We start from the raw sequence: 436,282 nt of genomic DNA, 5'->3' as shown, positions 1-436,282 counted from the left end.
CTATCATCTCTCATTTAGTACTGAAAGGTTGACTCCCACCGCCGATTGGCTCATGTCAGCCTCCATTGCCCACCTGTTAAATTTTCAGACTTCATGATTTCTCTCATGCTGCCCCTTGTGCCTGGGACAAGTTTCCTGTAAACATCCACAAAACTAACTCATTTTCCTCCTTCAAACCCCTCCTTCAAACATTCCTTTGCCACGAGGCTTTCAAAAACACTGGTATCAGGCTGCTTGTGTGCTGAGAGGCAGCCTACCATGCTAACCGTATTTTCTCATTGTTTCCTTGTACAGTACTCCCCTGTCCGTCTGTCTATATCCATCCATCTCTTGTCTTGTACTTAGACTGTAAGCTCTCTTGGGGCAGGGGCTGCCTTTTTTTGTTCTGTGTCTGTACAGTGCCTAGCACAATGGAGTCCTGGGCCATGACTGGGAGTATGATAACCAGAGCTGCAGGAAGTAAAAAATGGTTGGCTAATGTTTAGGTTCCGAATCTGGTGGGAAAACCCCGCCCCCCAGCCATTCTTCACTCTAAATTTGTGAATAATCCTAACTGAATTCGTTGGGATTGCTTGTGTGAGAGAAATTATGCACATGTTTAAGTGGTTGCAGGATTGGGACAACTCTGAAAGGGATGTCAAATGAGCAGGAAACACTGCTTGTTGGGGCTGGAAACTCATGCTTTTGGACATGCAGTTCACAGGGTATTTCAGGGTCTGTTTCCCTTGGTATCCTGCAGAACTTGATATTTAAATAATTAGAAATTAAATTTTGTTTTTTAAAGAATTTGTAATTCTTTGGCGGGGGGTGAGGGCGAGGTGAGGGGGAATCAGACACTTTTCCCTTATTGCAAACAGAACTCCATGGGCAGATGTGAAGATTTGCTTTAGCCTAATGCTTCATGACATGTTAGTATTCATGTAGAGTCATACCCTGGAGCAAAGGGCCCTTGCAAAAGCAGCAGGGCTGCAAAGGGGGGAACCTTGGGTAGTGTACTACCTGGGCAGAAAGGGTTCTGGGCCTGCAGATGTTGGCACAGTGGGGTGCTCACCGCACAACTTGCTACAGTTGGCACAGAGGGGCTGTGGTGACGGCTATTCCATACTAGGATTGTGTGTGGGGAGTGACTCATGCCCATGGAGCATGTCATGAGCTAAAAAATGGTGGTTTTTTAACTTTGCAGCCACAAAATCTGTAAGTAAATTCTTTTTATTGCTCTGTTTTGTATTTCTGAAACTGTGATGGCTCCCTCTGAGGGCTAATTTAATAGGAGAAAATTTATGTAAAAATTTGTCATCTGGTTGATGAAACCTGGAATAAACCATAATATTGTATGTTTATACACTGCCTGTCATCCTGGAGGTGCTCGAAGTGCACTGAAACTATGTACGTTCAGCATACAGTGCCTCTGAAATGCAGCCACCTTTGGAGTGGAAGGCAGTGACCATGACCATGCCACTCGCAGCATGTTGCAAAGTGGGGGAGAGATGACGACGCCTGATCAATGTCTTATTATTTTATAATTGTTTATACTAGGCTGTGGGTGGAAGGGATAGCTCAGTGGTTTGCGCGTTGGCCTGCTAAACCCAGGATTGTGAGTTCAATCCTTAAGGGGGCCACTTAGGGATTTGGGGCAAAAATTGGTCTTGCTAGTGAAGGCAGGGGGCTGGACTCGGTGATCTTTCAGGGTCCCTTCCAGTTCTAGGAGATTGGTATATCTTCAATAATTATTATTATATGGCAGTTTATTAGCAGATAAAGGCAAATACCCTGGCCTTAGGCACTTACAAATCCAAAGGTCAGTCTGCACCAGAAAAATTCAGTGTTGACAGCAGTTATTAATACCAGTCATGCTTTTGACACACTTCATGTCCACACAAACACACTAGTGGTGAAGTGGTGCACAAGAGTCACCAGTGCTCTCGCAGTTGCACTTGACTGTAGGAAGGACTGGAATCGGGTCTGTGAGCAGCTGATGGACTATAAGGCTGTTCTCACCTCTGTCTGGCTTCCCCAACTCTCTAATTCAGGGGTCAGCAACCTTTGGCACGCGGCTCGCCAGGTAAGCACCCTGGCAGGCCGGGCCGGTTTGTTTACCTGCCGCGTCTGCAGGTTCAGCCAATCGCGGCTCCCACTGGCTGCGGTTCGCTGCTGCAGGCCAATGAGGGTGGCCGGAAGTGGCGCGGGCCAAGGGAAGTGCTGGCCGCCACTTCCCGCAGCCCCCATTGGCTTGGGACAGCAAACAGCGGCCAGTGGGAGCCGCGATTGGCCGAACCTGCGGATGAAGCAGGTAAACAAACCGGCCCGGCCTGCCAGGGTGCTTATCCTGGCGAGCTGTGTGCCAAAAGCTGCCGACCCCTGCTCTAATTCATCCCCTAACATAGGTAGATCATAAGTAAAACATCCATGTAACATAGGTAGAATGGGCTAAATCCCTGGCAGCATGGCACTCTAAAGGCTTTACTAGTATTCATGTGGGGTGCCCTGCATAAGCCACTATTGAATAATTTATTATTTATATTGCAGTTTGATCTAAAGGTCCCAACCAAGATCAGGGTCACATTGTGCTAGGCACGGTATAAACACGTTGTAAGAAACAGTCCTTGCCCCTAGGAGCTTGGAATCTAACTAAGTAGACAAGACAATGGGATTGTCAGGTGTCCAGTTTTTGACCAGAATGTCCAGTTGAAAAGGGAACCTGGGTGCGTCCGGGTCAACACAGCTGACTGGATGCTACAAGTCCGGTTGGCTGCAGTAACTGGCCTCTGCGACTGGTGGAGCGGGAAGAGCAGCAGCTGTGGCTGGAGCCACATGAAGGAGCTGCTAGCTGCTGCCACCTGACAGAGAGCAGAGGCTAGTTTCCAGACTGAGCTCCAAGAGGTAGGTGCCACCACTGGGGTGTGTGTGTCTTGTCCACACACCCCTTCTGCCCCGCCGTGTCCTGATTGCCCTGGCCCTCGCTATGGGGACAGACCCATCCCTGCCCCCTTGCTCCAGGGACCAACACCTGTCTTACCCTGGCCGTGGCTATGGGGACCGACCCCCACTGTGCTCTGATTGCACTGACCCCTTGCTCCAGGGACCAGCCCCTGCTGTGCCCTAATTGCTATGGCCTTGGCCCTCGCTACCGGGACCAACCCCTATACCCCACTGTGCCCTGAAAGGGCAGGTAGGCAGGCTCTGCATCAGCTCCTCCCAGCCTGGCTCTGCAGGCAGCAGATGAGTCCCAGGAGCAGGGGAGTGAGTGGGGGATGGCAGTGAAGAGCGAGTGATGGAGGTTGGGGGGACTCAGGGGAAGAGGCGGGCAAAAGTGTTCAGTTTTCAGCAGTTAGAAAGTTGGCAACCGTACATGACAGCCGAAGGGTGGGAGAGACAGATCACCATCCTCATCCCATTTTTTATAGGTGGGGAAACTGAGGCCGAGAGAAATTAAATGACTTTACAAAGCCACACAAAGAGTCTGTAGCCAAGCCGGAAACTGGGTCTTCCAGCTCTTTGTCCAGTACCTTAAATGCAAAACTAGTCTTCCTCTCTGTGGACTTGATCCTGCATCACTGAAGTCATTGGGAGCATTGTCACTGACGTTGATGAGTGCAAGATCAAGCCCTAGATGTGTATAGTAATTAGAGCTGAGTGAATGTTTGATTTTTTTGGTTTGGGGCTAAATCAAAATAGGCAAAAAAAAATCCAATTTGGTTCAAAGCAAAACTGATTTTGGGGGGTTTTCTCATTGAAATGAAAAGAATGAAAAAATTTCAGATTGAACTAAACAGTTTGTTCAACTTGAAACAAAACAAAAAATTGGTTTTTCATTTTGGGTCATTTTTGGGTGTTTTTCAACCCCTTTAAAAAAATTAGCTAAATTTCTAACCAAAACATTGTTTGGATGCAGAAAGTCATAATGTTTAGTTTCAAATTGGATGAAATAAACCGTTGTCTTTCTATCTTTTTGTCCATTTTTTCAGCTCAATTTGCCAAATTCTACCTGAACTGGTAAATAGTTCTGGTGTCTCAAAAATGCATTTTTTGTCAAATTTACTATTTCATCAAAAAAAAATTTGCTCAGCTCTAACAGAAATGCGGCCATACCAAACCACTTTTATCTCTGACTGTCCAAAACATCATGCTCGACTTCCATCTCTGTATGTTGCTCTTTATCTGGATCCCTACTGACCTGTTCTCAAGATGTTTTTTCTTGATTTCACTGTGTAAAACCCAGTTTTTAAAATAAAACTATTAGGGGTTAAACCACCTCAACTTAAGTAATGATGGGCCATTAGGTTACCACTAGCGATTTGTCATTTTTTCCCCTTACTGTGTTTGCAACAATTTTGAAAAATGTACCAAAAATACATCAAGACTATGTAATCATTTTAAAAAGTATTTTATTTTATTGGTGAGTTAAAAGTATGTTAAAAATATTTACCCAGTGGAGTCCATCCAAAAATGTCCTGTGATGGATGTGAAGTAATATATTGGAAAGTAAATGATCTGATTTTGACTTCTTGCAGAATGCTGTGAAGTCAGGGGAAAGTCATGACTGTCTCCCATTCTAGGTTTGTCCATGAGGTATTTGTCTAGGACTCAGGCAGGGCATTTGGGCCACACAGACATTTAAAAATTGAGGTGCTGGACTATAGCTGTTCCAATGTGCCTCTCATGTGCATGTGAGTGTGCACACACACACGCTGCTGTGTGAGGCCACCAACTCTTCGTTCGCTCATGCACTGGAACACTTTTTTTTTACATTCCCTTTTGTTTCAAAACACTTTATCTCCAGATGGGCACCCAGAAATGGAGGCATCCAAAATTAGTGCATTTTTTAATTTAAATTATTTAAAAATTGTGGCCATAATAACCTGCCCAGGTCAGTGACTGCATAGAACCCAGCATGCCTAATTCCCAGACCCTTGTGCTAACCACTAGACTCCACTCCCTTATTAGAATGAGGAGCAAAGCCCAGCATTCCTGATTCTTAGTCCCTTGCGCTAATGGCTGAGTTATATTCCCTCTTTGACCTTGGTTAGGCCCCTTTTATCTCTGTGATTTCCTTATGATTATACAGCACACAAAATGGCATGTAAGTGTTCCAAATGTGTGGTCTCAGCTTCTGCAACAGCCCTGACATATTTGAGATGTTTCTAAAACCCCATTTATAATTGCTCCTTTGAACAAGAGCAAGCGTCTGAGAGTACGACTGTAATTGGATCTGGAATAACATTTTTGTGTATCACAAAATTACCACGTTTGTATCCTACTATCTCTTTTAGGAGGCTTTTTACCTAACACAGAGCTGTACCCGTGGTTTAGATTTGCTTGTAAGAAAAAGAACTCTGGAAGCAATTTAAATGATGATGTCTTGCTTCCCAGTAAATCATGTTGCTTTGACTTGAAGCACTTGGAGGAGCATAGGTGTTAATTTAGAAAAGATGTTCTGAACCATTACTTGTGGCCGAGTGCATTCTGACAAAGGAAATGGGTATTTTATAAATGTGGGGGATGCATTTTATTGCCTTAAAAAAACTCTTTGTGAGAGAGCGCTGAAGGCTCATTCCTGTCTAAAGAACCTGTAGGCCTCGTTGTTCTGCTGATGCATGTCAGATTTACACACATGGTAGTGATCGCTCTAGAGCAAGAGCTAACCATTTTTTGGAACTCTTGTAGCTAAACGGTGATTTTTTTCATGGTGGATGATATGTCTTTAAGTAATGACCTGTGATGGCAACAAGTACACATTCATTTGAACTGGTTAGAGTTGTCTGAGATAAATGGAGTTTGTTACTTCTGGTGTTTGAACTGTGAGATGAGAGAAAGATCAGTAGTGACACAAGGCTCAGTTCATATTCACCTCGCAAATTTCGAAACTATAATGAAAGCAAATGGCATAGTAATGTGTTATGTCATCTGTAGCATTAAATATCTTTATTGTATTTCCAGCCTATTTTTTTTAAGCTGGACTGCTTATGAAGGACCAACTTATTTGGGAGTTTGCCATCTTTTTGCACAGTGTTTCCCAAACTTGGGCTGCCGCTTGTGTAGGGAAAGCCCCTGGCGGGTCGGGCCAGTTTGTTTACCTGCCGCGTCCACAGGTTCGGCCGATCGCGGCTCCCACTGATCGTGGTTCGCTGCTCCAGGCTAGTGGGGGCTGCTGGAAGCAGCAGCCAGTACGTCCCTCGGCCCGTGCTGCTTCCAGCAGCTCCCATTGGCCTGGAGCAGCGAACCGCGGTCAGTGGGAGCCGCGATCGGCCGAACCTGCGGACGCGGCAGGTAAACAAACCGGCCCAGCCCACCAGGGGCTTTCCCTGCACAAGCGGTGTCCCAAGTTTGGGAAACACTGTTTTTGCAGAAGTAGATTGTAATGACTGGGGAGGATATGGGCAAATCTGCAAAGTCTGTTTCAGCTTCACTTTCAACTTCATTTTAGTTAAACTGAACATTTAAGGGCACATTTTCAAACAGGCTCTACACTGTGTCTGTGAAAAAAACATGCTTTTATGTATATAGAGAGGTGCACAAATTCCTTCTTCTACTACCCATACTGGGCTTCCGGAGGACTGCACCTAATAATAATACTTTGCACTGGTTCATTGACATTTTCAAAGCTTCCTAACAGATTTTTTGGTTTAGTAGGTTGTTTTGAAAAGCTGTCCTATAAAGTATGGCAGATGATGGGCACTGTATATATTACGGAGTGCAATTAAGAAGGCATGCTAAACATTTGCCCTTAAAAATCTAATTTGACATTTTTCCTGCTGATGGTTTTACACTAGCCATTGCTCTGGTTTTGATATAAATGTTGAGAAACTGCTGAATTCACCAATTTGAATTTGCTTTTGTTGAAGTCCAATCCCATACTCTACCATCATCTGTTTGTGATCATACAAAAGATCCTTATGAATCTTGGGAATGAGAGAAAATGAAGTGATTTGATCAACTACAGAATACTAAGAATAACTTTGGCTGTTTTCCCCTAGCTGATTATGAGTCTGAAAAGAAAGACATAGCTAGGAATGTTTCTGTGGGCACCCCACCGGTGCTGGAACAAGGGGTGCTGCCACATCCTCTGCCTTGAAGTGGGTTCCATAATATACAAGGTTTACAGTTTGGTTTGATAGCTCTCAGCACCTCCACTATAAAAATTGTTCCAGCACCCCTGCCTACATTGTCCCCAATAACAACAACAATAATTATAATTAATAAAGTACTGTACTAATTTCTGTAAATCTGTGAGCAGTGTATAGAAACCAATCTAAATGCAAATCTGGCAATGATTTATAACTTATAAAGTAACTCTGGCTTTGATGCAGTTGACTCAAATCATCCATATAAAATTCAGATTCTTCTCTTCATAGATACTCAATGTAGCTAATCAAAAACACAGATTTGGTGCTTAGTATTTGTGGCTGTCCAATCTAAAAACCAATTGTATACTATATCACCCTAGACACTGTAGCTTCTGAGTTGTGTTATCCTCTTTCATAATGTAACATTACTATATTTCATAATGAGATGTTGTGCAAGCCATCTGATATCTGGACAGCAACCATAAGCAGCACAGGGAAAATGTAATACCTTGATAGTTAATGGTATTGGGCTAAATCTTGCTCCCATTGCAGTTACTAGGAATTTTTTCTTCAATGGGAAGTTTGGGCCCTTTAAACTGTTCAGTTTTATTCCATTACGAGGTAGCATTGTATAGTGATTAAAGAAGCAGCCTGGGAATCAGGATTCTAATCCTTTCTGCAGCCCAGTGTCTCCCACAAATCTTGATATGTGGGCTGCTCATGGAAGCAGATCAGCTTTTTGATGCTGCCTTTCTGGCCACGCCTCCCTTTGCTCCTGCTTGTGGCCAGATTCTCTGCCTCTGTGTTAGCATGGGGATGGTGGTTTCAGTGCTCCTGCCTTTTCATCTGCCTAAGGCTTTTTAAAAATTATTCTTAATCCTGGGGCAGTGGTGAGCAGCATTCTCGCTCCCTAGCCTCTCCTGCCCTGGGTCAGTTTTTAGTCAGGTGCTGGAACCCACCTGGAGCCTCAGCTGCAGTGCCTCCCTGCTGGTTCCTCTGCACCTTTTAGGTATGGCAGAACAGCCTAAAAAGCACCGAGCAGAAACCAAACTGAGCTCCATCTGTGAGACAGCCTTCCTGGGCTGAGCAGGCTGTGAGTTGTGCCAGCCTTCCTTCCCTAACTCTGTTCGGTACCGGGGCTATGAGTTGGACAGGCACATGGGATTCCCTCCCAGCAGAGCAGCCACAACTCCAACATGGGAAAACGGACCAGGAGTCTCTGGGCAGAGCAGTGAGAGGCTCCAAGGAGTCCCTGGAGAACAGACAGAGCGGATTTGTGGGGTCACAAATTCCCCTTAAAATGGGTCCTGAGTGCCCTGGAAAGAGAAGCAGCTCCCCGCCATTCCCAAGTCAGCAGGAGGGCCCTGGAAGAATGGGACCCAGCAGATGAGGACTCAAACAGATCTCCTGAGAGGAATTCAGACCCTCAGGAAGGCTAGCGGCAAAAGGGCTCAACAGAGCTGCTCCAGAGCTGGTACGCTAAGTGAGCAAAAAAGGGAAAGAAAAAGCATAAAGGATCGAGGTGATATGAATCATCTCATTCCTCCTCCTCATGCCTCCCTCTTCCAGAGAGGATGGTGAATTGTTGGGCCCTGACTCCGATCAGGTCCAGGGAAAGACTCAGCAAAGGTTTGCTGAGGAATTTGAGGCCATGTGCAACAAGGTTGTATCCACTATTCAGATTCAGCTTGAACAAACCCCAGATCTTCAGAGCAATTTCTCCCCTCAGAATTCTCCCCCGAGGCTGCAATTCCCTTACACTCCTCCTTGGAGGAAATAATCAGGGATGAATGGGATGCACCAGAGAAGGGCAAGCACATTAACAAAAATGCCCTTAGGTTCTCATAGACTTTAAGGTCAGAAGGGACCATTATGATCATCTAGTCTGACCTCCTGCACAATGCAGGACACAGAATCTCACCTACCCACTCCTGTAATAACCCCCTAACCTATGTCTGAGTTATTGAAGTCCTCAAATCATGGTTTAAAGATTTCAAGGTACAGAGAATCCTCCAGCAAGTGACCCGTGCCCCATGCTGCAGAGGAAGGCAAAAAAACTCCAAGGCCTCTGCCAATCTGCCCTGGAGGAAAATTCCCTCCCGACCCCAAATATGGCGATCAGCTAAACCCTGAGCATGTGGGCAAGACTCACCAGCCAGCACCCAGGAAAGAATTCTCTGTAGTTACTCAGATTCCACCCCATCTAACATCCCATCACAAGCCATTGGGCATAATTACTGCTAATAGTCAAAGATCAATTAATTGCCAGAATTAGGCTATCCCATCATACCATCCCCTCCATAAACTTATCAAGCTTAGTCTTGAAGCCAGATATGTCTTTTGCCCCCACTGCTGCCCTTGGAAGGCTGTTCCAGAACTTCACTCCTCTGATGGTTAGAAACCTTCGTCTAATTTCAAGTCTAAACTTCCTGTTCTATAAGGTCCAGGAACCAAAGGACCCGATTACTGAGATACCAAAGGTTGATGCTGTTCTAGCATTCCTGGCAAGAGAGTGTTATCCCCTCAGAAGGGGAGTTCTGTCCTACAGACCCTACGGATAGAAAAATTGAGGCCACTCTCAAAAAAGATTTTGAGGCTTCCGCAGCCTCCCTTGGGGTACCCCTAGCAGTTTCTTGCTTTGTGAGAGCACCTCTCTCCTTTCTGGAAGATCTCAGAGCCCTCCAGGGTAGAGATCACCCTGACTTCAGCTGTATTTTAAAGAATGTTTCCCTGGCAATAGTGTTCATTGCTGACACCTCAATAGATGCGATGAGATTCTCAGCCGACGTCATGGCCTCCAGCTCAGTGATCAGGTGCCCCCTATGGCTGTGTCCCTGGAAGGTGCATAGCCATTTGAAGGAGGTGCTGTGCTCCACCTTGCTTTTTGGCAGCTAGACAAGGTAGTGGTGAACAATGCTGCAAAATCTAAACAGACCCTCTTAATGCCACATCGCGCCTTTAAGAGACAATACAGACCTGGCTTCAGATAAAGGCACGCCTTTCAGTCTTCATCCTTGCAGAAATGCCAGTGAAGGGACAGCAGGTTCTCCAAAGGAAAGTTATGGAACTGTGGCTTGGGAGAAAAGTCCAGAGGGAGCCCTGCCACTCTCAAAGCCTCTGTATGACAAAGATTGCAGAGGTCTCCACTGAGAGCTGAAGCTAAAGAGCAGGATTTCCCATTTCCTGGAGGAATGGGTTGCACTGATCATGAGCCAGTGGGTCAAGGATATGCCCTTGAGTTATGGGCTCTGCTCTATTCATTTTCCATCCAGTCCTCAGTCTTGAATGACCCCCTACAGCGCAATGTAATCCAGAACAAGATTTCTCACCTCCTAGATATGGGAGTAATAGAGAGCTGAACAAGTAGATGAAGAACACAGAGTTCCAGATGGACACCCTAACTTCTGCAGTGACATTCTTGTTCAAGGGGGATTTTCTGACTTAAGTGGACCTGGCAGATGCATACCTCCATGTGTCCTAATCAGACTCTGCCATCACAGATATCTTCCTGCCTACGGCAGGCAGCATTATTAATACTGGATGCTCCCGTTCGGCTTGTCCTTGGCCCATGGGTCTTTACAAAGGTGGTGGTGGTAATCCTAGCCAGACTCAGGTCAGAGGGGATCCACCTGTACCCCTTCCTGGATGACATCTTAATCAGAGCTTCACCCTCATCAGCGGCACACAGATCTACATTCGTGATGTTGAATCTCCTGTCAGCACATGGCTTTACTATCAATGTCAAGAAAAGCGCCTTGATTCCGTCCACCCAAATAACTCACTGGGACATAGCCACCTCAATAGCAAGGATCTACCCATCTCGAGAGAGGTTCCAGAAGATTCAGGACCTCCTTGCATTGTTTTGGAACTGCAAGAGGCCCACTGTAGCACTGAGCATTCAGTGGTTAGGCCTTCCAGCATCATGCATAGGGATCTCTCCCTGGGCGAAATCACACATCAGGCGCTTTCCAGGTTTCATCTTAAAGGTATGGTACCACTCCCCAGAATGCATGAAAGTGAGAGTTCCAGCGCAGGTGGCCAATTCCTTAAAATGGCAGCCAGCCCAGGGCAATGTCCATAGAGGCACCCAGACCTATGAGGACAGATGCCATATCACACAGATGGCCCCAGGGCCTCCTCTATGGCATTTCAAACCATTGTTGTGAATGTCAATGTTTTATGACTTTAGCCCATTGCAATTGTGATCAGGGCCTAGAGACCTGCCCTTTTATGACTTGAAGATTTAAAATGTCTTGATTTTCTCTCTCTCTTTTAGTTAAAAAAGAAGGAACGAGACAAACAACTTTGGTGTGGATAAGAAAATGCACTTATTACGATAAAACAGATCAGAGCTGAGAGTAATAATCTCAGAAAAGCACGAAGAGAGGTAATTACAGGCTCTTTAAGATTACTGTCTTAAGTTCCTCCAATTGTTGGCACTAGGATGATTACACGGTACATCTTGTCCCATGCACTGGTGAGTTGAATATCCATGTGTGATTTCTTGGAGATATCAGACACAAAAATGACTAGTACCAACTGCTGGTAAGTTCTGTTTTCCTAGCCTGTCTATGAACATACTTGGAAAATTCCAACAGCGTTGTGCTGTGTGATCCAGAATCCCCCTTCTTCAGCTCGAGCCTCATATAACTTTTATATTCGCTATGTTGCTAACGATGACCTAATTTATACCCAATTGGACCAACTTGCATGGCTCCAAGGTAGGCCTTGCACCTGAGTTGTTTGAAGGCCTTCAAACCATAAGAATCAAGGATAGGGTTGAAAAACCTTGCCCTTTGGGCCAACCAAACCAGTGGAAGGAAGAGTTACTTTCCAGAATCTCCATGACTGATCACCTTGGGGAGAGGAAGTCATGACATCAATAACTAGGCCACTCTAGCCTTTGACCGAGCTCTTTCTGCTCTCTAAGGAGATCTGCTCGCAAGAAGCAATGTGCCAGCAGAACATGCATGGCTTTTTGCCTGCAGTTCCAGTTTTTACTGTGTGAGAGTCCAGAAGCATTTGCAACCCCCCATTTTTTAAAGTATCTTATTTGTCGTCTTTTCTGTTTTTGCCTTGTTTTCAGTAGCTGGGGGATCACTAGGACACTACAGAGGTGAGTGTCACAGGAAACCCCACAAGGAAATCAATAATTCTGTATTCAGTTCAGCATTTAAATTATACACAATAATTAGGGCATAAAGCCATACATTGAATGATGAGGCTAAAAAGAAATATCGAAAAGCTACCCATTCATTAAGCTCTGTCCATCCTGTGCATAGGGAACCTTAATTCCGGCATTTCCCAACTTTTGAGTGTGTGGCTTTTTAATCTTAACATATGCTTTTTGTTTGGTTTTGTTTTTTAACGTACCTAAGTTGCATCTAATAGTAGTATTTTAAAATATACTCTTGCTAATATAGTTCATCCACTTAGACTCAAAGACTGCTCTTTAAACTGAGGCAGAAATGACAACTTCCACCTTAAAAGGACCATTTTACTCATTGTGGAGGAAAAGCTCATAGCTGCCATCTTCCCTCATCTTTGATCATAAAACTCCAGCTGTCAGTCAAAGATCAACAAATCTTCTAAAATGGACAGGCGTCCCAAGGAAACCTGAATCTGCTCCAAAGCAACTGTGTCTGAGCAATGACATCACTCCACAAACATCTTAATCTTGGCTAGTCCAACCACACTTTGTCTATAACTAAGAGTAGAGCCAATATATATGGACTTTTGTTATCGCTCCCTCATAGCGGATATGTCTGCTAAAAAGACCCACTGAAAGTTGGTAGTTCTAAAAATTAACTGACTTTGACAGTTGTCCCATATTGAAGGACTTACTAGGAGGATCCTTGCTGTGTAGTTTTGTCCTTCAGCCAATTCTTGCCGCAATGTAGCTAATAATAATATAAAGCAGGCCTATGATGTGACAAACTCTCCCATTCTCAAGTAGCTTGATTTTAGTAGATCTTCCCCGCACAATACTAACATTTAATCTTTATTTCATTGAGCTCACTAAAACTCACAGTGAGTGAAGTTAACCATGTGCAGGGTTGGGGACTTAGACGGTACTTCTTAGCTTCAAAGTGTTTTACAGGCAGTTAATGAAAGCAGCACAATCCAGCTATCCACTGGGAATCAGGACTCCAAGATCTATATTCCTGCCATTGCCACTGACCTGCTCTATAAACTTGTGCAAGTATTTTCATTTCTCTGTCTCAGTTTTCCCATCTTTGACATGGGGATAATGATACTGACCAGCTTTTGTTAAGTGTTTTAAGGTCTACAGATGAAAAGTGATATGTAAGAGCCAAGTATTATTTATTAGTAATCTATATACATTCTTGTACTGTGCTCATCACCACAGTTCTGAGGGCCTATTCTGTGAGAATATTAATTCTCACAACGCTGCTTGTACAAAGTTTGGTACAGTTTATATATTGGGTTAAACCCCCTTCAAGTGCTGCCCTTTATTCAGGTTAAATATAAGAAACAATAGTGGTCTCCAAAACAAAGCCAAGGCTGGTGAGGAATTGTAAGGACTGTTGGCTGAGTATTCTTTTTTGGGAGAGGGGTTTGTTTGTGCTGGGGGGATAGACACACATGAACAGAAAGAGAGAGAAGTAGAAAGCAAAGCAGACACAGCATAGAAGTTTTTTTTTTAAATATGGAGCTATATCTTGAAAGGTCATTGAATCCAGTCCCCTGCCTTCAGTAGCAGGACCCAGTACTCTCCCTAGCAGTTTTTTTGCCCCAAATGGCCCCCTCAAGGATTGAGCTTACAACCCTGGATTTAACAGGCCAATGCTCAAACCACTGAGCTATCCCTAGTGTAGTGTATGGTCCTTGGAGATGCCTATAGAGGGATTTTGAGTCAAAGTGCTGGTGCTGTGCACAAGGGAGCTGCCTCATTTTTTGTTTGTTTGCTTCCTCCTGTGTTTGGGGAAACAGGACTTTGTATATTCTTTGTAACAGAACCAGATTGAATCAGAAAACCTGTCTCAACTGTCAATATCTCTTCTCAAGTGGAATAACTAGCAGGACCCCAAACGTTGACTAGCCACTTGAGTCAAAAGGGGTAGCAGTACTATTATCCCCATTTTACTGATGGGGAAACTGAGGCACAGAGAGGGGACATGGCTTGTCTAGGGCTATATAGGGAGATAGTACAGCAGAATAGGATTAGAACTCAAGCTCCAAATACTCTAAACTACTACTCTCCACTCCTGAATAATGTCTCTTAGAGAGTAGAAGTAACCCTCCTCCCATCTCTCACTATCGGAGTAATATTTTGAATCTGACTTCTAGCTTCCTGAGGTGGTTTTCATCTTGTCCTCCTAGAAGAACTTTAAATTTTTTGAATTATCATGTTCAGCTCCATATAATTTCAAATGTATAACAACCTCCCTTGTATTTACACAGTGCAGCAAAACATACCTCTAAGGAGAAAACATTGCTTCAATGTGACTATTGGTCTTTAATGACTATTAGAAGCCTGCCTTGCATTTTAGAGCTCTGATTTCAAGCTTAATGTGGTCAGGAAATATAAAAATACATTTATTTATGTCATCTACTAAAAATCTCAACCTATTTTACAGCTCGTCTAACCCAATCTGTGTTTATGTTGGAGATGAATGATTGGTCTGTAGCTGTCTGTATTTCTAGCCAGACTGAATGGAATGATTCTGCAGCAGAACTATAATTTTTTTTTTATTTACCGCATGTGGCAGCTATTTCCTTCCTCCCAGAACCCACTGCATAGTTCTCAAGGGCATTACAGCTGTTTGACTCCTAACAAGCTGTGTACGCGGAGTGATATGATTTATTAAGCTGTGCTTGGTCATCAAAACGCTGGAAAATACTTCACTCCTGCAAATAGCTGTTTACAGTTGCGGAGTTGGACTTGCCTCACTATTCAGACTCCTTAAAGGCTGTACATCAGCAACCACCCCCAGCTGACGCTTGTGCACACTTCATTTGTGTTTAATCTTTTGGACATATGCTTTGTAAATAATTTCTTCATGTATATTTATGGCACCAAGAACATAATATAGGATGGGGCCCAAATCTGTTCCCACTGAAGTCAGTGGCACAGGATCAGAACTGGGACCTTTTCCAGTAGTTAAAAGCATTTTAAAGACTGATTTTCAGATGTGCTGAGTGGCCTCAGCTCCCCGTTAAAATCAACCAGTATTGGGGAGCTATGTACCTTTCAAGCTCTTAAGTCTTCTCCCAAACCATGCTACTGAATATATTCAGGATGCAACATTCTTCTCTATTAAACAATGCAAAACAAATTGAAATAACTCCATTAAATCTGAGCAGATTAACAGGGATGTGTCATGACTTCTGCTCAACATTGACCCTGGGAGTCTGACTATTTAAGAGCCCCTCTACCAGCTGTCTCTTTATGGAGATATACCTATCTCATAGAGCAGGAAGGGACCCCAAAAGGTTATTGAGTCAAGCCCCCTGCCTTCATTAGCAGGACCAAGTACTGTTTTTGCCCTAGATCCCTAAAAGCCCCCCTCAAGAATTGAACTCATTACCCTGGGGTTAGGAGGCTAATGCTCAAACTACTGAGCCATCCCTCCCTTTGTACAGTAGTACTCAGCATATTCATTCCTGTTTTACTCTACACAATCATCTATTGCTTGAGCCAAACCCCATTGGGAGATTTTCCAGTTATATCAATGGGTATTGGCCTATAGTCAATAGGAAAGTTTTGAAGGAGAAGAAAGCTTTGAGATCTTGATGCAATATGCTCCTAGTTCCAGGAGCTAGCCCATTTATTGGCCATGCATCTCACTTTGTTTTACCCCATGTCTGATGGACCTATAGATTCTGTGTCTTTTTGTCTTATTCTTGTGTGAAGTCTAAACTAAGGAAAAGGTTTGACAGTGCTGAAGACCAAAGTCTCTGCTTAGCCACATAACTGATGAAGCCTGGGCAACTGTGGTACAAGTTTCCCCTTCACTGCTTTGCCACTACATCTCAGTCCCAACCTAGAAATGAGAAAGAGAGGTCCTCAGACTCCATGCTCTCTATTCTCCTCCGTCTCTGTGCTTGGTCTCTCTTCTGAGTCTTCCAATGAAATTGCCAATTGGTGCCAACTGTGGTGATTGTTTCAATGATGGAGATACTTGTCCATGTTGAATTGGACTGAGACTTAATCTGAGCTGCATTTAAACTGGCAACATAGAGATAATCTCCATATATCATTACTAATCCATTGAGTCATCCAGGCCTCTGATATAACAGTCCGGCAGTGTTTGTCTGAAAACTCACCCTGTTAGCTTGATCATTATTGACTCACTGTTGCAGATGGCCCCTTATTTGGTTATAAGGGACCTGGGAGTGGCTTTCTAGAGGGAGGACCTAGGGTATGAGCTAAGCAGTTTTGGGGTAGGAACCCTGGGAGAAAGCTGGGTTTTGTGTTGCTTTATTTTTGTGATCCTCTTGCAAACAAAACAAAACACCAGGATAGGGAGTAAGTTTTGAGCTGCTACAACTTGTATGGATTGTGTATGGAGCAGGTTGGGGAAGCTACCTGCTCCTACTCAAAGAGTTATGCTCATAAGTATATTTATACAATATATGCCTATTTATATCTTCCTGTTAAGACTAATTCATGCAGTGATCGGAGATCATTGACCTCCTTGTGTGCTGGAATACAGACCTTATATGCTGGTAATCATTTGCCTGAGAAAGTTGTGTTAAAAGTACCACAAATAGAGGAAAATTTGTGTCCTCAGGATGTAGGAAATATTTTTAAAAAATGAAGGTCTCTTCTGGACCAGTTTTTGTGCTGGATCAGGTATAATGATAAAGAATCTTGTGTAGTCTCTCCTTTACACTGTGACTTTGACTAATTTAATGGCTATGGATATATACCAAATGTCTACTAAATGCTCTCCATCATGCCATTCAGGCCTGAGCAGGGTTAAAATGTACCTTTAATTATTTCTTCTTTCCTCTCCTCCCATAAAAAGGCAGCTTTCCCCTCTACAGTTAATTCAATCTGAGGCTTTAGAGGCATATTCACTTGGGCAGTATCCAGTCCTGCAACTGTTTGGTTTTTCTGGGTGCTTTGTAGTGTCAGACTGAATCTGAATGGGGTTAATGACAAATATATTTTATATGTCCTAATTTAATATAGCCTGGGATTCTTTTTCTTTTATTGAAAAACAACAAACACCTTTCAGCTAGAGATGAGTTAATTGGTTCCAATGAAAATCCCCCAGTGACAGGCACATTTGCCTGCAGCTCAAACCAAATCAAACAGGCTTGAGGACTGAAGAAGTTGAAATAATGTTTTGATAAAGAATTTCCCTTTTCACCTGCCCCACAGTTCCTGGTTCCAGCTGGCACTAGAAACAGATTTGTCAAAGGGCCCCTCTTAATCAATTCCAAGCCCCAGTTTGCAATCTCAGGTGGTAATTGGCCTATGTGATGTGAGTTTGATGGTCCAGATCCTAGTGGATGAATGTCCACTTTACAAAAAACAACCCTGCAAGTGGCATGAATTCATAGATTTCCATGCAAGAAGGAACCACTGTGGTCATCTAGTCTGACCTCCTGCAAAATGTAGGCCATTGAATCTCAGCCAGTGAGTTCTGCACTAAGGGAACTGTTCTTTCTTACTGCATAAGCGAACCTTACTAAGCCCAATCACTTGTGGTTGAACTGGAGAATGTTTCAGAAAGACATTCAGTCTGGGTTTTGTTGACCTTGTTGGAAGTCTCTCTGGAGATGAGACCTGGAGACCAAACCCCTGTCTCACCCTGAGAGTTGGTCCCTCTAGGTCAGAGTTGAGGCTTCTTGGTAGTGGAGTGGGTGGGGGGGAAGCTTGCACTATTGCTCTTTGTGCTATACCTGCAATGCGTATTGAGAATTTGATCCAAAAGCCATTGAAGTCAATGGGATCTTTCCATTAATGTAAATGGGCTTTGGATTAGACCTTAGTGGACTTTAGTCTGCAGGGCTGCACATTTCACCAGTATTGAATGAAACATCTTACATAGGAAAGACCATATATTTTTATTTGCATGGGCACAAAGAACTCTTGTGTTCTTAATAGATGCTTTGCAGGATGACACTTCTCTGTTTAACTGAAGTGATGTTCTTGAGTAAACCGGATCAGATGGGCTTCAGCCCCCTCACTTATCCTCCAGCCTTTTACTCATGCTTTATTTTTGTTTTTCATTCACTGGGTCTGTTTTAGGATTAAATAATATTCACAGATCTCTCCACTGAGCTGTCTATTACCAAACAAAACAGGTTAGATTCCTCAGAGCCCACAGAATGATGGGGTTTTTTTGTTTAATTTCTTGGAACAGATACAGTTTTGTAAATCCAAGAGACACCATCATCACCAAGACCTCCTCTGCAAGGAGCAAGCCCTTTTGGCACAAATACACGTAACCTTTTTGTTACTGCTAATTTCATATCCTGTGTAGGTGGACAATGAATACTAATGTAGTACAAATAATTTCCTTTTCAAAGTAAAGGAGCCCTGATTAAAAACATACCATCCACGAATGTAGGGCCTGGTCCAACTCCCACTGAAATAAATGCCAGTTTTGCCATTGACTTCAGTGGTGCAGGATCAATCTCATATTTCCAAAACAGACTTTCACAAACAGCTGGAGTTATTTTGGAAGTCTAGAGTTGGCTATAAAATCAGCAGTGGAGGCGTGTGCATGATGCTGCACTAAAAGGCTTGGCAAAAAAAATCACAGAGTAGGGAAAGAGAACTAAACATTTTTAAATAGGCCAATCCCCGGATAAAGGATTTAGAAGTGTGTCAGAATAATGTGGTATGGGGCCAGTGGAAGGCATGAAGAGGCCTCTTTTGTTAATATAAGCAGGAGAGGGCTATTGTAAAGCTAGGAAGCTGGTGGTCAGAAGAGTTGTGGCACTTCCACAATTTCTTTACATGCTCTGCGATGTGATCCAGGCCATTCCTGTCATCTCTTTAACTCCCTGGTAAATGATTTGTTCGGATAATTAAAGGCTGCATCTCAAAGGACCAAGCTCCCTATTTTCTCTCCCGCAGAGAAAGTTGTAGGTGCCTCTTCCCTGGTTGCCATCTTTGCACTGATCTTCCCTCGTGTATGGATTTTCTTTAGGGATCATGAAAGATCCAGGATTGGCTGGAAACATCGACTTACCCACCAAGAAGGGACAGTATGAGCAATACAAGCTTCCCCACTGCTTCCTAGTCCATGTGCCTCAGCCCTGACCCGGAGGAACCACTCCTGGAGGTGAGAGAATTGTTCATTTTCAAGGCTGTTTGAGCCAGTTGGATCATGCTTGACTCTGAGCAAGCTGGTGCATGGGAATGGGAGTGATGCAAGCCATTGTCAATGCAAGCCAATACTGTCAAGTATTTGGCAACTCCAAGTGAAGAGCATTAGCAAAAGGATGTAGCGATCCTCTGGGATGCTTTCTGGTCCATACTCAATGCTCTTAGCAGCCACTCCTAGTCTTTGCTAAATGTTATTCTCTGTAACTTGTGAATATTGCTTAACAATATGTGTGTCCTCTGCTGTAAGGGCTTTATCGTGGCCTTTAAAGCCAGTGCCATGTTGGAGGCAGACGAGCCTACAGAAAGAACAGTGGCAAGCAGAATGTGAGGCATATATGGGGATGGCAACTACTACACTTTTTATGAGCGCAGGGTGTGCTTCCCCCAACAGTGCACTTGATGGATGGTCAGTGAGGAAGGTAGTGGGGCTATGGATGTGACTCCGCCCTCTGTGGGGGGCTCTGGTAACTCTGATTGTACTAACACTACTCAAGTTGCAGCATTCTGCTACACATTGAGTAGTTGTGCAAGTGGAAAAGGACTTTCTGCACCTCTTCTCTCCTCTGCCGGTCTACACAAAGGGATCCGGGAGCAGATTCTGCGGAGATGTTTGTTCATTTGTGATCAGTATTATTTACATACAAATCAAAAACACAAAAATAATAAGCATGCTAGTGGGAGCTCAGAGTGAGAATGTAAATCAAAGGCTGCTCTGATATCATAGAAGATTAGGGTTGGAAGAGACCTCAGGAGGTCATCTACTTCAACCCCCTGCTCAAAGCAAGACCAACCCCAACTAAATCATCCCAGCCAGGGCTTTGTCAAGCCAGGCCTTAAAAACCTCTAAGGATGGAGATTCCACCCCCTCCCTAGGTATCATGCCCAAGTTTATTTGTTTACACTGCATGTTACGGTAAGACCCATTGTAATTCTTTGGAAGAAAGTTTTACGTTTGCAAACAGCAGACAGTACTGAAATTATTATCTGTGACTTGAGCACAGACAGATCAGAGAGGCAGCAAGGTCCACCAGATTTTGAAGGACAGTTCACTTGCCAGAGCTGCTGTTGCAGTTGGGGTGATTTCTGGTGAGCTTATTAGCATGTGTGTAGATCCTGTTTAAAAAATAATAATCTTTTCTTGTAATTGCTTAGGCAGTCTACTTGGCTGGAGAACTCAGTGTAGGCAGGGAACTGTGCAGCCTGGAAAAAGCCTGGTCAGGAGCAATATTCCTTCTAATTTTTTTGCATCCATATGTGGAATGAATTTTATGTGCACCAATATGGAGTGATGTGTAGCGGGGCTGGGGCTGAGGGGTTCGGAGTGTGGGGGTGAGGGAGGTCTGGGGTGGGGCTGGGGATGAGAGATTTGGGGTTCAGGCTGCCACCAGGCTGCAGTGAGGAGAGAGGACTCCCCTCAGCCCTCTCTCGCTGCAGCAGCCCAGGGCTGAGGGAGAGCGCCTCTCCCCGGCCATGGCAGCTCCAGGGCTGGGGCCACGGGAGAGGCACCTCTCCCCACCTGTGTGGCCCTTGATAGCCTGCTGTGCGACCGCGCAGCTTAGAGGGAACTTAGGTCAGGAGGGAGAGAGACATAAGTCTCTGCCCAAGAGATGATGGCTGGGAGCTGAAAGCCTGAGGTTGGTTGCCCTTTGTGGACCACAGGGGGAATACATCTGCAATTGCCTTGAATTGTGACAGCCACTATGCAATATGTATCCACCAACCTCAACAAGTTATATTTTAAAAAGGAGTCCATTGATAAAATGACAACAACAGATCAGCCTTCCTAGTGATTCCCTGCAACTGCAAGAAACTGATCATTTGGGATAAACACTGACAGCTGATCTTTATTCAGTGTTATGGGGAAGGTGACAGCTCACTGCCAATATCCTACTGGCAACAAGATAACTAAACTAAGCATGTTCTCAACATCTTTCCAAATCTGTGTCTCAGCTCGATGGATGGGCAGAAGAAGTAGTCTGAAAGCAAGAATAACTTGTCTGAATGTTTATAAAAAGTCCTTCATGAATTCTGCCCAGGGGAGATTGTGAGATCATGAATACACTAATTCCTATTGACACCAGATTTCTTAACTTCACCATTTGTATTATTATCAGTTATTTATATTATGGTAGCACTACGATAGCTCTGATAAAGAGCGATACCATTGTGCTAGGGGCTGCACAAAGCTAAAACATTGCTTTCTTGTTGATGCATAACCGTGCCTTCCTTTTCTGTGATTTCTTCTTAGAATTCATGGTCTAACTTAATCAAATGACTGAAGTCCATGATTTCAAGGAAAGGTGCACAGAGACATTTTGTCATTTCAGTAAGCTGCTTCTGATCAATAGATATAGCACATGTAAATTTCAGTTGTTTACTTTCTAGTGCACCAACAAATCTATATGGTTATTTCTTCCAAGCTGCTCTATCAAAGCTTTTATATTTGTTTCTTTAGTGTTAATGAAGTCAAGGACTGAATAGGAGCTATTTTGTCTTTAGATATTAGGATCCATTGAATTCAGCACTGAATAAATCATTATTAATATGCCTTCTTCTAAGAGCAGGGTCTCTTCCATTGAAGAGAGGCTTATTTACAGGTGTCCTCTATTAGGATAGGCATTGATGTCTTGGCCAACGGCCTTTTGTCAAGATGATAGTCTGAACATCAAGCCCTGTCCTAATGAATGACACCTGGAAGGAAAATAAAGCTCTCTTTAATATGAGAGATGACCGTCTTAATGACCCTTCTGAAGAAGAGTGCTCTTGCATGAGCATTCGTCTAGGGCTGGTCATAATGTAGGCCATTGCTCTAAGCAGAAGTCAGTCGAAGAACATGGCAATTAACGGTCACTAAAGCGAAGATTAAACCCAAGGCTCCACACATGTCAGCCCTTTGTATCTGAGTGAGTGTGTGTGAAGGGGGGCGCTGCCTCTTTGGGTTGCTGTTAAGCAAGTGTTGCCATATTTTTTTCAATCAGGAAACACTTTTGGGGAGCCCAATCCTGCAGTCTTTAGCCATGCAAAGTATGACTTGCTGAAGTCAATGGGACTCCTTGCTAAAGACTATTGGCCAAGTTTTCAATGGTATTTAGGGGCCTGAAGATGCAGCTAGGGACCTAGTATGATTTGCAAAAGTGCTCAGGGGAGTTAGGTGCCTAACTCTCATTGATTTTGATGGAAATTAGGAACCTGATCTTCGGGGATTTGAGAATTCCACCAGATGCCTATCTGCATCTTCAGGCATGTAAATACCTTTGACAATCTGTCTTCATGAGGTTAATCTAATGTCCATTGAAGTCAGTAGAAAGGACTCTGTATCTCACACCCGTTTGCATGAATGAGTAACAATTGCAAGGCTGGGATCTCAACGACTGCCAGAAGCAATGTTCGTATAAGCAGAGGAGCTGAAAGTAATGCTAAATACCATTCATCTTTGAAAAATAGCCTTCAGAGGTGCAGAATTATTTAATTATTTTCTCCAGTGAAGCCTAGCAAATAACACTGTTTCAGATATCAAGTATCACACAGTTCAATGATTCAGATATTTTAGCTTTGTTAACACAAAACACTTCTGGATTTACACTGCTTTTTCTTTTAAAAAACAAGAAATTCTGGAAAGATTATGGCAAGAATGCTCTTGCGACTCCTAATTATTATTATTAATAATTACTATTTTACTCTTATTAAACATATTTTATTGAAGGGGTTTAAACTAGGGTACTGATTCTGCAAACATCTACCCAGTCCCATTTTGATTTATAGGACCCTTAATGTATGTAAAGTTACTCAAATGCATGAGTGTTTGCAGGTGTGGGGGTTAGGTGTATAAAGCAATTGCTTCCTCTGCTACTGAAATGCAGGTAGCTCTAGGGTGGAATTGTCAGTTCTTTACCTGCACACAGCATGTCTACCCAACAATTTAGGATGAGAAGTGAAGACTTCCATGTCCAGTTGAAGTCATGTTTATACTCAGCTTCCCATTCCATGCCCCAACAATGCAGAATGCATAAATGGCAGCCTGAATTATAGCTATTCCTAAAAACAAAACAACCAATAATTCACATCCACCAAGTGACTTTGTTTAGGAAGGCACCTATAACACATGCACCTATAAGGCTGCTTTAGAAATGGAAGGTCTGACATATTTTTGCTCTGAATGGAATCTTTCTGGATGATACATTTTTTAAAAGTTCTTTGATTTGGATAAGGATTCCCATGTAGTTTAGCTGAAAGGTAACCCAGCCCTCTTAGGTTATGTTGCCTTGTTCTGCCACAATAATGTTGTCTGAGCTGCACTGGGTTGGGAAAGAGGCCATATAGGAAAATAGAACAGGCTCCTTTTGTAACTAATAACTTCCCCTAATTGGTAATTAAGCTGCCTACTACTTATAAATGTCAATAAAGGTCAAAATATTTAGAAGCAGAATCATTTTAGTGGCTTCCCATTCCTCATTGTGTAAGCTGCTCTTTCAGACCACACACATACAGATTCAAATATGGTTAGGGTTCAGAGCCCTAATCTTCCCATCACATTCTTATATAAACTGGCCCATAAGGGGATACAGCAGCTTTAGTCAATAGGAGGAAGGATGTGAACCAAACCTACTGGGGGAGCATTCCGAACATTTTGCAATACCACCACAGGCACTGAGGTTGACTTAGGGAAGGGGTGAGCCAGATAGTGCATTCATCTATTTTTTAATTCAAAGAAACTGTCTCGCATCTGATCCATGTGCAAAATGACACAAGGAGACTGGGAGAAAAACTGCCTGGTAACAGATTAAATACAAACTGAACTTTAATGCGTGAATTTCTTGGGCTAAATTCTGCTCTGGGGTAAATCTGGAATATCTCCACTGGACAAGGAAGGATATGGGGCAGAGTCTCTGAGTTTGTTCACAGTCTCAAGGTAAAATTAAATTGTATTAATGATTTACAGCACAAGAGAATTCCATTATTTGTGGGTCAGATTCTGTCCATTGAAATTACTGGGGTTGCAATGTGGTAAGTGAGGGCAGAATTGGGCTTAAAGAACACCGAGGATGGGCTTTGTTCTTGTGTTGGTATTTTACCATTATTCGCAAAGTCACTATTTGAAAAGTGTATCTACATCTCCACTCTTTTGGGGTATGGTACCTGGACATTTATAAAATTAAACACCAGAGAGTGTGCTTTTTGTATTTCACTTTTAAAATACAATTTCTTCTTAATGTTTTTTTCAAATACAAAAATTCAAGCTATTTTTATGATTTCATCTCACTCATGATCCAGTTACCTAATAGAGTTTTTTCTGGGAGACAACGACTTGAATTTTTAGGTGAAGAACAAGTAGAAAAAATACTCCTAATTTTTTTTTTTTGGACAAAACCTTTCATGCTTTCTTCATAGCACATACAAAGGCAAAAAAAAAAAAAATGCAAGCCCCACCTCTTGTGCTTTGTTTTCCTGGTCACCTTTAAGACCAAGGTTTGCCTGTTGAAGAGAGTCCTTAATATCAGTTGCACTATGTATAGAAAATTTCAGCCACCATGGAATTAGAGCTACCTTTGGTGAGTCAAATATAACACTGTCAACAGCACTTAGAGACATTACAAAGGAGTTTAGTTCAGAAAATGAAGGGAAATCAATATCGCAAGCCCCAAGTCTTCAAAAATCATGAGTCAAGCCCCCCAAATCAAGATTTTTTTTTTAAAAATTGGATTCCTCTTATTTCCCTTCTGGTTTTTGAAACTGTTAACTTTTCTCTGCAGACATGAGGACTAGAAACTTGGGTTTGTTTTTTTAAAGAAAGCTGAGATTCTCGTGAAATAATATGACTCCAGAAGCTGGGGTTTTAAGAAAGACACCAAATATTATGAGACACATTAAAATCACAAGAGTTGGCAACACTAAAAAATGCAGGCTCCAATGGCGGGAATTTTTAGTTTCTGTAGTGAGATCATAGGGTATGTCTACACTGCGCACTAAACCTGAGTCTCTGTGGGACTCAGGCTTGCGGACTCAATGTTTCCAAGCCTGCAGTTGACTGGCCACCCGGCATTGCACACCTGGGTTTACGATTGCTGGACCTGGGTCTTCTGGCTGTGCTCAGACATCCAAAATACACCATGTGGGTCTGTGGCTTGAGCTGCATCCACGCTGCAAAATGACAGGGCTTGGCCCTGAGTCTCAGTGGGACCCAGACTCAGATCCAGCCCTCTAGCAGGATCCTAGGATCTGGGTCCTGAGTGCTTGCTGACCTGCATCAGACTGATTTGCGTGTGGATGAAGGTGGTGGTTGGGCTCAAACCTGCATCAGAGCCTTGGTTTAGTGTGCAGCGTAGACGTACCTGTCGTCACCTAAAATGACATTTGGACAGGACACCATGGTTAAGACTCTTGCCAAAGCGCCACAAAGTTTTCACTAACCATGAGTTGTCCAGAGGGCCTCATTCTTTTCATCACGTCCAAAAGAGATCCCCTGTAGCAGCACAGCGCCCCGAGCACCATGCTGGGGCATTAGTACCGTACTGTACTGATCCACAGGGGAAACGCTAGTTTTCTGTGGCACCCAGCTTTCCTTGGAGGCAAACTGGCTCTCTTGGCCCCATGCACTCTGGGGCAAGTCGTCTGTAGAGAGTTAAAGGGCCAGCCTGATCACTGGTCCCACTGCTGCCGAGTGAGCAAGTGAGCAGGCAGGCAGCTCTCCTGACGACTGGGAAGTGTGGAGGGCCGACTCCCCAAGGTGATTAGTGATTAGAGCAAGAAGGTCCAGTCTGCCACCCCAGGAACTTGACAGAGGGGAAAGGGTAAAAGGGCACAGGGCTGCCCTGTCGCCTGGATGGCAGATAACTGTGGAGCCCAGGCCTTTTGGGGGTGGTAGAAGGAGCCTGGAGTCTTCTCTCACTTTCCCTCTGACAAAGAACAGGCATCCGTGAGGGTTCTTCCATCTTGTCCCCCCGGCCAAGGGAGGAGCACACTGTGATGCTGGGCCAGGTGGAGAGGAAGGGCCCAGTTAGCTAGCCAGGTGGAGCTAGGAGTGGAAGATGAATGCACCTCTATTGCTGCATTGCCTAAAACGAAATCTGAGGGTGTTAGACGGGCACAGAATACGTGCCCCTGCCTCCCATCACCTGTAGGATAACAGCAGGCTAGGTGATGGGAGGACTGACCTGAATATCTGGCTCTGAAAAGTGCCTGAAATAAGCAACATCCTGCTGGCGAATTGCGCCCACATTCGTGCCGCTAGGCCACTTTATCATTCAATTGGCCCATCCCAGCCAGGCACCATTGCATGATGTGTGTTATCTGTTAACTAATAAAACATGTTGCTGGCTCTAAATGTAGACATATTTAGGCCATAAAAGTATCAAAAATGGAATGCACAGGGGTCAGTCATGCGATAGCCGAACGTTTCTTTCTTGCTTGCTGTTTCTGCCAGAGATTTGACGAAGTGTCTGTGAACAGCAATATTGCTAAATCCAAGTGCAAGCATTCAGAATTGTGAGGCTTGCCCCCCAAATCATGATTGTATCTTAAAACTAATGAGATTAAAAAACAAAACAAAATATCCCATACAAACAACAACCAAATGTTTGATTCTTTTTATTGCCTTCTGGTTTCTGAGCCTTCAGGCTGCATTTGCTTTGTGTATTCAAATTTTTCTGTGCAACAATGAAGGCTAGGAACTTACTATTTCAAACTTGAAAACTTAAATTCTCATGCAATCCCTCAATTCCAGCAACTGGGGCTTTAAAAAGATCACAGCAAATATTGCAAGACTTGCAATAAAATCACAACAGTTGGTAACCCTAGAACAGTAACACAACATTTGACAAGCAGTTCAGTTTTTTCCATGCACACTGGAAGTCCCTGTATCCAAGATACCATGTTCCCTGCATAAAGCATAAACTAAATTCTGTTCCAAGACCCCTGTATTCTGCAGCACTCCGATACTGCAGATTGAGGATTCTGCAACTGCCTGGACCCATTTAAAATTTTAATATTTTATCGAATAAAATATTTAAATGAATAAAGCAGACAACCTTTGTAGCGCCCACTCTGTATTTAAATACATATTAAATTTAGTTTGCTCAGGCTACTCTCTAAATGTTTACATCTCTGTGCATTGCAGAATTTGGCATTGGAAAATTAATAATTGTACTCGAGGAATTCTCAGGGGGAAGATGGGATTTATGGCCATTGTGGATAGGGAATGCTTGAATTATGGAGAAAGAGGAGGAGGCCCTGAATGTCAAGTAATGAGTAATGAGAAGAGGGCCATAAGACAGAAGTGCGGAATCCCCTAAAAGTAGGAAGGGGGCCTAGTCCCTCTAAGCCTCCCCACCCCATAATTTGAGCATTGGCAGAGGGACTTTGGGGCTTTGGGCACCTGGGAAGGTGTGGGAGGAAGTCTGGATTTGTAGGATAAACACAATAGCTGGATGTTAAAATAATCAGACCGAAATAGCTAACAATGTTGACAATTAAACTTGCATTATTAGATTTCAACTACATTGTGATGAATGAGGCACTTCAGACCTCTCAGAGCTATTGTTGTTTCAGGCTGTTTGCAGACTCAGGCAGGCATCTCTGTGATGGTTTGGACTTGGTTCACTTTTAGAAGGTGATCTTTGCAACCACGAGGTCTAGAACTTCGATAAACTTGGATATAGGAGCACATTTTTGTGGCAAAGGATGGGCTCCAACTCAAAATTCCTGGCCATGAAATCAATGAGTTTGCAGGACCCTGCTTATACCTCGTAAGGGAACCTTACTGCACAGTTTCTTATGCGTTTACTACTTGTTGGCTGGTGTTCTACATTGGAGTTGCTTAAAAACTCAGCCTTTGGAGATAGTGTAAGGGCCTGTCTACGCATGAAAATTATTCCAGATTAAGTCGGGTGTGAATTAAAAGTAGACTAGCTATTCCCGAATAACTGCATGTGTAGACAACCCTACACTGAATGTAATGTAACAGCTGTGCTAAACTGAAGTTTCAATTCTCAGAGGATTGTCTGAGCTGGTTTTCAATTTCAGTTCATGTTTCTTCATGGCCCTTGAATTTCACTTTAATTTCTGGGTTCATAGTGAACCTGAATCTTTAAGCAAACTGGATTGGTGTGTGTATATCTAAAGGGAAGAAGAGCAAAGAGAGAGAAAGAGGGAAAGAGATGAAGGGGATGAGGGAGGAAGTGCGGTGCCACCTCCATATACCCATGGATGCTGGCTAGCATTGCTCACCTGTCCGTCTGTCTGCCAGTCAGGGTAGAAAAGTTTAGCTGAACAACAGCAAAGCAGCAGAAATGCTTGGGTCCACCTGACTGGCAGACTGAAATCCTGCTAATAGCACCAGCACGAGCCCCTCTCTTCCTTTGAACTACTTCTTGTGTCTTGCTGTAAGTTATTATGGAGCCGAGGCTGATCATTCCTTAGGAATTCTTTCCACAATTCCTTTCTCTTCTATTTCACACAAACTGTAAATCATGGCTGTCAATTATATAACACTCAGCATCAGCAGTGCAGTTTGGCTCTTACATAACATCGAGCAGTGACAGCTACAGTCAACCAGCAAATGGTGCTGCACATTTTCCTATACAGTTTCCCAGCACGGAGTGTATGATTTAGATGCCTAGCTCCTAAAGTACTCCATTGGGTCTCCTTTAATATTGCATTATATTACTCATAATGCATAGTCAATCCCATTGGCTCCATTTACTTTAGCAATGATAAATGTCAGAAACTGTAGGAGAAGTTTATAAATTTTAAGTGCTTTGCAGGCAACTGTTGCTTTGAGAAATCTTCATACTGTTCATTACTGACAAAGTGTAAAGGTCATGAAAAATAGCTCCCAACAACTCTGCTAATAGGTTTCAAAATGGGGTAAAATACATGAATCCTTTATGACTATGAAGGATTTTAGTGTCAGAATTTCCCTTTCTGTGCTAAACAGTTCCTCACAGTTAATATTTTAAAAGGTTATAAGAATTTAGCCAAAAAAACTTGCAACTCAGCTTTTCTCAATGTAACGTTCTCATGATGAAGTGTCAGGTTCCTCAAAACACTTTCTGTTCAAAATCAGAATTTGGCAGCGCTGTACTATTGGGCTTGAATGTCCTGGCTTTGATGATGTCCGTACCTCATGTAACTGTTTACACTATTGGAGAGAAACCACACTTCGGTCAGGCTGGTGTTTGTGTTCATAAGATTGCATTTTGGAAGGAGTTGGAGGCTGTGCATCGTGGTCCTGGCAGCCCATTCTTTACAGAGGGAATGGGTTAGCCAACCATGTGTTGCTGGCCCTCTGGCTGTTTGCTGGCCACAGATTAGCCTCATTTTAGGATGTAAATGGGTCTGTTGGCCTGCTGTCTCAGCTGCTGAAAAAATTACGCAGCAGCTAATAGAGCTGGGAGGAGAAAAAAATTCAGAAAGCAAGATGCCAGTAGAAGAAAGTTTTGCAACAGGATAATGGTCTTTTAATTTTGCATAAATGTTGAAGTCAAGTCCAGGCAATTAGCAAAAAGTAAGCATTGAGGAGAATTGGAAATGTTTAATTTTACAGCCTGAAGACATTGATCCTATGACAAGGGAACATATTCTGTCCTGAGATTACTTGCCCATTATTACTTGATTAGAGTATTAATAGACGCACCATTCAACAGCAGAACCCCATTGTGGTAAGCACTGAACAACAACAGAGGGAGATATGGCCCACTGCCTTGAAGAGCTTGCCGAAAAGGGTGTGCTCAGACATAAGTGCCACTGAATGCAAAGGAAGCCGCACAGCTGCATTCAAAGATAGAATCTGAGCAATAGCATTTGTCCTATGAAAGTAACTTTATTGCAATCTAACCAACTTACTGGTGCAGATTTGATTGTTGTATCTAATACACTGGAGAGACAGGGGAATAATGAGAAGTTCATTTTCTCATGGCTGAGCTGAGCTGTTACATTTGGCTGGCCGAAGCCTCTATGCTTCTGTCTTCACTGCACAGTTAACTCTAGTTAGCTACACTCACGTTACTCCTCTTGGGTTAGCTTAACTCGAGTGAGAGCAGTCACACCAAAAGAGCACTGGAACTTCCCGAAGGGATTAGGATACTGCAAGAGTGACAGTTTAGCAGCTGAGAGTTGGGCGAACTGTAGCCGTCGCCTGCACCTCATCTGGGGTCAGCTAACCACCATGTTCGAATTAAAGCCTTCCATGTATGGATGGAAATCAAGTTAGGGACAACACTCGAGTTATAACTTGAGTTAACTATGAAGCAAAGATAAATCCTGATCTTCTTAGCCACAAAATCAGTCAGTAGGACTGAGCTACTCAGATGAGTAAGGAAGCAGGATCATGTCTATGAGGTCTGCTCCCTAAGCCGATCAGTGACCACCTTCTAAATTAAAGTACAGGTTTTGCTTTAAACTACGCTTGAACTTGATTCACAAACTGTCTGCAACTTTAATATTTGTAATTTTATCTTTTATCTGTGAATGATTGCCAGCCATAGATTCAGTCCGGTGTGTAATTGTAAGACAGTAATAGAACCGTGTGGCTAGCAGCATCTGCAGCTTTCAAGCTCTGTGATAAGCTATTCCTCCACATGATGGCAGCATGGGAACAGCTCTCTCATTCCTGTTCCTTTGACCACCATCAGCTCTTCCAGGTTTATGGGATAAGCAACCGCGTGCAGGAGAGCAGAGCTACATACAAAAAAAAAGTTTTCAACTGTATGGAAATACAGAACACCACTGTGCAAGACAGTCTTCAGCTTTGTGTTCTTTCCCTGTACGCTGTTCTTGCAGTAGGTCAGGGTTATTTTACATTAGACTTTGACATTCTACTTTCCTGTTGTTTTGGTTTCTTGTTTTCCTTCCCCCTCTAACAACTTTTAAGGAGATGAAGGATAGGAGTGAAGGCCAAAGTGGTAAAAAACAACACAATGAAGGGGCATATATCAGTGAGCAAAGGCTAATTTATGAAGGGCAGATTGTAAGCAGGTACAGTTCCATGCAAAGTCTGTGTGTCTCAGTGTCCGTAATAAATATGCAATGAGAAGTCAGACCTGGTTTGTCACAGCTTTAGAATCTGTAGCTATCGAAGCATCTGAGCAGGAGGCAATGTGGAAGAGCTTTGAAAGAATACAGTAAAAGTAATCAGCCGCCACCGGATATGATGCATTGCGTGCTAATTTCATATCTCTTTGGTGCCATAGGGCAGCTGCATAATGATATCAAACAAAGCTTTCTGCCCCTTGCATATCCTACTTAAAAGATGTGCATTGTCCTCATTGTGCAGTGTAGGATTTGGCCTCTTTCATAAGTGAGAATCTTCTGGCTGTCATTTGTCCATAGACCTCCCACTATGTGATCGATGATTGAAAATCTTTTAAAGTTTTTTTGCCAGGCTTAGCAAAATGATAATGGTGTATTTAGTGCCTTTGATCTGTCTGGAATGAACATTTTTATTGAAAGAGGCAGATGAGTCATCTTATATTTGACATATACCTGTCTTGGAAAGCTTCTCTGTTTGCCTTTTCAAGCTCATCCTTTTTTATATTTTTTGCATGTGGCTATAAATATTGTGCTCTGTGAGAAGCATGGCTCCATAAAGGTCTTTTTTTTTTTTAATGAAAGAGCTCTATTCCAAATAGGAAAATCACACTTAGCTAAGGTTTGTGCAGTGCATATTTAGTGGTAGAAGGTACTGTGTTGGCCCTGCCTTGCTTTTCAATACAATATCCTGCAGTGTGAAATAAATGGCAGTATTTAGAGGTATCTGGACGTGATGACTGATGTTTGGAGAAGTTACAAGGCTTTTCCTTTTCCACCTGAACTCTCCAACCTGGCTTTTCCACAGCAGTGAAATACTTCTGGGGCTGAGATCATCTGATTATTATTTCCTGTGTCATGTGTTGAATTTATTATTATTATTTTAATATTACAAATATATTCTTAAACTGCTTGAGTTTTGGATTCTTCAGCAAAGTTCACTGGCGTGACAGGGATATCGGACTTTCTCTCCTAGGATTATTTAGCTGTGATTACCAAATGAAAACGCCAAATGTGCAAAAAAAAAAAAAAGTCTCAATAAAATTGTTTCTTTGATACTTTGCCAGCATATTATATAGTCAGTTCTGCAAAATTTAAATTTGTGTTTAAAACAGCTAAAAGCCAAGAATCCAGAAATTTGATTTGCTTCACTGTCCAATATTTCCCTATCCTCCCTTCTTTAGAAAAATTGATCACATTTTGTACTAAATCTAGCATTGTTGCTGGTCATAAATTTGTAATGTTGCTGGTGCTTGGACAGGCAAAAATTGGTTCATTGTTGCAGAAGTATTTTCATGTAATTCTTTTACTGCAGAAAAACAAAACAAGATCAGGCGTCCCATTCTGTCTTGCACACACAGTACTAGACGTGCAAGTGCACACACATTTCTTACGGGACTGGTAGGGAAAGGACAGAGAAATTAGGAGCAGTGAAAGGGTTTCCCAACTTACCTAAAACCTTAATCTTCTTTAACAAACAGTAATCCTCTATAGGGCCTGATCCAAAGGCCATTAAAGTCAATGGGAGTATTTCCGGTGACATCTGTGGTCTTTGGACCAAGCTACTGGTTTCACTTGTTCAGCTTACAAGCAACAAAAAAGTAAGAAAGTCTTGGGAGATAGATCTCTTCCGACCTGTCTTTTTGTAATACATATTTCTTCATCACTTATTTTAGAATATTACATGGTGTGCAATTCTGCATTAGGAGGTATTTTGTCCGCTGAATTTTTCTGCACATGATTACACAGTAGCCATCCGTTCCTAACATCTGTGTTTGTTAAAACCTTTCCAATAAATCTGTGCAGAAAGGAACTGTCTGCAGTTCCTCAGCGTGCTGGGGCTGGGAGTGGAGCTGCGGCCAGGGCCAGGACTGCCCCCGTTCCTGGCCATAGCCCCAGCCTCGCCCCCAGCCTCAGGTCCTGACTGCGGCCCAGCCACAGCTCTGCTCCTGGCCCCAGCCTCGGCCCCGCGGCTCCACTCCCGGGACCCGCCCCTAGCTGTGGCCCCAGCCTCAGCCCCTGGCTCCTGGCCCATATGCAACTCCAGCCTCAGCCTGCGCCCACGGCCCAACTCCCAGCCACAGCCCTGACAGAGGTAACGGGGAGATAAAAAGTTGGGGGACCGCTGCTCTAAGGGTAGTTAAGCTTTGGAATAGGTTTCCAAGGGATGTTGTGGACTTCCCATCACTGGAGGTTTTTAAGAATAGATTGGACAAATACCTGTCAGGGATAGTCTAGAGCAGTGTTTCCCAAACTGGGGCTGCTGCTTGTGTAGAGAAAGCCCCTGGCAGGCCAGGCCGGTTTGTTTACCTGCCGCGTCCGCAGGTCCGGCCGATCGCGGCTCCCACTGGCTGCGGTTTGTTGCTCCAGGCCAATGAGAGCTGCTGGAAGCGGTGTGGGCCGAGGTACGTACTGGCTGCTGCTTCCAGCAGCTCCCATTGGCCTGGAGCAGCGAACCGTGACCAGAGGGAGCCGCGATTGGCCGGACCTGCGGACGGGGCAGGTAAACAAACCGGCCCGGCCCGCCAGGGGCTTTCCCTATACAAGCGGTGTCCCAAGTTTGGGAAACACTGGTCTAGATGTACTTGGTCCTGCTGCAGCTCAGGACACTAGACTAGGTGACTTCTTGAGGTCCCTTCCAGCCCTACCTTTCTATGATTCCATTATTCTATAAAGACCTGGCCTTAGCGTATGGATTGCTAATATGGCTTTAAAACCCCTTTCACCTTCCCTTCTTCTATTATGCTGAGTGCATTTTGGCCAGACTAGAAGGTTTTGCCCTTGATGCTAAGACGATGGGAATGCTTTCAGTACAGAAAATTACGCTGCGTGATCAGTTGCTCTGTGGCTCTGGATTCTGGAATGGGTGAGCCTACAGTTCTGCTCAATCAGATGGATCAGTGTAAACTCACAAGCCATTCCCCTCCCTCCAAGGGTTGAAAACACTGCCTCTGCAGCATTTCCAGCTTCTGATGGCCAAGTGAGGGAAAGGGAGACAAAATCTAAGCTCAGCCTTCAGCAAGCCATCACTTGTCTGGCCCTGCCCAGCTTTTAAAAATGCCTCTAGGTTTTGCATTCAGGAATTACATATACAGCAGTGGTCATTCTAATGTGTGATTAGGCTATGGGTAATTACCACAAGCTACTACATAGACAACACTCAGCACTGCTGTGAGAAAAACACAGTGTTCCCGTGGATCTTGTTTATGATTTATTTACATTTACAATCCAGCACTACAGTGACAATGGCTATATTCATTTTCTGTTATCCAGTGGAGTACAGCCTTGTCTATGGAAAAGCGTGGGAGCATTAGCTTAAATTCAGGCAATCAGAGTTCTGAGTAATTAAGCAGATTTCCAGCAGAGACAGAGGGACATGAACCTCTTTTAGATAACATGACTTTGAGTGGAAGGATGGTCTTGGGGCTAAGTAGCTGGAATGAACTCAGGGGAGCAGGATTCAGTGCTTGATACCAGCACAGACTGCTTGGGCAAGTGATTTATTCTCTCTCTCTCTTGTTTCCCACCCATAAATAAATAGATAAATAAGATTGAAAACCAAAAACCCTACCCCAAACAGAGTTCTGACCCCAAGAACTCTATGATCTCCACAAGGGACTTTGCTATAAGTATTTATTTTTTGTGGAAGGTGCTCAGATACTATGGTGGTGGGTGGCAGTGTAAAACCCTAAGATAGATAAATCCAATGGGCAAAATACTACTTCCTTGCTCCCTTTATCAGTCACATCTCTTTAGACCGCAAGCTCTTTGGGACAGGGACTGTCTTTTATGTATATCTGTTGCACAGCACAAAGGGGCTCTGGACTCTACTTAAATACACACCTAAATATTTTTTGGGGGAACTGTGGTTTGATTAATCAAAGTTAAACTGTAGCAACTTTCTTGATTTAGGCTGCTGCGCCACTTCTCCCAACTTGTTTCTAATCCCATTCGGAGACAGATTTCATGGAAATGTGAGCAATCTGTGGCTTTTATTTCTTTCAGACTGTGTGAAAATTACCAACTCCCATCCAGGCCATTAAAGCTTCTAATGGCATCAAACAGGGATATGCTGTTGGGTCCTCTTTCATTTGAGTGTGCTTGGGTATTTGACATAGATACCCCATTTGGGGTCGTATCCAGAACCTACTGAAGTCATTGGAAAGACTCTCGTTAATTTCAGTGGGCTTTGGATCAGGCTCTATAATATCTGAAGGGACTGTTTTTTTTCTGTGTTTGTGTAGAACCCAGTACAGTGGGATCCTGGGCCATGAGTGGAGTGCTAAGGCACTCAGTAATATAAATAATAAATAAATAGTGTTATCGATCTGGCTTCCTCAAACTCCATTGTTGTGATTTTTAGAATGTTGTTTTCCCTTTCTTCTCATGTGTGTTTTACATATAAGTCCCTGTATTTTGGTTTAGCCCACAAACAACATGAGGCTAGTTTGAATGCTTTTATTTTTCCTGCCTAGCACAAACCAGACTTTTCCCCAACAGTCAATTACCTAAAAGGGATTGCGTATGTAAAACCACACCAGAAAGTTAGAAAGTTATTTTAACTTCTCAAAAAAGGTTGTATTCAAGTGTGTGTGTGCGTGTCTTTGGGGTACATTGCTACCACTGTTGAATGGTAGCAGTTTTCAGGGTTTTGCAGGTTGTTTCCCAATTGCAGGAGAAATCAGTGACATGGAATCTGGGTATTTTCATAGTATAACTTATGTTATTTACAGTATAGACACCAGTTCTGGAACAGAGGTGGTCGCAAACAGCACACAGGCAGTCCTCTCTTCCAGGGTCCTCAGACACCAATACCTAGTTCCTTGGAAGAAACTATGCCCAGAGAACTGACTGTTGTTAGAGAGATTAAGGCAGAGACTCAGGCAAACTCTCCTGCTACTTGCCACAGCCCTCCAAAAGAAGGAGACATCACAAATCTTACAACAGCACTTGTGTTTCTTCAAAGCCTGAATTGTGCTCACACGCTAAGAAAAAGAACTTTGAATATTATGTGTAGCAGCACCCCCCGGTGACTCCTGCCATAACGCTAATTATTAATTATTATCTGTATTGCAGTAGTGCCTATGGGCCCTGCTCTTCCAGGGGCTTTGAAAAGACAACACGACGAAGACCAGACACAATGGGTGGATACAGCAAATGGGTGGAGGAGCACAAGGGAACAACTTCAAATTTCAAAATTACAAGGAAAAATAGGTTTTCACTTTCAACCAGCTCTAGGGACGACAACAGAGGATTTAGATTTTAGGTTCATGTTGGCAGGATAGTTGTTAATCCCTCCCAACAACATGGACAGTGTGTTTTAAACCAATACTGTCAAATAAAGGGTTAAAATATTTTGTTTGCTTCCTTTTCAGCTGTCCATGGGGTTTGCTGCAGGTCCCATATCAGCCATACTTGGGTAACAGGCTCTCCTAGTAAATGCTGAGTTGCTGCTGCTGGCAGCTGCTGAGAAACAATCCTGTCATGAATCATGTTTGCAAACACAGTTCCATGATGTGACCAATTCTCAGCCCCCATCATTAACAGCCAGTTCCTTCCTCTCAGAGAGACAAAAACTCAAATGGCTGAAAGAAATGCATGTTTTGGGGAGCAGTGGGAGCAGATGTACAGTAACAGTTCATAAGTCTGTGCACTCTTCACAGACACAACGCAATACTATGGGACAAACCCAGCCCTGGCTTAAATAGACACAACTGTCAAGGGTGTCTTCCACCAGTGTTGAGTTTGGGCCTCTGCATTCAGACGAAATGAGGGATTAGGCAATGTGAGATCCGAGGGAAAAGATTTATTATAAACCATATGAAGATATGGTTATAATCACAGCAGGCTGCTGCAGGTTCAAACTGGTCCACCTAGGTAACAGTCCCCATTTGTGTGTGTGCGTGTGCGTGTGCACGCATGCACATGAAAGACAGAGAGAGAGCTGTATAATACCACAGCCACAATTCAAACCAGGACGTTTATAGCCTCTTGACAACAGTCCTGCCTACTCTTCTGCTTAGCTAGTAGAACCAAAGCTCAGCTTTTTTCATCTGGAATTTGTGTGGTGGAAACCAATGTGGTTTAGAAGACTGGGTATGAGAATGAGAGCCAGGAATTCATGAGCAGAGCTGGGATTGATTAATTTATTTAGCAATTTTTCTCCTCTGCATGAATGATCTGTTAACAGAATTTTGATTCCTACTGATTTGTTCATTATTTGTAACTGTATAGCGATCACTTCCTGCGAAAAGACAGCAGCTATTTGTTTCTACTGTTACTTTCACTGTTTGTTTTTTGTTGTATCTTATTGTCACATGAGTCACATCATGATGATTCTTCTTCCTGATTGGCTGACAGAAATTTTATAAGCAGGAAGAATCAAATCAGGGATGGACACGCAAACACTCCCATATTGAACCTTCACATGCCAAACCATAGCATTCAAAAATCATGACTCAGGCCCTAAATACCACGCGATCGGCACAAAAGTCATGTGATTCTAAAAAATAATAAATGTTGAGTACTTTTCATTTGCCTTTCTATTTTTGAGCTTTTAGGGTTCATGGTTTCAAGTGTCCTTCCACCATCATGAAAGCTAGAAACTTACTGAAAAAAATGGTAACTTAGATTTATAACGTAATCACTTGACTCCAGGATCTGGGACTTTAAGAAAACCATCAAATATCAGAAGGTTTGCAATACTTGGCGACAGGGTGACATACATTCACACAAGTATTTGGGAGACTTTTGCTCTGAGTCATATACAAAATTATATATGGAAATTTGCAGACAGATAAAAAGGACTGTGAATGCCGTGGAAGCAAATGTTCATTTTCATTTGAATGCATGTTCCTGACTACTCTTTTGCACCTCTGCTTTTGAGTTTTAACCCCAGGTCTGCCACTGACTTGTGTGGCTTTGGAGAAATCAGCTTGTCTGTGTCTTACAAAATGGGGGTAAGAACACTTATAGGAGGCTTATGAGGATTTGTTAGTGAATATTTTTATAGTTCTGTGAAGATTTAAAGGGCAAAATATTATTATTGGTGTATGTAGGTAGGTATGTCTCTCTTATGTATGTTGCACCTTTAAATGGGAGGAGTCTTGTTGCTTCTCTGCTGGGTGGGGCTGGGATGAAGGCAGTTCAAAATGTCTGGGGTTGTGGAGTGAGTCACACACATTGTGCTCTCACAGGGCAATTTTACATTTGCATTTTTTCTTTTTTTTGGTGTTTTTCTCAATGAAAAAAGAAAAAAGTCATTAAGGGTGAAAGTCTGCATCCCTCTTTGTGGTTGGATAGCATAATGTCTTCAGCAGATGCTGTGATTCATGACCTGAGACACCTAACAGATCAAAATGAAAAAGGAATTCAGCATGTTTTCTTTCCAAAAGCATTCTGTAACTGTGCAAAATGAAAGTGACTGTCAGATTTTATAGCATATTTATGTCATCGTGTGAAATTGAACTATTTCTACAGTTGAAAATGTCAGTGGTGATAAAGCAGGAATGTAGTAACACATCCACCTGCTACTGTGCCAGCCTCATCAGAATTGAATTCCAAAATATTTAATTTGTATAATTTCCCCAAGGTTTCCCTTAGGTTGATTTACCTCCCGCAGCTCTGAAAATGTTCGGAAGGATAGTGTGGGAATTTTTTTTTGCGCTACTGCACTCTAATAATCCTAGTGACATTCTGGAGTTGACTAACTTTATAAAAAATAAATGCAGAACAGACTTGCGGGCTATCTGGCATATAAAGTCAATTTTCCAGCTAGTGGGCAAAATTGGGCTGGAAAAATAATGAGATCAACTTTCTTGTGAGATTTTCAGACATGCTGTCAAGTGAGTATGTCGTGAACAACCCTTCTGGCAGAATATTTCAGATTCTGGACAGTAAATTTGGCTTTGATTTGTTTTTTTGATAGATTCTCAGTCTATCTGAACCAGCTTGCCCATCTGTAATGAGAACTAGACAATTGAGGCCTGCGCATGAAATTGCTGCACCCGCAGAACTCCCACTGATGAGGTTGGGAGCTCTGTTGGTGGCAGTGACTGCAGAATGAGGCTCATGAAGCAGAACCGCTGCTTTAAAATATCTGCGTCCCCAAGCTTTTCAAGATTATTAGAATCTTACTATTTTTAGGCTGCGCTGCCCAGTGACATCCTAGTCTTTAAAACAAGCAACAGGAAATACTGCCTGTGAGTCACCCTTTCGTCTTAGTGTTTTCCAAGGATTTTTGGAATTGCTTTAAAAAAAAATGACATTGACAAGAAGAGCCGTATAAAGAGAGTTCAGTCTCCTGAGATCTGGAATATTTTGGTCTAATTATTGGCTTGGTGTGGGTGTGGCTGGGTGACATTTAGTGGCCAGTGATATACAAGAGGTCATACTAGATAATCTGGTGGGCCTTAGACTTTATGACTCCATGAGAGTGTATGGAGAAGAGCCCAACAATGACAGAAAGTGTGTGGTCTTGAAACATTTCCACAGCATAAGGGTTCTATCTGACATAATAAAAATAACATATCTAGCAGCTCTATCATATTTCTTCTACAGCTTTTACCTGAGAGCAAGCTGAACTTTATCATCTGGTTGAAGCAAAAAACACTGTGTATGTGGGACGGGTGTTGCTAAATGCACAGATGTGCATGAAAAGTCAGCTGTTGCTTTGGGACCTACCCGGGTTTACCGTATACAAGGATTTATCACATGCTCACATCTGGAGTTTATACAGGGCTTTGACAAATAAATTAACAGTAGCTACCACTTAGCTGTGGTCCAGGGGCAAAAAGTAAACAGTTGTGGTGTACAAAGCTGGAGGTGCTTTAAGAGAATTTAGGACTCAGCATCATGCAAATGCACTCTGAATGTTACAGGAGCTTTCCAGGCAGTGCATATTATAAAGTCAGAGTAAACGGATTTACATGATTCCTTTGCAGTCTTATAAAGGCAGAACTTACTAGAGCACATACAGATTGTGGACACTGAAGACAATCACAACTATACCACCTCACGGTTCTAGACTCTTGAACTGGGCAGTCTGCCATTGATGAAATAGTTTACAGCCATGAATACATTGTCACAGCTCCCCCACTTTGGCCCAGATCCTCGAAAGTATTTAGGCTCCCAACTTCCATTGATTTCAATGGGCCTTTGTGATGAAAGATGGGTGAGTTGGTCTGAATCAAGTAAGAACTGCTCCTCACCTTTACCCCAAACTTAAACCAATTAAAAAAAACCCTTTTTTTGGTTAACTTGGTTTTTCTCCTTTTCCTTTTCCTCTCCTTTCCACGTGTTGATTTTTGGCCAGAAGCAGAAGAAATGAAACCCCAAGACAGATGCCTCTCTAAGCTGTCTGAAACCAGAGAACACAAGAAATCTTGGGAGGGGACTTGTTCTCATGAGATTTGCAGTTTGCTTCCTGTGTGAGATTGGACAATTACATGTGTCTCTTCAAATAAGAGACTTTTGATTGTTGGAAAATATTTTAAATAAAAATGACAGTAGATTCTGACAGGTATCGGAGAATGCAGAAGCAGTATTGTCAACTCCAAGCATCCAAAAATAATGAACCAGACCCCCCCACCCCCAAAATGATATTAGTTTAAATATCATGAGATTTTTTTAAAGTTGAGGTTATTTTCATTTGTTTTCTGGCTTTTGAATTTTTAGGGTGCAGTTGGGTCACATTTTTAAGCTTTTCTCTGAAATTATGAGAGCTAGAAACTTTTTAAAAAGAGTGAAATCTGAGATTCTCATGAAATCACAGGTGACTCCAGGTGCTGGGATTTTGAGGAAAACATCAACTAACATGAGGCTCATCATAAAGTCATGAGAGCAGGCAATTCTGCAAAACTTGTCTGTCCCTTAACTTCTCAGCCCACCCAATGTACATCAGGATGCACACTCCTCCATCCCCAGCCTATGCAAGTCATGTCCTCGAGACAGGTGCAGAGGCACTACCTGGGCCTAGTAAATAAAGGGTTAATGCCAGCTCATGTGCCTCCTCCCTTTGCACAGGTGCTCAGGGACTGGCTGATTAAGAAGCAGAGAAGGAAGGTGTGGGCCTCCAAAGCCGGGGCCATACAGTGTTGTAAGTACTTGTGCTATCAGGCTGGTGTTGGGAGGGGGCTTTCGCACAACCACAAGCCACTTGGGAATTGTGTCTCCCTGCCTGCACTTCCCCCTTTAGCTGCTGGTGGTGGCTGTGTCGCACCTGCTGCAGGACTGGGTGGCACCTGTGTGCTGGGAGAGGGGCGGAGTCCTGGGCTAGCCTGGCTGGGCTGACCCTGCCTTTCTCCCAACCAGCTCAGCGGCAGCTACAGGATGGGATAGTTAATGGAGGTAGGAGGCCAGGACAAGTCACATCCTCTGCAGGAGCCAGCCTGGGGGCCATTTAGGGGCAGGGTTGGGGTGAAGGGCAGAGGAGTGGAGTCAGGGAGCAAGGACAGTTGACAATCAGGGAGGGCTCTAGAGAGTGGGGAAGAGAGGAGGCATGAGGCGAGTTGGTACTTAGGGAGTGGGGCCTGTATTTTTTGTGTAGGCACATTGGATTTATATGGGAATATTCCCCGTGTAATTGTTGAACACATGCCGAGCCAGGGCCAAGACAGGGGGTGGAGAGTTCAAACACCAGGAGACTGACCGAAAATGTGATTTATTTTTTGAAAATGGTGTGTGTGTGTGTGTGTGTGTGTGTGTGTGTGTGTGTGTGTGTGTGTGTGTGTGTGTGTGTGTGCGGTAGAGGAAGCGAAGTTTTTTTTTCCCCCTGGGGAGGCTGCTGCTGTGCTGGGCCTTTGCTTGCGTGGCTGGCCTGCACTTGTTGTGTGTCTTGACTCTGGCTCAGGAAGTCCAATGGTAGCTGACTGTCCTCTGAAGTGGTGGTATGTTCTTTATAGTTGCATTAGTCCTTGGGTTTGTGGCACAGGCTGTGGGTAGGATGACCAGATGTCCCGATTTTATAGGGACACTCTTGATTTTTGGGTCTTTTTCTTATATAGGCTCCTATTACCCCCACCCCTGTCCCGATTTTTCACATTTGCTGTCTGGCACCCTAGCTGTGGGACTGGGTGAACTCCAGCTGCTGATCTGTCTGTGTGTACTATGTTACCTACCTGTGCTGCCTTGGTATATACACTAGTGGTTGAGGAAAGGACCTGGCTGTCTGCAGCTGTCTGATTGGTTTTATGCTGGGTCACTTCACTAGCCAACAGTTGTAATTTATAAATGATTTTATGTCAGCTGGTGAGGGGAGAGTACGGACCCTGTTCTGCAGTTGTCAGTGGAGGGGTTAACCCCTTCCCTCTCGCTAGAGGAAGACTCTCGAGGGCTTGTCCTGAGCAGCAGGTTAGCTGATGGGAATTGGGTGTATCTGGCCATGTGAGACAGTGAGCAAAGAGCTCTAGGAAAGATTTAGAGGGAAACGGGGGGGATTTTTTCCCCCCTCTGGGGAGCTTGGCTGCTGTGAGCGGCCTTTGCTTTGCACGTGGCTGACACAAGCCTTGTGTCTTGACTCTGGCTCAGGAAGTCCAATGGTAGCTGACTGTCCTCTGAAGTGGTGGTATGTTCTTTATAGTTGCATTAGTGAAGCACGCCACAAAGGTGTTTTCCACACAGTGGGTGTAGCCCTGAGGATTAATCTGTTGGTCTGTATAAAATGTCTTTTTGATAAAAGTGTGTAGGCTGTATAGATTAATAGAATTTGCAATAAGCTGTATAAAGGTGTGATAATCCACCAATTTAGAACTGTGTAATATCATATCATATCTCTTAAAGAACTGTGATATTTTGTAACTTTGTAATCAAACTGCTTTTTTATTTTACATTTTTTTTTTTGTGTTTTTTTTTTTAAATAAAAGGTCTTGTTTGACTACTGTCTCAGTGTAAATTTCTTAATTAATTAGAAAATTAAGTATAAATAAAAAAAAATTACCAAATCAGGCAACATGGGGAAGCGCATTCTCTCCTGCTCTTAGTGGCCTGTCAGTTGAGAGACCCGATTCTCTCTTCACAATTCTTATGATTTTTTTACAACAATCTGTAACCCCCTTAACCCCCTCTTTCTGTCCTATGACTGCAGAGGTGTCAATGGGCCACTCTACCTTGCATGGCCCCTTAGAATCTGTGTTAACTACTTGTGCTAAACAATGTGTTCCACCTCGCATTTAGCTCTCATGCTTGAGTGCCTTTCCCAGGCCTGAAGAAGAGCTCTGTGTGGCTTGAAACCTTATGTCTATCACCAATAAAAGTTGGTCCAATAAAAGATATTACCTCACCCACCCGATCATTCTGCTCTAGTAACATTTTATTTTGCACTAGTGTAAATAACAGTGCAAAGTGCAGAAAAGCAGAGAATACAGTAAGCCCTTATACTTATCATGAAGCAGTAAAGAAGCCTGTGGCACCTTATAGACTAACAGAATATAAGTATACTTATCATGTACTACTGACACGTATGTGTAGAAGGAAGTAGTGTTTTAAGTTTAAAAAATGTGGAATAAGTCTATTTTTGTGTTTTATCTGATTTTATGTGCAAATTGCACCATGAACCTGCTCAAGATACCAGTGTGAATAGATGCTTCATTGGATTCTTTGCAGTTCCTTTGTCAACAGGCATCACAGATGTTTAACCCAGCCCATACTTGAAAAAGAATGTTAGTTTAAATAAAATGGATCAATAGTTGTAAAGAAATTAATAAATCATGCTGGCTGACTCTTTTCATATTTGGAGGTTTGGCTAAACACCTAATCCATAGGGCATCTGAACTTTGGGTTAGCCCAGCGGTTCTCAAACTTTAGAGCCCGGGGTACCCCAATTTTGATTTAAAAATTTTCAGGGATCCCAAGTCCCCCTCGTCAGCCCTTGCCCTGCCCCTGCCCTGCCCCTTCTCTGAGGCCACACCCCCTCCCTCCTTCACTTGCTCTCCCCACCCTCACTCACTTTCACCAGGGCTCTGGGCTGAGAGTTTGGGCGTGGGAGGGGATGAGGGTGCAGGCTGTCGGGGGGAGTTTGGGTGTGGGTTCTGGGCTGGGGCAGGTGGTTGGTGTGCAGGAGGGAGTGAGGGGGGTGGCGCTTACTCTGGCAGCTCCCGAAAGCAACCGGCACATCCCTCTGGCAGCGGCTCCTGGGCGGAAGGTGGCCAGGGGGGTCTCTGCATGCTGTCCCTGCTCGCAGGCACTAGCCCCACAGCTCTCATTGGCCGCAGTTCCCAGACAATGGGAGCTGTGGAGACGGTGCTCGGGCTGGGAGCAGAGCACGGAGACCCCCTGCTTCCCCTCCAGGGCTGCAGGGACGTGTTGGCAGCTTCCGGGAGTGGCACAGACCCAGGGCCCCGCTCCTGCCCCCATCTGTTCCCTGGCATGAAGGAGGCGCTGGGAGGGAGGTGGAGGAATTGATCAGTGGGGCCCACGGACCCCCTGGAGTACCCTCAGGGACCCGAGTTTCAGAAACGCTAATTTAGCCTATGGGTTAAACTTTTCACTGATGTAGCCCTGAGATAACTAGAGTTGCACTAGTGATGAATCTGGCCCTGTGAGAAGAGGCTTTCTCATGTGGTGAAACTTAGGATCCTGAGCCAAGAAGCGCAGAGGTGGCAGAATACCTTGGTGGAAGTTTTTGACTTGGTTCAAGAGATGAATGTAGGTTCACGTCAGTTCTTACTTTGTCCAAACCAATTTGCTTATCCATAGGAACAAATCTCATCAAAATAAGGTTCAGTTACTCTCTATTGTTGTTTTCTGTGGACTACTGGATTTACTGCACAGAAAGTAGCAAAATGTCTCCAGCTTAGTCCCAGTATTTGTCACCGTATTCTGTTTCTAATGGACACACGCTCTGTGCGTGACTTAAGCTTTATTTGAAAAACATTTCCAGGCTTCCAGGGTCAGCTCCGCCCATATGCCCGCAATTAATTTACTATGAATGTCACCATCCGTTGTTTCCCAACATAATCTTTGGAAAGGTTAATCATAAAATGAAAGAATGTGCCCTGGCTTCTGACACAACGCCTGCCAAATATTTTCAACAGACCACCACTAAAGAAACACAGGTGTGGTCTTGCTCTTAATGGATAATGTTGTATCTTTGGAGAAACAAAGATAGATTGAGAGCTTAACCCATTGGCTTCTTGTCTTCTTTTTTTTCTTCTTATTATTAAATTTCTATTTGTTCGGTCGTTGCTCGCCCAGAATTCCCTGGAGGTGATCGTATCTCAGAAGGCTGAAATACTCGGGGCTTGGTTTTGAAAAATGCATGAAATACATTAGCCTCTTTCACGATACAATAGGCTTGGGCTTTATCCCAGGGAATTCAAGATGATGATGAGAGTTGTATTGGAAGCTCCATATTTATGTAATAAGCTTTAAACTGTCTTGGACCTTGAAATAAATGGCTTAAGGAATTAAAAAATCTCAGTGAAATGAGTTGTGAATTTCTGGACCTGATCTTGCAGCCGTTACTCAGGCAAATCTGCCATTGCAGTGTTTTTGTTTGAACTTAAGTCAGGAAAAAGGCAACTTTAAAATTACTTTTCTAGTTTTGCTTCAGAGCCAAATGGCCCAAATGTATCTGCCTCTAGTATTTGGCGACTTTTATTTTAAAGCATTTACCCCCCCCCCCTTTTTTTTTCTTAGTGTTTCCTTCTTCAGTCTTGGATCTTGCAATTAATAGATGTTTTGCTTCTTGAGAAAGTAAGGTCTGGGGAAATGGAACACTTGACTGACATCTGGGAAGCCTTTTGAGGCCTGATTCTGGCTTTGGACATGGCTTCTACTGAATTTTGTAGTACTGCTGTGCACTGTTAATAGTTTGCTTCACCCTAGAGGAGACTGCCTTTCAGGGGTTGGGATGACTCCTGTGTATAGAACCTGTTGGCGTTGTAAGTCCATACAGCCCTGTTAAGTTTTTTGCACAGTTATGTTGTATTAGAAAGATGAAAGCTCACTTGATTCTAGGTAGTGAAAGCTGCTAAATGCTCTCAACTCCCTCTGTTGTCAGTGTTGAAAGCACTTAGCTTTTTGAAGGTTAGGACCATAGACTACACCTTTGAGGGCAAATATGAAGGACAAGGAAATATTTGTTATCTTAGCCTTTCTGCAGAAAGTAAAGCTATAAAATCTTCCTGTAGGGGGCACAGTGCTGCTTGAGGCTTTTCTGGTGGAGAAGTGGAACGGAGTTCCTGACGAATTAGGGATGCTAAACATCTCAATGCATTCTCTATAAGAACAAGAGTTTTAAGCCCAGTGTTCTGGAGAAATGTCAACATCCATAATTTCACTAAGCCTCCTTTAAATTCCTCCTGTACTTTCCACTAAAAAGCTGAAAATACTTCCTATTGTAGATTGTTGCTGTGCATCAGTTAAATAGCAGCTGTGCTACCTGCAACCCAGAGGTGGCTGAGTTTCAGTAGTGTATTCCTCTGTACAGATTATATAGCAATTTAGTCTCTTTCAGTCTTAATAGTTTCAGTTTTAGGCTCTTATCTGGCCTCCATTACTATGATATCTGAGCGCCTCTAATCTTTTAACGTGTTTATCCTTGCAAAATCCCCATGATTTAGGGAATACTATTGACCCCATTTTGCAGATGTGGACCTGAGGCATAGAGAAACTAAAGTAACTTTGTCAAGGTCACACAGGAAGTCTGTGGCAGAGCAAGGCATTAAATCCAGGTTTCCCAAGACCTGCTCTAACCCCTCTTCCCTAGCCATGTGGCTAGAGCTGAACAGAGCTCTGAATAGCTCTCTATAAACGTAAAGTATGCAATGCTGAAAAAGTCAAGACATTGTTTCAAGAAATATTAACAGTATCTTGTATTTTCTTAACATTTTGAGCCCTTTTTTTCCCCTTGTGTGAAATCTACGTGAGTAGAAATCAGATTGTAATTTGGCTTTGTGGATGTATCAAACTAAAGACTTAAAACTAGAACTAACAGATCGTCATTAAAGTTGTGATGTAAACTGACCATTGAATACAGATGATAATTCATTCATCAGCATAGAGCACAATCATTTGTTTTGGCTCCCCTGGGAAGACTGCCTTCCAAATTGACATTATGTACCACAAGATAGTAGTTAATCTGAATGAAAGAAGAGGTTTATTTAACATGTGACTGGTGCTCCCTGGCCTGTTTTTGAGTTTTCATCTGGGAAATCTCAAATCCCAATATTGGAGGGTTAATTGCTTTTAGCTTCGTGTAGCAAAACAACTTGTTTGTTAATGCTAAACAGTTCTATATACCAGAGTGAAGTCAGAAACAGATGTCACTCTAGTCTAAACAACATGCTCATAGATTCAATATTGGTTGTATTAATTACTAAAAACCTGATCTTGATAATATGTCTTCACGCTGCCAAGGATACTATTTGCCTCATACATAGGAGATTCTTGTTTAGCAGGCTACAGTTGGATTTAATATGTGCGGTTATAAAATTACTGATACCCTCAGAACTCTGGTTCTGTAAGGCCCACCAATGTACAAGCTCGGAATCTGGTGAAAGTAGCTTTGAAATGTGTGTTTATTGCATTGCTGTCAGGCCAGAGCTAGCTGTTCATCTGAAGGGCTCTTTAAAATACAATGTATGTGGGTCTGGATTCTTGACAAGTACTGTACAATAACCATGAGCAAGACACTTTGCTGGCACAACTAGCACTGGTAGCTAATTTCCATTTGGTTCCATACGCATCCTCTCACTCTCTTCAGCACTGCAAGTGTAAATTCAAAGTTGCATGTTTAGTATATTGTGATTTTGTTTCTTTAATAAACAGTGATTGCATTGAACACAATGCAATGTGGTGGGCAAGATACATTTTTCATGGTTAAAAGTACTTGGATAAGAAAGAGAGAAACTGAAAAATGTAATTGTATGTTAATTTGAAAAAGATACTTCTATTTAAAATGAAATAAGCTGGATCTCTATGTTAATCTTACAGTGATGTCTTACTAATCAAGAAATGAAATATTGGGGAATACTGTAGCTACTATTTGAGTTATGCTGTAAGTAAATCTTTAGGATTAAAGTTTCATTTGTGGTAGATTGTGTCTGCAGATTTTGCTAGTGCCTCTGAACTGTGCATGCAAACTTTGCACTTACACAAAACAGCAACTACATGTGCAAATGATTTAAACATCCACTTGCTCTCTGTGCACAGAAGAGGAGTTTAGACTTTAATATTGAATGAGCTTCCTTTTGGGGGCTTTTTTGTTGCATTCATAAGGAGGCCTGCTGAAAATTTGGCCTTCAGTATTTTGTCTTTATTGCAGAATCTGGTATGTGGTGTATAGTGTATGTAAGTAACCTATGTTTTACACAGACAAAAGTGTGGAATAAAGGTTTTATTGGTATGTTTGGGGCAGCTCTGTTACAAAACTTGTGACAAAACTTGAAGGTGTTATGCAGGTCACACCAAGCAAGCACTGATAATTCCTTTGCACTACCCATTTTGTAATCTGTTAATCATGTGACTTATGCAATATATTTTAGAAATTTTAGGAATTTTAAAAAACTATATTGGAGCTATTTAAAATCTGTTCATTTGGATAGAAGAGCTGGGCTAGTTACCATTAATCCAACTTTATAGGGTTCAGAAGGAGATACAAATATATTGTTTAGGGTTTTTTAAATTATAACTATATTTTAGCTTCAGAGTCCAGTATCTTCTACTTCCTGGGTTAGAAGTTGGTGCTGTATTTCTTATTGGTAAGCTGCACCCCTTCACATGAAATCAAGTTCCCATCTCTAACCCTAAAGGGCTGAGAGATATTGGCCCTTAAACTTGTCCCTAAACTAGGACTGAATATTAACCTTCTTGGAGTTCAAGCCAGCATACTTTTGGGGAAATTCCACATTTGGGTGGAAAGAAGCAGGGCTTTGGAGCTGTGCTCTGGCTCCTCTCCAGCTCCAGCTCCAGGCAAAAACCTGCAGCTCCGCTGCTCCGTGCTCCAGCTCCAGGCTCCGCTCCAAAGCCCTGGAAAGAAGGAAACTTCTCCCTAGCAGGATTGTTCTCTCCCCCTTGCACCCCCCTCCATGGCAGCTCTTTGAAACAATTTGGGGATCAGAATGTTAGAATACATCCCAGCTGGATGGATTAATGGGCAGAGTGCGGGTGAGGTGATCAAAGGCCACTACATAGTATCACTACCATCTGTGGGTGCAATATGTTATGTCTATGTTATCGAAAACAATTCTGCTGCAGTTAATCAGCAAGTTTAAATACCTTTTAAATAGACTGATTCTGATGTCTGTGCCAAAAAATATGGCCCCAAAATATGGTTGTTCTTTTGCTTACTCTGTTGAAGCCCATGCTCAGTGCAACTGCCAGATGACCTGTTTTGCATCTGGATCAGCAACACAAACAGCTGTACATACCGAATTTGGAACACTGCCTCTTCACATTACAAATGGTAGCAAAGTCATGAAAGTAGTTGCCTACTGGTATAGAGGCAATCTGAGTAGCCCTGGGTAATCCTATTCCACAGTGGTGTGACACTGCCCTCTGTCATACCCACCCCTTAACCGTGTTAGAGCCTGCCTAAAGGAGTACGTTCTGATCTCTGTAGTTACAATTAGTGTAGGATACCCCATCTTGGGACTCAGTTCACTTGTGTGGAACAGGAGAATTTCCCCAGCCTCTCAAGGTAACTTGGCCCCTGGAGGCAGTAGTAGTGGCTAGCAGTGAAAGAGAACCTCCTTCCCGCCACCTTTCTGGTCATTACACACTACCTGATGGTGCCAACTCCTGCCCCTGGAATCTTCGGTCGGAGCCAGGAGGTAGTGTAGTCTGTGCTGAGTCAGTGTCCTCAGTTGAACCTGCTGAGAACTTGAAGGGAGACCATTCATGCTGGTAGCCCTGGTTATTTCTGTGATGGGGCTAGCAGAACTCTGGGAATAGGATTGACACCACTAACTCTTTCACATAGGCCACTGACCAGCCTTCCAGTGATGAATTTCTGCTACTGTTGACCTGAAGTGAATCAGAGAGACCTAGAATCGAAAAAGCTTCACATCCTGTTGGCTGGCTTAGGAGACAGATAATCTTTTTTTTTAAATAAACTGAAGGGAAAAATCCTATATGTCATGTAATTTGTAAACCTGAAAGTGGGATTTGGAAATGGTTTCAGCATTGGCTTGGCAGTCTGTGGACTAGCTTCACACCCTTCCGGAGACTAGAAGTTCCTTTTTTCAGTTGTAATTAAGAAATCCAGGTTTGACGCAAGATAGCATACCACATGTCAGTAAAACACATTTATACAGATTGGATTAGTAATTTTTTTTTAATTGTAGTCCTAGCCAAAATGCGAGATCTTGATCAATGCCTTGACTAACTGCTTTAGGTAGATAAATGCAAAGGTATTTCCATTTGCACTCCTCTCTTTTAGCCTTAGCAAAGGCTGTATGGGTCAGTGAAACTCATCATTTGACTCCTTGTGGCATACAGTACATCTTACAGTCCTATTTCATATGCCCTCTACTTGCTTGTTGCAGATGCTCACAGCTGGACACTCCTTGAATAACAATTCTGGTATTTGAAAACCACAGATGGTTGTCTGAGTTGGGTATGTCACCAATATCACAGATTTCTGGATCTCCCGTTCTCCACTTTGAGCTACTTTGTTTCTTACTGATAGCTGGAGTCGGTATTGATTCTGGTCCATATCTGCCGTAGACTACAATACCAATTAATCAACATTCTTGGTCTTCCTTCATCACTGTAACCTGCTTGAGCCCCTCTGCTAAAAGAAAATTCTGTCAACTCTCTATGTAAACTGAGCCATCACTGCTGTGAATAGCACTGGAATTTTATTTATTAAGTAAAGGCTCTTGGATTTCTAGCCTTTGCTTTGGAATGGCAGCAGTGAAATACGACCTTTCAGTGCTTGTCTCCAGAGAATGGACGCTTGTAGTGGAGCAGGCAGTAGAGGGTCAGGGGTCAATCTCATGAGCTAGGTGGCCCAACCACAGCTGCAGATTGAAGGCACACTTGAAAAAGTAAGGAGTATCTTCATGGGGCTTAGCACAAAGTCCTCCATGCCAATGAAGAAACATATGCTGAAGGAATTATATGAAATACACAATCCCAGTTGCTTTCCTCTTGTCATCACTATAGGATACCTTGATCCTTATTCCACAGTTGTATTTTTGTCACCAGTCCTGTTTCTTTGGGTGGGAATTAGTGCGAGGTAATGATTTTTATGAACAATGAAAAACACATGTATGTATTTCCACTGGGAATTAAAAAACAAATACATGTGGCGGTCAAGACCCTACTGAAGACTATTCATGTGAGTAAGGCAAGCAAGATTTGACCTGCTACGTTGAAATCTGTCTCCCCCTCCCTTTTTTTTTTTAATTACATTACAAATTGCAGTTTGCAGGCAGGTATCTTGAAAGCTTAATGTCTATAGAACTCTCTGTGCTTTGAGAGAGTCTAACACTATGCTCATTAATAAAGCACAGGTTTGGATTGTTTTCCTCTGTCTTTGCAGTCCATGGGATCAATTCTACCATTATGCAAGTGGTAATTATTAAAAATGTATATTACATTTCTCTTAAAATTGGGAATTCTAGGGGGAAAAAACAAGCCAATTAATGCACCAAACTAAACATCATCCAGTAACTTTATTCTTTTCTCTATTAGAGCTTGGGCATAGACAACTAGTAAATTTTGGGGGAGCTAATGCCCGCCAAATTAGGGATTGCGTTAAGAAGAAAAGAAAACACTGAGTGTGGAACAGAAGCTCATTTATCTCAGTTTATTAAAAGTGGGAAAATTTAGTCATAGTACAAAACTATTCTTTAAAGTCCTATTCAACAGCTATTATATTGTTGTTATTTTTTAACTCTAGCTCCCCCAAATAAAAGTTGTGTATGTGTGATGCTTACTGGTATTACTCCAGAAAGTAATTAGTTGTACAATACACACTAATGCTGCCAGAGATTGTGAAGAGTAGTCTACGGTATACAAATCAAAGGTTAAAAGTTAAATACTCTTTAACTAATTTTACTTCCTGTATCTGTCTTGGTAAGAACACAAATATGGTACTAATGCTACTGGCAGAGGCAAGATACAAAATAAGATGCAACGCTGATCTCTTCCAGTGCAGGAATTTCCATGTCCAGTGTTAGCACAACTAAAACGATTTCCTCATCTCACGAACCACTTTCCAGTTTTTTATTTCTATTATGAATTTGGTAGAACACACATTTCCAAGCCTTGTTTTGTTTTAACTTAAAATTGACTAAAAATTGACTCCAAATGAGTGATCATAAGGTCAATGGAGGCATTCTGTCTTATAGTAAGGGTCACATTTTTAAAAAGACACATGATTTTCACTTGTATAAAGGTATGTCTGTATGTGCGCACCCAATTACTGCCATTGCATGTGCAAATCAGGTTATGTGAAAGAGGCTATTTAGGTGTCTACCTAGCCATCTACACATGCAAACATTTGATTTGTGCAAATGTAATGGTAAATCCATGTGCAAACAGGTGCAATATAGCATTCACATTCTCTGCATGTTAGACCGCTGGCTTTCCTCTCTCAATTATCGTGCTAAAAAGGGTGCTATACGTTCTTCTGACCTGTGCATTCTTCATAAAAAGAGCTGTTTATCAGAAATGTCTTTATAAAAAATGTCAGGTCCTTTCAAGATATTTATTCTATAGGACTTACTCTAGCATATTAGGCTGTGACATTATATGACAGCATTTTACCTCCTGTAGCTTTGAAGAATATAGATTTCCTCCCGAGAAGCACAACTTCCTCCAGTAAAGGTTTATTGTCTGTTTTGCACAGTACAATAGAAACTGGCAAACCCTCTGCTGAGGCGACATAGCAAGACCATAATACCCAAGGCTGCAATTTTCTCTGTGTCTCTGGAAGAATTTTCAATCTGAGTTAGCACTTTATTTTGGGTTTTGTCTCTGACATAAATAGAGTGGCTTTGTAATAATTTGTGAATTTGTAATAACAGTGTGAATACTGTTGACCTGGTTATTGGGAAATTTATTGCATGAATATGTTGGTTTAGCTTAATACGAGACTTTCAGAAAAGCAAGCGGGAAGGAAACAATGGCTCCTGATAAGCCGCCCGTATTAAATAATTGTGCGTATTATGGGACATTGACTCTAAGAAGGCTGGCTTGATATCTTGCCGAGTCTAAAGAAGTGGTTTGGACAAGCAGGGCCAGGGCCTGGGAACTGAAAAGAATGAAGGACGCCCGGCTGCATTATAAGGGACTAATTCGCCAGAGGGTGGTGGTTGGCAGGGAGCTGTTTGGGGAAACTAGACTGACCCAGGCACCCGCTGGGGGATCAGAAGAAGCCAGGCCTATCTAGGCTACCATCAGGGGGGTGGTAAATCTTTGTGTAAGAGACAAGCATGTAGACTGTTTACTCGAAATGCTTTGTTCCTACAGCTAAAACTAAACCATACTTTGGTTGAAGAAAGCGATATGCTCACTCTGGTCACCTCTGGTCACCAGGGGCGGCTCTAGGCATTTTGCTGCCCCAAGCATGGCAGGCAGGCTGCCTTCGGTGTCTTGCCTGCCGCCCTCGCGGCGACCGGCAGAGCACCCCCAGTGGCTTGCCGCCCCAAGCACGCGCTTGGTGTGCTGGTGCCTGGAGCCGCCCCTGCTGGTCACAGACTCCAGAAGAGAAGAACTGCGGACGCAGCACTTCTCTGGGCCGGGGTGATAAGCATGGTTGATACAGGGCCTGGTCTAGGAGTGGGAGAATTGCATGACTTCCACCCCAAGAGAGGTAAGGGCATAAGGACTGACACCTAAAGGGGTGCACTCAGAGAGACCAGGGAGGAGCAGAGGGGCAGTTAGCCCTGCAGCCATGATAGGCTTCTTGGAACAGCCAAGCAGTGGCTGATATGTGGCAGTAATAGCAACTGATTTTCCTAACCAGAAAGTATACACTGTTGCTATCAGAGCCTCAGACTGCTCTTCTAGCTCCGTGTTAACCCAAGGGTTTATTGTGATGTCGTGTCTGTCGATGCCTCATGCCTGACCTTGAGGATATTTCATTTCACTGTTAAAAAATGGAAAGTCTTTAAACTTCACCTTCAATTGGCTAATGTAAAGGGGCCAAATTCAGACAAAGGTCCAACTGCTCCACCTCTGACTCAAGGTCCCCCATCCCCATTCCTCTTGTTGCTATTGTTAATGGAGGGCATCTGGAAACAGCAATATCTGACTCTGACTCACTCTTCCAAGTCCATCCTTTACGCAGGCCCAGGTTCATCAAAGTAGTTGTTCCTAATGTTGATAAATTGTATAGTCAATTGCTTGACCACACTTGGGTTCGTTATTTTGTTATGAAATATACTCAAGACCAAATAACCGATGTCAGTCAGATTTATTAATATGGTACAGGAGAACGGTTCTATATGATGCCAGTCTCTGAAGAGCGTTTCCGTGCAGCGGTGTTACATTCACTTTACGCAGAAGGTGTGCTCCCCAAGTTACACAGTTCAGCTGGCATTATTTATAGGATTTTACAAGTTACACATTTCCTTACACGTCACTAAAATCCAACCAATGTTTGTTACAGTTCCCTGACTTGTTGTTCTGTTCCTTATCTTTGTTTTGGATGCAAACATTCCAGGTACTGGTCTGTGAAGGGGCTTCCCTAACTTGTACTAGACATGGAATGAATGTATTTTGATTTTGACAGATTTCCTATCTGCTTGTGCCAAATGCTTACTTCAGCAAATGCAAAGTATCAATACTTAGGATAAGTGAGCAGGACAGTGGTATAGGCTAGTTTAGGTTATTCTACTGTTACCAGCGGCGGCTCCAGGCACCAGTGCTGCAACCGCGTGCCTGGGGCGGCAAGCTGCGGGAAGCGCCCTGCCAGTCCCTGCGAGGGCAGCAGTCAGGCAGCCTTCAGCCGAATCCGCAGGACCGGTGGACCTCCCGCAGGCAAGCCGCCGAAGCCGCGGGACGGGGACCTCCTGCAGGCGCGCCGCCAAAGGCAGTGCCGTGCTTGGGGCGGAAAAAAAGCTAGAGCCACCACTGACTGTTACAGTATTTGTGCCTAATGTTATTGGTGCTCAATGCATACTAATATGTGTGTGTATATATAGTGTGGATAATACATATTATTAATATAATACATATTTATATGCTAGCTAACATATGTTAGTCATCACTAACTTCAATCAGACAGCAGGAGGATACAGTGAGGTGAACCATAGAAGAGCCTGTACATAAGAATGAAAAAATATAACTATACCTAGTCAGTAAGAGTTTAGTAGCACTGAAAGCAAAGGGAAGCAACTAGTGAGACTCTTCAGATATCTCTTTACTTATTAATTTGTAGAATAGCTTTTGCCGCAGCAATTAGTCTTATTACAGTATTTTTAAAGCATAATGTTGAACTATTTCATTCATTTTAGCAGTGTTTGTTTGCACTGTTTCTGTTATAGCAAATTATTTTTAATATTTTAAAATACATAGGTAAAATAACACCCGTAATCCAGCAGATAATCTTTCCCACAGTTCTTAGAACCGTAGGTGTTGGATCAAAGCTTATGCATACCTTTGTGAACAGTGCTCTGACTGGTCTTCAGAAAAGCTCGTTTACAGCTCTGAACTAATGCCGCAAACCATTTCTAAGAGCATTGTCATTTGTTCTACTAGAGTCACTAACCCATTTATTGCATTGCAATAGCCCTGCACATTTGTTATATGAAAGACTTTCAAAATGATCGCAAGATAACTGTTGTTTATGCCAACCTCCTGCCAGCTAGTAGGAGTCATAGGCAAACCTTTGTTGCTTGGCACCTAACATAGCAAAGAAAAAGAGATGTAAGGGTGTTACATTGTAAACCATGCAGACAGCCTGCCAGATATTGAAGTGACATCTCAGAAAGGGGACATGATTGACAAATGTATCAGTTGGGATCCACAGGCATGTGGCTCTCTGGGGACTCCAGTAGCAGGCCAGAGAATTCAAATTTAATAGTTTGCTGAAGGAACATAAAATGATGTTTCATCATTTCCTAATGATTCCGTAGGCCCTAGTCTGCTCCCTCGAGCCCAGTTTGAGCAACTGGGGTGGATATGGGAACTCCAGGAGGGCAAAGTGAGGGAGGAATATTCCTCCTCTTTTTCCACCCCATTCCCAAAGTCCATGAGAAGGAACTGGAGCCACTCTAACCTTACTGCCCTGGAGCCTATGACCATCCTCATATGGGAACTGTATCTGAGTAGTGAGGGGTGGGGGAACTGAAAGAGCCATAGATGGTTTCCCTAAATCCTACCCAGTGGAGCTGCGCTGCTTCCATTGACATGGAGCCCTTCTGCCTGCCTGGAGGCAGGGACACAATTTACCTCCTAGCAATGATCCCAAAACTATAACACACATCTACAAATTAGAATCAAGGATTTATGAACCTTGGAATACTTCAGCCATGCTTCTAAACTGCCAAGTGTAACTATTCATGGGCCATAACCCAAAGTATAGCTTAGTGAAATTCCATCACTTCAAATGGAGATTTTTCTAAAACAATATGAAACATTCTGCCATCCAGACAAAATTATATTCTGCATCTGGAATTGTTGACATTTCCGTGTGCTGCTCAGATACATAATATTCTGTGAAACGTTCAACAGATGCCATCACATCCCAAATATCTGTTAGTGTAGGTGGTTATATTTCTCGCAATAGCAAAGGGTTAGTTTCTGGATGGAATACCCCAGGACACACTATGTTGGACACTGTCCTAATCTGTTTCCTTAAATAGAGCTGACGGAATAGTTCTTCAAGTAGTGTTGCTATGGGTGCTCCACTTCAGGGTGCGCATGCAACCTGCTTCTTAAGATTTATGATAGCAGTGCCCCTTTGGCCTGCACAGGCGCCCTACGCATCCTCGTGCCCATACTGCCCTTCATTCCTTCTGAACTGCCTTTGGCTAGAGACAGAGATTAGTGTGTGCCTGTTTTCTCTTTAGCATTAGAATAGTACATAGTGTTAGTTCTTTATCAGTTTATAAGATACTTAGTGATTTATAGTTGTTTGGACTGTTGTTCCTGTTTTCTCTCCCCCCCTCCCCCGCAAAACACATTGTTTCCCCCCTACTGAGGGGTCCAATTTTTTTTCTTAGATCTGGGATGCCAGGCTCCTCGGGCTTTGAAAGGTATCTCTCCTGTTAAGAAGCCATTCCTATCAGTGCCAGGCATTCTCAGTGTATACATTGCTTGGGAGAGTCTCATATCCCCAGCAAGTGCAATATTTGCATTTCTTCTAAGGGATGATCCCATAAAAACAGGGAAATTAAGTATAGACTATTAATGATGGGGCAAGCTTTAAGAGCAGCTTTGGAGCTGTGTACAGAGAACCCCCCTGCACCCCTTCGGTTAGCGCCCAGTCTGCATCAAGATCTTGGTCACTGCAATCTTCCAAGGTGAAAGCGACATCAATACCCTGGTCTCTGACATTCTCCATGAGTGAGGTACCTATAACCTCTCCATTGATACCAAGAGCTTCCCACTCAAAGACTAAGGATGGGGATAAGAGAAGCAGAGTGGAGAGTTCCTCCTCAAAGAAGATTTGGTCACTGGAGACCTCAGGCCCCAAGAGGAGTGTTAGTGAGGCTCTGAACACTTTAAGACTTCATCTCAGGCCCATGCCTCAGTGGTAAAGGATGTGGTACCAAAGACTACTGCTGCTAACATCAGGACCTGTGATTGAAAGAGAGCAACCTCATTGGAATCCATGATTCCCTTGGCACCAGTGCTTCAGACACTAGCGTCAGGAGCAACTTTAGTGTCCGTACCATGCTCTATTGTGCTCTCAGTACTCCAGGAGTTCCGGTATCCTAAAGATTTCATGGTACCGAATGAGCCCAAGTCTCCTCTCCTTGGGACTTCCACACATGTCTTGGTACTGAGGTCTGCTGGGTCACTGACCGCACTTGTAGTGAGACACACCACTTCCCTGACTTCTGCTATTCAGAAAGAAGGGTTGTCACGTCGTGTACAATATGCTGAGGAGCATTCCGACTCAGACTGAGAGTTTTCAGTTGAAGGCTCTCCATTTTACTCCAGGAGACATTATTCCCCGCTGCAGATGCAAGGAATGCAGGAAATAAGACTTCTACCTGTAAATACTTGGGATGACCAACAATGGCTACCTCCCCCAACCAATGCCTTATGGTACTCTTTATTGAGACTCTGGGGCAATGTTCCACTAACAGTTTTGAGGGGCCCCATTTCAATCCTATAAGGAACATAGAAGACCTTGTTCCTCAGTACCATTCATTCCTCCCCTCCACTCTGAGTCTACAGAGGAGATGTGGAGGCACAGGAAGCTAGGGTAGACCAGGAGGTCACACCCTTTACAAATATGTCACAACTGCCATCATTAGCTGATGATTTTTAGCATTTCCAGGACCTGATGAAGTGCATCATGGACACGATTCAGATTCCGTTGGAAGAAGTCCAGCATTCCCATCACGAGCTCCTGGACATATTGCATAGTTCTGCTTAAACACAGGTGACACTGCCAATTAATGAACCTCTTCCTGAGCCAGCTAAAACCATCCGATAAACTCCTCCAATGGCCCTACCCCCACCCTCCCGGGTCAATGTGGTGATTAAAAAATACTATCTCCCAGCCAGGGATTCCAAGTTTTTGTTTTCAGATCTAGCACCAAATTCTTTGGTTGTGGATGCAGTTTATGAAAGTGGGGGACAAGCATATTCCAAAAGCTACTCATATATCAAGGACCAGAAGCATCTGGACTTTTAGGTCATAAAAGATGCTCTTTGGTGCCATTACAATTCAGGGTAGCAAATCATCAGGCACTAATGTCAAAATATGACTACCTGAACTATGAGAACCTTGATGCTTTTATTGACTATTTACTGCAGGAACATCAAGATCAGTTTAGTACCATAATAAAGGTGGGTCAGGCTCTTGGCAATGATGTCTTTGCAGGGTTCAGTTGATGTGGCTGACACTGCAGCCAGGTCTATTTCCACCACAGTAGTGATGAGATGAGCTTCGTGGCTTCAGTTGGCTGGTTTCCCATGGAAGATACAATCTACCACTAAGGACTTACCATTTAATGGCTACAGGTTCTTCATGGACTTCACAGATTACTCTCTTTGTACCCTAAAGGACTCTAGGGCTACACTTAAATATTTGGAGATATGCATGCCTGAAAATAAAAAAAAGTATCAGGTCTCAATTGGTGCAAAGATCCCATTCTGCTCAGTTTTCTGCCTTCCATTGGGCCATCTGAACCGCCGGCTAAGAGATCAAGATTTTCTACAAAGAAGCCAGTGACTACCTTGACTGCTTGATCCAAGCCATCAACATCTTCAAACCATCAAAACTGGCATTTGGGTTGAGAGTCTAAACCACTTGATAGTCAGAATTACATGGGTGCACTATACCACCCCATTTACTCAATTTGGACACCACCTCTCTCTATTCCAATGGGCCTGGGAGGCTATAACATTGGACAGATGGGTATTGGAGGCCATTACATCTGGTTATACAATCCAATTTTTCCTCCATTCCTCCCTTCCACTGTTGTCAGTTCACACAACAACTTGGCTATTCCATTGTTCTTGAGAAATTGGCTTTGGCTCCTACACAGTGGATACTTTTAATAGGAGTGTTTCTGGATTCAGTGATGGGCAGGGCTTATTTCCCGCCTGACAGGTTTGTTGCTGTAAAGAAACTTATCCAAAGAATGCAACTCAGTCCTCAAGTTCCAGCAAGGACATGTCTGCAACTTCTGGGAAATATGGCCGCTTGCGTTTTTTGAACACAAAATGCCAGGTTACATCTTTGTCTCCAGGGGTGGCTCCAGAGAGTTTATGTATCCAACAACCACAGTCTGAACAAACAGTGCCCATTGTAACATCAGACGCTTCCCTTTGGGGATGCATATTTAGATCTTTCCACAGCCGAAAGCACATGGTCACAATAAGAACAATGTTTTTATGTCAATCTGCTGGAGTTAAGGGTGCTCAGAAATCTTTGCTTCCACTTTCTTCCCCTAATCAAAAACAAGTCAAGATCATGACAGACAATATAGCTTACATGTATTATATCAATCGTCAGGGAGGAGCACGTTCCCCCTTGCTATGCACTGAAGTGATAAAGCTCTAAAATTGGTGCATAGCCAACCAGATAGTCATTTTGGCTTCTTACCTCCCAGGTAGGCAAAACACCATGGCAGACTACACCAGCAGAGTTTTTTCCCTAAATAATGAATGGGAGTTGGATTCTCGAGTCCAACAAAACATTCCTAGTCTGACTTTTTCACTACTAGAGCCAGCACGGAGAGCAGAACATTCTATTTGCAGAGGAGGACTCAATCCCCAATCTCTAGGAGACGCCTTTCTCATTACATGGGCAAGAGGTATTTTTTAGGTGTATCCACCAACTCCCATTGCTTTTAAAGGTTCTCAACAAAATGAAGCAGGACCACGCCAGGGACATTTTGATTGGTCAAGACATTGGCTCCTGATCAATTCTCAACCGTTGTCTCCGAAGGCAGGTCAAACACTTTGCCCTAGTCTGAAAGTTCTGCAATTCCAAGCATGGCTCCTCAGTGAGTCTCAGGACTAGAGCATCCTGTTTACTGGGACGAGTACAACATGTGCTGTTAAATAGCAGGAAGGAATCTTCAAGACACACTTACCTCCAGAAACACAGAAGATAACATCTTTGGTGTAATCTCCATCATTGTTCACCTCTCCAGCTGTCTCTTTCCTTGGATTGCCTGTTGCAATTGAAAACATCAGGTCTCTCTATGAGTTCCATCAGGGTCCACTTAGCATCAGTAACCGCTTTCCACTCACCAGTAGAAGGTTTTTCAATTTTCACGCATCCAATCACAGTGAGGTTGCTGAAAGGTCTTACAACTCTGTTCCCACAGATTAGATATCCTACTCTGCTGTTGGAATCTCAATCTTGTTCTTAACTGCCTCATGAAACGGCCTTTTGAGCCACTAGCTCTGTGCTCTGAGTTACATTTGTCTCTGAAGATGGCCTTTTTGGTTGCCATCGCTTTTGTGCGAAGGGTTGGGGAGATGGGGGCTCTAGAGTCGGGCCCTCCATTTACTGTTGTAACGCTGAGCCAGTGCAGGTCAAACAATCAGCAAGCTGGGTGCCCAAGAAGCAACCCTTAAGGGTAATCAAAAGGGTATAGAAATGGTAAACAGGGCCATTCCTTCTAGACAGTTATCAAAGCCATAAAGACTTGAATCTTTAACATGTTTACCTGTATTGTTTAGAGAATCAAGAGTAGATGTTAAGTGTAGTTGTCTGTGTTTACCTATATTTTGTTAGAAATTTAACAGTGTGATCTAACTGGCTTGTAGATGCTAAAATACTGTTCCTGTCTTATAATGCTTCATTACTATATTCTGTTGACTCAAAGATGTAAGATACTATAGGAATTAATATTATTATTTACATTGTTTTCAGCTTAATTATCTATGCTATATGAAATGCCTTGATAGTTTGAATGGCTAATTGCTTTATGTGAATGAATGCAGCTAATTACCTGTGTATGCATAGGAAACAGAAGATTAGCTTCAAAGCAACAACATACACTGCCTACTCTTCATCTGAGGAAGGTCCTGCTGTGACAATTGCTGTCAAGAGGCTTATCAGCTTGCTAGAAGACTCTAAAGAAATAGGCCCAGGCCTGATCCTTTTTATCTCGGGTTTGCTTAAACTTTGACAGGGAAGGTCTAAGCCACAAAACTGAGGTCTCCAGGTTTACTGTGGATTTATTCTAGAATTCTCATGGAAGAATTTGAACAGACTCTATGCTTGGATTACATATTGAATTATAACCTTTTAAAATTGATTCTAGAAAGACTTTTACAAATCAGCAGCCTCTCCATCTCTGCTATGAAACTGACCTAAGCACTTCTCACACATCTATATGTATATTGATCTCTTAACCACTACAACGCTCTTCCTCCTTTTTATATTAAAGCCTTTAGTTTTAATTACAAAAGGATTGGTATCAACATGATTATTGGGTAAGATCTGAAGCTCATATTAACCTGAGGATCAGTGTCTGGTCCTTTGGGACTGGTAGACATAACATAAGGTGAATCTGGTTTTCAATAACTACTCATTATAATAGACTTGGCTGTCTAGATGGGATCAAGGGCCGGAGTGCTTAAAGGGGACTATATTTTGGCTTCTTGGTATCCAGTCTGGTACTACAAAAATTGTTTGGTTACTGACTTGCTAAATCTAAATATTAGAATAAACAAGTTTGGAGGATTGTCTGCCCTATTCACTGCAGTTTGCCCAGAGTAAACGTTCTCAGTGCATCCTCCAGGCACCTAGTCACAACTGCGTTCTCCAAGGAGAAAGGATCATTACAACTCCATCCAAAACTTTTAACAGGGCTGCAATGGAGCCTGAATAGGGCCCTTTGGTGCTTAAGAGTGAAAATACATAGTTTGCAGGGGAGAATGAAACCGAGAAACTCTGAGCTATTTCCTGCCCACAGTTATACCTGTCAGGTTTCGTGGATTTCTGCAGGGTGTATAACTGTGTGGATAACTGAGCGCAGCATCTGGCCCTTTGTATCTTTCACTGTTGTACAATGAAGATGCCTTTCAATTAGGGCTTTTCTGAGGGTAATCTGACAAAGCTGAGTGCTGCTCGCCTTGAAGCTCAGGTTCCAAATGTGTTTGTTTAACTCTTCGTCTGTCATCGGGAACCACTTTAACCTCAGGTGAAGAGACAGGCCCATAATTCAGAAATATTCCCTGGCCCTATTTGTTAAAGCAAGACAAGAAAGGCAAGGAGGCAGTTTAAAATATGTAGGAACTAAAAGGAAACAACAGGCCTACATTAAACTTTAATAACTCTTTATTCTTTATACAGGCTGGCGAGCAAGGCTTTATGACCATAGGTTACTGGGTATTGGTTGATATATTGGCCTTGCCATCCAGTCAAAGTCTTGAAGTTAAACAGAACTACACATCCAAAAGCAAACTCCACACCGAAGTGTTTCGGGGTCACAGAAGTAATTTAGGATTACATAAACTATCCTGCTAGAACTGTACAGTAGCCTTAACAGACGCTGGGCCGTACAGTCTGCCTTCTTCTCTAGGTCTGACAAATCTACAGAGTATTTGTATGAAATCTTTGTGCGAGCAGTACATGATCTGAAAATATTTCTATAGCGTCTTCCAGCTGAGGCATTTAGGGCACTTGATCAACACCAATTAATTCAGCATTCAATGGGCTGTGGGCCTTAAGGAAATTTAATCCTCAGTAAGCAGCTGGGGAAAACTGAGGCACAGACCAGTCACATGGTTTACCCATGATGTCACAGAAATCAGAGGCAGGCTATGCTACAAGGTTTGCAAGGCCTTAAAGCAACTGATCATTTATTCTTGCCTGCCTGCCTCTGCAGGGCATTTGGCATCTTGGAGCAACAGAGCAGCCATGCGCGATAATACCCAAAGTGCTCGTTCGGCTCATAGACTGACTCCAATTGGAACAATCTGGTACAAGGTGATTTAGCCAAAGGACCATGGTGACCTGGATATTTCAAATGAGAGCAGGGCTAGAACTTGGATCCTTCTGTTTTGAAAGCACAGCTGTCTGCTACTTGAGTTAAACAAAAATCTCACTTAGCTGTTAGCAGTATAAGGCCTATCACATGGGTGGCCATTTCTTATTCCATCCTTACATGGCAGTGGATTACTCACCTGCCAGTTCATTACACTATATTAAATACATAGCTCTTGCATAGCACTCTTCAACCATCGTTCTCAATGCACTTTATGTAGGAGGTCAGTTCTTTCTCCCCTTTTTACAGATGGGGAAAAGTGAGCTTGAGAGAGACCTGTAAGGACGCTCGCATGCCAGTGGCAGTGCTGGGAATAGAACACAGTTCTTCTGAGTCCCAGATCAGTGAGCCATCTGCTAAGCCATGTAATCGCTCAAAAATAGACATATACAAGACAGAGGGCTGCAGGTAAATGTCTGTGCCTCCAGGTATCTAACATGCCTGTCACTTGGGTATTTGAGAACACATGAACAGGACAAAATGCTGCCGAATCCAAATACTAGCATTTTTCACCTACTTTACACAGGGTATGAATGAGTGTGCAATGCAGTAGAGAGTCTGGTCCCTTTTGAGGGTGTTGGAGAGAATATATACAAAGAAAAGATCCATGTTCTCAAACTCTGAGGAAAATGCTGCATTGCTGTACTAACGTATTTTAAGAATTGAGAAAGTGTTGCTGGAAAAAGAGATGAAGTCCTACATCCCATTATACGTGCAGTAATCCTGGATGGGCATCCTACAATAAGCAGAACTCTCAGCTGCCCACTTGCCTGGCTGTTTTCCATTGGTGGAACTTGGGGTGGCATCGGCCATAGCTATGGTTAGGCAATAGATAAATAAAAGCCCAATTCTTTTTCCTGTGGGATGCTGAAGTCAAAAGTCTGTGCATGCACAATTACATGTGTATTTCCTTGGTTGGTGGGCCAAGTCTCGAGACAGGACATATTTCTTACAATTTGAAAATATATGATGCTTTTAGGCTATAAGAGAAACTGCAAGGATGTGCAGTCAACTGGCCAAATTCAGACCTCGTAAGCAGGTGCAGCGCCATTTACTTCAACAGATGTTACGATTTTGCCACTTCTCAGTTTGGCCCTGTATCTCTCTTATTCCAGTGAATATCACCAAAAACTTCCCATGCAGTATTAGCTACAATTTTACCTCTCTCATAGCTGATCCCAAAGATGTGCATATATGTTTAATCCTTCTGTTTCGTTGATGGTGTGTCCAAAATCTGAATGGACATCAACACTTCAGGTATAAACATCGTTTCCATGATGCTGTAGTGTGCAAGCTTTTTTTATTTAATAAACCATGGCAGCTGTGACCTCTCCTTTGATCTCCTTTTTGCAGTGAGAGACTAGTTGCTCTCCCACTGTCCTGCACAGATGAATGGTCATCCTGAGATCTCAAATCTGAGTGACAAATTAACAGATTTTCCTTATATCCACGCTAGAAGGCATTTTGAAACACCTCTTCTTCTTTGCATAAGCATAGGCTGATTTGTGAGGCAAGGCATCCCCACTGCTTCATATATGAAGATGTAGAAGACTCAATTGCTCATATCATGTGATTAACGTTAGATATTGGCCGAGGGAAGGATCAGGACATTCCTGAAATGCCATGGAGGGGGGAGTGTGGAATAAGAAGCCTTTCTTCAGTCCTATACTAAGCAAGAGAGTTCTGAACTGGTGAGGATTCTTCCTCATGGGCGCCTCATTTCCTCTCTTCATTACTTTCATAATTTTGCTAATTCAAAAATACAGTAAGGGAGAGGGATTTAATTACAAGAAGAGTTGATTGCTGTCAGGTTGCTTTCAAGGGTATGAAATGGCCTTTTGTTTTACAAACCCACATGGTTCATTTTAATTTGCCTTCTCTTTTGTTGGTTTAGAACAGTCAGTCTCCAGAGCATCTCGCTCTGGAGTTTAAAATCAGCAGGAGACTGGGATGCATATGCCTTTATTTTTGTTATGGCAACTCCTAGTGACACTAATCAGGGGTTGGACCCCACATTGTGTTAGATGCTGTACCTCAATAGCAAATAGATAGTCCCTGCCCCACAGAGCTGAAAGTCCAAGGCCCTGATTCGGGAAAAGCATCCCTGTTCAGAATAGGAACTTAAGCTCATACTTTACACTGAAGCCAATGGGACTTAAGCATATGCTTAAATTCATCCCTATTTAGGACAGTGTTTAAGTGCTTTCTTGAATCAGGACCTCAGTAACAACCTACAATCTGAGTTTACGATCTGAGTATATTATAGTTGTGCATTAATTAGAATGCTAATTTTTTATTACTTGTTCAAGAGCAAACCAGCTACACCTAAGCTCTTGTTGAAAGACAAATGAATGCTAAAACATAGCATAAAGCTGTAAATCAGTGATACTCAGACTGAGGCTCACAAGCTGCAAGTGGCTATTTAATGTGTCTCCTGTGACTCTTTGCAGCACAGGATATTAAAACACAGTGTGATTTAATTATTAACCAATCTGTGTTATTACCCAATTGTGGTTGATAAAATAGTAATACTCGGTCAGTCATTTTGCTGTGAGAATAATATAAACTACATGTGTCCCCTGTCATACTGTTCAAATATGAATTTATAGTACTCTAGTAAATGAAACAATGAATTCATGCTGCTGTGGCTCTTTGGGTAATGTTGATCGCTAATTTGTCTGAGTAAGCTTGGATCCTGATCTGAATATTAAGCCCATCTCTTTCTTGTGCTCTTCCCCCCCATTCCCCCCATTTTTTTTGGATCTCTTCCAAAGATCGGGGGGATGGGACAGGCGGGGGGGGGGGGAAGAGAGAGAGAGAGAATGAGTGAATATGTACATTGTGCCCTCAAACATTCTAGGTATCAAACATCTATTGTGAGTCCGGTGTCTGGGACTTTTTTTAAGGTGAAGTTAAAAAAATGTGCTAAACAGATGGAGCGAGATTTTCATAAAGTGTGGCCCAATGGCAGAGTGCATAGTCTTGCTCTTGCATGCCTAATGACTGCAGTTGTTTTTGCAAATTGGATTTTGTGCATTCAGCTGTGGTATGTCCTTTTTTTTGCATGCCTACTTCCCTGCAGATCTCAAATTTGGCCTTGAAAGTGTGAAGGTTAGTGTCTGTATTTTTAAATAGTTATTTTAAAGTTATACAGACTTAATTAATTATATATACACCCCCCCACTTATTTAGAATAATAGATTATTAGGGTTGGAAAGGACCTCAGAAGATCATCTAGTCCAACCCCCTGCTCAAAGCAGGACCAATCCCCAAATCGCCCCCTCAAGGATTGAACTCACACCCCTGGGTTTAGCAGGCCAATGCTCAAACCACTAAGCTATCCCTCCCCTCAGTTTTGGTTGAAAACTTGTCCATACATGCTGAAATTTTCCAAGGCGCCTACATGATTTAGAAGCTTTTGAAAAGTTGATCCAGAATCTTTTACTCGTGATTAAAATGTCTGGCAGTGTTTTACTGGCAGTCACTATTTCAGTGTGTATATCTGCTTGCATTACATAACCTCAGATGTAGGAAACTGTAGCTATATGAGAGTTTTCTATCCAAACAGTTTCCTGCAATGTGTGTACATTATGCTGGCTGAATTTAGCCGTATAAAATCATGACTGGAAGGGTCATTGTTTAAAAATGTTTTCAGAACTTTGATAGCCCATTTATCAACTGATTCACGTTTAACCAGTTAATAGGTTTTCCTTTGCAGCACATGGGAATTTCTTTGTTTATGTTAACTGAGTGGCTGTTTCTGTAGTGGGAAGGACTGTAATTGACTGCTAATCTATTCAAATATGTGGAGTTTGCTTTTGTGATGCAGTTATATAGACCAATACAGGAAACCCTTATTCATGCGAGTAGTCCCGTTGATCTGAATAGGACCCCCAAACTGGGCTTGTAGTGATCTGGATGTGGCTTCAGTATATGTTCATAGTTAACCACAAATAATGTAATTCAGTAATTTCTTTAGGGCTAGTCTACACTGGCAATGGCAGCGCTTTAACGTCTCTTGTGTGGTCGCGGTGCAGCACTGGGAGAGAGATCTCCTGTCGCTCTAAGAAAACCACCTCCACGAGGGGCCTAGCTCCCAGTGCTGGTGCATTGTCTACTTGCTGCGCTCGGGGTGTGTGTGTGTGTGTTTTTTCAAATAATACTAAACAGCTAGCACAAAACTCTTCTAGATGAATATGTATTAATATTAACCAATGAACAAAGTATCTATCTATCTATCTATCTATCTATCTATCAATCACCTTCTGTTTATTTCTGTTATGGGAAAGTTCTGTAGAACTTAATAGAATAGCCCTATAGCCTCTGTAACCAATTTAATAGAGTTCTATTCCTGCTATAAAATTCGATAAGATGCTTCATAGAAGCTATAAAAAGGATCTCCTTCTCTATTAATTTCTGTAGATTTTGACAGTAATTTCCTTAGAATCCTATACATTTCTATAGAGCCCTTTAACATTCCATCACTTTGGTGCTGTTGCCCAAAGAAAACAAACTTTTGCTGGGGTTATCTGTAGAGCTAGTCAGAAACTCTCTGAGGCAACTTTCTTCTGTCAGAAAATGCCAATTTGTCAAAAGAGAAACATTTCATGGGGGAAAAAACCCGAATGGAATATTTTGATTTTGATTTTCCATTTCAGAATGGCTTTTCATTTCAATTTTTTAAAATGTTATATTAAGTAATACAACATGTACCAAAGCTGAAATTGGAACCAAACAGCATGTAACATAGTGAATGCCAGGGAAAATGAGGTAGGATCGGAGGCTAAAATAGGGAAAGAACTTACTTAGACAAGTTATATGTCTTCAAGTCACCAGGGCCTGATGAAATGCATCCTAGAATACTCAAGGAGCTGATTGAGGAGATATCTGAGCCAAATAAGAAGACCCAAAATGTATTATTTTTTAAAATTCCATGATTTTTAAGACTATCTCATGATTTTTGGGGCCTGACTCATGATTTGTGTATGTATGAAATTGGCAATACACCTCTACCTCGATATAACGCTGTCGTCGGGATTACCGCTGAAGAGCGGGCTGCACGATGGCGGCGGGTCCTGCTTCGGCGGCGGGGGGCTCCCGCCGCGGGTCTTCGGGGCACTTCAGCGGGGTCCCCTGGGCAGGGCCCCCGCCGCTGAAGACCCGGGCCCCGATCCTCTGGGCCAGGCCCTGAGCAATGTAGCTTAGTGGGGCCCCTTGTGTATAGGGCCCCCAGGCACTGCCCTGCTTGCTACCCCTAAATGCTGGCTGGCTCTGGCTTTATAAGAAAGAAGTTATTGTGTTGTGGTGGGCTGTGGCTTTTTAGTTTTTGTTTGGGGAAAGAAGAGAAAAGAAAAGAAAACAGAACTTGAATAATGGCACACACAGAATACACTTATAAGTTGTGGATAAATACTGGCTGGAGAGGAGAAGGAGGAGGAAGGGAGGATGGGATTACAATTCAAAATGAAAACTGGAAAAAGGAGAAATGGGAAAAAGAGAACAAGAGAACAGGAACAAAGACAAATGCAGACAAACAAACAAGGAAACACACACAAAGACACAAACAACAACAAAAATGGAAAATGAGGAACTGCAGAAAGGGATCTGGAGGTCATAGTGGATCACAAGCTAAATATGAGTCAACTGCATAACACTGTTGCAAAAAAAGCAAACATCATTCTGGGATGTATTAACAGGAGTGTTTTAAACAAGACACAAGAAGTAATTCTTCTACTCTACTCCACACTGATTAGGCCTCAATTGGAGTACTGTGGCCAGTTCTGGGCGCCACATTTCAGGAAAGATGTGGACAAAGTGGAGAAAGTCCAGAGAAGAGCAACAAAAGTGATTAAAGGTCGAGAAAACATGGTTTATGAGGGAAGATTGAAAAAATTACTGTAGGTTTGGTTTTAGTCTGGAGAAGAGAAGACTGAGAGGGAACATAACAGTTTTCAAGTACATAAAAGGTTGTTACAAAGAGGAGGGAGAAAAATATTATTCTCCTTAACTTCTGAGGATAGAACAAGAAGCAATGGGCTTAAATTGCAGCAAGGGCGATTTGGGTTGGACATGAGGAAAAACTTCCTAACTGTCAAAGTGGTGAAGCACTGGAATAAATTGCCCAGGGAGGATATGGAATCTCCATCACTGGACATTTTTAAGAGCAGGTTAAACAAACACCTTTCAGGGATGGTCTAGATAATACTTAGTCCTGCCATGGTGAGTGCAGGGGACTGGACTAGATGACCTCTTGAAATCCCTTCCAGTCCTACAAGTCATAAGAACATAAGAATGGCCATACTAGGTCAGACCAAAGGTCCATCTAGCCCAGTATCCTCTCTTCCAACAGTGGCCAATGCCAGGTGCCCCAGAGAAAATGAACAGAACAGGTAAATCATCAAGTGATCCATCCCCTGTCACCCATTCCCAGCTTCTGGCAAACAGAGGCTAGAGTCTATGATTTTATGATTCTAATAGTGTCTAAATGTATCTGGCTTGCTGTTGTGGATGATGTTCAGAGATCCCTATCTACATACTTTGGAGTCAACATACGATACAGCTTGGATCAGCAAAATATTTATTTGATAAGGACAATTTTTGTGATTAGCACCTCATTTGCATGTGTAAAACAAGCTGCTATCCATTTTTTATCAATACAATCTGGCTTCTGACTAGATTTTTGTGTTCTTGTCTTTGCACAACAGAAATGTGCTTGGAAGAAGTCCTGATAAACTGTAAGTCAGAGCTCAAACATTGACGCGTCAGAAATGAAACTGTCAGAAGCACGTGTTCTTAGGCATCTCCCTGAATGGAGTTAGACACCAGCCTAATGGGAGAAAGTCAACACAATTTGAAGGGCTTGCACAAAGCCCACATGGCACTGAAGCCTGTTCTGTGGGGACCATCCTCACCACCTCTTATGTGGACTGTGGAGACAGAGAGAGACACTAACCAGGAGATGGAGACATGTGGGCCTTGGTGAGTGGAGTCTGGTGTAGGGTAGACCAGGTACTGGTGTTGGAAGGGACAGTGGGTAGCAAAATGCATATGGCACTCTGGCTGTGTATGTATAGGTTGTGCCTGGCTCTATTTAGCTTCACGGTTTCCCTAAACTTGAAGCTATAGAGTACTAGAGTTTTAGGCCAAAAGGTGATGCTACATCATCTAGTCTGACCTCCTGCATATCACAGGCCACTCGATACCAAGTCACCCCTGTACTGAGCCCAATAACCTGGACTGGACTAAAGTATTATACAACTCCTCCTGAAGGCTACCACAGGCAGGGAGTAGTAGGGACTGAGGTGGTCCACTACCCAGGGACCCTGCAATGGCAGGGAACTGGTTGGATGAGATTTGACCTAGATGATCCTAGCAATGTGACCTGAGCCCCATGCTGCTGAGGAAGGCAATCCCCCTCCTCCAAAGATCCCTGCCAATCTGTCCTGCCTGACAGCAAAAAGCCAGCACTGACTTGCTCCTTTATTTTTTATTTGCTGCCTTGGTATTTTGTGGCATATTGGCCTTTTCTTCCCGACTGCCTGGTTTCAGTGTCTACTCTGTGTAGGGGGAATTGTGCTTGGCTGGCTGCAGAGGGTTGTAATCTGTTAACTTGTGTTACACAGCTAGCACCATAGCCTGTATAGAGCCTGACAAGGCAGGTCCTGCCCTGAAGAGTTTACAGTTAATCTAGACAAGTAACACAAGGCAGATAAGCTGCATTGTTTGGGATGGGAATGGAGGAAGAGGGCTACCAAAGGAAAGGGGAGAAGAGAATGCTGCTCTTGGGGGGAAGGTTACGTGCCAGGAAACTGATTCTTTTGATTAAAGAGTTTTTTGTAAATATTATTTATTAAACATAAGTCCACAGTAACCTTTATTTTATAGCTCGTTACTAGCTGACAGCTAATTTGCATCATTCTGTATTTTGCCTTTCTGAAGCGGATATGTCTTTAAGGCCTGGTTAGTCTCTCTCTCATTTTCTCCTCCTGAGATAGCCCTGTATAGAGGACAAATCTATCAAGCATTTCCTTTAATTCATGCCCTACATTCTGTAGAATTTTAGTTTTCATCTGGCTTTGTGCAATGGCCTGGATGTAAAATGTTTATCATAATTATATACAATATTCAGAAAGTGATTTTTATTATTGTTGCTTAAAATGCTTGAATTTCTTTCAGCTACACCTTAACAGCTCTCACTATATATTGTAAGGCGATCCTAAGATGATTTTTTTTTACTTCTTAAACACTGCTCTGATACATTGGACAGATGAATATAGTACATTATGTAGCTTGAACCCCTTGGTTCTTCCTGGTCAATATTCTGTTCTCTTCTCTTCTTATGCTGTAAAATCCTGACTGCTGGGAAGACAAAGTAGATAAGGTCATCTCATCCAATACTGCTGGTTTTTTTTAAAATATAAAGTAATTCCTTAGCCATAATGTACCCATAGACAGGAGCTAATTATTAAGATAGCAGCAAGTAATGCCGTTCAAAAACAATTTTTGTGTTGCCATGTTGTTTAAAACACTATAAATGCATTTCAACCACAACTAAATGTGCGATTGAGCTTTTGAAGCCAGTGAATTATGATCTAAATATCACCAGGCTAAGCTAAATATTATAATATTTTCTTCTGTCTTTTACTCTTAGAGCTGTAGACAGTTCTCACGTGTGTATGGCCGAGTACAAATGTATAAATATAGACACAGAAACACACATTTAAATATAGCTCAGGGAAATTGTGCTTCTGTTATGCTCAATAGGGCTTGCAGTTACTGCTTCTCTTTTTTCAGATGCATAAAGAAAAAGTTAAGTTGATAATTAGGTAAAAAACATAATAAGATCCATGTCTATAAGGCCAGGACAGCCCAGTACTACTTTTATTTGTGTGAATTTCCCGTACAAATGTTAAAGATCTTGGTGACTTAAATTGGTTGCTAGGCTGCACACAGAGAACATTTGGGTTAATGACCGTTAGGCCCAAAGCCGTCTGCTCAGTCTTGCAGGCTCTGAATGGAACAGACAAGCATGCTGGAGTTGTCAGAACTGTGGCCGACACCAGAGGCCACCTGCACTGCATGATTATTAGAACATTTCATGTCAAAGTGTTTGTGGCGTTGGAGCAAACAGACCCAATTAACAGCCCTGAAAGCCCCTCTCCAGCCAGCCATCACTAACACTCCAGATAAAATTTGACATCATTTTTGTCCCCTCACAAAACTCTAATTAATTTAAATGGTTTTTTACTAAAGGACCGTGGCACTGCTGAAAAGGCAGAGGATCCTGCTTGGGTAATCAGCTTAAATATTAGTCCATTTCCTGCCCTTGTTGCTCCAAACTTCCCATTGGGAGATATACATACTTAAAAAAAATCTTTATCTCCAATTTCCTCCAGCTTTTCTAATGCGTGTTGTACAAGATTCCATTTCAAAGAGCAGGATGGAACAGCTTGTAAACTTGGTGTAGACAGGAACCTTTAAAGTTAGAGTTGGTTTCCTTATTTGTGGTGGTGAGTTTCACATGAAAATTGTACATCTTCTCTGACAGCAAGAGGCTATTCTTGATGGCGATAATTAAGGAGAAATCTATAGTTTTATCTTTTACTTTTAAAACTCTCAAACATCCTCACTAAAATATGCACTTAGCTTCCTGTAATGGCAGCTGCATGTTCTCTGGGCAAAAAATTTAACACCTTGTTAGAATATATACATAATGATTTACATATTAAATAAACAGATCAGCAGAAATCTAAAGTTAAACCAACTATATAGATGTAAGATAAACTTTGAGTTATTGGTCTAAGCTCACACGCAACCAGTTATCCGAGATGGATGCAGCATTTGTGAACGCTGTATGTCTGTGAATGATCAGCTTTTGCCTAATCCAGAGTTCTCTCACTGAGTAGTCATTACTCAAGCAGAACTACCACTGAGCTGAATGGGACTTTCAGTCGAGTAAGGGCCTACACCCTGATCCTGTAAAGATTTGTGTGTGTGCTTAACATTAAGCATGTGAATGATCCCCTTAAGTTTAACAGAACCATTCAAGTGCTTGAAATTAAGGGCAGGTCTACACTAGGGGCGGGGGGATCGATCTAAGATACGCAACTTCAGCTACGTGAATAGCGTAGCTGAAGTCGAAGTACCTTAGATCGAATTACCTACCGTCCTCAGGCACGGGATCGACGTCCGCGGCTCTCCATGTCGACTCCGCTACCGCCGTTCGCGTTGGTGGAGTTCCGGAGTCGACAGGAGCGCGTTCGGGGATCGATATATCGCGTCTAGATGAGACGCGATATATCGATCCCCGAGAAATCGATTGCTACCCGCCAATCCGGCCGGTAGTGAAGACGTACCCTAAGTCTTTGCAGGATCAGGGGCCAGGTAAGGACTTCATGATTAAGAGTCTTCATAAGGGTCTTTTGTCCTAAGTAGTCGCCTACTCAAATTGATGGGGGAACTTTGTAGTCTTTATGGACTCCTGTATCAGCTAGAGTGGGCGGGTGGTGGAGAAAGATCCAGCATGCTACAGATCTCTAAATTAACAATTGACATTTCATTAGCTCAACACCCTTCATTGTCCTTTTTTACAGCAACTACATGCCTAGAAGCCAAGCTACCTTCCAGTCTAAGATCACATGTCGTGTTTGACCCAGCATTCTTTATAAAGCAGATTTCAAATAACCTGCATAGATGGCAACAGTCAGCAGAGATGGAGGTGGGGCTGAGAAGAAGCAATATAGCAAAGCTGTGTGTCCGTTCCAGAGTCTTGTTCATATCTGGTGTGTTACCCTTCAAAACTCCCTCTTAGTTATTTCAAGAATCTGACTAAAATCATCTGAGGCTTTAGCAGTGATTGTAAGCAGCCTCGCATTGCACACAGAAAAGACTGGTTCTCTGATGCTGGGATAATTCAGAACATAAATCTGTTACCTTCCAGAGCTATCAGGAAATGTCTCCCCCTCCTGGTGGTGCGCGTGTTCCCAGGATTTTCATGCCTAAATCTGGAGTTTGTAAAAGTGCATGTTCCCTTATGTGAACTTGTGTCAGACAACCTGGGCTTCTACTGTTACTTCTCTACTCAAAATAAAAACAGAATCTCTAAAGGAAGAACATAAATAGTGCTGCTACTGTGATATTCAATGCAAAAATGGCTTATGAGATCTGTAAAGCCTTTGTTCACCCCATGAACATAATGTTGACCATGCCAATCTGAGTATCCAAATGGAGGGGCTGGATTACCCATATTAGAAAACCAGACTCTCATTTGGGACCTGATGTCAGTGGGACTTGCATTGGGCTTCAAAGCCAGAATTTTCGTAAGTGCTCAGCACCCAAAACTGGAGAGCTCCCCTCTCATTTAGGCCAGATTTTCAAAACGTGACACTTGGCCAGATGTGCCAATATGGGAGCTGCTGAGTGATGAGCACTTTTGAAAATCTGACCCTTATTTAGCTGCCTAAATGGGAGTTGAGGTCTTTTGAAAGCCTGGCAGTTAAGTGGCTAAGGGGTAAAATCTCCTCTTCGCTAGGAAAAGGCCACTCCCCAACCCTGTTGCTCCAGGAGAAGCATGTATTTGCTTCCCAGTCTGCAACAATCTGTAGCCTCTCTTTTTGTCCTATGACTACAGATGTGTTAATGGGCCACTCCACCCTGAATGATCCCTTAAAATATGTGCTAACTACATATGCTAAACGATCTGTTCCCCCTTGCATTTAGCTGTGATGCTCAGAGTACCTTTCCCAGACCTGAAGAAGAGCTCTGTGTAGCTTGAAAGCTTGTCTCACTCACCAACAGAAGTTGGTCCAATAAAAGATATTACCTCACCCACCTTGTCTCTCTGAACCCATATGGCTACAACTACGCTGCATATTCCTCTAATCCAGTCAGTTAATGAGGTCATCTAGTACTAAATAACTAACACAAAATAATGAGTCCGGTGGCACCTTAAAGACTAACAGATTTATTTGGGCATGCAACCTCATTTCTTCAGATGCATGGAGTGAAAGTTACAGATGCAGGCATTGTATAATAACACAAAATTGTGACACCTTGATTAGTGTGTTTGATTTTTGTATTGCATAATTAAAAAATGTTTAAATGTCACTTTGGTAGTTGCTGAGATTTCTATTTAATGTTTCTGGCTTGAATGCTACTATTTCTCCAGTGCCTCTTGCTCCTCCAACATTGCTTAACGATGAGTCACAAAAACCTATAAAAATCTGAGGGGTGGTGGGAGAAAGTTTTGAGAATCACACATCATTGGCCTACATACTCTTAAAACAGCTTTTCTATATCACTTCCACATCATAGGCAGAGAAAAAGCGGATTGAATTAAATTGAGTCATTGTAGCTCATTTTCTGTTGCCATCTTTTGTTTTGCTCTAGTTGCCATGGCAATGATAAGATCAGTTTTGATAAAATAAAATATTACAAATTACATTGTCAGATTACCTCGTTACAGGAGGCCAGCATTTCGGACCACAGCGTTACTGAAATGGAAAGCGTGCACGCTACAGGAATTTCTGCTCTATGGAAAAATGTTATTGTTGGATTCCTTCAGGAAGGCATGCATATAAAACTCCAATTCCCTGATGAGTGTCTAGTGACTGCGACCTGCACGATTCTCATCTTAATTTTTGATTGTGGTAAGCTGCAACTGACAGGGCTTTCATGCTTTTTTATTGAACAAGTAGGTAACTGTATTAGCAGTGTAGTATGACCCTGTTGTTTCCTTTGTCCCGATACTATATTGTCTATATTGCTCTGCAGAGGGAACTGTAAACATTACTTAAATGAACTGCCCTCCATAGAATGGAATGAGAACAGGCCCTATGCCACTATCCCCTAATGGAGACTCCTTTAGCTCAAGAGGTAGGGAAGTGTGCTTTTGGAGCAAGAACTGACTTTTATTGTCACTTTCAAGATGAGGTTTTCAGTGTCCTTTGTGTGCAACATATAGTGACACCCATGAAGTCCTAGGCTGGCATGGGTTTGTCTTTTTAACACCCCTGTAACTCCTGCTATTGCCACCTTGCAAAGCTGTGCCTTGTTGGAGGAATTTGTGTGGTCTGTACCAGGCAGACAGGTTTGCTTCTGCTCTGATTACTACAGGGCTGTTAATAACGTATCAGTAAATTGATAACTTCCCTTCTATTGGTTAACTTGGAACATAAATATGCTTGTGTACAGTGAGAGTCTGTGTGAATCAGTAAATGGTTTGATCAGTTTGTTTTCCTTCTGGCTGGGAATTTTGCTCTTGCAATCTAATCTAGAGTAGCCAGTTGCAGGAAAGATACAAATCCAAACCAAACACTGCAAGGAATTTGACTAGAGCAGAACCTTAGTTTCCATTTCAGTGCATCCCTATCTCTTGGTTTGTTAACTTCAAGTGCTCCCATTTGTCAATGTCGTGACTGCCAGGAACTCTCTCCAGCCATCTGCTTTTTTGGTAATCCTTTGATTTTGTTCCTTGTCCATTTTCTGTCCAAAATTAGAACTGGCTTGAGGCAAATAACTGAAATAAAACAGATTGCTGAATTGATTCTCAAGAAAGAATATTAATATTCTGTTTAAACTTTTGCTAAATACTTGGGACTGCATAATAAAGAATGGATTTGAGCAGCAGAACTTGAGTGGGGTTGGTACCACTACAAAAAGGAAAGTCACAATTGATTGTCCAGTCCAGCAGCTAGGATACTGAAGACACGCACATTCTCACTGTAGTACTATTGGTGTCTGAGAAAGTGTCATACAGTAGCTTAGTTGAATTTCTTTTATAACAACCTAAAATTTCTACGCTATGGTTAGGAAATGGTTGCAAGAGCAGTAAAAAGCACAAGAGAGAAGTTTGACTTGAAAAGTGAAGTGTAGCAAGGTGGAAGTATTGCACCATGCTTCTTCAGCCTTTTGGTGGTACCATAAGGACTTGTTTGTTCAACCAGGGAGGGCATTGCTGTTGATGGTTATGGTTCATTTTGGAAGAAGGAGATGAGGCAATCTATGGTAAGCTGGTGAATTGCGTAGGAAATTTGTTATGGAATTGGCAGACATTAATAACAAATTCACATTAAAGCTGGGCATAAAAATGCTAATGATGTTTGGAAATTAAGCTAAAATTCACAGGACAGGAGCAAAAATTAGCTTTTGGGCAACTTGGCTTTATTCAGTAGTTTGTGAAGATGGAGGTCTATTTAAATGACATCTACAAGAAGCTGGCTACTCGTGGAAGTTTTGCAGAGAATGCTGCAAAGAGTATATAACCTTACAGGTGAAAGGTTTGCCCACCACTCTGTGCTGTGGCAGCTAGATGTTTCTGACAACTCCTAGAAGCCGGTAAGGCTAAAAAGGTCTGGACCCTGCAAATGGATCAATGGGCTGACCTGTGTCCCAGCTGGTTTCTCTGGGACTTAACATGGGCATAAACGTCCTTGCCCGCATGGATCCAGCTCCAAATACTGGGGCCTCATCACATAATCTAGCTGCCATGTAGTAACCATACAGTGTCATGGGTGGAGGAGACAACATATGAGGGCTGCTACAGCAAAGTAGCATCAAGTGACTGGTAGGGAAGGAAGGTAGCGTGTTTCGGGCACTTAACAAAGAGATCTTTCTGGAAAAGAGAACATAAGAACAGCTGTACTGGGTCAGACCAAAGGTCCATCCAGCCCAGTATCCTGTCTACCGACTGGCCAATGCCAGGTGCCCCAGAGGGAGTGAACCTAACAGGTAATGATCAAATGATCTCTCTCCTGCCATCCATCTCCACCCTCTGACAAACAGAGGCTAGGGACACCATTCCTTACCCATCCTGGCTAATAGCCATTAATGGACTTAAACTCCATGAATTTATCCAGTTCTCTTTTAAACCCAGTTATAGGGCAAAGATGACAGGAAATGGTGATGGGACATCCTAGGATGAGATCGGTTGGATGTGACAGAGTAGATTAATAGGAAGCACTTTTGAACCGTGGCATAAAGGGTCACCAGCCTTTAGAGATGGTAACCATACTAGATAATGATGAATGTTGTGCAGTCCATGTAACTTAATATTTAGTTGGAAGAGTGGTGAGAGAAAGACTATTTCTTTTCTTCTTAAGAAAAATGCATCAAACTTATCTTGATCTGAATCCAACAGCTTCATGAGAGAGCCGAGAGCAGCAGATTAATGTTGAAATCTTACAGCTCTGTCTTATTCTAAGAGGTTGGGGTATTTTTCCAGAAAGAAGATAGTAGCCACTTCTGTTACTGGAGAGATGAGGGGGAGATCCTCTTCAAAGGCACAAAGGAAATGGTAGTTGGACATCTAATTCCCATCTGTGCCTTTGGAAGCTTCCCCAAATTCTATGAGAGGGTATTTTTCATCATTTAATCATTTTACATTGAAAATCAAGTTAAAAATCTCTGCGGTAATTTTGGAGGGCATCATAACATCATCAGAATAATGGGGCTGCCTTGAACCAGACACAGCTGGTAGATCTGTGCCCCTGGACTTGCAGCCCATAAACTGAGAGCTGCTCTCAGATGTCCATGTCGGGGTAATGGTAGGTGCTCTATTCTGAACGTGCACATGCTCAACACTTACTCTTAAATACTAATAAAGTAGCAAGAGGGAAAAAGTGCAATAATTATTTGAGCAGGGGTGACGGGAAGAAATTAGGTAATATTTTAACTAGACTGCTGAAAAGGATTTAAAAATACTGAAAGATTCTGAGCCCAACGTTCCCTCACTGACGTCAGTGGAGGTTTTGCCATTGACTTCATGGCAGCACGATTGAGCCCCTTATGACACATTATTATTTTAATGTGGTGCTATTAATTACTTTCCTACCACTCCAAAGACATTAAGAAATCTTTTCAAAGTACATTGTGAAAACCATTGTATTGTACCTGCCTCCTAAACTGCTTATCCATCTGGAGGATAGTTTAATACAATGTATGGCTTTCTTTTCTCTTTCCCTTCATTTTTCTTTGCTTTTGCCAAACGTTGGCAAACTCAAAATCCCTCCTTTCTATTTTTCAGGTAAAATTATGGCAAGTGCACTCAGTTGTATATTATATGGAACTGACTTACTGGAAAGATGAGTTTAACTACCTGTCTCTTTACCAGAAGACTATTTTTTTAAAATGCATTTGTAATTTCCTTTAAGCTACTTTTAAAAAATAGAGTTGTTAGGTTTTGACTTGTCATTCCATGGTAGGAATGTTCCTTTCAGCTCTCTAGTCACCTCTTAATAATCAAGAGAATATATTGATTCTTCAGGGTCTGGATGTAACAGCAAACTGCTTGCTAAACAATCTAACTTCACCTGAACTTTTCCACGCTTCCTTTCCTACTCTAACTACACAAACATTCAGTCAATTATTTCTTTGCCCCGTATGGTGTTTTGGCATTTTGTTAAGGGCTTTCATTCATTGATTTAGTCAGCTGGTGATTGTGCTTTTCAAGAAGGTTATTTTATTCTAACGAGACACTATTTTCTTTTGGGATGGAGAGTAATAACAATGTCATGCTCCATCAAAAATGACTAAAGATGTCATTGGAAAAAGAAAAATTCTTATGTTTTCTAGGTTGTTTGTGAGAGATGAAGTTTCCAATAGTTTGGCTGAAGTGCTGAGAGCTGATTTACACATACACACTTGCAAAGAAACAACTAAACTGGTTTTTATTCACATCTGTAGTTATTTTGGTGCAAGACACCACTCATTTTGGATGTTGTTATTTTGGATTAAGAGTGCCCTCTTTTGATGTAGTTTAACACCCTTAATCCGAAATAAGAATGACCATATACAGCCTTTCACCAAAATAACAAAAGACGTGAATTAAAACCTGATTTAGTAGTTTTGGTGCAAGTTTGTGTGTGTAACCACCATGTTCCACAGTGACCCCACATATCTTGTTTTAAATGTTCTGAAGTGATGACACAGCCTCTTTGTAGACTGGAAAGAAATGTGGGTGGGATTTTTGAAGTAGGTGGGAGTTTTAGTAGGACATCAATGGGAGCAGAGTTAGGTCAGTACTGCGCACTTTTGAAAACACCACCCGTGATGTCATTCTGGCCTCGTAGTAAGATTGACTGGCACTTCCATTGTGACCTTATGTGGGGTAGTTACGGTCTGGAAAATATTTAACAGCCTGAAAATAAAATGTAGAGGGGTGAATATCTAGATCTCTCTCTCTCTCTCTCTCTCTCTCTCTCTCTCACACACACACACACACACACACACACACACACACACACACACACACACACACACACACACACACACACACACACACACACACACACACACTCTGAATTGCGTACTGCCGTTGATAAGCAGTTACTCAGTCCTGTTCATTCCAATAGGATTACTTGGTTGAGTAGATGCTCAGCAGTGGGAGTAAATAGTTCTCAATCTGGCCCATAGTGTATATAGCGTTCAATCCATACATTGCTTATGACACACATTTGACTGGAAACTTGCAAAACACTGACTAATCTTCTAAAGAAAAACATAATTTAATATTACAAGCAAGTGTACCAAAGAAATTCTGGTTTCTAGTATTTTCCATTCTTTCTGATGAGATTTAAGAAATTTGGTCTGGGTCACCAATGGTCATTAAATATCCATAAGGTGCTAATCTTATTTTGGGGGCCTAATTGTAATGTTGCAGCTTGAAAGTGCAGGTGGAATGTGGGTAGACAGTCAAGATATTCTTCTTTTCCTTTTTTAAACCACTTGATAGTGTTGCTATGTGGCGTTAAACAGCTTCTGTGTTTCAGCCCAGAGAAAGCTGCAGTAATAATTTGTATATTAGTTTGTAAAAAGCACATAAAACTACTCAGCACTGTAACGTTTTCATTGTATATATATTTGTCCTGGGTTAGCCATGCAAGAAATCATTTAAATACCTACATGAATTTTCACTAATACCTTGTATCAGAGAGGTAGCCATGTTAGTCTGGATCTGTAAAAAGCGACAAAGAGTCCTGTGGCACATTATAGACTTACAGATGTATTGGAGCATGAGCTTTCGTGGGTGAATACTCACTTTGTCAGATGCATCTGACGTATTCACCCACGAAAGCTCATGCTCCAATACGTCTGTTAGTCTATAAGGTGCCACAGGACTCTTTGTTGCTTTTACACTAATATCTTGGTTTGGACATGATCTCCTTGGACAGAGAATAGGCCTGTCATGAAAGGCGTTGCAGCAGCATATGACAGTGTCATGAAAGAGATGATCTCTAGGAAGTATGTAGTGGAATGTAAAGATCCTTGAAAGTAAAACATGAATTTACTTTTAATGCTTTCTCCCCATTAAGTGTAAGATTTTAACGAAGGAAGCCCACACTTTTCCAGTCAATTTCATTCCAGATGGTGATAACCTTCTCACGACCTGTCTCAGGCATTTTGCTTTCACCTGTTAAAATAAGGGCATCTAGTTTAAAAAAAAGTCTACCAACTCCATGTTGTTTTACAGGCATAAACCTACCACTTCAAATGTATGAACTTGTCAGTGAATTTCTGACACCAAGTTATGTTATTTAATGAGTGCTATTAGGTAGTTCTGTCACTTAATAGGATTGAGGGTTGGAAATGCCATGTAATATCACTTCACCAGAAAAAAAATCAACAAACAGTCCTCAGTAAAAAAACCTCCCATTTCTTTTGATGTCAGTAAGATCTGCTGTCACTTTGGAATGGAACCCGACAGGGCTGTTTTCACAGGGCTACAGCTGCCATTGTAGAAGTGGAGGCAAGTTATTCTTGGCAATTTTACCTCAAGGCACCCAAAAAAACCCCATAAAACAAAATACAAAAACCCCTCCCTATGTCTGAACAAGAGTGAAGAAACTTAGGATATTAAACAATCAATTTTAAGCACCTGGCAGATGCTAGGATTATAAGGAATAGCCAGCATGGATTTGTCAAGAACACATCATGCCAAACCAACCTAATTTCCTTCTTTGCCAAGGCTATGGCCTAGTGGATAGGGGGGAAGCAGTAGATGTGATATGTCTTGATTTTAGTAAGGCTTCTGACACAGTCCCATATGATGTTCTCATGAGCAAAAGTAGGAAATGTGGTCTCGATTAAATGACTATAAGATGAGTGCACAATTGGTTGAATGACTGTACTCAAAGAATAGGTGTCAGTGGATTGCTGTCAAACTGGGAGGGCAAATCTAGTGGGGTCCTGGCAGGAGCCAGCCTGGATCTGGTACCAGTCAGTGGATGGCACCAAGTTGGGAGGGATTGGAAGCACTTTGGAGGACGGGATTAGAATTTAAAATGACCTTGACAAATTGGAGAACTGCTCAGAAATCAACAAGATGAAATTCAATAAAGACAAGTGCAAAGTACTTCTGTTAGGAAGGAAAAATCGAGGGTACAGCTACAAAATTGGCTATAACTGGCTAGGTGGTGGTAATGCTGAAAACGATCTGGGGGTTATAATGGATCGCAAATTGAATATAAGTCAATGTGATGCAGTAGTGAAAAAGGATATCATCATTCTGGGGTGTATTAACAGGTGTGTTGTATGTAAAACACGGGAGGTAAATGTCCTGCTCTACCTGGCACTGGTGAGGCTTCAGCTGGAGGACTGTGTCCAATTCTGGGTGCCACACGTTGGGAAAGACATGGATAAAGTGGAGAGAGTCCAGAAGAGAACAACAAAAACAATAAAAGGTTTAGAAAACCTGACTTATGAGGAAAGGTTTAAAAAAACTGGGCATGTTTAGTCTTGAGAAAAGAAGACTGAGGGGGGACCTGATATTTATGGGCATGGAAAATAAGTAATGGACTCAATCTGCAGCAGGGGTGATTTAGGGTAGCTATTAGGAAAAACATTCTAACTATAAGGGTAGGTAAATTCTGGAATAGGTTTCCAAGGGAGGTTGTGGAATCCCCATCATTGAAGGTTTCTAAGAACAGGTTGGACAAATACCTGTCAGGGATGGTCTAGGTTTGCTTGGTCCTGTCTCAGCTGAGGGGGCTGGATTTGATGACCTCTTGAGGTCCCTTCCAGCCCTACATTTCTATGATTCTGTGATAACTGGGGCAAAGGGCCGTTCTCAGGCTTGCAGTCATAAAACTGCATTTAGTTTTAGGAAATAACATCTGAACCTGTAAAAAAAAATGCAAACTGGCCATTACTATTGTGGTTTATATTAGGATTGTACCTAGAGGTCCCAGCTAAATGCAGGGTCCCATTGTGCACTGTGCAAATAGTAAGAGACAGTCCCTGCCCTGAAGAGTTTACAATCTAAATAGACGAGAGGTGGGTGGGAAAACAGAAACCCTGAGGGTTAAGCAAATTGCCCAAGGTAGCACAGTAGGCCAGTGGCAGAGCTGGGACTAGAGCCCAGGACTCCAGGATCCTCGTCTGATGCTTTGTCTGTTGGCCCATGCTGCCTCTTTAACAGAGCTCTTCAAAAATCCCATTGTTAATCACAGGCATGTTGAGGGCTGAGCACTTCCTCAGAGATGCTGAATGAGTTCACCTCCCATAGAAGCCAGTAGAGATGTTGGTTTACTCTGGGCTATTTTTCCAAAACATTCCCACCCTTATCTCCAACAGTGGTAGTTACCCTAAAAATACTAGTGCAGGCAAGGCTTCCTGGGCCCCTGGCATGTTCAGCACCACTTGTCTAACCATGCTTTGAGCTGATGTAGATAACAGGGTGGTAAAAATGCCACTGGATTCCTGTTTACACTAGTCCTACTATCAGTGGAGCCCCGCTCTGGTAGCCAGTGGTGGAAATGGGGCGAAGAAGAAAAGGCTAGTGAAGAAAATGCCGTAGAGGTGGGTGCAGCATATTTTAGTGGAGGTTCTGTTTTCGATACTAGCATGCAGGACTGTGCATTTGGTCAGTTTAGAAATCCATACAGTGCTTTGGGGTCAAAGGCATTAATTTTTATCTGTTAGGACTAAATGATGTTCTCTGCATGGCAGAACTTGCCACCAGTTGGATGGTAGCATGTCAGAGTCAGCCTACCACGTGGGCTTGAGAGGAACAATTCTGTCTTTACTGTTCTTCAGATAGGGAGCTCCATTCGCCACACACCAAATGGTGTTAGGGCTGAGTGTGGCTGGAAAAAGCAGTTCCTGCCTTTCATCTGGGGAACTCCTTCTAGTAACACTTCATGTTTGCATAGCTCCTCTCCCAGTCATGGGAGCTCTCCAATCTCCTCCTAGCTGGGTAAGTCCTGGTGGCACGGCACTGGAGTTGTTTTCCTTTTGGAGCAGGCTGACGTGCCAACTCCAATGGAAGTTATGTGACTAAAAACGTAGGTACCACTTAAATGTTGAAGCAGCAAAGAATCCTGTGGCACCTTATAGACTAACAGACGTTTTGCAGCATGAGCTTTCGTGGGTGAATACCCACTTGGCATTCACCCACGAAAGCTCATGCTGCAAAACGTCTGTTAGTCTATAAGGTGCCACAGGATTCTTTGCTGCTTTTACAGAACCAGACTAACACGGCTACCCCTCTGATACTTAAATGTTGGAGAGTTTAAAACTTGTTACCCATTGGACTTTGCATCTTCCCTACTAAACTGAACATAAGAGCAGCCATACTGGGTCAGATCAAAGGTCCCTCTAGCCCAGTATCCTGTCTTCGACAGTGATTTCCCATGTGCATTACTTTGCATTTATCAACATTGAATTTCATCTGCCATTCTGTTGCCCAGTCACCCAGTTTTGTGAGATCCTTTCGCAGTCTGCTTGGAACTTATCTGTCTTGAATAGTTTTGTATCATCTGCAAGTTTTGCCACCTGACTGTTTACACCTTTTCCCAGATCATTTATGAATATGTTGAATAGGACTGGTCCCAATACAGATCCCTGGGGGACACCACTATTTACCTCTCTCCATTCTGAAAACTGACCATTTATTCCCATCATTTGTTTCCTATCTTTTAACCAGTTACCAGTCCATGAGAGGATTGCCAAGTGATTACTTTGGGTAAATCAGGGGTCAGCAACCTTCGCCATGCAGCCCATCAGGTTAATCTGCTGGTGGGCTGCAAGACATTTGGTTTACGTTGACCGTCCACAGGCACGGTCCCGCGTAGCTCCCAGTGGCCGCGGTTTGCCATTTCCGGCCAATGGGAACCGCAGGAAGCGGCGGCCAGCACATCCCTGCTCAGAGTAAATTAGACTGTGCAGAATGCTTGTTTCTGCACTTGGGACAACTGTTTTCTGGAGCCCAAAGCAGATTTTGGTAATAAAGCTGGACGTGAGGACTGAGATTCTTCCCCGGACTGAACTGTTTAAATTTTATTTTATACATTTTAGTTTTTCAGAGCTTCAAATGAAAGTATTGGCTACTGAAATCCTGATCTGGCTGCTGATTAGCACGTGTCAAATTCAAGTGTTTTAAAGCAGGATCTCTGCCGTTAGAGGAAAGTATGTTGTGTAGACTGTCCACTTGCAGTTGCAACCACTTTACGTTGAAAGGTATTGTAGACAAAGACACTCAAGACACATAAGGCTCTCCCTGGATTCAAGGTGACACATGTATTTTAAAAAGGAAAGAGGGCTTTAGAAAGTTTGAATCTTTTAGCCTAAGGAGGGTTAGTATTATGGGGCTATGAATTACTGGAGAATTAATGGTACTTTGACATTGGAAGCCAAGCTAATGGTGCCTCCGGTCAACTAAACTGGAGTCCTGCCCTGAGGGGTCATTTCTGTGGAGTTAAACCAAACATGAATTTGTCTTTTTGTCTAACTTTATAATGCAGCTTAAATCCCTGGATTTTAAAAAAGATCCAGACTTTCAGAAATGCCCTTGCAAAAAATGTGTATTCATGTCTAACAGTTTCTGCAACACTGTATGAAAATGATGTAGCTGCATGTGCAGGTTGGTGTGTTTTGTCTATGTATTTCCTGCAGGTATGCACACAACTGTGGCAACTGTGCACAAAAAATAACTGTACTCATGCACATATTCTTACATGTTTGGAATCCTGAAATCTTGGAACTCTATTTTCCTTTGTTGTTAAGATGCTTAAGTGAAGTGAACATTAAGTTGCAGAAACAGACACTGGATAACACTTTGCAGTTGTTTCCCATATAAACTGTACCAGCTGAGTTGAAAAAGTTACTTCACAGCCTTTGCTAAGAATGTTTATCCAAGAGTTGTTTATATGTGAGTTTCTGCTTCCTTATCCAGAAGATACTGTATCAGTGGCCACTTATATTCTGACACTTAGTTGGTTCTTATAAGGGAGCAAATGTTTAGTTTACCTAGTACAACATAAACTGTGCAATTTAAGACTTCACCCTGATGTGGCAATGGTGTATGTTTGATTATAACAACCGTTAATATTATTTCTATCATAATATGAGTAAATAAAAATTCACTACATAACTTAAGTGAAATGCCAACATTTTATACTGTGTGCTTTAAACACTAGATTTATGCACATACAGTATGTGCATAAGACTTTGTACACACACTGCACTAACTCTTATTTAAGAGACAAAGTGGGTTAGAGGTAATATCTTTTATTGGATCAACTTCCATTGGTCAAAGAGACAAGCTTTTGAATGACACAGAGCCCCTGAAGTCTGAGAATGATTTATATACCTACTACAAGCAGCAGGGGGCACCATTTATCAATGAGTAATAGAGTAACATAACTTTAAGGTGTGTCTATTCACAAAGAAATGTTGTCTGAACACAAGGACTCTATTCCTGATTTACTAAGAAATGTATTTTACTCTCACTATGATTAAAATAAATTTGTGGGCTACCCTGACTTTGACATCACAGACAAGATAAATAGGACACCTTTTTAAAAAAAATTGGTTAAACTGAAATTCTGCATCCAAATACTCCGCAAACTTGTTCTTGTTTTGTTTTTTGGAATGCAGAATTGAATTTTCTGGCTTAAACCCATCTCTAAAAGCTGATCTCTGTAGTTCCATGAAGTCCAAAATTGGTTGTCTTAACACAAAATACTTTTAAAACAAGGAATAAAATATTTAGAAATAGGAGGAAAAAGGCAAGTTTTTATACTGGTATTTAAATTTAGAACATGCCTTGTAGTGGAGCAGGGGTGTTGAGATGCTGTATTGAGGAAGGCCGTAAATACTGGGAGAGAATGATCTAATGTTGTCAGTCTGGCAATCTGCATGGATGCTGATGTATAAGATGGACGCGGGATGAGTACTTTGTTCAGGTAGATAAATTCAGAAATGGTGCTTAAATTCCTTCAGCAGATCTTCCTTAAATATAATGAGACTAGAATAAATACAAATAACCACAAACTATATCTATTCTGTTGTGCATTAACAAGGAATTCACAAAAGTCATTGATGGTTGGTGGGGAGAGGGGGAGTAAATTTTTCCCACAAAGATCCAGTTAGAGGCCATGATAGGAGGTGAATCACAGGAAGCTCAAAAGCCAGTTCTTTCCCCGCAGGAATTTACTCCCTGAGTGGGTGACTTTTACAAGACGAATGTCTGAGGAATATCTGTGCCACCATTCCCAGGCCCAAGTGCTATATGTGAGAGCCACTGTCTCCTTTAGTGAATTAGCATTTTTTCCATGGGCATCTGGCTGAGAGACAGGTTTCTTCACATCCTGCTGTATCTGCATGGGAATGGCCTTCGGGGGGAATGCTGAGACACCACAGACCTCATCTAGAACAGCTTTGGTGTGGGAACTAGGATGAACCGCTCTTTAAGGGTTTGGCCAGCTTCCCAGGACTCTGGTGTGTAGGTTCCTGGGATGTCCTTGCACAAGGCTTGAATATATTTGGTAGTTTGTATATCAAGGCTCGAAGTGTTCATCTAAGTTGTGTTTCCTAGGAAAGCAGGAAAGTTGCAGCCTGGGTCTCTGAGGTGGATAGACTCATTTTTGAACCAAATGGAGTGATCTTCCCCTATTTGTATTCTTCATTTAATGGGAAGAATTTCCTTACCCTAAGACTGTTCTTAAAGAAATTGTGTATAGTACAAATGGTGTTTCAAAGGTAATTACTTTAAAGCTGCTTCCCCTCCAGAGCAGCTGATTAAACATATTCATGGATATTATTCATGGGAAAAATTTCAGATCATTTCAGATGAGCTGTAAAATAGAGATCCTGGTTATTAAAAATCCAATGGCGCTTTTAGGTACCTAGATACCATATCAATAATTGGTGGTGAAAGAACCTGAATAGAACAGAACTTTTTGCTAGAGTTGTTAACCCTGAATTCCTGGCTCAATTCCATTCTACCTGCATGACATTTTTCTTTGTAGTTTCAGTTAGATAAGATATTAATCTCCTTTTCCTGTTCCAAAGTAGTGTTCAGTGTTGCTGTGTGCTCTTAAACAGCTGCTACATTCCACTCCAGCAGTGGTCGCAGTTCAGTAGTGGTGAAGTGAGTCCTAAGGATAGGCTGTGATTTTTAAAGCCACTGAGGGAATTTGACCACCAAAATTCTGATAAAAATGACTGAGAATTGGGTGTTTAATTCCTTCAGCAGTTTTGAAAACCTCAGCCATGGTATACTATGCCAGCTAGGCTAGCAGCCTTACAGCTAGCCTAACTTGCCGCTGGCAGCTCCCAAGTCAATTCATGTATTGTTCTCCTCAATTATATTATTTCTATTTAAGCATATTTAGACCAGAGTAACTACAGCCTTCCAAGATGGAGGATGACATAAGCACTACACCTCCCTTTGGCCCAGTGTAAGGGAACATGGCTGAAGGATAAGGGAGGTGGCTGGTGCATCTGTATTCTCTAGTCATGTGAACACTGGCTACTGGAATGGCACTTCAGGGCATAGGCAGTCAGGATAAAGTACTGCAGCCCTAAAGCTTGCTGCTTTTGGCAGAACTTGTCATAAATTCTCAACTCTCCAAGATTCCAAAGGCTCATAGCAAATGACTTTGAAGCTAACCGTTCAAACGTCCCCAAAATATTCAACAGCCACAGTTGTTGCAGAGAACAATTAAATCAACCGGAGCTGGAGTTTGCAAACCAGGCTGTTTTTGAGAGCTATTATTCCAAATAAAATTAGGAAACACTTGACAAATGTGAAATCGCTCTAATTGTTAAATGCTTGTGCCTCATGAGCGATTTGTGAAATCTCCTTCTGATTCCCACAGATAGTTTCTCCTCTATAGAAGTCTACACATGAGCAATTTCAGGTGACATATTTTGTTTTGAGAAAGTCAGGGGAGTTGCCAAATTAAGTTTTATGGTTAATAAAATACAGTTTATACAATGTATTTTATATCTCTGTAGTTAAAACTGTAACTTTTCATCATCATAGCTCTCAAAACCAGCTTGATTTACAAACACCAGCTCTGGCTGATTTAATTGTTCTCTGCAACAACTGTGGCCTTTGAATATTTTGGAGACTTTTGAATGGTTAGCTTTGAAGTTATTTGCTATGAGGCTTTTGAGTCTTGACTTAGGAGCTGCCACAAACTGCGTTTGTCTTGTGAACTCCTCTATAGGCTCTATTTGGATGACAGGGAATATATAAATGTAAGATTATCTTTTACTCTAAGTAATAGCTTACAGCATGTCTGATACACTTTTAAAGAATACCTAACCTTACAAGTGGCAAAGCTATTTCATAAATGGCTATTGTTCTCCAGAAGTACCTTGGAATCCTTTGAGATGCAATATGTGCACACATCACATTTAGTTATCCACATACGTTTCATTATTTGTGTTTGCCCAGTTCAGTGCAAACTCATTACGTGCTAGTAAAGTCATCTGTTGACACGAAAAGACACCAGGGAAATATAAATTTTTACAATAAAGTCTTGTATGTATACGAGCCATTTCACGGTGGTAAAACAAAATAAAATACCTGGGAGCACTAGCACATGGTTTGTGAAGGAACTTGCAAACCCATTTGTGGCTTCTTGTACAGTACATCCAGCACAGGGGACCATATAACCAAATAACAGGGAACTTAGTACATTTAAAAAGTCCATACGCCACAATAATAGGATAAATGGCTCCATGGCTTTGAAAAGCTTTTTAAACTTAAACAAGCTCTTTGACACACACAGGATGAATAACGCTAAGAAACTGTGAAATTAGTTTGTATTTAGAACAATACATTGTACTCCTCTGAACTCAAGGCTCTGAATCATTGAAGGAGCTTTGCTAATTTTTATGAATGGCAACAGAATATTCAAACTGAATTAAAGCCTTGTATTCAGTCAAGGACCCTGATCTTGTATCTGCAAAACCTTTAAAAATGAAATAATAAGAACAAGCCTTCAGTTGGAAAACAGCAGCCTTTGCCAGAGTTGGTCACAGCTAAGCTGGCTTAATTCTAAACCACATAAAGGTTCTTCATGATTAATTGCAGACTTTGTATTACAGAAACATTATTCCATCTCTCCACCTCTTATATTCTCTCATCACCAGAGTGTCCACGTGTCTCCTGATGCTCAAGAAGAGAGGCTGGGATTTTCGAAGATGTCTTAGGTAGTTAGGTGCCCATCTCCCATGGATTTCATTGGCCTTTGGGTGCCTAACTCACTTAGGCTTTGTTTGAAATTCCAAGACAGGAATAACAATCTCTCTCTAGCCAACACTGAAATTTCATCTCCTATTTTAGAGGCACCTGAGTAGTAATAGCAGCTCACATGTAAAACCCTAGTGTTGATAGTGTTGCACAGGTCATAAATGTCTACACTAGGGGTTTGTGCTGGTGTAGCTACTGTGGTGGTGTTGAAATCCCAGTGAAGACAAGCTGTCTCTTCCCTCCCAGGGGTTGGGAGAAATATCTTGATTAGTTGATGGACTGTTTCTTTGTTCACTTGTGTATGTGCATGGGCATGTGAAGAAATGAGCAAGGTAAGCTCAGCTGAAGTGATGCATTTTGCATATCATTCAGAGTATGGTTAAGTCATTCTTCTTTCTGCCAACAGTGAGGTTCATAGTCCAAAGTTCTGTCAGCCACACTCATGAGCTTATCCCTTGTTGGACAACAGGTTCATGGCTGAGGAATGTTGTTGTCATGGTAGTCACAGAGAGAATGGCGATCTCTTAGTTTCCCAGGGCCAATTCCATGAAGGACTTGGAATATCACCTAGTGCAGAGAGTAGTGCACTGGGATGATGTGGTCATGGTGACTGCTGCATTATGTGCCACTTGCAGGTTTTTCAGGGTAGCTTCATTCTTAGATGTAATGGCCCTAAAGCTTGTGTCTGGCCAAGCTGCACTCAGCATGGGACACCCCCTCCCCGCCCCCGCATGGGAGGCAATGGTAGCTTTACGTCACCTTTGCACTTGACCCATGGTGTAAGTTAGAGCAGCCTCAGGGTATGCATAGCACTCAGGAGTGGCTCAGTTGCACTGACTGTTCTGACTCATGCCAGCATCTGTGTTAATGTGATTGCTATGATCTAACTTTGTTTTGCCATGTCTAGTGATCTTAAGACAGTGAGTCTGATGCAATCACATACGTGGCCTGGAAACTCGAGAAAAGAAGGTATGACATGGAAGTGGCCCAACAGTGACAGTGCGGATCTCTTGAGCTGGATCTCTGTGTGCTCCAGATTCCGTATGCTGGGCTCTTTCCGTGGGAGTATTCATTTACTGTCTGACGATAATGAGTACGCTGCCCTTTGCTTGGCCGGCTGCATCATGGGTTCATCAATTAATAATCACTGCCCCCTCTAAAGGCTGGCGTTAAAAGGAGCTCTACTGCTGCTTGCCAGTTGCTTGGAGATGGTCTTGGCTTAAGTTGTAGAGACCTGTGTTTTCTGGAGTCTTAGGTTATGAGTTCTTCTCAGGAGGCCACATACATCCTATTAGCCAGTGAGCTGTGTGTGTGCGTGTGTAATATATGTGACTATGGTTCATTACAACATAAGGGAATCCCATTAACATTTAATGGGAGTTCAGTAAATACACTGTGGGGGACTAGACCCCCTTGAAGATAAGATGTATTAATTGTGTGGATCACTGCAGCAAGCTGTGAATGAGGCTTGAAATGAACTTCCTCCATCTCCCATGCTCAGATAATTTTTTTCACACATGGCTTCATTATGTCACTTGCATGTGAGCTGCATGTAGTCTGGAGATGCAGCATTCAGCTCTGATGCAGCCAGAGAAGCCTCCAGAGGGTTGTTTGCCCTCCAAACAACTAGGATAATTTAAAAAAACAACCACCCCAAAACCACACACAACAAAAACAAAAATATATAGAATTTTTTTCTGTTTTTTGAGCCTCTGTGTAATTTTCCAAACTGCCTCCCTCACCTCCATCTCTTCACCACTGTCCCCAGGATCCTTTTAAAATAACAAACTTTGCAAGGTTATTTAAATGAAGTTGTAAATTTGACATTTCAAAAAATGGATGCAATGAATAGCAGTCAGCAGCAACTTAAAATAGCCGCTGGCCCTGGTGGAAAATCAGGGGGAGGGAATGGCTTTGAAAGCAAGGAGAAGCCATATCAAAGGCTCTGCCTTTATGGTATGTTTTCAGGGCCATTTGGGGCAGCTATTATTATCTTACCTTTTAGATTCTGGCAGCTCATAATTGCTGTAGGGATAGATATGGGACCAAACCTCAAAGTTTGGGTGATTTTAGTTCAGGCCTATCTCTGGTTACGGGAAAGATACTCAACCTACCTCTGGGTGGAATGTGACATTGATGCCCCATATTTAGAAGGGACCATTTCCCCCCTCCCCCCGACTGACTCTGGCTCTAGTCCACAGCAAGTATGAGCTGAGAGGAGGAGAAACATACATGGGTATAGTTCATGCTATATTCTGGAACCTAGCACAGACCTTGCCTGCCACTTGCTGCTAAATTTACAGAGAAGAAAGGCACTACATGCCAAAATTACATACATTCCATTGGTTTCCTATAGACTAAACCTCATATTCACTAGGTATGATTACTTCATCCTCACCTCTGCACCTGGGGAGTGCAAGCTGAGCCAAAAAGGGGTTTCTTGGTTCCTAAAACTGCTTATGCTTATTCAGTGAAATAGTATGCTAGGTGCATAAGTTCAGGTGGGTGGGGGCATGCTTGGCAGCTCTCAATTCTGTGCTTGCTTATTAGGCAGTTAGCCTCTTAATCCTTTGATTAAGGCCTACTGAGGGGGGATGTAGTCAGTGAAAGGGAATTATGCACCCAACGTGGGCTATGTGGTATGTTAGTGAGTGAAATGGCAAATCACAACACTCTTTACATACACTGTCACTTCTTAAGGGTGAATGGAAGCATCAGAAACCTCCTGTTAAGTTACTGTGGTTACATTATATGTTGCTTTCCTCCTTTAGCAGGTGCCCGAGATTGCTGTCGACGTCTCATTTGCACTGGGACAGCGTTGTATGTCCCACTCTGGTGAGGGTTTTTGTTACACTTTTGTGGAGATTCATGTCCATGTAAGGACAAGGCAAATGAAGCCTTCCTTGGTGAAGATCTGCCCAGGTCATCAAGGAATAGATCATTTCCTGTTACTAAGTGACAAACTGGAGCTTTCCAACTGAACCACAAATTTTCACCAATTTGTTTTGGTTATTTCAAAATGTTTTGCCTTTTTGGTGAAAAACCAAGATCTGAACACATCTCAGTTTCTTGGGTTCCCCACCTTTTGCTCCCATTTCCCCCTTTTTTCTAATGGGGGAATAAAAGGTAGAGAGAGAGATGGAGGGAGGAAAAATTCCCCAAAACGAAAGCTGAAATTCATCTTTTAGTTTGCCAAAGAACTGAAAAAAATCCATGAAAATTTGTGAATTAAATAGAAAAAAAATTCCTGAAAAAATAATCTTTAGGCAATTTGCCTTTAGTTACTAAATACATATTTTCAATTTCCTCAGCTGTCCTAAGGGATCAAAGACAAAGCAACAATTATCCTTTTTGTTGTCTCCTTCAATGAGCCAGTTAAAATCTTTTAACTCCTGCCTGTTCCTGCTCTGCAAGTTCTATAAAAACTTAGGTCAAGCTCAGAGAATTATGGTACTTGCTTTTCCTATGGGTGATGATGTCTGTGATATCTCTATGAATCTCCAACATGCTGGTACCCAGTGATCCATGAATAAAAAGGGTGAACATTGTGTATTTTGTAAAGCCTCACCTTTACCTGCCTACCACCCATGTTTCTGAAGAGACTGCTCCACTCCTTTCATCATACCAGACTTGATATACCCTACATTTTTTTCCTCCCACCCTGTGCCTTCCTGCCGACACCTATTTGCCAAGCCATCCCCCTCTCTCCTCTCTTAAATCCTTCCTGTGAAGTCACTGCCATGTAACCTGTGAGAAGTGTATGTATATATATACATCTAGTATGAATATAATAGTTTAGTGGACCCATCAAGATATGCTTAATCCTTAATGAGTCATCTTATTACTGTGACCCTTGGCCAACCTCTTCTTCTCCCCACACCTCTTCTCTTTGTTGTGTCATGTCTACATTGGATTGGAAGCTCTTCAAGGCAAAGTCTGTCTTTGTTTTCTGTGAAGAACCCAGGACACCTTTGGGTGCTCAAGTAATAATAACTATTAATTAATAATTAGGCTGCAACATCCTTGTGGAGATAAGGGCCTTTATGCTTAAAGATCTGGCTTTCGGTATACCTAGGTCTTCATCATTGGACTAGATGGATTTTTTTCTCATCTTTAATTTGCCTAAAAATGTCTGGCAGCCAATATACCTTAAAACTTTATCTGAAGCAAATTCCTCTTTATGTTGTGACATATTTGTGTATTTCTGCCTTGTACGAGAAGGGATTAGGCTGCATCGGTCAGTGGGTTTAGCTTGTAAACAAATGCTTTGATGAGCAATAATGTCATAAATCCTGGCCCAAGGAAAGTTAGATAATGACTTCAATTCTGGACACACACACACATCTTTCTGGTAAACTGCATGAAGATAAAAGGGTGATATATGCAGTATCATGGTTAGCAACATATCTATAGCCACCCTGCCAAACACTTAACCAGTTTTATGTCGTGACTTGAAAAAAATGACATTCCCAGTTCATATTACTGGTTGTGATCATAGATTGCTTCTATAAAAGCCAGGGGGACTTCCAACTGGATTGTTATGATCTCTCTCCAGCTCGCCTTTCTCTTCCAACTCAACCTCATGCCAAACAATAACTATTAACAATTTTAATCTTTAATGTATTTAAAAAACATACACAGCACAGAACCGTGTACAGCCAAATAAATTGACTTGATCCTCCTTGCCTATCTCTGCAGTTGTGATTAGATGTTATTTGCTTAATTTTTCTATTTTGAGTTTTTCAGGGTGGGAACGTGTCTTTTTCCTGCCCTGCAAATCTCTAAACAGACATAACAATTGACTCCATTATTCTGACTTCTGTAGAGAAGCCATATGGCTCTCAAATCAACCCAACTATTCTAGCTCTTCTGGCACAGCGGAATTAAGAGATTTTGAGGTAGCTTCTGAATCCAGGTGTTTTGATCTTCTATAAGTGTGTTTAACTTTTGCTAATGCATCCAGCTATGCAAAGTGCTGTTTTCGGGTGGTTAGAACAGCAGGCTGGAAGTCAAAGCTTCTGACTTCTGTTCCTGGTTGTACCACTAATTCTCTGTATGACACAGACAAGTTACTAAATCTTTTAGCATTTGCCTGGAAAGTGGGGATTATTTTTACCCTAAGGGCATCCTTAGGTTTAGTTAAATGGTGTCTTCAAAGTACTTTCCTGTCCTCAGAGAGGAGATACTGAAGAGCAGAGTATTGCTGTGTATCACAGATAGTATACATAAACATGTGTACATTGGAAAAATTTCCTGAGTGCGTAGTCTTGGGCAAAACCCCTTCCATGTGCGTTCACAGTATGATAATATTTCCCTTATTATACCAAGTTGGCTCACCTCTTGATTGCTGTTGTTTTGTCAGAAATCTGAAAGTATAAATGATACAACACCTGTCTGAGCCTAATGGCAAAAATCCTGTGGCTAATAATAATTATTGATGATGATAAAGACATACTTGCTTTATCTCCATTATTAGAAGCTGACAATGTGCATTTTAGGAGCTGCATCACCATGATAAATATCTGATGGAAGGGCATCCAAGCTCAGAATGAAAGATGATGCAGTCATGCAGGAATGCAGTCATCTGAAGACATACCAATGATAGATGAGGAAAAAATGCTTCATTCTTCCGTAACTAGGTCTTTCTAATGCTTCTCTAGATCAACATAACACATGATAGAAATGGAGTTTATGTGGACCAAGACTTGGCAGTTCTTAAAGCTGAGGGATCAGCCATTTAGTGCCGTGAAGAGCTGGCAAGGTGCTCATGCGAGCAAAGCAGCCCATGTTTAGGTGATAATTTATGGCCACCTGTAATCTCTAAATAGAAACCATTCATATTCTCATTTGGGAGGCGAGAAATAACCAGACAATATGAGTTCGGCCAAACCAGCCCTTCGTAGAACTTTGCAAAAGACAAATGGTTCTGCTGCTGCTATTAACAATAGCTTGGGCTCTTTGGGGGGTAGGGGAGAAAGTGTTCACGTTTAGGTTTTATTTTCTAATTTACTTGCATACTTGTGCAGATCAGCAACATTTTGCTAATAAAATCTGAAAGTGAGTTTTTACTGCTGGAGGCGGTTTTTAATTATTTAAAACATAATGGGCCAAATTCATCTCTGCTGGAAGCCTGAGGAAGCCAGTACACTGTCATCAGAGATGCATATGTTTGTGTGTGTGTACGACTAATAGAGACTGTAACGTCTTGGATTGGATCTGTGCTTTCCCTAGGTTCAGGAGTGCTAGGATCTGGGGTCTGATCTATCCCATTATAGAGACCAGGGATCCAAGGTTGTGGGTGTTCAGGTTTGGAATTTTGTCTTACACCATTCTCTGCTCTGTGTGTTTGTGTCAGTGGTTCTCAAACTGTGGGTCCTGACACAAAGGGAGGTCATAAAGCTATTTGGGCGAGGCGGCGGGGAGGTCAAGAGATCACAAAAAATAAGGTTACAATATGTCCAGGTTTTCCTGGACATGACCTCTTTTTTGGCCCTCTGATCCAGGCAGACTTTTGAAATATGAACAAATGTCCATGATTTTTCTTTGCCTTCAGAGCTGGGTGGCCGGAGAGTGGTGGCTGCTGGCCGGGTGCCTAGCTCTGAAGGCAGCACCACCACTCTGCAGCAGTGCAGAAGTAAGGGAGGCATGATATGGTTACTTAGCTCTGTAGGGATCTGCACTGATGCCATGAAAACTGTCCGGTACCAAGAGTGAGTGTGTGTGTGTGTCGTCACAGCCTGAAATATTTTCAAAGAGGGGCCCAGTGAAAAAAAGTCTGAGAACCCCTGGTATATGTTGTTGATTTCTATGCATACTTACTATACGTAGATAGCTACCCTTTGGCTGTTATTTGCAGTTGTTCTTTTTTAATGGCAGTATCTTACCAAATCAAATATAAATGCTATAACAATTTATACTAAAAAGCAAGTTCCTGGGGCAGGGACTGTTTCTTCATTATACATGTGTACAGTACCTAGCACAATAGGGCCCTGATCCTAGATTTTGGCCTGCTAGGTGCTACTGCAACTCAAATAATTAGTCATAGTAGATGTTTTAACCAGTAGGGAAAATTTACCTGTCTCAAAATTCCTTCTGTTTTATTAATTTCTCTTCTGTGGAACAACTAGTTGGATTAAGTTTTCAGAACAGAATTCCTTTTATAAACCAGCTAATCAAGTCCACCTGGAGATATGAAAAGCTCACACACTGTACAGCTGATGTCCTGAAAACCCCACTATGTGATTTTTAAAAAAATCTGAAGGAAGAAAGATTTGGGTGAAATCTTTGAGTTAAGATTAAGAATGGATCCTGTATTTATTTAAACTGGCAGAGACTGCAGCCACAGGAGATGTCACAAGGTAAGAATCCGAAGACCACATTTGTACAATCACAGGGTGTAAATATAGCCTATTGCATGTGCTGGGATGAAAGAGCCTGTTTAAAATATGAATAGGGTGAAAACGTGCACATCAAAGACATTAAAAACATTATTTTTCTGGGGGAAGGGCAATGGCTTTTGGGGGTTTTGTGAGTCCATCCCCTGCTGATAACCATTAACAAGACACTTCCCCCTGCAAAGGATAAAACATCTGCTTTTAATATAAGTGAATACTTACTCTAACCAAAGATGTACCCTCAAAAGTATTATTTCAGGAATAAGATAGAGGTAAAGACTGAACGGAGTAGTCCTGGCAACTATAACACAAACTAGGTGACATCCTTAAATCAGGCAGTAGAAATACTTTGATCTTTGGATGAAAAGTGCCATATAGGGTGTTTGTATTGATATGTGTGTGTATATTTATTACTAGCTCCATCAATGGGTATTAACCAAGATGATCAGGGATGCAGCCCCATGCTCTGGATGTCCCTAAACCTCTGACTGTCAGAAGCTGGGACTGGACAGTAGGGGATGGCTCGCGCAGTAATTGTCCTGTTCGGTTCATTCTGTCTGAAGCATCTAGCACTTGCCTCTGTCAGAAGACAGGATATTGGGCTTAGATGAACCATTGGGCTGATCCAGTATGGTCGTTCTTACGTTCTTAGTAGTAATTCCCAGTGTTGGGTTACGGTTTTGGAAACTATTAACCCTTGCATTATTAATCTAGTTATTTGAGCCTTTGAGTGCATAGCCACATTACATCAAGTGGCTATGTGCCTCGTTAACTGCTAGAAAAATGTTCTAGCTACTCTTCCACATGCTGCTGTTCTATACCTGCTGTCATACCACCCATATAGTGCTGAGGTGAACATTCTGAATACCTCTCTGTTGACTGTTATGTACTCTAGGGACAGTCTGTGCCCATACAGAAGACAACAAACTATCTTTTGTTATGATTTTTTTTTTTAAGATGAAGTTTAGTGGCTAAAGCAGATAATCATCTGAAGTAAACCAATGGCAAATGCTAAAACACACAGCAGGGCTGAATCTGTTTAGTGAGCAATTAATATTGAAGTCTGATGTCATGTGAATGTTGTCAGAGTAGAGAGAAATGCGCACATGTGCATGTGGTTGGCTCTATTATTGAATTATGACTTTGCTCTTGTTTGAATTAGGACACCAAAGTGTGGGGTTGTTTCAAAAGAAAAACCTCATGATTTTGTTTTCCTTTACGTTGCTATAACACTCTGTATCTCAGTAATAAATATACAGTAAATGTAGTGTCAGCACAGGAAGCTTGTGCTCTACAAGATTTACTGTTTCATTCCCATCATATCTTTAAACCTCCCAAGATTGGAAGGGTAGTAATTCCTGGATTGCGATTGGACCAGTATTCCTAATCTCCTTTCCACTAGCAGAGTGAAGGGAGTGATTTATTTAATTTTTTTTTATTGCCACCTCCTCCGTTTGTAAGTCACATTCCAAAATACAAAGCCCAAAGGGTTCTGTTCTGAGGAACCTCGGAGGTAGAGGGATAGTGTCTCTCTTCAGGAGTGGCAGACTGGATGCTATTTGTCCCCTCTGACTTCTCCCTTCAGTAATAACTCGCACGAATGTTCTTCACTCAGATCCAAAATTGCTATCCACAGGACTTAGGAACAGTTTAAAAAAAAAAGTGCTTGTCATTGCCAGAGGCAGCTTAAGATTTTTACTGGGGCCTGGGCACAAAGAACATTGGGGTGCCCCCCCAACCATGGGGCCCTTCCCTCTGCTCCTCCCCTTCTCCCCCATGGCCCTGCCTCCTGGCCTGGCTGGAAGTCGGGCCAGGGTAAGAGCTGCCCAAGGAGCCTGGCTGCTGTGGGGCCCCCGGATCTTCCACATGTGCTGGGAGGCAGGGACACGGGCACCCCAGCTCCTCGCCCAGGGCAGGTGGAGGGTCCGGGACTCCCCACAGCTGTCCAGGCTCCCTAGCCAGGTCTTACTACAGTCTAGGGTGACCATATGTCCTGTTTTGGCCAGGACAGTCCCCTTTTAAAGCCCTGCCTCCAGACATCCCGACTTTTTTGGCAAAACTGGGCATTTGTCCGTCATCAGTTGGCAAGAGAGAATGGGACAGATGCCCAGTTTTGCCAAGAAGGGACTCAGGGCGGGGGCAGCTCTGTGCGGGGGTGAGGGTGGGGGAGGGGCTTGGGAGGCCCCTAGAAGGGAATACAGGGACCAAAGGAGCAGTGTGTATATATACACGGCTACCTCGATATAACGCGACCTGATCTAACACGAATTTGGATACAACGCTGTAAAGCAGTGCTCCAGGGGGGGCAGGGCTGCACACTCCGGTGGATCAAAGCAAGTTCGATATAACGCGGTTTCACCTATAACGCGGTAAGATTTTTTGGCTCCCAAGGACAGTGTTATATCGAGGTAGAGGTGTATTAAAAAGAGAGGGGAAATTTTGGCTGTCTAAAAGGCCCATTCAAATAGGGAAGGAATGAATCTGAATGAGGGTGAGAGTAGAGCAAAGCCTAGATAGCTTATATATAATATACTGGGCTGGCTGGAAAAGTCTTTTTAAAAAAAATAGCTATGGGGGAAAACCAGCAATTTATCGACGATAACAAAGGAGCCATGTACAGGTTGCTGCACTACTGCCTTTGTTGTTTTAAACGAGTTAGAACTGCCTATCTTATTGCAACTGGTTTAATAAAGAAAAACAGGTAATGATTTAAAATACTTCAGTTATTCCTGTTTAACTTAGATACGAGATGTAAATTTTCCTTTTTAAGTGGTTTGAGACGCTGATGTAGTCAGAGCGTCTGAGCACAGGCTGTGGAGCCAGAAAAATGAGTTCTCTTCCTCGCTAGGTGATTGTTTGCTTGTTGCATAACTTTGCATTGTCTTGAGTTTCCACATCATAAAATGATTTTTACTTACTTACCTCCCAGCAAGGAGTGAGGATTAATTCTTTAGCTTTTATAAAGCAGCTTGAAGTTTAAAAACACTAAATATAAGCTACATATTTATTGGGAAAATACTAGAATGTGAGCTGCTCAGGGCAGGAACCTTGTCTCTGTACACGTCAAAGAATCAAACACTAATATAAAATAAGCAGCATAGAAATAAACATGAATGAAAATAAATGGTTCAATGCACTAAAAATGTGGTTATCTTAAAGTTGTCATCTTGTCAATAAATTGTTTGGTTTAGAATTAATAACCCTGCTGATACTTGTGACAATAGTTTTGGAGCCTGTAGTTTCAGTTAAGCGAGTGTGGACAGCTGCAGCTGTCTGAACACATAATACAGCGTTATGACAGAGAACTCTGCCTCAGTGCCAAATATTGTAATAGCTGAGACATGAGGTTTGTTATTAAAACAGTGTTGTCTGTTGGTAAGTGTTGGAGACTGGCAGTCAGGACCCTTGAGTTCTCTAACTAGCAGTGATACTTGATTCACTTTGTGCTTGACCGTAGGCAATCCACGTAACCGCTGTGTGTTTCACTATACCCATGTGTAAAATGGGGAGAAGCAGAAAAGCTGGGGGCTGGGGGGGAGCTCTGCGTGGGAAGGAGGAGTGGAGCTGGGGGGGCAGCTCCATGCAGGAGGGAGGGAGGAAGGAGAGGAATTCGGGGAGGAGGGCAGCTCAGTGCGGCAGGGAAGGAGATGGGTTGGTGGGGGGCAGTTCCATGCAGCGGGGAGGCAAGAATATCCTCACCGTACAGCTCCTCCTGTGTAGGCTGACCAGATCACAAGTGTGAAAAATTGGGACGGGGGGCAGGGGCTAATAGGTGCCTATAGAAAACAAAACCCCGAATATTAGGACTGTCCCTGTAAAACTGGGACATCTGGTTACCCTACTCCTGAGTCTGGCCTGGCCGGGGGCGGGGCCTAAGGCGGACAGGAGGAGCAGGGTTGCAGGACCCTGGGGGAGGGAGAGGAGGAGCAGGGGGTGAGGCCGGAATTCCGACCAGTGGGACCCCCCCAATTGTCAGGTCCCCTGGGCACGAACCCGCCCCCAGTAATAGTCCTTTGTGGCTACAGGGGGATTCTTCATTCCCACGTCAGCTCTAACGTGAAGTGCATTGCATAAAAGTACATGTAAAACTCTTAAGGAGAAGTATCCAGAATAGATGGGCAGGGTCAGTTCAGTTTATTATTTGGGCTCAGCAGGGCCCTCATCTCTAATTACTGAAGAAATAGGGTTAGTGAGTTAAAATACACAGTGATCATGACCTAAATCATTTCCACTCTGCATACTAGTCAGAAATTAAAAAGGGTTTTTCATTAGCACAGCACAGATTTAGTGTGTGGGACACAGAGGTCACTCTTCAGAGGAAATGTGATCAATGGGCCATTGCTTTTTGAAATGGGAGGAAGGCATCGTCTATTCTCAGTGCTGTTGACAATAAATATTGGGGAGTAGCTCACTGCAGATTCATGATGATAGTGCATTTACCTGAATGATTTTGGCATTATGTATGTGAACAGTGGATTGGCATAATGCAATGCTCCCTCCTAGGTTTCACAGGAAGTCTTTCATTGCAGCCTTGGAAGATGAGAAATTTGCTGGGAAATCTAGCCTAGCAGATAGACGGAATGATAATTATTTGTATTGTAGTTTTTCCCAGTTGACAATAAAATGTTAAAATTAAAAACACTTGAACTTCGGCAGCTTCCCACCAAGCAGGATCATCTTAACCTTCTGAAATCCTTCAGGATGTGCACAGTGTGCCGTGTGCATTCCATGAAAAGATACTAACTGAGGCCTCATAGCTGTGTGCTGTATAGTAAGTCATTGAGAGCCATACCAGCACAAATCAAATAAAGGCGCTGAAAAAGTACGGTTGTGGAGTGCCAAGGGATTTGACACATAGTAAGGTTTAAACTGTAGGGCAGGAAAAACTATTTATACGTTCTAATGAGCTCACATGTGCCTCTGGTGACAGTCTTTTTCACATGTATTTTGGGATATAATTTAAACACACATGTCATTAAGTGTATAATATTCCATAAGGATTGAGTGCTCAAAACTGCCTGGGGAATTTAGATAACCAGTTCCCATTAGAAATTAGGGAATATGGATGCCCAGTTCCCACTAAGGGGCTTTGAAAATCTTGCCTGAATCTTTTACAGCAAAAGCCCCCTTCAGATTTTTAAAAATATTAAATGGGGAAAAGTTTTAGTTGTAGATACCCAGTATGTGCCTATAAATATAAGTCCTCAGCTGTTGCATCCACAAACCCCACTTCTGAGCCCCCAGTGCAGGGACAGATATATTTCTATGATGCTTTAACTGTTTTGAATGGGCAGTATGTTTGTGTATTTTGCATTGTACAGATGTAAGCAGGGTCTGACTGAATGCTTCCCTGACATCTAGCTGGGAGGTGGAATGGCTCGGGTGTGTTTATGTAAATACAGTTTGCTCCTGCTCTGCTTACATATTCAGCAGATAAAGTGGTGACAAAGTGATGAACTTTTGCTGGTGTTGGGTACAGATCACCTTAGTACTGAATGAAGGGGTAGTGAAATATGGATACCAATGCTGTAATTAATGTAGGAATACAGGAAAGCAGAACTGTGCTTAACTGAGGGCCACCCTCAGTTGAAAGAACCTTGTTAAGCCAGGGGCTCAAATATCAGAGTCCTTTGAAAGTAAGAGGGGTGGGGACTGGTATCCCCAGCCAGGAGGCTGCACACCTTCATCAGTGGTCCTCCCCACTGTTCAAAAAACAAAGCTAAATAGGTTTCATTAGGAGCTTCTTTGTTATGTTAAATGCCCAATCAGAGCTGAAATCAGTTGGGTTTCTGCCCTGCCTGCTAAGACCTAAAAATTACTAAGAACTTAAATCACTTGAGATGGGGCAGTGTTTCTGTCCAGCCTGCAAAGAGCTGAAAATCACAGAGACTGATGCGCAGAGGTCACAGCAGAGAGGCAGGTGGCAGCAGAAGGCAACTGGCAGTCAGCTGGTGAATGAGTGGCTGGTGTGGCAGAGAGGCACGATGAGCAGCCAGCAGGGTGGCTGGGGAGAGGCGCAGCGAGAGCGGTGAACAGGCAGCCAGCGGAGGCAGCGAATAGGTGGCCGGCAGGAGCGGCTAGCAGGGTGGCTGGCATAGAGGGGTGGTGAGTGAGTACCCGAGCAGCGGAGTGAGTAAGGTTCCTCTTTACCCCACCCAGAGGGGGAGGTGAACTCTGCAGCTGCGCCTCTGAACTCTGGGTCTTCACTGACCAAGGACAGCAACTGTGAGTGGGGTGCAGAGAAGGGTCGGGCACGTGAAAGGGACTTTTTGGTTGCTGGAATTAAGAACCTGAGGGGAAAAGGGCACTGCCCAATCTACTTGGGGGGTGGGTCTTTTACTCATGGTTTATGTTTATGAACCCTGTCTGCGGTGTTTTCCCAAATTAACACCAAGTTGCTTCCCTCTTTTTATTAAAAGTTTCTTTTCTGCACTCAGACTCTGTGCTTGCGAGTGGGGAAGTGCTGCCTCTCAGAGGTGCCACGGTGTGGTGTGTAATTTTCCCAGGTTACTGGGTGGAGGCTCGAGCTGGTTCTGTGTTGTATCAATGGAAAGGAACCTCTAGATATTGAACTTGGTGCTAGTTGCTGCTGGCTCCACCTGGCAGAAGGGTTACACAAGGCCCCAGGGCCGGCTCTAGGCACCAGCAAACCAAGCATGTGCTTGGGGCGGCACATTTTCAGGGGCGGCATTCCGGCCATCTTTTTTTTTTTTTTTGCTTCGGGCTGCAAAAGCTTAGAGCCGGCCCTGGCAGCCGCAGCGTGTCGTGCACGGGGGCTGCCCTGGGGCCGCTGCGGTTCTCGCCATGGAGGAGCAGCGCCTGCATCTTGTGGCTGGGCTGGGCAGGCTCCGAGCGGGGGACACTTAGGCTGGGGGCTGCCCCGCGGGGCACACGGAGCCGCCTGCAGGTGCCGCAGGGCGGCTGCCCCCCAACCCCGCATCCAGGGCTGGGCGAAGCAGCCCGAGCTGCCCAGGGACTGCAGCAGGGTGGCCAGAAGCAGCAGCAGGGCCACAGAGGGTGGGGCGCTGCCATGGGGGGCCCGCGTCCCACTCTCCGGGGCTCTGCTCCCTCTGGAGCTACCCTGCCCTGGCTCCTCAGCCCCCTGCCGGGGCGGTCCTCTGGCTCTGCGCTCCCAGGTCCCGGCTGGTCCTGGAGGAGGGAGGGACCCTGGGCTGAGGCATGGCCCGGGAGCACTGCTGCTTACCCTGACCCTGCCAGCGCTGGACCGGCTGGAGGTGAGGGGGGAGTGGGCGGAGTCAGCACTGGGGTCGGGGAGCCCAGCGCTGGGGCAGCAGGGGGTGCAGGTGGGGGAGGGCACTACTGAGAGCCTGGGGCTGGGGTAGGGGGCAGACAAATTTTTTTTGCTTGAAGCGGCAAAAAACCTAGAGCCAGCCCTGCACAAGGCATAGATAATTCCTGCCCCAAAACACCTACAGTCTAAAAGACAGGCATAGAATTCCAGAGGAGGGATAACTGAGCTTCCATCACACACAAAAACTACGTTAAAAGAACGTTATTAAGGTTGCAAAGTCAAACCCTCAAAAGTTAGGAAATGCCAGAAGGAAAGTAGCCTGTTCAACCTGAATTTTGGCCCCTTTTTGTGTGCATATTATAATACAGTCTTTAATTACACAATCACGTTCCGTTTTTTCCATAGGACTCCTGCCTCGCTCAGTGCACAGAGCAGACAGAACTCATTTAATGAACGGCTATTAATATTTTATTTTCCCTTTGTTCAGTGTATGTATCTACGTCTTATTTACTGCACACTATTCAAACCCTCCTCTGAAGACAATTATTATTTTCTTCAGGGCATTGCTGTAGTGCTCCTAACTATAGTATGTGAACGCTTGACATGTATTCTTTTATTTGCCCCACATCTCCATGAGAAGAGGTGGTATCATCTCCATTCTACAGGTAATCAACTGAGGCATAGAGGGATTAAGATCAAAAGTTTTTGTTAATTTTGGATGCCCAATTTCAGACAGCTAGGACATGGTTTTTCAGAGTACCTAGCATTACATAGTCCTTTATATGTTCAAAGCACAGATCCGATTGTCTACAAACCAGAGGCCAGGGTCTCAAGTTGGGCACCCAGAAAAAAGAGGAACAAACAGTTAGTGACCACCTAATGAAAAGTTTGGTTAAGTGAGCTACCTCGCATCAGACAGAAGTCTGACAGAGGCTTGGATAGAATCTAGTTCTTCAGGGCAGCATTCCACTGCCTTAACCATCACTGTGTCGTCTTTTCCTGCAATCCTCTGCCTCATTCACTACATGTTCCAACTTCTGCCACAAATGAGGGAAGGGTCTACACAACCCTGATTTTTTTCCCCCAGAGCAGGTCCAGCCTGGACACTGAATGAGGAAGGGGTCCTATTGAAAAATACTATTTAATCATGTAAATAAAAACTGTATCATACTGCATAGGGGTTGCACAGACAACCTTCATTCTGGATTTCCTAACTTTTGGGCTTTTGAGCTCTTGACTCTGCAACCTTAATCATGTTTTTTAAAATAGTTTTTCTTTTTGTGTGTGTAATTTCCTAGGTTCCCTAAAAAACCCCTCCACAAACTGAAAAAAACCAAAACAGATTCCATCATGTGGCATCATATTGACACCACACATGGGTCATCGGTAAGGTTGGAAGCTTTAGATCCACAGACCTCTGCCACTTGCATTATTGGAGTAACAGATGAGTACCTGATAGAAGTAGTAGGTTGTCATCCTCTATGTGGTCCTGTACTAGAGGGGACGGAGACATTTTGCCAGTGGGTTTCACAGATATTTGCTGACAGCAGAGGAATAGTGAGACTCAGGAATCTTGGGTTCTTTTCCAGGTTCTGGGGGAGAGTATGATCTATTGTTCACTGACCTTTAAGCCTCTTCTCTCCAAGCCTCATTGTTTTGTTCTGTCTCCTACAACCTGTCCAGTCATTTCTCTTTCCCACTCCTGACTCCTTGTCCCAGTCCCGGTCTCCTCATCTACTGAGTTCCAGTCTGTATTCCTCAGGCTTCTCATCCAGCCCGGCTCCTTGCCCAGCCAGTTCTTAGTTCACAAGATCAACAAAAGGCCTGGCACAGAGCAACCCACCTGCCAAATCTCAAGTCCCTGTTCAAGAGCATGGAGAAGCTAAAGCTTCTAAAAACAAAGTTACCAGAATTTTTTAACATGCACAAAACAAAGTATTTTCCCATAGCCTGGTTCTAGAAATGGCTGAACTTTTTTTTGACTGAAATTTTCCAAAATAGTTCAGACTGTGGAAAACACTGAGCATGGAAAATTTCAGGTAAAGCTTCAGTTAAAAGTTCCTGAAAACTGGCTTATAATGGAAAGCCTTAGTAACCCTTAATAATAGGTAGTGCTACCAGCCCTGTCCATAGTTATTCTGAGTTCATAGTAACAATGCATCAGCACCAAGATAGACACAAGTGTTTAGCTGTGTGTTTTTGGAGGCATAGGAGTGCATTTCTGAAAAGTTGGCCCTATGGGTATATGAAAAGACTGAGTGCAGCTGAATTGAACAATTTAACTTCTGTTTTCTGAGAGTTCTTTGACTGTACAGTTTTGGCCCAAAATAATCACAGAATCATAGAATATTAGGGTTGGAAGAGACCTCAGGAGGGTAAGGACCAGAATGCACCAGAAAGGTTCTACTTTAACATTTCTTAGACTTCAAGGAAATCAGAATCTCATTCCACAGGATCTCCAACTAGGTTCTACTCTGCAGAAACCCCAGCATGTGCGTAAGCCAGAGAGTATTGCTAGATCTGTCCCTAATAGATTTTCTGTGGCCAATGGCCTGACTATTGGAATTATGTAAACTCCTGGGCCTTTCCTGTGTTCTATCATTCCCTGACATCTGATTCTGGTTACTATGTAAGCAACACTGGACACATAAAGCATTTTTTAAAAAAGCCCTAGCTTGATCAATTTATGATTATTTCTACTGGTTATTTAACTCTCAAAGAATGCAAAACTGCTACTCCGTTAAATTACATTAAAGTCTGGTTTTCTTCAGGAATGGTTTTGCCTGGCAGACTTTCCTCACTTAGGTAGGCCCCATGGGAGTGATGTACTCATTACATGTGGATCTAGGAGAAGCAGCCATTCACTCTCCCTGAATATTGCTTAAATTAAAAAAACAAAAACAAAAAAAAACCCTCTCAAGGGGGTGAGATTTTTCTGACAAAACTTCATCCAAATGAGGAAATCAGGTGCTATATATGGGTGAATTTACCCATGAAACAGTAGGCCAGCAGAAGGTCCTCCACCCCTCTTAGGGCCCATGTGAAGACTGGGAGTCCACAGCTGCATACTTCCTATGTATTGTGGAAAGGATTGTGACAGGGTTTGGAAATTTTTCTTCAATATCTTTGACAAACCTTATTGAATTAAGTCTAAGTATCTAGGGAGCTCACTATATTAAAAATGCAAATGTTTAAGTGTTATTGTGGGACAGTATGTAACTTCTCTGGGAGACGTGATTAGTTTCAACCTTGGGCAGTGTGATGAGCATCAAAGAACTCTTTGAAACAATGTGGTAGACAGACAAAGTTAAGTGGGGTGCTTAAGAAATAATTGGGAGGAGGGGAAGGCAAGTTCTTACTTCTGCTGATCACCTGGTATGTGAGGACCAGACCAGAGACCCAGGCTGGATAAAAGAATGTCTCCCAGATACATGGGGTGCTTGTGCTGAGCTAACAGCTGTTATAAACTGGTGACCACCGGAAAACCCCTTGATGGGGTTTGAAGGACTGTTCATCTGCCAGAGACCTTTTTGGGGTTGGGGTGATCTCTGGAAAGCTGATTAGCACATATGTAGGTTCTTTTATTGTTTTAATATGTTTTCTCTGTAATGCTTTTACCTTCAGAATAAATGTGCCTGCTTAGAAAGGGCTCTATGGTGACTTAACTGTGGGAAGTTATACTTTGAGGAAAAGGCAAAGTAGGACTGACTTGCTGGGGAATTCACACTACAGTTATGCAGCCTGGAAATACCCTGGTCAGGAGGGAGAGAGACAAGTGTTTCTGCCCAAGAGAGGAGACTCTGAGGAGCCAGAAACCCGGGTGCTCTTGGTGGACCATAGAGGGGGAGTACACGTGCAGTTGAAGTGTGACAAGGGTATCTACTGTCTCTGCCACAGTAGGGATGGACATAGATGGAGATCTGGTGACACCAGGGGCCTGCACACTGGCACAAAGAGTCTGTGGCTGCTGTGGTAGCCCACAGGCGGGCCCAGCAGCTGCTGGGTTAGAGAAGTGGGCTGTGCAGCAGCTTTGTACCTAGCCATGGATTCATGCCCCTGGATGCTCCCCACTCCACTTGCATGGGGCTCAGATACTCTGACTTTTTGCAGGTACAGAGGATTTCAGTCACAAAGAACATGGCTTTCTGTGCTTACTAACTTATAAAGACAGTAAATGGGTTTTAGCTAGGCTTGATTTATCAAAACCAATACATAAAATCCTGCATTATACTGACTCAGAAATTGAACAGCTCAGGAGAAAAGTCTGGAAGGCCTTTTGGAATTAGCTTCTGCTTTGGTCCATGAAAATGATTTTGCCTTGTCTGGCAGTGGCTGTGTTACTGCAGGTCCAGTTGTGTGAGCTGCTGAGTGCCTCCGGTGCAGGATTGGGATTCAATCCCACATGTCTCAGACATTGGATAAACAGAAGATAGCGTGGAAGGGGAGGCCTGTGATGTTAAGTCCTGTGTGAAGAATTTCATAGGGCTGGACTAAGACCATAGGCTCCTTCGACATACCAATAACATGAGTCTATATTATGCAGCCAACCATTCACTTCTCATACCACACTGGCCATGCTCCATCACACAGCATGTACATTATATACTCATTTTCCAAAAAAGAAAGTAAACCTGAATACTCAGCCTCGAAGCAGGAGGGGAAGAGTGCGTGCACCGTAATCAGGGGTAGTGATTTGTACAGTATCAATGTTTTCAGTCTCTGCAGGGATGCAGGCTCCCAGGACCCGTAGCATACTTTTCATTGTGTTTCACTCCTCCTTTCTTTGCATTATAAAAAGCTCAGTTTTTTTTTCTCCCAACTTTGTGCCGTGTTTACAAAGTGCATTGGAAATGTAGGCATGTGTAATGCAATCCAGAGGGTTTCCACACATACATAGCTCCTTAGTCTTCAAGATTTGCCCCTTTATTAAGTTCTTACTCAGGCAAAATTCTGAGGCCAATGGAAGTCAAAAATCGAAGTCAATAGAGTTTTTCCTGAGTAAAGGTTGAGTTTTCAAAAATTGGATTCAGAATTTGCAGGTGGAAATCTTGCTTTGCCATACAGCATATAACTGCAGCATAGCATGAGTGTGTGTTCAGACTTAGCAGCTGCTTCTCCTGAGGTCAGAATAAATCACAGGAACATTGACTATATCAGTCAGGCCCACAGAATTACCTTGGTAAATTGATTGCATCATACAGCGAATGCTGAATACTCACGTTACAATTGCATTTGAGTTCCACCTACAAAATCTGGATCCCTCTTTCAGATGCTCCAGAATTCCAGGTGGGTTCATAGCTAGGCCACTTACATTGAGACCCAGATCCAAGTTCAGATTTTCGAACCTGGCCCATCCCCACAAAATTCCAAGGTCTTTTGTTCTAGAGCAGTGTTTCCCAAACTTGGGATCCCGCTTGTGTAGGGAAAGCCCCTGGAGGGCCAGGCCAGTTTGTTAACCTGCTGCATCCACAGGTCTGGCCGATTGTGGCTCCCACTGGCTGCGGTTTGCTGCTCCAGGCCAATGGGAGTTGCTGGAAACTACGGCCAGTACGTCCCTTGCCCCCGCTGCTTCCAGCAGCTCCCATTGGCCTGGAGCAGCAAACCGCAGCCAGTGGGAACTGCAATCGGCCAGACCTGTGGATGTGGCAAGTAAACAAACCGGCCTGGCCTGGCAGGGGCTTTCCGTACACAAGTGGTGTCCCAAGTTTGGGAAACACTGTTCTAGAGTTTTGGTCCGTACCCAATTCTAACACTAATGGAGATTCCCAGTGTGAGAGGTAGGAGTAGTGGTGAGAACTTGAGGGAGCAGAAGTGTTGAAAGTCATGAGACCATTTGATATGGCTCTGAGAATAGGAAGCAAAGTAGACTGTAAAGTGAAACAGAAAACTTTTGGTCCAAAGCTGAAGAGTGTGGGCAGTTTAAACCTCAGGACCTGAGCACATTTCTAGTTTATTCTGGGGAACAAAAATTCTCAGTTGTTTGAAGGCACAAATTCTGGGTAAGGACATTACCAATAGGCACTGTCTTGGACATTATATTGCTTCTGGTATAAAAATAGGTAATAAAAAAAAAAGGTAATAATTGGAGATATACCAATCTCCTAGAACTGGAAGGGACCTTGAAAGGTCATTGAGTCCAGCCCCCTGCCTTCACTAGCAGGACCAATTTTTGCCCCATATCCCTAAGTGGCCTCCTCAAGGATTGAACTCATAACCGTGGGTTTAGCAGGCCATTGCTCAAACCACTGAGCTATCTCTCCCCCCTCATGAGAAGCCTCATGAGGTTCATTGGTAGAACTGCGTAGGCAGGGAACTTGCATAGTGCCTGGATCTGGCAGGGGCTTCCCATTCTGTAACAACAAATTCACACACACAGTTTGAAATTAAGAAAAAAATGGTCCCATCCCACCAAAATCCAGGGTGCTGCAAAATTCTTTCTATGGAATGTAAATCCCTCCTTACAGTATTGATATGCCTGGAGCTTTGTACGAAGAGTTAAGTTATTGTATATTTTAGTTTTTTAATTGACTCCATATCTGCTGGCAGCAGAATAGACATTGATCTGTTTTTTCCCTTGCTTTATTTAGGAAAATACAGCACATAGTGTTTACTCTGCCTCCATACAGCATTACTTTGTAGGGTGAAAGGGAGGGCAAGACCACAGTGAAGAATTCCCTCATTGTCAATTTTAAAGGCTTCATAATAAATGTTACTTTTTTTGGATTGGAGTCTGAAATGTTTTCTCGACAGAGTTTTTCTTAACTTTTTGTACTCAGATGGGATTTTATAGACTCTTTTAACTTTTGTTCCTGTTGATCATTTATACGTTTCCTCCCGGGCACCAATTACTTGACTGGGAACTTGGGGGACATTGAATCTGATGTCTATTAAAGCTGAGTTTTAAAGATTAAATTGATGTGTGGTTGTTAACTGTCTGAAATATACTTTTTATGTGAATAGGCATAATTCTGCCTATTGGCATCAATGGCAAAACTCCCATTTTAGTGGGAGCAGGATCAGAACCCATCCCCTTAATTCTGCATCCCCTACTGAATCAGAACTCTGATTGAATTAAGTAGGGGTTTTAACTGAGGAAAGGACAGCGGGATTGGGCTATAGCAATCACATGTGCTATAAGAACCAAGAGAGATGGATAACTGGAATTGACATTTTTCATGCATACAAATGTAAATATCCACTGAAGTCAACACAGTTACACTTGGGTCAGATCAGAATCAAGCTCATAAACTTTATAGTGCTTATTTCCTGATGAATTACTGTGTTGGATCACCTTATTTTAAAGCTGGGATTCTCTATGTCTCCTAGTGAAAGTGTACTGAACTCTAATTGCTCAGTAACCTCAGGACCGGTGCAACCATTTAGGCGACCTAGGCCTAGGATTTGGGGGGTGCCATTTTCTTCAGCAGTGACCGCGGCGGCTGGATCTTCGGCCGCCCCGGTTGCTGCCGGCATTTAGGTGGAGGGAGCTGGGGCAGGGGAGCGCGGGGAGGGCCTCCTGCAGCAAGTAAGGGGGGGGGCGGCACGCAGGGGAACTCCCCGTCCCAGCTCACCCCTGCCCTGCCTCCTCCCCGAGCACGCTATCGCTGCTTCACTTCTCCCGCCTCCCAGGCTTGTGGCGCCAATCAGCTTAGGCGCCGCAAGCCTGGGGAGAAGTGAAGCAGCCACGGCGTGCTCGGGGAGGAGGCGGGGCAGGGGTGAGCTGCCACGGGGGGGTGCCTCAGGGTGGAGGGGGGAGCTGCCGTGGGGGTGTGGCGCCTCAGGGTGGGGGCTCGGGGACGGGGTAGGGCGCAAGGTGGAAGTTTCGCCATGGGCGTTAAACATCCTTGCACCGGCCCTGAGTAACCTGATGGGTTTTTTTGCAATAGGTATGGCCTGCTAGCATGGAGGTTATGTACTGATGTGTGACTTTCCATATTCACTTAGGATGATAGTTCCTCCTGTAGTTTATCAATCTCTCCAGGGCCACAGCTTGCCACCAGATTGTCTAAATAGCACCAGTCCTTTTCTGGGTTACTCTTGGTTTCCTCTGAAAACCATCCAGACTCTGTTTATTGTGACAATTTTTTTCTTTTAGTGTTTCTGTAGTTTAAGGTCTCTGAGTTTATTGCAGGCGGCCCTGGGATAATGTCTCCTGCCTGTGTGTTGTGCTTGAACAGGCTTTAGCAGTTGCATGCTTAAAATGCGGCTTTTGGCCTTTCTTGTTGTACGTTGTGTCTGTTTAGTAGTTACTCACTGACAAAGATTCCACTGTATGTAATGCTTTGAGCATCACCAGCCCTTTTGAAGGCTGAAAGCTATAACACAAGTGGAAGGTTTTGCTCGTAACGAACGATTAGAAATTGAAACACGGATTGTCTTTTAGGTAAAGTCAATACTGAGGTTATAGGCCTTCTTGAAATGACCAAAAATGATAACGCACGTTTCCTTCACTTCTCTTTAAGTTCTAACACTTCCTTTGAAAAAGAAACCATGTTACCCTTAATAGTATGCAAACCACCCACAGTGCTTAACGAGCCAACGGCCGAATTGCTGGGGTCACTGTTTATGCGAACAGCAGGATAACAAACTGCTGTAGTACTTCTGCTTGTTTTGCTGAGCGCTACCTTGGAGATCTGCATTATCAGCTCAGTGACACACACAGTGCCATGCAGAATGTCACTGGGTGTCCTGTACATTCATCAAGGCAGAATTTTTAGTCCGGATGTTCAGCTGTAACTTAAAATGAGTTCACATTTTACCTAAAAAAGTAAAATCAGCAGATATGCACACTGTTTATGACTCAAATCTGTGGCATGCCCCAAACCTGCCTTGATTGGAGCTCATCCTATTTGCGTGTTTCTTTTCATAAAAATGTAGTCAAAGCTAGAGGAGACCTTCTTTGCTCTGTGAGGATATGTATGAAGATTCTGAGGCTTTGGTTCCCTGGTACATTTTGAGTTTGAACTTTGTGCGCTACAGGCAACGTACTATTTTCCAATAAGCCTATTACACCTCTACCCTGATATAACGCGACCAGATATAGCACAAATTTGGATATAACGCGGTAAAGCAGTGCTCCAGGGGGGCGGGGCTGCGCACTCCGGTGGATCAAAGCAAGTTCAATATAACACGGTTTCACCTATAACGCGGTAAGATTTTTTGGCTTCCAAGGACAGCGTTATATCAGGGTAGAGGTGTATGTCCATTTCCAGTGTACTCTTTGCTAATCTCAGTAGATTAACATAAACCTATTGAGCATCAAACTCCAACCTGGCTTATGACTTCACAATTAAATTTGATCATGGGAAAGCTGGGTTTTTTTTAAAGCCCAGAATTGGACGGCTAATATAGAAAGTCTAAAGGTTTCAGAGCCACTTTTGTGCTGGTGAGTAGCTGTGTGTGAGTGTGTGTGTGTGTGTGTGAGAAGACTGAGAAAAAGAAGATATTTTTTTTCTGAGTATGCTTCCCCCACTCATCAAATATGTGTTTACTCTATGCTTTTCTTTCCCCCATTAAATCTGGTTTTTTTCCTCAGTGCAGGTGAGTTTGCCCTTCTCTGGCACAGAAAAAGGATTGGCTCACAGGGCCCTAGAGTAAAAATGCATCTAATGGGAGGGAGGAGATGAAAAGCAAAATCAGTTAAAATTCCATTGTATTGATTTCAGGCTTGGCCCTCCGAGCACCATGGATAGGGTTATCAGAGTTCCTATTCCAGGCACCATGCCCTGTGGCCTGCTGTTGGCCCCAGGCTATGCCCCGGGACATAAAGGTGGCCCATGCACCCCATGGTTGTGCTCTTTCAACCGGCCTTGTTTGTAAAGGGCTAGACTTTGACAGGCTCTTGTGCGGGCGTGGGCTGGTGGAGAGCGTGTATGTGTGAGGAGCCTTCCCATGTCAGTTGCAGCCTCTTACCTGGGGGAGAGAAGGGGAGACTCCCTCCGCCCACCTTTAGAGATGAACGGCTCCCCAGAGATGGAAGGTGGAACAGAGGGAAGTGAGGGCCAAGCCTTAATTCCCCCTCTCTCTCCACTGGCCCATGAGCAGGGCAGCTGCACAAGGACGGCGCAGACTCCACAGCCCCCCATGCATGTGGATCTGCTTGGGGGATGGAGAAGGGGAAGCAATTGTCTTCATGAGGAACAATCCCTGCCTGAGCTGCTCTGGGGCAGCATGGCTCTGCTGTATGCTGGTGAGTAAATGCCAGTGTGGCCAAAAGCATTTAAATTGGGAGGAGAATTTCCAAGCTATTGCTGGGTCCATTAGTGAGAGCTTTAACTAGAGAATTACCTCTCCTGCTGAAGAGCACTATACAAATAAACATTGCAAACATCACCCCTCCTTCTGCTTTGAATGTGTTTTCAGCAGGCTTTGAATTAACCAACTGTCCAATTATATGAAGACATGGTTTTCAGGAGCCATCCAAAATATAATTAGTGGTGGCTCAGCTGATTCAATGAGTGTGGGAGGGGAAGAGTGGTGCTTCTGTGTCACATAGTGTAACCCATCCCTAGCATCTGAAGAGAATATGCAACCAACTTGACTAAGAGACTGTACAAGTGGCAGGGATGGTTTTGTGGTTAAAGCAAAGGTGTGGGAATGGGGAGACTTGGTTTCTAGACCTGGCTGTGCCTCAGATGCTCTATGAGACATAGGAAAGCTAGTTAGGGGCACATCTAGGGCTGGGTTCTGGTAGCCTCTCAGTGGATACTGCCATTCAGTAGTCTCTGCAGGCCCCTATGTTGTGGTCCTGCTGAGGAGAGGAGGTTGGGGATTGTATTGACTAGTGTTCTGCCATTGTCACACAACTGTCTTCACCAAGAGACTTGCCAGCCAGGTTGGTTTGCGCTATTAGTGCTGGTATATCCCTTGGTAAACTTGGTTACGTTTTGCAATGGTGGTCTTGAGGCATTTCATCGGGGTATGTTTTGAGGCATCTCCAGCATTTTTAAACAGTCTCCTTTATCTTGTGTAGGACAAATGAAAGATGCGTCATTCCTGGACTGCCTTTCTGAATACTGTCCCCGGTTGGGGGCTGGGCATTTACGATAGGAAATGAAATTGATACTTGCCCTCTGAAATGTTTATCCAGTTGATATACGGCTTTTTGTTACCTCATCTCCTGTCCGTTTACAAGATATCCCATCAGGACATGGCTTACAGGGTTCCCACAAAGCTTTCTTACATGCTAGATATTTAAAAGAACAAATGCACTTTTTTTTTAAAATAGTCAGGGGTATCTGCTGTAATTCTTGGACTGGGAAGTAAGCTGACCGGAATCTTTTCGATGCAGATGGCAGTGGTTCAGTTACAAGTATTAGTGTTATTTTTTGCCAAATAACCAAATTAACATTGAGTAGTTTGGCTCAATGCTGAAAAATTCACTTTTTGGAAGCCAATTAGGAATTTTTTTTTAAAGCTCTGGCACTAGTTGCAAGGGCCTCAAAATTGGAAGAAATAAATTTGGATGCTCTTCAAAGAACATTTTGCTGTGGTTCTGCCGTTTTTAACTTTTTACCTTGCTGTTCTTTCGCCCTGCCTCTTCCCTCGGGAACTTAAGGTAAATGATTGATATTTTCTCTCTCTGTGTCTCTCTCTCTTTTTAAATCTACCTTGGCTAGACTCCTCCAAAGTTGAAATATTTACCAAAAGGGAAGTCACAAAGGGGTGGAGGGAAAAAAGGAGACATTAGAAGCAAAACATCGAAGCTCAGCAGTCCACGTTGGTGACTCGGTCGGGGATGGAGGTTGAATTGTTTGTGGAACGTATTGAGATTTAGGAATTGGGGAAAAAGGTGAATTCCCTGCACTTCACATGCTTTGCAAGGGGAAACTTTCATCATGCTGTTGTTTGTGTTATGCTAGTGTCTTAGGGGACCTATTGTGACAGGTGCTGTACATGGTAAGAGACAGTGCTTACCCCAAGAACATACAGTCTAAATAGACAAAAGGTGGGAAGAGAAACAAAGTGCCTTGTCCACAGTCATACAATAGGTCAGTGGCTGGTCTGGAACCCAGCTCTCCTGGCTCCTAGGTCTCTGCCCTATCCGCTAGACCACTCTGCCTCTGCAAGGCCATTACACCAAATAGGAAAACAGTGTTAAGGGCATGCAGTGACCTCACACCCAAGCATAACCAAACATCCTTGATGGATGGCATGGTATTTATAGTAGGGATTGGGTTTTAAAGCAGTGCTGAACTGTTGTTTCCCATTGCTTGGAGTGGCTGAGTCTGTGGGTCAACTGTCTAGCCTGGCTTCCAATTTTATAGGTCCAGCTTTGCAGTTCAACAGATTGAATTTAACGTGACTCAGGCCTGCCCAGGTGCCACCTCTAGCTGCACCAGTGAATTGGTTCTGTATTTACTTGTACTGGTAGGCATTCAGTTCTGAAAATGGATCTAAAATTTTGGCTGCTCTCCTGCAACTTGTCCCAAGCTTTGGGGTCTAGAAGAAGGCTGGAAATCTCTTTCATTTGAGAGTTTCTTGTACCCTTTCCTGATTCTGAGTGGGTTCGATGCCCCAACAAAACCAGCTTTTCCAGCCAAAAATAAACACAGATTTAACTAGAAATTTTCATAGCTTAACTTGGTTTGGCTTAAGCCTGGGGCAAAAGTTTGAGGCATTTTTTTCCCTCTTAGGACTAATTCTTTAGCTATTAAGGCCAGATTGTTCTGTGAGGAGGAGTTATGAGGGAAAGAAGCTCTGTGAGGTTTTGCCCTGGTACGGGGAAGTGTGTGTATCCCAGTGGAATGGGAATGGGATCAGGATCATTAGTCCTGGGATCCACTGTAGGCCTTGAGGCTGCCATTTTGCATCTAGGACCCTCTGCCCACCATTCAGGAGCTCTCTGCCTGATACTGCTCTTGGGACCCTGTCTAAATGGAGATTTCACAGGTTGGAGACAGAAGAGTTATTCTAGATTCCATTCATTAACTTCTCAGGAGACTTCCTGCAGAGGTGGGGGAAGGACATTGCCCTGTAGGACCAAGCCAAAGGTTTACATTCTCCAAAAGCAGGTGCAGTTTTTGTTATCAGGATAACAGGTTGGGTTGCTTATTTAGAAGCAGCCTGACATAGTGGACTGAGCCCTGTGCTGGGATAAGGGGTCTCTTAGTCCTAATCCCAGCTCTTTCACTGACTCATGGAGTGGCCCGGGTTGAATAAATTAGGCCCACCTTTTTCTTTCAAATCTGAATGGGAGATTCACTTTCTGACTCCTACCACACCACGAGTTTGGTTCTGGGCTGGGCTGTTTTGTACGTCACTGTGGACAACATTGTGCCAGATCCGTTGTGGCAGGACTCTGCTTGCAGCCCAAGGTACAGGAAATTGCATCTCTGATGTTAAGTTTGATATTTAGGAGGCCCAGCAAAACGGCTGAAAACTTTTGTTAAGACTGTGTGAGTCTTTAGTGCCGCGTAAAGAGGGGTTAATGAGAGAGCACATAACATTATCCTGTGTCAATAGAAATACTTAGGCCTCCATCTGGGAGACAGGGCCGGTGCTTGATACGCAGGCTGGGAGACAGGGCTGTGCATGGGAGTAAAGATTCTACCTCCCTGTTGCTACCTGGATCTGGGGCGCTGGTCCTCAGCACAGTGGGACCTCCGTTCAGCTGCTCCTTCCCTCCTGAGCAGGTGGCTGAGGAAGAGCGGGGAGTAGATGAGTCATGGCTTCACTCCTGTTTGTGCCAACCAGGGAGCTAGGTGGATAATTCAATGGTGGGCTAATTCCCATGTGATAATGGTGGGCTAACACATACTTCTCCCACAAGTAAGGAGAAAACGCGCTGGGAAGGAATCATGCCTCAGAGGGGTGTCTTTGGAGCACAGCTCCTTCTGGGGCAATGCAGTTCATGCACCACCCCTTACTCAGGGCTGTACTAAGGGCATGATCTATTATTTTTTAAATTCCTCAACGAACACCGTCTGGCCTGCTGTACAGCCATTTGTTCTGAAAATGATTCCAGTGTTTTTTATTAAGCTGAGTGATGCTGATCCACTTAAAACAAAATCCCAAACACTTCTCTGGAAGAGTTAATAACTTTTTTTAATATATATAAAGCAAATTTCCTCCCCAACCATTTGTGCGTTTTTTACAAATCATTAAGGGAGTTTCCTCATTCTGTGATGTCAAGAGTCACCCAGATCAAAGCATTTACTGATATTACAATTAAGCACTCCACAACATTAAACTCACTTTCCACACTGTAATTTTTATAATGGGTCGGAAAGGAGCTTCAAGGTTTGATTGCATTCCAACCGTGGCGCCAGATCCTGATTTCTCATTAGCTCCTACACCAAGGTTTGTGCAACACTGAAGTTAATAAGGAGTCTGAATTAATATTAGGCTGGCAGGCAGCCAGTTGAATAGTGTGTGATGGAGTACGTGCTTATGGGATGACCGTACAACGATATGTTATGTTCAGGAGAAGGTATCAGCTTTCAAGATAAGAACCTTGCAGTCCTTCCTACCTCCCCCAAAAAACTTTCTGAAGCAAACCGATAGGTTGTGCATACCAAACAACATTGGACCCTGCTTTATGATTTTACGTCAGTATATAAAATAGAGAAATTGCATTTAATTAAGGGAGAAGGAAGTTTATCTGAAGATAAATATTTCAGTAAAGTAGCAGAGAAGTAAACATCTTCTCTTACTGAGTGATATAATTCAGTATTGATTATCATTGGAGAGTCTTCCATTGGCTTCCTTGCAGGTATCTAGAGGGAATACTAAGTGCTCACCAAATGGAAGGGTCAGTGGATTGCCTTATATAGTACTGTAAGTGAGAACAATCGTAGGGGGTCTGCACAAGCATTTGTGTGTATAAGGTGGGTTGGGAGGACGTGTGGGTATGTGCACTCCCACTGAAGTTAATGGAAGTTACACTGATGTGTTGGGCCAGATTCTGATTTCATTTATACTGATGTAAATCCAAGAAGACCTAGCCGTATTGCAGATTTACATGTGTGTAGCTAAGATCAGAATCTGGCTCAGTGAGAAGAGACTAGGTCCCTGGAGAGTTGGTAATCTGAAGTTGGTCTGAAATGTTAGCCTGCCTGAATTTCTCTGCATAGCAGGATAGCTATGGTAGGGTGGGTGTTTCTTGAAAACCAGTCAAGCAAATGTCAGAAAAGCTGATCCAAAGAGTGTTTTCAGGCAAATATTTGGAGATACATAGAGCTACATTTCTGCCTCGAGCCACAGAAACAGAGTGCACTGCCAGCTGTGAAGCACTATGGTTTGAGTCGTGCAGTGTAATTGGTAACAGATGACATTTATTACCCAAATTTCTGAAAGGAGGCAGATATTTGGGGAGAGGGAGAATGGACATTTGACCAACTCTGAGTCAATGATTCACTGATGTGTTTTGCACCTTCCTTCGAAAGCTTGCACTAAAAGCAGCAGAACTTGCCAAAACGAAATGCAATGCATTCCACTGACTTGGGACAATGTTTAGGGCATATTTCCGTAAGCATGAACCACATAGTCATACAATATATGCGTTTTAAGTGGCGGCCACAGACTTTGCACTGAAAAGCATCCAAAAAAGTGATGTCAGCTGTGCATGTCTAACATGTTTGTCCTGGAAGATCGTTTTCCAGTGGGGGTGGTTACCCAGGGCCCCAAGGCAAATTAAAGCTGCTGGCAGGCAGGTGCTGAGACATCTGCGACTCCAGCCAAAGTCAGTGAAAGTTGTGGGTCCTTGGCACTTCTGCAAATCAACTTCCTGGTGTCTTAGCTTGGGATGCCAATGACGAATGGACACCTTTGTAGCATTGGGCCTAGCTGTGATTCAGGCCAGAGCCAGGATTAGGGAAAAAATACATCCTGGGTCCCTGGCCTGTGATCAGTCCACCACACCCTGGAGCCGTTGCACCGCAAGGTTGTACTTGTGTTGTTTATTGTCTTACCTTCATGGGAGGTAGTGTGATGCTGCACCACTAGGGGGAGCTCCATGAGGGATTGTCTCCAGAGCACAGCAACTCCCTGGCACACAGGAGGAGTGTATATGCCATGTTCCCCCTTTGCATGGTGTAATCTGCTCCCCTCACATCCCAGAATGGCCAGCCTGCTCCCCGGGCTGTGGGAGAGGGGTAAAGCCATGACTTCACCTCCTTGTGCCCTCTCCTGGGTGGTGTGCAACCCCACAGTCACTAGGACGGAGCATTTCCTGCTGTGCTCCTTCAAGTACAGACTGCAGCTGTAGCCTGTCTCTGAATGGGGGGACTGGGAGTGGGAAAGGCCCCTAAGGCAGGAGTCCAAATTTCAGTTTCCCCTTTGGGATCCAGGTGTCTATTTGAGAGGCCAGATTTGGCACCAGTGGCATTATCCATGTCTAATGCTCTCTTACCTCCCCCAGGGAGGTTCATGCCATGATGATTCTCTGGGGACAGAAAAGGGAGCTAGGGGTTCCTACATAACTCACCCCACGGCTGCTGACTTAGCAGGAAAAAAGGGGATGTGGCTAGAGAATGGGTGTACAACATGTGCCATGCCCCTCCTCAAGTGCTTGTTCACTCCCCTGGGATCATCTGCAGCTGTTTTAAGTCAGAGCAGCCCCCAGGCTACAAGGGACCAGAGAGGCAACAGGAACAGACGTTAAGCTACCTCTGCGCTCTCTCCTGGCTGTTCTTTGCAGTGCCGCTGTACGCCCAGCATTGCTTGTTCATATGGAGGATCAAGGTGACCTTCGAAGGACTGCTGCTCTGTGCCCCCATTCCTTGTGCTAAATTCCAAGCTTATCTGCTTCTCCTGTGCCTGCTGTTGTCAGAGAATGGGGCAGTGTGCCTCAACAGCTAGTACAGGAGGCTGGAGCAATGCTGTCTCAAGCTGTTACAGGTCCTATCAGTAATCGTACTACAATGACATGCTTGGTACTGTATTGCACGTTAGCTCTTTCAAACACAAAGATCTGTGTTCGACAGAAATCCACTGGAAACTGTAGCGTAGCTTTCTGTCGTTTTTTTCCCCCTGCACATTCCTGCAAGAAGTAGGATGAAACTCCTTCTGTTTTAGGCAAAATATTTCGCAATTTTCCTAAAAACTTGCCAATAGGAAAATTATTTTCCATATATCATGGGAAATGCCTGATTTCTCACAGGGCTGCAATGTTAAACCATCACCAATAAACGACTATTTTGGCTGGAAGTTTGGAGGCAGGAACACTGAGATCTTCTGGTATGGCACATTACATGAACTTCTGATTGTAGGATGCCAAAAACTTCACCCCATTTTAAACTAGCTCCATTTTAAATCAGTCAATGAACCAACATTTGAATTGGAATGTGTTTATTCCAGAAAATAAGAGTGTCAGTCCCTGCATTGGGTTTACATATCATGATTGCCATTTTTATAAAAGTTTTTCAGTTTCGAGTTAACAATTGAGTTACTTAATCATCTCATGAAAGAGCTTAGTTCAATTCTGCAGGCCAACTGGCTGCATTATGGATATTTAGCGACTATGTGTTAATGTTGTCTTGACTAAAAAGTGTCCTGCCTTGCTTATGCTGATTGCTATAGAGAAAGGATGGTCTTGTAGCTAAGACATTGAATGTGACATGGGAGAGCTGAGTTCAATTCCTTCATTGCCTGTGTGATTGTAGGTAAATCATCTAATCTCTCTCTGCTTCAGTTCTCCATTGGTAAAACTGGAACAATAGTATTTATTTCTCCCATCCTTTGTCTGATTTGAGATTGCAAGCTCTAGGTCAGGGATTGTCTCTTGTGGTACGTTTGTACAGCACCTAGCACAATGGGCCACTGAGGTAGATGCTATAATAATATAAAAACAAATTCATAATAATTTAGTGTTTCACTTCTATTTTTCAGACCAATCAGTGGTCCTAGTTTCCTACTTTAAATTGAGGAAGATCCAAAAGAAATATATGCATGATGGTGACATTGCCTGTTTCTGTGTGACAGCCCAGTTTGCTAGCAAACAGTGGAGCCAAGAATATGAAACAAGACCCTATGAAGTGGCATTGCAACTAAATCTATTTGACCTCCCTCCTGTCAAGGCAGCTCGCACTAGTGAAGGCAATTGGGAGTCATAAAATGTATAACTTACATACTTAGTGATTTAAAATGGCAAATTTCCCAAAGCTGAAAACAATTATGAGCAAAACTGATTCAGGAAAAATTTAAACAAAAAATGTAATGATTGGGGGTTGTTTAAGAAAACTTTACTGATGCCCAAAAAGCCACAACGAAAGAAGATTAATAACCTTCCTGGTTAAGAAGGGAAGTGAAAGCAGCAATAAAATAATTGCATCTGCATATAAAACAAATGGAAAAAGATGAAACTTGGAAACAATGATGAGCAATTAGCAGTTATGAAATAGTCAGTTGATAAGGGAAGCTAAGGATATCAGTAAAAAAATCTGTTATCAGTAGGGTTAAGGGCAATAAACAAACAATATTCTAGAAAATATATCTCTGTTACTAGGTAGGGATGATGCAATTGTCAATAATGATACAGAAAAGGCAGAAGTGTTAATAAATATTTCTGTTGTGAATTTGGAAAGAAGCTGGATGACGCACTCACAGCTTATGGTGATAATAAAATATTTTCTATTCCAACAATAATTAGGATGATGTTAAACACCATCTGCTAAAGTTAAATACTTTAAAAACTGCTTGACCAGACAACTTGCACACAGCAATTCTGAGCATTGATGTCAATATTTAATTAATTTGGGTATAGTGGAGAAATTCCAGAAGACGGGAGAAAAGCTAATGTGCTAATATTTTAAAATGGTAAATGGGATGACTAGGTAATTATATGCCAGTTGGCTTGACATTGATCCTGGACAAAAACATGGACAGGCTGATATAGGATGAGGTCAGTAAAAAATTAAAGGCTAGCAGCATAATTAATACTTATCAACATGGTTTTATGGAAAATAGTTCTTGTCAAAGAAACTTGATGTTGCTTTTAATTAGATTATAAATTTGCTTGACAAAGGTAACTGCTGACATAATATATTTCGACTTCTGCAAGGCATTTGAGAGTACAGCACAACATTCTGATTGATTTTGTATGGTACTAAATTTTTAATGTAGCACATGGTAAATGGATTGAAAACTGGCTTATTCATAGATCTCAAAAGTAATTGTAAATGGGGAATCATTATCATCCAGTAGGGGAGTTCTAGGGGTCCCACAAATATTGGATCATGGCCCAAGGCTATTCAATATCTTTATCAATGATCTGGAGGAAAATATAAAATCATTGCTGGTAAAGTTTGCAGATGACACAAAAATCAGTGGAGTAATAAATAATGATGGGGGCAAGCCAGTTCCACAGAGCAATCTGTATCACATGGTAAGGTGGGCTCACTTGAACAATATATTTTAATGCAGCTGAAAGCAGGTGTCCATAACAGATGGGGAGCTGTGTTTTGGTAAGCAATGACTCCGAAGAGGACTTAGGTCATGGTTAGGATGGGGTGGAATATAATTCTGTTTGCAAAAAATGTTGAGGTTTCAAAATTAATTTTCATTCTGATGCGGAACAAACGAAAGTGTTGCCAAAAAATTTTTGATCAATTTGAGTCATGATGGATAGCAACTGAACTTGAGATCCCAGTGTGATGAGGTGGTCACGAAAGCAAGGGTAACGTTTGGATGTATGAGCAAAGGAATATTGAGTAAAAGTAGGGAGATGATATTGCCACTGCATATGGCATTCTTCTTAGTGTATGTGCAACATGCCTCAAGTGGCACGTGACCAGGATTCATCACCGAATTTGGTCCACTGGTTGGATCATTTGCTTCCCTGGCCCGGGAAGACTCTTTCTTGGTTGATGATGATTCCCACAAATGTACTCATGCCAAAATACAAGCAAAGTGTCTTTCTAAACTATACACTATTGGTCAAAATTTCTTTGAGAGCTTCATTCCCCAACTTGGCCCCTACAGTTAACCTAATGAGAGTCTGTCCTTCTCTAAGGCCGGATTTTCTTCTGCAATATTGACTGTACACTAATGGATAAAAGAAATGTCCTGCCCTAGCCTTACCCAATGTATTGTTTTAGTTGCATAAAATACTATGATTTTATTTATGTATTTTTAAAAAGTTGTTTTATTAATTGACATCTTTTAATGTTATAAGTGGAAAGGTCAACAACATCTGTTTATAGGGCCCGATTCTGCCACCCTTTCTCAAGCTGAGCATCACCCTACTCCACCATAGTACTAACGGAACCCTTGGGAGTATTAGATTGAGAGTTTGCTCTCGGCCCTGAATTACATAGCTGTTCTAGGAAGGAGTTCTAGGAAGGAACTGTGACTTGGAGACACGTCTCTGAGTGACTGTTCTTCTGGAGAAGATGATCAGGAAATGAGTCAGGGAAATAGTGGGGTGGGGGGAGTAATGCTGTGTCAGCCTATTATAGGAGGTAACATGCTTCCTCACCCATCTTGGCTGTGGGGGGTGGGAGGGGAGGGCAAAGCCATGGGCCCGCCTTCTCCCTGCCTCTTCCCCCACCCACTTGCTGATGGTGGGGAAATAGCAGCCAGACCCAGCATGCTCACACCCACTTCCTGGACTCCTAACCCGGGTTGGTTTGGGATTGCTGCACAGGGTACGTGTGGGTGGGTGTGGAAGGAGGCTTCACTCCCCTGTAGGGCCCTGTCTGAAGGAGTCACAATGTAGCTGACAGTAAGGGGCTATTGAAAGTGAGTAAGGGTGGCAGAATGGAGCCCTATAATGTTTCAGCATCAGCACGGCAGTACTCAACCATGCTCCTTGCAGTCCTTCGGGGCTGAAACTGCAGTTAAACTGTCCAAGTTTTTCCTTGTTAACTTTGCTATTTTCACTACCTTTAAATCTAGCTGCTCTTTGCTGTTGGGGGCTGGTGGTGACAGAGCGGGTAGGATGGGTCCCTCGTAAGTCTGTGGTGAAACAACTGCTTACCCTTTCCTTTGGGCTCGGTGCACCTCTTCAGGCAGTCATGCAGTGCTGACCTGTCTGGCACTGCGTGGCTGGGGCTGTCTTTCGCTCATCCCTTAAGGAGCCTTTCCTGTGCTATTCTGGTGGTTCTGATGTAAGTACAAGGATTACCCTGCAAAAGCTCCTGGAAGTGAAGCGTGACATGGAATAGCAATTTTTAAAGCTAGAAATACATCTAGGCACTTAGCTTTTAATAGTCACTTGTTCCCGGTCCAAATCCAGTCCCCAAAATATCAGAGAATGGGGAAGTGTAATTTGCTAACTAGAGAGAGCTCCAGGCAGGTCGGCATGGCATTTAATGAATTTATCAACACTTGAAAAGTCAACAGTAAAAATGCCAGGAACAGATCTAGCATTGTAATTGGTTAGGGAATGCTGCCCACTAAAAACACAAGCTAAACTCCAGTTATTACTAAAGCAAACCCAACGCTCGCCTGGAAAACTAATTAAATAACATCATCATCTCAGTCGCAAGGAAAGAATTCAGTTCAAGAGAGCAGTACCTGAGGGCGCATTTGGGTGCTAGGATGTATTAAGCCTGGTATTTATTTTATTGCATCTGCTGGGCTGGCATGTGTAAAGCATTTCTCAACATTCAGCCCTCTTATTTCTTTCTGTTCAAGTCTGTGACTCTCAACTTCCTTAACTGTGAAGGGCGCAAGGACAGACACCACACTTAAATTCAGAGGAGCAAATTTCTGCTTCCCTTAGGATCATACTAACTAGAGGTGGGAAAGACACCAACATTGGATCATGGAAAGTATCCCCTCTAAAGGCAAGATCTAGTCCCCTAATAGAAAGTATTGGATATAAAATAGATGTTAGAGAAAAGAATCTATGCCTGCAATTATGCACGTGTTCTGGTTGGACCTTTTGGGAAATACAATGCAACAGGATGATTAGACATTGCAAAATGTTTCAAAAGGTCTGAAGTCTTCTCAGCCTCCCATAAACTTCTTTCTATTAGATACACTAAAATGCAGTCGGAGCAACACACTTGGTCTTTTATTGCTCTGGTAAATCATTTTTTTAGGGGAAGCTTTCATACAAAATCCTTTCGATGCCTCTCCCTGCAGATATTGATCGCAAAATCCCATGAGGCTCCCGCCTGCAAACTATAAACCTATATGCACACTGTATGCCTCACCACTATAAAGGAACAGACATGTCGGAGCATCTTTGAGTAATTTAACAGTTCTTGATCTGGTTGTGTTTTGTTTTTTCTTGTAAAAATTGAAAGCAGAACGCAGGGCAGATGTTAAAACTGCAAGTGGGGGACTGGTCTGCACTGCTGAGTACAGGCAGGGTCTGTAGCATACCCCAGTGATAGCTGGTGTTATAAGATGCATGGAGATTTATGTATCCAAATTTGGGATTGACCCACGGTGCATGTGCATGTGTTCACACTTCCCTTGCTGCTCGGATCAGGTGAAAGGCATCCCATGCAGAGGGCCAGCCAAAGAGCTAGGCACTATTTAAGCCCTTGTGAGGGGTGAATGTTGCCCCTTTTGGCACTTTAGTTCCCACTGTAGAACTCAGAAGGATGCCAACTGGTAAGCTAGTGTTCCCCTTGAGATCTTTTTTGGACCTCTCTGAAAGCAAATTTGAACTGCAGCCTCCAGAGGTGGAAATCAAACTCCTTCATAACCATTCCTAGAGCTGCTGCAATCCCCGAATGCTGACCTTAGTCCCCGAGGGACTGCCTGCCATTTGAGAACTGGCAGAACAGCATGCAGTGTCTTTCCAGCCATGCCACCTTCTCACCCCAGTACAGCTCTTCCCATCCCTTCTGCTCTCCTTATACTGTGGCCAAGAGAAAGGGGTGTGTCTTAAGATCCAGGCATGCCAAATTTATGCCATCTGAGATCTTATATAGATAGGGCCAGATTCTAGCCCTTTTGTACTGCTGCAGTGGTGCAAAGAGCCTGGTTCAGGGGAGAGAATCTGACACGTTTTCTGTATCTCTGCATGCAATTATTTTGTGTCTGCATCTCTGCACATTTAATTTTATTCATGTTAATCAGTTGTGTGTGTGAATGACAGAATTTGCACAAGCAAAAGCTCAGGGCTTCATTTGTGTGCATACATTTTGCTTGTGCAATCTTTCTTTTATTACACATGCAAGTACAACATTAAGAGAACATTATTAAGGTTGCAAAGTCAAACACTCAAAAGTTGGAAGCACGCAGAAGTTGGAAGGTGTGTAGTGAATGAGGTGAGTTTTGCAAGAAGAGAAAAGATGGTCTCATGATTAAGGCAATTGAATGCTGCCAAAGTGAAATGGATTCTATCCCTCCTTTCGCCACAGAATTCTCATAAGTGATGTTGGGCAAGTCACTTAAACCAGACTTTTCACAGGTGGTCACTCATTGGGTATGTCTCATTTTCGGGGTGCCTAATGTGTGAGACCCTAGGGTCTGATTTGCAGAAATCCTGAGCGTTCACAGCTGCAACTGATGTCTAGATAATGCTTAATACCCTGAAAAATCAGGTCTTAAGTGTTTCCCTTCAAAATCAGTGGCTACTTTTGTCCTCCATCTCTCTGTGCCTTAGTTCCTAATCTGTAAAATGTGGGTAATACCACCCCCTGACCTTATAGGGGTGCCGTGAAAATAAATTCATTCATGTATATGAGGAGCACCATAGAAAGCCCATGAAGAAATTCATCATTCTGCCTTCAGAGCACAGAGTAACTACTGGCTCCCAGTTGCCTCCCCTTCCTTTCCATCTGTGGCTACGAGTCCATCTCCTTGCCCATATAGCTGTAGTTCCTCCCGCGATCCCAGTGCCAGGCTTCATCCCTCCCTTCCCATCTCAGTTTTCTTCTCCCCACTCTAGTTCCAGGTTCTTTGTCCCATCTCGTCCCTCCCACCACACACCCACAGTTCCAGTGTTTGTCCTCTCTGCATTTGAATCAGGCAGCTTCCTCTCTTCCATGCTACCTGGGCCCAGTATGGGAGACCTTGAGAGCATGGGGGGAGAGAGGCTCCTTGTCTCAGGACTCAGCAGAGCCTAGAGCTGCAATTGCAGGGAAAGTCCTGCTCAGTTCCAGGCTGGAGCATGCCCCACGTGGATGGAATCTTGGGAGAATTTACCTCTAAAACCTAATAAGTCTCTACTGAGCCTGTGCAATTTTTCAAAGGTCTATAACTCGGCCAGATGTGGGTGGATTTGCACAGGAATGGCAAAAGGCACATCAGTGACTGCCAGACTTCAGCTCCCTTTTCTAAACATTAGGGGAACTAGAGCTGTTCAAAGAAAAGGTCGCCAGAATGTTTTAACTTGGGCAAAACAATGTCTTCTTCCCTATCTTCATTCTCAGAAATGGCTGAACCATTTTGGCTGAAATTTTACACTCACTCACACATACTCTTCAGCCAGAGGCAGACATGTGACAGGGAAGATTCCAGCCCAAACAGTTAAAGTTTGACAAAGCAATGAGCCACTGGAAACAGGGTCTTACAGGGGGTTGGGCATCCTAAATAATAGGTAATATTACCAACCCCACCTATAATGTGTGTAGATTGATGATGCCCACAAATTTACTCGTACCAAAATACAAGCAAGGTTGAGGCCACTTTGAAAATTTGTCCTATAAAAAGGGCTCCTGTGATTAACTGTTTTTCTGGTTAAACTGCATGATGATCTATTTTAAAAGTTACTGAAAGTACAACTGAATTTTTAAATGAAAGAAAAAAACCATGTTTCATATCTTTCTGTAACCCACTAATCCATTTGAAAACCACTATGGGAATAAACTTTTCTCCCATAAAACTTATGCCATTTTAACTTCCAGTTAAACCTTGCAGGACAGAGGACAGGGAAAGGCACTCAGATATATACTTGGCTGTAAAAAGTAACGAGATTAACGCTCAGACTCTACGGCAGCCTGACACAACGATGTCCCAGCGCTAATAAATCAGTTTATTCCTGTTTGTTGTGAACCTCTTCAGTCCACATTGGTAAGAGGTGTAGAGGTATTTGTCTCCCATGAAAACATTCTCCCACACCCTTTGTAATTAAAAGTAATCTTAAATTTCGTCTAGAGCCATGAGAAAGCTTCCATACAGCAATCTGAGTTGGACTCCAGGACCATGGAATGCAAGTGGAAAGCTTAATGAATTTACTCCATAAATCTTTTTCTCTGTTTTTCTTGTCATTATATCAGTACATTACATGTATTTTTCCTTACACTGCTAGCTGGAGATTTTAAGAGAACGCTCAGTGAGTGTTGTTCTGTGAAACCGAGTGGGCCGAAGTTTACTTTGTTAATACTGTAGCATGACTGCTGCTTTCGGGAGTTGAACTCCCTTCTTCTGATGAAATGAGGGCTGGTCTACACTAAGGGGAAAAATCGATACAAGATACGCAACTTCAGCTACGTGAATAACGTAGCTGAAGTCGAAGTATCTTATATCGATAACTTACCCGTCCTCACGGCGCGGGATCGATGTCCGGGGCTCTCCATGTCGACGCCGCCACCGCCGTTCGGGGCGGTGGAGTTACGGAATCGATAGAAGCGCGTTCGGGGATCGATATATCGCGTCTAGATGAGACGCGATATATCGATCCCTGAAAAATCGATCGCTACCCGCCGATACGGCGGGTAGTGTAGACGTAGCCTGAGACTGGGAAAGCTCCCCTTGGTTAAGTGATTTCATTAGTGTTACTTTAGTTTATTGGCACTGCAGGCTGCAAGCACAACAGAGCCTCAGTTATGCTTTCAACAGTATTATTTATGCGGTTGGACTTGTTGAAGGACGGCTTCAAGTCTTGCTCTTCCACCCTCTAGAAAAAACAAAAACAGGAGACCCAGTAAGAAAAAAGTTGTTGTCTTTAATTATTGTTTTGTGCGTTATGATGGCACCTGTGGGCCCCAACCGAGATCAGGACTGCATTGTGTGAGGCACTGTAATATCATAAATTAAGAGCCAGTCCCTGCCCCGAGGAGCTTGCAGTCTAAATAGACAAGCTGAACAAAGGAAGGAATTTTACTCTCACTTTGCAGATGGAGAATTGAGGTCCAGAGAGATGAAGTGACTTGCCCAAGGTTACACAGCGAGTCTGGCAGAGCTAGCAATTGAAGCTAGATCTCCTGAGTCCCAGTCCAGTGCTTTAACCACAAGCCCATCCTTCCACTATTTTTTATCGTTTTGAAATCCCTGAATGTTTGGAGAGAAAACAGAACAAAAACATTGTCACTAATAGAGTCACCTGGAGAGGAACTCATTTCAAAATGAGGATCACGTTGTTTTCCTGGATCTGACCTGGATCTGCTTCCCGTGTGCTTCCCGCAGCAAATTCGTCAGGGCGGGGCTCCTGGGGAAGCCAGAGGGCCCTGCACCCCAACTCTGCAGTCAGACGTGACTCTCAGCCAGCTGGTAAAATGAAAGGTTTGTTAATTGACAGGAACACAGCATAGAACAGAACTTGTTAGCACAGAAATCAATGACTTTCAGCCAAGCCCATCTTGGGGGGAGGGGAGCCCAGAGCTCCTCCTGGCCAGCACCTCAGGCTGGAGGGTCTTGGGCTTTCCCGGGGTGCCAGCCCAGCTAGGGGGGCAGTGGGGGAAGGAAGGAGCCGGCTGGCCAGGCTGTTGGTGAGCTGAGCACACCGACCGGGGCTGGTTCTCCGCACAGCGTTGGGAGTGGGATGCTGGGGGGCGGGGGGGGGCAAGAGGCAAAGCAGGGAGAGGGCAGCGAGAGGGGAGCATGTAATGGGCCGATCGGTGGGCAGCAGAGGTGACATATAGCCGGCCTCTGCCAGGGCCCTGCCCACACTCACCGCTCACCGCAGCTCACAGAGCGCGGCCAGAAATGGGGGGGGGGATGGGGCCCTGCTGGCCAAGAGCTGGCACTGAACGACCAACAGGGGGAGCGGACGGCCCCACATGCTGCAGCTTTGCCCCACCACCAGCCTTGCACACCCACCCGCATCGTTGTCCACTGCCCCCCCCTCACCACACACACACACACTCACCACTGGTGGGCGGGTGGCTGGCGAGCAGGGATCTGGCCAGCAGCAGTATTCACCAGTGCTGATGTGGGGAGGCAGAAAATACGGGACAATTTGCCTGTTTTAAAGAAAAAGTCGGGACACCTGCAGGAGGGCTTTAATATGGGACTGTCCCTTTAAAAACGGGAGGCTGGTCACCCTAAGCATGCCTGGTGCTTCCCCGGGGCATAAAATCGTCATTATTAAACTGGATAAAGACACAATAAAAATGGGGAGAAGCTAGAGTGGGGAAGGGGAAGGGAGGGGTGAAGACAAAGGGAAGGTGCCCAGGTGCTTTGACAAATACTGTTATAAAGAGTGACCTCACTGCTCTGCCGCACACAACAATTTTCTGAAATTAGACAAATTTATAAGGATTATGGGAACGTTTATTTTAAGCTACCTTCCACACTTCGTAATATATGTGTATAAGGAGGTCTTCCTTTGACCTTTCTGCAAAACATAGTTCATCAGTGTCAAGAAAAATAAGCAGTGGGGACTTTATATAAATGGTAAAATGTTGTTCAAAGAAAGAGAAAAATTGGGGTGGGTGTTTGGCAGGTGTCTCTAATGTGGTTTCATAATTCCATGAGATGGAAGTGCTGCCTTACACCACTAAGTATGACCCTGTCGCTCCTTTTTATCCCTGCCAGCTCGACAGGAAATAGCTCGAAAGTGCAGATCATCTCTGTGGGAGAGTCAGAAAGCTAACGAAGAACAATTCTGAGGGCCAGATTCCCTGTTGCTCTGGAACTTGTTGTCATTTACTGCAGTGCAAAGCAAATGTGAAACCCTGCCATTCTGATCTGATGGCAATTTATTCTCCCTTTTGCACCAGTGTAGATAGCTACACAAAGCCAACAGAGAATCTGGCCCTTAAGCCCTTCAAATGCTACTTTTTTCCTAAGATCAAAATCTGAAATTCTATCAGGTAATACAGGAAGTGCGAGTACATGTCGGTGCCATGGCTCGAGCTTGTGGAAGTGCCACTGAAGCCATTTCTCATTTTGATAATTGACAGAAAGCTCAACAGTGGGCCCTGCATTTTTTAATAATAAATTATCATAAATGTTGGAGAAGAATTCTCAGAACACATCATTATAAAGGGTGATTGTGTGTTTCAACAGAGACTCCCTGTTGCACATTGGCCTTTTGTGTGACTGAACTGGCTCCTTGAGCAGAGCTTTCTCTGAAGGAGACACAGCGTGGCACTGACATCACTTTTTTTCTCATTCGTCTTTCACTAAGGAAGACTAAGGTCTATCACCTGTCAACGCCGTCTTTATTATTCTAGAGCAGCGTAGCAAAAAACCCATACGTTGTTTCTGTGCACAGAATTGCTGCATGGCCTCTGTAGGCAGAGGATGTGTAAACATCCATTGGTTTCTTCTAACCACCTCTTTCCCTGTTTTATTTAAATGCATCCATCTTTTTGAGATTAGACGCAGTGAAGTGCCACCTATGTTATAAGTCTGCTGCTCTCTTTAAATACAAACCCCCATGTACTTCTTTCTCTCAGATGTCCATTAGGGTGAAATTCACTGCTATGCAGAGCGCCAGCACAAGCCTATGAATGACTTTAAATTCTCAAACTAGGACTTAAAAGAATAAAATTACATCAGTGCATTTTTTCCTGAGGTTTAGACTATGGAAAAGTCCCCCACAGGAAGTGTTGTAAACCCCGCAATTGTGTCAATTAAAACTGGACTGGACAAAGTACTAGGAAAACATACTGTATGGAACAGGCCTGTACTGGCAGAAGGATGTGTTATATGAACTAAAAGCTGTTGCCATTTCTGATGTCTACGATTCAGTTAGCAGCATCCTCTGCCTAGGCAGATGATCTTGACTTATGAGAATCCTACATGTTGTCACTGTCAAGATCTAAAGTGGAGCTCCTGTGGTCTGAAGTCAGTAACTCTACCGGGTACATGATTCTCCTGAATCCTAGAAAAATAGCACCTGGGCTATGTGGATTTGATTGAAATGCAGCTTAGCCATGGACAATGTTTCCTGAGGTAACTGCTTGCCCGTTCAAAGATGTATGGCACAAGCAACGTATGATATTCTAACATCATTTTACCAGGTCAACAAAGTCTTGCCCTGCTTATCAGAGAGTATTTTGTGAGGCAGCTTCTCATGGTACAAACAAGCTGACTTTTCACCTGTTTTCAGCAAGAAAACAGGCAAACTACATCAAATTGCTGGTAAAGTTGGCTAATCCTTTCTGGGATTACAGTGCAGTCCAGTCAGCAAGAAGGCTAGTAATTTGCTGTTTGGAGATGGCCTCACAGAGTTTTAGGAGCACTGAATTTAATCCAGTATTTAGTTTTCTTTGTGGAACAAGCAAATCTAGATAATTAATTTAGACGCCAAATGGAAAGTGAGAGATATAAAGGTCTCTTCATTTTTGACAGGTGTGTTGTACATTCTGGGCTCTGAGCCAAGAATCGTTTTCATCAAATGTTAATAAAGACTGCAAATATCATACAAATTTATTAAATTTGTGCCCATTTTAGTAGTGATTTGGGACATAAGCTCATCCCCATCCCTGTGTGAATGTTGACGTTATTCTTGTCTAAATTGAAGAAAATTATAAAGACTGAGCAGGTGAAAAGAGAACTGGGAACATAACAAGCAAGGACGTTCGGCTAGACTCCCACCCTCTGCTCTTCTCATTATCCAAGAATTAAACACTTGAAAATAGTGAACTCTCTTTCTTCCTCCTTCAGGGACCTTTCTGATGAGAACAAATAAGTCAGTAAATAAAGGAAAGCAGGAAGGCATTTGAACATAAGAAAGATAATACAATTACTCACCTGCACAGCTAAGAAATTATTGGGGCCACATTTTTTTCATACTTTTCTGTGTGCATCTCATTTGTATGTAGTTCCCGTGAATGCATGGGCAGCCATTTTGATTATAGGCAACAGTGGCCAGGTAACTGCCTGTGCGATCACATGCAAAGCCGCCCACAGGGTGATGGAAATCAGAAGTATTATAAATCTTCCTATACAGTAGCATTTCGATACATCTCTTTCACCCTTTGATTATGGGACATATTTGTAGCAAGATGGCATTCGTCATAATATGACACTATATGGTGCTCAGTTTTCAGACCTAATGGATCTGATGGGATTGTCCATATTCTGTATTTGAGTGCTGAAACATGCTAAAGGATGTAAATCCCTGTTTAAATGCCTAGGTACCAATTTGATTCTGGGTGTCCTGATAAAGGCCAAGGTTTGAAAACAATGTGTCTTGAATGCTTGTGCTCCATGACAGGAGCTGGACCGCAAACTTGTATTCAGAAAGCTATTGAATTATTTGGATTTTATGCAGTTGGTTTCGTGACAGAAAATTGCTCTGTATAAAATAACAAAAGCTAAAACATACGTCAGTCTGAACACAAGACAGCTTTGTCCCTGGCTCCTTCCACATGTATATATTTCTTAAGAATTTCACTGCTTTACTGTATGTCCGGTTAGCAAAGCAGAAACTTCGCAACTGAAACCATTATTCCTCAAGAATGCGTCTTGCCCCGGGCCACACCGTTATCAGTATACGTGCCTGATACTTACTTTTCAGTGCCAGTAAATAAATCTCTGCATTGTTTGACCCTTCGCCCTCCTGCCTCCCCCAAGTTTAAGATAAAAATGCTGTTCTGGATACAATCAACCAATTAGGCTCAAGTCTTCCTTTGCAGGGTCTGAATATGAATCCAGTGGTCTCCAAGTCTCTTAATGCAGTTAAAGCTCAGATTTCAAAGATGCATGCCTAGGAGCTTTTGGATTTGATTTAAAGATAAGCCACACCAGTTATGTTGATCAAGGGAGTGTCTTTATGGGCATTTTCTTCAAATAAAACCAGTTCAAAATTTATAGATTCTCTCTAAAGGCATGTGTTACTGCAAGCTAGTCCTTCTTTTACTCTTTTTACAGAGGGTACGGGGCTGTCCTTTCCTCAGAATGTCAGAAGTCCCTAACAACTTCAGACCATTTAAAAAATGTTGATGGTCCCTTATTTGAAGGGGGCTTTGTGGGATTCGTGAAGCCCCAGTGACTGTCTCGTTTTTTTGGCTTGAATTTATAAGATCCTTTTCACTTCCAGCAAAGTAGTGAAAATATACCCAAAAGAAAGAGGTGCTTGCTGACTTTTAAGGATTTCCCAGCCAGACGCTGTGCTGTGAGGCAATTTGATGGGTGCCTGAGTGCCTCAGAAACAGGAACAAAACCAAACCTAGACCTGTAATTTTTAGAGCTGGTTGAAAATTTCCTAACAGAACGGTTTTCTGTCGGAAAATATCGATACGACAAAATTGAAACATTTTGCAGGAATGTATCAGTTGTGCTGCAATTTTTGACAAGAAATTATTGGAACATTTTGTTTCTTATATAGCCCATGTTTTGTTTTGACTTTTATGTTCTATTATATAGTATGTAATATAGAGATGTTGAAATGAAATATTTTTGAAATATTTTATTTCATGAAAAATTCTGAGAGTTTGACTTTGTCCCAAATTGAGACAAAAATTCTATTTTTTTGAACAGCTTGACTAATTTTAAAGGTAGACTTTCCAATGGGAATTGAATTCTTTCCATTCAGTGGGAATTGCATTTCAGTTGTCAGCTCTTTGGGGTAGAGACCTTGTTTTGTACTTGCCAGTAAAGCACCTGACATGGTTATGAGGCTATAAAAGATATACCCATTTACACGCTAATTGAGTGAGTGGAAATAATTCATTTTACCAACAGAAGTAGGGATCCAACAAGAGGAATTGTTAATCATCACATTGTTATGGTGGAGCGTTGATTCTGTTGACCTCCTGGGGGTCACGTTGCTTGGTCTCCTTTTTCACTTTATGTTTATTTCGTCACTTGTTTCCCTTTTTTCTCAGCTCAGTTTATTTTATACTGTAGTTGTGTATTACTCTGTATTTGTAGCATAAGTCCTTACAAAAGGGTATCTTTTTCACTCTGAAGCTTGTGTTATTTCACCTATTTCCTAGAACTGGAAGGGACCCCAAAGGGTCATTGAGTCAAGCCCCCTGCCTTCACTAGCAGGACCAAGTACTGATTTTGCACCAGATCCCTAAGTGGCCCCTTCAAAGATTGAACTCACAACCCTGGATTTAGTAGGCCAATGCTCAAACCCAGGGGCGGCTCCAGGCCCCAGCACGCCAAGCGTGTGCTTGGGGCGGCATGCCGCGGGGGGCGCTCTGCCGGTCGCCGGGAGGGCGGCAGGCGGCTCCGGTGGACCTTCCGCAGGCGTGCCTGCGGAGGGTCCACTGGTCCCGCGGCTCTGGTGGATCATCCGCAGGCACGCCTGTGGGAGGTCCACCGGAGCCGCGGGACCAGCGGACCCTCTGCAGGCACGTCTGCGGGAGGTTCACCGGAGCCGCGGGACTGGCGACCGGCAGAGTGCCCCCTGCGGTGTGCCGCCGTGCTTGGGGCGGCAAAATGGCTAGAGCCGCCCCTGCTCAAACCACTGAGCTATCCCTCCCGCTGGATATGTCTAGTTGTTACAAATCGAATATGCTGGTTTTGTACTTTGTACACTGAATACAATAATTAGTCCTTAAGCCACCCCCCCAACCCTCCTGTATTTTGGGGCCATATTTCTAACCTCCCTCTTAGCCTGATCGTGTGTGTAATAGCTTGTGCCCACCAAAGTGGGAGTGCAGCTATCCGTGCAGGTGTGACGAGTGCTCTGTGCATGGAAATCATCTGCGCGGTTTGCATCTAAAGACTCAAATGTTCTATGTTCAAAAAGAAGGGAACACACTTGCTTCTGTAGATGCAGTCCATCGTATATGCAACAATGGCTGTGCCAAAATAGGGGCAAGACGGAGGCTGCCTTAAGATTTGGTGCTTAATGCTATGATTTACTATCGGGCTTAAGGGCTTTTTTATTAAGGGGTAACCAACAGAATCCCAGGAAACCCTTTGTAACAAGACATATATTAACTATCTCACGTGTTTCAGATATCTGACCCCTCTGCTAATGGTGAGTTGTGAAAAGGAAATAATTTGTTGTCATGTAATAAAGGCCTAAAGGTGGGGCTGGGGAAGGGGGAGATGCATGTGCGTATGGTTGTTCATTTAAAATATCATTTCTTTTCTAGTCATTTGACACCTTAACCATATCAGGACTGACATTCCCTACTTCTGATGCAGATATGAATTGCAGTTTTCCTAAGCCCTTATTGAAGGGGCCATGCTGTTGAATCTTTAGCAAAGACATCCTTACTCCTGTACGTTTCTCAGGCATTTGAGTTACACTGGTGTAATCCATATCAAATTAGGAAACCGCCAGGATAAAAGTCACTTTCTAGCTCAGTTATTTAGGTTTTGCTTGCAGGGAATCTCTGATGTGGTCATCCCGATAGTTCTCTAGGGAATATCTAGACTGTTTTAGGATAAAAGGTTCAAAACAAAACAAAACAACCCCCAAAACTGTCAGTACAAAAGAAAAATTGAAAACAAACCAAACAAAAAATGTCAGGGACTCTTCATTTTGTTATCCATTTTAGAGTATCAAAATGGGCACCATCTGCCCCTCCCCCACCCTTCTTTTTGCAGGGTCTCTTTAAGCTGTTTCTTTACTGTCCTGTGCAATAGACACCAATTTAATGTAAATTGCACCTAATTCTGCCCTCAGTTTCTCTCCTGCAACCCCAGAGGTTTAATTCGGGGGGTGGCTTTGGAAAGAGCTCGGTATTTGGCTTAACGCTGCTCTCATTGAAGTCATGGGAGCAGAGTTAGGCCAACACTAGGAAGTGCTTTCGAGACCCCCGCCCTAAATCAATGGGTTCACCTGGCTCTTGCTGGCAGGAGGATCTGGCCAAGTGTCTGTACATCAAAGAGGGGCACGGAGCCCTAAATGCAGAGCACTGGGGGAAGGGAAGAAGATTGGAGCAGAAAATGTATGTAAGGGAGGGGAATGGTAAGCGAGAAGGGTGCATAGGTACCTTACAACTGCCTGGGGAGAACAAGTAACCTGAGTTCTGGCCATTTATATGGTTTTATTATATGGCTATTAATTGCTGTAGCCATTACAATTAGTCCAGCTCATGGTATCTGTACACTCTGAGATACTGACTACCTCTACAAGGAAGTAGATTCCCTGCTACATAGTGGAAAGGTTTAGACTCCTGGTGGCGTTTGTAAAAGAATAACACGTGTCTAGCCGGCAGAGACTTTTTATTTTCAGTACTGAATCCTTTCTGGCATAATTTTTTTTTCTGTCTGTGCCCTAGTGATGTTCCTTCTGAAAGTGTTACGTGTGCGTGCGTGCGTGCGAACGCGGCCTGAGATTTGCCTGATTTGTTCCTTTGCACGTTCGGCTGCTGGAGTGGGGGTGAGCAGAAGGGATCTCCTGCTGCTTTTATTGCAGAAGGTTCACATGAATTCCAGCTGCGGCCATGCGATAAGTTCTCTTTGCCTAAAGTGGGTTGTTTGCATTTCCTCCTCGCTCCCCGGCCTGGTCATCGAGGTGTGAGATTAATGGTTACTGAAAGCCTTCACTGCACTTTTCCCCTTCTCAGGTTGACTTTGCAAACAGAGATGATAGAAGATGCATATTTTACAGGTGACATAATCTATGATGCCTTTGGTGCTTCAGGTAGTAATGATTGGGAGCAATCAGTGGCGGAAATTAGCCCCAATTTTGATGGACTATAGCTCTCTTATACACATGCATGTCTTGTTGGTAAACCCAGATTTAGGCCTCAATCCAACCAATGGAAAGTCTCCTGCTGACTTCAGTGGGAATTCAAATTAGGCCCTTACCCAACGGGTTTTTCCAGTCTCCAAAGTTAGGCCCTGTTTTGGGAAAGAACTTTACACTCTATGCTTAAGTGCATTCCTGAATCAGGGACCCTACTCTCCTAGGAGCTGGATTTTCCCACCAGAAACCAGCGCCAGTCTGACAAGAACGCTTCCCTGGCTTTATTTGGAACTGGCTAATTTGGAGAGTTCCACAATGAGAAGTTTCATTCCTTGGCCCTGGTGCCACGTTCCCAAACACAACTGGCTTGTCTGGAAAGCAGTGCGCTGAACGCCCTCGCAGAGCTTGCAACTGATTGTAACCTCTAGGACATCACAGACACCTAGCACCCAGGAAATGTGAATGGGGGGGGGGGTCGTTTCCACAGACAAGCCTCATCAATATGGGTAGGAGCCTTCTTCCTGTGCATATGGGGACAGGAGTATAAAACTCTTTGGTGTTCTCATCAGTATTGGGGGGAGTGTAAATAAAAAGGCAAATCTAGTGGGTGAGAGCCTGCTTTTATACCATCCCTGAAGCACTGGCCAGTGCCACATCTGTAACTGGAGTGCCCCGTCATGCCATGTTGGTAACTGGAGTGCCCCGTCCCTGCCGTGCCAGGTCATGCCATGTTGGTAACTGGAGTGCCCCGTCCCTGCCGAGCCAGGTCATGCCATGTTGGTAACTGGAGTGGTCCGTCCCTGCCGTGCCAGGTCATGCCATGCCCTTTTAATTATGTTTACGCGTGACTTTTCGCCATTTTGAGAAACTTCTGGGTTTTTTTCTAGCCTTTTCCTTCCCAAGGCTGTCTGGCAACCATGCAGATTAAGGGAATTTTAACAGATAAAGCAGAGGCTGTTAGGAACCTGCAGCTATCGGCAGGGGCGGCTCTATAAATTACGGCGCCCCAAGCAGGGCGGCGCGCTTCGCCGCCCTTCCCCGGTTCCGCGGCCGGGGCAGAAGTGTCTGCGGCGGGTGCGCTGCGGGAGCTCCGTCTGAGCCGCGGGACCAGCGCGCCCGCCGCAGTCATGCCTGCGGGAGCTCAAGCGGAGCCGCGGGAAGAGGGGACCCTCTGCAGTCATGCCTGCGGCAGGTCCGCTCCTCCCGGGCTCCGGTGGACCTCCCGCAGGCATGACTGCAGAAGGTCCGCCGGAGCCAAATGCCGCCCTGCCCCGACAATGCCGCCCCACGCGCCTGCTTGGCCCGCTGGGGTCTGGAGCCGGCCCTGGCTATCGGAAGCCCCCTGGTTTTCCCTGCAGGAGGGTAAATGACAGCTTTCCACCTTGGAAAGCTGCCTTTCCTTTTCACCAAATCCAGGGAGGCGCAGGGGCCAATGACAGAAAAGAGGGAAACCCTAGAAAAATTTCGACTTCTTGCCAATGAGCAAAAAGAAGCCATTTTAAAAACTAAAATGCCCTCTGTCTCCTGCGGTGGCTTTAGGACATGCAAGCTGTGCCCTGCTTCTCGGAGCTTATAATCTGTTTACAAACCTTTGCAGCAATGTGAAACTTGGCCTCCCTGCCCTGAGACATAGACTACATTGGTATAGAAACATTCGACAAAAATAACCTTGGATTTTTTAAAGTGCCGAGGCTGCGGTTCCTCAGCAGCCCCTCTCCAAGTTCTCCTGTGCCCTTCGTGAACACGACGGCTTCTGGGACAGACATTGGCAGTGTGGGTCAGTGCCTTGGGGTACACTGCATCCTAAAGAGTTCTGGGGCCAAGCAGAGCAGGCAGGGGAATGCAGGCTATTGGAGGTGCAGCAGAGAACCCTGTTCTACAGGGGATTGGGGCAGGCAGGGGCAGATCACGGGTGCATTGGACAACAGAAACACACTAAGGGAATCCCATGGAGAGGTGAGGAGGATGCATTGTGGAGCTGCAGGGGCTGTTCCAGCCATTGAGCTGATGAAGTCTCTGTGTCATGACACTGCAGCCACCCTGTGGCTTTCCTATGGGGGAGGAGTCCTTCCCTTGGTCTTTCTCATGCATCTGCTCAGCTGAGCTATGTGAGCAGGGCGCTGGAGTGAGGTGATGGCGTTAAATGCTCTGTAATAAAAACGCCACGAGGAAGAGTTGGGCGGAAGGACCCAGTCCGGCTTGCCTTGTGCACTCAAAGCCCCCACCGGAACCCACATGGGCAAGCAATGCCTGCCGGGGCCTCTCTGCAAGGCATGGCAGATGCAAGCCAGACAACTGAGGCATGACTGTGCCCTGTCTTGTCTACATGGGGACATTTACCAGCATAATGATATTGATTGTAATTATCCTGCTAGAGTTATCCCAGGCTAGCTCCCTGTGGGGCAGCCCTGTTCCAGAATAAGAGTTCCTTTCCTGGGTTTGGCTTATGCCACTTTCAAAGCTTTTCAGAAGCCAAGCCAGGAGAAGGCACTCTTTTAGCGGCCACATGGGAAGTTGTCCTGGTATCACTCTAGTGCTATAATTATGCTGATAAATTTCCCTGGGTAGCTAAGCCCTTGACTAGCCCAGCGGGAAGGCCTGCTGTCCATTCCTCCCTCCTTCCCTTGGCTCAGCGTATCTGGGTCCTGTGCCCATGTCTGGTGTACAGTGAAACCCCCGTGCTCAGGATACTATTCTCTTGTGAGCAAGAGGTTAAGGAGAGGGGTGGAGCGTTTGGGCTCAGATTAGCTGACTAGGTGTGAGCAGGGAATATACGGCACCCTGTCAAGGATCACGGTCATTTATTTCCCCCGTGTTGCTCACCCCTCCCACACCGAGAGTCCGGCAGGGTAGGAATGGTGAATCAAAGTGACATACGGTTCCAACCTTTGGCCTCAGCGTAAAGGCTCAATCGGACCCTTCATGGTTTTGAAAGAGCAGCCCCCACACGCTGTGCACAAGTCAGTGCCCAGGGACTGCAGCCATGATGTAAGGAAACCAGTGGGAGTTGTGCCCGAATAATGAGGACAGGGTTGGATCCTAAGGACTGCTCAAGCTCAGGACAAAACTCTCTCTGGCTTCAGCGGCCGCAGGATTGGGCCCCCGCACATTCACCCAACCCTCCGTTCCCTGGGCCTGGGTGTTGGCAAATGGGCTTCTGGCCTGCAGCTACCCCTGGCCCCATGTTCTATTAATAATTCCACTGATCTGTTAGAAGTGCTGTTGCAATATGAGCATGAGGAAGAAGGGTGTGGAAGAACCATTGGAAAGAGCAAAGGAAGTTAAAATCGCCAGAAAAAACAAACAATTTTTTTTTAAAATGTAACTATAATGAACTGACAAACTTAAAGCTGGGGAAGTTGGCTGTGGCTGGGTCCCCTCCCCCTTACTGTTCCATGTTGTGGCTACAGGAGGTAATGAGAAATCTCCAAAGAGGGGCTTTTCAGTTTACCAGATGATAAATGGAGTGATCTTATCTAGCGTGCAGTGTGCACTGCGCTGCGGAGGGGCGGGGGAGAAGAGCCTCGAGTTTCAGCATGAGTGTTTCTCCTTGGTTTTGTGGGCTTAAGCCAGATCGCGAATGTTAATTTAGAATAGATCCTGGTGGTTTAATAGCTCTCCATTTGTGGTATGGTTATCTGAGGAATACAAATCTGTTTGTCTTCAGGACAGCCTCCATTTTTCAACTCCGCATCTGTCTGAACAATGATAAAGACAAAGATAAAACTCCAATGGTCCTTTTCTGTTAGAACAGGGGTACTTAGCTCTGGTCTCCTGGCCAGATTCCAGCTCAGATAACTACTTTTTGCCTATGTACATTTCTTCCTGTTGTTTCAGATGAAAGTTATTCTTTGCTTCCCCCTCCTAAAATAAACCAATATGTCATGTAATTGGCACAAAGGGAGCTGAAGTGGTAGACAAAGTGATCTCTGTATCTTTGGGGAAATATTAATGTAACAGACTGGAGTGTGCGTCTACCCCTGCCCTCACTGGATCCGCTATGAATCAGATCAGAACCAGGCCCCAGGCTTCTAACTGAAGCTGGTGCTTTGAAAAACATGGCAGTTCTGGAGTGTATGGGCCTGACCCTGCAAGGTGCAGTGCAGCCACAACTCCCATTGAAATGAATGGGACATGAGACAGCATAGCTGCTCTCAGGATCAGGCTTTCTTTCTGGAATGTGAGAGGGGTCGAGGACGCTGCATTTGAATCTGGATTAGGTTCAGGCTTTGAGTTCAAGGTTCAACACTAATCCAGGTCTAAGGTTCTAATTCAATAGCAAGTTGTGATGGAGTGGCTTCAAAGATTTCAGCTGTGCACAAATCTGGTTGGTACTAGGTACCTGAAAATACAATTAAAAGCACTGACAACAGAAATGAAATCTCTCAAGCAAAGACCATCTATCTAAGGGCTTGTGTACATGGGGAGCTTCACTGGAATAGCTGTTGCAGAATAGCTCCCCATACAGACCCTCTTATTCCGGAATAAGTATGTCCACACACACAGTTATTCTGGATTAGCTATAGCACTTTAAATTCACACCCTACCCTAATCCAGAATATCTTCCCTGTGCAGACAAGCCCTAAGTACTTGTTCATTCTTTGTATTTTCACGTTTCCTTTCGTATGAATGATGCTGCTGCATTTCAGCCATTGCTAGCAATAGAATGACTGAAGTGGCAGAATCCCAGCGGTATTTTTACAAATGATGTACTGCTTACTAAGTCTTCAGAAAGACAGTTTTAGCCTTCCATCACTGAAACATCTTCCCTTAATAATTTAGACTGTCTGAATAAGTTAAAGCCCATGATATATCAAAGACTCAGAATGGCTGTTTCTGAATTGATTTGTCTATCTTGAGCAAAATCTTAATGTAACATAATTGCTAAACCAGTGGAATGTTCCCCTTAATGAACAAGCTTCCATGAGAGGCAACGAGCATGATCTGAACAATAGCATTGATATTCAGACTTTAACTGTGAGCTAAAAATATGCAGGCCAGCATTGGCAATATTGATAGAGTCCCCACTGATCTTGCTATCTTGTGATGCCGCTCACATCTGTGCTCTTAGGATGAGCAAACCCCAAAGGGTTAGGGGGTTCCATTTTGATGCACATCCAGAAGTCACTCTAGAAAGAAGTCTAAAAATTGCTGGAGAACAGGCTTGCTCTTGTGGCGTTTCTGGTTCTCCCCGGGCAGAATAGCCCAAACCAGGAAATGGGGAAGTGCCGCCTTAATCAAAAGCTTTGGACTAAGCATTGTCATAACTCAAAAATTGGTTTTAGTTCCGGTGGGTGATTTGTATGTGCTGCACTGTGCTCATTTGCTACACAAAGTCAGGCGAGCTCAGAACTTAGTTGTTGTCTGGGGGAAGTCTCCTAGCAATGTGCCACAGGAAGTGGTTTGGGTAATTTCAGTAGCTGGCATTCCTTTCTGTGGACCTGATTCTCCTCCCTGCGAAGGCTCATTGGTTTCAGCAGCAGCAGCAGGGCCATAGAGGGTGGGGTGCTGCCGTGGGAGGCCCTGTGTCCTGCTCTCCGGGGCTCTGCTCCCTCTGGGGCTACCCTGTCCTGGCCCCTTAGCCCCCTGCTGGGGTGGTCCCCCGGCTCTGCCCTCCCGGGTCCCAGCTGGTCCTGGAGGCAGGAGCCCCAGCTGGAGGGACCCTGGGCTGAGGCACGACCCAGGAGCCCCACTGCTTACCCCGACCCTGACAGCGCCGGACCGGCTGGAGGCGAGGGGGGAGCGAGTGGGCGGAGTCAGCCCTGGTGGGGAGGAGCCCAGGGCTGGGGTGGCAGGGGGTGCAGGTGATGTGTGGGAGAGAGCCCATTGCTGGGGCGGCAGGGGGTGCGGGTGGGGTAGGGCACTGGCGGGGGGGTGAGAGCCCAGGGCTGGAGTGGGGGGCAGCCAAAATTTTTTTTGCTTGGGACGGCAAAAACCCTAGAGCCGGCCCTGCTATTCAGTGTAGAGAAGAGTGGCAGAATCTTGTCTTGAGTTTACTAGGTGGCTACTGAAATGCTGGAGATGCTTGCAGTCAGTCTAGGTTCTCAGTCAACTATGTCCTGGCCAAGTTTCAACACAAGAGGTTGCCTTTTGTCTCCTTAGATTTCCGCTGCAGGTTCGAGTGGCTGTGGTATCCTTCCTCACTTCCTGTTCTAAAATGCTATGTAATGTTGTTGTGCATGCTTAAACAACTGCTACTTTCCACCCCAAGATTTTGCTGCATTTCAATGGCACGTGAAGTGATCCTTCACCTACTGTGCTTCACAGGGGCATTGGGAAGGCTCAGAAACGTTTGTAATTGTAATGCACTTTGAGATCCTCAGATGAAAGGCACTGCAATATTAGTACATACTGTTCTTCTTCAAAGCAGTTCACCTACCAAGCTGTGCAGGAACGGTCTTCATATTAAATTCCCCAAATAACCTCCTGTATAAATATTGGGACAGTAAGTTGGATGTCGAAGGCTTTGAGTAGCAAGATCAATTTTTAGTTCTCACTATGCTGACTCTGGGGACACACGGCCCTTTAATGATAGGAAAGCATATGGAATTTTAAACGGCCCAAAGGCTTTCTGAAAGGTATTTATAGAGGCTGAACTCTTTGAGCATGAATGTTTGCTTCCAAAGAGCTGTCTGCATTCTAGCTGTATTGGTAGTAAAGGTTTATGTGCAGAATTTAGAAGGGACACCTAGACTAACATTTTCCCTCTAAGAAAAATCCCATGGAATGTTTACAGACTCTCACTCATGTGCTCTGTCTCTCAGCTTCAGTAAACCCCTCCGGACTAAAACCGGGAGGTACTCGGTACCTGGATTTACCGTACATCTGAGCGTTGTAGAAAAACCTTTACTGCTGCCTGGGTCACTGCCTGCTGTACAACCTCCTTAGTTAAGTCTGGAGATGGAGCCCAACAGCAGAGTCAGACAAATCCAAGTCTCCTGAAGTGGGGCAGCAGGGGAGGGGAGGTAGACAGCCATTTAAAGTGTTTTGTGTCCTACTGATCCTGCAGAATGAGCATCTAGTCTCTACTCTTAAGCCTGGTCTACATTGGGGATTGGGGGGTTGATGTAAGATTCAAAACTTCAGCTATGGGAATAGCGTAGCTGAAGTCGATGTATCTTATTTCGACTTACCTCCCGTCCTCACGGCGCGGGATCAACGTCCGCGGCTCCCCCGTCGACTCCGCTTCCGCCTCTCGCCCTGGTGGAGTTCCGGAGTCAATGGGAGCGCATTCGGGGATCGATATATTGCGTCTAGACGAGACGCGATATATCGATCCCTGATAGATCAATCGATACCCGCTGATCCGGTGAGTAGTCTGGACGTATCCATAGAGACATACATCTATTTCACTAATAATTCACGATACTAAAACTTCAGTCTCTTCCTACATCCGCATGAACCATATTAATAAGAAGCACTTCCATTCTGTCTTTCATTTATAGATCTCCAAGTACTTTACAAAGGAGAGCTAGCGCTATTATCCCCACTTTTCAGATGGAGAAATCAAGGCGCAGAATGGTTAAGTGACTTGTCCAAGGTCACTCAGCAAATTGATGGCAAAGCTGGGAAGAGAACACAAGTGACTCCTCACCCGATGCCCTCTGCATTGTCATCTTACAATGTCATTGCTCCCCTAAGTGTGAGAGAGAGAAAGGGAAAACCGTCCAAAAGTTACCTCCAGGACTGGCTCAGATGTGAAATCTGAAATGGTGATGCACAGGTGGTAAATATCCACTCTGCCCTCGGCTAGGACTGTGCTTGGAAGTACTTCAGTATTACCCAATTGGTTCTGCTTTCCCTCTTTTATGCCAAAGGTATTTTAAACAGAGTAGTATGCACCTGACCCCGGTCAGCCCAATCAGATTACAAACACCAATTTCCTGTTTGGTATATGCATCATTTGGTGCACCAAATGCAAGTTCAAATGCTTATGATGTTAACAACAGAACAGTTTTGGATAAGTGAATGGAAGGTTTCAATTTGCATGTACTAATTTGACTAAATGAGCTTTCTCCTGTGAACGACCATTATAAACTTTGATTAATTGTTCCTCTACAGTAAGTGTCGATTTCAGAACCTTTTATTTTTAGTTCAAGAAAGAAAACTTTTTTGTATAATTTACATTGGCCCCTTTTGTTTCAATTTTCCATGTAACACAGACCAGGGCATGGGTAATATGATATAAGTTTATGCCCTGCCTCTAGGTTTCTTCTCTTAGTGGTCCCATAGCTATACATGTTGGCAGAGTACACAGTATTAATTACCACTTCATCCATTTATTTTATCTTTTTTGCTGAGAAGATAAATAGTACAAATGGTGACTGCTTGTAAAATATGGGGTGGGATTCATCCAGGGACAATGGAACAGGCAGGTCTGTTTTCTCCCCAAAATGTTAATAAACTAACGGTATTCACACTTGTTAACATAAGGAATAATTTTACCGCGAATGAATTATCCTTTCCCAGCACTGACTGAAATGCACAGGAGCAGATACTTCCATGGCACAGGTGGCGTCAATCCTGAGAACTGCTGAGCCATCTGGTCCCCATCCAGCAAAGCACGTCTGCACACGCTCAACTTCAAGCACTTGTGTGGTCCTGTTGAAATCAAGGGGACTATGCAGACAGTTGAGCATGTACTCAACTGCTTTACTGGATAAGGCGCTCAGCAACATGCAGGATGAAGCCAATGGTGTCTAGCTGCCACATGTGCCTTTGAAAATCTCTCTCATACTTTATAACTACTGGACAGTGCTGAGTTCCACATATAGGATGAAATCCTGCCTCCATTGAAGACAATGGCAAAACTTCCATTGACTTCTAAGGGGCCAGGGTTTCACCCATAGCTTATAAAAAGATAACCTGGGACAAATTAAATGGACACAACTGTATTTACATCAGTGCTCATGCTCAGGCTATATTTGGCTCATTACTTACCTATTTCTGAAATGTACTGATGCTTGAAACATGAAAAAAAGTCACCCTGCGGTTGTCTTTGCTGAACCTTTCTCTCAAGGAGTTCCAAAGCTGGCTAGAAAAGGGAAAAAACAAACAACCCCAAACTGAAAATTTCAATATTGTTTCTGATTCATAGGGTTTGTGATAACATAACATAAGAACAGCCACAGTGGGTCAAACCAGTGATCCATCTAGCCCAGTATCCTGTCTTCTGACAGTGGACAATGTGAGATGCTTTAAAGGGAATGAACAGAAAACGCAATTATCAAGTGAACCCTCCCCGGTCGTCCAGTCGCAGCTTCTGACAGTCAGAGGCCTAGGGACACCCAGAACATAGGGTTGCATCCCAGACCATCTTAGCTAACAGCCATTGATGGATCTATCCTCCGTGAACTTATCTAATTCTTTTTTGAACTGTGTTATAGTTTTGGCCTTTACACCATCCCCTGGCAATGGTTTCCACAGGTTGACTGTGTGTTGTGTGAAGTACTTTCTTTTGTTTGTTATAAATCTGCTGTCTATTAATTTCATTGGGTGACCTGTTGTGACAAAGTTCCTCCTCTACCTTGGTGGGTCCTGCGCTTATTGGCAGATTTGCTCACCTCAGTGATCTTCCCCACAGTCTGGATCAACTCCTCCTGTGTCTGATCAGGAGTTGGGAGGTTTGGGGGGAACCCGGGCCCGCCCTCTACTCCGGGTTCCAGCCCAGGGCCCTGTGGATCGCAGCTGTCTAGAGTGCCTCCTGGAACAGCTGCATGATAGCTACAACTCCCTGGGCTACTTCCCCATGGCCTCCTCCAAACACCTTCTTTATCCTCACCACAGGACCTTCCTCCTGGTGCCTGATAACGCTTGTACTCCTCAGTCCTCCAGCAGCACCCCCTCTCACTCCCAGCTCCTTGCGCCTCTTGCTCCCAGCTCCTCACACGCACTTCCTCTCCTCTGGCTCCTCCTCGCCTGACTGGAGTGAGCTCCTTTTTAAACCCAGGTGCCCTGATTAGCCTGCCTGGATTGGCTGCAGGGGATCTAATCAGCCTGGCTGCCTTAATTGGTTCTAGCAGGTTCCTGATTACTCTAGTGCAGCCCCTGCTCTGGTCACTCAGGGAACAGAAAACTACTCAGCCAGTGACCAGTATATTTGCCCTCTACCAGACTCCTGTATCCCTTGACGCCTTCGAGGAGCAGTGGGCGTTGTCCGGGGTTCTCTGCTCGGTGTCCCCATCAGGTTCCCTTCGTTTAGCCCTGTGACCTCACTCCCGATCCTGTTTTTTTCATTTGTTGTCCCACGTGCCAGTTTAGTGTCCGGACCTGTGGATCCTCTCCTTAGGCTGGGGGGGGGTCCTTTAGCAGTGGGTGGCCCCCCGCCGCCCACTTCCTGATGACTGAGGACCACACTCCTGTATCCCCTTGGACGGAGGAGCGAGCAGGGGTTCTCTGCTCGGTGTCCCATCAGGTTCCCTTCGTTTAGCCCTGTGACCTCACTCCCGATCCTGTTTTTTTCATTTGTTGTCCCACGTATTTAGTTAGTATCCCAGACCTGTGGATCCTCCCCTTAGGCTGGGGGGAGGTCCTTTAGCAGTGGGCGGGCTCCGCCCACTTCCTGGATACTAATAGGACCAGACTCCTGTACCCCACTGGCCTGGGTCTGTCACACTCTGGTTCTTGTGTTATGTGAAGGGATAAATAACACTTTCTTATTCATTTTCTTCACACCGTTCATAATTCTATAGACTACTATCATATCTTCCTTAGTCATCTCTTTTGTACGCTGAACAGTCCCAGTCTCTTTAATCTCTCCTCATATGGAAGCTGTTCCACACCCTAATAGTTTTTGTTGCTCATCTCTGTACCTTTTCTATTTCTACTCTATCTTTCTTGAGATGGGGTGACCAGAACTCCAGTATTCCAGGTGTGGACTTACCATGGATTTATTTAGTGGCATTTTGATATTTTCTGTCTTATTATCTATCCCTTTCCCAATTCTGTTAGCTTTTTTAACTACTACTGCATATTGAGCACATGTTTACAGAAAACTATTCACAATGACTCCAAGATCTTTCTTGAGTGGTAACAACTAATGTAGACCCCATCATTTTATATGCAAAGTTGGGATTATGTTTTCCAATGTGCATTACTTTGCATTCCTCAACATTGAATTTAATCTGCCATTTTGTTGCCTAGTCACCCAGCTTTGTGAGACCCCTTTGTAACTCTTTGCAGTCAGCTTTGGACTTAACTGTTTTCAGTAAGTGATGATGGACCCATTCTTTGTGTTTTTCAAAAATGTTCATGACATTTTTAATATAAAGTTTATTAAAGTTTTGTTAAACTGTTATTGAGCTGGTTACAGAAATATTTCATTTACAAACCACCTCTTCTCGCTAGTTTTCATACACAAAATATTTGGATAACTTTTGTTATTTTAAAAAATTGTGTAAAAAATACAATAATGGAATATGAAAAATGAAGATGAACACTTGTGTGAAATTTTTCATTTTTGATAAAAGACCAAATTTTGATGAAGAAAACTTATGATTCCAAAATTTTCCACCCATTCTAATAAGAGAGGGTAATTCTCCTCCTCCTCTGGAGTCATTTGACAAAATTCCTGCATCTGCTGGAAAATGTTTTATTTTCCCTTATCCAGACAGCAAGGATGGAGTTTACAGAAAAAGAACATCCACAGATTCAATTTTTGATGCCAGTTTAATTAGATGTGAGTTATGAATCATGCAGTAATGAGAAAACTCTGAATCCCGTTATCACAGTTGACCAAGTGTGTTGCTCAATTTGATTAACCATGCCAGTGACATTTAAAAAAAAAAAATCTCCATTTCAAAATACCACAGTCTGAGATTTCTTTGAAATATCTGTTGCAACAGGCATTTGATGAAGAGCTGCACAGATTAGCATGTGATGCATATAATCAAGAAGTTTATGCTAATAGAAGATTTAGTCCATCAGGATCTAGGACATTTCTTGGTTGGGATCGGAGTGTCTGAGAGAAGGGTACAGAAAGTAAATATTTCATCTCTTTCGTTTTTCATCCAGGCATGCTTGGAATCTTTCCTCATCAATAGAGGTTTTGCTGGATGCTGGCAGTGTCCCGCGGGCAAGGCACAAGATTAATACTACTCCCTATCTAATTACAGGTTTACTGACGGATATTACTAAGGCTGCAGCAATGCAAGTTCCTTACATGGCACCCCCAACGAGCCCTGTCTGAAGCTTACCAAAAAAGAAAAAAAGTAAGATTAGTAAGGCATGAAGGCATGACTCGAATTTCATTTCTGCAGTAACATAGAGTAGCTAATATTTTTCTTCTAAAGTAGGACAAACGTAAAGGTAACTTTTTTTTTTTTTTTATGAACCATCTGGGCTTACACTAGAACTAGATGCTTTGTAGTCTGGAGTATGAGGTAATGTTAATGAGTAACAAAGAGGGTTTTCTTCGGCTGTGTGTGTTCATTGGTGAATATCTTTCATCAGATAATGTCTAGTCAGGAATGCTTGTAGGCAGAATTCTACCAATTGCTGTGCAGGTAAAACATAGTTGGCCTGTTTTGCTCTAGGGACAGGTAATGGATTCAGAATTAAATTAAAAAGCCAAAAAGAACAGACTGATAAAGAATAAAGGTGGGAAAATAGGGTCACTTAAATGTGGAATCAGGTTCAAGTTGTACTCACGGTGTGAACCAGTGATAAAGTTTCGTGGCTGTTCTCTGTGATACTCGCAGACTTGATACTCCCTGAATCCACACAGTAGTGCTCTGAGCACACCAGAAAGTGCCTTTCCCTATCCCATCCCAGAGAGTGACAGCATGGGAGGATGGATGAGTGAGCCCATGTAGGACCTTGGCAAAACTAACAGGGGCAGAAAGGGGCCTTTTACTGGAGAAGGGGCCCAAAGAGGGAACTTGAAGGTGAGAGGAGATAGGGAGGAAGATAATCAGCACAGAGAGACAGAAACCAGAGCAGATGATGGCACCTGGCATTGGCCACTGTCGGAAGACAGGATACTGGGCTAGATGGACCATTGGTCTGACCCACTATGACCGTTCTTATGACCTGTAATGTTTATGACACGAGTACGGACACAGTGTATAGCAAGACCACAGGCCTGCTCCTGCTCCCAGTGGAGGGGAGGGTTGATGTTGACATGTCATTTCTGAGCTGAGGGTTCAGAAGAGGAGGGTGAGGGGGGAGACTTTACCTGATAAATAATATCTGAATGTGCTTTTCCACTCAAACCTGGGGTGGATTTCAGGGAGAGCTTGCTGGCCTGCTGCTCCCTCCAGCACCCTCTCACCCACTCAGGCTCTGCATCTCCAGGGCACTTTCCCGTTCTTCTGTGGATGCAGCAGAGAACTTCACCATTTCCAGCTCTGTTCTGTAGACTGAGGAGGTCTGTAGGTTTCAGAGCAACTGTAGAGAAACATCTGCATTGACCCCCAGACTCGGAGCTTCAGTCATTGCTAATGCAAAGCAGCCTGTTCACCAGAGAGCCACTCCAAAATGAATTAAAGCTGAACACCCCCTCCCCCCGAACCTCCTTTGGACTGATCATGTATATCTTCATCATAAAAGGAATCACGGAGGTTTATAGTGATAATGGTATCCCCACCCTTAACTATGGTGACCACTACCCGGGAATGTGTGGTGAGCTAGTGAATTGAGCTGGGCAAGGTTTTCCTGACAAATAATTTATTGCCTTTCTGAGTATTTCCCCTCTAGATGTTTGGAGGTTGGAAATTCAAATATTTTTATTCACCTCTCAAGATTAGGTGTGTGGTTTTCGTTCAAGGAAATCAGATTTTTCTGACCGCATGATATGAAACAGTGACTCAAGACTCTTTCCCACATTAAAGGAGACGCACTTGTGACCTGAAGAGACTTCTACTTGTTATGGAAATACTGATTTCAGATTCCAGGATCATTTCCATGGAGCAGCATCATGCATTTGGTTTTCATTTCACATGGTCTCTTGCATAATTGAGTTGGGATGAGACAATCAGTGGAGTTTGCTGTTGCCTGTTATAAGTAGACAACTAGAAACCTTGACTGAGATGAGGAGCTCCATTCTGCTTGAGCTGTACAGAGAGACTGAGGCTGTATATAGAGTGATTTCCCTGGCCTGAAGAGTTTACACGCTAAATAGACAAGAGAGACAAAGGGTGGGAGAGAAGAAAAGTGTGGTTATCGCCACTGGGGAACCGAGGCACAGAAAGATTAAAGGGCAGGTTTTCCAAAGTTTTCCAGCAGCGGCCATTGTGATGCTTATGGCCATAGATTTTGAAGAGTTCAGCTTGTCCTGCCTAGAGTGACCAGATTTCCCGATTTTATAGGGACAATCCTGATTTTGGGTTTTTTTTCTTATATAGGCACCTATTACTCCCCACTTCCTGTCCTGATTTTTCACACTTGCCCTCTCGTCACCCTAGTCCTGCCAGTCACACAGGAATGTCTGTGGCACAGCCAGGAATTGAACCTAGTCAAGTGCCTTAACCACAAAGACTGTCTCCCCACACCCTGGCCTCTAAGACCAATGGTATTTACAGATGGATCATTGCATCCTGGGAAATGTAGCAGTAGAATGGTATGGGCTAAGTTTGGCCTGTGAGAATGCAATTAGGCTCCCCCTGCTCTGGTGCTCCACAACCTGACTAAAGAAATCTGAACACCAAGCGACCCTTTGGTGCACTGAACTTCTCACTTACTTCCCCTCCCACCCTTTGTATGTGTTATCTTCTAATAATACCTCCTCTATGAATTCATAGCCTACAGCACAGACATTAGATAAATAAAGCCAGAGAGGGTCCAGCGCCAAACTGGATTGCATAAATATACTGAAATCTTGAGTAGTTAGGCTTTACTTGCTGAGACAATTTAAGAAGTGCTGGTAACTGGTGCAAAGTTTCCTGACAAGTGGAGGAGCATGAAACTGGAAAGCTAGAGAAGGAAAGGGGGTGGGTGATTGATGATACTGCGCCACTCCAGGGTGTTTTTGTTTGACTAGGTGTCAGTCTTTTTGACAGCTGAGCAGTACATTTCTTTCTACCAATTGAATTGCTACATATTGAAATGGATGCAAAGTGACATTGAATTTTCAACTTCAAAAAAGGGGATGGAAAATAATCCATACTCCCGTGGGCAGGAAGACAGCAATTTTTTATAGTACAATTATGCGGCTGCTTTTAGAACAGCGTTAGCTCTTTGGCTGAATAACAGATGCAGGATTCACAGCAGGCGCGGTGTGTGTGTGTGGAAGGTTATGTGGGGGAAAGGGTTAAACTAACAGACCTGGGCTTACTGCTAACTGAGGGAGGGACAAGGCATAGCCAAAAGCAGGCAGGTTCAGATCTGGTTCTCATTTGATTGGTCCACAAAGTTTGGGGTTGGTGGGGAAGGGGGAATTCAGCTGGAGGGTTTTAGGGACTTCTTGAGCTTAGGACCTTCTGTCTCTCATTTCCCACCTCACATTATGGAAGAAGATCTATTCCCAATGGATCAATTCATTTTATAAGCTTGTAGGCTTGCAAAATTGAAAAGATTTAGTACCAGGTTTTCTTCTGCTTTTCCTGAGCAGGCACCATATATTGTTTTCAGTTTTAACTTCTGTGATGGGTAAAGTTACTCCATTATAATGACATTAATACACCACCCAAGCTTGGATGATACTTTTGTGTCTGACTTCGGAAACCCTGTTGCTCCAATGATGTATCCCACAGCAACATGCTGCCATTGCAGGCCATGTACTAGTGGGCTAATTGCTATGGGCAAGAGCCTCTTTTGGTGTAAATCGGCATAGCCATTGTGGCGCTCTGCCGATTTACACCAGATGAGGATCTTGCCCAGTGTGTTTTTCATATTCTGAAATGTAAGAATGTGTTTTAAAAGAAAACAAACCAAACTTACTATCTTTCATTGAAACCATTAGCCTGACGGAAAGTTACTTATGCTGGCACTATGCTTGGGTAGTTTGGTGTGTGCCTTGTGTTTTGCACTGAAGTTTACTTCAGGGAACTAGAATTTTACCAGGTTCAGTTGGCTTGAGACTTTTTTTTGGAATGTTTTCAGTCTGTGTAAGATTGAGCACAGTTGTTTTGAAATATTTGAATTGCACTGAATATAAATGTCTGAACCCATAGGCGCCGACTCCGTGGGTGCTCCAGGCTCAAGCACCCACCAAAAAAAAATATTAGGGGGTGCTCAGCACCCCCATGGCTGGATTAATCTTTTTGGGCCCCGCCCCCAGCTCCACTCATACTTCAGCCCAAGGCCCCATGCCCAGCTCCGCCCATGCTTCGCCCCAAGACCCTGCCCCTGCTTGGCCTCTTTCCCGTGAGGCCCCTCCCATGGCTCGCACAGAGGAGAGGGGGCAGAGAGGAGCATCCGCCAGCAATAATAAAAGTCAGCGCCTGTGTCCGAATCTAAGAGAATACTGCCCCACTGGCACCTTTATAAAGAACTTTATGCCATCTTATTTCACTCTGCAACAACTTGATACGTTTATGTAACAAAGCTTACTATTGCCAAGTGGAGCAGGGTGCTGTCAAGCATTTTGAAATGCCAGTAAATTCAGAAACATGGTTTGGAAGCTGTCAGCTGAACTTTGCTGGTAGAGCTTAAACCGGCCGAGCGGATCTGTGTGAGATGTGCGTGGTCACCTAGATTTTAGGTGGTACGGATGGGAGCAGGAAAAATTCATCTCTAACTGACTTTCATAGCTTCATCTCCACATTCCCCACCAACTCTAACTTGTTTTGGAGGCAGTGGTGCTTGTGACTGGTTTAGTGTACATCACATCACTGGTAGATTGTCGGTGGCCTTTAGGAAACTACCATGCCATCACTTCTCAATGTCATTCTTCAGATTGACAAGGTGAGTGAGGTAATATCTGTTATTGGACTAACTTCTCTCAGTGAAAGAGCCACGCTTTCGAGCTACACACAGCTCTTTTTCAGCGTGCCAGGTTCACTGCTGAAAGTAAATGTCATGCCCTGAGCACTTGTGGGCCTTAAAGACGGCACAACACTTTTTCCAATCATAGGGGTGTTAAACTTGGCCACATTCCAAACTAAGTGATTTCATTCTGATTCTTTAAAATTCTCCAGCTGGGTCAATTGGATGCATGGTATTTTTTCCGCTTCCTTTTCTAAGGTGGTGTGGGATTATAAGTGACTTGCCCAAGGTCACACAGTAAGTTTGTGGTGGAGCCTGGATGTCCTTTTCCCCACTCTGGTGTTGCCTGGCAGGAGGCAGCTGGAGGTGGAAGTGGAAGGGCTGTTATGCTTACCAACTTGGAGCTGGGGAAGGATCTAGTGGATAAGGGCACTGGAATAGGAGACATGAGACTTGCATTCAGTTCCTGACTCAGCCACAGACTTCCTGTGGGGTCTTGGGCTAGTCATTTAGTCTACCCTGTGCCCATTCCCCATGGCAACATGAGGATAGCACCTCACTGCCTGATAGGGCATTCTGAGAGTAAAATTCCTTAGTGACTGTGAGGTGCTCAGATACTGTGTGATAGGGACTGTATAATTATCTAGATAGGGGTCTGGAAGTGAGTGTATGGGAGCAGTGACTACACCTTTTAAAAAGTGTTTCAAGAACGGCTGTCCAGCAGACCCCCTTTCCTCATGCCCACCCAGGAGCTGTTGTGTCTTATACCACCCTAACACTTGCTGCCAGTACCGCTGGAGCTCCTGGAGTGCTTCCACTCATCGCTCCAGAGCTTGCAGCACCATGATTTAGCTGGTGGTTGGCAAAGAGCCTTGCTGTCCTGGGGGAATGAAGGGAGCTGCGGGTAAGAACTCTGGTCAAGATTTTCAGAAACGACTAGTCATTCTTGGGGGCTGTCCAAAGACACTTCAGAGTGTCCTGATTGCATCCACCCTCTCTAAATCAGGTCCTTTTCTGGGTTTCCAGTGAGGCACCCAAAGTCTTTGGTTGCTTCTGAAAAATCTTCGCTGTTATGTTTCACACATCATTTTATCTTAGAAAACAAATAAAACATCTCATTCACTAAAACGGGAACTGTTTCTGGCGTTCAGAGACCCCCGCACACATATGAGGCTAGTTATGATGACTTGGCAACAGTGCAGTAACCAGACGATCCGAGCACTCTTTGGACCTGCTTCAGCATTGTGTTACTCCAGTTTCAAGGGGGCGTCACGCTATTGGCATAACACTGGAGTAACGCACTGGTGTTGCAGGCCCCTGGCTCTTCTCTCCTGGCTTCTTGAACATCTTGCTTCTTTCCTCCCAGATGCCAAGCTCACAATGAGGATTAGAAATGGAATTAACTCTAAACAGTTTATTAAAGCCAGTAAAGCTCATGCAGGCCCCTCGGTCAGGCAATGTGCTTTGCCACGTCAGTCTTTGCCTCCAGTTTAACACCAATCGTTTTTGTAGACCCCAAATCAGACTTGATTAGACCTGACACATTTAAGCTTCCCAATGGCAGTGCTGGTTGAATCTGACACCTAATGAAAGACACTGTGTTTGTTTTGTTTTTGCTAACGGAAAGGAAAACAGAACAGCTACAGATCGTCCCTCTGAAGGAGACTGTAATTACCACTCCCAGGAATTATTTCTTATTTAATGAAACATCTATTTAGGCTGAACAAAGGAATTTCAGAGAAGAGAGCACAGAAGGGCGGGACGGGGAACGCAGACTAGAACACAGTTGCAATTACAGGGAATAAAATTCTCTTGACATCATGACGCAGTTTGTGGGAGATCTTATTAGAAACTTTGCCAGGCCAGAGTAACGTGTTCTTCTATACACATACAGTGTGTCTATTTATAACTACCACGGACCAGTATCTATAGTTCTCCAAAATGCACAGTGTAAATGCAGCTCATTCTCGAATGCAAGCTTTTAAAAAGCAATCTGCTTTATTTTCTGCAGTGAGGTGCCAAAAAAACTCTCCCAGCAGTGGGTGCCAAGTCTTGTAACACCCTCTCCCAAATCTGAAGGGAAAATATCTGTGAGCCAGATCGTGGTAGGGGCTGGGAAAAAGGATCCTCTTCTTTGGAGGTGCAGCCCTGGTCCTTGTACTCCATGAACACCAAGAACTAGGGTCTCTAGCATCACTGTCAGCACAAAGAAGGTGAGGAGGGGTAGGCTGGGGCCAGAAACATGGTCTTGCTCTGGCGGGTGTAGCAGGAACCACGTGGCACGGTGAAAGATTGGCACAATACCTGCTGAGGCAGTGCAGCTTTCTGTTGCCTGCTACCACAGTTTGGTACTTAAATCTGCAGATTTTGCTTTGTTTTAACTCTACCAGTGGAAGTTATGCTCGAGTTACCAGTATGATCTTTAACCTACAGGCATATTAACGTACCAAGAAAATGCTCTTTTCTTATTATCCAAGCACAGGACAGGCCGCATCCCATTTGACATTGATGGGCTTGAGTGCAGTGTATGGCTTTAGATTTAGCAATGGGCTGGATAAGTTAGCAAAGATGTGAGGATCTCCCCACTGCTGAGCTCACTGGGATTTCATCTCCCACGCTACTGCCTCACTGTCCTGGGTGCCACCCTGGATTTCCTATCGGCCCCTGCAGCTGGTGCCTGCTAGAATGATATGATTGTGTATTACCCTCTGCAGCCAGCACAGCACCAGCTGTGATGTGTCAGCCCAGCTCTATACTCTCTGAAGCAAGCAGATGTTTCGGGGTACCCACAGCAACAGGGATTCGGCAGCCAGCTGACCTCTAAACCTTCAACATTCAGCCACTGTTTATCTCATTTAGAGAGTCTGGTTACTTCACAGAAATGCCCCAAATCAGAAGGCTGGTATGTTTAGTCATTTATAAGTTTTTCTACTGATTTGCTTGTCAAAAAACTAGGCAAATACTGAGATTTTCCTTCCAGGGACAGACTTTGTGGATTTTAAGCATTTTTCTTCTTCTTTTTTATTTTAATTCCTCTTTTGGAAAACCATGCTGCTGGGATCTCTTTTTATTGCCTGCATTCAATGAATACTATGTACTGTAGCTTACAGTAAAGTCAGGCCATGTAGGAAACAACAGTGGATTTAACCTCTAGCACAGCTATAAAAGCAGCCTTAGTAAAAGTGGGGGTAAATAATACAGCTGTGGAAATGACCTTTCTCCAGTTGATGGTGCTGAAATCCTACCCTCCCCCTTAATTAAATAAACCCTTAGTCTTTGGTGTTAAGTTTCATAGACAAGTTCAGGTATGAAACAGGGGATCATTCTCAATGTTATGAAAGGGACTTACAATTCAAAGCAACCGACGGGAAGAATATGTCATCTTAAGTCTTCTAACTGTAGAAGGGGAGTTAGGAAAGATCAGGGAAAGCTGCATAAGCAAACCCTGCGCCCAGTCAAACCAAAAGCAAAGCAGCAGAGAGCCCAAGATTTGGTGACCTAGAACCAGACTCAACCAGTTTTTAGTGTGTAATGGCCAGTTTCCGCCGTGCTGGGCTGCAAACCCCGGGAGAGTTTCCACTGCTGCCCTCTGCCATTGCCCTTGCAGGGAGAAGGGCAGCGTTCATTTGATTCATGGGCACTTGCTGCTGCAGGGTCTCCCGGCTCCGCAGCCACGCCCCTCACTCTGCTCTTTCAGATGGCCCTGGAACCGGGAGGGCCCTGCTCAGAGGAAGCTGCAGCAGCGTAGTGCTGCCTCACCCTCTTCCGCAGCCTTTCCACTGCCAGAGCTGGCCTAGAGGCTGGAGCATATATGGCCCAATGTATCAAAGACGCCCTCCCCCCTTTCCATTACTGCTGGTGGAGTCTCACTCCATTTGCAGGCCCCTCCCGCCATGGCTCCTTTCATGGTCCTTTAGGAGTAGACACTCACGTTCTTAAATATCTCTGAAACTCCCATTAAAAGACAACCGTCCACCGCTGCCTGGGCAACGATAGTGCCTTGGGACGAATCCATTACGGCATATGGACACAGACTTTTCATCAGGCCCGTCGTAATCACATTAGCACCTGCTCTTGTGGTGCACACCTGCGGCTTGTTGGCCTGTGCAGGTGGCCATAACGACAGTTTAAGGAGAACCTCCAGCGAGTCTTGAGCAAGCCAGTATTCCCATATGCTTCAAATTAGAGCCTGAAGTAGGAGCACTAGAGTCCGAAGTACAGTAGGTGGAGGCATGTCACTGAATGAACGCTGTGCCTTTCCCCACAGTGACAGAATGCTAGTGCTAAGAGCTCTGTGCAGATCCACTGCTGGCGTGCACTATTGATACCCCGAATTCCAGCAGCTTAAAAGGGTGTGGGACAGACACTGCTCCATGTCCTGCCACCTTAACACCCTTTGCCTGCACCCCATCTGTACTTCTTTATTTGCCTGTGCTCTGCAGTTATGGTTAGTACATTTAGGGGCTCAATCCTGCTTCCGCTGAAGCCAATGGCACAACTCCCTTTGACTTCAATAGAGCAGGATCAGGCCCTCGAAGAACATGTGAGATAGGAGTTCTATCATTCTCGTGACATTTGATATAAAATGGATGTGTAAAGAGGGCAGGAAACCCACCAATCAGAGATGCAAGGCCAGCTTTGAACCCATGGGACTCCCACTACCAGCCTGCTTCCCACCTTTGTGTTCAAGCACATGCACCAAATGCCATCTTCCTTCCTTTCTTCTGCCCCCTCCCCCCCCCGACATAACTCCAGCCTTGGATGGGAGAGGGGGCACAGATACAGCAGAGCCATCTTACCACCGTGACTGACTCTGTGTCGGATCCCATTCATGATCTGACGGCTCTTGTGAGGAGGGGTGGCAGAACCAGAGCTGCGGGGAAATATTTTCAAAAGGGCCGAAGTGACTTCGGAGCCTAAGTTCCATTGACTTTCAATGAGACTTACGCCGGGTCCATGCCCGGTTTTGTATTGGTATAACTCAGTTAATGGTATGATTTATTTTTAACGGATACAGTTATACTTGTACATCCCCTAGTGTGGATGCTATAAAGGTGCCTTATACTGATATATTATGATCCCCTTCCTGCATATGCTGTATAAGTGCTTTTATATCAGGCGAAGTGCATCACCCTAGATGGGTTGTACCACTGTAACTTTTGTATGCAGAGAAGGCCCAAGGTGCTTTTGACAAGGTTACCCTCAATCCCTATTCTGAGTGGACCCAGCCCAAGTCTCACTGAATTTAGGGGAGATGGGCCTGAATAAGGATGGAGTAAAAACTAAGGGCCTGATTCTGCCTGGCTCTTAGCTGGGTGCACCATAGCAGGGGATGGAAGAAGGAGTCTTCCCTGTATAAGGCCTGGGCAGAACTCCAGTTGCTACTCCCCTAGGGGTATGGGACAACCTGGTGGGCTGGGCGGGAGATTGAGCCCTGGCTCCGGCCCCACCAGTGGAGCTGGCTGACCAGCACTGGTGACTGGTGTGTGCTGCATGCCATGAAAAGATGCAGCGGTGTGAATATGCTTGTCAGAGGCAGAATGCCTCCTAGTGTTCCCTCAAGAGTTATGCAGTCCACTCCCACATTTAGTCCAGGCTACTTGCCATTTGCATCGTCCTGGCCTAGGTCTTTACTGGAACAGTGTCCCAGGGAAATCCATGAATTTGCTTGAATAAAGGCTGAGTACAAACTAAATAAGGACCTCAGGATTTGGCCCATTATTATTCTTAGCCTCTCGTGTTGCAGAACAATCCATTTTGGAGTATTGTTATCAATATTAGTAGGCAGATTGTAAGAAAGAAGAGACCGTGCTCTAAGCGTCTGGCAGTATCAAGGGCCCTTTACATCAGCCAAGGCTGAAATAGCAACTCTGAGCATGTTTCATCAGAGTGTCAACAGTGTAGTGCATCTCAGGCATCAAAACAGCCAGACTTCTGGAGTAAGAGATACCTATGCTCAGGAGACTGCCAAAAAGTAATAGTTTAAAAGACAGAAGTGCAAAGCATAACTGCCACTACCTTAATGCCAATTTGAGAAGCATTCTAATGCTCTGCATTGTTACAACTATTCTATTCTGGCAGTCACCCTGACATAATTAAGTAGTTTATTCTATCATGTTTTGATAAATTCCAACCTTCACCAGTTGGCTTAGCCTCCGAAGGCTTGATCTGTGACCTGTCTAATGTCTGTGGTATTCAGGGATTTGTTTCTGCTGTTCATTAATTCTTTCAAATTGACTATATGACGATGGGAAGAAAAAAATGATGGAAAAATAAATATGAATGTTGTCACAGATGACGGCAATATAGTTCTCTCTCATTCCCGATTCACAGTAAGCCAGGCTTGTCTAGTCTTGCGAATTACTCATTTAAGGCAATGACAAATAACTGAATATCACAGTTTTTCTCCAAAGAATTGCTGAAACATAACCATTAGCGTTGTAAATCAGGCATCTGGGAGCACAGAACTGCGCAAAAAAGGCATAATGTGATCAGAGCAGGATTAGTCTTACTTTTTTTTTTTAATACTGTCATTTTGACAATAGTGTTAGCCAAAGCACATTCAAATAACATGCTGGAATGATTAAAGAATTAAGTCTTGCTCCAAGTTATGTTTTGACTGAAAAGCCGGTATCATCTATAGTTGATTTCCAATTAGAAACAGTTGCTAGGAACACGTCTCACTAGAAAAGTGTTAAAATCCAAAGGTAAAGTGATATCCTGTTGTTTACAGACTACTGCCTTTAAACAGGAAATGGGCCCTGGGAAATACTCCTAGAGGTGTCCGAAGGGAATCCCTACTCGGCTGTAATTGGCTTAATCAGACACTGGGTATCACTCTTGTTCCATATAAATACAGCACAAAAGATATTTTTGTGGAGCTGGACAACTTTTAAAGGCTATTAAAGGGACATTGACAAATGTAGTTTAGATCTGAAATCTGACCTGGCTTACAGTATATACATTTTATAATCAGATGGAGAATTGTCTTCTGTTTCTAATTACCTACCATCTTATAACTTCCTCCATAAGATTGCTCATTTTGACACTCTTAAGTGTGTTTTGTGTGGAGATGTCCTTTGTTCCATACGGGAAGATTTTGTGATAGATACACTACAGTTTATCTCTGAAGAGAATTCAGGTGAGAGCAGGGCTTGTTGTTGTTCTACCTGGCAGGATCCTTTAATACCACACACTGAGGCCTGGTCTACACTGGGGGGCTAAATTGGCCTAAATTACACAACTTCAGCTACAAAAATAGCGTAGCTGAAGTCGACTTACTTAGAGCTACTCACCATGGTGTCTTCACTGCGGAAGGTTGACTGCTGCCGCTCTCCCATCTACTCTGCCTACACTTCTCGCTCCGGTGGAGTACTGGAGTCAATGGGAGAGCGCTCGCGGTCGATTTATCGCGTCTTCACTAGGCACGATAAATGGACCCCCACTGGATCCATCGCTCCGGAAATAAGTGTAGACGTGCCCGAAGACTGCATTAGATTAACGTTAAGGGCTCTGTTACTGAGCTGGGAATGAGAGGAGAAGGCGGTGCACAAATAGCAACGGTAGCTGGAGTCATTGTGCTAAAGCAGTGCAGGAAAATAGGTGCTGGTGGGGAAGGGGGAGGGGAAAATACTTATCAGAAACAGTTCTACAGATGTGGTGAAATTAGGGCTGTTGATTAATCGCAGTTAACTCACACGATAACTCAAAAATTAATCGTGATTAATTGCAGTTTTAATCACGCTGTTAAACAATAGAATACCAACTGAAATATATAAAATATTTTTGGATTTTTTCTACATTTTCAAATATATTGATTTCAATTACAACACAGAATACAAAGTGTACACTGCTCCCTTTATATTATTATTTTTAATTACAAATATTTGCACTGTAAACATGAAACAAAAGAAATAGTATTTTTCACTTCATACAATTACCGTAGTGCAATCTCTTTATTGTGAAAGTGCAATTTACAAATAGTTTTGTAGTTTATTTGTTACATAACTGCACTCAAAAACTAAACAATGTAAAACTTTAGATCCTACAAGTCCACTCAGTCCTACTTCTTGTTCAGCCAATCGCTAAGACAAACAAGTTGGTTTATATTTACAGGAGATAATGCTGCCCAGTCCTTATTTACAATGTCACCAGAAAGTGAGAACAGGAATTCACATGGGACTTTTGTAGCCAGCATTGCAAGGTATTTACGTGCCAGATATGCTAAACATTCATATGTCTCTTCATGCTTCGGCCACCATTCCAGAGGACATGCTTCCATGCTGATGATGTTTGTCTGAGCGATTGGCTGAACAAGAAATAGGACTAAGTAGACTTGTAGGCTCTAAAGTTTTACATTGTTTTATTTTTGAATGCAGTTATTTTTTGTACATAATTCTACATTTGTAAGTTCAACTTTCATGATAAAGAGATTGCACTACAGTACACTTGAAAAATACTATTTTTTGTTTTTACAGTGCAAATATTTGTAATAAAAAATAAATATAAAGGGAGCAGTGTACACTTTGTATTCTGTGTTGTAATTGAAATCAATATATTTGAAAATGTAGAAAACATCCAACAATATTTAAATAAATGGTATTCTATTATTAAGTGTGATTAATTGCATGATTAATAGCAATTATTTTTTTATTTGCTTGATGGCCCTAGGTGAAGTATGTGTGTTTCATTTCGTTGCCTCCTGGCAGTAGCTAATGCAGGGAGATGAGGACATGGTGATGCCCACACTTACCTAGATACGTTTCCTTGCAGTGATGTACGGCACTGGTTTGCCCGCTTTGCCTGCCCAAAGCATTTGTATGGTTCTCAGGCAAGCAGCCAAATTAAGGGTGGCTCCTACCTGCTGCATTAGAGTGAGAGCAGGCTCCTGGTGCCCCACATTTGGGCCGTGTTGGGGTTTCACTGGATTGAAGCCTAACATAGGTGGCAAGTGAATGTAATTTTTGAAGAGTTTCAAGCCTGGATGTTATGTGATTAGGCGCAATGGCCATTCTCTGGGTACCGGAGGCCCAAAATAGGTGGAATGAGGTGCACTGGCAGAGTGCTGCGTGGAGGGATATTCACAGGGTGCCTGCCCTGCATTTTGAGCAGAGACAGTAGAAATCAGATGGTTGGGCAAAACCTGCACAGAACTTTCTCTCAATCTGCTGGGTTTCTCTGGAGATTTGATTCAGAACCAGTGGGATTGCTGCATGAATTTCCATTTAGGTTTGGCTCTGGGTAACAGTGACTGCCCTTTCTGTTTCCTCAGGGGGCCCCCGGCTAACATGTGAATCTCGTCTTTAGCTATGTTTAAAAATAAAACTCCTCCTGTACTGGGGTAATAAAAGGCCAAAAGGAAGATAACCAGTGCACCAGACTGGACTGGTCAGTTCATGCCCTGCTCTGCCTTCCTGGAGTCTTGGAGCAAAATAAAAGACACAAAATCCAAAGCAAACAATCTCCCCGTCGGTCAGTGCAGGCCAGTGTCAAAGTCCCCAAACTCCCTCTTTCTCCAGTGTTCCTTGGACAAACAAAGCAGCTTTCCAGGGTGTGGTTGGATCTCTGCAATGGGACCTACCAGCTGCTCCTGCTCCCTCAGTGAAGAGACCCACAAATCATTCTTGATTCCACATACCCATTTTCTGTTTTTTCCTGGTCTCTCCCACCATCCCTCTGAGCCTTTGACTGGAGAGATCCAACAGCAAGGTCTGTTCCTTTCCTCTCTCTTATGAAGTCAAGCGGCTTATCTATCTCCCCATTCCCTTTTCCAGCATTCCTTGCTGCAGTTTACACTTCCCAGGCTATTTCGGGGCACTACGACCCGCAGAGTACTTTGCTGCTTAAAAAAAAGTTGTGGTGAGCTGTAAGACTGCATTAATGGGCCCAGAACACCCTATTACACTCTGTTCCTATTGCTCTGTTTTAACATATATAGATGCAGCATAATTATAAGACAAAAAGGGAATTATTTAAAAATATGAACAGGGCTGTTAAATTATGAACTGATGATGCACCGAATGTCATAGAAACGCCACAGGATCTGGTAAAATGCACTACAGGAGCCCAGCAGATGTGACTATTATAAAGTAGAGTGAGTAGTTATTCCTCTTCGTTGCAGACGTAGATTAGAATACAGGAAATTCAAATACCCAGAAGTAAATAAAATTAACCTAATTGCTGGAAGTATGCACAGTTTTGATTCCTATGCAATTAGGGACAGAAAGGGCTTAGTGTTTATTATTCTGGAATAAATGTAATCCAGTTTTACTGAAACCTGTCTAGGAAATGTCTTGTATGCTCACCATACAATTTTCAAGTTTTAACTTGCTTCAATTCTTTTTTTCAGTATAATTGGCAAAGAATACAGAGCCTTGACATCTCCCCCTCTTTTTGTCATTTTAAACTTACAAGATTTCTTTTATGGAAAATGTTACTATTTTATTGCAACCCCTTCCTAGCCCCGAAGCCCATCCTGTAACGTCCATAGGGGTCAGTCTGGGGAACTCTATTTAAGTCACACACGGTCAGAGCACTAAACATCCAAAAATTAGCTCCTTTGTTTCAGTTGTTAATTTCTCCCTATGCAGAGGCATCTCCACCACTGAAAAGGAAGATATGCCACTCTGCAGTGATTGTGGTACATTGGTACCCCCAGCTCTAGGAGAGACAGGAAGATCCTATGGCTACTCTGTGTACTTAGGGCAATGAATTTTATTTATTTTTAATGCCAGCGCTGTACCTGTAGAACCAGGAAACATTTTTGCTTTTAGGTGTTATCTTTATTTCACTGAGTTGATTAATTACCAAGTGATACAGGCTCCTCACAGGGCACAGGCACCAAGTCAGCAAAGCACTGCTTCAGCCTGCGTGCATCAGTCCATCCCTGACTCAGCATGTGCCTACATTGACGCATATGATTAAATGCTTTATTGCAGTCTCATTAAGGTCAGTGGGTCTTAAGCCAGTGCTTTGCTGTGTGGGAATCGTTTCTTGACTCAGGACCAGCGTGCCACACCCCCTGGCTATGGAGGAACATCTTAGCTGTTGCTTAGCAACATGGAGCTCTGCCCCCAAGGTTCTAGGAAGCAAAACCCCAGTGGAATAAAAGGTAGGGGAAGACACTGAAAAGAAGAAGGGGGAAACGGCCAGTCCGTCTCAGTTATGCTAAATGCGTGTGACTTTAAAACAAAGAATACTCAACATAACATTTCTAGTAACCATTGTTTTCCTCAGGCGTGATTTTAATTTTCACTAGTACCATGGCATTCAAATTAGCCATTGTTCACTGGACTACATGCCCTTCCTCCGTTAATGCTTATCCTTTCTCCATCCGTTTTGCTTTTCTTTTACCAGATTTCTTATTTTTCTTTTCTTCTGCTAAACAGGACTGACCCTAATCATTTCAGGGTGCATGCCACCTACTATCAGTGGCTCTTTTGAGGGATAGCTCAGCAGGGCTTTAAAATGTCTGAATTTCCTTGAAATGAATTGTTTGCATTCCCAGCACAAACCTCAGGAGGCAAAAGTCTGCCATGAGAGTGTGGGGAGAAGCTCTATTATAACAAACTACAAATAACGGGGTTTAATGTGCTTGAAAATCTGAAGTCTGGTCTACATTATAAATCATTCACCAGCTTAACTGAATTGCTTTAAAGCTGATCTAGTTAAACTGATACAAAACCCCAACGTAAATGCCCTTAAATCAGTTTGGCTGTGTTAGTTAGTTAGAGCTTTTGAATAAGGTTGCAGTTTGTAGCCACACTGCAGATTTATTCTCCCACCCCAGTTCCTTTGATGTCTTACGGGTCAAAACCTGGTCCCATTGAAGTCAACCTCCCCTTGATTTCAGTAGGACCAATATTTGGCCTACAATCATTTTAGCACCTTGCTTCATGCTAGTTCATTGCCTTCTTCTCACAAATTGGTGGGGGGGACAAATCCACGTTCAAAGCTGCACATTCTGCATTCAGTTTTTGCACGACTCCTACCGTCACTGGGGATTTGATGCAGGGTAGAGTATGCACTGCAGCAGATAACAGATCTGGACTGCAGATCCAAGACCAGAATGTTACCATTCAAATGTTACATACAAAAACGGTGCTTGAGTGACCCACTGGTGAGATCGCACAGTCTCCCCTCTGTGCTGATCCACAGAGGACATTGGATCTTTTACAGATGCATATAAGCGGCCTTGGTTCTTTAGCTCAAGCTGTAACAGCTCACATTTTTCACTCTAGAGGTCTCTGGTTCAATCCCCAGTGTGTTGACCATCACCTTTGGCCTAGGGAAGCAGCAGCGTTTGAACGCAGCACGTGGCATGCCGAAGCTCAAAGAATTCCTTCTCGTGGTGAAGAGAGGCTCAGTGTTGAGCTAACTGGATTTTTCTGTGCAGGAGAAAGAGTGACGATGCCAGTTCTGAAGTCAGCCATGGACTTTGCCGAGGTTAATGTGCCTCATGAGATTGCTGAACAAAACTGTCTGTCAACCAAGCAGTTGTAGGGGGGCGGAGGGGGTGAAGTATATAAAAGTACATTATGTTCTGTTGACCATTAATTGTATAAATAAAACTCCACTAAAAATGTTTTTGTAGGCCATTCTGTTTTCTTATAAAATACAGGGATTCCTGGAGCTGTGTAGAAATTCCATGGTAAACACAAAATCTGGCAAATTCTCTCCATGCTCCTGGAGCACGGAAAGGTTGAAATAATTCTCCTTGGGACAATAGTGACATGTGAATGGGTCAAGTCTTTCCATGGGTGAGAAGAAAAAAGAATGAGAAAGTCCAAGAAACGGAGTGCTAATATGGCCCACGTTCAGTGTATCTTCAAAAGAAAAAGGCCACATGAATTCACAACAGCTTAGCTTTCCCTTCTATTTTAAAAACGCAGCACTATGGGGCTGGAAGGTAAGGATTAGATTTGAAGGCGATGCATTTGGCTTGGAATTCTTTCTGAGAGGAGAAGGGGACATACAGTCATTCCTGCATATACGGCATAGTGATTTTAATGCTTTGTTCAAGTTAATGGTCTTCAGTACCACCTGATGCCAGCACTTTCTAGGAGACATCAGTGTATTTTCTGGAAAACTTTTAAGGCACATCTGAGCAATTCTGACATGCAATGCCTGCCCGCCTGTGGCTGATGAAAGGTTTTCACTTTCCATTCCATATACTTTTAAATACCAGAGGAAATGTCCCAATGACTCAAATTATAGGTATTACTGGGGACTGAAGTGCGGTATTATTGTGGAACACCTGGAGTTGGCAACAAGCGTGCTACATGCTGGAAGGAGAGGGAACTGTATGCTCTCATCTGCCTTTCGGGAGGCTGCAGTTCATACTCCAACAGCCAGAGGTCTTTTGAAAGCTCCATCCCCACCCTTGTCTTTGTGCAGCTGAAATGTGAATGTGGATACAGATATGGAGGGTCAGTGTATGTTCAAAGACATGAACCCATGTAGGTTGTCCATGCCAGGATTCCACTCTATCAATATTCTCTTTCAGTCTCATCCTTTTCCTTTCGCACTAAGGGAAATTCTCTTTGAATCTCAAAAATTTTACCACCAAGTTAAAACCAATGGGAATGGAAGTTACAGCTGGAAATGACAGGTGGAGAATGGAAACACGTAGGATGCACATTCAATAAAAGTCCAAGTTCACTGTCCTTATTCCCTCCTAAAACAAGGGGTGAAATTCATCCTGCTGTAATCCCATTAATTCAATCGAGTTGGGGCCAGGGCTGAACTGGGATTAATAATCTTAATAACTACTACTGGATGCCTAGAGGTATAGGCAGGTCTACTTTCCATGATAGAGAAGACTGGAGATGTTTTCCCATCTCCCCCATTATTTTCCTGTCCTAACACTATAATGAGTTTGTGAAAGGTGTTCTTTTTTTCTCCCAGTATATCATCTGTTCTTAACCCACCTAAGCGATGCATTCTTGGCCTGGTCAATGCTGCTCTCTATCTTACTGCTTTCACTTTTAATTTGGTCTCTGCTGCATTGTTGATATGTAGCCAAGAGTGTTGTGTTGGTACTGCCAGCTGGTTGCGTGTGGCTTCGGCAAAGGTGGGATTGATGGAAAAGGGTTCGTTTGATGGGACAACTAATAGGAATGTGGTGGTGTTATTACTTGGAGTATCCCACCAGTTCATATGCATAGTGGGACCAGCTGTGCACTGTGCAAACACACAATGGGAAACAGTCCCTGCTCTGATGAATTTACTGCTTGGACAAAGAGTGGTAGGTAAAGCAGAGGCTGCAGTAGTGAAGTGATTTTCCCAAGGATGCGTGGTTGCAGAGCTGGGAGTAGGATGCAGATCTCTTGATTCTCAGGATCCCACTGTCTCCTATCTGGGATGGATTGTAGTTTTTCTTAGAGATGCTCCCAAACTGGAACCCCAAATCCAATCATCCTGGATGTAAAGTTTGAAATCTGGACATGAAACTTGACGTGATTTCCATGGTCAGGCCTTGTCTGCAATGGGCTACAGCACAACTCTGAATATGAATATGGGGGGAAAATGTTCATTTGACCAGAGTTACCTGACTGTTGAAAGTAGACATCCTCTTTGCAGCATCGGTTCACTACAGAAGCCAGGCAGTGGGTTAGCTCTACCACCACCCAACAGCTTTCTGCCTGATCTGTCACAACACCAGTTGTTAGCTAATGAATTATCATGAGGAACATTGTCATTTTTCCCCCAGGCATTAGTCTGGTGATCCAGCTGATGGGGAAGATATCAACTCAATAGCTTAACAACTGAAAAGGGAAGATCAAAAAAGGAAACAAAAAACACACATGTAGGAGCAACGGAAGCTCCCTAAAAATGGGGGGACTGCCATCATCCAAATCATGCCTCCGCCGCCCATGCCATCCCTTCCTCCTGAGCCCCTGCCCTTGTACCTCCCCTTCCCTCCCAAGGTCCTGTCCCCACCCTGCTCCTTCCACCAACATTCCACTCCCACGCCACCCCTTCCACCCAGCCCTCACTGTCATGCTGCCCCTTACCCCCGAGGCCTCACCCCCGGTCGCTCCTCTCCGCCTCCTTCCCCCCGCTGCTCGCCCTTATGGCAGTCAAAAGTGGGAGGGCATAGCCCTCCCTCTTGTCAAAGTGATTGGGCCATGGCCCAGTGGCCCCCGCAGTTCTGGCACTCCTGCACACATGCATAGATGTTGTGTCGTGGTACAAATCAAAAGTTGGTTGTAAATGGTAAGGGGGTCTGACTTTGGCTTGCCTTTGGTGGGAAAACAATGTGGGTTTATTAACATTTGTTAGCCAGCACGTGATGACTAACAAATGCTAAACTCCTAGTGCAGACATGGCAGTTGTAGGCTTTGTTGTCTTTGCCAAAAGAGGTGTGTTGTCACAGAGGGATAATTGAGGCATGTTGGGTATCCTGCTGTAAGATCTGAGTGGTGACACAGTCTCTCTAGTTTTTACCATGATGTAGCTAAGTAAGGAGAGAGTACAGTGTTGACCTCACCCAGCACCATCAGAGAAAAAACTACCTGTGCCTTGTCTCCACTACATTAGTTATCTCACTGTAAAAATCCCACCTTTTTGGGCAGTGAAAATAGAGCCATAGTTTTAAACGTCAACCTGCTTGTATGTTAAAATGTCAACTGCCTTATCCACACTGTGTCTTATCACATGTAAGTTATCATGTGGTTAAAAAACACGTTTGTTCCTCGTGTGTGTGTACCCCTGGTGTAAAGCACGTGATGAGGGGCTGGAAGAGAGGGTTGTAGCAGGAGAAACATCAAGTTTTGGTTGAAAATGTAACATAGGATAAGTGGGGCTACTTTCATTTCCAACTTTTTATGCTTTCCTCCTGAAACCTGACGTGTAAATTGCACCAACTTAGACCTTGTCGCATGAGAAGATTGTAGTTGGTGCAACCTCCTCGTATAGACACTTTCTGGGTGAAATCCTGGCCCCATTGAAGTGAATAGCAAAACTCCCATTGACTTTAATAGGATGTGATTTCTCTACTTCGAGTTGAATGCTTCATGTTGACCTAGGGTGACCAGACAGCAAATGTGAAAAATTGGGAGGGGGGTGGGGGGTAATGGCAGCCTATATAAGAAAAAGACCGAAAAATCGGGACTGTCCCTATAAAATCGGGACATCTGGTCACCCTATGTTGACCGGGCTTCAGATAATTTCTAAATTGATGTAATTAAATAGGACCAGTTTCCATTTGTGGACATGGATTTAGAGTCCCCATGAGCAGCTTACACCATCCTACATATCCCATCTGAATGTGGCCCAAGAATAGAGGTTTGGGTGGGATGTTGACCAACAGTGCTCTGGTGCTCACCAGGTTACAATGGCTTCTTAGTGCCTCAGAAATATCAAAGCCTTTAGTTCATTTCTCTTGGCCTAGAAGTTATCTCCTGGTCTTTGACAAAGATTCTCGAGAGCTTTCGCTAGCTGACAATGAGTAGCTGGAAGCAGCATGTGAGTTGTTCGTGGTTAAACTTGCTTTAGTTCCTGCCTAAAAGGACTTTGCTATACTTGGGCTTTGTTTTCTAAATGTTATCTTTACTAACCGCTGCATCAAGGTGGTTAAGTTGCAATATTAAGAGGCAACTCTCTAAACACTGCTGGGAGTCTGTGCCTTTCGAAAAGCAGCCATTGAACATTTGCACTTTTTAGGTTATGGCAACGTCCCTGGAGGCTTCCATGTGTGTGTTTATTTTTTTAAACAAATTTTCTTATCTTGATGGCAATTGTGGTTCCTCTCTGGCTTGAGTATTGTGGACTAGAATCATTTAGTTAATTAAAAAGCACATTTGTTTAATTGGAACGGACTATTGATAATTCAGAGTAACAGGCTTTGTGCATCAGTATTCTAAATAAAGAGATCCATTGTATTGCTCTCGTTGGTTAGAGAGAGGCACCCTTTTATTATGTGTTAGAGGTCCTAGCCGTTTAGCTGGCCCCTGAACTTGCATGCCCAAGTTCATAGGCACGACTAACTGTCCTGCAGTGGGCACTCCCTTGTTTTGCACTAGCAAAGCTGAGCTTGCCCCTGCATATAGGTATCCATTTTGTTCACACAGAGTTGGCCTAATGTATCCATGTCAATTTTTCTGAGTGTAAAAGTGAGTGCCCAAAAAAGGAGTCCCAGGCTAAAAATGTGGGCTAGGAGGCCAATTATTATAATTGCAAATGAAAAACTCTGCTAGAGGAAGTGACCTAACCCAGAAAACCCATGGAAATTTAGAGTCAAGGCTCCTTCTCTAAACTTAACCCAGCCTGTGTGTTATGGAGCGTGAGAATTAGAGGGAAGCAAACCTGGAGACATTTGAGTCTCAGGTTTTGTGGTTGACCATAAGGTTGACCTCCTGACCTCCTCTTCCCAGCCATGGTTGGTGGCAGGTTCCTGATGACTGGGCTCCCCACGCAGTAAAATTACATGAGCTGATGTCTGCAATGCAGTGCAGTGGCAGTGTTGCAACTCAGAGATCAGCAAGGTGTTAACCCTTTACCTGCCAAAGCTTATTCTAAGCTCCAGTTCACTTAGGGGCCAAGTTAATGCTGAAGCCAATGTGAGTTTTCCTGCCGACTTCAATGGGAGCAAGATGCGGCCCCTAACTGGCAGATATGCGTTTCCTGTTGACTTGTGTCACAGCCTTAAAGCCAGACTTTATAGAAATATCTGAGAACCATCTTAAAGAGAAATTGTTCTGTCCAGGTGACGTATCGCTTAGTGCATTAGAAAAGCCTGCATGCTAAAATGAGTTAACCGGCTACAGCGGAGTTGTGATGCTATAAAGCACTGCTGGAATAAACATTTCTTTGGATCTGATCTGAACTCAGACTTCCAGCCTAATGTGAAAAAGGAGGCCTAGGGGAAATACATCCGGGTGACAGTTTAGACTGTACACTTAAGCTGGTGGGATCGGAAATCTGTTCAAGACTCAAGAGGGTTTAATAGCATAGGTGATGATTTACAGCTGTTTTTCTCAGTGCTTTATAGAATGCACCTTATCACATGGGTTAAGGTACATGTACAAAATGTAATAAAAACATTGCCTCTTTCTTGGACACTTAGAGAACAAAGGACAGTCCACACTAAGCAGCAGTCTCCTCCCATCATCTTGCCACCCCCTCAAACAACACTTGAGACTAAAGAGCACAGCCTGCATTGCATGGGCATATTTCTTCCCATATAATTTAAGTCATACTACCCGTCCCCTTGATTATAATGCAAACTCCCAAAATATAGTGTACTCATTTTTTTCCCTATAAGGCTTGTCACCATAATACTACATTCTTGCTCTCCTGTGTGTATCACGCATCTCAAAATAACACATACAACATTAGCTCTCCAGAAGCCCAAAGAGAAGGATCATACTGGCAATGGGAGCTCCAAGCATTCAAGCATATTCCATTTACCCTGCTCAGCTGTGTGGCAAAAGAGCCTTAGCTGAAGGTTATTTGTCTTACAGTAGAGCTTAGAAACTTCAACTGAGATTTTGCCGTGCACTATACTAACCCACAGTGAGAGACTGTCCCTGTCCCAGAGGACTTACAGTTTAAATAGACAAGACAGACAATGAGTGGGACAGGAGAGCCCAGAGGTAGAAGTGACTTGCTCAAGGTCACACACGGCAGGTCAGTGGCAGAGGATATGTCTACATTGAGCCCGGGATCAAGCCTAACCACCCTTGTGTCTACCCTGCAATTGCACTAATCCAGGACCCTGCAGGGCTGGAGGGTCCAAGCCCGAGTTAAGCTGAGACGTAGGGTCCGAACCCTATTGCTTTGCAATGTAAACGCAGCCCTGCTTGACTCCGGTTGTGGGAGTCAGCTGGAAGTATCCCACAATGCCATGGGACACCTTCCTTAGTCCTCTCGATCCCAACAATCTGCCATCCACTCTATTGACAAGGGAAGCCACCCGTTTGCTAACAGCAGCAGCTCAGGTCCACGTTGACCCATTCTCTTCTACTCAGCGATCTGCAAGCACACGGTCACAGAGCCTCCTGGATTGGCAATGGAGAGAAAACTGATCGAGACTTTTGCAAAGTGAATTGTTTCCTGGTAATGTGCAGACGGCCAGTAAAGCTTTCCCACAATGCACCAGGGTCCTAAGGCTAGAGCAGCCACCTTTTCGGGGGGAAAGGGGGAACTAGGGACTCCAGAATATGGTTACTTTGACCCAGGTCTGCGCATTGCAGTGCGAACACCAGAGCCCTAGGTTTGAGCATGAGTTCGGAAAGTCGTCTTATAGGGTTAAAATATAATTTACACACTCAAGCCCAGGGTTTGCTAATGTGGGTCAGCTGGCTGGAGTCTCATTAACCCTGGGTTTACACTAAGTCCCTTGACTGTCAATGCAGTGCCCTAGCCACTAACCAATGCTGCCTCCCAAAAGGCAATAGGTCCTATAACGTCCGTCTAGAATACCCTCAGGCATATGCCCAGGTGCACCATGGCCAATTTCTGAGAGTGTAATAACATCCTGAAAGGGTCGCTAGGTATGCCTGTGATCTGTGTATCATATATAACCTCCTCCTCCTATTTCTTTATGGCCTGATTTTTGGGGCTCAGAGGCTAGACTCAAAAATCCAGGTCACCCCAAACTTCAGTGTGGTTTGTGAGTCCAGAAACTGTTGTACTTGTACATAGCGTTGCTCACGTGAGCTGCTCAAAGCACTTTTCATACATTAGTATAGCATCAGAACATCCCTGTCAGGTAGGCTGGGATTATTAAATCCATTTTTCAGATGGATAAATTGAGGCTCAGTAGTTTTACACAACTTGCCCAAGCATGTCAGCGGGAAGGCCGGGAAAAGAACCCACGAATCACCTTCCCACTGTAACCATTACATGCTCCGCCCTTTGTTACTAACATGTTATTAAAGAAGCACTAGCAAAAAATGAGAGGAGGTGAGAGGGGTAAAGATGCTCCTTTCTTAACTGTGTTTCTAAACATTACCCAGGTATCTTCCCAGCTGTCTGATGATTCTTTAATTTCTCCTTTTGTTCTCAATCATTGTTTTTCACAAGTAGCAATAGCTTAGGGCAACTGGAAAGAAACCAGAATTACAATGAATAAATTCATTTTCACAATTCTTTTTTTTGCATACACTTTATGTCAATTATGTTCAAAGAAAGTATCTCCTTACCCCATCTGAATTGTTTAGCATATTTTATTAACAAAGTTCTCCTTTACACTGCAGTCCATTGAGGGTCATTAATCAACAATTGCCATGAGGTGAAACATTCTCAAACTTCCAAAAATCTTTTTCTTGGATCCAGCTAGTACTAACAATGAAGTTTTACTTGGCTAAATGTCTAATGCTTTGATGTTTCTGGGTGAGAAACTAAAAGCCACAAAGGTGTTATAAACTGAGCAGTGATCACAGCTTTAGACAGCCTGGTATGTGCATTTAAACCAATATATATTTATATTACTTATCAGGAATTTTATATTAGCTTTGCATTAGAGAGAACTCATGGAATTTCAGAGAATTTTCCCCTTCCATCAGCTTAAGCTGATCTCATATTTTTTAAAAAAAGGTACACAGCAGATTCCCCTCAATCTTGCAAAACTGGCACCAAAACTGGTCACCAAAAACTGTGGTAATTTTATCTGAAGAAGTTTCTGGGCAATTCTACGAGTCATCTGATAATGTAATAATCCACCCCCTGTTAGTTTTGGCAATTGCTGTTGTTTCAATATGAGCCCGTGTGGTTTGGAGACATTCTGGTACTTCTGAATGCACCAGGGTATTGAGGCATATTGGCTGTGAGGCTTTATGAGCTGATCTTCAAGGGCCTGCTCCAATGGCAACTGAACTCAGCAGGAACTGCCTTTGACTTCAATGGGCATTGGACCGGGCTCAGAGCTAGTGAGGGGAGGGGTTCTTTCATGTCGCCACTTGGTACACAGCACTCTACAAATCAATAGAAAGAGAGTTTTGAGAGAATGTACAAGTTGCTACATAACCTGCCCTGGGTTCCCTCTCTATAGAAAGGCTTGATCCAATGCCCACTGAAGTCGATAGAGAGACTCCCATTGACTCCAAAGGGGCACTGGGCTGGTTATAGGAATAGATTGGTCCTGCTTTGAGCAGGGGGTTGGACTAGATGACCTACTGAGGTCTCTTCCAATCCTGATATTCTGTGATTCTGTGAATAGATAAACGTTACTCACTCTGCTCTGCTAAATATTTTCTGAACTAAGATGAGCTGTCTAAGCTCTATTTCAGACAGGCCAGATCCATGCTCCTAAGATCTGGATGAGGCAGGGCATTTCGCAGAGCTAAGGATAGCCATCTATCGTGGATGGTTTAGACACAACAAATCCTGCATCTTGGCAGGGGGGTTAGACTAGATGACCCTTGTGGTCCCTTCTAACCTTGTTCTCTGATTCTAAGACTGCATGAGTAGGAACAGTACCTTTTCAACACCCACAAACCCAGCCTCCAAAAGTCCTGCTCCCTCCAACCTACGAGAATAAGAGGGGTCGGTAACTCACTAAGACACCAGGCTTTGGCGTGGTCTCTGGAATTGATCTTGCAACATGAAGGTATTGCTTGTGTCATCTTTCCGTTGCTCTGTTATATGTTAATTTAACACAAAGAGAGCACAAATGTAAGTGGTGCTTCTATGTACTGTATGTGTGAGATGCAAATGTTACTGCTGATAATAGGTATGGGGAACTTTTTCTGTCAGCGGTTTGAAGCGGATAAAACTGTCACAGAATGTCATTCTCCTGATCTTTGTTTCTGTTTTTTGCATGTGTCTATTTTTGTTGCTTAGATTCCAAATTACTGTATTTTGCTTACAGTTAAAGGCTGCATTTTGCACACATTGCACATTCTATAAAACCTCGGAAAAATTTGGCAGTGTGAATACTTTAGTCAGTGGAGCTGGAAAGATTTTCAAGTCTCATGAAGGGAAAGTCCCTGCCATGTTTCTGAATACAAATAAGTAATTTTGATCAAATACCAAATGTGCAGATTTTTCCAAGCGTGCGCGCACACAAAGTGAAATTTTCCCAGGCCATCAGAGAAAAGGGAGGCTTACATACTGTGGGCCCAGTTCTGATCTTATATCAGTGCAAATCCAGTCTAAATCCACTGAAGTCACATGGGTGTAAAATGGGTCTGAAACCAGAAATGGGGCCTGTGTCTCCTACATGGATTCATAACAGTGGGTGTGATGTGCACAGGACATGAGCCTGGGAGTCGGGAGCCCTGGGTGTTATATCCAGTTCTGCAGCTGACTCACTGAGTAAACTCAGGTGAGTCAGTTAGCGCCTGATTCAATTCTCATGGAAATCAACAGGAGTCTTTCTTAACCAGTTTTTGCATCTGTAAAAAGCAGATAATGAGCAGTACCTACCAGGGCAGCGTGGTTTGTGCACCACAGGTGAAAAGCCGCGTGTAAGTGCTACATGTTCATTATTATATGCCTCTGGATTGTTATGTCCTGGGATAGGGACAATCTCTGGAAAAACAAATCAAATTAATTAGGTTGGCATACAGTGTTACCTAGTCAGTTGAAGAGTTACCAGTGAGCACTAAATGGAACGCAGGGTTATTTGATTGATCAATTAATTTCTATAATTAATTTAGTAACATTTTAAATCTTATAAAATGATGTATGGGGCATAAATGCTGATTCTTCTGGAATTAGTAGGATAGCTCCATCGTGGGCCTTATTTTTATACCGTTTTAATTAGAATGGATTTTTCCACCTCCTATGTATTTTTGCTTTGCTTTTCCTGAAGAGAGCAAACAGTTCCCCACAGGAAAGTGCTATGATTTCCACTGTTAATAATTTGGGGCTTGAAAATGTGGGAAGTTCTGTTTGTTAAAAAAAAAATTCAGATGCCCTGTCCGGCTTTGTAAACAAAAGTGGACAAAAATAAAGACGCCTACTAAACAGAATCAAAAGATGAAGGGAAGTGGATGCCAACTGAAGAGGCAGCAGATGTAAAGAGCATTTCCTATTTGGTTTAGCAACTGCAGACTTTTGTCTCCAGTCTACATGCATTTCCTCCAGTGATTCATCATAAACTTGAATTTATAAATAAACTCCACCTTGGTCTAGCACATCTATTGCAGGCTGCTTCGTTTGAAAAAAGAAAGTGCCCTTTTGTTGAATGAAGCCTGTGAGATGCACGGAAAGAGGTTTTTATAGAACTGTTTACTCGGTGTTTCTCTTATTTACACTGAGGGACTTGAGGAATAGACAGGACCCAGGTTTTTTTTCATTTCATCTGAGTAAGGATTCATTAGAGGGCTGATTCAAGCCAGCCCAGTGAGGCAGTGTCCACATTCCACACGCCCGGGGATTTAGCCTCTCATTGGTTGAAAAGAGGACAGTCTGGTAGCTGTAAACACTTGGTTTCTTGGGGGAAAGGAATAATTTGCAAGACCCTCTCTTAGCAGCAGCCATGTGTCCCTTCTCCACAGACTGGGGAGTCAACAGAGAGTGGGGGAAACTAAGCAAAGCCAAGTGTATGTATTTCTAGACATTTGTTTTAATTGAAACAATTAATACTATCCTTGTTCAAGCTCCTCCTTTCTCGAAAGGTTCTCCAGTTTCTAATCAACTAAAAACCTTCCTCCCTACACCATTGTCTCATCCACACATTGAGATCCTGAAATTCTGCTTGTCTTTGTGTTCTTCCTGGCCCTGCGGGGGGAAGGGAAGCATTTTGCTACCATGGGGGTCCTGGATTTTAATATCTTACCTAGCAGCCTAAATTTGGCCTCCAGGACATCTATCATACCTTTCCCTATGTCATTGGTACTTGCATATACCATGACCACCAGCTTGTCCTCAGCACTGCACATAAGTCTATCTAGATGTCTCGTAAGATCTGCAACCCTTGCACCTGGCAGGCTATTTACCAGTCAGTTCTGCTGGTCATCATAAACCCAGCTATCTATATTTCTAATAATCAAATCCCCCATTACTATTACCTTGCTCTTCCTTGTAACTGGAGTTCCTTTCCCAGGAGGGGTATCCTCAGTGCAAGAGGATACCATGACATCAACTGGAAGGAGGGTCCCAGCTATGGGATTGTTTCCCTCCTCTCCAGCTTGAGGTTTTCCTCCCTTGAGACCTTCATCCTCCTTAACAGCACAGAGGCTGTTAGGTTGGGGGGGGTGGACTGCTCCACTGTGTCCCTGAAAGTCTCCTCTATGAACCTCTCCATCTCCCTTAAGCTCCTCTAGTTCAGCCACTCTGGAGGCCATACTGTGTTTCTGGGGCATGAGCTGCTTGTGTTGCTTGCACACATATGCCATTTGCCTGCAAGGCAGTTAATCGTAAATGCTGTGTTCAGTGCAATAAATTGGATAGCACTCTGCTGCTGGGCATCTGCCAGCATTGTTTTTACTCTTGCAGAGTTTTATTTTGGGGAGGGGGTTTATTGGCCTAAGTTTAGAGTATGTTTGTTAGGTGTATTATTTCTCTCTCACTCAGCCTTTCCTCCCTTCCCCCATACTTCTTTTTATACAGGAATGACAGAGTAAGGTGTGAAGCTGTGACATTTTTTGTAAAGCAAAACACAGAGTCAAATAAAGTAAAAATCTTAAATGAATCCAACTGTACCACAAAATCCCCACGGATAGAAATTCCAGGCTTGAACAATAAGAGTATAACAATAGGAGTATTCTACTGACCACCTGACTAGGATGGTGACAGTGATTGTGAAATGCTCAGGGCGATTAGAGAGGCAGTATAGGCAGACAACACAATAATAATGGGGGATTTCAGCTATCCTCATATTGACTGGATGTATGTCACCTCAGAACGGGATGCAGAGACAAAATTTCTAGACACCATAAATGACTGCTTCTTGGAGCTACTTGTCCTGGAACTCACCAGGGAAGAGGCAATCGTCACATTATGATCAGTAATAGCGACCATAATGTAATTAAATGTAACATCCTCGTACAGGAGAAAATACCAGAGAAATCCATCACAGTAGCATTTCACTTCAAAAAGGGGAACTACACAAAAATGAGGAGGCTAGTTAAACAGAAATTAAAAGGAACAGTCACAAGGATGAAATGCCTTCAGACTGCATGGAGACCATTTAAAAACACAACAATAGAGGCTCAAATTAAAAGTATGCCCCAAATAAACAAAAAAAGGTCACCCTGGCTAAACAGCAAAGTAAAAGAGGCAGTTAGAGGCAAAAAGACATCCTTTAAAAACTGGAAGTCAAATCCTAGTGAGGAAAATAGAAAGGAGCATAAACTCTGACAAGTCGAGTGTAGAAGGACAATTAGGCAGGCCAAAAAAGAATTTGAAGAGCATCTATTGTGTTTTAACTATCTAAGGATACAAACACTTCTTTTTAAGTACCTCAGAACCAGGAATCCTGGCAAACAGTCTGTGGAGCCACTGGACAACTGAAGTGCTAAAGGAGTACTCAGGAAAGACAAGGCCATTGCAGAGAAGCTAAATGAATTCTTTGCAACAATCTTCACTAAAGAGGATGTGGGGAAGATTCCCACCCCTGAGCCATTCTATTTTGGTGACATTTGAGTAACTGCCCCAGACTGAGATGTCAGAAGAGAAAGTTTTGGAACAAATTACTAAATTAAACAGAAATAAGTCAACAGGACCAGATAGCATTCACTCAAGAGTTCTGAAGGAACTCAAATGTGAAATTGTAGAACTACTAATAGTGATATGTAACCTATCACTTAAATCAGCCTCTTTACCAGATGACTAGAGGATAGCTAATGTAATGCTGATTTTTAAAAAATGCTCCAGAGGCGATCCTGGCAATTACAGGCAAGTAAGCCTAACTTCAGAACCAGGCAAATTGGTTGAAAATACAGTAAAGAACAGAATTATCAGACACATAGATAAACATGACATGTTAGGGAAGAGACAACAAAGTTTTTGTAAAGCAAAATCATGCCTCACCAATCTATTAGAATTTTTTGAGGGTGTGAACAATCATGTGGACAAGAGTGACCCAGCTGATATAGCATAGTTGGACTTTCAGAAAACCTTTGACAAGATTGCTCACCAAAGGCTCTTAAGCAAACTAATCAGTCTTGAGACTTGCATCCGAAGAAGTGGGTATTCACCCACGAAAGCTCATGCTGCAAAACGTCTGTTAGTCTATAAGGTGCCACAGGATTCTTTGTTGCTTTTACAGATCCAGAGTAACACGGCTACCCCTCTGATACTTAATCAGTCTTGGGATAAGAGGGAAGGTCCTCTCATAGATTAGTTAAAATCTGGTTAAAAGATAGAAAACAAAAGGTAGAAATAAATGGTCAGTTTTCAGAATAGAGAGAGGTAAATAGCAGGGTCCACAAGCATCTGTACTGGGACCAGGGCTGTTCAACATATTCATAAATGATCTGGAAAAGGGGTAAACAGTGAGGTGGAAAATTTGCAGATGATACAAAATTACTCAGGATTGTTAATTCCAAATCTGACTGCAAAGAGTTATAAAGAGACCTCACAAATCTATGACCGATCAGCAATGTGGAAGATGAAATTCAATGCTGAAAAGTGCAAAGTAATGCACATTAGAAAAAATAACCCCTGCTATACGTACAAAATGATGGGGTCTAAATTAGCTGTTACTACTCAAGAAAGAGGTCTTGGAGTCATTGTGGATAGTTCTCTGAAAACATCTGCTCAATGTGCAGCCTTAGTCAAAAAAGTTAACACGTTAGGAACCATTAGGAAAGGGATAGATAAGAAGACAGAATAATATAATTCCACTATATAAATCCATAGTACACCCACACCTTAATACTATGTGCAGTTCTGTTTGCCCCATCTCGAAAAAGATATATTAGAATTGCAAAAGGTGCAGAGAAAAGTAACAAAAATGATTAGGGGTATGGAACAGCTTCCATATGAGAAGAGATTAAAACTACTGGGACTGTTCAGTGTAGAAAAGAGATGACTACTGGGGAGGGTGGGAGACAACAGAGGTCTATAAAATCATGAATGGTATGGAGAAGGTGAATAGGAAGTGTTATTTACCCCTTCACATAACACAAGAACCTGATGAAATTAATAGGCAGCAGGTTTAAAACAGACATGAGGAAGTGCTACTTCACACAACGCACAATCAGCCTGTGGAACTCATGGCCAGAGGATGTTGTGAAGGTCAAAAGTATAACTGGGTTGAAAAAAATTGTTGGAAGATGGGTCCATCAATGGCTATTAGGCAAGATGATCAGGATGCAACCCAATGCTCCTGGTGTCACTAAACCTCCAACAGCCAGAAGCTGGAGCTAGATGAAAGGGATGGCTCACTTGAAATTGCCCTGATCTGTTCATTCCCTCTGAAGCATCTGTCACTGGCCACTGTCATTAGAGAGGATACTGGGCTAGATGGACCATTGGTCAGACCCATTATGGCCGTTCTTATTTTCTTACAGTTTCATATGAAAAGTTACATAACAGTTTCAGATAAAGAGCCCAATCCAAATCAGCCTGTAGCAAAGCCATGCTTATGAGCTAAACCAGTGTTTCCAAAACTTCGGACGCTGCTTGTTTAGGGAAAGCCCCTGGCGGGCCGGGTCGGTTTGTTTACCTGCCACATTCACAGGTTCAGCCGATCACGGCTCCCACTGGCCGCGGTTCGCCACTCCAGGCCAATGGGAGCTGCAGGAAGCAGCATGGGCTGAGGGACTTTACTGGCTGCCTCTTCCAGCAGCTCCCATTGGCCTGGAGCGGCGATCGGACGAACCTGCGGACGCGGCAGGTACACAAACTGGCCCGGGGCAAGTGGCGTCCCAAGTTTGGGAAACACTGAGCTAAACAATGTCCAAGTCTTTCTTGATCCCAGTCTTGCCAGGCTTCTCCACCTGAGGAGCTCTCAAAGGTAGCTTGGAAGAGTTAGGTAGAAACCATGCTCAAATACATGGTAGAATCCATGGGAAAGCCAATCCCATAACATTTACATGCTACTTGAATTGTAATTTGAGTTTGATTTTTAGCAACGTTCCCTTACTCTCAGTGGTGCGCGCCAGATGACTGCATGCCAAAATTCAGCACATCTCAGATCTATCTGTACTCAGGCTTTAGGAAATGCAGTGATCTGCTGAGATTCATCCATGGTACCAGTGACAGCGCTTCAGCAGACCGGCTTTTAAAATATCTTTCCACTGAGGAAAAAAAGGTGTAAGGAATTAACATATTAATTAAAAATGATAGCCAATAACAAACACTCTTATTATGGGCTCATTATCTATGCAGTGCTGAAGGCCCTCAACTCTTACTGACTTCAGAGGCTGCAGCAGCTCTGAGAACAAAATAGCTGCATTCTCTTTAGACCAGTAGAATTCTTAGAAACATCAAGGTGCAGCGTACCAAAGGCAACGCACAACACATGACTCAGTCTCCTCTCTAACACATTTTTGGCCCCTTCTCAGAAACAACATGGCCATGCTTGCAGCTCCAAGAGGAGCCTTGACAGATATTAATAAAATCATTAGAACAAGTTCAAAGAGTCTCCTTAATTAGCTGCTTGGATGAAACTAAGGTTCATTAATCTCAAGTAGATCAGCCTGATGATAATGCCATGGAAACTGGCTAGAATGTTAATGAATTTTGCACAGTTGCAGGGAGCACAAATATCCTAATGCTGGTCATGCACTGATAAAGCTGCTATCAGTTTCTGCACTGTGGAATATTTAAGGAAGATCTACTTTATGGTTGCAGCTGTTAGTCTACATACTGACCTTGGACTTGTTCACAGTTATTCTTGGGAAATGATAGAAGGTGGATCCAGAAATTTAGAATCATAACTGTCTTCATATTTTTAAAGCTTACTGCTACAGAACATGGAAGTGACTGTTTGTAAAATACATGGATTTGCCTGTGCCTTGCATGCAGATATTTTTTTACATGTCACACTTGTTATGCAGGGCTGTGGCCTCTAATGTCCCTGTTTCCAGACATATGCACTGTATACACTGAGAGTATGCCTATATTGCAAGGCAAGCCCAGGGTTGGTAGAACTCAAGTTAGCAGACCCTGGGTTTGTTAACCCAGGGATTGAGTGCCTACAGCTCATTTGCAACCCCAAGTTAGGGATTGTTGAACCTTGGGTCCCAACCTGGGGTTCCAGCATCTACACTGCATTGTGCAGGCCCACGTCCCAGACTTCCTAGCACCCTCCCAAAATGTAACCACTCCAGCCCTTTGTTTGCGGTGCAGTGTGGGAAAGCTTGACTGTCCAGAGAACAAAGAAAGTTGGCCCATGGGATCATGAGATACTTCTGGCAAACTCCCAGAGCATAAATCCAGTGGGGCTGTGTCCACATTGCAAAGATTTGAACCTGGATCCTGGCTTCCATCCCCATGGGGTCCTGGGACCCTGGGTCCAAGCCCAAGGTTGAGTGATTTGTGTGTTGACAGAAAGGGGGTTAGGCTGCTAATGGGGCCTGATTGCATGGGCTATTCACCCATGGAGTTTTCCAAGCTGTTTCTGTACTGCATCCCAGGGTACGGCACAGGGGACTCAGGCCATGGTGTGGGTGATGCAGCAGGAGCCGGTACTCATGCAACCATTAGTGATATCAGCTACTTGAACAGTTCTTTCTGCTGAGCTCTGTCCTCCTCCTGTAGCCACCATTCCTGTTCGAGGAACTGTGAAGTAAATGCCTGCTGCCATGCTGTCCTCAAGCTGTGCAGCAGTTATTTCAGGAATATCTTTTATGCTCGCCACCTTGGGATGAACCACACGCCTGTTTGCCTCAGGAACCTCTTCCACCACTCTACTCACAGTCGACTTTTCAACACCAAACTAACTGGCAACGGACCTGTAGTAGTCTGGGTATCCCGCTTCCAGATGGTTATAGCAACCCGCTTCTAGACCAGGATGGTCACCCTCACGTATATGTCTTTACATTGGAGGGTCGGGACAAGCTGCTTACAGAGTTCCAGAGATTTAGCTTTCTTCATGAAAAAGTTCTGGACCTGCTGCTTGTCATCCCAGGTCTGCGTGGTGGTCCCACCAGCCTGTGCTTGTGGCCCTGCTCCAGAAACTTACCGAGCCCAGGGGCAGCTTCTGTCCCTTCCATGACTGCTGCAGCATCTGTGATAGTCTGTTCCTCAGCGCAGGCATCAAACAGCTCCGAAGTACAGCCCCAGGATGTGCTGCTGCTGCTGCTTCTCCTTCAAAGCCTCCTCTGGGACCGGTTTCAACCATAGAGTCACTTCAGCACCTGCTGCTGCCTCCCATCAGTCCCCATGCTGGATTCTGGGGCCAGCAGGATGCCATCCCAGCTGACCATGTCATCATGTACCACCATTAACTCTGTGCTCAGCGCAGTGCCCAGCACCCAGTCAAACGCCTCATAAAATGGGCCTGATGTTGGCGAGTTGCCTGCGGTGCGGTTCTGGTGCCTGGTTTTCCTGTACTCAGCCTACAGCTGCACTGGTCACCGCTCTGGGAAATTTTCTATTTCCCTCGGGCGACTGGAGATCTTGGGTGCAGAGTAGTTGTAAGCGGTGTCCTGAAGAAGAGCTCTGTGTGACTCGAAAGGTTGGCACTCTCACCAACAGAAGTTGATCCACTAAAAGACATTACCTCAGCTGCCTCATCTCTCTGGAGATTTTGGGAATACAGAGGATTGAGGGATACTTTTGGCGGACTCCCAGGACCTGAGTCGGGGTTGGGGGGCTGTGCGGACACTGCAAAACAATAGCACTTGAACCCCAGGTCCTGGTTTGACTGGGGCATGAATTCTGCAGGTCCACAGGGTCCTGGGACCCTAGGTGTGAGAGATTTGCGTGAGGGTTTCGGCTCAGTGAGTCTGAGCCTGGGCTTACGTCGCGCTGTAGACATGCCCAGCCTGCTTTTCTCCCTCTCCCCGTATCCCAGTATTAAGCTTAACTCTTTAGTCTTGACGCACATTTGAAGTGAGTGCTCAGGAACAGCTCAGGGACCAAAGGGTAACGGAGTTCCCATTGTGCCGCGATCCTTTCTTTTCGGCAGCTCCTCCCCCAGGCCTGCCTCTGAACTCCCTCCCTCCAGTCAGGACGCCACTTCTCTACTGTGCACGGCCAGCACCAGTGTAGCACCTTCCCCCTGCAGGTTGGCAGAGCAGCAGCTGCTAAATAACTGGCACCTGCCTGGCTGCTCACCAGGGTTACTGTGCCTGCCTAGCTTCCTTTTCTTCCGCTGCTCCCCCACTTGTTTGTGCCTCTGCCTCTCCAAAATGGCTTCCGCCTCTTAGTTAATATGGCCCTGCTTAGCCAAACCACTCCAGCTGGGGTTTGATTACACAAAGCCAAAATGCAAATGGCCAGGCTTTGCACAGCTCAACTCTGGTTTTGGGTGGGAACATAAAATAAAGGATGAAGCAAGGGAGCAGGAATCAGGAGACCTGGGTTCTTTCCCCAGTCTGGCTGCTGGCTTATGATGTTGAATCATTTGGTCTTAACCATTTTCATACTTGAATTCCTATGGCAACGCACCTAAATAAGTGACCTGATCTTCAGAGGCACTGAGCATTCATCTGCCTTAGCATTCAATGTGTTGTATGGCTTAATTAACATGTGTACATAGAGGACACTGGGATCCTCAGATGAAAGGAATTCTATAAGTGCACAGTATTCTTAGGGCAAGTCCTGAGATCCGTTCTTCCTTCACATTCAGGCAAAACTGCCGTTGACTTCCCTGGCAGTATTTTGCCTCAGCGAAAAACCAAGGACTGGGGGACTTAGACCCTCGTTATTTTGCTCATCGCTAATAATGAATGTTCTGTAATTAAGTGTCTCTTGCTTACTCCCGTTGCACAGTAATGCTGGGTTGGCTAATGCCACATTTATAAGGTAGCACGCTGTGATGCATCATAAAGACACTTTTGAAGAATTTTTGTTTTTAGAAGGTGCCACTGCTCATGGAAAGAATTAGGTCAGGTGTTTACAAGTCAAAGCTTTGGGGATAATTAGTTGGAAGGCAGCAACCTTAGAAAAGAAGGTTGTTTTCCAGCTCTCACAAGAAGCATGTAGTAATGGGTATGTTTGTAGTTACATCTCCTCCACGAGTTTCCACCTACTTACTACAGTAGCTGTTATATTCATTTTGTTCTGGGGAGGGGGAAAAGAGGGGCTTAGAAAGCTCTCCAAAATGAATAAGCCCATGATGTCAGGGTTTTATGTAAAGAACCTTCAAAGTTCTCTTAAGGGAGCTTCTTGTAAATACAGGACTCAATTTGCTACTAGGGTGTAGCTGGTGAGATTTCTGTCCAGTGTTGTCACCTTTGGGGCAAGGGGTGGAAACGTCAAAAAAGGCCATTTGTTACCCAGTGGCCGAGCGTTTGTAAGAGGGGATGGGGGGCTCGCTATTTGCGCACTTCAAATGGTGCAGCCTCCTCCACCCCATATACAGTGATGCTTTCCATGGAAAGTCTGGCTATATTAACTTTGGCAAGGACTGAGGGAATATTTCTGGAAGCTTTAAAATCCTCTGTGGCATGTGTTTCATTTTTCTTTGTATATGGCGTCTTTACTTTATATTTATCAAATAAAAGAGGCTTCTGTCTCGTTGTAATAGTCGAACCCCGCAACCCCACGCTGTCCGTCAGCCCCACACCTGAACTGCTCAACACAGAAAACAGCTAGATAGCAAGTATCACAGTGGAGTCTGAATCTGCAAAGTGCTGAGCTTCAAGGGGGAAGGAAGAAGATTGGGCACATAATTCTGTCCCTGACATAATATATAGAAGGTGACTTAATTTTAACCTATCTGAAAACTTTATTTTAAAATGATGAGACTATAACTCCTTCCACTGAAACAAAATAATACATTACGGGTCTGCTTCTCCTTTAGATTAAAGTCTCTATATGATGTTGCAGCACCGAAAAGAGGCCTTATATTTTAAATGAGAATTAGACCCTATAGCTAGGGTTGCCAACTTTCTAATTTCACAAAAACGAACACCCTAGCCCCACCCCTTCCCTGAGGCCCCGCCCCTTCCCACTACATTGCCCCTTCCCATGGTGGCTCGCTCTCCCCTGCCCTCACTCACTTTCACTGGGCTGGAGCAGGGGGTTGGGGTATGGGAGGGGGTGAGGGCTCTAACTGGGGGTGTGGGCTCTGGGGTGAGGCCAGAAATGGGGGGTTCAGGGTACAGGAGGGGGCTCTAGGCTGGGGCAGAGAGTTGGGGTGTGGGAGGAGGTGAGGGCTCCGACTGGGGTGCAGGCTCTGGGGTGGGGCTGGGGATGAGGGGGTTGGGGGGCAGGAGGGGGCTCCAGGCTGGGTGATGGGGCCGAGGGATTCAGAGTGCGAGAGGAGGCTGCGGGTTGAGGCAGGGGGTTGTGGTGCAAGAGGAGGTGTGGGCTCTGGGCTGGGAGTGCGGGCTCTGAGCTGGGGCCAAGGATGAGGAGTTTGGGGTGCAGGAGGGGGCTCCAGGTTTGGGGGGCTCAGGGCTGGGGCAGGAGGTTGAGGCTCGGGGTTGGGGTGCAAGCTTACCTTGGGCGGCTCCCAGTCAGTGGTGCAGTGGGGCTAAGGCAGGCTCCCTGCCTGTCCTGGATCCACGCTGCGCCCCAGAAGCAGCCAGCAGGTCCAGCTCCTAGGCAGGGGCCCAGGAGGCTCCATGTGCTGCTCTCACCTGCAGGCACTGCTTCCCCCCCTCCCCTGCCAGCTCCCATTGGCCATGGTTCCCAGTCAATGGGGGTGCGGAGCCAGTGCTCCAGGCGGGAGCAGTGCATGGAGCCCCATGGCCCCCCTGCCTAGGAGCCGGACCTGCTGGCTGCTTCCAGAGCATAGCGTGGAGCCAGGACAGGTAGGGACTAGCCTGCCTTAGCCTTGATGCACCGCCGACCGGACTTTTAATGGCCCGATCAGCGGTGCTGACCGAAGCCGCCATGGTCCCATTTCAACTGGTCATTCTGGTCGAAAACTGGACACTTGGCAACCCTACCTATAGCTGCTTTTTTTTAAACTGTCCTTCCTCTATGGAAATGGACCTGCTAAACTTCTTGGGGTGTGAAGTCCATGGACTAGATTTGAAAAGATCTCGAATCAATGATGGACCAGACTTATTTGTCTTGGGAAGTCACAAACGCTCCACGACAGTCTTTGTTTGATAAAGGCCTTCTCAGCTGAAGATGGGGATCAGCTATAGCCACAAATCAAAAACAGTGAAGACTCCATTGTGGGCCTGGCAGAATTATCTGGCACTGGAGACCTCCTGGGCTAAGTCCATGTCACCAGCTCAGGGACCTTATCTATATTTGCCTGCTGCTGGTGGTGATCTAACCTGTTCTGTCCCCCCCATCCACAGGCAAATACACAGGCAGCGTGACAGAAGTAGCCAGCACATTGCTCCTACATGTGGCACTGTGAGAGCGGCTGGCACGTCTGCTAACACGGTAGTGGAGATGGGCTCGAACCACAGAGTTTGGACCTAGCTTGAAAAATTCACCGAAAAGTGTGGGAGGGTGATTGGAGGAATGAGGCCCATCCTTATTTCAGTCTTGTTTTAAGAGGAGGCAGATGACCTTGTAGGTAAAGCAGGGGACTGGGGATCAGACCCCCCATGCTATCTTGGCTCTGCTACACATTTCCTGCATGCCCTGGGCAAGGCCCAGATCTGTTCTTCGTCTCCCAATTCCCCGTGCATAAGATGGGGATGTTAACAATGCTCCCGTTCACCACTAGGCATTTCAGGACATCGCAAATGGCCATACAGCAGATTGGACCTTCCAACGGAAAGGCCTATAGAAGTGGAGAAGAGAGAAATGGGGGGCATAGAGGGGAATGAGGGGACACACAGAGCCCCTGCAATAGGGGAGAAATTGAGGGACGATGGTGTGGGGAGGGGGAAATGGGGAGACACACAGAGCACCTAGCACTGGGGTTGGAGTGGGGCTAATGGGATGAGGCGAGGGCATTGTTGTTATTATCTAGATTGGTTTGCTCATCCCCAAATAAACGTCTTCTGCTAGCGAGGTGCAGTAAAGATAAGTTACTATTAGATAAGCTGGCCCATTCCTCATGGGGATCCCAAGTATTTTTGCTTTTTATGGGCTGTACACGGTACAGAGAAAATCACAGATGTGATGGGGATCCATAAAACCATAGGAAATAACCAGAGAGGCAGCACGGTCCTGTGTCTGAACTAGGGCTCCAGAGACCTGCGCTCTGTTCCCTACTCAGCCATTCACCTGCTACGTGACCTTGGACAAGTCACTTCATCTCTCTGTGCCTGTGGTTGCCTTGTCTATTTTAGACTGCACGCTCCTTAGGGCAGGGACCCGCTGACTGCGTGTCTGGCACAGCAGGCACCTTTCAGCATTACTGGGAGAACAATAAGGGTCCCTCCCTTCTGCAATTCGTCTTTTAAAGGCAGGGCTTAAATTCAGCTGGAGCTGTCTGGAACGGAGCTCTGAGACCCCCCACTTCCCCTGCTAAAGCCCCAAGCCCTGGCAGTCCCGTGGGGCTGAAGACCTGGCACTACCCCTCCTCCCCCCACGGGGCTGGAGCCCTGAGCTCTGGCGCCTCCCATGGAGAATGGGGGGGAGTATGGGGGCCTCTGGCTATAAGAATTTAAGCCCTGTTTAAAGGAATAATACAGCAGGCAGAGTTGTGACCATTGTCTTATTAAAAATAGTCAAAGAAAACATTGAGGTAAGTGTGTGTGTGTGTGTGTGTGTCTGTGTGTGTGTGAATGGCCCAGTACTAAGTGACTTTCTTTTGCTGCAGCCCATTGTTAAACTTAGGCCTACTGTCCCTTTCCCATGCCAGTGAGAGATTTGCCTGGTGCCGGCCAGTTCTTTGTCCCACAGTTCAATTAATACAGCTTCCCTCAGATAAACAGGCACATGTTTAACGATGTCTGTTGATAGGTCGCAGCAAGGCCTGATAACATGGATGGTCGGATGTTGTCAGGGTGAAGGAGTCAGACATGCTGGCAACAAGCTTTTCCCTTTCAAAGCACACATGTTTAGAAAAGAAAAGGGCCGAGGGAAAGCGTGACTGAACTCTATGGGTAGCATCAAACAGGAGTCAGAGAAAAGTCTGCAGGACTGTTCTGACCCAGACTGTACCGGAGTTGGGCCTTCTACAGCAAGGAACCACTGCACTCTCTGGATTTGAATCAGTATTGCCAACCCCATGTCTTTAAAAATCATGAGTCAACCCCGCTCTTCCCCAAAACCAGGAGATTGGAGTCAAAATTCCAAGATTTAAAAAAAAAAAAATTAAAAATACAGTTGGGATTTTTTTTATTTGCCTTCCACTTTTTAAGTCTTTATCATGCACTTGGGTCATGTTTTTAAACTTCTCCCCTGCAACCGTGAGGGTCAGACCGTTGTTTTTCATAGATTCCAAAGTTAGAAGGGACCACTGTGAACTTCCCCCAAATAACTCCTATTTGAACGGCAGCAGATCTTTTAGTAAAACATCCCATCTGGATTTAAAAATGGTCAGTGGTGGAGAATCTACCACAACCCTCGGTAAATTGTTCCAGTGATTAATTACCACCACTGTCAAAAACATACGCCGCACTTCCAGTCTGAATTTGTCTAGCCTCAACTTCCAGTTCGTGTTATACCTTTCTCTGCTGGATCGGAGAGCCCCTTTATCAAATAGTGGCTCTGCATGTCGAGACCTATAGACTGATCGAGTCACTCCGTCGTCTTCTCTTTGTTAAACTAAATAGATTGGGCTAATGGAGTCTATCACTACCTCCCCCAGCCTGTCCCCTATCACCGGAGGGCATTCGTTTAGAAATAGAAGCAAATGCCTGCAGGAGCTGGGGCTATCAGACAAACTATTGTCAGCTAGTGTGAGACTGGTGATGAAATCGCAAGAGTTGGCAGCACTGCACCATACGCAGCCATGCGGGCACCAGCTCTGTTTCTGAAACCTCCCGTCGGTCTCTACGCGGGGGACTGGATTTTTCTGTTTTTACTAGACTCAAAAGAATTGTGTTTAAGACACAGGCCGTCTGCTCCCATTTTCCACTGAGCGCAGTGGGGCTGCTAGGAGGCTGCTGTAGCTCCTTGTTTCCCAGGCCAGCTCAGTGGAGCAGCCTCCAGACCCCCTGTCATGCCCCACATGCTGGGCATTTCCAGCTGGGGACAGTCGCTTGACTTGGGAATGATGCGGGGTGGGGTGCGGGGTGCAAATTGGGGAAAGAATCTGTCCCCTGTTTTCAAGCTGTTTTAAAGCAGGTGTCCTCTCATGGTGAACACCCAGGAGGATGAACGGGGATTGCTGGGCACCCCAGGAATGGAAGTGGAGGGCAGGGAACTAGAGGGTCACATGCTTTGCAGCTTCCCTAAGCGGAGCTTGTTGCACGTATCAGGGGCTTTTCTCATCCCTCCGTTGTCCCCGGCCAGCTCCCTGTGTGCCACCATCCCATTCCCCTTTATTCCAGGGACTCCTGCAACCCCTCTCCCCCCCACACACATGCCCTTCATGCCAGGGGCTCTGTGTGTCCCCCATGTCTCCCTCCCCCATACCATTATCACCCTTCTTTCCCCATGCCAGGAGCTCTATGTGCTTCCCATCCTTCCTGCCCTCCACTTCCCTCATCTCCACACAGCAGAGGCTTTGTGTGTGCCCCCATTTCCCTCGATGCCGGGGGATCTGTGTGCCCCACTCTCTCCCCTGTGCCAGGAGCTCTGCGTGGTGCCCCCCATTCCCTCCTGTCCTCCCCCATTAGTATTTCTTTCTGTCTGTGAGATCGGTCATTCAGGGTGTCAGCATGTTAAACTCTCTTGGGAGGGTGGGCAGAGCTGAGATGGGGGGTACTCTTATGGGGCAAGGTATTAACAGTTGCCATCAACCAGTTCTTTAAGCTATGGACAATTATAGACCTATCTGGTCTGCCAACCAGGTGCTAAGAGCTTTGCGTGTCCTCCATTTCCCCTTCTGGTTTTCCAGTTTTCACCAGAATCCAGAGGGGTCAGCCCAGTGATGCCTGGAACATTTCCTCAGGTTTTGGAGTGGATTGGCCTTGGAGCTCAAAAGTTATCATCTTACTTCTCAACAGAGAAGTGGCACCAAGTTCAGTGTGAGGGCCTCGCTTCTCTCAGGGTCTGGCTACACAGCAACTAGACACCCACAGCTGGCCCAGGCCAGGCCACTTGGGCTCGAGGGGCTTGGGCTGCAGGGCTGCTTCATTGCTGTGTAGATGTACAGGCTCGGGTTGTAACCCGGGCTCTAGGACCTTGCGAGCGAGGTAGGAGGGGCCCAGAGCTCAGGTTCCAGCCCAAGCCCGGAAGTCTACACAGCAATGAAACAGCCCCGCAGCCCGAGCCCTGCGAGCCTGAGTCAGCTGGCACGGATCAGCCATGGCTTTTTCTTTATTGTGTAGACGTACCCTCAGCTAGTTCCACAGCTGACACAGCCAGCTGATTCCTGGACTGGCATTGGATACAATTCTCTGCTGCTCCATCCCTTCCCTATCATTTACTGTAGATCAGTGTCTCCCAAACCTGGGACGCTGCTTGTGTAGGGAAAGCCTATATCACTTAGGGCTGTGAAGTCTACATCACTTAGGGCTGTGAACAATTTTGAGCTCAGGAAACAGAGTTAAGTGGACCCCCACTGTAGACATAGTGCGGTTGATGGAAGAATTCTTCTGTTGACTTAGCTACCGCCTCTTGAGGGAATGGATTTATCATGACGGAAAACTCCCTTCTATCACCGTAGCAAGTGTCCACGCTGCAGTCCGGCTGCAGCTATGCCGCTGTAGCACTTGTAGTGTAGACATATCCTTAGTCTCTCTGTGTCTCAATTCCCCACCTGTGTGATGGGAATAATGATCCTTCCTTTTTTCCTGCTCTTTCTCTGCTTGTCTATGTAGACAGTCAGCTGTTTGGGGCAGGGACTGCCTCTTACTTTGGGTACGTGCCAGCACAAAGGAACCTTGATTTCCTTTGAGGCCTCTAGGTGCTAACATACAACTAATAATGAGTAACAGTTATTAGTTTACCAGCACGACAGGAAAAATAATACAGCAGGTCTCAATTAAAGGGAAGAGCCTTGCTCCAAAGCTAAACCTAGGCAGAAATACAGAAAATTCCCCTTAAATGTACAGAGTTATTAAAAGTATAACTGTCCAGTGTCTCGAACGGGAAAATATAAGAGAACCACACCTGAGAAAAGGAGAGACCTGTTCAGTGATTATGTTTTGTGTGTCGAGCCATCTAGCAGGAATACCTATAAAACAGATCACACAATGGCACCTGGAGTTTATCCTTTGGTAGATTTCCTTCTTTTGTTGTAATAAACCTACAATATAGGTGGCTCCTGAAAGAATCTATCATGCCAGCAGGCAATTCTGTTTTTTCTTATTTCAAAATCTTTACTTAATAATCAGATTAAACAAGCTCACACCTACAGTTTGCAGATGATGTGGTCAGCAGCAGAAGTTATGAAACTGAGGCCCTCCTGAACCAAAGCACAAAACCACACCTGTGCTTGACTACAGAGAAAACAATGGGTATGTCTTACTCTGCAATTAAACACCTGTGGTTGGCCTGTTTCAGCTGACTTGGGCCTGCGGGGGCTGTGGGGCTGTAAAATTGTGATGTAGACCTTCAGGTTCGGGCTGGAGCCCAAGCTCTGGGGCCCTGTGAGGAGAGAGGGTCTCAGAGCCTCAGCTACAGTCCGAGCCTGAACATCTACACCACAATTTTACAGCCCCGCAGACCGAGCCTTGTGAGCCTGAATCAGCTGACACTGGCCAGCTGCAAGGGTTTAAGTGCTGTGTAGACGTACCTATAGGTGAGATGTAACAGGTTTGCCACCAAACAGCAGGGTGACTGGTGGAGAGGTCACAGAAAGCATTCAGCCCCATCTTATGAAAATGCCTATTGATGGCACAGAAGAAATGAAGGGAAGATGCAGGGAAGGACAGAGGACTTGTGGGGCCAAAAGTTGGGTATTGCAGCCCTGTCTCCACCAGCCTTTTTCTTAACATTTCACAGCATTGCTACCACGGGGTCTGCTCTGATATGGATCGAACAACACAGTAGCTAAGACACTAGTCGTCAGTCTTCACTGATAAGCTGACTATCTAAGGGACAATGAGAAACATGGGCATGGCTTGTCTGATACGGGGTAGGATTGTTGCTGGTGGTAAGTTTATAATGATCCACTCTAAAGATTTAGCACTCCCCACCAGCATCAGTCATCTGCTGTCAGCCTGACATCTGACCCTGACTTCCTGACTAAAGGAAGCCATACATAGTAATCAGCAGCTGTATCTCATTGTATCTACCCTAATGAGCCTGAGACCAAGGAGATAAGACTCCCCGTCTAGCACCGAAAGGCAAAGTCAGGCCTTGAACTGGTATAAGAGTTTGAGAAGTGCAATGCTGCAAGTCAGGCATGCTGACGATGCCATAAACCTGGGTATCTGTGTACCTAAAGGTCAAGCAATTAATGGACCTAGCCCTGAAGGCCTACATCAGTTTTTGCTCCTGGCGTGCATAAGCTGCGCAATGAGAGTTCTGGCTGAGGCGATGACTTTGTAAAGCCTGTGGCGACACAAACCTGGGATGACACTCCTCCCAAACCCTGGCAATCCCCAGGGGGAAATTAAGGTTTCATTAACGAGTTTAAGTTAAACTTTGGAGTAGTGATGGGGACTTGATTCCATCCAGCAGCCAGACAGTCCGGGGGTCAAAGACACGTTTCAGCAGCAAGAAGCCGCGGGAGGAAAGGGTGGGAAGTCACTCCCTTTTTCCTCAGTAAGAAGACATCCTTGTGGGGCTGAGGGGGTACAGGACTCCCCCATTGCAGCATCCAGCCACAATGTTGCTTTTGCCACCAGTTTGGTGTGAGTCTAAAAGGGGGCTTTGCAGCTAGAATCAGACAAATAGCAAACCCTGAACTGCCAATGAAAGCGTTGTAGTCAGTTTGGATTGTGGGATCACACTCTTCCTCGCTTGCCAGGATGAGCTCTGTGCATTTGTGAAAGTTTCCAAATCTCCTAGTTTCACTGGCTTGAGCATGGACATATGGACAAAACAGGTGGGATTCACTCTTTAAAAAATTCAGGTAGTCAGGGAATAGAAAAAGCGCCATGTGACGTAGGTGGCCAGTCACGCACCAGAAGTCATGAATAACTGATTAGTCGTCAAAGCCAACAGTGTATGAACAGCCCACCGCTAGGACGCTATTCATATAGGTGACCTGGTGAGCATTTCTGATTGTAGAAATCCTAGTCTGTTTGCCAATGATTCATTAATCAAATAAAGGGGGGAAAATTAGTATAACTTCATGAGGAGCTCACCCTACTCTCCTGGCTGTCTGGCTTGCCATTGGAGGATGCAATAAGGCCATGATTCAGCAAGGTGCTTAAGCACATGGATAACTTGAGTAGGTGAGTAATCCCAGCTGAACCCAGGGACCCAGATGTGCAATGGGAGATCCTGAATTGCCCCCCTCTGGAAAGCAACCGAATTGGTGCCAGCTGCCAGCTCTTGTCTGAGGATGCTTTGCTCAAAGGGAGATTTTAATCATTGGAAAAGGAAACCTACAGAATGAATCACATCCTTTTAGAGACGTATTTTCTCTTGTGTTTCTACTTGGGGTAGAGCTGGGCACACGCCAAAGCCTGAGTCTCATTGAATTCCGAAGCAAGTGGCTTCGAGGAGGGAGAAAGAAACCTGGGGTAAAACATACAGAAAGATTTGTCCTTTCGTGAATGAACGTCCATCCCCGTGGGAAATATCTGCTGACAGAAAACAGACGCTCTTCTAGACACTGATCCGTTGGCTTTTATCTGGGGTTCACGAACCATTCCAAATATTCCATTGCGACGTGACTGGAGGTTTATGGAGGATGCCAGCTCCGCGCTTCCCTGTGTCTGCTGCCCTTCCTAGAGGCTTCTGACGAAGGTCTTGGCAAGATAGTGAGTGAGCGGCAGGCAGGAAGGAGCCTCTTCAGAGGCTTGGCTCTCTTATCGCCCCAGCGGAGTTGTTTTGACAGTGGGATAGCTAGAGACAGGAGAAGCCTTGTTTGGGGATAAAGTCAGGATTTCACATTTAAGAACAAAAACAACAAAACCCAAGAGCCTAAACCAGCAGCACATGCTACAACTCTAACTCTGAGTAGTCACATGGCCGCTACTACTGCTGCTTGTCCAGGGAAGCTTTGCCAGGCTAAATACTATTAGAGGTAACAAAAAAGGTCACTCGTGGGCTAAGCCAGCAACTTAGCACGGCCAGTGGCCAAATACGTGCTCCAGCTACAAACTGGCATTTGGTTCACTATGTTGCTTGATGACGATCCCACCAGTACGATGGAGAAAGTGTTTTCTCATTAGGAGCCCTACTGCCTTATGAATGGCTCAGGGGAAAGTTTTGGCTCTCTTGTGTTAGCCAGTCTGCAAAGTGAATGATATGGCCTTTATCCCCACCCCTGGACTGATTTTCAGTACAATCCAACGTGCTCAGAGGTTTTAGTACATACCACCGGATCACTTCCCTACCTAATCTGCCAAGTACAGTACATCCGATCTACCCGGCTCACTTTAGAAGCTGCAGACAGTCAAATTCAGCAGAGAGAGATTGTCTTTAGGAAGGAAGTGGCTTTATGTTCTCCATTAACTAGGTAGCAGTAGCCCAGTCCTGCAACAATAATTCAGACACCTAGTCCTCATGCAAGCCATCCCAGAGCACTCACTGAACACCTGAGTGAGCCAAGACCGTGCGCATGACAGAGCTGCGGAACCTGACGCTTTGACTAATATGCCTGACCCAGCCCTGAGGAAGTATAATTGTATTTAGCTAAACTGGGCCTTCCCAGGGAAGCTCCTGTGCCTCCGATCTCTTTGTCAGGTCTAGCACCACCAATGCCCGTTTCCCTTTGTCCCTTACAGACAGCTGTCAATGGAGAATGGGAACCAGCGGGCACGTCATCTGAACAGCTGAATTCTGCCCACAACATCCCGCAGCAGGCTGGGTATCCATTTTAATATTTAAACCTCTTTACAAAAGAAAACCAAGGTTCTAGGTGCTTTTTTGGGACAATATTTTTCAAAACACAAACTGTCTTACCAACCGACGAACCCAGGGAATAATCTCCACCACGTCACCCCCGTGCACCAGCCATAAGTCTAGAAACATAGGCATTGCCCAACTGGATCTGAGCCCTGGACCATCCCTTCCGGTGTCCTGTCTCCAGCAGTGACCGGCAACAGGTGATTAAGCGGAAGGTACAAGAAACTATTAAAAAGGAAAAATTCTGCCGCTCTGCCACCCAGCTCTACTCTGTTTGATCACATTTTCCCATGTACTCGGACTCTGTTCCCATCGTGGTGATTTCAGGAAAACACTTAAAAAAAATAAAGCAGATCAATATTCACTGTAACAATTCATTATCTTGTAGGGGGGAAATCCCTTGGAGCTGCTGGCCAGAGAGGCCTAACGGCAATGCATATACTGTAGGGAAAGTCCAGAGGCTGCCTTGGCATTCACTCCCAGACCAGGTCCCAGTCTGCTCAGGCACCCTTGAAGCTCCTTGGCCCCCTATAGAGGTTGTGTCAATGAGACGCACTGTTGACTAGTGTTTTGGAAGGGCAACTCTCACTCTGAACTGGAGCAGTGTACAGGGCGACCAGATGACAAGAATAAAATATCGGGACACATGGTGGCAGGGGACAGCCACAGGCTCCCCCTACCCCACCCCACTGGAGCCATGGGGGAAGGGGGATACAAAGCCCCGGCTTCGGATGCTGCCCCACCACAGGTTGGGGGCACAGGTCCCCGGCTCTGGCTGCATCCCCGCTGTGGGTCAGGGGCGCAGGGCCCCCACTCCAGCCCTGCTGCGAGCTGTGGTTTGGGGGGCGCATGGCCCCGGCCCCCACCACAACCACACGGCCCTGGCTCCCGCCCACAGCCCAGCCACCGGCACAGGGCCCCAGCCGCAGCCCCACCGCTTACCTGGAGGATGGTTCCCACCCACTGGGAAGCACCTGGCAGGTTCCTCTGGCTCCTAAGGTCAGCGGCGGCCAGTGGGGTCTCCACTCCACATGCCGCACCTGCCACAAGCACTGGCTCCAGCTGCCATTGGCTGGAAGCTGTGGGAGTGGGACTTACTTGGGGGCGTGAGTAGCACGCAGCGCCCCAGGGTCAGGGGCAGCCGGGGGGGGGTCTGTGCCCTGTCCGCGCCCGCAGCTCCCATTGGCTGCGATGGAGCCAGCGCTTGTGGTAGGTGCAGCACGCAGAGACCCCCCGGCCGCCCCTGTGCCTAGGGGCCGCAGGGTCCTGCTGCCTGCCGTTTCCTGGGAACCGCCCCAAATAAGCACTGCTGGGACCCCAGGTGAGCGCTCACCAGTGTACTCCCCCAGCCCCGAGCCAGAATACTGGGACAAATGGCATCCGGAACGTACATCGGTTGGGACGTGGGACAAACAACTAAATATCGGGACAGTCCCACCGGGACGTCTGGTCACCCTAGCGGTGTAAATAAACACCCTCTAAGGGCCTGATCGAAAGCCTGTTGAAGTAAAGGGAAAGACTCCCATGGATTCCAAAGGGCTTTTTGATCAGTCCCTAAAGATGAGCTGCTGCTGAATTTGCTGCTCTTGCTGCTCCTTCTCATGGAGTTTCACAAACAACTGCTCCCCCCACATGCAATTACAGAAAAAAACTCTCACATGTGGCTTCTCTGGCCCCGATTGGCCTAGTTCCACCTGCAAACTGAACATACGAGTTTGCTGAAGGAACTCTTCAAAGTATTTCATGTTATGCATTTTTAATAGGCACTATACTCAGATCCCAAAAGTTGTCATTTGTTTCCCAGAGTCCTTATCCTCTGTGTTGGTAACGCCTGGCATAAAATTGTTCTGATTGCTGCATAAAGTGGGGAGGCCTGATTCAAAGCCTGTTGTTCAAGGCAAGAGAAGCTTTAGTGGGCTTTGAATCCGGCTCTTGGTGAGTGACTTTCTGCACAGGCCGTACGCAGTGGAAAGGGAGGCATGCAACAAATAGAGTTTATCTTTTAAAAAGAAGAGAGCCTCTGGCATTTGAGCTCAGCTGATGTGCCTATAAATAATAAATACTTATTTAAAGGAACCTTTGCATTAGTGGTTACTATGGCAATGAATCATTTGGTCTCGGCTGATGCCAGACTGAACTTTATTGACTAACATTCATCCAGACAATATTCAGACATGGTGCAGTTAGTTAAAAGACTTAGCAGATGTTCTAAAGTAAATGCTAGTCAAAGCTGTGCGCTCAAGCAAAATGCCATTTTTAATATCTATGCTGACTATGTAAAGCCTACTGGATTTCTCTCTCTCTCTCTCGCTCACTCTCTGTATTATTATTTTTTAGCGGTTGTTAATTAACTATGCCAAGTCTGCATAATTAATTTCACTTGGATCCACCCTAATGCATAGAGAGAATTGTAAGCGAATCCATTTTCCAAATATTTCCAAAAGTATAATAACTTCATATAAAAGCTGTAATCACTGGCTATAATGGCTTCCTAGTTGCTGGCTGTTTCACAGACTATGAAAATATGCTGTGTGGAAATAAACCATTTGTGCATTGGGCTGAATTAAAACCAAATGCTTGAACTTCTAATTAAAATTCTTCTTCAAGTCGAGGAAAAAGGAAACGCTTAATTACCATCAAAATGCTCCCCCTCTCCCTCAACCCCATTCCCCATAATTCAGCTGTGTCCAATAGTTTCTGTACATCTTGCATTACTGCTCAAGCAATTCCGTAAAGCCAGGTTAGCTTGCCACAATACCTGCCCATGTGGTCCTCATTGGCTGTGCTTTCAAAGGTTACTGCAAACACATGGATTGCTGCCTACACATTCCAGATGCTAAGTGAGGTTTAGGAAAAAAAGAGAGAGAAAGGAAGGGAAAAACGGGGGAAATAAAGAGAGCTAGAGAGCAACCATTCCTGGCATGGGAAAAGATGCTAACCTACCAGATCTTTGCACAACACCCCTGCTAGACCTTGCCTGTTTTGTTATCTCATGCCTATCTTGCACAGTGTACAATAGAGGCCTTTTTTTGAACTTTAACATTTGGACTTCTTAACAGATTGTTCTTTAGTGTGGTTTGGGAAGGACAAAAGACGACTTTTGTTGATTTGGCATGAATTACACAGTGGGTATTTTTGGCATAAATGTTGGAGTTTGATGCATTTTGTTGGTTTGGCAAAATATACCTCAAAATCACAGAAATATGCTTCTAATTGCAGAATGTATGCTGCAGTATCGTGGGACATTGCAGTAAGGAACCTTTTGGTATTTATATTAACTGAATCAAAAAATTAACCTCTTCCTGTTGAATGTTTACAGCTGGAAGCCAGTCAAAGAATCTTAGGCTGGAGCTAGCAATGCCTAATATGTTCCTGCCTCAACAGCAAAGATACGTAATTCATTATTCAGATGCTTAGCATTCAATATCCCCCTTTCTAGCAATCAAGCTCAGACTTTCTTCTGAGGGATCCTAGCAGGTAGCTTGGGTCTCAGATTTAAGCTGTGTGTTTAAAGTTTTCCAAGTCCTTATATGAAAAGAAATATTTTCTGGAAATAAAAGAAAAAGTGCAACGAAAAATGCTGCTGCTTTAGATCAAAACATTCCCCTGCCGTGTTTGTAACTCAGCGATTTCAGCAATGTGCAAGTGCATGAGAACCAGAAAGTGAACGTGGCTGTTGTCAGTGCCCAGGTAGAGAGAAAAGTAAACAAACAGGATTAATGGTGAAAAGCAAACCTGATTTAAAAAAAAAATCTTTCAAGTTTAATAAGTTTAGGTGGTCCTGGTAATACAGGTAAATTAATTTGTTTTATAACAATATATAGGGCCAGACTCTGCCATATTTACTCACACTGAGTAGTACTTACTACATAAGTAGCAATCATTGGGATTGCATATACTAAGATACTACTCGGTGTTAGCAACGGTGGTAGAATCTAGCCCACAGTTTTTAATCTGCATCCCTTTTGGCCCTATCTCAATATATTTGGTAAACATTTTTCCATAAAGGAGTTATTGACCCTAATTACCAGTGTATGTAATGTATTGTCTTAAGAGACTCATGTGAGCGGCTCTCCTGGCAGTTCTGTCTTGCTCCATGGCTGCGCTGTCAGAATGACCATTGGAGTTAAATTACAGGACTTCATAACTGCGCCAAATGGTTCTAAGTCTCATTTAACCCTTTGCTCTTTGATGCTTACGTTTTGGAATTTGGACATTCCTAGGCCTGTTGGGTTTTGCATGCGCTTTTTATGCAGGGAGTGGAAGAAAGACTTTTCTGTGTATTTTTATATTTGTCCTGAAGGGCTTTTTATTAAGCTATGCAGAAGGCACTAACTAGAAGTGCAAGAATAACTAGCTAATTTAGTGCACCCTAGACAACCCTGTAGGAGATTACAAGGTTCACTTGACGAAACAGGCACCAAACATGTCAACATTTGGGAATGTTACAGAGAGCCTATTATGGCTTTCTCTTTCAAGCTCTTCAAAAGCCAGTGTTGGGGAACTGCCTCGCTCTGCAGTTTTCAAAAAGTAATTGAAAAAACAATGAGGGCTAAACCCACACTGGTTGTATATTTGCACCACTTCAGCAAATCATATCAGCTCTCACTTCATAAAACACGGAAAGGAATAAGTGCTTTCCTCCTTCAAGAACAGTTATACAATTCCTGTGGTGAAATCTGTTCTGCTGCCCTGGTTGCTGAGATAATATGATCATGTCTTGAGCCTGGGGGGAGATGGTCCTTTTTTTACTGCGCATAATGGCTTTTCCTGATCGTTATGGCTCTGTTCCCCTCCTCCATTGCTCAGACCTACTCCGAGACACCAGGCAGAGGCTGGATCAGGGCCACCCAGAGGGGGGGCCAAGTGGGGCAATTTGCCCCAGGCCCCACAGGGGCCCCCACAAGAATATAGTATTCTATAGTATTGCAACTTTTTTTTATGGAAGAGCCCCCCAAAATTGCTTTGCCCCAGGCCCCCTGAATCCTCTGGGCAGCCCTGGGCTGGATTTTCAAAGGAGTCCAAATGATTTAAGAGCATAAGTCCCATTGAGAGATCTAGGTGTTAAAAGTGCTATATAAGGGGTGAGTGCTATTGTTTGTTATTCATAATCATTTAACACTTTTGAAAATCATTTATGACCCGATCCTCCCCCCTTATTGGTTATTAGTAAGTTTGCCAAAATTGGTGGGAAAAAACAATTCTCAGCCAACATGTCATGAGCTGGGACGAAGCCGCAAGATGTTGTGGGGATTATCTCTGCTCCTTAACTTCAGTGGATGAACAAAACTAAAATCATGTTTGAAAAAACATCCAGAGGCCTAAACTGTGTTCCCAGTAACCCTCTTCTTGGCCCTAAATCACCTGGGGGTGGTGCAGAATGTGGCAGTTTCCCAAGCGAGTGGTGTGTCTCACCAGGATCCCAGTGCTCTGGGATCTCTGCTGGGTACTTACTGGTTTCCAGGTGGAGTTTAAAGTCTTGTTTTTGACCTATAAAGCTCCAAATGGCTTCCTGTTGGAGAGACCCCTTTCCTCTCTTTGCCATACAGCTGCAGTTGCCATCAGCGGAGGCACTCAGAGCTCCCTCCGAGTAGAAGAGAGGGACCACAGCTTGTCTCTGTTTCCCACAGTGGAGCAGATTTCCCACGGAGCTCTGAAGAGGAGGAAGATAGACATTTCCCACTCTTTGAAGAGAGACCCATCACTTCAGTGGATGAACAAACAGAAAATCATGTTTGGGAAAATTTCCAGGGGGCTCAACTATGTTCCCAGTTACTCTCTTCTTGGCCCAGCCACTTGGCTTTTTGGAAAGCAACTCTCTGGATCTGAATCCTGATGGGAAGATAAGATTATTCCTTTGCACTGTTTTAGTTATCATGTTGGGGATAAACAGCCGGGACATCCTCTCTTCATCTCCTGAGACTGTTTTACTCTTTGAAAAATGCTGGTAGGAGCAGTTATAAGAATTGGGATAAACCCCAAATTCCCCATGTGGATGCTGGCTCTGGGCACACCCTGTCTGGTGGCTACACATAGGGACAGTGAAACTGAATGTCACTAATTTTTACCTTTTCCAAGAGATTTGCTGAGGATTCCGGAAGATTTTAATTAACACACCAATAATAAGTCAACCTTTAATTATTAGTGCGGTATGTGTTTGTGTAGTCTATAAACTACTGTCAAACCTCTGAAAGATCATGAATTCCATGGATATGCCAGCACACAGAAGGCCTGGGAGTTCTATACTTCTGCAGTGGAGGAGTCCAACATATGCAGCATGGTGGGGGAACCTAATGGGGAGGAATAGACCAGACATGCCAAACCCGTGAAAAAAATGCAAGAAACTGGGCTTGGTTTTGGCTTAATTGGCTTGTGAGTTGCCTGTTGGTTAGTTTTTGACTTGTTGCTTGTTGTATCTGATCGGCTCCCGGCAAGCAGAGGCGAGGGGCAAGCAGGGGCAAGGGGGGGAGAGAGTCAGGGGTGCACAGCAGGCCCACCACAGTCCCAGACTGCACACCGGGGGATCTAGTTACATAGAGTGTTGGGGTTCTTAGGGATTGGCTTGTTTTGGCCTTGTTTTGAAATGGGATTAGCTTGATTTTTGGCTTATTGTGAAAGTCGGGGTGCTTATTTACCACGGGAAAGTTGGCAACTGTGGAATAGACGCATGCGAAACACTTATATGTATTCGGATGTTTGGTTCACAGAAGAATGTTTGCAACAGCTGCCACTTTCCGTCTGCAAAGGCAGGTCAAGTGTTCTGAGAGATTACGCTGAGCATTAACTTCCTGCCCCATTGGAAGAGTCAGCCACTGGCAGAGCGCTAATGCCAGCATGGCATGGGAGCCAGCCATGCTGCCGGCGCTGGGCAGAAAAAATGGTGCTGTGGACCCAAGAGACAAGGATACTGCACTCATACGGATAGAGAGCTACAAGGCCTTGGCAGTTTTCTTCCGTGGAACTTTGACTTTTGTGTGGCTGGGGGGTCCTGGCCATCGCCTTTTCTGCATTGCTGCTTCCCCAACTTGCACAGTGTGTGTGTGTGGGGGGGAGGGGGCAATGTAACTTCTGGCTCTTTGTACCCCGGATGTTCTCCCCTCCCATGTGTTTTCACAAGGCTCTGTTTGAGTGGACGCTGACTTCTCCAGGTTCTTGAGGGAACCAGGATTATCCAGTTGTAGCAGAAGAAGGAAAAGAGAGAAAAGCAATTGTCCATGACCACAGGCACTAATTACAAGAATCCACCCCTGCAGCCAGCTCAGTGCCTTAGCCAGAACATACTGCTCCTTTTTTCCATTCATAGCTGTCAGTGTCTACAACCAGGGAGCCTCCTTACAGAGTTGGCATTGAAATATCAGAGGCCTGAGTGAACCCATCTGCTGCAAGTTGTCCGGTTTCTGATGTCTCTAAAACAGCCCCTGGGGTTGTCATAGTGTATGACCGGTGGCTGCCTGACTGCCGTGCTTGGGGCGGCAAAAAGGCTAGAGCCGCCCCTGGTAGGAAGAGTGGCCTGATCTTGTTGATCAGTAGTGATGTTGGCTTCACAACTAGTTTCCCTAGGCAGGCAGTGCTGAGGACCTTGCAGGGCGTGTTTGGGGGAAGGCTAAATCAGAGCATTAGTTCATGAGTATATTTTGCTATAGACAAAGTGAAGGGCAAAGGCCTAGTTCAGAGGTGATGTGTGTGGTGTACAACAGGGGTTCTCAACCTTTTTCTTTCTGAGCTCCCCTCATCTCCCCCCCAACATGCTATAAAAACTCCCCGGCCCAGCTGAGCCACAACTGTTTTCTGCATATAAAAGCCAGGGCCAGCCTTGGGGATAGCAAGAAGGGCAACTGCCTGGGGCCCCCATGAAACTAAGATGCTCAGGCTTCTGTTTCAGCTCTGGGTGGCAGGGCTCAGGGCCCCGGGTTCAGCCCTGTATGCCAGGGCTTAGGGTTTCTGCCCTGGGCCCCACTGAGTCTAACACTGGTCCGGCTTGGTGGGCCCCCAGAAACCTGTTCCTGGCCCCCCAGGGGACCCCGGACCTCTGGCTGAGAACCACTGGTGTATAAGATACACATCAGTGAGTGTTAAGTTTTGCCTACACTAGGGATTTGCGTTGATTGCAACTCTCAGTGGCCAGTTATTGCTGAAGCTGTACCAGTACAAACTCTTAGCAGAGAAAAGCCACTATTTGCATGCTTCGTCTGTCTGCACTAGGGGTTGCAACAATGCAGCTACACCTATGCGTGGCCATCGATGGCTGTCATCGGCTCTAAAGCCTAGTGTAGACAAGGCCTAAGCTGATGTGCCTTACACACCAAAAGGTGGGCAGAGAGGAGTGAAATAGCAGCAGGTGTAAAAGTAACTTTCCAATTGTCTTTAACTTGCTGCCTCTTGCAACTTCTTCTGACCCCTATGTAACTTACCTTTAGACGCCTTTAGTCTCAATTAAGTGCTTTGCACCCAATGCTCCTATTGACTTCAGTAGGAGAAGATCTGTAGATCTGATAATAGCTGCATTGGAAATACTTTAAACAGAGAGAGGGTGAGCTCTTCTCTGCCAGTTTCAGCACAATTCAGTTTTGTATTCATACCTGGCTCTCTTCAGTAGCTATTCAGACCTCGCTGTCTCCTCTTGACTGGTAGATCTCAAGGAGATCAATATCATTATCACCATTTTACAGAAAGGGAAACGTTGAAGCTTTGTGCTTCTGGTTTTTCCATCTATTTGTTATTTTGTTAGAAAACCCCTTTAACTTTAAAGTCGTCCCTGCCAGCAAAATCTGCTTTCTTTGCAGCAAAGAATTCTGAGGCAATGACAAAATTACAGTGCTGGTTGGAGACCTGTAACTGTAGCAGCACAGTGGTTAAGGCAGTCAAAGGAATATTTTGCCAATTTGCCTCTGTTATTTTTTGTTTGTTTGTGTGCTCAGCAGAGCCCTCTGTTATCTGCAGCCAGTCCTGACGCCAGGCTTTTCCTGTTTAAAATGTCTACTTCTGATTTTCCCTTTGGTGTTTTTTTTTCCCCTTTTGCTTTTCCAAGTGTTCCAGTTTTATTCTTCCAACATTGATAGCCAAAGGCCACCTGATGAAGCTTTTGTAGAACATAAATGATTAGTGCATCTTTCCTTTCTAATGCATGTTTGTTCCCTGCGCAGTTCCTGTTTCTGATTTCTCCACTGGGATAGCAGTTAAACATTCTTCTGCCTCCTTGACTTAATTCCTACTATCAAGCCCCATTTGTAAGGAAACCTCACAAAACAGATATCTGGGGGAATGGCTGGTGACCTCATTCTCTGTCCAGTAAAACTGATGAGAGGCCCACAAGTTCCCTGCCTTGGTCTTGAAAAACGACTAATGTAAAGCAGGAAACTTGTCACATGGCAGGACACTGTGATCTGCTAGGTCCTATGGGTGGGGTGTCATAGCTGCACAGATTCCAAGACCAGAAGGGACCACTGTGGTCATCTAGTCTGACCTCCTGTATAACCCAGGCCAGAGAACTGCCCCAGAATAATTCCTATTATTTATTTGAAAACCATCCAATCTTTATTTAAAAGTTGTCAGTGATGGAGAATCCATCACGACCCTTGGTAAATTGTACCAATGGTTAGTGACCCTCACGTTAAAAATGTGCACCTTATTTCCAGTCTGACTTAGTCTAGCTTCAACTTCTAGGCACTGGATCACATTATACCTTTCTCTGATAGGTCACAGAGCCCATTATCAAATATCTGTACCTCATTTCGGTGCTTCTAGACTGTAATCAACTCACCCCTTAATCTTCTCTTTGTTAAGCTAAGGTCTTGTCTACACTGGCACTTTACAGCGCTACAACTTTCTCGCTCAGGGGTGTGAAACCCCCCTCCCCCGAGCGATGCAGGTTTCAGCGCTGTAAAGTGCTGGTGTAGACAGTGCACCAGTGCGGGACGCCGCACTCCCAGTGCTGGGAGCTATTCCCCTCATGGAGGAGGTGGGTTTTTTATAGCGTTGGGCGCTAGATGCCGCGGCAGCGCTGTAGTGTTGCTAGTGAAGACGTGCTCTTAATAGATTGAGCTCCGTGAGTCTATCACTGTAAAGCAGGTTTTCTCATCCTTTACTCATTCACGTGGCGCTTCTCTGAACCCTCTCCCAGGGCTGGTGCAAGGAAGTTTCGCACCCTAGGCAAAACTTCCATCTTGTGCCTCCCCCAAGCCCTGCGGCAGCTCCCCGTCCCCCCCTCCACCCTGAGGCACCCCCACCCCCGGGGCAGCTCCCCCCCTGCCCTGAGGCTCCCCCCCGGGAGCCGTGCAGCATCTCCCCCTGCCCCAGCTCACCTCTGCTCCGTGTTCTCCCTGAGCACACTGCCCTGCTCTAATTCTCCTCCCAGGCTTGCGGCGCCAAACAGCTGATTGGTGCTGCAAGCCTGGGAGGCAGGAGAAGTGGAGCAGCGACCGCGCGCTCGGGGAGGAACCGCTGTAAAAAAAAATGAGGGGCACCGCTTTTTGGCGTCCCCAAATCTTGGCGCCCAGGGCACCCGCCTAGTTCGCCTTAATGGTAGCACCCGCCCTGCCCTCTCCAGTTTATCAACATGCTCCTTATATTGTGGACACCAGAACTGGCCCCAGCAGCAGTCCAGTGCCAAATACAGAGGCAAAGTAACCTGTTTATGCACTCAAGAATTACATTAGCCCTTTTGGCCATAGTGTCACATGGGGAGCTCATGTTCAATAGGTTATCCACCCTCCACCGTCAAATCTTTTTCAAAGTCACTGCTTCCCAGGGTGGAGTATCCCATTGTGGAAGCTTGGTCTACATACATTGTTCCTAGATGTATACATTTACAATTTGCCATATTAAAACCCGTATTGTTTGTTTGAGCCCAGTTTACCAAGCAATCCAGATTGCTCTGGATCAGTGACCCGTCCTCTTCGTTATTTACCAGCCTCCAATTTTTGTGTCATATTCAAACTGTATCAGTGATGATATTATGTTTTCTTTCAGATCACTGATAAAAATGTAAAATGATGTAGGGCCAAGAACAGATCCCTGTGGGATCTCACTAAAAACAGAACTGCTCGATAATGATTTCCCGTTTACAGTTACTTTCAGTTAGCTGGTTTGTAATCCATTTAATGTGTGCCATGTTAATTTTAATCATTCTAGTTTTTTCAACAGTATGTCCTGTGGAACTAAGTCAATGGCCTTATGGAAGTCTTAGTATATTACAACAGCACTATTACCTTGATCAATCAAACTTGTAATGTCATGAATAAATTATATCAAGTTAGTGTGGCAGGATCTATGTTCTATAAACTCATGCTGATTGGCATTATTACCCTCCTTTAATTTTTTATTAATCTATTGCTTTATCAGCTGTTCCATTATCTTGCCCAGGATTGATGTCAGACTTACAGCCTATAATTATTCAGGACATCCCATTTACCATTTTTAAATATTGGTACATTCGTTTTTTTCCCAGTCTTCTGGAACTTCCCGAGTGTTTCAAGACTTATTGAATATCAACATTAATTGTCCAATGAGCGCCTCAGCCAGCTCTTTTAAAACTCTTAGATGTAAGTTATCCAGACCTGCTGATTTAAAAATGAATACCTTTATTTTAACATCCTCCTGAGATACTAGTGGAATAGAAAGAGTGTTATCATATGATATGATTACAACATCTGTTTTCCTCCCAAATACAAAATATACATTTTTATTGAATGTTTCTGCTTTTTCTGTATGATTATGATATTACCATTTTCATCTAGTAATGGACCAATACCATTGTTAGGATTCCTTTTGTTCCTAATATACTTTTAAAAATCCTTCTTATTTTCCTTAACTCTGCTAGCTATAGATTTCTCTTTGTTTCCCTTTGCTTCCTTTATCAATTTTCTACAATTCCTAGCTTCTGATTTATATTCATTACTCTCAACATCCTCTTTCTTTCATTTGTTACATACTCTTTAAAAAAAATTTTTTATGGCTTTCTTCACTTCCCCTGTAAAGCTCAGTCCAGCTCAGTTTTTTAACCAATATGGCCTTCTTCATCGATTACATGCCTTTTGGGGCATCTAGTAAAGTGTTCTTAAGGAATTGCCAATTATGTTTCAAATTTTTTGATTAAATTCTTCCTCCCAGTTGAATTGGCTCATAATTGTTTTTAAACAGATGTTCATCAATGTTTGTGTCAAACAAACTTGGTGCAATACTTCTGAAATAACAGTTTTTTTCGGTTCTGTCTGGTTCTGTCATGTAGTTATTTTTGTGGCTTGGAACAATGAAGAATGAGATATAAACTAATTGCTTATGGACCTTTGAGGACCCCAACCCATTCATATTATTGTTAGATGGTACGCCAAGTCTGTCTTGTGTTTTATTCACACCTATCAAGGGTAAAGATATAAATGACTTGGTTTGAGTTGTTTGCTAGGAAATTAAAATGGAAGTTCAGACATACAATGCTTCAGAGGAATCAAGAGGGTTTGCTCCTGATATAGGATGACTCTGAATTAGGAGATAACTTATTTTTAGTACTGGATGTTGACAAAACATAATACTAAACTCTGCATAGCTCAGCAGACCAAGGCTGAGAGCAGAATAATACAGTCACAGATCAATAATTAACAACTGAGGCAGAACATTCACTCTAAGAGTCATTTAAGAACATAACAACGGCCATAATTGGTTAGACCAATGGTCCCTCTAGCCCAGTACCCTGTCTTCCGACAGTGGCCAATGCCAGGTGCTTCAGATGAAATGAACAGAACAAGTGATCCATCCCCTGTTGCCCATTCCCAGTTCCTGGCAAACAGAGGCTAGGGACACTTCAGAGCATGGTTTTGCATCCTGGACTTGTTACTTGAAAACATACCATACCAGTGTAAAGAGAGAGATTCATAGACTCTAGGACTGGCAGGAACCTTGAGAGGTCATCGAGTCCAGACCCCTGCCTTCATGGCAGGACCAAATACTGTCTAGACCATCCCTGTTAGACATTTATCTAACCTACTCTTAAATATCTCCAGAGATGGAGATTCCACAACCTCCCTAGGCAATTTATTCCAGTGTTTAACCACCATGACAGTTAGGAACTTTTTCCTAATGTCCAACCTAAACTTCCCTTGCTGCAGTTTAAGCCCATTGCTTCTTGTTCTATCCTTAGAGGCTAAGGTGAACAAGTTTTCGCCCTCCTCCTTGTGTTGAACCTTTTGGAATGTGCTCTCAGAGGCCGACTTTTATAATGAACCGTTTGGAGCAGCAATCTCCAGTCCAGTGCAGAAATGAGTTTGTGCATTCAGGACAGTTGAGGGCTAGGGTTCTTGCAGTTTGTTGTACTGAAGAGCAATCCTGGAAACTCTTACAATGGATAAGAACAGAGGAAATCTTACAACACAGAAAGCTTCGGGGAGCCCTTAGATAATTAGAATATTGCCTAGGAAGCATGTGTAGGAAGAGGGACACAATAGACCTTTTCTCAGGTGTCAATCGCAGTTTGATGGAGCTATGCCAATAGATGCCCACTGAGAACCTGGTCATTTGCCAGTATGTTCTGTGTTTGCTTTGGCATAATAATAGCTGTACTACCTACTGCCACGGAGGCAAAGGGCTTGGAGCAGCTTTAGAACTAATTCTTCTTGCATAGTGAAGTTAGTATGTGGCATTTGTGATATACCAGTTCTTTGGGAAAGGAGGAAGATTTATCCACATCCTACCACAGTACAGCTCTCTACTTAGCGCCGTCATAGGGCAGCATGAATTACATCTTCAGTAGAAAATCTGTGGTCCATCCTCACAGTCAGATTCCAAGTGCAGTGAATGAAATTCACGGGTGCTGGGTGTACTGCATGGTTTTTAGGACGGCAGTTAGAAATAACTGGAGAAGGTGCAGTCATAATGTGAATGAAAATCTTCTGCCCTCCTGATATGCTAATTCAACATTCTACTATATGTTTCATGTCTGGGGATACAGGGCATGGAAGAACCAATATCTGGGATCCATACCATGGCCTAAATTCCAGGGGGATGTATTTAAAACTGTAGTAAAGCTATTGTGATTGCTGTAGGGTAGGTTTTCATTGGTAGCCTAGCATTCAAAGAATGGTCTCGTTTATCAAAAACATGTAGTACTGTATCTTATTTATTAGCATTTTGAGAAAAGGGACTTGTAGTTTCAGTATTTTCTTAGTGGGTAAACATAAATATGTCTTCTCTACCTTGAATATTGAATAATCTATCAATGGCACACCTTACATTTCCTTTATTTCCTGTTACCCAGTTATGTATAACACAAGAAGATATGTTTGAAAAGAGAGAGAGATTTATTCAATAAGATTATTATTGAATATAGAGGGTACTCAATATTTAGACTGTTTATTGAGTATATGTGTCTATGGTGATTAGAGATTCTGAAGAAACAAATGGCTTTCAGGAAGCAGCAGTCTCTGACCTTTGAGAAAGATTTGATAGGGCGACCATTTAAAATTTGCATTTTAGATTAAACTATGTAATGATAGTGGTACAATTGCATCTTTGCGGGACTGTGTGAAAGAATCTTAAAAGCATAATTCTGCAAAAGGGGCATGAACCAAGCAGCACTCTGTTCCATGGGACATCTCTTGAATATTGTTTTATTTAGAACAGCAGGAGTCTTAGTTCATCAGGAAGACAAGTTATCATGGGCAAGAATTCCTGTGCTGTAAAAATATCAGCAGGGATTCTCAGGGAGCAGCGCGCGCGCACACACACACACACACACACACACACACACACACTTTTCTCTCTGGCTGCCTGGGAAAATGTACTTTCCACCCAAACATAAATTACTCTTCAAACCGGAGCTTGGAAGTCAGAAGTCTGTATTTCAGTCTGCACACTGTGCAGATCGTTTTGGCAACAGTACTGAGCAAACTTACAAAAGGAAAAGCACTACATTTTGGAAGAGGGGCTAAGAAGCAAATGACCTGAATCCATTGAAATGAACTTTTTTTTTAAAATACTTGAAGATCACTTTCATGGGCGGGACACTGTTAAAATTCAATCTGGGTATCGGGGGAGTGAGAGAGGCAAACAGCCATTCAGGAAGCTGCTTTTGACTCCCAAGTGGCAAGCATCAGCTCATGAATAATTCCAGATGCAGTAACAGATGGAAGGAGTCTGGACCCCATTCACCTGTGACAGTGTTAGGTAGTCCTGAACTCCCTTTCAGGATCCCTTTGGAAAGGTTCCAGCACAGTCCTCGATATGTGGTGTTAAGTTTTTTATAGTTTTGTTTATCCCAGCATTTAAGGTATTTTCAAGCTCTCAAACACTTTAACTTGTTACATTTGGAAGGTGACGTTGGATTTAGCATATAAAAAGGGTATTTTCATTGGAGATGCGATGAACAGTGTAGCAAGGAGGAACTTCTGACCGAGGGAGACTTGCCAACCCACCAGTCGAGCAAAACGTTGTAGTACACATGGCGCAATAACTCCGCCAAAAGAGTCAAGTAAGCATTCAATGTCCTGGAAAGCGTTCTACAGATTCAAGTCCCCACCCTGAATAAGGGCTGACGCCACCCACCTGCCCCTCCCAGTTGGGAGGCCCTCCACATAAACGCCTGCAAAATGAAATCATTATCCTCCCTCAGATCTCCCCTTAATCTCCTTTGCCATGATGCTTACAGAAAACTTGAGGATGAGTTGGCTGCTGGTGCACTGATACTACAGCCTATCATGCTGGCCAATATTCTCTTCTTGTTTCCTGTATTCCCCCATCTGTCTGTCTCTTGTCTTACACTTAGGCTGTAAAGTTTTGGGGGCAGGAAGTATCCTTAGTTCTCTGTATGACCATACCTAGCCCAATGAGGTTCTGGTCCATGACTAGGGCTCCTGGGCACTATGGTAATATAAATAAGTAATAATAATTAAGAGGAGTAGCTTAGCAGCTGTCAGCCCTTAGGAGGTTACAATATGCACCCCGTCAGGTATTGCCGTGGGGAGACTAATTCACATTGCAGAATTGTTTCTTTGGAGTAGCACCTTTGGGCTTGTCCTAGCTGCATGGTGTATACAGTAAATATCTGGGCAATAACGTTGAGAGAGACCTGGCTGCATGGCTAACCTCACACGAGGACAAATATTGACCCTAAGCGGTGTAGGTCACCCTCCATAACAATAGGTTGAAAAGTTTTGTTGAAAGAATGAATGTCAAGGAAGATTTTGAAGGATGATTATTATATTATGTCCATCACTTAGTTGCCCAGGCACCTCCATGTGAACAGCAGGGAGTGTAGTTTGCAGAAAATGTCATAGTTTTATTTTTTTTAAAGTTTAGCCAATGTAGCATGAACGGTGACATGTCACTAAACAATCAGTGATGTGATGGGGCAGCCACAAACCCCAGAGCAGAGGAATTCTTGATTGAGTTCCCAGTGGTGCTTAGCATGTCTTGTAGCACATCTGTTACGTAAAATTTGCCTGCTCTGATATAAGAAACTTGAATCAGCGCTTGTCTGGAATGCTATTATTATTACGGTAGGAGCCCTAGTTCAGACGGACGTGGGAGTACAAGGAAACATTGAGATAATATAGTCTAAAACTAAACAGACAAGACAGACCCGGGTGGGGAATTCAGGGGGTATAAAAGACAAGCAGAGTGAAGGCTGCAATGGCAGCAAACATCACGTTAGTGCCACAATTTGTTTATTGTGGGGTGGGGGGAAGGTTTAGGAGGGGATCAGATAAGTAGAAAGAAGGGAAGGGAAGGATGTGAGGGGATAGGGCAGGGTCGGAGGGGCAGGTGTGGAGTGAAGCTGAGATGAAAAGACGGGGCTGGGGGGGGAGAAGGGAGGAGGTTGGCGCGAACAGTCAGTCAGCACAGGGACGAGAAAGTGCAAGAACTTTCCACAGCTCTGACTGGAATGTCCAGGGATCCAAAGGTCCCGGCGTTGGCTGCTTCTGGTCCCTGCTACTGGCTCCTTTCTGGAGTTCTCGCCCAATGCCACGTGGTGTGGAGAGGGAGTCATTGCTTGGGTCGTGGTGCCCCCCAGAGTGTGTGTGGGGATCCCCCCTTGGATACTTCTGGATCCAGGGCTGGTGGGTGCTGCTGCGTCCCCGCTGGGCCCCATTTGATCTCCTCCCCCTTAGTGCAGGAGAACCTGCTTTGGCTGCTTCTCTTCCCACTGGCTGGAATGGCCGTATTAGTCATGAGGGACAAATCCACAAATGAGCTGTCCCAAAGGAATTCCCTTACAGCCTTTACTCCACACCACAGCGTCATGTATTGCGCATGTCACTGTTTTTTCAGAAAAGCTATTTGAGAACAGAGGTTTTAATTATTAGAAGCAGCTCAGGATGAGACTGGTTCCTTAGCAGTGTGCAGGTGTGGAGACCAAAGGTGTACCAGAAACACAGTTCATGCCACGATTCTGCACGTTACTCATGACTCATTCATGTCCCCTTTCCAAGTCAGACACCACCACACACATAAAAATCATATTTGTGAGCAGCATATTTTTTGTTACGGCTTCTTTTTTATATGTCTATATAATGCCCCCATTCAAATGAATGAGAGCAACTAGTCATTCGAACAAGTAGCAGTGCTACATAATAAAAGTTTTTATGCTATATCAAGGTTTATTCTAAGATAACTAGGTCTTTAATTTGCCACTAATGTATCATAAAGAAAGCTATGAATGTTAATTGATGTTTAAGTTTTAATAGCCAACTTTCAAACACATATCAACTTTAAAAGAGTATATGAACTTAAAACTAAATATTTTGTCCTGAACCAGAGCAAAACCTCTTTAAAATTCCATTAAACAAGCTCTGGTTTGGCTTAGAGCTAAGCAATCTCAATAGAGAACACCAAAATACCAAAAAATACTAGTAACCATTTTCGATGTGGATATTTTCAAAAGTGTCTAAGTGACTTAGGAGCACAGCTCCCTCTGTCTTTCAATGGTGTAAATGACTGAACCAATGAGGGACAATTTGCACCAAAGATACAGTGCTTGAAACATAACAGAACCTAATGGATGCACACTATCCCTGTGCAAACAAACTGTAATTGTACAGCTGCTCAGGAGTTTTCCAATTCAATATTTTTGGCAGAAAATGCTGATTCATCAATACCAAATCGTTTTTGGGAAATGTATGTTTTGACAAAACGTGCATCAAGGTTGGGTGGAGCTCACGAGATCACAGAATAGTCCAGTAGTTCCAATACTCATTTAGCATGTGGGAGACCCAGCCTCGAGTCCTGGGTCTCCCTGGTTCAGGTCATCCCAATGTAGAACAAAACCAAGGGGTTTTGCCCCCTCAAAATGGAATTCTTGTTTTCTGGCCAGCCCTATGAAACGGCACAAATCAAATTAATGCTGCCAGTTTTACCCAAGTTCCTCTTGAATGCACCTAGCAAAAGACTTACCAGCAAGTGGGGCTGATTTGTCAGACTCCATTTTTAAAGGTATTTGCATGAAAAAGAGACCCAACTCCAGTGGCTGTCTGCCTCCAAAACAACTGATTTCAATTTGGATTTACAACCCTCAGCTTGTGACTATAGAGTAGCTCAAGATATGGTTTGAAGAAATAGGCTTCAATGAGTAACACACACAAAGCTCCAGGTTATTAATGAGACTAGAGATGCCTTACTGATAAGAGAGGTTATCCTATCAAAGCGTAATGCCCTAGCAATAACAATAACATAATTACCTGTGAGAATATATCACTGCTGGTATCCAATTGATATACCAAGTTTATGACTTTTTCATAGGGCAGATACAATACAAAGAATACGGGGTATACTTGGAGCACTGATCATAATATGTTTAAATAGTGATTGCTGGAACTTTGATGTTTTACATTTTGCTATGCCAAGCAATCAACAGAGATCATATGCCACTTTCCAATTCTAGTTCCAGTCTCTGGCCCTTATTTAAATCTTGATCACAGGGAGTTTTTTGAAGCCAGAGAGATTGGCATAGCTACATCAGTATTTAGAGAAAACCCTGTTAAACCTTTCCACATAAGCATTCATCACTGGTCTTGGCTAAATTTAAATTGCAATAAATAAATAAACAAACAGCAAGCACTTTAAGCAAGACAGGGAGTGGTGGGGGTTGAGAAATGATCTTCCATAAGATTACAAGATAGCTGCATAAAAATGCAACCTTCCCTAGCTACCATTCGAATGCAATGCCCCTCAGGCCAAAGGAACAATACACACAGCTATTTTAAGGGAGTGTGTTGTTTTAGGAGAGTCTCAAAGGGAATTCTCTCTGTGTTATTATAAAATAGTTTTGTGGGTCTAAAGTTCCAGCCCTGGTATAATCATATTGTGTGATAGTGTTGAAATCAATTATTTCTCTTTCAAGATTTACATTTTCAGTTTCTAAAGCAAAGTAGGGCAAGAAAAAAAGATGTATAATCTTCATAAAAAACTGTGAAGTCTTTATAGAAGGGTCAATATGTTAGTATACATATACATTTCCCCCTGAATACAAGCAGTTTAAATACACCATGACAGATGATGATGCTGATTATTATAAATCGAGCATAAGGGGTCAGATGTATTCCTGATGGATCTGTCATTGGTATCAAATACTAGTTCTCTGGGGAAGATACGTTGGGTAAAATCCACTCAAGCCAATGGGAGTTTTGCCACTGATGTCAATGGGGCCAGGATCTTCAGCCCTTTTCTTCTGGTAAAGATCTAGGACATTATCAAGTCATAGAACATCTGGGCAGCCACAAAAATGATGACTAATGCATGCATTTTGTTCTGTCGGCAGGTTAAAGGAACCCTAACTATTTCATATTTTTAGGAATAATTGGGATGAAAAGCAGTACATAAGGGCTAATTATTATTATTGTATGAATTCTGCACATATTGTAGTCAGTGGGAGTTTTGGCATTGACTTCAGCGTGAACAAAACTGGGCCCAGGGTTCAATCAACAATTTTCACATGATAATGGACAATGATTAATTTATTTTGCATTTGGAGTTATATGAAAACAAATACTGCATGAGAATGGTGTAACTGAGCAAAAATATCCATAGCGACTCTATTTACCTAACCTTATTGGAGTGTCCTAAAGCCAGTCTTTCATGGACTAATAGAGAGATAAGATCCAGGATTGGATCCTCGATACTTTAAATGACTGCTTCATGGAGCAGCTGGTACGGGAACCCACAAGGGGCGAGGCGACTCTAGATTTAATCCTGAGTGGAGGAGAGAGAGCTGTCAAGGTAACTATAGCAGGACCGCTTGGAAATAGTGACCATAATACAATAGCATTCAAAATCCCTGTGGTGGGAAGAACATCCCAACTGCCCACCACTGTGGCCTTTAATTTCAAAAGGGGGAACTATACAAAAATGAGGGGGTTAGTTAGACAAAAGTTAAAAGGTACAGTGACTAAAGTGAAATCCCTGCAAGTTGCGTGGCCTTTTTAAAGACACCCATAATAGAGGCAGCTTTTGTATACCCCCCAAATTAAGAAAAACTGTAAAAGAACTAAAAAGAGCCACCGTGGCTTAACCCATGTAAAAAAGAAGCAGTGAAGATAAAAGACTTCCTTTAAAAGTGGAAGTCAAATCCTAGTGAGGCAAATAGAAAGGAGCACAAACGCTGCCAACTTAAGTGCAAATAAGTAATAGAAAAAGCCAAGGTTTGAAGAAGAACGGCAAAAACTCCAAAGGTAATAACAAAATGTTTTTAAGTACATCAGAAGCAGGAAGCCTGCTAAACAACCAGTGGGGCCCTTGGACGAGAAAATACAAAAGGAGCACTTAAAGATGATAAAGTCATTGCGGAGAAACTAAATGGATTCTTTGCCTCAGTCTTCACGGCTGAGGATGTTGTGACAAATCTGAGGAACTGTCACAGATAGAAGTATCACTAGAGGAGGTTTTGGAATTAATTGATAAACTCAACATTAACAAGTCACCAAGAGTTCTGAAAGAACTCAAAGAACTATTAACTAAGGTTTGTAACCTGTCCATTACAGACCGGTAAGTCTAACGCCGGGTACCGGCAAATTAGTTGAAACAATAGTAAAGAATAAAATTGTCAGACACATAGAAAAACATAAACTCTTGAGCAATAGTCAACATGGTTTCTGTAAAGGAAATCGTGTCTTACTAATCTATTAGAGTTCTTTGAAGGTCAACAAACATGTGGACAAGGGGATCCGGTGGACATAGTGTACTTAGATTTCCAGAAAGCCTTTGACAAGGTCCCTCACAAAGGCTCTTTACGTAAAATTAAGTCATGGGATAAAAGGAAAGGTCCTTTCATGGATTGAGAACTGGTTAAAGGACAGGGAACAAAGGGTAGGAATTAATGGTAAATTTTCAGAATGGAGAGGGGTAACTAGTGGTGTTCCCAAAGGTCAGTCCTAGGACCAATCCTATTCAATTTATTCATAAATGATCTGGAGAAAGGGGTAAGCAGTGAGGTGGCAAAGTTTGCAGATGATACTAAACTACTCAAGATAGTTAAGACTAAAGCAGATTGTGAAGAACTTCAAAAGATCTCACAAAACTAAGTGATTGGGCAACAAAATGGCAAATGAAATTTAATGTGGATAAATGTAAAGTAATGCACATTGGAAAAAATAACCCCAACTATACATACAACATGATGGGGGCTAATTTAGCTACAACGAAGTCAGGAAAAGATCTTGGAGTTATAGTGGATAGTTCTCTGAAGATGTCCACGCAGTGTGCAGAGCGGTCAAAAAAGCAAACAGGATGTTAGGAATCATTAAAAGGGGATAGAGAATAAGACTGAGAATATATTATTGCCCTTATATAAATCCATGGTACGCCCACATCTCGAATACTGTGTACAGATGTGGTCTCCTCACCTCAAAAAGATATTCTAGCACTAGAAAGAGCAACTAAAATGATTAGGGGTTTAGAGAAGGTCCCATATGAGGAAAGATTAAAGAGGCTAGGACTCTTCAGTTTGGAAAAGAGAAGACTAAGGGGGGACATGATAGAGGTATATAAAATCATGAGTGATGTTGAGAAAGTGGATAAGGAAAAGTTATTTACTTATTCCCATAATACAAGAACTAGGGGTCACCAAAGGAAATTAATAGGCAGCAGGTTTAAAACAAATAAAAGGAAGTTCTTCTTCACTGAGGAGGTTGTGAAGGCTAGGACTATAACAATGTTTAAAAGAGGACTGGATAAATTCATGGTGGCTAAGTCCATAAATGGCTATTAGCCAGGATGGGTAAGAATGGTGTCCCTAGCCTCTGTTCGTCAGAGGATGGAGATGGATGGCAGGAGAGAGATCATTTGATCATTGCCTGTTAGGTTCACTCCCTCAGGGGCACCTGGCATTGGCCACTGTCGGTAGACAGATACTGGGCTAGATGGACCTTTGGTCTGACCCGGTACGGCCTTTCTTATGTTCTTATGTTCTTATGTTCTTAGGATTTACTTTCTTTACATTTGACCTGAAATTAGAATGTGCGTTTGTTTCATACGTCTTCCTAGGGAGTGTGCATCCAATAGTGAGCGTTTGTTTTCTCAAGTATCAGAGGGGTAGCTGTGTTAGTCTGGTTCTGTAGAAGCAGCAAAGAATCCTGTGGCACCTTATAGACTAACAGACGTTTTGCAGCATGAGCTTTCGTGGGTGAATACCCACTTCTTCGGATGCATGAGGTTGATGGATTTCCACTCCATACGGCTAAATGCAGTGCCTTGCATGGTGTCAAGTATCAGAGGGGTAGCTATGTTAGTCTGGTTCTGTAGAAGCAGCAAAGAATCCTGTGGCACCTTATAGACTAACAGTTTAAACTAATGTTTTCTCAGGCCATTAAAGAAATATTGGCCTCTTGGAAATCCACAGCTTCCTCTAACTTAAAGTCCTATCCTACAAACACTCACTTGCATGTTTTATTCTTTATAGAATTAGATGCAGCATGTAAGTTTTAAAATTTTGGTCTTGATGTTTTGAGTATAGGACTATACCTACTGAATATGTCGAAGTGGAAGTGAAAAGAATTGATGGGTCATCTACTGTGCTATGGTTCTGTAGCTGCATGTGTTTTTTTTTTAAATCAGTGGGAAGAGGTGTAAAAAGCAAAATTAACTTTTCTAGACTTGGATATAATTCTGAATTGAGATTTAGATGGCATATTTTGAATTATGCCTCATGTGCTTCTCTTCTGTTTTATTTTGGGTTTCCATTACAATAAAAAAAAGGAGTTATATTTTGTTGACATTTGCCCTATGAAAACAATCCCGGTTCTTCTTACGGCCATTTTCAGAGAAAGAAACCTGTTCAACCACTTCCCTGTGAACATTATGTTCTATAGACAACCAAAAAGCAGACTGCACTTTTGATGGCTGTGATTCATTCCCTTGCTTTCCTCTCATTAACACCTCTTCATCGCACTCCCAGGAAATTTGGCAATTTCATCTTCAACAGAGGGCAACTTCAGCTACCACCAGACGTTCCCTAACAATGTGCAAAATCAGTATGCATGAATGTAAAAGAAAACAGAAAAGCCTTCCAAAAAGGAGGGCCCTGTGTGTGTCAGTTACGGCAGCCGTGAAATGTAATAAACTTTCATACAGGAATGACTGATGTAGGATTCTGTTTACTCTGTTACTCAAGCAATAAATGATATATCACGCCAGCCCCAGCCTTGCATGGTTGGCAATAATGCAGAGGGACAACCTAACAGCCAGTCAGTTTTTGTGTGAGCAAAAAGGTGCTGTTTCCTCGTGATTTGGGGCTTGATCCTCCTCTATTTGAAGTTTTGAAAAATGGCGAGCAACTGGAAAAAGGGGTGGGGGGCATAGGGCTGGAAACGTTTAGGCTACCTTAACAATAGCTAGCGTTCCTGCTCTAATAATCTGTCACAAACATGTCAGTCCCGACAAACACTGGCTCCCTTGAATTGTTAATCTTTTGTCGATGAATCATATCCTCTGAGTCCCATCGGCATCTGAACCCTCTGTAGCTTTTAAACCCTTCCTGCCCATGATGGTAAGTTAATGTTGAAACCATTTTGCCCTCTGTTGAACAGCCCTAGACCCTTATTCCTTGACAGACATTCACTGGTACTTGGGCGTGGGTCATTTTTCAGACAGTGCCTGCTTTTAATTAGCACCAGTACCAGGGTTAGGTGGTGTCCAGATTCTTTAAACTACCCTCCTTCTGATGCAGCCAGCAAATGTCTTCATATAACAGGGTACCATGTCAGAGGATTTTTTTTTGGTGGGGGGAGACATCACCCCGTATTCTGGTTTCCATCTCTGGCCAGCTAATTAAGAAAAGGTCACTCAGGTAAGAGACAGGACAGCATTTGTTGACCTTGCTTCCTTGCTAATCCAGAAATTTCTTTGTCAGTGCAATTAAATAAAAATGAACGCCAACCTTTGAGATTTACAAAAAAGTGTGTGTGTTTGCGTGAGAGAGAATGGGTGTGTGTGTGGGGTGGCTGATGGACTGTACTGTGCAACTGTGTAATTGGAGTTGAGACCTTTACGCCACTACATAATTTGTGTGTGAAATATCAACATATTACAAGAAGCTTGCAACTAGTCCCTGAAGATAACCTTTCTCACTGATTTCTCTTTATTCTTCAAGCTAGCTAGTATGTATGTTTGCACAAGCAGTCCCAGGTAAACAATGGGATTTTGATTTTTCTATGTTCAGAAATTTGGAAAATATGTCTGAGATGAACCCTACCCCAGAGGCCAATTAAGCTCCCTTCCCACTCAGTGCAGGTCTAGGGCTGGCTCCGTGTCAGAGCATTGGGACACCAAAGGCCACATTGTCCATTTCCATGTAATGTATGTAAAAACTGGTCCATGTGGCACTTGCCCATGGAAGCTGCTCCATTCAATTTAATAATAGGCACCAAGGCGCCTCAGGTCAAATATTTCACAGACATTCTAGATTACTGCATATTTCTCTGAAATATGTTATTTTGAGGGAGAAACCCCTTTCTGGTAAAACTGACCCAAACGTTAGGTGCTTTGTAGGGTTGCAAAAAGAAAGCTATGCGTTTAGGAACCTAGCACTTCATGTTTAGGAGGAAGGCACCGAAATAGCTAAAAGGGACAGAAGTCAGGACAATTAACTGCAAACCCAAAACCACACATGTAATAATCCAGACCCTGACACTGCCAAACTATGCTAGGATTAGTCTCTGCAGCCAAGAAGTCAGTCTCTGGAGATGTTGCCTGTAGAACCAACCCCCACCTTTCTGCCCAACTCCCCCCCACCCCAATATTTTTCATTCATAACATTTAAAAATCCAAAATCTAAACCCTGGCCCAAAGCAAAATTGCTGCCATGGAAAGGGAGAAGACCTGGTGACTCCATGAACACCCCTAGGAACACTGGTGACTGCTGCTATGGATTTTATGTGGATGGTGTTCAGGTATGATCGTAGATAGATTGAAGCCCTTTTTAAATTTGGGACCAAACATGGAAGTTAGATTGTCCAAATTTCACAGCATCTGCTTTCCCATTCATTTACATTTGCAGTAGTGGATCTGAGGGTTTCCAACTGTCTTGAACTGTTGATTAGAGCTGCTAAGAAGCTTTACTGGGTCAAACACCTTAGGTACAGGACTTGTTCACAGGCACCAGGGGCGGCTCTAGGCACCAGCAAACAAGCTGTGCTGGGGCGCCAAATCTAGGGGCGGCAGGGCTGGGCGGGTGACGCCTGCAGGCATGACGCATGAGGAGGGGGCTCGGCCCCGGGGCGGCGCTGACTCTCCGCCAGCATGCAGCTGCCCAGCTCGCCGGATCCGCGCGGATCCGCCGCCGCCGCCGCGCGCGGCGGTTTTCTGGCGCTGCCGCCCGGTGCTCCTCTCCTCCTGCCTGCGCTGCGGGTCCGCGGTCCGGCCGGTGCGAGCTGCCGCGGGACCGCGGGAAGGGAAGGAGAGAGGGGACCCGACGACCGAGGGGCGCACGCGCACACGCAGCTGCCTGGGGCAGCCCCGCTGCCTGGGAGCCGACAGGCACTGGAGCTGGGGTTCTAAAACCAATTCTGAAGCTGTGCAAGCAAGACTGCAGAGTCTAATGCTGCCAAGTGCCTGAGTGCCCCAGCCTTGCCCTACTTATCTGGAGAGCCTGTCAGCATGTTCTATTGCTAGTGGAAACCACTTTATTGCTGGAGCCAGACACCAAGGTGCCAGGGGGTCCTCATTTCATTTCTTTGGATGGGAAATTCTCAAGCAGCTTAGACCAAATTCTTCTCTGCGTTTCAATTTCTTTTCTTTTGATCCTCAAACCAGCATGATCAGAAAGTCACACAATAGCTGCTACTGGTAAATGTATCCAGAAACTCTTGAATGCAACCATTAATTAATAAAGTAAAATGAAGGCTAACAGGGACCAGTCCACATTAAAGTTTGTGGCTTTAAATTGCCAGGATGTTGCAGCGGGTTTAAGCTGCACAATGGGAGCCATATAGTTAAAAACACTATCACCAAATCAGAGCTAAACTTCAGGTGTAGGGCTTACGATATGTACCCCAACACACAGATTTTTTTTTTTAGAGGTGAGCTTTTTTTCAGTAAGAACTTCTGAAATCTATCCTACGATTAAAAAATTACTCACCATGTGAATACCACTGTAATAATGTACGTGGTGGAACTCTGGGGTGAGCCTCCACCTCTCTGCATGTTTAAAATTAGTCTTGTCCAAGTCTAGTGACAGCATGTGATACCTCAGTGAATGCAACAGAGATCCAGACTGAACTGTATACTGTAGATATTCCATAGTTTTACTTAATTGCTCTTTTGAGTAAAGCATGGGCTTTCTCCAGTGGCAGAGTGAGGTTGCTTTTGCACTAACCTCTCTCGGGGCACGTCTACACTACCCGCCGGATCGGCGGGTAGCGATCAATCTATCGGGGATCAATTTATCGCGTGTAGTGTAGACGCGATAAATCGATCCCCGATCGCTCTCCCGTCGACTGCTGAACTCCAGCTCCGCGAGAGGCGGAAGCAAAGTCGATGGGGGAGCAGCGGCCGTCGATCCCGCACCGCGAGGACGCAAAGTAAGTGATTCTAAATCGATCTAAGATATGTCGACTTCAGCTACGCTATTCTTGTAGCTGAAGTTGTGTATCTTAGATCGATTTCCCCTCCCCGCCCTCCAGTGTAGCCCAGGCCTCAGGATGCAATTTAACTTTTGGACTTGCCCATGAGATAGAATGTTTCGTACTGGGGGGGAAAAAGCCAGGGAAAAAACATCTAGGGCCAGATTGTGCCACTGTGGACCAACCTTGAGCAGGGGCCATTTCCGAGAGGTATTATGATTCCAAAAACTCTTGAGGAGCACAGCTGCTTTCCCACCCTTTGAGAGGGAGGAATGTATGCACTGCCTAGAAGTGAAGTGCTCTATAGATCTCATTCTTCTATCCAGCCCCAGCCAGCTACGCTACTTCCAGTTCTCAGGCGGCTGGTTACATGCACATACTGATCTCAGCCAGAACAGAGCAAGAAATAGTGTTAAAAGAAATTCCTAAAGTGGCTGCATTCCTGACAAACCCACCATAGGTGCTTCCATGCTGTCCACTGTGAAAGCCAGTAGCACAATCATGTGTCTTTTGGTTTTATAGTCTCCTTTATGCCTGGCATGGGCCCATGTAGCATGTGGCAAAGTTCTGGCCGGGCTGGCACATATTCCCTAGCTTGCACTGAGCAACGGCACCTGAATAACCGCTTTGCCATGCGGGTGCAAATTTGACCCCACCCACAAAATAATGGGCCAGGGCAGCAGCTAGCTTATTTTACCCCACTGGCACCAGTGGACGCCACTCACACTCTGCGCTGTCCTGGGGGTCTGGTTGGATTATAAGGTCTTCAGGCGAAGGACTCTGTCTGTTCTGTGTTTGCTCAGTGCCATGCATAATGCAGTCTTGACGCTTGACTGGGGCTCCTAGGTGCTAATACACATAATAATGCACACAGAGGTGCTCTTTAGCAGACCAGGAAGCAAGCTGGACCCAGCATGTGGACTGAATTGTGACTGGAGTTGCAGTCCCAGAGATGCACAGGACACGCAGGAGGCACTCAGCCGAGGTCATGATATACCCAGGTACATTCCCTTTGGATGAGCGTGTTCCTGCGACCGAGGCAGGGTATTTGTCCAGTGTGAATCTCGGAGCCTTCCCCCCACTCTAGAATCAGTAACGTGTTTTTGCCAACAGGCCTCTCCAGGGAAAACAAACGGGACTGTAGTTCTTCAGAAAAACTGTCCTGCTTCCTGGAAATATTACTTTCTGTCTTATCACTTTTCTCTTAATTGCCAGATTTTTTAGTGGCAAAGCAGCAGCTAGATGGGAGTGCAATATGCACATGACACAAGCTTCACCTTCTTCATTATCTCACAGCAGTTTGGTTCTAATTTAATGGTTGTTAATAGTTGCATTAGTTCAGCTGTGAATGCCTGGAAAGAAGGCATATATTAGTTTATTTACCTTGGCAAAGGCAGGCAAGCCATGTACAATGCAGCTTTAGTTTTTGTAACATGCTGAAAAACAGCCTGGAAATGGGCATATCTGGAGGAAATCTGAGTGAATTACTTAATGGGGCTAAGAAGCCACAGCTGGGCACAGTAGTTGCCTTAACTGGCCACATTTTCCAAAGTGGGCTTTAAGACTGAGGGTGCAGTTTTGTGTCCCCATGCTTTTGAGGGTACAGTTTTCAGTATTGCCAACCCCAAGTGCTCAAAAATCATGAGTTAGGCCACAAAATATCATGAGATTGGCATAAAAATCCTGAGATTTTAAAAATAATAAATATGGAGATCTTTTTATTTGCTTCCAGTCTTTTGGTGGTCACATGTTTAAGCTTTTCTCTGCAGCTACAGGAGCTAGGAAATTACTTCTGGACAAAAAACCCTGAGATTCTGGTGTATTCACAGGTCTCCAGTTTCTAGGGCTTTAAGAAAAACATCAAGTATTGCAATAAACTTGTGACATTTAGCAATGCTGAGTTGTTTGGGTCCATGTGTTTACACATGTGAAAGCCCAGGTTTGCATTTCTCTGTGGAAACGCTGGAGTGGGATAAGAATGAGAGGCGGGGCAGAAGCTCCTTTGAAAGCTTGGCCCAGTGAGTAAATGTGACTAGAGCATTCTCTTGAATGGCGCTAGTGCTTTATTCATAGTACTAGACCAGGCACTGGCAACCTTTGGAACGCAGCTTACCAGGGTGAGCACCCTGGCAGGCCGGGCCAGTTTGCTTACCTGCTGCGTCCGCAGGTTCGGCCGATCGCGGCTCCCACTGGCTGCGGTTCGCCGCTGCAGGCCAATGAGGGCAGCGGGAAGTGGAGTGGGCCAAGGGACGTGCTGGCCGCTGCTTCCTGCCACCCCCATTGGCCTGGGACGGCGAACTGCAGCCAGTGCCAAAGGTTGCCGACCCCTGCACTACACTATATACTAGGGTGCGTAACAGCGGTGTGGAGACAGCTGTTATAGCAGAGAACTATACTTTGAGTTCTGCAACAGGCCGCTGTCAGAATAAAACAAAACCTGTCCAAATATCTTAAATAAATAGCCGTGTTAATATGTGACTAATATTATATTTCTACCTCAAAGACTCAGTGATCCATACACGTTTGCCCAGGCTCACTGAGAGAAAGCAGTTTCTTTTTTAAAAATGGTCAGAGATGAAATCCTACAAGTTTTAGGGAATTATTGGGCATGTTGGTGGCATCTAGGGGTGAAATCCTGTCCCCATTGAAGTCAATGGTAAAACTCTCATTGATTTCAGAAGCACCAGGATATCATGCGAGGACTTCAGCTCACCTTGAGGCCTGGTTTACACTTAAAGATTAGAGCAGCCTAGCTACATTGCTTAGGACTGTGAAAAATGTGCTGTAGTTAGATTGATCTAACCCCAGCATAGACGCAGCTGGGTTAAGGGAAGAATTCCTCCTAGCTAGCTACTGCCTCTTGGAGAGCCAGATTAACCCCTTCCATTGATGTAAGAAGCATCTAACTATGGCACTATAGCGGCACAGTTGCAGCGGCTATAGTGTAGACGTGCCTTGATAAAAACCAGATTAATCAGGCTTCAGCAGCTGCCAGTGGGATGGCGTTATACCTGGCAGAGACGTGCTCCGTACAGATCTTGTTGTATTGCTGTGAGTAGGACTGAGCCTGTCTGATAAATGGGGTGACAACAATGGCCAAATGTGCATCCAAGAAACACCAGCCCCAGCAGGGCTCCACTGATGGCAAGGTGATTAGCCTCAGAAATACCTACATGTCTGCTCTTTAGCTAAGGACAAAGGAGCCAAAAGGTATTTCCAAAAAAGGCCGCCGCTCCCCCGTCGACTTTGCTTCCGCCTCTCGCCGAGCTGGAGTTCAGCAGTTGACGGGAGAGCGATTGGGGATCGATTTATCGCGTCTACACTACATGCAATAAAGCGATCCCCGGTAAAACAATCGCTACCCACCGATCCGGCGGGTAGTGTAGACGTACCCTGAGATCCTAGAGAAAACACCAAAGGGGCACTGGGCCTGATTCCATACTGCTCTGTGTAGCCATTTACACCAGTGCCAAGTGGGTGCTAAAGGCAGCACACTGACTTGGTAGCTTATTACACCCATTTTGCACTCGCTTTGCACTAGAATTTATGACCACACAAACTGCAAGGTAGTGGAACCTTTGGCCCCAGGTGTGCAGAGGTTAGAACCATGGGATGGGGGGATGGGACTCATGGGGTCTAGAAGTGATGGAAAGTTTCTATGTTCTCTATAGCCCCACCTCCAGCATTGGCCAGTGGTCACAGGGCTCATTCTTTGTCATAGAGGCAGGGTAACTATTGCTGTTGGGTTTGCAGACTCTGCAACTCTAAATGAGACACTGAGCCATGCGCAGTCTCAGATGCTTGGTCAGGGTGGAATTTGGCATGAATTCCCAAGTTGTGATGGGACCCCAGGATATTCCTGTCATTTTCTTATTCTTCGTATTCGTTTTGAGAGATTTGCCTTGACTTTGTGAAATTCACGTATGTTTCCTGCACAGAAGTTTGCAGGCCACTCTTTTCTGGGTGTACTTGGGGTGGAAAGAACCATTTGCCACAACAGCACACCCACGCAGGAGCTTCCACAATGCTGCTGCTTGTGTTCCCTGGGCATGCATCATTCTCCTCTCGTTTACACTGGTAACGCCTGTGGAATCAGCAGAGCAAATCCCAATTTCTACTGGGTAAGTGAGAGGGGAGTGAGACCCCTGTGTGAAAGGTGGGGAGGAGCCAGCTAACAGCCCCTTCTACAACAAGCAGCAATTGGAAAACAAGAGAGACCCAAATACAGCTGGCAGTTGTGACTAGTGTTGAATCCTGGATCTTATTTTTAAATGTTTGAATAGAACAGCATTCACTTAGCTTTTGAGGTGAAGAGACTTCTGCAGCGATTCTGCTGTTACTTCTCCCAGCTTATTTCTAGCAACAAAATATTATTTTTTGTTTAACTATATATATATATATAGTGTTGATTCCAACTATATATATATAGTTAAAAATAATATTTTGTTTATATATATAGTTAAACAAAAAATAATATTTTGTTGCTAGAAATAAGCTGGAAGAAGTAACAGCAGAATTAAAAAACGGTGTGAAACATTATACACATCATTTTCTATATATATGCTGTGTATAATGATGTGTATAATGTTTCACACAGGCAGTTTTTGAAATGTCCTCAGGCAGCTCAGGTAGCAGCCATAGCAGCCGTTTGTAATCACTCGCTCCCTTTTGGCCCTGGAATTAGAGCTGTGCAGAACCTTTACCATGAAACCTAAAACCAGGTGAGTTGCGGGTCACAGGCCTGAGAATTAGGTCAGGTTCTGCTGGGCTCATGAAACTCGCAGAGTGCCTGGCCCAGGGGCTGCTTATAGATAGGCCTGAGCTGCACAATTCAGATGTAGGTTTCAAATACCCCAAATTTCTAGGGTATTTGTATTGACGGGGTTGGCATAAGCTTTGACTGTACTTCGGTTTTAATAGAAACCATATGGAACTTAGAGCCCATCAACACTACTATATGTAAGGCTTTTGCCCTGCTATGGATGGATGAAGTCTTAGGGCTAGATCCTGCACATGGACCTGCTTGGGTGCATTGCAGGGCCCCGAGTGGGTACTGAGGTGCCCCCAGCTGGACCCATTTGCAGGAGTTACCCCTTAGTACCACCAGGTAGTTACCCTGTGACAGGTGCGATGTGAAAAATCCCTATGACAGAGACATCTCTGCATTAGAAATTAGAACATGGCTGGAGTTGCGGGGGGGAAGGCCGACCCTACTGAACTCAATGGCAAAACTCCCGTTGACTTTGGTGGGGTGGGGATGGGTGTATATGGGCCCCAGGTGGTTTCAGTAGTTGGTGTTGGGTGTCAGGATTTGTTTGAACCCAAACCTCACAGCGAAGCTCTGGGTGGGGGCTGAGCTCACACTGATATTTTCATTCTTCTTACTGAAAGTTTTATTGGTCTCAAGAGAGCACTTTGCAGCCAGATATATTTTACGGCAGGACGTTGCAGCACAGATGACAGCATTTCCAAAGGTACCATCTCCCACCCAAAGGATGCCAAAATGAGTGGTGGTGGAACAGAGCTACAGCTTCATCTCTCGTTCAAAAGTGTTGGATGAAATGAATTTCCTAGAGGGACAAAGAGAAGATGGTCATATAATATGTCCTGCCCCTTCGAAGTATAGCTAGATGGTGCCTACCTTTCTGCTGGCTCCTTGTTATCAATCTCTAATCCATTTTTTTAAAGGGGATTTTTTCTAACTTCTGAGATGTTCTTGGTGCAGGAAGCAGTAGTGCCCAAATCCTGGTTCTTGTAGGGTTTCCAGCTTGAATGCAGGAGCAGATGGGTACTGGAGGAACAAGAGCTTGAGTGGAGGAGCAGGAAATACCAGTGAGAGGGAAACCCATTCTCTTGAGATTTGCAAACTCGGGCTGGGATTTTCAGAGGAGCCTAATGGAATTTTGTTCCCAACTCCCACTAACCTGAACACTTGCTTAACTCCTTTAGGTTCTTTTGAAAATCCCAGCCTCGAGAGATGCAGATAGGTGCAAATCTGGCTTGCTTCATATGGCTAGCCCCACAGGCATCAATGGCAAGCAAGATTTGGTCCCATTTAATCTGTTCGGTGCTTGTCCCACCTGAAACCTGATTTGGAACTTTTCAAAATTCAACCACCATTAATAATGCCTGCCTTCAGTGGGACTCCACATGGGCTCAGAGGGCCCATCTGCACCGAGTCCACTCTCGGGTTGGGGCCTGACTTCGTAAATTGGTTTAAGATGCAGGTTGTCTGAAAGATGTTTTCCAAAGTAAGGACTTGCTGCTGTCCTCTTTATTCAGGGCAAACTCCTGGGGGAGGCAGGCGCCTTGCCTGAGAAAGGATTCCAGGGCTGGCCCAAGAGCTGCACTGAATGTCAAAACAGAACCTGGACAATGTTAGGGTGCAGTTGTGTGCATTTAAACAGCAAGACTATATAGTTGTGTGGGACTAAGATGAAAAGGGATTTAATCATGCAGCCAAATAAATGCAATAAAAGGAAACCAAATATTCCATCTAGCAAAAACCGGAGAGCAGTTGTTCACTGTTGTCCAATTAGTAACTCTAATTCGTCGCTTTAAAAAAAATCTGCCTGGTTTTTTTTTTATTAAAAAATGTTAGCTCACAAAACGGCCCTCCTGCTCCTCTTGGAAAAGCAGGAAAGTGCATTAAGCGCCCTGATAAAAGGTAAACAAACCAGGAGACACAAAGTTTCTTGATATGCTCTAATTGAGCTAGTTTCCTTACTTCAGCTTTGAAAAGGAACAGCCATGAGGCGTTCTCAAGAGAGCCAAGTGAACTGCTGTTATCTCGGAAAGGTCTCCTTGATGTCTCGCTCATGGGGACTCCAAGTCTGGTCTGGCCATTGCCTGGAAGTCTAAGAAAAGAAGTCTACTGGCCTCCCTGATAAAGCTGCCTGCTGCATGGCCCATTTTTAGGCCCCGGGAAGGACGGGGTTGTTGACAGTTCATTCCTGTGAAAATTCAGTGCGGTCCAGTCTCCTGATTGTAAATGGAAGAAATATATGGCAGCACTAATGCAAAAGGTATGTGATTAGATAGTCCTGTCTGCTATCTGCCCCAGCATTCTGCTGATAGGCAGCCCTCGCTGGTGCTAACGGGGAGCCATCAGAATTGCCAGACTGACGCCAGGCCCTTCATCAACTGGGACTGAAGATAAGGGCGGAAAGCTGCAATCTTCATGTAACACAAGGTTTCCCCAGTGGGTGAACTTGAGTATTCCTAGCTGCATCTTTCACAGACATCGCATGGAGCCAGAGAGGGGATAATATATAGTTCTGTACTGTAAGGAATCCAAAAGTTCAGTGTAAGAGATCCTGTCCCAGCCGCACTCTGCACATTGTTATCTGCCCAGGCTTAAACTTTTCTCTTGAACAAGACCAGATATGACGCCAGCACAAAATGCAGGATAAGAAGTAATACGTGCTCGCATTTTAACTATACGCTGGCCTCTGCGCTGCCCCTACATTCCTTTGCTATTGCAGAGTCGCAGGGAAATAAGAATGAAATGTTACGATGCATCCCACAGCGGTGCTGGTTTGCCCGTGTTACCCAGTGCTGGATTTAGGGCCAGAGGTATTAGTTCCAGCTAGTTATTTCTAACCCCAAAATGTTACACTCTTGAGAGAAAAATGTTTTGCTGTCAAGGGCTAAATTCTGGCTTCTCGAGGTAGCCAGAAGAAGAACTGCAAGGCCAAATGGTTCTGCTCCAATTCTGCCTCCACCCTGAAGCTGCTCCCAGCTGTTCTGCATGAGCTCCAGAGAGTTGTTGTGAGGTGGTACATGGAGCTCAGTGCGTCTGACCTCTGCATTCATGTGTATGTCCTCACTGCAAGAAAGCGGGAGCTTTTAACTCAGGATAGCTCACTCGGGAAGGCACAGCAACTCTGGTTTTAACTTGGATTTAGCAGCTTGATTTCAACCCCCAGGCTCCCATACAGGCTTGAACCCGAGTTAGAACCTGAGCTGCCTTGTCTTCACTGCTATTTTAACCTGAGATAGTTAACCTGAGTTAAGAATGCACCATTATTATTATTATTTTGCAATGAAGCTATATGCTATATGTAGATGTCTCCCAATTCCCAATGGCTCCAATACACCCCTGCTTCTTGCAAGAGTAAATGCTGTAGATGGGTGTGTGTTTGCACAGGGTATCAGGCAGGTTTCTGCTCTGATGCTATAATTTGGTTCCACAAAGCACTGTGCTGGATACAGAAAGCTGCTGTTATAGGATAGAGTACAGTTCACCTCCAGCCTCTCCCAGCCATGGATGCTACTACAGCCTGTGGGCTGGAATAACAGTCACAGCTCCTCTCTCTGTATTGCTTGGGGTGCCAGGGCCTTTGAGGCTGTGTAATCACGACTCCACCTCACATAAATCCTCCAAATCAAGGTGGGCTTGGCCTGGAATGGGGTTTAGCTATTGTGATCCCAGGTTCACTAGCTCTGTGTAAATAAAAATATATCATCGGTGTAATTCCTATGGTACAAGGGGGACTGATCTCCATCAGAACTTGCTCACCGACTTACGAACGCCCTAAAAGGGTAAGCAGTGGGTGAGCCTGAGAGCTAGGGACATTCCCATCCCCCAGCCCTTATCTGTTACACACTCTGCTATAATCTGAGAGATTAACCACTTTTTAAATCAGAGGGGAACTTTCCTCTGATTTCTTCATAATGATTCATGGATTGTGTAGCAGAGCTGGTAGCATAAAACAATGATAGATTTGCAAATGGAGAGTTTGATTCCGAGTTACAGGTAGGTTGTTGTTACTCATTGTTTGCAAATGTTTGGGTGGCAGCCAGGTACTGATTAAAATATCCCCAAAGCCCTAAAGATAAATTACTCTCAGCACAGATGAGTATCCCTCTGAAAATTCTTAACAGGAGCCAGACTTTCATTGTCTGCTGTTAATTTCAATAACCAAATCAGGGACTGGAAACAATTCTGTGTGACATAAGTGACAAAACACACACACCCGAGCAACAAATAGCAAGTAGGCAAAGTGAACAGAGGGCAAACAACCTACAGGTTGAAATTTGTATAACTCACATGGGCCACTGTTATGAATAACAACTATGATGGTAGAAATGGAATTTAAATCAGATCGTTTGTGGACTGAAAAAGGGGTGAAAGTCACAACAGGATTATACTCAACGAATAACGCACCCAATGCTCTCGCACCGCATTTATTCTGTGCCTGCCATTGCCTCTCTATTGCTGCTTTCTTTTCTTCCCTGAGGGTTTTTTACTTTCCTCTTATTTGTTTTTATTGTATTTTCAATAGAACAGCTGAGTGCCAGTAATTGTGCAGTGAAATTAGTATTGAGAGTTGAGACTCTAGTTTCTTTCCTATTTTCTTTTTTGTTGTTACGTGCCAGTTTAACAACTTCCATGAGACTGGAGATAAGTTTGAGCAGTTCCTTAAAATGTATAGTTAAACTAAGTATGCAGTGTTTGTTAATATAAAAGGGAAATTAGCATTTCGTTAGGAGTTGATTAATGGTTCTAACTCCGATCTCCTGATGTCTCTGAGGGCCTGACTTTCTAACTCTGGTGCATGGCCTCAGCATATTCAATAGTTATGTAGAACTTGAAAAACAACCTAAAAGGCTTCCACAAGAAATAAAAAAGGCACATTTTCCTGCACACTTAGTGAGAGGCCATCTCTGGCCATTAGCTTGCCTTGCATCCTGCCCTAACTCCATGTTCTGTACTGCGGTGTTCTATGTGGTACCCAAACAATCAATACTTCAGCATACGGAGGCTGTATTACTGCATATGTTGAACCAAATTATTTTAGGGAGCTTCAATCTTCAGTTTTGCACTGGCCAATACTTGAGGGCACAGATAGTGGCTGGAGCAAGCGATTTCATTAGATATCAAACAGCCTAAGTTGTGGGCACAGTCAGATGTTTAGGTGTCTAAATGATCTGTTTAGGTATAGGAGCAGAACTGAAGGCCCGCTTTTAAAGGGCAGTCCATTATTTATTTTAATGCAGAGTGAACACTTAGGCTCCAATCCCGTGAGTTCTAGAACATCTCCTGGGGTGTCCTGAGCACCCTCAAATTCCCATTGACAAAAGGGGAAAAGAAGGGCTTTTTTTCTGACGACAGCTGTGTTCGTTAGAGGCGAGGCAAGGCGTGGCTGGGTATTTCTGGTGCCCATACTACAAGTTAAAGGCCATTTGGGGCCACAATTAGTTCTCCATGTTGTATCTTCCAATATGCATAAGTGGGCACAAACAAGTGACTGCATGTGTAAAAGATACAGTTACAAACACAAAACAGGTACCAGCCTGGATATTCTGCGTGTATCATTTCTCTCTGTGTTTGAGAACATACATATTTTGCATATTTGTGTCACAAGAACTCCACTGGCTATAGAGCACAGGTGTTAAATTCTGTTTCCTCTGTCTGTTTCTAGTGTACTCATCAACATAGCATCTAGGTACCAACGGCCTGATCCAAAACCCAAGAAAGCCAATGGAAAGGCTCTCAGTGATTTCAGTCGGCTTTGGATCAGGCCCCAGTTTATTACAAATCATTCACTGTCTTCTGCAGAGTTGTTATTCTTTTATGTTCACGTAAAAGAGAGAGTCACTGCTAACCATTGGGCAACAGCAGATAAAGGCTGCATAAACAGAGTAGCTTATAAAGAAGACAGACTGTGTTCCTTTATTCAGAATCTTTTCTCTCTCTCTTTTCACTGAACCTCCTGTTAGTTGCTTGGCAACCGCAATAATATTATTGCACATACACGTTACGTTAGCTATTACCTGCAGTCAGGATTTATTTGTCATTTTCGTTTAGCAGATAGAAACCCGGGATATTGAAGGCTACACTAATTGCTGTGCAGAGGGTAGGTAATTCCCAGCATTAAGTGATTGACTCACATATTCCCACACTCAACAGGATTAGTATTTCACTCCTTAATACTTGATCGGAGGTTCTTTAAACCGGCGTTGTGGTTTATGGAGGATAGAGACACTATACGGTGCTTATTTTAGTGGCAAGCAGAAAGCTCTGTTTAAAACTAAATTGGTTTGCACTGCATCATCTCAAGACACCCAGCAGTACTCACTTGCCCATCTTTTATCATAGGGGTGCAAATATCTTGTTGCTGGGCTGTGTTTTTTTGTTCTGTGAGGAAAGGCCAGGCATGTCCTCAGCGCTGGAGCATGGCTCTTACATCTTACTAACATATTTAGAATTTGTATTGTGGCCCCAATTGGAGATCTGAGACAAGTTGTGCTTGGCACTGTACACCCACCCAAAGACAAGAAGGTTCCTTCTCAAAAGAGCTTACAATCTACCGCTATGTCTACACTGCCCTGCAGTTTGGACTACAGGGGTGTGAATAGTGATGCGCACCAAAGCGCTGCGCTGTAACTCCCCCGTGTGGACGCTGCAGGTGCAGACCAAAAGGTTCCTACTTTGCTTTGATGTAGTCCTGTTTGAAGAGGACATGCCCTCAGTGTAAAATGAGATACTGCTGGGGGGAGTACAAGGGAAGGCTGAGACTGTTACCGAGTTAGTGTACCGAGCCTACAGCCCATTACAGTGGAATTCCTCAGGAAGCCTTTGAACACTGCTCATTCCTTCCCCCTCCAGCCCCCGCCCCATGTGTTTGTTCCTACTTTATTATTGCTAATAAAAAGTAACATACTGAATGCTGGGGAAAGCAGTGTGGAGCTGTCATCCACCCAGCTCCAGAACCCCATATCCCTACAGAGAGAGGTGCAAGGGAGACACTCATCACTATAAATACAGTTGATGTTTCTTCCTTAAAACATGATATAAGATACATGAGCTGGAGGGGTGTGATTATAGAACCCAGGAAGGGGGAGAGCGGAGGAAGGGCGCTGGGAATGGAGTGCAGGACTCTTTACTTTCTGTTCAATGTGAGCGGGGGAAGCTGGTGGCACCTGTAAGAGGGGAGGAGAAACTGAAGTGTCCTCTGAGCTCATTTACAGCAGTGGGTAAAAGCTCATGATACACCTGATTCAAGATCAGGTAGGCACTACCGAGCCCAGGGATTGGCAGCCTTTCAGAAGTGCTGTGCCGAGTCTTCATTTATTCACTCTGATTTAAGGTTTCACGTGCCAGTAATACAGTTTAACGTTTTTAGAAGGTCTCTTTCTATAAGTCTGTAATATATAACTAAACTATTGTTGTATGTAAAGTAAATAAGGTTTTTAAAATGTTTGAGAAGCTTCATTTAAAATTAAATTAAAATGCAGAGCCCCCGGACCGGTGGCCAGGACCCGAGCAGTGTGAGTGCCACTGAAAATCAGCTCACGTGCTGCCTTTGGCATGCGTGCCATAGGTTGCCTACCCCGGACCTAGCCCAAAGAGCTGCCAGTCACCCTATTTCCTTCTTTAGTCGATATTACTTACAGTTGTCATGTACTGCAGTGTGCCACTATAGGCTAAATTTTCCCCTCAGATACACCCTCCTGCATCTCCCATTGTCTTCAGGAGGAAGACAAATGTGTGAGAAACGGACTTATCCCAGTAGGCTAAAATTTCAGACAAGGGCGTGCACTTTTGCCTCTGTTCAAAAAAAGATTTTGTAAAAGATACACCCCTGCGTGCGTCATTTGTAACTTACCAGCTTTTCTGCACCGTCAAGGCTGTTGTGCATGCAAAAAAGTGTGGAGGAGCTGCTGCTGTTAGGTAAGGCTGTAGGAGTGGCTGGAGAGCTCAAAGGCAATGCAGCACTGCTCTGTGAATGCTGGCCAGAACGGGGCCTGGTTCAGATGGGAGTTCTGGTCTGAGTACTTTAGGTGGAGGTACAGTTAAGACTAAAACAATGTATTTGTTTAACACAAGCTCTTCTTGTGACAATGTGAAGAACAGCACCACAGACATGGGGTGCACAATCACACATGCATTCTACTAAAAATGTAGGCCTCTACACCTGTCTAATATAGGCTATCACTTCAATCTGATGCTGCCATGAGAAATTCGTAAACACAAATCTCTTGCCCTATTGGTGCCAGGTTTTTAATGCATAGTTGAAATCCAAAGTTGTATATGATGAAATTTATTTCCCTTTAATATGCCAGGATTATGTGTGTTTCCTTGCTCACTGTGAAGAATGTATAACTTGGTCAATGATGTTAACATCAGTGGTGCAGATGCAAGTTCCCACAAGTCAGAGGAGACAAAATGTTCCTTTAAACTGGGCAAATGGAAGCCTTACATAGTCTGTTGCATGTGCCACTCAGCTGAAACATACAGGGACTGAATGTTTTGAAAGCTGTAATGTAAATAGAAGTGATTATGGAAAGACATACCATGAGTGAGCCTTTGAAAAGCATCAATTTGATTTTCAGTATAGGGATGTGCATGGGTTATGTATTGAGGTTTGCATTTGTTACGAGATTTCTTAATGTTTAGGAGAGCCATTTATTGGGCCAAAATAACATGAGATCTATCTTGCAGCACTCTTTTACTTCCTGGAGATCATACCATGAGAAGACTAGATCTGGGGTTATTTCGGGTTTATAAGTGGCTCCCTAAAGGAAAACCATTGAAAATAGCACACGCTGTGGTGTTTCACAAGGTAAAGGGGAGGCAGGACTCAGTTCCAACAAATATAAAGTGGATTCTTTATTGAGGTTACTGGAAAGAGACAGAGGGCAAGATTTTAGTAAATAGGTGTCTCAAGTTACGTTTCTACATTCGCATGAAGGCACCTAAATAAGTGGCCTGAATTTCAAAAGTGCTGAAGATCCAGTAGTACTGATGCTAAACTGTGAAAAGACTCATGTCAAGTCAGTGGGAACAAGTGGGTTCTCAACACTGTTGAAAGTAAGGCCTGATTCGGTGCCTAAATATGGATTTAGGCCCCCTTAATTTAGATACTGCTTTATGAAAATCTCAAGTTCTCCTTTGCTCTTTGGCTCCCTGACTAATTCAGTGCATGCTGCCTCATGCCATCACATAGAGACCCCCAAGTCTTGGTTTAAAGAGACTACAAATACAACTATCAATATGTAATGGTCCTATCTTACTCGGTTACCTCCTCTGGCACCATTCTTCTTGTGGGTTTGACAGACAGACCTGGGTTCTTCTGGGTCCCGTCTCTAGCCTTGCCTGAGTGTTTTCATTGTCCTATCCCAATACTCAGTCACTTCCACCTCCCTGCCAAAAGTACCAGTGGGTGCTGCTTGGAAGGAAAAAATTCTAACTATTGTCTAACCCTGAACCAGCCAACTGATATATGGAGATTCCCAGGGAATAACCCAGAGACATACAGTGTATCAAACCAGGTAATTGTAATAAAGGTAAACATTAATTAACAGTGCAAACAAATACTCTTATGGTCACCAGTGCCCAACCCTGTGACTTACTCCAGAAGGGAATAATGTCCAACGTGTACTATGGTAGGGCCCTGGCTGGCTGGTGAGGGTGATGTGGGTGGATGAGCAGAGAGCAAGTTATCCCAATGCTATAGGACACAGTTGTTGAATAGGTAACTTTCACCCAGTGGCCCCAACTACCTAGCTAAGGGTTGACGCACTCACAAACTCCATGATGTGGATGATCTTCAGGTTCAAATCCTGGCCTGGCTCCCTCAGCAGCTGTAGGAGGGGTCTGACAGTCTCAGTCAAGGCCCATGCTGGTCATGTGGAATTTTTCACTGCCAAAAGTATCCTGCTTCTGCCTCTAAGGAAACTTTCCCCACTCAGGGAACAGGCACAGACTATATAAAAATAATTATAAAAAAATCACAGATCCTCTTTTCTTATTCTGTATAGCCCAACTGCAGGTTAAAGCAGGCAGGAACTCCAGAGCTAGCAACAAGAAGGATTTCTTGCTGCAGAGTTACTGCTTTAGCTAGAGAGCTAAGGGACTAACCTAGTCCTAAACTAGGTGAGAGCTTTCCCAGCTGAAACCTATAAACTGAGAGCTACCATGAACAGGCACTGGAACAAGTTGAGGACTATGGCTGCCAAGGCCAGTTTTCGGGGATGCCCCTGCATGCCAGCATAGCACTCCTAAACTCTCCAAAAAGCATGTTCTCCCTTCAGTAGCTGGCTCGTCTCTCCTCATAACATGGCTCCTCAGGGCCTGCTCATCACGAGAGCCTTCCTTATTGGTTAGGCTAATTCATTGCCCTTGGCTTAACCAGTCAATTATCCACGCTTTAACCCTTCCTCACCTCCGATGTGCCTCTTTGAGCAGGCATGCTGGTGGCCTTCTAGACACATGCTGCAATAACCTCCCCATGGCCTCTACCACTCAAACTAGCATCTCCCCTCACTCCCTCTTGGTTGCCTAGCACCCAGGATTCTGAGTCTATCCTTGACCCCCCTGCCTCCATGGCACAGGGTGCCTCTCCCTGAGCTATTAGCACGGAGACACCCAAGAACCAAGGTAAGGCCCACATGGGGTTACATTTAGATTGGTTCGGTTTCTTGCAGATCCAGAATGCACTGTCCTAGTGTCACTAGGAAGCGAAATGTATAGCGGTTGGATTTTTTTTTACCCAACAAAGCTCTATCAGCGTAAAATGAAGCCACTTTTCCAACCCTCCTCATCTAAGATGATTTCAGTCAATCAGAACAGAGGCTATATTGTGGAAGAAACTTGAATTCACAGCTACACTTGGGCATGAGCTTTGTTCCTGCCTGGTGGAAAAGAACGTGGAATTTCAGCACAATGTGGATTTAAGGTTCTGCTTGTCACACACATGCACTAACAAAAACCCCCTTCTGTACGTGCAACTCAATAGCCAGTTTGTCTAACTGCTATGACATTTTTATCCATGGGCCACGAGATGTATTGAAAAGCATTGCTCTTCTGTCGGTGCCTCTGGACTTGCTGGAGGAATTTATGCTAGAGCAATCTTTCCAACAGATATTCAATAGAGGCAAGGAGAAAAATCCTAATCTATTTTTCCCCTCCTTGCATAGTAAACATCTGGAATGTACATGGGTCTTTTCATAAATTAGCATTAGTGTTGCCAGACCTGTGGGTTTCCTGTGGAACTGGGTGCCTTTTTTAATGGAGAGCAGCAGGATCATTTTAATATTGTGTTTTCTGGTGCACCAATCAGTTTTTTCTTTCTGTTCCCTTGCGCTGGCCACCAGTGAAAGTGCTTGTTGAAGTCCGAGCTGCAAGAAGTAGTGAGAGGCTGTAGTGTAGTGGTTGGTGTGAGCGTCAGCTCCTTTCATGCCATTATGTTTTGGTTGGGGCTGGGAATGGGATGGTGTAGCTGTTCTGAGAGCCTGTTTGAGATTGTGTATTATTATGATCCCCTGGCTGTTTGCCAGAGCAGCAACAACCAATATCTGGAAATCTCTCTCTCTCTTTTTGTCTTGCCAACTCTCATGATTTTATTATGTTTCATTACATTTGGGGTGAAATTCTGGCCACGTTGAAATCAATGAGAATTTTGGCATCGACTTAAATGGGGCCAGGATTTTATGTTTTTTTGGTAAAGTGTCAGGTCCTGGAGTCATGTGATTACCTGAGAAACTCAGCTTTCGTTTAAAATAAAAGGAAATGTCCAGTCCTCATGGTTTCAGAGAAAAGCTTGAAAATATGAACCTTAAAAGGCTCAGAAACTAGAAGGCCAATAAAGTGATCTCCAAATATATTGTTTTTTAAACCTTCTGATTTTTAAGCCAGCCTTGTGATTTCTTTTTTGTCTTGACTCAATTTGTGAACACGTGGGGTCGACAGTACTGCTCTCAATCTCACTGTTTCTCCCTGTACCAAATACTTCAATACATTTCTGTAATTCTACACTTCTATAATTTTATAAGCTGTATAAAGGAAAATGACAAAAACAGCCCAAGTTTTATAAAAGTTCATCCTAACGGTGCATGTACAAAATGCACAGGGTGCGTGCAAATTGATGTGTGCACCCAAATACTGTATGTGAGCATCTGGCATTTCGCAAATGTGCTTTTGAAAATGCAGGCCCTAATGAAGAAACGGTTACAAATTATTCTTCGAGTCTGAGACAAATGTGTTATTTTTACACAGATCTTATTTGAAAACTTAGGGAAAAATAAGATACGTGGGGCCAGATTCTGCTTTCAGTTTCACTGGTGCAAATCCAGAGTGGATTTGCCTTCATTGGAGTTCTCCTGAATTTGGCCCATAATCTCTATCCCTGTATGTTTCTTTGAGTATTCAGACTCTTTATTTAGAAAGATGTTATGTTTCATAATGATATTTTACATTAACAGGTGGCCTTTCATGCCATTGATCCCAAACCCCTTTACATTCAACCTAGATATAGAAATGACTTCATCTCCCACTGAAGTGGAACTTGGCAGTGCTGTAAGATCCTACTCCTACCTGGTACAGAGCACCCTCAGCTCCCACTGGAGACTGTAATTTTCTTGAATTGTTTTTTGCCTGGGAGTCAGATCTGGGATCTATTTATGGTTCTTCCTCTAAGGGTATGTCTAGACTATGATTAAAACGTGGGAGGGTGGGCTGGGGTTTAGAATGTATTAGCTAGCAGATTGTAATTAACACCTTCTAAACCTCTGCTGTAGACAAGGCAAGTTGTGCTTTGGCACACAGGAGCTGGTTGAGTGCAAGCCTAGGCTCCAAAATAACTATTATTTTCCTTCTAAAAATGACAGCTTACATTCGGCAGTTTCTGATGGGGCCAGGAGGGAACTGCTGATGCCAAACAAGAATGGCTTCAGACCCCTGGCTAGACTCCCGTCTCCCAGCTCTGTGCCTTAACCACAAGACCACTCCTTCTCCCCTTTGATATGGTCACTTCTTAGTCGACTAAAAGGCACTGACGAAAGCCACCAAACAGTATCCAAGCTAGAAAAAAAGCATGTGCTGTGTATTCAGAATGTCATTTCAATCAAGTTCAGGGATCAGTAGACTAGACTCTGTTCTGTTAGACCGCTTCTGTGTGCCACCACAGAGATGGTTGTAATTCAGTGGATAATCACTGTATGTTCCTTGGGATGAAAAGCTCTATACAATTGTATGTTCCTTTCCCCCTCTAAGTTCAGCCTTTGGGTTGGACTATCCAAAGCAGTCAAAAGTTTATTAATAGTCTGTTTCTGGAGTCTAAGTGACTCCATAGAGGGGAAATATTCTGTGCAAAACAAAACAGGAAAAGAAAACAATATCCAAATCCTCCATTCTGAAGTTGAGCTCAGAATGCTGTATTGTTTTATCTTTCCCTGTGAAGTAGAGATCTTAAGACAGAGTAGCCATTGCTTAAAGCATGTGATGTGATCGGATATAGAAGCGCGCTGCAGTCAGAGAGAAGCAGGGAGTGTTCAGGAGTGAAATATGACTGACTCTTTTGAAAATTAGTCTGTTCATAGCCAAGTCACTGATTTAGGAATTCTCCAGGAGAATCAAAGAGAGAAACTTGATGGAATCCAAATGTTGGCACATTGTTGTGAATATGACCCTCATTATTGTTACCAAAGGCATATGTGGTACAGGTGAAATTCATAGGGTCTACAAAAGGCTTACGCAGCAATTAAGTCCCATTTAAACCCTACATTTTGTGCTGGTCTTCTGCATAGGGGCCAGTTCTCCTTATTTGTCCTCTTCCATCATTAATTAAACTAGCCTTATCTTTTGGGTTTTCTTCTATTATGTGTCCCCATAGGCTCTAACAAACATGGGCAGAAAATATGACAAAAAAATCTCCCAGTAACAATCAAGATACAGGAGAGCAAGGTGAACAGAAGGATAGATGGATGGGCAGCCAGATGGTAATTCCGACAGGGTCTGATCAAATTACCGTGGAAGTCCATTGACACCAGTGGGTTTCGAACTGGGCCCTTAGTAGTGCTGAACTGGCTTACAACTGATAAAAATGAAGTTTGCCATCCTGGAAGTCTCGTATCATCTTCTTTTTGCTATCAAACTTGTGATTATTTGAGAAGGGACTGTTTTCCTGGGTTTGGCTTCTGTGTGAGACATCAGGTTTGGGTCTTTAACTTAGAATCGCTCATCAGTGTAGAGCAGTGTTTCCCAAACTTGGGACGTCGCTTGTGTAGGGAAAGCCCCTGGTGGGCCGGGCCAATGGGAACTGCAGGAAGCAGCGGCTAGTAGGTCCCTTGGCCCACGCCGCTTCCAGCAGATCCCATAGGCCTGGAGCAGCGAACCGCGGCCAGTGGGAGCCGCGATCGGCCAGACCTGTGGACGCGGCAGGTAAACAAACCGTCCCGGCCCACCAGGGGCTCTCTCTACAGAAGTAGTGTCCCAAGTTTGGGAAACACTGGTGTAGAGGAACGCACAATCTACTCACCAGTGATTTATTAGAGAAGCGTCCATGGCTCTGTACAAGAGGTGAACTGCAAAACAAACAACAAAGTCCTGTTACAAAGAGCTTATAGTCTAAGGCCTCTATTCTAATCCCACTGAACACAACAAAACTCCCATTGGCTTTAATGGGGGCAGGGACAGGCCCTTACAATTATCAGCTCCACAATAATATATTGCAACTTACATGTTGAAGAGGAAAATAAACGGCTCTCAAGATATGCAATGCACTATACACTCGGGCATTGAAGTGTGCTTCGTCGTTGGGCCAAACTCAGCACTAAATTGACATCGGTGTAAATGTGGAGTAACTCCATAAAAGCCAGCAGAGGTACTTCAGTGAGCGCAGAATTTTGTCCTGGTGTTTGCGCTGCAGCCTTACATATAAGTGGAGAATCTTGGAGTAGTTGGGAACTGTAGCGGGGTGGTCACCCGCTCCGGCCTGGAAAGGGTTAAAGCCAGCCCTGGGAGAGGGCTGGGGCTGGGCGAAGCGGCTAGGCTGATGGGGAAGGCAGCCACAGCTGGGGCCATGCCCCAATCAGGTTGCAGCTGACCCTATAAAAGGCCAGTGAGCCCAGAGCTTAGAAGTCTCTCTCTAGCTGTAGAGGGAGATGGGCCTGGCTGCAGGGAGCTAGAGACAAGGTACCAGGAGTGGAGCAGGGCTGGGGGAAGGCCAAGGGAGCTGGGGAGCTCCAGCCTGGAAACCCCCCAGGCTGCGGCCTAGTATGAGGCCAAACAGGTCCTGGAGTTGTAGGGGACAGCCCAAGGCTAGACAGAGGCAGCAGGCCCAAACCCCCCTTGCCAGTGATGAGTGGCATACACTGCAGTCTGCCCCAGGGAATGGGGGCTAGTTGGTGACTGGCAGTAGCCTTACACTGAGGCAAGGTGGGGATGGGGGGGCCCCCTGGGCGGGGAGACCCCAAGACTGAGGGGTTACTGCCAGAGGGGCAGCACCCCAGAGAAAGGGGCACCGGGGTCCTGGGACGGTCACAGGGGCCAGCGGTAAGGCGGATCACCGGCCTGCAGAGGGCGCTCCAGAAGCTGGACGAGCTAATTCCCAACAGAGACCAGCAGGAGGCGCTGCAGGGCTGAGTCCCGCATCACTACAGGAACAATCAGAACTTGCTAGCTCAAAGAATCACCCCAATGTCCTGGTGCAGGAATGATGTATTTTATGCAGAGCAACTTTTTGCTTAAATTTCTCTTGGTCAATTTCAGTGCAGGATGTAGCAATGTCAGCAGCAGAGGAGGATTTCTACACACCTTTTCATTTACCTGAGGCAGCTTATTGGTCCCCAGCGAAAGTGGAAATATTATCGTTGCTTTGGCAACAGAGGTATCACATCCTCAGGTAGGTGATGAGAAGTCAGAGCAAGCAGCTCCTGGGGAAAGGCCCAGATCCTCAAAGGCACTTAACTCCCATTGATTTCGATGGGAAATACTTTATAGGGTCTGGGCCAAAGTCCCAAGGAGAGAAGCAGAGGGATTGTTCAGAAATATTTGTAAAACATTTAAGAATTCTTCAAATGTTAATAAAAATAAACCCGTATTTCAGCCATTAATACCTACTCCCAACACCCCATTGAGGTAGATTGATATTATAAATCACTTTTTACAGATAGGGATGTGAAGGCACTGACACTAAGTGACTTCCCCAAGGCCACAGAGGTAAACCAGTTTCAGAGCTTAGGAGTTCCTGGTTCTTAGTCCCCTGCCTAATTCACTAGACTCTGGTGTGTCTCAATAATAAAATTAAAAGAACTGACTTGCATATCACTCCTCTGTGAAGTAAGCTGTGAGGCTATCATCAAGGCCCAGGTACCCTGTAATAAGCTGTACCTAAATTATAGAGCAGTAATCCTTGATTCTGCAGCACTCCAGTGGAAATTCAGCAGCAGCCTCAGTTAAATTTGCAAAATTAAGGTTTGTAATGAATTACACATGAAAATAAACAATAGTTAGTGCATTTATTTTGATATTAAATTCAGGTTATTTTATGATGTCTCCACATTTTGAGTTTTCTAATATATAGCAGACTGTCTTCTTTAGGTTTCAGAGTTAACATCAGATGTAGATGAATGGGACAATTCACACTTCTCAGAGCTATTGTTCTAGGTTGCCTGCTAGTTCAGATAGACATCAGTTACTCTTGGGTCACGTTTTCTATGTTTTCCTCATAACTGTGAAAGCTAGAAACATACTTTTTCCTTTAAATGAAAGTTGAGATTCCAGGGCCCTGTTCTGCTGCATGAGGGGAATTCTGCAGCAAATTCTGTTACTGTGGAATGATGGTACATAGAGGGCACTGGCTCTAACATGAGCTGGTTGGAAAGACTCTGATGAAACATTTCATTCAGCAGAATTTGCTGATTAGTCACAATTGAAACATTTTGTGGCAAGGGTTTGATTTTGATGACGTTCTGATGGAACCTAGCAGGTTTCAAAACGTGGCAGGGTGATGAGTAGAGGAACACCTGGGAGCCCAGGCTCAGGGCAACCCATGCTCTTAGGGCTTTCAAGATCCCTGGCTCCAGGGCATCCCGCCAGGCAGCCTGCCCTGGAGCCAGGGCTCTATTTCCTTTCACAGAGAATTTCAAAATCGTTGATTTTTGTTCAGAGTTGGAGTGCAACCAGATTTCGAAATATTTAAATCCTCCACAAAATGGAATGACCTTTCTCCTCCCAGCTCAAGCGCTAACCTCACCCTGTCCACAGGTTTTCTCACACTTGGCGAGATCTGCCTCTTTCTCTGCATGTTTCTAGTTTGTGAGTACTCTCACAGCCTTGCCAATGAAGGCACATCTGAATCTAGTTTCGCTGGACACTTTCGTTTAATTATCGGAAAGAGTTATTGGTCTCAGAAGATTTTTGCGCTGACAATGGATTTGTAACATAGTTTCTTTTAAGTGTCTCTTTGATTTTCCCTCGTTGCTTTGTGGTGATTGAGCAGTCTCTGAAAGGCAGAGATGGGGAAAGGGTAAAGATGTTTTCCAACAGGAAACACAGGAGCTACAGCTACACCAGGACAGAGGCTTCTGCACCAGTCCAGTTCCACCACTGGCAGCAAAGGTGGTAGCCATAATTCAGATGGACCCAGTCCTTTTTACCTCCATTTGAGCATCTAAACTTGCTCAGAGAGAGGATGGGGGCGGGGGGCAGAAAGGCCCACACAATACAGCTAGTCCAGGCAGAGCAGCACGCCGGTGATGAACTGAGGGTCCCAGTTTTCCTAATGAAAGCAAAGCCAAATGCTCTATTTACCTTTCAAGCACATCGGAGCCAATCAGCAGTAACTCGGCTGAAGGCAGTAGGTTACACCAGTGGAAAACCCATGTAAGTAAGTGGAAAATCAGTCCCGAAGACAATCATCTGAGCGACGATAATCTCTGCATCTGAGCTGAGCGAAAGGGCAGAGATGTGGAGTGCCTGTGAATTGGGCCTCTGAGTCCACACTCTGTTCTGTTGCTTTGAGCATATCAAAAGCAGAGGCCAGAGCCCTGCTGACTGGCTTGCACAAAGCTTAGAGCAAATTCGCATTTTTAATGTAGTCCATATGCGGTAACCCCTTATTTACTTGTGGTTTTGCCTTGGACCCCAATCTTATGAGGTGTTGAATACCTCTGCTTCTGATGGATCAAGCCCTTCGAAAGCATTGAACATCCCATTGCATCCCAACCAAGGATATTTTTTTTCCTTTGTGTTTTCTTTGGGGAGCAAAACAAATTAAATCTTCATGGAAAAATTGAAAGGCAACATGGTCTAGTGAGCGGGGCATTGGGCTAGGCATCAGGAAGGCTGGGTTCTGCTCCCCACTCTGCTGTGAGACCTCTGCTTCCCCTCCCATCTTTAGTCTATTTAGCTTGCAAGCCCTTTGGGGCAGAGACTGTCTCTTACTTTGGCTATGTCTACAGCAGCGTGGTATATAGATGCTTGCTACATTGATGGAATGGGTTATCCCATCGCCATAGTAAAACTTACCCCTCTGAGAGTCGATGGAAGAATTTTTCTGTTAGTCTAGAGATGTCTATACCAGGGCTTAGGTCGGCTTAATTATGTCTCTTGGGGTGTGAATTTTTCACAGCCCTGAACTACGTCGACCTGCATTTTAGATGTAGAGCAGGCCTATGTGTCTGTACAGTCCATACTACAGTGCGGCCCAGACATCAGCTGAGGCATCTAGGCACGACTGAATTATACATAAAAAATAACACTTCACTAATGAATGCCCTTAAATAAGATTCCCCACCCTCCCTTATGCCCTGTTACAACCAATACAAAATAAGAATGCAGGAAAACTGAAAATCCATTGGAACCCCCGCAATGAACTGGTTTTCCTCCTTTTTAAGAATTGCTTTCAGTCTGTTTTTTCCTCCTTTCCAGGCACACGTTATTCGGTGCCGCTGGCACAGTGACAACACAGGGTAGTGATTAAATGAAAATGTACGCACAGTTCTGAAAGGGAGACCAGCACTGAACGGCAGCACATTCCTATCACTCTTGATGTCAGTGCTTTCCCGAGCAGACAGAGAACAATGCACCAGTGTCGAAGAACGGGAACGTCTAGCACTGACAACACTTTCTTTCTCTTCTAAGAACATATGATTATAAGCTGAAGTCATTTTGTCAGCTGGGTAGGGGTGTAATTAGAGGGCTCACATTAGCAGCCAATGGCCAGGCTCTGAGTTGTGATATGACCGATCGTGTTAGATAACTGGGACAAAAAGCCATACAGCCAGCATAACCAGGGAGAGTAACCCCTGGGTAGGGGGATAGTGCTCCTACACTATCCCCTCCTAGGTGCAGGCTTGGGGGAAAGAGGGTACCTGGGGTATCTCTGCACCCTCCCGATCCTTGGCTGCTGTACCAATGTCTTCGTGACTGGCCCCTTGACACCTGACACCATTTAGAGCAGCCTCTAGCCCTGTTTAATACCAAGCTCTAATGCAGGAAAGCTGTCAAGGCAGGAAGACTTTGCTCTGTGGTTTGAATCTTCAGCAGCAGCACACACACACACAATTCTACAAGACCTGGCCTGCGATGTGTTGCTAAGGATCTGTCTATACTGCAAAGAAACCCCCTCTGCAGTGAGTCTCAGAGCCCAGGTCGATTGACTTGGGTTCATGGGGCTTGGACTGCGGCTAAAAATAGCTGTAGTGAGGTTTGGGCTTGGGCTGGAGCCTGGGCTCTGAAACCCGGCGAGGGTCTTGGAGCCCCGTCTCCAGCCCATGTGGGAACAGCTGTACTGCTGGTTTTAGCCCTGCAGCCTGAGCCCCACAAGCCTGAGTCAATTGACCCAGACTCGGCGCTGCAGGTTTTTCTTTGCAGTATGGGCATAAATAGCTCCACAAAAACACCACCTAAGAATGCTGATGGTCAGGCGTGTTTGTTCTCTAGCATGGCCTCAAGTCACTCCTACCCCTCTGTTCAGCCAGGCATAGTCAGCGTGATACTGAGTCTCTAAAGAGTGATTATAACCTACCACGCGGATCCTGAAATTGAGTCTTACTTAGACCCCTGTGTTCCCACGGAAGTTAACAGGAACCATACATGCATCTGCGGGTAGAATTTAGCCCTTACTTTGTCAATGGATTATGATGGATCCTTCTGTGCCACACCCCCATTATAGTCTGAGCCATGATGTCCATCTGCCTGGGACATGAAACTGCATGTAGTCACTCTGGGTTTGAAAAAGCCTCATGGAATTTTAGGGCTTGTCTAGAGAGGAGCAGCGCATACTAGGGGGGGTGATTTCTAAAGTGCACTAACGTGTTGCAAATTAATTATTCTGTGTAGACCCTGCTCGTGAGAAATAAATGCTCCCTAGTGTACTTTAATGTAGTATTGTTTAACAGCACTCCTGTAGTTTGCACCAACAGGGTCTATGCAGATCATTTAATATGCAGCATCTTAGTGCATGGTAGACTCACACTCCCATAGTGTCCACTGGTGCTCTGTGGAGAAAAGCACCTAGTGTCTATGGATGGAAAATCAGCCTTCTGAACCAATGATGTGGTGGTTACTAATGTTTTTCCAAAACACCCAAAGGCACCTTATATGCAGGAGATGAATGGCCTGCTCAATTTTAGTGTAAAACGTGAAGCTGTTTTCCAGTTACAAGACTCATCCCAATCTGCTTTTTGTTTTTGTCCTCCCTACCCCCAGTAAGTTAGCTACCAGGTGGATTTCCCATGGCCCCAAATTTGCTTCAAGAGATAGAAGCAAATAGTTATGGCTGCATTACAAACCCCTTAATAAAATGGGAGGACTCTTATCTAAGTGCTGACCCAGCCTTAACTATGGAGGTGCAAAGAATGAGCCTGGTTCTGCCATGACTAATACCTCACTCCTGGAGTCAGCCCCATTCATGTTAATTAGGAGTTAGGAGGGTATCGGCGTCTGACCGCGTGGCTGTAACTGTCTAGAGCCTATACCAGTGTTAACTGTCAGTTGCAGAGAGCCCGCAATGGTATCAAGGGCCCTGACTCCAGACTGGTTTTAATGCCAAGTGATTTAACCTATCAGACTTTCCATGCCAAGGAGATGTTGTTTAAAGCAACTCCAGGAAAAAAAAGCAGCTTTTGTAGGTTCATTTCCTTGAGCATAGCTCCTATGGCTAAAACTGCAGCCCACAGCAGTGCAAGTTTGGCTGGTACTCATTAAGCAATAGGATTACCATTTTTGGTTTGAAAGCAGACTTAAAATAGAAAGACAGTCTTGAGCGAGGAAGAAACTCTGACAGAACATAGGGAACATTCTTCCAATGTACGTTTGTAGAGGACTATCTCTGTCTTTAATCTCAGCACTATTTCCTGCACGTCTCCTGGGTCTAGATTCCCTCTCATTGTTAGTGGTATATCTGGAAATGACCTCAGGCAGTTCTCAGTGACTGGCGACCCATGGTCAGAATGACTAACCCAGTCTGTCTCCATCCCTTGGACATGTCCTATTGACTAAAAAAATGACAGGCGCTGACATGTGAATAGAAACAAAAACAGGCTAAGAAGTGAAATCTTAACTCTTTGTAGCAAACGGAGTTTGCAATAAACATTTCAACCCTTCAGTAACTCAATATAATGACACATCATGCACATTTGTTCGATGGTGATAACGTTGCAAGCTTCAGTGAGATTAGCTGTTAAGGGGAACAGGCCAATACACAGGAAATGTATAGGGTGCAAAGACCTCTAATATTCTGAACTGAGCTGCTTAAAAACTGTTTTAAAAGCCTTCTTGTCTTTGTATTTCTTTAAGAGTATATTTGTGTGTAGATAAATGTTCTTTAGACTTGATTCAGCAACCCTCCTGGGAGAAATCCCATTGAGCACCACTTTTGTAAGTAAGGATTACTCATGTGAGTAAGGGCTGTGGGAGCTGAGCCTGCCATTGGATCCTAGGGAGCGGACCATGCGGAGGTCTGATGGTACAATTTAACTCCAGGATTGGGGCATTTATTGCATCCATCCAAACAATATCCATTACTGGTCAATGGCCAGGGAATAGACCATTCCCTGCTATTACCACCTCCTGCCCAATGAAAATACCCACCCGGGACTTGATCCAAATCAGCAACGGGGTTTGTAGCCTGTCCGTCTTCCATTGAAATCAATGGCAAAACTCCCGCTAAGGGAGCAGGATTGGGATCTACATCCTTATGCCTCTCCAAAAGGCCTCCACGTTCAGGTTCCGTCAGACCCAAAGAAAGAGGGGCCCCTAATAACAATTTCCTGCCCCCACATTAACCCTGGCGCAGAGCAAGAGCATCCCAGGTAATCACAGGGTGCTTAAAAATATATCACATAATCTGACTCTCTTTGGAATCCAATGCTAGTTTCACCATTGTCGTTACTGGGAGCAGCATTAGCATCAACAAATTACATCATGGACGTTTCTTGGCTGGCAAACATTCCTTTTAATATAATCAAAATATACTTTAAATGCTGCAGTAATAACAATGAATACTAATGCTACTTAGAAGTGATCGAGCACTCAGTGTGTTGTAAGGATAACTGCACTGGGCAAGGGTTAACAATGAGAATAATATAAATCCTAGAGGAGAAGTACTGCTATGAGGGGTGGATGTGCTGCTGTGGTCTGTTGGCTCTTTGCTTTAATGTAAGTAACAAATAATTCCCTCTGGCTCTCTGCACTTGTGGATAAGGCCATAAAAAATAAAGAAACCTCAACTAATAAAAATGCTACCCTTGCTTTTATGCCTTAGAGAACAACATATGTTGTTTGTCTAATGACGATATTCACAACCAGCTCTGTGATCGCTGCTGTTATTATTTAGTACTATATATTTAATATCTGCATCTAGGGTGTGAAGACCCTGAGCTTGCATTTCAAAGGATGCTGATCCAGCTCCTCTTGTTACCTGAAGGTTTTTGGGCATCTCTGTCTGGATAGTTGGGAATCCATTCTATTGTTTTCCCAAACTTTGACCCATTATAATAACTTTATATGAGTGGAAATATTGGTGATTCAGTTGGCAACACTCTTAAGTCTGAGCCAGGTACAGAACCTATGCCCAGTTGTGGGGCTAGAGAGCTCGGTTGTGTTGGCAGTTGCGTCTTTCAGGTAACATATAGGTCATGACCTAATCCCGGTGTTTTAGTCAAAACAATTATCTTCCTTCCTAAATTCTTCCTGTCTTAGGCTGTTGTGTGCTGTTAAACAGCTGCTGTGCTCCAGATCAGAGGTGGATGCATTTCGGTGGTGATTGAAAACATCTCATGTGCAGCTGAAAAATGCAATAGTATTGTTCCATTGTATCCATCATATGACTATGGCCTCCTGAGCACCCAGTCTGACAGCTTGCTTTTGGGGCCTTAAATTAATAACAAATCTTCCTGTATCCTCCCTGTCTTTCTCTGTCTCTCTCCGAGTTAATCCTCTTTGGTGTAGAGATGTGCTTAATTAATAGCTATCTACTTATTAATTAAATAAAAAGAAACAGATTATTTAAAACCATCAACTTTTATTTAAAGGACATTTAAAAACAAGTAATACACCCACATACATGCTCTTTATGAGAAGCAGGGTGTTCTTGCCACATATTATCAGTGTATTTAACCTGATGGGCCATGGAAAGCTATTAGTTTTAGTGTTCTTTTAAGTATCTAAAAACTGATAACTATGGGTAAGTTTTCAAAGCTTTCTATGAATTTCTGTAGATACTTGGTTCTGTGCACTTGCCAAAGCATTGTCTGTAGGTTCTGCACCGGAAACGTTCTGACCAATGTACTTTGAATAGGGTGGATAAAAGTCAGGTTCCAGGTCTAGGGCAGGTATTGGTGTATGTCCCCAGGTAATCATCCACAAAAGACAGGTGAACTTAAATATATGGGCCAGCACCTCAGCTGGTAGAAATCGGTGTAGCTCCTGTTGCCTTCCATGGAGCTGTGCCAATGCACACCAACTGGGGACCTGGCCCCATGAAGGAGTGTTGTTACCCAAATGTTAAGAGAAGCCTTAAAAATGTGTCTCAGCTTGGTGCAGATGCAGAGAGAGATTTGGAAATCCTCAATTAAGAGTCCTGAGAAATAGGATTGGGTTCGACAGGGAGGTAGATATGTCCTGTCCCAGGTGGGAAACAACAGGGATTATCTGACTGATATTGATCTTGCAAAGATATTTTGTTTTGTCCAGACAGCGAAAGAGAAGTTGATTTCCAGGTCGATGCATACACCATCTTACAACAATGCCTGAGATTGCATCTGTGGAGGCAGATTTTTTTTGTTAAAGATGTTTTGGAAAATAAGCCACTGCTTCTGTTCTTCTCACAGGGGTTTTCTGGAGAGAGATTTCTCTACACTGTTTAGCAGTGAAACACTTAATATATGGATACAGCATTCAGATGGGGGATCTCTTTCCACTGGCATATCATGGGCAACAGGATAGACAAGACTCTCCAGAGACCGGAGTGACTTTCGAACCACATCTTCCTTTCTTAGCAGAGTTTATTCCCATTAACACCTAGGATTCTATTGATACCCTGACCTGCCTGGCGTATATTTAAAGATGGTGTACCTTCTGTTACACCCATGAGCACCAAGGACTTCCAGGTCAGATCCCTTCCTCCCCACCCCATCACTTTCCGTGTTCACATACCTCTTTCCTTCCTGAGTTATCTTTGCAGAGCTTGCAAATCAACCAGAAAGTGGAATGATTAGAAATAGAGGTGGTTGACATTTTGACTAAAGGGATGAATTTTGTTGTAAAAAGAATTCCCCATACTTTTGATCAGATCTAATTAGAAGAGACCTGTTTTTTTTAATGAGATTCACATCCCAGTTTGGAAGACCCAAGAGGTTTGGCTAGAGTCTGGGGGAAGCATCCGAGTATTTGGTGCTTGACCAACATGCACATTTCAATGAGCCTTTCACCATTCACTCTAACTTTGATGATCCTCCTTAGTCAGTAACTCAGAATTAATAGTTTTCATTTTCTTAGGAAGTTCAGGGGCAGTTTCCCCCTCTTCCTTCCCCTGTTCCTGCTGCTCCAAACTTTTCCTCTGTCCCAGCAGCTTTTTGCTGATTGGCATTTTGTGGCATTTCTGCACTGCTCCATTTGAGTTATTATTGGAGATGACTATGAAATAACAGTGCTGCCCTATAAGATCGCTACTGCACCACTGTAGAAAATATTTACCAAAGATGTGGTAAGCGGCTCTTTACTGGAGTGACTGGCGTCTGCTCTGAAATGTACCAGACGCCAGTCACTTCAGCAAAGAGCTGCTGCAACAGAACAAATTGCCCAGGGCAGCAGATCTAGGGGAGGGAGGAAAGCCAGCAGCCCAGTCCGTCTGTCTTTGTGTTTTCCAAGGGAGAAAAATTATCTTTTTTACAAGCCTGCCCTAGTTGGCTTTGACCAGCTCTTCCCAGAAAATACCAACATAAAGAGAAGAGCAAATTATTGCATAAAAGGGCAGAATACCATTTATATCTGACCTCTCTCAGGTCTGCTTTGATGTTTTGGTCAAGTTATGCTTCCTTTCATCCCATCGCACCACATTTTTAGCTCACAGGGCTACAGTGGCAGCATGGGTGCCCCTCAGCCATTTGCAGCGGAGGGCAAGAGTTTTGTTAATTAAAATCAATTTTTTTTAATTAAAAATGTTTTGCTTTTTTTTTTAATTTGGGGTCGGCATGTTGCCCTGTCTTTTTCTAGATCAGGTTTGTGGCAGATACAAAGCCAGAGTGCTTTTGTTACTGTCCAACGTTTCCAAATGGAAAATAACAATCCACAACAATTGTGCCAAAAAAATTAAGGGCCGTTTCAGTACTGGGTGTTATCTGCCTGGAAAAGGCTCCAGAAAGGCAAACTGTTGCCACAGGCTGCTGAATAAATGCTGATAAAAAAGACAAAATACAACGTGTTTGTTATGGGTGGTAGCTTTTGTAGAATGTATCCCCATGTGGACACCGGTTGCTGTACTCCCCTTCCGATTTGAACGAAGTGTCTGTTGTCCGTGATATCATCTAACTCCTGTAGTCATAACAGAGCCAGCGGAATTCAAACTGCTCAACCCTCTTGTCTATCTAAAGCTGGAAATATCAAAGAATGGGAGAAATGAAGCTTGAGATGTTGGCTCCGTGGGACTCTTAGTTCATGTGTATACCGCAGACTGGATCAGCATCTTTCCAGTGGGAAGGGCAGCGCAGAGCCGTGCTGTCCCTGGAGCAGAGCAGCAGAGCAGGGACTGAATTGTGATTGAGAGTCCCTGCTTCCACCACTGCTCTGCCCTTTTCCTCAGCACAGATTACTGCCTCTTCTGCACTGGCTGTTGTATTGGAGGGATGGAGCCCTGGCTCCGTCTACCTTTGGGAAAGAGAACAAACGCAGCTCACTCCTCTGCATGAGTCATGATATGGCCCCATAGCGGTTTGGCTACCCATGAATTCCCTTCACCATATTATCCCTCCTCCAGTGGGGCCTCCTCAGGGTGAACTCTGTGGCCAGAGCCATGCCCCCCCGGAAACTGATCACTGCAAATGCCATAGTGATGCTCATTCATTTCCATTGTGTCTGAAATAGGGAGGGAAAAGCAATTTGTTAAAGCTCAGAGAAAGTTTGGTTTGGTTCAGATCAGACCATTTCTTATTTTACCCTGACCTATTTGCTCATCTCCCATCAGAACGGCCTAGTGTTCAAAACTCAGCTAAGTGTGAAGGTCCAGACTAGTGCTTCTCAAAGTTTTGTACTGGTGACCCCTTTCACTTAGCAAGCCTCTGAGTATGACCCCTGCCTCCCCCTTATAAATTAAAAACACTTTTATATATTTAACACCATTACAAATGCTGGAGGCAAAGCAGGGTTTTGGGTGGAGGCTGACAGCTCATGACCCCCCCATGTAATAACCTCGTGACCCCATGAGGGGTCCCAACCCCCAGTTTGAGACCCCCTGGTCCAGACTAAAAGCAGGCAAGGCTGACTTACTTTTGATTCTGACAAGTCTGTTTTAGAGTTCTGTATTGCTGCCCATCACCATCTGTGAACTTCCCCATAACTTCAGTGAGGCGTGGGCGAAGGCGACGGTGAAACGGAGTCCCAACTAGACTCTGTGAGGTCTCTAGTTCTTCACCCTTTTCAGGGTACAGAAAGCTCTGCTTAGGTTTGGTTTCTCTTGTTCTGCTGACGTTATCTAGCTGTGTCTGCCCATGGGCAGCGTGCTCCTATCATCTGTGATTTTTGTTTTTCATTTTCTGCAGCACCAGAAACTGTTAGCTGGGCTACACCTGTACTTGGTTTCCATATTTCAGTGTCTCTCCTAAAACTGACAGGAGAGCTAAGAACCATCCAACTTCTTATTTCATTTGGAGCACATCAGAGGAGTTTTGGAGTAACATGCAGGAAACATTTGATGCAGATTCTTTTAAAAATCCGAAGATGTCTGTATTCATTACACTAAATGTCTGCTGTGATATTTTGCTGTGCTCTGGCTTTTCCATGGATTTGATTTAGAGAAGGCCGTGAAGTTGAAGTCCTAATCTTTGAGGACTGCAATTATTTCTGTCTCGGGGGATTGGGACCTCGTTTGATGCTGGCAGAAAATGACATGACCCAGGCTGTGAATTTGGCCTCTTTAAAATCAGCCTGAGTTTTCCATCTGGGTTACAATCTATCCTTTTTGACAATACCAGAGACGAATACTTGCTGGAATATATACTATCCGACTTGTATAGTAAGGATGTATTTCTAATTGTCCAGTATTTCAAGGGAGGAGGATGGCAAGTGTTTTAAGGTAGCCACTCATTGTTTATGATCACTGCTGTGATCATTCATCTCTTGCTGGACTGTGAAATTACACCATGAGATACGGGGGCTAAAAATATTATTTTGGCTGCGTTATGCGAGTGTCCGAGTCAAAGACATTTGAGGGGACAATAGGCCAGACAATGAACCATATTCTTAGCTCTGTGCTGTCTGCAGATTGGAGTCTCTGTTGTTTTTCTTCTTCTGCCCACAGCTATGTACTGAATAGGGATTGAAAATTTTTGCAGCACTAAGAAATTTTCTTCCAGGAGCAAAAGAGAAAGAAAGAAAGGGGGGCCAGGGAGAGAGAATGGAGAAAACCAGTGAGGAGGAGGAGGAATGATAGCCACGAAGCAGCAGAAACGAAAAGAGCAGAGAGGAAATCTATTGCGAAAAGCATCTTTATCTTCTGCTTGGGGTTTGCAATATGCCCGTTGCTGTCAGGCCCTGAGGCTGTGGTCCCTAATGAAGACAGTACATGCTGAAATGCTATTCCAGTCCTGGAAAGCCTGGCCCCACCCACAGCTGATACTCGGGGGATGGGCTTTGAAAGGCCTGGAAACTCAGCAAAGTTTGTCTTGTCAAGTTTCCATTAACTCTTCCCCATACTCAGTGCCTTGTTCTCCTGCTGGTGGGCGCATGAGGGTAGTAGAAGAAGTAGGGGGTGAGGCCTCCCAGGACCCACAAAGGCCCTGGATCTGCAGGGAAAATACTTGCTCTCCCCTTCGTGCCTCTTTGCTCCCTACCTGCTCTCCTAGCGGCATCGAGGCCAATGGGCAAGCAACTGACACCTGCCCAAGAGCCTGTCCCGGGGCGGAGGGCTCCGATGTGGAGAGAGGGAGCCTGGCCTAATACTCCTGGAAGCAGTACTACTAGGTGCAGATGTATTCTCGCTCTCACCTAAGGCATGGGGGGCTCGCAGAGTCGCACCCATCCTGCCCTTCCCAAATTGCTAAATGGGAGAGGGGCTCCCGTGGGGGGGGGGGGTGTTCTGCCATGGAAAGGGTTGGGAACCACTGGTCTAAGGCATTTGTAATGCACCCATCCCTGCAGCATCTAGGGCCCAGACCCTCACAGGGACTTAGGGGTCAAACTCGCTGAGAAGGGCAGGCTTCCGACACTCCCCTCTCCTTGACACCTGCTGTTGGCTGGCTCAGGCAGTTCCCTGCCTAACATGCTGGGGCAGTATATAAATCTATCCCGGGGGGGGGGGGGTGTAGATATTTCTGTAGTATCAAAGCACCTTTACCATCTTTAATGTAACACTCTCCCAACACCCCCAAGCGTCATCCCCATGTTACAAACTGGGACATGGAGAGAGACGAAGTCCCACAGCCAAGGTCGCACAGGAAGTCTGTGGCAGAGCAGGAAATTGAATTCAATTGAGGTAAACGCGCTAGCCATCCTGCCCCCTTCCTCTTCCACTGCTTAGATCCCACAAACCCCAGTCTCTGGGAGCCCCGGCTGAGGGACTGCTGCAGGGGCAGGAAGGAAGGGGAGCAGGACGCACAGATGACTTCTCTCTTCCATGTCTCCCTCCCCACCTCTGATCTTCATGTTTGTATTCTACTGGCTGGCAGGGTGTGAGCTCTCTGGGTCTTCCCGGGGAACCTTTGCGAGTCACTGGAGGATGGAAGTTCGGTTTCCCAAAGAAATTCAAGATTTCTAAATTTGGTTTGGTTCCAAATTGGAACCCCTGAATTTTGAAATTCCTGACAAAGCAGAAGGCCAGGCATTTTGTGTATGGGGATGATTGAAATGTTCTGTTTCCATTTGGACATTTTAAATTTTATATTATATAATATAGTACAAAAGCTAAACAATTCGAAACAAAATCATTTAAAATGAAAAATCAAAATGTTCCAGTCAGAAAATGTAAAACCAGGATGTTTCAGCAAGGTCAGAACTTTTTTTTTCTCTGATTTTCTTCCTAAACAGAATCCAGGCAAAAGCAACCCAATTTCACAAGACTTTGATTTCAAAGGAATCGCATCTTCTGAAGGAACAGGATTCTGCTGAAATTTCTCAAACCAACTCTACAAGTCACTGACACTGGCTGTGACTCAATTCCTCATATGTCAAAGGAGGATGATAATTCGTCTTTTCTCCCAGCCTTTGTCTGTCTTGTCCGTTGAGGCTGTAAACTCTTTGAGGGACTGTCTAGACTCTTACCACATGTAAGTACAGCACCCTGCCCTATGGGGCTTGATCAGAGTTCAGCCCTCCAGGGACTACTGCAATACAAATAATAGCAGATCAAAATACAGGGATTTTTAAAAAATGTAAATGTTAATTATTCAGATTATTTTTAAATCTCTTCTTATCCGTTTAACTCAGTTTAAAGCCTTTTAAATATACTGAAGGTATAAAATCTAGAAAATTACCAGATTATTTTTCTTATTAAAAGAATAAAATAAAATGGTCCCTATATGCAGGATTTGACCTCAGTTTCCCCTTATGCTGGCGTGGCGGCCACTGCAGGTCTGTGCTCTGTCTCCCATCTCCCCGCATAATGCATCTGCATCCTGGCTCTCTCTGGGCAGGAGAAACAGACTGATTCATTCCCCTGTCTTTGGGGCCACTTATGGTCCTTCTAGGCTTTAGAGGATTTGACCTTGTACAGTACCTGTGGGCAGAATAAAGAAAGGATCCATTTTAGGTAACTGGCAAACTTTTAAAACCTTCTAATGCTTTATCCAGCTTTTATTATGAGGCCTATATGACAAGCTCGAGAGCATCTCACAAGAATGTTTGCTGTTATAAGAGGCAAAGGAAATGCAGTGAAATAACACACCGCTATTAATTACCAAAAATCCTTTAATAACCAACATTATTATAAATTATATGCACATTATGACAAGTACAATTGAGGTCTCTGTTTTTCTTGCTCCATTTTAGAGTGCCAAACAATGAGATCTTGTTGGGGGGAAAAAAAATGAAATAGATGGCACATCTAGTCAAACTGGGACTCCTATGTTGCATACCTGTGCTTACAATGATAGCAGGCCTTAGTTATTATCTTGAAGGCTCCATTGTTCTTTGAGCTATAGTGCATGCAGGATGATTATACACCGTTGAGAAGCATAATACTTTGCTTGCCAAAACAATAACAGGTCCCTTACTTAAATGAGGTACTATTTCAGGTTTTAATATTTAGATGCCACTAGTAATTGCACATTTGTAACAGTCTAATTTGGGCACCAGTTTGCAATGCTGATATTAGAAAGAAAAGAGTTGGCGAATTTTTAAAGGCATTGGCAGGGGCGGCTCCAGGCCCCAGCACGCCAAGCGTGTGCTTGGGGCAGCATGCCATGGGGGGCGCTCTGCCAGTCGCCGGGAGGGCGGCAGGCGGCTCCGGTGGACCTCCCACAGGCACGTCTGCTGCCGTGCTTGGGGTGGCGAAATGTCTAGAGCTGCCCCTGGGCATTGGACTCCATCAAGTTCTGACCTATAAAAAAGCATGAAGTCTGAGTAGCTACAGGCTGGGTATGGGTCTAAAGCCCTTGGATCTCAGAAGTCCTGAATTCTGCTTGAAGCTCTGAAACTGACTTCCTCTGTGATCTTAGCAAATCGTGTAACCTCTGCCCTGGTTTCCCATTGCAAAATGAGGATTATACTTACCTGCCTCTCTGGGGCGTTGGCTAATATTTGTAAACTGCTTTGAAGCATTAGACAAGTGCAAAGTGTTGCAGATCACTACTGAGCAAGGAGACATCCTAGTATTATCATGGTCTGTCACATGACACAATTTCCATGCCTAGTGAGTGAAAATTCAAATGAGATTCCCTGATTCACTCCCAACCGGATTTCTGCATAGAAACCTAGTGGGTCTGCGGGGGACAGTACTGCAGAGAATAGCTAAGCCCCTGCTCTTCCTCCTAAAGCCCTGAAAACCCTACGGAGGTGGAGAGAGGTTTGAGTAGGGAGGGATGCAGAGAGCCCCTGGGTGCATGCACACACATGGAATTGATGCTCTGGCTTTGTATTCATTATGTGAGGCAGCAGTGTCGTTCGAATACAGTGCTGGAATGACCACCAGAAATAAAGTGGATTTATTACAGGGCTAAGTGCAGTGAGTTATCAATGGCAACTGTCTTCCTTCACACACAGTATATAACAGTCACACAGCTAGCTGCTCACAGAGATCTTCGGGCGTTTCCACTTGACATGATGAATTCTCCTCTCTACCCCTTTTTAGTTTGCCTTCTCAAGCCATGGAAGCGTAAGTTGGGAAACTGGAAAAGTACTGGTCAAGGAATCTGCCCTTTGGAGCCTTGGGTGTCAGAAAGCAGCCAGAGATGTGTCAGGTAAGCTCTTTAGGGGCAGGGACTGTCTTTTTGTTCTGTGTGTACAGCCCCTAGCACACTGGGGTCCATGACTGGGGCTCCTAGGAGCTATGGTCAGACAAAGAATAAATAATGACAATCAGAAGATAGCATTTTATTTTTTGTCATGGAAATGACATAGGAGGGTTCATCACTTGGAGCCAAACTGAGCCCTGGGGTAAACAGGAGCAACTGAAATTATGTGTTGGTTTCAGAGTAGCAGCCGTGTTAGTCTGTATCCGCAAAAAAAACAGGAGTACTTGTGGCACCTTACCTTAAAGACAAATTTTTTTTTTATAAGCATGAGCTGAGCTACTTCAGCCTACTCGGATGCATGCAAGAATGGAACACACAGACATAGAGATATGATACATACAGAGAACATGAAAAGGTGGAAGTATGCATACCAACAAGCAGAGTCTAATCAATTGAGATGAGCTATCTAGCAGGAGAAAAAAAAAAAAAAGTGATAATTGATAATTGTGAGAGAGAGGTTGGAGAAGAAAACATACATAGGAAATAGATTCATTGGGTGTAATGATGAAACCATTCCCAGTCTTTTTTTAGGCCACAGTTAATTATATCTAGTTTGCATATTAATTCAAGTTCAGCAGTTTCTTTTTTTGTTTTTTTTTTTTTTTTTGTTTTGCCAAAAACCACAGTGTGTCACTGAGAGAGTTAGAGAAGTGGAGGAGTGGCAGCTGATGCCAGGGTGGCATGGTGCCCTATGACTCGAAGGGCCTGTCTATAGTGGGGATGTCTGTACTGATGAAGCTATAATGCAATGCCCAGTAAAGGACCACTGCCCCAGTGCCAGCCTGCTATTACAGCTGCATAGAAGGTTTGCCTCGGTGTAGCTACAGCAGAACACACATCCCCATTGCAGACAGGCCCTTAATATGTGTTATTCATGTATTTTGATTTAAGATCAGAAAAAGATGCGTATCCCAAGCTCTAGGCACGCTGCCCTCAATGGAATGTACAGGTCAGAACCACAGCCCCAAGTCCCACCCAGCACACCCTAGCCAGGCAGCAAAGTCACATCACCCAACCCAAACTCCCCGTTTCCTTCAGTTCCCAAAGGCAACTCCACTTCCCAAGCACCGCCCCACAGCCCGCTTTAAAAAAAAAAAAAAGAGTTGCAGAGCTTAGGTCAATACATTTGGGCTGATTTGCAATGGAGCGGAAGAGAATTCCAAAGCCAAGGGATTTGTCTCTACATAAATGTAAGTAAACCAGTGCAAACCCGTGTGGACACACTAATACTGGTTTAAAATTGGTTATATTGGAATGTACAGGGGCAAGCTAAACTGCTATAGGCCAGCTTTAAATCAGTTTAAGTGTCCTCACAAAGTTGTGCTGATTTAACAAAATCAGTTTAGAATCACAGCTTTGGTTAAAGTCATGCAACTCTGTTTAGACCAGGCCTAGGCACAGAGCTGCACCCATAAGACTGTGCTGCTGCCTCGAGTTGGTCAGGAAACAGAGGAGAGGGAAGAAATCAGGAACATTTTCATTTTATTTTATTATTTTTTTACTGAAATTTCATTTTCATTAAAATGTCCTGACCAGTTCAATCACTGGTTGGGAATGGGAGGGGTAGGTGGCATGGGGGTAAATTATTAACGTGTTTGGTTTGTGTATGTTATCAACAAATTTCAACTGGTTCTAGGATCAGCGTTAAAGGGTCTCAGGGGCTGTTATACTTGTTGGTTATATTCGTCTCTGATGTATAGCTCTGAATTCCCAAACAATTATTTCGTTAAGCATTTGTGTCTGTGAAAAACCTCCATCCTTAGCGGCAAAACTACCTTGTTTTGATGTTTGAGAATGAACAGAGAAAGGGGAATTGAGCAGGTAAAAGCACAGAAAAATGATGACGTGTTGAACTCTTTTACTACCTGTAGCACAATACAAGATGTTTGGCAAGGCGTTTGGAAGGGTCTCCTGCTACTCAAGAGCGACCTTTCACCATGTCTGCACCCCTTTATAATACTGTGTTATGAGAGAGTTACACTGCGAACATCATTCAAGCAGGTGTTCACTACCAGAGCAAAGTTATCTTACTGTAGCAGCCTCTCCCTTGATATTTACACATTTTTATACATGTCCGTTCCTGGCAAGGTAAACATCAAAAACGTTGTACAATAAAGGTAACATTTAATAAGCGGCAGGTTTGCAGTATCACTCAGAAATCTCCCCAAAGGGTCGGCTGCCACTTAAAAGTGAAATTCAATGTGATTGGAAAGGTCATACAAATCATAAGTCATATTTTAACTACAATAAGCCCATCTAGTTTTCAATAAACTTTTTTAGTCCTGAGATAATAAGTTCACGAAAACACGTTTGTTAGGCACTCAGATTCATGGCAAAGATTATGTTCTAGCAGGAGAAAGCTGCTGCTGCTACTTTTAACAAACTCTAACCTATTAATGGGCGGAATAAATCAATTTCTCTGCCCCAGAAACCGTCCTTTCAAGTATTTAACACAAACATCACGGTTATGAGCTGCCAGAGCCGCCCTCTAGTGGACTGTCATTGTAATACAGCTTCATTGTTGTGATCTGTGATAGAGAGACGTGCATACAACCTGCTGAAGGACTCATAATATAGGTTTCAGAGTAGCAGCGGTCTCCTCACACCTTCTATGGGCCATCTTAATTATCACTTCAAAAAGTTTTTTTTCCTCCTGCTAACGATAGCTCATCTCAATTGATTAGACTCTGCCTGTTGGTATGCATACTTCCACCTTTTCATGTTCTCTGTATGTATAAATTTCCCGTCTGTGTGTTCCATTCTATGCATCCGAAGAAGTGAGCTGCAGCTCACGAAAGCTCATGCTAAAATAAATTTGTTAGTCTTTAAGGTGCCACAAGTACTCCTGTTCTTTTTTCATAATATAGGGTGTCATCTGAATAATTAAATTCGCTGCCCGCTAATAATTAATCTCTCGCTAGTATTTTCTAACCCAATATTCATGGTCATTTTACTTGGTGCTTCTGGCACGTGGGATCTGGGCATTCTAATTAAACTAGAGACACTGTGTGCACAGATCTGTAACATCCAAGATCTAAACCAAAACCTCCTAAATTCCGGGGTGAGACTTATTCTGGAGTGAGGTAGTCAGACTGCCGAGAACTATGCTGAGAGCTACAGGTTTTGAGAGCAAGCTAGCAAGTAACAAATTAAATCTACTCTGCAGCAGATTATAAACAGGAACAACACCACATGCAAAGGCTTGTGCTGGTGCATGGTAAGATCATGGATCGCTTTTTTTATTTCCAGTTCCTATACATTATACCAGAATATACTAACCAACATAACGTGAATGATGCATAAATACCGCTGAGGACCAATGAGGAGAACGGAATTTCTTTCATTCAGTGACAATCTGTGATATGAAGTAGGTTGCTCCAGTTCACTAGCCCAACCAATCAGCATTTAAGGAGCGAGGCACATTTCTGCTGAGAGCCAATCGTGACTTTACAAGCCTGAACTTTTGCCACCCTGAACAAGTTAATACATCCAGGAGGTGTGTCCCAGCCTCACTGACTCCAGTGGAGGAAACTACATTAACTCTTCATGTGCTGAACTTCTAGCTAGAACATTCATATTTTAGACATGCTTTTCTGACCTAGTTTTCTTAGCGCAGTTGTAAAACTGTGCAGTGCTGAGCAGCATCTTAAACCAGAAAACAAAAAGGCCAATTGGAAAAAAAACCCGCCACCCTAGTGGTGAGGTTGTAAATTAATGTTAAACAGAAAGTTATTTCAAGTGAAATGTTACATGACTGGGTCAAAGTGAAATTGACAGATTAAAGGCTTGGTGATGAATTGCAGAACGATTGCTCCAGCACTGCATCTTGGAGTTGCTACTTCAGCAATCCTCGTCCTCCGTAGACGACCAATAATTAATAAATAAAACCTAAACAAAAGACCTGAAGGTTGTGTATGAGTTCCTGTTTATAACATCAATAAAAAGCAGCCTCATAACTCAACGGTGTCCCTGGGAAGCACTTCTTGGAAATACATGTGTATAGGGCGGGAACAGAAAACATTTTAACAGAGGTACTTTTTGTTTAAGCTAAAAAGTGGCTTAGCTGTTCTGCAAAGAGAGGTCTCACTTCCTGGGTCGTCGAAGTATTAAAAGACACGTCTCCCCCCCCGCAGTGATGATTAGATCAGTGGGGATTCGCTGTTGGTCCATGCCCATGCATTATCCTCCTGCCTTTGCCAAGCAAGATCAAAGATGTCTTCAGCCGCCAGTGATTAAGGATGGCATGTGCAAGGCACTGCTTTTTATACAATTAAAAAATGAGGGGTTGTGGATGCTATAAATATGACTTCGCATTTACCAGCATTTGCAAGACCAGATGCGCCACACACCGCACATCACTCCTGACACCAGAGTTCAGCTGAAAGAGTTTTCCTGCAAGCACTTTTTTTAGTCCCCAAATTTCCCCTAACATTTTTGCTCGGGGTCCATCTTTTAGCAAACGGTCACTGTGTGTGAGAAGGGCGGGGGGGTGGCTGTCACGCCGCCGGGGAACGAACATGCCCCCACAAACCCTTCCCCCGTGCCTGCGCCTTTGCAAGGGACGTGTTTTCCTTTAAGAGTTAAGAAACTTGAAACCTTGTTTGCGCAACAATCAGTGCAGCAGAGAGCCGCCAAAGTGTCTAGACTGGCACATGATGGGAGGCAGCCAATGACTCCAGTTCTCTCCTAGGGGGCCCTGTGTGTGTTTTAGAAGAACAAAAAAGAGAGAGCGAGGGAGAGAGAGAGGGAGAAGGGGGAAGAAAGAAAGGCTCAGTGCTGTTTAAACAGACCCCATCGCAACACAGCCAGCAGAAGTCACTTTCTGGGGTGGGGGCTGCTCCAGGACCATATTCCAGGCGTTCCAACGTGCAGGATAGTGGATTGGATTTTGTGTGTGTTTTGTTTTCCTTTAATTAAGGATTTCCAGCCGCTCTCTCCGGGATATTTACAATTTCCATTCATGTGTTGAAACGTGCGTGGGTTTTGTTTTGTTTTTTTAAAGGGAAATAACTCCAAGTCTAGGACCTGGTGCAAGTTTACTGATCCAGAGCAGCCGTTTCGGATTTGCCACCTCTCCCCTTTTACTGTTTTAATGGCAAAGAAACACAGTTGATGGGGCTAGTTTTCAAGGAAGGATTTTTGTTTGAGAAGCAGCAGGCGCGTTTGCCTGTGACCCTCTGGCTGCTTTATCTTTGGCTGTAAATTGCTAGTCGATGTAGGGCATCTCCTGAGCGTTTCCCGGGCCAGCCGCTGCAAGGGAGCGTTGGCAGGCGACCCCCCGTGTGCGTCGATGTAGCCCCCCGCGGCGCCTTCTCGGCCCTTTCTTCCTCCCCTCCCCGCAGTCTCCCTCATGTTGCAGCCCTGTTGCAATCTATCGGCGATTCGCTGTGCAAGGCTTTTGCACGGCGCTGCGAGGGGCCGCCGCTCCATGCGTGGTGGCGGTCGCGGGGCTTGCGCCGGGGAAGGAGCGGGCATCAAATAAAAAGCCAACCCCCCCACCCCCGAGATTACCAGCTCCGAGCTGTCGTATGTTCAGGTCCAAACGCTCAGGTCTTGTGCGGCGACTTTGGAGAAGCCGTGTCATCCCGGACAGGGAAGGGGCAGATGGGAGCTCCAGGCAGAGCCATGAGCACGGTGGGGGCACCAGCCGCAGCAAAACCCCGGAGAAAAACCCCTCCTCGGAAATCCGCCCGGTAACCCGCAACCTGGCGAGGGAGCCAGCGGAGCTGCGCGCCTGGGAGCCGGGCCAGGAGGGCAGGGGGAGCCCCATGGCGGAGCGGGGCGGCCCCGGGCAGCAGCCGCGGCAGCAGGAGGACGGGGAAGAGGAGAGCCCGTGGTGGGCGCAGGAGAGCGAATGCAAAACAGTGACTTGCTGCCTCTTCCAGGAGCGGGAGCCAGGCAGCCCCAGGCCCGCGGGCGCCTCCTCCCGGGACAGGGAGCGGCGGGCTTGCGACTTCCCGCTGCGAGCCCCCCAGGAGCCCCGCAGCCGCGAGGCGCGGTCCCGGCTGCTGGAGCAGGAGCTCAAGCCCGTCACCTACGCGCTGCTGAAGCGGCTGAAGGAGCGGGCGCTGGACAGCCTGGTGGAGGCGGTGGAGTCCCGCGGGGGGGTGCCCAGCGGCTGCGTCCTGGTCTCCCGCACCGAGCTGCGCCTGGGGGGCCAGGCGGCGCCCCCGCAGCTGCTCCTGGGGAAGCTGTTCCGCTGGCCGGACCTGCAGCACCCGGCGGAGCTGAAGCCGCTGTGCGAGTGCCAGAGCTTCGGGCTGGCCGACAGCCCCACGGTCTGCTGCAACCCCTACCACTTCAGCAGGCTCTGTGGGCCAGGTAAGGAGCGGCCCCGCCGAGCTGGGGGGGGGGTCCCCTGGGGGTGCTCGGAGACATCCCCCGCGGGGATTTCACACCCACCCGGTCTGGGAGCCCTAAGCCTGCCAGGCCCCAGCCTGAGAGCAGGGATCGCGCCCGGTCCAGCTGCGGGGAATGGCTCGGAGATAGCCCGACTTCTAAGCCAGGTGCTGGGGAGCCCTCCTCTAAAGCCCCCGCTTGGATTAATCGCTCCGTACGATGCGAGTTTGAATACAGATGGTTGCTCAACCCAGGTGCACCTGGCGGGCTGGCTAGGGCTGCAGGGCTGGGTCAGTTTTTATTTGTGTCTGTCCTCTTCCACCCCACCCCCAAGTACAATTCTTTGCAGGGTTTTTTTTGTTTTAACCATGGGCAAAATCTGTCAGAGCCGCAATAATTTGCACTTGAATCTGATGCCCTTTAAGAAGACCTCGATCAAAAATGCCTATCACTGGTGCATTAAGGACCTAAGCCTATCTAGGGTTGAGAGTTAAGGGGAAGATGCAAAGATGCATCAAGGCCTACGCAAGCCAAAAGCCCTAAAGCCGAGAAAATTGGCACCACCACCTTTTTGCTCATATTTCAGTACCCTTTTTGGATTAGATGGTAGTTTTCTGTGTAGGCAGCCATCAGGAACTATTCAGCCCCAGGAGTTTGTTTTTTTCATAAAAAGGAAAGATGGTCTGATTGGTGAGTTAGGTGTTTCAAACAACCAACACGAAAGTGGGAAGGAATATTTTAGTTCTAGCAGCACCAGGAGCATCATTTTCTGTTTTAAGATTATTTGTAGCCTGGTTTAGGTTTAAGATATAACGCTGTTTGCTTGTATCAGTAGCCCATCACATACGTTTTAGAAGCCTGTGTTGAAATGGAGCTGTTGATAATTCACAATGGGAGAGTGCTCAGCAGTGCAGTGCCTGGTGTGGGATCTCCAGACCTCTTGCAGTTAAACGCCTTGACACTTTCTGTGTAGTAGCTGTTTAGCCCTAGCCTTGCTGGACTGGGTTTTAGGAAGGTGCAGAACCTTTTCCCGTGTGCATAGCATGTTGTACCTGTGTCTGTATGTCAAGTCTGAACTTCCGCCCGATCCTCTCTGCTTTGGTGTAGTCTATGAATTGCACCATTGTTTCCAAGTGGAGTCAAGGAAACACTCTTAATACGCAGCCAGCCAGTTGATGTTATGAATCGTATTTTCCCACCCATTCAAGGAGTTTGAGAATGCCTCAGTGCACTGGAACTGCGTGTGCATTTTCAGGCAACCCGGCATAGACACCCCCCCTGCAGCCTCTGTCTCCCTTCTAGTCTGGCAGGGGCGCTTCTTTCCCTTGTGCAAAGGCCGGTAGGAGGCACTAGTGCAGAGGGAGGAAGAAGGCTGCTCTCAATTGCTGCTGCTGCTAAAATTGTGAGCTCCACAGAAGCCACCCAGGGCACCAGTAATAGGTCCCAGCCCCAGCCCCCCTGCACCCTGCTGGTCTGCACAAGCCACATGACACAACAGGCAAGTGAGTTCTGCTGGCCTGGGGCAAACATGGCAAGCTCTGGGATCTTGCTGAGGCCCATTTCACCTGCTCTCCTGGTGCTGCTCTACCTACTTGCCGAGATCTGTTGTTTTTGTCCCCCAGGGGCACAGCTGGCCCAGTAGCGTGTGTGTGTTTAGGCAGGGAGGGAGAGGTAGCAGCCAGGTGGGGCAATAGATCCTACACGAGGCAAAACCCATGATGAGTTTGTAGCTTTGATCTACTCCGTTTGCTGTTCACTTTTAGGCATTACACAGCCGGCCAGGCAGCTCCCCGGAATGAATTAACCCCCAGCACTGGAGTTTGCCTGTGTGAGGATGAGGGATTTATAAACAAGGGGGGAGGATCAAAGAGGCCCAAGGCTCCCAAAGCTGGAGAAAGTCCCATACCCCCTTCCCGTCACCCCTTTTCGAGCCAGCCCTCCCCAAAGGGAGCCAGCAGCCCCTCTTTCAGAAGGCGGCTGGGCTCTGGTTGCATTGCGCACATAGCTGGCACTCATTGATGCGTGGCTTGATAAGGCTCTGTGTAATTTCTGTCATTGAGGGAGACAAACTGGACTTTTCCTTGGGCTCCTTCTCCAAACATGCTTTTAAAGAGACATCTGAAAGAGTGCCCCCCCCCCCATGTCTTTGCCCTCCCCCATTTTGAGACAGCAGGAAAACTTGCAGAGCGGTGTATTTGCTGAGATCAGTGCTTTGGAGATGGCTGTGCTCATTTAAAAGGTGCCTGCCTTTAACCCAACAGATCGGAAACATGTTTCATGTCTGTGGATGGACATTTTAAGACATACTTTAATCACGAATACAACTGATGTTGTTAAAGCCCCTTCTCCCAAAAGCCTCCATGGTCTAGGAGTGAACCCCAGTCTCTTTGCTTCCCCATTTGTTATTTTGCTGTAATTATAGTCACAAAATGACTATTATCTAAATCACACTAAAGGAGACACAGCTTCTAAGTGACTGTAGAAGGCAGGCTAGAAAAACATAGGTTTGCTGAAGCAAAGAATACAGGAATTAAAGAGACAAAAACTTTTCTTTTATTTGGCCCGGCATTATCCCCTTTGAATTGAGATCAGTTTCAAATTGTGCTTAAAAAGCCCTTTTTTCCTACGGAGGGTCCCCCTCTGCTATTTAGGTGAAGAAGTGGTGATAATATGCAGTTTGCATATTGCTGGCGCCAGTCTGACTAGCTGTTTATCTGACTGACTGGGGATCTAGGCAATTACTGCTGCCTTTCTTAAAGCTGCAGTGACCCCTTTTTTAACTTCTTCCAGCCAGTTTAGGCTTTATGGGTGGGGGGAAGCACATACTCCTTTGTGATAGCTGTTTTAGTGCAAAGAAAACCTGGCAGAGTGAACCAAATAGCCCACCCTAAATAATGGAGGTTAGTTATCCATTTTCTGTGTAAAAATACAGGGTGAGAATAGAAGAATGAAAGAGATTCCAAGATGGAAAGTCCTGACCAAAGAAAATTCTTAACTTTCCCGTAGTGTGAAGTTTCTTGAGGTTCATTAGCTCATGCATAAATGCTGTTTTAGTTTTGTTATGAACAGAAATCCCAAAGGACATTAAATATCATGTTAATGTTCCTTTTTCTTGAGAAGAGCTTTTATTTTATTTATTTATTTTGCAAGCAGAAATCCTGTTTCGTTCTGTGCCATTTTTTTTGGTAAGAAATTACCGTATTTTATGCAGAGAACTAATGCAGTGCTTTCCCCAGAAAATTATTAGGTGCCTGAACCTGAAATCACATTTTAATTGTAGCAGATGTGCATTTACATTTACCTTCGAGAAGGCTACATCTGTAGAAATTTACAAGTTCCTTTTTTATGTAAAAGCTTTCCAAACAATGTAGAATTAAAACCACAAAGAAACAGCACAGCTCTTAACTGTCTTTTTTATCATTTTCATACTGCCAATTTGTGTTGGGACTTGGGGCTGGATTTTGCTCCCCTTGAGGGCAATCTGGAAATGAGAATCAGTAAGAGTTGGATCTGGCCTTGATGCCCTTTGTCTATTTGCCTACTCTAGATTCTGTTGTGTGTTCACATCACCATCGTATACCCAACCCTTTATCACTAGGTTTACAGTGTAACTAGCAGAAGGGTGTGAACATGCGATCTGTGCTTTGACAGAGGAAATCTAGTGCAGTGATAGGTCTGTTTTTAGAATATAAGAGGTACATTTTGCAGACACAACTAATGCAATTAGATCCCATTCCTTCAGAATCACCACAATCTGGAATGTTGGTTACTTTTTTTTTTGTGCTTTGAAGCTCTTAAATACTTGGGAGAAAGTGGTCTTGGCTGTGCAGAGCCTGTGCACTGGAGCAGAGTAAGAGAATTGTGTGCTCTTGTTTTATTATGGTTACTGGTGCCCATTTCAAGATGTGGGACCTTTCCTCTCTGCAGAAGCAGTAAATGACTGCAGTCCAAATCAAAACCATCATGCTGTGGAGATTGAGGTTATTAATAAAGTAATCCAAACTGAGCTGCAGATAGGTGAGGGAGTCATTGTGTTGCCAACACCGTTTGTTTTCAGGTCACTCTAGAAAACTGAAGAACACACGCTAATCTCAATAATTGGGGTGGGGGGAACGTCAGGCCATTGAATTTTAAGCAGAACTCCTCATCGAAGCCAGTGGGAATTTCTGCTTAACAGGAATTAACTGATATGACCCTGCCAACAGCACTTGGCTCCCACATTTTAGAATGTTACATTCTTGAAAGCAAATTTATATAACAAAAAAACGAAAGAACATAAGAATGACCCTTGTGGGTCAGTTTATCAAGTGATCCATCCCCTGTCATGCAGTCCAAGCCTCTGGCAGTCAGAGGTCTAGGGACACCTAGCGCATGAGGCTGTGTTCCTGACTATCTTGGCGGATAGCCATTAATGGACCTCTGTGAAGTTACCTAATTCTTTTGTGAACCCAGTTATACTTTTGACCGTCACAACATCGGCAGCGAGTCCCACAGGTTGACTGTGCATCACGTGAAGAAAAACTTCCTTTGTTTTTAAACCTCCTCTCTATTAATTTAGATGGGTGACCCCCTAATTCTTGTGTTATGTGAATGGGTAAATGACACCCAGTTTCTCCTCACCATTCGTGATTTTATAAACTTCTATCATATCCCCCATTAGTCTTCTCTTTTCTAAGCTGAGCAGTGCCAGTCTTTTTAATCCTCCAATGGATGCTGTTCCATACCCCTAGTCATTTTTGTTGCCCGTCTCTGTACCTTTTCCAGTTCTAATATATGTTTTGAGATGGATTGACCAGAACTGCACGCAGTATTCAAGGTGTGGATGTACCATGGATTTATATAATGTCATTATGATATTTTCTATCCCTGTCCTAATGGTTCCTCGCATTCTGTTCGCTTTTTTGATTGCTGCTGCACATTGGGCAGATGTTTCCAGAGAACTACCCACAATGACTCTAGGATCTCATTCTTGAGCGGTAACACCTAGTTTAAATCCCATCCTTTTGTCTGGATGGTTGGGATTATGTTTTCCAATGTGCTTTACTTTGCATTTATCAGCACTGAAGTTCATCTGCCATTTTGTTGCCCCAGTCACTCAGTTTTATGAGATCCCTTTGTAATTCTTTGCAGTCTGCTTTGGACCTAACTATCTTGAGTAATTTTATATTATCTGACCTCATTGTTTACCCTTTTTTCCAGATCATTTATGAATATGTTGAACAGCACTGGTCCCACTGCAGATCCTTGGGGGACCCTGCCATTTACCTCTCTCCACTGTGAAAACTGACCATTTATTCCTGGCCTTTGTTTTGTATCTTTTAACCAGTTACTGATCCATGAGAGGGCCTTCCCTCTTATCCCATGACTGCTTACTTTGTTTAAGAGCCTTTTGTGAAGGACCTTGTCAAAACCTTTCTAAAGGTCCAAGTACACTATATCTACTGGATCATGCTTGTCCACATGTTTGTTGACCCCTCAGAGAATTCAGATAGATTGGCAAGGCATGAGTTCCTTTTATAAAAGCCATGTTGACTCTTCTCCAACATATTGCGTGTGACAATTCTGTTCTTTACTATAGTTTCAACCAATTTGCCTGGTGCTGAGGTTAGGCTTACCTGCCTGTAATTGTCAGGATCGCCTCTGGAGCCTTTTAAAAAAATCGGCATTATATTAACTGTCCGCCAGTCATCTGGTACAGAGGCTGATTTAAGTGATAGGTTAAATACCACAGTTAATAGTTCTGTGTTTTCATGTCTGAATTCCTTCAGAACTCTTGGGTGAATCCCATCCGGCTGTGTTGACTTACTGCTGTTTAATGGATCAACTTGTTTCAAAACTTCCTCTATTGACACCTTTAGACTGGGACAGTTCCTCGATTTGTCACCTAAAAAGAAAGGCTCAGGTGTGGGAATCTCCCTCACATCCTCTTCGGTGTAAAGAATTCATTTAGCTTCTCTGCAATGGCCTTGTCTTCCTTGAGGTGCTCCTTGAGCACTTCATCTTCCAGTGGCCCCACTGATTGTTGGCAGGCTTCCTGATTCTGATGTCCTTAAAAACAATTTTGCTGTTAGTTTTTATGTCTTTTGCTAGCTGCTCTTCAAATTCTTTTTGGCCTGTCTGATTATACTTTTACACTTTACTTGCCAGAGTTTATGTTCCTTTGTATTTTCCTCAGTAGGATCTGACTTACAATTTTTAAAAGACTTGTTTTTTACTCTGTTGTTTAGCCATGGTAGCAATTTTTGTGGTCCTCTGTTTTTTTTAAGTTTGGGGTATACATATAATTTGACTCTCTTATGGTGTTTTTAAGAAATATCCATGCAGTTTGCAGGCATTTCACACCTGTGACTGTTCCTTTTAATTTCTTTTTAACTAGCCTCTCCTTTTTGAAGTTAAATGTGGTGTTTTTCTTTGGTATTTTCCTCCCTACAAGGATGTTAAATTAAATTACATTATGGTTGCTATTACCATGAGGTTCAGCTCTATTCACCTCCTGGACCACATCCTGTGTGCCTTAGGACTGAATCAAGACTTGCCCCTCGTGGGTTCCAGAACTGGCTGCTCCAGAAAGCAATCATTAATGTGTCTAAAAATGTTATCTTTTCATTCGGTCCTGAGGTGACAGTCAATATGGAGATAGTTGAAATCCCCTATCACTGGGTTTTCTCTTTTTGTAGCCTCTCTAATCTTTCTGAGCATTTCACAGTCACCGTCACCATCTTGGTCAGGTGGTAGGTAGAATATTCCTACTGCTATAGTCTCTTTATTCAAGCCTGATCCATTAAAGAAAAGTCTGACCAATTAAAGGGCATTATCGTACAACCATTATTGTCTTGAGTAGTCCTTATCTATGCAAGTGGTCCAACAGCTACGTAGGTGGCCCTGATTCAAAAAAGCATTTAAGCACATGCTCAACTTTAAGTCAACTGTCAGTAGATCTACTCCTGTTTAAAGCTAAGCACATGCTTAAGTACTTTGTTGAATCAAGGCTAGTGTAGTGTTGCTAGATTGGATAACATGCCATTATGGTAGGCTATTACTACTGACCTTTTATTCTATCTAGGAAGTTATAGGGACTGACCTAAGTTGCGTAATTTACGTTGCTGTGAATGAGATCAGAATCTGGTTGTAATGTTTTCTTTTATGTCCTAAGATAGTGCCTTTTTATTTATGCTATGCAGTTTCTTAGTCTTTGACACAATATCCAGTGAATTCTTGGTAAACCCATGTTTATGTTTTGAAACAGGACTATTTTAGACAGATGACCTGGTGATAAAAGCCAGGCTTTTCAAAAGGGACTGATGATTTTGGGTAACTGGATTTTTGGAGATGCCCTAACCTAAAGGCGCCTGATTTCCAGAGCGTGGGTGCTCAGCACTTTTGGAAACCCCTTACAGGTGTGTTAAATTGGGCACCAAAAACCCAGCTGCTTTTGAAATATCTTGGCCAAGAGTTATTTGCATATGACTTTTCTGCCATGTTATAAAATGGGGATTTACCTTACCACCAAAATATTACTTCTCAGGAGGGAAAACTTGAGGGTTTGAACTTTTAACCTAATATTGCACTAATATGAGGTCTTGTTTTTTCAGAATCTCCCCCGCCTCCTTATTCTCGGCTGTCTCCTCATGACGAGCAAAAGCCACTGGGTAAGTATTTTCTCTTTACAAACTCTTAGGACATTCACAGTTCATAACCAAAACGTTGTATTGTTTTCTACTGGGGTCATTTCCAGCCTGGTGGATAAGGCAAATGTCGAAATGTAGGAACGTGGAGGTCATCACTAATTCTGAACAAGCATTAGCTGACAAGTTATCAGAAATATATGAATAAAAATAAAATATTCTGTATGTTTTGTTATATCTTTATTACCCATGGTTTTATATATTAATACACATTCTTTGCTACATCTGTATTTTTCAGAATAATCTGCATTCAGGTGAAACACTGTCATTAGTAATGAAGATGTAATGACTGGTTATCAGACTTAATTTTTTTATTGGATACTAGATTGGATTGCAGACTGGAGTGGGGGGTCAGAACGCGTGGGATCTATCCCCAGCTCTGTAACTGTCCTGCTTCTCTGACCCGGGGCCTATCACCCTGTAAGATAGGGAAGATTAGACTTTCACTGTTAAGTTCCTTAAGATCTCGAGATGAAGAGTGCTACGTAAGAGCTAAGCATTATTAGTCTAGTGTTTATTAAACTGAGACACGAGCTCTTTAAGCTCCATACTGTAAAACATTTGAATGGAATTTCATTTTTTCCAATGAATTATTCTGACTTTTAAAAGTATCATTGAAATAAATCTGGTCACAGTGAGGCATAAAATGTGACCTACTTTAAAATTGGCAAAATTCAATAGCAAATGCCTTCCAAAGCATATATTCCCTTAGTAGATGCCGTGCCAAATTCTGCCCTGGCTTTCACGGTATCCAGGTAAATAGGAAGTAACACGTGCACCTCAAAGGGGGGAAGTTGATGTGTTTTTTTTGAGAGACTCTGTAGGCAATGGGCCAGATTCTTCCAGTGATAGTCACTTTGAGTGGTATCTTACCCCTCCAGTTCTCCCCTGGTCAGTAATGCTGGTTCACAAAAGAGGAAGTACACAAAGAGAGAGACATGTTCATCACAGAGCTGTTAGAATCACAGAGAGGGCGGGATGAGGAAACATTCAGAATTTGCCAACTAGATAAGGACACACTTGGCAAATACATTACTCTGAGGTCTCTAAGGGGTTTAGAGAGGTGCACCCAGGAACACCAGACTGGGAATTGTGGGGTCATACAGGAGGTAGAGTCGGACCCAAAGGACTGAGTAAAGATTTCAAAATGGCGCCTTTGATCTTTTCTAAAAACCCCAGAACAAGCTAACAAGAAAACCGAGCAAGCAAAAAAGTCCCAACAAAAGCCGAAGGCTGGACCATGGCACACACAGGGCAACTATGCAGAGGCCTAATGGGAAAGGAGAACCTCCTTTCCCCCCTTTGCGCAGGCTATTCAGATCTTGGGCCGGGCTGTGCAGGAGCACATGGATGTTGTGCGCCTGGTACTCTCTGCATCAGTGGTGGGAACCTGGTGCCCATGGGCTGCACACAGCCCGCCAGCAGCTTACCCTGATGAGCTGCAGGCTGCCCACCACTGCTCTACATCCTGGAGCAGGAGGGCAGGGAGGGGTGGGCAGTGCCAGCTGAGCTGGTGTGGGAAGTTTCATAATTCCCTGATGGTCTGGGCCAGCAGCAAATTACTAACCCCCAGAGCAAGAGAATTAGGGAGGGAGCTGTGTCCTGGCAGGGTGTTTCTGAGTCACCGTGCTTCCTGGGAATACACTTGGGGTGGTGCAGTGCATTTGCCACCCCTTGCTGAGAGGCACAATCTCACCCGGAGAAGTAACTCACAGTGTTTTGCAAATGAGGATAGTATGCGTCATGGCTAATGGTTCACACCAGAGGTCCAGCCATAAGAGTGTCCTGGAAAATGAAAGGGCTGGTCGTCTAAGTTGACATTACATAACAAAAATAAGCTCAAAATTAATTCCTTTTAGAAGCTACTTGTGCTGCAGGTATGGAAAACAGTGAGATGTACTTCATGGGTTTATTTGACTGAAAAAATAATCTGTGAGCAAACATTTGAGCGCTTAATTAAAGGGGCAAGCAAGAGAGAATAACAAGGACTCTTAACTTGTTAAAACAAAGTTTCCTTAGCTTCAGCAAAGAGGAAGGAAGGAAAGAAGCAAGAATAAACAGCTTCAAGAATTTTAATGGTGATAATTAAGTATAGTAACTATGAATTGTTTAGAGGCTTAACGTAACTTTATCCAGTATGCACCAAGTTTCTACTTGTTTAATCAACTGAACTGTAGTTATTTTTGTGGTCGAAGCAATTGAAACTTTTCATTTTTGCATGTCAGAGAAGAGAAGTTAAGCACTTACTTTCTGCCCTGGGTCAGCAGTAGTTTCACTCTGGAAGGTGTGGGCAGGCAAAGTGGCACAGTATGTCCGTGAGCGGGTGCACAGCGCTCGTGGCACAAAAGTACTAAATGTTCTCCTTCTGTTTTCCAGATCTATCAGATTCCACGTTGTCTTACACTGAAACAGAGGCTACTAACTCACCAAACACCACCCCTGGAGAATTCTCAGGTTGGCAGACGTTAACACAGCCGCAGTTGAATGGTTATTGGGTTGGAGCTGTACTTGCAGGTTTTAGCAGAAAAGCAGAATTAAATGTAGTTCTGTATGTGAGATTCTCAGGGAAAACAGAAAAAAATCAAAGGGGCTGTTCAAGTTGGTTGGTTGAATAGAGCTATTCGCAAACTCCAAGCTGTATTAAAATGTTGTTAATTGTCTGACGCACGCTTGGAAAAGCAAGGAGATTGGGAGTTAGGGCAGGAACTCCATTCCTACTCAGGAGAGTGATAAAATCACCCACTGTTAAAAGATCCTACTCAGACCTTGACACAGGAGGGTGAGTTAAGAATGGTTTCTAAGCGCCAGATATTTTATAATAAAAAGAATGAACGGGCAGTTCAGATTTAATGGAGTTTTTTATACTGTCCCTGGTGAATATTTACAGCATGAATTAACTGTTGTGTTTCAGGATTTAGTGTGCAAACGCTTGCTCAGGTGAGCAGAATTTACTATCCCGTACGGTCCTGTTGAAGCCAGTGAGCAAGAGTTTGCAAAATCAGGCCCATAGGCCAGTCTTCTGGAATTGGCTGCCCACCATCTGTACAGAACCTCATTGATTTTAATGGGGCTTAACGTAGGCCGAGAGGTTGACTCGCTGGCAAGACGTGTAGGCTAGGAGACTTAGATTGTAAGCTGCTTTGGACAGGAACCAGGGTGCAATTCCATGTAATTCATCCCTGGTGTAACTCCACTTACGGCAGTGGAGTGGTGGGCCGCACTGTTCTTGCAGCTTGTAAATCTGGGGTGGGAGGGGCACTGTTCACAGGCTCAGACCTAGTTTTCATGTCAACGATGACGTATTACAGTTGATGGTGAACCTCAGACAGCAGGGATAAAATGTTGGCGGAATGGCTGGCGAACCTTTCTTGTTCTACCAATGGCACATGCACTGACATAGCGAGCGGCCTTTGAGCGTTCTTTTGTAACGGTTCACAGAATCATAGAATTCATGTCTGTTCGGTCAACTTGCCCATTCCTTGGCCTATGCGTTATATCCTCTAGTGCAGGTGTTCCCAAGCCATACCGATACGTGAGCTTGATGTTCCATCCATTCACAGCAGTTTTTAAAACAGTGGTTCATGAACCAACAAAGTCTGGGCGCTGCTGCTCTAGTCCTTCTGGCTCCTTTGCCTAGTAGTACTGTTTTATCACACCTGAACAATTACATATTGGAAAGATACAGCTCCTTTGAATGAGTTTTGGTAGTGGCTGTTAATGCAGCTCACATGCAGTGCAGTACTTGAGATTAGTCTTGTTTGTTTCGTTCAGTGACAAGGCTCAATTTTTAAATACACCAAAAGGTATGAGCTTTCTTGTCCCTTAGTTTTCCTAATCCCCATTTTGCTGGTTATTGGGATTACAGACATGCTTAAAGATCATCAGAGAATTGTGGCTCCCTCTAGGGGACGGAATGATCAAAATATCAGTTGAGGTGCTATCGCCTGTATAGTAGTGTCAGGAGACTGCCTCTTTGCCCTAATCCTTTTATCTTGTCAAAGAGTTTATCACAAGCTTTGGGAGAGCGATGTATTTCTTAGGCCATTCCATACCACATGGCATTTTGAAGAGGCACATAGTGTTGGTAGAGCTCTTCTCCCTTATACATTTTTCATTTTCATTGCCCTTTAGGATTCTTTTGGTGCAGTTGAATACGTCTTGGTGTTTTGACATACTGAATCCAAAGTGCCTGTTGTCAATTGTCCATAGCAGGGGAAAACTTGATAGCGGGGAGTTGGGATTGTTTTTTGAGTTTCATTCTAATAAATATATGTTTGCAATTTCTAACAAATTCTTGTGCTGTGTACAAGTTCATAATGCTCCTGATGTCCCTAGCTTTTATGGCAATTTGATAATAACTGTTAATTGTAGCCGCAGAATTTTAGAAACAGAGCTCCTATGGATGGTGTTGGTTTAGTTACTGTGTTATCTGAGTTGGGCGTCTGGAAGGTTTTCTGCAGTAGAAGAGAGATTTTAGCTTTTACTTGAACAACATAATGATAAGGTGACCAGGGTTGCACTGAAATTGGATACCTTCTCTCTCATTGTGTAGTTTCAAATGGTGCAACTCTTAATAAGAGTCTGGGGCTAGGTGATTTATTTTCTTCCAGTGGCCATGATCACAGATAGAGGAAAAGAGTTTCATTGAAGTTAACCCATGCATGTTGTCAACCAGGAAGTGAAAAACGTAACTTAGAACAATGTAAGTGCCATATTTTGGTCTGTTTAGTTTCTGGTGCAACTTACATATATGCAATGATATATAAAACTTATGTCTGCCATGCCTTCTCCGTGTATCTAAGAAACTGAAGTGTGCATTTAACTCCTGTTCCAAAAATAAGAAAACTTTGGATCTAGCATCAAGCCACTACTATTTTGTTACTTTAGCTTTGATCACCAAAAATGCTTTTCCTACTAAAACCACAAAATTCAGTTTCTGGGTAACAAAGAGGTCCATTCTTCACTGTTGTTAGTTTAGCTGATGAACTTCTAGCCAGGAAGTTTTAGCAAGAAGTCAAATGGTTATCTCTGTAAAACAAAACAAAACCCCTCTCCTTTTGAACTTGGCCTTATTTTCATGAGACAGTATTGATCCTAGGAATCTTGAAAAGTCTCTAATGAACCAGCAAATCCACTATGAAAATTGCAAAGTATGGGTGGCTTAATCATAGCCCAGAAAAGGACACCCAAAAGCTAATCTTATCTTTTCTCTTTACCAAAAGCCTTCTTAAGATTGCATTGGAAAAAACAGAGACATTTACAAGCTATAAAGGAAAGCTTCTTAAGTGTATTGTGCAGAATGTTAACACTTTTGTTCTGTGCAAATGCACACAACAGTGGAATCCCTGGACCCTCCCTCAGCTGGGACTTAAAACATTTTGGTCAGTAAAGTAAATCTTCTATTCCAGGATAACGCTGTGCCAGGTGTACTCTCCCATGAGCAAGCAACCCGTAAAGGAAGCATAGTCTGGAGCCTGAGCTGCTGCTTCTGGTTTCTGGATAAGATATGACAGGTTTTGAAGATTAGGATTGCTCAGAAAAGGCAAATACGAATGTTTGGTTCCAAAGTTTCCAGTCTCTTAGTTCAAGCAGCAGCAGATTTAGGGTTAGGGAGTGTAAAGAGAGGCCACATATTTTCCTCGTTGGAGTTATTTCCCCTGCTATATATTATTACTGCTGATTGTTGTAGGCCTGTGTTTAAGGGGGTAGGGTGACAGGACAAATAGGTCTTAATGCTGCAATGGCCTGAGAACATCAGAGAGACTTGTACACATGCTTAAATTAAGCATATACTTAAGTGTCTTTTTGGATCAGAACCAGAGTGCTCAGCGCTTTTCAGAATCAAGTCCTTATCTGCGCGCATGCACGCACATGCAGAGTGACCCATGGCTCAGTCGTGAGAAGGGGCGTGTGGTTGGTCCAGTGATGAGCCAGGTCGAAACTTTGGTAAGAATGATGTACGTGTTGCTAGTAGAACCGCTCAGTGTGAGCAGTACCCAGCTGTGGGCCTTGGAGTCGTTATGTGACACACGGCAGGGTGTGCTGGCTGCTCATGCTCCAGTGCACGTGTGAGCGGATGCTAAGTATGAACACAAGTGAAGTCAAACGCTAACAACGTGCAATTTTCCGTATTCAGCAGCAGACGCTCTCCTTGCCCACTCTCTTACTTGCAAGTCAAAGGGCAGAAAAGGGATGGGCGTGACAGTGCTATTTTCTCAAGCGTCTTTCCCGCCCCCAACCCCAGACTTGCTCTCCTGCTACTAGTCATGGGGAGCTTGGCAGCTGTGCAGCACTATTCTTGTTAATGCCCTGCTCACTACTATTTACCTTGCACTTGTGCGTGCAACACTGTGTACCGGAGCTGAGCAGCATCCCACCCTAGCTGACTGCAGGGAGCAAACCTCCAGACTGGGTCCGCAGTGCTGCGATGTTCACCCCTGGGCTCCTTGCAGTCCCACGGGGAGAAGGTGGGGCCTGCTAGTTCAAAGGACAAAAAACACCAACAGCCCAAAATCAAAACCTCAGCCCCGTGACTCATCATTGATGGAACATTAGTAGTAATTTTTTTCCCAGACAGTTGGCTCCTGTTTGAAATGCCAAGAAGCTGTTGTACCCGTTAGACTTGCCTGGCATTTAGAGGGCTGAGCTGTTGTGGAAACTGGTTCTTTACTGCTGTGACACGCTCAAGGAGATGGAGCCGTGCCTTGCAGTAGGCGCTGGGTAGAATGGTCCATGGGGCAATGGAATTTGCTCCCCTTCTTAGGTCCCTGAGCACTGAGGGATGCCTTCTCCTGTGCAGCCAGCTGTTCAAACCCCCATAGCCTGGCACTTCATTACTGTCCACTCCCAAGCACACAGCAGGCTGTACGTCAGCGCAATGTCTGTCCAGCTAGCCAGCTGTAATAAATTCATGGGAGCAGTGACCCTCCGTTCTAATTTAGTGGGGGTGTCAGCTCCTCCTGGAGTCCGGACGGTTATATGCTGTATGAAAAGTAGCGACTGCGGGGGGTATTATCCCTAGTACTGTGCATGCTGCAGATTTCCAGTCTCCTTCTCTAGAGCTTTGCATCTCTAGTATTTCAACAGCAAATCTGAGTTCCTAACGGGCCGAGTCTGCACTGAGTTCTCATTCCATCATCTGACTAAGTTCCCAGTGGCCCGAATCCTGAATGAGGCTGAGCGTCTGTAACTTGCAGGAACTTCAGCAGGGGTTCCGACGGCTCAGGTACCACTCAAGATGGGTCCCATTTGGAGCTTACTCTGAGTACTCACCATAGCCCCGTTCTTTCCCCAGTGCTTTGAGTGGAGCCAATCAGCTTGATGACATGCGCCTAGCTTGGTCACGTGACAGATAACCCCACTCCCACTCCTAGGAGCTGAGCATTGTCCCCTCCATCATCTCCATATGAATATCCCCATTCAGAAGCTCTGAGCCCAGTTCAGTGGCTCGCGGTGCTTGGGACTTCTGACATTTCAGTCCTTTTTAAGCTTTAATTTGGCTTCCCAGGCTAGCGAATATCATCTAGTGGGTAGAGCCTGGGGTTGGGAATCAGGACTCCTGGTTTTTATTGCTGGCGCTGTCAGTGACTTTCAAATTCCCTTTCACTTTTCCATGCCTCAGTTTCTTCATCTATAAAATTGTGCTAATCACGTATACTTCACAGGGACCTCCTAGGTTCATGAATGATTTGAAAACATATTGATCTGCTTGGGTGGAAGGTGAAAAATATTATTGTCTTCATTATTATTTATGATAGACTAAAGCCTGGAGCAGTTATCTGCCCTTTGGGGCTTCAGGAGCAAGCAGAGGTATTGGGATGCTAGATTCCTTTTGGAACAACAGTAGAAGGTCATAAATATTAGATGCAGAAACAGGCTGGCATCAGCTTTGTAGTAACTATGGGTGAAATTCACTCCTGTGCAGGGGGCCATGGGACATTTAACCCGGTGTGCGCACACCGTGCCGGACGGAGATCGGTCGGCGTGCGCGCACACCGTGCCGGACGGAGGCCGGTCGGCGTGCGCGCACACCGTGCCGGACGGAGGCCGGTCGGCGTGCGCGCACTGAAACCGTTCAGGGAGTAATGGGTGGTGCCCAGTTCCATGCAAGAGTCAGTGCCAAGATTCTGTGAAGGCCATTTTCTCTCAGCATGAGCAGCTAGTCCCCACAACTCGTCTCATGTGTCGCTACGTGCCAGTCCGTTATTTCTCTCTTAATCGGGGCCTGTATAAATCTTTGTGTTGTGCTTATGGAAGTTCCTTTGAGAATCAAGTGTTTGCTGCAAAGTGCTAACCCTGGGTGTCAATATTGTCCAAAGGGAAATTTTATTCTCTTTGTAGGATGTGTGTGTTACACGTGTAACGATTCATACTGATGCAATGCAGTTCAGTTTTATTTTGTACCAGGCCATCCTGCATAACCTGTGGGCCCCATCCTGCAAAACTTTGCACGCCATCAGGCTCCTGGTTGGAGTCCGTATTCTTGTGTGGACTTTTGGGGTCAATATTCTGACTCAGGAGGCACTGAGCACCTTGTGGTGTCATGTACAATACGTCAAAGGGTCTTGAGTTAAATCCTGCGTAAAAGCAAAGGGGGGAAGATAAGAGCTACAGGAACGGGAGAAAAGACGAGTTCTGGGCCGAGAATTGTAATGAAATGGAGAGGCAGTGGATGGGGACATAGACAGGAAAGCAGCTGCAAATGGCAGGAGCTGAAAAGGAGAAGGCTCTCGCGCTAATAATGGCAGATGTTGTGGAGCAGAGCAGGGCAAATGCAACAGAAAAATTTCCGCAAGTGTTCATCCGGATTTTAAAATTATTCACTTCTGCTGCGTTCCCATGATGAGTTTGTGTCCCACTGACGCCGCGTGTGCTGGCGGGAAAGTGTATCTGAAATAGTGACTATTAGTACTGTGAGCATATTAGTGAAAAGCAGATTTCAGCTTTGGGATCATGGCTGTTCACATCAGAATCCTTATTCGAGGGCGCAGAAAGCTCACCATGTGGCCTCCCTGCCTCCGCCCAGACCAGCTCGAATGTCAAATGCTCGCACCAGACAAAGAATTATTTGTGGAAATTAATGAACATTTTGAATAAGGGGTAGAGTCTAGAAAATACAGCTCTGTTTGCAGACGGCTCCCAAAGAGAAGAGGTGAAAGTTGTCAAATAAATGGTTTGTTACAAATTATTCACCCTGCACTAATGTGGAGGGACAGAGAGGGGAGGCCAGTGCTAACCTAGCAGAGGAACAAGGAATGGAATAGAGAGAGACTGGCTATGAAGCAGCTTGGAGGAAATCCGTGGAGGGTTTTTAAATATGAGGGCGGTTTTGATCTAGCCCTGTCAATGGCTGGGAAGCCAGTGCATTTGTTTGAGGATGGGGGTGACACGTAGGTGGGTGTGCGAATGGGGCAGCAGAAGAAGGGAGGCTATAGAAATGGAATTGTCCTAGTGATCAAGAAGGAATACACCCCTGAACTGCAACTCTAAACAATCCTCAGGCAATTCCTTTAGCACAAAGCAATGGGGATGGTATTTTCTGCTTTCAGCAAGCAGTTACGATGAATGTAAGAGAACATATTTTGAGTCCCAACTGACCGGAGAAATGAATACCCCCTTTCCACTCCCCACCCCTCCCAAAAGACTGCCAGGATTTGTGCTAAGAAGGAAATTTATGAAGATCTCCTCTGTTAGGAATATGAAAAAAAGAAAAGCCTCTAAATACGTGAGGCGGATGTGTGTGGAAACTGGGCAAACATTAACCTTTCCAGTTTTGAAGAGAGATTGTGAAATTATCTGTTAATAGAAAACCCGATATTATTTTTCACATAAATTAAACCGGGGGTGAATTTTTTGTTGGGGGTGAAACATTTGTTTCTGCGGTTTGGTTCTGCCTCTTGCTGTCGTTTCACTCTGTATTTGGGATTGTGGCAATAGATGAAATCATTCTTTGCACCAGGCTCTCCATTACTTTGTGTAGGCAACAGTCACTGCTCCCTGTGTTAGGCCTTGATCCTGCAATTTACCATGTACGACAGCCTGCTGTGCTCAGGGTCCCTTTGATTTCATTGGGGCTCCATGCAAGTGCGTAGTCTGCATTTGCAGGATCAGGGTCTGAAATAGTAAAATTATTGCATCATTTTTAAAAAAAGACACCGAGTTCATTTTGAAAAAGCCAGTGCATGTCTGTGCGTCCAGGTTAATCGTAGACAGATGTTTATTTGCGCTTGTAATGTTTTTCCTTTTTCTTTCATATTTAACTTCAGGTTAGTTGGCATGTCTCCTCACTCTGAGCAGTCTATAACAATCAGGGCTCGGCTAAAAAGTTTTCTTGTCAGGGTAGTGTGTTCATTGCCAAGAGCAGCTACTTTGATGCAAAAAAATACATCCTGGAGGTGCTTTGTCAGATGTTTTTATATTAAATATTTTCCCTCCATAGTCCTAGTTTGCCAACGGGAAATAAAGTGCATCTATTTTCCAGTTTACTTTAGAAAATAATTCTTGGCTTCTTTCCCCATATGGCCCACAGAGCTCTATAAACCTTTAAATTAAAATCACAGAGTATGATTGAGCAATATCATTTCCCAGTAAGTTGAAAAAACCCAACCCAAAACAGTAAGGTACCTTCACTTTGTTTTTATTAATACAAAATTTTTACCATGTCTGGAATTGACATCAAAGCCAACACTTGCATACAACAAGGTGAATCACTGTTCAGATAACTAATTAATCTTTGAAAGGAAAGTTATGGAAAGTCTGTGATATGGCAAGTATAATATTTTGGAACACACAGGTGGCAGGGAAATCCAGGTGTTGTAGTTTATTTTACAGCAAAAGTTTAAAGTCTTTCTGGATTGACATTAAATACACCAAAAGCCAACAGGTTTAAGGGAAGACACTGATGGGCGTCTGGATTGGGTTTAGAATTGTACCTGCCTCTTAGGTGGCCTAGAAGATAACTTTATGAATGACATTTGTTTTTTAAGAGAAGGCTGAAAAAACAGCAATAGACTGTGCAGCTTGGTTGACTTTTAGTAACATAGAAAGAGAGCCCACTATATTAGTGTAGGAATAAGGAATATAATATAATATAGGATGGTCCACCAGTGCCAAGTTAATGTGCTGCTGAAAACATTGTCCAGAACCATTGGACTTAATGAATATAAGCTGGTGTATGATTTGCAAATGGAAGGAAAAGCTCCCAAGATCAAGTTGAATGTTATATGCCCTATAATCTATAGCAGACTGCAGAAGATAAATTCCTGTGCACAGTTGTTACTACATTTAAATATTGCAACACATCACCGATTGGGGCGCCAAAAAAACCCAAAACCCATGTATCTGTGTCGCTGTCATTTGTGCATGCATGTAACTATTCACACAAGACTTGCAGGTGAATAATTAAGGCCTTCTCCTGTTGACATCAGTGAGAAAATTCCCATTGATTTCAGTGGGTGCAAGATCAAACCCTGAGTGGAGACTCACTTGGGAAATGTAGGCCTTAGTGTCAGGCGTCTGAATGGAGAAGAAATTCAGCCAACAGCTCAGCAATTGCTGAAGAATTTCTGAGGTGAGTTATGCCTGTTCATTAAAAAGCCTACCTGGTTATGGGCCTACCCGCAGCCTTCTCCTCTTTGAAATAAAACCTAAATAGAGCTGTGTTAGTAGCCAGTGGGAAATAAACATGTTAAGTGTGCAGAGCCTTCAGAATATTCCATTGTGGATGCACTAAGATACTTGTGTATAATGAAATCAGTTAATTCTCCAGCTCTTGCTAACATCAAGTAAAGTTTGTTGTTCTCAGCTCAGCTGCCTTTTGCGTGGCCAAAAGGAAGTAATCACAGAATCATATTGGCTTCCTGAGAAGGACATTTTCCAGGCTAGGATGAGGGCAAATTTCCCTGGCTGTGACATCACAATCAGGTATGCAGAGACCGTGAGCGCTTGCACCACATCCTTCTTGCTGAAAGGCTGGAAAGGGAACTCAGCCAAGAGTAGCATTCTTCCCAGCTTCATTTCAGTGGAGCAGAGAGGGGCAGCTGGAGGAAGACCATGGCATGGACCTGTATATTGTAGGACCCATGTCCACTTGGCATCTTTTTCCCTGCGCACTGTCATAAGGCCATACTGTAGCCATGCCTGGTGCTTTACAGGGAAATAAAAGACACTTTCCCTGCCTGGAGGAGGTTCTTTAATCAATGCTTGTGTACTCTAGGGCCAAACCATGATGATAATAGTTCCCCACACGGATTGCACAGTAGGTGTGCATGTGCCCTATGCATGCGAGAGCGGATTCTTAACAGCAGTGTCTGCAGTTGTGTGCAGTTCTGGTCTCCCATGTTTAAGAAGGATGAATTCAAACTAGAACAGGTACAGAGAAGGGCTACTAGGATGGTCCGAGGAATGGAAAACCTGTCTTCTGAAAGGAGACTCAAAGAGCTTGGCTTGTTTAGCCTAACCAAAAGAAGGCTGAGGGGAGATGTGATTGCTCTTTATAAATATATCAGAGGGATAAATATCAGGGAGGGAGAGGAATTATTTAAGCTCAGTACCAATGTGGTCACAACGAATGGATATAAACTGGACACTAGGAAGTTTAGACTTGAAATTAGAGGAAGGTTTTTAACCATTAGAGGAGTGAAGTTCTGGGGCCTTCCAAGGGGAGTAGTGGGGGCAAAAGACATATCTGGCTTCAAGACTAAGCTTGATAAGTTTATGGAGCGGATGGTATAATGGGATAGTCTAATTTTGGCAATTAATTCATCTTTGATTATTAGCAGGTAAGTATGCCCAGTGGTCTGTGATGAGATGTTAGATGAGTTGGGGTCTGAGTTACTACAGAGAATTCTTTCCTGGGTGCTGGCTGGTGAGTCTTGCCCACATGCTCAGGGTTTAACTGATCACCATATACGGGGTCGGGAAGGAATTTTCCTCCAGGGCAGATTGGCAGAGGCCCTGGAGGTTTTTCACCTTCCTCTGCAGCATGGGGCATGGGACTTGCTGGAGGATTCTCTGCACCTTGAGGTCTTTAAGCCACGATTTGAGGACTTCAGTAACTCAGACATAGGTTAGGGGTTTGTTATAGAAGTGGATGGGTGGGATTCTGTGTCCTGCATTGTGCAGGAGGTCAGATAGATGATCATAATGGTCCCATCTGACCTTAAAGTCTATGAGTCTGTTGGGGCCACACCTGCCTCTTGGGAGCCCTTGCGACCGCTGTAGCCAAGGTTATAAAGGGTGGAGTGGCCTCACTCATCTCTCGGTTCCTTGTTAGTGATGGTGGCTGTGAGACAGAACCCTACAGTATCCGAGTTACTGTTAGTTGGTGGTCAGTTCACTAGATACGTTCTCTTGCCTAGCTGCTTAAGGTCTTTGATACGTTTTCTTGTTCCCCTCACCCCTTGTGCAAAGTATAGACTCCCCCAAACATATGCCCAAAATGGTCCAAGTTAAGTCTCCAGGGTTCGAGATTAGTCCATCCTCGACACAGCACTGCCATAAATAATGGGCACTCGCCCTGCCTCTCATGGCTAGGAGAAGGGCGTGTTTCTGAGCGCTGTTCATTGTGCAAATCCTCTCGAAGCGCGCAAAAGGCTTCATCTCTGAGGCTGCATCTCTGAGAAAGATGAATGCAGATGTCTTCCGATCCAGGCAAGCAACTGGAGAGAACTGCCCCCCCCCCCACCACCTGGTCAGTTACGCTCTCTGGTGCACCCTCCCCCCACATGGTCAGTTACACTCCCTGGTGAGAGCCTGGTACTTTAATTTAGACAGGACTGGGTCAGTTAGAGCCTCATCTAGACTATTTGTTGCATTTGCAGAACAAATGAGAGGACAGCTGATATCCTTGCCAAAACTATCTCAGTGGGTTGCAGAAAGTCTAACTCAACCCAGGCGGCATCCGCAGCTTCGTTGAATATTGTCCCATTGACTGAGATACATAGGGCGGTGACCTGGAGTTCAGTCCCTACTTTCACTACTTGCTATTTTACAGATGTGGTACCCAGACACTTGTGGCAGGCTGCTAGAGCAGATGAAGATGTCAGTAGAATGGTCCTTCAGTTGATATTTAACTAGAACTCCTTACCTGCCTCTGAGCATGGGTTATGGCTTCCTAATCATCAGGCGTGGAATCTGTATGGACAGTCACTCTAAGACACAAGAATGGTTACTTACCTTACAGTAACTGTGGTTCTTTGAGAGGTGTCCCTGCTAATTCGGCAGCCTGACATACGGGATTCTTTATTGGCGAAGGAACTGAGAGGTGCCAGAGGCTGCCCTGCTACGGTAGTTGCAACAGCTCCCAGAGTGCGGGGCCTCAGTGGACATTTCTGTTAAAAAAGAATCTGATCTCGTGCGCATGGGGCCGCATGTGCACCAAGAGTGGAATCTGTGTGGACTGCACATGTTGTAGGGTAAGTGACCGTAGTAGCACTAATAAAATGGTGTTTAGAAGCCTCAATCAAGATCAGGGCCCCGTTGCGTAAGGTCCTGTACAAACCCTGACCCGAAGAGCTTATGTCTAAATAGAGAAGACAGCTGAAGCTTAGGAGAAAAGGATTCCTACCCCACTTTTACAGATGTGGTACCCAGACACTGAGAGAGTAAGTGATTTGTTCAGGGTCACCCAGGAAATCTGTCACAGAGCTGGGAATTGAGTGGAGATCTCCTGAGTCCCAGCCCAGTCCCTTAACCACAGGGCCATGCTTGCACTTCTCTATAGATCTTACGGCATTTTACAAAAGTGAAAAATCACCATTGTCTCCATTTAAAAAATGGGAAAACGAGACACCAAGAAATGACTTTTCCAGGGTCAAATAAACAGTCAGTGGTAGAATTGGCACTCAGAGCTAGGTCTCATCACTCATTGCCTGGGCTAAATCCACTATATCAGAGCTACCCCGCAGACCACACTTCTACATTCAGACATGCACATGTAGCTCCTTTTGATTTAAATGGGATGCCCAGGGACCATGCAGAATGCAATCATGGGTACATTGCCACATAATTCCAGATAATTTTTAAATTGCTGCATCATTGTGCTCCAGAATCTCGTGTGATTTACAAAGAAATCCATTCTCTAACCCTTACGTTTGCAAAGGAAGCCTTCCAAACCAGAACTCACTGCGAACTGGTGCAGCAATGCCTGTCTGAATTTGCAGACAGCCCGAAACAGTAACTCCAAGAGCACTTTGTTTTTCAACAAAGCTGATTTGTCTAATCAGAAAGACATTGGCTTGGACAGGTGAACGAGCCGAGACAGGCAATATTTGAGGACTGACTTTCCCATTTAAGTAGCTTAGTGAAGTGAAGGTTCACTGGTCATTTTGCAAAAAAGACAAACAGTTACCCTTCCTCCCCCTCTTACCTGGAATTGGAAGCGGGTTTTAGTAGTGAGTGAGAATGTTTTCCATGTAGAAGTTCTCTGAGTAAGCACAACACCCAGATAAACTATGTTTTTGTCTCTGTTTCATTGAGTAGTAAAGATGTTTGACCTTGAATTGCAGAATAATCATAGCCCTCCTTTCTCCAAGCACCTAAGCATCACACTTAAAAAGGAAACATCAGGAAATAAACAAGTTTATTTAAAAATAAATGGATTTAGTCTTTCTAGCCAAAACATTACAATGTTGTTCCCTGTTAGGAACTGGATGTGACTTTCTAGGTAGTAAAAATGTTTTTGATGTAACTCCCGCTGTGTCTTTTAAATAGTGCATGTCTGATGGGACATCTTCGTTTGAGCCGACTTTTTCTGTGTGTGTGTGTGTGTGTGTGTTTTGCTTTGTAAATGGATTTGCTGAATGCTGGAGATAACTTATTTATTACCTTTGAAAATGGTGAATGGTATGAAGGAGAAATTCTGGCTTCTGATATGAACTGGTAGGGAGAAGTTAGATTTCAGAGTTACGGTAATAGATATTTTGTTTTGGTGCTTTGATGAGAAGTGTTTATAGGCTTGATTTATAACTGAGTTACTAAGGTTTTCCACGGAAATAACTTATTAAAAGCGTGGCGCACACTGAAACGACTGAAGCCTGTAGAATTGGTATTCATCAAAGGCACCTCCTTTCCTGGAAGCCAATAGCTAACTCAGCATTTCACCTTTGGAGGATGCTCAAGTCTAAAAGGGGTGTGCGGTATGAGATGTGTTTTAGTAAGGGGAAAAAACAACAAAACCCCCCTCCTCCTAAGACAAACTGGAAAGAAAAAAAAAAGTGACTCCAGGAAAACATCCGCCGTTCTGCAGAGATCCTGATGGTTAAACCTTCTTCTCTGGAACACTGGATATTTGTGTGGATTTTACTGTGCGATTCAGCGGCTGACAAGTACAGGCCTTACCATTTCTGGCTGTGCTGCCTAAGACTTCAAACTGCCTAGCTTCCCTGGGACCACAGGCTAAATTTACTGGCAGAGTAGGCTTGGCTCTGGGTTGGAGGGGACTGCAGACATGCACATTGCTGTTTGTCTCCCCACCTCCCTGCTCGATTATGCCCTGCCCTGGTTGGTGTGCAAGTCAGGGGGAAGAGAAAGCAGGGAATCCTAGTCCTCTGTGCAGGGTCTGCTCTAAGCTTGTGCCTGCAGTGGGGCTAGGCATTCCAGAGGGGATGAGGAGAGCCCCATTCCACCTCCACATGGGGGCTATGGGAGGGGCTGGCTCCAGGAGGGGACTGCATGCCGGGGGTAGCAGCGACTGCACTCCCAGGGGCACTGCGTTTGAGGCATAGTGCGTCCTGGGAGCTCATACGGAGGCAGTGCCTCCACCGCCCGTTCCCAGTGCCGCTCATGTGGGGTAACTGCAGTGTGGACATAGCCATATGCTGGGTCCGTTTGCTGGGATCCTCAGCCATATGATGATGTGCTTTCTGGCCTCCATTACGCATGGCCTCCGTCCACAGGGCACCGGTCCAGAGAAGTTTGTTCCTATCCTTTAATATCAAGGCAGTGTTTATTATTCCCCACTGTTCACCTTTGGCCAGAAAAGTGATCCACTATGCAAATATCCTCAGAAATATCTTGCCCCCTAGAGGCAAAGAATTGCAGAATGATGGAAGCCACAAGTAGGGAATGTATGTAAAACACCAGCGTTCTCTAGCGCCCTCTCCCAGCAGCGGGCTGCGTTTCCTGTCCCGCACATTCCTGCCTCAGGCACTTCCCTCAGAAAGAGGCTACCAGGGTTATTCTGAAGAAAGCGTTGCTTTGGTTAAGTACCTGCACAGCCCTCAAGCAGAAAGGAGGGCTGGAGTGACCTGCTGCGGTAAGAAGAGTTGTGCAATAAGCCATCAGCACTAAGTCTGATGAAAACTGCTGTTTGGTTTTCTTGTAAGTATAAAAATATTTTGCATGGAAATGCCTGTCTTGGCTGACCTCCTCTGAAATTACTAAATGCCGAATTGTAATGGCCTCTACAGCCCCTTGGTTTGGAACAGGGATTAGACCATGTCCAGCGATAAAACCCTGGAGCATGTTAACAGACTGCTCCGCTAGCCCCTTCCTTGAGATATTGGCTTGGTTTATTGCCCTTGATGGGAATCTGAATGTCAGTTTAGTTAGTCAGGAAGGGAGTTCAATTGACAGCATCAGACCTGGAAGTAGATGCAGTTTAAAATAACCCCCAAAAGCCAACCCCTCTGCTGAACTTTATCACGTCTTTTTAAAAACATTTGAAGTCAGTTTGGGAAGCATTTTGCTTTTAGCACACAACAGTCTGTGTGTGCATGGATCTATTGGCAACAGCGTTCTCCCTGGCCCAGAAAACTCTGCCTTGGAGCCCGAGATCAGGGTGTTGGGTCATGCCCGTGTCTGGCTCTGCAGCGCAGCACCAAAGGGTGGCAGTCCATCAGAGGTGCCAGCCTTCAGGGAGCTATGGAGTCACTGTCTGAATGGAGGTAAACAAACATTCCAAGCTGCTTGTTGAGACTGTGGAGCAACCTTGGTTTCCAGGCTTATGTTCCCTTGTGTAATAAAACCTGCTCTTTCTCGTGTCTAAAGCTGGGTGTAAGAATTGCTGAGCACAGATGAGCTGCCGTGCTGACCTATGCCATTGCTGTACCAGCATCGTTAAACTCCTTGGTTTGTAATGAACATTATGTATGAAAAGTGCTGTAGAAAACCAGATAGTCAAATTCTCCGCTGGTGTGAATGGGAGACACTCAGCTGAAGTCATTGGATCAGCAGATCACAGAATATCCATTTTCTGTGAAGGGGGAAATCCTGTCTCCACATGCCCTTCCTGGCAGATGGCCACTGGGCTGCAGGACCAGTGTGGTTCTGCTCATAGGCGCCAACTTTGGTGCTCCCGCCCCTGGCCCCGCCCTGACTCCACCCTTTCCGCGCCCCGACTCCACTCTCCCCCCGCCCCACCCCCATTCCAACCCCTTCCCCAAAGTCCTTTCCCCAGCTCCGCCCTGTCCCTGCCCCTATTGGACCCCTTCCCCACATGGATGACGTGGAAGTGTGTGCATGACTTTGAAGTCACTGGGATCTGTGTATGTCTTCTGCAAAGCTGCATACTAAAAAGAGAGATTTGAAGGCAGACACTCTGTCCCTAATTTGCATGGCCCTTCCTGAGGAGAAGGTAGGGTGGAATGAGGATCATCGTGTTCTTGTCGTGAGTTTCCTGGTTCTTTTTTCTTAGTTTGTGTTGCAGCTGGAGGGAGGCAACATCAGCATGCTTAGTTTTGGGAAGCCACAGAAGCTGAGCTGTGTAGTTGATTGGTTGGAGGTCTCCCAGCCTTGATCCAGCTCCGCAAGGAACCTTCTCCCTTTCCCTAGCTCCGTTCCTACCATTTCCCCTCTCAACACATCTCAGCCCCGCTCCCTTCTTTCCCGGTACAGTCTGCTCTCTGCCTCACTGTTCCTGCCACCGATCCTGAACTCAGCAGCTCCCGTTTCCCCTCCCAGCTGCCGTTTCACCAGTGCCCCCGCGGCCCATGTTTTCCATCGCAGTGGGCCCCTGCATCTCAGCTGGAGTGGCTGTAGACTTGGAACCTCACAGTCTCGGCTTCGTTTACTTGGGACAATTTCTGCCCTCCCCACTCCACTGCCCCTACCCTTTGGGGAGGAAGAGTAGGCATGAGCCTTTCTCCTGCTGCTAGACACCTCCTGATAGTATATAGCAGACGCCACCTTTCCACTGCACTCCTGGAGCGTCATTCTCTCCTGCATTGTGATGTCCTCCGATGAATTCCCTCTCACAGGGACTGTCGCTCACTTGGGAGGGCAGTAGCACCTGTCTAATTTTGGTCACCTGCTTACTATTAACCAGTGGGATTTCAAAAAGAACAAACCTCCTTTAAAAAGCTGTATAATGTCCGAGAAGAACCTCATCTGAAATACCTGGGCTTGGGAACCGGTTCTTCAGCAGACGTGTAGCGCTCTAGCAGTGAGTGTGTCAGATTTATCTACATAGCCCATTGGGGGAGGAAAAATGCTCCAGCAGGCCAACTCTTTTTTCAGATCTTTCCATTTATTAGGGCCTAGTTTGAGATTTTTTTCCATCGGAAAAGCCAAAGAATGCTAAAGGCTTTGTTTAAAAAAAAAAAAAAAAGTTGACCATTTTCTTTGTTTTTTAACACAGTTTGCTTCAAATAATTGCCTATTAAAAACAAACAAACCGCAAACATTCCTTGATTGAAGAGAAGGGGCTCACTCCAGGTTGCACAGAAAGCAGTGTGGGGACATGTATTTCTGAACGTTGGAGCCAGATCCTCAGCTGATGTAAACTGGACCAGCTCCATTGAGCGGGGATATGTTGATTTACACCAGTTGAGGTTCTGGCCCTCACAGGTGCCAGGTTGACATACGTGCCAATCCGCAGCACTTTGCCTTCCTTCCTTCCTTTTCGTGACTGTTGCAAAGCGTGACCCTCGACAACTGACCACTTGTTCCCCATTCTTGTCAGAGCATTGGATTCAGACAACGGTCTGTTTGTGAGGCGATATGCCGGGAAAATGTGAGTTTGTCTAGTTCGGAGCATGACTTGGTTGAGTCATCCTTTCCAGCCAAGAGGCTCAGTAATCTGTGAACATCCCTGGCTGCTCCTCAACAGTGCACATGGCGCAGAGAAAGCAAACATTGACCGCTGGGATTGTAAACTCCCCATGCTCTGTTTTTAGTCACTTCTGAATGAATGACAAGTTATCCCTATTCACTAGGGCCAAACGCTGCCTTTGAGAACACCTACACAGCTTCCAGCCAGGCCAACAGGAGCAGGATGTGCGTACACAAGGGCAGAATCAGGCCCCTGAATCCGTAAGCATCATTTATAGTTGTGATCTCTGAGCATTAAAACTGCGCTCCCATTTACCCTCACAGCTGCCGTTCACACTACGTGTTACACATGTAACAAGCTACACGTTAGGTTTTTTCCCTACATTCATAGAATTTCGGTCCAGAAGGAACCATTGGATAGCCTGACTTCCTGCAAAAGGCAAGCCATGGAATGTCACCCACTTACTCCTGGTAATGAGACCAATAAGCTGTGTTTGACTAAATCACCTCTTCCGTATATTGGATGTCCACCATGTACAACTCAGCCAGCCTTTAATGATATTCGTGTAGGGAGTCGCCCATATGCATAAAATAGAAAATAGGTCAGATCCTCAGCTGTTGAAGTCAGTGGAGCTACCTTGATTTCCACCACCTGAGGATCTGGCCCAAACACTTGACTCTTGCCTATAAGGAGGTTGTCTCTTCAGTCTTCTGTACTGGTTCAGAAACCTGAGTCCAGGCTGGAGTAGTAGATCTCGAAGAAAGAAAATTAATAGGTAGGGAAAATTTCCCCCTTTCTGAATTTACAGAGAAAGGATCAGAGCACAGAGCTAGGAACTTTGTGGATGGAGTGTGCTACATATTTACTAACAACTGCTATTTTTAAGATACCACACAAAAGTAACATTCATGAATATATAGGCTACTTCTGGGGACAATGTAGCTAATATCACTTGTTAGGAATATAGTTTTCTACTTCTTGGACTTCTCTATTTGGTGCCATAATATTGAACATATTGTCCACACACCTAAGTCTGCATTATTAGCCTTTAACGTTCGTGTGTTGTGATACACATATCAGTTTAATTAGACCTGTTCCTAATCAACTTAAGCTAAACTGAAATAAGCTGCTCTTATACAGAAATCAGAGTCTCCACTCAAACTCTTGCACCGATTTAACTGCACTGATACTGGTGCAACTTTCTCATGGAGATAAGTTCTAAAAGACAAGTAATTTCTTAAGGGCCAGATTCTGAATTCCTTCCTCCATCTTACTCCACAATCAGTCCCACTGAAACTAAGTAAGGGCTAGATTGTTCCACCCTTATTCACACCAAAGTAATACCTGACTCCTTGAGTAGTGCTGTCAAACCCGATGTGGAGCAAGCTGTGGGTGAAATCCTGGCCCAGCTGAAGGCCATGGGAATTTTGCCCTGGGATGGGAGCCAGGATATCACCCATTGTGTGTAGGGGTATCAGAATGTGGCCCATAATGTTCCCATTAGGACTTAACAGCACTTGAGGTAGGCAGAGGAGGTGGGGGTGCAGCACCGAAACCAGAGATGGTTCAGACCCACCGAAGCATGACGAAGGGTGCAGGAGTTTGGAGGAAGGGCATTTTTTTGTGCTTGTTTTTTTGGCCTGTCTCTAAATACAGTCAGCGTCGCGGCTTACAACGTACAGTGTGGGGGACCCTGGCGAAAGTATCATCAACTTTCTCCTTTTTAAAAACTGGAGTCCAAACTTTTGTGGCCTGCCAAGTGAAATGAAAGGCGAAGTTTCTGTTTTCTGCTGTTATTAACCAAACAGGTTGATGTGTCACTGGCAAGAATGAATACGTCAACCTAAAGTGGTGGTTTAAGGTTTTTTTTTTGCCAACTGTTTAAAGCAACTGTTTGTTGTTTGTAGCCAGCTGCACAGTATTAAGCAGTCTCCTCCCCATCCCTCTTTCTCCTCCATCTCCTCCCTGCCTCCAGGCACCTGCAGGCCTAGTCCACAACTGTTTGGCATGGAGGCAGATCAGCTCTTTCAAGTGCTTAGGAGGCGTTTTCACAGGGATGGCATGCTATTTACCAGAGGTGGTTTTTACCGCCCTGGGAAGAACGAGTGAGGCCCAGTTTGTTTGTTTGTTTATTTAAAGTAAAATTGCAAGTGGGGCTGATACTAATATATGTAATTAGACTATTCAACATTGGAATGTCCGTATACATTTCGGTTTGGTATTTTTTCAAGGAAGTTACGCATGTCATGACTCCTATTTCAGTTTTCAATATCGTAATAAACAAAAGTCAAGCACATTCAGTTCCATGAAAACGCCAATAATGCAGAGCTGTAAACTTGAAGCATTAAGCAGTCAGAAGCAAGCAGAGTTGCAGACTCAGTCCAGGTGCATTTAGCCATGCAGCATTCTGCAGCAGACGACCAACTGTGGCCTAGCACGTAGACCAAGCCTGTCCCTCAGTTTTGAATGGATGCATCCAAAGTATGAAAAGATTCGTTCTGGGCTTGCTGAACTTGCTGGACACTGATCCAATTATTGTTCCCAGTTTCCCGGTTTAAACTGGGTATTAAACTAGTTTTTCCTGGGAAATTTCCAACCTTGCATGTTTACCCAGTGAATAAAATGTCACATCTGTATTCTCTTAGCTAAATTCATTTATGCCCATTCTGGAAAGATTTATGCCCATCTCCCGTCAGAAAGAAACAAGTGAAAGATGGAACCAGTTTTTGCCATATTGCAGGACACTTTCCTAAGTTAATTGCATGCAGTGTAACCCTGAGATCTATGGAAATTTCTACTCTGAAGGAGATCAAGGAAATTCTTTTGCAAGTACAAAGTAAGGTAAAGATCCTATATGCATGGAGAGTTGTTGTCCGTGCCCCCCCACCCACCCCCATTGAGCTATTTTAATGAAAGGGAAATGTCAGCACAAGTATGTACAAACACAGAGCTGGTATGAGAATGGAAACACTCTGTGCAGCTCCTTTGCTTTATGAAACAAAAAAAGTTAGTGGCTTTTTAAAGTTTTCAGGTAATTATGGCCATATATTCTTAAAATACCCTTAGTGTTTTCCACTCAGAACCAGCGATATGAATCTTTCGAGCTGGAATTGAATTCAGCTGTGCTTGAAAGGGTCAGTCATTTGAAACTTTTAACATTAAAGATCTTTGCAAATTAGTTTTGCTCTTGCCATACTGAATTTGTTTGTGCAGAAAACCTCAGCGACTTTTGGTATGTGTCCTTCTTTGAAGGGGTTTGCTTCAAAGGCTCACTCACACTTCGTATTTTAGACCCTGAGATACGCTGCCCATGAGGCTTGTTGCTTTTGGTGGAAGCCTCAGTGACTGGCTGAGTTCAAATCTTCAGGAAAGAAAAATGAGGCTTTTCAAAGCCACCTACGGATTTGGATGCCCAGTTCTTGTTCTTAATAGAAATTGAACATCTAGATTCTTTAGGCACTTGGAAAATTGCAGCCAGAATCTGCAAAGTAAATATATTTGTGTGTGTGCATGCACATATATGCACATGCACGCACATACATTTGCTCACATGTGTTGCATGTATGACAGGGATGCATAGTCGGTCTGTTTTTTATCCGTAGTAAGGTGGTGTGTGAAACTGGAAGTGCAAAAATTGGAGGCTGTTTGGAAATTTGGCCAATGGAATGTTTGCCATCTGAGTGGACAAGATCAAGTAGGAACTGTTTAATATTGGGGTTTGTTGGGTGCTTACTTTTTGTTTTGTTGCACGTTGATACTCTCTTCCCCCAAACCACAACCACTTCTCCCTTGAAATGGAACTACATTGACTTAAGATGGGGTGACTGGCTTCTAGTCACTTGTCTGAGAATCTGAAACCCTAATTGAACCTTGGTGTAAATGGATGCACCTCCTATAGGGCTACATTTCGCCTTGCAACACCATTGATTTCAATGGCGGTGCAAGCATTGTAAATCAGAACAGAATCTACACTCTACACTGAACCCTCTTGCATCAGGATGCCATTTCGCCCCATTCTAAATGAGACTTTAGACTTTGCTGCAGTGATCCTTCCCGCGCTTCATGGCTTCACTCCTGATTTGCACAGGTCTGAGAGGAGAAACTTTTATCAATGAAACTTCGATGCTGGAGAGCACGGAAAATGTGGGCCAAAGCTACAGCTCCTCAAATTTTGGCACCAATCCCAACAAACCTCTGCCCAAACTGTCCTGTGCAGTGGACTAGACGTGAAACGATTTCATTATTTCATGAGATCACTGCATGAAATGAATGGTCACTCTCCAGCCTATAACAAAAGGAACGACTTCTTCAAACAACGTGTATCCGTCTTGCGGCATTCTTTGCTGTAGGTGGCCATTCAGTCAAAACATTGTGGCTGGGTTTTACAAGAGCTGGATTAGTTGTCAGAAACTGGCAAACATAACATATTTTGCACATGTATATTGGATCAGTATCTGAACAGGTTGTATTACATTAAAATATTAAGTGACAGGAAGCAGTTTTATACCAGGCTGATACCTGTATGCAGAGTTTCAGTGCAGTGCAAATTTTAATTACTGCTTTTTAAACGCAGGATAAAAAGATAGTAATAGAACTGCCTTGCGATGCTGGTAGGAATTGCTTTATTAGCAGAATACAGAACGACCGTAGGCATTATTTAAAAAATGTATGTTTGTTGTCCATGTTGAATGTAAATGCTTCATTTGTGGCAAATTATATTTGGATTGTCTTACCCAGCTGATCCAAATGAATAGACTGCGTTTGAGAGATTTATTTGTATTACACAAGCGATCCCAGTTTAAATGAGGACAAACTAAATAACACAAGAACATTTTTTGAGAGCTAAAAGATAATCCTAGATCAGCTGCAGTTTGAACTTCCATGGTACCCTGGTGTATAAAAATCTTGTTTTCCTGCCCTTCCCCCTTTTCCACTCTCATTGAGATTTATACACAATATTATTGAAATCCTTACACTCTCCAACCTCCCACCCCCAGGTAGTTAGGGCAGGCTGTGAAAAGTACCCAATTGGAAACAGCTGACTATGAAAATGAATTTTCCCTTGAAGGCAGGAGCAAGCTGTGTGCAGAGGCCTGGCAAGGTTGAAATTGGCTTACAGCAACGCCAGTGCATGTTCATTGCTTGTTTCTTGGTGCCTGTCTGGCATTCTTTAAGCTCTCATAGCCTTCAAAACGCTTTGCTTCTGGGTCTGTTGCTTTTGAAACATACAGTATTCTCAGGGGGTTTCCCCTTTTACCGTTGGTCCATGTAAACATGTGTTGCTTCAGATTTATGGAGAACCTTCCAAAGAAGTTTGGCATGCTGGAACCTCAAGGGAATTTCTGTGTCCTGGTTAGGTGCACCCGAGAATCCCACTACACACCGATCTGCATCTTTAGGGGCCTCGGTATATTTGAAAATCGGGCCCTTAGTGCATCAGACTGGCTGGAGGTGATTGCACTAGAAAAGTTTTGAACTTGAAATGTAGACCAAACATATACAGGGAATTATGTTTATATTACAGATGATATATTCTGCTGGATCTGCTGTATAGATCATATCTCTGCAGCAATCACTCCACCCGCTGCTGAAATGTGACCACCTCCAGGGTGAAATCAAGCCGTTGCTTAGTAGTGCACAGCAGTATGATTCACAACAGATTAGGATGGGAAGTGTCCAGAATACTGTAGAGTTTCCAGCTCCTTCTCCCCATGTGGGAAAGCCTTGTAGAATTGAGTAGGGATTAAACCAATAGGTTTCTATAGACAGTGTACTAAGGAGCTATAGAATTCATCAAAGAATGTATTTCTCTAGGCTTTCTGATATTGACGTCTGTAGTAGAGATGTAATTTTCTGTTTAATTCAGTTGGATGGTCTGGAAAATCCTACTGGAAAGTTATAATTTCTGCTAAGTGTTTTAGGATTGATTCCTGGGGCAGTGATGATGGTAACGAATGCACTGATCTTTAAAAAACTACACGTGGTTCAGGGCGCAGCAATCAGTTTCCTCAGCAAGACAGACTTAGAGCTCATCATCCTAGTGCTCCATTCTCTTCGCCAACTGCCAGTTCGGGATGGATTGGAACCAGTGACTGAGCCACTTCCTATATCCACCATTCCCCTTTAGTGATTTCTTTTGATTTGGTAAAACAAAAAGGCTGATGAAATAATAACCGGTCATCAGGCTTTTGGTTCTCGCTTCAGATCCCTCCCTGGCGTCCGTCTAAATTACCCAAGGGAACCGCTTTACCCTTTGTGATCACAGCCTTCCATGACACATACATTCCTCTGGGGCAATGGAGATGCCTGCCCTAGGAGTGAGAGCAGGGGTGAAAGTAACTTACAGGACTTACCGGTGCTGCCAGAGTCCTGCGGGGGGCGTGGCCTCATCTGGAAGAGGTGTGGCCTCAACCAGAAGAGGCGGGGCCTCTCGAGATTTAAAGGCCCTGGGGCATTGGCTGTGGCTGGGAGCCCCAGGACCTTTAAATCAACCGGGGGCTCCCAGCTGTAGAGGTGGCTGGGAGCCTCTGGGGCTCAGGGGCAAATTAAAGGGCCCAGGGCTCGGCCACCACGGAGCCCCGAGTCCTTTAAATCCTGGCCCCAGCCCGGCCACTGAGCCGCGGGCGGGATTTAAAGGGCTCTGAGATCTCTGCCGTGGCGGGGAGCTCTGAGCCCTTTAAATCCCGGCCCCAGCCCGAGCCGCGGGTGGGATTTACAGGGCTCTGAGTATGGACGAGAGTCTAACAAACAGTATACCTGTTGCATATGGTGCCGGGCTGACTCCGCAAAGAACAAGGAGCCATTTTCAGCCCCAGTGTGACCTTAGAGGAGTTTTGTCCCCTTACCTGGGAGCTGAATTTGTCTCATAGATTCCATGGCTATGGAGAGAACCTTTGTTTTATACCCTTTTCTTCATGTTAGCAGTAATAGCCAGGAGCCTTCTTTTGGTGGGTTTACTTTTTTCCAATTTATCTGTGAATGCAGCGCTGATTGTCATGCGAACAGGCTGATACGCTCTACAAGACATGCCACATCACCAGCGGCCAGGTAGCTTTCCCCACAGTGCCCCATCAAGCTGCATCAACTTTGACTTGGCAGTGTGTCCTCCATCGTCGGTCAGTCCCTGGCCCTCCTGATTGGTTTTAGTGGTCATTGTTGTGATGTGTGCAGCTGGGCTGAGACCACTGTGTGAGCAGACACTGCTCAGTTGACCAGCTACTGTCACAGGATGGATTTGAACCAGTCACCTAAAGGGGTTAGCAGCCCTGAGCCACTTCATATTATTATTATTTGCCTGTTTGTATTACTGTAGCGCCTGGGGACCCTGTATCCACAGTTCCCCCTTTAGTGCCTTTCTTCTGACGGGGTAAAACTCACAGAGTCAGATGCAGGGAAAAACCTGAGTTTCCGAGCCTGTGGAATGCTAGTCCCATCCAGTGGCCGTCTGTGTATGGGATAATGAATGAATTGCTCCACTGGGGAAAAGGTAGAGTGTTCATATGTGGGGGTCTGTTTCATTATCCTTTCAGCCTCCCTCTCATAGACTACTGTTGTTTGGCTGCTCTGGCCGGTATTCAGTTTCCAAGAGGCTCTCTAGCCCAAAGGAATTCCCGTGGGGAGGTGAATAAATCAGGAATCAGGGTTTGGAAATAATGCGACTCGAGTACTTCCACAGTGGTGCCTCTCTGTTTTGAATAAAGTTGTGGATTGTTTATTTGAGGGAAGAGAGGCCTCCGCCAAGCATCCTGCTTTTCAAACCCGACTTCACAGCAGGAGCAAAGACCTCTGAAGCTGTGTGTGTGTGAATAGTCTTTTAGTGTGACTGTGTTGAAGTCTCTGTGAACACAAGGTGTGTTTTGCTGCAAGGTAATGAAGTAAGCTGGAAATCATCTCCATATATCATAGGGGTTTTCAGCCAGAAGAAGGCTCTTTTATTCCTTTTCGTTTTCAAAATGACAAACCTTGACTGACAAGAAAATATGCCTGTGGAAATGTCTAAGATTAGTCCAGGGACTGGGTTGGTGCACAGCTCTACAAATCTCAGCACCTTTAAAATCATGGGAGTCTGAGCCCTGAGTTTTGCGATAAAACAAAACTTGTCCAAAACTGCCAAGTATTTTTTTTCCTGGTTTTTGGTTAAAACTGCTGTGTTTTTTCCCTTATTTCAATCCCAGGCTCTGGCCTGCTAGAAACTTGGCCCAGAGTCACCCAAAGAATTACAAACATATTTATGTTTGTGGAGTTGTCAGGAAACCTGAAACCAGGTGAGTTTGGCTTAGTCTGGGGTCTCATTAGGGAAGTTTTGCACAGCTCTAATTGGTTCCCCCCGCCCCCTCTGCACAGTTTAGCTCAAATTACTGTTTGCCGATTTCTTATAACAAGTCTCTGTGCTGTACACCACAGTGAAAATGAGTGGAAAATCGAATTGGCTGTGAACTTTAAAGAGTTCAGGAATGAATGTCTGTTCTAATATGAACGTTATGGGCTGGGAACAGAGCTGACATATGTAACTCAGAATGAGATTGTGTGTCCCATGCTAAAGAGTGTATTTCCAGGACACAATCTTCTGCTCAGCTTTCAAGAAGAGCGCTCCCTTTGCCACAGACGGCCACCTCCAGTTACACTGCAGTCTTAACAGTTCAGTCAGATCTGTGGGTGAGGGCCAAGGGGTTTTCTGTGCACAAGGAGAATGTGGGGAATGGAAGCAGGAAAAAAAGCTTCATCTTCAAGTTATTGGAATGGTAAGAAGTATTCTGTAGGTGTGTGTACACACACACACACACACTCTGATGTTGTGATAGGCCACAAAGCAGACAGCCACACAGCCAAAGGTATGAAGCCAACTCATGTGGATGAAGGAAGACTGGGTTTCATTCTCCTCTTGTAAGTTGTGCTGCTGCCTTTTGCCTTCAGGATTTCATTGTGCAGCCAGTGACTCTCTTGACTAACTCAAGAGGTCCTCTGCAAAGCTTAATTTCCTTCAGCAAATGAGAAGGTGGAGACAGTGAACCTGCTTAACAAAGAGAAGGGGAAGAGCAGTGTGACTATTCAGTGGGGCCAGCAAGACTGTTCTGGTAGATGCAACACTACAAGGCTAGTCATGAACCCAGGACCGAATGAAGCAGGGTTTTGTGTGCAAGTGTATTGTGCACCTAAGAGAAAATCTTCAGCAAGTTCTGTGGGTGCAGAAAAACTTCATAATTTTAGAAGTATCAGAGGGGTAGCCATGTTAGTCTGGATCTGTAAAAGCAGCAAAGAGTCCTGTGGCACCTTATAGACTAACAGACGTATTGGAGCATGAGCTTTCGTGGGTGAATACCCACTTCGTCGGCTGCATCCGACGAAGTGGGTATTCACCCACAAAAGCTCATGCTCCAATACGTCTGGTACGTCTGTTAGTCTGTAAGGTGCCACAGGACTCTTTGCTGATAATTTTAGAAGAATCTCTTTAACCAACAGGCTAACAGTCTGTTCTTGGCAATTCAAACGTGGATCCTTCAAGCTGCAAAACAACTTAATAGCAGCTCCTATTTTTAAAAAGTGATTCTAAGGTGAGACGTGTGATCCTGAATGTTAGGGTCTCCCATGTGCCAGCGTCAGTTAATTCACATCCTCAAGGCTGCCTGAATTCAACCCATTGTTTACACACTTGACACCGTGTTTGAAACTGGCACGTCCTGGTACAACTGTTCACTTTTTAATGGGGTTTGTGGTATTTGAATTGTGAGTTGGTGTTATTGATGCTATTACTGGTAAATGGCATTTTGGGTAGACTCATACTAGTAATAGCTGGCAAACTAGTCCCTACCGCAGCATGCTGAATAATCTAGCCACAGCCTGGATAAGTAGGCTTTCTAATTAAGGACTGGCACTTCTGATTTTTGCCAGGGTGGGGCTTGTGAATTGTATTTATATTTAAAAAGACCATCCTATTTATGTTAGCAGTTGGGGGGGGTTCTTTTTCCTGCTTTGAAACCAGGACACACTGAAAAACAACCTGGGCGAAATGTGTAAAAATACCCTTCAGTTTTGCAGGCGCAATTAAGCGAGGGCACAAATGCTAGTATTTAGGTACCTGCATCTTTGCTTGTGCTTGCAAATAGCTAGATGTTTAAATGATAGTATTTGTATGCACAGTTAATTTCCAGCACAGTTTTAAGCCCAAACTAAAATAGAGGCACAGGGCATGTTACCTGTAAAATTAGTGAAAACATTAAAACACGAGAGACCTTTAACAATTTGGCTTTGTATGGAATTAATGGGCGGAGAAATATTTGAGGTAACGTTTGGTGGTACCTGATGCCTTATGTTTGGTATGAAACTTTGCCATCTTGGTTTATTCTCTTTGGCAACCAAGCTAATGAAGGGTGTTTGGATGATCATCTGTGGCATGTGAGGGAGAAAACCCATTTTTAAAAGTCAAAAATAATTTAACACGTCAGCCTCTGTCTGCTCCCATTGAAATCAGCAGCAAAATTCTCATGGACTTTAATCAGAGCTGGGTTAGCTTCATTTTGTTTGAAGTCAGGGACATGATGTAAAACAGCAAATAGCATTAATTATCATCTGAGTAGGAGTTTAAAAAGATCATCTTTTTATTTCTTCCTTTTATAGTAACCCTTTGGAAGCTAAAAGGAGAAATCTGTCCCCTTCCTAAATGTTTTCCAGATCCATTACGCAAACACTAGCTTGTTATTGTAGGGTAGCTTCTGAGCACTGTGTTACCTTCATATTACATATCTATATTTGTCATTTTAGCTATGTAGAGCAATCTCAACAGAGATGATCTAAAGAATACCATAAATGAATATGCAATATTGTAGCTGTGTCGATCCCAGGATATTAGAGAGAAGGTGGGTGAGGTAATATCCTTCATTGGACCAACTTCTGTTGGTGAGATACAAGCTTTTGAGCTTACATGTAAGCTTGTTTCTCTCACCAACAGAAGCTGGTCCAATAAAATATATTACCTCACCCAGGGGCGGCTCTACGAATTCCGCCACCCCAAGCAGGGCGGCGAAGCGCGCCGGTCGCGCTGCCGGGCGCCGGTCCCGCGCCTCCGTGGGACCTGCCGCAGACGTGCCGCTGGTCTCGCGCCTACGGTGGAGCTTCCGCAGGCATGCCTACGGGAGGTCCACACGAGCCGCGGGACCAGCGCACCCGCCGTAGTCATGCCTGCGGGAGGTCCGGTCGTCACGCGGCTCCGTTGGACCTCCCGTAGGCATGACTGCGGAAGGTCCGCCGGACCCGCCTGCCGCCCTCCAGTTAAAATGCCGCCCCAAGCGCGCGCTTGGCGCGCTGGGGTCTGGAGCCAGCCCTGATCTCACCCACTTTGTCTCGCTAATAAGTGAATGGAGTTTTATACTAAAACATACTAAATAAACAACAAAGTCAAACCTGTATGGAAAAGTCTTACAGAATTTGATATGGATGAAACCCATAGGGTTCTATCGAAATTATTCCAAATAAATACAGCATTTAGTAAAGAATTATCTCTCTTCTCCCCCACCCTTCTTTTAATTGTCCGCTAGAATTCTGTGACAGGCATATAATCTCTTCAATTCTGTAGAGTGGGCTAAAAATACCTATAGCGAGATTACAATTTTAATATAATTCTATAAATTTTTCCATAAGGGAAGATAATCTAAGGCCTTGATTCAACTAAGTGCATATACTATAATTTAATCACATGAGCAGTACCTTTGACTCCAGCACGTCCCTCGATCCGCGCCGCTTCCTGCAGCCCCCATTGGCCTGGAGCGGCGAACCGAGGCCAGTGGGAGCTGTGATCGGCCGAACCTGCGGACGTGGCAGGTAAACAAACCGGCCTGGCCCACCAGGGGCTTTCCCTGAACAAGTGACGTCCCAAGCTTGAGAACCACTGTCCTAGATGATAAGGCCACCTCACAGCATTGGATGCTTTGTGTGTATGTCAAACCAGAAAGTACTTCCCATCGCATCTCTGTTGCCTGTATAAAGACCTAATACTAGAACTCCCTGAATGCAATGCAATCTGTGAGAAATGTGAGATGACCAAAATGTTTATAGACAAGATCAAGTATGGCAACTTATTTCTTTAGAAAGAACCCTCTCATTTTGATAAAATTTTGTGTCACAATTAAAAAAATATCTGGTGAATTTTAGGTTTGTGGTGCTGTCTCATGCCATTGATTGAAAACTCCCTGTTGAAGTCAGCGGAGAGCTAGCAACTTAATAACTGATGGCAGAGAATGGCATTTAAAGTCGGCTGCTCATTTAAAAAAAAAGAGAGAGTTGAGTACCCAGAACCAAACTCTGCTCTCAGTTACAATGGTGTAAATCCAGCACACATGAAGTCAGTGGAGCTACTCTGGACTTACATCAGTATCACGGATTCAGCTACTGGGGAGTGGTTTAGAATAAACTGAAAAAAAATAACGCTGGTTAGAAAATAAGTGCAGGCTGCTCACCATATAATTGGGTTGGGTACCAAGCACATATGTCTTGACTCAACTTACCTTTTCCAAAGCCAGTTGCCTCCAATGGCACCATTCACATCACATTCAAATAAAAATTGAACAGTGCTAGAAATGCAAGGGATGTGAAAGCCTTTAAATGATTTAGTCAAAGATAGTGGTGTTTAACCATTTAATTGAATAGCACACTTTCATCTTTAAAAGAGTAGCCTTTAACTGCCATCCAAGTCTTGAGTGACTTTCTTTGCACTTCATCAGACGCAATACAATGCCGTTAATTTGCAACTTCAGTAACCTTGTATTTCGCCATCTGAGTTTCTTGAGGGTTTTTTTTTTGCCTCAAAGAAACCTAAATTTCAGTAAAGAAACCATTTAATGGAAAACTGCTAAATGTGCTGTTTGCCCCATTAGTTAGAACGATCTGCTTTTATTTAAGAATTTTAGTTACTGTACAATCTTCAGAGCTTACCGATTACAGATGTATTAGTTGATGCAACATCTTTTGCTTTACAACTTTACAAAAGCAAGTATTCACCTATTGGGAATATGGTTTATTCTAGCAGCATCCACTAGTGCTGTAGTGTTTCTGTTATAAACACATATTGCAGCAGGGAAGTGTTTTAGAATCAGGCAGGCAGCTTTCGGCGGCGGTTCTGCGGGTGGTCTGCTGGTCATGCGGATTCGGCGGCGCGCCTGCGGGAGGTCCGCTGGTGCCGCGCCATCGGTGTTCCCGCCGCCAAATTGCCGCCATAGCTGCGGGACTGGCGGACCTCCCGCAGGTGCGCTGCCGAAAGCCGCCTGCCTGCCGCCCTCACAGCGACCAGTAGGCCGCCCCCCACGCCTTGCCACCCCAGGCATGTGCTTGCTGCGCTGGTGCCTGGAGCCGCCCCTGTTTAGAATTCAACTATAACAAATGAGGCTTTGCTTTAAACCTGCCACATGGCATTTGAAAGAAAATCATTTCATTCTTGAATCTGTAGGACTGCAAAACAAATAGAAGTGGCTTGTTTCAGGTTTACATCATTTTTGCGCTTACTGAAAAAAAAAAAAAATCCAGCAGTGTATTTTAAATTGAAAAATTGCAGGTCTTCCACCCATAATGCAGACTATTGTGTGGCTACTGTAGGTAATTTGGAAAAAATATTGAGTGACCACTGGAGTTGTGTTTACTGTAATGGTTTATTACACATCCACACTCCATTTTGGGGGGAGAGAGAGGTGGACCAGGTTAGTAATTATTTCCTGCTGAATTTTAGCATGAGGAGCACCCAGTGTGTAAGTGTAGCGGAGGAATGGCGTGCATTCTTGAGTTCTCTAAGGGCTCTTTGTCACAATCGACTGTAACTGTTTAAGGAGACCTTATGGTCTATTGGGTCCAGAATTAGCTTTTGAAAATGTCTGTGTTTGTATTTTTAAAAATTGTGACGCGTGTGCTTAATTGGTAGACAGCAATGGTTCTGACATAGAGATTTATGGCTTGCTAAGTACATTGTAGGAATTTTATGAAGTACCTTAAATATTTACACAATAAGCATTTAAGGAAACTCTGGTATGTCTCCAAAGGAGCTGTTGATCATTTTAGATCCTTCAGACCATTAATACGCATTTTAAAAAAACTTGTCTGTGCTCCAGGAGTTTCTTTTTCACCTAATTGCTTTTAAATAGACAAACAAATGGAAATTCATACACAGGAACCTATAAATATCATTAATGGCTGGCTTGAATCCTCAGAAGCCAGGAAATACAGAATCATGACTGCAACTGTGCCCTTAGCTCCTCAACTGATGGTGGATAGTGTAGCTGATTAGATTCTCTGCCAAGAGACATTAGAATAGTCTCTTGACCTTACACGCCACAGTACCTAGCTCCTCAGGTCAAGTTAAGGGAGGGAGAAAAGTTTTGTTTAATGTGTAGAGTTCAGGAGTGGTAATGAGAACTGATAAGACTGATTCTGTTCCTAACTTTGCTGCCATACTTTGGACAAGTGTCTGACCTCGGTATCCCAGTTTCCTTGTCTCTGACACGGGGAAGAGTGTAGCTTGCTGTCTCATAACAATCTTGTGAGGCATAATTCATTAAGGGTCATAAAGCACCATCAGAGCCATATATGCAAGAAGTTAAATTAGTGCAAAACGTAATTATTACTTATATATTTAGAACGCTGATTATGTTAGCTCTTCTGGCTGTAGGTGTCCTAACCTTATAGTTTGTGACTAGCCATTTTGCCTTCTGTGTTCATAAAAGAATGCAGTAACAATACGATATTCCCTATAAATGCAAAATCATTTCAGGCAGTGGGCACTGCACTCGTCCAATTAGCTTTTTGATTTATGTGGCCAGCGTACGCCACATGCTGATGGGTGGTGCCATGTGATTAGACTCGTGGTGGTAGACAGAAGCGTGAATATTTTGGTTTACACGTGTCACAAGCTTTGTGTGTTCTCTGAAGTTTAGCTCCCGCTGAAGTCAACAAAAGGCTCCTTTTGACCTCACTGGGAGCTGGACGAGGCCCTCAGTCCCCTTCTGTTCTACTCACTGTATCACAGCTCTATCCCCCTGCAGTCCCTTAAACGTCAGCATTTTAAAATGTTCTCCCCACCACCAGCTCTTGGCCATTGGTAAAGATCATTTATAGCAATGAGTTTACTCTCCACCCATGTGTTCCAGAGGGATGCAGCGACGTTGGAATAAACAGGATGTCTGAGTGATCAGAGAGCCAGCTTAATGCAGCTTTCAAACTTCTGCATTTGTTTGGGAACTGCCGCTCTGAAGATGCACCCTGGAAGCAAAACGGTGGCATCTCTTTGCACGAGTTCCATGTGACTCCATCTTTCTGTACCAGCTTCTGCTCTGAGTAAATCTAGCATCACTTCATTTATTCACTCCAGCATCCCTGAGAGCAGACTCTGGCTCTGTGGCCTGAGGGTGGGCGTTCTCGTTCTTCTGACTGTGCAGCTTGTGAGTTTGTAGTTTCTGAATTTGTCCAGCATGAAGCTATAAAAAGGGGTGGCCGACTGTGATTAAGCCTTGTAAGGTGCTAAGCGCTGCCGTGAAGTGTCTTCAGATCCCACAGACGTCCCTGGGACTTGCTGCTACACAATACCTTGCGGTGGGGGGTTCTCAGCCCAGCTAAGCCCTTGCTGCCTAGGAAGGTCCACTGAGGTAAATGCGACCTCTAGTGGAAATTCGTCAGCTGGTTTCAGTTGCTCAGCTAGGTTTTGGAACAGAGCAATGGATCTGTTGGTGCTAGTGGTTATTAGGGCTAGTGTTATTTCAGTTGGATCCTACAGATACCAGTAGAAATCAGCTGCCTGATTCTAACAGTCTGCTGGCATTTCCACTAATATATGGGGATCTACCTATCTCATAGAAGTGGAAGGTCATTGAGTCCAGCCCTCAGCCTTCGTTAGCAGGACCAAGTACTGATTTTGCCCCAGATCCTTGAGTGGCCCCCTCAAGGATTGAACTCACAACGCTGGGTTTAGCAGGCCAATGCTCAAATCACTGAGCTATCCCTCCCCACTAGAGGTGTCTCATGTGGATAAGCACTACTCCGATAAAGGGTGTGCAAAATTACCACCCAGACCCTCATAGTGAAATAGTCCCTCCGAGGAGAATCTGGACAAAGCTGTAATACTGCTAGACTGAGCCCTTTTTTTGGCCTACTTCAGAAAAAATGGCCCAGACCCCTGGTGGTTGCTGTTTCCTTTCATTCAGGCGTGCATATCGTACTGCTTCTCCTAGTTGGCATTACTAGAAAAAACCGTATCGCCTAGTTGAAAGTCTGTTTTCCTCTCGCGCGCACACATGTCAACCCTTCAAATAGATTTTATTCCGCTGATTTCATTTACCTCCTGCTGACGTCCTTTACTGAACTGCTTTCTCTTTTTGTCCAACTAAATTAAAGGAGAAGGCTGAATCGGAATTGAAGCACACTTTAATGGCAATAGGTCATAACTTCACTGAGCCCTAAGCAACAACTGGATTGTGAGCAGTCTCAGAACTTGTGCTCAGCTTTTTGTTGAACTGCGTCTGTGTGTTCTTTTCTCTTTGCTCCGTACAGCTTGCTGATTGTTTTGTGCTTCCTGAGATGCACAGTTTTCTCCCGGTAGCACGGCAAACGGATGTTTAGAACACAAAGGAAATAAGCATGCTAGTTTCTCTGCTCCGTGCATAGAGAATAGCCATCCAAAATAACTGACTGAAGTCTTAAATGCCGGGGGGGAAATGAAGGCAAATCACTGGAAACAAATAATTGGTGTTCCATTTCAAAATGCTACACTTCATCCCCAAGGTTGCACATTCCTCTTGTTTCACTGAATGTTGCATTTATTTTTGCCTTTTATTTAATGGATAGTCACTTTCAGAGGCAACTTTGTTTATTAACATTCATTATGCAGAAGAGTCTTGCATCAAAGGTCGTATTCTAGATTATTAGAAAGGTGGATTTAGTTGGCCATTGAAGTCTAGATTGTGACTTGGAGGACTACCTGGTTGCACAACAGAACTTAGGGGAAGTAAGAGCGTGCAATTCTTCATTTTGCTGAGGTCCACAGAGCAGTTAGGATGGGTACTTCAGCCTGCTTGCAGCTTGGGGGCAGAACCAGCCCTGTCAATCGTTGGCTGAAGGGGAAGCCACACCTCTGAAGTTCCCATCCATTCTCTCTGCCTCCCCAGTGGCCAGTGGCTCCCCTTGCCTTTCCTGCTGCAGAGCTTTTGGGAAGGAAATTGCAGACTTCATTTCCAATTCCTCACTAATATTTTAACTCGGTAGTGTGTCCGTCTGATTTCAAGCTGCGTCCCAGGACTGCATTTACCCTTTGGAGAGATCGTCTTTGCCCCTGCAGGCTTCACGGTGCAAGCGAGATTGAGTAAGATCATCCACAATTTCTGGCCTACACTGGAGACAAACAGATCCTCCAGAATAGAGATGGAAATTGACATCTGGAGATTTGGGGTTGTCTCATTAGGGGGAATTTCTGACGCTCTGCAGTAGGAGATGTGTTTTTTTCTCAAAGTACATGTAATACTGTCTGTAATTTGAAAGATCCACACCCCTGAGCGATGCAGTTATAGTGAAGCTCTCCTGTCGGCGGAGTAGCATCTTCACTGTATGTTTTAAGTATAGACCTGCCCGAAGAAAAGAAATTGTCAGGGAAACGCAGAATTCCACCTGGATGGGCTAGGAGTAAGCAGGCAGTGTATGTACCCTTATTCCTACCCCATCCGCTGCACCTTGGCCAGCATAGCTGAAACTGGCGTAGCAGGTGCCGTAATGCACTGCTGGTGTAGGTAACCAGCAAAGTCCAGCCCTGAAGCAAGGAGCAAGCAGGGGAGGAATTGTGACATAAAAGGGTCTCTGTGTCTCAGTGCCTCCTACTCCGGAGTGGGGCAGCTTGCTCACCGACCGTTGCTCAGGGCTGTGGCTAAAGTTGCAGTGTGGCCCTGAGAATGTCACTCACTGCCGGACAACACATAGTGCAAGATGGCCTTCCACATGAGCTCACAAGCGAGAAGACAGAGCCAGGAAACCACAGAGAAGTGGCAGGCCAGAGGAAGGCGTGTGCCCAGTGGTGGGATGTTTCGTTTTTGTAATGCTGGGTCTCGGGGATTAAGAGGCTCTTTGGAAGGGTTGGAATGAAGAGATGCTGGATGCCTGGCATGATGAGACCAGGAGGTAATTCCATGCACCTAAAGGTTACGTCTACACAGCAAAACGGGACCCGCAGCAGCTGACTCAGGCTTGCACTGCGGGGTGAAAAGTAGCGATGTAGATGTTTGGGCCCAGGCTCTGAAACCCGGCAAGGGGGAGTGTTAACACCTACCCTGCTATGTTTAGCCGTGAGCCCAAGTCAGAGCTGTGAGGCCTGCGTGATGGGTGGAGCAGAAGAAATGGAAGGGATAGGTGACAGCGCCCGTTTGCTCCACTCAGAAGGGGCTGCTGTATTTTTTGCTAAGCCAAATTGGTGTGATTCAGAGATACAAATAGCGTTGTGGGTACTACTGGGACCTCTCAGGCTTGACAGTAATACAGATAACGATAACTGCCATCTCCAAAGACTTACAGATAAAAATCAAGGACATCTCATAGGCCCAGGGTGCGTTGCCAATCAGCAGCCCCTCAGTTGTGCAAACCTTTGGACGCCCCTCTTGTAGAAACTCCCAGAGTTTGCCGCTCCACGCAGGTCTTGTCAATTTCATTACAGTGACAATGGGGACTGTAGAAGAGGGCTCCATGGGTTTGTTTTTTCCCCTTTCTCTCCATGGGAAAGCTCTGTGTAACATTCTAATTACTGCAAACATTGTGGGCCACTGAGGTGGGGATGAGGAGGATGGGGAGGTTTTTTAGACTTTATTTTATTTTTTCGTTTGGAAATGCAGCCTGTTGCAGTCATGTTGTCACAGTTAAAATAAGGTTTAAATTACAGGGCTGGCTGTGGGGTTGTTTTTTTTTTCTCTTTCAGAATTTTTGCCAACTTGCAATTTACTTAATGAAATCCTGCTATTTCGTTTAACGGGGATATTTTTTGCAGATGTTGATTTAACCCAACTTTATAAAATATGTGAATTGTGCAGTTTCTTTCCTATTTTTAACAATGTAAGGATTCTAGTTCACTAACTGGACTGCCTGTATAATGCCAGCAGCATGGCATACTCTATTCAGGTTTCAGTGTCCCATCCTTCCCCACCACTCAGAGACACTCCTCTCCCCACCAGAAATAGTGGGAAATATTAGGACAAAGAGTAACACTAATCTGGTGCAAATAGGAATTAAGCATGTGCAGGCTATGGAACTGTGTCAACAACTCTGCTGATGTACTCCAGCAAAATATAACAGACCTCACTTTTTCATTGAATATTTTTTCTGCTGTTTCTGGGCTTATTTCTTTATGTGTATACTCATGTGTGCATGCACGCACACACGTGTGTGTGTGTGTGATAGCTATACTCACAGGGTACTTTAACAATGAAGTGAAATGAGAGATCATGGTGCCATGTGATCTTTTTAGCAAATGCTATTGAGCCTACTTTGCCAAAAATGTTTCTTTCTTTATTTGTGTAATGAATTCACATTGAGGAGAGAGAGAGAGAGTCTAACATTTGTCCCTTGGTGCTAAACTGTGCGTAGTGTGTACAGTCTTGAACTCGTTAGCCATAATGAAGCATTCACACGCTCTGTTAATCTGACTGCCCCTGATTTGCAAACGTTCCTACCGCCCTTCCTGTCCTCTTTTTCTTAAATGAGAAAGTCATTTAGTGTTATACTCAATCAAGCAGTCTTAATTACCAGTGTTTATAACTGAATCTTTAGTGACTTTCCCTCTTTGCAGGAATGTTCTGTGGGCCTAAGTGAAGGACTGGCAGAGCTAAGAGCAGTAATGCTGATCAGGCTGGGCGTTTTAGATTTGCTGTTTCTTGGGATTAAATTGAATGCTTTCTAAAAAGGTGATTTATTTAGCTTTAAAGTCTTGCGCCCGCCCCCAAAGATGTCCGTTTGTCCAAGAAAGCTAGGAGGATATATCAGTCAGTTGAAGGCCCTTCCCTTCCTGGGAACAATCATATTTCTCCTGACTACAATAATCCCAAAACGAACCCACAAATGATTACAGTTAAATTATGCTGAATGAGTGACATGGAAAACCACGAGACTCAAAGCTAATGCTGTCCATGTGTCTTCGCTGTACGCTTCATGCCTTAGGTACTAATGTGCCCATAGTCTATCAAATCAGGCCCCCTGCTCCTTGGAGACACAAAACAAGACATGATTAATGGAGTTACTCTGGATTTGTATGAGTGTAACAGAGCAGAATATGATCCACTGAGTTTGAATTTTCTTTCGTGAGTTGGTTTCTCTCCCATCACTCAAATCATTTGGGGATTGTGTGTGTGTGTATATTTTGGTATTTTCTTTTGTTTCCACTTTAAAAAGAAATAGTGGTTTTTAGAACTGAAAACAAATTCCTCGGGTAAGGGTGGGTAGTTGGCATGAGTCACCTCCTTTCTCATGTGTACATGCATGGTTAGGGATTTTGTCAAATGGGAGATTATTGTGAAAATGCTTTGGGGGATTTATAAAAGCCATGCATTACTGACTTGCTGGGCTGTAGTGGATTTCTGCTAGATGCTATGGATTATCTTGACTATACCTGCTTTTTAGATAATTTAATAAATACATGAGGTCCAGTCTCACCAGATGAAAGTATGTGCAACCACAGAGTAGAGTTGCAGCTGCCAATTCCATGTCTGAATTTGTTCCATTACGTTTATCTGATAGACTTCAATGCATTTATGGGGCCCATTATAGTGGGTGTGTAAAACATGGTTAAGTTTGTTCCACAACTGTGTTTAACCCACATTAGCAGAAACCATCCAATATGTGCCCTCATGTAGTACAACTGCTCCCTTAGGGTTATTAATTTTCTCTACCGAACGTTGGGTGAGGAGTATTCAACACACCTTAAACTACACAGTCAGCGCTCCAGCAGAGTATGCAAATGACACAAGATTTATTTTCCACTGATCTTTTCTCTCATAGGGGCCGATTCATGATGCTTTCATAGAGAGAGGGATAGTTCAGAGGGGCAGGAGTCTCCAACATGGAACTTTCAGTGAGATGATTATGAATATTCAAAAATAAATACTGATATAGAGCTGAAATCTTGTGGCCCTTAGTTCATTGTTTACCCAGGGACTTAAGTGGGAGTAAGAGCCCAAGTATTTGGGCCATGAGTAATCCTCAGTGGGGGTAGGCGGAGCAGAGGAGCTGCTGACTGTAAGCAAGGGCTGGAATAGTTATTGAAATGTCTACACATATATAAACAAGCTAGGTATCAGAAAAATGTACATGTGTGTGTGTGTGTGTGTGTGTGTGTAGACGTGCAGTGGTGCATGGGGGGTGGTGTGTGTGTGTGTGTGTGTGTGTGTATGTGTGTGTGTGTAGACGTGCAGTGGTGCATGGGGGGTGGTGTGTGTGTGTGTGTGTGTGTTCGGGGGAGTGAGAATACTGGCAGACCCGGGGGAAGAGCAGGAATCTTTCCCACATTCTCCATCCAGATTTGGATAGTTAAAAATGCTACTGATGCGCTGTAGCCTTATCCGCACCATTGCTCCACAGGGCAGAGTTAGCTACCAACCACAAAGAGCCCACTTCCCCAGAATCACCCTTGCAACACACGGACTTCATTCCGTTTTCAGTCAGCCTCTCTCCAAAGGAAAAGAGGGGTAGAACCCATATACAATACAATTCTATCTCTGTATTATGCTCAGCTGGCTTCATACACAGAGGGCAAACATTTGCAGAGGTACAAAGGACAATTAGGTGTCCAGTTCACACTGCCACTAATACCCCTCTCCTCCCAAAGCAAATCAGCAAAACCCCTGACTGGGTTATACAAAATCACATCAGTTGAGCCACAGACCAAATCCTGCGGTGCCTTCTCAAGACCTCAGTGGGAGTGTTACCTGAGGCAGGACCCCACTGGGCTTTGGCCCAGTAGGAACAAAGCTGGAATCTTAATTTCATGTTGCAAATCATGTCGTATGTTGCTCCCATGTATGTGTGGCCATTGATCATGTATTGAAAAAAGCCTGGCTGTTGGACATGGGGTGAGGGGCTGGTTCAAGTGGCCAAGGGCTGGGAGTCACTTGCAAGAGCATCCAGACCTCCTTGGGCAGAGGGAGCCTGTGTGGGGTACTGAGCGTTAGCATGCTGGGAAGGAAGTAAAAGGGGACCCCAGAGAACTGTCCGTGCTGCGGGGCCCACTCTGAAGGTAATTTCCATCACACTTTTCTGAGCACGCTCACTTCCTTTCTTGTCCCAAAGCGCCAAATCATCCAAGGGAGGGAGAAAGAAGTCCCAGCTCAGCCATCCCATCCAGACCTGGGTCTGCCCCACGGACACGTGTTAGATTACAACTTGTCTGTGCTACATTAGGGTATTAAATGTGACCTACCCCTTTTATCTTAGTGTAGATCACGGGTAGGCAACCTATGGCACACATGCCAAAGGCGGCACGCGAGCTGATTTTCAGTAACACTCACTGCCCGGGTCCTGGCCACTGGTCCGGGGGCTCTGCATTTTAATTTAATTTTAAATGAAGCTTCTTAAACATTTTAAAAACCTTATTTACTTTACATACAACAATAGTTTAGTTATATATTATAGACTTATAGAAAGAGACCTTCTAAAAATGTTAAACTGTATTACTGGCACGCGAAACCTTAAATCAGAGTGAATAACTGAAGACTCGGCACAGCACTTCTGAAAGGTTGCCGACCCCCGGTGTAGATGTACCAGAGCAGGGATTGTTGCTTTTACCCTGAGTTTGACGGTGATGCCACACCATCCTTTGGGCCATGAAAGGTGGTAGCGATAAAGGAATGCTGCCAGCCCTTGAAATTTGGGCGCTCAGTTCCATATGCTGCTCAACTCGAAACGTTATTCCTCGAGCCAAGGTTTGCACATTCCTCGAGCCACGTGGGGTGTCACAGGGTCCCCCGACTCAGGAGCAGGACTGTGGCAACGGGGTTGTAGAGAGGAAGCAAAATTATTCATCCCCAGCCATTTCACAGCCCAGTTGGAGAAAAACACTGGATGGGCTCCTGCTTCCTCGCCCTCTGGGAGCCCCACCAACCTGACATTCCACGGCCTGAGCTTGTTCTCCGGGTCCACGATACGGTTTCCTTAGAGCTTTCACAGTCAGTGGTATTTTCAGTTGTATTGGCCCACAGCCCACAGATACCTATCTCCAGAACCCCAGTTTTCTCTCCAGTCAGCTGCTTGCAGCCATGCGCCAAATCCTACCGTCCTCAGTCCATGATGGTCAGCGTGGTCTCAGTTCTATCAGACTTTTAGCTGCCTCCCACATACCACAGCAAAAAACAACAGAAAACCCTGTGAAAACCACTTCAGTGTCAACATGAAGTCTGAGATCAGAATGGGACTGAATGCATTTTTCTCTAAGTAGGAAACAATTCAGTTTGAGAGTTAATTTAAAAAAAAAAAGTATATCCATGAAATCATATCTGCATCTAATCAGTGGTTTGGTTTTTCTTTTTTAAGAAGCCTCATTACTAGTTTTCTGGTTTATAGGAAAGCATTCAGAAGCTATTTCACTCATAGCCTACTTTGTATCTGATGTTGTTCAAAAGCTTTTAGGCCTGAATTTTCAAAACTAAGCACTGTGGGATCTCAGCTTTCAGGTACCCAGCCGGAGACACCTTAAAGAGCCTAATTTTCTGAAGGTGCTGAGCGCATGCCTTTGGAAAATCAGATTCTGTTAAGATGTCCCAAAAACTGAGGCACCCAAATCACTAGTCACTTTTGAAAATTTAGACAACCTAGAAATGAGTCTAGTTGTTTGAACTGCCATTTGACTGGGAGTCTCACAGCTCCTTCTTATCGTGCGTGATTTTACTGCTGAGCCTGTTCATAGGTACAGAGCTTGGCAGGAGCTCCCACTGCCTCAGTGTGCAGAAACTTTTGTGACTGGGGAGTGGAAGCAAATGTGCACAGATACTTTCACTTTGACAATTACAAGTGTCTTAGTAATGTTGAGGATAACAATGGCCAAAATGGCATGAATGGCTGGTGATTCACTTACTTAGCTAGCATGGCACTTGCAACATTTTCTGGGTACAGTTGTCCTTTGTTGTTCTAAAATGCTTATTGCCCTGTTAGTTATTATCCTAAAACCCTAAAAATCTGCCACAGGTTTTCCTATCCTCAGCATGGAGGCAGCATCATAGAGTGAATGTGAGTCAGGAGTTCTAACACTGCTTAACATACTTTCAACTTGACCATGGTCAGATGATGTGGTATCAACTGGGGCTTCTATGAATTACTTCAATATGATTAATACATAATATTGCAATCATAATGATATCAGTGCTGGATGGACATTAGTGTTCACATGGCTGCTTTATCGCCAGTGGAACTTCATTGGTGGTTGTGCAGCAGCTGGAGGTGTGAAGATTTGAACATTTGTAGACATGCCTTTACAGCTGCCTGGCACGACAGTCTTACAAAAACATGTTGGTAGTCTAGGTCCATATAGAAAACCTTTGTAAAGTGTCCATTCCTGGTCTGCTCTGGCTGGAAGAGCAGTGTTCATGGTTTGTTAGTGTGAAGCATGTAAGAATGGTGTTTTAAAAGCCCCAAATCTCTGTGCTTCAGGTTATCCTCTTGTAAGAAGATCGTCCAGTGGTTAGAGCAGCGGACAAGGAATCGGGAATTCTGCATTCTATTCATGGCTCTGCCATTAACTCATTGTAGGAGTTGGGTAAATCGTTTGACTTCTCTCTGCTTTGGTTTCTCCATCTGTAAGATAGTTCTCTTACAGGGGAGCTGAGTCTTAATTCATGAACCTTTGTAAAGTGCCTTGAGAGCTAGGCCTGAAATGGAAGTGCAAAGGAGCATTATTTCTGTTACTATTAAAGTGGACCTAATAATTAGTCGGTGTTTGTAAAATGCTTTGAAGCTCTCAGATGAAGGTGCTTTACAGGCACAAATTATTATTACATTGTTTTCAGGGTCTGCTGATTCGGGGAAGCATTCCCATCTCTGCTCGCTGATTAGTTTTATCTCCCCATCTGTCAAGGATTCATTTTTTTTCTCTCAGCGTTAAAGTTGGGATTTTTCAGTACACTCTCCATTGATCTAACTGTGCTTCCATTGAAGTCAGTGGCAAAACTCCTATTGGTTTCAGTGGGAGCAGAGTTAATCCAATGGAAATCTCACTTCAACTGTGGGAACTGCATTAGATGGTTAGTACATTGTTGTGTGTCAGAAGGGTGGTTAGGTTTTTTCTTTTTCTTTTAATGTTTGAGTCTAAATGTTCTTTCTTGCAACTTGTGGTCACAAGATACGGCTGAGATATTGCAAGGAGCCTAATGTAACTAAAAGGATTTGGCAGACTGAATTTCAGCCCACCATCCCAGCCAAAGTAGGAAGTGGTTAGGGTGGCCAGGAATGCAGCATGCGTCCCCTAGATTAATTAATAACAAGAGTTGGCTCGGTGCCACCCCAAGCAGTGGAGAGATAAAGCAAACAAAGGATGGTTAACAGTGGGGGGAAGGAAGAGTTTGACTTTGCTGTGGCTAAAAGGGAAACATACAGCTGAATGATTTATTAGATGAGTTCTCCCAGCTCCGCCGTGTTTCTAGTAGAGGACTGCAGGCGCACGTTTAGGGTCTGAGAGTCACAGTTCTCAAGATTTGAAAATTTGGGAGAGGAGTTTTTTAAGAGATTTTGGTGCCGCTTCACACTCCCTTGCTCCCTACCTCCAGAGGGTGCTGTGTGCATTGGGTGATTTCTCCATGTAGCCTGTTGTGACCTGAGAACAAAGCTGAAGGGCATGAGAAAAAAGGCAGAGAAATAAGCTAAATCTTGCCAGAATGAGCCCAGAAGCCTCTGGTAGCTGTAGCCCCCCAGATATCTTGGCAAGTTGATTTCTGTAACCGTTTTTTCCTCCTCTCCAACCCCCACTTCCCATTTTCCATCTTGTTTCTCTCCCCTCCTCCTGGACTGTAGAAGATTCTTTTCTGTTTGGGTCAGGGCTGATTACCCCAGGAAGACTCTTCTGCCACTAATCGCCAGGACTGCTGCTTATTCTCTGACATGGAGTACGTGTCACCCAGTTCTCTTTAGGCCTTGGCCTCATGCCCTCTTGCTTTATCAGAAGAAATGGCCTTGACTGGAGTGTTTGCTGAGATCGTGCTGTCGTTGAAGTCAGTGGCAAAACTCCCATTGACTTGTATGGGAGTGGACACTCTGAGAACAACTGAAAATAACTGGTAGCGAGGGATTGGATCTCCATTTGAGAAGCGCCTGGCAGGGAGGGGAGTAAGGCAGTTGATCACAGGAGTCAAAGCTGCCAGAGAGGTGCTGCAGTTTCACTACTGTACAGCCGCCTAATGCTGGGCTGAATCTGGGATGATTGCTGGGATTGGAACAGCCCAGGGCTGATTTCCAAAACCTGAAAGAGTTGCCGCCAAATCGGGGCTGATGACAGCCCTGCTGCTTTCATAATTGGCAGCAAATGTAGGTGGTTATATTTTGGGTTCCTTTTTATGACATGTTTATATAACTGTGTTAACTTTACATACCATGCACAGAGCAGTTACATGTACAGCATAACACACAGGTGTGCTCAAATGTCATGGATGTGCCTGTGAAACTTTTAACCATGAGAAATGGGGATTAAAGGGACTAAGTTATCTTGGGGAAAAAAATCACCTTTGTACCGGAAAATACTGTACGTATTACTTGCAAACTCCACTGAGTAAAAAGGTCAGTGACATACTCAGGGTGCAAGTGAGTGCCATATTTGGGGCTGGGAAGGAATTTTTTCCTGGGTCAGATTGGCAGGGTGTTTTGTTTTGTTTTGTTTGTTGTTGTTTTTTGCCTTCCTCTGTAGCATGGGGAATGGGTCACTTGCTGGTTTAAACTAGTGTAAATGTTGGATTCTCTGTAACTTGAAGTCTTTAAATAACAATGTGAGGACGTCAGTAACTCAGCCAGAGATTAGGGGTCTATTACAGGAGTTGGTGGGTGAGGTTCTGTGGCCTGCGATGTGAAGCAGGTCAGTCTAGATCAGTGGTTTTCAACCTGTGGTCCACGGACCTCTGAGGGTCCACAGGCTATGTTTAAGATTTCCAAAGGGGTCAGCACCTCCATTCAAAATTTTTAGGGGTCCACAATTGAAAAAAGATTGAAAACTAATTGGACTAGATGATCATGATGGTCCCTTCTGGCCTTAAAGTCTATGAGTCTAAAAATAAATACATTGTTTTCAATTTGTTTGCTTTTTAATTGTTTCTCCTGTATAGCCAGTTTCTCTCTGGCCAAAGAGACTCTCATAAATATCAACAGGGGAGCGGAAAAAACCTTTATATGCTATTTAAGTATAATATTCAGCACACACTATTTAAAAGGCAAAGGAATGATGGATCAGAAACCAGTTTCTTGAAATTAGTCAGTTTAAAAAAAATATATCCAAATTGAGAGTGTCATTTAAATTGGAGTTTTCAGACCAGAACTCAATAGGAACATATGTATTTTTATTTGAGGGGTGTGAAGGTTTTTCAGGAGCTGATGGTTTTGTGGACTGGTTTCTTTTATGCAGAAAAAGTTGTTGGTATGCATTGTCGTTGGTCTCCTGCTCCTGCATGTTGCTTACTGTAGGATCGGGTCTTAGCTAAGTTGTATTTTAAATGATCTTCAAGGAGGTCAAAAGTCCTGCGATAGAGTAAAATACTACTCAGCACAGCTAAGTGTGACAGAACCTGGCCTTTATTGATCGGGAAGTTATTTAAAGAAATAAGATGACTGCATGGCTTGCGGAGTTGGTAATTGTAGTGGAATCTTTGGCTGCAAAATCACTCATTCAAATAAACAGGCCAATTCATGATGGAAAGCCTGGACTCTGTGACAGTTTCTCAGAGGCTTTCATGAGATGGTGAGTTATTGGTCTTGGTCCAGGCTTAGACTTTCCAGGGTCCTGGGGGAGTTACACACCCCAGGCCCAGATCATCCAAAGTATTTAGGCACCAGGGGAGTAAGGTGCCAAAATACCTGGGAGGCCCAGTTCCCATGGAAAATCAGCAGGAGCTGGGAGCGTATTTCCTATGGCCACTTAGAAGAATCACAGTCCTCGCTATTTGTCTCCCCCTTGCTCAAACCAACGCGTGGCTGCCGCTATTTGTTGCTGTGGCTGTCGTTTCCTGGGGGGAACCAAGGAATGACTGGACACAGTGGACAGCCAATGAGCTCCCTTGTTGTGGTTGCGGCAGGGCCTGGCTGCCTCTGCTCTTGCTGTACTTTCCTTGTGGATGAATGAAGGGCTGTAGCCTTCAGGCCTGTTGAGCCCACCGCTTTCCAGTGCTCTGCTTTCCACTTTCCAACAACAGCAACAACAAATCCCTATTCTACATGTTTGCTAAAGGACTGGTGCCATTCCACAGGGGGCCTACGTTGGAGCCAATGAGTCTAGTTTCTGCACTATCGCAATTAGCAAATGAGGAAACTCCTGCCATTGTTCAGAAGTGCTCTCAGTGCTCCGAGCACTGCGGTGCAGGGGATAGAAGTCAGTAGGAAGCTGGTTAAAACATTTAATGGAGGAAGAATTGACATGAACTGCATGTGCTGTAGGAAAGCATTCAGCACAAATGCTGAGCCATTGCATGGCTAACTATTGTATTCAGTGCTTAAATGATACGGTATGTTAGACTTTCGTCTGGGCTTATAGTTAACTCTTGCAATAATTGCCTTATTGATTATAATCATAGAAGTGGAGGACTGGAAGGGACCTTGCGAGATCGTCTAGCCCCATCCCCTGCACTCAAAGCACGACTAAGTAATAACCAGCCCAGCCCTGCCAGGGGCTTGGGGCTTCTGCCCCATGGGAGGCACCTGCTAGGGCTCGGGGCTTCAGCACCGCTCCTGCTGAAGGCCTGAGCCCCGGCAGGTGCGGCCCACAGGGCTGAAGCCCTGAGAGCTCCCTCCCCTCTGGGCAAAAGGTAATAATTGGAGATATACCAATCTCCTAGAACTGGAAGGGACCTTGAAAGGTCATCAAGTCCAGCCCCCTGCCTTCACTAGCAGGACCAATTTTTGCCCCCGATCCCTAAGGGCCTCCTCAAGGATTGAACTCACAAGCCTGGGTTTAGCAGGCCAATGCGCAAACCACTGAGCTATGCCTCTACCCCACCACCCTGCTGCAAGGCAGAGGTCCTGGAGAATGAGGGGGGTGGGCGAGGTGGGGCTCCGCGAGCCTCACTTTAACTGTAAAAGAGCTGCATATGGCTCGCAAGCCATGGTTTGGCCACCTCTGCTCTAACGTGTTCTTAAAAACCTCCAGTGATGGAGATTCCACTGCCTGCCTAGGCAACTTGTTCCAGTGCTTATCTACACTGGCTTTCCTAATGCCCAACCTAAGGGATGGATTCCGCAGTCACTGGAAGCTTTCCCTGAGCAGGAATGGCAGGAGTGGCGCCCTCTGGGGGTACCTGTATGCAAATGGTACAAGTTTGTCCTTTGTGTAGAAGGGAAGTCTGGGTTGTATTCCACAATGAGAGTTTCCTCTTCCAGAGAAGATCCTGCTGAAAGAGCAAAGGTATCCCCAAGCCCCCATGCTGTTCTCTGGACATCCTCACCTCCCATCACCCTCTTTTTGAAGGAGCAGGGCCCGTAGTGCCCATGCAATCCAGAGGCCTGTGGGAAATTCTCCTCAGCAGTGTAGCCCCCAGTCAGATACATGCAGCTCAATTCCCTCTGCACAAATTCTGGCTTTCCCTTGGCAGAATTTTGCAGTGGGCTCTATGTCTCTTTCTCAGGGAGACAGCCTATGGCTCTATAGCCATGATTCCATTTCCACGGGAGCTACACATACCCTGTGCTCCTCCCCTCAAACGATATCTGCTGCTCCTCTCTCCCTCCCATTCCCTCAATAGTATCCTCCTGGGTTGTCCTTGAGTGCAGGGTGCTGAACCCCCTAGCTCCTCCCGATAGGAACAAACAAGGGGGACCCTCACATCTCATATTTTTTCTGTCCTACATTGGATTTTTCTGCAGAAGGGATAAACACTAAAAATTGAATCCTGACACTAGGCTGTTTTATGCTGTGTTCCGGCCCTAAAGACACTTACTTTGGTGACACGTTGAAGAGAATCAATAAAAGAAATTGCGCTTATTGAGGAGAACTTTTTGGTTTTCAGTTCCTCAACAAAATGGCGAAATGTTGGACTCTGAAAGAGCTCCAGAGCTCTCCTGTGAGGGGATAACTCACATTTGCAGAGCACCTGCCTTCCCTAGGATTGGTGGCTTATTTTCCTAAATCTTAGAACGGAACAAAAAATGGCAGTTACGGTTCTTGAGAACGGATAGAACAGGAACCAGTGGCTCTAAAGTTATCTCAAAGAATTGGCCTCCATAAATAAGCAATTTTAGTAGTGACATTTTAACTGAAAAATGCTGCCATCTGTCACAAATCAATATCTCTGCACCTCAGAAAAGAAGATATAAATGCATGTAAGAAAACAGTGGAAAATGAGAGCAATGAGAGTTCTGTTCAGTATACATGATCACATATGTAATTTCTCCACAGGCAGAAAATCCACACAAGCTTCCTTATGGTGGAGCTTAATGTAATGTAGTGGTTGGGGGGGGGGGGGAGGTTTTTTGTTGTTTGTTTCTTTTTTAGTGATCCATTCCAGCTGAAACTTGTAAGGCTGAAGTATGTTAAGTATATTGGCTTAACAAAAATGATTGTGAGCATTGCTGGGGCAGATTGACAGTTAATTGTATTTTGTAGGGCCATAAAAATTCCATTTCTGCTGTGGAAAGTTTTAACCTCTTCACTACCCTGGAACTTGTTTCAAAGAACATTAACAGGGTTCATTTCCACTGATGGCTCCCGCGTGGTCTGTAACAAGATTTTTTTGGAATATGAACATTTTCTTTTTGCTCCACCTTCTAGCTGGACCTTGCTTAGGAAATTATTCACAGACAACATTTTTTTCTAAAATTATCTCAGTTCTGTGCTTTCTTATAATATGTAATGTTTATTTTGAAGCAAAGGTAAGATATTACTGAAAATAAAAGGAAGGTTATATATATATATATATATATATATATAGTCTACAGAAGGGTAAAAGTAGAATGGAAGACCTCCTGCAAGCTTCTCCATGGAGTGAGTGAAGGATATGACTCCATAATAAGGTTACAGAAATGATACATGGCCCAGTAACACATTAGACATTCTTTATTACAGATCAGGGGTGGGATTTTTCAAAAGTCCGAAGTGACTTAGGAGCACAGGTGTTATTGAAAGTTGGTGGGACTTGTGCTCCTAAATAATTTGGCCACTTCATAAAATTGCACCTCAACTCTTTTACAGACAGACCCAGATATTCAAATCCCTGTTTCTTAAAAGAGTTTGGGTGATGCAGTAACTTTGTTACATCACCTTTCTTTTGGGTAACCCATAATAAGTATCATTCAGAATATATGTAAACAACGTCCCTTTGAGTTAGTCTGTAAAAATGCAATAAAGTGGGGTTACAGTTCTTATCCCTCTTGGGAGTCTCTGCGTAGAAAATAAAACAGCTTGATTTGTGACTATTAAAATATGATAGCCCTTGAATGGTAATAAGCTTCAAAGCATTTTATTAATTAAATTCTATCTCAGAACAAAAGTACTACCAGTCTCCATTGCCTGCTTACCATAGTCCGAATCACAACAGAATAGTGGCCAAACTTTGATGATAATTTTCTGAAAACACACATGCTACATGATCTCACTCACAACCATGCATCTGTATTATGGAAGCATTAAGTATTAATGTATTAAGTATTAAGTAAGTCTAAACTTAAGGGTGGATTCAGATTACTGTGTAAAGTACTATTAAAATCCCTCCATTTCACATGCTAATGGTTAAATTTAGTCTCCAAATTTAGTCTCCACTGAGAGCCCCGATCCTGCAAAGTGTGCTGCATGGAAGAACCGCTTTAGTGCTTTTGGTGGAGACTCGTTGATTTGTCACACGGGTGCAGAGGTTTTCCCTGCATAGAACAACTTGGACCTTAAGCACATGCATTACTGAATAGAAATGGCTTAAAGCAGGGATCGGCAACCTTTGGCACACGGCCTGCCAGGGAAAGCCGCTGGCGGGCCGGGCCGGTTTGTTTACCTGCAGCGTCTGCAGGTTCGGCCAATTGCAGCTCCCACTGGCCGCGGTTCGCCATCCCAGGCCAATGGGGGCTGTGGGAAGGGCGGCCAGCAGTGGGAAGGGCCACTTCCCGCAGCCCCACTGGCCTGGAGCAGCGAACTGTGGCTAGTGGGAGTTGCGATCAGCCAAACCTGCAGACGCTGCAGGTAAACAAACCGGCCTGGCCCGCCAGCAGCTTTGCCTGACGGGCTGCTTGCCAAAGGTTGCCGATCCCTGGCTTAAAGTATATGCCTATAGTTAAACACTGCTAAATTGGAGCCTAAATTCAAACATTAAAGTGTGAGGAAGAGATATTTTAATCCTGCGTGTTGTATAATATCTAGTGATTTTTGTGTGTTTTCTGGAAAAATAATGTGTAAAATTTGATGGACAATGCCGTCGTGCTTTTAAAGGTAGTAGGGAACATCCAGCAAGGACATTTTTTGTTCGCATTTTGTTTACAAGAAGTATTTTATTAGTGAAGTGCTTTGAACTTTACTTACATTTAAAGTGCTGTCAGCTCACAAACCGTCAAAACCTCAAGTTATGTTTTCTTTACCTTGAGACCCCACAGAGAGAGAGAGGGAATTTCCTTTTGGATGTGTCTGCAGCGAGGTACAGCTTCACACGGGGAAATGGTGACACTGAGGAACAAGCCCACAAGTAAACAAGAGCCAGAGTTCCAGTGTAGACATCTGATCGATAAAGCCGGCTTCAATGGCCAAGATAGCTCTGACGCCAGCTGAAATGTGGCTGTTAGAAGTTGTAGCTGCCTGCAATGATAGTTGTTAAAAATGTGGCCTGTACCACCATTGAGGCAGGCAGTATAGGGCTAACATACTTCTCTTTTTGAACAAGCATGGCTCTGTCCAAAAATCCCTCCTGATCTTGTTGACAGCACAGAAAGGGCAGCATGCAAAAAAAAAAAAAAAGGAGGAGGGAATAGGCTATTTACTTAAATTGCAGGGGATGTGACTTTCTGTCCATTGCCCCTGCTGTCTGGTGAGTGGTAGAGCCTAATGGCTGGAGGCGAAACTAATACTTGGCAGTGGATAAGACACAGAGCAGGCTGTCTTGTAATAGAGGCTGGCTAAAGTGCTTGCTTTATGTCAGGGTTGCCAGATGAGTTCATCTTTTCAGGATTTGTTTGAATACGCTGAGAGATAAAAGAATGAAAACCAATCCACCTCTGCACAGGCAGCCACTTTGTTTAGCAGGGGATACTGCAGAAAGCGAGGCTGTGTACCGGGCACATAAAGAGACCCTTTAGAAAGCTTTCCGGAGGCACAGCCTTTTCATATGAACCTTTTCACTGTCTCCTTTCAGTGTGTTTTATTTGCCTTTGGGCCGCAGACGAGTTTCCTTTTCAGCTATTGCATGGCTTTTAAAACCCATTATTAGGCCACTCACCCCCAAAGAAAAGTGGGATTGCAGGGGAGACTTTTAGCTGCCTTGTCCGTCCAAACACAGTTAACTAAAACTAACATCCGTCTCTGCTCTAAACATAGGGGATGTTTCACATACTTTTTCATTGCTTACCTCCCTCCTTTTTGGATATCCTTGAAAGGAACTGAAATGAGGGAAAAAGAGATGAAGTGTGTTGGCTGGTTGTTTTGGATTAAAGATATTGAGTGGGTGTGTGGATGGATGTGTGTGTACACACCCGTTTGGAGGTAATTGATTCTCAAGTTTTGTCTGGAAGTTCTTTTAATAAAGGCATCTAATCTCCTGCCTTCATCAATGGTGATATAATGATTGATTAGGAACATCCTAGTTGAAAAAAAGTCCCTTGTTTACACTACTCCAGACAGGGAAGAGGAATTCCTATCAAATTATTGCATATTCTTGGAAAGTATGCATACTATTGGGGACACTAACAGCCTGCTATTAGAGCTGGAAATTGATGTAGAGCGTATGCTGCATTCCTTCGTCGTTGGTTTTATTGGACAGAAGGCAGAGCGATTTGCAGTAAAGAATGGAAAACACCTATTAAAAATGTCTAATGCTGGCTGTTCTAAAGGATTTTACTTTTAACTCAATGCAAAATCAAATTTTGAAGTTACCCTCTTTAGTTTGTAGGGAAATTTAGGGTTAAGTGGTAATTTCTGAAAAATATAATAACAAAAACTACTTACCTAATGGGCAAACAGGGCTTTGCAGAGGTTATGAGGTTAAACAGATGCAGAACTCTGTAATTGCTACCAGGCTCCAGACTTTACAGATGAAAAGCCACAAACTTTACTGTACTCAGTCTATTGGTATGACTAAGACTTAATGTGGGACAACAAAACTTAACAGTTGGTGTGGGGAGGGGATCAGGTACATAGGGCATCTCAGATACGTGATATTCTAGGGGAAAGATGATCTGGAAAGCTAGCAAAAAGATACCGCTTTTCTGCACAGCAAATGCTGTTTGTTTACACTGTACACCATGGAAGATTTAATTACAAATGAAATTCAGCTGCTCAATACCTGCTTTCTGTTCTTTCTACTACAGTTCTGTCTGGTAGTCATCCTCTGCTCTCCTCGTAAAGTTTAAGCATGTCAATAGAAATATATAACTCTTTGTTTTGGTATTTTATAAAGAAGGAAATGGACATGCAGACCTGGAACAAAATGGTGTTCTCACTGGATGGCAATAGACAGGGGGAAATTGCAGTGTAAGGCCAGGTTGGTTATACTCATTCCAAACTCCTTGAATTCGGTGGGTTGTACAGACATAACCGAGGACAGAATTTGATTTGGCTGATAGTGTTTTGGAAATCCTTGATTGGATGAGACTTTAGTCAGTACAGGTTTATGTTAATATCACTGACTGTATTAATGCAGTTTTGCAAATACTGCAGTAATACTGCGAAGAGGTTCAGAAACTTCTTTTTAACCAGTTCCCTAAGTCTTACAATTACTATTCTTCATTCTGATTAGAGATTTGTGCGGTTGAAGAACTTGCTATGTCGTATTTGGATCTAAACAGATCTTTTTATGAGTCAAAATTAACTTTGAATCTTCTTCCCTTACTCACTCTTCTAAAACTGCATGTTCCCATGACTGGTGCCTGGCAAGTGATCATGACATGTTTTGGGAAGAGCAGAGTCCAGTTGACAGTATTTATTGATGTGCTTGGATACGTGTTCATCACGGAACTGTGGATGAAGTCATTATTCTTCCAGAGTAAGCATGCTGATCATTTAACTCCCCCATAAGCCATGGGCTGTAGGTTCTTTCGAGATGGTAAAGAAGATAAAGGCTTTTGGTCAAAGGGTTAAAGAAAAAAAAATCTTCAGTGTTTACAAATTCATTGTGCTGTGAACAGTCTGGAGAACTTGGAAGGGCTCTTTATGCTATAGTGACTCACTGAGCTGTTTCCAGCCCTGTAGGAAGATGGAAGGGAAATTTGCTGGAGTTGGGATTCATTTTTTGCTTTGGAGCCCAAAGCAAACAGGTTGTAAGGGTGCTTTTGTTTATGTAGGTCAGTGCGATGTGTCGAGCCAAAGGGCTAAGTTATGTGATTGTGCTGGATGTTACTTCCTTAGAATAATTTTCTTAGTTGAACAGGAACTTTAACTTCCGCCCAAAGGTTTGACAATTAACTGTATTCAGTTTGACACAGCCTCTCCGTGCTAACGCTCAGTGTGTCAGAAGGCAGTGGCAGATCATTTATAGCTAGGCCTATTAATTTCTAACGTTGGACTTAAAAATTGTAGTCCAAGAATGGGATATGCTGTTTAGGGTTTAGGAGATGGTGAAGGGCTAACCTTGTGACTGCCTGTGAGCTAGTCAAGAGCTGAATAAACCTCTCTCTTATCTCTGGGTGTGTGCATGTGAAGAATGGCGGGGGATACAGTTTTAAAGACATCATCTGTGATGTATAGAAGAAAAACATGGGTATGACGTCAATGTAAATGTAAGAACAAAAGACTCCCATTTTCTCAGTCCAGCCTATATAACTTGCTGATTTTCTGGATTCAGGCTGAGATTTTCAAAGGCACCTAAGTGACTTAATCAACTAACTCCCGAACTCCCTGATGCCATTCGAAAACCGCAGCCCCAACATTAACCTCTCGCTAGTTATTCCATCATGCAGCTGTTTGTCTTTTGACAGTGATTCTTATTGTGAAAAGAAAAAAGATCGATAAGCAGTCATTTAAACTTATATTGTCGTTTTCATTGTGACAGTAGTTCTGATCGTTCCACTGCTGGATTGAAACCTTTTCATAATGGTAGGGGTGCCATAAAGTTGGACAAAATTTTCCATCCGATTGCTGCTAAATTCCTGTCTAAATTAAGTGGCTTTTGAAAGACTGACAAGGGAGGTGACACACACCAAGGGATGGGTCAGTGGTTATGGAGTAGCCTACGAATGGGGAGATCTGGGTTTAAGCTCCTGTCACAGATTTCCTGGCTGAGTTTGGGCAGGGAGCTTAGCCTCTCTGCAGCCTAGTACCCCTGCTGTAAGAAAGGAGGATAATAGTATTTCCCCAGCTTGTATTGTGAGGCTAAATGCATTAAAAATTGGGAGGTGCTCAGACGCCTTGGTAATAGGGCCCATAAAAATATGTAAGATAGAAATTCAGTGTTTGTTGTAAGACTCCTGTGTCAAGCGGTATGGGCTCAGTGTGTTTTGGGTGCTGTTTCCAGAGCTGTGCTATTCTGTGCTCATTACATCGTTATTAGGGACCTAATTCACAGCTAGCTTGAACACAATTCAAGGCATCGTAATCCATAGTACGTATTCAGAAGCATTGTATATGGTGCCGAAGATCAAGCACCGTTCAGAAAGGCCCTTCTTCTTCAGCTTGGGCACTCATTTTCTCAGGCTGGACAGTGGACGTTCCAAACAGGAAGCACAAAAGGTATTTCCAGCACAAATAGGAGAGCACTTTTAATAGTCATTCCCCTTTTAATTGCTTCAGCGAGGAATGGGCCAGCCTGCGAGGAATGGCGGCTTGCATTAACTTCTAGCCCAACCTCCCCTGGTGCTAATTACGGAGCTAAAAAAATAAAACCTGAATCAGTACTAGCACATGCTCTCATTTATTTTATTTATTAGCGTTTCTAAGGGGTCCGTCGCCATAGTAACCTAGTGCCATGCAAATATTCGTGAACTCCGGCTCAGAACCCACGTAAGTATTAACATCCCTATTTCACAAGTAGGGGATGGAGGCACAAAGGGTTGGATTTTTAAAGGTATTTCGGCACCTATCTGTAGAAATACCCTTACGAATCGGCCCTGAAGTGACTTGCCCAATCAGTAACAGCAGACCGGCTCCGTTGACTTCAGGAAAGCTACGGTGACTGGTGTACATTGGTGTAACAGAGCTGGACTTGGTATGCCATTTGTTACAAAGGAAGATTTTGGTGGAATTTGGGCTCCTGAGTGAGGAAGCTAAATATCAAAGGTAGCTAAGGAATGGTGAACGCGTTAGTGAGAAACGGGTGTATTTATTGCTAAACTCACGAATGTCTTATTTTCTGTATATATAATACCCGATACCAACAAAATTAACTTACCATTGGCGGTATTTCCCTCCTGTCCCTCCTCTTTCCCCCATCGCCAGTTTAAAGATTCTGAGTGTTACTGGATGGGCGTTGGGGTGGAGAAAAGGGGGGAAGCTGCAGTGAATCCAGTGTGTGTTTACTGCTCAACCATCCCACTTGGCCTAAATGTAACTCCATCCCCACCCTGACTCCCAGGGAAGCCAGAGCTCTCCTGCACTCAGTATATATAGAAACACAGTGCTTACGCTAATGCACACCAACTTTGAGCTTTCTACAGCAATTTCCTTTGTCTCCTTGTTTTGGATTTTTAGCCACAGAGCTGGGATTGGGAGATCGAGATATGTGCTGCCACTTTCTTTTGTTCTTGTAAGACATAACCAGCAGTGGCTTTTGAATTAACCTTTCTGTTTTCCCTTTGTTGGCCAGGCCGTAGTACACAGTGGAGCTGGGGACTTCTGTTTCCTTGCAGATTCACCAAACCTCACTGATTGTTTCGAAGATTTATTTGATTCTAAGGCTGTTAGGAAAAGACTAAAAGAGCTACATCTGTATACATTGGCGAAGGGCTTGTCTGCACACACGAACCGTAAAGCTTTAACAGTATAGTTAAAGCAGCCCAACCCCCCTAGTGTGGATGCAAGGGAAGGGGAATATACTGTATTGGTATAAGGCACCTTCATACCAGTATAACTGTGTCCACGCTGGGGGATGTGCCAATTTAACCACTTGAGTAGAGAATCACACCCCTAACTGAAATTGTTAGGGATACAGACCAGGTCACAGAAATGATTCACAGGATAGTGCAGGTAGTAATGAGATAAAGAGAAAGGATTTAGGGTGGTACAAGGAATATCACTTGGAGTAACAGGGCAAAAGTAAGAAGGGAGAAATTAAGGCTGAATATCTCCCTGGGGTGGGGGGGAACCCCATTGCTAGGGGCTGTACAAACTAGAGTAGAAAATGTACTGTTGAGAACAGTCATGGGAGCTGGATTAACTAATAGGTCTTATGCATCTTCTGTTTCTAAGATCCTGAGAAGAAGAATCTTATCTGAAGTACATCGCCTGTGTAATGTAGGAGTAGATTCAGCCCCAGGATCCTACCTTGTCTTTCATCCAAAATGTTAGTAGCTTGCTTATCAAAGGCACTCGGACGAATTTTTTTGTTTAAGTGTTAGAGCTACTGAGGGTGCAGCTTCTGAGAAATCCTGTTTACAACCAGAGCAGTCGTGGAGCCAAAAGATGCTTTTAGCCCTGCCTAGCCTTTTATGGAGGAAGTTGGAAACCAGGTTTCAAAAGCTGGAGGACTCTGAGGGTGAAATCCATGCCCCATTGAAGTCAACAGGAGTTTTGCCCTTTACTTCAGTGGGGCCAGGATGTTGCCTTGAATTTTTGAGCACTGGCTTGCTCCTTTGTAGAAGCCACCTTAAGTAGCAAGGAATCATCTAGCAGGTCTCGTTCCCCACAATGAAAATGCCTTCAAACCTCCCGGTGGGGACTCTGTAGAAACAGGGCTGAAGCTTCTGCCTGGCAGCCATTCACACGGCTGCATGAGTGTGTTGGGTCCTGGAGATTCTATATACAGATGTCTGGGGGATGGGGAGAGCCATTCTCATGCTTCTGTTGAGGTTGGTGCCTGTGACAGCTCATGAGCGTCTACCTAAAGGGGCATTCCCCATCCTTGTCTTGCAGTCAGTGCTTGCAGCCAGATTTTTGCCAGGCTTCTCTATGTTTAGAGGTGGAAAAGCCCAATTACCTACCATTTTTCTCCTCCTTCCCGCTTCCCCCCATTAAAGTTGTATAGTTACAACTCAAGTTAAACTCTAACAAAGCAGCTTAATTCAAAGCCTGTTAATGGGAAGGAAAGCCCATTGCACTCCAGTGTAATTTGAGAATGAAAAGAAATGGGGCTGTAGGCCTGTGCTTTAAATCCGGTGCCTTAATAGAGTCTCTGAAGCAAAATAATGGCATCACCCTGTGTGTGAGTTAATCAGACTTGATGGCATGAAGGCAGAGAGGTCAACAGGCCACGGTCTTGTGATATATTGTCAGGGAGCTTAATGCAGGGTATAGAACAAGGCTGGCTCAAAGCAGAGCTCCTTGCCGGGTTTATAGCTCTGGGACCCTTGCCCAGAACAAGAATGTTAGGCGTATTTTATACAGAAGTGGCCAAGTTAGATTGGTTATGAAAAGACCAGTCCCCACATGCAGTAACAAATGAAGTAATTGTTTTCTTTAATTTTTTGTTTGCTTATTTATTTAAGCATGGCACTTGTAGCTAAACATAGTTTTGCCAACAAAGTAAACCATTTAGGACTAAACAAATCCGAAGCAGAAAAATCTTACTCCAAAGTTAACCTCCGTAAAAAAAAGAGCTTTGTATAGGTGAAGGAAAGGATGCATAGCTGACTCCTCTGATGGGTTTAATCTGTGCACTTCATTAGTATTTTGAATGCCGAGAGAAGTCTGATGTGGAGCACGTATGCTGTATATGAGTAGTAGCTGGAAGATCTAAGCTAAAGCTAATTGAAATGCAGCTGACTCAAATAGAATGGAGACTATGGATGAAAAATCTCTGTTTATTATACGGTCATCCTTGAAATCACAGAGTGGATTTTTGGAAAATAGCCTGTAAGCATCAGGATTACGTGTTTGGAAAGAGCCTGTTTCACCTTTGAGGGCCCCTTTTAGAGATGTGAATTCCTGTGCAGTTTCTAGAGGCACTGTAAATAGTGATAAGCATGAACTTTAAAGGCGCCTCCAGCTGTCCCAATACCTCCATTCTTCATTGAACGTGGCTCAGAGAAGGAAGAGGCCTTCCTGTTGGTCAGGAAGATGAGTAATTCAATGTTATATACAAATATTTGTATAGTTTTATGGAAAATATTATACCCTTAGCATGAAAGGGTGCCTCACATTTCTTGTTCTCACTAGAGTGACACCAGAGCCTTTGTCAAAGATTGTTAGCTAGGAGAAATCTTCCAGAATATACTTGCATTCAAATCCTTTACCTCAGGGGTAGGCAACCTATGGCACGGGTGCCGAAGGCAGCACGCGAGCTTATTTTCAGTGGCACTCACACTGCCCGGGTCCTGGCCACTGGTCTGGGGACTCTGCATTTTAATTTAATTTTAAATGAAGCTTCTTAAACATTTTAAAACCCGTATTTACTTTCATACAACAATAGTTTAGTTATATATTATAGACTTATAGAAAGAGACCTTCTAAAAATGTTAATGTATGACTGGCACACGAAACCTTAAACTAGAGTGAATAAATGAAGACTCGGCACAGCACTTCTGAAAGGTTGCCGACCCCTGCTTTACCTTGACAGGTAATAACATTTCATAGGTATATCCATGCATTACCTGTCAATATGAGTTTGCCTTTGAAAATCAAGGTACATTGGTTTATATGTTCAGTTGACTATGAAAGTGAAGGCCTGGCTGAAGAAACTTCTGTTTTCAAAAGTGAGTGGGAAGAAATTTCACAGATATTTTGTGTCCTTTAGTCTCCTAGATTGTCAAAGGAGAATATTAATGTTTAAGTTAACATGGGAGTTTATTCCCTGGTAGTCTGATAAAAATACTTCCCCCCTTCCTCTGACATCAGGTGTAACATGAAGGAACTTGCTGTGGTTCTGTTGGTACTTGAGGAAAAGTGCAGTTGGCTGGCAGATCTGTGTGATACTAAAGTCTGAAACCCTGCACTTGAGTCACGAGAGCTGTAGGACCTGTGACCGTCCTCACCTTTAATATTGAAAAGCAAACCATTAGATCCCAGGCTCCGGTGTCCCAGGACAGAGCACTGCACGCTGAGACTTTTAGTTTCCTTGACCCCTACCCATATGTTAAAGAGGAAGATCTCTACTGTCGGCTAGGTTCCCCCTTCCTCCAAAAAATTTAAGGGCCTGTTAATGTCACTACTCATGTGAGTTAATATGACTCACCTGACTCAGTGTTGCATGTTCAGCCCCCTAAGTTGTAATCAGTGCTACTAACCAGCTAAGAGTTTGCACGTCCTGTTACATTTTTATTTTGTTTCTCCCAACCCACCACCCAGTCTGACCTTCTTGGTTTGTATCATCCTCCTGCTAGGTCTTGTCTTTTGGACTGTAAATTCTTTGGGGCAGAGACCGTTGTTTATATGTCTGTATAGCACCTATCACAGTAAGTTTGCTTGTGGCCTTTACGTGCTATCACAATACAAACATTAAAGTGTATTATGTGGGATCTGCGGGATCCTGACAAGTCGCAGGGATGGCCCTGGTCTAGGCACAGAGGGGCTGCTGTGGGATTGACTTAGCTAGGGGGTTCTTTCCTTCTGTCATTTTCAAGCGATAGTAATCATTAAATGGGTTATTTATTCGTGTGTGGCTCGAAATAGGTCAATGCTATAGCAGCAGCCTTGAATGTGTCTTTGCTTTTTTTCCCCCACAGATGCCAGTATGTCGCCTGATGCCATTAAGCAGAGCCACTGGTGTAACGTTGCCTACTGGGAACATCGGACTCGTGTGGGACGCCTCTACACAGTGTATGAACAGTCTGTCAGTATATTTTATGACCTACCTCAAGGAAATGGCTTCTGCCTCGGACAGCTAAACCTGGAAAATAGGAGTGAGACTGTTAGAAGGACTCGAAGTAAAATCGGCTATGGGATTTTACTTAGCAAAGAACCGGATGGTGTGTGGGCCTACAATCGCAGTGAGCATCCTATCTTTGTCAACTCCCCAACACTGGACATTCCCAATTGTAGGACTTTAATAGTACGCAAAGTAATGCCTGGCTATTCGATAAAGGTATTTGATTACGAGAAGTCTTGCCTCTTACAGCACGCCACGGATCTGGATTATGCAGATGGGCCCTACGACCCAAACAGCGTTCGGATAAGCTTTGCTAAAGGATGGGGGCCATGTTACTCGAGACAGTTCATCACGTCATGTCCTTGTTGGTTGGAGATATTACTCAGCAACAATAGATAACAATCAGCCTCTGCCGAAAGGAAAAAAAAGAGAGAGAGAGCGCGAGAAACACAGACTATCCCAAATATCATCTACCTAGATTTAATATAAAGTTTTATATATTATATGAAAATATATATTATACTTGTAATTATGGAGTCATTTTTACAATGTAATTATTTATGTATGGTGCAATGTGTATATGGACAAAAAAAGGAAAATGCACTTTGGCTTATATAATTCTTACAATACAGATTTAAAAAAATTATACAGCAAAAATAGGAAAAAGCCCTAATTTTGATGTATGGTTTTGTGAAATATTATTAATACCAGACAAAAGCTAATACCAGTCACTCATTGATAATAAAGTATTCGCATTATAGGGGGGTTTTATTGTCTTTTTTTTTCCTCCCCCAAAGAGGGAAGAACAGTTATTTTTCTGTCTTTAAATAAAGTTATGAGCAGTCTCTCCTCAGGCATTCTGGAGTCAGTTTAGATTTTCCAGAGTGAAGATTGCAGGCTCGAATCCATGCCAGTTCATTTTTTAAAAAATCCACTCCTTTCTGACTAGAGGGCTCCAGTTGTCTCCAGTGCTTCATACATGAAGGGAGGCCAAGAGCAAGAGGGTGAAAAAAAGGATTAAAGAAAATCTGTTTAGAAATGTAGCTTTGTGTGCTGGTCTGTATTCCAGCTGGTAAAACAAGTATGCTGATTGGGATGTAGTGAAGGGTGTATGTGTGTGTACACAGATTTAGCAAATTAATGGGTGACAGGATTGATGGACAGGACAGAATACAATCAGGGGCCTGGTCCTAAAAGACTAAGTCCACCGGGATCAGTTTGCAGTATCAAGGCCTTGGAGCTATTCAGTCTCTCTCCAGTTCTTAGTGGAGAAGCCCAAGATTTGAAAAAGCGACTGGCAGTTTTGGGTGCCTCCATTTTTGGAATGCACAACCTGATATACCTTGAAGCAGCCTGAATTTCAGAAAGCTGAGAATGGGCGACAGGGGATGGATCACTTGATGATTCCCTGTTCTGTTCATTCCCTCGGGCACCTAGCATTGGCCACTGTTGGAAGACAGGATACTGGGCTAGGTGGACCTTTGGTTTGACCCAGTATGGCCGTTCTTATGTTCTTAAAGTGCTTGAGCACCCTTTTGAGAACATCATATGCCTTTTAGGTGTCTCAGATCAGGCACCCAAATATGGAGGCACGCAACATCTCCAGTCACTTTTGAAACTACTGTTGAAGCATTTTGGCCCCATACCACTCTTCTAGTCTATATCTCAGCCACTAAGCTAAGACTGCAGAGCATTGTTGTAATCACATTTGGATTGTGAGGTGCAGTTGTGATCAGAAAAGGGACTGAATAAAAGGCTCTTTCTGCCTTAGCAGCTCTGCACCCTTTGTGAATTCAGGGTAAAATCTGCTTACTTTTTTGATGAAAGATATGATTTTCCTACCTTTTATTCCTGTTAGCACTCCCAAGCCCACCCTGCTGTGGGAGAAGGTTGGGAGTTTTCTGGCTCCTGCATTGTTCTCAGTACAGTTGATAATTGCATTGTTCATTTCTAATGTGGCTACCTCTTGCCATTTGATTTTGAGTCTCCCAATATTTGTTTTCATAAATCCCCAGTTTCTGAAGTCCTGTGATTAGGTGAGAATTTCAGCTTTCATTTAAAAAAGTCCGTTTCTAGCCCTCATAGTTGCAGAGAAAAGCTTGAAAATGTGACCCTGAAAAATGAATAAACTAGAAGGACCATCAAAAGAACAACAAATTTATTATTTTTTTTTAAATCTTATGAACTTAAGTCAATGTCATGATTTTGGGGGACCTGATTCAATATTTTTTGTAGCAACAATGAGCGAGGATGCATAAGCCAGGCAGAGTACTGCTCAGTTCTCAAATCCCAGGGTGAGTTTACAAGGCTGCCATAACAACATAAAAACAGCCATACTGGGCCGGACCAATGGTCCATTTAGCCCAGTATCCTGTCTTCCGACTGTGGCCGTAAAATAAGCAAACTTGATTGGGAAGTCAGTGAGCCACAAGCGTGGAATGCGACGGTGCCATTTTCACAGTCACTTTTCAAACTATAATCACATTTTAAATGATACTTACTTGGGACCAGATTGGTTGATGCCATGCAGCATAAATATTAATATTATACATCATTATTTTTCTGTTTATTTTACAACTGTTGTTGTCGGGATGGTGTCAAAACGTAACCATCATTTAAAGCCAGCTCTTGAGATATTGTATTGAGCTTTTTCTTTTTGCCTATTTTGTTGCATAAGGCCATACCAGCTACATCACAGGCTACATCTGTCCCATGCAGTGTTTTAAAAGGCCGCTTTCATGTTATGTCACTTCTTAAAAAAAGAACAGTTCTCTCTCACTCCATTTCTGATAGTAACTTTGATTATTTAACTTTTTAAAAAAGTCTAATTTACTGTTCACCATTTATGATATTTACCTTTTTCAAAGTTCTTTTTGCCTTCTTCATAGTTAAAGTCCAAATCCCACTGAAATTCAATGAGAGTTGGACACTGAATGCCTCTGCCCATTTGAAAAACTCCAGCCTTCATGCATTTTAGTCTATCTGAGCAATGAAAAAAAGTGGTTTGTTTCATTTTCTAATTCACATGCACTGGCAAATTCCTCGGCGTTCGGGTAAAACAGTATGGGGGATATTTTAAATCCAAACAACAAAAAACCCAAGCCAAAACCCTTCCTGTTTCCATTATTCATTTACTCTTTCATGTCATGAGAACAATTGCAGTGCTACATTGTATAAAACTTGTTCTTTTTTTATCATTCTTGTATTTAGGGCTTTAGTAGCTGATGGTCTCCTTTTAAGCAGGGCACCCACATTTTTTCACATGGGGGTCCAAAATGGCAGCTTACCAGAAGCCCAAAGGGGCTTCCATAAAATAGATCAGTTTGTACTACCTCTAACCTTTGATGTGGACCAGGTTCTGCCTGTGGAGACCACAAGTCCCAGCATGCACTTCTGTATTGCCGAAGTACCAGGACCCAAAGTCTGTGCAGGCCACTGCCCAGTAATAAAGATGAACTTGCTATAGTGTAGAATGCCATAGGACATACTCCTATCCTCCCTGGCCAGATGAAAACCATGAGTCTGATTCACTGCCCCTGCTGTCACCCTTTGAAGCCTATGTTACCATTCTGATTTGATAGCTTTACCTCCGACAGGTGTAAATCAATTCCTAGACACAGCACTGCAGAGTCAGTTTCCATCTATTTATAATGTAAACAAAGTGCAGCCGGCCACATCGGCCTCTTCCCCCAGGTGTGGTGTCGGCCTTTCATCTTAATCAGGAGATCTCCCCCCCTTCTTCTTTCCAAGCCGCACGCCTCCGCGTGAGCAGCAGCTCCGCGAGCCTGTTTCATCTCAACGGATTTCTTCCTGGTGACATCCTGCATACGGGCGCGTACTACGAGCTGCCTCTTGCCCCCCATGCGACTTTACCATTTCACTCGACAGAGCCGCGCCCCGCTCGCCCCCTTCCTCCCATCCTTCCCATCAGGACATCTGTCCACCCAGGCCACCTCCATACTAAGGCTTGGGAATCACCTACATGGAATGGATAGGAGCATCACTGAAGAAGAAGAGAGTTAGAGTCTCCTGTAACTGGTGTTCTTCGAGATGTGTGTGTTTATCCATCCCAACCCCGCCCCTCCTCCCCCCCCACCGGAATAGCCGGCAAGGAGCTTACCTGTGATACTAATAACATTTTGGCTTTATAAAATAGAATGACATCCCATTTACTGTGCATTGTTTCATTTTTGTACTTCACTCAGCTTGGACAATGTTAGTGACTTTTCCTTGAACCCAATTCCTGGCCAGTATCACAGCTCCTCATGAAATAGCACAGTGGTAGCGTTCAGGTTCCCAGTGTGCAATGGAATGGTTACATTAGGGGCGGGGGTTGTTTGTTTTTTAAAATTTCATGCACATTTTTCCATTAATAAATCTGGAATCCAATTTCAGTTGACAGCAACTCTTGAAATGTGATTTAGGTTTTAGGAAGAGGCTTTGAACTAAGGCATCCACTTTTTTTTTTCACTGGGTCCTTTAATATATTTAACTAGGACCTTTTAGTCCTGACCCTGTTCTAGATTCTCACTCTGCTTAAGTTAAATTTTTTGTGAACTCAAGCCCCTGCACTACTTTTGAACCTGATGGTTGTTTGGTAACTATAAATCAGCACTTCCAGCGGCCTTCATTGTGGTTTCAAGCAGTGTCCTGTTAAAAAGACCTTGCAATCAGACCACCCAGAACTCACTTCTAGTCACTTCATGAGTCATGCTTTGTAAGTTCAAGAAACCCAGCCTAAACAAGATGGTTTTCAGAAGTCAGATAAAAATTGAAAAGAAAAGAATGTTCGCTCTGGCCTCTGACAAAGGTGAATGCTTCTCATTTTGCCTTTTCTGAGAATAACCTCAGCTGCTTTTATTTCACCAGTATTTCTTTTCTATATTAATTTAGTTTGGTAGTGAGTTAGCCAATGCATGTACTGCCAGTGTGCCTCAACCCTAGCTCAGAGACACTAGCTTTCAGGGCAGATCAGTCTTCATGTCTATTCACATTCTTATTTCATCAGCTAGAACTACCCACGAGGGTCACTTGTGGTGGGTTATTTGGTTTTTTTTGGTGAGTTGGACTCCTGTTTTCTGGGAATGGGATTGAGGCCACAGACACATTTCACATAGGTGACCAAGCAGCCATCTAGTGATAAATGAGCTTACTACTAACATGCTGGATTTGAACTAGCAAGTATCCCAGACTCCAGTTCCAACCCACTATGTCTTCCAGTTTCCCCTGTTTTCACACTGACTATGCTCTGTAGCAGAGCCTCCCATCAGATACTTTAGTTACACAACTGCTCAGCACCAATGCCTTCTAAACCAGCTCAGTTATTTTCAAAGATTCAGTCACTATCAAGCCAAAAACATGCATTTGAATCACAGCTAGACAGTAAATCTATTTGTCTTCCCCATGGTGGGAAGAGGTTTTCCATCTGCCAATCACACATTGAGGTCTCTCCCTAAATGCATACGACACACAAACCTGATGCAGGCAGCTGCAGGAGTTTAAGTGGCAAACTGCCATTTGCTCCGCCTCATACACTCCCCTATATAAATAGGAAGATAACAGCCACCTGTTCCTAATAGTAGGGTTACCTAGATTTTCAGTTGTGCTAGTCTCTTTATACAAGCTCAGCTTCTCTCAGCCCCTGTTAGAACAACATTGTTTTTGCCTTACTCAAGGTAAGTAAGGGTTCTTCTGTTCTTGTCTGTTCCTGAATCAGAGACCAACTGCATAGTTAAGTTTGCTCCTGCTGGAAGAAGAAAATTATTTTTGTGTTTGTGTGGAAAGTGCTGCTACTATGGGGAGGGATGGATGGTCTTATAAAGCCTGAGATATGTCTAAGCAGTAGTAATGTTGTTCTCTTCTGGTGCAAGTTAAATGGGTATAATGCAAATATTCAAATCCTGCCTTAAAAGTGGGTGCCAATGAAGAAACCAGACATAAGTAGAAATTAACCTCAGGAGTAAAGGTTGGCTCTAAACATCCCCAAAGTTTGGGGGCCGGCTGGATTCAGGGGTTTGGATCAGACCCATCACTAGAAATGGTACAGTAATGCAAATTAAAGCTTCAAATAACAGCTGTGTTTGCTCCAGGACAGTGTTGTGTTAATCCCTCCCCTCCCCGCAGTTGAGGGAGGAAGTTGGTGTTGTAAGGCCCATGTTCGCTAGCCCTGTTCAAAGCAGTCTAGGTAACGCAGCATGTAAAAGGTTAACGTCCTCTAGCACCTTGTTTACTCTGCTGTTCCTGCCCCTCCGGCTCCGGTTTCCAAGTAGTCAGCACTGAGGGGGGCAGGTTGGTCCGCCAGTCACCAGTGATGCTACGGGCTGGTAGCTGGTCACCCAGCAAAACACTCCGATTCCTGACTGCAAAAGATAAGGGCAAAGACCCATTTGTATCTTTGATTGTGGGCTGCGCTGGGGACTTCAATCGCTGCACAGAGACTCTAGAAACGTGGGTAGAGGCTTGGCGTGGGCTTGGCTTCGGCCACTCGGGGAAATTTTGACCCATTTCCTGACTGGACATTGTATGCTTGTCATTTAATGTAGGGTCAGCCACGTTCTTCCTAAGGGAAATGGGCTCCCTCCTGCCTGAATTGTTTGAGGGCATCACAGGGTGATGTTGTACTTTGGGCCCTGCAGTCAGATCTGCCCAGGCATGAATCCCCCAGCGGGTATCTGACTGCAGAATCAGTCCCCCGTTTCCAATATTGCAGTGGAAAGTTTTCAGTGGAATCAGAAACATTGAATTAATATTTCTCCTTGTATGAAGTTTAGCAAAAACATGTAGGCAGAGTGTTGCTTGGCAGAGTGTAGTTACTTGAGAGGATCCCTTTAAATGGGATAAAACTGCCAAAATCAATATGTTAATTTTGAATCAGCCAATTGCTGCAAAGCAAATGGTCGGAGAAGAAAAGGGATGTTTTCCCCTGTGAGAGAGACATTTCTCATTCCTGCCTTTGATGCACGGTACTCATTTGATTTGAAAATAACCTTTCCTTTTCCAGTGCAAATGGAATCCTTAGTTAGCCACTTAAGCCAGCTTCAGGTCTGCTTCATGCTTCCTGGAGTGGCATGTTGCAGACTCAAAGGCTGAGCATCTGGGTCCTGCATCTGTACCTGTATTAAAAAAAAGGGGGTGGGGGTGGAGGGGGAAACAAAAATGTTTTATGGCTCAAGTTCTGCATGTGGATGCTGCAGTGAGAAGCACTATGCTTGTCTGCAGGACCATGTCCCTTCTGTTAAGTGGGTGGGTTTGGTGACTTCAGGGTGACTCTGTGTGGGCACAGGGTCTATGCTAGGAGGTGTTGGATAGATCAGAGCCTTTGTTCTTTTAATGTAGCTCAGTGCAGTATCCATGCACCTATAAAAAAGCAACAAATAAAAGATGAAAAAAGAAAACAACCTTCCTCCCCTTCCTTAAAAACCCCCAGTTAAGGTTGCTAATGGCAACTACTTAGTTATTGACCTGCATTGATCAGCCTCAAATTCAAGGCCACAAACATACATGGTTTTGCCTTCCATTGGTAAGGGTGTGCGTAATTCCTCAGAATACAGCTCAGCATTTATAGATCAAAGTCCTCCCCAAAGGAGGGCAAGTATTTCCCTTTTACCAATGGGGAGACCACGGCACGGATCACTGGAGTGACTTGCCCAAAGCCAATGGCAGAACAGTGTTAACTGGTGAGCCATGCAGGGCAGGAATAGTCTTTGATCTGGGTTTGTGCAGCACCTGGTACAGTGGGGTTTCAGTCAGGATTTTGGTATTGCTACTAGAATATGAATGTTTAATAACAGCAATAAATCTAAGGCTAGAACCTCAAGATCTCCTGGCTATTTATTACCACTGCTGAGTGCCCTATTCTAGAGTCTTATCTACTAGGCAGCACTGCCTCCCAGTATATGGCGCACATAACTGCTTTCTTCTTGGACATGTTTGGTAAAGTGCTTACAACATTCTCAACTGCCAGTTTGACAAAATATATTACCAGTTAATGTATTTTCACTTAAAAGTATCCTTTCAAAGAAAACATTTAGGTACCATATATATTAGTGACCGGTTTGTGGGTCAGAGTTAAGGTTAAGTATAGTTTAACCTTTAACACACACTTTTTTTTGTACTTGACAAGAATGCATTTATTATATAGGTAGTGTGAAATTTATAGGAGCCAGAAAATGTGTAGTTATGGTTCATTGTGGGAGTTCTGTGAAAGATGGGTCCGGTGCAGACACTGCTGTCATTTAGCTACCTCAATTGTTATTTTACCATAAGCCATTTTAAGGGTAGGGTGCTGAATTGTGAGTCAGGAGACTTGGGTTCAGTTCTGCAGCTGTGACGTTGAGCAAGACACTTCCCTTGTCTAGTCCACTCTTTCCTCGCCTATCCTTTGTCTTGTCTCATTAGATTGTAGGTTCTTCAGGGCAGGACTCTCTGTTACCATGGGCTTGTCTACACTTAAAATGCTACAGCCTAGTGCTTCAGTGTAGACACTACCTATGTCGATGGGACAGCTAGTGCTGTCTACATGAGGACTTAGGTCAGCTTAATGACACCGCTCAGGGTGTGGCTTTTTCACACTCGGGACTGTTGTAGTTATGCCAGCCTAATTTTCTAGTGTAGACCAGGCCTTAAGTGTCTATACAGCATCTGGTTTAATGTGGCTGTGATCTCGATTGCAGCTTCTAGTTGCTACCATAATACAAGTCTTTATTAAAAATAATTTTGGATTTGAAATAACCCAGGAAGAAACCTTTCTCTCCTCTCCTTTCTGGAGACTACTAGGTGCGCTGAATTGCTGAACTGATGAAAAATCACGCAAGGAAGCTGAGCACGCCAGTCAAACAGCTGTAGTCAGGGCCAGCTCTAGGCACCAGCAAACCAAGCACGTGCTTGGGGCGGCACGTTTTCAGGGGCGGCATTCCGGCCACTTTTCTTTTCTTTTTTTTTTTCTGGATGGCAAAAGCCTAGAGCCGGCCCTGGCGGCAGCAGCGCGGGGGGCGCCCTGGGGCCGCTGCAGTTCGCGCGGCGGGGGAGCAGCGCCCTTACCTTGTGGCTGGGCTGGGCAGGCTCTGAGCGGGGGACACTCGGGCTGGGGGCTGCCCCGCGGGGCACACGGAGCCGCCTGCAGGTGCTGGGGCTGGGTGAAGTGGCCCGAGCCGCCCAGGGACTGTGGCAGGGCTGCCAGGAGCAGAAGCAGCTGCGGAGTCAGAGAGGGTGGGGCGCTGCCATGGGGGGCCCGTGTCCTGCTCTCCGGAGCTCCGCTCCCTCTGGGGCTACCTTGCCCGGCTCCTCAGCCCCCTGCCGGGGCGGTCCTCTGGTTCTGCGCTCCCAGGTCCCGGCTGGTCCTGGAGGAGGGAGCCCCGGCTGGAGGGATCCTGGGCTGAGGCACGGCCCGGGAGCCCTGCTGCTTACCCTGACCCTGCCAGCGCCGGACCGGCTGGAGGCAAGGGGGGAATGGGCGGAGTCAGCACAGGTGGGGGGGAGTCCAGGGCTGGGGCAGCAGAGGGTGTGGGTAGGGGAGGGCACTGGTGTGTGTGGGGGGGGTGAGAGCTCAGGGGTGGGGGGGCAGCCAAAATTTTTTTTGCGTGGGATGGCAGAAAACCTAGAGCCGGCCCTGTCTGTAGTTATACTAATGTCACAGCTGGTTGCTTCATGCCATTTTATGGGGCTTGTTCAGAGCCCTCCTAACATGCTGTATTTAAAGGGAAAATTGGACAGTTAGAAGTAGTAAAAGATAGAAAGAGAAAAGAAGGTAAGAGGAGTCCAGTGTAACGGGGAAAGGGGACATTAGGAGTAGTATGGGACTTCTTCACTGCTCCCTTTTCTGTTATTTCCTTCCCTTCTTTCCTAGCATAGGAGGAGTGGAGTTTTCTCACCTGTACATACCTTTGCTCTTGAAAGACGGGCACGTGTTACGCACCCGCCTCACTGTTGAGGTGTAAGAAATCCTCCTTCAGAGACCTATGTGTCTTTAGGGGGAGGTGTTCAGAGGCACAAGGGCTGTGAGGCTCCCAACTGGCACCCATTGACTTTCTATGGGACTTGGGTGGCTAATTGCCTTAGTGCCTTTCTAAATGCCCACCCCAAATGGTTGAGGGTAATTGCTTAGCTGCCTTGTGGTATCCTAGTTCTAATTTCCATACGGGTGCCCTATGGTCTTTATGATCAGATCTAGGAAAGTGTCTCAGTGCAACACTGCAGTTCACCATTGATCACCAAGGGTTATTTCATACCAAGTAGTTTTATTCCTGCTTTTCTAGAATGTTTTATCTTGTTGCTCTTCAATGAAGCTTTGCTTGCTGCTTTGTTGGTAATCCTATTCTATTTTTTACTGATTTATCACCAGGCACAAAGTAGCATCTGTACGATGTACACTGTGGGAACAACCCAAAGTTGCTCTGCAACTAAACTGGTTTACAATTATACTGAATCCTATTAAATTAAAACACATAGCACATATATTACACAATAAACCACAGCTATTTCATGGATCAAATTAAGTTTTATTTGGGCAAATTACAACCTTTCTTACAGTTGTGCCTTTGTGGGACCATTCCTTTTTCATAAAAGCAAGCATTTTTGGCAAACACTCTTGAAGTATGCATTCCCAAAAATTGCATAGACAGTTGCTATTTTTTAGATGTATGTGGCTAATTATCTTCTCCTATTTAGGACAGATTCAAACACGAGAGAGTTGTCGTCGTCCTATCCCATTCTTCGTTCTGCTGGAATTTCTTATTCCTTTCCGTTTTTTTATTAGCTTGGCTATGGAAGTCAGCAGAAAAACCTTCTACTCATTAAAAAGCAGAAAAGCATTTCCCGGAATTCTTGAGGAAATATGACTCACTAAATCACCCTCTAACAACTGCTTTGCTCACTCTGCTGCAAAACAAAGTAGCTCAGTGGATAACAGTGGCTTGGAAGACGAAGGTCAAAAACAAATCTCTGGGAATGTGGATGCAGATCAGCTTGAACATAGGGAGCCATAAGGCATCAGATGACAGGACTAAAAATGTAGCCCAGTGAAGTGGGTGGAGAACTTGTTGGCTGGTAGTGAGTATGAAAAATGTTTACAGGCCCAAAACAGAAATTATGGTTTGGGAATGGAGACAGTCTATAACCCAAGATTTCAGTGGTTCCTGGCCCTTCTTGTTTGTTTGTTTTCTGGCCATTAATTGCCTAGTGACAATCCCACACAGGGGATTCCCATTGACTATCCCTGTGGGTGTGGCATAGAGAAGATGCATTCCTATGTACTATGTCCTCAATCACAACCTTCTGGCTTAATTCACTAATTTGAGTCTTATAGGTAGATTCTTTCCTTAGCTCTGCTCAGAATAACTTGCTAAATGTTACTCGTTAGTGGGCAAACAGGTTTGGATAAAATAAAAATAACTCAGACAACTCTTTGTGAGGCTTGAAAAAATGTTGCTTAACTGTTTTTCCTGCCTCTCTGGTTTCCGGTTTCAGTCGGGGCCAGAGGTAGAGCCACCAAAGTTCTGTGAGAAAAGCTTTTCCCACAGTATTCTCAGCCAGGACCAGGAAATACAGCATATCTCACAAGTACAGGCTTCCTTGGGTGATATCCAGCCCAATTTGTAGACCAATGAGATTCAGGTAAGCATCAGATGAGCATCCAAACATTTAATTTCTTTAATGAACTGAATGGAACCTTTGCAACCCGTAAGCTCACACTTTTTAGTCGTCATTGCTCTTGGGGCAAGCTGGAATGATGAAAATGCATCTATTAACATTTGACTCTGGCTCTTTACCAGGCAAAGCTAGTGTTCAGATTCTCCTACGCTTCCATTCCATACCATGGCAAAACATTTGCATCTTCTCATTTCTCCATGGCCAGAAGAGTCACCACAAAGCAGGGCACTTGAGGGCAGTGAAAGAAGGAAGGATGGACATATAGGGGGGATCCTGGATGTGTGCCCACCAAGCTCCTGAAATGTCTATAAAATTTCTGAAAACTAAAGTTCTAGAAAAAGGCCCAAGTTTCAAAGTTTCAATCTGGGCCTAGCATGACCCAGGGAACCTGAGTCTTGGGGGTACTACACTCCGCAGTGGTGTCCTTCAGATAAGAGGGTTTCCTTTTTCATGGTGCAACTTTATTTGGATAAAGTATTTGCTGCTTAAATTGTATATTGCATCTCTCCACTACGGTTAGGGCACCGCATTTCTCCCCAGAGGCGTTTACCCAGCAATGGGGGATGAAGTGATCCGTGGCATTTCTTTTCACATTGGCTTGTAGTGCACTTTGGAATGAAAGGGGATGCATTAAAATAAGAGGATTACTTTTACACTCTACACAGAAGAGCCCTTAAATGAGGAATTGCTTTGGTTTTCTCAGTCACTGAAGTTAGCCAGGTCCGAGTCCCACCCTTGTTTTCACCATCGATCAGGAAAGAAGTAGCAGACTCATGTTGGAGGACTACAGAGCAATCCTCAAAAGAGACGGGTGTTTGGAGCTCAAGCTGTGTCGTCTTGTCTGCTGTTGCCCATATTACACCTGTAACGCTGTTCTGGACAGCAATACTTTCACCACTGATGTGGCAGCCCATTGCCAGTCGTGATTCTAAAATGTCTTTGTACGAAGCACTGCTGCCTTCCAGAGAATAAACACTGGCTGTGGTATCATTTCCCAAAGTCGAGTGTTTCGACATGGCTGCCCAGGGTATTGTGGGAATACGCCATAGGCACTGGTGTGTAGCGGGTATTTTCTGCATGCCTCTTCTAGTTACTCCTTTATGTACATGCCTGTTTGTGTACAGAGGTGTGCAATGGCCTCTACTGGTGCATGTGTGCCTAGAAGGCACCACATCTGTGTCTCCAGATGCTGCTTGATGATGATGCAGTGTCTCTAGCCTGTAGAGGATATAATTAATCCTGGCGTCAGCACAGCTGGCTGAATGAAAAAATTAATTGTGAATAAGTTATCCACCAATTGCAGAAAAATAATTGTAACTACTTTATCTGACAGGGTTCAACCTGGTAGATCTGAGTGGGGTGGAGGTGTTTATTCCTGTACCTGCGCATTATAAACTTCAGGATCAAGGCCTGAATACTCAAGACTACAAAAAGGGGGCTGGGGGGGAAGACTCATTATTCCTGTTTTTACAAATGGGGAATTGACAGAGACTAAGTGACTTGGCCAGGGTTACCCAAGGAGTCTGTGACAGAGCTTGGAATTGAACTCCGATATCCTGAGTCTCAGGCTGCTCTTGTGGCTAAGGCACTAGGAATTTCTCATTACGAAGGTCTCTTTAATGATGTTTAGATCTCAGCCCTAATTTATTCTGGGGCTTTAAATAACAGCAAAGCAAATCCAGGGGTTTGGATTGGGCCTATATCCAGCTCTGCTGGGTATAACGGAGAAACCTAGATTGCCTTCAGTACGTGGCCACTGCATTAGGAGCTCCATGACTTGGTCTGCATAAGCTTGACTATCTTGCTTTGACCCCTTCTGCTTCCTACTTGTCTGTCAAATGGTTTAACTTTTCCACTATGTACTTTCCTCTCCCCTCCCCCCCATTTATTCCCTAAAATACATCTTATTGTGGACTGAGCTGAGGACTGGTTAACAGCTGTGAAGTGCCTTGCTCCCAAGTCTAATGGCAGTGGCCCCCCTTGTAAAGTTTTTTACTCCATGGAATGTCAAGAATATTTCATGCTCTTTCTTCCCCCATTCTTCCTCACACCCACCCCTTCTTCCACTCCAAACCACAAATAGAAAGCAGAGGAGGGAAGGCTGCAGAATTCCTGATGCACTGAAAGCTTTTTCCAGTCCTTTTCCTGTCTCGGCATCTGAATCCTTGTAAAATCTGGAAATCGACACAGATACAGGAGCATGGGATGTCCACTTGGTGCTAAACAGTTATGGTTTCATGTATACAGCTGTGGCATTTCTCTTGTTGGGATACCAACATGGGTCAATACCATCTTTGTTATGTATGGGAAATGCATTCAACCAGCCATTTCAACACGGCAGATCAGGGCTTGGGAAGAAGGGACCACAGCATATTGTTAGCTGTCATTGCAGCAGTGCTTGGGACTGCCTCCTCATGGAACCCTTCTGAAAGTATACACAATATTGCACAAATCCCTCTGGGCACTATTGTCATACAGTCAAAAGCTATTATGATGCAGTCTCTGAAATCACATCTGCACTGGATGTATAGAGTTGTATTCAGTGGGACTATGTCCACAGGCTGTTGACTGGTAAGTTGCAAATGAAATCCATAGAATAAAACTTAATTATTTGGTGATGGTAGCTGTCACAGTGAACAGCACCTCTGACTCCTCCTGGTCTCTGACACCGTCTTTTCTCCACTCCCAAACACCTGGCTTTGGTCTCTCTTGAGGGGGAATCATGTAACTCCTCCCACTCTTAGGCTGGGTCCTGGGTTTTGTCCCTCTGTGATCAACTATGATTCCCTCAGCAGGCCTGACTTCAGTGGCGGCGTTTCCTCTCTCTCCAGGAGCAATGACGTGTATCCAGTGACCAGACAGCCACCTTAGAGTAAGGTGTTAATTTAGAACAAAAGCATTTAAGAGAAAACAGATCTTAAAGATATAAACCAGTGTTGCCTTTATTCCTTCCTTTCCCTGGGTCCAGGCAGCAATAAGCCTTGCGGGGGGGGGGGACCCATGCTTTCAGACCCCTCTGTTGAGAACCTCTTTGTCGACCTGTCTCCCTGTCAGTCGACCCCTGCCCTGCTCTCCTCAGAAGGGCTTTTTAACTGATGAGTGCTTTGATCGCTGGCTCACAGCCTGGCAAAGTGAGGCTAGTATCTTCATTGGAGACAGGATCCAGGATCCTCAAAGCTGATGGCTTCTCTCACTGTCTTGTCATTGCTACCACGTGTTTGTCTTGGAGGTTATGTATCTGGACCCATTGTTTTTGTTTTCCCCACAGTTCTCTATTAAGCTAGAACAACACAGTCACGTGGGAAAGTCATATAACCCAACATACAATAACAGGCCCAGCATGAACCAGGTCACCTACAGGGTTAATAAAACAATGACACATCAGTATTCCTAGGTTATTATATAGCGATTCTCTGGCCATTGCGGTAGTACTTGTGACACACTTTCTAGGTCTTCAAGAAGGAGCTCACAGTCTGAGGATGGATAGACAAACAAGTAGACGTTGGCCAGGGAAGAAAACTAATGGGATTTTTCTCCATATATGAGCAAGATGCACAGAACTGCCTAGAGTGGATTTCTAAAAAGTGGCACCTTTATAGGCTAACAGAAGTATTGGAGCATGAGCTTTCATGGGTGAATATGTGGGTGATGCGTCTGACGAAGTGGGTATTCACCCACGAAAACTTATGCTCCAATACATCTGTTAGTCTATAAGGTGCCACAGGTTTCTGTTGCTTTTTACAGATCCAGACTAACACGGCTCCCCCTCTGATACTAGAGTGGATCTCATTGACTCGTCTAAAAAATCTCTAACTTGAGCTTTTGCTGCCTCCTCATGGAAGGCAAACAGTAGGGGAGGGGTTCTCCCTCCTGCTATGGCCCCCTTATGCTGCTACTGCAGCATTGGGGATGGGGGGGGGAGAGACAAAAGCCCCAGATCAGACTGGGGTAGTAGGCCCCTGGTGCAGGAATTGAGTAAGACAGCCACAGATTGCGAGGTCCCCTCCACGACAAAAACCCTCCTGTAGGGGGCGTGCTGGGGTGTGGCTGTAGTGGATGTTGCTATGGCAACTCTCACGCACAGACAGCCTGTGATGCTGCACGTTAGGCAGCCCAACCAGGGCTGCATCGGTAACACGGCAGCAGTCCCGATTGGGGAGGATGTAAGGGTGGTTCTGAAAGTTCACTGTAGCTCCCCGTGCCTGGGCTGTGAGCTTTGCTTTGTGTCTCTGAGAGGTGCAGCCCAGCCCCTCTCCCTCACTGTATAAATTCTCGTCTGCCCAAACGTTTCCTAAGCACTCGCACCGGCGTTGGAATGCATCCCACAGGGCCTGGGTCAGAGCAGTCATCCACCTGCCTCACACCCTTCCTGAAAAGCAGAGTGGTTCATTTGCAGAAATCCTGGCATCTAGCTATCCAGCACTAGTGCCTCCGGCAAGTCATGGGGGGCGCTTTCTGTTAACAAGGGAATAGGTATTGCACTCCTGAAAGGACTCTCTTAATCCAAACAGAGGGTCTGCAGCCTGATGCCCCAGGGACCTATAGTGCCACTGGGACCTCCCGAACAGGAACTTCAGCTCCCAGGCTAAGGTTCTCTCTTAATCCCCATACATGGGTAGTATCACCATAAAACTTGGAGCCTCAGAGGGAGTGCATGTAATGTCAGTAACTATTTGCACTGATTGCAGTCTGTACAGTTGAGTTTTGCTATTAGTCAGCTGTCCAGGCCAGGTGAAAGCATGTTCTGTCACCGCGGCAATTCCTTTGATCTGCCATCGTTTCAGAGCAGAGAATGCACAGGTAGGACAAATACAGGGAAAAGAAAATGGGGAAGGGGGAAGCTCTTGTAGATTCCAGGAAATTTAGCCCCTGATCCCGAAGACACTTAAGCACGTGCTTAACTCACGTTGGATTACCCGGGTGTTTTTGCAGGATTGGGGTGTGGTGGGTTTTTTAAATCCCATTTTGCAGCATTGAAGCTCTTGCAGTGGAAGATGATTTACTTCTCTCTATCCATGGAATTTAAATGCTATCACCATAGTCTGAGCGCCGAATGTGTTTATCTTCACAACAACCCTGTGAGGTAGGGCAGTGCTATTATACCCATTTTACAGATGGGGATCAGAGGCACAGAGACCGAGTGACTTGTCCTAGGCCAAGCAGGATATGAATGGCTGAGCAGGGACGTGAGCCCAGGTCTCCTAAATTCTAGGCTTGTGACCTAACCACTGGCCATCCCTTCTGCTCTAATTGTGTAGGCCAGCTGTTTTGTTGAGGGGGGGTGTCTTCTTCCTTCTGCTTGATGTCAAATGTAAATCATCCATGATTATTCCTGGTTTATTTTAGGCATCTCTCCAAAATCTTTGTCTTCTACTTTTTGATTAACTTCTAAAAATAAAATAAAATTCAAGGAAGGTGTTAGATCTTAGCAATGCACCACCAGAGTGGTGAGTTGTTAGAAATCTGATTGACAGTACGTGTATTGGTAGGCATCAGTCAGCTACCAATTCTCCTCCCATTCGTGTAAATGTTGAGGAAAACGACTCCCAACACCTAATGAGGGCTGAGGGCTAAGTGAAAACTCTGAGATTCTGTTGGTTAATGCACAACATCTGAAACCATTTTCACTGAGCATGCTCTGTGTGTCGTTTTGTGGCAGTGGGGTTACTTGACACTTTAGTGGATGCTGCTTTGGAGCACAGAATTGAAACCACAAGCCAGTTTACAAAGAACACGCATGATATCTGCTGGGAGAGGAATGCTCACCCTCCAAATCTAAAGGGGGGAAGAAAAAAACCCGCAGACTTCTGCAAACTGCTTCCCTTCCTTTTATTTTTTTCTAAACAGTGTAACAAATGAAACAGAGTGAACATCAAAATGCCATTTAGTTTTGTTATTGTATGCCAAGCTTGGACACATAGGACTTAAGAGTACTCAGCCTGAGCAGTTAATAGTTAATTATTACTGAAATGATGCGTCCGAGTTAATTCTTCAGTCCTTTAAGAGTTTATGGAACTGTAACGAGGGACACCCATTCTTGGCAAACACTTAAGTGATTCAAATGCTAGGGAATTCAGCATGTTTTTCTTCTTCCTCTTAACACTTCATAAGCAAGCTGATGGTCCAGATGGCATAAAGTGGGTTGAAGAGTCCCATCTATCTAAGGAACTGACATTATATTAGTTGCCACTTAAGCATCAACTAACTGAAGCTATTTTAACCCACTGTTATTTTAGAAACAACCAGGTGTTTAATTTTTAGATGAAACTATTGAGTGTGATCTGAACGAGGAGTTTGCACCAGGGTTGGGTTCTGCTCCAACCCAAAGAGAGCCCGAGGTAGTACAAAAAAGGGAGTTGTACTGCCCTGCAGTGTTTGGTTGCTGAGCCCTCCTACTCCCCTATCTGTGTGCAGTGGAGGTCTCTTTGGGCTGTCTGTAGAGTTGGTCAAAAAGTAATTTTAAAAATCTATGCAAAATTGGGTTTAGAGGGAAAGTAAAGTTCTGTGGGAAGTGCTCGGCCGCCCCGAACGCTTTCAAATGTTTTGTTGGAAAACCAAAAATTGAAAATTAATATTTGTTTGGCTGGAAATTTTCACTTTTTTTCAAATAAAAGTTTGTTTTCTACAGACCATTTCCCTGTCCGTTTTCCAGCCAGTTCCAGGTGGTTTGTCTCTTCCTAGAGCCTAGCCAGTCTGTGCCCGCCCTGGGCATGTCTCCGCTGCAGCTGGGAGCTATACTTGCGCTAGTTCCGCTTGAGCTAGCGTGCTAAGAAATAGCAGCGTGGATCTTGTGGCGCAGTAGGTGGCTTGGGCTACCAGCCTGCCGGACCCCCAAGTCCAAGCTTGGATGGCTAGCCCAGACTGCCACCGGTGCCACAATGTCCAAGCTATTTTTAGCTCACTAGCTTGAACAGAGCTAGCATGAGTCTGTCTACCTGGGCTGGGAGGCTTGTTCCCAGCTGCAGTGTAGACACCCCTCCTGTGGCTCTGAGAATCCATGTAGTTCCTTTTAGTCAACCATTAGCTGGGCGCGAAGACTCCACCTCCCAGAACACGTCATCACTGCAGAGTTAGCTGAGTGATTAAAGGTAATAATTGGAGATATACCAATCTCCTAGAACTGGAAGGGACCTTGAAAGGTCATCGAGTCCAGCCCCCTGCCTTCACTAGCAGGGCCAATTTTTGCCCCAGATCCCTAAGTGGCCCCCTCAAGGAATGAACTCACAACCCTGGGTTTAGCAGGCCAATGCTCAAACCACTGAGCTATCCCTTGGCACATGGGTGTGAGAGGCCACACTGCAAAGCCAGATTTGAATGTGTCCACTCAGCTGTGTCCCTACTGGGGCTGCACTCACTCCTGTCAGGTGCTAGGACTGCTGGAGCCCGTCCCCTGGTCCTGTGTGCTGCTGTATGCTGCATTGATCTATGATTCTTTCTCAGAGAATTGTGGGAGAACTTGTCTGTCTTGGGTGCCCAGGGCAATTATGGGAAGGCATTGGAGGACCATGCACTCAAGTTGTATAGCTTGTATCCTTGGTTCTTGCTGTAAAATGGGCGAGTTACCAGCCTACATGCTAGATGCCCCTCAGCACTAGCCTTAAAGCACTGCTAAACTTGAGTGAGAGGGTTTTGTGTGCGAGAGAGAGGGATGTTAGGGAATGCAAGAGGAAAAGCGTATAGGCTAACTCTGCATTGAAGACACCCTGAGTGTTGAACCAACATATCATTGTTTCCCCTTCTGCCACAACACTGCCCATGAGCTCAGAAGGAAGAGTTGCTTTCTCTGTGCCCTTGACCCATACGTACGTCATATACATCTTTCTTTCCTGGAGACAGCAGAGAGCTCTTTGCATTAACGCTAGCCCATAGCTTTTCCAAGTTAAAGTCAAGCCCCAGTGGGTGGTTATTGTTAGTTTTTCACCTGAAAGGAAAAAAACAGACAAAGTTGATGATAAAGACCTACTTTAACATGGTAAACTATGCTAAAACCCTGCAAGCTGACCCTGCAAATGTAACTGACATAGAAAAGTTTAAAAAAACAATGAGGAGTCCAGTGGCACCTTAAAGACTAACAGATTTATTTGGGTATAAGCTTTCATGGGTAAAAAAACCACTTCAGTTGCATCTGAAGTGTGTTTTTTTTGTTTTTTTTACCCACGAAAGCTTATGCCCAAATAAATCTGTTAGTCTTTAAGGTGCCGCCAGATTCCTTGTTTTTTGTGGACACAGACTAACACAGCTACCCCTCTGATAATAGAAAAGTTAAGTAAAGCTGGTCGGGAAATGAAATTTCTGTCCCATGAGAAATTCCAAAATTTTCTTTCATACTGCTTAAGGAGGAAATGTCAAAATTCTGAAATATTTTGTTTCGGAACATCAAGATGATATTACCAAAATGTTTCATTTTAATATTGACATGCTTTATTTTTAATGTTAAAAGAGGGCAGAGAGAATTGATCAGATATGTCAAAATGCGCATTAGCTTTTATTTCAATGGACGTGTCCTCTTAACAGGTACTTCACCTGCTCCAAGTCCAGTTTTGTCATTCTGTCGCACTTTCCTATTACAAAGATGTTTTTAATCCCTCTTGCTCCAAGTGAAAGATTTTCACAGACCTCAGGGGAAACAGACTGACCACACAAATATCCCAGTTGCGCAAAGATGTACCCCTGGGCACAGCTTGATTTAGTCAATGGGACTGCTCACGTGCGTAGTTGTGCTGGTGTTTTGTCTTTGCAGGATCAGGGCCAAAGTGCTGACAGATGCAGAAAATAAACCATCCCAAATAACATAGCTAGTTGTTTTAGCCCCATCACTTTCTGCCTGAGGCACTTAAAACCCCAGTGCAAAGGTAAACAAATAACAGTGGAAGTCAATGTACATACCAGACAGGATTGTTGATGGCAATTACATTATATTCCTAGTGTGTGCATGAAACACACACACACACACACACGCTGTTATACTTGACCTACATGATTTTAAGATGGACTTAATGGAAATCTACCCATGAGAAGTCCTCCACTGCCACTGCACTGGAATGGATTTCAAATAAGAACCATATTCAAGAAAAATTCCCCACTGACTTCAGTGAGAATTTTGCTTAAATATGGACTTCAGGACTGGACCCAGAGCTTTTAATGCAGATTGCTGAATCTGCTCGTAATGGTAGCTGGTTCGCATAAAAACCAAGTGATGTTATTTGTGACAGGTAGCACAGGAGCCATGTGTATGAAATTCATCACCAACCTTCCTTGCGTTTTCATGGGGGGTTAATCCCAAGTGTACTAAATATTGTGTTTAGCTATAAATAGATGTAGGTTTCATCTCCTGGCTAAGCAGGTGGGCTAGTGGTTCTGCAAACTCCCCCTTAGGGGCCTCACAGTAATGCCTCTTTCAACAAGATGCCGCTCACCTGCAGGTGGCTCTGGACTGACACCCGTAAATCAGTATTTTCTTTTCAAATACAGTTCCCTGTCTACTCCCGCTGAGAAGTGTTGCTTGTCTCTTGAACTCTCAAAGAGCGAGGCTCAGCAACTGTGCAGTAACTAAATACATTGACAGGACAGCTCCATGAGGGCGGTAGGTGGCTGAATCTGCCTCGAATTAACTGAGATACATCCTGAAACATCCTTATTCTGATACACATTTGGGAGCAGCTCCGTGCTCTTCCCTGGTAAATGAAGTTATTGAACTCTTTGTGCTGTATCCCCTGACCCAACTGTGGGGAAGGTGTTCAGAACACCGTCCTTAAGAGCCAAGCTGCCTGGGTGGTTTTTTTGGTTTGTTTTGTTTTTTTATAATGGAGATATACCTGTCTCCTAGAACTGGAAGGGACCCTGAAGGGTCATCGAGTCCAGCCCCCTGCCTTCACTAGCAGGACCAACTACTGATTTTTGCCCCAGATCCCTAAGTGGCCCCCTTAAGGATTGAACTCTCAAACCTGGGTTTAGCAGGCCAATGCTCAAACCAAAGAGACGGGGCCAAACTCTGCTCTCCACATTTACACTGCTATCACTCAGAGCACAGTTGGGTCCTAAAAGGGCAGCTAAAATGGGGTCCTCGAGGAGCCAGACTGGGTTGGCTCTAGGTTGACGTCAAAGACTTGCCTGCTGGAATACGGTGAGGTACTACCTGGTGTGCGAGGGAGGGCTGCTGCATCTAGGGGCTGGCCCACAAGGCAGATGAAGGAACTACCACTCCTAGCAGCTACAAGGGAGTTCTTTCTTAGCTGCAGTGGTAGAGGCCTGTTTAAGAGCTGAAGGAGCAGAGTTTTAATCCCTATTCCTGACATGAGTGGAAGAGATTTGCCCAGTCGTTGCGGCTGTCACTTGCAGAGTGTGAATTTGTCACAATCTATTATAAAGCACAAACAAGCTTTAGCCAAAGATGGAATGCGCAAAATCTTAGCAGTTCACCCGCAATAAATGAGACATGAGATGACGAATTCATGCTCACATCAACACAGGGATGGAACTGGTGTGGGCTTCCATTGGTCCTGGAATCCTTTCTCAGGCAAACCTCCCATTAGACACTGCCTGAGTCAGCATTGCAGGGAGAAGCAAGCTGTGCGAATGAAGAAAAAATGGCACAGCTGGCTGCAGAACCTGAGACCTGGCGTCTGGGATAGGTTCTCTTACTATGGGTGTGTGCAAGAGCTCAGCACCGGGGCCCTGATTCTTGTTGGCAGGGGCGGCTCCAGGCACCAGCATGCCAAGCGCAAGCCGTGGGGGGTGCTCTGCCGGTCGTCACGAGGGCGGCAGGCAGGCTGCCTTCGGCGGCATGCCTGCAGAGGATCCGCTGGTCCCGCGGCTTTGGTGGACCTCCCACAGGTGTGCCGCCGACAAATCTGCGGGACCGGGGACCACCCGCAGGCAAGCCGCCGAAGGCAGCCTGCCTGCCATGCTTGGGGCGGCAAAATACCTAGAGCTGCCCCTGCTTGTTGGGGCCTCTCTGTAGGCACTGTTATACAAATAATAAACAATAAAAACCTGCAAGTATGCCATGTATTTTCTACATGTGAGCAATTCTCAGGGAGAGCGCACATGTTCGTGAGCCTTTCTTCCTAGCTGGGAGTCTGTCACAAAGAAATTTTCACGCTACTTAGACCAATAGCCCACTTCAACTTTTTGATTAACTGCTATATTTTCTGTCACGAGTAACTTCCACAAGGTGCCTCTTAACTGTGAATGCAGAGGTTGGGGTGTTGTTAAAACTGAATGGCCTGTTGCCTTTGGTTTCTTATTTTTATTCTTTGTCTTGCAAGAAATGTAATTGACCCTGCAAAATCCAAGCCCTGTTAATGACTCCCACCCTTGCCCCAAGCATACTAAAAGAATAGTTGAGATAAGATCATTTATACATTTTAAGTCAATTTTAGAGCATTATTTCTGCCAAGACAGTGACCCCTTGTGGATTTTACAAAAGTCTCTTAATCTGTTTTGCTTTATATCGTCAAATTCTCATTTCAGACCTTTCCTTTGTCCCTTGCAATGCTGAAGTATCAGAAGATTTATTATTAAACAGAGGCTCCAGTATGATTTATGAAATTATAGCTGAAGCATATTGCGTGCTGGTTACAAATTGCAAACCTATTCTGTGGGACGTGAGCTCCAATGAGCAGTGGATATATTACACTATAGGGAAAAAGAGAGTTTAAAACCAGCTGGCCAACTGTAACAACTACAGCCACTCGTCTTTTGATGAGAAGATGATCTACATCCGAGCTTAATACAAAACATGATGGATTGACACAGGGTTTCATAATATCTTATACAAACTGGATAACTTTCACTTGGTTTCCTATAGCTGCCATTATAATTTTGAGTAGAGTGCTACATTCCTTTTCTCCTCTTCTTTCCTCACATGTCCTTTATTGTATTGGCTGCTTATGTCTGAGGACTGTTTAAGATGCTGTGCATTATTGCCCACCAACATCTAGAAAGGGGTTGGAGCTCACGCTGTGCATATGGGCAGTAAGTTGGAGAGGTTGTAAGGCAACAGTACAGCACCATATGTGGAATCATCACTTTGGCTAAATCAGCTACCTATAAATATGCACCAGATGTTAGTGGGGAAGAGGGAACTGGAACATATTATCAGGAAGGGTGTCTCTCTTTCTAAAATGAAAGCTCTTCCCTGGAGACGACTCCTTTAGCTGCTACTTCTAGCTCAACTGTTCAAGGAAAAATGACCTGAGTACCACATGGTCTTGGTATCACTCTGGGCTCTGTGTGCATGCGGAAGGACATCCCTCAAGCTCCCTCCTTCCAGAGGAAGTATCAGTGGGCCAGATCCTCAGCTGGTGTAAATCGGTATAGCTCAACTGAAGTCTATGCAGATTTCAGGAAGTTTTTAGTCAATAGAACTATGCTGATTTCCACCAGCTGAGGATCTTTAGCCTATCTGAAATTAAGTTACTGGTTAGCGTTGGCCTAATGATTTGTAACAAATAATTCATTCCGTGAATTTTGCCGCCTCCTAGGGTGACCAGATGTCCTGATTTTATAGGGACAGTCTAGATTTTAGGGTCTTTTTCTAATATATACTCCTATTATCCCCCACCCTCTATCCCGATTTTTCACATTTGCTGTCTGGTCACCCTATCTCCTCCTCTTGTGGTGATTTTCTTGAATGAGCTTATTTAAAATGGAAAAACTTCTGCAAATACAGATTCTCAGCCTGTAGCTTGTCTGTGAGCAGGTCACTTTGTATCTGATAGCTAAACTTTTTTGATTGGGTACAGAGATCATATGGCATTCTTTCTACTTCTTGATTGAGTGAATGTAACTCTTAGGATCAGATTTCTAATGTGGTCACTTGGGGTAGGTCTACACTTACCGCGCGGGTCGACGTGGTGAGTTCGACTTCTCGGAGTTTGAACTATCACGTCTAATCTAGACGCGATAGTTCAAACTCCCCGTGCGCTCCGGTCGACTCCGGAACTTCACCACTGCAAACGGCGGTGGCGGAGTCGACGGGGGAGCCGCGGACTTCGATCCCGCAGCGTCTGGACGGGTAAGTAGTTTGAACTAGGGTACTTCGAGTTCAGCTACACTATTCGCGTAGCTGAACTTGCATACCCTAGTTCGACCCCCGCCCTTAGTGTAGACCAGGCCTTGGAATTTCAAAGTTAGATTATTTTTTTTGCCAGTGTTGTGTAATTGACTGCCTTAAGATTGGCTGTTTGGGCGCATAGTCCTGCCAGGAAACTCGCTTGCTTCCTGAGAATAATCCAGCAAGTCCAAAGAGAGTGTGACCAGAAACTTTAAAGAAACACTTTGTAAATATTCATTTGAAGTCTCCAGCCAGTTCCTCTCCTGGGATAGGTCCATACTTACCCGCCAGGTCGACGCGGAGAGTTCGACTTCTCGGAGTTCGAACTATCGCGTCTAATCTAGACGCGATAGTTCGAACTCCGAACGCGCTCCCGTCGACTCCGGAACTCCACCACCGCGAACGGCGGTGGCGGAGTCGATGGGGGAGCCGCGGAGTATGATCCTGCGGCGTCTGGACAGGTAGGAAATTCGAACTAAGGTAGTTCGACTTCAGCTACGCTATTCGCGTAGCTGAAGTCACGTACCTTAGTTCGACCCCCTCCCCCCCCCCCATAGTGTAGACCAGGCCCTGGAGATACTTGCAAGTAATTGTTCTAAATGGAATTCCCCTTTTCAGCTCTACAGCTGTTCACTTGCAAGGATGATTGTGTTCTATAAGAGGAAGGCTTTCCCTGGACATTGATTTGGTACCTTACATGCAACACGTTCTTTGAAATGGTGTGGGTTGCAGATGGTTCAGCCTGATTTGTGTAAGAGAGGCTCTGACACTTCTGTCATTAAGACACATAGGAGTTAAAGTTATCCATTCTAACGGTGTTATCGGGAACCAATAAGATGGCAGAATTTCCAGTAAACTGTTGAGGTACTCAGGTATCTTGGCGAGATACAGAGAGCTAGACAGGCAGTTGGTAATACTTTAGATCTAGTCAGCTCCTTTCCTCTTAAAGAGCTTTTATAAACATCCCAACTAAGTATTAAAACGGCCATTTTACAGATGGTGCAGCTATGACAGTGTTTGCATTGTCCTAGGCAAACGTGGTTGGAGGTGGGATTAGAACTCTGGAGTGTCGGGGTGTTAGTCATGTGCCCCCACCAGTAGACCAGGCCTCCCACTAAGAGCCAGTATTTCGTTTTAATTTATTTCATGTCTGGGATGTTGGGAAGCACTCAGTGGTGGCGTCATAACTTCCTCAGTCAATAGTAAAGCTCCCACTAACTTCCATGGGAGCAGGGCAAGGCTGACATTGAGAGCTGCTGACACCTCCAAAGACAGTTGCACCAATCAAAACAAAATCCAAAAGAAAGGCAAGTAAAACGCAAGATCTGGACGCTTGCTTTGGTTTGGATAAGCTCCCAAACTATAGATGCTTATCCAGGCTTTAATTAATTTAACTCCTGGAGCAGGGGTTTGCTTCTTTAGTAAACTGAAATATACTCCCACCCTGCTGTGTATCATCACTCATGCAAGACGGTCACTCAATATTTTGCTGCCCTAAGCCAGCACCTGTTCTCTTGTGGGAGCCCACACCAGAGATGAGGAAATGTGAGGAGATTGGTGCTTGAGGATCGTGGCATTGCCAGTATTGGCTTAGAAACCTGGAATGCGTCCTAAACACTTTGTGTCCGCAGACCTTCCAGCACTCCTAATGCTTCACTGGGGTGATGGCACTGTCTGGGAGCAAGTGTTTGAAATACCCCTGCAAAAGTTCAGTCCAAATGACTGCAATATGAAGTATGGATGGCCACCAAAGCTACGGCAGCTATACAGGTTCAGGCTCCCCCGCGTGTTATCAGCCAGTGTTTGAGAATTTCCGTCCCAGTAAACCCTGCACTAATTTCAGTGGGAGTTTTGCTGGAGTAAGGACTATAAAATGGAGAATTTAGCCTACAGCTGGGCGGAGGGGGAAATATTTACCATTCAGTCCTGGAGCTGTAATAATGCGGGGTTCAAAGTGTTTGAGTCTGCCCACTAGAAGCCCAGCTGCTCTAACACGATTGTATTTACTCACACAGCTTGCGTCTCCCTGCAATGCAGACTCGAGCAGTGTCTAATAGGAGGTTTGCCCAAGTAGGGATTCCAGCACTGAGACCAGTGAGCACCCAAACAAATTCCACCCCAGTGTTGGACAGAACATAAATTTGTCGTCTCCCATGTCTCATTTGTGGGCGAGCAGCCGTACGTTTTTACTTGTGCTATATAACGGACTGTGACAAATTCAGGCTCTGCAACTGACAGCTGCAACGACTGGGCAAATCTCTTCCACCTGTGTCGGGAACAGGGTTTAAAACTCTGCTCCTTCAGCGCTTAAACAGGCCTCTACCACTGCAGCTAAGAAAGAACTCCCTTGTAGCTGCTAGGAGTGGTAGTTCCTTCATCTGCCTTGTGGGCCAGCCCCTAGATGCAGCAGCCCTCGCTCACACACCAGGTAGTACCTCACCGTATTCCAGCAGGCAAGTCTTTGACGTCAACCTAGAGCCCACCCAGTCTGGCTCCTCGAGGACCCCATTTTAGCTGCCCTTTTAGGACCCAACTGTGCTCTGAGTGATAGCAGCGTAAATGTGGAGAGCAGGGCTTGGCCCCGTCTCTTTGGAACACCCAGGCGGCTTGGCTCCTAAGGACGGTGTTCCGAACAGGACGGAGAGTAAACTATCAATTTCTGGAACACGAAGAATCCTGGCTAAGACTCATTGTTCTAATAAGGTTATGAAATACTGACACGGATTTCTGAGATACTAATTAGGGATGGGCAAACTGGAATGGAGAAAATAAGAAATCCCCTTGCACCCTTCCTGGGGTTAGGGAGAGGTCAGTTAAATTCCCCCCCAGCTGCGTTTTGTGCAGCAAAGGTTCCAGGAGGGATTGGAAGGAGAAGTGCTAAAACACTGCGGGAGGCTGTAGTTCTATTCACAGGATTTCCAGACCAACTCAAAGCAGGATGGTAACCTAAACCTTCTGTGAAAGTGCCTGTTCTTGTGCGATTTTCAGCTCCCTTTCCAGAGTCTGGTATAAGATCATAGATTAGACGAGCAATCAAAACTTTTAGATGCTTACCTGAACCTCCAAACTGTTTGAGATTCATTTGTCTCTTATTAATACTACTTTGTATAGCATCTCTCCTCCAAAGATCTGAAAACAAATAAACATTAACAACTCCCTCCCCCCCCCACTTTGACAGATGGAGAAAACCCTGCTTCAGAGGGGGCAAGTGACAGTCCTAAGGTCTCACATCAAGTCAGTGGCAGAGCTGGGAACAGGATCCAGGAATCCCAGCTCCCAGTGCTTGCATGTAACAGCCTCAGTAGAGCCCATATGGACGTCACAAGAGCAAACAGCGTCCTTTGTCTTTTGTGCATAAATGTAGTGTGCACATTCTGACAGGTGCACACAGAGAAATTGGTTCCCACTTTAAAGCCTGCAGTAAGGTTGCCTGCTCCTCTTCTAGGCAGCCTCCAGTTATCAGTCACCATCTTCAAGTAGTCCTGGTTGCCAGTACCTCCCCTGGTCAGTCTTTGCTGGTGGTGCTTCTATGGAGCCCTGGCTCCACACTTACCCTGCCCCTTCCAAGCAGGAATCCTAAGAGAGAATCCTTAGGGTATCTGCCATCTGCTGGGGTGGATTTCGTTTTGATCACCTAGCTAGCACAGGGAGGTGTACTGGCAGCAGTGTACGCCTAGGAACCTGGCCCCACCCCCGGGGGATCCCTGTGTGACCACCTAAGACTGCTTCTATTAAATATACAGTGGTTGGTACAATACGAACATCAGAGAAGTTCTCTATGGATGATCACATGGCATTACTTCTGCAGCATGGGTACTTTCTTCTACAGAGCTTGTTTCTTGTTTAATAAACTCCCTCCTCTTGGAGTTTCTAGTTTTAGCAGCCAGAGAAATGCACATAACACAAATTTTACTGAAAGTCTGGAAAAAATGTTTACTGATAGGAAACCTGGAGAAAACAAACTGGGAGGTGACGTGCTGCATCTTAATTGAATGGAGTGGGAGCCAGGAATTTCTGGTTTCTAACCTTACCTGTATTCGTCTATTGACTCGGCTACTGGCTTTGGCCCAGTCACTTCCTCTCTGAATGTGAAATAAGGATAATACTTAATTAGGATTAACTAGTTAAATATTTATCATAGAAGATGGCAGGAGCTGTGCAGGTACATGGATTATAATTATTGGAGGTGGTGTTTAACATGAGAGCTGCCCTGAGTTTGTTCCTCATGCTGCAAATGAACCTAAACCACGAAGTCTGGTTCTGCCTCAGACCAAAAGCAGAAGTTCTAAAATTTCCCCAGAACGGCCGCCCTTGGTGAAACACCAAGCCTTGACAGGAAGAAGTGGGAATCCCCCAGAGGAGCCTGTTGTGGTGATACAATATTTCCAGTCCAATTTTACTCATGAGGTCTGGGTAGCTGAGGTGAATTTTTCATCCACATGGAAATGTTTGGGTACCTGCATCCAAACTTCATCTCTGAGCCTTTTTTGAGGTTCACTGTATCTTGGGCATTTTATTCTATGAGACGGTGGAGTCAATGTTGCCTTGAAGCCTTGCAATGCAGCACCTGGGCCATATTCAGAAGTTGGTGTAACTTGCACCTTCGGGTCCCCTCAGTATTAGGACACTAATTTGGACTCACTTCTTAATGAACCGTTGGATGTTACCTCTGAGTTTGGCCAACTCAGTGTAAGAAAGTCTAAGATGGGTGAAAAGAGCGATGTAGCATGATAGATAATTGACACCAATTTGCTCAGCTCTGAATGTGGCACTCACTTTCTTTGCCCATGCCGCCAGAACTATAGAATCCTCCAATAGAGGTAATACCTCAGTGGGAGAAATTTGTGGCGATCTGGTGGGCTTGTCACGACTCCTGCGGTTCTGCAAGCTGCATACCTGCCTCAGTCAGCGTGGGGCCCATTGAGCTGTTCAACACTGTCAATCTTTCCTTTCCCCTCCCTTAGGTTTTGTGGCAACCAGAATCTCAGGGAATCCTATCATTCCCAAAAGAGGGTGAAACAGGAATTCTTGCCTGCTCATTTGTTTTTCTCCATCTGGTTTTCCTTTGTTGTCCCCCATACCTGTTTGAGCCCTGAGTTCATTAGCTCCTCCCCTTACGCTGGGGAAGGGGCCTTCCGCTGGGGCTGGGTTTGTGCCTGCCCACCTTCCTTGGACTTCAGTAGGTGTTTTCTTCATCTTCAGTTCCCAGATTGGGAATGATTTTCAGAGGCAAGGGACTGCAGTTGTAAGTCAACCTAGCTCCATCACTTAAGTTTGCTCAAAATTGTAGCCCTGCTGCAGTGCCGAAGAGGTGATTGCTATTAATACAGTGTTCACACAGAAAATGAGCCTCTGGAAATCTAGCACAGCAAGCTGTGGCTGAATATATCTGACTTTCAGGCATCTAAGCCAAGGGAACGCCCATCACGTCTGACCAACACAACTGAAGATGCAGAAAACAAGCCAACAGGTCAGAATTTCTGTTTTTCTGCCAACTGGATCTGACTAATTGAAGCGAGATTTTCCTTCTAGAATCTTTCTGGTATTACTGATCATGACTAACCAGATCGAACCTGATAGGAAAGAAGACATAACTTGAAACCTACTCATTGGTTTCACTGTTTTTCAACTAAGCAGCAATGGGACATTCCTTTAATTTTGTGTGTTAGCTAAATAGGGCTGGTTCTGATTAAGAGTCAGAAAAGCTCTGTCGTCTTTGCTGTCTGTCAGGTCATGTATGTACAAGACTTGTCCTAGTAACTCATCTTTTAGTAAAATGACGATACCCACAGAGGTGCTTCAGTTAGTTTATACAGTTGCTATCAAGTATATGAAGTAACAACATACCCTAAAGTGTATATTTTTAGATGGAAAGATCTGGCTATATTAGTTCTTTTTCTAGTGTACTAACACGATGGCTGCTACTTTCCCTCATGCTGCATCCACTAAATCTTTAGGCGTATTCATGTGGCTGTTTTCTCAGGTTATACATTGCATATAAATTAGGTGAGGTGACAAACTACACACAGTTAATTCTGGGTCCTGTGTGTATCTGACCCAGTGTGGAATTTCATTTTAAGACCTATTTTCAATTGTAAACTTAAAATTCTACCCACAAAACGCAGAAATGTGGCATTTTGGTATATTTACAAGTATAAAGACTTGTGAACTGTATGAGCGAGACATACGTAACATAAGCATAGGGTATATGTTACTTATAATGCAGGGTATGCATTACTTATAATGCACAGGTCAAATTCATCCCTGGAGTCAACAAGTCCAATTTCCAATGAAGTCATTGGAGGCTGAGCCAGCTTATACCAGAGCCAAATGTGTTCTGTGTACAAGTAAAGGGATACTTAGGCAAAGATATATACACACTAAAGTACTAGAAACAAAACCCTCAATCCTGAGTGAATACATCCATACCTGGGTGGGCAGCTATACATTTATAATGCCTGGGGAAAAGTGCCCTCCATAAACCCTGTTGGCTGATGTTATCAATATAAGCAAACATAACTTTTATTCTAAATACTTCCAGCCCTGCCACTTCTGTACAATGAAGATGTGATTGATGTCTTAGATTGCAAGCTATGTGGGAGAGGGACAATATCTTCCTTCATGTGTATGTGCAGTCCTCAGGACAGCAAAATCCCAATCCCAACTGGAATTCCTAGGGGTGATTCTAATATAAATATTAAGTAATTGTTAAGGCTATGTTTTAGTCACTGGTATTTTTAGTAAAAGTCATGGACAGGTCATGGGAACTAAAGAAAAATTCATGGCCCGTGACCTGTCCGTGACTTGTACTATATACCCTTGACTAAATCTTGGATGCTCTGGGGTGGGGGGCGGCTGGGAAGTGCTGGGGACGCTCTGGGGTGGGGGGCGGCTCGGGGGCACCGCAGACAGTCCTGGGCTGTCTGCACTGGCTGCTGCAGAAGTCATGGTAGTCACAGAATCCGTGACCTCCGGTGACAGATTTGCTGCCTTAGTAATCGTCATTCAGTACCATGTGAGTTCACCTGTTTTCAGTGAGATTGTGGCAGTTCTAATCAGCTTGCTGAGGGATGCAGATGAAATGCTATTGGAAAGAATGACTGTTATATTGGCATAAATTACATATGTTTAAACTGAACAGCAATTGGTAGGTTCTAACTGAAGATGAACATTAGCAAGACTGTTTTTGCACTGGGAAAGTGGTTTTTTTAAATGACCCAGATTGACTTTATGATTTTATTGTAAACTTCTTGACACGTATTCAAATGTTATTTTATTAGCAAACAGTCCCCTAAGTGCTATTCTAGATGAGCCCATTTGTATTGTCGATAGGTCATCAGGTCATAGATCACCACATGGACAACATGTAGATTGCTCCAAGAACAGATCTGCAACCCTTAGAATTATAAACTTGCATTTCCAAGGATTTATAACTAGGCTGTAAACACTAGCTTCAGGGTGAAACTTCGCGCATGTGGGCTATGCTGTGGAGAGAATATGCTATGCATTAATTAAAGCAACTATTTGGCACAAATCTCCTTGTCTAGTTATGAGTACCAGTGTAAAAAATATGTAACTGTTCAGAAGTTTTATCTTTCTATCTGAACAATGGTTTCTTTTTTACATCATCAGATTTGGTGGTTTAATCCATAATATGGATTGAATTGCTTTTATAAATTGTATTCAAGTTTTTTAAAAGTACAAGCTATCAAACTTTTAAAAAAATAATTTAAAACTTAAACCAACACTTGGCCTAACCTGATTCAGTGCTCTGGACAACTGAGAAATGAATTTTTTTCCCTTGGAAAATTTTCAACAAAAATGGAAGATAGTATTGATTGTTGCTTTTCTTTGAAATTTGTTTCCACTGAAGAAATTGAAAATTCCAACCCCGCCCCCCCTCCCAAAAAGTTCAGCTTTTTAAATTTGTTTTTTAATGGAAATCCCAATATTTTGATAAAAATGGAAATTTTCACACACACACTCTCTAATCCAAAAGCAATTTTTTTATTGACAAAACATTTCAATGGAAACATTTCATTCCTATTGGTCCAGTACCTTCCAGCATTTAATCAATCAAATTATAATCTTGGCTTCATTTGACTTCAATGCCCCTACACTGATTTACACTGGCCAACTAAGCTTCTGGCCCCCCTGCATTAGGCCTTGATCCTACTCCCATTGAAGTCATTGGTGATTTTGCGAAAAGAACAGGGGTACTTGTGGCACCTCAGAGACTAACACATTTATTTGAGCATAAGCTTTCGTGGATGCATAGAATGGAACACACAGACAGAAGATATTTATACATACAGAGAACATGAAAAGGTGGAAGTACCCATACCAACTGTAAGAGGCTAATTAATTAAGAAAAGCTATTATCAGCAGGGGAGAAAAACTTTTGAAGTGATAATCAAGATGGCCCATTTCGGACAGTTAGTGATTTTGCCGCTTTCTACAGTGGGAACAGTATTGGTCCCTTGGACATTTAATGAGGATGTCATGTTGTACTGAGGTTTAAAAGTAAGACCACAAGCCAAATGATCTTCAATCAAACATGTAAAATGATCCAACAAATATATAGCTAATATTACATGTTTGTTTACTCTTGTGTGCATTGTTCCATTAATGTGCTCCATTAATGTGAGCTTACTGAATAAAGAACTCTCTCAATGGGTTGCTTGGACTGAAGTCATATTTTACTTGTAAATTTATTCTTCACCTTGAAAGTTTTTGCATTTAGGGTCAGAGCTGAAATTTACGCTTATACAAGTCATAATTTCTACAAAGCCTCTCATCCCTGCCATAAAGAATTTTCAAACAGTTTTAGAGGTCTCTAGGGCTTTTCTTTCTCTGAAAACAGAATTGCCTATTGATTTTGGAGCTCTGAGTCTCCCACACCCCCGGATGGGCCTCTGTGCATGTATTTAGAAATGAAGATCATACCTTCCATCTCTAAAATAATGAAACTTGATGACTTAACTTTAGACCATGAAAATTAAAAGCTCATTTTTAAATGTTGTCCCGTGTTGTAATCTATTCAGTCTCTGGAGTCTCTTTGCTTATCAACTGTGGGGTTACCATGCCTTTTCTATATTTTTTTCCTCACTGAGTCTGGGAAATCTGCCACAAAGTTATATCTTGGGGTGTAAAAATTAATCTATTGGAATTAGAGTGACCAGATGTCACAATTTTATAAGGACAGTCCTGATATTTGGGGCTTTTTCTTATATAGTTGTCTATTACTCCCCACCCTCTGTCCTGATTTTTCACCCTTGTTATTTGGTCACCCTAATTGGAATTTTGCAAACTTCAGAGATCAGTTGTCTCTGCATTTGTGGTGCTAAGTTTGCATGTCTGAATGGGTGTATATCACTCCCCCAGAGCCCATTGTCTAAAGGTCTAATCCTTACTCCATCCTTACTGGGCAAATATCTCCTAGAATAAAAAATTGAATTAACTTCAGCTGAGCCTGCATCCTTTCGTATATTCATATTCTTCAAATGTTCTAGCACGTGAGCCCACAGTCAGGAATGTTTAGCCTGTTCAGGAAAAGCAAATTTTGAACTTGTCAGTGTTCACCCTGGCAAACAGATTCTTTGAGCGAACCCTTATCCAATCAATGAGCAGAAACAATAGCATGTGACTTGTGTGTCCTGGCAAAGCTGACAAACGTGGCCTGGAATACTCACCACAAACTGCTCACACCCAATCTATGGAGCAGGAATTATTTACAGGTGAATAATTCCATATAACAAATACATTCCAGTAAATCTTAGCTTGCATGCAGACAGTTTGCTAAGGCAAGGTTTAGTCGTGCTTACCCCTGAGTAGCCTCATTGAACTCGATAAGGCTATTGGAGGTAAGAACTACCCCAGGGGTGGTTCTAACTTTTTTGCCACCCCAAGCACGGCAGTCAGGCAGCCCTCGGCAACATGCCTGCGGGAGGTCCACCGGTCCCGCAGCAGGTCCGCTGGTCCCGGGGCTTCAGCATACCCGCCGCCGAATTGCCGCCAAATCCGAGGGACAGGCGGACCTCCCGCAGGCAAGCTGCGGAAGGCAGCCTGCCTGCCGCCCTCACAGGGATCGGCAGCATGCCCCTGGCGGCTTGCTGCCCCACGCACGTGCTTGGAGCGCCGGTGCCTGGAGCCGCCGCTGACTACCCTACATCAGGAAGGATGCAAACTGGGCAGTGGGTGCACTTCCTTTAAGAGGCAATATGGCCTGGAGAAATGAGTGGAGCTGTGTGGTGTTGGGCAAGTCAGTTGGCCCTTCCGGTTCGTTTCCCCCGTTTGTGCAAAGGGGATAATCTCTCAAGCCCTGCGAGAGGAAGGCTGTTTAGTATTAATGAGCGATTAAGTGCGGAGAGCATGTTTAAACACTCAATACTAGTGAAATGTCACAACTCACAAGACTCCTGGCCCAAAGGCTGAAGTTGACTTCAGTGGGTTTTTGGATCGGGCCCCGCTTGCACTGTCCATGATCCTGCAAGTGCTTATTGCTCTGCCTACTGCCAGGGCCGGCTCTAGGTCTTTTGCCACCCCAAGCTCCGAGACCACAAGTGCCAAAGCGCCCCCCCCCAAAAAGGATGGCCAGAATGCCACCCCTGGAATTGTGCCACCCCAAGCACGTGCTTGCTTTGCTGGTTCCTAGAGCCGGCCCTGCTTACTGCCAGGCAGGGCTGGCTCCAGGCACCAGGGCAGCAAGCAAGTGCTTGGGGCGGCACATCCAGGTCTTTGGCAATTTGGTGGCGGGTCCCTTGGTCCCTCTTGGAGGGAAGGACCTGCTGCCGAATTGCCGCCAAAGTGCCGCTGATCGTGGCTTTTTTTTTTTCCACCGCTTGGGGCGGCAAAAACGCTGGAGCTGATCCTGCTGCCAGGGGTTACCCCACTGAATTTAATGTTAGTAAGAGTTTGCAGAATTGGGCCCAATATTTGATCACTGCTATTCATTGGTTAAGTGCTACGCATACTGTGTCCTAAAATGCTGTTGTTTTTTTACCTCATCTGTTCTTCCCTCCCCGATCCAACTGTTTCTCATTCACCTCTTGTTTCTTGTCTTTTAGTCAAGTTCTATGGGGAGGGGATTGTCATTTTGTGTTTGTGCAGTGCCTAGAACAATGTGGTTGAGGTTTCTAGGAGCTGCCCTAAGATAAATGTTTAAAAATAATTGTAACCTCTTCCTGCATTGCACTGCAGAAATGTGGGGCTCAGACACTGTAAACCTCCTGAGAGATTCCCTAATCAAACACTCGATTGTTTTTTCTAGGCTCCATTTCTTAGAATAGGCCCAAGATTTTTTTTAATTATCTGCTTATGTAGTCAGAAAACCACATTCCAATTTTTTAAAAGGTCATCAGGGATTTTAGAACCTCCATGGAGACTCTGCTGTGGAAAACAAAACCGAAGAACCTCACCACGTTTCCTGATCACTTTCTTTTAATATGTAATACTTTTCTGTAAACATCACCTGGACACCACTGTATAACAGCCATAAATCTTTGCTCATAAATAAGTTAGAGACTTATACTAGCCCAAGCCTCTCCACATGCCAACAAACCAACCACTCCCAGTACAGTAGAAAAATCTGTACTCCTCTGCAAACGGCAAGTGTTCATGAATTTATCCTTTCTAGGGGCCTGATTCCAGTCCTTGGCTCACATGAGTAGTTGTCACTCGTATGAGTAGTCACTGAAATGAATGGGACTGTTTGCATGAGGAAGCTCCAGGTTAATGCAGATGTCTTGGAACACATATGGTGGAGAGGAAATGGGCTTGGTGCTTCTACCTCTTCTGTTAATTCGCTGTGCAAACTTAGCCCAAGTATTTCATTCCCCGGTGCCTTGTTTTTCTCTTTGTAAAACAGACCAAAAGTTTTAAATCTCAGAACCTAAAGTTAGACTCCAAAATTTATATTTTCGGTGCCTAAATATGGACTGGCAGGCTTAACCTTAACAACCCACGTCTGTGGCCACAATATTTAATACCCTCGCTTGGGTGTTGAGGCTTGTTTAATTATTGGTAAACTCCCCTGAAGAGCCTCAGAACAAAGGTGCTGTGTGTGTTGCTATTATAAACTCTCTCTGCTAGTAGCGCTTGTTGAAATTGATCATACTTATAACTGTTGATTGCATTGTACTTACTTTTTTACGGCTGCCATCAGTTATATTATCTGAAGTGCACTACGAATGATTTGCAATGTTGAAATGGTTGAGTTAATTGGCACTAAGAATGTTGTACTATTATTAGGTGTGCCTTAATGTAACAATCTCCATTTTCTTATATTTACTCTGTACTACTGAGCAAACGCAAAGATAAAAGAAGGTGGATTTAGTACTCTTAGCACTTCTCTCTTTTGCACTCAAGCCAAGTTGTATTATTTTCTTTTCTGTGGGTTTAGGCCTAAAAGCAGCTCAGGTATGTGCAAGTTTAAACAAGACAAACCAGGGCCTCATTAAAAATTACTCTCTCCTGGATAATATTCAACACAGGATTAATGGTAAAGTGAATGATGTCATCTTTTAAGCTCCTGTGACCCTTTGCACTTATTTAGCATGCTGTTGAAATGAAATGTTTGCTACATGGCAAAGTTCTCATGCTGGAAAAACTGGCGCTACTGCATTTATGGAAACCAAAGATGAATATATTAAGAGCAATGTGAAGAAAAATTAATTAGATATTAATTAATAGATATTCATCTGCGGAATCTTCTTCACTTCAGTGATGTTAAATGAGAAGCGCTCTGCATATGAGCTAAGCCAGCATTCCATTCACCTCTGCCTAGCACTTTCCAGCATATACCAAATGGCTTATGCTCCATCTGAAGGCTACCAACAGAAGATACATGAAGTTACTTGTGCAGAGAGGAAGGCTCGGACTGACTGCTCTCCATGGCCTAAAAGGTTAATGCTTCAGCAGAGTCAGCAGTTCCCCAGCAGTCGGAAAGGATAACTCATCTATGCCTTGACATTTTTGGAACCAAGCTGTGTCTATTGTTGAGGCTGGATTCAGTTTTTCAGGCCTTGGACCTGGATCCAATCTAACTCCACAGGTTTTTATATGGATGTGATTCCAATGACTTTGGAATTACTGCTGATTTACACTAGACCAGAACCAGGATCTCTACTGGGACCTGTACCATTCAACATATTCATAAATGATCTGGAAAAGGGAGTGAACAGTGATGTGGCAAAATGTACAGACAAAACAAAATTACTCAGATAGGTAAGTCCAAAGCTGACTGAGTAGAGTTACCAAGGGGTCTCTCAAAATGGAGAGACTGGGTAACAAAATGACAGATGATATTCAATGTTAAGTACATAGTAACGCACGTATGTATAGTTGGGATTATGTTCTCCAAAGTGATGGGGTCTAAATGAGCTGATGCTGCAATCTCTTTCTTGGGTAGTAGCTTTGTGGATAGTTCTCTGAAAACACCTTCTTTATGTGCATAGTCAGTCAAAAAAGCTAACAATCCTAAAAACATTAGGAAAGGAAAAGAGAATAAAACTAAAAATAACACAGTCCCACTATATAAATCCATGGTACACCAATACCTTGAACACTGTATGCGGTTCTGGTCACCCCATTTCAAAAAAGACATGAGACCTAGACAAAGTACAGAGGAGGGTGACAAAAATGATTAAGGGGATGGAAAAGCTTCCCCAGGAGGAGGCTGGAACTGTTTATCTTGGAAAAGAGATGCTAGGGGCAGGGAATGATGGTCTATAAAATCATGCATAGTGTGGAGACAGTGACTAGGAAAGTGTTATTTATCCCTTCACATAACACAAGAACCAGGGGTAAACTAATAGACAGCAGGTTTAAAACAAACTTAAGGAAGTACTTCTTCACACGACGCACAGTCCACCCATGGAACTTGTTGCCGAGGATGTTGTGAAGGCTAAATTTATAACTGGGTTTAAAAAAAGCATTAGATAAATCCATGGTGGATAGGTCCATCAATGGCTATTAGCCAAGATGTTCAGGGATGCAACATCATGCTCTAGGTGTCCCTAAACCTCTGACTGCCTGAAGCTAGACCTGGAGGACAAGGGATGGATCACTCGATAATTGCCCTGTTCTTTTCATTCCCTCTGAAGCATCTGGCACCAGCCATTGTAGAAAGACAGGATCCTTGACAGAACAAGAAGTAATGGTCTCAAGTTGCAGTGGGCAAGGTTTAGGTTGGATATTAGGGAAAACTTTCACTAGGAGGGTGGTGAAGCACTGGAATGGGTTACCTAGGGAGGTGGTGGAATCTCCTTCCTTAGAGGTTTTTAAGGTTAGGCTTGACAAAGCCCTGGCTGGGATGATTTAGTTGGGAATTGGTCCTGCTTTGAGCAGGGGGTTGGACTAGATGACCACCTGAGGTCCCTTCCAACTCTGATATTCTATGATCCTGGGCTAGATGGACCTGGAGGCTGACCTTGTGTGGCCATTTTTATGTTTTTATGTTAACCAGGCCCTGTGTCTTGACTCTGGGATGAGCAAAGGTGCCAAGGAGTTTGTGCTTCAGAATGGCATCGGTGCTGGGCTCATGGATATGTTGTTGGTGCAGTGCTGTGTATGCAGCCTTTCATTCTTGCATTTTACCCTTACCTCTGTCTTCCAAATAGATCAGTTATTCAGCATGAACTAGACTGTGAAACCTGAACTCAGTTTGAACATTTACTGACCCATTGGAGGACTGTTCAAGTGCTCAACAGCAGTAAGGGTTTGCAGCTTAGCCCAATGTATATCAGATGCCACTGTGATTAAATCATAGTGAAAGTAGGCACATTTAAATCAATTAAAAAGCGACAGAGTCCTGTGGCACCTTTATAGACTACCAGACGTATTGGAGCATAAGCTTTCGTGGGTGAATACCCACTTCGTCAGACGCATATAGTGGAAATTTCCAGAGGTATAACTATGCAGACAAGAATCAGTCTAGAGATAACGAGGTTAGTTCAATCAGGGAGGATGAGGCCCTCTTCTAGCAGTTGAGGTGTGAACCCCAAGGGAGGAGAAACTGCTTTTGTAGTTGGCTAGCCATTCACAGTCTTTGTTTAATCCTGAGCTGATGGTGTCAAATTTGCTAATGAACTGCAGTTTAGCAGTTTCTCTTTGAAGTCTGGTCTTGAAGTTCCTCAGATCCCACTGAAGAATATACACCTCTACCCCAATATAATGCGACCCAATATAACACAAATTTGGATATAATGCAGTAAAGCTGTGCTCCAGGGGGGCAGGGCTGCGCATTCCGGTGTATCAAAGCAAGTTCAATATAACGCGGTTTCACCTATAACACGGTAAGATTTTTTGGCTCCCAAGGACAGTGTTATATCGAGGTAGAGGTGTACTAGGAAACTGCACCATCTACGCAGGACACTCCCTACACTAACACAGGAACAAATCAACATACCCTTAACGCCCAAACCGGATTATTCTATCTACTACCCAAGAGCCACAAACCTGGAAATACGTCTGTTAGTCTATAACGTGCCACAGGACTCTTTGTCGCTTTTTACAGATCCAGACTAACATGGCTACCTCTCTCATACTTATATCAATTAGTCATTCTAGATTAAGGACAAATCTAATAAATTGCATGTGCAATAGTAATTGTATAGCAACCTTTTCTCTTGATGTTTATAAACAATTGATTGCACAGCATCAGTTAATTAATTTGCACAACACCCCAGGGGCTAGGTAACTGACCTGATTCTGTCACTAACTTGCTCTGTGACCATGAGGCAAGACTGATATCCAGGGGTCTGTTTCTGTTGTCACACCAGTTGTTAATCTCCCATTGCAATTAACCATGGGAGAGACCAAAGATGACTGTACACACTGAGACTGCAATAGAAGACAGAGTCATAAATGTCAACATAAACTGCCCCTTTCAGCCTAAAATAAGCACTTGAAATTGTCAGTTTCAATGCTGAGGGATTCTCTGCAGAGAGGGGTGATGTTCATCTTACATGTAAGATAGATAGTATGTGCTTGCAAGAGACCAAGACAAACAGCACCAAAATTCCCTGTCATGCATATGGCTCCAAACACCAAAAGCAACATCTATGGCACCATGGGACTTTGACGTGGTGAAAAACACTGCTTGGAAACACCATTTACTCTAGCTCACACTGGCAAGTGACTCATGCCCCATGCTGCAGGGGAAGGTGAAAAACCTCAGGGTCTTTGCCAATCTGACCCACCCCAAATATGGTGACCAGTAAGACCCTGAGCATGTAGACAAGACTCACCAGCCAGACATGTGGGAAAGGATTCTCTGTAGTAACTTGGAACGCTCCCCATCTAGTATCCCATCTCCAGCAGTTGGAGATATTTGCTAATAGCAGTGGCAGATGGGTCATATGCCATTATAGGCAACCTCATCATACCATCCCCACTGTGAACTTATCAAGGTGTTACAACGAGAAGTATTTTTTCCACGTTTAGAGGTATATGAAAGCTGCAAACATTCTGTGGCGCTCTATGCTGGTAATGCAGAGGGTAAATGCACCAAGATCTCTTGGAGTGATGGTTAGCAAACGCGGATAACTTAAAGGTTGTGCATTGCTTTCAGATGGACCTGGAAGAAGTGCCCAGGCTAACTGCATCACGCTGGGGTTGGCATTATGTTGTGTGAAGTTAGGGCCAGTGGATAGATGGCTTAGCAGAAAGGTCTGACATCCCTAAACTATTTGCAGGTTTAATAACCATTAATCAGTGGACGTTAACCATGCGCAATTGATTGTGCACTTTCACTGCTGCCAGGTAACCCTTGGGATTTCTCCATTCCTGCCTTTCACTCGCACAGATCTCCTCTTCTCTTTGCTTTGGAAGTACAATGGCTACCTCCTGGTGTCAGCCTTTAGTTGCTGCCTCTGTTCTAGACAATACAAGTAATGGGTTTTCCTCCATCCAATGTTAAGATTGCTTATCTAGTAAGAGACTATGAGCTGTTCACTGTTAATGCTGGAGGAAGCAGCCTTTATGAAGAGGAGCTCACCAATGCCATCAAGGGAATCCTTTTATGACTGCCAGCTTCCTGGAAGTTACTTGAAGAGAGAGAACTTACCCACTGGAGCACACGCGATTATTTGCAGACACACCCTACAGCCGGGGTTCTCAGACTGGGGCTTGGGACCACTCAGGGAGTTACATGGTTATTACAGGGGGGGGGGCACGAGCTGTCAGCCTCTATCCCAAACCCTGCTTTGCCTCCAGCATTTATAATGGTGTTAAATTAAAAACCCTTGTTTATATATTTATATGTGGGGGTCGCACTCAGAGGCTTGCTATGTGAAAGGGGTCACCAGTACAATAGTTTGAGAAACACTTCCCTACAGAGAAGGGCCCAAGCAACAAATTTTTAATCAGGATCTGAATCCAAATTTTCATAACATCTGAGGGTGTTCTTAGGTGTATTTCCAGGGCACCATCTTCATAGTACCTCAGTGCCAAGGGCCTAGATTGGGTTTGCTTTGGGATGGTCTCTAACTTGTGCTAGTTCATGAAAATTGTTAAAACAAAGACGAAAATTTAGTGCAAAATGTTGAGGCACTTATAAGGCAACGCTCTCACTGGCAAGGATGGGAGTTTTGCTTGAGTTTAGGGGCTCGAAACTGGTTTTTTTTTTCCCCCCCAAGTGGGGAGCTACCAGCTAAGGATCATTGCTGGTGAAATAGTATCCTTATCTCTGTTCAAAGGTCAAACCTCAGTATAGCAGCTTTATTTATGGGTGGAAGTAAGTGCTTCAGTGGAGATAAAAATCAAGCTAATGAGTTGGCTTGAGGTGGCCATTTTCAAAAAGCAATATAAACAAACCACTAAAAAGGCCAGAAGGTGGGCCCAGTCATTGGCTTTGCTCCATGTGCAGGTGAGCAAAAACTATAGTGGGCAGCATCCTTTGAACCTCCCCATTCCAGGGGGAGAGTAGGATCATGGCATGAAGGGATTCATCCAAGATATCTTTTTATTCACCTTTCAGAAACTTCCCAGTTAAGAAAAAGAGACAGAAGTCTAGTTCTTAACCCCTGGAATTATAGTCCTGGGAATGTTGTCTATATATATATTTTTTTAGATTTAAAATAACTTAAGTAGTTTGGTTATTCCCCAAGTGATACAGAATGACATAATTTAGCCTTACCATAAATAGAGGGTTGAGAAGGTCTGAGGTATTATTCTGTGCCCTATTCTTAGAGCTGGTGGTAGGGGCAGGTAAGCAGGGCAGTTGCCCCAGGGTGCCAACTTCTAGGGGGTGTTTTTCCACTCAACCTGTTTTTGCTTCATTCGTCTGATTGACCTTCTTGTCTTGGCTGTTTTGCGGGGAGGGGCAGGGACAGTGTCTGCTGTGGTCAGCAAAATGCCTAGGGCTGCTCCTGTCTGTGCTTAGGCTCCTTCTCCCCCTTCATAATTTGTGCATGAAACAGATGGTGTTCTAAGCCAGTGATTCTCAAACTAGGGCTGCTGCTTGTTCAGGAAAAGCCCCTGGCAGGCCGGGCCAGTTTGTTTACCTGCTGCCTCCACTGGTTTGGCCAATCGTGGCTCCCACTGGCTGCGGTTCACCGCTCCAGGCCAATGGGGGTGGCGGGAAGCGGCAGCCAACACATCCCTCGGCCCACGCTGCTTCCCGCCAGCCCCATTGGCCTGGAGCGGTGAACTGTGGCCAGTGGGAGCCGTGATTGGCGGAACCAGCAGAAGTGGCAGGTAAACAGCCCGGCCCGGCCCGCCAGGGGCTTTCCCTGAATGAGCGGCAGCCCTAGTTTGAGAACCACTGTTCTAAGCTGTCTTGGCACTGATTTGCAAACCGGTGTTTAAACGAGGGGCTATTGTGCAGCCAGAGACTCTGAAGTGCTCTGGTCACGCACCTGATATGCTACCTAGGCCAGGGCTGCAAAGGAAACGTCAGGCTGTCTAGGGCGGCACTGAAACACTACAGCAGCGGTTCTCACTTGAGTAACCTGAGGGCCCCCATTTTGATTTAAAATTTTGCAGCGACTCCCAAGCCTTCCACTCAGCTCCAGGCCCTGCCCCCACTCCACCCCTTCCCCCAAGGCCCCACCCCCCCTCCTCTTCCCCGCCTCTTCCCACTCCTCCCCCAAGTACCCCCATCCCCCCTACTCTCCCTCTCAGCACTTGAGGGGGGGGGGAAGTTAATCAGCGAGGCTTGCAGACCCTCCGGAGTACCCTTGCAGCCCCCAGTTTGAGAAATGCTGCACTAGAGGATTATTCCCCTACATCTCAGGAATCCTCAGCAGATTACTTAAGCCAGGTCTATCTGCTTTGTGCCATAGGAGTGGCATAAACAGACTTACCAGGGGATGTGGAGTATCTAGCCCCGTATGTGTCTAATGGCACAATAAGTAATAATTCTGCTGCATGTTCGGCAGTTGCATGGAATACATGGCACAGGAAGCTACATAGGGCTGTTTGTTGGAGGCTTTTGAAAAAAGCCCATATAGCTGCTTAACATTCTGCAGAAAACCTTATACAGATGTGACTTATTCCCAAATCTTTTAACTCTCATATGTTGTCATGACTCACAGTCTCTCCTGTGCTATTTCAGAAGGAGAAAAACAGGCTAAAACATTTGTATCCTTTTTCTATCAAACACATGCTAGAAAATCACAACCGCCTTATGTTATCAGTGTCTGTTACTGGCAGTGGCTACTGTTCACTGGAAAAGCCTGGTGAGTGAAGTAATTGGGGGGGGGTCTTTTCTCCAAAGGTTGGAAGGTAAATCCAGTGGAGAGTCGCTCTGCAGGCATATTTTTCTTCATTCTTCATGTGTTTGCAGGGGCATCTAGACACTGTGCTGACTACAGCTGGTCAAAAATGTTTCTTATGGACCAGCTTCCCATCAGAACATTCTAATTCAATGGGATCAGCACATTCCGCGGGACTGTGTCTGTTCTGTCCAAACGTTCAGTGGAAGCCAGGCTGGCTAGCTGACAGGCCAATCTGCCTGTTTGGCCTTCTGCCAGGCTGTGGGCAGGTTGCCCAGGCTCCCTGGACTTCCTTGGCTGCTCATCTGCCCCCATAGCCAGCTCCTCCACAACTGTAGTGATAACTTTCTGTGCCAGACAAGATAGCCATTTAAACATGAGAAGCGAAGTCTTTTGCACGGTTTTATTTGAGAAAACGCCCAGAAACTTGTAATAAAACAAGTTGGGCTTGTTTTTTTCCCATCTTTGTATCTGTGGATTGTGCCTTGAGATCGTAAAGTCCCCTCCAATGGGAAATAATGCCTTTAGCATTTGGTTTTAGGCATTACAATCAGTCTGTCGTTTTTCTGTTACTCCAAGCAATATTTTGCATAGCCTTCAAAACCAGCCATTCCCTTCCCTTCCCTTCCCTGCTTTAACTATAGCTTTGCTGCTGGAAATGCTCTGATGAAAACTTTGGATGCTGCTACTATGAATGTCATGCATCATGAGCTAATACTTATTTTTGTACTTTAATTCCATGTTATTCACTAGCTTAATAGTTTAATATAAATGCGGTCTGTGGGGCTGACTATCATACTGTGCTGATATGACTGAACAATAAATCTTTATGTGCAAATAGGGAAATAGATAATATATGTGCACTCCTTGTTAGATAGGGCCAATGACTGTTTTGACAGCAGTCACACATGCACCATCGCAAATAGGTCATTGAGACCAAATTTCAACCGGCTCTGATGGTGGGCACGCACTTCATGGTCATTTACACAGGCAAGCTTGGAGTTTGGGCACACTACTCCCTAGTTTCTGTGTGCAAATGGCTTGCTGAGGTGTAAAATGTTTATGTACACATTTCTGCAGGTGCAAGCAGTTACATGCACAGAACTGGACACCGAAGTTGCCCTTTAAGTACTGTACTTTTATGACACTCATTTGGTTGTTTTTCAGGATAAATCTATTTTCTGCAGTGTTTGCTAGGTAATTTTCATATAATTGTTAAATGCATTGCCAGATTTGTCTGAATGTCTTGCAAATTTCACTTACCAACCTATAATAGATCTCTTTAGCAATAGTGAATCTCTTTCCTACCAATATGGTCTTCAGTGAAATTAGTACCTTTTAAATTTAGCCAACAAGATCTGTTTGCACACTAAAGGTTGTGTTATGTCCAGTATTTAAATGTGCTACCCAGTGCTGAGAGGAGCCAGGTCATGGATTACTGGTTTTCACCTATGGCACATGCTGCAGGCTATAAAAGAACTGAGCCACTGAGTAAATATCTTTGATAATGTATCTGAAAAACCAATTTGCTGATAAGTGCTACATATCTGATGGGGTTACATTCATATTTCAATCTTTAATTCTTACAGGTAAATTGGGCTCAAGGATGTTGTCCGATACACATCGATTGCCAAATGAAATGTGGTTAGTGCATATAAAATATGCAAAGATTAATCCAAAAAAGGGAATGAAGACAATCCTTAAAGTCAGACTGGTAAGTGGTACCTTTTGGAATAATGTTTGTGAAACATACAATCACCTGTGCTAATAACCTTCCCTGTGTGGTCTTCCCTGATGGCGGTTAATTAAACATTAAGAGGGGCATTGTATTCATCAGAGGCAGGAATGTTAAACACAAGAATACCGTTCTGTGATAAGGTTCTTGGACTGTGGTAACGCTTGTCTTGAAATCCTGTTGATCCTTCTACTTACAAACAGGAAATGGTGGTTTAGCTCACTAGGCAAATACAGATAGTTTGGAAACTGAAAAAGTTCCCATTTCACAACAGCTCTCAAAGCCCTGCCTGAGTAATTGCTTATCTGATCTGTGCTTGGCTATATGGCTTTGTCCTTCTGCTCTCCTTCTTTCAATTTCCTCTCAATAGACATTGACACACTAAGGAAGAAGCTCAATATTTCTACTGAACAGTCCCTCCACATCGTGAAAACCACCTTTGTTACTGATGTTGCCTTTGGCAGGCTCAACTGACAAGGCAGAGGTTGAATGGGCCTTGGAAACTGAACTAGGGTTGCTCCATCTATGTAAGAATTGAGGGAACAGTTTGGGGGAATTTTAAACTGCTGACCATGATGTTTGGTACCCTGGGTGAGGCTGAGGTTGGTTGACTCATCTCATTGTCATCTGAGTTCAATCAGACTATTCCTGGAGAAAGGTTCTACACAGCCTGTCTCCCAGTGTGTGGTGTCGAAGCCACATCTCTTGATATTTGTCATGTGGATGTCTTTAAAGCATTTCTTTTGGTCTCCCCGTTTCCTTTCTCCTTTGAGTTGGATGTACAGCAATTGTTTTGGTAGGTGTGCATCAGACATGTGTGCACAGTGCCCACTCACATCAGCTGGTGCTGGATAATCAGGGCCTCAATATTGAAAGTGTTGGCCTCCATGAGGACACTGACATTTGTGCAATGATCCTCTCATTTTATGTTGAGGATCTTCCAGAGAAAGAGCTGGTGCTGGCGTTCCAGGTTTTTCAGGTGTTGTCTGTAAGTCACCCAAGTCTCGCAGCCATAAAGGAAAGCTGGGATTACCACCGTTTTATAAACTAAGTCTAGCTTGTCTTCTAATGTTGTGATTGTTGAACACTCATTGAGACAGTCTGCCAAAGGCCAGGCTGGCACAGCAAATTCTGTGCTGAATCTTGACGTCAACGTCTGCCCTCTGTGAGGGATGGCTGCCAAGGTAGGCAAAGTGGTCTACACCTTCCAGTTCTTCTCTCAGTGTAGAACTTCCTTGCTGGGTCTCATGACTGACCAGGAGCTGGCTGGTGGAGAATTTTTGTTTTGCCGATGTTCAGGGTTAGCCCTTGGCTTTTGTAAGCTTCGCAGTTAAGGGCTGGATATTGCCATACTATAAAATGTTCATAGAATTGTAGAATATCATGTTGGAAGAGATCTCAGGAGGTATCTAGTCCAACCGCTGCTCAAAGCAGGACTAATCCACAGACAGATTTTTGCCCCAGATCCCTGAATGACCCCCTCAAGGATTGAACTCTCAACCCTGGGTTTAGCAGGCCAATGCTCAAACCACTGAAGCTCCCCCTTCTAAAAGCTCTAGTCTTGGACCAAATTCAGCCCTGGAGTAAGCCCACTGAAACCAATAGAGTTGCAATCGATAAATGTGGGCCAGTATACGTTTTAAACATGAAACTCTCCAGTTTTTACAAGCTCGTACACATGTGCAAAGCAACTCTGAGATAATCAGCATTGAAAATACATTGTTTCTCTTGGAAACTGTTTACATAACATTTAAATGGAGCATTTAAACCAAAGTTTGTTTATACAGAAAGACTGTCATGCCAACTAGCAAAGCAATTTTACTTTTTTGGCAGATGGGACTGAAATCAGTCTCCTTTTTTACTGTCCTGCGCTCCACCCTGCTGCCATGTGCAATGGTTTGCAGCTCTGCAGTTAAGACGATTCCAGTGGTGCCCTATCATGCCACTAGAGTTCAACTTGTCAGTATTTCCAGGACCAAATCTCTCCAAGAGGCTTATAACTCCTCATAAAAACTGCACTTTGAGCTGAAAATTGGCCTTGCGCATGGGGAGCAACCTTCTTTTACTGAATTTGAAATAAAAAATGTCAGATTTTTTTAAACGCCGCCTTCTATCTCAAATCAGTTAATTTTTTTTAGAAACCTTTCCAGGATGTTAATTTAGAAACAGAGAGGGAGGGGGTGAGTGATTTTTATTTAGAAATGCAGTTTTCTGGGCCTACTCACATGACGTTTTCTCAGTGTATGACTCCTAAAGAGTTTGAGCTTGCAGACTGAACACTGAGCCTAGATGTGTTGGGGACTATTGCCACGTCACTTCAGTGATTGCCCATGTGCAGAAATCCCTTTCAAGTGGACGCACACAGGCAAAATTATCCCAAATTACCATAATTGCGGTGGACTAAGGAGGATTTATATGCTATACTAACTTCATTGCTTGGGACTTACAATACAAATGAAGTGTAGGAAACAATCCTGGGGGAGACTGGAAGATGCCCTGTGACATCCGCCAGGGTGCAATCTGGACTGTGGAACCCCTGTGCCCCCTCTCAATCTCCTGCCAGGCTGTCTCCTACACTGTGATGCCGGTGAACAGCAAACCCCATGCAGAGGCACACCCAGCAAAATTACATGAAAGCTCTCATAGCCACTTGTGAACTGCATACAGAGAGACCCCAGCCTTGCACCCCAGAAATGTGCATCTTGTACTCCTCAAGAGCTTCTTGATCAATACAAGCTCATGAATTAGTTCGCCACTCCTTCAAAATGTAGTGGACATGCTCCATCTTCTGTAATCTAAGCAGATCCCCCCCAAGCGCTTTAGACAAACTCAGTGGTTTAGATTAAACATCAAAACAAGTTTATTTACGAGAGAGAGAGAGAGAGAGAGAGAGAGACACTAAGTGATATTGGCATAGAAGATTAGAATTGGTTACAAAAAGAAATAAAATAGGAAAACAGCAATCTAAATCCTGAACTTTAATTCTAAAAGCAAGACTTCACAGCAGCTCCTGCTAACTGGAACGCCTTCCAGCGAGGGCAGCCCTTCCCAAAATCTCAATGGAGATTGGTTTTCCAGACGATCTTGCTCCCTTGTGTAGAGATGGGAGGGAAGAGGCAGGCCCCCTGGTGATGTCACTGTCCCTCATTTATACTTCTCTCCAGGTGCTGGAAAAATCCATGCTGTGTCGGGTTAGGCAGCCCTCATGGTCTGTGTGAGCTGCTGACCATCCTTGATCATGAATTGCAAAATTTTGCTCGCACCTTTTGTCTACGTGAGGCTTCTGTGTATGGCCTTGGCATGAGGCCTCTGTTTTCAGTTTTTGTCCCCTCTGACGGACAAGTCTTTGGGTGTCCTCCAGACTCACAATATGTTTCAGTAACAAACATGTAGCAAAATGTCACAACTTCATGGACATAGCTACGTGCATTTCAACAGAATAATGAGGCTCATCAAATCCAGACTTTTCATATGATACTTCATAAGGCATACTTTGTACAACACACAACCCATCATAATCATAACAGTGGTGAATATGTTGTGTGACAGGGTCAGGCCAGATGGCTACAGGAAAGTGCTGGAAGGTAGGTAGATTAGCCCCAGGATAAGCAGGTCCTTTTTCCCTGGGTAACTGAACAGAGGTTACTCTAGGTTAATTAGGACACCTGAGGCCAAAGCCTTCCCTCCAGACAGATAGGGGCATGCAATAGGAGTTGTGGGAGAATAGCATGCTATTGGAGATCTGGGTGGTGCAGATGCTGACAAGCACCAGGAGAGAGAACCCCACAGATACAGAGGCGAAGGACAGGGAAAACCCTACCCAACAGGGCAAACAGCCCTTCCGGGCCCCAGAGGTCTGAGGGAAGAGACCTTGCCGGAGGGGAGAGACTGAACTGGGTACCTGGTTTGTTCCCATCATGCCTGGAGGGGCTACCAGAGACTAAGAGGCTGCCTGCCCTCTCCCCCATCAGGGAGGCTGGGAGGAACCCTGCTCAGGCAAGGTATGGAGAGCAAGCCCAAGGGTGTGGGGAAATTCTGAGGTAGAGGGGAATACCCTGGCCCACCGCTAAGTGGAAGTGCAGAAGGAGCTCTGTCACAGGGGGTACAGAGGGTAATGTGGGGTACAGTATGTCACAGCCCCTAGAATGGGTATAGATAACTTAACCCCCAATACGCAATGGCAAACACTCATTAACTTTAATGGAAGCAGGATCAGGACTAGAGGCTTATGAGATTATAGGAGTGGCATTTACTTTGTATGTGATATGGGTTTTCTATGGCATTTTAACTCCACTCCATGAGGTTACATTTCCCCAAAGTACTCTTCCACTCAGCACCGATAGCTCACATCTTCAAAGGCCAGGCAGTCAAAAAATAACCTCCGGAAGGATTCTGGGTGATGTTCACCCTTGGGGGAAAATGCATGCGCCCATGAAAGGAAATGGGCTGTGCATATGCCACGTAGTATCAACTGTGGGAACATTTCTTAAACACTAGAAGCCACACTGAAAATGCATCCCACAGCTGTCTTCTCTTTTCCAGTAATAAATCTCCAAGAACATTCTGCATAAGAAAGTTGCACTGATTTAATTAAACTAGGTGTTTCGGTTTTTTACCATACTGTATAAGAGCTTTAGTCATGGATCCAGATCCCATTGCGCTTTGGTTCTGTACAAACAAATTGTTTTAGTTAAACAGGGGTAATCTCCTGGCTTGACCACTCTGATTTTTGGTAAGGGCATCTGATGTTGGTAAGGAATCAGCTTATGCTAAATCAACAAAGTGCTGTGAAACCTAAATCAGAATCAGGGCAAGGGTGGAAACAGGGTTGGGGAAGGGAGGCTTTGCACCAATGAAACTAAACTCAGTGCAGCTTTCTCATGTGGACAAGCGACCCATGGACAGATGAGGCCTACATTTTCAAAAGAGACTGAGATGGAGGGTTCATTTCTTGGGTGCCCAGCTTGAAACACCAAGGGACTTGACTTTCAGAGGGCGTAGTAGGTCAATGCTTCCTAAAAATCATGCCTTAGTGTCTCAAGTTGGACACCCAAAAATTGAGGTACCCGCAATCCTTTGTCACTTTTGCAAATGTAGGCTTGTGTAGTGCGGTGGTCACCCTCTCCTTCCCCGAGGGGTTTAAAGACAGCCCTGGGAGAGGGCTATGGCAGGGGAATTAGCTTTCCAGCCGTTGGAGCGCCCTTTGCAGGCCAGTGTCCTGCTACTGCTTGGCCCCCGTGTCCCTCCTGGACCACCCGGTGCCCCTTTCTCCGGGTTGTTGCCCCCCTGGCAGTACCCCCACACTCACCCCGGGGAACCCCCACCTACTAACCCCACCTCGCCTCAGTATACGCTACTGCCAGTCATTGTCTAGCCCCCGCGCCCTGGGGCAGGCTGCAGTATCCGCCATTCAGCACTGGCGAGGTTGGGTTTGGACCTGCTGCCTTGGCCTACCCCTGGGCTGCCCTCTGCAACCCCCAGTACCTGTTAGCCCAATGCTAGGCCGCAGCCTGGGGCTTTCCAGGCCGGAGCTCTCCAGCTTCTCTGCCTTTCCCCAGCCCTGCTCCACTCCCAGTACCCTGTCTCTAGCTCCCTGCAGCCAGGCCCGTCTCCCTCTACAGCCAGAGAGAGACTGTTGGCTTGAGCTCCTGGCTCAAGCCTTTATAGGGCCAGCTGGGCCCTAATTGGGGCATGGCCCCAGCTGAGCCTGCTTCCTACTCAGCCTGGGCTGTTCTCCCAGCCCTCTCCCAGGGCTGGTTTTAACCCTGTCAGGGCTGGAGCGGGTAACCACCCCGCTACAGCCTGGATTTCTCCAGGTGTATAATCACTGACCGTATACTGTAGGGTTCACAGATGAAATCATGGATAGAGCTCTCAGTGGAAAGAGGCATTATATTTGTGTGTACCTTCTTCTGTAGCGTACCACACCCAGTTGAGGAACCGATTGTTGGGTATGGCAGCACTCTCATAAATATTAAAAGAAAGAGAACAAATTTCATAACTGTCACAGTAAATCATCATAAATGCATATATGCAAAATTATATATTTACATGCACAAATATACAAAACAATATACATATCTATTATCGCTTCTATTGAGATCAGAATCATTCTAGATTAAACTTATCTGTTCCCAGGAACTTGCCACTGGAGCATACAGTTGTTGACTTTGCAACTAGTTTATTATAAAACTGGGCAAGATTAAAACTCTGAATATAGATATGCTGCAGACAGTAGGAGCCAGCAGGATTCTGAAGCCTGTAACAGCTGTCAGTGTGCAAGGCTTTTAAACAGTGAGCTACTCAGACTAATCTTTTAAATTGATGCTATGTGGGGAAAATCTAGGATTTTGCAAAAATTGGTATTTTTCCCCTTTGGGAGACAAGCATTCATGGGTTGTTTGTTTACCTGTAGGGTGAATGCCATAGCGCTTTCCTTTGACGCTGCTGACTGACTTGAGAAACCCGACTTACTAAGAGAATAGCAGCCTAAAGATTCAGGTTGAAAAACAACAAATGTCCAATCCTTCTACTGCTATTGAAGAAATAACATAGTACAGTTCTGTCCCCACCAATAGCCAGAGGCTTCAAATTAAATCAAATGCATGAACAATATCTGACTTCTTTTAATGAGCGAGGTGCAGTGAAAGATGTGTGCAGTGCAGCCAATGCATCTTTGCTACTGGAGAAACTTGCTGTTGTGCAGAACTTTTCATGAGCTAATTAGCACCTCAGAAAGTGAGTTTGTGCCTTTATAAGAGACAGAGGAATTAACTAAGGTAGCTCTCCTCTAGCCATGAATTTGCTTTTGCCAGAAGTAAGCACAGCATAGAACAGAGAGTTGTTTCTAGGACCATGCTTACCCTGTTCGGTATATGGTGCTGTAAATATTACATTAGAACCACCAGGGAGCCAGACTGGTCCAGCCCTAGGGTTCAAAATAAAGAGAGAGGAAAGTTTGGCATGAGTCAAAGTGAAGAGTAAAAAAGTATATTCTGTTCTCAAATTTCTCTTCTCCCCTCTAAAGCTTTGATGACCCCCCGTCCCTATTCTGTGATCAGGGACGGCGCTTCCATTAGGCGACCCTAGGCAGTCGCCTAGGGCACCAGGATTCGGGGGGCGGCATTTTGTGCACACCCCACTGGGCGCACGGGAGCTTCCAGTTCCGCTCCCATCGCACCGCTGAAGGAGGACCTTCTGCCGACGTGCCACGGAAAACAGCGGCAGGCAATTGAGCAGCTCAATGACTGCCACTGTCGCCTGCGGCATTTCAGCGGAGAGTCCTTCTTCGGCAGCGCGATGGGACTGGAACCGGAAGCTCCCGCGTGCCCCGTGGGAAGCGCACAAAATGCCGCCCCCCAAATTCTGCCTAGGACGCCAGAAACTCTGGCGCCGCTCCTGTGTGAGATTTATTTCATACCCAAACTTGTACACACCAGCAATGTAGATCTGTATTTCTAGTTGCAGTAGAACCTCAGAGTTACGAACACATCAGGCATGGAGGTTTGTTCGAAACTCTGAAATGTTCGTAATTTTGAACAAAACATTATGGTTCTTTCAAAAGTTTACAGCTGAACATTGATTTAATACAGCTTTGAAACTTTACTATGCAGAAGAAAAATGCTGCTTTTAACCATCTTAATTTAAACGAAACAAGCACAGAAACAGTTTCCTTAACTTTGTCAAATCTTTTTTAAACTTTCCCTTTCTTTTTTTAGTAGTTCACATATAACACACTACTGTATTGTATTGTATTTTTTTTTGCCTCTGCTGCTGCCTGATTGCTTCCAGTTCCTAATGAGGTGTGTGGTTGACAGGTCAATTCGTAACTCTGGTGCTTGTAACATTGAGCTTCTACTGTAAAGTGGACTGCGCCTTTAAGGCCACCCCAGGAAAGAAAGCTACTGGCCGGATCTGGGTTTGGCACATACAGAGTGTTCTCTGAGTTGAGCATGTTTGTTGGAATCTCCGGGACTGTCTGTGCTAGTTGTTTGGGTCTAATACTACATGGAGAATATCACAATAACATCTATCCTGCACGCAGGGGCGGCTCTAGAAATCGGGCTGCCCCAAGCAGCGCGGAGCGCTGCGCCGCCCTTCCCCGGTCCTGCGGCGGGTCCCCTCTTCCCGCGGCTCCGGTTGAGCTCCTGCCGGCATGCCTGCGGCAGGTCCACCGGAGCCCGGGACGAGCGGACCTGCTGCAGTCATGCCTGCGGAGCTCAACCGAGCCGCTGGAAGACAGGACCGCCGCAGTCATGCCTGCGGCAGGTCCGCTGCCCGGCTCCGTGGACCTGCCGCAGGCATGCCGGCGGGAGCTCAACCGGAGCCAAATGCCGCCCCCCCGGGAAACGGCCGCCCCAAGCGCCTGCTTGGCGCGCTGGTGTCTAGAGCCGCCCCTGCCTGCACGTGAATTAGGGTAGCATTATCCACAATTCCTCTTTTAGGAGATGGATGGCCAGATGAATTCTGCTCTGTTACTTGGTATAAAATACACAGTAACATTATGGGAGACATTCACCACTGGCATAAACAGACACATCTGCACTTATGTCAGAGTTCTCCCTTTTTACACTGATGGTGACTTTATCTTATTGACATCTGTGGAGTTACCGTTGGAAATTGCACCAGCGTAACTGAGAACTGTTAGTCCCAGTGTTCAGAACTGAAGCGGACACAGTGTTCACTTACAGGCTTATCTGAAGTCTGTGTCTTTGTTACCAATCGAAAAAGAAACCGTAGAATTGGTTTGATTTGTCTAAAGTACTTTGACTCTGAATTAAACCAAAGTGAATCCAAAAGGAAAATAAAGACTTAGAAGTGAAGTAATAAAAGGATAGAAAAGTTTTGACAACTATATGAAAGGATACACTAAGGAAATTGGATAAAGTAAGTGATACTAATGGAGGGAACAAGACAAAAATATAATCGATGAAGCCTTCTAAACGTAAGGACTTGGTGAAAAAACACAATTGGGAGGAAAGGGCATGTGTGAGAACTGGATTTGGCCACTAATGTTTTCCACATTTGAAGCTGAAAAGGAGACAGCTCAAGAAATAAAATGAGCAGTATGAGGTTTGGCTTTCCTTTGCCATATTCCAAAGCACGAAGAACATTCCTTAAACATGTTCAAAAACAAAAAATGTTTTTCATTAAACTCCACAAATTTTGCTCTGATTTAGATGGAAAATTTTCCAAGACACAAATACAGTAAAAATGGTAACCTAGCGAGTTCAATCAGACAAAAGATAAAGCATATGTACTTGCCTCGGTGTGTATGGTTTTGGAGACGCAAATCCCATTAACATAACTAGGAGCAATGGAATGACTCTATCTCTGTGCCTAGAAAGAAAATTATACCCTTGAGTCTGCCCAGATGCCAAATATAAAAGCCTGGAAACTGGACCTCTTCTGTTTCCCCTTATGAATCACCAGTTATCATCCTCACAGCTGAGCACCAATGATTACTGTGGATTTTGTCTGTAATTCATCGCCATTAATACTGGGCCATATGAAACCATCTCTCCCTCTGTCAAACCCTGAGTGCACTTTTCCCTGTGACATTCTCAGCCCCAGTTGGCTGGCTAGGACTGACAATCACTTGGGCTTCCTGCTTGGCAGTGCAGGTTGCTACCGCTGGGGGAGTGCTTCCTCTGACCACCTTGGGTCTGTGCCCCACAAAATGGCTGAAATGTTGGCCCACCACCCACAATATCCCACAATCCTTCTGCAATTTGTGTCACTGCTTCATTTTTATCCCTGTTGAGGAGAAGGGAAGTGGCTTCTGCAAGCGGATGTGGAAGGATGGGGGCTGCTGAGTGTGGGGTACTTGTTGGGTCAGTGGGGATAGGGGCTGGGTAAGGGGGTTTTGTGCTGCTATGTTGTGGGGTGGGAAAGCTCTTTGAGAAGACTAAATGTGATACTGCTTTGCAACTATTGGCAAACTACTGGTATGGATGGTGTTATCGAGCTGTGTGCTGAAGGCTTCAGCAAATGAGCTGTCTACAGAGAACAGCTGGTGCATTGCAACCCAGGTGGAAGAGCAGACACACGTGGTTCTACCATAGTTCAGGTTTGGACTTTTATTTTCCTGTGTGCCAGTTCTTGGTTAAGTGTATCGTCTCATCTTGTTGCTGTAACATCTAATGGCAAAATAGTCAGAGTAAAGTTGGATTGTGCCATAGATATGGTATCCATTGGGGAAATCCACAAGACAAGCATGGTGTGGGTTTAACACTAAAACCAGACCAGAATTTTCCTCGAAGGAAATCATAGACTCTGGGAGGGATTCTCCAGCCAGCTATGGCCTCTGCGTTGCTTCAGCGGTGAGAGGGTTGTAAAAAGCTCATTTGCCGGCAGGCCCAGGGTAGGATAGGCATAGGCTGCCCTGCGTAGCCTCTTTGCAAACTCTGGAGCAGGGCTGGGCTGCAGACAGCAGAGTCCTGTATATTATGCAGTAACACCAGTCCCACGAGCTACTCAGAATAGCGAGGGGGCAAAGCTTCCTCTATGCCAGGAGGTGCAGCACAGAAGCTCAGCCCTTGCTTTTTCAAAGAGAGAGATGGGCCACAGCTTCAAACAAATAAGGTCTGGCCCATTGAAAGTATCTGAACCAGTTTGGGTCAAAGTGGAGTGTGGTCCAAGCCCTTGTCAAAGCTGGCATTCATATTCCTGGAAACAGTCTGGCTGCCTCCTAATAGCATCATGGCTGTAGACAGGAGTCATGAGGATGCTAGCACTCCTATTCCTATTTATTTCACATATGATTTAGTGTCATGATGGCCAATCCAGGAATCCACAGCATTAGTGTTCCCAATCAGGTGTTCCCTAATGACATGAAACGTAGCCAGTTTTGATTCCTGGTGCTACTCGGAGTGTTGAAGGCCACAAAGGAAAATCGAGGCGAATGACCGCTTTAACGTCAAAGCATGCACAACTGGCTGGAGACAATGTAAGATAATTAGCTCACTGGCTAGCTCCGTCTGTACATGGTGGCTTCAGCTTCAAGAAATCTCCATCAAGAATACAGAATAGAAGAGTGGGAGGGTTGCAACAACTGCTTGTGGGTGTAGTTCAAACTGATCCCATTACACATGATGCTCGTTATGGCTGAGGAAAGGAATGAGCCTTCCTTTCCATTTAAACGGAGTCTTTCCCAGGGAGAGCTGTACAGAGCTAGAGTGGCCTGGAATTCCTGTGGAAGAGGAGAAGGCATTGTGATCACTGGAACTCTTGCAGAGCAGGTGATTGGAATTTGACTTGCCACATGTCACAGGAAGTCGGTGGAAAAGCAGGGAATTAATCCCAGCTTTCCTGAATCCCAAGATAGTGCCCTCACTGCTAGCCCATCCTTCCTCTCAACCCACTGAACCACTGCTATCTTCAGCCTCCTGGCTAATGAATTAAATCTGCCTGTTTAGCAGTTTTGAATTAAATTCACTGTGGTGAGGATTTTTTTTTGTTACTAGCTGTAATTCTAGTGAGAGGCAGATCCTCAGCTCATGTTTGTTGGTAATGGTTCCAGTGACTGAGTCCATAGGAAGTAAACTGCAGAGTTGTGGGGATTTTTATGGCCATTTATAGCTGCCGTTTTGTTCCTTTTCAGTTAGTTTTCACCCTACGTGACAGTAAGCCAATTTCCCAGTTTAGAATGTGTTTTGTTTTGCTGTTAACCAATAAAAAGACACAGGAGATGGGGGGGGGAGAAGGATTTAAGGAGGGGAAGTGGAGGAAATCAACACCTTTCCTCATGCCCAATGCATTTACAAGCCAAATCACAAGATGGCATAACAGCAAAAGAATGGCGCATATGGGTCTGACCTGCGAATCCATGGTCCCTCTGATTTCAGAGACAATGTGCATGAATTTTTAGGGCTTTCTGAATCAGAGCACTTCAAGAAGGAGGCTCAAATCCAACTGAAAAATTTGTGAACGTGTCCTTCAAAATCTGATCCCTTTCTGAGACCTAGATGGTGACTGGACCTACATGTCCTAGCAAGGGGGGAGTGAGAACCCCCCTTACATGGGCTACCCTGGACCGTGGGTCTCTCTATGTAAGAGTAAGAAGCAGTGGGGCAGGTAGGGAATGGGTGGAACCATGATTCCATTTCTTGTATTTACTGGCTAGCACAGCTTAGCGGGTGGGTGGGTGGGGGGATGTTGTAACTTCCTCTTGGTACAAACCAGAGGCAAGGAGCAGGCAGGAGTGGGTCCCAAGACTTTCTGGGACCACTCCTGGAGTGATGCAGACTATGCAGCGCAGCGCTCCTTGCTCAGGACTCGGCCTAAATTCAAACTCTAGCCCTAAATTTGCCAGTGCTCTCATCTGTCCCTTGCACCTTCCAATTCCTACACTTACTACATGGTAAACTCCATCTGTTGGGGGGCAGTGCCAGCTCCCCTCTTGTATGCTCTCTTCAGATTTCAATGCCACTCAGCCGCAAAGGGATTAAACACAATTGTCTGGAGTTGCTGTCGGAGCAGATTAGGTCGCTTTTAGTGAAGGAGGTTTCCTTTTACATTTCTTACGGTTCTATTCCCCCACTTTCTCTACCTTCTCAGAAACCCAATAGCTGGCAAGATCAGTGATCTGGATTAGCGGGGACTCAGACAGAATGTGAACTGCTCTCAGGTTCCCATCTAACTCTTTCCTCCGCATCTATCTGGGAATTCAGTGCTAGATTGTCAGCCCTGGGGACCGATGTTTTTCACCCACAGGTACAATGTGGGAAGCAGTGTTTCAGGTTTCCCCACTCAGCCTACCTGGGTGTCTCAGCTTTGCCTAGGAGTGACCACCTCTAGGGAGAAAAAGGGGTCGCTGCTCTCTGTAATCTCCCTTCTAAAGCACAGAAGCTGCTATATAAGTAGACATGGCAGAATTAGCTTTTTATTTTTTATGATTTGGGTGGATAATTAATCATTTTAAAGCTTTTTTTTGGTTATCTATTTAAATTTTCACAGTTGTGAGAAATTATTCGAGGCTCAAATGAGGGAGGAGTCAGACAATTTAACAGTGATATTCCGTTGAGATTCAAAAGTTAAAACTTTATTAAACAGTGAAAACTCAAATTGTCAATGTTGCATGTCAGAACGTACAAGTCACCAACTGCTGACTGAGAATTGGGTTTCAGCTTCCAACAGCTGGGTTCAAAGAACTAAACAATTAAGAGGAGCTACAGATGGGGTTTCTGCTACTGAGTGGGGACCTGGAAAGTTCTGAAGGTTCTGTTTGGCTGAGCATCTGAAAGTTGGTGCTCGTAGTTAGTGTTCCTTGGCCTGGCCTGTCAGTGCAAAATTACAGCCGTTGGAGTGGACGGAAGATGCCGGCTAGAGGAGGTGAGACTATAACGTCTGCCTAAAAAGAGGTTGTTTCATCCAAAGTTCCATAAATGAACGAAGGACAGAGTTTAGGTCCCTGATTCTGCAAACCTTCCTAATGTAACACTTGCTCACAAATAGCCCAGCTGACTCCAGAGTAATACTGAGACAAGTAAGGGTGGCAGCAGCAGAGTCTTTGCTAGATTGATCATTTTCCAGATGGCCTGTCCATGTTTCATCAAAGCTTAGAGTGGGACTCAACATACAACACTTTACCGTGCAATAGAATAATAATGAATAAATAGGCAGTCACTCTTGCTCCCTCTTGGTATTCACCATCCTCCTATTGCTCCTCCACATATGAGGCCCAAGTAAATAGGCTTTATGGCACATGGAGGTCAAAAGGGTGTGGTTTCAATCTCCACATGACTGCCATAGGGAAGATCTGTAGTGAATATCGCAGCCCCTAGGCCATCTCTTACAGGAGTCATGGCCAAACGGATCCATGCAACTGAAGAAGCAAAGCCTGGGCCCCACCTTCTCATGGTGGTATATGCAGAGCTGGTGTGAGCCCACCTGTATTGCATGTAGGGTGTGTGGCATCTGCTGAATGTCTGCTCCACAGCTGTCTTGCCCTGCATAGGAGGGATGATGGGAGAATGACACCACATGAGGATACTGATCATTGTGAACTTTTCTGCTGTTCACGTGTAATGTATATGGCGATATACCCATCTCCTAGAACTGGAAGGGACCCCGAAGGGTCACTGAGTCCAGCCCCCTGCCTTCACTAGCAGGACCAAGTACTGATTTTGCCCCAGATCCCTAAGTGGCCCCCTCAAGGACTGAACTCACAACCTTGGGTTTAGCAGGCTCTTTGTTCGGTGTTTGCATAGTGCCTAACACAACAGTCTGTGATGGGCTCCTATGTGCCACGTCAAGATAAATACGAAATGACTTGGTGCTAAAGTAACTAGAACAAGGCACTAACAACCCCACAAACAGGTAGAAATGTGTTGCATGCGTCCCTTTTCCTTCTTTTTCCCTTTCTTATCCAAGTTTGTTTTGATGAAGGAAGATAGTCATTTACTTCTAATTTATAGTTATTTCGCCTATCTTCTCTTAATTGGCGATTCTACTCGGGCAGATACGCATTATAAAAGGGTATTAAGTGCTGGCATTTTCAAGTGGTTATCTTATTGTTTTCATGTATTTCCCTTGTCCTCCCCAGCCCCAATATTCATAATGAAAATCGACAGTTAGTATTTGACCCAGGATAGCTTTTAATTTGTCTTTGTGCACCTGCTGCTTGGCACACAACTAAGTGCACCTGCAATAGTGAGTCTGCACCTGTTTTGCACATGTAAACAGCCATGCGCACAGACACAAATAGCAGTCTCAGGTACACAGACTGGACATGCATCCCTATCAGGGGCGGCTCTAGGCACCAGCAAACCAAGCTGCCCTGGGGGGCAAAATGTAGGTAGCAGCAGGCTGGGGGGTGGGAGACCTGCGCCATGCATGCTGGGAGGAGAGGAGCCGCGGCGGAGCGACGACCGCTGGCGGGCATGACTGGCGGAGGCGCTGCGCGCCGCCGCTGCTCGGGCTCCCTCCCGCAGGCATGAGCACTGGCGAGCCCCCGTCGCGCCGCCCGCCCGCGCGCAGCGCCGCGCGGGGAGGTCGCTGGTCGCTGGCTGTCTCCGCGCGTCGCCGCCTCGCCGGGCAGGGTCGCGTGGGTCAGGCCCGTGGATCCCGGGCGGTGAGATGCCCCGCTGCCGGGGAGGAGCCGGGCGAGGGAGGGACGCGGCCGCGGCGCGGCGGCACCGCGGCCAGCCGCCCTGATCCCTATTGTGTGGTTTCAGAGTAGCAACCGTGTTAGTCTGTATCCACAAAAAGAACAGGAGTCCTTGTGGCACCTGGCTGGAATATGGGGTGTCTGGAAAGAATAAATTGGAATTAATGGAATGACGCTTCTGGTTGAGTCATCTGCAGGGAGTGGACCTGTGTCAATTGGATCGAAAGGAACAAAATGAGAATCTATTGAATTCAAAATCATATTCCTACAGTGTTTTACTGCCTGATTTTTTTTAAGCAGCTTCTTTTCTCCCACTTTGTCTCAATTTAAGAATAACGATTCTTTCTTGTGGATACTTAAGCTTTCCTGTACACCCACCACTGTCGTTTTTTGGCCCTTGGAGCAGATATTGGCTTGTATTTACAAGCCCAGTAATTACCGGCCACAACCTGTTATCAGTATAAATACATACAAGGGAAATTGCAAGATGATGGTTGAAGCTTGCAGGTTTTTAGACTAATAAATATTTGAGCCTGAAGCAATGTTCCACTTTATTCCCCCTTTAAGTGGATTTGGGTAAGATGTGAGGTTGTCTGTCAGGTTTGATGGAGTCAATGAGATTCAACCATGTTCTACTGTAATTAACATTTGAAAAGAATTTGCCTGGGACTTAGCCCTTGGCAGTGAGGGCAGTAACTATAATGGTAGGGAATAGTGCAAGCCCCGTACATTTGTTGTCCTTTAGTCCAATGCTAAATAGCAATGACTGGGAAGGGAAACTCACTGACAATGTTTTTTCTTGACAGTTGCTTGGATTTTCAGTGTAGGACACTGACCAGCTACTCAGCGAGTATCGTCTAGAAACACAATAATAATATAATGAGGTGAGGTAAAAGGTTATAATTTTAAAACAGTGGAGGGAGGGGGAATGAAGCTAAGGCTGAAAGCTAAATTGTGACTGTGTAACACTTAATGGAAAACTCTGATGGAATAGATGTCTGCCATCTTTCCAAGTGCCATCCAGACCAGCCTAGTCCAAAAGGGAATACATGCCAAAGTAGTAGGCAGCCACAAGCCATTCTCTGGTTGTATTGCAGTAGAGTGCAGGAGCCTCAGTTGCTGACTAAGACTCCATTGTGCTCAACGCTGCATAAACAAGAACTGCCCCAAAGAGCTTATAATCAAAGTGTCAGACAACAAATGGAGACAGACCTTGAGCACCCACTTTTGTATGCCCCCAGTCTGCATTTGGACACGGGAACAGGAGAGCTGCTCACCCAACTTGCACCCTCGAAAGCCCAAATCCTCATGTCTTTACTCAAGCACAATTTCCATTAAAGATAATGGGAGTCTTGCCAGAGCAAGGACTGTGTAAAACCAGAGTACAGGACATTGGGTTGGGTTGAACACGAATAAAATCCTGCTCTTCAGCTCCCACGGCAGGACCTCCCCTTCCCTGCCAGCTTCTCCCTCCTGCAGTGGCTTCCCAGGGGCTCTATCTGCTCCCTTTTCTTTCCGGACGGTTGCCTGATCCAGCCCAGCAATCTCCTGCCCCCTCTTCCCCAGCACCCTGTGGCTCTCCGGGATATAAATCAAATTTTTCTACCATTATTGTTAAACCAAACGGCATATTCATGTCATTGGAGTCTGGGCGGGAGTTGTGCCAAACCACACTCAACCCAATGAGGGCACCCGCTAAACTTGATACCCACGCGTGTGGCTATGCTAATACCCAGTCAAGTCTGAATAATCCCCCCTCTTCCGTCTCAAGTAACGTTGGGATCAGATGACTGTTCTCCCAACAAGTGTCAAGAGAAATTTGCTAATCCACGGCCCCTCCTTAATAAAGCAATTTTCAGTTACTTTGGGATGGTCCAGGCTACTTAGTATCTGTCCTTCTCATTTTTTAAAGCTAACTCTTACTCTTTGCAGTTCAAGTGATGCTCTGGGGTCGGTGCAGGTTGTGGCCCTGTGTCAAAGACAATAAATCAATTCAAAGTCGCTGTGTCTCTCATTAGACCCATCCCGGCCCCTATTTGCAGGAGGATGCTCGCATGCTGCGCTGTCTCCCTGCTGTGTCATGCTTGTGAGCTGGCAGGGGATTGAACTGTACAAGCATCATCTTGCTGTCAGTCTTGTACAGTTCAGTCCCCTGCTTGCTCACAACAATAGGGTGGGCGTGCGAGCCGAGCTGGAGAACTGTGTGTTCTGCACGTAAACGTGGCTTTGGAACTGGCTACGCTGCTGGCCAGTGGAGTCCGTGACATTTCAGCAATGTTCTGTGACTTTTACAACAATTACCCTGTATTTTTACCTGTGCGGGTGAACATAGTTTTCCTGACAAGCAGGACAATTACTGCAGTGCTGGGAGCCGTGCCCAGACCAGCCAAATGCTGGACAGGATTTCCTAACCCTGCTCTGCAGCGCTTTTGCTATTCTAGTCCTGGAACTTCCAAGCCAGCTCTGCTAATGCACCTCACTCTTCTCGACCTGCCATGCGGCTGCTGTTCCCGTCCCGAGCCTTCCGCGAGCAGAGGAAACAGAATGTGTCCAGTATTGGTTTATAACCTGGTCCACAGTATCTGCAAATACCGTATGTTCTATGCCTGACATCACTGTATGGATTGAATTTGGCAAGTCTATTCTTTCCCTTTCAGAAAATCCATATTTATGACATGAAGCATACTGGAGGGAGATGGGAAGGATGCCAGAGAGCGCGAGTGTGTTGCAAACTCAGAGGCACTTCTAGCAGTGCAGGGCTACTGTTTAACCCCTTCATTGCTGAAGCCACACTCCCATCTTGAGTCTAATCTTTCCAATGCTGTATGTGTGAGAGGTTGCAAGTGGGTACCTGGGGAAAAGGAGGAGGCTGGCTGGCATAAGCTACAATCCTCAGCTTGCTTGTCATTGCACCAAAGTGGCCTAATATTAACCATCAAGGTACTGAAGCCAAGAGCTGAACAGGTTTCAGAGGAGTTGGACATGCAGATATGGAGAATACCTGGAGAGAGAATAGTGGATATTAAAACCAGAGTTGGGGAAGGGCTATAAACTCTCCTGCTTGGGGGCATCAGCCGACTGATGGGGTCAGGAGGAAACGTTAGCCTATAGCTGCCCATTGCAGGGATCCTTGCACCGTCTCTGAAGCAGTTGCTACTGGCTGCTGTGCAAGATGGAATACTGGACTAGATGGACTGCCGCTCTATCTAGTCTGGTGTTTCCTTGGTTCCTAAGCTGTGCCCGGACACCCGCTTTTAGGTGCTTTTTAACTGAGGGTTCTGATATTTTTGTGCTTATACAGTCAGAGCTGTTTCACTGGTTACTGCTGCGTGGCTATTTTATACCGTTGCTGACCCAGCCTGCCACAAAAAGGCAGCTCTTAAACACCACCACCTTGTGTCAGAATTAATTGCATTTTGGCATCCAGGGAAGGCCCCTTTGAAAACTATGGTCCATGGCTCATTTTCCCTCACCCCACGCGGTGGGGGTAACACACAATGCTTTGTACAGCATCCTGAGATGAAAGGCACCCGAGTGTACAGAATTTGCTATGAATAATGGGAGGCACTAGCCCAGCTGGTCAGATCGCATTATTCTCTACTGGAAAACCAGTGACATTTTAGTTTTCCTGTGTAACAAAAAATAAATGTTCGTCGTCATTTAATGATTCAGACCTCGGATTTCAAAGCATTAAAAAAAAAATACCTGTTTCCTTGAGATCAGAAGGAAAATGAGATCTGTTTGTCAGAGGTTTGGCCCAATCTGTCAAATACCTTCCTAATAAATAACATGAAGGGCTTTAGTGGGGCACACTAGTGCTGCTTGTTAATGCTCAGTAGTTAAGGTGGTAATTGTATTGATAGGTACCCCAAAGGCTTTTACAAATAACAGGGACTACAGAGCTTCGGGGCAGAGGGGACTAGAGCTTTAGATGATTCAACTCGTCTGTGCTTAACAGCCAAAGGCAACTTTTGATGGCTAAGGTTGTGTAGAAGGCATGTCACTGAAATCAGATAAGTGAGGAAAATTGTGCCAAAGTAGCTATTTTTCTTCTGTTGACATTAAAACACCTCAAGATAAGAGACTGTTTATTTTTATGTAGTTTGGGGGTGGGGAGATGAGGACATTTAAAAAAAATTAACCCCTTAAAGACGAGACATCAGCAAAGATCTCAAAATGTGCTTCGTTAGTTAAGTACTGCCAAGCAAGGGATCAGCAGGCAGTGCAGATAATTCAGCTTGCTAATGAGATCGGGCTGCTGTTAATGCTGGGGACAGATGTTCAGAATCTGAGTGCGGGGGTGGATTGGGTCTATTACCCTATAGCACTGCTGTAAATGATGGGTTGATAACCTCTGCCCTTTCAACTCCCCACCCCACGCCATGTACAACCCCAGGAGGTGGACAAATTGGAGAGAGTCCAGCAGAGGGCAACAAAAATGATGAGAGGGCTGGGGCACATGATTTCTGAGGAGAGGCTGAGGGAACTGGGCCTATTTAGTTTGCAGAAGTGAAGAATGAGCGGGGATTTGATAGCTGCTTTCAACTACCTAAAAGGGGGTTCCAAAGAGGATGGAGCTCAACTGTTCTCAGTGGAGGCAGATGACAACAAGGAGCAATGGTCTCATGTTGCAGTGGGGAAGGTCTAGGTTGGATATTAGAAACACTATTTCACTAGGAGGGTGGTGAAGCACTGGAATGGGTTACCTAGGGAGGTGGTGGAATCTCCATCCTTAGAGGTTTTTAAGGCCCAGCTTGACAAAGCCCTGGCTGGGATGATTTAGTTGGGGCTGGTCCTGAGCAGGGGATTAGACTAGCTGACCTCCTGAGGTCTCTTCCAGCCCTAATCTTCTATGAGTCTAAAGGAATCTGCGTGGGGTGGCTCCTTTTCAAATATTGGCTTGTTGGGTTTCCCCCCAGTTTCACGTTCTGATATTTGAGAATATTGAATGACGACTAATACATGTTATCTGTATCTGAGCCTTGCAAATTCCTTGGTTTCAGCTTTCCGTAAACGCGACTGTCTCATTGCATTTACGCATTTCACAAGTAAACTGCAGTGGGCACATTGACGCTCGGCTGACCTCTTTATTTTTATGACATGTGAATCAAAATTTCACAGGGAATTGACCCCCTGTATTTCAAGGAGGCAGAGGTTTGATGGGCTGAAAACTCCCAACGGGATTGGAAGAGATTGTCCACAGATTTATAATTCCTGCAATGCACAATAGCGATATCCACTGGTATTTGACAAGCAGAAGCATTACTTGCAAGCTGGCTTGAAATACCAGATAATCTTCTCAACTCTCTGAGCTGTGTGTGCTAGAAAGGTACATCATTAGCACTAAAATAGCTTTGGTCTGATTTTTCTTTTTCTTTGCCTGCTGGGCATATCAGGGCCTCTGTATCGGGCTGTTGATCTAAACGTGGAATTTGAATCATCACATTCACAAACCCTTTTCAGTAGTGATTCCTGAAATCAATCAACTCTTTGAAGGTTTTGTGTGTCTTGCTGTACATTGCTAGCCAATTCGGGCTCTCAGTCGTCCACATTTAATTGCTCTGGCAGAATTTGACCAAGTGTTAACGTAAAGAGATGTATGGGGAGACCTGTTAGAGAAGGGGTGGAGGTACTTCAGCGTAGAGCAGCCCTGTGCATTGGAGGCGACTTCTCATTTCTCTCTGTATCTGAAGAGGTGCCCCATGTTCTTGGAGATGACCTTCTATTGCCCTAGAGGCCAAGTGGAAGAGACTTGTAGCTGGTAACATGTCTGTTGCTGGTGGCGAGTAGTATGATTATTTATTACAAATGGCTAACTACAACAAGATGTTTTCCACAAATATTTGCTCGGGTTTTTTAATACGTAGGTCTCAGTCAGGTGCATTTTTCTGTTCCCTTTTCCTGAATAGTTGTGTGATCAACACTTGTGAATTTCCAGAACACAGGTAGAAACATAATTTTACTTTTGCATGTGCATTTATTCAGGCTGGGAGTGCTTGTGCACTCATGCAATCACAGAACAGAAACAATACCATGTAACTTATCTGACTAATCACAACTAGTCAACACTGCTTGAGCAGGGAGTATCAACAGGAAACTGCTCATAATTAGTCTGTGGAGTTACCAATATTAACAAAAACATCTTCATTTTTGAATATGGAAGTGGTGGTGGTGTAGCTGTTGCTCCCAGGAAATTAGAGAGACAAGGTGGATGAGGTAAAAACTTCAGGTTTGCCCGAAGAAGAGCTCTGTGTGGCTCGAAAGCTTGTCTCTCTCCCCCACTGAAGTTGGTCCAATAAAAGATATTGCCTCCCCCGCCTTGTCTCGTGAATAAGGAAGAGATTTGTGGACATATTTTTGTGTCACAGATTCAGTGCACACAGAAAGAGGCTAAATTAATTGGCTAATTTATGTATGGTAACCTATCTATTTAATAGCGCCCTCTGTGTTTGCAGTGCTTTACAACCCAGTGATACTGGGTTTGGGCATTGAAAATTCCAACCCATCCTTGGAGCCCACCATAGTCAGCCGGAGGGTAATCTCTGAGGCCCCAGTTCAAGAAAGCACGGCAGTACGCGTGTTAGCCAAATAGGGATGCTCTGCAGAATCGGGGCCTAGGGAGTTGAGCGTGCTTTGTGACGCAGACTGTGATGGATGGTTTGCTACCCTGCAGTTTTGCAATACGTACAGCGGATCTACTTAAGTGTTAGGAATGGTTTGAATTGTTTTTTAAAATGTGTTAAACTTCTCCAAATACTGTCTCAGTCATGTTACAAACCAAACTGTCAGTTTGTCTTGCCTCAGGGCATGTCTCACTTGGAATCACTTACGCTCAGTTGGACGGATTCAGTTCCTAGCTTTCCAGATCTACCATAAATACAACAGCCTGATATAACTCCTCTCTTGGGGAATGCAGCATGCAAAGCATGACACCAGTGTTAAGCTCAGTGGAGATATAAACAGAGAGAAGAATATTCATGCTCTGGTGTTAAAAGCCTCCTTCCTTTTTATGATATGCCAACACTCCTGTAAAATCTCACAGCTTTAACACCACAGAAATGAAAACACAGACAGCTTACTGCACCCGGCTGGGCTCTGTGCCAGACTCCGCGTTCTCAATAACATTCATACGTTAATCGAGATATTTTGGTTCCTGGTTGGGTCTCTGGAATCTTCGCCCCCATGTGAAAGAGTTCTTCTCTCTTACATGTTAATGCCTCTGAAGTGCCTCAAACACTCCGTAATGGATCTCTGCTGCTGCATTGCATGAATAGTGAATCCACCTGGGTAGCTTGAGTCTCTACAGTAGGGGTAGGCAACCTACAGCACGCGTGCTGATTTTCAGTGGCATTCACGCTGCCCAGGTCCTGGCCACCGGTCTGGGAGGCTCTGCATTTTAATTTTAAGTGAAGCTTCTTAAACATTTTTAAAACCTTATTTACTTTACATATAACAGTAGTTTAGTTATATATTACAGATTTATAGAAAGAGACCTTCTAAAAACGTTAAAATGTATTATTGGCACGTGAAACCTTAAATTAGAGTGAATAAATGAAGACTCGGACCACCACTTCCATCTATAATTTCCACTTCTGAAAGGTTGCCAACCCCTGCTCTACGGGAACACAGGAGTCAAAGGGGGAAGAATGGTTGAGAGAGGACTGGGTACTGAAACAGCCAGGATATTGGGACATAGCAGACCTCTTGGGAGAGTTGCTAGAGGGAGTCATCCTCTTTTCCTGAGCTCAAGGGACTGCTTCCCAGAAGAACGGTCTCCTCCCACTCTCCTCACTGGGACTAGTGAAAGGAGGGAAGACTAGAAGTATCTTTAGCCTCCTGGCCTGTCTTCCCCCAATATTCAGAGGAGGGGAATGCTAGAAGTGCTGATGCTGTGTCAGCGAGAGCACCCCAAAATCCACTTGCTGCTTGATATTTTAGTTTGTTTAACCCACTGTGTATGAGAAGGGTGCTATTGAGATAAAGAAGCTCCCTCATCCCTAATCAGATGAACGTGTCAGTAGCACCAGGTTGTATAGAAACACTTCTTTGGTCAGGTCATGAACAAAAACACTCTTCTTCCATCCCATGAACTAGCTACTTCTCTTACATTTTGGTAACTAATTTTATTGGAACAGGACGAGCCATATACAGGGTTGCAAAAGTTAATTTCTTCCAGGACTTGGTGTTTAAAATTGTATTGGTGTGTAACAGCACAAGCAAGTTTCCAGAAATGTATCTAGAGGTGTATTTGCATGGATGTTTTCCAGATCTGTGTGCGCAGTCATGATAATTGCTGGTGGAAATTAGGTGCACAGTTTCACATACGGGAGTCCTTTAAAATGGCTCTATTTCTTATTCATTGCCTCAGGCTGTCTCTCTTTGTCCTCTCAAAGTTCTGCCGTTTCTCTTCACTGCTTTATAATATAAAATCTCTTTTCACGGCCTGGAGTAAGATCTCTTATGTGTTGTATCAATCTGTTGTTTTTCTCTTTTGGCAAATATCCTTTGGATTATGATGGAAACCATCACCAGGAGATGAAGGGTAGCATTTTGAAAAGCACCTAAGTCCCATTTTCCAAAGAGTTTAGGTGCCTAAACTCTTATTTACTTTTCATGAAACTTACGGTCTGACGTGCATAACTGCAAATTGACTGGCTGCCTGAGCAGGGGAGATGTAACGACAATATTGTAAGGCCAGACAATAGCCTTTCGGTTTCTCAGTGATTCTGACATAGTCCTACCTTGGCTGACTGAAATATCATGAGCAAAGATGTCATACGGAGAACATCTATTACATGTCAAAATGTCCATAACCATTCATCTTTAGACCACACTCATGAATTATAAGGGCTGCAAAGGATGTCAATTGCTTCAACTGGTAAAAGCTCCCTCCTGCATTCCATCTATTTTTTTTCCTCCTCAGTGATCAAATTATATTTGCACCAAATGTATTTGAAAATGAGAATATTAAAATTTTTTTTTTTACCTGTTCTCTCTAGCGATTACACAAGAGAAGTCTCAATCGGTTGCCACCTTACCCAGGCTCTCTTTCCTCTCAGATGGCAATCGCCAGACTCAGGTGCCAAATTGCTGGAAGTGTTTTTCCAGCAGCAGCGTTTGGCTGCTTGGCAGTCTCCTCTGTCAGTTACCTGTTAAGTGGGGAGACAGCAACTCAGCTTTTCGCTGCTCTTGCCTTCCTGGGTGCAATTTATTGCTAACTTTTGATTCACGGAAAATTGTATTTTTTATTTTGTCAACAAGTGCGGCAAAATTTCCTTATTAAATTTCTATGGGCTGCAGAAGTATAGCCACTGTGACCTCTTCTTATGGCTAGCTTCCTTTCAGTGATCCCAATGTGCATTATGGGCTTTATTTTCCAGACCCTTGACTCTCTTCCCACTCGCTGAGCATCTTCGGTTTTCCCCCTTGCAAGACACCAGAAGACACTAAGGCCAGGTCTACACTAGTGAGCTTACAGCAGCACCTGTACCGATGCAGCTGTGCTACAATAAGATCGCTCCTATAGCTGCAGTAACGAGATCTGCAGGAGAGCGTCTCCTGCTGAAATAGCGCTGTGCACATGGGTGCTTATGCCAGCAAAACTTATATTGCTCGGGCTGTGTGGTTTGGTTTGGTTTTTACACACCTCTGAGCAACAAAAGTTTTGCAGCGTAAGGGGTAGTATAAAGATGGCCTAAGAATCAGCCTGTGTTTTGCTGTGGGAACTGGAAATAGGCTCAAACCTGAACCCTGGATCCAAACGTTCTCAAATTTTGAAGGGGCTCAGAATCTAAACCCACGTCAATTTCATAGCTGGCCATAATTAATACAATGGACTGGCCCAGACGTCTGGATCAGAACAGCTCAAACACTGAGATGGGAGAAGGTTGGATCTGTGGCCCACATCGGCAGCACAGCCATATCTCCAAAAGTAACACTTTCCCTTTAAATTGCAGACTTTTAAGCATTTTGGGCTGGTGTGCTACCAATACAGGAAGAATAGGTGGTCGTGTAAGCCTCAGGGCAGCCAATGGTTGTGGCTGATCATTCATTCCTAGCACATGTTAAGCTCCCTTCAAGCCATTTGTCATCAATGGTTTTGGGTGCACATGTCAATTATCCTCCTTTCTCAGTCAGAGGCAGAGAGGTGAACTGACTAGGCCAAGGTCACAGAGGGAGTCAGAACCAGAATTAAAACAGGCTTCTACTCCTGCACAGAGGCTGCTAGACTCTGCCTCTGTCTTCTCAACACTATGAAGCTGATTTTGCCACCCTTACTCCCACTGAATAATACTTCACTCCAGCAGTAGCCCCACTGATTTTGCTGGGGAGTAAGGGTGCTACTCAGAGAAAAGGGAGGTAGAAATGGACCTTGTAAAAAACCAAGTTCTTTATCATCCTTTTTTTCTCCTTCTCTGACCTCCCTCTCCCATGAGATCCTCGCAGGATCCACACCCCTTACTCCTTGCACGTTTGTTTCCTGTTCCCAGAAAGATTAATCAAAATGCTCACGACAAACAACTACATTAAACTCCTCCAGGAACATCCTGAAGACGTGACTTTCAGCCTATTTCTCACATTAATGATACACCAGAAACAAAGAGATTCTTCCCATTGGAAAATATAGTTTGTGGAAAACATCTGAAGGGCGTCCTAGTGAAAAATCCAAAACATAGATGCTTTAGCTCTTCCCAGGTTGCGATCAAGTATGTGTGAACAAAGGCAGGACAACACCGTGCATGAGTATCAGTCATGCTATCTCTTAATGGATGGGTGCCAGCATCATGAACAAGCAGTTACATTTGAGTCCTGCCTGGGCATTGATCAAGGAGCTCTTCTCTTATTATTCTGATTAAGTGGGCATGGCAAGTCAAAGATGCCACCAGGAGACCCATGACCTTCCAGGATGATGCTCTCCTACTGGAATATTCACAGCAATGTCGGCAGCTTTGTGCCTGATGAATATATTTCAGAATCTCCATTCTTCAGCCCATAAACCTAAACAAGGACAAACCAGTCATTTGGTTAGAGATTTTCATTCTTCTTCCACCGCCCTCAACCCAACATTCCCACACTAAAATTGTAGCTGGTCTGATCTCCAGCAAGGGACCTTTTACTGAACTTGTGCAGAGCTCCACTGACGAGACACACTACTCTTGTCTCTGTGAAAGGAGGCGCCAAAGATGAGACAATTTCATTCAAGAGGTTTGGGGGCAGGGGACCAGGTGGGGTCAGAAACATACATCAGATGTGCACATCAGATACTTTTATTCGGAAACTCAATCACTTAATTTCCCCTCATCAAGGGGTTACAGATAAACCCAGTGGCTTTCTCACGATGTGAGCTGTCGTTCGCTGTTACTTGGTTTGATTGATGATCTCTCCTGCATAAAGTTACTGTCTCTTGTTCCAAAAGGTAACTATGTCGGAGAACAGCAATGAGTTTCCCTGGCACCAACTACAAAGGAGTTGCTGCTCAAGAGGTACACTGAGGATAAGTTAAATATTGTGAGGCTGAAATAGGTGTGGAAAGCGTACTCTGCACTCATGCTTCAAAGATGGCAATAATTACTGCATTTGAGACTGTATCTGTCAGTCATCAGGGCTTCGATTAAAGAGAGGCTAGAATGGTTCTGCAGTGTTTTTGTTCTTTTCTTTAAATACCCGACTTAGCATCTTTGTCCCAGTCTGTTTGTATTAAAAATAACAGGAAAAATAACAGGAAACTTGTGTGTTTTGGATCATTTTCTAATGTAACAATTACCTTCCCCATTTAATGTTAGGATGAATTGCACTTTACGATCATGCAAATGTGGTTGGTCAACAATTAATGTCTTTAATCCTAAAGTCAGGAGAGAAGCTAGTTAGATAGGGCAAAAGGTGGATCTTGTATAGCACTGGCTGCTGAATGCTTTCAATCCACAGTGTCTCTCTTGGAAGGCTTCCATCCTCTGAGTGTCTTAAATCCATCACTTCTTCCTGATGCTATGAGGTTTTACTCCACCACACAGAGCAGGGAAGTTGAGAGCCTGCCCAAAGTTCAGATAATGCAACACCAGATGACAAAAAAGGCAAAAGAGAATAATGCTACCATAGGGGAAAACCAAATGTGAGACCAGTGCGATTGAGAGGAGGAAGTAGAGTCTGGTCCAGAGCCTGCTGACATTTAGATCAGGCTCACAGAGCTGGAATGGTTCAGCAATGCCTAGCATGTCTGTTGCTGGGAAGGAGTTTTTCACTGGCACGTTTCCCATTCTCTTGGCGTCACAAGAGTACTCCCAGAGATGGCCTGCAACTTCCCACTTCTGTGAATGTGTCTCAGATTCAAATTGTTGCTGAGTGGCAAGTGCCTACAAATCAATATGTGATCATTAGTGCAAGCCCCACCCACCCAATCCAGCCTAATTAGGTGTATGGCACCTCACAGGCTCCGCCCTTTCACTGCATGGGAGGGTTTTCCCACAGCCCAGCGATGCTTTGGTTTTGGGGTTCCTGAATCACTGACTCATGCAAGAAAATAAAAATCCAAAATAAATGGCTCCTAATTCTATGTATAATCCAGAGTTGTTAGTTGAACAAGGCAGCACTTGCCCTGCCAGCCAAAAGAGTGCAGCTGCCCCAGGTGATCACCCCTCTCTGAAGTGCCATGGCTCCGAATCAGAAGCAAGAGAGCGTCGCTGTTCAGGTGAAAGGGTTACTTTGAAAAGTGCTTGTCGACTGGAGCCTGGTGGCTTAGAAGCCTAACCTCCAGTATTGGCCTCGATCACCCTGAAGTGGGGTCTCGCTCTGTGTTGCAAGACTAATGGTCAAAGGCATAGTGACAGCGAACAAGTTCATTTGGAGCCGTCGCAACCAGCTCCTGGACAGCCCATAAAGCACTTTTCAAAATGCTTCGTAAATGGGTGAAAAGAGCAGATGGACCAACTCTAGGATTATCTCATTTTCCTAACCTCCTCCCTCGGGTAAACCCAGGCTTAAGGTTTCACTGCTCACAGAGAGAAAGAGAATCAACAAAGCAACTGTCTCCTCTGTAACTTTACAGGAGGCAAACAAATATCTGGAGAATGTCCCTCTTAAATTCCGGGGTCGTTTTCCCCATTGGGAACAGCTTGAAACAGAAGAGGCCATGGCGTGTACAAAGGCTGTGTCAGACACTTTATCAGCTGCTGTCGCCGGTTTTATCTTGGTGCATAATAGCTATGAAGGGAAAAAGTTTAATCTCTAAATGAGAGCTCTCCATGAGACTGTTTCGTAAAGGGTTCTTGTGCCCTCGAACAATAAATGCCATGTATGCCCTGCCAGCCTGGGGTTGCTAATCATATTCAAACTTGTGGGCATTTCTTTCCCAGGGCCAGCAAGGCCTTTAGTACCTCTTTGGACTTTGCCCACGCTGATGCAGTCTGGCGGCAGGCTGTCACAGCTTGGCGACGGCAGGTCTGCGGGCTGATACAGACACAAATGAGAGATCTGCATCGCATGGGTTTGATGCTTCAGATGCACAATGATGTAACCAAGTCACTCAGCTGGCAGCGTCCCGCTGCTACAATGCACCAGTATCAAAACTGCCCAAAGAATGCAGCCCGAGGGCATGGTGTCACCAAAGCAAATTAGAACCCCAATTGAAATGTCAGGCAAATGAAACACAGAAGAACTTGTTTAAGGAACAATAAGCGATGTGTTATTCCAGGATGAATGAGCTGATCTAGTGTATGTCAAATGTTTACTCTGGGTTTTCACATAACAGTCAAATGAGGCCTGATGCTCTGTTTCTTGTTTAAGAAGTCACTGGAAGTTCACAGAATTTTAAAGTGTGGTTCTGGTCAGCTGTAGATACACCTGGCCAAATTTGCTGCTGGTGTGAGCAGTTGCAATTCCACTGGAGTTAAATGCCATATAAGATGACTGTATAAAAATGGTACTGACTTACTCAATGTATTTGTTCCATTGTGTCTTTGATTCATGCTGCTTCCTCCTCTGACAAAAGAAGTTTTTGGAAGATCCCTGCAGATCCGGCAGAGTAAAGAAGGATATTTCTTTGCTTATCGCATCCTCAACAGAATTGTCCACCCTGCTTGAGACTTTGTATTGGCTATGGTCAAGCTCAAGCATGTATAAATATTTGGAGGTTTGACCCAACTATCTTTCAACATGTCGAAGGTCACTTAGCTCTCATTAAAGAGGAAAGGCCAGATTGGGTCATTAAAACCTGAGCATGAGAGGACGGGCAGGACGTTGTATAGACGTTAACTATTCTTCACGATGATGCTACGTTTGACATGCAGCAAGGGGGCAAGTTGAAACATCATGGCCTAGAAAATGTTTGCTCTACTCTGCCATAAAAGCTGCTCAGACACATTCAAAACTGCACAACTTCTGGCAATTAATGGTCAGAAATGAGAGGGGGATACAACGCACAAATATATTGAAATGTCAGAAACACTCTTAATTTAAAAATGTCCCTTTTGCTCAACTTCTAGTGCCTCAGGCAGTCACGGGGAGGCTAAAGGGAGAATTTTAAGATGCTACATGCATCACTTGTACGAAAATACTTAGAGAGGGGGCTCATGCTAATATACAACAATGGCAAAAAAAAAAAAGTTTAAAAAAAAAGATGATGATGACTTATGACCAGTCATGCATCACTTGTAAAAAAAATACTAGAGAGAGGAAGGCTCATATACAATAAAAAAAAAAAAAAACTAATGCTGCATGCATCACTTGTGAATAAAAAGGAGAGAGAGGGGCTCATATGGCTAATAAAAAAACTAAATGCTACATGCATCACTTGTACGAAAATACTTAGAGAGGAAGGCTCATGGCTAATACAACCAATGGCAAAACTAAAAAGTGTTTTAAAAAAGATGTGGATGACCTCTTATGACCAGTCATGTTTGGACCCTGGTGAGCCTGCCTTAAATCTTTCATCCTCAGCCCAGGCATAATGCCTACTGGGAAAGAAGCTGGAAGAATCTTAGGTGTTTTTTCTGGACTTTGTGCACGGCTCTGTCTGAAGGAAGAATGGAAGCATCCCCACCCAATTCCCATAGTAGCCATTGTTAAGAGGTTGTGCTCGGATTTGTGCCTGGGGCTGGCCCCAGAACTTGAGTCCAAAACTGAAGTGTCTATAGAAGGGGGAGGAGCCTACAGTTGTGAAACAAAGTTTTAGAATTAAAAAAATCACATTTCGTGTGAATTACTTTTCCATCACCTTAAAGTAAGAACCTCCAAGACCAATATCCTAAACTCCCTGATGCTGTTCAGAGAGTTGGGTGACAGATTCTAGATCTAGTGAGCACTTTGCCACCAGCCTCCATCCAAACATCTCAAAGCTCTTTATAGACTTCAACAAAGTATTGCTTGGTCCTGCGCACCCTTATGTGTGTGAGGGGTTGCGATGCAGAGCCCCCTCAGCGAAGAGTTTCCTGTTCTTTCCAACCAACTCTCACATCAGACCTGACAAACTCACTACACCAAACACCTGTCTTGCAGAGTGTAACATGTAAGGTATGTACAAAAGGGTCATAACTTGTCAAGATTCATAGTCACTGTAAGACATATGTACAGTCCTGGTTAACTGGTATTGTAAAGCAGGGCTCAATTGTCTGCTCCATATCAAAGTATCAATGGAAAACCACCAGAGACAACTGCAAACAATCGAAACCAACTGGAGGTAAAAAAAAAAAAAAAAAAAAGACATTACAACGGACAGGGTCATCCTGCTTAAGAATATTTGTATTTGTTTGTATTGTAACCTTGTGTTTCCTCCACTCTCTCCTGTTTCTAGTTAACCCTCCATTCTTTCTTGAATGCCTTTTGTTTTTATTACAAGTGGTGGGTGTGTGACTTACCAGGGCGATGATTTAAGGTAAAACGAGTAAGCTGGGGTACACTGCACCTTTGGAGAAAGGGGATCTGGGTTTCCTGTGACTAGTCGGTGTCAGGGCCTGGATATCACAGGGGAATGCTTCAATGGGATTAGGGGACTGGGGACACCTATTGATAACCTGCGAAGCAAAGACAGGGCTGGCATAGCCTAGAGGGGTGTGCTTAAGTGCCTACCAGGCTGGTGGTGCTAGGAAGCTAAGACCCATTCACCACAGGCAAGGCTACCTCTCACTAGAGGCAAGGGGTAACAAGGTGACTCAGTCCTGGTACCCCAAGAACCATCACATGGTTCCACTGGCTTCTCTGGTAGTGGAGGGCTGAACATGAAATACCATGAGAAAAGCTGTCCATGCATCTGAAGAAGTGGGTTTTTTACCCATGAAAGCTTATACCCAAATAAATCTTAGTCTTTAAGGTGCCACAGGACTCCTTGTTGTTTTTGCTGTTCTAACTGTATTTCAAGGCCGGTACTGTATACCCAAGAAATCTTCTGAAGCATCCAGCCAATTAGGTGCATCACAGGCATATTAAACTTCTGGGTCGGTAAAATCATGAGTGGTGTGGAGAAAGTAAATAACTGAGTGTTATTTACTCCTCATAACACAAGAACCAGGGATCACCAAATGAAATTAATAGGCAGCAGGTTTAAAACAAACAAAATCAAGTACCTCACACAACACACAATCAACCTGTGGAACTCCTTGCCAGAGGATGTTGTGAAGGCCAAGACTATAACAGGGTTTAAAAAAAGAACTAGATAAGTTCATGGAGGATAGGCCCATCAATGGCTATGAGCCAGGATGGGCAGGGATGCAAAACCATGCTCTGAAGTGTCCCTAGCCTCTGTTTGCCAGAATCTGAGAATGAGCAACAGGGGATGGATCACTTGGTGATTACCTGTTCTGTTCATTCCCTCTGAAGCACCTGGCCTTGGCCACTGTCGGAAGACAGGATACTGGGCTAGATGGACCATTGGTCTGACCCAGTATGACCATTCTTATGTTCTTATGCTTATCTGACTTTTCTGATACTGGACTTTGAGACTGTTCACATGAGCAAGGGTTTGAAAAGTTGGGCTCTTAAATTCACTGATGTAATTAAGCTTATCTTACTTTTAAAGGAGTCTATTATATCGCGTAGCAAATCACAGGGCATTGAGTTAATGCTGCATTCACATGTCAGTTGCAGATGGGAGTCAATATTTATGCTTCTGACTATTCAGAACTATTCTAGCAAGCTTTGTCTAGTTTATTGAAAAGAAATATTTGTTGACGATTCTGGAAAGCTTAGTGGAATGTTGAGGTCTCTGGCTGTCAGGAATAGTAAAGTGGGAAGAATATGAATAAAACCCGACAAAAGCTGTAAAGGCAATTAAAGGCCCAGATGCGGAAATGTCTGGGCATGAGTCAGTCATTACCATGCGCACTAAAGAGGGAAAAGTCTTAAAAACCGGTTTTGCAGAGCAGACCCTGACTGAGGCATATCCGGTTGGTGGGGCTTCCTTAAGGGAGAGGAGATGGAGATTATCCTCTATGTGGATCATTAAGGTGTTTGGTGGTGTCCCACGCAATGTCAAAAATCATTAATGCTTCTGGAGAACAGATTGAAATGGATAGTTCTGGACTTGATCCTTCTGTATCCTTCCAAACCAGAAGTTTGTGTTGGAATCCATATGTTTGGGTGTTCTGACCAGGAGATGCTCATTATTAGTGAATTTTTCTATTCAGAGAATGTCTTTGCTTAACATGCTTGTGTTTCGGGGGAATGTGTTTTCCCACCAGTTAGCACTCAGTGGTGAACCTGAATATGCAGGGACAGAGTTGAAAAGAAGAGCTCTTAGAATGTGACTCAACACGATCTCTTAGGGTAATTGAAAGTTGGTCCACTTCTGACCATCAGCAAGGACAATCATCCTGGTTGGTTGACTGTGACTGGTCACAAAAGTCGTATAGTACTAGTTCTGATTCTCCAGTTGGCTGTGCCGATGCAATCAGGTTGCAAGCCTGTGAAGAAGTGGGAGGAAAATTAGTTACCTGGGACATCAGTTTCCCTAAGACCAGCTGTTGGCATGGTTTCTGCTGGCCTTCATAGCAGGCTTTCAGATTTTCCTATGTGAGGCTTTCTTCACAGAGCTGTCATCAGGGGCGGCTCCAGGCACCAGCGCACCAAGCACGTGCCTGGAGCGGCAAGCCGTGGGGGGCGGCGTGATGGTCGCCGTGACGGCAGCAGTCAGGCAGCCTTCGGCGACGTTTCTGCAGGAGGTCTGCCAGTCCTGCGACCTCAGCGGTAATTTGGCAGGGGGTACGCTGATGGTGCAGGGCCGGCAGATCACCTGCAGAACCGCCACCGAATCCGTGTGACTGGCAGACCTCCCGCAGAAACATCGCCAAAGGCTCCCTGACTGCCGTGCTTGGGGCGGCAAAAAATGTAGAGCCGCTCCTGGCTGTCATGTTAAATTTTAGATCACTGTGCTTCTCACTTGGACCCTAATATTCTGTCACATTAAAAACACCTTATCTGCATGTACATCCTTTTCCTAAGGGTAGTTACCTCCTGGTTTCATACCATTTCTCTCTGGCTGGGCCTCTATTTGAGGCTTCACTCATAGGAATATAAGTTTCCATCACTCTGCCTTGTTGATTTCTATCTGACAAGTGAAGGATGTGATGAGTTTCTTGCCTTATCTTTCCTTAGTCGGTCTTCGTGTCTTGATAACTGACAGAAGCTGTCTCAGCTTAAATTAGCCTTTTTTATGCAGCATCTTTCTTCAAATCTTCAGCTGGCAGCATCTCTTGCCTCTGGTATATTATGTCATTTATTAGCACAGTGCAATGTTGTGATGTGCCCAAATGATTAAAACATTGGATCCCTGCTGTAAAGCCATGTGTGCAATTTATTTTCAGCAGGCAAAAAAACCCACCTAAAACGGTTGTGTTCTTTGAAGATACTTTCCAAATTGAAATAATTTAGCAATTGGAATAGTAAAGATCAAGTGTGAAGAGCACACGAATCTCCTGTCTCCATCACCATAACTATAAAAACAGTCTTTGAATTTAGACAGTCTCTAGCATAAAAATATCTTAAGGACCCAGAATCCTGCCACTAGCTCAATGGTATTGAATAAAAGTGTTTGTCCATTATTCATCCACCACAATACAAGAGTTTGTAGTACAGGTATCTATAATAGGGTTTTACCTGATCCAGTTTAGACCCTGCTGTTGCCTCAGTTTCCCATCTGGTTAATTCTCATACTAAAATAGTTGGAAATATTTTTGACAATGTTTTTTTGTTGGAAATTGGAAAGCGTCAGTTGTGAAAAAATTGAAAATTTTGTCAATCTTCAAAATGAAAAAAACATTTCTGGGTGGCAATTACTTTTGGTTTTAGACATTTAAGCTTATTATTTTAAACATTTTTTATCAAAACAAAACACTTCAGTTGACATGAACTGGTTTTACTTTTTTTCCCTGATTGGGACAGGAAAGCCATTTCCTGCCCACCTCCATTCTCATGCTTTTACCAGGGGTTCTCCTGGCCCTTCCTTCTCCCTAACTGGATATCTTCATTCTTGTGCTGCTTTTGTGTGGTTTGCCTGGAGGACTCGGTCACTAAGTGGGACAGTTTGGGGGATACCCGGGACTGAGAGTCACTTCTCCTGCCTACTGTGAGAGGGATTCTTGTTTGTGCTTAGCTGGGTGACTGCTCCCTAATACCACCAGCCTGCTAGCTACCCAAACCCGCTCCTCTTGGTAGGGTTTGCCTTTCAGGTTAACAGAGCCCCGGGCCCTTTAAAGTGCCGCTGGAGCCCTGCCGCTGCTACCCGGCCAGGGCTGCGGCAGTGGGGATCCGCCGGCGATTTAAAGGTCCTGGGGCTCCCCGCGGCCGGAGCCCCAGGCTCTTTAAATCACCGCTGGAGCCCTGCCACTGCTACCCAGATATATCGGCATTTCACCGTGGGATTTTTGGCTCCCCACGACCACGTTATATTGGGGTAGAAGTGTATGTGCATTGCAGGAAATACTAAGTATGTGTTGGGAGGGGAGTGTGAAAGACTGTGTATGTGAGTGTGACACAGACTGTGTGCACTGGCTGGTGGGGAAGTTTCTGAAATGCTGTGCACTGTCTCTTTAAGGCACTGAAAGTTCTCCTGCTCCTGGATGGGTGGGTGGGTGTGAGAGAGACAGAGAGAGAGTATGAGCTGACTGCTGGGGAAGTCTGAGGGACCATGTACTGTCTGTTTTAAGGCACTCATTGCCCGGAAGGCTCGTTCAGACCTCAGATTGCAGCAGCTCTCTGCTGCTCTGAGTCCTGAGCTCCGTCCCCTCTCCCCTGCTCTGTGGAGATGGGGTGCAGGGGCCAGGGGGAGGGGAACACCCTGACATCAGCACCACCCTCCTTACTCTGCACAGCTAGGAGCAGCTGCAGGAACAACATGGCTGCAAAGCAGCAGGGGGAGGGGCACCTGCACACACACTGCCGGCAGTGCCCCGGCTCTGCTAATCAAGTGCAGGGCACTTGACTCACTCCTGGGAGGCCGCCCGACTGTGCAGCTTAGAGGGAACATAGGTGTCAACTCCCTTCAATACCCCTCAGCACTATCTCATCTAGGTTACTTCCTTCTAAACATACCCTTCCTCCTAATTCCCCTTTGATCAGGGCTGTAGCCCCAGCTCTTTCTGAACTCCCCACTTTTTGCTGAACACAAGAGCTCAGCTGGTCCCACTCCAGCCTCCAACTTCCCCTAGGTCTTTTCTAGTTCAGCATCCTCTGCAGGAGCCTCCCCGCAGGTCTTTTGTCCTCTCCCTTTGTAACTGAGCAAGCTGCCTCTTCTATCGCAGGATAGCCGAACACCTGACCCAACTACCAGCCCAAATCCATCATCTAGAAGATAGACCTAGATGTGTGGCTGAGCCCAACCCCCCTTAGAGTCCCGCCCACCTTTTGATGATATCCTTGTGTTCCTGTCTGTTAAGAGATCCTCATATCAATACACAATATTTACAAGTGGGAAGCTGTTTTGTCATCTACGTACGTTAGCCTGCTGGGCTCAGTTCTGCTCAAGTGTGACCGCATTGTAGCGAACGTCAACTTTACCTGACTCTACAGATCACTTCTGACAGATTTTGTAAATACAGCAGTAACTTGCTATTGGGTGCATTCCCATTTCACCTCTCCTCTCGCCCTCCATCCCAGAGACCTCTTCGTGCGCCGCCATCTCCAGGCAATCTGTAGCAATAAAGTTCAATTTCATGAAATGTGCTTGGGCAGGCTGCATGGTACCTCCAGTGTAAATATGGCATGACTCCCTCCTTTCAGTATTTAGAAGGTGAATTGGGTCCAACAGAGAGAAAGCAATGTGGGTTCCAGTTTCTCAGAAACTGGCAGTGGCAGCAGGAGCAGCAGCGACTTGTTGATGCAATATTGGAATTATTCAAAAGCCATTTGATGTTTCCAATCACCAGTGCTTTGGCTAAACTCTTCAGATTGATATAGTATGTAGAGGATTGGCTTTGCTTGTGGAGTGCGGTCAACACTAGAAGCTGAGTGGCTGGAACTTGCTCAGGGAGGACACAATCTTCAGACAATTTACAGTGAAAGCCGGCTATAACGTGATGTTTGGGGTCCAAAAAATTCCATTGCGATAAATGCAGGGTCGCGGTATAGCAGGGTTTTAAGTCAGTGGTCCCCAACGCGATGCATTAATGTGTGCCGCCTAGTGCCCCTAGTGCCCAGCAGGGGAGAGAAGCCGCGGCCCCGCCTGCCAGGGACAGATAACTCCAGGGCTGCGGGCGCCGGCGCTCTCTGTCCCTGACAGGTGCAGGGCCGCAGCTTCTCTCCAAGCCGGAGAGAAGCCGCGGCCCCACACCTGCCGGGGACAGTGAGCACCGGCGCCCACAGCCCTGGAGTTCTCTGTCCCCGGCAGGCGGGGCCGCAGCTTCTCTCTCCTGCTGGGTGCTAAGCGGGGGCACATCAATGTCCTGGCAGGCGCCGTGGCGTTGGGGACCCACCGGTATTAGGCCTTAAAGGGGAGCCAACTTATGATCGTGTTATATGCGATTTCGCGTTATGGCGGGGCGCGCTATTGCGAGGTTTGACTGTACTTGCCAAACTCTACAAATCTCTGAGCATGTGTTAACTTGTCAGAGACTCATAACTTGGCCAATTGGGGGGGTTAATTTTCACAGGAACAGCAAAAGGCACCTCCCTGACTGCAGGACAACACATCTGCCAAATTTCAACTCTGTGCTCCAAAACATGGAGGTACTAGAGCTTCTCCATTAAATGGTCGTAAGAATATTTTAAACGTGGGCAAAATGATCTATTTCACAAAGCTTGTTCTCAAAAATGGCTGAATCAGTTTAGCTGAAACTTTCCAAAAATTTGTCCCAATTCAGACCCCGGGCATGTTAAATTTCAGCCCATATGACTACGGTTTGCAAACATATAAGCAACTGAAAACAGGGTCTTATAATGGAAAGTGTCAAGCAACTTTAACTGCAGGCATCTCTACCTGTGCTGCCTATAATGTATTCCAGACATGATGCTCTGTGGAAGCCCCCCTCCTTCCATGTGCCAAACCCATTCAAAGATACCTTGCCCGCTGTCAATGTCCAGTTGCCGTCTGCCAGTGGCACTGGTTCTCTTTGGCAATAGATGCTTCCCAATTAAACTTTTTCCTGGTGTAAACCAACCCAAACCAGATTACTCTAGTGAAGGCAGAGGGGGCTACCAGATGCTATTTTTGCACAAGATACCTTTTGCAACATGTACACGAATATGTTGTCTGCATACTAGCATGTGTGACAATGCCCCTTACAAGCATTGCAAGGTGAGGTCAGACAGGAGGGAAAAGAATGAATGAACAGTCTGAAGCAGATCATATTTGGATTCCCTTGCACCTGTCATGTTAGTACCCAAGTCTGAACGTCTACTTTGGGGGTGGAGGGATGGTGGTTAAAGGCTCTTTAGATGTCAAGTTTTTTTGTTTTGTTTTGTTTTTTTGACCTTAAGTAACAGCAGTTTCCAGACAATTTAGACTTAGGAAAAGCGGATCAAATTGCTTTCTTAATCCTTTGTTTTTTGTAAAAGGGTGTGTGAACTACAAGAAATATCTTGTTCAGACCCAAACATTCTGATTTATTTCCAAGCCAATAGAATTAATCTTGGAATTAAGATGCCTTTGATGATGATGATGATAATAGAGGGAACGTTCCTGGATTGGTGGGATTGCTTAGCAAACAGAAATGGGAAAAGGAGAATGATTTCTCATGCTGTTTCCTGAAGTCCAAACATGACCCAAAGTTTTGATAAACTTTCTGCTCAGGTTTCAGGAAACAGCAAATGAAACTGCATTCCTGATGGCCTATTTTGTTGTTGTTGCTGTATTTTTTTTTTTTGGAGATGTAATAAAATATCATTTATAAGCCTGCAGCCTGTCAAACTGTTCTCTCGAGGGCAGGTGAAGAGTGGAGGCAGATTGACTGATGGCTGGAATAAAGCCTCGTTATTATCTCCGGGATTATAATTCCAGTCTATTCTGAGGGTCCAAAGTGACAGGAGTTTGGTCATCTCAATTTAGTTCTGGCTGGATTCTTGTGAGCATTGTCTAATGTTACATGTGATTTTGCACCACTCTGTGTAATAGTAGACAATCTGTAGCAGGGACTGACTTTCTGAGGTGGCTGAACTTCCATTCACCTCTGAAAAGGATGGTCCTTCCAAACCCTGGCCTTAGGCGGTAGAGTCTGGCTAGTGTGAAGTATCTGGCATGCAAACTAGCATCTGACACTGCAATTAAAAGTTGGGATTTAACCTCCCAGTACTGCTAATCTTTCAAGAGCACTGAGTGTTAGCCTGACAAAAAGAAAATGCAGAAAAATAATCTGATCAGTGAGAAAAACAAATGCTATTGCTTAGACAGAAAATGCAAATGCACAAATATATATGGGAGAGGCAAGTTCGCTTTAAACCAATGTAAACAGTGAGGTTTCAATAGTGTGAGTGAAACATGTACTTTATGGGGTTCATGTTCTCTGGTCGGGGGGGAGGAGGAAATAAGATCAGAGAGAAACTGTGAAAATCAAAACCAGAGACACAAGCAACAGGAATGCATATGGAAAAACACACGTTTTTGCCCTATGTAGGTTTCACAATTGTGGCAGCTTTGCTACTGGGGGGTTTATCCCCCCAAAATAGCACCAGCTTCCTATATCCCAACAAACATTGTTTATAATCCCTATGGGAAAGAGAAGATTCAATTACAGGAATAAGAACAGCCGTATTGGGTCAGACCAATGGTCCATCTAGCTCAGTATCCTGTTTTCTGACAGTGGCCAGTGCCAGATGCTTCAGAGGGAATGAACAGGACAGTTATCGAGTGATCCAATCCCTGTCGTCCAGCCCCAGCTTCTGGCAGTCAGAGGATATTTTTTGCAAACTCATCCTGCAGTTTAGTGACATTCTCCCATTACTGTCTAAGGCCTTATCCTGGGGTCCAGCTGATCTTGGCCTGATGCAGGACCCCTGGGTGTGCTAGGAATGGCAAAGATGCCTGTACTCTTCCCTGATCCCAGAGAATGCTAGGAACCAATCCGGCCCCAGACATAAGTTACAGATTAGTCTCAACTATCCCAGCGAGTCATAGCCCATGAAGGGCTGTTACACCAGCCAGGGATTGCTGGAGTGCAGCAGCGTTCTGGCCACAACTGCTGCTGCTCCTCTTCCCTCCACTGAAGGAGATTAGAAGGCAACAGGATAGAGCCAGCTAAGCCTGCTCAAAACTGCATTGAAGGCAGGGCTGGAGGAAAGCTGGCTTCAGGATGGGGGAGCCACGAACATGTCTGTCGCTCCCTCCCCAGGTGGTCTTAGTGCTTGCTTGGGCGCAGCAATGAATTCAGCACTTTGTTTCCAGAATCCCTAATCCTGTGCAAAAGCCAGGCAATATATCATGTGAAATCAGATAACTAAGAGAGATGGTGGGACACTTTAAAATATGTAGCTGATTGAGGAGTTAGCACAGATGATGGTTGTAACATTAGGATAACATTCTGTGCCTGAATTTTTTAAGCAATTTTAACCCAGCCTCTCTTTTTGTGTCCAGAATTTGTACCCACAATTCTGAGGACACAACAAAGGGTAAGGTAGGTTTTAAGAAGAAGCCTTTACTGTTATGTGGGGCTTAATAAATGTACCAATACTACTCAAAAATTCCAGCTTAACTACTGAGTGCCTATTGTGAAGTATTCCTGGAGAGTGGGCCTGCTTGGTTTCTTTTACAGTTAATCTTTAGGTTTCTGTTAGCTTTATGGACAATAAATACACATGTAATAGATTATAAAGTGTTACAAAATATACACAACATACCATAAAGCGGTGTTTCCCAAACCTGGGATGCTGCTTGTGCAGGGAAAGCCCCTGGCGGGCCGGGCCAGTTTGTTTACCTGCCGAGTCTGCAGGTCCGGCCGATCGCGGCTCCCACTGGCCGCGGTTCGCTGCTCCAGGCCAATGGGAGCTGCTGAAAGCGGTGCGGGCCAAGGGACATACTGGCCACCACTTCCAGCAGCTCCCATTGGCCTGGAGCAGCGAACCGCGATCGGCCGGACTTGCAGATGTGGTAGGTAAACAAACCGGCCCAGCCCACCAGGGGCTTTCCCTACACAAGCAGCGTCCCAAGTTTGGGAAACACTGCCATAAAATATAATATACTGGCGACTCAAAGAGTTTGAAGCCTAATTGTGATTGAGTGCAAAGTTCTGTGCCACATCTTTTTGCTAAATTCCCATTCCCTTTTTATATACACACTCACTCCCATTAAAGAATCCAAAGGACCATGCTGAATGCACAGGGGAGAAGCCAAACTCAAGAGAAGTCAAGCAGATTGCAATGAGTACTCAGAGTTCACCGATCTTCCTATCTTGAGCGTAACAGCTCCAGAACATAAGAATGGCCATACTGGGTCAGACTAATGGTCCATCTAGTCCAGTATCCTGTCTTCCGACAGTGGCCAATGCCAGGTGCCCCAGAGGGAATGAACAGAACAGGTAATCATCAAGTGTTCCATCCCCTGTCGCTCATTCCCAGTTTCTGGCAAATGGGCTAGGATATGTCAGAGCATGGTTTTGCATCCCTGCCCATCCTGGCTAATAGTCATTGATGCACCCAATCTCCACGAAGTTATCTAGCTCTTCAAGACAAGCCAGGTTCTGACCAGAGTCAAACCCCCACAATTCTCAACCACAGGCATAGGGACCGTCAGAGAGGACCCACCAATGGCAGCCTCCAGGGATACTTGGATAATAATAATTTATTAATTATTTAACAGCTAGGACATGCCTCTAGTTTCAACTTCATTTAATCCAGTTCAAAACAAAACCCAAATTCCCCACTTCTCTCTAGCCACAAAGGGCCTTGTTGAAACAGGCACTGAGCTGGACAGGGGTAGGGACAGATATTTACGTCAAGTTTCCTCCACCTTCCTTCCTTCCTTCCTTTTCTTCCAACAATCTGTGACCCAGCCCTGCACAATGGGGAAAAATGGCTTCCCCAGCCCTGCCAATTTTAATATAATAGATTGTCCAAAATATGCGGGAACTGGTCCAAGTCATCCAGCAGTCAGAAAGGGCCTCAGAACTCTTCTGATGAATAAACCCCATCATAATTATTTTGCTTACAAGGTTTTGAAGTTTGGGATCCTACGGTATAATCTCTGCCTCAGCTTTCCAAAGACAATAACACTACTAATGATAGAGTCACAAGAGTTACAATTTGGTTTCACCAATTTGCATGTTCAGTTTTTTAATGGCCATGGCATTTGTAGTCTGGGTTATTATAAATGATATTTTGTACCTCGAAATAGATGATTACTGTAATTTAAATCAAAATATAGAAAGGTGCAGCCAAAGATGTCTTCATCTAACCTCAGTGTTTCTTTTGCTCTTAGAGACTTGGCTGCCAGATTTAGCTGGAACATCAAAAATGCTATAGTCTCATTTCCCTGAAATGACACATTACTGAAGGGGGCCCACAGAAATGAGCATAGGGACAGCTTAACAGGCATGCAGGGATAGATGAGAAATAACTACGCGGCACATCAATAAATTAATCCATGGAGTTTTTCTTCCTTTAGCCTCAAGGGAATCTGCACTGTAAGGTGCTGCAGATCATTGCAGACAACTCCCATCACCATCTCAACTAGAGCATGAAGAGTTCCTCTCTTCAAACCAGAGATGGAGCACATGTTGTGATACAATAGGGTTCTGGGGCTTACTTCTGTGACATTTGAATACACTCAACTTTATTTGAAACAGAACTCCTGGGATCCCAAATTGTTGAACTCCTTGATAAAATTCACCTACTCAGCTCAATGGTTAAGAGTTCTTCTGATCTTCTAAAGTGAAGTTAATTGACACCTTGAACTGAAACCCCCACACCCCCTAAACCTGGCTTGATTCTGTTTTGGGTGAGGGTCATCTCAGAATGGCTAAGACTTGAGGAGGAAGGATGGTCCAGTGGCTAAGGACTAGCTTGAGACCTGGGTCCAATCTCTTGCTCTGTCAAAGTCTCATAGACTTTAAGGTCAGAAGGGACCATCATGTATCTCTGTGCCTCGATTCCCCCATCTCATGGGGTATTGCGAGGAGCTCAGATACTATGGTAATAGAGGCCATGTTAGATGTATCATGTTGTAGTCTGGAGTAATAGATCAGAAGCTGGTATTGCTACAGTTCAGTGACTATTGTATTCACTTTTATCAACTCCCCTGGGAGAAACTGACAGACAGAATGCTGCATCAAGGATCAGTGAAAGACCTTCAGCTGGACAGAAAACATGCAGACCCACAAACCACAAAGAAACTTTGGCCTCTAAGCTGTAATGGAGGAGCATTCTTAAGTAGAAACAGGTAAGATGGTATAGTAGCATACCAGACTGGAGGAATAAAGAAAGAAGCATTAACTCTAGAATTAAGCGGTTTGGTTAGTTCAGTGCTGGTAAGTTTCAGATAGGCATCTAAATTCTGGGTGTCTGTCTGAACACAAGCTCCATACCTTCCCCTGGTGTAACTCTAGGTATCATGTCTAGAAGGAAAAAAGAAGATAAGAATTTATCTATTCAAGGCAACAAATGCAAGGAAGTTCAGAGTTAAACATGTCACTAGAGCTGATTGGAAAACAGTTTTTCCTGCAAAAATTTACTTTTTATCAAAAACATGAAAAGCAAAAATATGTTAAGTTTCAGCCAGGGCCGGCTCCAGCGTTTTTGCTGCCCCAAGCAGCAATTCTTCGGTGGCAATTCGGCGGCAGGTCCTTCCCTCCGAGAGGGACCGAGGGACCCGCCACCGAATTGCCGCCGAAGACCCGGATGAGCTGCCCCTTTGCGTTGGCTGCCCCAAGCTCCTGCTTGCTGTGCTGGTGCCTGGAGCCAGCCCTGGTTTCAGCCATTTTTGGCCAAAAACTGAAACAGTTTCAGTTTTTTGGAGGAAAAATCAAAATATTTTGAGGAAAACCGACACTATCCATGAAATTTTTTGTTTAATCAAAACCCCTAAAATTTTAACAGAAAATGTTCAACCAGCCCTACCTGTCCCACATTGTTCTGAAATAATAATTTAGTATTTACTTTCTGGTAAAACACCACCCATACTGAGCTACAATTATGATAATCCCAGAAACTGTTTAATCAGAACTAAGGCTCTTCTTCATTTTGGTAGCTATCAACTGCCCTGAGATTATAAATGGAATGTAAGTGTATGAATCACAGCAAGATAGGTCTCACACACAACAGAATCCTCTATCGTGTTATAGGAAGCATAGCGGTCACCATTAAATGCCTTTGCAAGTAACTAACATCACCGCGGTATTCCCAGAATTCCCATGGCATTCCCTATACTGTGGTAATGTTATCTGCTTGCAAAAGCAACATTGTAACTGCTTTAATGGTGGCTGCTGTGCACTACTTAGGGAAGCCTTAATCTACTGATCGTTGAAACAATAGACAATTATGCTGTCTTGGGAGCCGTTAAGGTCTATGTTGTGTCAATGGCAGTAACTCCATGTCCTCAAAGCCATTATGAGACTTTTCAGTGCATTATAGTTACTGCCCAAGGACAGAGCTGCTCTTCTAAATGAATTCATTCAGCAGTTAAATCTTGGGAAATGTGCTGAGGCTGCATTATAGCAATAAGCCCCCGTGGCGTGTGCATCAGTGTCTCATTGGAGAGTGTCTTGTGTGCATTGGGAGGCATGGGCTGGCCAAGGGTGATTGGCTTCCACCCAATCCGCCGGCTGAAGTCTACCCTCTGGCACATGCTTACTACTACAAGGGAAGAGTTTTTAAAACTATCTTTGCAGGTTTCACCTTTCCTCGGAAGAAGGGAGAGGATATCAAGGGAGGCTCTACACACCTTTTTCCTACCCTTTGGAGTATATGTGTGTTTTTAAATATTCTCTAATGTGTTCTCATTTTTGAGTTTTCCATTTGGGCTCCTTCCTCCTCTCCCCTAGAAGCACTGTTGCTAGAAAAAGCTTGACACAACCGTCATGTTCAAATGCTTCATTCCCATTTGGTTTTTACAGTGTAGAGCAAATCCTAATTACGTTTGTCCATATAACTAGAAGGCTGGCAGCTCCCTAACTGCTCTGAAGGGCCTTTGGTACCTGGTGTGAGTGTCAGTTTGCAAACCCTGATGCCTCCCTTCTCTATCCCGTCCCCAACACTTGTGTTTGTCCTCTGCTGCCACCCATTAACATCATGGGCACAGAATTCTGTTTTCAGCAGTGAGGGTGGTCCCAGCTGTGCACTACAGGCAGTTAATGCATGGGCATAATGTTATTGGAAGGTGCCCAGCTGCAGGATCCCTGCTTGAGAGCATTTTACTTTCATGTCTTTTTAGAAAAGTAATATCCAGAGTTTACCACAGGCACCAGGCCTCAGGGCGAGAAAGGTGGGAAATAAAGGAAATCGGTGTCATTAACATGAGTCATGTTAGCTACCAACTACTTCCTTATATTGTTAGTCCTCCTTTTATTTGAAGTCATATGGACTGGCAAGCATCCAGTCATTCTCCAACAGGTACTTCCCTTCTGCCCTCAGCCTTCATCTTCCAGGATCTTCCAATAGGTTTATCCTGTTGTGCCCTGAAGAAAAATTATAGAAGTGGCAGAAGGGAAATACCCATTGGATCATAAACACCTTCCATGACAGACTTGGTGATGAAATCAGATTGATCAGTTTCTATAAAGCTCATACTACATGTGATCTCAGCCAACTACTAAAACTGTACCGTTAGCAGGTTATGGTACATCTTGTGACATACAAAATAATATAAATAGAACTGTAGGCCGAAGATCCAAAATGGAATGTGGCATTAATAAAAATTATCCAAATAATTAGTCAATTTTGTATAGCCTAAAGCAAAGCCCTGAAGCTATCCATTTTAGTTTGGGGGAAATCAATATTTTGATACACACACAGAAATAGGTCTTAAAAAATGAGCCTGTAGATTTCACTCTTTTTTTATGATTCAGAGGGTGGGGTTTTTTCAGGTACATGCAGTACCATAATCCTTGACTGTCATGGAAGTTTTGTTTGAGGATTGCTTTTTCTTTTTCTTTTTTTTTTCTTTTTTTTGGCCTTGAGTTAGCACCACTTCTGCGAGGAAGATTAACCCATTAAATTTGTGTGTGAGTAATTATTCAATAGTGATAGAACCATTGTTAGTAATATGCATGCTCTATTCCACACTAGACCAGAATGGAAATGCAAAATACTCTGTAACCTGCTTCAAATACACGTTCACAGCAAATAATACCAGTGAAATGAACTGTCAATCTCCTATTGATAGGAAAGTCAATCATATTGTGGATGCTGCATTAGCAACATGGTTGAGAAAACACTTGATTTGAACGTTGGTATTGCCCTGAAAATTTCAGATGCTTGTTCTCTGTCCAGAAGTAGATTATTTTATTTTTGGAAGCTTGCTAAGATTTCATTTAGCTGTTTAAAAATGGGATGGTTACCGATTAAGATGTTGAAGATGAATGAGTTCCTGATGATAGAAGAGCACTGAAACAAGGGCATGCAACAACTTCATTTGCAAAGCAAATCCTAGTTCTCAAACCAAAAAAACACACAAGGAATTTAAAAGCAAGAACTCAGTACTCATGCTACCTTATAGATGAGATTTTACATGCACAAGCATATTCATATTTGTGGTTCTCGCAGCAACTGTAACTAAGCCACATTATGCAGGCAGAAAAGTTATTGCCACAAATGATGATAGTGCGTTGATAAAAGAGCTGAGTTGCCATTTCTGCAGAAGCCATAGCTTTGAATTTCCTGATTATTTTTTTTCTGTGTGCACATGGCATTAACTTATTTTTGTGTCCATGAAATATTATGGCATTCCACCACTTGCATGACATAACAGACAAATGTCTGGAAGCCCTCCTTGGTTGTTTTAAGTTTCCATCCACAGAATGTAATTATTGTGCATTGTGCAGTGTTTATTTAAAGAATGAAAAATCCTGTGGCAATCAGATTGTGTGCCAAGTTACAGGAAAAAATGCTTTTAAAAATCAAATAATATACGGGTTTGGGCAGCTGGTGTTTGTAAGATCCTAAAAACAAAAATGTATTTGTCCCCCAGAGTGCTGAGGGAGTAGCTATCATTACATACCTCTAGTCCTGGTGGGATAACCTTAGACCGGGTCCACCCCCATTTCTGTCTCTTGCCTTATGGAACCTTTCCCATTTACTTATTTATCTGAGTGTGTTCTCAGCATCTAAGACGTTTGCCAAATCTGTAATGCTGGCTGTCACTTAAGAGTTAAATAATTCTTTGGTGTGCTCCACGGCTGTTTTAACATCTTGGCACACCATTCAAAGACTCCAGCAAGGTTGTAATAGCTTCTCCTTCATCCTCTGGAAATAATGGATGGACACAATCTGAAAGCCACCGGAGAGAGAAGAACATAATTCAGCCTATTCATCTTTTCATACGGACGTAATCAATAATGCCTGGGATAAAATGGGACTGGAAATGACCGTAAACTAAGATAACGTACTGGTTAAACAGCCTATGGATTTATTTTATTTTAATATTAATCAAGTTTATTCTAGTAATGCCTAGGGACCAATGAACAATGGGTCCCACTGTGCTACAAACACAGAGCCAACGCGCTAGACAAGACAGATACAGGGTAGCTTAAAGGGACAAAACACATTAGCAGTGTACACTACATGATGGTGCTCAAAGTCTTGTTAGTTCCTTGAGTTTGTGGGGAACAGGTGGGTTGAATTGGGGATGAGCTAAATGGAAAGACAAGATGAGACAAGTGAGGGAAAAGGCCTGGCAAAGGGGATAGAGCAGGTGAGGAGAAGGAAGAGAAAGAAGGAGGGAGATTTACTTGCTCGCTTGGTGGGAGGAATAATCTATCAGCTCAATGGGATCTATGCATAGTTACTGCAGTTGTAAGATCATTCTAGCCTGCAAGGTATTGATCGACATTGTGGGTGCTCCAAGCAACGTGGTTGATGGGGCTGGAGTATATTAGGAGCTTTCCTGCAATTAGGAGCTTCTGAGGACAAGTAAATACTGAAGTGATGCCATCACATCAGTGCTCATGTGAGACACCCTGCAAGTTGTACTGTGATGTTTTGCAGCATTGTGATTGCCCAGCCTTGTCCCGCCAAGTATAATGAAGTTATCCTGAGCTGTATGGATGAGATCCCATGCGAACGCCTATGGTAACAGCACAACTGTACAAGTGCAAAATGGAGACAGATGTTTGCACAGTGTTCTGCATAAGCAAAGCTACAATGCTGCTGTCTGAAGAGTCCTGGTGGATGGGTCTTGATCCTGCAGATCTTTACTCATGCAAACAGTCCGACTGAGCTCACTGAGAGTCAGGCTGCTCATGCAGATACACTCACCGGAAGGGGCACTTGATGAGCCTGTCAGCCCTGTGTTGTAATTAGAATGGTCGTTAGTGTGAAGCTCTGAGAATAGAAACTGTATATCTCACTGCAGGTCAGCACTTGGGTGTGAGAGGCTACACTGCAAAGCCATGCTTGAGTGTGTCCGCTTCACTGTCTCATTGCTGGGGCTGCACTCACTCCTGTGACTGAGATGCTAGGACTTCTGGGGGCCTGTCCCATGGTTCTCAGCACTGCAGTAAGATGGGCCACTCTGGTTCTTTCCCAGGGAACTGTGTGAGAACTTGTCTGCCCTTCTGGGCGCACAGGAGGAATTGTGGGAAGGCAGAACCTGTGTGCTTTACCCTGTGTCCTCGCTGCAAAGTACGTGGGTTACCAGTGAAAGCCTGGCTTGGGCTTTAGCCAATACCCCAAGAATGACCAGCTAGCACCACCCCTTTCAGGTGAGAGAGTTTTGTGTGTGAACAGGAAGGGGCTACAGGCAACATCTGAGTGAGAGCCTGGGTTAACTCTGTGGTGAAGACCAGCCCAAATTCCATCTGCCATGTTTGGTACAGTTAGTGCTTAGATACCAAGGTGACAGGTATTTAGAAGTGCCAGAGGATGACTGGATTGGCTGTACAGAGGCGTTACTGGCAGGCTACTTCAGATTTGAAGCTTCAGACTTCCTCATGGAGTGGCAGAAATAACAATATTCCAGCTGCCCCATTTCACACAATCTTGTGGGCTCCCCGCCCAAACGTTTAACAAAGGGCTTCACGTTGGGAGCCTGCATACTCTGGAGAAGGTCAGTAGGGCGGTTCCTTTTTCAGTTATGACTGACTCCTCAATCAATCTGCTGAACTGAGGCAGGGAAACCAATGCCTTGTGTGGTTATTGCATCTGCAGCGGGGAGGTGATGTTCTGCAGAACCATCTCACTCAAAGGCTGGCGATGCTAGAAGTGCATTTTCTGCGTGGAATTCCATAAGTCGCTGGATGCAATTGCTTCAGAGCCTGCTGAACCACATAATCCGTTAAAGTAGCCTTGCCTGATGTATCACAAAGACATTTTGATCATTTTAGGCAATTCTGTAATCATACTCATGGACAATATGGAGCTTCCATTGTGTATTGATGCATAGCCCACAAAGGAGAGCTTTATGAGCTCTAGCACTGTTCACTATGACAGTCGAAAATTCCAGAACTCCAGCCTAGGTTGCTCTGTGCTGAAACAGGAAACATGAGACTGGGGTTAGTAAGGCTTAGTCTACACTACAGTAGCTATGTCAGCTACAAGTATCACTCCCACAGCCAACATAGCTATGCGACAGTGTAGACGCAACTATGCTGCCAGAGCAGTGCTTCTGTTTTCTTAGCTACGTCACCTCCCTGAATGACATTAGCTATGCCGGAAGAGGATTTCCTTCTGTCAGCTTACGCTGCATCTCCACTAGGGGGCTCTCCCAGCACAGCTGGACTGGCAAGGTCTCTGTAGTGTAGACCA

General features: G+C 44.4%; 2 protein-coding genes and 2 long non-coding RNA genes across 12 annotated transcripts in view; 3 read left to right on the top strand and 1 right to left on the bottom strand.

Annotated features, from left to right (window-relative positions):
- Positions 1–16,341: 16,341 nt before the first annotated feature.
- Positions 16,342–341,476, top strand: SMAD6 (SMAD family member 6). 5 transcript variants are annotated; one of them, XM_039491441.1, is made up of 6 exons: positions 16,342–16,557; positions 19,199–19,333; positions 264,300–264,408; positions 278,394–278,450; positions 280,863–280,940; positions 340,576–341,476. In XM_039491441.1, the coding sequence occupies exons 2-6, from the start codon at positions 19,295–19,297 to the stop codon at positions 341,115–341,117; spliced, it is 825 nt and encodes a 274-aa protein (XP_039347375.1). In that variant the 5' UTR covers positions 16,342–16,557; positions 19,199–19,294; the 3' UTR covers positions 341,118–341,476. The 5 variants fall into 5 exon arrangements, with proteins under 5 accessions (XP_039347375.1, XP_039347376.1, XP_039347377.1 ...); XM_039491442.1 differs by having other exon boundaries at positions 16,445–16,472; XM_039491443.1 differs by having other exon boundaries at positions 16,517–16,647.
- Positions 70,811–152,907, top strand: LOC120373256. Its single transcript, XR_005585469.1, has 4 exons — positions 70,811–70,958; positions 74,573–74,761; positions 76,444–76,627; positions 152,836–152,907. It is a non-coding gene; the product is annotated as an uncharacterized LOC120373256 (long non-coding RNA).
- On the bottom strand, positions 144,058–153,691 carry LOC120373255. Of its 4 annotated transcripts, none has more exons than XR_005585466.1 (5): positions 153,371–153,691; positions 149,663–149,756; positions 147,856–148,040; positions 147,102–147,245; positions 144,058–144,420 (listed from the first exon to the last, which is right to left on the bottom strand). It is a non-coding gene; the product is annotated as an uncharacterized LOC120373255 (long non-coding RNA). The 4 variants fall into 4 exon arrangements; XR_005585465.1 differs by having other exon boundaries at positions 147,102–147,148; XR_005585468.1 differs by having other exon boundaries at positions 147,102–147,148; positions 147,856–147,922.
- A 4,830-nt stretch (positions 341,477–346,306) lies between the features above and the next one.
- SMAD3 (SMAD family member 3) overlaps positions 346,307–436,282 on the top strand; it is a 365,605-nt gene continuing 275,629 nt past the window's right edge. For both annotated transcript variants that reach the window (XM_039491538.1, XM_039491536.1), the window contains exons 1-2: positions 346,307–346,393; positions 386,726–386,850. In XM_039491538.1, the coding sequence (XP_039347472.1) occupies positions 386,743–386,850 (108 nt within the window). In that variant the 5' untranslated portion in view covers positions 346,307–346,393; positions 386,726–386,742. The remainder of the gene's footprint in view (positions 346,394–386,725; positions 386,851–436,282) is intronic.

The sequence above is a fragment of the Mauremys reevesii genome, linkage group 10, assembly GCF_016161935.1.
Source record: "Mauremys reevesii isolate NIE-2019 linkage group 10, ASM1616193v1, whole genome shotgun sequence".
NCBI lineage: Eukaryota > Metazoa > Chordata > Testudines > Geoemydidae > Mauremys > Mauremys reevesii.
The sequence above is the reverse complement of the archived record's forward strand: the minus strand, read 5'-3'. Positions and strand labels throughout refer to the sequence as shown.

Bases quoted from the DNA above. Each gene is read 5' to 3' on its own strand.
- SMAD6 (XM_039491440.1), top strand. From the start codon at position 269,991: ATGTTCAGGTCCAAACGCTCAGGTCTTGTGCGGCGACTTTGGAGAAGC. The intron at 278,451-280,862 runs GTAAGTATTTTC...TCTGTTTTCCAG, and splicing joins TGACGAGCAAAAGCCACTGG to ATCTATCAGATTCCACGTTG. The intron at 280,941-340,575 runs GTTGGCAGACGT...TTTCCCCCACAG, and splicing joins CACCCCTGGAGAATTCTCAG to ATGCCAGTATGTCGCCTGAT.